The sequence below is a fragment of the Patagioenas fasciata genome, chromosome 9 (genome assembly GCF_037038585.1).
Source record: "Patagioenas fasciata isolate bPatFas1 chromosome 9, bPatFas1.hap1, whole genome shotgun sequence".
In the NCBI taxonomy this organism is placed as follows: domain Eukaryota; kingdom Metazoa; phylum Chordata; class Aves; order Columbiformes; family Columbidae; genus Patagioenas; species Patagioenas fasciata.
In genome coordinates this window covers 5,198,581-5,749,801 of record NC_092528.1, presented here as the reverse complement: position 1 = coordinate 5,749,801, position 551,221 = coordinate 5,198,581, and the positions used below count along the sequence as shown (strand labels likewise).

Below are 551,221 nucleotides of genomic sequence, written 5' to 3'. Positions count from 1 at the left end.
CTCAGCTTGTGCCAAGGTCAGGGGGTGCATGGGCTCCTTTTGGGGAGCCCTCTCTCAGCTATTTGCACTCAGAGCCTTCAAGGTTTGCACCATCATTATTTTATTTAGAGCTGAGTCTGCTGAATGCAGGGAAAGTCTGAGACCAGGTTCATCTCTCACCTTCGGACAGTCAAAGTGCATCTGGAAAAGCTGAGCTCCAGCTGTACAAGTCCTGGAGCAAAGGCTGTTCTGCTTTGCTCAGGTTGTCACCAATGCTCAAACCCACCTCAGCTCACCTCCTGCCAGCTCTGCCCCATCCTCCCTGTCCTCTCCGACCACAGCTTGTCCCTCTAATCTCCTGCCCTCCATCTTTTCATGAAGCACAGTCAGTGCTGGTTCCCCATGGTCCATCCATGCCTTGACCTTCTCCCCATCCCCTGCCAACCCCAGCATTCTGGGGACTCCATCTGCCTGTCCTCCTCTTCTTCCCCGCCAGCATCCTCTCTCTCCCCAGCACGTCTCATCTCCCCGTCTGCCTTGGGATTAGGCTGACATTTGCTGCGCTAAATTCAGCCTCCACGATCCACCCTCTTCCCTCCCCGTTGGTAAACAGCTTGGCTCCTCCGGCTCCCGCGTCGCGCCGGGAGGGCTCCCCCTCCAGCTGCTCCGTGTCTCGGGCGGTCCCGGCCCACCGATGTTTAGCCAGTGCTTCCTTATTGCAATGACTTCAGTAGGGTTTGGCCAAAGCTGCAGGAACAAAAATTGATGTTCTCTGGCAGCAAAATCCCCTCTTCACTTCTCATCTTCGCTGGAGTCACCTCTCTGCTCCAGACCAGCCTGGTGGGTCTAGTTACACGGTGATCCCAGCTCAGGACTGGGGAAGAAGAAGGCGGTGGATCCAGCTGTCGCCTGCAAGACCATGTGCTGAGATGGGTGTTTGAATGTAGGAGCTGATAGCTGGAGGGTGCAGAGGTCATTCTGCTTCAGGAGTTTACGTTCACATGTTTCACTTCCACTTTGTCTGTCTGGGAGGGTTTCCCACGTTACACCCCACGTTGTCGTTTGGTGGCTTTTTGTCGGGGCAAAGTCCCAGCCTGGGACTTCGTCCTCTCCTGCTCCATGACTGCAGTGGCAGATGCTTGGCTGATGTCAGCCCATCCGCTGACACCCCTCCAAGATGTGTCTGGAGACCCCATGATAGCATCTTCCCTCTTTTATAGTCTTTGTCTTTCTACTGCTGCTTTTCCGTGCTTTCCAGGTTGTTCCCAGCCTGTCCCCATGCTGCCAGGGCTCCACTTTCTCCTTCCCCTTCATCTTAGTCCACCTCTCTCCCACATCTGTCACCATCTCTTGCATCTCTTACACTTTTGGATACCCAGCTCTGGTTGGTGCTGTCCTCCCTTGCAGGAGAAGCTTCCCAAGAAGCCATCTTCTCGCCCATCTTCTCGCCCATCTTGTCATCCATCTTCTTGCCCGTCTTCTTGCCCGTCTTCTCACTCATCTTCTTGCCATCTTCTTGCACCCAAATTCTCTTGCAATCGCTTAACCTGCCTCTGCATCCTCTCCTTGTGCCCAAAAAGCCACTCCACCCACCTCTGGCATTTGAATCCTCCATGTTGGGTGGACAATTTCGTTCTTTTTCTGGTTTGGGTGTTGTTTTTTAATTCCACACAATGGGTCAGGGCTTCTGGACACTACTACCATTTCAAAGAAATACTAATAATGAGTACTGCTGCTCTCCTAGCCAAGGACATAAGGAATTTGTCAGCCCTGAAGTACCTTTGATCCCTCATTCATCATCTTGGGCTTCCCGCCATTATCTTTGTGGGACACGCTTCCGGTATTCAGCAAATATTTGATTTCCTCTGAATTTAAATAAAAATACCTTTTCCTTTTTTTTTTTTTAATGATTTTAAAATACTTTTGGCACCGTGTGGATGCATTCCATTCCAATAAAAATAAAGGAAAACTGTTCTCACTAAATATAGATCAAAAGACACTTGTGAGCTGGTTCTTGCATCCCCGGCTGAGAGCGCTTTCCTCTCCCAGGCCACCCGGGCGCTTTTGACCACATTTCTGCCCTGCCCCATAATATTCCCTCCTCTGCTCCAGGCAAGCTCTGCCTCCATTAGGCTTGGTTTCTGGCTCAGCTCATAACCTGGCTCAAGAGAAAGACGCTGTTTTTAGAATACTACAGAGGTCCTCCGATCGTGAGACTACATAGTGCATATTTCATCTTTTCCCTCTGGGACTTACAAACCCTTTTTTCCCACTTTTTCTTGCAACACCCCTTGGAGTAGGTTCTGTTAATTGGCTTTACAGCTGAGTGCATCCAAGGGGACAACTGGAAATACTGGATCTCAGGTAGTCTAAACTGGTATGGGTTCCTTTCAGCTGCAGGGTTGGCCCTAACGTGGTCTGTGCATGGACCGGCTGGATCCCGTTTATCACCGTACAACTCCCAGTGCAACAGGTCCTGCTTGGGTTGGAGAGTTGCTCTTGAGGGTTGCACAAGGGTTGCCACAGTGCAAATACTAATTAATATTAGAACCATGGAGTCATTTTGGTTGGAAGATCATTGAATCCAACCATAACCCACCCCTGGCACTGCCCTATGTCCCCGAGAACCTCATGTCCGTCTGTCCAACCCTCCAGGGATGGTGACTCCAGCACTGCCCTGGGCAGCCTGTTCCAATGCCCCACAGCCCTTTGGGGAAGAAATTGTTCCCCACATCCAACCTCAACCTCCCCTGGCGCAACTTGAGGCCGTTTCCTCTGCTCCTGGCGCTTGTTCCTGGGGAGCAGAGCCCGACCCCCCCCGGCTCCAAGCTCCTTTCAGGCAGTTCAGAGATCAGAAGGTCTCCCCTCAGCTCCTGTTCTCCAGACTAGAATTAATAATAGTAAAGCAGAAGAAAGAGAAAAACAGAGCTCCTCGCCCTCTCTTCTGAATACTGCATCGCTCATTTTGCAAAGCCAAATTAATTAGCGATCCAGGACTGAGCCCTTCAGTAGATCTGTTGCATGTCAGAGGTGCAACTGAGTTGGCCAACTTGAGTCCTCATGTGTACAACTCTCAAATCTCTCTCACTGGGCACGATCTCCATCAGTGACACATCAGCAGGGCACTAACTGGGTACTAATTGGGATGGCATGGCTTTTTTGCCCGCAGGTGTTTGTGCTGTGCCACGGGCTTCTCCAGCTCTCCCAGCTCCTCTACAGCGCCAACTTCAAGAGCAGCCTCACCACCATTGAGAAGCGCTTTGGGCTCTCCAGTCTCTCTTCGGGCTTCATCTCCAGCTTGCATGAGGTAACTGGGTGAGACGCTTGTGTTGGGGCCCTAAGGGGTGGCCACAATGCAGGGGACCTTTCCAGAAAAGGATTAGAATAGCCCAGTGCTTCCTCAGCCATGTCTATATGTGGACACCTCATCACACTTCACTTCTGCTGGAAGGTTTAACGTAGGGTGATGTGGTGAGGACCTGGGCTCAGAGAGGACAGCAGCAGAAAGCAGGTCACTTCAGAGTTGACCTCTCCACCCTGGGATGTCATACGTCTCCAGCAGAGACTTGACTGGGAGACAGAAAACACACAGTGTGATTCTTCTCCATTCATCACAGCTCTTACAGCTTTTGTGAAGAAGAACATTTTATTACGAGTAGTACCCACGCAACTGCAGCAATTTCTAATAAAAGCATCTATTTTCGTAGATTTCTCATTGGCTTTAGGAAAGACCCTGGCCTGTGTCATTCCAAGCTGCTCTAAAAGGAGACCCTGGCCAGCAGTCCCACCAAGATCTAGCCATTTTCTCCAGTGCTTACAGCTCCTGATGGCCCTGTAGCAAGGGACCGTCTTTCACTGGCAGCATATTGCTGAGCTGGCCAGGGATTTCTCATGAACACTTTCTAATCACTTACTCCCCCAGAATAAGTTTTCCAACTCATGTTGTCATGAACTGTATCCTTCAGTTCATGAACTGGTAGCTCTTTAGGGCTAATTAGGAAAAGACCTGCTGGCAGAGGCTTCTTTTGATGGCACAGCCAAAGAAGTGCTTGGTGACAGCCCACCTTGCATAGAGCTGGTCTGCTCGTGTGGGATCCTCCACCAAGAAGCTGGACACTGGGATTCCTCCCAGGTCCTTTGGGAAGGAGATGTCCAGGTCTTACCTCAACCAGCACCTACATCCGAGGTTAAGATCACAATTACAGAAGGGTTTGGGTTGGAAGGCACCTTCAAAGGTCATCTAGTCCAGCCCCAAAATGACTGCTTCAAAGCCTATCAAGACCAGAGAAGGACTTCCACTGATCTGGACTAGGTCCAAACCATGCAAAGAGACCCAGTATGGACAGTTGTTATACTGATAATCCCAAACTGGTGTAATTAAGCCCTGCAGAGTATCTCAAAGCTGTAACCTATGTGCTCTTATGCACTAGAGGACTTACACTCATGAGACTTAGTGCTTATGCTCATGAGACTTAGAGTCTCAAGAAGTAATACCAAAGCAAACTTCATGTAAAAGTCTGTTACTGCAAGAATATCAAGGGAAAAGGATGAAATAGGATATATCCATGCTCTTAAAGAATAACAGAGTGCAGACAACAGAATCATCTTTATTTCTGTGCTTTATGGGAGAGATTTCTGTGTTTTACTCGTGCTCTGTGTGAGCTTCCCTGCCTGCCCAGGATCACGATCTTTTCTCATTGACGGCTGCAGCGATTCTAAGAACACAAACCACAGAGAGATAAACAAGGGAGCCCATGTAAACATATGTAAAAAGTGTTCTTAGACATACATGCCGAGGGTAAAATAATATTTAGCTTGTCCCAGGCTGACAAAACCCATGTAATGGTAATTTTACAGTGTTCATCTACTTGCCTGAGCAAGCTGCATGTTTTCATATCTTTTTTGGCTAATCATATATGCACTTGCAAATGTCCAGAGTCACAAACATTTGCACTGAGCTGGATTTTGTAGCTGGGCTCATGCCTGCTTAGAGTCATAGGAATGGAGGCCATATGCTTCATTTCTTGCTGTGTTTGGGGGAATGATTAGTTTATGCCACATCCTATGGGGCGAGGGGCATGTGTGGGTGCTGAAAAAGAGCCCCAGCCAGATGACAGGGAGGTTCAGAAGCCATCCGTGACAACAAAGGGGACAGAAGCCAAGGAGTTGGCTCGCTGGTTTGGATGAGGAGGGAGCACTGACTTGCAGGGTGAAGGACTTGCTGTCCCGATCCTGCTCTTGTGGGGGTCAAACGCCGCCTGATAAGAGACCCCTCCACCCACACAGGCACAGTCATGGGGGACCAGTTATCGTGTTGTAACTTCCTCCGTGATGTCTTCTAACATTCTCCCTGTTTCGCTGTGCCCTTTCCAGATCGGCAACGTGGTCCTCATCATCTTCGTCAGCTACTTCGGCAGCCGAGTTCACCGCCCGCGGGTGATCGGCGTGGGGGGGCTGCTGCTGGCGCTGGGCGCGTTCCTGGTGACCCTGCCCCACTTCCTATCAGACCCCTATGAATACACCACGCTCAGCGCCGGTGAGTCCCACCACCCTTATCACCATCAGCTGGCCCAGCACAAGGACACTCTGGACTGGGTTGCCTGTCCCTGCCCAAAAAAAGGGGTTTTATCCAGCACACACACAATTTAAACTCAGTGTTTGGAGGTAAAGGCTTAAGGTAGAGATTTACTATTTTAAGCCTGACTTCAGTACAGTTTTGCAACCCCTTCTGAATGCAATAATTACCTTCTTCTGCCTTTCAGGCAACAAGACCCAGGCCCAGGCTGAACTTTGCTACGCAGATAATAAATTCATGTGCCCAAATTCCACCCAGGACCCCCAGAAGGAGGCCAATAGCATATGGGCAATGATGGTCATCGCCCAGCTGCTGGCTGGGATTGGGACGGTTCCCATCCAGCCCTTCGGCATATCCTACGTAGATGACTTTGCAGAACCAAACAATTCCCCGCTATATGTTGGTAAGTGGAACCGTTACTTTATATTGCGTTGCGTTGTTTCTTCCAGACCTTAGAGGTGAAATGTAGGGGTGCTTCATCTGGAGAGGAACTGGTGGACATGGCTGGAGCAGCCAGTGGGACTCAGATGAGATCCTCCCCTATTTAAAGGCTGGTCCTTCTCTTCCCTTGATCATCAGCTATTCTCCGTAGGGTTATATTTATAGTGTGTATGTTAGGAAGCCAAAGAATCAGGGCAAGGAAATGAGATGGATGAGCTGGGGCTTCTCCCTTGCGTCTGTGAGAAGTTGCGCCATCCATAGCAGGCAAGAGCAATAAGGAAACCTTCTCAGAGGTCATCTCCTGCTCTTATTGAGCATCAGTTGAGCATGATTTAACCAGAGGTACGACAGCCTGCAGAAGCCAATTAACCCAGATTTTGCATCAAGGGTTCAAAATTGACATATTTTGCCACGGAATTGGTCCCTGCCTGGTGGGGCCTCCCACGCTCAGGTGGACTTGCTGATTGCAAAGGGAGAGGTGCTGGCTTCCATGTTAAACTGCGTTTTTTAATCTGTGAACGGCAAAGCTGATCTGGTGCCGGCATGCCTATGTGAGCTTTGAGCTCAGCCCATAAGTTATTTAAAAACCTGATTTCTTCTGGTGCCGAACAATGTCTTTCAAGCAGCCAAAGCTGTCAGAGTGATTTGGAAGTCAAGGCGGATGTTCCAAAATAAGGTAGGCACTGGAGGAGAAGCGAAAGCCTTGGGGATTCAGCTCCTGAGGACAGGTTTTGGACAAGCCCTGGAGTGCTTGGCAGGGTCTCCAGACCCACCCAGGCGTGCTCTGCTCCAGGCTCCTGCTGGAAAGGGCTGCTGCACCTCCTCAGAGCTCTGCAGAACATCTCCTGTGAGGAGAGATTTGCTTAAATATATTGATCTGGGCTGGCAAAAGGAGGGACAGAGAATCCTCATCCTCATCTTCCCCCCATGATGCAGGATCACTCTTCTCTGAGTGCTCTTTGGATTCCCAAACCTGCATACCATGGCAATGAAGGAAAATGGGGCTGGCTTGTTCTTCCTAATGTTGGTGGTCACTTTAGGACCGTGGGAGTGTCTGTGGCAGGGGATATGGCTACGGCGGGTCTGGATAACCACAATACAATGTAAACACCATTGCTCTTTGGGTCCTGTTTTGGTTTAGGTCTTGGCATCCTCCTATGAAAGGGAACGCCACCATCTATGGTATAGGCTTAAATACATCCCTTAGAGAAGGATCTAAAGACCCTGCCCATCAATACTTCGGTTTATGTTGTAAAAACAAAAGTGCTGCCTTGCCTAACTGGAAAAAAAAAAAAGGCAAAAAAAGCTTTTAAAATAATTGCACAGCAGAGGGATCAGGCGGTTTTGTACTCAGCATGTTCGCAAGCGTCAGATCAGCAAAATGCACAGAACTGGTCAATGCCATGCAAGCAAACTGTCTCCTTTTGCACGTCCTAAAAAGGTTGTGCAAGGAGGTTCTTTCAGGGAGGAAACTTGAATCCTTTTTCATTCCAAAGGAGTCGAAAGGAAACATTTTGACCTTATGGGTTAGGTCCAAGTTATCTGTTTTTTTGGGTGGGATAGTTCAGCTGAACCGAGGGTGACCTGCTGGCCTCTTTGCCCTCAGCATCTTTCACCTCCCCTGAAGTTTGCACCAAATTCTTTTGCTTGGATCTAAGGACCTTCTCATCATCTGCTGCTTGGTAAAAGATGGTTTATCTCCTCTGCATGTTATAACACCATTCCCAGCCCACGTGGGAAGACAAAAGCCATATCTGCAGTGAAACTCCTGCTCACATGGGCTCCCTCTGCTCCTTTTTTTTCAGCCATTCTCTTTGCCATCGCTGTGTTCGGCCCTGCTTTTGGGTACTTGCTGGGATCCGTGGTGCTGCGCCTCTTTGTGGATATTGGAAGAGTTGACATTGGTGAGTATTTCTCATGTAGCAATGGTCTTCCTAAAAGCCTCCTGTGAGTCAGAAGGTCACTGGGTTACCAGTCCTGTGACCCACAAAACTTGCTACCCTGAAAAGACCTGACCTGGAACGGCACCCCCAGTGCACTTCTCCACTCCACCTCCCCATGAAGAAGGCTACAGGTGCTCCTGAGGCCACCACTGAAGCAGAGACCTGTGGCAGGGACATTTCAATGTCCTGCTCGTGGTGCTGCACTGAAGCACTGGTGGTCATCGCTGGGGTCTGCCCACCACACTAAGTATCACACCAGCACAGTGGGGAAGAGGAGCAGGGACACCTGAAGCATCCAGGGATGGAGAAGACAACCACAGGGCAACCATTGCATGGGAAGGCTTGAGTCTACCCCTCCTCCTCCCCACCACCCTTCACCAGCATCTGCACAGCGAGGGACTAAGCCAACACCACCGCGGGGCTTATTTTCTTTATCTGCGGTGTGTGCTTATTATTTCTGGTAACTTAATCACTAAGGAATTCTGCCCAGCTCCATCATTAATGTGGTTTTTCCTGTGTTTCCTTAGGGAGATCAGAGCTCGCCTGACATTTTTGTCCGGTGCCTGATAAGAATAATAAATGAACTTGGGGCAGGAAATGGCAAAAAGCCTTGGCTCGCTCCCCATGGCGGCAGACGGATTTAGCAACCTCTGCCCGGTCGCTCCGTGATGACGTCCAAGTGGAGCGGTCCTGTTTGGGGAAGTGGGGCAATTGTTTCAGTGGGGCGTGGGCTCTTCTCCTGCCGCATCCTGGCACAGGGATCCCACCCAGAGGCTACTGCTGGTTTCTCTCTCAGCCGCAACATCCCAGCCATGGGGAGATGTGGTCCCCATGCCAAGCCAAGCAATCTGTCACCCTCCCGTGAGCATCGCTTGGCCCAGCCAAAGGATGTCTGTGCTGGAGACGGAGCGGCTCTCACCTTCTCCTCCTTTTTCCGGAGAAGGCGCCCAGAGTTTCATCCACTCGGAAACCAGGCTCATTAACAACGTTCTTCTGCCGGCACGGGTCCTTCCCTGGGTTTCTGCAAGCCTGGAACAATGGGAGAACACTTTTTCCAGGAAAGTGGCTGTGCCCTTTCCCGGTCCCTGTCTCAGCATCCCTGGCAGGCAGTGTGGTCCAAACCCACCATACGTGCCAGGCGGAGGAGGATGGAGCTGTGGCCCTGTCATTGCCGCCTTGCTGGCTGGCTCGGCCGGGAAGCGTTGAACCCATGCCACCAGCATACTTCATGCTGACTAAATCCATCCCGCGGTCATTCGGGAGGCTCGGGGCACTTTGGATGGGGAGTGTCGGTGCAGGATCCTGGCTTAGGGGAAAGGACGTCAAACACAAACAGGGCTGGTCTTGCTACCAGCACCAGTGGGTGCTCCCACCTCCATCCATTTGCTCAAGACGCTTGGACTGTACCTACATAGACCCTTCATGCCCCAGCAGTCCATGTTTGCAGGGACATTTGCCACTTTCACCCTCAGGTGTGCAGGAGCAGAGCTCTTACCATGGGTCCTTGTGTCTTGCAGCAACAGTGACCCTGACACCGAGGGACCAGCGGTGGATTGGAGCCTGGTGGCTGGGACTGCTGATCTCCTCGGGCTGCTTGGTGCTCACGTCCATTCCGTATTTCTTTTTCCCTCGGTACATGGTGAAAGGAGAGGTGAGACCTGATCTCTGGAGGGCCAGAACATCTTGGTTCCAGGGCTGCGCTCAGGGAGGGAGAGGAGTGGGAGCACAGCAACCCTTCTCAGGTGTGGTTACAACTTCTCACAAAGGAAAAGTCCTCCAACACATGAAGGACCAGGCCCTTCGCTTCCTCACCACCAGCCAGAGAGCTGGACCACCACAGCTCAGCAGACCAAAACCAGACCTCATGCCCTTCCCACTGGCTGCACTGACAGCATCTGTTGGGATGGTTTTGGGTAGACCTGTGTCTTCCCTGGGGCCAAACAATGACTTAGAAGGGGCTGATCAGAAAGATGCGGACAGACTGGTCAGCAGGGCCTGTTGTGACAGGACAAAGGATGATGGTTTTAAACTAAAGGAGTGGGGTTCGGGCTGGACATGAGGAGGAAATTGTTGCCCTGAGGGTGGTGAGAGCCTGGCCCAGGTTACCCAGAGTGGTGGTGGCTGAACCATCCCTGGAGACATCCCAGACCAGGCTGGACGGGGCTCTGCGCAACCTGAGCTGGTGAAGATGTCCCTGCTCATGGCAGGGGGGGCACTGGGAACATCCCTTCAACACAAACTGTTTTGTAATTCTATTACTGTGTGTCTTGCGGTTTCTGCACGCAGTCCTCCTTGGTAGGGGTCTGTCTGTGGGGACTCGACCCTTCCGGGGTGTTCTGCTGGTGACAGTTGTATCTTAACCCCTGCACCGCAACATCCTCTGCAAGGTGACGCTCCCCTGACACCTGCAGTGTCATCAGCAGTGACAACCCCTGCTCAGAGCACAGCATCCTCAAGTGTCACATACAAGGGAGGAGCACCAGGATAAAGTTGGGCAGGGAGGGTGAAAAATAGACTTTTCCTTTGGTAAAAAAAAAAAATTGAGCTGACCTGTCTTCACCTTTCGTTTTCAGACTTTTTGCAGAATTAAAAAAATCAGGTATCTTGTCAGGGTTCAAGACAGGAAAGCTTTCCAGGCTCTTAAAACCCCTCTGAGCAGGACAAGCTTTTGTCTTCCAGTTCTGCTCAGGAAATTTTTGAGATTATTCACCCCTTTTCTGCAACAGGCAGGAAACCATCATGCTTGGCTGGGGGTCAGGGGCATGTGGGACAGACTCTGCTCCCCCCAAGCCTCCATGAGTGCCAGGAGGGTCCCAGTCCCATTGCTGCCCCTCACCACCGGCTGCTCTGCTCTCCCTCCCCAGGACCCAAAGGCAGAGGCTGGGATGCTGAGGAAGATGGAGAAGGGGACGGCTGAAGAAACCTCGCTGCTGGAGTTCATAAAAAGTAAAGGGTTGGCAATGGACGATGGGGGTTATTGGGGGCACCGGGCTGTGCTGAGTGGGTGGAGAGTGCCTGGAAAGTGCCCGGTGGAAAAGGACCCGGGGGTGTTGGTGACAGCGGCTGAACACGAGCCAGCGTGTGCCCAGGTGGCCAAGAGGCCACCAGCGTCCTGGCTGGTACCAGCACTGGTGTGGCCAGCAGGCCCAGGGCAGTGACCGAACCTGTGCTGGGACCTGGGGAGGCCAAACCGCCAATCCTGGAGGCAGTTTTGGGCCCCTCAGCTCAGGGCCCAAAATGGCGGCACCAAAATCACCTCAGGGTTCAAAATGGCAGCCAGAGGGGTGGCGGGAATCACCTCATGAAAGGCTTTGAGGTGCTGGAGCAAGTTGAGAGAAGGGAACGGAGCTGGTGAGGGGCTGGAGCACAAGTGTGATGGGAGCGGCTGAGGGACCTGGGGGTTCAACTGGAGAACAGGAGCTGAGGGGAGACCTTCTGATCTCTGAACTGCCTGAAAGGAGCTTGGAGCCAGGGGGGTCGGGCTCTGCTCCCCAGGAACAAGCACCAGGAGCAGAGGAAATGGCCTCAAGTTGCGCCAGGGGAGGTTGAGGTTGGATCTGGGGCACAATTTCTTCCCCAAAGGGCTGTGGGGCATTGGAACAGGCTGCCCAGGGCAGTGCTGGAGTCACCATCCCTGGAGGGTTGGACAGACGGACATGAGGTTCTCAGGACATGGGGCAGTGCCAGGGGTGGGGAACGGTTGGACTCGATGATCTTGAGGGTCTCTTCCAACCAAAACGATTCTTTCATTTTCCCATGGCCTCAGACATCCCCTGCATTAACTCACTGGGAACAGCCTAAATGTGCCTTTTTTTCACAGTGCAAATTGCTGACCCGAGGCTCATATGGCTAAAACACATTTTTCCTGCTGTTTCCCTGTAGAATTCCCAAAGATCTTCCTCCGACTACTCCTCAACCCCCTCTTCATCCTCCTGGTGCTGGCTCAGTGCAGCTTCTCCTCAGTCATCGCGGGTCTGTCCACATTCCTCAACAAGTTCCTGGAGAAGCAGTATGGTGCCTCCTCCTCCTACGCCAACTTTCTCATTGGTGAGCACAACCGGGTTGAAAAGATCCATCAGCCGGGAGCCACCTGCCCATGTGCCCCAAGGTTTTTAATTCTGTGGGAGAAAATCCTTGGAAACCCATTTTCAGCTGAGACCTCAGGGTCACCTAAGTGGTTGGTGACTTTCCTGATCTGAGATGCCTGCTGAAGGCCAGGCTGTCTTGTCTCAGATACTGTCTAGAATTGTTTGCTCACTTTTTAGGCCAGCAACTGGTCTTGTTGCAAATCTGCAGTCCCACCACATGGGTGAACTGGGTCTGGACCACTCAGATGATCAATGAAGGGTCAAGAGCAGGCGATTATGCACCAAACTTGATCTTGCATCTCTAAGCCAGACTACTGAGGCTGAGGTTTCTTGTAGGTACCAGGTGCCTCGGGTTTTGTTCTGTCTTGGGTAATGGTAGATTGAGAGAGGTTCTCCTGCCCCTCTGCTCTGCTCTGGAGAGACCACACCTGGAATATTGTGTCCAGTTGTGGCCCCTCAGTTCCAGAAGGACAGGGAACTGCTGGAGAGAGTCCAGCGCAGCCACCAAGATGCTGGAGGGAGTGGAGCATCTCCCGTGTGAGGAAAGGCTGAGGGAGCTGGGGCTCTGGAGCTGGAGAAGAGGAGACTGAGGGGGGACTCATTCCTGGGGATCAATATGGAAAGGGGCAGTGTCAGGAGGATGGAGCCAGGCTCTTCTCGGTGACAACCAGTGACAGGACAAGGGGCAATGGGTGCAAACTGGAACACAGGAGGTTCCACTGAAATTTGAGAAGAAACTTGTTTGGGGTGAGGGTGTCAGAGCCTGGCCCAGGCTGCCCAGGGAGGTTGTGGAGTCTCCTTCTCTGCAGACATTCAAACCCGCCTGGACACCTTCCTGTGGAACCTCAGCTGGGTGTTCCTGCTCCATGGGGGGATTGCACTGGATGAGCTTTCCAGGTCCCTTCCAGTCCCTGACATTCTGGGATTCTGTGATCTGTGGTTTCTCTCAACCACCACAAGGTCAACAAAGTCACCACCTCCACCTCCTGCCAGCAGTTCAGTGCTTGGCATGCAGGACACCCAGCTGACACCTTTGTTCCTCCACAGGAGCTGTGAACCTGCCAGCAGCCGCGCTCGGGATGCTCTTAGGAGGAATCATCATGAAACGCTTTGCCTTCTCCCTGCGGGCCATCCCCCGCTTTGCCGTGGTGGTGCTTGTCTTCTCCATCCTCATCTGCCTGCCCATTTTCTTCATGGGCTGCTCCACAGGGCGCATCGATGGGATCTACCCCCCCAGGTAACGCCAGCACTTGGGTTGTTTCCAGCTCTGTGTTCCTCCAGCTCTTAACCTGGTTGTCCATGGGGTGGGATACATGCAGGTGGAGGGGAAGAGGCAGCAGACATCGCCACGCTTGCTCCTTGATCCCACCTGCCTGTAGGAGATCTAAGTGCTAGATAGGGCAGAATTCTTAGAAAGGCATTTATTGCTGATTTTCTGTACCAAACAAGCAGGGTGTACTTTTCATTCTGGATTTCTAGGGGGAAATAAGTAATATTAGTGCCTGTGTCCACATCAACCTCACACGTGTGCACCTCATGCACTCCAGTTGTTCCAGCTGGACACCACCCTTCTCCTCACCCGGGTGGAAACTTTCAGCTCTTACCATGTATTTTTAAGACTAAAACAACATTTAGACTCCACCCCAGTCTCATTGTCGGGTGCATCGTGCCCATTTCCCAGCAAGGGGCTCCTGGACAGATGTTTACCTTCACCAGCAACAAGCCTCCTGTCCCAGGGGTGCGATGGGCAGGTGAGGGACAGGACAGCCCATGAGCTTCTCCAACTTCAATAACCGTGAGGGAAAGCGAACTCATGTGTGAGCGACACATTTATATTTTGCTCTGAGATCTGCACTGCAAATTCAGGAGCGTATGGGAGTCCACCAAGGCAGGGGCACCTCAAGCTTTCTGCATGAGCCCAAGGATCCAAATGTGAGGAGATCCCTCAGCTCAACATCAGGTGCTGCAAGTGCTAAATTTTGGGTGGCACCTTGGCCTCACTGCATTCACCCCTTACTGTCACTGTCGGGTCTTGGCTCCTCTGGGACACACCAGTCTTGATGGGCTTTGCTGGTGTAACTCGGGGCTGCTGGAGGGACTTGCATGGGAAAGGAGACTGGTTATTTGGGATATCTCCCCACCCAGGCAATGTCAGCAGTGCAGAAATGCCTTTTGCCTCCATCCCTGCGTAGCTGTGGGCTACGTGGATGGCTGGACACCATGGCCAAGGGCAGGTCCCTGGTGTTGGCTCCCACAGGAGACAGAGAAGCCCCATCCCGCCATGGCCAACAGCAGGTCCCTATTATTGGCTTCCATGGGAGATGGAGCAACCCTGTCCCACCATGGCCAAGGGCATGTCCCTGGTGTTGGCTTCCATGGGAGATGGAACAACCCTGTCCCACCACTGCCAAGGACAGGTCCCTGGTGTTGGCTTCCATGGGAGATGGAGCAACCTCATCCCACCATGGCCAAGAGCAGGTCTCTGGTGTTGGCTTCCATAGGAGATGGAATAGCCCCATTCCACCATGGCTGAAGGCAGGTCCCTGGTGTTGGCTTCCTGCAGGATATGGAGCAACCTCATCCCACCATGACCAAATGCAGGTCCCTGGTGTTGACTTACATCAGGAGATGGCCTGTGCCACTCCAGCAGACGAACTCCCTTAGGTAGTAAGGCAAGACAGGACAGATCATTGCGTTTGTCCTCTTGACTTTCGCGCTGTCGTCAGGCTTGTTTGGAAATGATCCCGCTTCCAGTTTCTGTCTGAACGGTGCTTCCAGCTGGGGCTGTTAGCACATCTGTTTGTACAGCTCTGGATGGAGCCCAGATGTATTTCTCCAGGCATTTGGCTGATTCGTTCTCAGCTGGGGGGGGGTTGGAGGGGAGTAAGTGTGTGAGTACTTGTTTGCAGACATAACATAATTACTGTTGAGTTCCTCACACGCTTGCAGAGGTACCTGCAGGCACCAGGGTCTGGCACGAGGCCAGCCTGCTGCTGGCAGTGTCCCAGGGAAATAGGAATGGGGAAACTGGCTAACAACTAAGAGGGATTTTTCTTCCTCCTGTCCTATTTCTTAATTTTTAAATTTTGTTTTCTCCTCTTTTTTGGCAGTACATTGAGTTCCCAGCAGCAGGTTAAGGCTCCGAGCGGGTGCCACTGCTCGGAGCAGATCTTTCACCCCGTGTGCGGAGAAAACAACGTGGAGTACCTCTCCCCCTGCTTCGCTGGCTGTACCAACAGCACCACCACCACTTCCACTCCCAAGCAAGAGGTGAGTAAAACGGGTGGTTTGCAAAGCACAGGGCACCTCGCTTGCTGGTGACGGTGCTGTAAGAACCTGACAACTGCAATAGCGTGGAAGAGCCTTTTTGAGGTGGGGAGGTCAGCCAGGGGCGCTGGAGTCCTGAGAAGGTGCGATGGAGAATTGCTGCAACGCCCTGGGAGGTGCCCAACAACAGAACCCAGGGAATGGCAGAAGATGTGCCAGGGAGGGTCAGTGGGACATGAGGAAAAGGTTCTTCCCCCAGAGGTGCTGGACACTGAACAGGCTCCCAGGGAGGTGTCACGGCCCAGCCTGACAGTGTTCAAGAAGAGACTGGACAGCGTCCTCAGACACACGGGGTGACCTGTGGGGTTGTCACTGCAGGGACAGGAGTTGAACTCCATGATCCTTGTGGGTCCCAACTCAGGACATTCTGTGACTCCATGAGGCTGCTTGGGGAAAAGGGGACCCTGACACATCCCATTGCAGGATCCAATGTCCATGCCTTAAAATTGGAGCTGACACTCTTGTCAGTCTTCTGCAAAGTGATGTGGTTTGGTGCATCGCTAAAAACCCTCCTCTTGGATTTGGGTGTTTTTTGGTTTTGTTGCTGCTGTCGCTTTGTTTTATAATTTTCCCAAATGTTTCCAACAGATCTACACGAACTGTTCCCTGATCCCTGCTGGGAAAGGGCTGTCCTCCGCCAAGACAGGCTCCTGCCCGCTCAGCTGCTCCCACATGCTCCTCCCTACCATGTTCCTCATCTCCTTGGCCGCACTGGTCGCCTGCCTCTCCCACAACCCCCTCTACATGATGGTTTTACGGTGAGCAACGGGGCGGGAATCACAAGGCACAGTGGGAAGCGCGATGTGATGGGGTCAACGGGGCCTCTTAAACGTGCGACCGGGCCAAGACGCTTGGCCAAACACAGCTCTCACCCCCCCGTGGCCTCTCCCTCACAGGGTGGTGAACCAGGATGAAAAGTCATTTGCCATTGGAGTCCAGTTTTTACTAATGAGGCTGCTGGGTGAGTGTCCATCTCCTAACAAGGCTGGGGCGAGGCAGTGGGTGCTCAGAGCTTTGCTGGAGCCCCAGGAGGTGTTGAACCCCCTGGGGATGGCAGGCAGGGCGGGCAGCCTGACCCCATCCTCTCTCCTGCACAGCCTGGCTGCCAGCCCCGGCCATGTTCGGTGCCCTCATCGACTCCTCCTGCATCTACTGGCAGAAGCAGTGCAGCCAGCGCCGGTTCTGCGCCTACTACAACAACGATTTCCTCCGCAACAGGTACCCCTGCCCTGCGTGCCCCCGTCCCCCAGGCGGGGATGACCACTAAGTGGTGGCCGTCCCTGGAGGGGTTTAACAAACATGATGAGACCACACCTGGAATATTGTGTCCAGTTGTGGCCCCTCAGTTCCAGAAGGACAGGGAACTGCTGGAGAGAGTCCAGCGCAGCCACCAAGATGCTGAAGGGAGTGGAGCATCTCCCGTGTGAGGAAAGGCTGAGGGAGCTGGGGCTCTGGAGCTGGAGAAGAGGAGACTGAGGGGGGACTCATTCCTGGGGATCAATATGGAAAGGGGCAGTGTCAGGAGGATGGAGCCAGGCTCTTCTCGGTGACAACCAGTGACAGGACAAGGGGCAATGGGTGCAAACAAACAAACACAGGAGGTTCCACTTAAAGATGAGAAGAAACTTGTTTGGGGTGAGGGTGTCAGAGCCTGGCCCAGGCTGCCCAGGGAGGTTGTGGAGTCTCCTTCTGTGCAGACATTCAAACCCACCCGGACACCTTCCTGTGGAACCTCAGCTGGGTGTTCCTGCTCCATGGGGGGATTGCACTGGATGAGCTTTCCAGGGCCCTTCCCATCCCTGACATTCTGGGATTCTGTGAAAAATGAAGATGAGGTTCTTAGAGGCATGTTTTAGTGACAGTGTTGGGTTGATGGTTGGGCTCGATAATCTTGAGGGTCTCTTCCAACCAAAATGATTCTACGTTCCCCATCTCAGCCCAGTGCTGGCCAGAGGTGCCACCTCCAGATGCAGCATCTCCCTGCTCTTCTCCCCACAGATACCTGGGGCTGCAGGTGGGCTACAAGGTTGTGGGCACCGTCCTCCTCGCCCTCATCAGCTGGAAGGTGAAGAGGAGCAAGGAGTACAACGTGCAGGAGAAGGCAGCGGGGCTGGTGTAACCCCCTGAGGACTGACTCCGCACCCCATATTAAAAGTACTTCCTCTCTTTTGGGTTTGTTTTGCCTCCCACGGGAGTGACTTTACCTCGGCAGCTCCAAGCTCCTCTCCTGCAGCCCGTGGCACCGTTGTGCTCCTGGCAGGGGACATTCTGTGCCAGCCCCATCCTGGGACTGGTTTCTCTGTCACTTTGTGGAGGGCGCAGCGCCCAGCACCTGGAGCAGGAGGGAGATGGGGGCTGGACCACAACCGCATCCCATATCCCAGAGAAGCACCTGCTGTGGGTGACGGTCCCAGCTCTGGTGTGACGTTCCCAGCAGGGTGATGCCCTCCTGGCTGGGACAGGAGCAGGGGGACAGCAGCCACCCCTGTGGGGCTGCCCTGTGTCCCCCCGTCTGCTCCCCTCGCAGAGGACAGCGTGGACATCACACACGTGTTGTAACAAGTTATCACCAAGGGTTTGTTGTTTATTGTTGCAGAACACTTGGGGGGTTGTTGTGTTTTTTTTTTTTTTTTAATAAAGGTCACTTTTCCAACTGTGGAGCTTTGCTGGTCTCCCCCCACGCTGAGAACTGTCCCCACAGGTAAAGCAAGGTGTGGGGGCTGCCTGCAGGTCACATCCTGACAGATTGTGTGCGTCCCTCACCGGCAAAGGTGAAGAAATAGTGGCAGAGGGGACGCATCCTCTTCCTCCAGCCCCACCACCCATGAGGGCTGCATAGAGTGGGCAGGTGGGGCTGGCTTGGGGGTCCCTGCCTGCAGCCCCTCAATCCTGTTGGCAGCCCTGAGACTACGGTCCCTGCACCTGCCGGCACTGCCAGCTCCCTGCATCACCCTGTGCCCTGCCTGCATCACCCTCCCTGCACCACCCTGCGCCCTGCCTGCATCATCCTGCCTGAAGCCCCATGCCAAATGGTGCCTGCACAATTCAGCACCCAGCAGGCTGTGGGCAGAGGGGTAGAGTGGGCATCAGCATGGGGATGCAGGCAGTGCATTGCAGGCAGCATGCAGGGGGCTGCAGCATGGGGGTGTGGGCAGGGGGCTAGAGCCAGGGTGCAGTGGGCTGCAGGAAGGGGCTGCGAGCAGAGGCTGCAGGCAGAGGTTGCAAGTAGGGGGCTGCAGGTGGGCAGCTGCGAGCAGGGGTCTTTGGGCTGCAGAGTGGGCAGGGGGTTGCAACTGAGGTGCAGTGGGCTGCAGGCAGGGGGTACAGGCAGGGAGCCCAAGCCAGGGTTCGGGGGCTGCGGGAAGGGTCTGTGAGCAGGGGCTGCAGGCAGGGGACAAGAGAATGGTGTGGAATTCATGGACAGGATTGCAGGCAGGGAAATGGGCAGGGGGCTGCAGGTAGGACGCGGTGGGCATCAGGGATGGGGGAACCTCTTGCACATCTAAAGGGAGCGCAGAGCTTCTCCCACCCCACCACACCCCCCTGGGCCTCTCCTGCCCTGGCAGGGTGAAGGCAGCTGCTAGAACAGGACCAGAAATGTCACCTGCCCAGCACCTCGCAAAGGACACACTGCTCATCTCACCCAGCTGGAGCGAAGGGCAAAAGGCTGGACGTGATCTGAGAAGGTCCCATCTCCTCCATGGTTCCTGGAGGACAGGAGGCTGCTGAAGCACATTTGTGGCACGTAGAGGACCACGGCAGACGAGATATCCTGAGTTAGCACGGAGGGAATAAAGGGAGAGGAGGGGATGCCCTGGATTTGCTCCAGATCAGCAAGTCTCCACAAAAATCAGATCTCTGCATCCTGTTGCTGTTCCCTTAACACCCATATGGTCTTCCCTAAGTCCGCTTTCCCCACCAAGCTGGATGAGCCCCAGAAGGTGCCATGGCCCAAACGGGGCCAACGCAGAAGCTCCTGGCCCCAAAGGTGTCAAGGTGGCCAACAGCACAGGAAAGGTCACACTTGCAACACCTGGTTTTGGGAGCCTCAAAAGCCACCACCCCTGGGAGGCCAGGGTTCAGACATCATGTTATTTTTGCTTTTTGGCAATCTTTCCTCCACTTTCATGTGCTTTCTGCTATCCTGGATCTCATTGCGCTTGCCCATCTCCCCCAAAAACACTCTCCCTTCCCAGGGGGACAATTTGCACAACCCATAGCAAAAAAACATTGACAAAAAGAGCTTTAAAGTTCAGCAAAAGCCTCGATCCCTGTGGGGTGACCAAGTGCAGGTCAGGCAGCTGGAGCAGAAGGGACTGAGTTTATCGCATCTTGCAGGCTTGCCAAAGTCATCTGAACACGCTGCCTGAGGAGCAACATGCCCAGCAAGGTCTATACACAACAAAAAAAATAAAGCTCAAGGCTGACTGGGGAGAAAAAAAACCCGAAAACAACACTTAGACCTTCCAGTTCTGCCCTTTTCCCTCAGCCACTGGCAAAAAACGGCTCCAAATATTTAACAGGCAAGTGACGGAGCACAACCCAAAAACCCCGTGCAGGCTCCGCTGGGGAAGCAGTCAATGTACAGCCCCCAAAAAAAGAGCAAAACCAAAAGCCCCGTGTGTGGGGGAGGTTTCTGACAACACAGACCTGGCCGCTGAGCAGGAAGGTTCATCTCCAGAGCCGTGTTGAGCAGAAGCGAAGCCCCAGTCCGTGCAGGTTTGACACCGCTGAGAAGAGGCCAATACAGACAACATCACGACTTGAGAACAAGCATTTAAGCAAAAAAAAAATTATTTAAGGAATACTTTCGAGAAGAATAACTTAAAACCAGCCACGGCCTCATGCTACCTTACCGCAGCAGAAGCTGGTGCTTGGCCTCTGCTTGTCAAGGCGACAGGTCTTTGCAAGCAGAAAAACCACCCAAAGAAATAGCAATATTCTCACTTCAGCATTCCGGAGTCAAAGCAGGCGGCCTAGGAAGGAGCTCCAGCTAAGCGGGGTTCAAAGCATGACAAACATGTTCCAACAATGCTCTGGCTGCAGGAAATGTAAGAATATAACTTATTTTGTAAATATAACCCTCCCCACCTCCTGCATGGATGGTAGGAGAGCCACAGGGTTCCAAAGGCAAGAAATGCGAGGCCGAACATGAGCACAGGTCTTTGTGAAAACTGTTCTCGCTCTTCCCAATGCTACTAACACTTGGCAACACTACGGGGAGGCAGAGGATGGCCCGGATAGAAAGGAAAAAACCACAAAAGATCAGCTGAGTGAGGAAGGAAGCATCAAACCAGAGAGGAAACGAGCCTGCAAAGGCCAGAAAAGGTCTCCCACCTCGAAATACAAGGAGAAGAAAACAAAATTAAAATTTGAGGAAGCTGAACCCCCAGCACAGCATTAGACAGACAAGAACAAACTGAGAAAATCTCTTTTCTTTCCTCTCTTGAGTATCTTCCTCAAGGAGGAGGAATCACACTAGTGCCAGCAGCTCCTGGACTCGCCCTCACACTTGGCCACAAGTGCTGACTAATTACACACACAAAAAGAGCTTCTTCTTGTCACCAGAGCAGGGGACGGCACAGCAAGTACCTGTCATGTACGTACTGTAGGTATGAACCTAAAAACAGGCTTTCCTCGCAGTTTCCAGCTCAGACGCTACTACAACTTTACCACTTGGAGAGTGTGTATACATCTGTGGGAGAAAAACCTACAAGCAGAGTTAAAGAACCTCCCCCCCCAAGAACTGTCCAACAGTGGATGTCACCTCAATTCACACCAAAGGACACAGGTACATCAGCCAGCCTGGGTTTGGCATTTAACAGACCACTCCAGTCCCACAGAAGTGGGAACGGGAATGGAGGAGAATCGGGGCTAAACAGCTTTTGATGTTCTCCTCAACGACTGCCCAACAGAGAGAGCCTGTGCGCTTTGCTGGAGCAGCGCTGACGATGTGCACAGCGCTACCAAGCAGCAAGAGGCTGCGGAAACAAGTGGGAACTGGGAGATGACCCGCAGCTCCGAGGGGTAACACGGTTGTAAAGCTAAACCAAGGTGGAATACAACATGCAGACTCTGATCTCTACAACCCTGCAGCTCACTCCTTCCTAATTTGCCTGGTAGCTACTGAATGAAAAGCCTAAATATTAAGGAAAATGCAGAATTCCAAAGGGTCAGCATCCCAGAGGAAGACAAAAGAGGGGAGACGGAAAAAAAGAGAGTGTGACAGAGACAGGCAGAGGGAATCACACCAGTAGCTGTGTGTCACGTTGCTCCCAAGCCTGTGAGCAGCAGAGGAATAAACCACAATGCTGGTTTCCAGCTTAAGTTTCTTCTTTCTACAGCACAATGAGATTTGAGTGCTTCAGGCCATATTTTTCCTTTCCGTCTCCGAGTCTCTCCCTCCAGCGCTGCCCTTCTCCGCTCAGGCCACCTTGGCCAGCCATTTCTCCAGGCCCTCGAAGTCAGCGTCTCCCTCCTCTCCCTTGCTGCCCCGAGCGCTACACTCCACAAATTCCACCTTCATGGGCAGCTGGGAGAAGTCGAAGTCCTTCCCCTTCTTCCCCAGCTGGGCTGGGCCCCCCGTGGTATCCAGGCTGGTGGGGGCTGCAGAGCGGGTCACGCGTAGGGTGTTGCTGCAGAGAAAGGAAAGAGTCAAGAGCTGTGAACCAGGGGAGCGGTACCTGGAGAAGAGAAGCTCCGGCGAGATCTTAGTGCGGCCTTTCCGTAGTTAAAAGGGGCCAATAAGAAAGATGGGGACAGACTTGTCAGCAGGGCCTGTTATGATAAGACAAAGAATGATGGTTTTAAACTAAAGGAGGGAGATTCAGGCTGGACATGGGGAAGGAATTGTTGTCCCTGAGGGTGGTGACAGCCTGGCCCAGGTTGGGCAGAGAGGTGGTGGATGAACCGTCCCTGGAGACATCCCAGGGCAGGCTGGACGGGGCTCTGAGCAACCTGAGCTGGTGAAGATGTCCCTGCTCATGGCAGGGGTGGCACCAGGGGAGCTTTCACAGTCCCTTTGGTGATTCTACCTACACCAGGACTGCAGGGGTGTGCTGGAGCCAGCTCTGTCAGCAAGGACAGAAGGTCCCAGAGGCACACACAGGGCTCTGCCCTGGGGGACACAAGCACTTTGGCCACTTCTAAATATCTGCTGGAAGGCACAACTGCAGAGACTCAAGACAGCAAGACAGACAGGAGACCACCCAAGGAAACGTGCTCAACCAGGTTTTGTTCTGTAATGAACAGCACAGTGATGTCCTCCATCTGAAGTCCCCCAATATCCCCACAGGAGACACCAGGAATTACACACGGTTTAGCCTCCAGAGCTCAAGATCTGCACTACTTTAATGGGCTAACTGGGAAGAGAGAGGCACTGTGATATCAGGGACCGCGCAGTGGCTCACCCCACTGCCACCTGAGTGCATCGGACACCTCTGGGGACTGAGAGGTGGATCAAGTATGATCTGCCCAAGGACCACACTGCAATGTCACTGCTGTGCCCGCCCTTCAGCTTTCCCCAGCATCCCAACTCCCTGCCACGTGCCGGGTGCAAGGACAGAATCATAAAACCATTTTAGTTGGAAGAGACCACCAAGATCATCGAGTCCAACCATTCCCCCACCCCTGGCACTGCCCCATGTCCCTCAGAACCTCATCTCCATCTGTCCAACCCTCCAGGGATGGTGACTGCAGCACTGCCCTGGGTAGCCTGTTCCAATGCCCCACAGCCCTTTGGGGAAGAAATTGTGCCCCAGATCCAACCTCAACCTCCCCTGGCGCAACTTGAGGCCGTTTCCTCTGCTCCTGGCGCTTGTTCCTGGGGAGCAGAGCCCGACCCCCCCCGGCTCCAAGCTCCTTTCAGGCAGTTCAGAGATCAGAAGGTCTCCCCTCAGCTCCTGTTCTCCAGCTGAACCCCCAGGTCCCTCAGACGCTCCCATCACACTTGTGCTCCAGCCCCTCACCAGCTCCGTTCCCTTCTCTCAACTCACTCCAGCACCTCAAGGCCTTTCTTGGCGTGAGTGGCCCAAAACTGCCACCAGGATTGGCGGTTTGGCCTCCCCAGGTCCCAGCACAGGTTCGGTCACTGCCCTGGGCCTGCTGGCCACACCAGTGCTGGTACCTGCCAGGATGCTGGTGGCCTCTTGGCCACCTGAGCACACACTGGCTCATGTTCAGACACTGTCACCAACACCCCCAGATCCTTTTCCTCCAGGCACTTTCCAGCCGCTCTTCCTCGAGCCTGGAGCGTTCACAGGGGTTGTTGTGACACAAGTGCAGGGCCCAGCAATGATCATCAGACATCCAAGGCAGAGACAGCACAGGGAGTTGCAACAGCCCAAGAGATGCAGCAGTGCTACGGTGTGACTGCTTCTGAGGTCCCAAAATGCCAGGCTGGGGAAGCCAAGGGGCTGCAGCAGGCACATACACAAACAACCTTTGTTCCCCAGGTCACTTACAGAGCCTCATGGATGGGCCACTCCATCTCTCCAGGAGACAGAGTGCTCTGCCAGTACCTGCTCTCTGCCAGCCCCAGCTGCTCCTTATTCACACAAAGGAGCAAATTCACAGAGTCCAGGGGAAGAACAACACTCCCCAGAGGTGTGAGTTGAGGAATGAGATCACACATCTCCTTGGGTTCTCCACACAAAGACATGCAAGCACAGCGGCGCAGGGAGAGGATTCTGCAATCCAGGGAATAACATCGCTTGGAAACGCAACTTCTACATACGGGTAACCACTAAATCCTCAACATCAGAACCAAGGAATGCTTTAATTTCCTGGAGAACTTCAATATGCAGCAACTAATTCCTCCCGTAAAACCGGGAACGTCAGGTATTCAGCCTAGAAGAACACAAGTAACCATGCTGCCGTCTGCTGGCCAAGGTGATCGGCAACAAGGCGGACGTGTCCCGTGAACGCGCATTTGTTTGGAGAGCAAAGAGCTCCACTCCTGCCCCCGAGAGCGCCAGCAAACAGGCTCCACGGGCGAAATATCCAGTTCTGAGCATGTGTGGGGAAGTAAAATCTCTGCTAAATTCACCACAGCACAAAAGCTGCACAGGTCTCTCCCACAGCTGATCTGATCCAACTACAATTATGGGACTCGCAGGCAGAATCTTCAAGCAAAGAGATTAAATACAGCTAAAATAAACCAAAAAAATAATCTTCTACTTGCCCCCTCCCCAGATGGACTTGCCAGCAGCTCATTCTGCTGGCAGCTTCCAAAGTAGCACAACCTACAAACCACTTTCTCCTCTTCCGCTTAGAACTTAAAATTACCAACAGATCACACATCATTTGTCATCCCAGGGGAATGTCCTTCCTGGGGGGGACAGGGAGCCAAGAGAGGGGTCCCACCCAAAGACAGGATTGGAATGTTGTTTCTCCAGCCCACAGCTCCTAGGAGGAAAGACATCATCTGTGCCTCCGCTTTTTTGTCTACTTTAGCAAGGAGTGATCTTCTCTCATCCTTTCTACACCTGCACGGACAAAACAGGCTGTTCTCTTTCTACAGGGAACTTGGATGTGGCTCAAGGGAGTTCAAACAGACAGAAAGGAGAAGGGAGACAAAGCTCAGAGGGTTTCAGATCCAGTTTCATACTTACAGCTCCTTCTCCAGCTGCTGTTGAATGAGTTTTGCCGATTTTGCCATTGTGATATCTAGAGAGAGAAGAGAAAAGGAAATGAGCTCTCTGGTGTCATGTCAGAACCTGGTTCCCTCTGCTAAAGGCAGTCAGAAGAGTTACTGGGACAAACAGATCTGTGTCTGGAGCTTTGGGTGAATGGGAGCAACCCAAAAATGTCTGATATAACATGGGGAATTTTCTTCTCGCAGACAGAGCAGGGAGCTTGACATCTCAGCCCCTTGGGCCTCCCCCCCTCCAAAAACCTGCCTGCTCCATATTAAAAAGACACAAATACATCAGCACTCTCCTGGCATCACCCAGCGCAGCACCGCACTTTGTAACCCAGGGCACGTGGGGCCAGGAACACCTCGGGCAGCTCTTAACGCATCGCAGGAAAGAATTAAGAAAACCAAACCTCATACTGCCCAAAAGCTTCACATTGTTACACAGGGATCCACTCTTCCACTGTAAAAGCTGTAGGGATCTGAAAATCTACCCTTTTCTGGAACTGGATGTTCTTTCTAGTCCAATCAAGAGAAAACACAGAATCTCAGGAGCTAAACAGCTGTCTGATTTTAACACTGAAGCTACCAAGTGTGTACAGAGTTCATTATGCTCAAGTTGATCCTGTTTTCTGCTGCCTGCAGATTCATAAGACAGTTCTGCACAAGCAGAAAGCTGCCTGCCTCACTTCAGCTCCCCTCAAAAGCTGCAGATCTCCCAAGCAGTGCAAAGGTAGTTGACACACCTGACCTAAGAACTCTTCCAACGGCTCCTGCTGAGTAGTCCAAGTTTACAGCCAATCTCCAGCCTTTGTTTTGCTGAAATCCCAGATCCTAAGAAATTCAGCATCCCCTACGGCTCAAGGACCAAACCCCCCAGTACACAATACCTTGCTTATTGCAAGCGATCAGCAGCGCGGGCGCGTTTTTGAGCACGGTGCTGTCGACCAGCACCTGGTACAGGAACTCGGCCACATCCTTCACCTCGCGCTGGAAGGCCACACTGTCCACCACAAAAACGATGGCTCTGGAGGAAAGAGGGAAGAACACAGGCTGGGTCTCGAGCTCTGCAATCATCTTCCCCAGCACCATCAGTTGGTTTATCCCTCTCTGAAACACCACCTGTACCCTCCTCCCCTGCCAAACCCCTCCAGGTTACCTGGCTGCAGCCTTGAACCTCTCCAAAAATTGAAGCCGCAAACTCTCATGGCCTGGAAGGTCGATTAAGGTCACATTAGTACTCTGGGAACAGAAGCGAGAAGGAATTAGCAACACCTCATCTAGGGGTAGCCACGATCACGGAAAACCAGTCTGGCTTACATGGAAAACCAGTGGATTCCAGTTAACCTGGCGCTGGGGCAGAAGTGGGGGTGAATCCCCACCCTGGGAGGAGCACGTAACTCTCCCTGTGGTGCAGCCCCTCCAGCAGCCCAAATAATTCTGCCCAGCAAAAGAAACACCAAGGAATGACACTGCTGGCCAGGAGTCAGGAAGGAGGCGACCAACACCAGCAAACCACTCGAGCTGAGAGGACAGGGCACGACCGCAGAGAAAAGAGAACCATAGAACAGAATCAGCAGATCACTTTGGTTGGAAGAGATCCTCAAAATCATCGAGTACAACCATTCCCCCACCCCTGGCACTGCCCCATGTCCCTCAGAACCTCATGTCCGTCTGTCCAACCCTCCAGGGATGGTGACTCCAGCACTGCCCTGGGCAGCCTGTTCCAATGCCCCACAGCCCTTTGGGGAAGAAATTGTGCCCCAGATCCAACCTCAACCTCCCCTGGCGCAACTTGAGGCCCTTTCCTCTGCTCCTGGCGCTTGTTCCTGGGGAGCAGAGCCCGACCCCCCTGGCTCCAAGCTCCTTTCAGGCAGTTCAGAGATCAGAAGGTCTCCCCTCAGCTCCTGTTCTCCAGCTGAACCCCCCAGGTCCCTCAGCTGCTCCCATCACACTTGTGCTCCAGCCTCTCACCAGCTCCATTCCCTTCTCTCCACTCGCTCCAGCACCTCAAGAACCTTCTTGGCATGAGAATATTCAGCCCATTTCTCACCCGCAGTCCCCTCTGCAGCCACTGCACAGCAGCACATTTAAACTGTCCCTGACAGCAAACCCACAAACTCCTGTCCTGCAAGTCCCTGTCGCTAATCCCACTGTCTCTGAACCAAGTTATCCAGTCAGGCACACAATCCACCCAACTGCAAGTTCACCTGAACACACAAAATTTTGCTGGGAATAACACAAAAATGCCTTCGCAAAATACTTTAAGGGAAAACTGCCAACATTTCCCTTTCCACAGCAGTGACATTAAAGAGAATAAACGCCTCTCACGCTCCTGATCAAGTGGGGCCAAAGAGTGACACGTTACAGCTCTCACAATAAGGGGATCTCTTGAGAGGAGAGAACACTACACAAGGTCCCATCCTCTCACTGCTCCTGGATTTTAATGGAAACCTCACCTACAATTTAAATAAAGAAAAGCAGTAATCCACACTGCAGCATGCTAGTGCCTCTCCCCTTCATACGCTCCACCTTAAAAAGACACAAATACATTAAAAAAAAGAAAAAGTCTCCACTTCCCTTCAAGTTTATAGCATTTTTAAATAATTTTATTGCTGAAGATTGACATAAAGAAGCCACATCCTCTACTTCCACAGCTCCCCAGCACATACGGTGCTGTTCTCACTGCCACATGTGCACCCACCACCAGAAAACACTCTCCTGAATCTAAAGAGATTGCCACAAACTGAAAACAACCACGTCCGTGGCAGCCCAGGAGCTGAATGTAGCCAAATCCTTTCTGGGATCACATGAAGTTCAGCTGGAGGCTCTTTTCAAGCCTGCTAAAACTCTTAAATTCACATTTTCTTGGGAGAGACAGAAATTACCGCCAAGCAAATAAACCAAACACGACAGAACAACGTTCCCTCGCAGACCTCCCTCCTGCTCCTAGCCGTACCGCTCTCCTCTCAGGGCTGTGCCATTTTACTTGACTTGTAAAAGCAGCTCCTTTTTTTTTTGCTACAGAAAAAATACCACACGCTACCCAGCTTTCAAAACCCATCACACAGATGTGGTTTTCAGTCAAAAAAGGTTTCACAATTTGACAAGCAAAATAAAAAGAAACCGCACAGGTGATAAGTCCATAATACCTCTCAGTATTTTCCTACTTTCCCAGCGTGAACTGTCTGGAAAAATCCCATCTCAGCCCAAATGGGGGGCTGATTTCAGGCTGGGAGGACTCAGCAGCACAAAAAGCATCAAGGTATCACACAGTATCACAGTATCACAGTATGTTTGGGATTGGAAGGGACCTCAAAAGATCATCTAGTCCAATCCCCCCTCCTGGAGCAGGAACGCCCAGGTGAGGTCGCACAGGAATGTGTCCAGGCGGGCTTTGAATGTCTGCAGGGAAGGAGACTCCACAACCTCCCTGGGTAGCCTGTTCCAGTGCTCTGTTACCCTCACTGAGAAGAAGTTCTTTCTCAAATTTAAGGTAAGTTTAGCACAGGAAGCAGAAAAGCAAAGGTACAGCTAAAACCCCCTGCTCACCTTGTCCCTGCTGACTCTGTAAACTGCGGAGCTGTCGGTTATAGAAGTCTGGGTATCGCGGTATTTACCTGTCAACAGCTGTGGGAAAAAAATAAAAGAAATTCATTTTCAGAAAAAGGAGGCCGGAGGAATCCTGGCATCATGTTTCCTCCATCTAGAAACTGAAATGCTGGTAGCAGACTTCAAATATCTGATTTCAACTCTGACACGCACAAAACAATTACATTTTTTCCATCCGCAGAATTTGAAAAAGCACTTATTAGAGAAAAAAAGCACAGAATGGTTTGGGTTGAAGGGACCTTCCCAGCTTCCCCAGTGCCCGCCCTGCCATGAGCAGGGACATCTTCACCAGCTCAGGTTGCTCAGAGCCCCGTCCAGCCTGGCCTGGGATGTCTCCAGGGATGGTTCATCCACCACCTCTCTGCCCAACCTGGGCCAGGCTCTCACCACCCTCAGGGACAACAATTTCTTCCTCATGTCCAGCCTGAATCTCCCTCCTTTAGTTTAAAACCATCACCCCTTGTCCTGTCACAACAGGTCCTGCTGACAAGTTTGTCCCCATTTTTCTTATGGGCTCCTTTTAAGCACTGTAAGGCTGCAATAAGGTCTCCCCGGAGCTTCTCTTCTGCAGCTGAACACCCCAACTCTCTCATCCTGTCCTCCCAGCAGAGCTGTTCCAGCCTCGGATCATTCTTGTGGCTCCTCTGGTCCCTCTCCAGCAGGTCCATGTCTGTCCTGTGCTGAGGACCCCAGAGCTGGACGAGCCATCTATAAATATACTAACACAATACAAAACCACATACCATCTATGGGTATATGGAATATCCACGTCGCTAAAAATAAGAAGGAAGAGAATACACATGTAGGAAGCAATTATTTTGCAAATATAATAGGCTCAGGCAGGATATCCCAGCAAAGCAATTTTTTTTAATAACGATACTGCAACACCAGGTGTTCTACCTAACGGTCAGCACACACAATAGGGCAAAAAGCCCCTGCTTATAGCCCCCCAAAATCCCTGCTGCAATTTCCCTCCCCTGTTCCCTATTGGTTGGTACTGCAGGGTTTACAGACCACCAGCCCCTGCCTCAGACAATACCCTTCCTCTTGTCAAACTACTTAAAGTGTGGATTCCTGGTACTTTGGCTACCCTTCCAACTAAATTGACTTGTAAATACAGGTATCAGTATGCATACAGGTATTAGCATACATGAAGGTATCAGTATATATTCTGGGAAGAGACTGTGTTTTACATTAAGGATCATAGCCTTATGTCTCTCGGTCCTTCCCCCTACATTAACTTGTGAATACGGGTATCAGTATACATGCAGGTATCAGTATATATTCCGGGAAGAGACTGTGTTTTACATTAAAGATTCACAGTCAGATGTGTCTCGGTCCTTCCCCGCTGCTGGGCTCAGGCGTCAGTTCTTCGTTAAACGTTCCTCACACACCTGCAAACCGCCCACCCCGCAGCACAGACCGCCCGGGGCTCCCCCCACCCCCGACTCCCCGCTCACCCGGGCGAACAGCAGCGTCTTCCCCGCGTCGCAGAGCCCCAGCAGCAGCACCGCCCTCCGGCCGCTCCTCCTGCCCTGCACGAACCTCCAGAGCACTGCGGAGAGAGCGGGGAGCGCCTCAGTCCGCCGCCCCCCCCGCGGCACAACACCGGGGGACTGAGGGAGGCGGTTCCCCCGCGGGCCGCGACTCACGGATGGTGATGGCGACGGCGATCAGCGCCAGCAGCACGGAAAGCACGGTGGGGTCGGGCGCCAGCAGCTCCCGCCGCAGCGTCTCCATGTGCGGCTCCAGCGCGCCCGCCATGCCCGCCATGCCTGCCCACGTCGCCGCTACGGCCACTTCCGCTTCCGGCCCTGCGGTGTGGCGGGAAGGGGCGGTGGGAGCGCGGGGGCTCATGGGAGTTGTAGTTCCTTGGCGGGGAGAAACGTGTTGTCCCCACCCCAAAAATAAGCCCCAACATGATTTTGTAATTATTTTTAAGCGTGCTTAAAACACAAGCCCTACTGCAAAAATAAGCCCTAGCCACAGCTCATTTAAAAAGTCAATTTAAACAGTGCCCAAGCAGCTATACTGAAACGGAGAACTAAACTTCACAGCAGAGTCAATTGCACTCTTAAGCGTCATTCTTTATTTTATCAGCGCTGGGGATCATCCTCCATAAGTGCTCCAAACACTGGACGTTCTTGCGTTGCTTATATTCATATAATTATTACATATGCGTTACAATTTTTGAAAATGTTTACATACATCTATACTAACAAACAATTGATGTAGTTAGTTATAATTGTTTAGTTTCTTACTTACAATACACCTATTAATTATTAGTTAAATGTAAGCTAAGCACTCTGCTTCTAAACAATGTTATTGCTTAATCTTCTGTCTCCCTCTTGTCATGGAGAAGGAGCTAAAACTTGAAAAATATCCTCTTGTTTTTTAGGTGGTCAGAAAGCGTTTGTCTCATGTCAATTGGTTAATGATGGGTACATCTTTTATAACTTAATCACAGTGTACATTAATTTGGCAGCTTCGATATGTGTAAAAAATAATATTAATTGGCAATGGAATGCAGCAGGACAGATGGGGTTTGGAGAGTTATGATGATGTTCCAGAAGATGTCGACATGACTGTATTTGAATAAATGTAGATTGTTGTTCATGGAAAAATAAGACACCCCCTAAGACCTAATGCACCTTTTGGAACAAAACTTAATATAAGGCCTTGTCTTATTTTCAGGGAAACAGGGTAAATGTGGGATCAGCAGCCAGCGTTCAACCAGCCAAGCTGCACCCAGAGCTGATAGTTGGGTTTATTTCAATCCTGCAGAATCGGGGACAAATAATTTATTGCAGCCAGCACCCCCTGGGCCCGATTCCGCTGATATTTGTGGTTACAAGACACAGCTGATCCGTGAATAACAATTTCCTTTGCCGCCCACAATCACACTCTGTGCCCATGCATCTAGTGTCACATTTTTAAAATGTAGGGAGGTTTCCTAATTAGCGTGCTCATTACTCGCAAGGCAAGGGTGTATTTTAATATTATAATTACCTACGATTAGTTAAGGATTCGGGTCACGTCCAGTGGTTTCTATTCACACTTTCCACCTTACAACCACTGTATATTTTTTGTTTGGTTTGATATTTTTCCTTTTCCATCTGTTAGGGCACAGACCGCCTGAGCTTATGGAATTATTTGCTGTGCTGCTTCTGATGGAATTTGGTCAGAAACTGCTTGTGTAGAACCCGCTTATCCTAAGTAAGTTTGCTCAGCAGAATTTCTTCAAGCTGTGAACCTTTGGAATTTCTTTTCCATTGTGTAAAAAAGGCCTCAGAGTCTTCAAGCTGGAAGACCAGGGGAGCTGCGGCCAGTGAAGGGACAGGACGGGCCTGTTTGCAGCTGTGGGATTGGGGGTGGAATTGTCCAAGTCTTTTCCTGCTGAGGGTTCCTGTCCAGGAGGCACCGGCTCGAGCTGCTCTACGCTGCGCCTTGGGAATAAATTACTTATTTTAGAGGAATTTCTGGATTCCATGCCTGAATGTCTGCTGTGGGAAACCTGGGGAAAGGAACTTGCCCCACATCACCCTCCAGCTCTCCCTCCTCCTGTGTCCCAACCATACGGGGCAACCTTACCTGCTGGGGAGAAAACGGGATGAGCTGGGTGAAACAAAAGCACAGAGAGTACAAAACATCTGTTCATTAGGCTCCAGGGCGTATTTAATCCATTTCGCTTCAGCAAACATTGAAACCAACTTCTCTAATGGGCAGGAAAACCTTAAATGCAACCACCAAACCTGGCACCGTGCTCCAGTGAGAGACACCCAGGAATAAGGATCATTTGGAAAAACCTCAGGACACCCCTTTGGATTTAAGATTTTATTTCTTGCTGTGGTGGCAGCAGAGAAGGGTGAAGCCTCCAGCGGCCGCTTTGAGAGCGATGAGGAAGGGCAGAGAAAGCAGGGGAGGCAGAGGCCCCTCGGCGGGTGGGTGGTGGGTGCTGAGGGCACGAGAGGAGTCGTGGCTTGAAGTTTCCTTCCCTTCCAGCAAAGGGTCCTTCCCATCTCGCTACTTGTCCTCCAGGAAAGTGCACACCTGGAGGAGATCTGGAAAGGGAAAGGGAAGCGGAGAAGGTCAGATCCTGCTTTTCATCCCACCAGCACACAACCTGACGTGCCAACAACATCGGTGCATGTGAAATATATTCAGGGTGCCAGGGAAAAATGTGTATTGAGCACTGATTGCACTGCGCCCTGACAGTTATCCTCATTTTGGTTTAAAAAATTAAGCGGGCAGCTACAGAAGAAGCTGTCTGCGCCTGCAAGGCTGAGAACTGCAATTCATGGAGTTGGTCGCGGGGCTGTTGCCGTTACCTGATGGATTGCAGGTGTTGAGGCTGGCGACTGAAGCGTAGTATTGATCTCCCAGGAACTCCTTGTACGTGATTCCCTCGCGGAGTTTGACCAGACACTTGGTCAAGTCTTTAAACAGAAGGTCCTTGGTTTCAGACTCAAACATCTTGAACCTGTCTGTGTCGACTCCTTTCGTCCCAAACAATTTCTGAAACAAAGGCAAAGAGCGTGTAAAAAGTAGAAAGCTGGCAAGATTCAGCTTGCACAAGCCTAGATCTTGGTCCTAGCACTTCACCATCAGCCTGGAGAGCCCACAGCTGAGCTCCAGAAATTTAGGACTGAATCTTCTGACAGTGTGGTTAGAGGAGGAGGCTCTCAGTGGCGACATGGCCATTTAACGTCACTGCACGGAGAGCCCATCGGCAGATGCTGCCCACAGATCCTGTGCCTTAACCATGAGCTGGAAGCGAAAGAACGTGACTGCCCAAGGCAGCAAACCCTGACAGTGGAGCAAATATTAAAGTTTTCAGGCTGGTTTAACCTGGCCACATGTACAGCAGTAGCTGTGGGACTGTGTGTACGCTGGAGGGCATAGTAAAATATAGCTTTATCTTATTTTGTGATAAATTCTTGAAGTAAGTGCAAACAATTGATGTGGGGGTCACATAAATCTGCTTGTGACTGAGTGAGGGGAGTTCTGAGTATGGGGACCTGATCATTTATATTTATAAGACCCAGTGGACTCTTGCCTCTGACGTCAGAAGAAACAGCAGTAGTGCCAAGGTCTACTACACTAGAGTTCTCCAGAAAGTAAAGTTACTGTGCATTGGGCCCAATATTCAAACCATTTAAACAATTTTTCATTTTAGAGACCAAGTGCAAGGGCACGGCCAGAGGATCTCGTGTGACACCAGTACAGCGTGAACAACAGCAGCCAGTGCGATCCAGCTCGGTGAAACTCCGAGCATCATTACTCTCAACATAAAAGCAACCCCAAAACGTTCCTTCCGCTGCCAGCACTACCGACCTCCTGTCTCTCCAGCAGCTCGCGGACTTTCTTTGCTTTCTCGGGACGCGTGACCACAGCGTGGGTAGGAACCTTGGCCAGGTGACACTCCCTGTAAGCCATGACATTCGCCCGTTGCCCATTAGTGCACAGCAACTCAAACTGGTCCATCTTCAGACCTTTGGCCCAGTCTTCTTTATTTTTGCCTTCAAAGAGAATTGGTTTGGATGTTCTGAGTCCTCGTGGAGCAGAAGAACGTTGGCCTCCCCACACCCACGCGAGACATTTGTCCTGCCTGAGTGTGCCCTGGCGCTGGGACACTCGGCAGGTACGAACGAGACTGTGAGAAAACTCAGGAACAATCAATGGGACGAGTCAAACTGGGAGATTTAGTTACATCTCCTTCCCTGCATTTTTTTTTACAAATGAGTGGAAACCTCAGCTGCTGTTTTCAGAAATGTCAACTGCACTTCTGGTTTTTGGGCAAGAAGGGAGCCAGGGTGCTGCACACAGGTGTGGAGGCAGGTGGCTGGGGTTAAGAGACCACCTAAATAACTGTGCAGCTGGAATTAAACAGTAATTAGTGGGGAAGTGTCCCTGTAGAAATGCCTGGGAAGAGCCATCCTGGGCAGACAGCACCTGCTGATGTTTGAATTTTGCTTCTCCTGTAAAAGGGTTGAGATTGAGAGGACAAGGAGGTAAAGTCTGATATTGCCTTCTGCACTGGGAACAAAAATGATGCAGATAGGGAAAGGCAGCCCTGCCAAGTCCCGAGCAACAGAACAAACACGTACCGTCAACATTCTCCTCGACAATTGAATGTTTAATAAAGGCCACATCTCCCCGCTCGACCAGACACCTGGGAAATGCAAAAAAAGGCAAGTGATGTGGGTGCTTGAACCCTGGCCCTTTCCCACAGGTTGGATTCTGATCTATATCTTATTTTGTAAGAGTAATCTCCAAGGCCAGCCAGGTCTAGGAGCCCTGACATGAGTATTTTAAGGGTGTCTGAAACACAATCTTTTAACACATGCTGGAAAAAAAACACGTATCCTTCCCACATGATAAGTAGCCAATTCATTTCATTGTTTGGCCAGGCTCAGAATTTGTGTTACTTTCTGCAATACCTGCACATGTTCACAGCTTTGTAAAAACACCAACTTGCACCAAAATGACTGCAAACCCTGACGTGGGGTCTCTTTGCTGTTAGAGGTAAATGAAACAAGATTCATTCTCTTTTTAAATTCATGCAAATCAAATCAAATCTGAACTACTCGGACTTGAGCTGACTCTGAGTGGGTGAAGATGGCGCTGGGGCTGATCTCTGGTCTCTCCACTTTTTAAAGGACCGCTCATTTCAACTAAGGCAAGTGGCATTTTTAACAGGGGGTGTCTGGTGCCATCATGTAACACTCCTATTCGCATTAAAAGCCTCGCACTGCTGCCATTGTGGGATGTCTGGCCAAACCCTTGTGTCTCTACAATTTCGCCTGGAGACACCAGGATATTAATTTTACAGAACAAGAACATGTTTTGCAGGAAGTCACATAAAGAAAAAATGTGTTTAAGTTACAGGTGTATACAAATATATATATATATATATATATATATATACCTTCAGCAGTGGAGAAAAAGCAAATTAGCGTCAAGATGAGGTTGCACCCCCTACAGGATCTACCTGCTCTGTGATTAGCCCCAGAGTACTTGAGAGTGTTGCCACTACCTACCGGAGAGCTCCGGTATATCCGTAGTATTTCTCGTGGCTGCTGGCGACGCATTTCTCTGGCGGGAGCCCCCCGGAGCCCTGGCACAGCTGGCACAGGCGGGAGTTGGGAGGAGACCCGGGAGCGCAGCCCTCGCTGAAGAACTCATCTGAAGGCAGAAATAGGGGAAAAACAAACAAACAAACAAGCAAATCACTTCCCCGCACTGAAAAAATTGGGTTTCTTTAAGCAACGCGTTCTCACGCTGAATTCGTATTAGCGGTCGCGGGAAACGGGCCATGAGGAGGAGTGCGCTTCGGCAGACGGCAAATTGTGCGCACCCAGTTTTCATCAGGAAAATTGGTTCTTGCCGAGTTGCGCTAGGTACTATCTTGGCATGAAAAGAAGGATGTTTTTGTGCTGCAAACCATTCCCAGCTCACACAGCGCCAACCCAAGCATTTGGCAGCAATGCCGGAGCTCTGTGGGATGGGGGAAAATACAGGCAGGAGGATGGAGAGGCTGACTGTAAAATTTGCTAATGTGTATCTTCTCTTGCAGCTAGAGATTTCCTTTTAATAATTATATGCTTAATTTGCCACGCTTGATAATATTTCCAGATTATTTCTGTTGGACCCTAATACCGATAGAAAACCAACTTTCTGAACAATCTCTGAGTTGCAGAATCAATGTAGACTTTTACCTCCTTATTCTCAGGCAGTCAGATCAGTCTCGTTAAGTTTATTGAGCAAAGATCAGCCTCTGTCTTCCCTTCCCTTCCCTTCCCTTCCCTTCCCTTCCCTTCCCTTCCCTTCCCTTCCCTTCCCTTCCCTTCCCTTCCCTTCCCTTCCCTTCCCTTCCCTTCCCTTCCCTTCCCTTCCCTTCCCTTCCCTTCCCTTCCCTTCCCTTCCCTTCCCTTCCCTTCCCTTCCCTTCCCTTTGTGATTCACAAATCCACCTTTTACCCACACTCCACACCCTGCACAAGCACCAGGGCCCCTATGCCTGCAGCAGCCTGCATTCCCCTTTTTGGCAACACCTTTTGAGCTGCTGCAAATCACAGAATCAGAATCCCAGAGTGTCAGGGACTGGAAGGGACCTGGAAAGCTCATCCAGTGCAATCCCCCCATGGAGCAGGAACACCCAGCTGAGGTTCCACAGGAAGGTGTCCAGGCGGGTTTGAATGTCTGCAGAGAAGAAGACTCCACAACCTCCCTGGGCATCCTGGGCCGGGCTCTGCCACCCTCACCCCAAACAAGTTTCTTCTCAAATTTAAGTGGAACCTCCTGTGTTCCAGTTTGCACCCATTGCCCCTTGTCCTGTCACTGGTTGTCACCCAGAAGAGCCTGGCTCCATCCTCCTGACACTGCCCCTTTCCATATTGATCCCCACGAATGAGTCCCCCCTCAGTCTCCTCTTCTCCAGCTCCAGAGCCCCAGCTCCCTCAGCCTTTCCTCACACGGGAGATGCTCCACTCCCTCCAGCATCTTGGTGGCTGCGCTGGACTCTCTCCAGCAGTTCCCTGTCCTTCTGGAACTGAGGGGCCACAACTGGACACAATATTCCAGGTGTGGTCTCCCCAGGGCAGAGCAGAGGGGCAGGAGAACCTCTCTGACCTACTGACCACCCCCTTCTAACCCACCCCAGGTACCATTGGCCTTCCTGGCCACAAGGGCCCAGTGCTGGCTCATGCTCACCCTGCTCTCCCCAGGACCCCCAGCTCCCTTTCCCCTACACTGCCCTCCAACAGCTCGTTCCCCAACTTATACTGGAACCTGGGGTTAAAGGGAGAGATGTGAAAAGAAACCAAAGTCCCCCAAAGCAGCTGATGCACCCTGCCTTACTCCGAAACGCTCACCAACAACCCAAAACTTTGTTCAGTGAAACCTTAAACAACAGAGTCTTCTCCATTTCCCACCTCCTGCTGGGAGGCAGATGAAACTTTGAATAACAGAGGAAGAGTGAGAAGATATTTTTGCAAGCTCGGGGAAATGGGTGCACGACTGGACTCACCGAAATTGCAGTTCCCCGTCTTGTTGTGAATCAAGCCCATGGGGATGTTCCAGCCGGCCGTCCTCCCGACAGCCGTGTGGCACGACTTCTTGCCTTGCAGATTGTTCCACGTGATGCCGCCGTCAGATTTCTTCACAACAGCCACGGCAAAGTAGGAAGCTTTCAGAAGGTAAAATAATATGGGAGAATTAAGGACTGACCCAAGGATCTCACTGGGAGAGGGCACCTATGAACAGCGCAGCAGAAATACTTCACACTTATAAATTCTTTGCCACGCAGCGACAACAGAAGAACTTGCAGATGTGATGCATCTATTCCCACCGCACTCCTGGGAAATTATTATACCTGATATTTCTCCCCAAAACTCTGACACTTGGGTATGCAAGAAGCATCACACGTGATGATTTATCTAGCCAAGGGCAAAAACCTTTCCTCCTCTCCTGCTTCACATCTCTATAAAGAACAATTTCCTAGTGCTACAGCCCAGACCTCTTTCCCTGTTCGCAGCCCCAGCACCGTTATGGTGTGACCGCAACAACTAAACACAAATCTCTGCCACTACCGTATGCTTTGCCTTGATATCTGCTTGCAGACCCAAACTTCCCATCTAACTACTAAATTTCTCTCCCAAATTTTTAATATCTACATCGGGCACGGAGGCTTTTTGTGTGGAGATGAGCCATTTATTCTCCATTCATGAATGCATGTATATTTTATATCTATAATTTCTATTTCTATTTTTATTTCTATTTATTTCTATTTCTATTTTATTTCTATTATATATATTTATATCTATTTATATCCACCATGACTGTTTTCTGTCCCCCTGTTGGTAGTAATTACCTGGTTCTCCTGCTGCTTTGCTGCATTCGCGCTCATCTGAGGGAGGGAAAAAGAAGAAGATATTAGGTAAAAGATACGGCAAAACCAAAAAAGGATCCAGCTGACTAATTTCTGGAGAAAATTCTATAAGTGAGTATTTCAGGTAACACCTTGTGCATCAGAGGAACAAAGCTCAGCCTCCATCTGCTCCTCTGAGCTTAAACAACCAGTTTTACTGAGGCTGGTGCTAAAGGACATGGACATCAGGATTAAAATGAAGAAGAAAAGCTGGAGGTCACTGTTTTCCTGACTGTCAATGCCCCCTGTCCCAGGGCTGTCCCACTGCCGTGGCAAGGTGAGGCGTGTGAGCAGAGGTGTCTCCGAGCGCCACGTGTTTTCTGTGGGATGCAGCACTGAGGCTGCTTTCTGTATTTCAGAATAATTCACAGAATCCCAGAATGTCAGGGGTTGGAAGGGACCTGGAAAGCTCATCCAGTGCAATCCCCCCATGGAGCAGGAACACCCAGCTGAGGTTCCACAGGAAGGTGTCCAGGCGGGTTTGAATGTCTGCAGAGAAGGAGACTCCACAACCTCCCTGGGCAGCCTGGGCCAGGCTCTGACACCCTCACCCCAAACAAGTTTCTTCTCAAATTTAAGTGGAACCTCCTGTGTTCCAGTTTGCACCCATTGCCCCTTGTCCTGTCACTGGTTGTCACCCAGAAGAGCCTGGCTCCATCCTCCTGACACTGCCCCTTTCCATATTGATCCCCAGGAATGAGTCCCCCCTCAGTCTCCTCTTCTCCAGCTCCAGAGCCCCAGCTCCCTCAGCCTTTCCTCACACGGGAGATGCTCCACTCCCTTCAGCATCTTGGTGGCTGCGCTGGACTCTCTCCAGCAGTTCCCTGTCCTTCTGGAACTGAGGGGCCACAACTGGACACAATATTCCAGGTGTGGTCTCCCCAGGGCAGAGCAGAGGGGCAGGAGAACCTCTCTGACCTACTGACCACCCCCTTCTAACCCACCCCAGGTACCATTGGCCTTCCTGGCCACAAGGGCCCAGTGCTGGCTCATGCTCACCCTGCTGTCCCCAGGACCCCCAGGTCCCTTTCCCCTACACTGCTCTCTAATAGGTCATTCCCCAGCTTACACTGGAACCTGGGGCTGTTCCTGCCCACATTCAAGACTCTACACTTGCCCTTGTTCTATTTCATTAAATTGTTCCCCGCCCAGCTCTCCATCCTGTCCAGGTCTCTGGATGGCAGCACAGCTTCCAGTGTCAGCCATTCATCCCGTGTTTTGAATCTGGAGGTACATCCCAGGCGGTGCTTACCATCATAGCTTTCTCCAATCACTGGCACCAAGCCACACACTCCGGCCGTGTAGACAAAACCTCCATCCAAGCTGATCGCATCTGCTTCACCTTTCTGCAATGAAAAGGGTGCCGCAATGATGCTGTATGTCCCAGAGCAGAGATGAAACAATGTTGTATGTCCCCAGAGCAGCATTTTTCAGAAATCAGGTTGTAAATGAAGCAGTTGATTAAGGGAGAAGGGCTTGGGGCCAAGGGGACATTGGAAGCCACCCCTTAGCGTATGGACAGGCAATGTCTCACTGATGCAAAGGGAGTTTTCAAATTGTCCCTCCCCAGACACTCGCGGGCTCTGGCATGTGTCTCTCCTCGCCTGTTTCCCTGTCAAACGAATTTCCTTATCTCACCTGTCCTTCCAAGTTTGCATTTTGTGTTGTCTTTGTGGTACCGACCCAGCCCTCCAAGCTGCCACCAGCATCCTCGCCTGCGCTGTGGAACCACTCACTCCTCTTCTAAACAGGCAATCATTTTACTCTGCCCTTTGCAAAACCTGTATCTCACCTTCCTTTTACAATTAAAAAGTTACTTCGCTCCAGAAAAGTGCTTTTTATTTAAGAAACCTCAATAAATGTTTCTTTGAAAAATGTTAATTGATGAAAAACTAGTTGAGCCTTTTCCCTGTGATGATGTTGGTTTCTGCCCACTGGTCTTTCTCACAAAACTCCCAATATTTTATTTCAAAATCTTCCCCATCTATTCCCAGGCTGAGAGAAGATATGCCGAAAGGTTCACAGGGAGAAGAAAAGGAGGAAAACACCAGCCATACCATGATCTTCACGATGCAGCTCTTGGTGTCGTCCGCCACGGTGCACTCCACCTCCCCGTTGCTCACCACGCTCCAGAGGTCACACTTGCTCTTCTCGTTCTTGCCCACCGCGCACCACCGCATCTTTTTTTCCCGGTTGTTGGAGCTCAGCTGGTCTGGAAAACCAGAGGAAAAATAAGCCCAGAGAACAATAACGCCACCAAAAAACTGAGTCATGAAACCATCTGTACACACAAACCCACTGCTGCCCCAAGTAAGATGCTCATGTTTAATAAGCTGGCGTGAATAGAATAGATGATTCTTAAGCTGAAGGGTGCTCAAAAAACCCAACTTGCAGGTCAGAAAGGAGACTTTCTGCATGAGACAAGCTGTTCACTCAGATTTGTGTTGGCTAAAATATCGCAACCACTAAAACCACCATGTGTTAGTAGTACTTGGTATTGCTGCCTATAATATATTTGGTGTTTCTCCAGACCTCACAGCCCAGACAAACCATGAGACTAAGACCAGACTGAGCTGGAAAAATACAACCTAGTTACGTTTCTGTGAAGTGATGTTTAAATAATCTGGTTTTGTGCTACATGAGTCCACGTGCTCCTTTCTATAAATGCCATAGCAGCCGAGACTACCACAGAGATCTCTGAGCAATTATACATTTGAAGTGGATTTTGGAGGTTATTTGTGGAACGTTTGACTCTCAGAAAGCCAGCTGGGCATCGGTAAATGCTTGATGGTTCCAGATGGAAATAAAGGACACTGTTTCCCTCAGGTGGCCAATCCTGGACCTGGTGTCCTGGTGTGTTCCTTCCTCTTAAGTCCCACAAATGGCTTTTCTAATCATCAGTTTTGACCATGCCCAGTCCCTACCACCAGCTGAATAACCGTGGCCAATTTTTGTGGTTGTAATCGTGGTGAAGGGACGAGGGGTGGAATGCGTGTAAATTTTCCACCTTTGTTGGTGACGATGTTATTTTGACTTCGGAATCAACTAATTCATTTTGTTGATGTAAGTGAAGGCTGTGAAGACTGTGTGATTCTTAAAGATAATGCCTTTTACAGGAAATATTTTGCAGAGAATAATGTGTGTGTTTGAAAACTTGCTGTTCTTTCCCTAGATGTATTTGCTGATCCATCTCTTCGGTGCAGCTCACACTGACGCAACACCACTATTTTGTGTCCTGCCTACCTTTCTGAAGGCTCTGGATGGCACTGTGGTACTCAAAGCCCAGGTAGAGCTGGGAATCCATCAGTGACGGGATACGCTTCAGCCCGATGGCAGAGTCTTTGAAAAGCATGTCTTTGAGGGCTGGTTCCTTCTTGCCAGGTGGCCCAAAGAGATGGAAGCTGCTGCTTGTGCCCACGCCAAATCTTTCCTGTCATGGGGGAGAAATAATCAGGAAATGGTTATATTGAAGCTCTTGGAAAGCTGGAGAGAAGAGGGAAAGACAGAGGACAGAAGAGAGGATGCTAGGGGAAGGAGAGATGACGATACCTGTGCCTTTGAGAGGAAGGCCCAGATGTCATCAACCTTGCTATCGTCCCGAGCCACCACAGCGTGAGCAGGCACCCTGGCCCAGTGACAGGATTTGTAGTTGTCCACGGGCTGACGGGTGCCATCCAGACACAGCAGCTCGTACTCATCCTTCTCCTCTGGGGCATTTTCTGCAGGAAGGGAGGAACTGTGAGTTACATCAATATTAAAACGGACAAAAAAAGAGAGAGTCTGGGTTAGTTTTGTAATTAATTTGTTTATGCAGAAGTTCAGGGGATAATTCTTTGCAGGAGACAGGTTGCACACACCCGCTTTGCACTGGCAATGGGGTTGTTGTGGTCATATGAAGGCAATGCAGAAAAGATGTGCTGGTGAAAGAGAAATTACCGCTGCCTCTGTCATAACGAACCCGACAGTAAGAAGATTTATGTGGCAGTAGTGCCGAGACATCCAGGCATGTACAAATAGATTTACAATCACCATGAAAATGGGTTGAACAGGTCAGGAGCTGCACATGGTCCATGAAGGCCAGTAGGCAGCCAGTGTCACGGCTAAAAACAGAGCCCAGGCCAGAGATCACAGGACAATTCAGGTGGGAAGGGACCTTTGAAGATCTCTGGTCCAAGTCCCTGAGGTCAGGTTGTTCCTGGTGAATCTTGAAAACCTCCAAGGATGGAGGGTGCACAGCTACCCTGGATGACCTGTTCCACTCTCTGACTGTCCTCAGAGGGAAAAAATATTTGGTCCAGACCTCTCTTGCTTCAGCTTATGTTTACTGTTTCTCATCTTTCCACTGTCCACCTCCATAAAGATCTTGGCTGCATGTTCTTGCTAAGCTCCTTGTAAGCACAGGCAGGCTGCCCTGAGGTGCCCCCAAAACCACCTCTTCCCCAGGCTGACCAAGGCTACCCTGCTGAGCATCTCCTCACAGGACAAGTGTCCCTGCTCCATGGCCATCTTGGTGGCCCTTCACTGAGCTCCCTGCATGTCCTGGGTGTGCCAGGGCATCTTCCATCCCTGAGAGATGCAAAGCTGGGGAACTCCTGGGCTGAATTCCCTCCAGAAACCCTCCCAGAGGGACGGGTGAGCATAATTACCCACACAATTTCTCTCTCTGCCTTTGCTGCGGTAATGTTACAACTGGTTCTGAGATATAGCATCAACAGTAACTTAAATCAAGCAGGTTTTCCTTCTTCAAAGAAGAACGCACAAATAAAAACTTTAAAAAAGTGGGCCCCACCACAATCCTATTTTTCAGTAACAGGGATGAGTCAGTCCACAGTGTGCAAAACATGTTTATGGAGATGAAAGGAGAAGAGGTTTGGGGCAAACCTGGAGGAGATGGAAAGTCTGCATGGTGTAGACTAATTGCAGGATGGAGTGGCAGTGAGAGGTCGGACTGGAAAGGAGAGAACCAAAGGAGATCTCACGGGCCTACCTTGAACAGTTGTGTGCTTCACAAAAGCGATGTCTCCTTTTCCGTCTTTCAGACAGCTGCAGGTGGGAGGAACAGAGGAGATGTTAAAAAACAAAACCAAAAACCAGACATATCTCCTGCTTCAGCACAAACTGCAAGCATGGAGCAATAGTCTTCCCAAATAAAAGCTACGCTGGCAGGGAAGGAAATGTCATGGCAGAGAAGTGATGCTCAAGAATCCCAGCTGGACTTAGCGCAACGCTGATGCTGTGTAGTCTTCACTCTATGCAAAACTGTACAGCCCAGCTGCCTCTCTCATCTCCCATTAGCTGCCTGCCTATTGTTACTAAATGGATCTTTAATTACCAGCACACCCAGTTGTTCTATCAATCCAGTCTCCTCAGGACCCCTTGGTTATAACACAGCCCTCTCTGGTGTGACGACCACTCGTGTATGTTCCTTTCCCAAAGGAAATATTTTCACTCACTGAAAAGCTCCAGAATATCCAGAATAAGGTCCTGTGCGGGAGCATTTGGTTTTGGCGTCCCCCTTGCACTGGCGGCACAGTTTTTGTTCACTGGTGGCACCAGGCACACAGCTGGCAGAGAAAAAATTGGCCACGGCTATGGATGAGAAAGAAGCAATAGTTGGTCTAAAATTCACTTTTACAAGGACTTGGAAGGGAGGGGATGCCCAAAAAACGTCAGCGACACAACTGCTCTGCGAGGCACCTCTGGACCTCTACAGAAGGTCGGCCAACGTGGTTTTCACCGTACCACCAACCCCGTCTGAACATCAGCCCATCGATCTCCCCACTTCCCACCCCACCTTGCTCGATGGAGCCCGAGTCTTTGCCGTCCCACTGGATGTCTCCCCGGCGGATGAGGGTCCCGATCGGGACGTTCCAGCCCGCAGACCTGCCCAGGCCCGTGTGGCAGGAGGTCTTGCCCTGCAGGTTATCAATTGTGAAGTCTGTTCCTTTCTTCACAACGGCCACGGCGTAGTAGCTGGTTGTGGAGCCTACAAAGCGGGAAAAAGCAGGGAAGCAACAGAAAAGCAGGAACATTTCAAATCCAGGCAAACCCCTCCTTTCAGAGAATAAAGCACCGCACCTCCAAATAATTAGTAACTTTGCTCAAACACCCATGTTTTTCCCGTTTTCTTAGGGAAGAGCTACACTGCCAATATCAAACCAACGCTGTGCATTACAGCTTGTAATGGTAAGTGAACTGAAAATACTGTCACACACAAAGCGTTTTGCCACTGGACAGATGTCAGACATGCCCATAGTTTTGTAAGGATGCTTCAAAGAGTTTTTTGGCAAATCTTCCTTGGCAAGGCTTTTCTCAAATGCCGTTGCCTACTGAAGCACACATGTAAGCCTTGCAAGAAAAATTCCACACTAAGTCTTTAAAACTATACTTAGTTGCTACAAATGAATAAGGTGACTTAGTTTCATGGGTGGTAGAGGCCACAGCCCTCCGTTTAATATCTGTGTTTTCTTAGCTACTGTGTTGGGAATGGCTCTGCCGTGTTGCTTTGATCCTGAATGTTGTGTACAAAGAGGATGAACTCCAGGGCAGAGGCAAGAAGAGATCTGAAGCTTTGAACGTGATGGGATTACATGAGGCAAGAAAGACAAAAATGGAGAAATATCATCCGTTCAGCTCCCAAGAGGAAGATGGAAGAGAGGAAGGACCATACAGAAAGTGACCAGGGATGGAGCAACAGAGCAAACCCTTCTCAGCAGGGATTGCTGAGGAGCACTTTTTATGCTTTTCTTCTTTTTTCAGTGCATTGCCTGCATCTAATGCCTCAGTAATCTCAACCAGGTGTTCCTCCACAACCACTAATGGCAACGCTGTTTTGCTGTTACCTGCATAACAAAAAAATATTTTTGTTCTGTTTTGTTTTGATGATTGCACAGGAAGATACACAGGTTATCTGTGCCATCTAGTTCAGTGTTTTACCGACATAGTCCAAGGTCACTGAAAGCAGCAGATCTCTGGGACCAGCACTATTTTTATGCCACACTTTGGGATGACCATGATTTCTGCTCCCAGCGCTCTCCTCCCTTGGCCACCACATCATCATGGGATCAATGACTTTCATTGCAGCTAATGTCAGAGTTGGGACACTGGCTCTTCCCCCTTCCATTGCAGCGACTCTATGGCCATGGGTGATGATTCACATTCTGGTGTAACTTCCCCCCACCCCTTTCCCTCTGGGGTCTGGAAACCAGGAGCAACATCTCGGACACCCAACAGAAACCATGTGGTAGCCCTGCTTGAAAAGGCTGGCCTGTGCACTACCAGTTTGTTACCACCCCTTGGATTAAAAATATTGCATGAAGATGTACCTCCGCTTTGTTCGTAGACCTCAGCAGCAATGGGCTTCAGCTTGTAGGGGGCAAGGCCGGCCTCAAAAACTTGACCACCGTCCAAGCTAATACCATCAGCTTCATTATTCTAAACAACAAAAAGATTTCGGTCAATAAACAAAGAGCAAGGACGCATGAGGGAAAACGTTTCTCTGGAATCTCTCTTGGATCCTTGTGGATGAGTCCTTCTCCACAGGGGGATCACAGGTACCAACCAGTGACTCAAAGGAAACCCCAACCTTCCCCAAGCTGCTGAAACATCCCCAGTGCCCAGCACAGATATTAATATCTGCTGCCCGCTCACCGAAATGGCTTTTATGCAGTCGAGGTACGTTGATTTCTGCACGCAACTCAACGCAACGCTCTCTTGTTGCATGAGCTCCCGTAGATTATTGCATTTGTTCTCTTCTGCTGAGGATATTGTGCACCATCTGACGCTGGCCTTCTGGGGAGCAGCGAGACACAGAGCTGTAGAAAGAACCAGAAATAGATAGTGTCAGAGAGAGAAAGGCACCATGTGGAGAGAAAAAGCATCTCTGTGAATACAGGGTCTCTGGTTCCCTGCAGTCCTGGCTCCGAGGGATGGGTCTCCCTGACACATGTAAGTCATGCAGAAAGGCTGTTTCTTTCTTGTCTGACATGTGGGCTTTCAGAAATCATAGAATCATAGAATAGTTTGGGTTGGAAAGGGCTTTCAAAGGTCATCTAGTCCAACATTTGGGAGGATCATTCCTGTCCCTGGGTAATGGATGTCACGGCACCGCGATTCAAGCAGCCTGAGCTCACAGCAACATCCGCAGGAGCAGGAGAACAAACCCAGACATTTCAGTAGAAATTGAACTCAAGACTTTGCAGAAATGGAGAGAAAAGGCAGTCTGCTGAAGCGGTGTCTTTGCAAATAACCACCAAGGGAGAGCAGCTCTGACCTGGCCAGAGTATATCCAGTACATTGCCACACATGACCTTGGCAGCTGGATGATCTGATACATTTAACTGTCTCTTTATATCTCATCTCCTCCACTACCCCCAGTAACAGAGATGCCATAGCACCTCCACAGCCCTCTCTCCTAAGAGTCCCCCAGCCAGAAAATGCAGCTGACTGGCTGCTCTGGAGGACTGGAACAAAGCACAGACCTCAGGTGGACACAGACTAACATCTTCTTCTGCAATCTAAGCACCAGAAACTTTGGAAACTTGCAGTTAAAGTTCCGCCTGTGCTGCACAATTCACCTTAACCCTTCCCCTTCCAGACAGGACTGTACGCACAGCTCGCTCCCTCCAGACCCTCGGTGGCACATCTCATCCAGACATCTCCAGATTAACTTGTGCTGTTTCCACTTTCTCTTTCACCTCTGAAATATTCTCTCATACTTGATTTTTGAGCCGCAACCCTGCCAACCTCTTGACTCCTTCCGTGCAGAGGAGGAGAAGGGACTCTTCGCCGTTAACAAGACATCCTTGTGTGCTAGCGCCCAGCAAAGGTGCTCGAGGACTTCCAGATGCCGGTGGCACGGGAAGGACTTCCCACCCAGGACATTAATCACCACCACGCTTTGTGGGGGATCAGAAGAGACCCGCTGCCTCCTCCAAGAACGGGAACCCCCTTTCCTCTCTTGGGTGGGTACAGACAGCAGCAATCTCTCTACCTGCACATTACCTGCCAAAACCATCAGCAGAGAGAGAGGAGAGAAATAACCCCTTCAAGCAGACACAGCTCTGGAACAGCACTATTCAGGCATAAAATACACAGGAGACCGAGCAAAGTGCAGCCGCAGCAGCAGGACGGAGCAATGGAGGAGGGGAGAGGGGAGCATGCAGAGTCTTTCATTATTTAAGCTCTATTTTATTGTCATTGCCTTCAGGTCCAACCCAACACATGCAGGCTTGGCAGCAAGGTCTTGTTCTAGTTTCTCCCCCCTGGCTGAGCCCCAGCTCCTGTCCAGGAATTTGCGGGAGGGTGATTTTTGCCTTCGCCCAATGGCAGCAGGAGCAGGGACCCTCTCCTGTAGTCGGTACTGAGCATCCCGCCTCCTCTTCACCAGCCGGGTGCTCAGCAGCTCGGGAACTGAAAACCTCCCTCCAGCCTCCACGGGCTGGCCCGAGTGAAAAAATGCTGTTATTCATGCTCCAAACACCATCCTCGGTGACAGAAATCCACAGTAAGCATCTGGCAGGAGCTCCTTGGCTTTTGCATCCTTAACAGCTGCCTGGGTCTGGCACAGGGTGCAGCTCTAAACCAGCCTGGTCTAGGGGGAAAGCCTGGGGTCCTGGGTGGTTTGGACTCTCCTTTTCCCCCCAAACTGCTTTCAGCAGACACTTACCCACTATCCCGAAGGACAGCACGGTGGAGAGTATGAGTTTCATGCTTGAGCGGGGAGGTGGGTGCCGAGGAGGGGGTGCAGCAGCCTTGGTCACAGACTGTCCCCTCCAGGTCTGTGATGCCTCTGGAACCGCTTTCTCTCCCTTTTATAGAGGAACAAGCCCTGGCTGTGTTTGCAGAAGCAATGACCTAACACTGTTTGTCCTTCCTCGTTTCTCAATAGTTCCTAAATCACCCCCCCTGCCTGGATCAGCCCATTTTTAGGAGCCTTTCACTTTGGCACTGAACTCCTCCGTGGGCAGGAGTCAGAGCAGGGCAAGGTGCTTTTCATTTTACAGGGTACTTCAGACGGAAAATTCCCAAGTTGTGACATCTGAATTCCCCTGCGGGCTGAAACACCACAGGAGAGGCTATTTTCTTTGTGCTATCCACCTCCTGCCTTGTCTCAGCCTAATCTCAGAAAGTCCCCGCTGGGTCCAGCCCTGAATTTCGCATGTTTGCCAGCAAATACCACTGTTGTGCCCGTCACCCTGTGGTTTGCAGCACCCTGCGTGCCTGCCCGCTCCCTCGTGCTCTCTTGGCAACGGCAATGGGGTTGAAAGGCAGAAAATGTTCCTTGCACTTGATCTGGCAAGCTCCTTGCATGGGCAAAGAAAGTTGATGGCAGCCAGCAGGCAGCTCAATAAGTGCCCTGCAGCCCAAAGGAAACACCACGCTGCACCTTTGCTGAGTTCTTGGGATGAACCTGGGAAGGGAAGCTTAGATCAGCTGTCACCTTCCTCCCCCTTCCTCTGCAAAACTTCTCCATCCCATTGCATCGCTCCTGGTTTATCTCCCTGCAGCCAGGACCGGTGCTGCAGCCAGCTCTGGGTCCTCAGCACAGGACACACACGGACCTGCTGGAGAGGGGCCAGAGGAGCCACGGAAATGATCTGAGGCTGGAACAGCTCTGATGGGAGGACAGGCTGAGAGAGCTGGGGTGTTCAGCTGGAGAAGAGAAGCTCTGGGGACACCTTATTGTGGCTTTTCTCTACTTAAAATGGGACTCGTAAAAAGCTGGGGAGGGACATTTTACCAGGGTCTGTAGTGACAGGACAAGGGTTGATGGCTTGAAACTAAAGGAGGGAGATTTGGGCTGGACATGAGGAAGGAATTGTTGGCCCTGAGGGTGGTGAGAGCCTGGCCCAGGTTGGGCAGAGAGGTGGTGGATGAACCATCCCTGGAGACATCCCAGGCCAGGCTGGACGGGGCTCTGAGCAACCTGAGCTGGTGAAGATGTCCCTGCTCATGGCAGGGGTGGCACTGGGGGAACTGGGAAGGTCCGTTTAACCCAGACCATTCTATGATTTGTCATCTTCTGGATCCCCTGCACAGGTCCTTCCTCCCTCGTATCCTCCAGCCTCCACACAGCAGGGCCACGGCCTTGCTCACAGGGGGCTCCTGGCTGAGGTTGGCTCTTCTCCCTCCCCCAGGTCGCAGTGAGCTGCAGGTGGGTAGTGGTGGCCATAGTGGCTTCAGTGCAGGTGGGAGCCCAGTGCCAGGTCAAGGATATGGCTCTGGGCCCCAGGGAAGGGGCTGCTGGAGACCTGCAGGCAATGACCACCTCCATGGTGGCACCGTGAGCTTGTCCTGGCTGCTGAAGGTCCCAACAGGCATTCATGGCCATGCTGCTGATTCCAGCATTACTTTAGCCATTCTTTCAGCATGGCTGGTTCCTATTTCTCGTCCTTTCATTCCCTGCTTTCCCAGAGGAGCAGCACTTCTTGTGTCCAGAGCACCTCTGACTTGCTCCCACCTTCCTTGCCTTTTATAATAATGACCCTAATAAAAGATCTCCTGTCTGTATTTACTCCAGGAAGCTGTGGCACTCCAAGGTCTTCCTCCGTTGGGACACATAGATGCCACTGAAATCCATCCCCAGCTCCCCATGGGTCACACCAGGCCTTACCTCACTCAGGGTAGTCTCAGCAATGTCCCCATCCATGGGAAGAAGAAGCACAAGGGCTTGCAGGAAACTGTCCCACATGGTTCTTCCATAGTTTTTTGTTGATTTGTTCCAAAATGCCTCTTCTAGTGGATATCTTGAGAAAGCACCTAGAAATCGCAGTACCACTGAAAAATCAGAGACATTTGAGAACATAAGTAATGGTGAAAATATTTGGACATCTTGACTCCACAAACTAAGTAGCTATAACACTATCCAGAGCAGATAAAGGTATTGTTGCTACATGACAGATGAAGGGGAAAGATGCAGAATAAAGTTTGGAAAACATGCAGGATCGGTTGAAGCCACAGAGGAGCAGTTGCTGGAAGAGCCCATATGATAGTATATAGATAGTATATAGAGAGGTGCCTTCTGCACATGGTTCCCAGCCTTTTTGTTTGGGTTTTTTTTGCACAGACCACCCACTGCTTGTCTCTCCCCTCTCAAATTGCACCTGCATCCCCAGTGCACTCTTTATCTGCCAAGGGGATGGCTGTGATGCGACGCGTGGTTTTCACCCCACAACTCTTTCCCTTGCCCTCCCAGGTGGCACCAGGGCAAGTCCAGGGGTGAAGGAAAAGGCTTAGATTGCAGTAACTTTTACTGGTTACCTCTTGTCCTCCAGCCTTTATGAGTAACCTCCTGGATTTCCAGATGTCCATCCACTAGTCATCTGGAAAGTCATACCCACATACAGAGCAGCTCCTGTAACTCTTTTTGATGCTATCACATTCTACCGTTCTCCATGCTGGATTTCCATTCACGTCCTGGTGTGCACCCATCTTGTGGTTGCTCCTTCAGCAGCTTTGCCTCCTGTGGCCAAGATCTGCTGCTCCGGCCTGATGCAGAGCAGCTCTGTGGAGGAGAAACTCTTCCAACACATGACTTGCCTTGGAGGTACTCAATGGCAGAAGCAGGTGATGTGTCCTCTAGGCCACCTGGGTTTCAAGGCTCAGACCTTCATCTCCAAAGGACCCAACAGACCTCCAAGATGCTCCTTTCTGAGGAGTACATCCCACCAAGGGAAGCTTTGGATGGAAAAGACAAAGTATTCTGGGTGGCCTCCAGCTGCAAAGTGCCTTCCTTTTGGAGTCCAGGAGGGACAAACTTGGTGCAACAAACTTCTTCCCTTGAACATCCGCCAGACAACTACTCTTCCGAACTTTGTGTTAGAAAATGCATACCTATTCACACTGTGGGTCCTCCCTCTCACTACATACACACACATGCTTCTTCAAGCTCCAGTTAGATCCATAGCTCAGTGCCTTGGTGCACAGTTTTGTGCGAAAAGAGAGCTCCTCCCATGCCCAAATGCATGTATCTGGCTGACTAAGCTGAGACTGAACAGCGAGAGCCAATTCTTACTAACGATGGCAATTCCAGAGGTCAATGCTCTTGCTCATGTGAGCAGGAGCAACTTTACCAGAAAGGACAGAGTTAAGCCAGTGCCTCTTGGACTTTATCCTTGTTATCCAGAAAGCATAAAGCCTTCTACAGTGCGCATCATCAGGACATGAGCTGAATTATCATTACACATCACAAGTTCGTTGTATTGCAACACTACGGATCCCGGCTGTTCTGTTTTCAGAAAGAGGATGCTGCTAAAAATTACACCAACGATGAGGAAATAAAAATTAACACACCCTCTGACCAACCACGGGTCGCTGGTGATGCATAAACATATCTGAACCCCAAGAAAAGGACAGGGCTGGGCCCCACGCCAAGTAAAATTGGAGGTAAAATAATACCACTTATTTCTACGTCTCCCTCATTACTGCAAACCACGCTGCGGTTTGTGGTTGAGACGAGGCTGGACCGGAGCTTTGGTGGTGTCCCGAGGGAAGGACATTTGTTGTAGTTGGGCTGGGATGAAGTTAGAGCTGGCACGGCTGCCTGGGAGAGCGCTCGGCTGCGTCCTGGCGCTGGCTGCTCCCCACGGCAGAGCTTCACCCCAGAGCCAACGCGGCCGATCGGAGGCTGGAGCCCAGCTCTGGTGGTGTGTGCATGTGGGAAAAACATTAACCGGGGACAGGGAGAGCTGAGATCAAGGCATGACACCAACACAGGCATCTCGCCCAATGCTGTGAGCACTTATTTCCGTAGAGGTGCTGCTATCCAGGGGTGGAGGCGTTTGGAGCTAATGCTGCTGTTCCCAGGGGTCACCCAGCTGGAAGTTTTGTGATGAAGAGCCAGCTCACCTTGAGATAGTAAGGAGAAAAAACACTGAAAACAGAAGAAAAAAAAAGGAATCAATTGGACCTCAAGGTGGCATAGGCTGAGGGCAGAGGGCAATATACACACATCAGGACTTTGGGTTTGTCTATGGAGTTGACTTGGGAATTTCTGGTCCGTGGCTTGGAGAAGGCTGGAGCCTGCCCATGACAAAGACATCAGCATGGGGGGATTGCACTGGATGAGCTTTCCAGGTCCCTTCCAGCCCCTGACATTCTGGGATTCTGTGATTCTGTGACATGGGGATGCAGGAGCTGTAAGTCACCCCATGGGAGTGCCAGCCCTGCAAGCGTGGCCGTGGTCAATGGCAGACTAGGACCAGCTCAGCATTCCCTGTGGCTACCAGGGCCTGTCAAATACCTGGAGAGCTGTGGCAGCCTTTCCAGAAACAAGCTTTCCACCCCTGTTTGGACCTACGGGTCAATTTTGAGGCTGTGCTCCAACTCCAGAATCATTGCAGTTAGTTTATTTTTCAGGAAATGCCACAAATCAGCTTCCCTGCTGCTTAGGAAAAAATCTTGGTGTCAGGTTTTGCCCGTGTTGCAATATGCTGTTTTCTACTTGGGATGAGCTGAACTGGCCATTGATGTTGTTTGAACCAATATTTGCTTCTAAGCACTGCTTCTAAGTATTACTCAATTTCTAAACCGCACAGAGCAAACAAAGAGCTCTCTGTTAATTTTAAGCAGTTCTTCCCAGCTCAGAGCACTAAGCCCAGCTCAGACTGTAACCTCTTGTCCAGAGCTCCTTCCCGTTACAGGTTTGCATTTTTGGGATGGAAACTAATGTCACCTCAACAGTCAGGTACCAGCAGATCGACCCTTTCTGCCTTACCCAGCAATGCTGCTGCCATGCATCCTCTTTCCATGTTCCCCTCTCCAGCCAACACCAACTGGTCTGGTATTGGTGGGGAAACAGGTTTTCTTGACCTCCCCTCTCCAGCAAGTCGTCAGTAGCCCCCAGCCCCCTTGCTGAAGTCAGCAGTGGTTTCTGCTCTGCCAACCAGCACTCCATGCAAAACTCACCCTCTTGGCTTTGCAATTAGCGCCATTCACACACAGAATCCCAGAATGTGAGAGGCTGGAAGGGACCTGGAAAGCTCATCCAGTGCAATCCCCCATGGAGCAGGAACACCCAGCTGAGGTTCCACAGGAAGGTGTCCAGGCGGGTTTGAATGGCTGCACAGAAGGAGACTCCACAACCTCCCTGGGCAGCCTGGGCCAGGCTCTGACACCCTCACCGGGAAAAAGTGTCTTCTCAAATTCAAGTGGAACCTCCTGTGTTCCAGTTTGCACCCATTGCCCCTTGTCCTGTCACTGGTTGTCACCCAGAAGAGCCTGGCTCCATCCTCCTGACACTGCCCCTTTCCATATTGATCCCCAGGAATGAGTCCACCCTCAGTCTCCTCTTCTCCAGCTCCAGAGCCCCAGCTCCCTCAGCCTTTCCTCACACGGGAGATGCTCCACTCCCTTCAGCATCTTGGTGGCTGCGCTGGACTCTCTGCAGCAGTTCCCTGTCCTTCTGGAACTGAGGGGCCACAACTGGACACAATATTCCAGGTGTGGTCTCCCCAGGGCAGAGCAGAGGGGCAGGAGAACCTCTCTGACCTACTGACCACCCCCTTCTAACCCACCCCAGGTACCATTGGCCTTCCTGGCCACAAGGGCCCAGTTCTGGCTCATGCTCACCCTGCTGTCCCCAGGACCCCCAGGTCCCTTTCCCCTACACTGCTCTCCAACAGCTCATTCCCCATCTTACACTGGAACCTGGGGTTGTTCCTGCCCAGATTCAAGACTCTGCACTTGCCCTTGTTCTATTTCATTAAGTTTTTCCCACCCAGCTCTCCATCCTGTCCAGGTCTCTGGATGGCAGCACAGCTTCCAGTGTCAGCCGCTCCTCCCAGCTTGGTGTCATCAGCAAACCTGCTGACAGTCACTCTATTCCCTCATCCAAGTCATTGATGAATATATTGAATAATCCCAGCCCCAGCACTGACCCCTGAGGCCCTGCACTGGATCCAGGCCTCAACTGGACTCTGCCCCATTGACCACGACTCTCTGGCTTCTTCCCTTCAGCCAATTCCCAGTCCACCTCACTACCCACTCATCCAGTCCGCACTCCCTCAGTTCAGCTGTAAGGATGCTGTGGGAGACTGTGTCAAATGCTTTACTGAAGTCAAGGTAGATCACGTCCACCGCTCTGCCATCATCTATCCGCCTGGTTATGCCCTCATAAAAGTCAATGAGGTTGGTCAAGCACGACTTCCCCTTATCCCTCATCTGCCTTGAGATGGCACCAAGGAGAAGTCATTTCACCAGTTTCCCAGGGATGGAGATGAAGCTGACGGGTCTATAGTTACCCAGGTCCTCCTTCTTGCCCTTTTTGAAGACTGGAGTGACATCTGATTTCCTCCAGTCCTCAGGTACCTCTCCCGTTTCCCAAGACTTGGCAAAGATGATGGAGAGCGGTCCAGCAATGACCTCAGCCAGCTCCCTCAGCACCCGCGGGTGCATCTCATCCAGACCCATGGATTTATGGAGGTCCAGATTGCCTAAGTGCTCCCTAACCCAGTCCTCATCAACCCAGGCAAACTCCTCCATCGTCCTGCCTTCCTCTGGGGCCTCAGCGGCACGGGGCTCCTCAGGACAGCCTGCGGCAGAGTAGACACAGACAAAGAAGGTATTCAGTACCTCTGCTTTCTCTGTGTCTTCTGTCACCAGGGCACCCACCTCATTCATCAGTGGGCCTACATTGCCTCTGGTGTTAGTTTTATTTGCCACGTATTTGAAAAAGCTCTTTCTGTTGTCCTTGACCCCCCTCACCAGGTTTAATTCTAAGGAGGCCTTAGCTTTCCTAGCTGCCTCCCTACACCCTCTGACAACAGCCTTATGCTCTCCCCAAGTGGCCAGCCCCTTCTTCCATGATCTATAAACTCTTCTCTTCCACTTGAGCTTACCCAGCAGTTCCTGTTTAACCACGCAGGTCTCCTGGCTCCCTTCCTTGACTTCCTACATGTCAGGATGCTCTGATCTCGTGCCCGGTAGAAACAGTCCCTGAACACCAACCAACTATCTGGGGCCCCTTTACCTTCAAGCAGCCTTGCCCATGGGATTTCCCTTAGCAATTGCCTGAAAAGGCCAAAGTTTGCCCTGCCGAAATCCAGGGTTGCAATTTTGCTTGCTATCCTGCTCCTACCACATGAGATCCTGACTCCTAATGAAGGATTCCAGTTTGCTTAATTAACCCAAAGGTTAACGGGATTACCAGCAACTCCATGCAACCTTGGGAACTGTGATATTCTTGAGGGGCTTTTGGAAAGGAAGGCAGAAGAACGCAGTGGGTTAATCATTCTTGCTGAAGACACGTTTGCAACCAGAACTGCTGGAGCCTGATAACATTCACCCCCACTTCCCATGTATTTTCCTGTGGGAATAAACCTACTGGTTAAATACTGGTGGTATTTATTAATACTGATAGCCGTGAAAAAAAGGGCAGGAGTGCCAGCTGCCCTGCGTGGCTCCTCTCCTGCTGGACTGCCAGGTCCCATGCTGGAGCACAGAGCAGGGAGTTGCACACCAATTCTGCCCACGAAATGGTTGTGTCCAGTGCCTTGGACATGCCAGATGGTTTTTGTAGGGGCATGTGCCCAGAAGAAGATGCTTGGACATCCCAGAGGATGGGGCTGGGTGAGAACAGGAGAAAAGGTGGCTCATTTCCAGGGGAGGAGGGAGCTGTGGCTCACATGAGCCCCTATGCCCGCATCCAGGGATGATGGAGTAGGGGTGCGAGCAGGGACATTCCCCCGCGGTCATAGAATCACAGAATCATTTTGGTTGGAAGAGACCCTCAATATAATCGAGTTCAACTGTTCTCCCAGCCCTGGCATTGCCCCATGTCCTGAGAACCTCACGTCCGTCTGTCCAACCCTCCAGGGATGGTGACTCCAGCACTGCCCTGGGCAGCCTGTTCCAATGCTCCACAGCCCTTTGGGGAAGAAATTGTTCCCCACATGCAACCTCAACCTCCCCTGGCACAACTTAAGTCCGTTTCCTCTCATCCTGTCACTTGTTCCTTGGGAGAAGAGACCAACACCCTACACAGAGCCCAGGTCACCAGGATGAGGTCAGAGGCATGATGGTGGTGGAGAGGAGCGGGGAGCAGGGAGCAGAGACCAACAGCATGAAGGCCACAAAAAGGGAAAGCAAGGGGAGACACCAAGGAAGGTGAACCGGCTTCACAGAGCAGCACCAGCAGCACGAGTCATGGGGCTGGTAGTGCTGTTGGCCACTGGCACAGCTCTCGGTGCTGGATCCATCCCAGGGAGCAGGAACAGAACCTCTTATCGTCCTCTGCATCCCACAGGCAGCCTGGCACGGCCACCTGCCGCTTCGCCAGCATTGTGTTCAGCTGTTGGATAGCTGCTCTGGCCAGAAATGAGATTTGGGCATTAACTGTACGGGAAAAGGGTCAGCTCACCGGTGGGTCAAGCTGAACTCTACCACTTGCTGTTCTACCCCTTTCCAGTTAGTTCATTTGTGGTAATCATTAATACCAAGCTCCCATCCGTATGCGGAGTCTCACAATAGCTAATTTTTAATCTGTCACCGCAACTGCACACTGCTACACGTGTCCTGGTTGAAGCCACCTTCCCATTTAAACACTCTTACAGCCAACACATTTCCTTGCTGATTCATAGTGGATGTTTTGAAACCACCACAAAATGCATTGGCCAGCATTCCCTTCCACTCCGTAATTTTAAAGCAGCTTTAAAGGGAATTAATGGAAAGAAGGCTTCGGAATAACAGCAAGGCTTAATCTTTATTTGAGGCCCTTTGAACTCTAGTTAATTTAATTTTCCTTCTGCTCTTGAGATTTTCAAACACGGATCTGGCAGTTCAACAGTCATAAGCCATGCAAACATCTCACCCTTTTGGGGTCCATAGGTGAGAACAACACCACTGACTGAACACTGGACCCAGGACCTGGGAGGGTATCTCTTCCCTGCCAGCGCTGGTGACCACCATAGGGTCAGAGAAAGCCTCCCCTGCCCAGGGCTCTCTGAGGAGCTCATGGGCAGGTTTGACCTTTCAGTTCCCTTTCTTCCTCCCAAACGGCAGAGGAATTTGTTTCCTGGTTGTTGGTCAAGATGTTCTCATCGAGATACGATGCAAGAGGAGCGGCTCCTCCTGTCCCCACCACTCCTCTCCGTGGTTGCCCGGGACTGGCACAGCCCCAAAGGCACCGCTGGACCCTGGCTCTCAAACCACCTCGTCCCTTCCAGTAATTACTGTTTTGCAGTGTGGAAAATAATAAAGGTCTTGGGACTATTCAGAGCTCTGAGGAGGAACAGAGAGGGGGGAGCAAAAGGCCAAGCTGAACAGACTTTAAAGCCCCCTCCTGAGGGCCTTTAGGCTCCCGTTGGCATTTTAATCCTCTCAGCATTTCCAGCTATGGGGATAAAGGAGCAGAAATCCCAGGGAGAGGTGTGGGGAATTCAGGGCACGTGTCTGGCTGGGGTTGATCCTGGTGTGGGGTGACCAGCCAGACTCATCATCCCACTCCCAGAGCCATCCAGCATCTTCCATTGTCCCCTTGCCCACACGTGGGGCTGCTGCAGGTGCCTCTGTGCTGGGGAAAGCCACAGCAAAGCCCAGCTCAAGTGTGACATGACCCTGACAGCTCCTGGAAAGTGTCACCAGAATAAGGAGGAAACCAGAAAAATTTCTTGCTTCAGATGCTTTCCTGAGAGCTGCATAAGGTGGGGGAACGTGGCTGTGCTCTATAGGTGTCATGGTCATGTTATAGACAGAGGGCACTGTATGGGGGAAATGGCTTCATGTCACTGACCTTCTAATCACAGTGGAAAAGGAAAACTAACTCTTCGGTGAATCCAGTCCGTGGTGGTGAATGAGGATCTCAAAGCAATTGGACAACACCCTCAGACACAAGGTGTGAATTTGGGGTTGTCCTATGCAGGGACAGGAGTTGGATTCGGTGATCCTTGTGGGTCCCTTCCAACTCAGGGCATCCTATGATTCTATGATTGTCCATAGCCTTGTGAGACCTGAGTTGAGCTCTGTTGTTCTCCCCTCCACCAGAGGTTTTGCCTTTCAACACACACTCTTCTGATCACCAGCACCTTTCTCCCATCACCTGCATCTGTCGGTGGTGCCCGTGGCAGGCAGAAAGCCCCACCACTGTTCTGCCACACCAAACCTGGATGTCCACCACATCCAGAGGGCATGAGGACCATGCTGAGGGCAGAAAGTGAGAACCAGCCTTGGAGAAACACTGGTCAGCTGTGCAGTGTTGCAGGGGACAACCCTCACCAAAAGGCATCACTGGCTCTTCCAACCCCATCCTCCCTCATTTTCAGCCTCACTGGGGGCCGTTCATGCTTAGCCCATCAGTCCTTGCCCAAGAAATGCTGGAGGAGCACTCGTCCCCAGCTTCACCACAGCTCCACCCCTGCCTGGCCATGTCCCTGTTGATCCAGAGCCCTGGATGGACTTCCCAGCCAGACTTCGGACCTGCCTGGTGGTCACTGGGCTGTGTCCAACCCTGCTACTGTCCTCCCCAGACCCCAACCCAACCTCAGACCTGCCTCATCACCACCACCTTCCCAGGGGACCTGGATGCTGGGCCGACTCCAGCTGCTGTCCCAGGGCCCATCCTGCTCACCTTGCATGGAGACAGCGATGGAGGAGCCTCCTGCCTGCCCAGCCGTGCCATCACGCTGGGCTCCCCATCCGTCCACAAGCAGTCAGCCCTTGTGGTACCCTGGGACATAGGAGAAAACAACACAGAAGCATCTCCTGGTTGGACTAGGGAATGGAAAACAAGGTCCTGACTCTCTTGCAGGGTAGTGAGCCTGTATTTCAGCCCACTTACAGCCCACTTTATCCTGGGCAATTATTTTTTGTATGCGGCAGTAAAGATTTTCCCCTTGAGCCAAATGTTTTTGCTGAGTTCTGGCTCTCAAAGGAGTCCCACAGCCCCAGGGTGACATCAACACTGTCTTCTATAAATATGCCATGGAGAAATAACATGAACAAACAGCAGGAAAGGCTTTATGGAGATCCTATTACAAACAAGACATTTGTTCCTCTCGCACATTCCTCTTGAGGTGGGAAATCCCCATGAAAAGACCAGCCTGGCCTTCGGTCAAGGACATCAGACTTGTGTAACAACAGCGTGCCCCAGGGAAGCTGGAGCTACCAACCCACATCTCCTTTCTTGTCTGCCACGAGGGATGCTAGCACAAATTTTAAGACCACAGCAGCAAACAGCTGTGCAGGGGAGCATTTTACAGCAGACGAGCAATCAGCTTTTTCACTCATCAGCGTAATACTTCTATTATTAATAGTAACACTTGCAGGCTCTGCCTGTGGCAATAATAAATTGAAGAAGCCAAAAGAAGGGATCATCTTGCTCTGTTTTAGCACTCTAAAAGTTAAATGTGGGCTGCCTCTGTCATCCCAGGGTAGACCAATGCACCCCACTTCAGCAGAGGCAGCACGATGTCTCCCCTGGATGCAGCAGAGGACACGGGTGGTTGCTCAGAGAGGCCACCCACTTGCCAGGTGCCCAGGGGAGGCACCTTCAGCAATCAAAGCTGAATTAAAGGACTAACAGATTGCAAGTCAAGCCGTCCCGGTTTTAAGGAGAGACGTAGGCACCGAGAGCAGCTCAGGGTTAAATCAACTGTGCTCACAAATGCCAAAGTACAGGGTGCTCATTTATCCAGCAGCCACGGTGCAATTTCTTCTGGTCACAGGTGACCGCTTAAAAATAAAGGAGGTGGGGGCGGAAAGGCTGGGGGGGAAACACAGAGGATGTGCTGTGGCCGGACTCTTGTAACAGGGACGTTCACCATGATGGTGACCTGGGGCTGCAGCCAGCTCCTGTCCCAGCTCATGCACGCACGGTCCTGGCTTGAAGGGATCAGCAGGGGAGCAGTGACCCAACCCAAACCTTGGACATAATTGTCTCCTGAAGGTTTTCAGCAGGGTGCTGAGTCTGCTAAACTCGCTTTCCTGCACCTGCAATCTTCAGCGGCAGGGTGCTGAGCCAAGAGGCAAATTCCAGCATTTTGGGCACAAGGCACAGCCCTTCTCTCCAGGAACAGCAACTCTTTCTGCTTGTACAGCTTGACCTGGCGCTGCTCTAACGTATGACAAGATGGGTTCCTGATTTGAGGAAAGATCTCTCTGTTGTTTGGTTGTTTGATTGGTTTTTAACTCAACACTTACCCCGTTCACAACTGCCAAACCCTCACATTCAGGCATCTCTTGCTCAGGGACTTGGATGGTGAAAGGGAAAGCAGGGGAGATCTGCAAGATCAAGATCAGTGAGATTAACTAAGGTTAAGGAGCAATGCAAAGATGGAGAAAGGCCCCATGCATTACCTCCTGGCGTTCGGCTGTTCAAAGGAAAATAATGATCTCAGACTGGGTGAGAAAATCTGGAAGGAGGCATCCCATGCACCAACAGAAGGACAATGCCCAAAGGTCTCTGGACACTCATATCCACTCCCTGGGGCACAGGGGCTGTTTGGGGGGCATCATGCCAACCCCTCCCTGGAGATACCATGCGTGGGAGCACACAGACCACCCTCCAGAGGCAGTCTTCAGACTCCAAGACTGGTGGAAACCACTGCAGATACACAGAGCCCAGCAGAGCTTCCCCATTCCTTGTGCACTGACCTCATGTCTGTAATTTGTACCGGACCACTTTAAGCCATATGTACACCTACAGGTTTCCCCTTCCCTCCTTTCAATGCCAAACAGCCTGAAGCGCTTTAGTCTCTCTGTCCTGGGGCTCAATCCCTCATGTCTTAGCTTCTTCCCAACCTGTACCTGCATTGCCCTTATTCAGAAATTGCCTTTTCAAGGATAGAATCTACAGATGTGCACAGGGGTAGGCTCCTCCTGGGATGCAGTGTCCCGCTCTGCTGTTTGTAGCAGTTTCTGTTCCATTCCTCCCTGTTTCCCAGCTGGGCCTCACTGGGTAATGTCTGCATTTCCTTCAGCCTTGTTTCACAGAGAATTAGTTGTTTTCCTAAATATCAGCTCTCACCTCCATGCAGCATCCCAGGGAGAGGCATCAACCCTATTTCATGTCTGGTGGGACAGGAGCCCCTCCAAGGTGTCCCACCAGCTGCCCTGGGGCAGCGTATTGCAGAAGACACAGAGGATAAGCATGAAGAAGAATCATAAAAGCAGCAAAGATAGAAATAAATGGCCCAGAGGAAGGTCATTCCCTTGGCCCAGGACACAGGAAGGGATCCGAAGCCAAGGCAGTGGAGGTGAGGGGGGCACAAGTTATAACACTTGATCCCAGGAACAAAGTTCAACCAAACCGTAGCCCGATGCATCCCCCCTCTGTGCAAACAGCGTCTGCTTGCTCAGCAAACACACCTGCCTCAGCCCCGCTGCTGCCGTTTTGGAGGAGGGGATGTTTTAATATCTGCAAAGAATTGGTATTTGGACCACTTGGTCAACTGTCAGGGGGTGTATCTTCACATGCAGCCACAGCGCGCCCCATTCCCCTCATTGAACCACCATCACCAGCCTTCAGAGGTGCAACCAGGAGGGCCCTTGCTCTGCTGGAGGCAGGAAAGTCCACCCATGGGACTTGGTAAAACACCCATGTCCAAACCCACGGCACAGGAGGGACTCCATCCACACCTTCTTCAGCTCCTTGGCTTACTGTAGGACTGTGTTTGTGCAGTAGTTGTGCACTTGGTCCCTCCAGGACAAATGTGTCCTCAGACCCTGCAGGAAAGGCCCCTTATTGCGGCCTTTCCATACTTAAAAGGGGCTGATAAGAAAGATGGGGATAGAATTTTTAGCAGGGCCTGTTGTGATAGGACAAGGGGTGATGGTTTAAACTAAAGGAGGGAGATTCAGGCTGGACATGAGGAAGGAATTGTTGCCCTGAGGGTGGTGAGAGCCTGGCCCAGGTTGGGCAGAGAGGTGGTGGATGAACCATCCCTGGAGACATCCCAGGGCAGGCTGGACGGGGCTCTGAGCAACCTGAGCTGGTGAAGATGTCCCTGCTCATGGTCCCTTCAACCCAAACCCTTCTGTGATTCTATGATTCTAAGAAAGAGAGAGCTCTCCAGGCCCAGGAGTGAGATGTGAAAGGACACCAGAGATGTCAGGGCAGAAGAAAGGAATGAAGGCAGCCAAGGAGATGGTGCAGGGGCAGAGCGTTCATCCTCAAAGATATGAGCTGATTATGCTCCTCTTCCTCTCCACATCCCCAAAGCCACTGCATCCACCTCTACCTCCTCTTCTCCTCCTGCCCCATTGGTCTCCCCCCTGGCTCTCAACTCCAGACCACGGCCTGATGCTTTCGGTCCCCAGAGCCCATCACCAGTCACAGCTCTCCTCACACATAGACTCTGGACCCAAATCTATCCCTCTGAACCTCTGATCTGCCGCTGCCAACAAGAAAAGGCAGCAGCGGCCTTGTCCTGACACACAGCGCTGTTTGCACAGCCCTTGCTCAAACACAATGGCCGGGGCTGGCTCTGCATGGGGCTCAGGTCCCCCCCGACAGCTCCATGACCTCCTCCCACCCTGGCTTTGCAGGGTTACAGTGCCACGTCGTGTGTCTCCACCTCTGCTCCAGCGCCTGCGGGAGCTTGCAGCAGGTGTCCCTGTTCAGCTGCAGACGAGGAAGGTTCACACTCCTTCCGCGGCTCCACGACCGACCTCATCACTCCTCAGCTAACCCACGGCGTCACGGAGGGCACTGACATTCAACTTAAGTTAACTATTCTGGTCGTATGCCGTAATCAAGCGCAAACCTCAGACAGTATCGTACAGCGGGGTTTTGTTGGTCTTGGAGAAGAGAATGGTGACTTGGCCAATGTTCAAACCCTGGATACCTTCAGTTTCAACACTGTCCTGAAGGCGAGAAGTGATGGGAATGTGGTTTATCTACAGGCTCAGTGCCAGCTGAGCTGCGGCAGAACCAAGCAGAGAGCAGAAGCCTGACCTACAGCTCGAAGCAAACGCTCCCCATATACACATTAGGCCATGAACCCCCCCCAAAGCAGCGCTATCACACGCAAAAGCAGCAAAAATAAATACATGAATAAATAAACAGAATCATCAGCAGTCACAGAGTCTCCAAAAGGAGCAGCTCCACTTGCAGGAAAGCTTCAAGCCCAGGGTCCCCCCGGCCAAAGGGAGAAGCGGGACCCTTTGTGCCCATGATGTGTGCGATAGAGCAGGTTGTAGGAACAGAGCATCAGCTTTTCATTCAGAGCTGAGGTGTCACACACTCGCTCATGGAAGCTCCAGGGACCAGGCCAAGAAGCTGGTGGGACCAGCACAACTCAGACCTGGCTGGTTTTCTATGGGGATTTGACTTCAAAAGTCCTTCTTTCTTGGGGTGAAGAGGTTGATCAGAACAGACCAGCATGTGCTGGTGGAAAAGCAAAGGGTCAAAGTGAGGCTTCCCGTGAACTTCTTCAGTTCCTTTCAGCGCTTCCAAGGCCTGCAAATAATTTTTCTTGCCCCAAAAACATTTTAGACATATCAACAGATTCCTCCATCGCAACCGGGGATAGAAAATGCACATATTAGGGTTTTTTTCCTATAAAAAGTAGCTCTGATCAGGAAATACTCTATTGTGGCTGTTCTCTGGGCAGCTATCTGTGATTTCAACGTGGCTTTGATGACCCCTGCAGGGACAGGCAGTAAAGTCCTGAGGTTTTCATCCCCTCCTCCCCTAGAAGGGCTGTGGGGTGGACACGGGCACTGCAGGTTTTGTAGGGGACAGCTATCAAGGCTGACTGGTCTCTCCTCCCTGGGGAAACGAAGATTTAACCCTCGCAGGAAGCTCCCGGAGTCTGAGGTGCTTGTGCAGGGAGGGCTCACTGCTCTCAGCAGCATCCAGCTGGGGCTGGGTATGGATGGAGGAACCAGACGCAGCATCTGCCGCATGGAAACTGCTGCAGAAGAGCCAAAATGTGTGTGCACGCACGTTGCTGACGGCACAGAGTGGTGCTGGCCATGTCCAAGGACATTGCCTGATGTTTTCCATCTTTCCCCTGTCTTTGACATACAGAGGTCCTTCATTCCACCTGAAACCCCCAGATGTCTGGATAGTTGTTTTTAAGGTCCCCCTTCTACATAGCCACTGCTTTTTCCCTTTCTCTCTTCCTTCTCCAGTCCTTCGAGGATACTAGCACTAGTCCTCTTCTCCTCCTTGCCGATGGGATTCCGTGATCAAATTCCCAGCAGACCTGACACAGCCTCACACAAGAATGAACACTCTTGTTAAATGAGGAGGAGGCAGCTCTGCTGTCACGATCTACAGGAAAATACAACAGCAAACCCATGACTTCAGCTCCTTCCTCTTACTGAACTGAGGCTCACTTGTGTGCAGCTGGGACTTGGAGAGAGCAAGCTATCACATCCACCTCCTAGACATGAAGATGGCAAGATCTGATTTAACTGTGGACACCTCCTTCAACACTAGCTGACCATGACCCACACAGTGATTACATTTCATCACAGCTGCAAGCACCCCTAATATGAAAGGAACCAACATTTTAAGAGGCTGTTAAATGAATATTCAGACGACACACACCCTGCTGTGATGTCCTCCTTGCAAGGTGCTCATGGGAACGCTCCGCAGTATCTCTCCAAGCACCCTCCACCACTGCCAACCTTTTCCTTCTGATCTCGTCATCAGAGGCAGAAGACAGGACACTGGTTGACCCTGCAAAGACACCTCAGTCAGCAGGGTGGGTATGCAAGGGACACTCACCATGGAGACCCAGCAGAGCGTCCTGTCTTGGCCATCATCTCCAGATGATGACCCCCAGCTTCCCTCCATCACCTGGGGAATACACCTCAGTGAGAGGTGAGGTCAGGGTAGCTTAAACATCTCCACCTCGGAGCAACTGTTCAGTACTCTCACATCAATACCATAGCTTTCCTAGAAACCATAAAATCTCTCCTAGATTTCACTCCGCTTTGTTTCTTTTTCACCAGGAGAGGCATTGACATTTATCTGGGTGCCCTGTCATGCTTACCTTAAATAGGAGGTGGCATCAGACCCTGAGGTCCCCACCCTATTTGCCTGCTGATTTGTTTCAAAAGGCGTTTGCTCTGTAAATGGCTCCACCACCTTGTTCCCCTTGGTCAACACGACTTTTCTAGACACACTTCACATGAAAACTATTTCCACTATTTTGTTATGGACACCAGGTGCTAGCCAAGGGCTGGACCCAGCACGTACCCACTCCTCTAGGTCAGATGCAGCTACACGGGACTCTGGCTGGCCATGGAGAGTCCTGAAGATGTCTTTGGCCATCCCCAGATCAAACACATTTTCCCAGCTCCAGCAGCCTCCTCTCCCGCTCTGCTCAGTACTGGTGAGGCCACACCTGCAGTGCTGGGTCCAGCTCTGGGGTCTCCAGTACAAGAGAGATGCACCCACTGGAATCAGTCCAGTGCAAGGCGATGAAGGGTCTGAAGCATCCTTCATACCAGGAGAGGCTGAGAGAGCTGGGGTTGTTCAGCCCAGGAAGAGTAGCCCTGGGGGACCTCACAGATTTGTATAAACATCTGATGCGATGGAACAAAAATGAGGGAGCGAAGCTCTTCCCAGTGGTGCCCAGTGGCAGGACAAGAGGCAATAGGAGCAAACTAAAACATGTGCAATTCACCCACGGGACCTGCCTCTCTCCACCATAGCACCTCACAGCTGGGATGCCCACATTCATTTCTGCTTCCTACAGACAGATCAGCAAGTCCTCCCAGTAACATGTAACCTGGTGTCTTTGTTTGGAGAAGACAACATGGACACCCATCAGGAACTGTTTGGAAGATCCTGGATCCTACACGGCCTCAAGGGATCTGGTCTGATGTCAAAGCCACTCTAAAATACAAGGTGTTTCAAAAAGATGGACCCGATGCATTACAATTACACAAAAATTTACAGACGGTTTAATGAGTTATCGAAGTTTTAGTAACCTTTTTATAAATGCTCTGTGTTCCTTCCACCTGCTGTACAGACAACACCAAGATGATAGTTGACAGTTCATGGCTGCAGGGATATTCCAAATTGAATCCATCTTTTTGGAACACCCTGTATATGGGTCTTTCAGCGCCCGAGTGCTGCCGGCACTGCCGGCTATGGAGGCTTCAAGACAAAGCTGAGGGTGAGGGATCGCACTAATCTCTCGGAGGTCTCTGTCAAGAGACCGAAACCAACCGAAAAGAAAGAGCAAAGCCCGTTCCCGAAGTGAGTAGAGACCTGTTTGGTTGTTCAAAGGCTTCTGATAAGGTGACCGAGATTAAAGAACAAATAAGTGTAAGCTTAGGGCCAAAGTCCCAACCCAAGCCAAAAACCGTACAGCAAGAAGCAACATCGTGCTTCTCACTTGAACCCAACCGCATCCAGCTGTTCTCCAGCCTTCATGTCCATGAGGAACTCTGCCTGGTGCTGGCACAGGGGACATGGTCCCCACGTCAGCAAGGATCCCATACAGCCCAGAACGTCATCACCGGCCCTGCGCTGGGCTCTCTCCACACTTTGCTCCTGATTTCTCTTGCTCCCGTCAGCCCTGAGCATCTTTTTGGAGGCACCTGGTGACAACAGGCACATCACCATGAAGCAGGTGGACTCCAGTGTCCCAGGAAAGCTGCTGAAGTTAATAGGACCTAATTAAATCGGCATGCCTCACTCGCTCTGCCAGGTGTCAGATTAACTGGATATCAATCCAGGCAGGTGCTAATGGAGCGGGGGCTGCCCAGCGACGGAAGGAGAGGCCCAGTCTGTGATAGATTGCAGAACGACTCAGAAAGCAAACTTGCACATTGCTGATAACACCGCGGCGCTCGATTCCACGGGAAAAGTCATCTGGAAATTACTGTGGGTTGTTTCCTGAATAGGTCTGTCTGCAAACTGGTCCGAAAAGCAAACAGAAAAGCTGCAGAAGGAGTTTTCTGGGGCATGGGGGAAAGCCCATCCCTCTCTGAAGTTTCTCTCCAGGAACGTCTGCAGACCCAGGAATTTGGGATGTCCCAGACCCTGATTTCCCCACTGCATCTGGGGCTTATAAACACAAATCTCTGTTTTTTTCACCTCCCTCGAGGTCCAGGAAGACCCAGGCTGCCAGGATACAAATGGCATGGCCAAACTGGCCGTGTGCAGGCAGAAAAACTATGAAGATAAGTCCTTGCTTAAACAAGAAGAAATAAAGACTGGGGGGAAAAATACCGAAGCAACATGAGGAATGGGACCCAGTCCAACATACCTGACTCATCCCAGTGGCAACAACCTCCTTCCAGGTCCCAGAGCTCCTTCTCTGGAGCTCTGCCCCACCATCACGGCCATGCCAAGAGGTCCTCCAGGCTCTCCTAACGTGAGGTCAGCAGTATTTTTACCCCTGGCCATTCCCAGGATAATTTTAACCCTGGATATGACCTTTCTGCTTTCCCCCCTCCAGCTGCTGGCTTCACTGGCAATTTAAGGAGCGTTGACTGCTTCTTTTAGACACAAATAAGTTTTCATTTCTTTTCCAGATGTTCTGCTTTGACTTTAGAAGTAAGGAGCCATTTCCAGCAGGAGCTCCATCGCTCTCTATTCCCTGCCAAGGAAACCTCTGTGGGTCACTCCTACCCCAGGAGATCCTCAGAACTTGCCCCAACCTCTGTTGGCAAAGCCCAGAAGCACTTTCTCCATCTACCCCAGGACCACAGTCACTGTTCTCTACAAATACACATCCCTGGTCACTCATACCCTCCAGCCTACAGCTGCCTCCCTCTTATCAACACATGCAAGGACATCAGTCCCCTCGTCGTCAGTCAAGGAAAACATTGTCCTGGAGAGCAGCGGTGGCTTTTCTCCTGCTCCTCACTTCCACAGAGCTCTCTTGGCATCCCAGCTCTTGCAGGAGAACAAGGCTTCGCTGCTCCTGCCTGGAATGCCCCCACTGGCTCATCACCTTTGCAAGGAGACCTTTCACCTTTGCAAGGAGATCTGTCACCTTTGCAAGGAGATCTGTCACCTTTGCAAGGAGATCTGTTGTGCCACTCACTGTTAACACCCTGGGACTCAGCAAGGACTGCTGTTGATGGCAAACACGTCTGCCCTTAGCAATACCAAACAAAAACTCACACACAGCCGTCTGCTAGGTTATTTTTATGCAGGAGCAGTCCCCACCCAGCAGGAAAATGAATAAGGTGCAGAGGAAGGGCGGCAGACAGCTGGTTGATGTTTCAGTGAGGCTCAAGCCCTTGCAAATCCCAGTGATGTCCCTCACCCCACTCATTGCTCAAACAGTTGGTCTGTCCCCCAAGGTTGAACATCTGGGCCATAGGACTCCTCTCCTTCTCACCAGAGAGACTGTTACCTTCCCATGTATTCACCTCAACCCATGTGCAGGCTTGCAAATGGACCAGAAATGTCTTGCTTATCATCTTAAGCAAAGGTACAGTGACAGGGAAGGGGAAAAGACCAGAAGCTTCTGCTGTTACCTGTCTTTGGGGCTCCTCATCTGCCTTCTGCTGAGATCAGCCCATCTCATAGAATCACAGAATCATTTTGGTTGGAAAAGCCCCGCAAGATCTCTGAGTCCAACCATAACCCCCCCCGGCACTGCCCCATGTCCCTGAGAACCTCATGTCCGTCTGTCCAACCCTCCAGGGATGGTGACTCCAGCACTGCCCTGGGCAGCCTGTTCCAATGCCCCACAGCCCTTTGGGGAAGAAATTGTTCCCCAGATCCAACCTCAACCTCCCCTGGTGCAACTTCAAGCCATTTCTCCATGTAGTGAATGAGCACCCACCTACGAGGGTGCACATACCCTCGTAATATGACCCCATGTGAGTGACACTCAGCAATGGGCACTTGGGGCAGTTCTGCACCACTGGGACAGTCCTCACACGTACACAAAAGTTATGAGCCTATTAGGTAACCCCAGCAGGACCCAGCTGCCCCATGAGCAGAGACAGAGCCCAACCCCTCCTACAAGGCCACCTTTGGCTTCTCAAGAGATGCAGCTGCAAAAGACACATCTGCCTGCCCGTATCCTGACCCCTGCTCCAGCATCTGTGGGAGAGAAGAGACCAACAGCTACAGTCCCAGAGAACTGCCATCTCCACCAAGGTCCTCAGACACTGGTCCACAAGCGGAGCCCCATCCCATCCAAGTCACGCTCCAAAACAGCCTCTCTGGGCTGCAGTTGCAAGGTTTGAGAAGCAGCCCAAGAGAGCTGCTGGGGTCCTGCAGATGTGGCCTCCAACACAAGCAGTATGCAGGCAGGTGAGAGCACACGATGTGCTCCACACCATCTGCAGGAGCAGATGACTTTGCCTTTTGAGTTTCTCTTCCACAGGCCCGTCCGGTCGTGTCCAAGTAAGAGGCTTCCAGGCAGCAAACGTGAATACAGGAGATCCTGACCGGGATTACAGACCAAAACTGGACTCCCCACAAAGGCCCCATGGAGAAATAGACTTGTCTTTAGGGAAACAAGTGAGCTGAGCAGCGGCAAACCCCACAAGTGACAAATGAACAAGAAGAAACAACCGAAGATGAGCAGGATCAAGCCAGTCTGGGCACCTTCACGTCAATGAGCTTCTGGATGCTTCTGGACAAGGGTGCCCTATGTCCTGCAGCAATAGGATGTCCCCAAGGTCACAGAGCCCTCAGCCACCTGCACCATGTCACCATGGCCCCCAAAGCAGGTTTGTCCATCCCAGATTGCATGGGGTGGGATTGTGCTGGCGGGGGGAACATGGAGAAGCACCAAACTTCAATTCCAACAGCAGGAAAGGGTTTGGTTCCCGCAAAGGGCGAGCTCAGCCGTGGCGCTCAGCCAGCCCCACGCTCCCAGATAAGCTGCCAGCCTGGGCAGATAGCAGGGGTGCAGGATGGGTGGAGAACGCGACAGCCCCACAGTAAACTTGTGGTTTCGATGAGGTGGATGGGGAGAGGCAGCGCCTGCCCGTGCTGGGGTGAGGGGAACAGCTGCTTCCTTGCTGCAATAGGGAAGCGAGGAAGATGGGCCATTTTGTCCCTCAAAAAAGCCAAGGTCTGGGCTGGAAGTGCCTGGTGTGCATCTCCTGAGGCCCATGGGCACGGGTGAAGGGACAGTACACAAGGCCAGGGTCCTCTCCACCAGTGCCAGGAGACACATGGTGAGCCTGGTCCTGAAGAACTGGAGCTGCACAGCCTGAGCCACCAGTCCTCATGGCACATGTCACAGTCACTAACCCTCCATCTCCACCACCTCCCCAGGTGCCTGGTGCCCAAGGACGAGGAACACATGGTCCTGCTACATGGGTTTAGGGTCCCTCGTCATGCAAAGCCACCGTTGTGTGTTGCTGATGCTGTGCAGGACACTGGGATGAGCCTCCAAGGGGAAGGATGCTGAAGCAGGAGGAGACCCTGAGCAAAGGACCAGCTGTGGACCTCCATCACGGGAGTTATCTTCCTAGTCCTCCTTTGAGTTGTCCACTGTGAACCAACCAGCAAGAAGAAGACCCAGTAACCATTTTTCTACTGGTACTGGGAGACAGTTGGCTTCCCAGCAGGGCTGTGCTGTTTCTGGTCATCCTGGCGCAGCACAGTCCCATCATGGAGGGCATGAGGACACTGCTGTCTTGGGGGAACACGGGAGGTCAGTCTGAAGATGGCAGATGCAAGATATCAATGCATTAATCAGTTCAACAGGTGGTTAAAGCAAAGGAGGGAGCTGGGGAGCCCAGGGTAGATGGAGCCAGGCGGTGTTGGATTAGCTCCATGCCACGTAGGTGTGACCCAGCCTACACAGGTTCTCAGCGGCACAGACCCAAAGACTGTATCAACATAGGGACCGTCAAGAGCTGAACACTTGTGATCCAACCATCTCTGTCCTCAGCTTCATCAAGAAGTAAAAACAGGACACAAGGAGGGAAAAAGAACCAAAACGAGCAGAGAGGAGGACACAAGGGGTCAAAGCAGAACAGCAACAGCCATGGGTGAGACCACGGAGTAAGGCGGGGATGCAAACACGGGTGGCACGGCCACCCCTGTGTGACGTGGCCACTGGTTGCAGAGAGTAGCTGGCTGCCAGCTGCCCTCAAGCCCGTGGACATCTAAACAAGCCACTCACTGGAGCGGAGGCTGGTCCCTCCCTGGAGATCAGGGCACCGGTGGGAAGGTCCCTGTGGGCTCGCCGTCCCTGTGCACCCCTGGGGAGGGGCCACCAGCCGCAGGCACACACACCAGCATCCAGGTGTTTGCTTTCCATTCTGCCAGCCGGACAATAACCACCCGCTCCCCAGCCAGGGCTCTGGCTCACCATGCTGAAATTCAGGAGGTATTTGATCATGTAAGTGGATTACTTATTTTTTATTTAAGTAAAATACTGTTTTCTTAAGGAAATTAACTATGATTTATTTAATTTACTAATTAAAATACTATTTCCATCCTTCCTGGAGGTCATGTCCTTGCAGGTCCCTCTGTGTTGAGAAATGTTTGGAGATTGAAGTGGTGATGGGAATAGGCAGAGGAGCACTTCTGCTCAGCATAAATAGAGGTCTGGGTTGATGGGGGTCACTCTTCTACTGAAGCTCCGAGGACAGGACTTTTCCCCAGCATGCTGGGCAGGAAAACAGCATCGTTTGCAAGCCCTGATGCCACAAAGAAGAAGAGCAGCAAAGACCTTGGTGGGACAAGCCAGGTGCTGAACCTCCTGCCCCATCCCAGGCGTGGGCTCAGTGCTCCCAGCTCTGCACCTGCGGGGTGGACGTGGAACAGAAACTTGGCTCTGGGCAAGTCTTTTACATGGCAAACCCAGTGATCACATCTAGGGTGAGGTGCACTTCCCCAGCCGCTGTTTTGGAGAGGACGGATGATCTGGGTGAAGATGCAGTTGCTCACGGCAGGGGCTTGGACTAGATGAACTTTGGAGGTCCCTTCAACCCAAACTACTCTGTATTTCTACAGTTCTAGGAGCAGAGAAGGGCAAGGCTTAGACTTCACAGCCGATCCCTCTTGCTGAGGGGAGTGTTTTGGGGCAGAAGAGCCTTTCCCTGCAGCATCTGGGGGGTTGTACATCCCACGCTGTGGGGCAGGGAGTTGAGGGTCTTCCTAACCCAGCCATGTAACGTAAGGTTCAGCACCCCCTTGCTGCACCACACCATCTTCTCCTGAGCATCCTGCAGACCCTTGTCCCCGTTTCCTCATTTATCACAGCATAAGCGAAGCAAACAGCTCCAATCACTGCTCGGCGGAACCAGGCTATCGCTGGCGTACGTATTGTGTACATTAATTTCCCTGTGCAACACCGCTTGCTGCCTGGAGCATATCTAGCCATGGCAAATCAATAAAGTCATTTTCTGCTACCTGCCTGGTGAGCTCAGGCACAGCCGCAGCACCCGCACAGCTGAGCAAGCACCAGCCGACCACGGATCCATCCCAACCGGTGCATTTTGTTGTTGTTGTTGGGCAGGAAAGGGGCATAGGTCAGAGAAGCAAGTCAACCTCTCTGCTTCAAGCAGAGGAGGGGGAAAACAGAAGGGAAAATCTGCAGCACCCCAGGAGCTGGCAGTGAGACACGGCTGGGGGCACCATCCTTTACAAATAAATAACCAACAGATGGATTTTTTTATTAAATCCATTGAGCCAGCATAGGGGGATGCTGCTGCTGAGCCCTCGCAGCCAAGGACACCTTTGGGGTGTTGCATCCATCTTTGCACCCTGCTGTGTCCCTTTTGGAGGTGACAGCACAGGGGCTCTGGGGGCTCCACAGCCAGAGGCATTTCCAAAGCTCTCACAGCCTGACCCACCCTCCAGGGCAGCACTGACTCCCACCAGCTCCAAGTGCACCTTGGACACCTTGCTGGTGCTTTGGCCTCAAGTATTTAACCCTGCCCCAAGACCCCTGTGCCCCTTATCTCATCCAGGCACATTAAACTGAGCGAAGGCTGTGAAGGAGTGACCCATGGAAAGCTGTTGAGCCTCTTGAAGGCTCGTTGTCCAACTTCAAACCATCCAGCTGCTTCAGTCTCCAAGACAAGGGCTTCTCATGTCCCCATTTTATCCTTCAGTGCAACTTCTTGGCATCTTCAGCACAGATTTTGCTGCTGCCACAGCTCTCCCTTTCTCAGCACGCTTTCCTTGATGTGTCCCACCAGAGCCAGCCTAGAGGAAAGGCTTTGGCTTTATTGTAGCCTGATCAGACCCAAGCAGCCAGGAACATCTTGCATGTTTGTAGCTGGTCACTCAACCAACACAACGGTCATCTCAAAACAGTCAGCAGGGTGGCAGCAAGAGGACTTGGATCTTTCACGAATTCTCTACAGGTTGAAAGTTGAGTACTGACCAGAAAGCTCTGTGGAAGCAAGTCCAGAATTGTGCCTGCCCAAAATACAGGTATCGGAGTGGCAGAAGGTGCTACCTAACTCAGCACCACTTGCCAGCCAAGTCTTGCATCGTTCTGCCTTCACTACAAGGCATTCATACAGATCTCCCCAAAGAGAGAGTTTGGGTATCTTGGTATATACCACAGTTAGTTGGCTCTTCATTCCCTTCTTGCTGCCTTTCTTGGGCTGGCCAGGGAGATGAACTCATCATCAGCTGCATCCTGAGTGATGGGAGAGTGGGATTCAGCAGCATCACTTCGTCCTGCAGCAACTCCTCCTTCTCCCTCTCTGGTGTCTCTTGGGCTATCAATGATCTTCCACACCGGGGTATTTCAATGAATCTGACCTTGCAGCAGCTCTGTGGCAGCCCCAAGCCTCTGATCCACAAAGATGAGCCACAAAGGTGATAGAGTGGAGCACCTCCTGTGTGAGGAAAGGCTGAGGGAGCTGGGGCTCTGGAGCTGGAGAAGAGGAGACTGAGGGGGGACTCATTCCTGGGGATCAATATGGAAAGGGGCAGTGTCAGGAGGATGGAGCCAGGCTCTTCTCGGTGACAACCAGTGACAGGGCAAGGGGTGCAAACTGGAACACAGGAGGTTCCACTGAAATTTGAGAAGAAACTTGTTCCTGGTGAGGGTGTCAGAGCCTGGCCCAGGCTGCCCAGGGGGGTTGTGGAGTCTCCTTCTCTGCAGACATTCAAACCCGCCTGGACACCTTCCTGTGGAACCTCAGCTGGGTGTTCCTGCTCCATGGGGGGATTGCACTGGATGAGCTTTCCAGGGCCCTTCCAACCCCTCACATTCTGGGATTCTGTGATCCAGCCCTTCCTCTTTAACGCATCTTGGCATTTCAAGCACTGTTTAAGCATTTTTCATTTTTTTAATCCATTGCTTGTCATACCTATTCATCTGTGGCAGCACGAGGCTGTTGGCATGGCTGGGCACCGAGCCATGAGCATGGTCCCATCTGAGTTGGCAGTTTGCTCCTCAAGTGTAGAATGAACATGGATATCTCCGGGTTGTCATCAGGTCCAAAGCACTTTAGACTTTAAACGTCTCCCAGGAGGAGCTTAGTATTTCCACTCAGTGAGTGACATTGCTGAGAGCAGGGAAGAACCGTACCCACGAGCAGCCAAACCGAAGTGCAGCCGCTGGAAGCTGTTGCAATAAGCAAAATACAGTTAGACATAATGCTTGGTCCATGATTTTTCTGGAACAAATCCAGTTTTTCAGTAGCGAACCCAAATTCCTCACCAGTACCGATGGGATGGATGTGACCACTTCAGACAGCCCAAGTTTGTGTCGTTGCTGGTTCATGGATCTAGAACATCTCCCACATGTCACAAGGCTGCCCAGAGCAGGAGATAGAGCACTGTGGAGATGAAGAAGCTCTGGGACAAGCAGGTCTGTGCAGTCCCAGGTCAAAACTGTCCAACATCAACAAACCTCAGCTGTCGGAGCATGGCTTCCAATGGCTGCCCAAACTTCTGCTTTCCATAATTCCTGCAAGGTAGATCCCTCAGCTTCACGCGTAGAAAAGCAACCTGTGCCTGCACCATCTCTTTGGGAGGGAACAGCAGACATCGGGGGCATGAGGGATGGACTCCCACCCAAGAAGGAGCCCAAACAGAGGATTTAACCAGCTCCTCGGCACAAATCATCTCCTGTTACGCGATGATATGCTCCATGAGTAGAAAGCAGCAGCAATGAAATGCAAACTAATCCTTTTTTCCAGGAAGTTTAGTCCCCTGACTGCTGTACTTAATCTTAAGACTATGATCAAGCTCCGCCATGGTTTGCAGCAAGCCCTACAAACTGTAAAGGGCTTGGCTAAGACGAGACTAAAAGCTGGGTTGTGCTCCAGAGAGGTGGCAGCACCACATCTGCAGCCACAGCTGGGCCCTGTGCAGGTGTCAGTCACCTCCACCAGCAGGTGTCGAAAGAAGGAGAGAGCAGGGAAAGCAAAGTTGTATTGTCTTTGTTTATAAAGATAGGTTGCGGTATTCCCAGGCCAGGCAGGGCACATGCAAGACGTGGCTGTTCCTGCTGCTGAAGCGGGAGCTCGGGCTGTGCTGGGTGACGCATCCCTGAGCAGCCAAGGGACGCTGCGGTTATCGCTGTTTACCTTTCGGTGCGATATTTGTGTCCCAGCTGGAAATTTCCACCAAGGTACATGGCTTGAGCACGGCCTCGTTGGTTATCGCTGCCTCTGCTCCTCTTTCACCTGTGAAAACGTGACCTTACTTTTAAAAATAATAATAATAATAATAGTCTCAAGGCCTCTTTCTCCTCTGCCTCACACACACATTTCTTCCAACTACTAATCACCTGTTGAGCTAGGACAAGGGGTGATGGTTTTAAACTAAAGGAGGAAGATTCAGGCCAGACATGAGGAAGAAATTGTTGCCCCATAGGGTGGTGAGAGCCTGGCCCAGGTTGGGCAGAGAGGTGGTGGATGAACCATCCCTGGAGACATCCCAGGCCAGGCTGGACGGGCCTCTGAGCAACCTGAGCTGGTGAAGATGTCCCTGCTCATGGCAGGGGGGAACTGGGGGAGCTTTCACAGTCCCTTCAAACCAAACTGTTCTATGAATCTATAACAGTCTGAACTGTCTGCTTCCTTGCAGGAAGTTGAAAGCAATATACAGGTGCCAGCCAGGTCGTCTCTGGATCTTCTTCAGCCTCCTCGTCCTGCTCTTGGTCACACTTCAAGCCGTGGAGAAGCTGCAGCCTCCCCGGTAGGTCCCAAGCAGGATTGCAAACCTGCACCTCGTCCTCAAGCCTTTCGCTGACCTTCCTCTGGGCATCAAACCCTCCTCCTGAAAACCACCCAACAGTGGCTTCTTCAGACAGGGAGGAACATCCAGGTAGGAGAGGAGCCCTCGGTCCTCTCTATGGAGATTGGGGCAGAACTTCTTTAACTCCATAGTACTTTAATGGTTAGTTTTGTTTCTACCCATTCTCTTCCTTCAAGGTTATTTTTAATTACCAGTGTGGTAATACATGGGAGTCTTTTGCAATGCTAAAGCACTTAAAGATAAGTATGTATATTTTTATTTGTTTGAACAAGGTGATGTCTATGACAGATACTAAAAAGAAAGGATTTCTGTTCTGACATCAGAGGTGTTCAAGACAACAAAACTTGGATTTAGAAATGCACAAACCATTTCCGTTCATCAGGCTAAGCAGAGTAGGTCTGTGAGGAAGCTAATTCATGTCATGTATATGAAGCAAGTCAAATTCCAGCTACTGCAAAGCTTTTATTTAAGACTTCGCTGACCCAATGGTGGTGGAATATAAATAGATCAACACTACACCCTTCCTTCTGCTGTTCTACCTAATCCTTCCTTGCATTTAGGGTCAAAGAACATTTGATCTATTGGTTCTTAAATCAGACGTTGTTTCCTAAACAGGGGCTCTCACATCCAGCCCCTACACCCTGGCCAGAGCCGAGATCACTATGTGTCCAGACCAGGCTGCTCTGGGCTCTGTCCTGGCTGGCCTCAAAACTCTACAGCCCTTGAGCATCCTCCCAGTCTGGGGTCATCTCCAAACTTTCCTCCAGCTTCTCCAGGCCACCTGCTCTTCTCTCTCTTTGCCTTCTCTTGCTCGGCCCCTTTTCACCAGCCCAGGGTGCACTGGGGGCTTTAGCACATTTAGCACATTTAGCACCCACCCTCTTCTCACACCCACTCCACCCTCCCAGGGCAGTGGGGTCCAGTCCTACACCCAACCAGCAATGCCACCCACCCCAAGAAAGAGGGGGAACACGCTTTGGGGGTTTCATTGAGCTGCTTCCATCCCCTGCCTGTTGGCAGCTGAGCCTCATGTCCTCTTGTTACAGAAACTGTCGGTGCCAGCTGGAGCGGGCCCTGCAGCAAACCACGGACCACGGCCAGGAGAGGCACGGTGATGTCCTCCAGACCCCCAACCCGCTTTGGGAGGAGGATCCCGCACACTGGAAGAGGAAAGCCATGCCGGATCCTACCTCAACTGAGAGCACGCAGGACGTTTTCCAGACACATCTGTATTTCAGCTGGGAGACCCCGCTGGAAAGCAGCGCGGGCAGCCAGGAGGAGCAGTGGACCTGGCAGCCTGCGGAGAGCAGCATGAAGGTGAAAGCCCCCCCTTCATCCACGAGGCTGAAATCCCAGCTTCCTGACCTGAAAACAGCCACCAGAGAGGGTCCTCCTCCGAGTCTTCCCGACAGGATCTCCGCAGTTTTGGGGGGAGATGCTGATGCTTTCCACAGTAATTACATCATCTTTGCAAACAGGATGCCGGCAGAGGAGCACGGGAGAGCGTCACCACCAGGAAATAGGCAGGTCGTGGTAGAGAGGCTGTCTCAGGCTCCAGCCATGGGTTCCCCCCACCATCAGTGGGGCAGCTTGTTTGCACACTCCTTGCCAAATTCAGCTCAGCCTCCACTAGCAGAGGACTTTTACAAGACAGACCTGGAGAGAGGGTTTTCCCCAAGCTGGACAGAAGTCTCTAAAGGCGACAAGGTGACTCTTGGTGAAGGCCAGCAGGCCCAAGGGGTCTCCTCTCAAGGGGAAAGGTGTGAACCCAAGACCGACATTGTTTTCCTCAAAGTCCACAAGAGCGCCAGCAGCACTGTCATGAACATCCTCTTCCGCTTCGGTGAGAGGCACAACCTCACCTTCGCCTTCCCCGTGGGGGGTGGCAACCAGCTCTTCTACCCCCACCACTTCTTGGCCAAGTTTGTGCAGGGCTTCTCCGCCAGGAGCCCTCGGCGGTTCAACATCCTCTGCCACCACATGCGGTTCCTGCAGCCGGAGGTACGGGCAAAGCCGTGGCGCCTTGGGACTGGGTGAGCAGGGCGGGGAGAGAGGGGCTTGTGTGGAGCAAGGTGGGATGCCCATAGAGCGCATAAACTCTTTGGGGATGAAGCTAAAGAGAGACATGGTTGCCCCCCCAGTAGCTTGCATGTTGTGGGCATCTCCCAAGAGCTTTTGTAAACAGGTTTGATGAATTGTGGTGCTGTGACCTGAGCCAAGCCAAGGGACAATGTCTGTAGCAGTCAGCAACTATCACCTCGTTCTTATCCGGTGGGCCCCTGGAGATGTCTGGGTCCCTGGGCAGGCCCAGAGGGTACCAGCTGCAAGAGGAGAACGTCTTGAGCACATCAACTCAGGTCAGCCATGCCCAGCATCCAACCTGCTGGATGCCACTTGAGGACATGCAGATCTGGGGAACAGCGAGGAGGTAGGACGTATCTCAAGCCTGGACAGGTCACCCAGCTGTGGCAGCATGTAGCAGGGAGCTTTGGTCACGGCCTTCCCCACGTACCTCCTGTGGGGCTAACACAGCTAACGCAAACACTCCTTTGACGAGCTGCACCCTGAAATGCTCCCCAGCACACACCATCTCCAACTCCAGCGAGCGTTTCTGCCTTCCAGCAGAGCACAGCTGCGAGCAAGCAGGTCCTTTCTCCCAGCCCCACCTTTAAAACCTCCTTTTTCTCCTCCACAGGTGCAGAAAGTGGTGTCCAGCTCAGCCGTCTACTTCTCCATCCTGAGGAACCCTGTGCAGCTCATGGAGTCCTCCTTCTCGTACTACAGGGGCATGGCGGCTTTCTCCCGTGCTCGCAGCCTGGAGGAGTTCCTCAACCAGCCCTACCTCTACTACGACCCCACGGACAACAACAGACACTACGCCAGGAACCTCATGACGTTCGACTTTGGCTTCAACCCCGATGGAGAGGTCTCAGCCAAGCGGGTGCAACTCATGCTGAAGGCCATTGAGGCGTCCTTCGACTTGCTCCTCATCTCCGAGTACTTTGATGAGTCCATGGTGCTGCTGAAGGAGATGCTGTGCTGGGACCTGGACAGCGTCGTCTCCTTCCCGCTCAACATCAGGGACAGCAGCACCAAGTCCCGCCTTTCGGACACCATTGTGGAGAAGATAAAAGAGTGGAACAGGCTGGACTGGGAAATCTACACCCACTTCAACAGGACCTTCTGGGAAAGGATCGACCGAGACATCGGCAGGGAGCGCATGCGGCGGGAAGTCCAGGCGCTTCGGGAGAGGCAGGAGGAGTTGGCGAGGACCTGCCTGCAAGGGATGGGCAGCGTGGCCCCCAAGGACATCAAGGACTCTTCCCTGCGGCCGCTGCAGCACGGCAGTGCGAAGATCTTGGGCTACAACATCAAACAGGGCTTGGACAAGGAAACGGAGCACATGTGCCGGCGGCTGGTGACCCCGGAGCTGCAGTACAGCAGCGCGCTCTACAAGAAGCAGTTTGCCCAGAAGCCCCCGCAGACCCACCAGCCCACTCCCTCTCGGCTGGGCAATGCCCGGTGGCACAGGCTGGAGGACACCCAAAACTGAGCCTCTGTGCCCCCTCCAGGCATCGTTCTCTGCTGAGGACAGCAAGGGGCTTGTCTCCTGGGCTGGGGGCTGCTCCTGCCCTGGGGTGGGCGGGCTGGGACACTGCTGCCCACCAGAGACCCTGGTCACCTCTGCTGTGCAGGGCCCTGCACCAGCTCTTGGGTGCCACACGCTGCTGTTGCCAGGACGGGCTGTAATGAGAGGTCCCAGGGGCTCGACACAACACACAACGCCAGGCTGGTTGGGTTGCAGGACCTCTGTAGATCCCCAGTCCAACCCCTGCTCATGCAGGGTCACAGAGCAGATCACACAGGTGGGTCCAGGCGGGTTTGAATGTCTCAGAGAAGGAGACTCCACACCCGCTCTGGGCAGCCTGGGCCAGGCTCTGGCACCTCCCAGCAAAGAAGTTTCTGCTCATGTTCAGATGGAGCCTCCTGTGTTTCAGTCTGTGCCCGTTGCCCCTCACCCTGGTGTTGGGCACTGCTGAACAGAGTCTGGTCCATCCTCTGACACCCACCCTGAGCTACTGATCCATTGATCAGATCCCTCTCAGCTTCTCTTCTCCAGCTCAACAGCCCCAGCTCTCTCAGTGTCTCCTCAGCACAAAGATGCTCCAGACCCCTCAGCATCTTTGTGTCCCTGTGGTGGACTCTTTCCAGTAATTCCTTGTCCTTCTTACACTGGGGAGCCGAGAACTGGACACAACTCCAGGTGTGGCCTCACTAGGGTAGAATAGACCAAGAGGAACAACCACCCTTGACCCGCTGGTCACACTCTTCCTCACACACCCCAGGTACCATTGGCCTCCTTGGCCCCCGGGCACATCGCTGGCTCATGGACACCAACATGACTCTTCAGGGCAGGTCCTGAGCGGCAGCTGAGGCCTTGGAGGGGACACCCCGGGCTCTGCTCTGCCCCAGCTCCAGCACCTGGAGCACAACCAGGAGGGCAACAACAACAGAGAGACTGTGACCGCGCAGGGCCAAGCTGTGAACCAGAGCTGCTGAGCTTGACTTACGGCTTGGGAGCAAGTTTGTCTGTCCAGCTGTGGCTCTTCTCCATTGCACCTTCACACTTCGGTGCTGGAAAAGCAGCCTCTTAATTAAAAATAATAATATTCACTGTCACTCCTGTTAAGTTCCCCTTAATTACATCAGTCTGCACAGTGGATGATCTCCCTAGCAGCCCAAGGAACAGCCCCCAAACATCTGAGAATGTCCTGAAAACAAAACAAAGCAAGCAAACAAACAATATCAGCATTTTTTCCCCTTGACTCTGTAGTTACAGGCTGTTTTTGGCTGTTGTGCTCGTTTGTAGGCCGAGCGTCCTCCCCCAGACCTGATGCCAACACCATGTCCAAGAGCAGCCTCATGAGCATCTCTGCAGCCAGACATCCCAACCCGCCCCTTGGAGCGGCTGCAGGAGTATTCTGTAGGAATATTCTGCGCTCTGCCTGGTGAAAAAATACCACGGGAATGGGTTGTGGTGGGGTTGTCAACCTTACTTTTCACTTACCATCACCAGAAGCAGAGCCAGCGAATCCTTTTTGATAAACAGAGGCCCTGGCTGAGGGTTTTGAGCATGATTTCCAAACCAGAAGAGGCTCAGAAAGATTGCCAGGGAGGAATCTGAGCACCCCAGTCTCTCCTTTGGCCAGTTACCTGGAGACTCAAAGGTTTCTGCTACTACCACTCAAAAGTGCCCCATCTCCTGCTCACAGTTTAACACCAAACAGTCCCCAGCGCCCTTACCCACGAGGGACCGGGCAGCACCGAGCATCCCACTGGGTACGATGTAGGGGCATCGTTTTGGGGTATTTGCTACGTGGGTTTTGGGGTGGTGTTTGTTCCATAGCTTTACCTCTCAGACGTGTCCACATACAGCTGCATTGGTGCCTTCCCTCGTCTCTCCCGTTGGGTCGTGGGGTGGTCTCAAGGTTTGCAGAGCTCCAGCTCCCGTCCCGTTCCTGGGCATCTGGCACCTTCCCGGGCTCCCACTTCACTCCAGATTTCAAACAGGTGCCACCTCCTTATTCAACATTCAGAACTCGATAAACAGGAGCAGATCTTCCCTGCTCGAGCTCCTGCCACGGTGACCCGGGGCAGGGACACTTGTACAACCAGAGCATCACACAAATCCCATCCCAGAGCACGAGCCCCGCGATTGCTCTGAAAAGCTGTAGAGCATCAAGAATATATCCAGCTCAGGAATTTTCTGCTCAGAGAGGTCCTGCAAAATTGGTGATTTGCTGCAAAATGCAGAAATTTGCTGTTTTCGATAGGGGAGCAGCTCAGTATCCAGTCGTGCCCAGCGGCCCCGCTCCAGGGATGCTGCACCGGGGGTTGTCCCAACCACTTCCCCACCAGGAACAGAGCCCGGGTGCAGCACCCATGGGGTGCCCCGATCCTGGAAGCACCCAGGGGGGCCCCGCTTACCCTCACAAGAGTTTCCACCCAGATCCGCCCCCTCCAGAGCGAGGGGCAGGCAGGGCGGTGCCGGTTTGGACATCACGGCTTCTCCCATATTTGGGGATCAGAAGGGCTGATGCCCCCACAGAGTTCACAGGAATGACACCACTCACCTAAATGCCAATCACAACATTTATTATTATCTCCGTAACAGTACGTTTTTCCTTCAGGAATGTTTCGTGCAGACACAGAGAGGAGCCCGGGGACGCACGTGCTCACCCGCACCCGCTGCCTGGCTCTCGGTTTGCAAACACAGACACTTTGTGCACCATTTCTTGACGCCTCACAGCACACAAAACCCAGGCTGAGCACCGCGTCCACACAGGAGCAGGGTCTCCTGTACCCAGTGAACTCCCTTGCCCTGGAGCATTGTTAATTCCTCTCCAAGAACTGCCAGGTTCAGCCTGAGTAATTCAATGACCTCCGTTTAACTCAAAGAACACCAATTTTTGACCAATATCCATTTAGTAACTCGAAAGATTAAAGCCTGTTTTCTCCTCATCCCAGTTTTCCAAGGCGGTTACTGGTTTATGTTTTGTTTTTATGGCTGCAAGAGAACCAGTCAGGTTATTTCAAGCATTGCATGATGCAATAAACTGGGAGCTGCTCAAGCCAACTCACATCACAGTCCTCACCTTCCGTAAGCTCCCTGGTAACACAAGACAACCAGAAATTTATGCATAAGTGTTAGTTTTTACCCCCTCACCGAGCTAGCGATGCAGGCTTGAACCACTTTGTAGAGTCTTGTATCTGGGCAGGAACAGCCCCAGGTTCCAGTGTAAGTTGGGGAACGACCTATTAGAGAGCAGTGTAGGGGAAAGGGACCTGGGGGTCCTGGGGACAGCAGGGTGAGCATGAGCCAGCACTGGGCCCTTGTGGCCAGGAAGGCCAATGGTACCTGGGGTGGGTTAGAAGGGGGTGGTCAGTAGGTCAGAGAGGTTCTCCTGCCCCTCTGCTCTGCCCTGGGGAGACCACACCTGGAATATTGTGTCCAGTTGTGGCCCCTCAGTTCCAGAAGGACAGGGAACTGCTGGAGAGAGTCCAGCGCAGCCACCAAGATGCTGGAGGGAGTGGAGCATCTCCCGTGTGAGGAAAGGCTGAGGGAGCTGGGGCTCTGGAGCTGGAGAAGAGGAGACTGAGGGGGGACTCATTCCTGGGGATCAATATGGAAAGGGGCAGTGTCAGGAGGATGGAGCCAGGCTCTTCTGGGTGACAACCAGTGACAGGACAAGGGGCAATGGGTGCAAACTGGAACACAGGAGGTTCCACTTAAATTTGAGAAGAAACTTGTTCGTGGTGAGGGTGGCAGAGCCTGGCCCAGGCTGCCCAGGGAGGTTGTGGAGTCTCCTTCTGTGCAGACATTCAAACCCGCCTGGACACCTTCCTGTGGAACCTCAGCTGGGTGTTCCTGCTCCATGGGGGGATTGCCCTGGATGAGCTTTCGAGGTCCCTTCCAGTTCCTGACACTCTGGGATTCTGGGATTCTCTCCAGGGAGATTTTAAACCGTTCCCAAAGGAGCTCAGGGGTTCAGACATCCAGCTTGGACGATTTCTTCACAACCCTCTGAAGAGATCTCACCCTGCAGTAGGGACTGGCCAGGCAGGACGAGTGCCGGATGGGATGAGCAGCAAAACCTGTGGAACCTGGTCCCAGGAGAGGGGCCGCAGGGACCGACCAGCCCCATCCGCGGCTCAGGCGCGATGCTGGGAGCTGCTCTTCTCCCCTTTCCCCTTCCGACGCGGGTCGCCACCCTCCACGTGCGCCACCGCCCTTGCCTTGGGTACCTTGTATTTGCTCTTCTGGCTGTAGAGGAGGTTTTTCTGGAAGAGTCGCGGGATGTTGCCTTGGTACAGCAGGAGGGCGGCGAGCATCCCTGAAACCAGAGCGTGGATCCCGTCTGTGGGCTGCACCGAGCATCCCCACGGCTGAGCGGGGATTTTCAGGCGCTTGCCACAAGCTTCAGCATGACCAAAACATAGCTCAGCACCACTCAAGTCCTCACCAACAGCGTCTAAAAAATCCTTGCTATATTACTTTAAGGAGAATTTAACCATTGTATCATTAATATAAAAGCAAGACTTGTTTTGATCCAAAAGGGCCGTAAAATGGCAGCAGTGTCCTTCTCCCCACTCTGCATTGTAGGCAGCACATACTCAACTCCCCCTGGTCATCATACAGCTGTCACCTAAATAGCAAAGCTCAGCCTATTGTTGCCCTAAAACATCTTTGCTTCATCTCCCCCAGACTGTGTCCTTGGGGAGAGTTTTGCCCATGCCCCATGTAGAAATTGGATTTAAAAAACGGGAGAGCAAAAGGATGACTGGAGTGACAGGGAGGGTGGGACAGAAAAGGACACTTGCCCTTTGCCAGGAATGGTTTGTGTCACACCCAGCATTGCCCATTGCCCCCATCCTAACCTCTGATCCTGGTACCTCCTGATCTCACCTGCCAGGGGCCCCAGCCAGTAAACCTGGACGTAATCCCAGAAGTTGCTCCCCGAGCAGTGGAAGGTGGTGACGGCCAGGGCAGGGTTGAAGAACGCCCCCGTGAACGGTGCGGCTGCGGGGGAAGAGAAGCGCGGCTGTCAGCCTTGAATGGGTCCTTTGAGAGACCCACAAAGAGCTGGACCAGCAGACCCACAACCCCCACTGCCCGCCAGGAGCATCTCTGCTACGGCTCCGGCAGCTGCACCTCTTGGACATGGGGAAACCCCTCCCTGATCGCAGCAGAGCTCAGTGCGGGGCCAAGGGGTCACGTTAGGGGACATTCAGGGAAAATACTCGCAGCCTTGGGGGAAGCTCCTCACGTGCCATTTCACCTGCTGTCATCTTCATCCCCAAATGGGACACAGTTTACTACCAGTGTTAGGTTAACAGTTGGACTTGGTGATCTTGAGGGTCTCTTCCGACCAGAATGATTTTATGATTCCAAAATTCATATTCCCCAAAATAAGTAGAAAACAAATGTACTAGTAATCATCTCTCACGTCCTGGAAGATGAAAAAGGGACCACTCCTACCTTCCCCCCCCCAAACAAATAAGGTATTTTTCTAAATGACTTAGAAAGGCAGGTGCTGCTCACCTGCGTACGTCAGGAAGGTGACAGTCGCTGCCAGCGCAGGGACACGGTACATCGGGTGACTCTGGTGCAGCTTGAGGAGGACCAGGTGGAGGAGGAAGGAGCAGGTGCCTTCCGCGAAGGCCGCGTGCTGCAGGGACGTGTAGATGGAGGAGCTGCACTCGGACGCGATCAGGTTCTGGATGAGGTGGAACTGCGTCAGCTCCCAAGACCAGTAGAGCTTGGTGACAGCCCAGCCCGTCCCCATGCCCGCGCCCTGGGCCACCAGCTTGGCGGCGGTTGTGGCGAGGCTGGACTCGAGGAGCAGGAACTCCTGGAGCGAGACGGTCGGGTTGGCGGATGCTCCATCGAAAGAGGCTCCGTGAACAGCGAAGAGGATGAAGAGCAGGGTCAGGACCACGTCTGGGCCAAAGCCACCACCCCACGGGCCTATTTCCACCAGCATCCTCAGCTCGAGGCAGCTGGCGCACAACTGGAAGGAGGCAGCCAGTTCTGTGGCGAGGCAACCGTACGCTCTGGGAGACAGGAGCCTCTTGGAAAGGCACCTGAACGCCTGGCACGCCCCGACAACCAGGAAGAGAAACGTGATGGAGACGTTCAGGCCGGCCATGGCAAAGGCTGCGCTGCGGGGAGGTCGGACCCAACCGCGGGAAGGAGCAGGGAAAACTGCACCTCCTCTTTATAAAGCCGCGCGTAAGCAAACGTGGCGCAGCCCGACAGGCTTGGGAACTGACACACGTGCTGTCCCCTCCTTTGGGGACAATGCCAGCTGTCCCGGGAGCCGATGGACTCACCACAGCTGGATCAGCCACAAGGTGTTTGTCCCAGCAAGCAGGTCCCGGTGTTATCTCCACCGCACGGTCTCTGAGCCTCCAGCCCCTGGCCTTCACGCCCGAGAGCCTGCAGCAGCTCCTGCAGGGCTTCCAGGAGCAAAAACCTTCATTTTCTTTCTACGTGGCGCCATAAAATGTCACTTATTGCCCCAATCCCAAAGCCTGGAATGCGAGGAGGCTCTTAGAAAGCCAGGAACCCACACAAGGAGATTGCACCACTCCAGGGCAGAGCCACTCTAAGCCACAGCAAAGTCCATCTTGGGCCAGTTTGAAAGCCTGGCTTTGCCCGCTGCTTCCTAAGACTTCACCTCATTTGTTGGCAGCACTAACGGCAGGTGGGATTTTGGTGACAGCGACATTTACACTCCTGCTGGTAACACGTGTCTTGGGGACAGGATCTTTCCCAGCTCCACCAAAACCACCCCATGGCGTTGTTGTTACTTGAAACCATAAAAACGTCTGAACACATCTGGGTCAGACCTTCAAACACATGATGGGGTCAACAGCAATCATAGGTGACAAAATACACCCGGTGACAAAATACAGACTGCTCGCTCCAGTGTCGTGTTCCCTACACCAGCTCCCACCAGGTCACTGGGGACCCCCCAACTCGCACCACTGGGGTCTGCAGGAACAAAAGGGGACAGAGAAAAGCAGCTCAGGCTGTGGCAGGAAGGGTGGGATGGGGTGGTTAATGCCATATTATCAGGGACTGGCAGTCAACAAAGCGCAAATAATTCATTATGTGCCTTCTGGGTCACTTCCCTGCTCTGCAGGACAAGTTTCACCACCTTGAGCTCACGTTTCCCGTCCCTACACAGTCATCGCTGTCACAAAGTGCGACCCCAGGATGGCTTTGGGAAGGTCCCCGGTGACCACAGCTCATGGCACTTGGCTTGGGAAGCCTTGGGAAGCCCAAGAAGGGAGCGAGTCTGCACCACAACGGTCCATCATCCAAGCCCTCCCCACCACTGCTGCCCTGGTTTCCTTGGCCTGCCTCAAAACATACCCAATTTAACCATTTTGAACCGATTTCTCTCTCCAGAAGGCAAGATGAGCGTGCATATTTGCCTCAAATGAGCAAACGACCTTGCCTGAATAAAGGCAGATGAAACACGCTTTGAACAACTCACAAAATTCATACTTGTGGCTTAATGAAAATTCACCTCTGGCAAAGCCTTGGTCAGACAAATCTCCTCTCTGCAGAACACCACAGAAACTGAACACTTCAATCCAATTATTTTCTGCTGTTGTGTGTCTCAAACTCCCGTCTTTAAGAATCAAAAATCTTACAAGGACTTGGCGACACCAACCCAACCCAAGTCCCTGGAGAGAACCGCTGAACAACGGGCACTTCGCACCCAACATCCCCCAATCATTCTGTGACTCTAACCAAAAAAAAGGGGGTTAAAATATGCCCCTTGCACTGATTGTTCTTGCTGTTCTTCCAAGAGAAAGCTGCCACGTGCTAAGGCCTAAAAATCGCGCCCATTCTCATCCCATTCCTCCAAACACAAGCTGTGGTGTGCAAAACATTGTGACACCCGTGGTATAACTGGAGGAAAACACATCCCAACGTTTCCCATCCCACAGGGATGGATTTTCCCCTGTTCCTTTTAAAGTGAAATGTTTGGAGGTCTTTAAAACCTTATTTCCCATCTGCTGGCTGTAATTATGCCCATGGCACATCCTGCAGTTGTGGGACACTTCACCCAGGAGCTGTTATGAGGTTAATTAACAGGATTAATAACAGGTATGAACTGGCTCATTTTCCATCTCACTTTAGCGCCGACGGCAGAAGGGGACGGGCTAATTAAAATTGCCAAAAAACTGCCCAAAAATTCACATATTCCCACCCAAAACCTCTTTTCTGCGGCTGGAACCGTGTCTTTTCTAAATCAAATTTGCTTTCCGGGGTGTTCAAACGCTGATAATTTAAACAGGGGTGTTTTTTAGCCGTGGGATAGGAACAAGCTGGCATTTCCACAGTTAAGTAAAACAAACACTCTCCGAAAATACTGAAAGGTAACAAAAGCTGAGCAGAACCACACCGGCTCCTATTTGCACCCACAAAGCGGTAACAGCTACGGGCAAGAGCAGCTGCGGGGCTATTTAAGGTGAGTTTTGGGGTGGATAAGAGCTCTCCAGGAGCAGGCAGCGGTTATCGGCTGCTGTGACGAGGCAGAAGGGACCTGCCCGCAGCGTTCCAAACACACACAGCGGGCAAAAAAGCCTCGGAGAGCCACGGGTTAATCGGGCTGTGTGAAATGACAGGAATCCTTAAAATAAGCGTTTGCTGAGAGGAAAGATAACAAAGGTGGATTGTCTGTAGGTTTAAAAGGCTTGAATTCAAGGGAGATGTCGGTCCCTAGGAAGGGCACCCCTGTATCCAGGATGGGAAAAGAGCCTCTGTTCCCCGTCCAGAATATCCCATGGAGATGCCCCAAGTCACAGCAGAGTCACAGGGAGTCACAGCAGGGGCCTCTCCGGTCTTTTGCAGTTGTAACAAGCCAGATTCGTTATCCACAGGCCCTTCAGAAAACACCAGGAACTGGAGTCTGTGCATCGAGACACATCGCCTGTGCATAGAGATGCATCATCTGAGCACACAGACATATCTGTGCATCGAGAGGCATCAAGTGTGCATCCACACATATCATCTGTGCATTGAGACACATCACCTGTGCATCCAGACATATCATCTGTGCATCAAAAGGCACAGACAGTGCATCGAGACACATCACCTGTGCATTGAGAGGCATTGAGACGCATCACCTGTGCACTGAGGCATTGAGATGTATCATGTGTATCCAGATGCATCATCTGTGCATTGAGAGGCATTGAGACGCATCACCTGTGCACTGAGGCATTGAGATGTATCATGTGTATCCAGATGCATCATCTGTGCATTGAGAGGCATCGAGACACATCACCTGTGCATCCAGACATATCACCTGTGCATTAAGAGGCATCAGCTGTGCATCCAGACATATTATCTGTGCATCGAAAGGCACAGACAGTGCATCGAGACACATCACCTGTGTATTGAGAGGCATTGAGATGCATCACCTGTGCATCGAGAAGCATCATCTGTGTATCCAGATGCATCATCTGTGCATTGAGAGGCTTCAAGACACATCACCTGTGCATCCAAACGTATCATCTGTGCATCAAGAAGCATTGAGACGCATCACCTGTGCATCGAGATGCATCATCTGTGCATTGAGAGGCATCAAGACGCATCACCTGTGCATCCAGACATATCACCTGTGCATTGAGAGGCATCAACTGTGCATCCAGACATATTATCTGTGCATCAAAAGGCAGACAGTGCATCGAGATGCATTGACTGTGCATCGAGACACATCACCTGTGCATCGAGAGACATTGAGACACATCATCTGTGCATCCAGATGCATCATCTGTGCATTGAGAGGCACTGAGATGCATCAGCTGTGCATCGAGAGGCATCAGCTGTGCATCGAGACACCATCTGCTATTCTAGTTCCATCCTTCTCTCTACTGCCTCAAGACACCTTCTCCAAAGCAAAAGCCTGTTGGCCTTTTAGTGCCCTAATGAATGAGCAATCGTTAACTTCCCAGCGGGCAAACCCCATTAAAAAAAAGAAAATATATATATACATATAATAATAATAATGAAGTCCTCAGTCCCTCTAGGCTGTTCCAATAACTGGCTCAAGAGGTAAATGGGTTTTGCAATGACATTGCACTGGATGAAATTCCTCCCGCAGACACCAGCGGGAGGACAAGAACAGGAAAAAGCAGCATCACCGTTGCAATAAGGGAACGACAGCACGGGGAGCAGCATCGGCACTGCCCTCCTCCCTCGCAACCGGCTGCAAATACAGGAATTACCGTCAGAAAGTCACCGCTCTCACTTGTTCATGTTTTTCCCCACCTCCAGAAAAGGTTCTTGGGGAAAAACCTGTTTCCTCCACACATCTGGAGAGCAACATGAACCCAGCTAAGCTCAGCAGTTGCGCGTTCCTTTCTCACATGACTGAGCACAGCTATTTCTATTAAAAACAATCTTTGGAGCAAAAGGCAAGTTATAAAAATTAGGGTGGGGGGAAAATGCAGCTGTACAATCCCCCGACAGCAGGCATTGCAGACAACTGCTGTGCTGGCCTATGGGCCAGGCAAACCGTGTCAAAACCCGACGCTTGTCTTCAGGCACCATTGCGAAAAAGCTGATCAGAAATGCAGATCCTTTCCAGTTTTTCATCCTGGTTTTAACCAGCGTCTTGCTGGTGCGGTCCGAATTATTGTCCTTTGCCGTAAATTCACTGTAGCTCCAAAAGGGAGAAATCATCCTCAAACTTAGCATCTTGAAGAGTGATGTTTCAAACACCCAATCTTGGATAAAGGGATCCAAGGTTTAGTCTAGATGATGAGTTTAGTCTCTTGGGTTTAGTGTAGATGATGAAGAAGCTCACGCAAAACTTAACAGGATTAATGAAGTCACGACTAGTGAGTTCCACCTTGCGCAACCCACGTTCAGGCAAAGCTCTGATCTCCTTCAAGCAGCACAAGCACCGATACCCAGAAAATCAGCGAGCTCCACTAAGCACCTTCTCCCCACTCCTGCCAACTTTTTCCCCCAGAAATTAAATGCCAAATCACTTAGATGCACAGTTAGAGAACATCAGTTTAAATGCATGAAGGGTCAATTATATATAAAGACAAAGACACTACAACAAATTAATTAACCTGAAGAGACAGTGCTTTGTTCGAATCAACATTCTCATTTCTGGATGAAAAGGCTCCTGAAGTCGAGTGGTTTCTTCATTTCCCTTTGTCAGTGGTTTGAGCGAAGCTTGTACAACACACAAGAAAGGGGAAGAGACGATCTCCCAATAACACGTGGGAAACGCACGACACGATGAGTCCTCGACGTTCACAACCAAGACGGAAATTTCATCTGGATTTCAACCGAAATGGTCTCAACTCCAAAGAAAACGCGTTTAGACGTCCCTTTTCCTTAGCTGAACTGCCACGCCAACGCGAGCGGGGCTCCGCAGCAAAGCGAGAGGCGCCATCCATCTCACCCCACGTCCCAGGTGAGCTGTTGGGTGAGGATGATGCCAGCTGTCAAACGGTGATCACCAGGAGCTCCTTCCACGCAGGTACCGGGACAGCTCGTTCCCCACATCTGTGCCACACAGGCAGGATATTGGGTGATACTGACACAGAATAGTTCCTGGATCATCATCACGTTGCCACGACGGCGCTTTACTGGCCCATTGCTCCCACCCCAGCCGCGACCAGCGGGTGGGTGGATGGTGAAGAACTGGGCTGGTCTTGGCTTTGCGCGGCAGCACAGAAAACCTGCGGTTATCGCCAGGTTGGTACAGATGCGAACGAGTAATCAAATTTCAAAAGAAACAGGGCAGGCTATGATAGCATCAAATGATATCCATCATCATGAAAACATTCATAAGAACCTTAATTACAAATACATTCTATCAGTCTCATTAAGACACCTGAACACGGACTCTGTTCAAGCTACTCTTGTCTTCCAAGGTATAAAACTCATGACGGGGGAAGGGGGGAAAAAACCCAAGTGTTTTTTAAAAGTTTATTTCTAGCCCTGAAAGAACAGTTATTAAACAAAGTCAACAAATACAGTAGTTAATATTGCAGTAACAATTAAATAACATAATGGGATTAAATTACACAAAAGGCAACATTAAAATCTGAAGACAGTTAAAAAAATAAAAAGGAAAGCTTGCACCTACTTCCATTTCCATTGACAGAGGGAAAAAATGGACCAGAGACATTTATTTATTAATGGAGAGACCCTTAACAACCTCCTCGTCCCCTCCCCAGCCACCCAGTGTCCCCTCCTCCGCGGGGACCCGCCTGTCCCGTCTGCTCTGCCCACAATTAGTCTCTTAACGCCTAAGGCAGCTCAAAGTGCACATTCCCAGCGCCGTGGCTGCTTTGAACGAAGTCAGGGTCTTATTCTACGATAACAAGATCCCAGGTGTCACACATTCCCTGCGTCTCGGCCATAAGCTGCCCTGCTCCGTATATCCACCTAACCGCACCGCTATACGTTACACTCCACACGTATCACACGCGGTTTTGGTCCTGACTCGGGATCTGGCGCTGGCACCCGAGACAGAGCGAGACGTGCGGGGACCCTGGCGTTACCCAACGCGGTCCTTCCCTCGGCATCGTCTGCGCAAACTGCCCTAGGGACACCGCAGCCCCTCAGCGAGCCCTATGGACACCAACCCGCTCCCTTCGGGGTCAAAACCAAAACACAACGCAGCTTACGCGTTCTAATTTTGCAGACATGACCAACTGACATGGTTAGAAAAGCGATGCCCGAGCCACCACGACACGAAAGCACAGCCTGGCAACCTGCTCCCGGCTCTGCTCGTCCATCAGCTGCCACTCTGGCTGCAACAGGCACAAACCCCTCATTTTTTAACAATAAAACTGCTGCATGGGGAAGGGGAGGTGTGGACGCTTCTCACCGTGAGAGCTGAACACCATTCCAGGTCACGCAGTGAGCGCTGAGATCCTTTTGGTAACTTCTGGATGGGGCCAAATTTTGCGTGCTAAGACAGCTGGAAGTTTGGAAATCATCTCCTAAGTAGACTAAATTGGACACATTTTGTAAGATACGTTTTAAATCATCCTCATTCATCAGGAAAAGTGAGCTAATAAGTTAAAGTTACTTATGATTTCTTGGTTTCCTATCTAAAAAAAAAAAAATTTAAAAAGAAAATCTCCCAGTTTAACTCTGGCACAAGGAGTTTCACAAAGTCCATTGCCAGCAATGAACCAAGAGGGAATCATGGGTATGACAGCTTTTTTATCCTCGGCCAAGCCTCCTCTCTACTTGATCAGGGAGTCAGACGCGCTCAAACCACAGACACGGTGTTCACAGCGTCCGCAGCTCGTAATAATTCACCTGACTGGAACAAGACACCTCCTCAAACATTAAACCACAGCTATTCTTCCCCTGACAGCTGGCGGGATTTATTCCTTTGATGGAGTAGTTAATATAATTTATCCGACATAACGCTTTGCCACCACCCAAGAGCAGAACGCAAGCTGGACCGCGATCCCACAGCGCAAAAATGCATCTTGTTGGTACCACGTCATCTCCTAGAAGCCTCGAGACCCTCGTCCCGCTTCCCCTCCATCGTCACCACAACCAACCTGTGCTGTCCTGGCCGCTCTCGCCTGGCAATTGGTTTTGTCACAGCCTTGGCTACCAGCTCCCAACACGTCGTTATCTCCCTCGCTAGGCAAACGTCAAAACTATCTGAAAATGACTTCTATCTTCTGCCAGCAACGGTTGTAAAAGTGTGCAAAAAGTTTTTATTCAGGGTCCTCCGTCCATACTCAGCCATAACCCTATGCCCGTCCCAGGTCCTGCACCGCCGGGACCACAGTAAAATCCCACTAAAGCACTGGTTTTCTGTCACAGAATCGTTTGGCACATGGAAACTACAGTTGGCTCTTCCTTAAACACTCGGGGAAGTTGAAATGCATAGAGCGTAGCACAAGAAGAAGCCAGGACACGGGCTCGTGTACACTTGGCCCCGGTAACACCTCAAGAACTCAAGCGCTCGAGTCGCTCGCTGTCCTTCAGAGGGAGGCACGTTGAACGTTCGGCGTCAGCCATCCCAGCTGGTACGACGTCGTTAGCGAGATGGTGGACACGGCACGTCTGCTCAGCCTCTGATGAGCCCCGCGGACGTCTGACGGCACCGTGCTCGTCTTCTCAGACCAGCGTTTTGGCACGTCCAGGTGTTCATCATCTTCTGCTTGAATCACGTTTTTAAAAGAAACCTGCATCTTCAGTGTCCTCGGATCTGACAATTCGTTCTTCTGGTTTCATTAGTACAAATGGAGCACATACAAAATTGGAAAAAATAGCTCTAATACTTAAACTCTGACAACTCCATAGGTTGATGCATTATTTGCTTGGGGGAAGGGGGGAATTACAACATATACAAAAATGTATTTGATACAAAGAAGGGAAATGTAACATAAAAAAGTCAAAGGCACCAGCATAACTTCCAAAGCCCAAGTCAGAGCACAGATACATGTTTTTGAACCACCCACCGCACCAAGCACATTATCCCCTAAGCTTCTGGCCAGCAAGTCTAAAGGGAAAATAAAGAGCAGACAGGAAGACAGCTGGAATTCTTTTTCTTGCCCTGACTATAGCTGATCATTTGATCATAAATAAAGTATCTGACCCCTACCTACAGATCCATAAACTGACATCCAAAGACTCAACCAATCGTTAAGTTTCTACAAAGAGGCCACATCTTCGATTAAAAAGTCCACAGAGCGCTGGTGTATGAGAAACAACTGAACGCTTCTCTTCCCCCTCTCTCCAGACTCCTCTTAAAAAGCAAAACGCATCTCAATACGTGACAATTAAGTAGCCAAGTTGTCAATTCTACAGTACAGTAACAGCTAATCCATACAAGAAACGAGGAGCAAGATGTACCTTCACATTTGTCACACTTGCCATGAATCTCGTCATACGGGAGCTTACCAGCGTGCTATAAAGCTGAACAGGTAGAGGGGAGGAAGAGGAGAATGAAAAGAGATCAGCAGGTAAAATTAGTACTGCTCTCTGAAAGCTTGAATCTGTCATTCAAGTATTGAAAGTACCCAGAAGGGTACAATGAATGGGAGCTGCTACAGCGAAATGGTTAAAAATAACCCCTTAAAACCCCGGGCACAGTAAGTGGCATTTCTGGGCTGTCTGCAAAACAAAAGTAAAAGGCCAGTAATTCAGTCCTTGATTCCTTCCCGACCCCAGACAGGGATCGCTAGAGGCACCACAATTTACTCTGGGTGTCTTCTGGATGAGAGTTTCTTCCCTTTCGCAGACATTTCCCACCCCCCCCAAAAAATCCCTTCCCTCCCCCCAGATGTGTAACAATTCCATATATTATAAAGATTTGTAAAATACAAACGAACAAACAAAAAAAAAAATAAAAAGGGATGAAGGCTGTGGCGGTAATGTTAGCGGTTACTCTTCATTGCTTCTTTGGCTGCCAAGATCAGTGGCGTCAAGCTAGACAGAGGTTTGGCCAGTTTCAAGAAGGGATGCTGTCGGGAAGAGAGAAACACAGTCAATTAGAGAAAGACGTCGTTTGAAAAGCCACTACAAGCCAGATACTTACACAGCTCTTTTCATCCTGAGGTCTGAAAAGCAACGCCCTGCTCCCAAAGGGACAGACCCGGAGCACTTAATAATCACTCCTCCTCAGCCCAAAAAGAGCATTAGGCCGTTTCTTTTTCATGCATTCACTACAAAGAGATTTCCTGCTCAAATACCTTCTCTCGGTCCCATTCTGCTCACTTCAATGGCTATACTAAACTAAGTTTGTAAATTGTTGGATGCTTTAGCAGCGCCAGAATGAAGGCACAGATTACTGAAAGAGCATACATTGCAATTTTTGATGACTGCAGCTCCTACCAACTGCTCTCCAGTAGAGTCCTCAGAGGAAAACACAAAAAGCCAGCAACTCTACAGCATGGTTTATCACGACCTGACCTTCCTCGTGGCGTCTGTATCTCAGGCTGTGCGAGGAAGGCGATTCTCACCTGTAGCAATTCTTTGGCTGACCCTCTTTTCTCTACATCCATCTCCAAACATCGGTTCAAGAAATCCCGGAATATCGGGGACAGTTTCTCGGGGTTCTGCAGCTCTGGTGTGCCGTTAGTTGCTATCAAATATAAAGCCTGTAAAATGAGGAATATCGTATAACCATAAAGATGCCAAACTGAGATGCCCCGTGGCAATCCCTTCGTCTAGATCAGAAAGGGTTCTGCAGCTTGCTTCTCTCCTTGACAAGATAAAAACCAAGAATGCCGTAATTCTACACAGTCATGATCTATTCTTACCAATAGCAAAATAACATTTAAAATCTTTTGGCAACAGACACTTACCTTGGCAAAGAAAATATCAGATTCTGACACAAGCAGTGCTTTTCACAACCTAAAGAGTTTACTAAACTAGGACACAAAACTGAGTTTTAGTTACAAGCAGGTACTAATCTTCTAAATGGAAAAACTCAGGGTAGGGCTGACTGCAAATTCAAGATGTGTGCGCTCCATTTGGAGGAATTTTCTTGCACTGCTGAAGCTTGTTGTGGTTTTTTGCTTCATTTTCTTTTTAATGTTAACTAAACACGTTCGTATGGTAAACACCAGCAAACCTCCGGGCTCCTTACCCTCAGAGGGTTTTCGTTGAGGTACGGGGGTTCTCCTTCCACCATCTCAATGGCCATGATGCCCAGAGACCAGATGTCCACTTTGGGGCCGTACGCTTTCCGCGTCACCACTTCGGGAGCCATCCAGTACGGGGTTCCCACCATGGTGCTGCGCTTGCTCTGCTCGGGGGTGATCTGAGCACAGAAACCAAAGTCGGCTGTAGGATAACAGAACATTAAAAAGTTAAATCGGTGCACCCACGTAAGCCTGTTTCCTAGAAGACTTCTCTATTACTACACATATATTTTACTCCTTCACACTTGAGGGGCTCGGGGGTGTCTCCTTTTTTTTCTCCCCCCTGCCATATTGGCCGTACTACAAAATCCAACGTGCAAGACGGGTACAAAACCTGAAGGTGTTTGAGCAGGGCAGACTTCCGTGGCATGAAGATAGGGCTTTTTGTCCTTTGGAAAAGCAACACGAATATTATTACCCTGCAGAACGGTATTTTGCCCAGTCTTCAAGATTCCTAGACTGGCAACAGCCCCAAAAAAAGGAATCACACAGAACACAAGTGTTCTGTGCATGGCAGGTTATACAGCCTAGTGTAGAACACACCAATCCACAAACCACAGATTCTGCCCTGCTAAACAGATTTAATTTGTGCAGCTATCGAGTTGGACATTTCACAGCATTCTGGCCATCAAATACGGGTACTACAGCTGACAGACACACGGAAACAAGGCTTCGGTCGGATACGTGAAACGCTGCTCCACTCAGCAGAAGGAACCTGGACAAACAAACCTTTCCACAAGGAAACTACTGGAGGGAACAACCACACTCAAGAAAACGAGAAAAGTCACCTATTCCTATAGCCTTCGGGTGCAGCAGCAAGGCATGTCCCATCATGTTACTCTATCCAGCTGCAGCACTCCCATTTCCCAGGCATGTAAAGCATCAATAAGAACAGAGTTAAGGCAGGAGACAGATTTTACCTTATCATTGACACTAAGTTCGAGAGAGAAAGAGAGAGAGAGAGAGAAAGAGAGAGAATTTAAAATTTGGAGTCACGTTTGAAAGCGTCACACCACGCGGTGCTGACAACAGAGCCACAGTTGTCAGTGTGAAGTTGTACCAAGAGAGCGATTGAACAAAGAACTGCCCACATCCCAATGGTCAAGATGCTGCCTTAAAAAAAAGGGGGAAAAATAGACCTACAGCAGTCACTGAGCTCCTCACCAGCACTTCTTGGCCTTCATTAGTGTCCCCACTCAACTAAAAGCACAGTGTATTTCAACAAAGACACCAGAGAACCAGCAATGTGTTTCTCCTGACCTACCAACAAGGCCTTCAGCATCATGCCCCTGTGAGAAGAGACAAGCAAGACGGAGAACGCAGTTTCACCAACCAGCAGACTGTGTGTAGGTCCATGGTGGTGCCAGGCAGGCTGGGATCTGCCCCTTCTCCTGCCATCAGGAAGTCAAACTCCCCCAGAGAAGAGGAAGAGCTTGACAAGAAGGTGGAGCTTCTTCCACCCTAAACAACTGCGAGAAGCTCTGTGAGCACCCAGACAAAGAAAGCGTTGATGAGACAGCTTGTCTCATCGCTGATTACAGAATCTCCCATTCACACAGGACATTTTTACACCTAACTCCTGTTTTCTCCCGTCTCTCCTTCCTCCTGGGGCCAACGCTTCTTCACACAGGCTGCTAGCCCTGTCCTTTCACCACTCTGCTTTGCTTTGACAGCTCTTTTATTTCTGAGCCTTCTCCAGCTAACTTTTCTCAGCCACATCCTCTACTCGCTTATCTTCAGCCTCTGAATCCACAGTTTAGCTCAAACACATCACACCCTTTAAAAAACAACAATAAAAACTCCTGTGCAAGCAAGCAGTGCATCCACTGCTAACAAATCAGATTGCTCATACTCTTTCTACATAACCCATACCAGACCGCAAACTATCACGAGTCTGGGATATTGCTGAGATACATTTCAAATTCCTACCCAAGTGTGAAAACACCATCCCTTAACTCTCCAGTTGCTTTATGCTTTGCACATTCCTGCATACCAAGAAGTCAGACAACGCGCCTCTCTCCCAACAATCCTGACAGTTTCTTCATGTGGTTTCACATTTCTTTATTGCCACAAACGTTTACACACACCAGAAACTAACTTACTGTACACAAGCCCATGCTTGCGTGACAATTACCTGAAAAGCAAATAGTTTCTTTCGTCATTTCATGATTATATTAATGAAAGTGTGTTACACTTTCAGTCCAAGAAAAGGCGACGTGATGCAGGCGCAGCATAAGACTAGACCGCAATATAAATGGTTAATAATGTTCTCGTTAGCGGCAAAGCTTTAAGAGCAACCTGAGGAGACCAACGGAGCAACTGCAGTTGGCTGCAACTTTTCTCTTGCAATCATTCCCTGCCTGGTGCCAGTTACTTCATATTTGCCAACAGATTCATGTGGCAACAGGCTTGCTTCAACATCCTTCCGGTCTAACGCGCTCGCAGCCTCCGTCCTCGGGCCCTCAGAATTTCAGCGTCTGCTACCTGCGAGTTACGCATTTTATAATACAGAATGAATTTGTACTACTCAGAGCCAATAAAAATTCACCTCAAGTTTTCCTGTCAACTCTCCTACCCATTTACACTCTCCAAGTCGAAGTTTACTGTGCAAGGGAAAACTGAACATTGAACCAATTGCCTGCTACTCACTTAGTTTAACCGATCCATCCATTCCTAACAGCACGTTGTCGCTCTTAATGTCTCTGTGGATGACCTGGTTGGCGTGTAGGAACTCAAGCGCTTGCAAACACTGGATTGGAGGAGAAAGAAAAACATTTAGCATATGAAAACACAATTTGTGTATGTGAATATGAATTCAGAAGCAACGCTTACACCCTCACTCAGTTCTGAGCGGTAAAAATATAAGAGGCGTTATTTAAAATAACCAGCAGAGGAAGCTCTTGTGCTACAAGTACTCTCCAGATCTCATGAGGTCAATGTTTTTTTAACTAGTTTCTCTGCTATCTTAAGCCTAAAAATTAAACTCCTCATCACTCGAGACACTCTTGAAAATCCCAGATGTTAACTTTGGTATATGCCACAAATTCTACAGAGGAACAATAAAGGATGAAGTGAGAGCTTTTCCAAGAGCAATCAGTGAGAGCTCGTTCTCAACAAGCATCAAACATCTCCTACAGTGAAGGCTGTAAAACCCCTTCATTATGAAAGCCATACATATATATTTTGCAGTTTTCAATTAAAACCTTTCACACTGACTTTCTGCCTAAAAACAATTGAATTTATTTTTGCTGTTTGAGAATAAAATGAAAAAAAAAATCGTAAGCTTTTTCTCTTTTAATATAAGCAGAACATTTACCATTTGCAACTTGGCACGGATGGAATTTTTTGGTGTTTTTTTTGTGATTTCATTTGCTTTAGCGAAGTGGCCCTGCCTTGCAGAACGAAGCACATCTAACACACCGGGCAGCAGAGTTGTGATGAAGTACGATGGTTCAATATGAGACCTTTTCCTCGGAAAAGCTAATTACTGTTACAGTCAATAGTTACCTTCAGTTCTCCGCTTCCAGCTCTAGTTTCTCAGGAAACCATCACCTGTCCGTACATGTTAAGGTACAAGTTTGCTTGCCATCCCCTCCTTTTTGTTGACTCATCAAAAGCAGATGTTACCCTGATGTATTCAGATGGAGTTCTTAAAGTCTAAGTTTCTTGTGCCTAGCAGATAATACAATTACTCTCCTCCTGCCCTAATAAATCAAGCCTGAGCTGGATGCTGGGGCTCTGACTCCGGGCAGAAACCACCGACAAGTTGTGACTTCAGCTATTTTTAACTCTTCCATTTGGTATCTTACTGCAATCTTAAGATTATTCCAATTACAAGCTTCTGGAGAATTGTTTTTCTGAGAAATGCAGAAAGCAAGCTCAGATGTCACAAACCTATAGATTTCACGCACCGTGAGAATGAGAAAGGGATAGTCTGCACCAAGTTCAGCTGTATTTTAGTACATGATTTTTAAGCTATTCTTGTTTCATCAGATCTACTTTCACACTCCAAACAAACACAGTTCCCCTTCTTCCTATTGGAAAACACCCTGAAGCTTTCAGGCGTTTTTCCTTTTCTTTTTTATGCTCCTATCTCTACAGTCTACATTACCTATATATCATTACTCAAGGCTTCTTGTTGCCTTGGAACATTCTTTGTTAGTCAAAGTTAAAAAATACATTCTTTCCCACCTGCTAAACTCCTTCGTTGCTCTTCCCTGAACTTCAACGCACATTATGAACAATCTTACTGTTAAAACTGTCAGCAGGACTGGGCAACCCAGGTACCAAACCCCAAATGTGTTTGCTCCACCATCCACCCTTCCCACACACCCAGCTCCAAACTGCCAGAGCTCCCGTGTTACAACTTGCAAACCCCCAATGACACACTGAAGCACTAACAAATGTACGGAGACTATCTAAGAACTTCAAGTAAAAGTGAGCGTCAGATTTGTATTACAGTGTTTTGTAAACTCTCACAAGAGGGTATCTCTCAGACAATAACTTTCTAAAAATGGAAAACAGAGACTCTCCCACCACACCAGAAGTATTTATATGCCTAATAGACATTTAACAGGCAGATTCACCTTACGTCCCACAATGCAGTTTCATTTGGGAGCGAAGTGAACACCACAAATGTTGTCTATTTTTTTAAGCCTCCCCCCCTAGAAACACTGAGGTTAACACTCCTTTGAGCAAGGATGACGGGACTAGACTCCCTCTGGAGCTCAGCAGTTCTCCTCAACTGACCTAGGCAACTGCTGTTTAACAATACATGAGGCACCCCCTCCTCATCCAAAGCTTTGCATCTTGTTTTTAATGTTTTTCATCAGCTTTGTCATCAGAAACTCTGAATAAAGCCTCAAACATTGGCCTCCTGCACCGAGGTACAGAGGGAAACTTAAGCCTTACAGGCCATCTCATCAACATAGCTTCTTGACTTGGAGTCCAAATATAAGCACACTCCTGTTTAATAAGACACCAGCTCTCAGGCATGTCAAGCTTGTAGGTTTGATTGAAGTGGCGATAAAATGCTTTTGTGGATGAAGATCTCTTTCTTTCCCACCTGTTTGGGACCTCTTGCAATCTTGCCAGTTAATTGCAAACCCCCAATTTTCCGAGTTAAACTCGTTTTGTTATTTTCTGTTACTTTGATATAAATTTCTGCTCTCAGTAGTGTTCATCCTGCCTAACTCAATGGTTATTGTTATAATTAGTCCTAACGTAAGTGTACCACAAATTCGAAGAGGGCGTCTTCGTTCCTCTACCGATGAAATTCAACTACGACGCTCACCTCTCTGCAAACAGCAGCGATCTGCGCTTCATCCATACACGTTTCTGTGACCACGTCTGTTAGTGAGCCCCCAGCCAGATACTCCATCACCACGAACAGTTCATCTCCTACGAGGTAACTGCAAACAGAAAACGAAGAGCACGCCCGTTTGCCATCATGAGGTTGAGAACTGGAAAACGACTGAGAAGAGCCAGGCAATGAAATCATTCACAAGCACTTCTAGACAAACCGTAAAGAAAGTTCATCTCTGGAAGGCAACATGAAATGTAAATGCTGCCAATAAAAGCTGCGTGCTTCTTATAAGCTAAATGGGCACAGTTTCATGTGTTTGTAAGACCCTGAGGTACGGATCTGTGTTAGTAAATCAAGTTAAAACCTCTGGAAACCCCTGGGGATGAAGGAATCGACCAGTCAGCTGCATTTACCTGTCCAGGAAGTTGACGATGCTGGGGTTCTTTAGCTCCTTCATTACCAAGATCTCATTAATAATCAGCTCCTTCTTGGGCTGTTTCTGCAGGTTTATCTGTTTAATAGCAACCTGAACAGGACAAAATAAAACAGCAATCGCTCGAACCCAGGTATCAAAACCATTCGGTCGTTCTTAATATGGTGGAAAGTCAGAAGAAATTCCATAACAGGATTAAAGGAGTTTAGCACAGCTTGCAGCTGGCACGTTATTTATTTATTAGCATACAACTTAAAAGAATTACAGCTTGATGAGCACACAACTCACACCCACAGCCAACATCACCCTCTCGCAGTTGAAAAGATCCACAAACAATAACAAAGGCCAGAAGGCAACATTCAGAAGATAAAAAGATACTTGCCCAATTTCATCCCAATAGGCCTAAAGCAGAAGAGAATCTTGTAGCAACTAAGGGTGATAGCATAAACCTTCCAATGCAAGGCAAGACAATATGTGTTGCTAGATTCTGACCAAATTAGCCTTTGAGTATAAGGAGTGCTGGGAGGCAGAAGGAATTGCTCTCAAAGCAATTAAGCCACTGAGCTATCCCAGAGAAGGAAGGGAAGATCAAGAGCTGTCTTGTCCAGGAAATAAGCTAATCAGGGTAACTATTCCCGATTTTAAAATGTTGAAGAATCGTTGCAGTTATGTTACCTGCAACACTTTGAGGAGGCACTTTTGAGTTTACAAGATGACCTGCCCGCCAGTCCAAAACCAAATGCAAGAACCAATATAACCCTGTAGAAACCATCGCTATCATATTGCCAAGAGCACTAAAAGGAGAAAGCCTGTGGCACAGAATCATAATTAAGGTTTCAGGGGATTCCGGAGGTCGCCTGGTCCAATCCCTTGCCTACAGCACAGCCAAAGTGGAGCAGGTTGCTGAAGGTTTTGTGCAACCGAGGTTTGAATGGAGATATCCATGGGCAGATACTCAACAACCACTCTGGGCTCCTGTCCCATGTTCAACCATCCTGATTGCGAGGGGAGAAACATTTCCATCATCTAACCAGACCCTCCTTTATGGCAACTTTTGTCTGTTACCTCTTGTCCTGTGCTGCTCTAGGAGGAGCCTGCGCTCCATATTCTCCACACTTTCCAGGTGTTGAAAATAGCAACAAAATCCTCATTTGGCCTGTTCTCACTGCTGAATAGACCAAATTCTACCCAGACAGTTGGAGTACCGCATCCCTTTAATGCGCAGAGACTGCAAACAGCCTGACGGGACGCACGGGAGGTCTAAGAAAGGAACTGAATTACAAAATGTAGCCTGCAGTCAGTACGAGGACGTGAAGTACTGCAGTGCGCAGAGAGGAATTTGAGAGACGAGGCATTGGGACGACTGAAAGGCTTGTGTTTTATTGAGATGTGCTCCGCTACAGTACTGGTAAACGCGGCTGATGTTGAAAGGGCAATTACTGATCAGTGACCTAAGGCTACTGGCAGATGTTCAAAAGAAAATTAAGGGATTTTGAAATTAAAGAGAAGCTAAGAATTCCTAAGTTTAAATCCTGGGAACCAGGGATGACCGCTAGGTGACAACCAGGGAGATTATTGTTGATGATACCAACTTCACCAGGGGGGTTGGAGGCACCAAGGAGAGAAAGCAAAGAGCAGGACGTGGAGAAGGCTCTGTGACTACAGCGGAGAATCACACCGGGGGAGCTGTCACATACAGACAGGCACATCCACCACCTCTGCTGAGACAGGGTTAGAGAGCAAGTGTGCAAACACTGACTAAAATGTGAGTTTTGAAAATGTGGTAACACCACTGCCGGCAATTCTCAAAGGCAAAACTTTATTCAAAACCCATTTCTGGAACACCTCACTTCCTCTGCTTTTCACCCGAAAGACAAAACTCTATTTATAGCTTGGATCATCTGATTATCACAGAACAAGGCACACACTGTTACAGATGACTACGACAACACTCTTCTGGGAGGTGATAGCAGAGATGGGAGCCACAGAAAGAAATAGAGCCAAGTAATTTCACAGAATCACAGGATGTCAGGGATTCGAAGGGACCTGGAAAGCTCATCCAGTGCAATCCCCCCATGGAGCAGGAACACCCGGCTGAGGTTCCACAGGAAGGTGTCCAGGCGGGTTTGAATGTCTGCAGAGAAGGAGACTCCACAACCTCCCTGGGCAGCCTGGGCCAGGCTCTGACACCCTCACCCCCAACAAGTTTCTTCTCAAATTTAAATGGAACCTCCTGTGTTCCAGTTTGCACCCATTGCCCCTTGTCCTGTCACTGGTTGTCACCCAGAAGAGCCTGGCTCCATCCTCCTGACACTGCCCCTTTCCATATTGATCCCCGCGAATGAGTCCCCCCTCAGTCTCCTCTTCTCCAGCTCCAGAGCCCCAGCTCCCTCAGCCTTTCCTCACATGGGAGATGCTCCACTCCCTTCAGCATCTTGGTGGCTGCGCTGGACTCTCTGCAGCAGTTCCCTGTCCTTCTGGAACTGAGGGGCCACAACTGGACACAATATTCCAGGTGTGGTCTCCCCAGGGCGGAGCAGAGGGGCAGGAGAACCTCTCTGACCTACTGACCACCCCCTTCTAACCCACCCCAGGTACCATTGGCCTTCCTGGCCACAAGGGCCCAGTGCTGGCTCATGGTCACCCTGCTGTCCCCAGGACCCCCAGGTCCCTTTCCCCTACACTGCTCTCCAACAGCTCGTTCCCCAACTTACACTGAAGCCCACATAAAAACATTCGGCCACCTACATAAAAACATTTACACAGACAAAGCAATCGCAGTGCAGCGAACACAGAAATCTCACCTCCTGCCCCGTTGCCACATCGATAGCTGTGAACACTGTACCTGAAGCCCTGTGAAGAAAAAAAACAACATTGCAGGCAGTTGTGTAACAAACACACACACGAACAGATAGATCACAAACACTAAACTGTGTCAGCTTGCCATGTTGCAAGAGCTTTATCAACAAGAAGGTTATTAAAAGCAAGTGGTATCATGGAAACACCAGGCAGTTCACACACAACAAACTCATCTCGGGTTCACTCTGACACCAGCTATCCTCCTGTATCCAGAGTGTCTGAGCCCCCAGAAGATCAGAGAAGCTGGGCAGCCCTTTCTGCAATAGGTGTTAACTTTTATTTTCCCCCAGGGAAGCCCACGCACAAACGCACACAGACTTATTTGGAAAGTACACAGTAGGAGTTAGGTATATATATATATGTATAAAATCAAAGCTGGAAAAGCTACAACTTGTATTAATATATACTTTCTTCTCAAATAATGACTTAGTCCAGGCAGTACTGTTACCGAATATAACTCTGACATGCTCTCATGCTATTCAGCCATTGTGAACACATCTTACCAGAGAGGAGAGGACCAGCTACACCCCTGGAGAAGTTACAGAGCTACATTCTCCCATGAAAAGAATATTTCCAGCCTTCACCATCTGTTTATCACCACTTAACACAGCCCACATTTCTGCCTGCTTCAGTAAGTGGGGGCTACGCCATCATATTGGACAGAGAACTGCTTTTAATGCTGCCTCACTGGGAATAAAAGTTCGGGTGAGCACTTACCCCTGCCCGATTTTTTCATATCTGGTGTATTTTTTCTTGGGATCTCCTATGCTCACGATAGTCCCTAAAAAAGAAATGAGACACATCATGCTATTTCCCACTATAGTATCTCAATTTAATTGTGTAGCAAAACCCAGCGTGGGGTTATGACAAATCCGGTAGCCGGGCCTAGTCTGGAAACCAGTCAGTTCTTGACTTAAGCACAGGAAAATCAATGTGAAAAATTGTCTTCAAGACGACTATGGAACAAGCAACAGCAGAAGCTATTTTGTGTTATTACGGTTGTATTACAGAGGCAGATCACACTGTCACAACTCAACTTCAACCCACAAAACCTGCTCTACGATCTTTTTTACCCAATAAGGCTCTGAAGCACAAAAATAAGCAAAACTTCTGAATGCTCCTCTCAGCTGCTCTTGGACACAAAACCCATCAAGCATGGTAGCCACACAAGACATAGAAGATGAGGGCAAAAGCTTAACATTCCTCCCCAGCCTTAAAGCCGTCGTTTCTCTGAAACAAAAACCACCTACGTAGTTTCTCCATGATCTCTTCATCCGACATTTTGGTCTTCTTCTTCTGCTTATCCCCCGATTTCGTCGCGCTGTCAACAGCGGCGTCACCGGCCGGCGCGGGGATGGGGTCAATCACAGACCGAGTGTAAATCTGTTGAAACAGAGACCGTTTACCTCGGCATCTCCATTGACTTTCCGCTGAAAACAAGCACAGTTCTTTAAAGATTCCCCAAACACCAGTTGACATAACAGGCTGGAGGAAGAAATTAGATCTGAGAAGCATTAAATTCCAGAAAGTCAAGATGCTGGTAACTTTATTGAGCTCTGAAAGAAGGACCCAGGCACCCCCTGAGTGGATGTCAGGAGAGTAATTTCCACACACAAACCTTTGGTGGGTTTTCTACTTGCTTATTCTTCATAACCCACGCTAGTTATCAGTGCAGAAATCACTATTTAATAGCAAGATCAACCACTACTGAGATTGAAAGGAAAAAGATTCATGCTTCAACATGAAAAGAAGTACGAGGTTCTCGGAAACTTCCCAGTTGCCCTCAGTTTAGGGGATTTTCTTGGAGCTTTATTTAATTTCCTCCTGAGCTGTTCACAGACACACCTTAGAAATATCAAGCTGTAAGATCTGTCACATTTGATACATTTATACACCCAGAGCAGGCGATTATAAAGGAGACACACGTACACAATTCGCATTTGCGCTCCCGAAGCAAAAACGAATGGGCAGAGCAGCAAGGTATCCACATATCACAGTCCAAAGTACGAGCTGGGATTTGTTAACAAGGCGTGAAGTTCAAGAGAACTACACTGAAACTTAACGAACAACTTCTTAAGCATTTAACTTTCCAGGTAATGCTGATGAGTAACATCAGCTTTCAAATCTTACATGTGAATTTGTTTGGGTTTAGGTAGGACATGCAGTGTGAGGTTATCACATTGCAATCAAATAAAATAAAGGAAATGAAAGACACTGCCACTTTTAGGACTAAGAAGCCTCCTCGTCGCATCTTGGGTTGAAGCAGAGGCTTCACTGGGCATCTTCAACACAAGCCCACAAACAAATCAGCATTAACTTCAGGATTTCTGATCCAATATCCAGAAATTAGGCATTTTCTTAGCAAACTCAAAGAAAAAGCAGAACTTAAAATGGTTTATTTCACAAATACAACGCTTTGCTAGATAACGAAGTAGAAAAAGTCCTGCGGTACCGAGGAGTTTGGGAATTTGACAGCCGCTCACCGATTTTGTGTGGTCTGGCCGTGGGGCAATAACAGGAGGAGGAGCTTCCTCATCATCCTCATCATCATCTGCCACAGCTGTTGACGGCTCCGAACCTTTGGCATTGCCCTATATTTTTAACCAAATTACAAAAAGTTAATAAACAAACAGAATTGTTTCCCCTACAGAGTTAAAGACTTGCTTCTCTCTGCCCCCCATGAAGATTAAAGAATTCTTACTGTTGTCAAATGAAAATAATAGGTTGAGTGGTTTAAGTGCCCTATTACATTTTATTCCAAGACTAAAATACTATCGCTCCAGTGAAAAACGCTCTGTTGATGCCCCAAATCTATGTTTTTATTCCACAAAAATCTCATTTTGTTTTACACTACGAGATTCAGTACACGGCAAACACAGAAGACCTGAACTTTTACACGAGTACGGATAGACAAAGAATAGCAAACACACTCACCGTTGGTGTTCCTGAAGGGAAACCATCTTTTTCTAAATAGGACAAACAGCAAAATACATAAAATCATCAGAAAAATAATAAAGAGTGAAGAGAGTAAAGAACTGTGGCCAGAATGCAAACCCCCCTCTCCCCCCCCTTCCGTCGATATGGAGGGCATAGACACATCTCCCTCTCTCTCTGCTGCTTGAGGCTGACAGATTCTTTTGTTTGACCCCAGAGCCCGCTGGCCAGGGTCATTAAGAGAGAGAAGGGAGCACAGAGGCACCAGGGAGCCACTGGGCGCCCACGGCCAGTGTGGGGGATGTTTGGAGGCTTCAGGGGCACCCACAGCCACTGTGGGGGTGCAGAGAAGCTTCTGGAATGCCCACAGTCAGATCTGATCAGGCTATAAAAATGGGACTCTCGTCGAGGCTCCACCACTTGCGCGGATCTCTTGGAGTTACGAACTGAGCTGCTGCTGCCAGGAGCCACTGCCCCCCTGGGATGGAGACTTCGCTTGCCTCACCGCCACGGGTGTGAGTAAAATTAACCCTTGTAGGATTGCGAGTGTATCTATTTTCCGTGCACATTTGCACGCGTACTTTCCATGCTCAATACGAGCACGTGTATAAATTAATCCTTGCAGAATCGCGAGTGTACACTTTCCGTACTCAATACGAGTACGTGTATCCCTTTAAAATAATCCCAGACCGTGTTCAGGCAAGCATGGACTCTTCCCGGACTCAGGGGCGGCTCCGGCATTGTTTTTGGTGAAGCCACGTGCATGCACACGGTGGCCCTCCTGTTGTATTAGTTGCTGCCCCTTAATAATTTACTCAACTGATATCCAAACCTGTATTCAACTCACTTTGGAGTGCTAAAAGCCCACCTTCCACTGGTCACTCCGCTGCACTTTCTTTTACCGAATAAAGGCTTGTTTTGGACCCTGTTGTTCCTTAAACTAACCTCGGGGTGCCTCCGTGACAAGAACACAGAGAGCTCTGGAGATTTTTTTTTCAGCTCTCAGAAAGCCAAATTTCGTGGTCACAACCGCAGAAGGAAGTTGCAAGTTTCTAAAGTCCTCCCCTAAGGGCAGACAAACCCACTCGGTGTTCCAAACCGAGCACTGATCATCACATTTATGTGTTCTGCCTTATCGAGATGTGAAACCAGGATCAAACACGTATTTCTGCTCCCTTAGCGGTATCTTGAATCAAGGAAGAGAGTATCACTAAACTGTTTTCAGAAACAATTTGAAGAAAACCAGGTAAAACCGCATGTGTTTGCAGGGCAGACATTCTCTCAACCCCCCCACATGGCTCCTGACCTGAAAACAACTTATTTTGCATCTTCGATGTCACCACATCCAGTTCACAGGCAGCTGTTTTAGCCACAGACAGGAGGAGCAAGGTCTCCAGCACAAAACCAATTAATCAGAGTCTCAGAGCCTCAGCTTCATAAACACAGCCTGTTACAAGTTAATTTTGGCTGTTCGTTTGAATTATACAGTTCCACTTCTTTCCCTTCTCCACTTAGAACAGGAAATTAACTGGACAACACCAGTTTCCAGTAAGTTTTAAATCCATCTTCGAGTTTGCTCCTCATTGAGAAGCAGCTCGCCCTCTCAGCATTTTAATCTGATTTATGATTCTGAAAGAGCGGAGACTGCGTTCCAAACACCCAACTCCCCTTTAATATGCCTCGGATCTCACCTGGAGCAGAAAAACTCAGATACTTCTGTTTTGCCGTGTCTTTGGAGTCGTAGAACTTCAGCACATCTAGTACCGCCTGGGGATTTTTCTTCTGTTCTAGCTTTGTGATATTTGAGGTCTGCAGTAACCGAGCCCATTGCTCCGGCATTCCCTGAAATAACAGGTGATTTTAAGCATCCTTCTGGTATTTGCAAGTTTTAAAAGGCAGAATAAATTTATTTCCTCTATAAAAAGCATAACGCGTTAAGCCTTAGCCACATGAACGGGTGGGAGGGGTTTTAACGGGGAGCTGTTCGTCCACAGGTGACACAATCCACAGCCAATATCTTGAGGTGACACAACATCGGATGTGCCATTTACACTAACAGGTCGCAGTCTCCTTGCTCTGCGTGCTGTACACAGTAAAACTATTTCTTTGATAAAAATCAACAACGGCTTCAGTAGAGCGCTGACCTGCGGCTGTTTGCTGAGCAGCTCCAAGGCCGGGTTACTTACAGTGAACTCTCCAGTAACGGCATCAAAGCCAACGTGGATGGTGTGCTCAAAATCCGACGGGGGGGAGATCTCCGGCCTTTCCTTCTCCTTCTTCTTGCTTCCTGACAAAGAGATTCAAAGATGCGCTGAGCAAAGATTTGAAGTCCTATTGTCTCTGTTTGATATGATCGATACAAGTAGCACAACACTTTGGGTGAACATTATTCTGTTTTCAGGATGGAGGTGTTTAAATACACAGCACGCTGATTTAATATTTTCAAGCTTCACCTAAGAATGAACAACTTGTTCCATTCAAATCATTTATATTACAGTAGCAGGCAAATAAGAGATTAAAAGTGCCACAGTGTTCTGAGCATAACAAATCCAAACACATGAAATGTTCACGGTGCAAAAATAGACATGTTAATAGGGATTAAGAAGAACAGCAAAGACAACTTCATTTCAACCTCAATTTCACCCTAAAGACAGTAAAGATTCAGTTGCCTCACTGCTCCAGTTCAAGGTAATTAATGCAAACTAGGACTTCCTGTGATGAAGATAAGAGTTTATAGCCTCGGAGCAATTACCTAATTTAAATTAAAGGGTTTGGGGTTGCATAAGTACCAGAAGCAAAAACAGATAATGAGGAAGACCATGTGCACAATCCAACCCAGCTCCAATTAAATTTATAAGATGTTTTATAACGCCTGGGGCTTGGGTTTTTTGTCTTTTTGTTTCCCTGACAAAGTTAAAATAAACTGGAAGACAATTTGTAGCTCAACCTAAATATAAAATACACCGTTCCGTTCATTTGACTCGGAAAAGGTTCAGAGGTGAAAGCCGGAAGGTTTCAGGAACCTGTTTTCTTGTTCTTGCAAAAATAAAGGTTCGCTCTTCATTAATGCACGGTACAAAGTTACCGAACGTGGGGCAAGTGTAGATGAGGCTGCTCAGAGCCAGAGTCCGTCTGAAATCCCCTCGCGCCGGGCGGGAGGAAGGACGGGGAGCCGAGGACAATACTTACAAACGAAAAGCCATGTGGGCTGCCCCAGCCGAACAATGCGCTGGAAAGACAGGGCGATTATAAACAGGATATCTTTAATATGGCTACACAGGTCAGAGCCAAAAAAGCCAAGGGACTGTCGAATGTTCTCATTAACGTCATGCGGTCACAGGACAGGAGAAACTTGCTTATGAGAAAACACTTTAAGTGCTGTTTTTTCCCCGATCTCTTGCAGATGTTTATGTGAAAGCAAGAGGAAAAGAAAGAAAAGAGTTAAATTACTCAGGAAGGTTGTTCTTCGGGAGCACTTGATATGTAGGGAACAGTACCGGGGGCTCAAACCAGCATGTGTTGTGCAAATAAACCCGCTCCATCGAAAAATACACACATTTTGTTAGCAGGCGAATCAAGGAGAGTGAAAATCCCTCTTCTGCCCACAGGGGCAGCACTTCAAACACACGCAAGTCGAGAGGTCCTGGCAAGAGGCAAATCCCGTGAGTCAGGGGTTGGCAGAACATAGCCGAGGCCACGCTGCTCTGCAACCTGCGTGTGCTGCGGCTCTGTACCAACCGGGAATCCGGTAATAAAGGGCACTGCATGTTCCAAACGGCAAGTGAACCCGAGGGGAGGTCCTGGCCCTGCAAAGGCAGCAGCAGCATAGGGGACAACGCGGGGATCATGAGCCAGCAGTGTGCCCGGTACATGGGGGGTGTGAGGAAGAGCGTGAGCGGCAGGTCAGGGAGGTTGGAGGTTGTTCCTCCCCCTTTATTCCACCTTGGTGAGGTCACATCTGGAGTTGGGTCCAGTTCTGGGCTCCCCAGTTTAAGAAGGACAAGGAATTACTGGAGAGAGTCCAGCAGAGGGACACAAAGATGCTGAGGGGTCTGGAGCATCTTTGTGCTGCGGAAAGGGCAAGTGTAGAGTCTTGAATCTGGGCAGGAACAACCCCAGTTTCCAGTATAAGTTGGGGAATGACCTATTAGAGAGCAGTGTAGGGGAAAGGGACCTGGGGGTCCTGGGGACAGCAGGGTGAGCATGAGCCAGCACTGGGCCCTTGTGGCCAGGAAGGCCAATGGTACCTGGGGTGGGTTAGAAGGGGGTGGTCAGTAGGTCAGAGAGGTTCTCCTGCCCCTCTGCTCTGCCCTGGGGAGACCACACCTGGAATATTGTGTCCAGTTGTGGCCCCTCAGTTCCAGAAGGACAGGGAACTGCTGCAGAGAGTCCAGCGCAGCCACCAAGATGCTGAAGGGAGTGGAGCATCTCCCGTGTGAGGAAAGGCTGAGGGAGCTGGGGCTCTGGAGCTGGAGAAGAGGAGACTGAGGGGGGACTCATTCCTGGGGATCAATATGGAAAGGGGGAGTCTCAGGAGGATGGAGCCACGCTCTTCTGGGTGACAACCAGTGACAGGACAAGGGGCAATGGGTGCAAACTGGAACACAGGAGGTTCCACTTAAATTTGAGAAGAAGCTTGTTCCTGGTGAGGGTGTCAGAGCCTGGCCCAGGCTGCCCAGGGAGGTTGTGGAGTCTCCTTCTGTGCAGACATTCAAACCCGCCTGGACACCTTCCTGTGGAACCTCAGCTGGGTGTTCCTGCTCCATGGGGGGATTGCACTGGATGAGCTTTCAGGTCCCTTCAACCCCTGACATTCTGGGATTCTGTGAGCTGGGGCTGTTGAGCTGGAGAAGAGAAGCTGAGAGGGATCTGATCAACGGATCAATATCTCAGGGTGGGTGTCAGAGGATGGACCAGACCCTGTTCAGTGGTGCCCAACGCCAGGGTGAGGGGCAACGGGCACAGACTGAAACACAGGAGGCTCCATCTGAACATGAGCAGAAACTTCTTTGCTGGGATGTGCCAGAGCCTGGCCCAGGCTGCCCAGAGCGGGTGTGGAGTCTCCTCCACAAGAAACGCAGCCATTTCTCCACAGCCTGCTTGCTGGTCATAGGTAGATAACTCCAAGTGGTAAACTGTGAGTTACGGAGCCGCAGGTGAAACCACAGTGAAATCCACCCGGAGCTCCCGGGCTCAAGTGCGTCACACACACGATTCCCGGTCCGGGCGATGCCCCACGGCACCTCCTGTAATAAGCTCTGCTCAAAACCCACCATTTCTTGGTTTGTGGGCCTATTTTAAAGCCTTTCAAAAACACACGCAGGTTCATTTAACTTCAGAAGTCCAGCCAAGGAAATTCATGGCAATTAAGCACTCTAGTAAAAAGATGACTATCACCTCATTTATCCTAAACAATGGAACTAAAGGGGGGAAAAAACCTCCATGCCTAGGTCATTAAATAATCCCTTCAATCTCTGATGATTATTCCAGTGCAGAACTAGCTCAGACTCGGGGCAGAAATTCTGGTTTTGCCAACCCCCCCCGTCTGCAGCGAGTCCCCCAAAGGCCACCCCGTCCCCAAACAACTTTATCCCGTCACAGGCCTGTTTGCTGCAGCTTTGTATGTGTACAAACGAACAATATCTTCATTTGCCAAAAAGGAAAACTTACCATTTTTATAGCACTTTGTTAAGTTTTGCACTGGCTGGAGAAGTTTTTCCCATGAAAACAATCCCTAGCACACATCAACAGAAAATTTTTGCGTGTAGTCCCATCATATTATCAAAATCCAAGCAGGAAGTTAATATTTCTGTAAAGCTTCCCAGCAGCAGAATTTAAAAACCAAATTTTATTTAAACGGGCATTTCTGGTGAGGGTGCGTCTCGGCCACGCTAATGAGCAAAACAACATCTGACTGATGGTTTGGTGCCAGAAAGTCACGATGTCCATTTATATTCCGCTTACATTCGGCAGCCAGTTTTGCGGTCTCCAGGGCCAAAACCACCTCTTGGGATGGTTACACCAGCCTTGCTGCAGGTCAACCAAGCAACAAGAAAACCCACAACTTGCAGATAGTTTCTTCAAGCTGCATAATTCAATTACCATTTCTCCTAACCACATTATCTTGCCGTGGAGTAAAACCGGCTTTGTTCCAGTAGAATGTTACTTTAAGTACTTTTTAACATCTAGGAAAGATAAACTGGCACCATTTTATCCAAAACATATTTTTCTCAGCAGAAATTATTTCTTCTATTTTTAGTTTGCATCACAAAATACTGGCAGGGATGCAGACACATGCTAAACAACTATCCAGATTAATTTCCATAAATTTGGCAGTATTTATAGAGTAGTCTGAATAAACTTAAGGAAAGGGACTCTCAAACACATCCAAAGGAGCCAATACAAGTCTTCAACCACCTCCCCAGCCATTTCAGCAATGAACAAACCGCAAGATGGAAAGAGGAAACTTCTGAGGAGAAGGTGCTAGAAAACGTCACAAAGCTCTTCAGCACCCACTCGCATTCAGCATTGGTTTCCCAACACAAGCAGGTATTAAACTCACTAATATGGAGCAAGGAAAACCTCCTTTCACGTGGGGTTTATGTTCAATTTTATGATATCCCCATCTCCAAAAAGGGCCACGAATGCCCTGAGGAATGATCATCCCACCACCATCTCGACAAGCGCCATCCCAGCTCCTGAACCATCCTCCCAGGCTGAGGACGGACAGATCGGATCCTTCCACCAGATGTATTAACACTTGGCAGCACTCACTGCAATCTCTAGGCACTTCCTCTCAATACCAGTGATATAACGGTAAAACACCGGTTCATGCACGCAGATCAGATCCACCACCTCCACAGCTCTGGAGTCACTTCTCCTCCTCCTCCTCCTCCTCCTCTCCTCCTCCTCCTCCTCCTCTCCTCCTCCTCCTCCTCTCCTCCTCCTCCTCCTCCTCCTCTCCTCCTCCTCCTCCTCCTCTCCTCCTCCTCCTCCTCTCCTCCTCCTCCTCCTCTCCTCCTCCTCCTCCTCTCCTCCTCCTCCTCCTCTCCTCCTCCTCCTCCTCTCCTCCTCCTCCTCCTCTCCTCTCCTCCTCCTCCTCCTCTCCTCCTCCTCCTCCTCTCCTCCTCCTCTCCTCTCCTCCCCTCCTCCTCCTCCTCTCCTCCTCTCCTCTCCTCCCCTCCTCCTCCTCCTCTCCTCCTCTCCTCTCCTCCCCTCCTCCTCTTCCTCCCCTCCTACTCCTCCCCTCCTCTTCTCCTCCTCCTCTCCTCCTCCCCTCCTTCTCCTCTCCTCCTCCTCTTCTCCTCCTCTCCTCTTCTTCTCCTCCTCCTTTCCTCCTCTTCTCCTCCTCCTTTCCTCCTCTTCTCCTCCTTCTCTTCTCTTCTTCTCCTCCTCTTCTTCTTCTCCTTCTCCTCCTCTTCTCCTTCTCCTCCTCCTTTTCCTCTCCTCCTCCCCTTCTTCTTCTTCTTCCACACTTACCTCTTTAAGGTAAGAAAAGCCCACCGCTTCTATTGCTGCAACCCAGCCACGGACAGTTATTTCACAATAAGTGACCTTGTGAAATAACTTTTCTGCTTCCAAAAGCTACACTGGCCAAATCTTTCCATCCTCCGAAAAGGAAAAACACACCCACTGTTGAGAGCAGAAATTCCGCCAGACCTTGCAAACACGGGGAAGCTCGTGTTTGTGTGCAGAGGGATTGTTCACCCAGCTGAGCGAGGGTAAAAACCAGCCCTGGGGAAAATCCTTAGCTAAGGGAATAAATAACCAGAGGAGCAAAGTCTCTGGAAACAGTCAAACCTGTGTCAGCGTGACCGAACCGGTCCTGCCCGGCACATCAGCAGAATTAACAGATAATACAAGCAGCAGGGTCCTTCCCCATGTGCATCTTAATATTCATCACAAAAACGCTAACTGGTAGAGATCAAGAAAATGCGTAGGAGTTTGAGGTCAGGCTTCTAAGTCGCTGCGCAGTCTTACCGTCCCAGATGTAAGAAGATATTCACATCTGTGCAGTATTTTAATTGTATGTGGATACAGACACCCTGGAGAACCAGGGGCAGGGCTGCAGTGCTGCATATACACTCAGCGTACAGAAAAGAGGACGGAAACTAAGCACTAAGTCTAGTTTCATTACAGCAATTTTTTTCTCAGAAATAATCTTGTTTACAGCAATCCAGATTTTCCCCCCACTAGTAATTAACCCTAACAGCGCAGTTACACAGACAGAACAACTTAATTTTTCTCAATTCCCCTTCATGCACGCTGCACCTTCCCCAGCATTTCTTTCCCATCTCTTTTCTCCTCAAGGTACCACATAAATGGTCAACAACATGAAGTACCTTCCAAAACAACTGGATGCTCAGTTCAAAGTAAAAATCCGCATTCAGTGTAGCAAAACAGCAAGTAATATGATGCTTAGGAATCACAAACATTTCTTAGGGTTGTTTGGAAACGCATTCCTTCAAACTGGGCAGCAAACATGAGAGGCAATAGGTGGTGGTTTGCCTCAGTGAGCTATTTAATTTTTCCTACTTAGCATTTCATGTTCAAACATCCCAATGCAAACAGAAAGAACATCTCAGCTCATTAAACACATACATCCAACTTTCAACACTCCTTCCACACTTGGACGGGCTCAACTCAAATGTCTAAAGAGCTACGAAGGGATAAAAGTAGTAACCTTGGAAAACAGAGGCATCTTACCTTTTTCAGCGCCAATGAATATGGAGATGATTTTATTCCTAGGTTTTCTCTCCTCTGGTACAGAGGGCAGGGGTTTCAAGCTGTGGTTGGCAGACAACGGGTCTTTGACCCCCGAACTGGTCATCCGGACGGGAGGAGCTGGTGGCTTGTCTTCCAGTTCTCCATTGTGAAACATGGTTCTCAACAGCTAGTGACGGCCCTGCAACACAAATCATTGCTTTAACATAGGAGAATATAAAACAGAATATAAAAATACAGCTTTTCTTGCGTTGGCTGACAGGGAAGGAACCAGGTGAGCAGACGCCGATGTCTCTGCCAAATGAATCAGATCCTGTCCTTGTTCGCACTTCTGGGCCACCTGCTTGTTTGTGCCAGCAGCAGCGTTTGCAGGATGGAAAGACAAACTTCTCTAGCGATAAAACCAACCCAGTCAAAAAGAACAGCCCGTCATCATGGGGAGCAGTTCCCAGATCTGGCTCACTATCGGTTCACACAAAGGACAGCACAACTTCTTTTAGGGGGAGCTCCATCCCAAACAGCTTCATGTGCATTCATTTTTGTCATTTATCAGATGAGATCCCGGGGAGAAAAGAATAGCTTATAAATCATAATTCACACGGTCTACATTAAGTCACATTAAGGATATCTCTACCCAAATTACGCAGCCTACATTGAAGAGGATGGGACTAAGATCCACTGAATGAGGACTTTGTGCCACACTTTCTCCATTTGGAAAAAGAACATACACTATCACCACAATCCTCTTTGAGTCCTTAACAAAAACATGAGCGTGAGCATGAGCAAATAGCTTCTAAAGCTAAAGACACCACACAATAAAGCATCTACATGACACATTGCACATTCAAGAAAATCTGCGCTGGCCTTTCCTCCCTCCTCATAACATCCTGGAGATTTTTCTCTAAGAAGCAGGTAGCCTCTCTGCTGTGGGGTAAATAGCACAAAGATACAGAGAAATTACGTTGTGATGATAGCTGAATAATAAATATGCTTCTCATTCCTTCATATGCTTAACCGATGTTTGGAACACTTGATTTAGGATCTTCTCTGCATAGATCTCCTCATGTCCCGACAGTTTGGGAAACGACCAGTTTGCTGGTGTCTACCAGCCCATCATAGTCCCAAAGCTCAGCCTCAGCCACACCACAGTGCCACCCCTAAAAATCAGGATAAAATGGCGCAGTTCACACTCAATTGTCACACTTTATTTTCAAAGGGTCAACACTGTGCTATCCGACATCTCGGCACAACACACGCGTCTTGCATAACACGGTCTTAGCGGGAGAACTAAAACCAGGATTTCCTCACATATAACACTGTCAGATCCCAATGAAGAAAAAGAAAACAGGTGAGCAGCCTGAATTAATCCAGTGCAAGAGCATATTGGTTTATGTTGGGAAGCTCAAAAGAGACTGATAGAGAACAATAAATAAATAGACCTGCAACACTCGAACGTGTCCGCAGGGATGCAGTTGTGAATCAGACTGCGATTCCCATCCTCCAGTAGCTTTCCCAATTCGCTGACTGATTGCTGTTTCAGATGTCGCAAGTTATCTGCAGGATCTATGTTCTCCAGTACCTACGCTGCAATATGGGGAAAAAATTAGGAGCGCTCCAATCTAACTGCAGGTCTGAGTAGCTTACCCAAAGGGATTTTCATTCCAAAGGTTCTTCTAAAAATACATATTGTTTGCCTGCAGTTTGAGGCATAGAAATCTCTGGTCTGAACTACCAAATCAGATAGAGGGTATTTAAGAGTCCTATTGAAGATGGGCTTGGAGTGATATGATAACTACAGCATAATCCATTTCCCTTATGCTCATCAAATCTCAGAAAATAGTAGGACACAGGGTTCTTAGCTATCCAAATGCAAGTGGACACTTAAAAGAAATCATCCCTCCTTTTGAACAAAGACAATCAGATTAATCACAGGAGGTAAAGAAGCATATGACAGAACTTTAACACCAAAATCATACACTATGTGAAGAAAGCAACATCACGAGTAGCCTTCTGCGTTTTTCTAAAGCAAACCCCATTATTTTCTCCGTCTGTGCATTTCTTGGAGCTGCCTGATGTTGGCAAGACGTCAGGATATCCAACCAACCTGCATCTGAAACTGGGCAAGAACAGATTCTAAGCTCAGACTAATTCCCTCAGAGAGCTCAGTCACTGAGCTAACAACACCGTAACACCATGTTCAGGTTGCAAATTAAATAAAAAATACCACACTTTTGCTTACGTATTTGTAAATTACTTTCTCCCTATAGTAAAATCTGATCACACACTCAGTGTTCCAGCTTCTCGATCTGAAACAAATTATTCCTTAGCACCTTGCGTGCTCAAGACAAGAAAACGTCAAGCAACAAGCTGGAAGCACATCTATGGGAATCCAAAACTCGCCTGTTCCACAAGAAAATAAGGTGCTTGGAGAAACAGCATCTGTGCAGAACCCTCGGAGCTGCAGCTCTGATGGGTGTTTCGCGTTCCAAGTGTTCAGAAACGTCCTTGACCTTGCTCTGAGGAGCAGAGGAGGAGAAGCAGACTGAAGGGGCTCAGGCATCAGCTCTGTCAGGCGCAGTTAAACTAAATGCTTCAAGCCCGTTAAATCTGCAGTTTAGCTTTGTGGAGAAACTTAAGAGACGCGATTTATTTAATAATGCAAAGTGGTATGATTTTGGGGCAGCTGTTTCAAAGACCAGTGTTTGAATAAACTGCTGGATCCAAAACTGTTCTGCACAAAGGACCATTTCGACGCGCAGTAGCTTTGTTTAAAGAAAGAGTTTAAAGCAATACAGAATTTAAAGAAATTACAACAGCTCTACTCAGAACAGATCGCTTCAGGAAACAGAAGGCTGATCCTTCAGTCATTATGAGAAGTTCGAAATCAATCATTTTGTTCAGGTTGAAATGCAAACTGAGTGCAGAAGAGCAGTTCCCATCTCTTTTATATCCTTACCTGGCTTCGTTATGCAGGGAAAGTTTCCACAGCATCCAGGAGTACTTTTGAAAGTGCTGCAGAAGTTTGGCATTACAGGCAATGACTGGAGGAGGGATTAAAAGAAGAAGGAAAAAAAGGAGTGCAAATACAACCTGAAGCTCCTTTTCTGCTCTCTCACTCCTCAGAAGAGGAAAAGGAGCCCGTTGATTCACCAGCAGCGAGATGTAATCGCTCTTGCACCATCATCTGCCGTGCTGCATCACAGCTTGCGGAGGGAATTACAAAGACCGGGGGAATTCTCATTCTTTCCAGTGCCTGCCAGGAGTCTGGCAAAGGGAACGTCAGCTTCATATTTATCATCAGACAACACAATTAATGGTGGGTTTGGTGGTCTTTTTTAGCTTGGTTGAAAGACGTTTACTAACATGGTTAAATGAAGTTTGAGCAAGCTCATAAAAGTGTGCTCAATCTGGAAGAAAGATGACAGAAGCAGCAAAGGTAATATACGGAAGAGGATGTAATCAAGGGAAAAGGATTCACTTTCATCTTTACCAGTAATAATGATGTATTCAAGCACATTGGTAACTCCCCCACAACCACTAGTCGCGCCACATTTAATGACAAGAATTAGAAAGCAGTGGAATGAACCACAGAGACAAGCTGAAGATGAAAACAACGCTCAGCTACAGACTGCAGACACTCATTCCCAGCACAGGCCGGTGCCGCAACCCACTGCACACACAAAAAATAGCAGATAAAAGCTTTTCTGCCAACCGTTCTGCTGCTTACTCGAAAAAACATGCTCACAGGGATGAGGATAAGGATGCTTCTCAGTCCTTATCTCCAGTATATGACACTAGTCCCAATAGTTGTCCCCTCCTTGTGACAAAGGCGTCTTGTCCTGCTCTAGGGCAGTACAGTCGGAAGTGTTTTCTTCATCCTGAGACACCACGGTCTCCAGCAACAGCGGGAGACCTGAAATAAGGTTCCTCGGAGCTGCAATTCTCTTTGCACCTTTTGGCGGTGAGGCGGAGGCCAGGCAAGCACAGGGAAGCTCCTCGTGTAGTTTAACCTGCCCTCTCCCTCCTGGCCCCTGCAGCAACCGATGTGCACACGTGTTCAGAGTTTCATTTTTACGGCGACGTTGCAGGAGTCAGTTCTGCTGCTCACTCTCTTTCTTCCTTTTGGGGAAGAAAAGAGCCCATTAAGCTACAGCGTACGCAGGTCACAAAGAGAGACGGCGGTTCCTGTCACTGCCGCTGGTGGGAAAACACCCGGAAACATAACCCTGAGTGAGGAAAAGCTGGAAAGTAAAGTGAGAATCAGGCAGTTTTCGGAAAGCTGATGAACTCACACTGCTGCAGCACATCAGTCTGTGTGCTCTGGCTTTGACTTTTTGTTGTTTTGTTTTGTTTTTCCCCTCAATTCCTCCTTGTGTGACCATAAAACGTGGTTGCTTCCTGTAGAACTTCCTACGTGCAGTTCTTCACAGAATCACAGAATCCGGTCTGGTTGGGTTTCAGGATCTCTGGAGATCCCCCAGTCCAATCTCTGCTCACGCAGGGTCACAGAGCAGATCACACAGGTGGGTCCAGGCGGGTTTGAATGTCTCAGAGAAGGAGACTCCACACCCGCTCTGGGCAGCCTGGGCCAGGCTCTGGCACCTCCCAGCAAAGAAGTTTCTGCTCATGTTCAGATGGAGCCTCCTGTGTTTCAGTCTGTGCCCGTTGCCCCTCACCCTGGCGTTGGGCACTGCTGAACAGTCTGGTCCATCCTCTGACACCCACCCTGAGCTATTGATCCCATTGATCAGATCCCTCTCAGCTTCTCTTCTCCAGCTCAACAGCCCCAGCTCTCTCAGTGTCTCCTCAGCACAAAGATGCTCCAGACCCCTCAGCATCTTTGTGTCCCTGCACTGGACTCTCTCCAGTAATTCCTTGTCCTTCTTAAACTGGGGAGCCCAGAACTGGACACAACTCCAGATGTGGCCTCACCAGGGTGGAATAAAGGGGGAGGAACAACCTCTAACCTCCCTCGACCTGCTGCTCACACTCTTCCTCAAACACACCAGGCTGCCATGCATTAAGAAAGTGTGACCAGCAGTTTGTCCTCTTGTGCGGGTGCTGGTGGCCTCGGCTGCCCTGGGGACAGGTACCACAGCTGGGACGTCCCTGCCGAAGGGACGTGTTCCTGTGGCGGTGGGATGCACCACCGAGGCCCCTCTCCAACACCCGGCTGCTACCAAACTCCTCTGATTTCTAAAAAAGTACGTTTTTCCTCCCCTACTTGCTTGCAGAATGATTGAAGGAAAAGAAAATGAAATTGAAGACACCTATTTTTCCTGTCTGCTACAGTGCACAGTCACATTTTCCCTGGAGCACTCATACTTGAGCAGATTAAGTTTTAAATATGCATTATATATGCATATGGATCAGTGTAGAACTGCAAGGCCACGAGCAGGAGTAGGGAAATGGTAGCATGTATCACATCAAGCAGCTGGTGTAGGAAGTTCTCATGTCATAATGAGCTGAATTTGTCTTCTTAAGATGTTAAAATTAATGCAGTTGAGGAGTCTAGGCTGCACCTGTATTTCACTGCCTGCTCTGTGATGTCAAAGTTACACTGGACTACTGCTTGCGTTAAAAAAAAATAAAAGAATAAAAAATAAATAAATGAAGCTCCGAGCTGTTTGATAACATGCACATAAACCCCCACTCCTGGCGGACAATATTCCAGTTTTGCACTGCCGCTTAAGCCACAGATCGCTGAGGAGCCAGACCTAAATCAGTGAAATCAATCTAATCTTCCATATGTTCATATCCTGACAGAGCTGCAACCTCAATTCAGGTCTGTTTATTGCAGGTAAAAATGACTCGAGTCATTTACTATTGACAACATAACACAGAAGGAACAACAAGAACAAGAATGTGAAATTCAAGTCTATTTTGCAGGGTTGATGAAAAAGCAGAAGTAATGGATTTCAGGCTAAGAATGCATTAGGAAACAAAACCACTTTGCTTTTGAAATCATAATCTTTGATGTGCCACTCCAGCTGCAGGACACTTTCAGGGCACCACCTGAAATGGCTGCAAGAACTGCAAGACATCTGGGCCCCGGACACAGAGAATGTGCAAAACTCTGTGTTGTCAGACAGGGGGATGGGAGGAGAGGAGGGAGAAGCGAGGGAGAGGAGGGAGAAGCGAGGGAGAGGAGGGAGAAGCGAGGGAGAGGAGGGAGAAGCGAGGGAGAGGAGGGAGAAGCGAGGGAGAGGAGGGAGAAGCGAGGGAGAGGAGGGAGAAGCGAGGGAGAGGAGGGAGAAGCGAGGGAGAGGAGGGAGAAGCGAGGGAGAGGAGGGAGAAGCGAGGGAGAGGAGGGAGAAGCGAGGGAGAGGAGGGAGAAGCGAGGGAGAGGAGGGAGAAGCGAGGGAGAGGAGGGAGAAGCGAGGGAGAGGAGGGAGAAGCGAGGGAGAGGAGGGAGAAGCGAGGGAGAGGAGGGAGAAGCGAGGGAGAGGAGGGAGAAGCGAGGGAGAGGAGGGAGAAGCGAGGGAGAGGAGGGAGAAGCGAGGGAGAGGAGGGAGAAGCGAGGGAGAGGAGGGAGAAGCGAGGGAGAGGAGGGAGAAGCGAGGGAGAGGAGGGAGAAGCGAGGGAGAGGAGGGAGAAGCGAGGGAGAGGAGGGAGAAGCGAGGGAGAGGAGGGAGAAGCGAGGGAGAGGAGGGAGAAGCGAGGGAGAGGAGGGAGAAGCGAGGGAGAGGAGGGAGAAGCGAGGGAGAGGAGGGAGAAGCGAGGGAGAGGAGGGAGAAGCGAGGGAGAGGAGGGAGAAGCGAGGGAGAGGAGGGAGAAGCGAAGAGCTCCAGAGTGACACAAGCCCTGCTGGTAAGTGCACTTCCCCGTCCTTACAGCGGATCTGCACAGCCAGTTGTCAGTCGGTGTCTTCCTGTAGAGCCTTATAGGGCGCTGCTGGCAGCGCTTGTCACGCACAGAGCGGCATCCGGGACAGGCAGAGCGGAGGAAAACGGCAAAAATCAACGTCTCTCACAAACAAACCTCCAAGGCAGATGTCAAGCGAAGGAAAAAAATAAAGCGCAGAGAAATTAAAAGCAATCAGTAAAAGAGCTAGTGTGAGATGCTCCAAAAGACCGGCGTAACGAGATGGATTGAAGACAGCCATGTCCCACTCTTGGTTTATATTATAAGTATAAAAGCCGAAAATATCTGGAGACTCATTCCCACTCCACTGACCCCAAGGCTTAGCTTGTCCTCAGCCTCCCCACACCACCACCTTTTAATCCCCAAAAAACCACCTTACTGGAGGAGATGAGACTCGATGCTTCATCATTCCAGAGAAGAAGGCAAACAGATATTCACACTGCGCAATGTTTATGCGGAGGTGAGCGGGCTGCTCATTTCATCAGCTAGTCCGCTTTCTTGTACCAAAGAGATTTTGGAATCCAAAAGCAGAATGAAATGTCTGCACGGGTATTTTTCTTTCTCCCTTTCTCCCCGCCCTTTATTTTTTTAAAGGCTCCTGTTGAGCAATAGATTTCCTGTGATTAGCTCACTTAGTACTGATTATAGTTCACTTCCTCCCAGGGATTAGCTGAAAGCAGCTTTCTGACAAGTTTTTATTGAGCCAGTGCTACCTTGCCGCAGCTCACTTCCTGCCCGGCTCTAACAGCAGCGCAGTTGAGTGGCTCATCCACCTGAAATTATGGGAAAAATTCACAGAACCAGCAAATCTCGAGTCAAACAACTTGCTTTGGATATTTTGCCTTCCAACTGGAAGCGTTCGGATCCATGAGATTTACTGAATCAGATCCTAAAAAGAGATTACTAGGATAGTATGAGACTACTGGGAGGAGCGGCTGACACTGGAAGCTGTGCTGCCATCCAGAGACCTGGACAGGCTGGAGAGCTGGGCGGGGAGAAATTGAATGAAATAGAACAAGGGCAAGTGTAGAGTCTTGAATCTGAGCAGGAACAGCCCCAGGTTCCAGTGTAAGTTGGGGAATGACCTATTAGAGAGCAGCGTAGGGGAAAGGGACCTGGGGGTCCTGGGGACAGCAGGGTGAGCATGAGCCAGCACTGGGCCCTTGTGGCCAGGAAGGCCAATGGTACCTGGGGTGGGTTAGAAGGGGGTGGTCAGTAGGTCAGAGAGGTTCTCCTGCCCCTCTGCTCTGCCCTGGGGAGACCACACCTGGAATATTGTGTCCAGTTGTGGCCCCTCAGCTCCAGAAGGACAGGGAACTGCTGGAGAGAGTCCAGCGCAGCCACCAAGATGCTGGAGGGAGTGGAGCATCTCCCGTGTGAGGAAAGGCTGAGGGAGCTGGGGCTCTGGAGCTGGAGAAGAGGAGACTGAGGGGGGACTCATTCCTGGGGATCAATATGGAAAGGGGCAGTGTCAGGAGGATGGAGCCAGGCTCTTCTGGGTGACAACCAGTGACAGGACAAGGGGCAATGGGTGCAAACTGGAACACAGGAGGTTCCACTTAAAGATGAGAAGAAACTTGTTTGGGGTTCGGGTGTCAGAGCCTGGCCCAGGCTGCCCAGGGAGGCTGTGGAGTCTCCTTCTCTGCAGACATCAAACCCGCCTGGACACCTTCCTGTGGAACCTCAGCTGGGTGTTCCTGCTCCATGGGGGGATTGCACTGGATGAGCTTTCCAGGTCCCTTCCAATCCCTGACATTCTGGGATTCTGTGATACCTTCTGAGGCTGAAAATACTTATCTCTGCAACTCAGAAACGTTGTGCAAAAAAACCAGCGGTGGCAGACAAAGAATTAGTTTCTTGCAGGTTTGGCAAATGCAGCCACCGATGTTCTGCCGCCAAAAGAGAACTTGTGCAAAAGAAAGAGCAACCTTGATAATGGGCAGTAGGAGCCAGGAGGATAATCTGTTCCACCGAGGGTTATTAAAAACACGTGCGGATGCTCCGATGCAACACGCAGCTCTCAAAGCCTCTCAAAAGACAAAAAACAGCCTCCACAGGAATTGCTGGAATATCTTCCAGCTTTAGGGGCTCTGGGATTGAGGTAGTTGGTCAATGCCGAACAATCTACCTGAGAAAATGAAGTTCTTTTTAGTTAACTTTCATTCATGGGGAGGGGAAAGCAGACTAACCTAAGATACCCCCAACAAGCACAGATCTCCCTAATTTACAAGCACAAAGAAGCAGGATAACCCTTTCAAATGATGTAGTTGAGAAAACAGGCTAGAAAAAAAAGAAATAAAAAATATCTGAGCCCACCAAACATAATTTTTTAAGCTTTAAGTTAAGCAAACTGAGTGCTCAGCAAGGCCAACAATAAATCACCAGTGTCTTTTTATCCGAACTAACAGCTGCAAGCACCAATTCGCCTCCTTCAACCAGCAAGGCTACAACCTTTTCTAAAGGTTTGTAACAGGTCCTTTCTTGCCATCTTCTCTTTACTGCTATGTGTCCCAGAGGCAACACATAACCCTCTCACTTTAACTATATTATAGGAGAACCCCAGTCTGAATGACACATACACCCAGTTAAATTCTTTCCATCTTGTCTTTTTCCGACCCCTCAATTTCCTTATTATTTTTGCCGAGTCACACAAACAGAAGGGGAAACACAGCACAGAGAAAACTAACTGCTGTTTAATTGCCAAGTGAAAAAGAGAGTTGGGGAAAGAAAATAAAGAATAAAAAAGCATGGTCGAACAGAAGAAATCTTTAAAAAGGCAGAAAGGAAATGATCTTTTGTTCAGAAGAAGGAATAGTCTCTCCAAAACCGTAATGAGATGTGCTTACCATGTTACAGAAGACAAATCTCCTATTCATGGGGTATCCGAAAGGGTTACTAAGGCTTCCTAAAGAAAACTATTCCTCAAACCCACTGCCAAAGTGCATTACAACCTAAAGCAATTCAACTATTTACTTCTTAAGGCACTTAGCAGATGTGCAAAGTCTTGTGCTAAAAACAAGCAACCCGTCTGCGAAAATGTCATTTTAGGAATAAAAACAGATCCCAGGCTTCTTTGGTAGCCGTCGCCTTCTCAGCCCCGACAGCCGACACCAAATCAATGCATTTCAGCTTCGTTGTGTCGTGCTTACGGCTCAGTCGTACTCACCAGAGTGTGGGGATAATAAAGTGCAACTTTCATGCAACCATTGATAAAGATGAGCAAAGCAGCTTGCGCTTCTAGGATTCTGGCAGCCTTCCAAATGGGTAGATCAGGTTCACAAAATCCATACATATATAGCAAAAAAATATAATGACGCTATAGCAGAAAAGACACATTTTTCTCCCTAATCATTTTTACTCTGAGTTTGGATGCAAGGGGGGGGATAACGTCCTAATTATCAGCTATGTTTTGTGATTGAAAAAGATGTCAACAGGGAAAACTGCGAAGGGGCACAGAGACAAGATCATAGAAGGAAGAGCCCTCAGGGATCCTCCGCTTCAGCCTTTGCAAGAGTCCTGGGAAAAGCCTATTAGCACACAGAAAATTTAAGCAAATTAATGATACGAGTCTGGGGATACATCTCCGCTTTCTCCCTTTAACCCACGCGTAGCAATCCAGGCTCGCTTGAATCGTCATTTCTGCTTCATAAAACAAAACCGGCACTATTGAGCTGTATATTTTACCACCAGTGAACTAGAAACCTCTTCTCTGCTTCATTAACTCTGAAACAGCTCAAAAGCTGCAGGCAACAGTACCAGACGGGCCTCAGAAGCGACTTCCCAGCTGCTTTTATTTCCCATTTCCCCTGTGTTTGGCAGGAAAACTCACTCGGCCAGGCCATGACGCGCAGGCCACGAGCGGGAATTCAATCCTGGAGGAAGAATTAAATCCTGGAGGAGGAATTAAATCCCGAGGGACTGATTTCCACCCTCTGCCCCAGGGCTGGGTAGTTACCACCTACCAGCTGAATTCAGGCCACGCTTTATTTTACACAGCCCACAGCCACAGTTTTCCTTCAAGGAACCATTGTGCAACTCACAGCGCCCTCAAAGGTGTTTGAAAATCTATTCAACCCTTAGCATGGAAATTATTTGCCCCTGTTCTACCTACTTAAAAACCTGAGTCAACTAAAGACAGACAAGTTGCCCTACAGCGTAAGCAGCCCGTGCAAATCCGTGCTTCAAGGTGTTTGTGCTTACTCATATTTCACTAACCAGGAGACACTTTCCAGGCTTAATTTCCATGAGCTGAGGTTTTCTAAAAGATCAAAGGAGAATGGGGAAAAGGGCGAGTAGGGTAAGTTTACAAGGGAAAAAAGAAATGAAGCCTGCATCTCGTGGTTGAGATTCTTCGTTAACCTTGGCGTTTACAGGCAGGGAGGGATCACGCATTCCAGAGCAAAAGTTATTTGAATAAAGGCTGCGCGAGCTACCTATAGAGCTTGGTGTATTTTTCTATTTCTAATGGCATTCCCAGCTGTTTAACCCAATCGCCACTCAACAGAGCAATGAGATTGCTTGAAAAATGTCAGGCTGCTGGTGTCATGCAGAGAGATCACCAGTAACTGACAGAAAAGAGAAAACAAAAGGTTTTTAAACTACTGGAAATATTATTGGGTAAGACAAGGTTATCCATCCCAGTTAGAGTTCCAGGGCTGGCTGGGAAGAGGAGGAAATGCGGTGTGTACCGGGATGGCAAAAACGACAAGAATCCAAGATGAAGGGGTCTGTCAGTCCCTCATCACACCGGTATTGCTGTCAAATGCCAGCTGTGGAGAAAAGGGATAATAAAGGAAAAGACGGGGGAAAGAGAGAAATAGCTCAGTCCGGAAAAGTTACATTCTTCACGCACATTCTTTAATTCTGGTGGCTGGACAAGGCTTGTGCAAGTGCCTTACACCGAACATAAATCACTCATTTTTTAAGCATCCTCTAGCAGCACCATACAGAAAACTAGTGGGAGAGTTCTATTCCATTTGTGCCAGGGCACACAAGTGCAATGACTTCTTCAAACGCTCCAGTTCCTACACGAGCAGAGTTCCCTGCAGCACCCCACTCCTGCACCAGGAAAATTCACTTACCATGAGCTGGGAAAGCTATTCCTGCTGAAATTCTGTGATCTGTGAATACACACCTATTCTTGACAGAGAAATGCGGCTCCCAATTTATTAAAAAAATAGAAATTAAAAAAAAAAAAATCAATGAGAAAGCAACACGGTCAGGGAGGGAGATACCAATATTTCCCTAGCAGAAATGTAGGACGGCATCAGTTCTTTTTAAAATACGCAATGAAAGCTCACACAGCACAAGGTTGTCACATTCTGAGACAACTTCATACACTGAGGAACGTTAGTTTTACAGCTTTTACACAAAAAAAAGTCATGAGGCTATTTTTTTCCTGGCGTATTTAACTCTTTTAGGAGAGGTAAAGATATCCAGATGGGGCGCACACAACCAAATCCTGCGGTCATTGCACAACGTCGCGGGCGATCCCTTCCCCGCTATTTCAAACGGCAAAAAAATAGTATGAAAAGGACAAACGGCAGATGCCACAACTCAAATCAACATGAAAAAAAGAATTTAAACGTGAGGACGTGTGTCCATCAACAGAAAAAGAGTAAATTAATACCTAGAGCAGCCCAAGAGAGGGAAAGGGGCTCTGTCCATCACCCCTGTGAGAAATGCAGTTGTGATTCACGCTAAGATGTTTAATGTTTACAGATATAACCAAATGAGGCACGGGTTCTGAACCTGGAAAAAGGAAAAGGTGGTTAAGTTCTATGTAAAAAGTCATGAAACTTGTTTATTAAGTTATATTGATACAGGGAACTAACATTTTAAGGGTTAACCAACCACATAATAAGGGCCTACTAACGAACTAACACTTTAAGCCACATAATGAATATCTAGTTTAGAGCTGTATGTAACCAATTGTGTTAAGAAAAAGCAGAACCTCATCGAATACCGAGATAAGAAGTTTTACAGCACCAGCTGTAACCTTGAGGAGACAAGATAGCCAAGATTTACAGCAAAAAGGGGGCGCCAGTCTGATTTTGGTCGACTTGGTAGCTTGGGTTCCAACCAATTCATTGTAATGAGCAACAGGGGAGGGTCAAGGAGGAGACTATGGAAATGGTTATCTGAGACTCATTTTAACAAGAAGCGGGGAAAGGTTATGAATATGTATAGGCGTTCCTGGGGTCATTACGAATATGTAATACACACTTCTTATTGTTAAAAGGTGTGCGTGTTGAGCGGAGCGAATTCCCCGCGCACTCAGCGCTGTTTTGCTTATGCTCTAATGAACACGTGTTTACGGAATACAGTTAAGGAATTGGATTAACATAGAAAAAGCGTAAGTTACTTATTTCACGCCCCACGTTCACACCTTCATAATCACCTTTTTGTGACACCATCCTGCTTTACCTTCCATGCTTTTCCATGTTTCCCACTTAAAAATTACCCGCACGCATACAACCAACATACAAATGTATAGTTTAATGCCGCGAAGCCCTGAAATTCGGGCAAACATTATTCAACGTCTTTCACAAAGCCAAAGTGCTCACTGGGAAGCTGGGAAGAACAACTTGCCTGCAAAAAACTGGACACCAGAATGAGGTTTTGAACTAATTTTCTGATTTGTTTCTTTTTTTTCAGTCATTCCTAGTAAAACTGCTTCTCTCACTCTTCTTACAAACAGGTTTTTATCTGAAACGCTTAAGAAATTAATCCAAACCAACTAGAACCGGGTGTCTTCATTCTCATATGTTGATGTGGAAAGTAATTGTTGCCAAGCCTACAAGATAACTATAGGAGCCAATAAGCAGAAAATATTACAAACTCCAGAAGAGGCAGATCAAGTGCATGATAAAAATCTCATCAATGTGTAGGTATGGAAATACATGCATCTATTCCCATACATACACAATAGTTTAAACACCACTTGTGCATGGGCAAATTAATCAAATGTTCAGAGCGATGTAATGCATCCTACTGTTTTATGTTATTATTTTATCCCTGATTTACTGATGGGGAACTAGACACCAATTCTCTCCAGCCATCTAAGGCTGTTTATAGAGGTTGCTGCAGCACCAGCACCACAAAAATAGATTTTACAGCTTGAGAACAAAATACTTTTTAACAAATAAAAATACAAAATGAAGAACAGAGTTACCGACTGAACAGACAAAAGGACTGTGAAAATTACAACACCACAGGATAACCAGTGCTCAGTGAAGCAGAAGAGCTTCCAAAAGAAGCTGTCGAGCTAAAATAATATTTAAACAGTTGACAAAACATAATATTGAACTTGGAAAGCTGCAAAAGACTTTAAAAACCTGCTTGTATCCTTGTATAAATTATGGCGCAGAAGCACATATGAGCGCAAACACCATGTGAAAGGGCTCTGCTGCTGGTTTTGCCTTCAGGCATCTATCAGGTTGCTGAATGGTTTATACAGGATGTTCAGCAACTGGAAACGTGGTCCTGCTGAACTTATTATTCCAAGCGTTTCCTTGGGGTGGTTTATACCCTGGGTATTCCACCTGTGAGGCCTGGGTTGGCCAGGCCAGGATGCTGCAGCACTTGGAGAAGTTTAAAATTAAGTAGCATTCGGAGAAGTTTAAGATTAAGTAGCCCTTCCAGCTCCACATAGTAGAACTACGTGCCTGTTCAATAAAGAATGAGTGAAATTCTTATGGGTAGAATGGTAATATTTCAGTGAAATATTACTGAGCAAGAATGAAGCTCTGAAAAATGCACTTCTGGGAGGTTCAGGCATTTACCTACCTAGTTTTACCTTATTCTCTTGCCTTCAATTAGAGTTTTGTGCAATGAAGAAGTTGAAGATGTCTATGAATGAGGCTGAACTCACAAAAAACAGGTCTCCAAGGCAAAAACTCACCCATGAAATGCAGGTTTCCATCCACGAGGCCCTCACATCCACACATACCACTCCAATGAAAATTATGCCAAGTCTTTGTATTTTTAATTTACAATACTATTATCTGCTACCGGTGAGTCTGAACATACAAAAGAGGGCATAAAACTTTTTTGTTGCATGGAAAACTTACAAATGCTGTGATAATGAAAATTCAAACATACTTTTTAATAATAATAATAATAATAATTTAAAAAAATCTCTTTTCATGAAATTCATTGTAACTATGGAAAAAGTTAACCCTATTAGAATACCTTTAAAACTGGGCAACTTTTCAAGAGCTTGTCATCTAAGGGGAAACTTTCTCAGGTCCTTTCAATTCTGGTCAGGAAACAGGAAGCGAATTTCAGCGAAGGGTAAAATACAGAGCTCTGTGAAACTCGGTAACAAAGAGAGAGCCCCTTAAATGTCACTTGGAGCAGTGACTTGCCACCAGTCTGTCACCACAGCGCTCACTGGGAAACGGCCCCAAATCCACCAGTGACCAGGTGTGTGCGGGCACAAAAAGCAAGAACTGATGATATTCATAATTCATTTAGGAAATTAAAAACACAAACAAAATAAAAGGACAGCGAAGACCCCAAACGTTGAGGATTGCTGACAAGTTATTTGATGAAATGATAAAACCGTTAAGGAGAAAACGCTGTTTCAGCAGCGTAGGAATCACACTCTGGTTAATGAGAGCGACATGGCACAAGAGTTACGTCTATTTTCAATCGTGAGCAAGATCCTTGAAAGAGGTTTTTGTGGTCAAGATGCAGGTTTAAATTTAGAAAGCTTGGCCCTTGGAAGGGCTAATGGAGTCAAGACCAACCATCACCCACCGCTTACCCAAATAAGACCTGGTAGAAAAGAAATGCCAAAGATTCATGTCCAAAAACATTCAATATCAGGGCAAGGAGGATCCCTGAGCCATGCTGAAAATGTTACAAGATATAAGTCCATGTCAACAATGTGTCTGACAAGTACCTCTTAGCAGCAATGCCGGAATGAGAAAAAAACAATTATTTAAATCTTGGTAATCCAAATATTGTTCTGCTGCAGTAACAAAATCATCACTACCAAATTAAAAATCATTTCATCGTGGTATTTTCACTATCCTTCATTCTTTTAGATCACTCCCCAACCTTTTTTGAAGACACTAGAACTTTATTACATTAGATGCTCCAAGCTCTGGTGTTAATAACATTGCTGTGTTATCATATGGGTTTACCAGGTGTCTTCTTCCACAAGAAATACTCCGTCCAGTTTTACCAAGCATGTTCTTGTGCTGCAAAAAGACTGTAAAACTCTCCAGCATAAGCAAAACAGGGCAAGGAGAATGAGAATTATGCCTTTTAAAATGGAATAATTATTAATAAGAAAATAAAAGACATCAAAACTACACAGCCACGCTTGTGAAGAAAACCCCCAGAGGGGGTGTACTGAATTATTTGGAATTTTTAGTTTCCAACAGCCGCCTGGAAGAATAATCTACATCTAAAAATCTCAACACTGATCCCATCTATTTAAAACAAATAAATAAAATTCCATGCAAATAAGGCCAAAAGAGTTGGAAAAGCAGCATTCACAAGAGTCATCAGCACTGCCAACACATATAATACCTCAGTTACTGCAAAACGCTCCCCATCCCGTTCTGCCATATACTTTGTAAAGTGCCAGAAACGAAAATCGGGAGGTTATTTGCGCGAATTTCCTGCCTTGGGCAGTCACGAGCCTCTTGATTATCAAAGAGCTTTAGCATGCTGGCATCAGTTTCAAATTAACCGCTCTTGTTGCCAAATATCTTTGAAAATCCTGAACTATGCTGGTGGTGATAACATCCCAACACTGAAAAATCAAACCATTTAACATTAGAAACTTATTTTCTATGCCACAGATAAAAAGATGCTGATATGTGGTCATAAGATCTACAAAGAAACACCCATTTGTTCGTTTGGGATCAGTTCAGCGTAACGTTCCCAAAACCTCAGGAACACACATGCAAAAGGCAGAAGGAGCAGCAAACCAGACACAAACCCTCCAGCAGCGTCACATCACAGAGTAAAACCAAATTTAACATCGGTGATTCCTTTCCTGTCAATTTAATGCCCTGATGCACAGACGGGGACGCAACAGCTCATCGGGGAGGGTGGAAAGAAAGGTTTTGGGGCCAGGGGAGAGCAAGACTCTCTCCTTTCCACCTCCAACTAAACGGCTGATTCTCACATTTACCCCGGTGTAAAATCACGCAGTCGCGTATTTCTGGTCTAAAACACTCGCAGCGGGTGGATTTAGTGTCCTGGTAAAAATCTCAAGCACTCAGGTAATTGAACACTACTAGAAAACATGAAATACTTCATGAAATACAATCAGCTCAAAGCAAGGATCACCGGTAACAGCCATCCGAGATGACGCAGGTTCAAAAGAACACTGAATTATGACCCAAACATTCTGGACCTGCCCAAGCTGCTCAATAAGCCCACTGCTAAACTCTCTATTCCCACGCTATACAAGCTGTAAAACTCAAATCACGTTATTTCACGTCGCCCAGCAGCCACTGCTGAACTGGGAAGCGTTTCCCAGCACCAACGCAGCGATGGGAAAACTACCTCAGAGCAATGTTTTGGTGTAAATCGGCCAAAAAAGGGCTTATGGATGCAGAGTCGTGACTCTGTATTCTCAAGTTTTTGGTCCATTCTCCTCTAGCACCTTCAGGGAACGGTCGCTGCTGGCGTTTTGGGACCAATGGGACCAGATCCTTCCTGCGAACTCTGGAGTTCAAAGGGGCCCCTTTCAGCAGCACCTGGAACTGGGCCACAAATTGTTCTTCCTGGATTCCGATATCCTGAATCGTGGCAAAAAGGTCAAAAATGTTTAATGCCTTGCCTTATAAACTCCTGATTGGTCAAACACTTTAAAACAGAAGCTGAAAGACTCTTAGGTTTATTCTCTTTTTACTTTTCATTAATTTTTTTAAAATTTTAAAAGTTGCTCACTTTAAAATACTATTGTAACTTATTAAACAGTAATTTTTTTACATCCTAAAGCAGATGCTGTACAAGCTGAAGTGTACTTTCAATTTCCACAAGAAACTGCCCAGCCAGCTCCTGCTCGAATCCCCAAAAGACCCTTTTAAAACAGGAGACAAACGTAGGGGAAAGATATTTTAATATTCATTCCTCCAGGTTCTTACTTTATTGGAGACCTTTTCAAGAGGAAACGGCTTCAAGATTCAAAGGCAATTTTAAAAAGGCTCTTCTACAAACAGCCCTTCTTTGCTCTTGTACAAGAGATACCTCTGTTAGTTCAATGAGTTCTAGACCGAGGGTAAATGAAAAACAATTTTAACTTGGCGTTTCTAAAAGAAACCCCACACTATTGAATAAAACTCATTAAAGAGTTGACTCATTAAGGGAGCTATGGGAAAGCCAATATATGCTGTGGGTACCCACTGAGCCAAAAATCCAGCACCTAAACAGGAAGCAGAAAACTTAAAAGTATATATATATATATATATATATATATGCTGAATTTGAAAGATTTTTAGCGTACTTCCATTCCTTAATACACCTGCCAGCTGCCGTCATTCCGATTCCAATTATGTTAAATCCCTTTCTTTACATGGTACACCCGTTTTAAACCAGTCCTAACATGTTGGTTCCTTCCTACAGCTGCTTTTCTGTGAAGTGAAACTACAGAGTTAGAAAGAATTAAACCCGTCTTATCAAAATAACTCTTTTAAAGGTAGGAAACGATATCTGCTCATTGGCAGAGAGAACAGCCCTGACCAAAGATTCAAATATCGTACAGTTGTTGGCAACAGGCAACAACACATATGCCAGAACATCTTCCAGTTACAAAGTGGTGCTGTTTAAGCATTGAGCTTAGGCTGGGCTTAGATCTTCTGGGAAACCACGACCTATATACAAAGCACCCAACACTCCCAAAGAGTCTTGAAAATACTCTGATTCCCTAGTAAAGCATTTCCATCAAAACAATTCCATGCACCTGCACATCGGTAGCAGCGGAATCAAAGGTTTTTAAAAGCAATTTGAAATTAAAGGAGTTAGATACATCGATTCACGAATTTCAAAATCCACTTGTCTTGCCTGGAGAAAAAAAAGCCGCCTGCCCAATTTCTAAAGTGTTTCAATATACTGTAACCTCGGCTTTTCAAAAGCATAAGGAATTCCTCTCGTCAATTCACAGGCAGCGTGTCTAATCACCCCAAATACACGTAAACAGCAAAAAAGAAACTGTGAATTTTAAGGCATGTTCCTAACATTTACACCTCCACCTGCCTGTCAGGGGAGACATTTTCAAAGCCTGACTAACCCCCGTTCCCACGTGAGAAAACAGAAAGAATGATCGACTTAAACTGACAAGTCAGATACACGATTGGGACCAAAAATGGTGTTTCCAGCTCTTGATGACAGACACTGTCCACTACATCGGTCAAAATACAGTACTGAAGTGTGTGTTTTCCAACTAAAATAAGGCACAATTTACGTAAAATCACACTCCGAGATCTCACAAACCTTGAGCAGTAAAGTACAGCTTGAATATAAACTGAGCTCAGTCTACGCCTTGTGACTTAGGCCCCGGTCAGGTCAGTCACTAGGAGACCTGAAAACATCTTAACACCCACATTTGAACACAAACAAGAGTTTTACAAAATCTCACAACATAGCAGCCTCAAGACACCCTCATTCCAAACAGCAAAGCACAACAAGAACCCTTAGACACCCGAGCACTGGGAGCAATTTGTTATCTCTAGCAGCACAACACTTCACAGACCAAGCGGTAACTTCAGCATTTGACAAGTTAAACTTCACCGAAGAGGTCCGTTCAGTCACTGTCACGAGCACAGCAGGTTCAGAACCCTCTCCAAGGCGACACTGTGCAACTACAAAGCGGTCTCAAAGTTTGGGGCCAGGCAAACTTGATTTAGGAAGGAGGTGCCTCCTTGGAAAACTAAAAATCGAGCTCCCTGCGGCCTTTCTGAATCTCTTGCCAGGTCCAAGAGAGCGCAGAGCAGAGCAGAACTGATCGTAGCGACTACATTTCTAGAAAATTAAAAACAAAAAGGGAAAGCTCCACAACCACCTCCTTTTGGCAACTCGGTTGCACCCTTTCCCAACTTCAGCAGAAACAATTCATTAGGATGTGTTCAAATACTCGATGCCTGGCTGCTAAAAACCTCTCCACCACCCCTCTGCTGCCTTCTCCTCCTGGATGCGTTGACGAGTCAAATAATTTTCAATGTTTGCTGCCTGCATCCCAGTTTCTGACCCCAGGACTTGCATCTCTGCTGGTGTTATCACTGGGTTGGGTCGTCTAGAAGAGCACCTGGGTAACCAGGGGTTGCTTTCAGAACAAGCAGCTCTTTCTTTGTTGTGGCTGCCGCGCAGACACATCAATAAATGCGTGTGTTGTAAGGAACATGAATATGCCGGCACAAAACTGGCAGGGAAGTTCTCAGTGCCCCAGAAACCTCCTAATGCAGAAAACAGACAAAAGGTAGAAGAAAAAAAAAAACCAGCCCCAAACCAAGACTGATGCAAGAACTCCAAAGCAGAAGTGTGTTTTATTAGTAAAACACAAAGAGCTAGATTCAGATCCCTATGGCTTTTCATACCATCACAAGAACAAAATCTGCAGCCCCAATACCCTGAACCTTTATCCTAAAGTTATTTGAATAATTTTTGGACTTTAATAATTTTTAAATATAACAAAAAGGCTGACTTAGTGCAAACACACATGAGTTCTTAAAAGGCTACACTTTAAAATAAGTACAAGATCTGACCTGCCATACATGGTCGAGGATTCACCATTCTGCTCAGCATCCAGACCAAGCAGGTGCCTCCAAAGGAAACTCCCCCAGCTGGCCCAACGTCCCAGTAGTAACTGGGGACAAATTTCATCCCAGTAAATCAGCCTCTGACAAGCAACTCCAAAAGCACACGCCTGGGATACACCGCAACACACCGCACCGTGTTAAAAACTGCAAGATCAATAGACAAAGGCTTAATTCCCCATTGAATAGCCCGATAGATTTCTTTTAACAACTACATCTGCACAAAGCTGAGTCAAAATCCACATACAACTTCAACAACACAGAAGATCTGAGTTACTCTTCCTCGAGCAGTTTTGTTCTGGCCTCAAGAACTGAAATACCCAACCAGTGAACTTTTAAGTAAGGTTTTTCCTTCCTCTAAAACATCGCTCAGTGCATTTTTTTTAAAGTGGTCCTATTATCTTAAAGATTCTACTCCAAAACTTGTAACACAGAGGTTTTGCATTTCTACATTTCCATGTTGCCTCTATTTCAGTCTATTAGTCTGTAACATCAAACTGGACCAGGTCATTTGGTTACACACAGGTATTTCTTAACCTGCCCCCAGAATATTTCTGTGAGTTAAATTCCCTCCGTCTCCAAAACGAACAGATCGAATCACGAAGAAGCTGGTCCTTGTGTTTTTAGGGATGTACCGCTCCAGGGCTCACATTGTGAGGATGCTCCATACTGCAAAGTAGACTTGCACAAGTATAAACAACACCAAAAAAAAAGACAAACCCAGAAATAAGAAGATAAAAAAAAAAACACAATACACGACGTTTGAATCGCAGCTGACATCACCATCATTGCAAGATCTCCAAAATAATGAGTATTAAAAATATACACATCGGTAGTGTCTCCGCTTTCCGTGAGTCAGAAGGCGAAGCGGTTCACCTTGGGTACAGCACATCGCTCCCTGAAAGCGGGTGATTCCCAACCCAGCCCTGGGCAGCTGCTCGCTCGTCCCAGCCTAAAATCGACTTTAACTTCCCCAACACCTTCGCACCAAAGTGCAACCGTCACGTTTTGACAGAACAAAAAAGCGGTAACAAAAATAAAGCAGAAAAGACAGGGAAGAGAAAAACCAAGCAGGTGAGGCGCTTGAAGAGGCAGAGCGCTCAAGGCGCTGGGCGGGTCGGGGCTCTGCGCTCCGCTTCTCTATTTAAACCTTTTTTCTTGTTAAGGATTTATCTCCGCGACACCCACACCCGTGTTTTCCCGCGAGGTTTTCCCCCGTTTCCCAGGGATTCCGAGCCCCCCGTGTCCCCGGGGGGCGGGGGCCGAGGCGGGGCCCACCGCGGCCCGCAGGAAGCGGGACCGAGCGCCGCTCCCGCCACCGCCCTCCCAGAGCCGAACCGGGCGCAGCGCCCCCGGCCCGCCCTCCCTCTCGCCCTCCCTCTCTCCCTCCCTCTCGCGGGGCCCGTGAGGGGAGCGGCCGCCCCGGATCTCGCCGCCCGCCGCAGGCCCCGGCGCGGCGGGCTCCACAAAGAACGGCAGGTGGGAGCGGACTCACCGGGCTGGCGCGGCGGCGCCGGCCGCCTCAGGGACACGAAGGGCGGGGGTAGAGCGGGGCGCGGCCGCCACACGGCGCCTCAGCAATGGCGGCAGCGGGACCCACCGAGGCGGCGGCGGCGGCCGGAGGGGAAGCGGAACCGCCGCGCGTGGCCACAGCCCGCGGGGGCGGGAGGGGGCGGGGCCACACACGCACGACTACAACTCCCGGCGGACGCCGCGCCCCGCGCAGGAAATGACGTCACGACGTCGTCGATGCGCCGGGGAGGGGCGGGAAGCGCAGTTCGTTCGGCTCACCAAGGGGACGGCGGGAGCGGCCGGTTGTACCCGATTGTACCGTGGCGGTGGCCACGGCGGGGAACCGCGTCCCCTTTAGCACCCCCGGGGAGGGTCCCGGCTGGCGGCTGGGACGGGAGCGGCCCGGGACAGCGCTGCTCCGGGCCTTCCCCACCACAGAGAATCCCAGAGTGTCAGGGGCTGGAAGGGCCCTGTAAAGCTCATCCAGTGCAATCCCCCCATGGAGCAAGAACACCCAGCTGAGGTTCCACAGGAAGGGGTCCAGGCGGGTTTGAATGTCTGCACAGAAGGAGACTCCACAACCTCCCTGGGCAGCCTGGGCCAGGCTCTGCTACCCTCACCCCAAACAAGTTTCTTCTCAAATTTAAGTGGAACCTCCTGTGTTCCAGTCTGCACCCATTGCCCCTTGTCCTGTCACTGGTTGTCACCCAGAAGAGCCTGGCTCCATCCTCCTGACACTCACCCTTTATATATTTATAAACAGCACACAGTACTTACAACCCATCACAGCTCAGTTGTTCTCAGATCATCTGACATTTTCATAGATTGATAGATTATTTTTTTTTTCTAGGGTGGTGGGATTTTGCCCCTGCAGTTGGCTATTGCTATAGAAACATAGCTGGCTGTAGTTACAGAAAAAAACCCAAACAAACAAAAAAACCCCACAGAGTTAGGCCACTTTTCAACTGACTCTTCTTCACTCCTTGCTTCAGTCCTCTGGAGTTTAAATTTGACATTATTTCCTCAACACTTAATTCCTTGAGGAAAAGCAGTTCAGTGGTTTCATTCCTACACAGGCCCTTCCCCGGCTCGCGGAGGTACGAAGAGGGACAGCAGCCACAACCCCTCTGCAAGCAGGAGGGTGGGAAGGGTGTCAGGGTGGTCGTGCTTCATGTACCACCTCTGTGCTCAGTTCTTCCTCTTGTTCTGAAGGTGCTGGAGCAAGTTGAGAGCAGGGAACGGAGCTGGTGAGGGGCTGGAGCACAAGTGTGATGGGAGCGGCTGAGGGACCTGGGGGGTTCAGCTGGAGAACAGGAGCTGAGGGGAGACCTTCTGATCTCTGAACTGCCTGAAAGGAGCTTGGAGCCAGGGGGGTCGGGCTCTGCTCCCCAGGAACAAGCGCCAGGAGTAGAGGAAACGGCCTCAAGTTGCGCCAGGGGAGGTTGAGGTTGGATGTGGGAACAATTTCTTCCCCAAAGGGCTGTGGGGCATTGGAACAGGCTGCCCAGGGCAGTGCTGGAGTCACCATCCCTGGAGGGTTGGACAGACGGACATGAGGTTCTCAGGACATGGGGCAGTGCCAGGGCTGGGGGAATGGTTGGACTCAATGATCTTGAGGGGCTTTTCCAACCAAGGGGCTCATTTTGGTATCCATGCAGCTGATAACAAATTAACTCTTCCCCCACCAGCTGCTCAGGTCCAGAAGCCCAAGCGGCTCAGGGTGATAGCAGCGTGCGGTCGCTCCACCAGCTTCCCATGTTGCCACTTCTACCATCAGCGACTCGGGCCACTGCTCAGCCACCCAGATTCCAAGACATGCAGCAGTAACACAGCTGAGAAAGCAGCATATGTGTCCTCAAACTTCTCCCTCAACATTCCTGTGACATATTTAATCTTCCAGATGACCTCCCCAAATATCCACCTGCCCTGCAGCTTGAACTTCACATCCTCTGTCAGTCCAGGCTTGAAGCAACATCTGTTTTTTCTGTGCATATCACATTGTTACTTTCCCATTCTGATACAACTCTGTACTTGATCCTCCCAGGATCCAGCTTTTGATGATCAATCTCTGCACGCATCTCTCCAGAAACCACAGCAGATTTCTGAACTTCACACTTCCCTCAGCTCTACTTTCCTTTCCCATAAGGTATGTTTACTTCTCCTTGCTCCTTCACCCCCAAACCCACTCACTCTCGCTCCAAACCATCTATTTCATTAATATATGCAAGGACTGAATAAGAGCAATAACGAATATGTTTGTGTCTGGCCCTTGTATCTGTTCCTAAGGACTCACAGGTATCTCATTTCTGCCTGCAAAATGCTGTGCTTGCCTAGTGACAGTTGTTTCTGGTATGGGAGAGAAAATTTAACTGGCGAATTCCTTCATACTTTACACTATAACAGTTATGACATTTATTTGCAGCTTTTAAAGAAAATCTTGTCTACTATATTTGTAACACAAATGCTATGGATTTAATAAATGGTAAATATTTGCAGTTTCCCATAACAAAAAAGAAATTCATTGAGAAATTCTGTGATCTCTCTCATATTTCACAATAACAAGAATCAGCATTCATCGAGTTCAGCTGAAAAGCTTATTGGTGGGGTCATGACAAATTTTAGATACACTTGGTGAGCTACATGCCAGCCAAACTGATCAGTGCCCATCAAACCTGTTCTGATGCCAACTGTTTGGTACTGACAGCGCTAAGCCCGAGTAATTCAAGCCCCTCCTGCCTCAGTTTCCCCTAGGGTATCTTACCACTAACACAGGTTTCCATTCTCACATCCTCTCTTGTACAGATTGCCAGATCTTCCACTTCTTTTTGTCACTTGCAATATTTTGTCACATTTGTCCAAAGGACATTTACCATTTTTTCTTTCACTAGGCTGTGATATCGGGCAGCTTGCTTCAGCTAAAGAATTCAAGCCAGAATTTTTCAATTGGTATTATCTGATGTTTAAAAGAGAGATTTCAGGTGATAAAGACCTGACTTGAGCTGCAGTCTGGGTTGTTGCCATTCCAAGGGTCAGACTGTGACACAGAATTATTTACCTGTGTAAAAGAGCGAGCGCAAGAACTCGCCTCTGGGAATTAAAACTCCTGCTCAGAGACAAGCATCACAATACTGGTGGCCAGCCCCGCTGCGCTGATGTGGTTCATCATGTCGCCAAATCTCTCTGCAATTGTTCTCTTTGATTTCTCCCTTCCCCCAAGCAGATGCGGCGACTCCTGGGAGGGAGCGGGTGCAGCGCTGGCACAGAAATCATCAAGAAAACAAGAGCCCAGTGTCCCAGCACTCGCCGACCTGTCGTGGGCGAAGTCACAAGACGAGCTCGCTATTGAATTCCGGCAGAAGCAGAAAGATGCCCAAGGGATCCCGGAGCTACAGCTGGACGGCGATGAAAGGCCGATTCTGCTGCTGAGAAGGCTCGGCTGCGCGCTGAGCACTCAAAAGGAGGGCAGAAGCTGAAAACTAGAAATTTTCATTCGTTTCTCACACATGCGCTCCCCAAAATCACCTGCTTTTATTAACTTAGTCTCAGCTTACAGGGAATAAAATGTATTTTCTCCACCACCAGTCCCCAGGAGTTCGCGCAAGCTCACAATGCCACCTACTGACAGCAAGAAACAGCAACCGAGCTCTTCTGACAATCCAGAGCAACTCAGGTTTTCCATGAAGTAATTTCCTCGCCATTTCCTTGTATTTATCAACTGCTCTGATGGCTGAATGCAAATCTTCTAAATATTTTCTTCTAGTCAGTATCTTTTCAGCAGCTTTTGTCTCTCTCTTTCCGCTTCTGGAATCAGGTGAAATTTCTTTCACATTTTCTAAACTCTTTTCAACTATATTTTGACCAAAAGCACCTAATCCCTCCCAGTTATTAGAAGGGGAGAGATTAATTAAGCTTTCTCCCGTCCCCAGGAAAAACAGAATGTCTCTTCCCAAATTCAGACATAACCAAATTCAGAAACTTTAATGTCAGATAATGCTTTTTGTACCCGTAATAACCAGTCCCTGAGTTTGCTGGTTTAAATTCAATAAATACAAACACCTCTGCAAGAGGAGGAAACAAGTTCTGGGGCAAGGGGAGGGAATCGGAACTGAGCCTGTGGCAGCTCTTCCAGCTTTTTGCAGCGCTTTTCTTACCCTCCATCTGCCTTGGCCGCTTAAAACGCACCCAAACAGCCCTCCGTGTGTGAAAAGTGTTTGTGAAAAATGAGACCAAGGGAATTCTAACCCATTATGGGACCCTCGTGCGTTAACAAGATATAAATCATGGTAAAATAGGAATAATTTAGGAAGCTGATGTAATATCCAGTGAGTTTTGCTGTCAGTCATGCTGTATTTGTCTAGAAGTGTCCGTACTTGCAGACGGCTGCGAGAATCAGCGTGGCACAGAGCGCCGTGCTGAGAAGCGTCACCACACACACCAAGGAACTGTGCTGTCTGAGCCCCACGGGAACCTGCAGAATCAATTCCTCGTGTACCTACAAAGAAAAATAGAGGGATCAGACGCATTTAACAAGCTATTGCTTTTTTGAGCGCAACGCAGAGGATTAGTCGCCAGACAGCTATTTAACCAGCCCTTTGCTAAGGCTTCTTCTAGGATTCGAAATGGAAACCAAGGTGGGACGTAGCCTTTCAATTTACAGCAAACAGTACACAAAGCTCAATACATTTATCTGCTGGCATTTTAACTGGCAGCCATTTATATTCTCTGTATCTTTGTTCTTACAACAGGTTTGCCATTGAGGATAGGTACGGAACGCAGCACGGAAGAGAAAAGCTCTCAGAATATTTCACAGATCACCAAGAAGCCACTTTTCTCCAAGACAAACAACTATTTGGTTTCTCTATGATGCAAGAAGCTCTAAAACATTTTTGCAGAAGAGCTGCAGATACCCCAGGCGTCTGCAGGTATCCTAAATACAGGTGGGCACGTGTTACAAAACCAACAGATTTGTTATGAGACAAATTAGTCTTATTTCTGAATTTCTAGACACTACTGCAACCCTTTTGAGTATCCAAAGTTGTTGACCACACCAGTTTTCTTGGTTTTGAACACAGAATAAAGTAACTTTGTCTTTTCCTAGACACTCCATAATCAGAAAACCAAGCAAACAGAAGTGGCCTCTTTTTAAAGATGTTATTTCTTCAATCTTTGGGATTTTACCCTTCATAAACGTAGTTTTCCACTTTGCTACTCCTCTAAAGTAGCTACGTTGTAAAGACTTTTCTCAATTTGACCGGTGCCAATTATATCCAAGAATTCCAAGTAAATTATCGAGGCGAAAAACAGTGAGGAGAGCAGCCCCACAAAGGGCAAGAGGAGCACAGAGCGAGTACAAACATGTCAGAAGGGCACGATGACACCTATGAAAAGCTGGTCAGAAGGGAAAGACGGAGGAACACCACAACTAGTCTTTTACTCATCACTTCCTGTGCTATGGAGGTTGCAAATCACTAAAAAAAACAGGCAGGAATTATTAAAAGAGCGTCAAGAATTCCCAGCAGAACTAAGAACTCACAGGTTTGTGCGTTAGGCTGTGCCACTGACAGGGCCCGACGTTTTTGTTCAAACAAGGAGCTTCCACTTCAGTCGGCTTCCCGCACTCTGCAAAGTGATCTGCGGAACACATTAATGTATCAGCAGGATCCGGATCAGATGAAGACCTTTCCAAATGGAGGATCTTTCCTCCGCAACAGTTAGCAAAATTAAAACAGAACAGAAACGTGCCAGCAAACCCGCAGAGTCAAGTCCTTTTTGTGAACTTTGCGACTTTCCCTTCCCAATAACGAGATAGACCCAAGGAAGACTCTCACCCATGTGGTATCTTGGCCCTTCTGTCCTTAGCAAGGCAAATAATCCATCATTTGCGTTCATAATAACTTATCGTAATTATTCATAATAATTCATCATCTAGATCCCTTCAATTTACCCACACAGTTACAATCTCTCTTCTGTCAAGTCTTCTTCCATTTCTCCTTGTTGGCCTCCTGTTGGCACATGCAAGAACTCCCTGTACAATGCTTTAAGTGCTTTCATGTTAATAATAAATATGTTTTCTTGCTCACAAGTAGTAAATGTGGTGGAAAAATGGGAAGATTTCACACCCCTTTTTAAGTGACCAGTCTACCCTGCCCCAAAATTTATCCCAGAAAATCATTGCCCAAATAACGCTCAAGGGAAGATAAAAGAGCTGAGACTCATTAGCACAGTTTGACTTGGCAGCTACCGAGAATGATTTTGTGAAAGGAAATATGTTTTGCAGCAAAAATGGAGGATTTGATCGTTCGTATAACTTAAAATATTCATTGTCAGTGGATATGAGGTGCTTGTCTCACAAGAGTCTGATACTTCAACCATGGTAACCTTCAGGTGCGCAGGAAGTTCCCTTATATATAGGGAATGTGGGGAAAAGGTATTAGAAACCACCAGAAAACTTTGATTAATATAAATACCTGATAGAGAATATTAAACAGGCCCTGATAAGGAATATTAAATATGCCATGTGCGGCATCAGCTGCCAAGAGAACGACCCTCAACAAGCCGGGGCCTGCAGGGACGGTGACAAACAGACCAGCTGCCAACACTTGAAGTACAAGGGCGCAACGGCAGCAGCAGTCTGGTGATGATTAATCTGCCTTTGGTCAGGCAGCAGCAGCTTTCAAAGAGGAAGACAACGTGATCTTTATCAGGGCCGCTATCTTCCCCTCGTGTTCTATCTACTGAGAGCTCCGTCTCCAGAAGACAAATACAGATCCAGATCCCAAGCTCTGGATTTCTCCCCCCAAAAAAACATGTAAGGAGAATCTCACTGTGGCAGCAGCAGAGCAGGACTTGGGGGCTCTTCAGAACAACCAATGCTTCCTCGCTCCCGTCTGCCGGCCGGTGGTACCGCCCGTGCACGGGCAAGGCAGCTCGGAAACAGCGAGAGCACCGCGGGTCAGGTTCCATGTACAGCAGAACAAGAAGATCCGCGGCCAAGTACTCAGGAGCCTCCACATCAACGGCATCAGGAATTAACACTGCCTGCGAGTGGAAAAAGATAGAGACGTGGCCGCGAGGAGAATCAGTGCAAGGGAGGGATGCAGGGGAAAAAAAATGTATGAACATTTTACATGTGATTTGGGGATTTATGAGACCACTGTCTGCCGCGGTGACCTGCTGCAGCATCAGAAGGGAAAACTATTTTCTTCATTCTGTTTTCTAACACTGAGCCTGGTTTTGTGGTCAGGAAGATCAAGCTGGAAATTCTGCCCTTAAGCTGTTCCAAGATAACTTTTCAAGTCCCTCTCCAATGAGTGATTCTTACGTTTACAGCACAACCATGCCTATAGCCAAACCCAAGGGCCGTTAACGAAACAATCAGTATAAATAAGGCTACACCAGCACCTGCAAATATCCCAACAGCAGACGGTGCCCAGAGCCTTCACATCTGTACGTTTTAACTGAATTAAGCACCTAATATTACCTTAAAGCAACGGCCTTACCACATCTCCCTACCGAAATACCAGCAGTGTACGACACAAAACATCCTGCATGGGCGATGGCGGTCAAGCCAAGAGATACGAGATATCATGAAGATGATACTTGTGCAGCAGCTCCTTCCACAAAAAGGAATTAACCACCTTGGTTCAACGAGCCAGATGAAGCTCAGAGATTACAACTTCCTGAGTGTGCTCATCCTTCTCTGAGTAACTACCAGACGTCTTGGCGCTGGAGTCGTTACCTTTGTTACGTTGTGCTGCTGCAGCGATGCCAGCTCGTAGGGATCCACGTAGATTCCTGGTGGAAGCCGAATTCTTGCCACCACCACGCATCCTCCTGCGTCCTCCCCTGCTGCACCGAGTTCTACCGTCACCAGCAGGTCCCTTCAAATGAGCCACAAAAGCAAAACATTTCTACTCTCAAATGTGCACAGATAAAACGCAAACACGCTGCAAATTCAGCAAACAGTTCCCTGCCGACCCACACTGTCCCTCGCCAGGGAGGAAGGGTGGAGTTCACCCTAATTCCACATCCACAACCAAAATGAAGTTTCACTTCTCAGTTGACTTCTCAGAACCACCAACGGCCTCTGTGCAGATCTTAGAAAGGGGCCTCCTGTTCTTCCTCCGCTGTAGTTCGTAATTGTTAATTACTTGATCATGCCCAGCTGTGCCTGTGGATCACAGCTCAGTGAGATGATAAAACTGGGCATGAAGTAGAAAAGAAGCTTTTCCACACATAAAACTACCCAGCACGTTATTCTGATGCAGCACCGGGGTGGCACCGTACCTGTGAAACCCGTCTTTCAGCAGCTCCTGCGTGACAGTGGCATCTGGACAAGCGGCCTGCACATCTAAAATAACATGGAATGAGTGAGTAACGGTGTTTACAGAACAGCATGTGTAATTATCACACAACATTAACAAGCAATGTCGTATCATCTGTGAAGGCATCATCTGCAAAACCTCCCACAGCAGAAGGGAAACAGTATTTCAATTCAGTACAACCAACAGCTGTTTTGTCAGTAGAACACCAAGCTCCAGCTACCACAAAGGCTGAAATATCTTTTATTTTTCCAACAGAACAACTTTCAAAAGTGTGGGTTTGTTTTTACTGAGGAGTCTGTAATAACTCCCACTTTTTCTCACTGTAGCCCCCATTCCAGGTGCGATTCCTCGTCTCCCCTATAAGATCATCTCCCTATAAGATCCAGATTTTAACAGTGAAATTTGTGCTACAGCTATTGTTTTATTTGTTTATTCCCTACGTTTCCACAGGATTACACTGTAGATCTAAAACTCCAGACATGTCCTGTACAAGTATCCACTTGAGTGGAGGCCTAAAGCAAGGCAACGTTGGCCTAATATGAAATTCTGCAGGTCTCGTAGCTGTTTCTCAGTTACCTAATGTGGAAAATCGCTTGCTTCTGTTATTAATTTCTATAATAGAATAGAATATTTTAGTAGGAAGGGACCTACAATGATCATCTAGCTTCAGTGCTGACCAAATGTTAAAGTGTGTTACTAAGGATGTTGTCCAAACGCCTCTTCACAGAATCTCAGAGTCACAGGATGGTTGGGTTGAAAGGACCCCTGAAGATGTTATTCCTTCAATGTAACGTGGGGTCACCAGAGCAGATCACAGGTCCAGGCGGGTTTGAATGTCTCAGAGAAGGAGACTCCACACCCGCTCTGGGCAGCCTGGGCCAGGCTCTGGCACCTCCCAGCAAAGAAGTTTCTGCTCATGTTCAGATGGAGCCTCCTGTGTTTCAGTCTGTGCCTGTTGCCCCTCACCCTGGTGCTGGGCACCACTGAACAGAGTCTGCTCCATCCTGACAGCCACCCTGAGCTATTGACTCATTGATCAGATCCCTCTCAGCTTCTCTTCTCCAGCTCAACAGCCCCAGCTCACAGAATCCCAGAATGTCAGGAACTGGAAGGGACCTGGAAAGCTCATCCAGGCAATCCCCCCATGGAGCAGGAACACCCAGCTGAGGTTCCACAGGAAGGTGTCCAGGCGGGTTTGAATGTCTGCAGAGAAGGAGACTCCACAACCTCCCTGGGCAGCCTGGGCCAGGCTCTGACACCCTCACCCCCAACAAGTTTCTTCTCAGATTTAAGTGGAACCTCCTGTGTTCCAGTTTGCACCCATTGCCCCTTGTCCTGTCACTGGTTGTCACCGAGAAGAGCCTGGCTCCATCCTCCTGACACTGCCCCTTTATATATTGGTAAACATTAATGAGTCCCCCCTCAGTCTCCTCTCCTCCAGCTCCAGAGCCCCAGCTCCCTCAGCCTTTCCTCACACGGGAGATGCTCCACTCCCTTCAGCATCTTGGTGGCTGCGCTGGACTCTCTCCAGCAGTTCCCTGTCCTTCTGGAACTGAGGGGCCACAACTGGACACAATATTCCAGGTGTGGTCTCCCCAGGGCAGAGCAGAGGGGCAGGAGAACCTCTCTGACCTACTGACCACCCCCTTCTAACCCACCCCAGGTACCATTGGCCTTCCTGGCCACAAGGGCCCAGTGCTGGCTCACACTCATCCTGCTGTCCCCCAGGTCCCTCTCTATGTCTCCTCAGCACGAAGATGCTCTAGACCCCTCGGCACCTCGAACACGGACCGCTTTGGGCACCGACCCCCTCTCTAGAAGCCTGTCCGTGTCTGACACCCTCTCGGCACAGAAACGCCTCCTCTCGTCCAGCCCGATCCCCCCGGCTCAGCTCTGACCCGTTCCCGTGTGCCCTGTCCCTGGTCCCAGAGCTCAGCACCTCTCTCTCCAGTCTCTCAGGAAGCTGTGACCGATGCTGAGGCGGTTTCTCGGGTCGCTCCCCGCACCCCGGGCAGGGTCCAGTACTTACGGAGGGCGCAGAGCAGCGCGGCCAGCCCGGCACCGACCACCGCCCCTCCCCGCCGCCCGCCCGCCATGGCGGGCCCGCTCCGCACGGCCTCGCTACCGGCCGGGGTGTCCGCGGCGCCCGCCTGACCCCCGCGCCGCCAATCCGCCCTTCCATCCGCAGCGCTGGCGGGACCGCTGCTAAAACCGGCCTCGGCGCTTCACCCTCGCTGTTTTCCCCACCCGGTGCGCGGGTCCGCGGCGGCGGGAACCGGGGCAGCCAGCGTCGCGTTCCGCATGCGCCGGCGTGGGCAGCCCTCAGGGGACCTGCAGCGCCGCCGTAGCCATGGCAACCATACCGGGAGGCCATGGCGGAGCGGGCTCGGTTCGGGCCTCCCCGTCCGTCCTGAGGCCGCCGCCGACCGAAGCGTTTTCCTGCCCGGTCCCGCCGCCTGAGGTGAGGTGAGGGGAAGGGGCGGGAAGGACGGCCCGATCCTGCCCCGCATCCCCCCTCTCTCAGCATTTGGACCTCGACCACGCACGTCCCCGAGGGTCCGCTCGTCCGGCGGAAGCAAGCGACAGAAAAGCGGCTTTTTAACGACAAAAGTTGATCCGCGGCAGCGCAGAAGTTGGCAGGGTAAAAAAAAACAACCAACCAGCCGAACACCTCTCCTTGTTTCAGAGCTACTGAAACCAGCGTTTCACGCCTGGTACTGAAGGCTCCGCCTGCGTTACCTGGAGATACAAAACCTCTTTTATTAGTACGTGGAATCAAATGGTTCTTTGCCTGTTTGTACATCACCTTAGGATTTATTTGCCGTTCCAGAGATGGGATCCCGCTCTGGTGAAGGCCAGTGACCCCTCCAAAAACCTTTTCCATTCCGTTTGAAGCATCACTTCTCATTTTAAGACAGCGAAAGTGGCTCTTAAGGCTCTTCTGCTTTTCTCCCCAGCTTGCAGAAGTATTTAAAAGCAACAGGTATAGCAGCTGGAGTTCATTTTCAGCATTCAGAGTGTTACTGCAAACCTGAACTCTTTCCTATGTGTTTTTCAACAAAGGAGGAAGACTTTTCAACTTCGACTTTGAAGTAGCTTTTGAAGATCAATGCGATTTTTCTCGATTTGGAGACATTATTTTGGGGGGTGTAATTTCTGACTTTGCCTTCCTGCAGCCTGTAGGGTGGTCAGAGGAGGAGACAACCTTCACACTTGACATATTTCCACCTATTTAAAACCAAAAGAAAACTAACACGTGCATTTGGTGTTGTGCACGAAGGCGAGAAAAAGATCCAAATCTGCTGCAGATCTTCTAAATCTCCTTGAATATTTAATCTGAGTCGAAAAGGGGACAGAGCCAAGGGCAGGACTGACGCTGAGGAGCCCCCAGGAGCGTTTTGGGTGCGGACGAACACGATAAGGCAGAAAAAGAGAAGTTGGTGGCTGCTGCTTCTGTTGTGTGACAAAATGCTTTAGATAATAATAAAAAGGATATTTATGAATTTCTAACCTCATGCACTGACTGACACGCTGATACTTGAGAGTTTAGTAGTCCTTACTTTAAAATTAAATGTTTGTACGGTGTGTTCTTGCCATGTGTATAAATACAGCCACACGTTTAGCGGGTCAGTCAGCGCTTTTCTCCACTTTTTAAGCACGACAAAAGCTCCCAGTTCCTCCACGCACACACACGCAGCAGTTCAGTGTTTCTAAATCTTAAAACATTCTTGATTTTCGTGAATGTTTTATCTCATAAATTCCACCAATGCTAATGTGCTGTGCAGAAAGCATTTCCCTTTGTCACTTGCAAATTCTCAGCTTTTCAGTTTCATTGCTGGTGGGGTTTAGTTTGAGAAGCGGTAAAGGATTGAACATCATCTCCTCTCCTTAAACTGGATTTGTATTTTGATTGTCATGTAATAAGGAGTTTAATTATTTTTGTCCTTAATTTCTGAATCTCTTCCCTCTCCTTGTCCAATCTGCCATCAGTTACGGATGTGCTGCTTTATTAAGATAACTCTGGAACCATAAGAAAGCTTTACAAAAAGAAGGGGAATTTTGGTGTTACTTACGTCAGCATTATGAATACAAGGTTCTCCCTTACCATGTGAAATAAGGAGTGTGATACCACCAGGTTTGTGACAGAAACAGAGACAAACAAAGGATATTTGAACCATGTCAATCAATTTGTATCTTTTTAAAGCAAATATGCATAACAGACAAGTGGGCGTAGTAGAATTCTGTCTTTGTTGCATTACTTGCAACATTGATTTAATTTTGTGGAAACTCTTTCGCTGTTATTCCAAGACACGTCACAATTTCGGTTTAGTTGCATTTTTCTAACGATTTTTTTCAAATAAGCTTACTGCCAAAATTCCATGTTATATCTTTCCTGAAAAATGGGATTCTCCCTGAAGTGCCACCTGGAGCTCCATAGGAACCGTCAGGTACAAAGTGAAATCCTGATGGTGAGAACAGGAGAGGGTGAGCAACTCATGGCTTTCCGGAGCGATGGAGACAATCCTCAGTAAATGTTGTTTGTGTAATACATTGATTTACTGTTTTAGGGCATTTTTCACTTAAAAAATGAATAAATATTTTTAAATACCCATCTTTTAGGTATAATTTGACTGTGCAGCGCTTTACTTAGCTGGTAGGCCAACATATATAGCTTGTGCGTGATGTGTCATCCTGATTCGAAGCCTGAGTAGCAACAAAGGTGTAAACCAGGAGTAGGGAGTGACTCTGCTCCCGCTCACAAGGCACGTGGGGACGTGTTCGGGTTCCACTGAAATCAGGGAGACTCAGGCTCTGGCTGGGTGGTTTTGCTCAACTTGGGTCACTCTAACCCTGATGAAAGGAACAATATTGAGAGATGCTCATGCTTGCTTTCCCTTTTTTCCTTCTCCTGTTTTTCAGTGAGCTCTGACGTTGCTGAGAACCGACAAACCCGACCGCGCTGCTGCTGTAATGAGTTACGTCGCGCAGAAATGCGGCGTCTGCTTTCGGCCCCCGTCCATTGTCCTGATTTACAAGGCAGACGAGGGGGACAAGACTCGGCGGCGCGTGATGCCTGTCAGAAATTTCTCTGAGTTCTCAGGTGGGGTTACCTGTGGTGTTCCCCAAGTCCTTTCCACACACAGCGACAGGAACAAATAGTTGGTAACAACATTTTTTAGCAACCGCTGAGTTGGTTTGGGGTCACACTTCCCACCGGAGGAGCCCAGGGCTCCATCATCACCTGAGCAGTGAGTCCGGCGGTTGTGAGGGTTTGGGAGGAGAGGAGCTGTTTATGGGAAGAGATTTGCTCGCAGCTGTAATTCCTCAGGGTGGCTTTTCTCTTTAGACTGCGGCTTGGCTGCTGAGCAGTTGAAGAACAACCCTCGGCACAAGGCTTATCTCGAAGGAGTCTCGCTGCGCCAGCTGAAGAAGCTCTTTGGTTTGCTGAGAGGTCATCTCAGGGGAGAGAGCCTGGCCCAGAGCTTGGAGAAGCTTCAGCAGGAAGACACCATTGACCCAGAAGAGGACCTGAACAAACTAGACGACAAGGAACTGGCCAAAAGGAAGAGCATCATGGACGAGCTCTTCGAAAAGAACAGGAAGAAGAAGGATGACCCAGATTTTGTCTACGACCTCGAGGTGGAGTTTCCACAGGATGAGCAGCTGGAGTCCTGCAGCTGGGATGTGGAGTCGGGAGAAGAAATCTGATTCCGGACAAAGATGGGAGGGGTTCAGAGACAAATGGCACCGTCCTGACGGACAGAATAACGTCAGTGTACATGTTCGACCGCATCGCTTTCAGCCCACCCCGCTGATGCGCAGTACATTGGCCACGGAGAACACAAGGCCTGAGGTGCCGCAGCAATTCCAGGTGTAAGTGAACTTTGTTTTAGAAACCAGACGTGGTGAAATGGGAACTGACAGCCTGAACTTCTCAGGTGTTTTTAGTCTTTCCCTACGGATGAGCACCTAAAATAATTTTGAATTATTTACTCTTTCGTTCGTTTCCTTTTCCATCAGCTTTGGCTGAAAAACTCACCAGCTTGCCTGGCCATGATTCCTACTCAGCTTCATCAGAATATTTAAGTGTTAAATATTTAAGCCTTGAAAACCATGGTAAAGTTTTATTGTATACCTACGGTATTTATTATTACTGGTCAGAATGTTAAATATGTATTAATCTTTCTGGATGAATCAACATTGCATTGAGAATATTACTCTCACATTTCCTGAGTGATGTTTAAATCTCCAGCTTCAGTTTACACAACTGTAAATCCTTGTAAGAAGTGAAATACTTAGAAAGTAAGTTGCTCTTGAAAATACTTCTGAAAATACAGTGACTTAAAGCTGCTGAAATGAGGCATTTTGATGTGAACAAAGCTACGGCAAAATGCCCTCGACGTCGTGTTTTGATGGTCACTGAGAAATTCACCTCTGCAGACGAATATTTTCCTTATCCCACTGAAGTTTCTAATCCCATTGTCTCCCTCAGTTGGTCTGTACTAGCTAAATCCTGGTCTCCTGTTAGAGCTGGAGGATTAAGTTTAGGATGGTTTAGAAAATTATGTGACTCCAAAAGCTTCCCAGGTTTTGGCTCTCTGAACCTGGGGGGCTTGTGAGCAGGATGGGCCGTCAGCCTAAGTCACGCGGCCTCAGAAAACTGATGTTAACAAATAGGAGTTATAAATTACCTCCAGGAGTAGTTTAGTTCCTGCCTTTCTTCTTGCAAAGACAAATTAATGAAAACGTGTCAACTTGATCAACTGATTTGATCCTACACACTGAAGTGAAAAATCTGAAACACGTGTCAAACAAGTGTCCTTTGTCATCACTGGAGAGGAGCGAGCGTGTGTTTGTCCAAGGGAGTCTCCAGCTCAGAAAAGAACTGGAATCAGCACAGAATCATTCTGGTTGGAAAAGCCCCACAAGATCATTGAGTCCAACCATTCCCCCAGCCCTGGCACTGCCCCATGTCCTGAGAACCTCATGTCCGTCTGTCCAACCCTCCAGGGATGGTGACTCCAGCACTGCCCTGGGCAGCCTGTTCCAATGCCCCACAGCCCTTTGGGGAAGAAATTGTGCCCCAGATCCAACCTCAACCTCCCCTGGCACAACTTGAGGCTGTTTCCTCTGCTCCTGGCACTTGTTCCTGGGGAGCAGAGCCCGACCCCCCTGGCTCCAAGCTCCTTTCAGGCAGTTCAGAGATCAGAAGGTCTCCCCTCAGCTCCTGTTCTCCAGCTGAACCCCCAGGTCCCTCAGCCGCTCCCATCACACTTGTGCTCCAGCCCCTCACCAGCTTTGTTGCCTCCTCTGCACTCTCTCTAGTACTTCAGCATATAAAGATGTCCCAGTTGGGTGGGAGGTGACCCATGGGGATCTCCGCTCCCCACCCAGCCCACTGGGGCTCAGTTGAGGAAAATGGTACCTGCTGTGCTCCCCTTGCCTAGAAATCCACCATCTTGTCGTCAGAGGCAAAAAGGTTGATCAGGCATGACTTACTTTGGTCAGTCCACACTGGCTGCTCCCACTCTGTGGTTTCCCCACCATGAGGGTGACCATCCTGTTGCTCCCCAGGATGTCCTTGTGGCCGTTACTGAAGATGGGTGTGACGTTTGTCCTTCTCCGGTCACTGAGGACCTCCCCTGATGGCCATCACCGTGTGAAGATGACGAACAGCAGCTTTGTGAGGACTTCAACCACTCCAAAATTGGAAGCTCGTCTTGTTCCCTTGACATCTCAAGGAGGTGCCAGCTCCACGTGAGCCTCAACACTCCCACCACTGTGTCCCTTGTGCCCGGGCAAAGCTGCTGATCCCTCCTGTGATGAAGGAGGGTTGAGTGTCCCCCACATTGGTTCAACGTGAGCAAGAACACCCCGGGCACCGCCTGGGTTCCTACCTACACGCGCTCCCACGGCTGTGCCCCCTGGAAGGAGAAGCAGCAGCGGCCACGGTGGAGGAAGCTCAGACATCCACCCGGCACCGCAGCGGGGGTCCCTGCCCACCCAGCCGGTGGGGAGACACCGAAACACGCTGCAGTACCTGTTGCCAGCACAGACCCGCTGGAGGACATCGCAGGGATGTATTTATAGGTCACTGTTGTCCCCTGGGCGTGCGGCTTACGGGCAAAAGAACGGCTGAAACAGGCTGAGGGATTCCCCCGCTGCGGCCTGGTTTGGTTTTGGCTGTTTTGGTCTAAAATAAGGCCAGAGAGCAGCCGTTTTCTGAGCCAGATTTGACAGCTGGTTTTCCAGCGCTCAGCCCCATGGTGCTGCTGGCTGGTCCAGCACTGTCCAACCTACACCGCTGTTTCCAGCCTGGCACGGTGATGAGCTGCTCCATCCTCATCCTCACGCCGGTGCCGGGCACGGTGCTGCTGTGCTGGCCCCACTGCCAGCTTTGGCTGCCTGCGCTGGCCCTGCCATCACCTCCAGCCCCGCACACCTCCCAGGACAAACCAGTGCAAGGCGGAGTGACAGCGGAGCTGGCTGCGGGGACTCAAGCCCAGCTCCGTCACCCCAACACGCCCACATCACCCCGCCGAGCTCATCCACGTCCCCACGCTGGCACTGCCGCTCGCTTCCCCGCGCCCAGCCTCTCTCTAAACTCAGACGCGTTTCACCGGAGACGCCCTGCAGGACTAAAGCCGCTCTGGTCCTCAGCAGAGCTTTTGAGTTGAGCACAAACCACCATCACTTCTCATTTCACAGGAACCCCCCCCATGAACGCGGCGGCACAGCCCCGGGAGTGCGATGCTGGTACGAGCTGCGCTGGGTGGAGGAAACCCACCACGCCGCCCGCAAGAGGATGAGGGCATCCTCTTTACCTCCTTTGCATCTGTTTAATCCAGCAGCTGCTGGAGGAAAAGAAATTTCAGATAAAATATCACCACTGATATAATTTATTCTCCTGTCTTTTAGTTGATGTTTTACATCGTTGCAGCTTGGGTGATTTCTAATGGGCTCTTCTAGCCAAGATCGAGACTTAACCAAGCAAGTGTGTTTTTCAGCCCTGCTGAAAAGTCACGCCTGTCTTATCAGCACTCGCACACGGGTGCCCGCCCAGGGCTGCTGCTGTTCGCCTCCTTCCTGCAGCGCCGGGGGATGTTTGCTCCAGCCCGGGTGATTCCTGGAGGCTGCTGCACGGCTGCAGGGTGTTTGACAGCAGACTTGGCTACGGGGGTGAATAAATAAAAGGAACTGCCTGAGTGGGGGGAACAGAGTCAAAGGGCAACTGTCTGTGCCCCTTTGGCTAAGAGAGGTTTGGTGTCACATCCACTTGGCTCTCGCCAACATCAGCTAATGGTTTCTGCTGAAGATGTGTCCCTTGAGGACACCAGGCACAGCTCCAGCATCCATCACCGGCCACGGCGACACACCCGTTAGGGAACCTGTGGAGAAACAGCAGCTCCCCAGCATCCCCTGGTCCTCCACCCATCGCGTCTCCATCCCACCCACCTCAAAGTCACCCTGACAACCCACTCAGAGTCACCATCCTGAGCCCGTCCCCCTCCTTCCAGCCATCAGTAAGGGCTGGACACCCCACACCGGCTTTTCACCATTTTTAGCAGCTTTTGCTTGAACGTGAGGAAAACGACGGCGAAGGCCACCAGGGCGGTGAGGCAGGTGGGCAGCGCCAGCACCAGGTAGAGGAGCGCCAGGTCAGCCGTCTGCCAGCGGCAGCTGCGCAGGACGGGCTCGGGCAGCGCCCGCGGGCTCAGCGTGCGGGACGCGAAGCTGCACGTCACCTCCCACCCGTCGGGGACCCGCAGCCCCTCCGCCCGCTGCAGCGCGTCCCACCAGCCCAGCGTGCAGCAGTTGTAGGGGTTCCTGCTGAGGTAGAGCTCCCGCAGGCTCGTCCCCAGTGGCGTCCGCGCCACGGCCGGCGGCAGAGCCGGGAGGCTGTTGTCCCGCAGGTCCAGGCTGCGCAGCCGCAGGACGCCCAGCGACGGGGGGAAGACGCTCAGGGAGTTCCCCGACAGGTCTAAGCGCACCAGGCTGTTAAAGGCAGAGAAGTCCACGTCGGCGGAGGAGAGGCTGGTGTTCCTCAGAGACAACACGCGCAGCGTCACAGCGAGGTCCTGCAGCCAGCCCAGGTCCCCGGACAGCACCTGGTGGTTGTCAGAAAGGTCCAAATGCCTCAGCAACGTCCCCTGGAAGGGGCGGCCGCCCAGTCCCCGCAGACCACAGCCAGCCAAGGAGAGATGGGCCAAGGTCTCCACACCCCTGATGTCCACGCAGGGCGGACTCGCCGCCTCGCCTGCAATGGCGGGCTGGGGACAGAGGTCAACCTGGTTGTGGCTGAGGTCCACAGTAGCGATCTTCCTGGTGTAGGTGAAAAGCCCAGGAGGAAGCGCCCGCAGGCTGTTGGTGCTGAGGTTGAAGAGCTGCAGGTTGGGCAGAATGTCCCCAGCACCCACGTCTGCCCCCAGCTCCTCCAGCCGGTTCTGGCTGAGGTCCAGCTCCGTCAGCATGGCCAAGGGATCACCCTCCGACAGGTCAAACATCTCCAGGCAGTTCTGATTGAGCTTCAGGTGGGTCAGGGAGGGCATCTGGGCCAGGAAGCCCTCGGGCAGGTACCAGACCTGGTTCTGGCTCATGTCCAGGAGGCGCAGGGAGGAGAGGTTGCTGTGGCAGATCTCATCCCACAGATTGACCGTCATGATGCTGGTGGAGTTGCCGTCAATGAGCTGGAACTGCACCGTGACGTTTGCCAGGGACGTGCCGTTGGGGAGGCGCTGGTAGAAGCTCATCTCGTTGTCCTTCAGCATCAAGGAGCGCAGCTTGCTCTGCCGGGGCAGCACGGGGAAGAAGAGGAGGCGGTTGTGCGACAGGTCCAACACCTCCAGCTCAAAGAGGTCGTCGCTTTCCAGGGACAGAAACCACTCGATGATGTTGTTGCTGACGTTGAGCACCCTGAGCTGCGTCAGGCCAAACTCCACAACGCACGGGAGGCAGTTGTAAGCTATGTTGAGCCTCTGCAGCCTCTGCAGCCCTTCGAAAGCTTGGTCAATCTCAAAGATGTAGTTCTTCTCCAGGTTCAGCTCCAACAGCTGCGTCAGGTTCGTGAAGACGGACGAGTCCAGCCTCATGATGATGTTCCTGGCCACGGATAAGGACTCCAAAGAAGACAAGTTCCAGACCAAAACTGAAACCATGTCCTCAGTGAGGCGGTTTCCAGCTAGATCCAGCGTCCTCAAGGCTGGCAGAGCAGAAAGAGCAGCTGCTGTCAGCATATAGTTGGTGGAGAGGAGGTTGTCTGCCAAGGAGAGCACACGGAGGCCTTGGCTGCGGAGGAAGGCGCCAGGCTCAATGAGCTCCAGCCGGTTCTTGGTCAGGCTGAGACGCTGCAGCTGGCAGTAGGAGAGCAGAGAGGCATTGCCCAGGACACGGATAGTGTTGTCATCAAGTAACAGCTCCTCGGTGTCACCTCCAAGGTTTCCTGGGACGGAGCTCAGCCATCTCCCAGTGCAGTCCATGGTGCTCTGCACCTGAAGAGCAAGACGTGGATAAGTAACGCTGCTCTGAGAGGTGGAGATCATAGAATCACAGATGGTTTGGGGTGAAGGGACGTTCCCAGCTCCCCCAGTGCCCCCCCTGCCATGAGCAGGGACATCTTCACCAGCTCAGGTTGCTCAGAGCCCCATCCAGCCAGGCCTGGGATGTCTCCAGGGATGGTTCATCCACCACCTCTCTGCCCAACCTGGGCCAGGCTCTCACCACCCTCAGGACCAACAATTTCCCTTTATCCAGCCTGAATCTCCCTCCTTTAGTTTAAAACCATCACCCCTTGTCCTGTCACAACAGACCGTGCTCAAAATCTGTCCCCATCTTTCCTATTGGCCCCTTTTAAGTCCGGAAAGGCCGCACTAAGGTCTCCAAGATGCGGGGAGATGAGAAGGGAGAAGCCTGGGGAGCAGAGTGAGGATGGTGAGAGCGACTCTGTGCTCAGAGCCTTGGCACCCCAGTCCATTCCTTCATTAAGCCAGTAGCCGGGAGGCGAAGGTCTGGAGACACTGAGGCTTTGCCAGGCAGGACCACACAGCGGGAAGGGCGAGAGTTTGCGAGACAGGAGTTACTTACGAGCCGGCAGCCGCCAGGAGTTGTTGCCCAGGCTGCGACCACCCCGCTTCTCCATCCTGCTGCCAGGAGGAGCAGAAGCAGGGGGAGAGCGGAGAATGGGGCCTCCATCTCAGCGGCGGCACTCCTGTCAGAGACGGACACAGAGGGGAGAGGGTCAGGGCTGCAGAGCGCTCATCCTGAAAGGCGCAGGGTTCCCAGGGAGCGCAGCACAGCCCACGAGACCTGGGACACCATGAGCTGCCATTGGAGAATCACACGGAATCACGGAATGTCAGGGGTTGAAGGGCCCTGGAAAGCTCATGCAGTGCAATCCCCCCATGGAGCAGGAACACCCAGCTGAGGTTCCACAGGAAGGTGTCCAGGCGGGTTTGAATGTCTGCACAGAAGGAGACTCCACAGCCTCCCTGGGCAGCCTGGGCCAGGCTCTGCCACCCTCACCCCAAACAAGTTTCTTCTCATATTTAAGTGGAACCTCCTGTGTTCCAGTTTGCACCCATTGCCCCTTGTCCTGTCACTGGTTGTCACCCAGAAGAGCCTGGCTCCATCCTCCTGACACTGCCCCTTTCCATACTGATCCCCAGGAATGAGTCCCCCCTCAGTCTCCTCTCCTCCAGCTCCAGAGCCCCAGCTCCCTCAGCCTTTCCTCCCACGGGAGATGCTCCACTCCCTTCAGCATCTTGGTGGCTGCGCTGGACTCTCTCCAGCAGTTCCCTGTCCTTCTGGAACTGAGGGGCCACAACTGGACACAATATTCCAGGTGTGGTCTCCCCAGGGCAGAGCAGAGGGGCAGGAGAACCTCTCTGACCTACTGACCACCCCCTTCTAACCCACCCCAGGTACCATTGGCCTTCCTGGCCACAAGGGCCCAGTGCTGGCTCATGGTCACCCTGCTGTGCCCAGAGCTCCCAGGTCCCTTTCCCCTGCACTGCTCTCTAACAGGTCCTTCCCCAGCTTCTACTGGACCCTGGGGCAAAGGTCTTCATCACCGAGCCCACCCATCCCAGCAGGAGCCCTTGGTGGGGTTCACCAAGAACAGGCAAAGGGATGCGGAGGTGGCAGCCTGGTCCCCACCACACGTGGGAAAGTCACCCTTGTTGCTGCACAGCTGCTCAAACGCCACTGAACTGCAACCCCCCAGTGGAGGATTCCCCCACCAGGGCTTGCATCCCCCTCACCTGCACCAAACACCCCCCGGGGACACCGACCCGGCCACCAGCGCGTCCCCTCCAGCACCCATCCCTGCCCAGGTCCCCGGGGAGGAGGAGACTCTCCAGCACCAGCTGCCCCCTTACTCACTTGGTGGAAGCGGAGCTGACGGCATTTGCATCTGGGGAAAAGCTGAACCTCAGGCAAATGAGCAGAGAGGGCTCGGTGAGGGCTCGGCACGCAGCGTTTTCATAACTGTCGGTGCTTGAAGAAGAAACAGGGGGTTATTTTGGGCAACCCTGCGTAGCTGGAGCCGCCCAACAGAGAGGGAGCAGGGGACGCATCCTGGGTTGTCTCCTTCATTGGGACAGCCAAAAGTGTTAAGCTTTCAAAATGGTATTTATTGATATGGATGGAGAAGCAGCCCTGATTCCCCAGGCTGGAGCTGGTACACAGCAACTTGTGCCCTCCCAAATCCTCTGTCTCCAGCAGCACCCAGGCAGTCACAGAGTCACAGCATCCCATGCTGGTTGGGTTTCAGGATCTCTGTAGATCCCCCAGTGCAACCCCTGCTCACGCAGGGTCACAGAGCAGATCACACAGGTGGGTCCAGGCGGGTTTGAATGGCTCAGAGAAGGAGACTCCACACCCGCTCTGGGCAGCCTGGGCCAGGCTCTGGCACCTCCCAGCAAAGAAGTTTCTGCTCATGTTCAGATGGAGCCTCCTGTGTTTCAGTCTGTGCCCGTTGCCCCTCACCCTGGCGTTGGGCACCACTGAACAGAGTCTGGTCCATCCTCTGACACCCACCCTGAGATATTGATCCATTGATCAGATCCCTCTCAGCTTCTCTTCTCCAGCTCAACAGCCCCAGCTCTCTCAGTGTCTCCTCAGCACAAAGATGCTCCAGACCCCTCAGCATCTTTGTGTCCCTGCGCTGGACTCTCTCCAGTAATTCCTTGTCCTTCTTAAACTGGGGAGCCCAGAACTGGACACAACTCCAGATGTGGCCTCACCAGGGTGGAATAAAGGGGGAGGAACAACCTCTAACCTCCCTCGACCTGCTGCTCACACTCTTCCTGCACAGTGGCAGGAGAGGGACCTTGTTGTGTCCAAAAACCAGTGGCTTTGGCTCATCTTGAGCCCTGGAGCCCCCCTGCAGATTCCCCTTCACCCAGCCCAGCCTTCCTTTGGTCCCCCCCAGCACCAGCAGCAGCTCCATCCTCCCATGGCCAGAGGTGCCCACGGCCCCACTGAGAAGCCCACACACCGGCGGTCCCCACCGCGCACACCAGTGCCGCGCTCACCCGCGTGGGCATCAGCCACGCGTGGGCACCGAGGATCTTCAAGCTGGCCCCACAAAAACCCCTGGTGGGATTTTTCCCCCCGGCAAAGCTATCGGGGGGCAGCTACTCACCGGGTGCGGTGGCACACGGGGTTCGCTGCCACTCATCCTGCAGCGGGGGGACTCGGTGGCTGCGCCCGGCGGCTGGTGGGGCGCGGGCAGGTGCGACCCGCAGGGTTTGTGTCCCACCCGCGGGGTTTGTGTCCCACCCGTGGGGTTTGTGTCCCACCCGTGGGGTTCGTGTCCCACCCGTGGGGTTCGTGTCCCACCCGCGCTGGCGCCCAGCACCGATTTAGCCTTTGCGGAAGGAGGCAACGGAAACTGCAGTCACATGGAGGCAGCGGCACGGCCGGGCGCTTCGCTCCCCGAGCTCGGCGCTCGCTAGAGGGTCATGCACTGCAAACAAGGAGGAACTGGGGGGGAAACCTGTTCCCCCCAAGGGTCACACAGCTCCTGGGGATGAGCCAGCAGCGGGGACAGTGCTGGCACCGCCACTCCTCCGCGCTGCTCCAGCAGCAAAACCCCTGTGAGGGTTTTGGGCAGCCGGGGTGTCCTCACCTGCCCCCCACTCTGCTGGTGCTGGAGAAAAGCCACCGTTGGGCAGTGTCCCCTGCATGGCACCTGCTGCTGTCGTGTCCCTCTAGATCCCCACTTGCCTCCAGTGCCCAGCACAGGGGCTTGAAGATGTCCCTGCTCATGGCAGGGGTCGGACTGGATGAGCTTTGAAGGTCCCTTCAACCCAAATCATTCCATGATTCTGTGATTCGGCAGGAGCTGAGGGCTGTGTTTCCCACAGGGGAAGAAGAAGGAGCTGTCATTTCCCTTTGCATCCCAAGCTGAGGTTGAACACGTCCCCAAATGTTGAGTCCCCACCGTGGGACACGCAGGCCCAGCCCCTCGCATTGTCCGGGTGATGTTCGGGATGCTCGTATCCCACCACCCGCAGACCTTTGGGTCTCCCGGGGCTGCTTGGGATTTCGCCAGGACCAGCAGGACCCATCCGGACACAGGGAGCTCCCAAGCGCCGATCCTGATGTGAAAACCGGCATAAATGGCTTTTCCCACAACTGCCAAGGCACAGGGAGACAAAACCCCACATTTCCAAGGCGATATGAACAGGGAGGCCCCATCTCCCCACTCCATGAACCCCCAAATGCCCAGCAAACCCAGCTGCTGAGGGGGAAAAGAGTTTGCCTGGGTTTATCCGGATGGGAAAGGGTTCAAAACGCTGGAGAAAGGTTTCAGCCCTACAACAGGACCCTGGGCAGCGGGACCAGCTCCTGCAACCTCCACGTCCCAGCATGGGATATGAACTGTCTGATTGTGGCACCCCAAGAGGTGTCACAGCCCAGGTCGCTCCCACCTGCCAGAGCAAGTGCCCCCCAAACTCCCACAGCCAACACAAATCATTCTTTTTCTGCATTCACCCTAAATTTAATCCCTTCTCCGGAAGGAGCCTGAGCTCTCCCACGTCACTCACGAAAGAAAAAAAGCCCTGTGGTTTCATTTCCTCCATTTTCAAGGAAGTTTGAAGTATAAAAATCAAGAAGGAAAAGAGAGAAGCGCTCCTCATCCCGGCAAAGCAGAGCAGATGGCGGGAACCCCGCAGCGGGCTGAAATTCCCATGGCGTTACTCGAGGTCACGCGAAGGGCTGAGGCCGGTCGATGGTCACAAACCCGCCCCTCGCCCTCAAAACCTGAGCCCAGCCCACGCCAAACCCACTCATCCGCTGCTTGGAGAGGCAGGAGCCAGCAGAGGTCCACCCAGGGCTGGGTGTACAACTCAAGCATCCTCAGCTGTGATGATACCCAGTGATCCAGAGGCTCCTGGGAGACCTGCTGATGAGATTCCTTCATGCGGTGCCACCAAAGGAGGTGCCTCAAGGGTCAAACCAGCTTCTGCACAGTCCAGGAGGAGCTGGGAGAGAAAACAACGTGCTCCATCCTCTGCTTCATCCCCCAAGCCAAACCAGCGCAAACCCGGCGCTGGGGCAGCCGGCAGCAGCCTGGTGTTTCACACTTTCCCCACATCCTGCAGCCGAAACCATCCCAAAGCTGCTGCACGCTCCCCTCCTCTTCCTCTCAAGCAGCATAACATCCCCACCCAGCCCTCCCGGTAAGGACTGGATGTGCGATTTGAGGTCTGTTTTATTGGGTTTTTAATATAAGCACAGAAAAGGTGTAGGGACTGTGCTGCCAGGAGCTGCTGGGGTGATCAGCTGAAAAGATCCAATCTGGCTCAGTGCACAAGTGGATTAAATTGGAGGAGATTCAGCGGCGTGGAGTCGTGTCCATACCTGTAGGAGAGGACTGGGAATCCCCATTTGGTTTTACACCCAGGAGCTTCTTCCGTTCACAGAATCATTTGGTTGGAAGAGAACCCAAAGATCATCAAGTCCAACCATTCCCCTAACCCTGGCACTGCCCCATGTCCTGAGAACCTCATGTCCGTCTGTCCAACCCTCCAGGGATAGTGACTCCAGCACGGCCCTGGGCAGCCTGTTCCAATGCCCCACAGCCCTTTGGGGAAGAAATTGTGCCCCAGATCCAACCTCAACCTCCCCTGGCGCAACTTGAGGCCGTTTCCTCTGCTCCTGGCGCTTGTTCCTGGGGAGCAGAGCCCGACCCCCCTGGCTCCAAGCTCCTTTCAGGCAGTTCAGAGATCAGAAGGTCTCCCCTCAGCTCCTGTTCTCCAGCTGAACCCCCAGGTCCCTCAGCCGCTCCCATCACACTTGTGCTCCAGCCCCTCACCAGCTCCATTCCCTTCTCTCCACTCGCTCCAGCAACTCAAGGCCTTTCTTGGTGTGAGGGGCCCAAAACTCAAATTCCTCCCACCTACTCTTCCTTCCAAACCATCTTTTTTCCCTTAACAACCCTCAAACTGTGAAGCACAAAGCAAGAGAAAAGCTGCAAGGAGAGGGCAGCCTCCCAGTCACCTGGGACACCTGGGAAAGGAGAAACTGCAACAGAAATCGGCAGCCCCATCGCTGCATCTCGGCCTGCCCTTGGTTTTCCTGCAGGAAACATGATTTTTTCCGGAGTGGAAGCACCAAGAGAAAGGTCACTCATGGTTCACACACCAGCAGGACAACAGCCTCGGCCGAGTCAGGGCAAAGCAAAACAGAAACGTTTCTCCATGGGCTTCCTCTGCTCCCACTGCGACGGAGAACTGGAGAGAATCAAACAATTGTACTGCAGGGGATGATCACAGAATCCCAGAGTGTCAGGGGCTGGAAGGGCCCTGAAAAGCTCATCCAGTGCAATCCCCCCATGGAGCAGGAACACCCAGCTGAGGTTCCACAGGAAGGTGTCCAGGCGGGTTTGAATGTCTGCAGAGAAGGAGACTCCACAACCTCCCTGGGCAGCCTGGGCCAGGCTCTGACACCCTCACCCCGAACAAGTTTCTTCTCAAATTTAAGTGGAATCTCCTGTGTTCCAGTTTGCACCCATTGCCCCTTGTCCTGTCACTGGCTGTCACCCAGAAGAGCCTGGCTCCATCCTCCTGACACTGCCCCTTTCCATATTGATCCCCAGGAATGAGTCCCCCCTCAGTCTCCTCTTCTCCAGCTCCAGAGCCCCAGCTCCCTCAGCCTTTCCTCACACGGGAGATGCTCCACTCCCTTCAGCATCTTGGTGGCTGCGCTGGACTCTCTCCAGCAGTTCCCTGTCCTTCTGGAGCTGAGGGGCCACAACTGGACACAATATTCCAGGTGTGGTCTCCCCAGGGCAGAGCAGAGGGGCAGGAGAACCTCTCTGACCTACTGACCACCCCCTTCTAACCCACCCCAGGTACCATTGGCCTTCCTGGCCACAAGGGCCCAGTGCTGGCTCATGGTCACCCTGCTGTCCCCAGGACCCCCAGGTCCCTTTCCCCTACACTGCTCTCCAACAGCTCGTTCCCAACTTATACTGGAACCTGAGGTTGTTCCTGCCCAGATGGTGCAAAGCGTCCCCGGAAATACTCCGGCTCCTGCAGAGGGAAAAGGGACGGGGAGAAGAAGCAGCTGCCCTGGGAAGCGAGCCTGGGATGTCTCAGATAAACTTCAACAGAAAATCCAGGCTTGTGGGAAACCACAGACAGCATTACAGAAAATACTGTGTAGGGTTGAGCGACAGGCTCTGTCGCAGCTGCATCTCACCCGTTGGACCCATCAGAAAGGGTTCAGAGCAGCGGCTCCCTCCGGCCATTCATTCCCAGACTCTGTGGTCAGCGATGACTCTGAACATTAAAGAAAATCCAAGTTTTCTCTTGCAAAGCCACATCATATTTGCATTTGCTGCTTGGCTGAAGTGAGGGCAGCACAAAGGTATAGAGAAGACACAAGTGAAGAAGTTATTTAATCACCTGCTCTGGGTAAAACAGGGGAAGCTGAATGTTTAATGTATCTCAGAAGCTGCCACTTGTGGTAGTTGCCTCTAATTTAAGATGAACTATGAACCTAAAAGAGAAAACAGATCATTCATTTGATGGCCATATAAATGATAGTTACGAACAATGGATGTAACTGAAAACACGCCATTTCCATAACATTTCTTTCTCTCACCCTTTGTAAGCCATTATTTCAATCTTTGCCTAGGTTTGTGTATTTCCTTTGTTCCCATAATAAAGTGAGGGCAATATATTCTCTTCTCGTTTTAAGTGAAATTTTGGTAATAAAGAATTAACAATGAAACAGATCTCCACCATTCCCTCATATTTATTTTATTCTCCTGAAATAGATTGCTTTAAAAAATTTAGTATTCCTACAGTCCTGCTTCAGTCACAACTATTAAGAAAGAGAATGTAGATGTCGGGAGCCCTTAGCACTGTTCCAGGAATAAACAGAATGTTGTATACTAGTTTACCATCCCCAGTGGTCCAGCTGTACTAGTGGCTGGGTAGCAGTCAACAATATGATGGTCAGTGTCACCCACCTTCTTTCCTTCAGGATTTTTGAGGATGCTCGAAATATAAGCCCTACCCCAAAAATAAGCCCTAGTTAGAGTTCATTTAAAAAGTCAATTTAAATAACATCCAGGCAGCTATACCTATAAAAAAAGTAATCAGTTTTGGAGTAACAAACTGGGAAAATGACACCTTTGGGCTTGGAAGATGTTTGACTGAGGGCCTAAATACCAAGCAAAAGCCTGAGGTGGTCGAGATACTCTACAGAACTTCTCGCAATGCATCTGCAGGAGAAACAAGTGCCCAGAGCCAGAGATGATGACGACCTCTCCTCCCAGATCTCCTCAAGAGCAGGGAACCCTCAGGACCAGGTTGCTTATGCCTACACTTTGGTCTCTGGTTGCACGTAGACCTCAAAGTCTTGCCCTATTTTTCCCCGCTGTGTTGCCAGATGTGGATAAATTGGTCTCAGTTTTGGACTGTACGACAAAATAAACCAACAGAAGTGATAAAAACACCCAACCCACCTAATCCAGCGTGTTTACCAAGGTTTTTAGCGTGAAACTGTCAGGCTCTAAGTCATCAGAAGGAGAAGGCACAGACAAGTCACCGCCTTGACATCATTCAGCGATGCAAATTGTGCAAGAAAAACGACCCCCATCTGCAGTCACACGTCCGCCCTTCCTGCTGCCGTTCCGCTTAAGAGAAGCGAGTAATTGTGTCATTAACATGGAGGGAAGTGAAACTATCTCAGCTCCTGAGGGAGCGAAGCACAGCCCACCCGGCTTTCCCCTCTGGCCGAAACCCCCGCTGTGCTCACCCGCAGCTCTGCTCCAGGTGCACTGCGGAGGGCTGGGACCAAGCTGGAGCGTTCGGCTTCCAAAATCTTCCTTTCCGTGGTCTTCAGCCTCAGGGCTCAGCTCCTTCCCAGCGTGACGCTTTTGGGACAAGTGACAGAGAGAAGCCAGCCTGCCAGGTTTCAGGATTGGCATGTCCTCTTGTATGTACACCATATTCCTTGCTGGTGTGTAAGAAAGTGGAAAAGACGGCCAGGATTTATGTTTCTGTGGGTTTTTTAAAAAAAAAAAAACAAATTAACACAAAGGTGACATCATTGTTTTATTTGAAACCTGAAGGTTTTACCTGGGAGAGACTCAAAGCAGGCTCTCAGCTTTCAGATGGAGCGCTGAGTTAACACAGGAATGCCGGAGGGGAGAAAGTTCAAACAAAGGCATCGATTAATAAAGTAGATGTTTCCCTCCTGGACTCTATCGTCATTCTAAAAACAGCAGCTGCTGATCTGCAACATCCCAGAGACGCTCAGTGCAGAATCACAGAATCCCAGAATGTCAGGGGCTGGAGGGGACCTGTAAAGCTCATCCAGTGCAATCCCCCCATGGAGCAGGAACACCCAGCTGAGGTTCCACAGGAAGGTGTCCAGGCGGGTTTGAATGTCTGCAGAGAAGGAGACTCCACAGCCTCCCTGGGCAGCCTGGGCCAGGCTCTGACACCCTCACCCCAAACAAGTTTCTTCTCAAATTTAAGTGGAACCTCCTGTGTTCCAGTTTGCACCCATTGCCCCTTGTCCTGTCACTGGTTGTCACTGAGAAGAGCCTGGCTCCATCCTCCTGACACTGCCCCTTTCCATATTGATCCCCAGGAATGAGTCCCCCCTCAGTCTCCTCTTCTCCAGCTCCAGAGCCCCAGCTCCCTCAGCCTTTCCTCACACGGGAGATGCTCCACTCCCTTCAGCATCTTGGTGGCTGCGCTGGACTCTCTGCAGCAGTTCCCTGTCCTTCTGGAACTGAGGGGCCACAACTGCACACAAGATTCCAGGTGTGGTCTCCCCAGGGCAGAGCAGAGGGGCAGGAGAACCTCTCTGACCTACTGACCACCCCCTTCTAACCCACCCCAGGTACCATTGGCCTTCCTGGCCACAAGGGCCCAGTGCTGGCTCATGGTCACCCTGCTGTCCCCAGGACCCCCAGGTCCCTTTCCCCTACACTGCTCTCTAATAGCTCATTCCCCAACTTACACTGGAACCTGGGGTTGTTCCTGCCCAGATTCAAGACTCTACACTTGCCCTTGTTCTATTTCATTCAATTTCTCCCCGCCCAGCTCTCCAGCCTGTCCAGGTCTCTGATGGCAGCACAGCTTCCAGTGTCAGCCGCTCCTCCCAGTTTGGAGGGTGAGGCCACCAGGCCACAGGTTGACACATAAAAACCAACTTATTTCCATATTTTCATATGATGTTCAGGAGAGTGTGAAATGTTTGTTCCAACTTCACTCTAGGTCTGCAGACATCAATTATTTTTTTGGGAATAAGACAAAATCGTGTGCCTAACCTGAGATAAGATCCCTCGGTAGTTTACGAAGTGTGAGATCCTACCATCGAGCTCCACTCTTGTGAAGACCTCGCAGAAGGGCTCAGGTGTGTGATGTCAGCTGTGATCTGGTGTGACAAAAGCACCCTGAGTCATCTGAGCACCAAAAAAACCCCAACAAACCATGAAAAAAAAGCCCAGGAAGGTGATTTGGAAGTGGCAGAGGCTGAAGAGCTTTAACCACTGCAATACTCACGGTGCCGCACAAACAGCGCTTTGGTCAACGTCCATTTCCTTACTGGCGGGTTTGTCCAGTACTTTATAATTATTCAGTCACACTCTGAAGCTGGCAGAGTGTGCTCTGTTAAATTACTATTTAAAAGTGACTGGATACGGCTTAATTCTCCTAAGAAGAGCGTGCTAAGGATAAAAAAGAACTTCATAACTTTGATTTATTATAATAACTCACTTACAGGCTTCCAGACCAAAGTCTTTCAGGCAGCTGAAGCTGCAACCGGTTGTTTGTTACCTGTCATCGGGTACCAGGAGGTTTTGCAGACAGAGAACAGCCCATAACCTGCTCGCTCACACATTATTATCTACAGAGAGCACAGGGAGAGGTCAGACACGCAGCACACGCTCACTTATTTAGGTTGGAAATAGGTCTGTGCTTCCCATTATCCATCAGGTTTTGTCCGGCCCTGATTTTTGGCTGCGTTAAACAAAGACATCAGGGCCGAATGGGGCCGGTGTGTTTTACCACAGGGACAGAACCCAGCCCCAGTCTTTGCAAACAATGGTATTTTGCAGCTGGAGCGCACACAGGGGGGTGAACCAGCTGCTTTCACATCTGGCTTTGAAGCATCTGAAGATGCTGAGGCCGCGCTGTGCAAACGGGAGCAACCTCACGACCTGAAATCCGAAGTTTGATAAAGGATTTAAGCCAAAATCAGTTTGCAAAATATACAGTAAAACATCCTGAGCGGCAGAACGCTGGAGGTAAATAAAGGTGATGTGTGCCGGGGTGGTCGCTCGTTTACGAGGCTCCTGCTGCGGCTGGAGAAAATCCCCAAAGGTTTTGGTTGTAGAACCCAGGAGCTCACAAGAAGATCCAACACTACGCAGAAGAGAAGAACAGGCAGGTTATACCTCCCTACATTTACTGTGCAAACATCGCCTGCGGGTAAATCAACAGCTCTTGACGTAGGTAGAAAAATACGGATTAAAAAGACAAAGTAAATCAAACACGAAGCAACTCCAGGTAGCTCACAACACGTCTGCAAGCGCAGGGAAAACCAACACCCTGCCAAAATTGCCGAAGAATAAACAACACTTGCAACATACAACGGGTTTTATTTCCTGATCACCAAATGCCCAAGAAGATGAAAAGCAAGTCTGGGAAAAAGCGGATTGATGAGCGACCAACTATGGGGACAACGGTGACGTTTGGTTCGAGCCTCTCATATCCCTTCCCGCCTTTTAAGGCCATTTCAGCATCTCAGCTCAGTTCACTGTCACCGCAAATAATTTCCTGCAAAGATTTGCTCAGCCTAATTTCCAGATCGAGGATTCAAAGCAAGAAGTGTATTTTTAAGAACTCCATGTCCGTTATCTACGTCCCCACGATGTTTTGGTTTGATTCTTTTGAGAGGCTAACGGAGTACGTTCCACACTATACATTTATTGGGAAATTCCAAGTCCGGGCTCTCATGTCTCTATTAAGTTTGCCCTCTTGTGGGGAGGTGTGAGAATTCATTCAGCTGCATGAAAAATCCGCTTAACATACAAATTAGCAGGTTGAGCATCACAGCAAGAAGAGCTTTCTGTGTTCATTTACCACTTAATCAATTTTCCTTTCGACCAAATTCTATCTCGGTGCATGGCAGACTCTTATCACACATAGAAATCCAACACGTTGCGCTCCCAACCATTCAAAAACCTGTGTTTTAAATGGAGAACTTATCCTAGAGCAGGTGTCAATAATACAAATTCCTGGCTAAAGATCTCACCAAATCATCTGTATTATGCAATAGTAAGAGCAGCACGTATAGCACTTATAGCTGTGTCCAGAGCTCTTTATAACGTGTAAAGATGCAGCTAGAACTGAAAAATCAGTATTGAAACGTACAGGTTTGGGAATCACTCGGGGCTGGTTACATCTCAAATACTCGGAGAAACTCAGTTTCATGTCATCAAATTAACATCAGGCCGAGCGTTATTTTAATTCATCGTCATCCCAGTGAAAATGGAAGAGGGAAAAAATAGAGGCGGCCATCTGGAAAATACATCCTGCGTGTTCAAGAAATTTAGAATAAACGTAGATTGTCAGGAAAAGCCAAGGTAGGGAAGGATCCAGTCGCAAGATCAGGGCCATCTGCTCCCGGCTGGTTTTGGCACCTGAAACGCGGCCAAAAGTCACAAAACCAAATGGCGTTTGCGAGTGGGAGGCACAGGCACGACTCCCAAAAACGCACGCTCGCCACTGCGTTTTAAATGGGGAAAAATACCCCAATTTCAAGCAAATATCCCTCTACCCAGGTAAGCTTCTCGTGCTGTTTCGATGTGCGGTCAGATCAGCTCCCAACGGTTCGCACAGCGCTTCAAACCACGCAGAATTCTGAGTTTTATTCAAGCAATAGGCAAAATGCTCATTCAGTGAAAAATAATGGATATCCTGCAGGGTTCTGAAGGCAAGATGGGGAGATCGGACTGATTTCTGTTACGGGAGCTGCAAACAGCTGATGTTCCAACTGGCCAAAAGAATTAAATCACTAGTCGAGGCAGGGAAAATAATTCAAATAGCTGTTTGGGCAACTCGGGCTAGAAAAAGCGACTGGACATTTGTGGCATGGAGACATCGAACCTCTTTGCTCCTGCAGGGCACCTGAGATGTCAGTTGGCACGAAGTTCATCGCTTCAAGGTGAATTTTTGATGTGGAGAGTTTGGAAAGCGCATCCAAGTTCACAACCCCAACAGAATCTCCTACGTCTTCCTAAAATCACCTATTTCTTCCTAAAATATTGAGAGAGAAATATTGAACTTTCATATGGACAGATCTCTTTTTAAGCAATCACGCAGCAAATCACAGTCCCGAAACTTCTCGGTGCACCAAACGGCGACTCCGTTTTTCCCATCTCCGCACCGTGGATATCGTGATAATCCACACCGATACCTCCTCCTGAATTACAGCAGAGTTTATTTTAATACTTTGTACAGCCAGCATTGGTCTCCAGGAATAAGTTACAATCTTACAGAAGTGAGCCCCCCCAAACCCACCCTTAAGGAATGTTCGACTTCCAGCATTTCTCATGTTCGAGGGAAGTTATTTATAGGGTAAGACGCAGTCTGAAGGATGGAAATCAGCCTTAATTTGTGAATAAAACTCCTCAGAAGTTCTCAGGGTTTACTCGCATCTAATTGGATTCACGAACAAGCGCGGAGGTCGTGTCTTTCAGGACCGCGCTGAGGATACATTCATCTCGGGGACAATTTTCGGAAATTGGATGGGGTTTTGTTTCATTTTTTCCCCCATTTCACACCGCAGGGCTGTGCTATGCACATACATACTTTACAGCCCAGTACAATCAAAGCTCTAACAGATTTTTCCCAAAAGGTACGTGTATGCCCACCCCACTTCATTTATTCCGTTGTTCTCAGCACCACTTGAAACATCTTCATTTCTCACCACGTGTTTTGTTCCTTTACCGCAGCTGAGAGGAACGCACCTTGATATTGCGATTGACAACACGCAGAACAAATAAATACTTCAAAATCCTTTTAAATGTAACGACGCACGCGTTCCGTTCCGGTGCAGAACGTGGTTATCTAGGAGGTACAAGGACTGGGAGCCCCCTTGAGTAATGGGAGGAGAAAGGAGCAAGAGCCGAGGAGGAATTCCTCCTTCCCGGCTCAGTGCCTGATATGAAGCGATTCACATTCTCTAGCGCAAATAAAGCGAAGAAGAGGTTGTATAAACGTTTCTTTATCCCTCTCTGAAGAGGAAACCCAACCCTGAAACAGCCAGGACAGCTCTGGGAAACACCAACCGGCAAGAAAGAGCCGCAGGGCTCCCAGAGTTTAATGCGCTGTTTTTAATAAAAGGAACAGACTTTCCAACCCCTGATGCAAGCGGTTTCACCAAAAAGTTCCTCCTCATCCTCACAGCTGCCTCGGAGGGGTTTGTATGGGGTTTATAGAACATCGGTGCAAGTTAAAAACCCCAGAATCCCCATCAAAGGGTTGGGGAGAGTCTTACTCGCCCTGACTGAACAGGTGCAGGTGAATACTGGGGTACTGGGGGATTTTGTTTAATTACAGAAAGGTTCAGCCAAGTCTTAGAGCCTTACAAAGCCATGTAAGCCCAAATCAAGGTCCGGATTCAGAAACTGAACGCTCCTTCCTTATTATTATGAAACATTTCGCAAGAGCGATTAGAAAGCGTAAGAATGCTTTTAAGACTTTCTATTTTTTATGACAAAAGGAAGACAAGCTCGCTGTGCTGCGCCTTCCTTTCCTAAAGGGGTCAGCAAACTGTGGCAAAAGGGAAAACATTTTGCTACAGAGAACAAAACTGTTGCTAAAGCCATGGAAACTTTCACAGAAAAGGACCCAATGTAGCACCGTACTCCACAAGAGCCTCCCAAAATGCTTTACAACACAACAGAATTACACTTACAGGAACGTTATATACCTCTCCGAGGTATATTTTCGGATGCCGTGTAGTGGGGTTTTTTTGCCTTTAATTATGACCCAGTTAGAATAAAGCAAACCCTTTCTCTTAAGTGTTCTGCTCAACGTGTTCTATATATACAACCCTTGAAATATACTGAAAAATAGCTGCACGCGTTTCGTATCGTTAGACTAGAGAAGGGCAGTCCAGACAGACCATGCTTCTCGGGATGTTAAAAAGATAATTATTATAATAAAACCCAACCGGACTCGCTCTCCTCCAGCACTCACGCAGGCCCGAAGAAGGGAAGGGAAGGAACAAGCAGTTTTAAAACGGGAGTCTTTCACAAAACACGCCACTTACAAATCGCAGGTTAATTTTCCTCAAGCAGTTTTGTATCAAATCCTTTCTTAAATATTTGAGGTCAGCGATGACATCTGGTGCCACGTGCAGGCGTCAGCGTCCCACTCAACCAACGGCGACCCTGAGGATACTCCTGGCCTGGTGTGAAGAGGAAACGTAACGCAATTCCTGAAGTACGGCTGGTCCTCCGCTTCCGAACTCCCCTCCATGGTTCTTGGAGACGCACCCACATTTTGTTGTTTTCCCTCTACCCGGCATGCAGATTTCTCCTCCCGATCATCCCCATCTCAATGTCCCAAGGGAACAATCCACGTCATCCATCCAGAGGTTTCCCCAGGTAGACCAAAGTCACTTCTGTGTTGCCGTACACTGCAGACACTGCCGGGTACAGGCAAACTTTCGGCAGTCCTCTGAAGGCAACTCCCAAGAACTCATAGCCCCGCTCAAACGCTAACGTTTTGTCTTCCATGTCCAGGATCACTCGAATCCTTTCGCCTATCTGGAAACAGAGACAGCAGGAGGGAAACAACAATAAAAATAAACACAGAAAGCGTCAGTGTGTTCAAACGGAGACGCAAAAATAAAGCATAGCCCGTGTATAACACCGCAGGTGATTTTAAAGCAAGGCTTTCCCATTTCTCGTTACTTTTATGCCAGGAATTTCTCAATTTCACCCAACTGCACCAGGATCTCGAGTACCTCTGCTGCCTGTTTCCAGTGTATCTGACCATTGACACGATAACGAACGGAGCCCGTCTCATACGAACCTCGCGCTGCGAGAACACTGAGAGCAAGCAGATTACATCCAACACTGCAGAGTTTTAACTTTGTAATGGCCTGCAAGCTACCCAAACTCTGTATTTAGATGTTGCTGTCGCTGAGCAGTAATTGCTCTCAGAAGAGCAATTTCAAAGACAATAATTGACTTGTTTTAGAAAGGTAAGTGCCACATATAAAATAAACCGGAATAGGCCACTGATTGTGCAGGTGCTGCTGCTGACGGAGGGATTCCCCCACTGAGGCAGAAGGAAATTCCAATGCAAAATAAGCCTGAAAAATCATCATACATATGCATACATACACAAGTGAAACCAACGCTAAACACAGCAAGCGACTCGGATCCGAGCACGCGCGGTGCTCCCTGCGCTTATCTAGTACGTGATATTTTAGACATAAATACAAGCCCCAGGTGCCAGCAGCAAGCACAGCAGGACACAAACTCCACAGCCAGCCCCACACTGGGGATTTCTTCCAGCCAACTCGTTTTTCTTCTCACTAACACAAGTCTCCTTTAAATTCTGTTTTCTATGAGCAGGTTGCTGTACACATCTTAATAAATACAAAATATATCACTCATTTGAGCTCTCACCAGTTTTTTACAGAGAAAGCAGTGATTGCATTCGCACACACGACCTGGCGACTCTGGGCTTCAAAACCTTTCCTCACCCTGTTGCTGCAGAAAGGCCTGGCCAGGGACAGCAGAAAATGACCACGAAGGGTTGAGTCTAGAAAGTGCCAGCCCAATTTGCACGTTAGGGAACATGCAAATTGAAAGAGACCTAGATCTCTTTTAATTATGGTAATTTTAGGTATTATTTGCAAAAATGATAGGTATAGTCTTCAGATAGAATTAAACGCTTGGCGGTGAACTTTTACGTGAAATTTAGAAATATCAGATACAAGTTACTACACAGATAGATCTTCACCCACCACTAATGCTTCTACAAAGCCACGGCATTATGAGATGGATATTATAATGCTTAAGTTGTAACGCAAGGAAATCCAGCAGTCAAAACGTAGTTGTGCGAGCAACCAGAAGAACAAAGATAAAACATTTCTATAGGGAAAATAAAAGGGTGGGATGGCACTTGCTCTTTAATAAGCTGAAATTATCTGAACATCACATCCTGGCATCCCAGCCAAGGGACGTCAGCGATGGGAACGCAGCCAGCGAGCCAACAAGCAGCGCTCAGCACCGCCGCAGGTTTTTGCAAGAAGACCCTTAGCTAAGCACTAACCTCAGCTTGTGCTGCCGTACAGCAAAGGGGTCAAACCCCACAGACGCTCACCTTGCTGTGGGGCAAGTCCTTACTTCAGATGGCTACAACAGCTTTTCCAGCTTCTATTTCAAAAGGCAACACGGTGTCTAAACAGACACCGGTGTTACACGCTCTGCACTCAGTATTTGAAGTAAAAGCGGGGAAACAACTGAGGGTCAGACACGACGGCAAACGGCACACACAGGTGTAGCCTGGGGTGAATGAGGGGGAAAGGCCTCTGTAGAAACTAAAAAGTGAAGAAAGTAAAGCATGAAAGGGATAAATCTCTTGCATTATTTTTTCTAAGGCAGATAATTCAATGTTACTTGTGTTACTTTTGGTTTTTTTTTCCTAGGTTCCTCATCTTCAGGACCTGATATTGTGCTCTGGAGCTGTAGTTGCAGCAGGCAGAGAGACTTTTAAACCAAGTAATTATGATTCTCTTGGGTGTTGACGGCCTGCTAAATTGTTTGGAATTGCAAATCGCGTCTACTCAAAAGCAAATATCAAGTCAGAAAGTGAAAATAGTTAAGTTCTTTGAACTAATTTGTTATTTTATCAACTGGTTTATCTCTCTCAGCACAAGACATAAACCATGGCAATCTTACTAGGATCAAGGATATTCAAAAAGACCGGTTGAAACTGCTCTGATTCCTTTATAGGCATAAGAAAGATCAAAGTGTCAATGTACTTTTTTGCTAAGTACTCAGCTAGTATGCGTATTTTCTTTCAGACTTATTTAGAACATGGATGCAAATCTATACAAGGTGGAATCACTCGCCTTCTGCAGGGAAGGCAAAGAGACCCTCACAGGGGCATTTACAGAACCCCAGAATGTCAGGGACTGGGAGGGATCTGGAAAGCTCATCCAGTGCAATCCCCCCATGGAGCAGGAACACCCAGCTGAGGTTCCACAGGAAGGTGTCCAGGCGGGTTTGAATGTCTGCAGAGAAGGAGACTCCACAACCTCCCTGGGCAGCCTGGGCCAGGCTCTGACACCCTCACCCCAAACAAGTTTCTTCTCCTCTTTCAGTGGAACCTCCTGTGTTCCAGTTTGCACCCATTGTCCCTTGTCCTGGCACTGGCTGTCACCAAGAAGAGCCTGGCTCCAACCTCCTGACACTGCCCCTTTCCATATTGATCCCCAGGAATGAGTCCCCCCTCAGTCTCCTCTTCTCCAGCTCCAGAGCCCCAGCTCCCTCAGCCTTTCCTCACACGGGAGATGCTCCACTCCCTTCAGCATCTTGGTGGCTGCGCTGGACTCTCTCCAGCAGTTCCCTGTCCTTCCTGAACTGAGGGGCCAATTCAGCAGACACCAGGATACACGAGAAAGTCAGACTCAGCAGAGCTCCCAGCCCACACCAGGCCCCACTCACCTGGTATTTGGGCGCATTATTGCACTGCGGGAAACTGCCATTCACCTCCCCGTTATGCAGCAAGTTATTGTCCACCAGGTTCCAGCCCCAACTCTGGTCGTCGCTCCCCAGCAGGGCCACATAGCCCTGGCACTGCATGGCCGCGCGCTTCGTGGCGATGCCGATGACGGCCACGGTGCCCAGCGGGCCCTCCCACCACACCTCCCAGGCATGGCGGCCCTCGCTGAACCCGATCTTGGTCCGGGCCCCGTCCGTGCTCTGGGCGATGGGGTTGCGGTGCAGCGTGAAGCCGTTCTTCTTGATGTAGACGTTCCGCGAGCAGTCGTTGGTGCTGAAGGCGTGGTGGAAGGCACGGACCTGGGGGAGGAGGAGAAGGAGGTGTAGGAAACCATTGCCTCACCAATAGAATAGGCCCAGGCAGGATCTCTCAGCAAAGCATATTTTATCATTGATTTTGCAAGACCGGGTGTTCTACCTAAAGGCAGGCACACATAATAGGACAAAAAGCCCTTGTTTATATTCCCCCCAAAATTCCCTCTCCTGTTTCCCATTGGTTGGTACTTCAGGGTTTATAAACTACCCGACACCTGCCTCAGTTTACCTGTCTCATTCATCTAACTCTAACAACTTCTTTCCTCTTATCGATCTGTTTAGAATATGGATTTCTGGCTCTTTGGCTCATCTTCCCCCTAGATGGACTTTTTAAACACAGGTATCAGTACGTATTCCGGGATTAGTTGGAATAGACTTCGTTTTTCATTAAAGATTCATAGTCTGATGTCTCTCAGTCTTTCCCCCCAGGCTGGGGTCAGGCACTAGGTTTGTAAAAAACAACATTCCTTCCTTAAACGTTCCTTACAAAGGGTGGGGGGACGCAAAATCCTGTCATGGTTTCCATGGCCCCCACTTGGTTTGTAATGGCAGGTGGGCTGAGCGGCTGGGGGCTGTTCCTGAGCGGCTGGGGGGTTGCTGAGAGATTGAGGAGGGGTGTCCCCCAGGGGCTGGGGGGTGTTGAGAAATTGGTGGGGTGTCCCTGATGGGCTGGGGGGGAAATCGTGCTGAGAGATTGGGGAGGGGAGTCCCCAGGATGCGGGGGGGGACGTCCCTGAGGGGCTGAGGAGGTACTGAGAGATTAGGGGGTGTCCCTGATGGGCTGGGGGGAGGGTCCCTGAAGGGCTAGGGGGTTGTCCCCAAGGGGCTGGGGGACTGGTGTCCCTGAGGGGCTGGGATGTATACTGAGAGATTGGGGGGAGTCCTGAAGGGCTAGGGAGGGTGTCCCCGTGGGGCTGGGGGGTGCTAAGAGATTGGGGAGGGGAGTCCCTGAGAGGCTATTGGAGTGTCCGATAGGGTCTGAGGGGTGTCCCCGAAGGGGCTGGGGGGGTCGCTGAGAGATTGGGGGGGCTGTCCACGACGGGCTGGAGGGGTGCTGAGGGATTGGGGGGGTGTCCCCGACGGGCTGGGGGGTGTCCCCGGGGGGGTGTGCGGGGGTCCGGGCTCACCTTGCCCTTGTATGTGGGCACGTTGCAGAGGATGTCTGTGCGCAGGGCCTCCTCCGCCAGGCAGCGGGCGGCCAGGCTGCGCCACACCTCGCTGTTCTCGTCGCCGTGCAGGACGTGGTGCCACAGCTTACACACCAGCGCGCAGCTCCGCAGCTCCCGCAGCTCCAGGTACGAGAACACCAGCTCCAGCACCCGCCCCGGCAACCGCCAGCCCGGCCCTCCCGCCGCCGCCGCCCCCCCGCTGCCGGGGCCCGCAGCCATCGCCTCCCTCCCGCTCACCGAGCCGCTCTGCGGGCGGCGGGGCCGGGACCGCACAGCCCGTCCCTGGCTTGGCCGGTGCGGCGGGCCCCGGGCCGAGCGCGCTCCCCTGCCCGCCCGCCCAAGGGCCCTCACGGCGCCGCCATCACCGCCGCGGGGACCCGGCCCGCCCGGCGCGCATGCGCGGGAGCGCCCGGCGGAGCGGAGCCGAGCGGAGCTGAGGTGAGGCGAGGCGAGGCGAGGCGGCGCGGAGGGGCGGGAGCGGCCTCCCCCACCCCGTGTCCCCCTTCCGTCCCCTCCCGCCGGTGCCCGGTGCCGGGGGACAGCGCGGGGCTCCCCTGAGGAGCCGGCGGGGGCGGCTGGTTGCCCCGCGGCCGGGCCTGGCGGGTCGGGAGCGGCCGGGAGAAGTTCCCTCAGAGCTGCGGGTGAGGCGGCTGGAGCCTTCTGTCGGTATTTAATCCGCCAGGCTAACATTTTCCTGGTTTGGATGAGTTCTAGCTGCTCTTGAGGCTCGGCTCAACGGAAATCACGTGCAGAACATAAACCTTTAATAGCCCAATAATGCCATAAAACCCGGGACAGCCGTGGCTCCATCCCGCAAACCCGCGTTGTTGCCTGCGCCCCTGCCCTGCATGAGCTCTCGTCCCCTCACAGCCCGCTCGTCTCTACAAAACTTAGGTTTTTCTGTTGCTCTGTTTTCCCCCTCACTGAATTTTTTGGGGATTTGGGCCCCTAAACAGTCTGGGCTGCTGTGGGCAGTCACATAGTAAAGCTCGATGGATGTGCTTTGAGGCCAAATTAAATGTTTTGCAAGCCTGGTTTAAGCTGGTAATGCTTCTTTTAAAAAGTTAAACTGTTCATCTGTTTATGCTTTAGTGCTTACCAGCCACAAGAAAATTACCTTCACTTTGGGAACACAAAGTCCACCTGCACAACAGTTTAAAATTTATTGACACAAATGTATGCTTTTAAACTGTGATTAGGGGAATTGCTTTCAGTGTTCATCAGTTTATCCACTCCCACCAGCACAAGTTTCTTGCTCCAGGTTTTGCGAGGCTGCTTTACAAGCTGATTTAGATACAGACAGTGAAGAGAAGCTGCTAAATTAACGTATACTGTGATTAAGTTACAAAAGACATACCCATCATTAACCAATCAACATGGTCAATGCTTTCTGACCGCCTGCAAAACGGGATATTTTTCAAGTTTTAGATCCTTCTGCATGACAAGAGGGAGACAGAAGATTAAGTGACACATTGTTTAGAAGCAGAGTGGTTAATTTATATTTAACTAATAATAGATGTATTGTAAGTAAGAAACTAAACAATTAGAACTAAGGTCATCAATTATTTCTTAGTATAGAGGTATAGCATTTCAAAAATTGTAACGCATATGTAATAATTATGTGAATATAAGCAACGCAAGAGCATCCAGTGTTCGGAGCACTTATGGAGGATGATCCCCAGTGTTCCCCAGTGCTGATAAAATAAAGAATGCCACTTAACAGTAGAACTGACTCTACTGTTAAGTTTATTTCTCCGTTTCAACAACCCAGCGCCTGGGCAGCTGGCTGACAGACAGATGGACGCGTGTGCTCTCACCCAGACTGCAACAATGCATCTGACTTCTCTGCAGACAGGCTTTACCAGTTTGACTTCTTCCCCTTGCTCCTTTCCAGTACGTCTCATTTTGTGCCGTGTCCTCGTGCACTGAGGAAGCAGCTCGTACCTCGGCAGCCCGTCAGAGCAGCAGATCCGCTCCAAATACTGCACAGGTACATGTGGCAGCACCGCTGCCCTTCCACGCTGTTCTGGCTGATGCTGAGGCTCTTTGCGCCAAAGCTCCATTTGGGTCCTGACTTGTAGAAATGGCTGGTTTAATTGGACACTAGAGTTTCAAGAAGTTTGTATTACAGTCAGCAGGGTGATATTGTTGTTTCTACTGCTTCTGGAATATTGTGTCCAGTTGTGGCCCCTCAGTTCCAGAAGGACAGGGAACTGCTGGAGAGAGTCCAGCGCAGCCACCAAGATGCTGAAGGGAGTGGAGCATCTCCCGTGTGAGGAAAGGCTGAGGGAGCTGGGGCTCTGGAGCTGGAGAAGAGGAGACTGAGGGGGGACTCATTCCTGGGGATCAATATGGAAAGGGGCAGTGTCAGGAGGATGGAGCCAGGCTCTTCTCGGTGACAACCAGTGATAGGACAAGGGGCAATGGGTGCAAACTGGAACACAGGAGGTTCCACTTAAGTTTGAGAAGAAACTTGTTCCTGGTGAGGGTGGCAGAGCCTGGCTCAGGCTGCCCAGGGAGGTTGTGGAGTCTCCTTCTGTGCAGACATTCAAACCCGCCTGGACACCTTCCTGTGGAACCTCAGCTGGGTGTTCCTGCTCCATGGGGGGATTGCACTGGATGAGCTTTCCAGGTCCCTTCCAGCCCCTGACATTCTGGGATTCTGTGATAAGCTTTTTGCCATAATGAGACCAACACCAGCTCCATTCAGTTTTTCTTTTTTTGTTTCAGAGGTGTCCCTGAGCCATGGCAGCCAAATGGACTGGTGGACATTCCTCCTCTATATTGTGCTTGAACGTAAACATGGAAGGGCTGGTGGCTTCTGGTGCAGAGAGAGGCGAGCTCACGCTGTGGGACGGCACAGGCTCTCCAGCAGGACAGCTCCAGCTCCCGGAGGCAGACGATGTGACGTCCGTGGTGTTCTCTCCCCGCTGTCCCACCAAGCTGTACACCTCCCATGGAGAAACTATCAGTTTGCTGGATGTCCGGTCCCTCAAGGAGCCCACTGAACGCTTCCACGTGAACGAGGAGGAGATCAACTGCCTCTCCGTGAATGAGACCGACAGCTTCTTGGCTGCAGCTGATGACTCGGGGGCCATAAAGGTTATAGACTTGGAAAAAAAGAAAGTCAGCCGGTCCTTGAGACACTCAAACATCTGCTCCTCTGTTGTCTTTCGGCCTCAGAGGCCTCAAAGCCTTGTTTCCTGTGGCCTGGACATGCAGGTGATTTGCATACGAGTAGATGGTTGTTAGAGAAGCGAAACGGTAACTCCCCATCTGTCTCAGCTGCCGGAAAGCTTCTTAACTCTTCTAAAGTAGCTTTGGGAAGCTAACGGTGTCAAGGCTGTTTGTGCCATTTTCTGCTCAGCGGTTTTTATCTTCTTTAATACTCACGGTCTAAAATTGGGTGGGGTGGAGGGAAATCAGAATGTGGTGCAAACACACTCATGCCAGATGAGCTCCTTGTTGGTCACAAAACCAGGATGTGTCCCTAGTGTTCAGTTATGGCTGCAGACAAAACGCAGGAGATAGTTAGGAAGACAGGGTTCTAGCAAGAATACTACAGGTAGATAAACATCTTTCCAAGTGGTATGTTTCACTGTAAGGACAAGTTATTTTTATTATTTTCCCTTTGTTCTGATTAACCTCTTGGAAGCATAAGTGTTCCTTGCCTTTTATGCTTCTCTGTCCTCATCAAGAGGAAATTTTGTCCTTTGCATGCCAGTTGTGGAAGCGCTCTGAGAAAAATCGTGTGAGGAGCTAATGGGAGTCTTGAGTTACGTTGCCAGGTTGGCCACCCAGAACAGATGGGTTTCAGTAATTTATTTCCCGTGGTTGAGATCTGACCACGCTCCTGGTCTAGCTGGAGGTTAAAACTATCACTTCTACAAGGGTTTCCGTGGTTCTAGCGGTGTCAGGGTGAAGTTTGCTTTGACAGCGTTGGACAGTTTCACTCTATGTTCTTAAAACCAAGTGCGTCTAACACCTACTAGAACAAATACATGTTGATATTTAGTGTAAGTGGTGGTTTTCCATATCAAAGTTGATATTTAGGTGAAAGTCATTATCCCCAAACAGTAGGAATCTGTTAGTATGTTTTTGTACGGTAAAAAGAGCCTTTTTCCACGTCGAGGCTGGCTTTAAGATACATCATTTCACAAAGAGAAGCTGTGCTGCAATCCTCTGAAACGCTGTGCTGCAACATGTCTTTGCACAAGTAACACGCTCTACAAGCATCAAAACGTGTTCTGGGCTCACATGTCAAACCCTCGGTGAAGCTGTAGCTGAGAAGAGCTGAGATTTAGGCTGCTGGAGTTTCTTCAGAAGTTCCATGGAAGCGGGGGAAAGGCCACGAGGACAGAAAATACTTAGTGTGCAGAAAACTTGTCAGCACTTGATGAATTCATAAAGCTGTTGCAGTGCTGTGATGAAAATCCAAGAATTTGCCTTAAGCATTAGGACACAGCCTCTCTGATTTACTCTGCACAGTCCTCGTGGAAAGTTTTCCCCTTTGTCGGCAGCAAAGTAGTTTTAATGAAACAGCAACAGCAGTCGCTAAAACAGAGACGTGAGAGGGAGCAACATATTTTAGACATCTTAGTGTGATTTGGGTTCCAGAAACACAGAGCCAGTGTGATAACTCTTTTGTGGCCTGAATTTAAAGACTCCTGTAATTTCTACTGGGGATGACTAGTTGAAGAATATTTTTATTATATTTTTATTATTATTATTTTTATTAATAACGGTACTGCATTAGACTGACTTGTGCTTTCGTATCTGTTGGCCTTGAAAATGTTCCTCATCAGTTCAGACCCTACAAAAGTACGGATAGAATTATCTTTAACTGGCGCGGTATAAATCTGTGGTACTGGAATTGCTCTATGAGGTTTCATTCGAAGGCACAGTTCTTGCTGCGTGAGGGGCTTGGAGGAGGGCTGGTGTTTGAAAAGCAAGTTTAAAAGCACAATCTCCCCCATCTCGTCAGAAAAAGCACACCCTGCCTTGACATAGTGATAGCACCAACTCATTTGTTTAAAAAAAAAAATAAATACATCTATTTCTGTTTAAAAATGAGGGCCTGAACCACTGTTTGCCATTTGCTCTTCCATTTTTCAAACATGTTCATGGAAGTGATTATTTTAAGACAAGTACGTAGCAGAGACAGAAGTAAAATTCAGAATGATAATGATCTCCATTTAGTGCTAGTGTTTCTGTGTCTCTCTTAAATAATTGATGATTACTACTGCTGAGATGAATGCAAAAGCATTTAGAATGGCTTTTTCATCCATTTTGCGGTCTGAAGGTCTGAGTCACTGACTCCGCTGAGCGGGGCGGTGTGAGAGTTGGGAGAGCTGAGAGATTTGCCGTGTTACCGGGTGAAGTTCCCCCACTCCTCACAACACATCTCGATTCTCTCACACTCATGCATCGCCTTTGTTCTCCTAGAGCAAGAAGCGCGGTTGCGTTTTGGCTTGTTTTTTACTCTTAGTAAAGGATGCGATTTACGTAAAATGGACAAATTATCGATTCATGCTCTTTTTCTCAAGGTTACGCTGTGGAACCTGCAGAAAGCTCGCCCCTTGTGGACCACAAACCTGCAGGAGTGCAAAACGGAGGAAGACGGTCCGCAGCCAGCCGGCCAGTTCTTTAACCCACCGCTGGCACATTCCCTCTCTGTCGCATCGTGCGGCAACATCTTCAGCTGCGGAGCTCAAGATGGTAAAGTCAGAATATTCAGAGTCACCGGGGTGAGGTTTGACCGCGAGCTGGAGTTCCAAGGTCACAGCTTGGGCGTATCGCAGGTCCTCTTTCTGCCAGGAGCCTACTGGTTGTTGACTGGAGGAAATGACGGGAAGGTCTTGCTCTGGGATGTCAGCGGTGATGTTGGGAAGCAGCAGAAGAGTCCAGCAAAATCTCTGCAGAGAAGGAAAGCCCAAGCACCTGCTGCCGCCAGAAAAGATGGGAAGCTCAACAAAGTGGCTTCAAATGACCAAGCTGGAGTTTTACCCAAGCTAAGCATCGACCACGGGGAGAAGGTGAATTGGATCTCCTGCACAGAGATCAAAGGCTCCAAGAGAGTCTTAGTCGCTGATCAGAGTAGTTCTATATCTGTGTATCCATTGCCAGAACCTTAGACACTGAGATGTTTATAGGAATTTTTAGGGGAAAACCACTTCTTGGAGCGTTCGAAATGAGGCCAGTCCCACGAAACCTGCTGTGTCCTTGGGAAGGGATCTGCTGTGAACTCACACGGGTCCTCACCACGTAACTGGCCTCACACTCTGTTTTCCAGCGGCTGTTGGTGTTCGCTGCAGCTGTTCCTCGCAGGGTTGGCAGTTTGCTTCTTGAATTTAAGTGAAATGGGTTTCGATATATTTAGGGGTAATATTAGTTCATGACTAAGCTGATGTAATTAAGGTTGGGGAAAGAAATTCACGCTAACGGGGACACCCACGATGCTAAATGAGAATGCTGAGCTCCTTGCATTTTGAGCTATTGCAGTGCTTTCCCTTACTCTCCCTGTTAAATTGTGGCACAGTTTGTGTAAACTGGCCATAGCATAATTATATTTTCATTCTTTTGTCAGCAGCTGCATATAAGACTAGAGAAGTATCAACTAATGAGTAATCAAATTAGTTTAACTGTCATTTTCACACTGCAGTAAACGAAGGAGCAGGAGAAAATGTTAACATCTGTTTAACGGCTCAGCTTTTATGCATAGCTGTTTAATCCGGGGGAAAATAACTACTACACTTGTCAATAAATGCTTTTTCTCTCACTGCTCCCTTGTGCTTATACTTTAATATTGCCCGACTTACACAAAATTGTGTCAAAAGGAGTGTTGTGTACCCCACCGCGGGGGAGTACAAAGGCCCAAAGGCTCCTCTTTACCCAAATATTTCCGCTGTCTTCCCAAAGCTTTAGAAGCACAACGAGCAGAACTTGCTTTGCGCTGGAAACACTTCTTCATTTGCAAGTTGAAGGGTGGGGAGAGCATAAGTAAGTGGGAACGCCGCAGCTCTTGACGTGTTTGGCTCATGCTGGATTTCCCATGGAACGGGCAAATAATTCAAAGAAAAAAAGCTGTATTTTTTTTCCTCAGGCTGTCCTTAACCTTTCACAAAACCAAATGCCTGGTACTGGCTGAAGATCCACTTCACTCCTGTGCTGTCTTGTTTCACCAGCATGCTGTTAACAAATACACATTATCTTTTTGATAGAAAAATGTCCAGCTCTTTGTTTTGCGTACCCAGCTCCCAAAAACCATTAGCCGGTTGTGCTGGCTGTCCATCCGTTATGGAAGAAATTCCAATCGTCTGAGCTTAAATATCCTCCATCCTCAAACCAAATACAACTCTCGTCCAAATCTGATGGCAGAAAAAAATATAAAAGCAACAAAGCAACCTGCTTGTACGGCCTTTAACAGCAGGAGGCTTTGGCCCAAGACACAGACTGGTGAGCACGACAGCAAAACAAAGCCAAAACGCAGCCAAAAAAGCAGAATAGTGTAGACACCCCCTTTTTGTGTCACCTCTAAATTAATTTTGCGTGTGAAGACAGGATCACTGGGTCGGTGGAAGCGCTCTGGGTGTGTAGTTCAGCGTGTAACGTGTTCGTGAGCGTGTGGCTGTGCATCTCTGACCTATATTTGGATATACGGTCTATAAAAAGCCTTGATACAACCAGCCTGTGGCAGGAGTCAGATCCCCGGTCCCTGTTGCTGCCGCCTGCTTCGGGAGGGAGGATCAAACCCACTCCGGCTTTTATTTCTTCTCTTCACGTCCTGCGCTGGGATGGCTAAAGCCAGCATCTCTCTGCACTCCCTGAAGGAGACGCTGAACAGGTCACTGAAGGGTGTGATCATTTCCTTGGGAAATAGGATGTAAATGTACATTGTGTGTTTACGGGAGGGGAGTAATTAATGAACCTGCTGTTTCTCCTTGTTGGGACGGGAGGGGGACAGAGCTGCAAGCCCATAGTGGGCAATGGGAAACTGAGGTTCGTGCTCTGCTGTAAATGGGAGATTTGGGGTGAAATTCTGAATTTGTGAAAATGACCCAGAGTCTGGAGGGTTCAAAGATAAGAAGTGCTTATCATTAACAACAAAAAAACCCCTGAGAATGGACCTTTCTTATAAGTTTAAATAAAGAAAATCACTGTCGCTGAGGAACTGGGACAGAGGTGACGCTGATTCACGCTCCATTTTCAAAGCCCTTGACCAGCAGGTTCGTTGGCTTCATGTCAAACAATCGGGCCCACGTGTCCGGCTGCAGCGCGACGGTCTCCAAGCAGCTGGGCAGACAACAACCGCGGGATCAAATGCGAGGCGTGAGCGTGGCTTTTGAGGAAAAAAGACTTGAAAAAGGGTCTGGAATTCTCCACAGTTAGGGACAGGTGAGACAGTGTTCCCTCTTGGAGGATTTTCACGTCTGGATTTTCATATATTATCTTTAAAAGTACTGTGCAGATGGTATTAAGCAAGAAATGTGTAAGTCAGCTTAGGTGTTGTACATAGAACTCTGGTTTATCTGTAGCAAAAATTATTGTTATCGAGAGTATCACAGAGGATGGAATGAAGTACTTCTGATCGTGAAATTAATTATTATAAATGAACACCAGCTGAGAGACTTAAAGAAACTGCTCCTCTGGTCAAGACACTGACATTGTTCACCAGCGGCTTTTACGACTCCTGATTGACACAACAGTAACTGAAAAAAGAGATTAATTAGAGACCTGAGCAGAGAAACAGAAACATGGGAACCGCTCCTGAAAGAAAAAGTGAAAATTAAGTCTGTGTGAAACTGCTTGGAGTGCAGGAAGAGCTGTGGGCTCTGCATTGGCCTGGAAAATAAAACCAATGTGACAGCTCTAAAGTGATTAAAAGTGTCATTTTCTGCAAATGCTTGAACAGCAGAAATAAGGTTACACATACAGTCCCGCTTTCAGAACAGCGGGAGCGCTAGATCACTGCCAATCTTATAAGTCTGTTCTGTATCCTGATGAGAAGAAAACTTGAAAAGCTTTTTGGTGAAGAGTGGGGATGTGGTTGGTGCTACGCTACACAGACATCGGAGGTCACCAGCTCGGTGGTAGCTTCACTTCCATGAAAGGAGGAAGCGTTTAGAGGTCACGATTGAAACGGAAGAGGGAGGTTTCATCCATTTTTCCTCGTTTCATTCAGAACGTGGATCATGAAACGGCAGCGCCGATTCTGTCGGAATTTACAAAGAGCTGTGGAAGATGAGTTATGGAGATCAGTCGTACTGCGGTGTAACTGAACAGAAGCAAACTTAGCAAGCACTGAATTGTTTGCCACAGATGCTTAAAAATACACAAGAGTCATTTACAGACAGGCAATATACCCCAGATCAAAAAAGTGCTGGAAAATGAAACCGATCAAATAGTAAAGCTGGGGAAAAACAACTACAGCACTGACAGTGGCCTTAACAATGAGATCTTTGATAACTTCACCATTAAAGTTTATTTACCTTGATTAAAAGCTGCTATCAGTATCAAAAACTATCTTCCCCAGGACAGCAAACCTTGAAGAATATATTTTCTGATAATTCCCCGCTCTCTCTCAAGAGCACTTGCACGGTGTTATTTGTAAAACTTTTAAATTGGGATTTCTGGGCTACCACATCGTATTATCCCCTTGGATTGTTGTTCTCTGCGTGCACAGCTGCAGGTGTGAAGTGGATCTGGAACTTCTCCATGGCATAACATAACAGCAAACTGGGGATGAGGAGATGCTGAAGAAATACAGTGCAATTTAGCAAAGGTATAGTTTTTGTTTAAGTGATACAGCCTGACGTTCTGCCAGTAAAATGCAAAGAAAAATCACAAAAATCTATCAGGAGGAGCTGATGTTCTAGTAAATCGCTTGTCAAGTACATAGTAGCGAGGTATTTGTTCAATATTTAGGAAGGAACTTTGAGTGATGCGTGTTTTGGTAGCTTTGAGTTCCTCAGGATTCTCAAGGACTCACCTCGACATAAATCAGCAAGCTGAGGAAATTAAAGAAAACTGTCTTTACAAAAACCACCCGTGCAAAACAGAAGCCCAGTAAAGAGTAAAGAGCAGCAAATGGGTACAAAGTATAAATACCTGCATTCCCTCACACTTCATCCCTAAACTCAGTAAATTCTTTTAAACTGGGTAGTTTTCTCAAGCAAAAGTGCAGTGGAAGCTCAAACTCAAACCCCAATCTTTAGGATTATAATTTAAGAGAGTACAAATATGTACCTTTTTTTTTTCTTTTTTTTTTTTAAATAAGGAAAAACTCAATATACTAATTAAGGAAAAAGCAGCTAATAAATACCAGCCATGAAGCAGTTTTCTTACTGTTTTTTCACTATGGTCTTCTTAGCCCAGAAATGTTCTGCGGGAGTCTCACAAAAGGCAAAACCAGAGCAGGACAAGCTGATGGGAGAAGAGAAACACTGTGGGTGGCTTGTTTATTATTTGCATTGTTTTAAATCTGGGGAGGAATGAGAAGTTTTTCTCAATGTCAATGAGGTTTAGATTGGATATTAAGGAAAAACTATTCCCAGAAAGAGTTATTGGAACAGGCTGCCCAGGGCAGTGGTGGAGTCACCATCCCTGGAGGGGTTGAAAGGGCGTTTAGATGAGGTTCTCGGTGACATGGTTTAGTGCTAGAGTTGGGTTATGGTTGGACTCAATGATCCTGAGGGTCTCTTCCAACCGAAATGATTCTATGATTCTAAATTAAGATGCTTCAAAAGATCATGGCACTACAAGGAGAAATGCAAATCACCTCAAAATGTATTAAACAGCTGTGCCCCTAATGCAAATGGTTGACACCTGCAGTCACGTCTAAATATAAATCTTGAATCTGTATTTACAAGTTGTAACACTTCTGCACCAGGAGAGGGCAAAGAAGACACGGGCCATGTCAAAAAACTTCATTTCTAGTGGTGTATGTTGTCATACAGCTTGGGAGGAGCTCAGAACGGGTTCTGGAGCTGTTCCCAGTGCAACGTGATTGTCCCCACCATCACAGCAGAAAGCAACACCGCTTGGTGCCCAAGTCCTGACGAAATGTCCTTCTGTTCCGTCCCTCAGGGTAGAAACCAAGCTGCAGACCGTGGAGGCTCAGTTCGGTGACCTGGACTCCAGCTTGCAGGAGCTGGCACAGAAGTTTGAACTGCTGGAGAAGGAGCTGGGCCAGGATACATCGTGGACACGGGTGCTGGGGGAGAGGTGAGCACCAGGGAGGGACAGGACGGTCCTCATCGTGCAGGTGACACTGGTGTGACCGTGGACACGCTCCAACGCGGGGCTGCGCAACCTGTGCCGGTGTATTTACCTTTCCCTGTTGGGATTGCTATTTACTGCAGAAATGGGCAATATGAGGAAAACATATGGTTCCTTGGATAGTTTTCTTTACAAATCAAAACCAACCGCACAGTCTATGAGATATTTAAGTTGTTTAAAACCAGCCACGTTGCTTCCAAGGCAGAAGGGACACCAAGCCTGTTTGTGTAACTGTCCCACAATAAGTGCAAGAAAAAAAACCCCAACTGATTAACACCATGATTACTTCCTCCAAGATTCCCATTTTTAGCACCCAGGCTAGGCTTTGTTAAGGCACATATTTAGTGTTTCCATCTTCTGACCGAGAGTTGCTGGAGCAGCTCTTGCTTCCCGCACACCCGGGGAAACCGGCTCTAGTCAGGCTGCCATTCTGCAGGATCCACTGGTGACTCTTCATGGCTGAAATACTTGTTTAGACAATAGAATCATAGAATCTTTTTGGTTGGAAGAGACCCTCAAGGTCATCAAGTCCAACCATAACCCAACTCCAGCACTGCCCCATGGCTTGAGAACTTCATGTCCGTCTGTCCAACCCTCCAGGGATGGTGACTCCAGCACTGCCCTGGGCAGCCTGTTCCAATGCCCCACAGCCCTTTGGGGAAGAATTTGTTCCCAGATCCAACCTCAACCTCCCCTGGCGCAACTTGAGGCCGTTTCCTCTGCTCCTGGCGCTTGTTCCTGGGGAGCAGAGCCCGACCCCCCCAGCTCCCAGCTCCTTTCAGGCAGTTCAGAGATCAGAAGGTCTCCCCTCAGCTCCTGTTCTCCAGCTGAACCCCCCAGGTCCCTCAGCCGCTCCCATCACACTTGTGCTCCAGCCCCTCACCAGCTCCGTTCCCTTCTCTCAACTCACTCCAGCACCTCAAGGCCTTTCTTGGCATGAGGGGCCCAAAACTGCCCCCAGGATTCGCAGTTTGGCCTCCCCAGGTCCCAGCACAGGTTCGGTCACTGCCCTGGGCCTGCTGGCCACACCAGTGCTGGTACCAGCCAGGACGCTGGTGGCCTCTCGGCCACCTGGGCACACGCTGGCTCGTGTTCAGCTGCTGTCACCAACACCCCCAGGTCCTTTCGCGGGATCGCCGTGTGAGGCCGCGGGATCCCGTTACCCCCCGCGCTGTCTCCCGGCAGGCTCGGCTCGGAGGAGGAGCGCCAGCCGGGGCGGCGGGAGCGGCTCGTCAGCGAGGGGCGGGCGGGAGCGGCTCGGCGGCCGCCATTGCGGGAGCCCGCGGCCCTGCCCGCCGCCGGGGCCGTCCCTGTCCCTGCCGCCGGGCCCGGGAGCTGCAGCTCGGTGGGTGCCGACGCTTCTCTGTGAGCGCTGGGGAACCGGGGGGAGCGGGGCCGGGGGCGGCCGGGGCGGGGGAGCCGCGTCCCTGCCAGCCGGGCCCGGCGGGGTGCGGGGTGTCCCCGCTGGATGGCACCCGGCGGCCTTGTTTTGAAGAATAAAAGCTTTGTTAGATCAACATGGGGAGAGCAGAAACAATAAAACACGACTTAAAGTGTATTTGTCTCCATGTCGATTTCCTGTGTGACTGAAGTCGCTGGCTCAGAAGGGCCTCCCGTCCCTCTGAAGGTGGCTGCTTTTGAGAAGCTTGTGAGAGTTTTCTTAAGTTTCTGTAACTTAAAAAATTTGTAATTTTAGCCTTTTTTCTGTATTTTGTTTGTTTGTTTTCTGTTCCACAGTATTTCTAGGCCCAGTGGAACAATCCTGTGAGGAGGGCTGGTGATAGAAAGGCTGGATAATCCCACCGTTTTAAGTTGTACTGGAGTTAAAGTTGTCAGATATGTGTTGAATGCATCACTTGGTTCATTGCTTATATTAACAAAAAGTATTTTTGGCTTTTTAGTCCCAAACAAAAGAACAAGGAAGAACCTCCTCTGCTGCGCAGGAAAGTTTTATTTCACCTTCAGAACGTGGAGCCGAGTCTGTAACAGAAGCAGCTTTTGAAGGACATGCACATACTGAGAAACTGGCTGAATGGAAGGTTAAATCTGAATTGAGTGATACTGAACTGGCTGAATGGAAGGTTAAGGTAACTGTGGTAACATACCCAGCAAATGTGAGCGTAGCTTATCGCTAACAGTACGTGCTGGAAGAGCTCTCGCCTTCTTTCCCCCCTCTCCTTACCGCCTCCTTACTATCCCCAGAGCACCTGTTACGATTCAGAGGAAACTGCTGTAGGAAAACCTGCTACAGTTTCTCCGTGACTTCTGGAAAGCCCTACATTTTCCTCCGAAAGCTGAGAATCTCTTGGAACGGGAGCGAAAGTAACCACTTCAGCAGACTTCTTAAATCCACTGAAGTAGCAGGAAAACGCAACATTTTCTATTTTGTTTTATATTCATTAAAGGAAGTAAAACACATGTTTCTGTGTGCTCTCAGGTGCTGATGCTCTGCTAGTCTTGTTCCTCTGCTTCGAGTCGCTATGTCGAAGAAATCGGAGGCTCCGCTTTCCTTGTCCGACTGCCTCTGCCAGATTTGCATGGAGATCTTCGTGGAGCCCGTGACGCTGCCGTGCAGCCATACCCTCTGCAACTCCTGTTTCCAGCTGACCGTTGAGAAGGCCAGTCTTTGCTGCCCTTTTTGTCGGCGCCGCGTCTCCTCCTGGGCGCGATATAACGCCCGCAGAAACACCCTGGTCAACTGGGAGCTCTGGGAGAAGATTCAGAAGGATTACCCGAAGGAGTGTGAGCAGAGAATTAACGGACAGGATCTGGAGGAGGAAAGTAAGTAAAATGTCCCTTGTCCTGGGATGTCGCTGCTTTACCAAAGTGGTTACTGTTTGTGGACTTTGAATGCTGTGAAATAAGAAACTGCATGTAGATGGGCTGTGTTACCGCTAGAAAGGGCAGTGTCTGAACTCACAGGAGACAGGGGATTGCGAAGCCTTTTTTGCAGAAGCCGGGTTATATTCTCTGATGTAAGTGGGTATTTGTTCACTTGTTTTGCACGAAGCAACAGGGGCTGGCTGCCCGGCAAAGACCGTAGTTCCTTACTGGTACAACTCCTGCTGTAAAATCCGTAATTGGAGTATTTGTGTGTGTGTGTATGTGTTCGTTTATCACTATCAAGCGAAATGGTTAAAAGTTTGTCAACTCATGGATGCTGTTAAATAGAAATTCCAGGGCTTCAGTCTTTGCAGGAGTCTCCAAGCCTAAAATTGTCGTGTCAGAAAAAATCAAGTGAAATCTTTGAAAAAGGATTTGGGGGTTTGTTAGTAGGTTGGCTGTATGACATGTTGTTCCACTTGTGGTATTATGAAGTATTTTTACTCACAAAAAGCAAAAGATGTAAGCTACGGTCTGCGTACGTATTTGTTTTCTAAACAGTGCTTGGAAAACACTGGGTGTTCGTGCCCCTCTGTGACACGGTGCTTTTTTATTTTGTTTCGTTGTAACAAAAAGTGCTTTTTTTTTTTTCACAGCGCTTGATTTAAGTCAAATCGCTCCCCTAACAGGGTGTGGGGGTGAACTTTTGTTAAAACCTTTCATTATTGACTGTCATGGTCTTGCTTTGTTCCTCAGTTCTTTTTTTCCCTTCCTCTCACATAGTCTGTGTCCCCCGTCCGCAACACCAGCTGAGCAAGCCTGGGGAGCTGAGGCAGGAATATGAAGCAGAGATTAGCAAGGTAAGTCTAAAAATATATATTTAAAAGCCTAAATACTTTGTATCTAGTTATCTTGTTTGTTCCCACAAAAAGGAGTAAGGTTACTTAACTAAAAAAAAGATACTTAAAAGCCATCGCTGAGGCAAGAACGCACTGGTCCTTCCCAAAGCATGAGTGAAGTTTTATCCCACGCGGCCGAGCGCTCAGGCCGGTCTCCATTAACCGGTACCTCGCACTTCCCAAAACGCTGCAGAACAGTCGTTCAGGGTTAGAGAGTCCCCTGAAATGCCTTTTATAGGTCCTCGGGTACATATAAAGGATTTTGGACTAGCAAATGTAAAAATTTGGAATTGTTTGACTTTGGTCTTCTAGATTTCCCTCCCTGAGCAACATACCACAATGAGATGAACTTGGATAATGAAAACACAGCATTTTCTTTCCTATTTTCTCACTGCTTGTGTTATCTGTGTTCATGCGGGAGACCTTCCCGCTATCTACAACTCTCTGAAAGGAGGTTGTAGCGTGGAGGGTGTTGGGCTCTGCTCCAAGTAATGAGTAACAGGATGAGAGGAAACGGCCTCAAGTTGCGCCAGGGGAGGTTGAGGTTGGATGTGGGGAACAATTTCTTCCCCAAAGGGCTGTGGGGCATTGGAACAGGCTGCCCAGGGCAGTGCTGGAGTCACCATCCCTGGAGGGTTGGACAGACGGACATGAGGTTCTCAGGGACATGGGGCAGTGCCAGGGGTTGGGGGAACGATTGGAGTTGATGATCTTAAAGGTTTCTTCCAACCAATATGAGTCCATGATTTGAAAATCAGAAAATATTTTTAAGAAATCTTAGTTTGTCTAAAGATCTAAAGTACTCCTCTTCCTCCAATTCAGACACAGCAGTAGTAAGAACTATGGTAAAGCAGTACCATTCGCTCCTTTCCTCAGAGCCCTGTTGCTGCTTTTTAGAAGAGCACGAAGTCCATGAAATACAGGACTGAGATTTTCTGTTATGGTAGTTACGGGATTAGATTGATTAGAGCTTGACATTCTTCTCTGAAGCAAATGTCATTACCCAGTTCAGAAAGCTGTATTTTCTCTTTGCTGTCCTGGTGGAGTTGCTGAGAACTGGTTTCCCGAGAGCGGGTATCTGCTGTAAGAAAGCAGATTGGAAATTCCTGGTCTGCTGCTTTGGGTGTTGTGCATTTCAAGAGAGCAGGAGGACTCAGGAGAGCGATGCACTGGCTTTTAGGCACCGTGGAACAAAGCATGATGATACAAGCAGGTTGAGCAAATGCTGTGGTGTAGCTGACCTCCAGCCTTACAAAGAGTCTGAATTTATCTGTGATCCATGTGTTTGGCCATCTTAGTTTTTGTTACTAGCATTTTCAAAGGCAAATAAATGAATTTCAGCCTTGCGTGCTGGCGCAGTTAACGGTGCCGACTTACAGAAACCAAAAGGTAGGTGACTTATCAAGCTGAAGAGACCACACACAGTATCTGTTTGATCCTTACATCTTTGGGGAGCTGTGTAGTTAATGCTTCGAAGTGCACAGACTGTCTGTGCAAATAGCGGATTGTTCGTATTTCAGAAGCATCAGCTGAGGGTTTCTAGTGTAAAGTGCGGTCCTACAGTAGTAACCTTATAAAATCCGTCTTTTTAGGTGGAGGCAGAAAGGAGAGCGCACGAACAAGAGGAGAACAAGGCGAGCGAGGAATATATTCAGCAGCTCCTGGCAGAAGAGGAGGAGGAGCACAGGCTGGCGGAAGAGAGACGGAGGGAGATGGAGAAACAGCTGAAGCAAGATGAAGAGTTGGCCTGGCAGCTGAGTAACAGTCTGGTGAGTTAGAAAACACAGTGCAAGCAACCGAGGCTTTTCAGAGCAAAAGTTAGTATTTTGAATAATTTACATTTATTTTAATCACAGTTGGAAGCTGTTGTCAGCCCCCAGTACTTTAAGTCCAATTAACTCTTGAAGAACCAATGGGAGGGTAAAATACCCAAAATGTTTCTGCCTGTGTAATATGCGCTTGAAATGTGCGCTTGGTGTTTTCACTGTGAAACGTTTTAAAACATTGGTTTTCTTCTGAATTTTTCCTTTTACCCATGATTTACTTCTTTGGAAGAAAGCAATGGCTGCAACGTGTACTGGAAAAAGGAACGTACAATGAAAGTTTATGTTGTGTTTTGGGGGTTTGTTTTCTTGTTGATTTGTTTTGGGATTTTTGTTGGTTGGTTTTGCTGCCGAATAATAGTCCTAGCGGTGAAACCTGTGAAGTTATTTGAGCAAAACCTCTTGTCCCTTCACGCCAGATGCAAGAAAATGTACTGAACATGTAACATTTCTTATTCCATAACTACCTATTACTTACAGTTCTAGAATTCTTTGGACAAAAGTAATTCTGCAGCAGAAACTAAGTGGTTCTCGGAGTTTTCTCTGGTTTGTGTTGCGTTTTGGTTTATATAACGCTGCTTTTATTTGTCATTGAAGAATGAGGATTCCAAAGGGCATGTGCTCAGCAGCCCTTCGCCATCCCAAACATCCCCAGCTAGTTTGTGCAAGATGAAGAGCAGATCGAGCAACTCTGGAGACATTCAGAAGTAAGTAATTCACGTTTTTCTTCTTAATTACTGTATCTTGGTCTCTCTGCTCCACTTGCTTTTTTGGAATCCCGTAGTCCAACTTCCCAGGATAATCTGGGGGACATTTAAACTGTTAAAACATCTCCTCTTAGGATAATACGGAGGAGAAGGGAAACACTTGCGCTTCTCTTTTTGTTCTTGTTTGTCAGGATGAACCTGAAGTTCTTGATTAATGCAAATGACTGACAATTCAAGAAAAAAGAGTTTTAAAAGCTATACTTTTATTTTCTCCTTTTAAGGTATCTGTCTCCAAAGCTTCATCATACATTGGGACCAGCATCATTCTCCGGAAGAACAGAAAGAGGCAGGAGTGACTCTGGCTCTGTGGTAACTAGGATAATTTTGTTATAAATCTCAGTGCTTGTAATGATTGGTTATTTTCCCCTTGTCTATAGCATTGCCAATCCTATATTCCCCTTTTTTTAAAGAGAAGAATCCAGGCGAATATCCCAGAGTAGTTACGAGCAGCGCGGCTATGAGGAGTGTGATTTACCTTTTATTCATACCCATTGACTTTTGATAGATTGACTTTATTAGCGGTCTTTCCCTTTTCTACAGGATATCGGCAGCAGTGAAGGCAACAGTTCCGCGTGGCAAGATGGGCAAGAGGAAATGCCAACGCTGTCTCCGCAGCTGAGCGGTGTGACCAAAGATTCCAGTGCTAAGGATTCATTTTTGGAATTGTGCATGAACTATTTCAGTGCCTCAGCTTCAGAGGAAACCGCCGCCGTCGAGCAGGACAAAACGCCAGGGCTGAATGGTTTAGGAGACGAACTTCCAGATGAGCTTCACGGGATCACAAAAGGGGAAGGGTCTAGAACAGCTCTTGGTAGATCCAAAGGAGAAGAGGATGGAATTGAGTCAGACGGTGGCAATTTAACACGTGTAGAAAGCATAAACCGTCAAAACTCTGCCGAAACTCGTACCTGTATTGAGTCAGCACCAAATTCTGACAGCAAAAGTGTAATATGTGATCTGATGAGTGTGGCTGGACACTCGGGTGAAGAGGAACCGGAGAGACTGCAGGACGCTAAGGAGACACCAAAAAGGAAGTCTCCAGAGCCAGCAGCTGATGTGGGGGTTGACTTGTGTGTGCTTGATAAGAGGAGAAGAACTTTTCCAGAAAGCTTAGAGGACCAAGGGTGGCAGATCAATGATTTCAACTTGCAAATGCAGAAAGCGTTTGAGCAGGAGTTCTATGAAAGGCGGATGCAGGAGGAGCAGGACAGGCTTCTGGCTGTGGAGCTCCAAAAACAGATCAATAAGGAGGAAAGGACACTTAATCGCCAAAAGGGCTCTCCGGATCAGTACCTCCTGCGCACCAAATCTCCCCAGTCTGTGAAAGACTCTCCTGCTAGGAAGGGAAGCTCTAAGATGGCAAAAGATTCAAAGGTACCAAAAAAACAGGCTGAAACAAATCACCGCAAGACTCGGAAAGGGTCTTGCAATGAAAACTGGCAGTCCCCTACCCGAGTCCCCGTGAAATCGCCCAGCATCAAGGGAGGAAAGGTGTTGAATTGTGTGGTTAATACCAGTGATGCGAATGATATTTGTTCGCTGCCCAAGAATAAGCAAAAGACGATCGTGCAGATGTTTAAAAGCTCAGTTTCAGAGTAGGTCAACAGAACCACAGGCAGGTAGGGGCATGAGAATGAAAACCGTGGTAGCGCTTTCTCCTGTGTTAGGCAAAGCTCCCTGGAAACAGGTTTTAAGTTGTTGGTTTTGAGGGAAATTCCTTTGAGTCACAAAGTTGTGTATTCTGAGAAGTTTTAATAATGTATGCGCCCAGACTGAAAAACTGAAATTGCTCTTCTCTTGACTCCGGTTTATTTTGTAGCACTTGCATTTATGTAGTTTTGCATGTGAATACTGTAAGGGTTTAAAACCAAAAATAACCGATGGGCTTAGAATGAGAATTCGGAGCCTGTGACAGGAAGGATGCGCATTCCACGGAGGAAACAAGCAGAAAATTGCGTCTGTATTTCCAGCTGTCTGGCAACTGCAAGGTTGAAGCTTCACTCAGTGCAGCCGCTGCTGGGTTCAATGGCCGCGTGTTCCTGGAATTCAGGGGATTTGTTGAATTGCCTTGTTCGCATGACAGTTAACAAGAGTATAACTGGACAAGCGGTCTTGCAGACACGCTTTCCATCTCATGTACTCACCGCTTCTTTAGACAGAGAGTGGGAAAAAGAGGTGGTTCTGCTGCCAAAGCCAAGGATGTTTCACAGATGCCAACAGAAGAGGCTGTGGGCTGTGTCTCTGTTCGCAGAGCTTGCTTCCGCACGTCTGACTCTCCCTATCGTTAGAAAAAAGATACTTTTGTTTTCTCAGTGTTCTGCAACTTTACCTCCGTGCAGTGCTATTTAATTTTCGTACTCAAACTGCTTCGAGTCTGATTGAAACCACATAGAATTTAGAAAATAGTTCCCCAGACGACAGTTCTGATGGAGGAAGTGAAACCAAAAGGGGGAAAAGCGACTGAAAACTGGAGTTGTCAGTAATGACATAGTTGTAATTAAAGATTCACATACCTGCCCTGCCTGGCTGTGACTGTCTGCCCCTGTTTTTAGAGGGACTACCAAATACTGTCTTCCTGTTGGGTTTGAAGTTAACATTATTCAAAAGAATTCTAATTTAGATGTGGGGAAGCTGATGCTGGTGAAGAGTTTCCCAGCTGCTGCTCACCAGAGGGAATGTTCTCGCTGGATTGTTTTATCTGTTGCTATTATGAAACCGTTTTTTGGCCTTTCTTTGCTTGTAACGCAATACTTTCCCGCTGTTGGTGTTTGAAAGAGAGCGAAGCGCCCATCGAGGTTGCAGAAGAGCGTGTGCAACTCCCCAAAGTTTGCAAATGTTATAAGTGTGTCCTTTGCTTTGAACTTCATTGATGATCTGATGACTTTAACTGGGTTCTGGGAAATTTGGAACATCTTCTGATGTTTTAGGTTTAAGAAACCAAACCAACCTGAAGTTTTATTGCAAATGTGAACAGCACACCAAGCCAAAAACGCTGGGTTTTGTTTTCCTTTGCCTGCTTGTCTCTATTCATGCCAGGTTTCTCATAAATAAATGAACTGTTTGAGAAAATTCCAACAGGTGACAAGGTGCAAATTGTCCACTTTTCCTCTTGCGCCTCAACCATTGTGCTGGATGCCTTCACAGTATCACAGTATGCTTGGGATTGGAAGGGACCTGGAAAGCTCATCCAGTGCAATCCCCCCATGGAGCAGGAACACCCAGCTGAGGTTCCACAGGAAGGTGTCCACGCGGGTTTGAATGTCTCTAGGGAAGGAGACTCCACAACCCCCCGGGCAGCCTGGTTCAGTGCTCCGTCACCCTCACTGAAAAGAAGTTTTTTCTCAAATTTAAGTGGAACCTCTTGTGTTCCAGATTGATCCCATTACCCCTTGTCCTATCATTGTTTGCCACTGAGAAGAGCCTGGCTCCATCCTCGTGGCATTCACCCTTTATATATTTATAAACATTAATAAGGTCACCCCTCAGTCTCCTCCAAACTAAAGAGACCCAGCTCCTTCAGCCTTTCTTCATAAGGGAGCTGCTCCACTCCCTTCATCATCTTTGTTGCCCTATGCTGGACCCTCTCCAGCAGTTCCCTGTCCTTCTTGAACTGAGGGGCCCAGAACTGGACACAATATTCCAGATGGGGTCTCACCAGGGCGGAGTAGAGGGGAAGGAGGACCTCTCTCGATCTACTGACCACCCCCCTTGTAATACACCCCAGGATGCCATTGGCCTTCCTGGCCACAAGGGCCCAGTGCTGGCTCATGGTCACCCTGCTGTCCCCAGGACCCCCAGCTCCCTTTCCCCTACACTGCTCTCTAATAGGTCATTCCCCAACTTACACTGGAACCTGGGGTTGTTCCTGCCCAGATGCAGGACTCTACACTTTCCCTTGTTAAATTTGATCAGGTTATTCCCCACCCAACTCTCCAGCCTGTCCAGGTCCCGCTGGATGGCAGCACAGCCTTCTGGCGTGTCAGCCGCTCCTCCCAGCTTGATGTCATCAGCAAACTTGCTGGTAGTACACTCAATTCCCTCGTCCAAATCGTTAATGAATATATTGAACGATATTGGCCCCAGTACTGACCCCTGAGGTACTGCACTAGATACTGGCCTCCAGCTAGACTCCACACCATTGACCACCACTCTCTGGCTTCTCTCTTTAAGCCAGTTTGCAACCCACCTCACTACTCTATTGTCTAGACCACACCTCCTCAACTTAGCTGTAAGGATGCTTGGATATCGATCTGTTTAATCCGTACCTTTGTTTGGGCTGTCTTCTGCTTTGCTCAGGCAGTTCAGTGTAATCCTTCATTAATTAAAGTGTTCCTTAAGGCAGAGATATTAGTTGTTTCCGTGCTAGTGTCAGCTCTCTGTTTTCCAAACAGATGAGGAGAAAGTGTCTCAGTGTTCTCTGCAGCTCAACCATCATTCCAGTGCTGCCTATGGAGCTGCTTTTACAACCAGGTCTGGACATTTGATGGCTACGTGGTGAAAAAGAAAGAAAGATAAGCCTGTGTGGTCACACAGGTAAATATCCAGATAAGCTCTAAAGAGCTGAACAGAATAAAGTTAGAAATGAACTATATATCCCCTAATAGCTTAGGTCTTCATTAGGGTTAAACCGAACCCACAGACTCAATTCCTTGCCGTCTATAGAAATCTTGCAGCTGTGATTCCATCGAAAATCAATTTAAAATTACAGAAATTAGCCATTTAATGGGTCTGAATAGCACAGAAGTGTATTTTGGGGTGTGCATATATTAGAGGGTGTGTTAAAGTTATTTGGGGGTTTTGTTTTTCCATCTTCCTGGGGTTTGTCTTTGGTGTAAGAATGACCTCTTACACAAGAATTGTTCCTTTTCTTGCCCATTCTGCTTTAAAAAATAAGACTAAAAAGCCAATCATTAGTTAAACCCCAACTTTAAGCGCAAAATCTCCAAAATGTATAATCCGTAGCGGGAGGCCAGCCCAGCAGCCTCACCCCAGGTCTCGGAGCTGATCGTACTGCGTGTGTGGCACAATAATCCTCACCAAGCCCCTCTTGGGCCTGTATTTTTAGATTTTGCTTGTTACAAGTGGAATTTGGCCGCTGCTGAGTGGATTTTAGTTGCGCCAACACGCAGTTTCCATTGCCGCGGGCACTTTGAAGCGGATGAAATCAGCTTTGGCTGGTTGAATGGTGTTAAGCTGGAGTCTGTGCTCAGGCTGAGCTGGTGTGACAGCTCCCTGCTCAAAGGCTGAGCTTTGCTTGGCTCCAGTGGTTTATTTGTCGCCTTGGTGAACAAGTTCAGCTCCTTTTTTACAGGTGCAATTTACAGGTAGCACAGGGATCAAAACCACACAGCGTTCTTGTTGCTGAGGCTGTTTCTCTCCTGACCTTGAAGAATTTGGACTGATTCAAAGTACATTTTTAGTGCGGTGCCCACGGAGCTGTTTGAAAAGAGCAAAGTTTATTAACAGCACAAGGAAAACAGGTTAAACGTGACACTCCAATTTTCAGAAGCTGTGTGGTTACTAGAAAAGTTATCATTGTGCATTTCAAGGAGCATCGAAAGGGAAACAGTGATCAGGAAATTGGAACTAAATTGGCAGATTACAGATTATACTGCTAGATAAGCTTGTAAAGAGACAGATATGAACATAACACCTCTGATCCCAGATGGCTGTCTCCTCGAACCAGCATCTCTAAACTATTCCTTGCAGTATGTTATGGGAAATTGTATTAAAATATAACAAAACTAATGATGCTCTATACCAAGAATGGATTAAAGGGTAAGAGTAAATTTATATACTATCTAGAAACAAGAGATCCAGCAATGTGAAATTTGTCTGGAAAACAATCTCAATGCTGTAAATAGGCTACGAATAGGAACAATTATTAAAAGAAATCGATACTAAGAAATAATTGATGATGTTAGTTATAATTGTTGTGTTTCTCGCTTACATCTATTAATTATTAGTTATATATAAACTAAAAACTCTGCTTCTAAACAACGTATCACTTAATCTTCTGTCTCCCTCTTTGTCGTGCAGACGGATCTAAAACTTGAGAAATATCCCGTTTTGCAGGTGGTCAGGAAGCACTGATCATGTGGATTGGTTAATGATGGGTACGTGTTTTGTAACTTAATCACAATATACATTAATTTAGCAGCTTCTCTTCAAGGGTCTGGAATGTGGAGAAACCCTCTGCAGCCGCCATAATGTTTGAAAAGCGGCGGGGGCCGCTGAGGCGGCGGGACGGGCCGCGTTGCCACGGCAACTCCCGCCTCCGCGGGTCGCTCAGGCGATGGGGCGGGGCTGCCTGCGTTGCCACGGCAACGCTCGCCCCGCCCCGCCGGCGGGCAGGGGAAGGGCGCGGGCGGGCGCCGCGCCTGCGCAGAGCGCGCGGGCCGGCGGCGTGCGTGTTGTTGTGCGGCGGCGGCAAGATGGCGGCGCACGGGGGCTCGGCGGCCGCCGCGGCGCTGAAGGGGTTAATCCAGCAGTTCACCGCCATCACGGGTGAGGCGCACGGAAGCTGGGACCCGCCGGGGTTTTGCCGCCGCTTTGCTTAACGGGCGGCTCCGCTCCGGCGCCCCGTCGCCGCGTCAGGGGGCGCGGGGAGGCCGGGCGGGAGGAGCGGCGGGAGGCGCTGCGCGGGGCGAGGCGGAGCGGAGCGGGCGGGCGGGCGGCTCCGGGCGCGCTTCCCCCGCGACTCCTGGGGGCTCTCCCGTTGCCGCCGCGGCCTCTCCCGGGGCGAGCGGCGCTCGGCGGCGCCCGGGCCTGTCAGCGGGCGCTCGGGGCCCGGCCGCCGCAGCGGGTGGTGCCTGAGGCCTGGCCCGGGTGACTGCAGTGCCTCCGCCCGGGAGACGTGCGGTCCCCCCGGCCTGGAGCGGCGGCTCAGAGGCGCCTCTCGGTTGTTCCCGCTCGGGGGTGCCGGTGCGTGTCCTCCCGCCCGGGGGCCGCGGCTGCTCCTCCGAATAGGCGTGAGTCCGCCTTTAAAAGAAAAAAAAAAAATCTTTAAGCACTGTTTACTTACTGAGAAAGGGGGAGTGTCAGGAGGATGGAGCCAGGCTCTTCTGGGTGACAACCAGTGACAGGACAAGGGGCAATGGGTACAAACTGGAACACAGGAGGTTCCACTTAAATTTGAGAAGAAACTTGTTCGTGGTGAGGGTGGCAGAGCCTGGCCCAGGCTGCCCAGGGAGGCTGTGGAGTCTCCTTCTGTGCAGACATTCAAACCCGCCTGGACACCTTCCTGTGGAACCTCAGCTGGGTGTTCCTGCTCCATGGGGGGATTGCACTGGATGAGCTTTCCAGGGCCCTTCCAGTCCCCGACGTTCTGGGATTCTGTGAACTCTTGACTTACTGAGAATTGTTGATGACTTCACGAGTTACCTAATGAAAATAGTAGTTTTTAAACTGAAGTTTGCGACAGGTGATGATTGCTGCTTTACCTTGTGTGCTTCGAGTGCTTGACCCACTTAATGTTGAAACTGCTTTGCTGTAGTTCCCTCCTTGCTTTGCATATTGAATAGAATCACAGAATCATTTTGGTTGGAAGAGACCCTCAAGATCATCGAGACCAACCATAACCTAAATCCAGCACTGCCCCATGTCCCTGAGAACCTCATGTCCGTCTGTCCAACCCTCCAGGGATGGTGACTCTAGCACTGCCCTGGGCAGCTTGTTCCAGTGCCCCACAGCCCTTTCTGAGTACTGAAGGAATTTCTGAATACAGAAGGAGCATTTGATAAAACATCTTGGGCTTTTTAGTTTATGTAGGTGAAACTGGGTTTACTTTGGTGGCTCTGAGCAGCTCAGTTTTGGGTTGTGTCCCTGCGCTCAGGTCCCAAATATGTTCAGTTCGCTGTGAACATGCTGGTAGGATACACTGGGAAGTTACTGATCACTCAGGTATCCTTTTGGAATAAATCCTCGTGAATAAAAAGAACCAACAGCAAGTTCATTTTCCATATAGTATGTGCCCGTGTATGCCTTGTGGTTTTTTTTTCATTCGTGCCTAGATTTGCTAAAAAACGAACCAGAACAGACAGACTCGTGCTACTTGCTCTTCCTGACCACTTTTTGTGCTGTTACAGATGGTTAATGTTAAATATAAAAGCACTCCTCTCATGATTTCACAATGGGAAAAAAACAACCTGCTGGGCTTCACCCATCCACTTGCGAAGTAGAGTTTTGAAGTTTTGTTTTTCCGTTTTAAGAGAATTTAACGTTGTGTGTAAAAACGTGTTGTTATGGAGCTTGTCCTGCTGATGCTGGCTGTGATTTGATGGGTGCTCAGGCGCTGACACCCTCGCTGGATTGTGTCAGCGGCTTTCAACGTGAAGCTGTAGGTGTATGAAATGAGTCCTGCCCGTGGGGAAAGGGCTGAGTGAATATTGCACAGCAGTTTGATTCCAGCGTAGGTGACGGTGAAGAACGGGGAGAAATAGTCCTTGATTGTATTTCTCTTATCCAGAGGGCAGAATTGTGTTTCTTTGGCACTCTCATCCTGAAAAATATTGCAAAGAGATTGTAGCTCCCGTGTGTCTTTGCCAATGATGCGATGGGGTCACTTTGAATTTTGCTTTGAGACTTAACAAATGTTTAGTTTTTTTCTGTTTGCCAGCACGAGCACCGAAAACATTTGCAGGGCAGCAGTTTCCTTAGGAGTGAAGAATCAGTACAAGCACTTTGCGTGGTGGTAACATTTTAAATAGCAGAGATTTTAATATAGTTTTTCTTCTAGTTCTTCTAAATGAATGACTGGACGGTGAGGTTGTAGGGTGGTGCGTGTATTCCAACCATACAGGTATTGTTTGGTTGCTACAGCTGGCATTGAAATGAGCTCCTGAAAAACACCAAAGAGCAGTTAATTTGCAGAGCATAAACTTGATGCTCTCACATCATTTTTTGAGATGTCACTAGTTTTTATTTTACATTTTCTTCATCTCAGTTCAGGTCATAGAATACAGCTGATGGTCACCTCAATACGCTTGTCGTGGCAGGTTGATTATTGTTTTGTTTTGGAACACCGGATCCCTCAGTCAGGTTGGCTCTCCCCGTGATTTAACGTAATGGCGCAGGTCGTTTAGAACTGATTTGTCTTGACGGTTTCAAAGTGTATTCTCTGTTCAAACCAGAGCTTCTCGAGTCTTCCCTGGAAAATCCGAGAAGTGTCCAAATGCGTTTTGCCCAAACTGATGTTATCTGTGATTCTGTCACTGGGAAAAGTGTTTTCTTCATTTTAGTGACTTGCAGTGAACCTGGGAAGAATGAGTGCAGTTCCAAAAGCTACTCCCAAACTGGTTCAGCTGCATTTTGCCACTCTTCCCCTCTACCAGCCTTCTCGTAGGAAAATAACCTCTTTGGCAGCCCAGCACATAGAGAGACGGCTGCTGTAAGGAGATATTTAAAGGGCTGGGTGCTGGAGACCTTCACCGCTGAGGTGCTTCTGCTGCTGGTTTGCTTTTTGAGGAGAAGTTGGAAGGGATGCTAAGAACTACTATTTCATCCCAAGCAGCAAGGATAAGACTGGATTTAGCTACACTTAGGAGAGATTTTAATAGATGTTAGTCATTATACAGATAGCTGTGTAGACAAGTATTACTTTCTCCCTCTTGCCTTTTTTGCCCCTCTTATGTGAACTGAGCTTCTGCTGATTTGTTTATGCCTTTTAGTGCAATTCGTACAACAGGTTGTCTTTTCTTCCATCTCTAAATTAAATGAAGAAATAAACTTAACAGCAGAGTCAATTCTACTGCTAAGCGTCATTCTTTATTTTATCAGTGCTGGGGATCATCCTCCATAAGTGCTCCAAACACCGGACGCTCTTGTGTTGCTTATATTCACATAATTATTACATATGCGTTACAATTTTTGAAAATTTTGACGTATAATGCATCAATACTAAGAAATAATTGATGTTAGTTATAATTGTTGCATTTCTTGCTTACATCTATTAATTATTAGTTAAATACAAACTAAAAACTCTGCTTCTAAACAACGTATCGCTTAATCTTCTGTCTCCCTCTTGTCGTGCAGAAGGATCTAAAACTCAAAAAATATCCCCTCGTTTTGCAGGTGAAAGCCTCTATCTCATGTGAATTGGTTACACAAATTTGGCAGCTTCTCTTCAAAATACCTGTTAGAAGCGGGTACAAAATTCTAGTGGCTCATTTCGTATTCTCCCTGTTAAAATGTTAAGTGAGGTTTTCATTTTTTTGTGTGTGTATGCCTAGTAGTGCTTGGAAAATCACACCAGGAAAAGGTCTGACCCCTAGAAAAAGAGAAAAACCAAGATAAAACCCCTTAGATGCCTTTCACTAAGTTTTTTCCTGGTGGAAGGAAGACTGTTCTGTATGTGAGCATTCCTTTCCCATGCGAGATACGTTTGTCTCATTTAATAGTTGCACTTCAAAGCTAAATCACAACGGATGAACGATTTCTAACAACAAACGCTTGCTCCTGGTGCTCCCAATCCAAACGCTTCCCTAAGAATGCTTTAACTTTCCTCGGGCGCTGCAGGTGCCAGCGAGAGCGTGGGGAAGCACATGCTGGAGGCGTGCAACAACAACCTGGAGATGGCCGTCACCATGTTCCTGGACGGCGGAGGGATAGCGGAGGAGCCCAGCACCAGCTCTGCAGGGGTGTCTGCGGTTCGCCCCCACACCGAGTACGTACTCCACGAGTAGTCCGTCTTAAGAATTTAGTAGCGTAAAGCAGAATGAATAAGACAATTGTTGTTTCTAAGCTGCTGTCAACTCACTGTAATACGTGCTGCTTTGTTCTTGTTAAACTGATTGCTCTGGTATTGTTCTGGTTAAATAAATTCTTACCATGTAAGTTGGTATGTAGAGCAACGTAAGCTGGTCTCTCTTGCAAATTCAGAAGTTTTCTGTAGCTTATACGCACCGTTTTTTGCAAACAGAGCTCAAGACCTTGAAGTGGGGATCCAGTAATAAGAGATTCTTACTTCTAAATTGCTACAAGAACCTCGCTTATACAATAATTTGGAAGTTAGAGAGTTCCGTTGGTTTCTTATAAATGTAGTGACCTCAGTCCCATTTGGTTTTGCACTGTTTTAAGTATAACCTGGTATAGATCATGCACACTAGCGTGCAGAGGAATAAGCAACTCTAAAATCTACATGAGTGTCTTACACATCAGATGCCAATAGCACCTTTCGGTGCTACCTGTTAATGTGGAATAATTTGAGTGGTAGCTGATTGGTACAAGTCACACTCCTTAAATGTTCTAAATTAAACCTAACCATGCTTTTGTCTTTATGAAAGTCTTCCACTTCAGGAAAAAAGCCAACTAGCTTTAAAAGATAATTCTTGCCGCTCAGAATTCTGAGGCACACGTATAAATTTAAACAGCTGTTTTAGTACTAAACTTTCTAGCTCATGTCAAGTGCCTTCCTGCGTGAACCTTTGACAGGTAATGAACTTAAAACTCTGTATCTATAGGTGTTAGAGTTCTTATTTCTGGACAACTTCTGGCACATCAGTGACTTGAGGTTCAAGTTTTTATTGGAATACCTTTTTCTTTATACTTGACACCCTCCAGGTGCCGGTCAGCTTAGTGTTACTTCTAGGAAGAGAGAACAATAAATATGCAAATGCAAAATGGAGAATAACTAGCTTCACAACAGCAATCAAAGATGTGGAGCTTAATAGCAAGGTTAGTGCATCTTGCTGAAATTATGAGTTGTTTTTTGCAAACCTCACGGCCAAGAGCCGCAAACTGCACAGTTTCTGGCTTTGAGGAGTCGGAGGGAAGCGGGCAGGACGTAGCGATGAATTTCCTTGGGTCACGTAGATCCGTGGGCCAGGTGACCGCGCTGAATCAGTGACACTGATTCAGAGCCCTTGGGATTTCCTTTCTTCTCCTAGTCATGGTTTCAGATTATCCAGCAATCTCCGCAAGCGTGACTAAGGTGTTGAATTACCTCCGAAATTGGGGGAAATGGCCATTTTTTGACCATATCATCCTCTGGAAAAGAGAGGGCTGTGAGTTTGAAGTGGAAGCAAAAAGTCTTCTAACAGAAGAAAAGTCCTGATAAGGAAGATATTTGTTTTTCTTTTCCTCCCCTCCGTGTAGATTATTGGGGGGGAGGGTGGCAAGCAGATTAATTAACAGCCTATGCTAAGTTCTAAGAATTTTTCACGAGTTTTAAGACACTTCTTAAAGAAGAGTGTCTGAATAGTAGATTGCCAAAGCCTTGGATCTAGTCACCCAGGGATCTGTGTAATCTTCGGTCAGGGCTCAGGAGGATCACCCATGTCAGATCTGAATGCGGAGGGTACTAAATCCTGCTCCAGTGCCATTGGTGGGAATGGACGGTCCCTTGAGACCCATTGACTCCAAATCTCTTGATTCTGTGCAACAGTCCAGCAGCATCCTTAGCTGCTTCAAGTTGCAGGAGCACAATGGGATGTGGTTTATGTAGTACTTGGAATATTATCATCTCTCTAATTTTGATATTTTTCCTCCCTCTTTGACAGGGATGAAGTACGAGCTCCAATTCCTCAAAAACAGGAAATTCTAGTAGAGCCTGAACCCTTGTTTGGAGGTAGGCTTGCGTTCTTATTTTGGATCATTTTGTTTTCTTTACCTTGAGATGGGCTAAGTGACAAAATGAAAACCAACTTGCTGAATATGAAGGAAGCATTGTATGTATTTTTATTGTGTTGGGTTTTTTTTCCCCTGCCATGTAACATGATTGCCTACCTGGAAACACAGCAGTGTTGTTGAAAACCTTGCACGTTAGAGATGCTGCATTCCTGATGGTACCGATTTACTAACTCCAGTTTCGGGTGACTCGTTGAGATAATTAGCTGTGATCAGCACACACCTGCGTTCTGGGGGTTCAGAACCGCGTGGTGCTGTTGGGAAGGTGTTCAGTGTGGTGGGGTAAAAGCTTGAGCAAAAATGAAGAGGACAAATGCATGTGAAGAGGATGAATGCATGCTTCTCTGGGAGATAACCTATCAGAAAGAAGGGCTGAGCTATGTGATTACTCATCATTTTTCTCCATTTTTCATTTAGGAATTTAATTTGCTCTTTAAACGGCACCATGCAGCTATTTTTCTTGTTTATTTTCTGAAGCTGTTTATCACTTTTGCTTTTGAAACTTCTTTTTGCTCCAAGGAGGCAGGTGATGGAAATGCTGTTTTCTTTCGGATGCTTGTCTAAAACACTCTTTTGTGCTTATGTAGAGTTCATAGAATGTCCCGAGCTGGAAGGGACCCACAAGGATCGAGTCCAACTCCTGTCCCTGCAATGACAACCCCACAGGTCACCCCGTGTGTCTGAGGACGTTGTCCAGTCTCTTCTTGAACACTGTCAGGTTGGGACCGTGACCCCTCCCTGGGAGCCTGTTCAGTGTCCAGCACCTCTGGGTGAAGAACCTTTTCCTAATGTCCCACTGACCCTCCCTGGCACATCTTGTGCCGTTCCTTTGGGTTCTGTACTGCACAAATGCGCTGGATCTCAAAACCTCCATCTCAAACCATCTTCTTTAGTGGTTCTTTTACAGCAGCACAGGGTGGAACTTCTGTAGCAAGACTGGATGACCTGGTGTGTTGTCCCCTCCTTTTATATGGTGTCCATGTTGGTACAGACACCTAAGACTCTTTTTTTATGCTTATTTCCTTTAGCCTTGTGAGAATCTGTCCTCTCCAGGCAGTTTCTGCCTGTCCGTTTGGCTTTTGCCGTGTCAAGTGAATTGAGTGTCTTGCCTTTCTCATCCAGGAAGGGCATTCAAGTGCTCATCTTTAAAGTGGCCTCATACCCATAGGAAATGCTTTTTCTATTGTTTAGTTTCTGTGCTAGAAAGGAGGAGGAGGCCAAGCTTCAGGTTTACCCTGGAACTGTGTTTCTCCTGATCCTTTTTTTCAACATCCGAGAAGTCTTAACCAGGACGCACAAGCTGAGCGGTGGTTCCCGAGGTGGTTCCACTGCTGGGAGCTCTCTGAACACGCCGCACCAACTTGTTCCTCTGCCTTTCTTTGTGGCACAACAGACCTTTTGACGAAGATTTGTAGACTCCTACGGATTCAGGAATCTAAGAAGTGCGGGAGTAGGACCTGCTGGGCCTGGTTCTTGGTCCCGTCCTACTCACCTGTCACACCCTGATCTCAGACACACTGATCTGGATCAGCGATGTCCTCCTGTGCTGATACGCTCACTAATGCCACGTCTCTTTGTAATGTGATGCAGCCTGACAAAACAGCTGAAACTGCAGAGTTATTGTACTTCACTTGGTCTTTTCAGCTCTAACCCCGAAACAGGGAACGTGCTGTTTGCTGCTTTTAACAGTGTTGCGTTGAGCTTGGATTTTCCTCCAGTTGAAGAGATGATCCCAACATTTGTTCTCTGCCAGATGTGTGTATCCCATGTTGCACTACAAAGGATATCAAAAAAACCTCTACCTGGGCTGCTGTGAACATCTTCAGCTGCCTGGCAAGGGAAATGCTGCGTTTGCTGAGCTGGTCCTGTGGTTGTTACTTGTAGTTTAAGTTGCTCTGAAGTTGTCTTTAATGGCTTGTGCTTGCGCCTAAGCATTTAGAGATGAAAGAGATGTTAATTACTGGAGTTGGAGAGGCGTTATTCACGTTATTCCTCATTCAGGTTTTGTTCTGTACGGGATTCACTGATTCTTTCCTTGGCGCTCTGTGTGAGAAGAACACAAGGAACAAGAGCTGCATTTGTTCTTTGCCCTTGGCGTGGCACAGGGTGAAAAACGCTGCATGTGCTAAAGCAGAAAGGTCTCTGGAATACCATTCTGGAGGTGTGAGCTGTGCACAGGCCGCGCTTTCTCACAATAAGTGTTGTTTTCTTACTACAGGTTTCCGGTGGGTATACATTGGATTTATTTTACTTTATTATTTATTATGTCTTGTAACAATGAGGCTTTGAAAGTTCTACGTTAAAACATTCTGCTTTCATTTAACAGTAATGCAGAGCAATAGTTGGAGCAAGTCTTGGCGGGCAGTTTGAGCATCTGCAGTACAGTGGTCACTCTGTACCACAGGAGTTAACTGGAATAGTACCGAAAATACTGTTTATCTGCCTGTGCTGCCATCTCTGCTGAAGGTTTCAGTGTGGATAGTGATGCTGAATCCAGTGGGAGAGCTTGACTGTCACCAGACCAGCCAAGAAGTTGGGATAGGACCTGGCTAAGATATTAGAAAAGAATAGAAATATATTGCGGAAAAAAACAAATGTGTTTCTTGATAAAGAAAATATTATTCTGTGGGCTTTAATCTTTTGAAGTTTTTCATCTGCTTGAAGGCCTTTGGCAAAAACCTTGGCTGGAATTGGGATATGTTGTTGCTGTGGTGGCACTTGCACTACACAGTGATCGACTCCCCCATCATTCACGCTTGGGGTTCCTGTTCTGTTGTCCACGCATGATGGAGAGTACTAACATGTAAATATACTGATAACATACTGTTAAAATAATCATTGAAATGCTTTTTTTTCCCCATAGCTCCTAAAAGACGCAGACCCGCGCGCTCAATATTTGATGGTTTTCGGGATTTCCAAACAGAAACCAGTAAGTGTCTACTGATCAGTAAGCTGGAGGTTCTGGTTTTTAATGCAAGATGGAAAAATGGTTTCCATTGTAGGCTATGCCAGCTTTCCATTCTTGAATGGTTTTTAAATTGCCTACTGTATAGCACAAGCACTTCCTTAATAACGTTATTAGGCTGTTTGGTTTTGTAGTGTCAGTACTGTTTGCTCATAGATAAGGTTGTTAGTTCATCGTTCTGATGTGGCTGAAGGGAAAGTAGAGTAATGGACACACAAAGCAGGTAGTGAAGGTGCTGGTAAATTAGATTGGAGTAGCCCTGACGCTTCTTCCTTGGATGTGCACAAGGTTCTCGTTAATTTAATTGCTCTTAACCACCGTCTATCTGCTCATACACAAAATCTCCAAATGGCAAAGCACTGGGTGTTATTTAAGCCATTCAGCTTTATAGAACGGGATTCCTGGAGAGCAAAACACCAGATGTTTCACAGTGGAGTTAGAGCTGTTGTGCTGTTATCACCGATGTTGCTGGAGTGATTAAGGGCTCTAACCATGGACCAGTTTCCATGTTGTTACGTGCTGTTTGATGCCAAATTGAAAATAAGCATCCACATCTACTTTCTTTCCCCTGACAGGTTTGGTCAGGGTTTTCCAGTAATGAATTTGTCAAGTACTAAAGTCACTGGCAACTGAAAATACACCATTTACAGAATCATCGTAGCTTGAAATATTCTTATCTCCACTTTGTTATAAGACATTTAGAGATGCACGATGTGTAAAACCATTGCGAGGGTTTATGATGGAGCTTTATTATGCTTTTGGTAAAGATTTATAGATGAATATCACTGGCTGTGAAAAAGCAAGTGGCCCTGGCCATTGAAAATCAGGATTATTTTCTGGCTCCCAGGCCTGCTCCACTGGGATTTGTTTTTTCCCTGTGGAGATCCAGTGTCTGCTCAAAAATGGTTTATACACTATGGCCCATTGACAGCTTCTGGAATTTTTTGGTTGTGGGATGGTTATTCCCACTTTCACCCGACTCCATTCCATAAAATACATTGTACCACTGCATTTTTAGGTAAGAGGATGCTGTGATTTACCTTTATTGTATATGACTGTGTGTATGTAGGAAATATATTCTGTATTATTTTGAATGGAATTCATACCACTAAAATAAACCTGCTCCAAGTGTGGTACTGGGGGATAAACAAATCTGAAAACCCTGAAAGAGACAGTGACAGCCTGAGTCTATTCTGCAGAGAGCAGAAATTTAATATAAACATCCGAAGATATTTTTGCATGTCAACCAAGTCTGTGGTGGGTTTTTTTGCTTGTTTCTTTGTTTTTCTTTGGAATTGCAAGAAGTAGAAATATTGGAATAGAAATACTCTGAGTAAAAGTGATGATCACAGAATCCCAGAGTGTCAGGGACTGGAAGGGACCTGGAAAGCTCATCCAGGGCAATCCCCCCATGGAGCAGGAACACCCAGCTGAGGTTCCACAGGAAGGTGTCCAGGCGGGTTTGAATGTCTGCACAGAAGGAGACTCCACAACCTCCCTGGGCAGCCTGGGCCAGGCTCTGACACCCTCACCGGGAACAAGTTGCTTCTCATCTTTAAGTGGAACCTCCTGTGTTCCAGTTTGCACCCATTGCCCCTTGTCCTGTCACTGGTTGTCACCCAGAAGAGCCTGGCTCCATCCTCCTGACACTCCCCCTTTCCATATTGATCCCCAGGAATGAGTCCCCCTCAGTCTCCTCTTCTCCAGCTCCAGAGCCCCAGCTCCCTCAGCCTTTCCTCACATGGGAGATGCTCCACTCCCTTCAGCATCTTGGTGGCTGCGCTGGACTCTCTGCAGCAGTTCCCTGTCCTTCTGGAACTGAGGGGCCACAACTGGACACAATATTCCAGGTGTGGTCTCCCCAGGGCAGAGCAGAGGGGCAGGAGAACCTCTCTGACCTACTGACCACCCCCTTCTAACCCACCCCAGGTACCATTGGCCTTCCTGGCCACAAGGGCCCAGTGCTGGCTCATGGTCACCCTGCTGTCCCCAGAGCTCCCAGGTCCCTTTCCCCTACACTGCTCTCCAACAGCTCATTCCCCAACTTACACTGGAACCTGGGGTTGTTCCTGCCCAGATTCAAGACTCTGCACTTGCCCTTGTTCTATTTCATTAAATTTCTCCCCGCCCAGCTCTCCAGCCTGTCCAGGTCTCTGGATGGCAGCACAGCTTCCAGTGTCAGCCACTCCTCCCAGCTTGGTGTCACCAGCAACCTTGCTGACAGTCACTCTATTCCCTCATCCAAGTCATTAATGAATATATTGAATAGTACTGGTCCCAGTACTGACCCCTGAGGCCCTGCACTGGATACAGGCCTCAACTGGACTCCACCCCATGATGCTACAGTCTAGCTCAGTTTCCCTTTTTAAAAGCATTGCTTGGGCAAGTCAGGTTTTGGGTTGTTTTTTATTTCTCATGTGTTTTCAGATACTGGTCTATGACCCCCTCTGCTGCTGCTCATATTTATTAAGATATTTTTTAGAATTGCTTGAGAAAGCTGTGGCAAGTGGGATTCTTACCTAACGTAGCAGCTTATCTTGTTGAGCGTGGTCTGACCTGCGACTTCAGTGACAAAGTTTTGTGCGTGACATACAATAAATCCATATTGTGAGTATTTTGTCTGACTGAGTTTACTTTCCTCTTGGGGCTGTGCAGTTCGGCAGGAGCAGGAGCTACGGAACGGAGGGGCGGTGGACAAGAAACTCACCACTCTGGCCGACCTCTTCAGGCCTCCCATTGACCTGATGCACAAAGGCAGCTTTGAAACGGTGAGTTGGGGAATTTCGACGCAATTCCTTGCGTGACGACTGCGTGGAGTGTGGAAACCTTGTGCCAGGCTGTTGCTGTGTATGGATCCATATGTTGGATGATCAGAAAGTTACGAAGGACCGTATAGCAGTAAATATTTGATGGGCCACATATGGAAATGTTGGTGACTTACTGAGGGATTTAACTGCTTGTGTTTCAGTGTGGCAAATCACACTTGGTGAAAGGCTTCACTGCACAAAGGAAGCTTGTCAGAATGCAAAAATTGCATCCCTTGAAGTATTTCTGTATGGCACAGTACAGAAAAGGCTGAAATAAGATTAATTTTGAGAGGTGAGCCAGAACTTCGCAAAGGGCTGGAGAGTTTGCAGCGCAGCCCTGCAAAGAATCTCAGGCGGGGTTAGGGCAAAGTGGTTTCTGGTTTTTGACTTTATTCAAGATCTTGCTCTTCTGTGAAACACAGCGGTTGCCTTTTGCATCTGGTAGCGATGGAAATCCAAGAGATTATCTGCCAGAGGAGGGGACTGTTAGGTGTCACCTTTTCTGCCCGTGTGGATCTACTCATACATTATGATATGGATCAGCGACTTAACTAATGATTAGAGAATATAGAAGTTGGTATATATTTTTATTTTTGAGTCCATAATTTCCAGTTATTCTTCAGAAGTCGCAGTTACTACTGAACTTCCATCTGCTCATCTTTAAGTAGCTGAGATTGATGATGGTTATTATATGGTGATTTCATGAGAATGCTAATTAATGATCAAATGGTGCAATACAGATTTTGCAAACAGTGCTGGAGATCTGGCTCGGTGAGCTGAACAAAAAGATTATTTCCATTCTTTGCACATTTGCCAAACACCAGAGCACTGCTGGGGAATTTTAAGAGACGCGCCGTGTGCCTTTATTGAGTCTCCAGCTTTCATCCTCTTGGCCTCAGCTCTCATTTTATGCTTCAAAAATCACTGCGGGTTGCTTGGCTTGTCACTAATTCCTGTGCGCTGACAGTGCCCTCCGTATGTTAAACCTTCTAACAGAATTTCAGGTTTGGCAGGGTGTTAACGGGGAGCTTCTGCATCCTCGGCGAGTGATTTGGTGTGATGAGAGCAGGTTGAAGTAGTTGGTGCTGAGGCATCTCTGCCGTGTGTTGTGTGGTTTGGGATTTACCCCAAATGACGTTGTGTCGCCTCCTCCAGGCCCTTTGTTCAGAGCAAATGCATTGTTAATGGTGATAATAAAGGGAATTGCCATGAAAACGGCCAGTGCTGCTCCAAACTGGAACATGTACAGTCCGCAAGTGCCCTGTGACCCTCACTGTGACACTGAGATGTGTGTCCATCATTCCTCCTACCTTGCTGTAAACTTTAGTGGTGGTGATGGTGGCATCCGCCACAGTCCAAAGTCCTTTCAGGGAGTGAAATAACTCATTGATAGATTTGATTGTCCTACCCCATTTCCCCAAAAATAAACCCTACCCCAAAAATAAGCCCTAGCATGATTTTTCAGGATTTTTGAGGATAGTCAAAATATAAGCTGTCCTGTCCCAACAGATGGGATGAGGGGTGAGTTAACTCTGAACGCGACACGCGCCCTGACTCAACAGATGAGACCAGGTGTGAGTTAACTCTGGGTAATTCTGTGCGGCAATGTGAAGGGAATGACAGACAACCACTCGGGGGGGTCCAATTATTAATTTACTAAAAGCACACGGTGGTATACAAATTACAACAATTAGTGACTTGGCGAAAGTATGTTATAGTACCACAGAATTTATCAATACATTGACAGCAAAAGCCCTTTTAAAAACGGTGGATTGGCAACAATTAGTAACTGTAACACAAAACTTAACAAGACTTTAGCAGCAGAACTTACAATGATATTACTTTATATGTTTAAGAAGAAGGAACAGAGAGAGAGAAGAGGACAACTAAGATATCAGAAAGAGAAATGGAGAGAGAGAGAGACAGAGAGGGAGAGTCAGATATCACCACTCCACATGTCCATCTCTCCTGCAACAACCTCTGGAGGCGGGGACAAGCTGAAGATTTACACACCAACAACCTGTATCATCCATGGGGTTGTTTTATAACCCAGTTCACTTACATGCGAGATAGGAGGGGGCGGTTCGTCTTCTCCCTCTGCTCACTCTTCATGCTAATTAGGAAGACCCTTCTGGAAATGGGTCTGGGGTCTTCAAACTAGGGGAAAGTTCATGGTATTGACCAGAAGTGAGTTGTCTTGCCCATCAGGGGTAGCTGTTGGTTTGTGGCTTCTTCTGGTAGTTGGTTGTCCTGCGGATGGTTCATCTCTATCATCCCAATTAGGCCATGAGACTTTTTACAGCAACGCTGTTAATTGTCCTTATCTTCCAAGGTGTCTACATCCATGGCCATAAAACTTCGGGAAAGATAAGATGAGGTGTCATCTATCTCTTCCTCCCAAAGTAACAAAAACCAGACGTTTAAGGCACGACAAGGTCTTTGTTCTGCTAAGCATGGGGGGAGTGCTTCAAGGTTGTCACATAAGCCCTGCTCCAAAAATAAGCCCTAGTTACAATTCATTAAAAAAGTCCATTTAAATAGTGTCCAGGCAGGTATACATGTAAATAGGTAAGATTAATTAGCACTAGAATGCAGCAGGACAGATGGACCCTTCAGCAAGAAAAACAGACAATGGAGAGTTGCGTTGCTGATGCGCTAGGAGCAGGCGACGTGGACAAGAGGCGCTTGCTTGAGGAAATGAGAAATTGAGGCCAATGGTTCTAAAGCCACAAGAAATTCCCGATGGAATTCAGGGTTTGGAGAGTTATGATGAAGTTCCAGAATGTGATGATATAACTGTATTTGAATAAATGTTGATTTCTTGTTCAAGAATAAATGCAGATTGTTGTTTGTGGAAAAATAAGACATCCCCTGAAAACAGGCTCTAAAGCATCTTTTGGAGCAAAAAGTAATATAAGACCCTGGCTTATTTTTGGGGGAGCAGCATAAAATCTTAAACAGGGTGTGGGGAAGCAGTTTGTATATATACCTTGTCCTGTTCTTTGCCCTAACTCAAATGTAAAGACATGTACCCTTATTGATATTCACCTCTTCGTGTTCTGGTGCAGTTCCGTGTCCCATGGGACCCCTTCATTTCAACCTGCTGCTCCTCACCTTCATTGCCATAAAAATCTTGGCTTTTCAATTTGTTGACCGTTTTCCCTTTCCATGGATCCAATGACCAGAGGCTCTCAAAATTCATCCCTAGCAAGCTGCTATTAGCTTCTTCCTTTTCTGTGTGCTTAGATAAACATATATAAGCTATATAATAAATCGGAGATGTTTGTCATGTTCAAAGTACCAAAGACTAAATACTGTGATTCTGATGCTCTTGTAGTTTAGTGTTAATCTAAGTGGGGTTTTCTTATTGTATAATGTCTGGAGAGCTCTGCAAGAACATTCTGCCACTGTTGAGCCACCTACATTTATCATAGAATCATTTAGGATTTATGACTTTATTCAAACCAGCAAGAGTGGGGGCAACTGGTCTTAATAACCTCACTCATGTTCTCCTGTATTTTTGTTGTTCCCCTTTGGGTACTCCAAGGTTGATTTTCTTAGTAAGTAGATTTCGTTATCTTTGTCTTTCACCAAGAAACCTCATTTTTGTTCAGTTACAAAGAATTTTTGTTATCAGTAAGGCGCAAAAAGTTGCCTTTTCAGTTTAACTCAGTAATACCAGCTTTTAAGCGCAGGTGAGAATTAACGTTTCATCAGAGAGAAGTTTCCAAGTGTTGAGCACCATTCATTTTATTTTGTACTTGCAATTGGTGACAGAGCAGCGTGCTTCACATACAGAACAACTCCCGATTGCCGTGCTCCTAAAGTTAAACGTGTGATTAACTTAATTACACCAGAGCAATGTGCTCAAAAATATTTGATACAGAAAATGTGCCAATCTGATCCTGCAGGCGTTCTGAACACGCTGGCTGAGCCGCGAGGTGTCAGTGACCGGGTGGAACGGTGCTACGTAAACCAGTGAGATGTTAACCCGAACCTTTTTCCTTATTAGAAAATTTCAGAGAAACTTCCAGGGCTTAAATACACAGTGTCACTAAAAAGTCTGTGTTTGAGGAGCGTTATGTGATTGGGCTGTTAAGAGTCAGTTAAGATTGCACAAGACGTTTTGAACTGTCATTTCCTGCGGGAAATACCGAGCTTCAATTTGTATTAAGCTTCAGAGTGGAATCTACTAGGGATAAATCAGTGGAGTCTAAGAAATAGAAGGCATGTTTGGTGTATAATTTATTTAAAGAACACCGTGGTTTTGTTCTAATGTCAAAGATTGCTTTGGAGAGTTGCAGATGTTCATATCCCCATGCATGTGATGTGAGATAGGATTTGCTTTCTTGGGGGGTACTCACCAAGTTGACTGAATTTTCAGTTCTTGTTAAGGGAGGAGATAGTTCTGGTGTGTGCAGTTCCGTGCTTGGCACTCATTAAATGGATTTCAGTACTTCTGTGTACGTCATGTGCAGAGTTTCAAGTGCATCTATATGAAGCTTCCTGATTTTACGAGCTAAACCTTTGCCACCTGCTCCCAGCTTTACAACTGATGCGATTGTTTTCTCTTTGTACAAAGGGAGCGGCAATAGTTTGGAAGTTAATCGAGTCATTCACAGTATCACAGGATGTCAGGGACTGGAAGGGACCTGGAAAGCTCATCCAGTGCAATCCCCCCATGGAGCAGGAACACCCAGCTGAGGTTCCACAGGAAGGTGTCCAGGCGGGTTTGAATGTCTGCACAGAAGGAGACTCCACAGCCTCCCTGGGCAGCCTGGGCCAGGCTCTGACACCCTCACCCCAAACAAGTTTCTTCTCATCTCTAAGTGGAACCTCCTGCGTTCCAGTTTGCACCCATTGCCCCTTGTCCTGTCACTGGTTGTCACCCAGAAGAGCCTGGCTCCATCCTCCTGACACTGCCCCTTTCCATATTGATCCCCAGGAATGAGTCCCCCCTCAGTCTCCTCTTATCCAGCTCCAGAGCCCCAGCTCCCTCAGCCTTTCCTCACACGGGAGATGCTCCACTCCCTTCAGCATCTTGGTGGCTGCGCTGGACTCTCTCCAGCAGTTCCCTGTCCTTCTGGAGCTGAGGGGCCACAACTGGACACAATATTCCAGGTGTGGTCTCCCCAGGGCAGAGCAGAGGGGCAGGAGAACCTCTCTGACCTACTGACCACCCCCTTCTAACCCACCCCAGGTACCATTGGCCTTCCTGGCCACAAGGGCCCAGTGCTGGCTCATGCTCACCCTGCTGTCCCCAGGACCCCCAGGTCCCTTTCCCCTACACATTCCTCCCGGCTTGGTGTCATCAGCAAACTTACCGACAGTGCACTCAAGTAGTACAATTATCTTTCCACGAGGTGCTTCTGGCCTGGCCTACAGATGCACCTTGGGCACAAGAGTGGATGGTTGATGGAAGTTTGTACGCCCTGGCCTGGGCAAGAAGCATGAGTGTAGCTGAAACGGGATATTTCTTGTTAGATATCCCATGCTCTGACTTACTGTCACCCGTTATCTTCCCAACTGAATCATGTTGATCATGTTGAGGGTCACAAGGTGCCAGCTCCGCTTTCTCTGTTCTCTCTGCTGACTATGGGAGCAACAAAGCTCCACAAAGCTGAGCAAGGAAGAACCACCACCACATCGATAAACCGTACACGGTTCAGAGAAGTCAAACGAGAGGCAAACGTGTTATTTTAGTGGTGCAAGAGCTAGAGGTTATCCCATGAAATCCAGTACTGAGTGTAAAACAAGACTTATTTCACATACTGTCTAACCAGAAAAGGCTGAGGTAGCTGGGGCTCTGGAGCTGGAGAAGAGGAGACTGAGGGGGGACTCATTCCTGGGGATCAATATGGAAAGGGGCAGTGTCAGGAGGATGGAGCCAGGCTCTTCTGGGTGACAACCAGTGACAGGACAAGGGGCAATGGGTGCCAACTGGAACACAGGAGGTTCCACTATAAGATGAGAAGAAACGTGTTCCCGGTGAGGGTGTCAGAGCCTGGCTCAGGCTGCCCAGGGAGGCTGTGGAGTCTCCTTCTGTGCAGACATTCAAACCCGCCTGGACACCTTCCTGTGGAACCTCAGCTGGGTGTTCCTGCTCCATGGGGGGATTGCACTGGATGAGCTTTACAGGGCCCTTCCGACCCCTGACATTCTGGGATTCTCTTAACCAGGTTGCTGGTTTGGTGCTGTAAGTTGTCACAGTGCTGAAAAACGTGAAGGGGTAGAAAGGGTAAAGGTAAGCTTTGGGCAGATTGATTTTGGTTTGTATCTGAGATCCACTACCTCTTGTCTTTGAAAGTTCCTACTCTGCCGTAGGGTTTATACCTTGGAGGAGGAGAATTGGGAAGAGCTGCTGTTGGAAACGGTGGATCTAAAGCCATCAGGCACAGCTTTCGGGATACACGAGCCAGCTCTTTTTGTCACTTTCCTTGTTCTTTTGTCACTTTACCAAAATGACTCACCAATGTGCTCCAAATCCGCAGCATTTCCTCCCGCCACGCTCTTCTCCTTCCTCCCACCTCCAAAAACCCCAGCAGCTGTGTGAGAGCCGAGCTGCCTGTGTGTGAGACGGCAGCAATTTCACTGTGTCCTTTTTCAGTGTTCAATGTGAAACCCGTTGTTTCTAGAAGGAAGTTTAAAGTGGTTTCGAAAGCTGTACCTGCCCTACAGGTGAAAACTCCTCTTTGCAAATGTTCTGTGTGGATTTCCCTGCTTTGCATCCTTTGATGTCCTTAGGATGGGGGAGAGGTAAAGTCAGCTTTTCACTAATGTTGTGTAGGAGAGTGCGATACACTTTCCAGCTTTCTGGTTATGTATTTTGGGGTTTGTTCTTTTAATCCAGTGTGGATTACATTAGAACACAGGACTAAGGCAATCCAATTGACTCGGATAACAAGGATTTTTGTTCCCTCTAAGCTTGGGCGGTACCTCTAGGCCTCGTTTTAAACTGATTTCCTAGAATTAGTTCTCCAAATCCACAGTTAGCTCAAAACAAGTGTTTTAACTAAAAGCATAATGCCTATATTTAAGACCCTTACCAGGTATTTAGGTGTCATCTGCCCCCACTTTTCTCTCCTGGTGAGCAAATACTGAATTCTGACACTATAACATTAGTGGTGAGTGGTTAGCGCAGGGTCCCTTGAGAGAACAGGAGGACTATTCCATGCTTCTACATCCATATTTTTTCCCTTTGAGTAAAATAAAATGAGCTCTGCAGGTCGCTTGGCCACGCAGTTTAATTTTGTAGGCTGAGATTTTTTTACCTTGCAAAGTTAATAAGTGTGTGAGGTTCCCGTGTCTGTCCATCACCCGTCGGACAGACTGACGGTTCGAAAGCACACTGGCTAAAACTCATTTTAAAAGGAAAACAAAATTGGTTTGGGGAACAAAATATCGCCCAAAACAGCAACGTCATCCTAATTCCTTTGCTAAGTGCATTACCAACACACTTACCAATAAATACCTTCTTTTTTAAAAGGAAAGGGAGTTCATGTGCTAGTTCCAGTCTGTGCAGGCGGTGAGCGCATTCCTGCTGTTGATATAGCCCTCTTTTTTCCAACAGGTATGGCAGTTCAGCGATCAGAATTACATTCTTGATCAAACTCCTACCATTAATTGCAAGCGAGCAATCAGACAGTGCCAGCTTTGTGACTCAAAACCAGTAAGATTTCTTCCTGCCTTCCTCCCCACTCGCAGTCCGGATAACGAGCATCACGATAAGAAGGGGTGGCTCATTCGGCAGTTGCGCAGGGATAGAGTAACTCGAAACGCGGAGAGAAAAACACGCAGAGAGGGGGTCCTGTTGAATAATTATGCAACCTACCTCATGAGATGATGCACTGGTTTAGCTTTAGAACGAGCAGGTCTTTGTTGTCAGATCAGTTCGATTGACTACACTCTTTCCCGAACAAATAACTTCATCCAGCGTCCCCGTGTCCCCATCCCCAAGTTGCTTTTCCCCACTCTGCGCTTGGCTCAGTTCGTCGGTGTGATTCTGTAATTCAAACAGTCTTGTTTAAAGCAGGTCTTTCAGCCCTGCCCTCTGGTTTTTGGATGCCTTTTCACTACCGCTGTCCATCTCTCTCCCTGCAAAGGGGTTTTGGTGAAAAACCCGACAGCGTTAGAAACCATCACTGATCGTTGGTTGTGTCTGGCACCTCGGTTTTATCTAACGCAGCTTTTCTCTCTGCTTCCAGGCCAAGGAGTGTGGTCAGATGCAGAACAAATGGCTCATGATAAACATTCAGAACGTGCAAGATTTTGCCTGTCAGTGTCTCAACCGTGACGTCTGGAGCAACGAAGCTGTGAAGAACATCATCCGCGAGCACTTCATTTTTTGGCAGGTGAGAATTTTCCAGGGGCCGCGCAGGTAACTTGGTGTAAATGGGACAGCAAAATAACCAGACTTTTAAAAATAAAATGGCACTGTTGTGAACTTGCAGAAAAGATACAGTAGCTCATGGAGATGTAGTTTATGGATGTAAATGTGGTTCGTGGATATGCATTTGGATGCACAAACTGCCTTTCATTTGTACGTTGTAGATGTTACCTCATACCCGTAATATGTGGAACGTTAGGGCCATATTTTCAGCTTGTCAGGATTACGACAGCTGCAGGTATTGTTTGTAGTGTCTACTGTGAAATAGAGGAGAAACTTTGTACCTTTTCAAGGTGCAGTTTGTTTGTGTTCCCTGTCTGCGCAGTAATTTGCTTCCCCCGTGGTGTTTTGTAGGTGTACCACGACAGCGAGGAAGGACAGAGGTACATACAGTTCTATAAATTAGCCGATTTCCCTTACGTCTCCATCCTGGATCCCAGGACGGGTAAGATAAATGACACTTAAACCTGCAGTTTAAATGTTCCAGGAGAAAGACTGACAGCTTTAGGCTAGAGAACCATCTTCCGCAGTGTGTGTTACATTCAGCCCAATGATCCCAGTTACGTTGTTTTACTCTCTGAGAAACCTTGTTGTCCCTGAAAAAGCGCAGTGGAATGTTTTGGAGGAAATAAGGGAATAAAACTCCCAGGGCTTGCTGAAATGTTGTGTATTTGGTGATTGTACTCGTGTAATTTAGAAAGTGAAAGTAGTACCACCTGGTGGTGAAACTCTGAAGTTAATTTTTAAGTATCCTTTTAAAAGCTACTTGAAATCATATGAATAAACTACAATGTTCATGTAAGTGTTACATGAATCTGCTTCCTACTCCTTGCACAGTGGCTATGAGACACTCAGCGATGACTTATTACATTGTATCTTCATTTTGAAATAGTGTTTTGGCTTTAGTTTTCTTTGTTGTTTCAGTTACCTTAACCCGAACAGCCAAACTTCTACCTCCCCTTTCCAACTCTTTTGAAATCGTTACCTTTTCTTTTGGAGCCCAGCACCCTTTCTTCTTTTATCATCATAAAACGCAACTATATGAATAGTCTGGTCTCCCGCTTCACAGGACTGAAGTAATCGTGTCTGGAGTCAGAGCTGAGATTTCTTGCTATTTGACTTAATGAAACTGAAGTTAGGATTCTCCTCTTAGCACTTCACTTATGGAAGCAAATGCTGTTTGCCAAAATGTAAATGAAAGCAGTTAAGAATGGATGAATGTTTGCCTGCTAAGCTGTGATCTCATACTGAAATGACGTTTTGTGACACCTTTTGTTCCCTAGGCCAGAAACTAGTGGAGTGGCACCAGCTGGACGTGACGTCGTTCTTGGATCAAGTGACCGGGTTCCTGAGTGAGCACGGACAGCTGGACGGCCATTCTACCAGCCCTCCCCAAAAATGCTCTCGTTCCGTAAGTACGAGGCCTTCTAGGAGGGCTGGAGTAACCTGAAATAAAAACACCAACTTGTCTTTATCCAGCTGCCCTGCATCCCATGCGGCAGCATTAACAGAGTTAATGCAAGAGCGTGCAAAAATACGGTGCGCCCAGGAATGCCTTCTCCCACAGTAACTAATTTTTTTTGATGCGGTTTGTGCTTTCGGCATTTGTTTTGGGTTTAGCAGTCACAGAACTGTGCGGGTGTGGGAGGAAAATCCGTGTGAAACTCCACAGAATCCCAGAATGTCAGGGACTGGAAGGGACCTGGAAAGCTCATCCAGTGCAATCCCCCCATGGAGCAGGAACACCCAGCTGAGGTTCCACAGGAAGGTGTCCAGGCGGATTTGAATGTCTGCAGAGAAGGAGACTCCACAGCCTCCCTGGGCAGCCTGGGCCGGGCTCTGACACCCTCACCGGGAAAAAGTTTCTTCTCATCTTTAAGTGGAACCTCCTGTGTTCCAGTTTGCACCCATTGCCCCTTGTCCTGTCACTGGTTGTCACCCAGAAGAGCCTGGCTCCATCCTCCTGACACTGCCCCTTTCCATATTGATCCCCAGGAATGAGTCCCCCCTCAGTCTCCTCTTCTCCAGCTCCAGAGCCCCAGCTCCCTCAGCCTTTCCTCACACGGGAGATGCTCCACTCCCTTCAGCATCTTGGTGGCTGCGCTGGACTCTCTCCAGCAGTTCCCTGTCCTTCTGGAACTGAGGGGCCACAACTGGACACAATATTCCAGGTGTGGTCTCAAGGTCTCCTCCTTCCAAGGAGAAGACATTAAGTAGTCTTAGCATGAGTAGCTTCTGCCGTTTATTCCTGACAGGTTTAGTAGCTTCTCTTTGCAAGACTGATGTCCTCTTGATCTTTCATTATATATTTAAAAGCAATTTTGATGCATTTCTGTCTGTAACCGACAGGAGAGCCTCATTGATGCCAGCGAGGACAGCCAGTTGGAAGCTGCGATCAGAGCCTCGTTACAGGAGACGCATTTCGATTCCTCGCAGGCCAAGCAGGAGAGTCGGTCAGATGAGGAGTCAGAGTCGGAGCTTTTTTCCGGAAGCGAGGAATTTATTTCGGTTTGCGGATCTGAGGAGGAGGAGGAATTGGAGGCTCCTGCCAAGCTGAGGAAATCTCCGCACAAGGACTTGGGGTACAAAAAGGAGGAGAACCGACGGCCTCAGCCTGAGCCCCCTGCACGGACTGACCCGGGAACGACTTCAAATCACAGAGCGCTGCCCTGTGGGGACACGGGGATGCTGGAGGAGCCGGCTGACAAGCCTGAAAGTACGTTTCAGGGCCTGGATGTGAATGGTAAGTTGCCGCTTCTTTTTTATTTTTAATAGCAGTCAGCGTTTTGCTTGATTTTCTCCTGAAAATCTTTATCCGCTGACAAGCGTGGTTTCATCTCTTGTTTTGAAAAGCTAAATCTTCTCTCTTACTTGGTGCCAGACGTTAGGCGGATTCACCTTGCCGGCAGCACCATGTTCACAGAATCACAGAATATTGGGGATTGGCAGGGACGTCTTTTCCGTAGTGATGCCACAAACTGCGGAGTTTTGTCAGGCGCTGAGCTCGAGTCGCTTAGTTTGAGACCTTGTCCACAAGTAGAGTATGCGTGGGTGTAACTCGGGTGCCTATGGCAGGTGTTCTACTCCCGTGGTGGAGAGAAGCAGAGTAACACCAGCCCCACCTCGCGCTCCGTTAACTCGGCTGCCTGTCGTGGGGGAGTAATTCAGGGTTCTGCTTGCTGCAGAACGATGTTTAGATTTCTTAAAGAGAAGCGCGACTTCAAAGAGTTTGGTGGCAGGTTCACTCTGTTATTTACTGCATGGAGCAAATATGCCAAGCCGAATGCTGCTGACCTTCTCTCCAGGAGCCTGATATCCGTTCACAAAGCAAACCTTCAGGTGTCTTCCGTCCCTGATAACCGTTCACTCCAGAGTGTGTGTCTTGGGGCTCCAGAGACAAACTTTTGGGCAAGGCCGCATCCATTGCGGTGCAGACTGTCAGGATTCCTCTTTCCCTGGTAACCATTCGCTCTGGAGTCTGTATTTTAAAACTCCAGTAGCAAACTTTCAAGCGAGGCCCGATAACCGTATGCAGAATAGACTTTCAGGAGACAAAATTCTCAGACAAAAAAAAATTTAATGGAATAGAAGAGCAGGAGGGCTGGCTCAAGCTGGATACCTGTGCAGAGGTCGCCTGAGCATAGAAAACTACAGACTTTTAGATCTTTATAAACCATTCCAGTCCAATAGCAAAATTTCACCACCAGGTCTTTTGCTCCCCATTGGACCCTTTTTCCCTGACTCCACGTGGGCCTTTGTTTTGTGCAGTTGTAGACCTTGGTTTTGGTCCATAACCCTGCAGGTGCCGTTTTGTCTGGATAAATCCTTTCTTAGCAAAGTGCAAAACAGGCCTCGCTCTGCAGACGTCTGCGATGTCTCTGTGTTGGCCTTGGATCGTTGTTTTCCCAGTCAGTTCCATTTTCCCCAGCAAAACGCAAGCTGGGCTTTATCTTGCAGGCGTTTAGTGTAGTCTGCAGTTGCTTTTGGTAAATACAAGCTTAAAATTTTAGCAAATCTAGTCTACTAAGTAACATGAATCAAAGAGCATATTAAAAATCATACAGCCTTATATCTCTAAATAGTCTATTACATTTGGTGTGCATCTACTTAAGCTAAATGATTAATATTGAACTCATGCACTGACCTGTCTCAAAGCAGGGGTAGCATGATGTGCTTTTCTCTGGGAACGCTGACCCGTTTCAGTCTTAATTCGTGAAACAGTCCTTCCTGAGTTTGATGTGTATATTTTAAAAATGTGTGGTAGGAGGATGTTGTCAGAGACTGGAACCCTGTGTCTGTCTCCAGTGCCTCACCCTGCTGCGCTGTGCAGGAAAACGTGCGCCTAAAATCTACGGAAAAGCTCAACTCTTTGTTAAACTGTAGTAACTTCCTTTGTGCGTAGGACCAAAGGCACAGCTGATGCTCCGGTATCCAGATGGAAAGAGGGAACAAATTTCACTGCCCGAACAAGCTAAGCTGCTGGTGAGTGGCGTTCATCGGGATCCTTTGAGTACGGGAGAGCTGAAACCAGAGAATTTCTTTTCCTGTGGTGGCACCATTGAAATGGGATCTAGGACAAGTGGGATGTCCCGAGAGCGCTCACACTGTCGTTCTGTTGTGTGTTTTCTGTGTCGTTCCTCTCCTCCCATCAACAGATTCTGTTCACTCTGCGCGTTTCCATTGCCCCTTGGGTTGCCTGTGCGCTGCGGTGTCCTCCTCAGTCCCAAACCTCCTCGTTTCCTTTCTAATGGCTTTTGCATTGATCATTAAAGTACCATAAAATACTCCCAGCCCACGCATTTGTGTTTTATTTCTTTTCCCAAATGGAAGAGTTCAGTCATTGCCCATGGTCAAACAACAGTAAAATCAAAGGCAAAACTCTTTATTGTTGTTCTCCGTCTTTTTCACTGTACTTCCATGCTACCTTCTGGGTGTGGATGGCAGTGCAGACTTTGAAGGAAGTTCTCTCAAAATGAATTTGTTAAAATGTAATTTAATGACTGTGCTTGAGGTGTTTTTCACAACTGTGCTTTGGCCTTGGAGAGGCCGATGTGGAGGGCGTTTCCATCAAAACACTGGAGGTGCTTATCAGCGTGTAAAGAGGTGGCCGTGTTCCCGTATTCCCGTCGTGAGTTTTCATGACGCAGTGGCCGGTTAAACTCAGTTTAATGTAATCAACCCAATCGCTCCCTATTGGAGCCTTAGGGAAGGCACAAGCACACCTCTTGAGAAGGATCCCCTGCAGATTTAGAATAAAAGTGCCACATCTCTTGCAGAAAACAAGATTATCACCACGTGTGCAGCACTCTGGACATGTGTGGTGTCTCAAGCTTATGTTCTCATCCCTAACTCTTTTGCTTGAAAATAAAAGGGGAGAAAAAAGAAGTTACCTTTGTGCTGTCAGCTCTCAAAACCAAGTGTAAGGTTGTAGGTGGAGTCCTGGGCTGAAATGTAGAAAACAAAGAAACCTGTCTTATCATCTTTACTTGCAGATCTTTGTTCTTGCTTTGTCATAACAGTGATCAGTCTCTATTCTTTTTTCCAAGCACTCTTTTATATCTTAACTGCTTTTTGCAAGCAGTCTGTTAAATCAAGTCGGGTGTATTGTTAAGCATGTAGCACTTGTGAGACTTTATTTGGATGATTCATAGGTGTAATATTGATGTATTTTGATCATCCTGGCTTGTGGTTTGACTGCTTTTATGAGCTGCGGTAGTTCCAGGCAGTTAATCTCAGCATGTGACTCCTGTGCCGTACAGTCAGCAGAGGAGCTTAGGTGAGTCAAGGTTTGTGGATAAAGATACCTTTTTATCGCAGAGCTGAACAGGCAGCGTTTGTGCACACATCATATGATCTTTTAAAGCCATTTCAGTCGGATCAAGATTGAGTCTCGGATGTCTCTTTGTGAGCATCATTTCCGTGCTGATTTTTTTCCAGCCCTTTGTTGCTTCCATTATAAAGCTGCTCAGAATTAGAAAAAGAAATTGTTTAAGGAGAGAGTTGTACTTTAGAAGTTTTAACTGCTGATACAGTGTTGGTCTCCCACCAGCGCTGCCTGTGCTTTAAAACCTTTTATTTCAAACTGTTGCATCGTTATCGATCAAGAGTGGCTTCTTTGTATGCTGTTATCTCCAGGATACGCTTACGCTTCCAATATTGCCACAACCCTTTGTCCCCCCCCAGGCAAAGAAATGAAAAAAAAGGGCAATCCTGCTTTTTTATAGAAGCAATTGCTAATTGTGTGCAATGAAGTTCAGCCACTCAGGCCTTTCTCTGCATCACTGACTGGTTACCTGAATAACTCATTGTCTACCAGGTGTTGTAAGTTGTGCAGGAAAGATTGGCCTTTAAATAGGGCGGAGGGGCGATGTGGGCAATGCAATTTTAAATAGTGGTTTGTAAGGGAATTTTCATCTTCCTTGTTGCCTGGAAAAGAAGTCAAACCCACTTTATAGACATGCGTGTTGTAACCTGCAAAGAATGGGTCGGGTGAAAGAGGAGGTTGAGGCAACAGTCTCCTCATACCAAAGGTTTGTGTGTGGATTTGGATGAGTTCAGAAGAAATCTCCATGCAGGTATTTCACTGGTTGTTCTGCAGGGATCACATCTTGGAAAAGTCCAGGTCGAAAGGGATCCCTGGAGATCATCTGCTCTTAACCCTCTGTTAAAGCGGAGCTGCGGATGAGCTTATCCAGGGCCTGCTCAAGCTGAGCTGCGAGTACTTCCAGCAAGGGACTTTCCACCGCTTCTCTGGGCAACTTTCTCCAAAGTTTAAATTCTCTCACATTAGATAATTCCTTCCTTATATCCAGATGAAATTCCCCTGGAAATTGTTTGCATTAGCTCTCATCACTGTGCATCTTTGTGAAAGAAATGCTGTCATCCGGCCCCAAGTAAGTGGCCAGGGGAAGCTGGTGGAATCACAGAGTCGCTTTAGTTGGAAAAACCCCTCAAGATCATCAAGTCCCACTGTTAACCTAAATCAAACACTGCCCCATGTCCTGAGAACCTCATGTCCGTCTGTCCAGCCCTCCAGGGATGGTGACTCCAGCACTGCCCTGGGCAGCCTGTTCCAATGCCCCACAGCCCTTTGGGGAAGAAATTGTTCCCCACATCCAACCTCAACCTCCCCTGGCGCAACTTGAGGCCATTTAGACACTCGATACTGCAAACTTACCACTTTACACTTAATTTCCTGGCATAAGTTGGCCACCAAAACTATGTGAACAGTATTATTGGGACCCCCTTATTTTTTCATACTCGCTGTTTTATTACATAATAATTGTCTTTTTCCCCCCCTCTTTAAAAAGCCACTTTTCATTCTGCCCGAGTGTTGCTCTGTTGCTGTGTCCCCCACTCTTCTGCTGATCTGTTTCCCTGTTTCTATTTTCTCTGTTTCTATGTTTCTCTGTTTCTATTTTCACCTGCTGTGTTTCCTAATGAACTGGGGAAAACTCTCTCATTGCAGCGTGGATACATCTCATCCTGCTACATCTGCTTGTTGGGTTGTGAGGGTGACCTCCCTTCATCCCAACGCCCTCTGTATCCTGCTCCAATCACTGTTGTAGACAGAGAAGTCAATTAATCAATAAGACCTTAAAAAAACCCAAATAAACCACAAAAACCAAAGCCCAAAACAACCCCAAAACCTTATGCTGCGTTAATTTTTGTCAATGCCACCTCACAAAAATGCTTCTTTGGTGGCTTTTAGGTTTAATGTCAAGATAATGTCTGATAAGCTTCTGTCTTGGGGCACTTGAGGATGTTTTCTATTTACAAATCTTATTTTGCTGTGACTTGAATGTGTGCTATGGAATCCAGCTTGCATGAATTAATGTGGTTTTGTGCATGACTTTCTTCTGTATAAAGAATCAGTTAGATAAGGGATCACTTAGTAATTGTTTTTTATGATTATTCATACCATGCATGGGCCAAATTAGATATTCAAGAGGAAGAGGGTCTATGCTGTATGCAAAATTTCAATGACAAACATCATCTTTTAAAGGAAAATGGGGTATTTTTTTGCATTCTTTTGCATTGTTTTGACTTCAGTGACACTTGTTTGCCTTCCTCTCTCCCCAGGCTCTGGTGAAACACGTGCAGTCGAAAGGTTACCCCAACGAACGCTTTGAACTCCTCACCAACTTCCCCCGAAGGAAACTCTCCCACCTGGACTATGAGATCACATTACAGGAGGCCGGCCTGTGTCCTCAGGAGACTGTCTTTGTGCAGGAGAGGAATTAGCACAGTCCTGCCAGCCTTCCTCCCCATCCCTCTTCACCCGGGACACCGACTCTTGAAATATGCAGTTGAGGGGCTGGGATCGCAGTGCTGGAATCGGGCCCTTCTCTCACTTCTTCCTTCTCCTCCTCTGCTGACCTAACGGGAGCGTTGCGAGTTTTATTTTCTTCTCAGCTTGGGCCCTGCGGAGAGCACGGGGAAGAACATCTTCCCTTTGTTTCCGTGGGACAGAGCGAAGCGATAACCTCTGTACCCAGTATGCTGGGGCTTGGAGTGGCCATGACACACGTACCCTTCTCGCTGCTATTCCTAAATCTGTTTGGTTTAATTTATTTTTGAAAATAGTGTGTGGTAAGGCACTGAATCATCTCTCTGTAAAGGAGAGTGTGTAATCTTCAGTATTTCCTTTGATTCTCTACACGATCTCCATTAACCTTGCGGCCTTCTCAAGGGTTCACTTATCTGGGGTTTGGGAGGAGCTGCGGTCAAATACTCTGCTCCCATCTAATTTAAAGGCTTCTAGATTGCGTGTATGTTTTCCTTCTGCTTTAACTGCTGCCGGTGGACATAGTAAAAGGAAAAACAACCAACCAGAAAAGAACCACCACCCAGCTATAGTGTGTAAGGGATAGAGTGCTTGGCCCAGGGGAAAAGCTGCAGTTCTGCTGGTGGGGTTTCCATTTGGTCTCTCCCCACCATCCCCTACACGTCTCCTTTTTACTTTTCCTCAGGATTATGCGAACGATGACGAAAGATGGCAGGATACCACCAAGATTTTGGGCTCTCCGGAAAACACCTGTTGTAAAAAGCTCGGTAGTTGGCTTTTAGCACGGCGTTTTGTTTCGCTTTCCCCAGGAGTGACCGAGCTGTGCAGGGGTTTCAGAGCGCTGACCGCGACTGAGCAGGACAGCGAGCACGAGGCAGGTTGTCTTTCATTAATTTAAATACATGCATAGCCTTGTCACCCTGTGGAATGAAAGACCTAACAGCTTTTTATTCTGTTTCCATGTCAATCTATATCTGGGAGGTGATATGGAAAGCGACCAGGTTATTTAGGCTTTTTTTCAGCTCTAGGAGCTGGCACCAAAGTCCTGGGCCGTGCAGTGTCCTGTTTGCCCAGTGGCTTCTCTAGAGCTCGAGTTGTCGATCCGTTGGTATTCCAGTGGGCTCAAAGTTAACTAACACAGCCATCCTCAAGGTGAGCCTCAAATTTGGGCATTTACAACTAAGAACTCGGTTTAGCGTGCTCTTCATCAGTGAGGAAAAAGGCATTTGAGACCGTGGCTGCTCATGTTTTCTGCAGCTGTTGGACAATTATACTTGTTAAAGAAAAAAGACTTAAGTGGCCAGAAGTTTACCATAGACTAAAACTTATCAAGCTGGTTTGCCTTTAATTCCGTACTAACCTGCATACCTTGGAGTCTTTAAATGTAGGAAATCACAGAAAACACCTCACATTCCCCATGCTAGTGTTAGCTCACCGCCGTCTTCTGCTCATCATTGAGGTTTTACATGTAACCATACAATTGTATAAATTGATTTCCCTTCTGCACAAAACCATTTTGTGTTGTATGGCAAGATGCGCTATCAGGAAAGAAAATTCTGGTCACGGTTTCCCGATCAGTGGTTGATGTGGCACCAGATTTGTGATGGAGGCTGGGAAGGGAATCGCGAGGCCAGCGGAGGAGTCAGGATGTTGGTGTTTGGGCTGTGAAGCAGCTGAAGGATCCTTTGTGTTGCTATGATATCCAAATTCATCACTCGGACAGAAGGAAACCCTTTCTGTGTAGGTCTAATGCTTCCCTATGTAACTTTGGCTGTCTCGTTGAAATAACTCTGACCTTTTTTTGCCTTGAAGCGCGTTCCTTCTGCTGTGGTTAAGCCACAGGAAAGTTCCGGTGGGCTGCCAGCAGGACGTGGCACCGGGGTGTGTACAGATGGGCCTTCGGTGTCCTTTGGGCAGGCCGGCACGGGAGCGCCTTGACCTTTCTGCTGTCTCTGCAGTTCCACCGCTCCTGTGAGATGTTGCTGGGTGGCTGTGTTTTCTGGTGGAGGGCCAGCTCCGTTTTGGACAGGCCTGGGTTTGTACCCGCTCTGGGAACGTGGTTCCACATGGGCTTTTGTAGCAGTTAAGTTAAGCATAGGTCTGTCTTACTGGTGGTTTCTCTCCTCTTCTCTCTTCTTCGCTGTGTCTTCTTCCCTCTGCCCTCCCCTACCGTACATGCTGCTAGGTTGTTACTAACGTCTTGAAGCAATCTGATATTAAGTCATCACTAATCTGATATAAAATCCTCCCTGTATCAGCAGCAGGGAAGCGGTGAAACTTCACTACAGGGAAGAGCCTGAACTTTTTCCATCAGTTCTTCCCCTGGAGAGACTACGGGCTGCGTGGTCCCGTACCAGGAACCTTCCTTCGCCCGTCGCTCGGAGCCAGGGCAGCCGACAGCTTCTTCCTTTCCTCTCTGCTCAGAAGTAACCTCACACTCATCACCTCGCTCTCCAAACCAAACTGGGAGCCCTAGGTCAGTCAGCTCTTCATTCCTTTTGTTACACGAGGAAGCAAACGCTGCCTGTGGCAGGTTTATTTTTAAACCATCGAGGAACGCGTCTCTTGAGCATGGTAAATGGTTTTGCCGGCTGGTGTGGCGGCACCAGAAGTGCTTATGCTCTCTCTTCATTTTTTCTTTCTTGGAGTTTTATTTAGAAAAATATTACTCTTTTGATAACCTACTCTTTTAATAACCTAGCGCATGTCCATCAGCTGTGCTGCTGCTGTTTGCACCAGCCGGGATAGAACCTTTTCATGGCTTCACTCGTGTTTGAAGCCCTTTGGAGCTTGGAGGAACGTGGCTGAAAACGTCACCCAGGTTACAGCTGTGGCGGCTTGTAGCAGTGAAGGTACAAGCTCGTTGGGCTCCGTTTATAAACCATTTGTCACAATCATTTCTAGATGTTCAATCCGACCTTCAAATCCCTTTTTGACAAGGTTGGAAAAAAAAGCCTTGAATCTCAGATCACAAAAGGAGATGTTGAAATATGCAGGAGAAGGGAAAGAAATCCTTCAAAGGCTGTGGCTTGTGGCTTCCAACAGGTGTTGCTTGGCCATAATTTGGGTGTTGTGTCCACCCCTGCGTTTGGAGGAGCAGAAGCACACACGGACAGCGGGAATAGAGAACTGAACAGAACTAACGTGTTTCAGGCTGTATCCTGTTGGTGTTTTTGCTGTTGGCTTCTCCCTCATGATCCTTCAGAGGCCCAGGGAAGGATTTTGGGTGTTCCCGATCATACCTGCACTAAATCAAGCTGATTGAGCAGCATCAACCTCGCACCGTTCCCTCCCAGCAGCAAAAGGGCAGGTAGAGGCTGCACCAGACGTTTCTGGGCGTACACGAGAGGCCTCAAGTTGCCGTCTGTGATTCTTACATTTCTGACGTGTTGCCCTTCCTGACAAATCAGATAAGTTATCAGCAATATTGAAAGAATGTGCATATGTGCGCATAGTAGCCTTGTAAAATAGTTGTCTCTAAAAAGGCACCCAAAGGTACTGTTGTTCCAAGTGGATTTAAACAGCAGTTTTGCATCAGCATAGTTTCCAGAGCTGCTCCACTATTACAGAACAACACCTCTCGTCTGCAAAGCACATCCCTTGTTTGCTACTGCAGACAGCATTTCACATCGTCCGCAACTTTCTTAGATGCATTTTTTAAACATTTTATATAGGCAGCTGCAGCAGCTTCCACCAACTTCCATGTACTGCTGGTTTGTGCCCCTGCAGAAACAAGCAGCCAGTTTTAGAATGTGTTTTAATAACTAAACCTCACTGCTGAAGGGCTGGGTTTCTGGAATTGCTGTTCTTGCCTGGGCACTGAGCTTGTTCGCAGGGACTCGGGAGCCACAAGGGCTGAAGGAAAAGCAACTTCCTTTTGGGGACAAAGCATCGCTTGTGCTGCGTTCAGCAGGTTCCAAACGCTGGGGAGATGCATCAAATGTGGTGGGTTTGGCTTCTTTCTAAACTGTGTGGAAACAGATAACACCTGTGTGGGGCTGTTTGTGTGAATGGGAAAACGTGTCGTTTCAGGAATTTCTTTAAAGGTTATGCCTTCTTAGTTTGTAGTAAATGTCACTGCTTGCTTCTGGTTTGATTCCTCTTTAGTCAAGTTAGTAAGAATATTCCCAGAGGAGAAGGGGTGGCAGGGATGCGCTTGAGATGGGTGAAGTGCAAAGTCTCGGTCCCGCACCGACTGCGTGTGCCTTGTCGAGCTGGTTTAACAGATTCAGATCCCTCTTCTATTTATCCCTTTCTATTTATTTATTTTAACAGAAAACATTTTCTACAAACGCAACAGCTGCGGGTTTAAAGGCGAAACAAAACGCGTGTATCGAGCCCTATATTGGCCATCCACGGTGTTGGCAAGACACACAGTCGCGTGTTTGGAGTTGATCTGAACACATTTGACGACGGGCTGTTGAGGTTTGTTGGTTGACGTTCTGCAGAGAGTCTTGCCAAGGTTTTCTGTGTCCGAGCCCAAGATCTCACCGCGGTTCGGTGATATTGGTATCTGCTCCCGAACCGGCGAGGTTAATGGATTCCCTTTCTGCGTACAGGGCGACTTTTACTCCAGTCTCCTCTTGTCTGTGAGATGCTTAATGTCTGTCCACCCCCAATGAATATAGCCATATGTATATACTTATATATATACACACACACGTGTTTTTAATCAGAGAACGCGGCACTTGACATCGGTGCCTCAACCTGCCTCAGTTTTAAATGGGTAAATTACGAGTGGTTGCAGAAGTTCGGGATTTGGTCGCTGTCTTTAATTACTGTGAGTATCTGCAGTATGGAGAAAAGTCATTTTGTAATTGCTCGTTAAATGCTGCTGAGACTTTGAGGTATAGCAGGATCGATGGTAGAAGTCTGTGGAGCGGGGGGACAAGGTGCTATTTTAGAGAACAGATGTACATGAACATCTGGGTAAAACCCCACTCAGAGACACGGTGCCTCATCAGAGACACCGGACCATAGGGTAGATGATTTTTACAAAATGAGCCTGTTTCCTCTAATTGGTGAACTTAGGGTTTCAAAATTATGTGTTTGCCTGTTGGTTTTTACAGTAGTCACCTTATGCTTCAATGATGGCGACTCCATGTGGGAGGAGGGAGAGGATTCATTCGGAAGATTTCAGCTCACTGTGCTGGGAGGGACCAAACTCAAGGAAACCTCTGATCTATATACACAACTGCTGCATTTTTTTATAAATATATGTAAATGTCCTATTGTAATATTTGATCCTGGAAATAAAACAAACTGTTTTCAGTAGCTTTCTGCACCTCTTGGCTTTTGGGTTGCGGGTTTTTCGTCGGTTTAGTTCTAACCAAAGTCTGTCCCATGGAGTTTTTTCCTTAAGGTTATTGGGGTAGACGGAAAGAAAATCAAGCTGAGTTCCCTATAGGTGAGTATATGAGCTTTTAGTAAAACTGTCAGCCAAAACTTCAACCCATTACAAAATCTCAAAGTGAGACAAACCTTTGGTAGGAAAAATACCCTCGTGGAACTGAATAGGAAGAGTCAGGGCTGGGATTTTCCATCCTTCCCAAAGGAAGAGCGGAGAACACGTGGCTTTTCTATTCTGAACCATCCACGTCCTCCTCACTTTTCCAGGGCTGTCTCGGGGGTGACTTCAGTTTTTTGGTGTGTGCACCTCTCCTGCTCATGGTATGAACAGGACCATTCCCATTTCTGTGATGAAGACTCGCTTGTGCGCCTTTCAAGGCTGGAGAACAGCCTGATGCCTTTGTGCAGCTTATATTTTCCCTTCCAACCGAATCGGAAATATGTTTCATCACAGTCTGCGGGTCAAGGAATTACAGGGTAGACTCAAGATACTTCGTTTTTAATGTATTTATTTTTCCTTTCTGCAGACTCCTTCGAACTTGTAACTGCGTTGGTTCATCTCATCTGGAGTGATAAATCAGGTGGGGTTTGTCAGGAAGCTGAAGCAAATGCCATGTTGTCCAGCAGCGTCGTCTTGGTGCTTCTTCAATCTGAGTTTGAGCCGCAAACTCCGTGCACGGCTTGTCTAAGGGGATCACTGTTGGCAGCAAGTGTCCCCACACCTGATTTTAGAGGAGTCTTAGCTCGCTTGAGGCAGAAACAGATCTAGAGATGCTGCTGAGAGGAGTGGGAGACACCATGCAATCGTGGACAGGACGAGGTGGGGGCCGGTTTGGCACGGAATGGTTCAATCTCACCGATTCAGACTCGACTCTGCCTCTTTGATTCTCCTGGAACCTGAACCACATCTGAAACCCAACCTGCCACGCAATTCCCAGAGGAGTTCGGGGAAGCAAAGAGCTGGGGAACCTGATTAAGAGAATCACAGAATCCCAGAGTGTCAGGGACTGGGAGGGCCCTGGAAAGCTCATCCAGTGCAATCCCCCCATGGAGCAGGAACACCCAGCTGAGGTTCCACAGGAAGGTGTCCAGGCGGGTTTGAATGTCTGCAGAGAAGGAGACTCCACAACCTCCCTGGGCAGCCTGGGCCAGGCTCTGACACCCTCACCATGAACAAGTTTCTTCTCAAATTTAAGAGTGGATGTAGTGGTTATAAAAACCTCACCGACCTCGGGAAGAGCCATTGCCAACCGTGACCTGCAAACCGTGCAGCAGAGAGGCAGAGTCCTCTAAGTGTGACGGGATAAATGCACAGAAAGCAGCTGGGATGAAAGCGACTGGCGTCTCTTCAGCCGCGATCGGGAGCCAAGGAAGGCGTGAGCAGGAGGACGGGGCCGGGCCGGCATCGCTTTGCATGTGGCCGCGTTGGGCAGCGCCGTGGCCGGGTGACTCGGCAGCGAGTTACTTACCCGTAATTGCTGTGCCGAGGCTTTCATAATTCAGTTCTGGTGTGAGAAAGGCAGGCGTGCGACCACTCACAGTGCCTGGGAAGCCACACGGGGCTAAAATTAGCCTTTTAAAAATGATTATTACTCTCACAGCCTCGGGCTGCGTGGGTGTAAGGGGAAGATCAGCGACGCTGCAGGGAAAAGATTCACCCTGACGCTTCCCGCTGGGCGGCGCGGGGGTTTTCTGTGGGAGATGATGGGTCGGATCATGTGTGTGGCCACGCAGGAAGCTCAGATTGCCGTGACGTACAAAAGGGCACAAGATGAGGTTGCAACACATTTTCTTCCAGTGGAGTGAAAAGTGCTTCCTCTCTAAGTAAAATAAAGGAAGGATAAATTGGATTATTCTCGGCAATCCTGCAGGTCCTACATGTTTCACCTTTGCTCCTGTCTGCTTTCCAGAAGCCGATTCATGTTATTTAAGAATAAAACGGGGATTTACGTGTTGGTGCAAACTCTGATTTTCCTTTCAGAGGAACTATCGTTATTCACATAGCCTGCTCCTCTCAGCTTATTTTTTCCTAGACAAAGGGAACTGGCTGATGTAACACAGCCTCCCCCATCCATCTTTTTCCATGTGGCACTCAAGGGCTTCAACTCCGTTTCCTGCTTCTCCCAACAAACAGCAGCACGTTGTCCTTAGAGCCGGTTTTACATTCTCAACGCTCCCGTACTCCTTGGTTTGAGGGCAGGAAAAGCCGCTTTGAAACATGTTGGCAGATGCTACTCGTGTGCCTTAACCTGGGTAGAGCAAGTTGGGTTATAAACCAAAAGGTGGTTGCCTTTTTTCATTTACTACATCAGAGCAAGACGGTATCGGGGCTATAAGGCACTTACACTTCGTCTCCCGTGGCTGTTGCAGAGGGGGAAACCCACGTCCCGAGCAGCTGATGTGCCACAGGCCCCCATGGTGAACGCATGAGGAATACGAACCTTCTCCAAACTCTTCTTGGAGAAGATTCTTCCTTTCCCCCACACGGCCCACGAGCAATTCCCCTCCTTCCTTGTGCTGCCTGCAACTCCTCGGCCACAAAAACTGCCCCATTTTTGCTGGTTTTTGTTGTACTACAGCTTCCCTGTGTCCTCTTCTCAGACATGGAGGGAATGTTCTGGTCCTGTGCCCATCTTGGAGCTGCTACCGTCAGGCCTTCTCTGTGGGGACAGAAAAGGAGCTTCCACGTCACACACCACGGGCACCCCCAATAGGACTTGGAAATATCCAATGCCTTGCAATAATTAAAATATCCAGGAATAGCCTTTCAACGTTACCATCAAGGTGTGAGATATACATAGTGAGGTTGTGGTCAACACCTGGAGCAATCTGCAAAGAAGCAAAGAACAGGAGATGGGAACCAGCGGAGATACGAGAATATTGATTTAGAAGCTTTAATTAAAAGAGTAGTGTGCTCCCTCCTGAGAGTGAAAAAGAGAAGAGGCAAACTCGAACTGTTTAGCATCTGTGCACGAAGCTTTGCACAACGAGGGGAAATAAGATGAAAAGTGATGGATGAAGCACTTGGTGGAGGACGTGGACTTATGGTGACAGAGAGACGGTGTTTGGTGTGGGCTGAAAGGAAAACGTTCTCTCTTAAATAGTCATTGTAGGTTGTTCCAGGAGAAAAGGCGTTTGCTGTTTGGGTGGTCAAAGCATTTAGGGCAGACATGGTAGAAGCCTTAAAATCTGGAGTTGTGTGTGTGCTGGTGGACTCGTGGCTGCTGCCGGTGACAGGGGACATAACGGAACAGAGGGATCAGCTGCGGTGCTGGCGGAGGCCACCTCATTGAGATGGGACAGTCATCCTTCCTTCTGAGCCGCCGGCTGTGTGGGAGAGGAAGGATCATGAGTGATGCGGTGGGTGGACCTCGGCGTGGAGGAACAAGACGTGGAGCACACGCCATAAATAGTCACCCATGGGCGATGCCTCCAGGACAGGGCTCATCCGAGGGGTGGACGCTGCTGGCTCCACGGGGCATCGCTCCCAGGTAAGCGGGGACGGCAGGAGGACACGTTCCATGGGCTTTGCTTGGATCCCCTTACTTTTGGCCATGGAGATGTGGTGGCAGGATGGGAGTCAAAGGGTCCTAGCAGAGGCTGGTTCAGCTGCGCTTTTGCTTTATCTCCGCTTTTGGAGGGGTTTGTCTGTCTGCTGAGGTAGAAGAATGCAACTAATGCCAGCCTGCTCCTTGCCCAAGGGGAGCCATGGAGAGCTTCTGGGGCAAGGAGACCTCCTGGGGAGAGGCCAGCACTGGAGGGAAGGAGAGGCCTCTGGCTGGTGAGAGCAGTCCCCAGAGGAGCAAGAGCAATTCTGGAAGACCCTCCAAAGCGGGGAGGTGGGACTCACACTGGGTGCTCCTGGCTCTGGGGGGGACAAGCACCCACCATCCCTGGACTGCAGGTGGGAGCTCAGTGAGGGCGAGAGGCCCTAAATTCCTTCAGACCAAGGCAGGGGGGACAGAAAGCAGAAGGGCGGTGAAGCTCCAGGATGGCTGGAGCTGCTGGTCCACCTCAGGCTCATTGGCTCATGTCCTCTCCGTGTTTTTCAGCCCTGTTCCCCCACGTTCAGCTCTGCCCAGCCCCGGCAGCCCCTGGGGCTGGTGTCCAGCAGGTCCCAGCGCTGCAAAGTCCCCTTGGGCTGTGTCCCCCGGGCTGTGCCGGGGCCGGATGCGCAGCCTGGGCCACACGAGGGGGCTGGGGTGGCTCTTCCCACAGAAACAACCGCACGGCGCCTGTTTGCTTCTGCTTTTGTGAAGCCAGAGCGAGCCTGAAATGAATCAGCCAGTGCAAAAAGCAGCTCGATTGGCGAAGGTTTGGAGTGAAGCCGTGTGAGGAGCGGCTGGAGTCCCTGGGTTTGTTCAGCTGGAGCAGAGCAGACTGAGGGCAGAGCTCATGGGCTGCAGGTTCCTCAGCAGGAGCAGGAGGGGCAGGGTGAGCTCTGCTCTGTGACAGTGACAGAGCCCAGGGAATGGCAGGAGATGTGCCAGGGGGGGTCAGTGGGACATGAGGAAAAGGTTCTTCCCCCAGAGGTGCTGGACACTGAACAGGCTCCCAGGGAGGTGTCACGGCCCCAATCTGACAGTGTTCAAGAAGAGACTGGACACCGTCCTCAGACACACGGGGTGACCTGTGGGGTTGTCACTGCAGGGACAGGGGTTGGACTCCATGATCCTTCCAACTCAGGACATTCTGTGACTCAGGGAGGTTGTGCAAAATGGGTTGCAAGCCACCGGGAAAGGGGAAAATGTGCAAAACTGACCCAAAGAAAAAACGAATGCAGGGTAGAGGAAATCTGGGAAGACGGGGCAACAGGTTGTGTTGAACGGTCCCAGCACGACTGATGGACATCCCGTGTCCATGGGGGAAGGAGACAAAGCTGACTTTTGCTAAGGTATCACCTGGAGATGGGCAAGCACCATCTAGGTGAACCGATAACTCCATAAAACACCAGCAGAGCTGGGTGCCTTGCCTGAGGGTAGCTGATAACCTTTTCTTAATTAACTAATTGGTTTCAGCATATCCAGACCAAGGGTAGGGCCAGTGTGCAGTGGGGATGGAGTTGCTGTTGGATTTAATTGGAGTTTGATGTGCTTTCACAAGTCCTTGTCCAAGGATTTCAGCCCTTTCCTGGCTCATTGTAAGGGCTCAGAGTCCAGTGGTGTTGCAGTGGTTGGGCTCCTGCCCGCAGGAACGTTTTGGAGGATTCAACCATGAGGGTCGCATGGTTTCAAGGCTTCGTGCAGGACTTGCCTTAAAGTCCCTTGCAAAGGAATATTAGGGTTAGTCTAAATTTGGACTTCTCCTTCTGGGATAAAATAGCTAAACCTCAATGAAACAGTTTGGCAGTGATAGAATGGTATTAATATTGATTTTTTTTTTTAATATGTGGTTAATTACACGGTGTGGGGGAAATCAGATAGATTTCCTTCTTTGGAAATTGCACTCAGTGCTGGTGGAGACAAAAAAAGCACAAACCAGGAAACTCCTCTGTACTCGCAGCTCAGGGTGGGGGAGCTGTGGGGCACCACGGGGCTGAATCACAGAATCCCAGAATGTCAGGGACTGGAAGGGCCCTGTAAAGCTCATCCAGTGCAATCCCCCCATGGAGCAGGAACACCCAGCTGAGGTTCCACAGGAAGGTGTCCAGGCGGGTTTGAATGTCTGCAGAGAAGGAGACTCCACAACCTCCCTGGGCAGCCTGGGCCAGGCTCTGACACCCTCACCAGGAACAAGTTTCTTCTCAGATTTCATTGGAACCTCCTGCGTTCCAGTTTGCACCCATTGCCCCTTGTCCTGTCACTGGTTGTCACCGAGAAGAGCCTGGCTCCATCCTCCTGACACTGCCCCTTTCCATATTGATCCCCAGGAATGAGTCCCCCCTCAGTCTCCTCTTCTCCAGCTCCAGAGCCCCAGCTCCCTCAGCCTTTCCTCACATGGGAGATGCTCCACTCCCTTCAGCATCTTGGTGGCTGCGCTGGACTCTCTGCAGCAGTTCCCTGTCCTTCTGGAGCTGAGGGGCCACAACTGGACACAATATTCCAGGTGTGGTCTCCCCAGGGCAGAGCAGAGGGGCAGGAGAACCTCTCTGACCTACTGACCACCCCCTTCTAACCCACCCCAGGTACCATTGGCCTTCCTGGCCACAAGGGCCCAGTGCTGGCTCATGGTCACCCTGCTGTCCCCAGGACCCCCGGGTCCCTTTCACCTACACTACTCTCTAAAAGGCAGCCCCTTCCTCTCCTCCTCTTCCTCCTGTCCCCATGCAGGGTGGCCATGTGCGTAGGGAAGTGCAGCCGGATCGTGGGTCCCTGCCTGCTGGTGCTGGGCACACTGTCCGTGGCTGCCAGCGTCCTCCTGCTCTTCCCCGGCGGGACGTGGCGGTACCTGGCCGAGGGGCACATCAGCCGACACGCCAAGGCCGTGCCGGGCATCTGGGGTGGCGGCATCGCTGTGAGTACCGCGGTTCACGCTGTGTCCTGCCTCGCGTCCTGCCTCGTGTGTCCACGGAGCAGGGATGAAGGGATGGGGCTGGCATCTCCTCTTTGTCCCCAGCTGCTTTTTCTCTCCGCAGGTGCTGCTGGCAGCGACCCACATCACGGCGGTGGGGTGGCGATGCGGCTGTGCCGGCTGCTCCGACTGCGGCACCCGGCGCAACGTAAGGAGAGGCCCCCGTGCCAAAGCAGCCCCAGCCGGCGCGTAGTGGGTGGCCCCGGTGGGGACATTCCATGGTGCCACCTCTCCTGTGGTGGGACATGGCGTGGATCCTCCTGTCCCATGGTGGGATGTCATAGGGTGCCCCTGCTCCCACAGTGGGACATGGCAGGGTGCCACCTCTCCCATGGTGGGACATGGCAGGGTGCCACCTCTCCCATGGTGGGACATGGTGGGGACCCTCCTCTCCTGTGGCCCCATAATGGGATGTGATGGGTGGCCCCTCTCCTGTGGCAGGTTGTGGCAGGGTGCCACCTCTCCCATGGCCCCACGGTGGGATATGGCACAGATTCCCCTCTGCCCTGGTGCTGTGGTGGGTGCCCCCTCTCCTGTGTTGTGTCACAGCAGGCTGCCAACTCTTTTGTGGCCCTGTGGGTGGGACATGGCATGGACCCTCCTCTCCAATAATCCCGTGGTGGGATGTGGTAGGGTGCTTCCTCTCCCATGCTGGGTCATGTTGGGGTGTCCCCTCTCTTGTGGCCCTGTGGTGGGACGCTCCATGGTGCCACCTCCCCAGAGGACAAGACTCTGCCCCACCAGGCTCCATGCAGCAGCTTCCTGCCCGTCCCCACTCCCTGCCCGCTTCTGTCCAGCTCAAAACAGCCCACTGACCTCTCCATCCTCAACCTCCGCTCATGAGGCTGAAGCCCTTTGGGGTGAAAGGGAGTTTTGCCCCCTTACCAAACTCCACCAGCAACACACAACAATGTTTTCGGAGCCCATCTGACTTTCGGTCCCCCTGGTGTTCTCCACAGGCTTTTGTCTCCGCCGTGCTCTCCAAGCTGGCGCTCCTGGGTGCCGCCGCCTGCTTCGTCCTCTCCGGGGTGGGTTTGACCAATGGACCCCTCTGCTTCTACAATGCCACCGAGCATGGCCCCCTCTGGGGTTACCCCTTCCTGGATGCTGGTGGCCAGGAGCCTGACGTCAGGTGAGGCAGCGGGGCTGAGTGGCTAGTGCCATCTCGTCAGCTTATTGCTAATTAAGTTGATGTTATTTATGGTGGGTGGAGTTGGTGGGTTTGCTGGTGGTGATGCAGTAACTCAAGAGGTCTTCACCTTCTACGGCTTTCTGCATGGGTCACAACAACCCCATGAGTGCTCTGGGCTTGGGGAAGTGCCCGGTGGAAAAGGACCTGGGGGTGTTGGTGACAGCAGCTGAACATGAGCCAGTGTGTGCCCAGGTGGCCGAAAGGCCGCCAGCGTCCTGGCTGGTACCAGCACTGGTGTGGCCAGCAGGCCCAGGGCAGTGACCGAACCTGTGCTGGGACCTGGGGAGGACAAACCACGAATCCTGGAAGTGGTTCTGTGCCCCTCACAACAAGAAAGGCCTTGAGGTGCTGGAGCGAGTGGAGAGAAGGGAATGGAGCTGGTGAGGGGCTGGAGCACAAGTGTGATGGGAGCGGCTGAGGGACCTGGGGGGTTCAGCTGGAGAACAGGAGCTGAGGGGAGACCTTCTGATCTCTGAACTGCCTGAAAGGAGCTGGGAGCCAGGGGGGTCGGGCTCTGCTCCCCAGGAACAAGCGCCAGGAGCAGAGGAAACGGCCTCAAGTTGTGCCAGGGGAGGCTGAGGTTGGATGTGGGAACAATTTCTTCCCCAAAGGGCTGTGGGGCATTGGAACAGGCTGCCCAGGGCAGTGCTGGAGTCACCATCCCTGGAGGGTTGGACAGACGGACATGAGGTTCTCACGACATGGGGCAGTGCCAGGGGTGGGGGAATGGTTGGATTTGATGGTCTTGAGGGCCTTTTCCAACCAAAGCAATTCTGTGATTCTGCAGTTCCTCCCATCCCCATCACCCTGCACACCCCGCTCATCCTCGGATGAAGGACGGGGTGGCTGGGGCACACCTCTGTGGCAGAAAGAGACGCGATTCCTGACCCTCCGTGGGGCAGCACTTTGCATCTCCTCTTCTCCCCGTGGTGCAGGGTAGAGAACTACCTCTACGATCATCACACCTGGAGCACCTGCCTGGAGCCGGCGGGCGTCGTGGCCTGGAACGTCGTCCTCTTCTCCCTGCTGCTGCTCGTCAGTGCTGCTGAGATGGTGCTGGCCTCCCTCCAGATCCTCAACGGCTGCCTCGGCTGCCTCTGTGGCTTCTGCGAGGGCAAGTAGGGACCCGCGACAGTGCTGGGAGGCTGCTGCTCGGAGGAGGTGGTGTCCCCCGCTGTCCCTTGGCGGTGGCAAATGCCCCGGCAGGAGTATGGCACAGACCGTGAGCTCCACTCTGCGCAAGACAGACGGACTCCCCCATGGGGGACAGACACCCGGGATGCTGACATGAGGTGCGTGGGGTCGGTGTGCACAGGGCTGCCCCTGCCCGGGCGATGCCTCTCCCTCCACCCAGGGGCCTGACAGACTTTTGAGGCTGGGAATCAGCCCTGTGAGCGATGGAGGTGAGGACCTGGCTCCTGGCATGAGCCCGGCAGCTTCCCCGGCCGCTCCTCATCAGTGTCCACCTGCCAAAGTGCAAAATGTGACACGATAGTATTTATAGAGATAAGAGCTGGAACACTAATCTATTTTTGTTAATCAATCTGTGTTGGTGTTTGTCTCCATGTGGGTGGGAGAGGCAGAGGAGACCAAAGGAACCGAGCCGGGCTCTGACTGGGGCCGGGAAACATGGACCGAGTCACGCTGGGGGAGGCAGTGCTGCAACTGAGGTGTAGCCCCCCCCAAAACTCACCCATACACACAGAATCACGTCCGGCAAATGTGAGGAGCAGCCGCACATCCCCACCCAGCGCCGAGCCCATTGCACCACCCACTGCTGCGCTCCCAGGGCTGTCACCGGTGTCAGTGTGTCCTCCACCCCTGTGCCCTTGTCCCCTAAACCTTTACAGGGACCGAGCATGGGGACAGACCTGAACCGGCCTGTACTGCGAGGACGTTTACCCCAAAAATGGTACGGGTCAGTGGAAAGTAGCAATGTTCACGGTAGTTTAAAAACAAAAGCCATTAGCCAGATTAAACAGTAACTGGGTGATTTCAGAGAGACCATTGAGAAGAGGAGGATTTGGCTCTAACAGGATCCTTAAAAAGGAGCAAGTAAAAAAGGAACATAAACATTTATGACCATGGGAGGAAAACCCCCGGAGCAGGGCGGTAGTACCAGGTATAGCACAGCCAGAGCATCATGTCCCCCACATGCAGGTGGCACAGGGTGTCCCCAGCTCCCTGCTCCCCCCCAGTGCTGCTGGTGCCCCCATTATGTATTTCATGGGGTGGCTCGTGCTCAGGAGGGAGCCTGGTGGCACAAGCCTCCCTGCCCAACCAACTATATAATTAAAAAAGTAGCAATAGAAATAAGATAACCCCCAGTTTTGGGATGTTAGCGCATGGCTCCTGCGTAATGTGGTGTCAGGACCCCAGGCTGAGAGCATCCTTGTGTGCTGGGCTGGTGGCCTGGGGACCCAGGGGGAGCCGACCTGGGGGCACTAGGAGACAAGGCAGCTCTTGCGGCCCCGCTTGCCATGGCGTGGGGAGGGACCATCCCGCCGGGGAGCAGCGGCTGCCAGGGGGATGTTCTGGAGCACGTCGTGCAGCGTGAACATGCTGAAGGAGATCTGCTCATAGGGCGACCGCGTTCCGTTCTCGTAGAGACAGGCGAAAGCGATGGCCGGGCCACCAGTGATGGAGGCCTCGTTGTAGGGCAGCTCCATGTAAGCCAGGTCTGAGTAAGCGCTCGGGCCCTCATAGATGACCCAGGGCTCAGTCCAGCTCTCCACGTCCCTGGGGAAGGTGCTCAAGTGAACCCCCATGTTGACCCGTGACATGGAGCTGGTAGGATGGGAGTAGAGGACCCACGTTGGTGCTCGGAAGAAGGCAGGAGGGCTGGGGTTCACAGTGGGGTCCCCTTGGACTGAAGTGATGCTGTGGGCATGACGGTGATGCTCTGGGGAAGGGCAACCCTTCTCAGGCTCAGCTGGCTCGCGGTGGCTGCCGGTGGCCACAGTGGGTGGCTTATCACCTGCTGCCTGCCCCGGGGACAGGTACTGAAACTGCTGTAGCATCCCAGGGAGCAGACGGTGAGCCGAACACCGGAGGGACATCACAGGGTCCCGTGGAGCAGTAGGGACATAGACAAAAGGTGCAGGGAAGCCGATGATGCTACCATGACAGCCATGAGGGGGCTCGACCAGCCGCTGGACCAGCTGCCCCCCGTGGAAGACGGCCCCATCGTCCGTGCTGAGCGCCTGGACCCTGAAGCCCAAGGGGCTGCGGGCATTGCAGTAGAGGACATTGGAACCATCCTCCTCGTCCACTGAGACCAGCTGGCACTCGCCTGTCTGCAGGTTGGGGATGAACTCGCCGAAGTGCCAGCGCCGGCCGTGGTCGTCGCTGTAGAAGGCGAAGGAGTGAGGGGTGGTCTTGCAGAGCTGCCCGAAGCACTCCTTGCAGTCGATGTGGTAGCTGTAGGCGGGCACCAGCAACCGCCCCGACCGCAGCTGGATCCCATGCCCGGGGCCCAGGGCGAATGTTGCCCAGTCTGAGGAGCAGAGATGGGATGGAGCTGAAGAGTGGCCTCCATGGTGCCCCTGCCATGCCTGAGGTTGAAGGGTCTCTAGAGCACCCCCCAGCCTGGCCAAGCAAGGTGGGGGAGTGGGAGGGCAGCAGAGCCCCACACCGCCCCGTTGTCCTCACACACAGAGTCATGGAATCATCTTGGTTGGAAGATGCTCGTCAAGTCCAACCACTCCCCCACCCCTGGCACTGCCCCATGTCCTGAGAACCTCATGTCCGTCTGTCCAGCCCTCCAGGGATGGTGACTCCAGCACTGCCCTGGGCAGCCTGTTCCAATGCCCCACAGCCCTTTGGGGAAGAAATTGTTCCCCACATCCAACCTCAACCTCCCCTGGCGCAACTTGAGGCTGTTTGATCCTATTGCTTGGTACTTGGGAGCAGAGCCCTCTCAATCTCCCCTCCACCATGCAAGCAATATGGATACTCTCTCCATCCCTTCTGTCCTCTGCTTGGATTCCTCTTCCACTCCATCTAATTGATGCTCATGGCCTTCCTACCCTGAGGCCACCTCTGCCCACACCACAGGTGGCTCCAGGAGGCCAAAACTCAGGTGCACCCTCCTGCTGCCTGTCCTCCCACTCCTTGCCCCTCTCTGGTGGGCTACCTTTGATGGCCCCACCGATGACCTGCTGCGTCAGGTCCATGGCCGCGCTCCAGCTCAGGCCCTGGTCGGTGCTGGTGACGCAGCAGAGGCGGGTGACGTTTTGGCCAGTGACGATCTGGTAGGCTTCGGGCGTCCTGCCCAGCACCGTGATGAAGAAAAGGAAGAGGGTGCCGGTGAACTCGTCGTACAGCGGGCAGGGGTTCATGGACCGGTGGTGCTGCAGCGTCGCCGTCTCCAGCACACGCATGTCATCCCACTGCCCAGCGGGGAGGAGAGGATAGAGACGGGTGAGACCCACCCCATGTCACCCAACCCAGCGTCCCCTTTTCTCCAGGAGCTCAGCTGTGCCCCGCACAAGCAGTGGAGGACAGCCACCTCACTGTTCCTGTGTCCCAGCCCAGCGCATCCCCTCGGCCCCGGCGCGTCCCCCGTCCCACCTCCACGTAGCTCCCGTAGACGGAGCCGCGGCGCAGCACCAGCAGGTTGGCGTGGGCATCATCGGCGCTCAGCCGCTCCTCGGCGAACGCCAGCAGCTTGGCCACGCAGGGCAGGTAGAGCAGGGCGGGCACGCGGTACGTGACGCCGTTGGGTTCCTTCTCGAAGAGCACGGTGCGGGCGGGGAAGTGCCGGGAGCCCATGGCGCCTGCGCAGAAACGTGCATCCACACCCCGGTGCGGTGATGGGGGGAGAGATCGGCTGGGGGTGTGGGCTGGGAGCTGGGTGGTCCTTGGAGAGGTTTGGAGCTTAACTTGGTGGGCTTTGGTTTGGGGAACCCCCCCCCAGGAGCACAGGTCACTATGGGCAAGGATGGGGTCACCACAGCTCAGCGGTGGGACAGGAGTTGAGGTAACACCAAAGATGCTGACCTGGGCTACCCTGAAATAAAATCATATTGATCTTCAAGAGGCTCTTCCAAAGAGGGTTCTGGTAAATTGACGCCAGTCAGCACAGGGCAGGTGTGACCAGCATTTCCCCGCTCCCATCGCCTGGCGGGTGCTGGGGACCAGAGCCCGTCCCCACACGGCCGAGACCCTGGGACCAGTCCAGCGTCAGGGAAAGTTTTGCTCCTTGTGTCCCCTGTACAGAAAACGTGGGGTGCACAACACGAACTGTGGGGTCCCTGGCCGGGCTGTCCCTGCAGCAGCGGGGTGCACGCTGTCCCCAAGCGCCTTTCCTTCGGGGACAGCAGCAGTGACACCAGGGTGATGTGTCCCTGGTTATCACCACGGGATGAGATGAGCATCCCATTGGAGTGGCCAAAAGCGGCTGTCACTCGCATTTTAGTTAGGAGATTTGGTGATCAGCCGCCCCACAGAGAAAGCGAAGTCACTCACCGGGTCTCACTCAGCTGGGGTGTCCCCTCCGTCCCTGTTCCCCGCCACCGGGTAACACCAGCTCCTGCAGCCGCCGGCTTTCTGCAGAGCCCGCTGCCCCCCACAGGGTCCCCCCACCGATGGTCACGGGGCTCCCGCAGCGGCGTGGCCGCGAAAAAGCCCTGAGTCAGCAGAGGCTGCAGCACAAAGGCCCCGTTATTGAGCCGGGGGCCCTGCGGCTGCTGAGCCGTCTTGCTCGGATCCCCTGAGAGGGGAGGCAAAGGGAGCCATAGGGGGTGTTTGCATTGCCTGCCTGAGTTTCCCTCCTCCCACAGACTGGGAGAGGCCAGAGCTCCTTGCCCAGGTGCTGCAACCCTTTTCCACCCCAGCCCTGAGCTCCCTGACCCATGGACTGTGGTCCAGAGGGTCCCAGCCTCCCTGGGACACCCACCCACCCACAGATGAGCTGTTAAGAAATCATTTTTATGCTTTTATTCCATCCTCACCAGCAGCTGAGCTAAAGCAGCCTGACAGAATTCATACGGCAAGCCACTGATCATAGAACCGCAGAACAGTTTGGGTTGAAGAGAAAGCGAAAGCTCCCCCAGCGCCCCCCCCTGCCATGAGCAGGGACATCTTCACCAGCTCAGGGTGCTCAGAGCCCCATCCAGCCTGGCCTGGGATGTCTCCAGGGATGGTTCATCCACCACCTCTCTGCCCAACCTCGGCCAGGCTCTCACCACCCTCAGGGACAACAATTCCTTCCTCATGTCCAGCCTGAATCTCCCTCCATCATCCCTTGTACCATGAAAACAGGCCCTGCTCAAAAGTCTGTCCCCATCTTCTGGGCCCCTTTTGAGTCCGGAAAGGCCGCACTAAGGTCTCCCAGAGCTTCTCTTCTCCAGCTGAACACCCCAGCTCTCCCAGCTCAGCTGGAGCAGCGGCTGGGAAAGGCCCCGGGATCCCCCAGGCTGAACTGCAGCTGCCATCCCCCCTGCCTGGCCAGTCACAAATGTCTCCTAAAGCTGGTTAATTTTAGCCAGGGTTGCTGGAGCAGAAAACCCTGGTGGTGCTGTTAATGTCCCCATTGCTCCTGTTGTACATCACATGGGCTGCGGAGGAGCCGGGGTTCCATCACAGGTTAACCCTCACCTCAGCCGCCTTCCCCAGCTCCCTGCTGGGTTTAAACACCCCCGAGGAAAATCCCAGCTCTGCTTCTCACCCTTGATAGCATCTCTCCTGCCTCCCGGCTGCCCCGCTGGCTTCATCCCCGAGGTGATCCATCATCCCAGCAGATCCCCACCGCCACCCTGAGCAGCGCAAGCAGGAGGAGACGCTGGCCAAGCTCCAAAATGCTGCACCACGTGTGATGGAAACGAGTGATGCACAATCATTAACAGAAATGACGCCAGAGCCCTTGGACTTGGAGCTTCCATCCTGCTGACAAACCTTCACAGTGGCAAATGAGGAGGTTTAATTAGCTCCTTCAATAATGAGGTCATGCCCTAAATGAGGAGCAGCTGTGCCTCCTCCTTCCAGCCCTCTCCTCATCCGTGTTAGGGAGTTTGAACAACACACCAGCGAGGGGAGCCCAAAGAAACCTTTGCTGATAACACAGGCTTCAGGGGTCCCGAGCCCACGGGATTGTCCCTGCCCAGGGACTGGGGACCCTCACCCAAGAGAGAGGGGGAAACAACAAAAATGGGCCCTCCCAGAGGAGCACCCAGTGCACCTGGCTTTGGGCACGGTGCTCGGGATTCCCACTCACAAAGCAGCCCCAGCATCGCGTGGTGGTCAGATGTCCTCTGGGACAGGAGACCCAACATCGCTCCCGCACCTTCGAGCGCTGCATCCCTCATTATGTCCTCCTTGTTTTCCTTTCCTTCCCCTTTTTTCCCCTAAACTCCAAAAAGCAGGACTCCAGTGAGCTGTGACCAGCCCAGACATAATGATAACCATTAAATAAAGCCAAATGCAAACAAAATGATTAATCCCGTGATTAATGATCGAGGCAGGAATGCCTAAGCCAGCTGAAAGCCCACCCAGCGCTCAGCACTGCTGGTTGTCCCTGGTGAGCGAGGAGGAGGATCCAGCCAACATCCAGCTCAAGGTCCCCCAAAAAGGGACCCACCACCAGTGTGGCGGCCCCAGACAAAGCCCAACTCCTCCCCGCCATGTCCCCTTCACGTGCAAGAGTCCTGTGGGCCAGCCACGTGCCAGACGTGGGGTGATGTGACGCCGCAGCAGGTTGTCGCATGCCCTAGTTGGGACGTGGGAGCTGCGTCTTCTTCTCCTGGAAAGCGGGCAAGGACAAGCCGAACGGCTTCCTCTTCTTGTGCGGGTGTTGAAGCGCATAGAGGTAGGACGTGTACTGGAGCTCTGGCATCACCATTCTCTGGCAGGTTCTCAAAGCCCTGTTGTCTAAGTCTTGTCTGAGATTGTACCCAAGGATATTTGCAGCCCCTGACTGGAAAGGCAGGAGGGCTTTGTTCTGGATGTGATCCTTCTTCACTGCCTTCTGGTCCGAGAGACAGGTCTCCATCAGCTCCTTCTGCCTCATTCGCAGGCGATCCACCTCCTTCTCCATCTTCTGGAGTCCTATGGTCTCCTCAATTGTCCTCCAGAAGCTCTGGTTGAAGTGCAGGTAGAGCTGCCAGTCCAGCGAGCACCACACTTTTATCCTCTCCTTGCTTTCCAGAGTCAAGGTCTGGACAGTGTCCTGGCTTCTGGAGTTCAGCTTAAAGTAAATCACGTCATCCAGATCCCAGCACAAAACGTGCTTCAAGAGGATCATGGACTCATCAAAGTACTCTGCTATCAAGATCAGGTGGAAATTCTCCTCAATCTCCTTCAGGACTGCCTGGACGTACTTTTTGTTGTCCCGTGCATTGTTATCGTAGCCAAAGTCAAACCACATGTTATTCCTGGCGTAGATGTTTTCCTTGGTATCCTTCGGGTGATAATACTTCACGGGTGATGCCAGGTACTCGTTCACGTCCTTGGACAGCCTAAAGGCAGGGACAATGTTCTTGTAGTACATGTAGGAAGACTCCAGCAGAGAAAGGGGGTTCCTCAGGATGGAGAAGTAGAAGGTGTTCGCTGCCATCACCTTTTGCACCTGTGTGCCGGGAGGAAGAAGAGGCTGTTAGTCCCGAGGTACTGCTTGTTCAACCAGGTTTCTCTGCAGGCATCATGGCTCTTTCTTACCTCTGAGGGGTTAAAGCGCAGGTGGTTGCACATGATGTTGTAGTTCTGTCCTATGGATTGAAATGCCTCCACAAAGTGGGCCAGGAAGCTCTTCGGGTAGCCCAGGTGGACGTGGTAGTCAGCTGGGAGGGCAACAGTGAGGTTGTACCTCTCCGCAAACCTGAACATGATGTTGAGGACGGTGCTGCTGGCCGTCTTGTGGGTCTTGAGGAACATGACGTTAGTCTTGGCACGGCAAGGCATGGAAGGTATCAGCGGCTCCCTGTGGCTCTTCAGGATCCTGCAGGAAGACAACAGATGGGGAGAACAGCCTCTCCAATGCCGTATCCCACCTCTGAGACCCAGCAAAGCCAAACCCCAGCAGTTCTCCTGATACCACATCTGCAGCTGGGGCAAGACACCAACCCAAACAAGCGCCATCCCTCGGGCGCAGAAATCAGACAGCTTTCTGCTTCTCCAGGTCTTAACTTACTCAAAGGCTTCAGCTTGATCCCCAAAGAGCTGCATTTTGGCTAAGTTGATCCCTTGCCTGCCCAAACGTGGATCTAGGACCCAATATTGGGCTGCTGCCCTTCCAGAATGACCCTAAACCTCATGAGAGTTAAACCGAGCGTCACAGGTCAGGTCCTTGCTGCCCTGGGCAGATAAAGTCGTGCGACTTCTCTTCTGCTTCACTTACAGGAAATTTCTATTCTTCACATGGTAGAATCCCGATAGGAACATGAGTCCCAGGAAGAGGTTGACGATGAGACATTTGATGTACCTGGAAAGAAAGTAAAGTTTCAGTGGATTTTTATCCAAGAGTCCTTTCCCGAATGTGAACCACCGAACTTTGCATATTGCCCTTGGCAATTTTTGTCACCTGGAGCACAATTTTTTGGCTCCCCCACCTGTGTCAGTGGCTCCGGCACTACAGGTAGGACAGTGAGAAATTGCGCTTTTAATGTCACTCTCCTAATGTTGGCCTTTGGCAAGACATGGGTCACATCAGGCAGGGCCTGAGCTCTGCTCTGCTGCGATTTATTTTGGTTTTCTTTCGGTTTTCTGGGGCATTAGAGCTTATTCACATCAAGCTTTGCTCAGCAACCACTGAGAGCTGGAAAACAAGCCCATTGTGGGGTATAAGGATTTCCTCGGTAAGAAAGCTGGGCACAATCGCACCGCTCCAGAAGACAGCAAACTCAAAGAAACACGAAACAGGTTTTTTACAATATAAGGTAGATTTTTCAAAAGAGAAAAACAATTAATAACCCAACAGCACCTGTAATGGACTAATTACATCCTGCCTTTGGACAAGAGGACACTGCAATAACTCCTCCCAGCCCAGCTCTTCTCCCCTTGGCCAGACTTTAACCTGCCTGAGCTCAGTGGTGGCTCTTTGGCCCATCTACCTGCCCTTTGCCTGGAAAATGATGAGCAGGGAGTCTTTTCCAGCACTAATTAGGCAACCACCATGTACCACCGGCAGTGTGTTCTACCTGGGACACATACAGGATCTTTTGAAGGTTTGATGCCCACCAGAAAGGGCTTGATCTGACTTCTCTGATCTTAAAAGCTTTTTTAACCTGGCATGAACTCCATGTTTTCAGCTGCCATTTCCAAAATGCAGCGGATCTGGCTTGGTCTTCAAATTATTTTGAAAAGATGCAGTCCCATTTACAGCCTGGGATGGTCACTCTTGTGGTCACTCTCCCAAGCAAGCAAGGGATGCTCCAAGCCTGCCCAACCTGAGGGTCAAGGGGGACACAGGGATTGGCGTGGTCTGGACCTGGTGGTCCTTTCTACTGTCCTTCTGGCGAAGGGGTCCTCACACATGGTCCTGCTGCACAGGGTGGTGGTTTTCATAGCCTCCAGCTTGCACAATGTGAAAGATATCGAACCGCTCCTTCTAGTCGGCCTTAGGAGAGCGCAAGCCTCAGCTTTATCTGGCGTGGTCCACAGCCTCCCACTGACAGGCCACAGAACGACAAAGCCGGGCTGTGACAGCCTGGATCGCACCACGGAAAACAGGAGAGAGGACAAGAGCAAAATCCAACAGAGCAGGAAGAGCTGCACAATAAACCACGGCTGTGATCCAGGAGCCACGGACTGAACATCAACACGGTGCGAAGCACGGGGACAGGTTACAGTGTCGCAGCATCGCGATGGCACTGCACAAGAGCATCCGACTTTGCTCGCTACGCAGAGCTGCCCCAAACCACTTTTACTTCAAGCTTTGCTTTGCAAGAGAGCACTTTCCTTGTCCAGTGCACCCCAGCCAAACAGGTCATCCCCAGAGCCCCAGCCACAGCCGGTACCAACCTCCGACATGAATTTGCAGCACGGCTCCTGCATGCAGAGTTTCAAGACATAATTACAAACCACCTTTCGTCAGTATTTCTTATCTGTTGGTCCCAGACCTGTTAGGGGAACAGGGGTGAGACAATCCCCTTTCTTTCGGTTGCTCTGCATAGGTAAATAGAGGCAGGTGAAGGAACGCAGAGGAGCACACAGGCACATCTGTCAAATGCAGCCCCTGCCCATTATTTTGGTCTTTCATTTACACCAAAGCCAATGCTGATGTGACGGTTTTCCAAAACACATCACTCTGCCTGGAGGTCTTTCCTAAGCCATTCTGGTTGATGTCCTTCTCCTGCACCTTTGCTGTAGGGTTTAATATGTGCAACAACGGCCCACGCATTGGTCTGGGTGGTGTCCTCAAAACAGTAACTCCGATGGATGTCTTACGGGGCAAACAAATCAATATGTGCCTAAAACAATCCTGAAGACAGATCAGGATGACAATATGCTCCAGGATTACCAATCCCTTCTATTGCAAGCAGACAGGATCTGTAGAGCTCTAGAACTTGGCTACTTGAGGAATCCCATATTTTAATAGTTATTTACTTTAATAAGCGCCACCCCGTCTCCAAATCCCAAACGTGCAGCACACTGAGCCCATCTCCAGCGTCACAGGATGCTCTAAGCAAATCTGTTTCATCTGGATGTGCTTCAAAAGCCCCAAACAACAGTCGGATTTTGCACCTGGAGAAACAGCAAGGGATAATGGTCTGGATTATCGAGAATCACAGAATCATTTTGGTTGGGAGAGACGCTCAAGATCATTGAGTCCAACCATTCCCCCACCCCATGTCCCGAGAACCTCATGTCCGTCTGTCCAACCCTCCAGGGATGGTGACTCCAGCACTGCCCTGGGCAGCCTGTTCCAATGCCCCACAGCCCTTTGGGGAAGAAATTGTTCCCCACATCCAACCTCAACCTCCCCTGGCGCAACTTGAGGCTGTTTCCTCTGGTCCCATCATTTATTATTTGGGACCCACACCCTTTGTGCTACAACCTCCAGCAGACCCATTTCATCTGGGTGTGCTTCAAAAGCCCCCCAGAACACCCAGATTTTGCACCTGGAGAAACAGGGAGGGAGAACGATCTGGATTATCTAGCCACATAAAGCCTCCAAGTGCAGTGCCAAATGTCCTGTGGGTAAGTTTTGGGCAGGAACGTTCCCCAGTGAGCCCTGGGGATCCGTGCAGAGCTCATCCCTTCCCCTCAGCACCCTCCTGAAGACAACAGTGACCCATAGCCCAGCCATGTCCATGCTGTCACCAGCAGCAGCGGCCATCCAGCCTACAGTGGGATGGCCAAACCATGGCAGCTTCCCAGAACGGCCAGCTCAGGGGAGCAGGAGTGACCGATTTCTTCGGCATGTGGGACAGGGAGCTGCCAGGAATACAGGATTGATGGGCTTTTCTTCCTGGGGGTGCCAAACGATGCTGCCTCATGGCTTGGGGCTTGTTCCCCTGCCTGGGATGGATGGATGGATGGGTGGATGGGTGGATGGGTGGATGGGTGGATGGGTGGATGGACGGAAGGATTGATGGATGGATGGATGGGTGGATGGATGGATGGGTGGATGGATGGGTGGATGGATGGGTGGGTGGATGGATGGGTGGATGGATGGGTGGATGGATGGCTCTCCAGTTCAGGGATTGGGGCAGGGAGGGGACAGCAGCCACTGTCACCCTGCTGGAGCTCAGTCCAGCACAGGGACGGGGTCCTTAGGGGAAGGTCAGGGATCAGGTTGGTCCCCAGGGAGGAGCGCAAGCAAACAGAGACCAGGGTCAGATGAGAGAAGAAGGCTGCAGGGCAGCCCTGGGTAGGAACGGTGCAGAGGGTCCTGTCACAGAATCCCAGGATGTCAGGAACTGGAAGGGCCCTGGAAAGCTCATCCAGTGCAATCCCCCCATGGAGCAGGAACACCCAGCTGAGGTTCCACAGGAAGGTGTCCAGGCGGGTTTGAATGTCTGCAGAGAAGGAGACTCCACAGCCTCCCTGGGCAGCCTGGGCCAGGCTCTGCCACCCTCACCAGGAACAAGTTTCTTCTCATCTTTAAGTGGAACCTCCTGTGTTCCAGTTTGCACCCATTGCCCCTTGTCCTGTCACTGGTTGTCACCGAGAAGAGCCTGGCTCCATCCTCCTGACACTGCCCCTTTCCATATTGATCCCCAGGAATGAGTCCCCCCTCAGTCTCCTCTTCTCCAGCTCCAGAGCCCCAGCTCCCTCAGCCTTTCCTCACACGGCAGATGCTCCACTCCCTCCAGCATCTTGGTGGCTACGCTGGACTCTCTCCAGCAGTTCCCTGTCCTTCTGGAGCTGAGGGGCCACAACTGGACACAATATTCCAGGTGTGGTCTCCCCAGGGCAGAGCAGAGGGGCAGGAGAACCTCTCTCGTCCCCACCACCCCAGCTGCACCACAGGGGCTGTCGCTGCCTCCAGTGTGTCCTGTGGACCCACGTGTGGGGCTTCACCGCTCATTCTGCTCCCACCGCCCCGGCACACCCCAGGGAGAACGGTCCTTAGTGCCACACACATCTGTCACCAGACTGCAAGGCTCTGACCGAGTCCCTTCTAAATCTGTCTGTGCCGGGTCACCAGACGCCGTATTCAACGATGGTTAAAATATTCCCTCACCCTCTAATCCCTTCAAGACAGACAAGTCCCACTCGTCCCAGAGCTATTTTGCTGTTGACTGTCTCACACGATGAAAATAAAGCGAGTACCAGGCGTTACAGCAGACAGAGCTGATCTTTCATACAAACAGTTACCACCGCAGGCAGAGGGGTTTGTAACCACCCAGCCCATCCTCGGGAGCCTGGAGAATGTGACACACGGGATCGCGGCTGCAGTGGTTTCTTCCCTGCTCGCACGACAGGGAGGGAGCATTTAACTGGGGCTGCGGGAAGCCTGAGCCAGCCGAGAGTCGCAGGGCACGATCATCTGCCTTTTTGCCCCATTAACACGGTCTTTTGCAAAGCAAAGCTCAAGAGAGAAAGCCACAATTCGAATGAACGTCACACGAGAGGCACCTTAGCACACAAGACATGCAACCAGCCTGGGAGCCCTTTGAGGAACCACTTGGGAGCTGATTGCTAAGACACAAAATTCTTCCAAGAAGCCAAAAACCTTGGGGAGCTGCGGGCAGGGCTGGAACAGGTGGTTCGTCTCGCCTTTCCAACCTGTGCCTCCCCACAGTGGGAAGAAAACATGGAAAACTGCCTCTCAGGTCACACTCGGTGGTGCCATTATGGATGCTTTAAGGCTTGGAACAACCTTTTTATTCATTTGGTTTAAGCTGTAAGTAACTGAGCTCTAACCAGGCTCTTTCAAGTTAAAAGACCTGCAATACAGGAGAGAAACAACCATGGCGAAATCCATCTCCACCTTGGAGCCAGCGGTAATTAACTTTACAGGTTATTACAAATTTACAGGGACTACCTGAACCTTCTATAACCTGTGTTTCAATTCCGCGCCCGCAGCGTTCGCCCCCTCCCGCTCACCTTGAAGAGCACCCAGGGCTTTTCATGCTGCGAGCTGGAAAATATCCCCTTTGCAAATCGCCTCCAAATACCCCTTTTGTCCGCGGGCTCCTCCGGCTCCTACCGCACGCGTCTCTATTTCTAGCATCCCATCAGTGCGATGGGGCGGGCGAGGGCAAAGGGAGTGGTCAGGTGTTCCCAGGGTGGGTGGAGGGTGATTAATAAGCCATAAAAGGCTCTGGTTCGGCACGACATTGACAAAGAGCCGCCTCGGGAGACGGGGTTTGCAGCGACGGGAGGATTTAGCAGGGACCCTTCGCTGGGGACCAGGTGGCTGAGGGCAGGTCCGTTTGTCACCCCGCACAGCGTCACACCACTCAGTGGCCCTCCCTACCCACCCCGCACCCCTTGCTTGGGGGTTTAGGACTGTAACTCTCTGCCAGACTCGTATTTCAACAGGAAACAGTGGACAACAGCAAAACACCGTTCACCTGTCAGGAATTCCCTGTAAAACATGTAGAGTTGAAACACTTTCCCAGTGAAAATGCAAATATTGCAGCCAGAAGTGAAGAGCTTGGAACCGTTGCTCAATCTAGACCTTGGGAGAGAGAGGGAACAGGCGTTACCTGATCATTCATCTCCAGCGTGACTTCCTGGAGGTATCTTCTGATCTCTGAACTGCCTGAAAGGAGCTTGGAGCCAGGGGGGTCGGGCTCTGCTCCCCAGGAACAAGCGCCAGGAGCAGAGGAAACGGCCTCAAGTTGCGCCAGGGGAGGTTGAGGTTGGATGTGGGGAACAATTTCTTCCCCAAAGGGCTGTGGGGCATTGGAACAGGCTGCCCAGGGCAGTGCTGGAGTCACCATCCCTGGAGGGTTGGACAGACGGACATGAGGTTCTCAGGACATGGGGCAGTGCCATGGGTGTGTTACGGTTGGACTCGATCTCGAGGGTCTTTTCCAACCACAATGATTCTATGATTAACATTCCAACTTGCATTACACAGGGACTGAGATTCCACCAGCACTGCCCAAACTGGGCCTGATGGTTGCAAACTGCCCCAGGAGAGCAGGATCTGTCCTGCGGGTCTGGATTGGGGCAACCCCCCTGCTCCCCATGCTGGGGGAAGTCAATGCTCTCCTCATTTGGGCAACAAAAAGTTCACCCACCTCTCCAAGTCTGGAAAAGTGGATTTAAGCTGTTGCTTTTGGTCTTTTACTGCCGTGCCACTTCCCATGCACCGCCTGCCATGGTCCCTTTTCCCTCCCTGCCCACAGTGCCACCTTTCTAAACCTCGTGTGCTGGTGGCCCAACCTGCCACACCAAGAGCCAAGTCCTCAGCATTCTGGTATCCTTCACCCACGTTGCGCTAAGCCTTCAGAGTACCCAAATACACAGTATTTCCTTTTAAATCACAGCTTTCTCAGGCCAGCCCCAGCTCCAGCGCGCACCGAGATTCAGAGATTAGCAAGGTGTAGGGTTGCTTTCCTCGAGTTTCTTGGTGGAACAAGAACCAATGTGCTGCTTTATGAAGAATTTCTAGGGTTACTCCTGGCACAGCATCAGCTGCTGCTGGCGGGGGGTCACATTTAATAGACTTCTTTCTCCTGTTACACGATACACGTCAGCTGCTCAATCTCTCGCTCAGAAGCCGGTAGGACCCACGAATCACAAAAGACCATCTTCTTTACACTTTTACAGTTGAATCATTGCTCTCTCCTGGGGTGTCGCACACGAATCGTCAGGTTTGGTTACGCAGAAAATACGGTGACCTGCAGAAATGCCTCACGTGGGGCTGTGCTGTGGTGAGCCTGGCAGCACTGACGCAGGATTCATTAGCTGGGCAGGATGATGAATTAATAGCTCCACGGTTGCCTCCGCTTCACGCTGGGTTAGGGGTGAGTGTGGTGGGTCAGGACCCCACGCAGCCACTCACTCACTGCCCCTCAGCAGGATGGGGAGAGAATCCAAAAGGTGAAAGCGCAAACACTCACAGGTCGGGATAAAGGCAGCTTAACAGGTAAAGCAAAAGCCGTACACGCAAGCAGAGCCAAAGGAATTGATTCACTGCTTCCCACGGCAGGCATTCAGCCGTCCCCGGTAAAGCTACCGACCCCGGTCACAGATCCTGAACCCGGCACCGTAGCAGCTGCGAGGATGACAATTAACTCTGTCACACCAAAACCAGTACAGAGAGTCAACTGCTCCCACGCTGTGACAGGAGACCAAGTGTTGAGCATCCACATCGTGCTTGTATTTAAGTCTATCCCAGAAAAAAAAATAGAATTTTGGACAAAAAATTCCCACCACAATGATTCTTTATAAAAACATCCCCCCCTACGCATATATGTACCCACCCCGCCTCTCCCTCCTGTACACAACAGGGAACTGATATTTGAAAGCATCATTGAGAATGAAGAAAAGGACAATACTGGTGTTTAAGGTCTGGGAAGGATACCACAAAACAACCCTACGGTAACTCCTCCCTTCTGTTCCCTCAGGGTATTTGCTTTGTTGTTCAGCTGAAACCGTAAACTTACATTGAGCTTTAGGATCTTCACGTGTAAGGAAGGCGGCTGCGCCAGAACGGCCCCGGCCGCAGCACCGGGTTATTGCTCAGCCCCGACTCCATCCCTCGTGTTCTCTCCGTACGTGGCTGAAAAAAAAGCAGTATGGAAAGTTCCGCTTCCCAAAAAGAACCATTCACGTGTAAAGCCTGTATTTTAAACAATTATGGTCAGTGGTTTGGGGGGGGGTAGGCGCGGAAAAGAGAGAGAAAGAATGGCGTAGGAAAAAGGCAGAGAATAGAAACAGGCTGATCCGGAATGAGCGAGCTGCATCAGCTCGGCCTGGCAGAACGCGAGGGCAGCTCAAACAACAGAGGTATTTCTGGTGAAAGCATCTGTGTGGCTGAGTTGAGAGAGCTATGACCTTTGAGACGGGTGTTGCAGCACAGGTCTGAGCATAAGCCATCATCCTGAAGGCAATTCGACAGCTTGCAGCCTTGTGGAGACGGTGTTCGGGTTAAAAACAAGAAAAAAAAGACCCTGTAGGATGATTTTCTTCCAAGAAAAAAGGGCTGCGGCTGGAAGAGCTGTTTGACTGCACTGTGGAAGAGCAGAAATCACAGAGCAGCAGCTAATGGAGAAGACAGCTGCTCGGTAAGACCAGCTTTCCTGGTCGGATGGAGTCCGGTGAGGCCTCCTGAACCAGTGGACAGAAGTGAAAACCAGTGATCAGCAGCCTCCAAGGCAGATCCCTGCCGGCCCCACAGACCAGCCCCCCCCTTAGCGCCTTCCCAGCATCTCCAGGGTGCGGGAAACAGCGCCCAACACTTTGCTGACAGCAGGCAAACAGCATCCAGCGCTCTCCCCGTGCCTACAGCAAACACGATTTTACGGGTATTTTGTCAGGTCAGTGTCAGGATCTACCTTTGGCAACTCCCTGGGGTTTTCCCAGTCACCTGCTTCACTTGGACCTGACAGAGCCAGGGTGACGAGAGCGAGGCGTCAGTGAACACGGATGTGATAAGCAAACACTGAGCAGACCAGGTGAGTCACCACCAGATGGCCTGGCCTGCCCTGTGCTAACAGAAGGGTGACAATGTGGTTTTGTAGACCAGTCTGTAAACCACAACCCCTCCTCAAATCAGACTGTAGAAATAAAAACCCAAAATAACTGAAGAACAAAAAAAACCCCCATCTTACAAAGGAATATTTCAGTTGGAAGGGACCTATGATGATCTCTAGTCCAACTGATGGCCTGACCAATTCACACTGACCAAAAGTTAAAATAATTTGTTGTCTGACAGGTTTAGGGCACCAACCCCCTCTCTAGAAGCCTGTTCAGTGCCTGACACCCTCTTGGCACAGACGCCCCTGGCTCAGCTCTGACCTGCTCCCGTGTGTCCCTGTCCCTGGTTCCAGAGCTCAGCACCTCCCTCTCCAGTCCCTCAAGGAAGCTGCAGAGCCAGGTTGCCCCTCAGCCTCCTCTTCTCCAAACCAGACAACCCCAGAGTCCTCAGCTGCTCCTTACAGGACATTCCTTCCAACCTTTCATCAGCTTGGTTGCTCTCCTCTGGAGGCATTCAAGGACCTTCACATCCATCTGGAATGCTGGGGCTCAGCACTGTATGCAGGGCTTAGCTAAAGGGGCTTGACAGAATTCATACAGCAAGTCATAGATCACAGAATCACAGAACAGTTTGGGTTGAAGGGACTGTGAAACGTCACCCAGTGCCACCCCTGCCATGAGCAGGGACATCTTCACCAGCTCAGGTTGCTCAGAGCCCCGTCCAGCCTGGCCTGGGATGTCTCCAGGGATGGTTCATCCACCACCTCTCTGGCCAACCTGGGCCAGGCTCTCACCACCCTCAGGGCAACAGCTTCTTACTCATGTCCAACCCGAATCTCTCTCCTTTAGTTTTAAACCATCACCCCTTGTCCTATCACAACAGGCCCTGCTGAAAAGTCTGTCCCCATCTTTCTTATGGGCCCCTCTTAAGTCCAGAAAGGCTGCACTAAGGTCTCCCGGAACTTCTCTTCTGCAGCTGAACACCCCAGCTCTCTCCGCCTGTCCTCCCAGCAGAGCTGTTCCAGCCTCGGATCATTTCTGGGGCTCCTCTGGCCCCCCCTCTCCAGCAAGTCCATGTGTGCCCTGTGCTGAGGACCCAGAGCTGGACCAGCACTGCAGGGGGCTCTCACCAGAGCAGAACAGAGGGGCAGAATCCCCTCCCTTGACCTGCTGCCCAAGCTGCTGGTGATGCAGCCCAAAATACGATTGCCGTCTGGGTTGCAAGCACACATGGCCGGGTCATGGCCAATCTTTCACCCCCAGCACCCCCAAGTCCTTGTCCTGGGGGCTGTTCTCCATTCCTTCATCCCCAGCCCGGATTGATACTGGGGGGTGCCCTGACCCAGGTGCAGGACCTTGCACTTGGCCTTGTTGAACCTCATGAGGTTTGCATGAGCCCACTTCTCCAGTTTGTCCAGGTCCTTCTGGATGGCATCCTGTCCCTCAGGCGTGTCACCAGCACCACTCCGCTTGCTGTCACCTGCAGACTTGCTGAGGGTGCATTTGATCCCACTGTCTGTCATTGATGAAGATATTAAATAGCACTGGTCCCAATACGGACCCCTGAGGGACACCACTTGTCACCAGTGTCCACCTCTTAGTATTGTCAGAAAACTTGCTAATGGTGTGTTCAACCCCTGCCTCCAGATCCCCAAGCCCTGAGGAACCTCCCTGGTGACCGGTCACCGGCCAAATGTAGCCCCAGTCACTACAACCTCTTGAGCTCTGTCCTCCAGCCAGTTCTTCACCCAGCGTACCATGAATCCACTCATCTCCCAGTTGGACAACTGGTCCAGAAGGATGCTGTGAGGGACAGTATCAAAAGCCTGCCTAAAATCTTTACTAAAAAAATACTCAAACTGAAGAAACAAAGACAGTGTCTGGGATTTGTGGAGGATCATAGAATCATTTTGGTTGGAAGAGATCCTCAAGATTAGGACCAACCATTATCCCAACCCTGGCAGGACAAGCAAGATCCCAAGTCAAAAGGATCGTTCCATAATAACCAGTGACTCCTAAAAGGTATAAAAGACCCACCCAAACATCCCTTATCCCCCACAAGTGTCCCTGGCCAGACTGTACAGACTCGCAGCACAGGTGACACATGCTACCGAGAGAATGTGCAAAAGTAACAAGAGTATGAACATGAGTCAAATCAGCCTACTTTAAAAACAAAATCACGCTCTATTAGGTCTTGACCTGACCTCTGATACTTGTCCACACCACCATCTTCTTTCTCTCACCCTCCTGCTTGAGTAAACCCTTTATTTTTGGCCTCACCAACACAAGCAGGGCGTTGGACACGGACACCAGTCTGACCACTGACCGGGGAGCCTCGGAACCACCTCTGCCACGCTGAAACATCATGGTAACGGGGCACTTTGGGAAAATAAATGAGAATCGGTATGTACAGAAGTCTCTTTTGCCTTAATGCACCACGTGCACAGTGCAGAGAAAACTCTGGGCAACTTCAGCATCCCTGTCCTTGTCTCTGCCCAGCCTCATCTAGTTTATTGGTTGGGAGGGACAACCTCTTTCAATAAATCATTCGGATGATGGCTCTTGCCATTCTTGCTGTCAAGGACAGATGGGAAGATGAGGAAGCAGGAAATCTGGGCATGCCCAAAGCCTGACCCTGCCAGAGACGTCCTGGCTGCTCCTCCTCAGCCTGGCTCTGGTGTTTCCTCTCCAGCTCATCCCACCCAAAAGTTACAGCTCTGGGCACCCTCTCTCCTCCATCTCCAGATGGCAAACACACCAGCGGGACCACGCTGATGTCCGCTGGGGACAGGACGCAGGTGGCATCACTGAAGAGGCCACCACTTCATGCTGTTGTGGGCTTTTGGACAAGCATATTAGATCAAAACAACTGAGGAAGAGCAACATTTCTACTGGGAGATGGGGATGTAGCACCCACAGGTGGTTCTCCTGTGCCCCTGATGCTTTACTTGCACACCCCACGTGAGAAAATGCCTCCCCTGGCCGGTGCCACTTCACTAATAAATCAGAGCAAACTAAGGTGAATATCCACACAAAATATCTGCGTGCTTGGTTGCAGCAACCCAGTCAAAATGAGTAATGTGTTCTTCAGAAAGAGCGGGCACCCAGGAGAGGAGAAACCATGTTCCTTTACTTGTTCCATCAAACTAAAGAAATAAAACAAGGAGCGCTCCACGTGCTCAATCCACCAGTTTGTTCACAGCTAAAGTGCAGTTACGGAGCCGGAGACGCGGTCCCTGTGTGACGGTGTCTGCTCACGTCGCTCTCAGGAACCGGAGGGCAGCATCTTGTAGGGATTGAGGATCCCCTTGGGGTCCAGCATGGCTTTGAAACGCTGCATTAGTAAAACCGCCTCCTTGGCTTTGCTGTAGGCAATGAACTGCTTCTTCTTGAAGCCCAGCCCGTGCTCCGCGCTGATGCTGCCATTGCACCTCGCGGTCCACTCGTAGACAAAGGGCTCGATGGCCTCCAGCAGGGAATGGCTGTAGGACTCCGCCGTGATGTTCAAGTGCAAGTTTCCATCTCCTGGAAGAAAACATTGCAGAGGTGGGTCTGGAAGAACATCTCAGTGGCCCTGCAATGGGGCCTCATTGCTGCCTCCTCCACATAAACAACGATGCCTTTGTTGGTCGCCAAACTGTCGAAAAAGGACAAGTTCACTGTCCTTCTACAAACATCAGCCTCTGTGATTTTAAAATTCAAACAACTGTGCTGCATTAATTACTGACCCACTGTGGAGATGACAACCCAAAGACTTGCCCGACGGTACTTCATAATGACCATTAGATTGTAATAGGGCCCTTCATTGCTTTCTTCCTATTATGTCGGTGCAATGTTCCGAATGCACTTTGGCACTGTGTCAACCGAAACAAAGCAAACAGAACATTTTCTCCTCCTGTCCCTTGCACGTGACGGTATTTGATTAAGCACATAGTTGCTGGGTATTCAGAAGCCAAATACACAAAGATAAACACAACTCATCCATTCTCCCTGCAGAACCTCTTCCTGAATCCCAGCAGGCCATGACAGTACTCAGCTTAATCCCCAAGAGCTACCAGAGGCGGTCTTTGTTACACAGACTTACCATCTCCAATAGAGCATGCTGAAGAACGCTCTGTGTGCTTTGGTTTTGGTTTGGTTTATTGGTTTTTTGTTATTTATTTAACACAACAGCTCTGCCAAGCTCCCAATTTACCTGCTTGTAAAACTGAGTTAGTTTCAGAGCATTCTGACAAATGTACCGCCCTTCCTGCGCATTGCCTTTTAATGGATCAGACAAAATCGATTTCCAATACAACTAATCTACCAAATGTATCTAAGTACATTAATCAAATTGATATTCCAATTAAACAACCTACAAACTTAAACAGAAAGTATAGAGCAAGAAGATACAAATGACCAGTTCAGCAGCTGGCAAACCTGCCACTAACATATGAAATACAGTCGGAAAGGATGAAATTCAAACACGAAGACCCTTATGCATCCTCCTCTTTTGACAGCTCTCGCCTATATATGTCTCTGACTAACCTAAAAACAACCTTTAAAACTACCAGGAAGTTGCACAGCAAAACCTGGAGCACAGAACACCAACCACCTCCTTTCCCAGCACCCGCGCTTACCCAAGTGGCCGTAGCCCACCACGTTTTTGGCCCTCGGGCCCAGCCGAGCCCTCGTGTCCGTCACGAGATCATACAGCTTTCCCACAGGGAGGGAGATGTCGTATTTGTAGACGTAGCCGTCATGAGTGAGAGCCTCTGTGATCCTCTCCCGCAGGCTCCACAGCGCCTGGTGAACCAAAGAAATCCAAATAAATCAAGTACCTCTTAGGTCCCCCATTTCGTGACACGGAAGGAAAAAGAGCCTCGATTCTTTTGCGTAAAACATCAACTTTTGATTTCCTTCGCTACCCTCTGCCTCTTGGAACGCAGTAATAATGCTTCGTTGGCAGCACTGTACGGTTAAATGATGCAGCAGCCTCTCCAAAGCTGTGCTGAGTTTCCCAAGAAAGAGGGATGTGGCTCCTCTACTCAAGTGCAAGGGTTGGTTTGGGAACCGAGGCTGGAAGAAACACGGGTCAGAGTAAAATGCTCATGTTCACTGGGCAGACACAAACCTCTCGCTCTCACTGAGACACCACCTGTCCCTCCTGTTCCCTGGGGCCACAGTCTCCGGCTCTAACACACTGAACTTTGCTCACTCCTGCCCTCGCTGACAACTCAGCTTCTGGTTTCCGTGGGTTTCAGGCAGTCTGGGTCCTACCCCAGCAACTACTGAAAGATGTAATTCATTATTGTGGTCTTTTCCACTGAAACCCCAAATACTCAAGCCTTCTGGGAAGAGTCAGCACTGGTAAATATTCTCTCTTCATGTCTGCATACACCAAATAAGCTACCACATCACTCAGGGACATTTATAGCAAACATCAGTGTGAACATTTCCCTATTAAAAATACAAATCCAAGTAGAGAATCCTGTCAAAGACATTTACGTAAGAGAAAAAAACGACTTGCCTTTATTTTCTTATCATCTGTTGCCACAGTCCCATCAGTGGCCAAGCCAGAGGTCATGGCCTGTTCTAGGAAACTGTTCAATTTTTCTTCATCATGGGTCGAGTTGGAGCCTGAAGTTTCAATTAAAACATAAAAAGGGCTGCCTAAAAGTGAGGGAGAGCAGAATAAGCAGATGCTCTGGGGTAAAAGCACAGGAACTTAGTCACGGTTCTGGAGCTTTTCCCCAGCTTGGCACATTTCACAAGGTTGTTCTACTGCCCAGATCTCCCTGGTGCCAAGCGGAAAGGCAGCTCAGTGACAGTTCTTTATCTGTAGGGCACTTTATGTACACATTCTATCCTTTGCTTCACCACCACTTTTCAGAAAACTAGCAGTTTTCTGAGAACAAGGAGAAGCACAATGTCTTATGTTTAGAGGCTTTCACCAAACGTGTTTGGAATTGAATACTGGGTACAAAAATTATAGAACCATACAATCATTTTGGTTGGAAAAGTCCCTCAAGATTGAGTCCAACCATAACACACCCATGGCACTGCCCCATGTCCTGAGAACCTCATCTCTGTCTGTCCAGCCCTCCAGGGATAGTGACTCCAGCACTGCCCTGGGCAGCCTGTTCCAATGCCCCACAGCCCTTTGGGGAAGAAATTGTTCCCAGATCCAACCTCAACCTCCCCTGGTGCAACTTGAGGCCGTTTCCTCTGCTCCTGGCGCTTGTTCCTGGGGAGCAGAGCCCGACCCCCCTGGCTCCAAGCTCCTTTCAGGCAGTTCAGAGATCAGAAGGTCTCCCCTCAGCTCCTGTTCTCCAGCTGAACCCCCCAGGTCCCTCAGCCGCTCCCATCACACTTGTGCTCCAGCCCCTCACCAGCTCCGTTCCCTTCTCTCAACTTGCTCCAGTTATGAGGGATGCCCACACGCTCACTGTCATATATATATGTATCTATAAAACTAGGCTAAAAATCCCCAAGTGGCACAAATCCTCTTCCCTCCAGCACAAATGACACTGGTACCTGTCACTGGGCTGGACAGCTTGAGGTGTCTCTCAACCAGTTCCATGCACTTCTCATCCATGAACTCGTAGGCAGACAGGATCTCGCCCAGCATGGCTCTGCAGGTCGTAAATGTTTCCAGGACCTTCGTAAAACTCTGACACCCTTCAGACAGAACACAGAGAGGAGTCAGGGAAAAAAAGTCTCCCCCATAACCTTGTAGAAAGTTTTAAAAAGTCTGTCAGGATTCAAGTCATCTTTCCCATCTCCAGAAAATGTAAATCGCTGTCCCGAGTTTAGATCAGCAGTTCCTGTCATGGTTTGAGCTGGGAAAGGTTTCAGACCAGAAGAGCAGGAGGATATAGCAATTATTCTTTGCTGTGGCAAGGGTCTCTTGAACACTCATACCAAAACGTCCACCCCACCCTCCGTTCTCAGCAACCCACGAGAAATTTAAAGGTCACTTTGTGGGTCCAGGCAAATTCTGGGCTCCCCTGCACAAATTCCACAGGTCTGTCAGCACCTGGAGTCTACTTGTCCCCTCCTCAGAGTTTGGCCCCTGCTCTCAAGGTCGCATCTGATATGAGCAAACTGAGAAGTCCTTGCTGGCCTTGGAGGCTTTTGAGAAAGAAATAAAACAGTTTCAGGAAAGCTCCCCACAAACAACTCTGTTAAAAAGCTCGCTGTCCCCAGACGTGTCCCCTTGCTTCACCGGGCACCGTCAGACCAGGCCCTCATGTCCCCACCTGCCCCTTCATCCCACCAAGTCCCTGGCTTCCCTTCTCTTGCACGGCAACCTGCCCTGGCAGGTGTTCTGCACATTTACACCACAGATTTAAAATATCTGCACATGTACTTTAACATATTAACACTGTATTATGGTTATAAACTGGAACACAGGAGGTTCCACTTAAAGATGAGAAGAAACTTGTTCGGGGTGAGGGTGTCAGAGCCTGGCCCAGGCTGCCCAGGGAGGTTGTGGAGTCTCCTTCTGTGCAGCCATTCAAACCCGCCTGGACACCTTCCTGTGGAACCTCAGCTGGGTGTTCCTGCTCCATGGGGGGATTGCACTGGATGAGCTTTCCAGGTCCCTTCCAGCCCCTGACATTCTGGGATTCTGCGATTATTATCAGCTGATGCTGGTAGTGACGCTGAAGCAGATCAGCGCTCTCTTCTCTTCATCCCTATTCCCTTCCCAGCCCTTGAATTGAGGTGTGAGATTATTAATATCAGCTCCTACCTAGGAATGCCAGATTGACAGCCTTCGGTTTCTGGGGACAGAGTATGGAGACAGCAGTGATAACCCCCAAAGTCCCCTCAGAGCCGATGAAAAGCTGCTTCAGGTCGTAGCCGGTGTTGTCTTTGCGCAGGGACGCCAGGCAGTCCAGAGCTGAGCCATCAGCCAGCACCTGTGGGGACACGGACACGCGGTCAGAGCACCAACAGAGATCTGCCGGCTGCCACCACGCTGAGGAAAAGCCGCAGCCCATTCCCATGGTCTCATCACCATCCCTCCATTCCCAGCTCTTCCTCCCCTCACCATCCTTCCTGAGTCTTGCTCAAAACTTTTCTGCTTTGCTATTTTTTTTTTTTACGGTGCTGTTTGCACATGTCCCAGCAGGACAAGTGACAAGAGAAGTTTGCTCTGTATTTCTCACCAGTGGGGAAGTTCAGCCGCTCTTTGCAGCCCCAGTTCCTGTTATTCAACAGGAACGGGGAACACTATTTGAAACAGCGAAGAGTTATGCAGAATGAAGTAAGCCCTCACCACTTGTGCCTTAAATCAAGGCTGAATGTCTCTACGACATGTTATCAAAGGCTGTTTTGACACCAGAGTGATTAAGCTGGATGTGGGAAACTACAGCAGGTCCGTGGATCCCATGACAGAGGGCATGGGAACAGAAATTAGCCTTGAAGATATCAAGGCCTACCTGTGAGAAAGATGAGAGTGAAGGAGTATCCGGAGATATTAAGGTGTACCCATGAGAGAGACGGGAGTAAAAGAGTAACACTGACATTAGCAGAATTAGCCAATGATACGTTACTATTGCAGCCTGTAACCAGCAGCAAAAAGATACATGAACTGGTAAAGACAATACAAAAAGGCGTTTGTGGCAATAAATGGAGACTGCTCTTTGTACTTAAGAACTCGGTCTATGTCGTTTGTCCGTCTCAACCGCGACACCTGGGAGATATAAGCTCTACATAACAAAACCAAACCAGGCTTTTGTTACCTGCCCAATTTATTTCCTATCAGCTCTCTGCTCCCAAACCCCAAAATCTTTCAGAACCTCTGATCCCAGCCCTTGCACACAGAGGCATGGGCCTGCAGAACTGAGGAACGAGAAAACCAGCAGCCGAACCCAAAGCGGACGGCTCTGTTAGAAGTCGAGCGAGCAGCCACTAGAAGAGACCCTGCAGGATGGATTTAGCAGAGACTCGCAGCTCCACGGAGGAACCAGCCTCATGCAGGCGACTCGGAATCACCACATCTCTCGCCACCTGCTTCTCACTGCTCTGGATTAGCAAACCACCTTGTGGCACCTCTGTCACTAAGCTGACAGAAGCTGCGGCAGCAGTAACAGATGCCTCATGCACGAAGACACATGTTGACCCTTCTCAAAAGAGCCATACAAGACACAAAGAGTGGGAGCCTTGAAACACAGAAATAAACATAACAGCAAAGTCAATTATACTGTTAAGTGTCATTTTCTATTTTATCAGAACTGGGGAGGTCCGGGGATCATCCTCCATAAGCGCTCCAAAGACTGGATGCTCTTGCGTTGCTTATCTTCACATAATTACTTCATATTCATTATAATTTTTGAAAATTTTGATATAGATCTACACTAAGAAATAATTGATGTTAGCTAGAACTGTTTAGTTTCTTCCTTAGAATACATCTATTAATTATTAAATACAAGCTAAGCACTCTGCTTCTAAACAACATGTAACTTAACCTTCTGTCTCTCTCTTGTTGTGCAGAAGGATCTAAAAGTTGAGAAAACACTGACCACGTCAATTGGTTAATGATGGGTATGTCTTTTGTAACTTAACCACAGTGTACATTAATTTGGCAGCTTCTCTTCAGCCTGGAGAGGAACTTGTCAGCATAATGGATAGCTAAGGGCTGGAACAGCAGAAAACAGTAAGAAGCAGAGGTTTAAATGCAGAAGCGAACTGCCAGGTACTCGCCTTACCACTTCCAGGCCCAGCACCGTCCCCCGCAGAGAGCCGTATCTCAAGAGCCGCAAGCCGCCAGCATTTGTGGCCACGTTACCACCGACATGACAGCTGCCTTTGGCTCCCAAGTCGAGCGGCATGACAAACCCCTGCTCCTCCACGTACTCGTTGAGTTTCTCCAAAATGCAACCAGCTTGGCACACCAGGATTCCTGAAACAGAAACCTCTCACTACAACCCAGTGCCCAAGGAGAAGGTGCCTCCTCAAGAGGAGGGGTAAGTACAGGCAAAGGCAACCGCCTCTTCCTCCAAAACTTTTCAGGATTGAATTAAACACACGAGCAGACTGTGTGTGCTACAGGGCATTGTCCTGCCCCTCCTCAGGTCTAGGGGAGCTTTGCCATCTGGTCATTCGCAACTCCGGGCTGGTAAAACACAGTGACATTAAGTACATCTCTGCCTGGTTTTCTCTCCCTGTTTGAAGAACTGAAATACCTGGTTCCTAACTCTCGAAATCCAAATGATCTCTAAGTTTTCCCCATCCCTCCCTTCCCTCTGCTAGTGCAGCTACCACGTGTCCTCTTCAGCACTGTCATCCTGCTCCACCTGCTGGGTGTCTCACGGAGATTTATGAAGAGCCCATAGCATGTCCATGTTTCTCTTCTCTCCTTCCTCCTCCTGCCACTTATTTTTATACCTGCTACTGTTATAACCTAAGGATTACACCAGCAGCAGGAGCCTGGATGAAACAAACCTCTGACCCTTGTGACGCCGCTGTACTGAACCTTGCTGATCCTGCAGTTATCGTCTTCCAGGAAAAGAGCTGAGTTATGGCCTGGGGCTCATTTCCGTGCCTCATGTCTCTACAATATTTACCAGACACCTTGTCAAAGCTGATGATCTGGTTCATGAGAGCAGTGGAGAGAATGATCTCATCGAAGACAGGAACGCTGCCCCCAACAAGGCCGGTGTTCCCCCCCTGGGGGTTCACTGCCAGGTTCCTCTCATAGCAGTACCTGGAAGAAAAAAGGTTTCTGAAGCCTTATGTATAACCCAGTCTATCTGAAGAGTTCCACCTCCCTGTGAAGGTGAAAGTGCCCAACGCTCCTTAAAATGAAGCAGCGTTCAGCCTAAAGATTGATACAAGGGGGCAGTTTCACTGCGAAAGTGAGAAAGCACAACTCCTCACTCAACTCACGCCGCACTGAGCAGAGGAATGAACGCGTGGGGTTATGCCCATGCATATCGACAGATCTGCCACACAACTTCTGCCTGGAAATCCCAGCTCCCTGTCACATGTACGCTGTGTGCACACCAGTCTGTCAACAACCTGATGTCCTCTGTAGGTTCTGAGACGTCACCACCAGCAGCAGTCCATCAGGTTTAAGACATTACTGCCCTCCTCCTCCCCTCAAGAAATTAATGCTCTGTAGGCAAGAAGCACGTGCACCCACAGCTCAGCTGCTTCACCTCCCCCCTGCCATGCCCCTGCAGAGCCCCAACCAGCACATCCATCCAAAACTCACACAGAATCACAGAATCCCAGAGTGTCAGGGACTGGAAGGGACCTGTAAAGCTCATCCAGTGCAATCCCCCCATGGAGCAGGAACACCCAGCTGAGATTCCACAGGAAGGTGTCCAGGCGGGTTTGAATGTCTGCACAGAAGGAGACTCCACAACCTCCCTGGGCAGCCTGGGCCAGGCTCTGACACCCTCACCCCAAACAAGTTTCTTCTCAAATTGAAGTGGAACCTCCTGTGTTCCAGTTTGCACCCATTGCCCCTTGTCCTATCACTGGTTGTCACCCAGAAGAGCCTGGCTCCATCCTCCTGACACTGCCCCTTTCCATATTGATCCCCAGGAATGAGTCCCCCCTCAGTCTCCTCTTCTCCAGCTCCAGAGCCCCAGCTCCCTCAGCCTTTCCTCACACGGGAGATGCTCCACTCCCTTCAGCATCTTGGTGGCTGCGCTGGACTCTCTCCAGCAGTTCCCTGTCCTTCTGGAACTGGGGTGATAGTTTTGTGTGTCAGTACAGAAAAGCAACACTGCCTACCCACCAGCACACGCATACCCCCGGACTAGCAACAGCCTGCAGCATCTACTTGTCCTGAGAGCAGCTGGAACAATTGGTACTTGAGGAAACACTGGGAGTACGATGGATATAAAGCGCACAAGGGAGAGCTGAAGCCACCAGAGCTCAACCACAAGACACGCAGCCAAGACAACAACTTCAGCGACTCCAATGCTTGAGCAATCGGTGCCTGAACCTCCAGATGTGGATCCTCCCGGAATAAACCTGAGTTTCCTCAGCACAAAGCCCAGCAGGAAAGTTTCACGTTACCTGAGGATTTGCGACACCTCTGCTGTTGTCTGCGGCTTCAACATCAGCTGGCTACAGCCTGCAAGGAAAACAAAGGACAATCAGGGCGAGTTGTGGGCTCTAAAGAGGTTGGAAAGAAAAAGGTGGCAAGGCGTAACATCTGAAATAACAACGCTCTCTCCAGAATCATCAAAGTTAAGCCAATTAATAGACTCTAAGTTAAAAAGAAACAAGCTGTTGTAAGATACCAATGTCAATTCTCACTAGAACTTCGAGTTATCCAATAATAACGGTCTTTGCTGCTTCCACTGAAGTCACTGGCAGGACTCTCAATGATACAAGGATCAGAACCCAGTTAATAATTCGCAAGCTGCTGGTTCAGTAAGAGTCTTAGTAATTACACAGATGGTCATATTAAGAAGCTCAGCTAAAAGTAATTTTGTGGTTTTTTGTTTATTTGTTTTTTAAAGATAAATATAGAAGAGAAGTTCTGTTGTAATAGAAAATTACTGAAGGCTTAGATTTCAGAGACAGAAGGCGAAGAATCATTTGACATTATAAAATATGGCGGACAAATTGTAACAGAATTGCATAACAGATATCAAGATGTGCATAAAGAAGAAGTCTGTATGAAATTCTACCTTTAGGTGTAATTACGTGCTGAGTTTTGCATTGCTGGAAGCAACTGATTCCAGTAGGACTGTGAAAAGTATAAATTAGTGTATGGCATATTCCCCCCATTGTGAGGTAGAGTCATTTTGACCACTTTCAAAACATCTTCAGCAGCAAGTTCTCCCTTTAAGGGCCGGAAAAGCCTCATCTGCATATGTAGACTTGGCTGCCAGTGGGAGCAATTGGAAATGTGTTATATTTTCATGGAATCTTCGAGAAAAGTAACAGAAAATTCACAACGCTTATGATAAATTAACAAGGCTCAAAATTACTTATTTATTTAAAACCAGAAGTCTAAAAGATTACCAGAAAGGAATTCTCAAGGGAATATTTTCAATGGGGAAACCTCATTTTGCCTGGTCTGTAGGGGCATGGTCTGTGAGGACATGGTCTGCTAGAAACAGCAAAGAGAAGCTGCCCAATCAATGTATATTGTGATTAAGTTACAAAACACATATTCATCATTAACCAATTGACACAAATGCTTTCTGACCACTAAAACAAGGGGATATTTCTCAAGTTTTAGATCCTTCTGCAGAAGAGGGAGACAGAAGATTAAGTAATAACATTGTTTAGAAGCAGAGTGCTTAGTTTATATCAGCCAATAATTAATAGTTGTATTGTCAGTAAGAAACTAAACAATTGTAACTAACATAATAAATTATTTCCTAGTATCGATGTATTATGTCAAAATTTTCAAAAACTGGAAAGAATATGAAATAATTATGTGAAGATAAGCAACGCAAGAGATTCCAGTGTTTGAAGCACTTATGGAGGACGGTCCCCAGCGCTGATAAAATAAAGAATGACGTTTAACGGTGTACTTGACTCTGGTGTTAAGTTTATTTCTCTGTTCCAAGAGAGATTTTTCTCCGGCAGACTTTTCATTCCGGCACCTTAATGGAAGCCGAGCGGAGGTTTTACCCAAGCTGTTGCTCACCCACTCACCCCGCACCGACTGCAGCCAGTCCACATTGAAGGGCTTCAGCTCCTCCGGGTCCGTGACGACCCTGCCCGGCAGGACCCGCTCGAAAAAGGCCACGTCTCGGTCCCCGACCCTGGCGAACGGCAGCCGCCGCACCCCGAACCGCTCGCTGGTCAGCGCGACCTCCCGGCGCCTGCGGGGCGCTGCGTGGAAGCCCCTCAGGGCGCGGAAGCCCGCGGCCCACGGGCTGCAAACCCCCAGCGCGGGCACGCGGTTCCCCCGCTGAAGCGGCACCGGAGCACAAGGCGGGACCCGCCCGGGACTGCTCTTCAGGCAGCTCAGCGAGGCCCAGCGGTGCCAGGAGGAGCGGGGGGCGGCGGAGGAAACCCCCATGGGCGCCTGGGTGCGGGCTCCGGACCCGTTCCGCCTCAGGACGCGCTGGCCCTGCCAGGCCTAGGGCAGCGGCACCACCCTCAGCGCGCACACGGCGCATGCGCTCAGCCCAGCAACGCTGGCCCTGCCAGGTCCAGGGCGGTGCCACTCCCCTCAGCACGCACAAGGCGCATGCGCACAGCCCGGCAACGCTGGCCCTGCCAGGTCCAGGGCGGTGCCACCGCCCTCACCGCGCACAAGACGCATCCGCGCGGCCCCACAGCGCAGCAGCGCCCCCCAAGACCCTGGAGGCCCGCCCGCAACACGCACTCGCACATCTCAAGTTCCCAAAAATACTTTATTTATAACAATATATCCATTATCACATGATTCAAAAATACAGATATACTTTTTTTTTAACTTTACATTCCTTTTAATAAAAAGATTTATTTTCCATTTACAAAGGGAACACGGATCTAATTCCTTTAAAAAAATAGAACGATTGAGTTAAAGGCATTTCACCTCCAGTTTGGATGAGCTGGGATAAAGCTGAACCCCACGGGGATTTGGGGGTTTTAACAATCTTTAGCAGAACATTCCTTTATGTATCACAGTCTCATTCACCCTTCTCCAGAAAAGTGTAGCTAACACTGTACATTCAAAATTCAGGAGAAAGATTTAAACCCTTTCATAGGCAAAAATGAAGGCCTAATGGTATTTCTGTCAATAACGGTTTTAAAAAAACAAAAGGAAATATCTCTAAAGCCCGGTGTGAGCGGCCAAGGAGCCTGTCAGAGCCCCGTGCTGGTGCGTTCCCAGTGGGACAGTTTATTGCTGGTACGAGATGTCAGGTACTGACACCATAAAGTCGTAAAGAAGAGGATGTTGTACCTTACGCTACTTCCTAGTGAAGCACCTTTCTGAAAATAAAACCCAAATGGCATCAGCTCTAGTCTCCAGGACGCGTTATTTGGCTGTGTGCTCTCCCAGTGCCGTCGCAATGGCAACGGCGACAAATGTGCATCGTCCCGCAAAAAGACCTACAGAAAATCGTATACAACGTGCAGCATCGCGCTTTAAATGCAAGGACCCTAGAACCTTGGGTTTTTTTCCACAGCAGATGCAATAAATCACCATGTCCACAGGGAAGCTGTCTCAGGATCGAGAGGTTTCTTCTGTGAGTCCTGACTTGCAGCATCTGCAAAGCCCAACAGAGCGGAGCAGGGAAGGAACATTGGCAAGAACCGCCTTCTGCTTTCTTTAATCACAAACCACAAGTGAGAGGGTCAGTGTAAAAGGGGAAAAATGTTTTCTTTTCTTTCGGAAACAGGTGCCAGAATCTGACTAGAAACGTTTTTTGTTTTCCTTCTTTACTGTTTACTCAGATCGTTTCTATAGCAGAACAAAAGGCCAAATTCACAGACCCTGGGCTGTGCTGTTGTGTGGGCAGGTGCATTGGGGCTCTTTTATTTTCCCTCTCCACCAGCAAAACCACCTATCCCTGCAACATCTTTTATAGTAGGGCGATAAGCCCCATAATACAGGGGATATATATGAAGACAAGAGTGATCTCTGCTCTTCCCTCAATTTCTGCCTCCTCTATAACTCACAGGAAGGGAAAAACAGAAAAACTTGTGTTTTCCTACTCCTGATTCCTTCTCTTCCTTCCCCTGCGGTGACCGCAATGATTCACATGGTGACAGCAATGATTCACATTCAGAACCTGAAAGGCAGCTTAAAGAGATCAACAAGATGCAAATGGACCCCCATTCTAAAAAACAGAAGAGACAAGGGGTTGTTTGCAAACATCCCTGCTCAATGGCTTTCTTCAACAGCAAATGCTTCACAGCAAATGCTGTTCAACCCCCCACACGTCCTCAAGTCCTCCTCTGAAAAACTCTTCTCCCAGGTGCCACACAAGCAAATAAGAGTCAGAAAAAAATCAGGCCTTCATCTTATTTTATGAATAAATCCGACCTTCTAAGAATACTGTAGGTTTCATCTTCACAGTAAGGGACTTAAAGGATCTTCAGAGAAATGGAAATGGCCAGGAAAGGTAACGTGCTCTCAACTGTTACAAATAAATGCTGCAGGACAATCCTTTTGCTATTTAAATGTTTTCTCCCCAAAGAAACCAACCTTTTCTAGAAGCGGGTGTAAAGTCAAACAGTTCGCTTCTGTTCAGGTTCGTGTGTAGGGGGGCAAGATCAAGTAAAATAAAGGCAGTGCGGAGGTAGACAGAAGGAATTCCCCAAAAAGAAAAGATGCGATCACAGCTCTGTCCCATCCCTGCCCTGTCAGTGCTTGGCTTCGAGGAAACGGACACTGGGAACGCATCACCAGCTTTTCCGTTCCTTTCTGTGCTAAAAAACGGCACAACAAATCAACTTCACACCTAAATATCGTGCCAACGTCTTCTGTGCAGGCTGCTCTGGAGACAATCCCTTCTTCTCTACAATACCAAGCTCCACGTTAAGCAATTCCCACGAAGACATGGGTATTTCCTTCTCCTGCAACGTGGTTTCACAGACTCCGGTGAACTAGCGGAGACCACAGGTACTTCATAGTAACAGCGATTTCAGTGCTGGGCAAGCGTGACACAATAAAACCCCCGTGGCAAAGGGATTTGGGACTCTCTCCCCAAGTCATTTTCTTACGACAGGACGGGAATAACAACTGGCCAGTGGATAATTAAATATCATACCAGAAAAAGAAGGGTAGGTTAGAAAGAAAGAAACACAAATAATCAAAGATAATATTGCAACATGAGTGGAGGAATATATTAAATTCTTCTTGCCTCGGAGGACGCATTCCCCTCTACTCCCTACTTCTTTTTCTTTCTTTCCTGAACACAACGAGGACAAAACCTACATGGAAAGAGAGGTAGTGATTAGTTCCTGAAGGTAACAACACATAACCCAAGAACTTTTTATTATCTGGGAACAAGAGGGTGGTCTAAAAGCAGCCCATTCAAGTAAATGCAACAACTTCCAGGACATGCAGGGAGCTGGATAAAAGGAACCGCAGCAGCTCGGGTGGGTAGAAGTGACAGCACTGGGAGGGTCCCAGGGCTCGTCACCCCCTCAGGGCTGTGATTCACTTGATTTCCTTCTCCTACAAGTTACTCCAAGTAACCCCCTCAAGTTTGCCACACAAGGTTCATCAACGGCCAAACGAAAATAAACAGGCTCCTCTGACTCATTCCTTCCTCTCCCTCCTACTTAAGCCTGTTTCTGATGGGCACCTTGTTAATTAGACACGAGGAGCCCATCAAATAGAAACTAAATACAGAAGAAGCCTATGGTTCTTTCCAAGATGAGCACATACACAGAACCTAGAGCAGGCTTCAAACTCCGCTTCCAGAAGCGGAAAAATGTGATAACACAGCAAACCTGAGCTGGATCACATACACATGCACACAAGTCTCACATCGAAACCTGCTGTTTATCGCACAGTTTTGCATATGCCCAGGTCCTTGTTTTGCTCCCATGGAAGGAGATATTAGGAAAAAGGTTCCCCTTGTACCTTCGACCTTCGCACAAACGCAATACCAAACTGTAGAGGATGCAAACCCCGTGAGGACAAGAGCAAAGCTCCTCTGTCAGGAAGGCTCACAACGGGGTTTTGCAATTCTTGACGGATAATTTAGCTGGATAAAAATCAAAAGGCCGTATGTTGTCATACTCACCACTTCCCTTTTGGCTTGGTGGTGAGGTCCACACAGGCAAAGTGGAACCACTCGATGGGGCACTGCAAAACAGAAAGGAAAAACCCTCAGAAGAGATGCTCAGCGTTTCACAAACGTTCACGTAGTACGATCTAACCGAGCGAGTCCCCCCGCTAGGATTTCACAGTGCTGTGATGCAGAAAACACCTGAAAATAAATCATCCCCAGTGCTTACGTCCGGGTTGTCACAGCCGATCATCTCTCCGTAGGACACCTGGTGACACAAGCAGTAGGTGGGTTCGTTGGGGTCCACCGGCATGTCCAGGACATCCGAGGGATGCACCGACAGGATGGTGTCAGCAAACTCAGACCTGCGGACGAGGAAAAGGTTGAGGACAAAACACTCGGCACCCGCAGGCAACACCGTGTCCCCAAGATCTAAATCCCACCTGGGAAAAGCGGTTTTTAACAAGATCTTCCCTAAAACACTCTGACTCTACATTAGAGTTTAGACCACATTATCACATATCAGCCAACAATTAAAACAATAAGGTAGGTTTGATCAAACACAAACCATGAGCTTGACTATAGAGGATTAAGAGAATCATTTGCAGACACCAGGGCTACAATAACAAAATTAACCTCCAGATCACTTCTCCTTGTGGACATGTCTCCCACCTCCCAATCTGTTATAATACACATTATTATCTCCTTATCTGGTACAAGTGAACCTGCCTGCTCTGACAGGAATGTACTGAGTTGACATGTCGGTAACAGTCAACAAAAAACTACCTTATAGTTTTCTGCACCTCCTGCAAATATCAGAATTAACAGAGTCCCTTTAGTACACATCGTATCACAGAGGGGACACACTTTGTTCCTTGCTTCACAAAACCAAATTAGATTATTCAAGGCTATCTAAAGACACCGATTCTCTGAAAACAACCCCCAGAATTCTCCAAGAGTCCTAGATAATAGTACGACATCTGTTTTTCTCTTGATGGGCAAGTGTTACTTTTTACAATCAAGACCACAAGCAACTGTTAAAAATAGCCCCATGACAAAAATCAAAGCTATTTTCCCCCAGCTTGCCAAGAGCAGCAACGCTGATCTTGTTCTTCCAGCCCGAGGACATTCCAGGCACGTGCTGAGCAAGGAGTTAATTAACAAAGCAGGAGCTAATGAAATGGAGTGAGACCACAACACTCCCAGCACTGCTCACCGGCCAGACCTGAGTCATAAATAGGGTAACACGAGCTTGTGGAAAATTCATGAAGTGTCAAGCCCGAGTCCCCGCAGCTGCGGCTGGGTCTGTCTTACCCTCCTTTGAGTTTCTTTTTCTTGGGTGTATCTTCCTCAGACGCTCGTCTGCCTCGGCTGCGGGAGCTTCTTTTGTCCTTCTGACTCCGTCCCTCTGTAAAGGGAAAAAAAATCCATCATTTCAACCAATTTGAAAACCAGAAACATCCCCAAACGTTTTGCCTTTGATGCATTTATCATTTTGAAAACCTTATTTCACATGTAAGTGAATACAAACGTTGATTCTGAAGTACGTTTCTGTGCCACAAACTGGCAAGTAGTAGAGCAAGAAACTCTTGCGTTCACAATTTTGGCAATTAAATCACTGCAGCACAACACGAGCCCGTATCATTGCACACGATATAAATAGCATCGTATTTGATTAGACGCGCTGTAATATTTGCTTTTAAAACCTCAGTACGCTTTTAAACGCTCAGCCAGTCAATTGGTTACTCACTAACTAACGTAACTTATTTTAATCCATGACCTTACCCCTTATTTCACAGTTTAAAGGCACAAAGCTGCGCTGGTGGTTGCCGTGCTCAGGTTTCACTGTCGTCACACCAGATTTCCAGTACACATTACAATAAATGGTACCGTGCCTTTAACTCCTAACTTTTCCCGCTGTTCTTAGCTCAATCAGCACTCAAATTGTGACAAAAGGAGGAAAAAAGACAAACTTGTCCTCAAAAAGAGCTTAGAACTGACTCAGTAACAGTTCAAGCCTGTTACACTCCAGAGCTGTAAGAACACCAGCTAGAATTTCCCTCATCTACTGCCCACTGTAAATATTTGAAGAGTATTAAAAATAAGTAGAGAAGACACTATGGTGTAACTTTTCTCCCTCCAGAATATTTTCTATTTTAGCCTTTCTGGTTCGATAGGCACAGAAGGGTTGTCAAGCGCCTCAAAGTTACGCACTTTTCAGGCTTCGAGATCCAGAGTTTTCAAAGTCGCTGCCTTCCAGTTTATCTTTCAGATCCGCTTCGAAGCGCGCCAGGTCAGCATCCAGCCGGCGGATGTGCTTGTCCACCTGCGCAAAGAGCAAACCGCAAACCGAATCAGGAAACAATACATTCAAATCCTCAAATGAAAACAGGAAGGTCTGGTGACTTGGCCCTTATGGGCACGAACGGGAATATGCGACTTCAGAGCAAGGTGTGAAAGGGAGAGCAAACTATGCACCAAAGGGAAATGAGAGATGCAAAGGGAATTAACACAGAGAAGAAAAAGCCAGAGGAAAACAGGCAAAACAAAAGGATCCAGTTCCTCTACAGACAAAGGAAAAGGGGAGGAGGTAGCACAAAGGAGAGTCAAAGCAACTCGGACTCATGGGCTGCAGAATGAAACAAGACGATGAGAAGTATTAAAAATAACTTTTTTCTCCTTGTAATTTTCAAAATGCCCATGGAAAGTGTTGAGATCAGCCTGTTTTTCCTGGCTTTTCACTGGGATCCTCTTAAATGAAATAAATAGTAATAAATATAGGCTTCTGTTGACTCCAATATTGAGAAAAATCCACGCTCAGCAAGTTCCTTGTACCACCCTGGCTACAATAACGTAGTTTTCAGAACAGAGAAGTAACAAAGGTATTTCAAGCCACCCCCAGATTGTGTTTCCACAGCACCTGGCCCTCAAATTAGCTGTTATCTAGAACGCTTCTCCATCCCTGTGAAGTAATTTCCTTTCCTGCAGTATTTGATGGCAATAAGCATCTCTAGAAGCTGGAGGAAACACACCAAGTACACTTAAATGGATAAAATAGAAAGAAAAGTTATTCAAGGGACAACTAAATGGACATAAGGAGTAGGGGCAGAAGAAAAGTGGAAAGCTGCATCTTAAAGTAATGAGATTTCCCCACCAGGTCCACTGAGGGAAGCTTGGTGTCCAACACACAACCAGAATGGTGGAGCTGACAGGGCCGCTCTGACACTTGGAAACCAAGGAAATTGAAGAGATTTCCTTTAACTCTTCCACAATGTAGAATTCTACTTTAAAAACGTTGCTTACAAATAAGAGCAGCCCTAAATAAATCAATGGGGGACTGGGGAGCCACTGGGGAGGAGGGAGTGGGGTACATTTGCTGACATTATTACATATCAGAGGAATAGTATTGATCAAGAAATCTCCAAGCAGGATCACAAAATCATAGAATCACTTCATCCCGGGTTGGAAGGGTCCACAAGGATCATCTGGTCCAAGCCCGTTTTAGACGAGCTGGCCCAGCACCCTATCCATCTGAACCTTAAATGTGACCAATGTTGGCGAATCCACCACTTCCCTGGGGAGATTATTAAAATGCCCGATTGTTCTCATTGTGAAAACTTCCCCTCTTTTGTCATTTAAGCCTACTTGACACAGAACCCATAACACAAGAGGAGGCTTCCTGGAGAGGGCAACAGTAAGAACAATAAGCTTGAGAACTCCTACTTTGTTTCAGTCAGATATTCCAGCGCAAAGCCCTTTTTAACAGAAGCCCCGCGGGCCACGATCCTCACCATCTCGTAGGTCTGCATGGCCAGCTGCACTTTATCATCGCTGTACTCCTTGCATTTGCTGTAGGCGCTTTGGATTTTCTTCAGGTGTTCCACTCGCTCCTCGGGCAACATGTTCTTCACCGATTCAATGTATTCTGCGGCGAGACTGTCGATTTCTGCTTTCTTATCTGAAAAGCACACACGAGAAAGTCATCATCCAAAGGCACCGTTTTCTCCTTCTACCTCTCTACAGTATTTACAAGACCCCTCCTGACAGTTTCTCTGACTTCCCCATATCCCTTCATGTATCTACGTTTCTTTAAAATAACTGAAACGTATTCACTCTTCATCACTTGTATGATTCTGATTTCTCAAGCGTTTCAGTTAAGTTCAGAGGAGGAGCTCAAAGTTCAGACCAGAAACAAACCCACGCATTCACAAACTTCAGCCTCTGCCCACAGGCAGAACATTACATTTGCTGTGCAGATGTTTACCATTCTAATGCTTCACATTGAAAGTCTTTAATGGGGAACCGGATACCAAGATAAGCCTCAAAAAAGAAAAAGATTTGGTCTTGCAAGTCACAGCAATTACAGCTCAGTAGTTGTGCAAATATGCGCAAGCGAGGCCATCCAAGAGGCCATTCATTGGGTGCAGTGATCACACAGCAACAAACTAACACAAAACTGCTGGGAAAAAGTCTAATTCTATGAGCTGGAGCCCTCTTGGAAAATTAAGAAATGCTGCGGAGTGCTCAGGTTGAGAAAGGGAAGAGCGGTAGAGGGGAGATGTGTCCTCATCCTTCAGGTGGAGGATCTGGTCGGACTCACAGCCATCCCTGAACATGTCGTCATTGTCATCTAAATGAATGAATCCTGTTGGCAATTGCCAACCTATGGATATGTAAATCCTGTCAGCCTTGGGTCAGTCTGCTCACACAACAGAGGGACTTGCAAACACCTCATCGGGAGCTACAGGCACCACTGACCTTACAGCTTTAGACATTCTGAAGCTGCACAATTCGCTGTCTTGCTTTAACACATCTTGAGACTGTTGGATAAAGTGTCCCTGAGCTGAACGTCACTCATTAGACGCTAAAATGATTATGTAACCAATATGCAACCAACTGGTTCTTCAGGGCTCTCCTGAGGGAGATACGGTTTTGTAAATAACATCTGGTACTTTTCTATCTGGCATGTTTGAGTTAATTCCAGCATCCAGGCTTGGGCAGCTCTATAATAAACAGTATCTCGTATCCTGAAATGGAGAAATAAGCTTAACAGCAGAGCCAATTATACTGTTACGCAGCATTCTTTATTTTGTCAGCACTGAGGATCATCCTCCATAAGTGCTCCAAACACCGGATGCTCTTGCATTGCTTATATTCACATAATTATTACATATGCATCGCAATTTTTGAAAATTTTGGCATACATCGATACTAAGAAATAACTGATGATATTAGCTATAATTGCTTAGTTTCTTACTTACGATACATCTATTAATTATTAGTTAAACATAAACTAAGCACTCTGTTTCTAAACAATGTGTCACTTAACCTTCTGTCTCCCTCTTGTTGTGCAGAAGGATCTAAAACCTGAGAAACATCCCCTTGTTTTGCAGGTGGTCAGGAAGCATTTCTCTCTTGTCAAATGGTGAATGATGGGTACGTGTTTTGTAACTTAACCACAGCGCACATTAATTTAGCGGCTTCTCTCCACTCTGCCTGCTCAACTGGGCTCACTCTCACGGTCACCCCTGGGCCAACAAACGCACCTTCTGTCCGCTGATCCAGCTCCCGCATCAGCTGGAAGTTCCTCTGCAGCTCACACGGCAGGTTCTCGATACCTGGAACGGAAAGAGCCATCAGCTCCACCGCTCGTTCTCCCCCCGGGACTCCCGCAGCCCCGGCTCCCGCCGGAGAACGAAGCCTCGCACGGGGAGACCGCAGTAACTGCGCGTTTGGCTCAACGTACCGTAAAGCGCCCGCTGGTACCGGGAGAACGGACGGACACGCTCGGGCCCCGCGGTGACCGCGCACAGCGGGGCAGGAACCGCGGAGCCCCGCGCATGGTGCTCCCGGACGGCGGAGGCCGGCGCGAGCCGGCCGGTGTCACCGCGGGGACCGCCCGGAGGGGCCGCTGTGGCCGGGCCGGTGTCACCGCGCCGCCCGCCATGGCTTCCGCGCCCGGCGCGCAGCGATGACGCACCGCGGCGGCTGATGACGCAACACGGCACCGCCCACCCGGCCAGCCCGTGGCGCAGCTCTAATTCCCGCCGCCACCGCCCCCGCCGCGGCCGCCGCCGTGTCCGCCGCTTACCCCCTCGCCCCCAGCCACCCGCCGTCCCCCCCGGCCCCGTGCTCACTGTCCAGGTAGTGCTCCAGGTACATGGCGGTCGCCATCTTGCGGCCCGCTTCCCGCCGCCGCTTCCCGCCGCCGGCCGGGCCCGCATTACAAGCGCCGCGGCCCCGGCCTCATCCCATATTCACAGCGCGCCCAGCGCCTATTGGTCGCCCGGGACGCTTCTGCTGAATATTCATGAGGGGCCGTGCCCGTCGGGGGGCGGAGCCTCGCTTCCCGCCTCACGGCGTAACCTCAGCGCCTCCATGTCCGTCGGCTGGCTAGAGCGGCCCTGGGAGCTGGCTGGGATTGGCCGGGCGGCGGCGGAAGGGGCAGGGTGGGCGCAGCGCGCGCGATGGCGGGCCGGCGCGGAGCGCTGATCGTGCTGGAGGGGGTGGACCGGGCCGGGAAGAGCACCCAGAGCCGGCGGCTGGTGGAGGCACTGCGGGCACAGGGGCACCGCGCCGACCTCCTCCGCTTCCCGGGTACGGGGTGCCGGTGCCCGCGGGGGCTGACGGGGGGGACAGGGAGGAACGGCCGGGGCGGGGCCGCGTCTGAGGGCCTTGTGGTACCGCTGAGGAGAAGCTGCCGTCCCGCAAACCCGCTTTGTCTGCGCCCCTGCCCTGTGTGAGCGCCCTTTCCCTCACAACCCACCCGCTCGTCTCTACAAAACTTATGTTTTCGTGTTGCTCTTTTTTCCCCCCTCACTGAATTTTCTGGGGATTTGGGCCCCTAAACAGTCTGGGCTGCTGTGGGCAGTCGCATAGTAAAGCTCGATGGGCGCGCTTTGAGGCCAAATTAAATGTGTTGCAAGCCTTATAACAACCTGGTTTAAGCTGGTAATGCTTATTTTTTAAGTTAAACTGTTTATGCTTTAGTGTTTACCAGCCACAAGAAAATTACCTTCACTTTGGGAACACAGAGTCCACCTGCACAACAGTTTAAAATTTATTGACACAAATGTATGCTTTTAAACTGTGATTAAGGCAGTTGCATTCAGCGTTCATCAGTTTATCCACTCCCACCAGCACAAGTTTCTTGCTCCAGGTTTTGCGAGGCTGCTTTACAAGCTGATTTAGATACAGACAGTGAAGAGAAGCTGCCAAATTAACGTATACTGTGATTAAGTTACAAAAGACATACCCATCATTAACCAATCGACATGATCAATGCTTTCTGACCACCTGCAAAACGAGGGGATATTTTTCAAGTTTTAGATCCTTCTGTATGACAAGAGGGAGACAGAAGATTAAGTGACACGTTGTTTAGAAGCAGAGTGCTTAGTTTAATAATTAATAGATGTATTGTAAGTAAGACACTAAACAGCTACAGCTAACATCTGATAAACGCTGATAAAATAAAGAATGACACTTAACAGTGTAATCGACTCTGCTGTTAAGTTTATTTCTCTGTTTCACCAGCAAAAAGACTCCATGACGCTGCTTTGAAAGTGCTAAAAAGCCGGAGCTTTTATCCAGCATGTTGGACCCAGGGAGGATCTTTCCTCTAATCAAGTGCACACGTGATTCACGTTTCTCGGTATTTATTACAGATACCAATTGCACTTCCGTTCATGCATTAAAGACAGATTATTTCCATAATCACGCCCTTTGTTGAAAGTCCTGTTCTGGTATGTGAATCTCTTCACATGGGGTCTCTTCAGGCTCTGGTGCCTCTTGGATGACACGTGCCGGCTCCTTGACCTGGTTTCTTGAGCGTGTGTGTTGTTCTGTGTTACTGCACAGCAAAAGTCACATAGCTCTTTCTTCACCTAGTGGAACATCCCTGTTTCCGAGCTTGCAAACCAGGAACATTCTGCTTTGCCTCTTGTCCAATCTCTGCAGCTCTTGTTTCTCTATGAATATTCTGTAGATTAGGTCTAGTCTTGTTACATTAGGCCTGGTCTTGTTACAGTACTTCTGTTCTTATCAGTACATCCAGCCCTGGAGCCTTCCAACCTGTGACAGATGGACCCCCGTCCTCAGACAGACATGTGACAGACAGACCAACTCCCTCCCACCTGTGACAGACAGACCTTCCCACCATCAGACAGACTCACTTCCCACAGGCTCCCTCCCCACTCTGGACAGACTAACTTCTACATGTGACAGACAAACAAACCCCCATTGCAGACTGACCTCCCACCTGTGACAGACAGACAGTTGGTGAGAGTGGCTCAGAGCAGCGTCTGCTCCTTGTCCCCCTGTGTCTTCCAGAACGAACCACGGAGATCGGGCGGCTGATCAGCTCCTACCTGCTGAAGGAGAAGAACCTGGAGGATCACACCGTTCACCTGCTCTTCTCCGCCAACCGCTGGGAACACGTGTAAACACCTTTGCTCAGTTGTAAAAACAAAACGCGCGGCGCTGATCCTCCCCGTGGTTTTAGCTTGCAGTGGGTACAGGAAGTACGAGAGTATGACCCTGTTTAGTAAGGGAAACAGCTGGAAGTGGCTTTGGATTTAACCTTAGATCAAATCACAGTGTTTGGTGTTTTGAAATCGTTAGGTGGGATATTTCCAAGCCCCTGCTGGGTTCAAGAACTGGGGTGCTGAGACTACCAGCCCAGTCTGTGAATTTGCTTTCTTTGCTGAATGAAGAGACCTGCTCGGCATGGACGCCTGTGCGAGGACAGGTTAGGGAATCGTGTCCAAACGATGCTGGAAGTGGCTGCCTTGGCTTTTGGCTCCCGCATCTTTGCGTGTGGAGCCAGGGAAATCGGTGCTGGCCATTACTTTTACCTGGAAACCTCTATTGCAAAATGTTTTCATTTTTAAAAAGAAGCATTGCTGACTCTGCCGTAGTGGCGGTGCCGAGGAGACTGGAAAAGCTGTGAGAACAAGTGTCATTGTTGTGAGTGAAGGACACTCTTCTCTGACAGGGTGTATCACAAATCTGCTGCACTGCTTGAAGTAGGAAGAGGAAGGGAAGGTTATTTGTCTGTTAGAAGACAGAATACAAATAGCTATTTATGCACCATCAGCAGCATAGATAACCCTGATACTGCTAATGATCACTGTTAATGATGACTTAGATTAACACTGCCCTGTGAGTCCTTTAGATGAACTCCTTTCATTTGTATTGCTGTAAAGGAGTGTAACTTTATGTATTTTTTTCTCCCCCATGGGTTTCAGACCGTTGATGAAAGAGAAACTACATCAAGGGATCACGCTTGTGGTAGACAGATACGCCTTTTCTGGAGTGGCCTTCACGAGCGCCAAGGAGGTGAGTGAGCCCCTCGCTGTGTTTGGGGAGGCGGCTCCAGTTGGAGGGCTGGCCAGTGTTCTGGGGAAATAAAATGGAGAGATGGAAGTTCCAGCTCAGGTATTGACATGATTTGTTTGCCAGAGTCCAGCCCTTCCCCAGAAAGGGCAGAGAAACTAATTCAGTGATGTTTTGTGAATCTGGACAGACTCGTGATTGTCGGGAAGCCTGTTTGACTCTAGAGAATGATGATGCGAGTTGATTTGAGATTCTCCACGCTTGCTCTGGCTGCTGGCACATATATTTGCAAAGAATAACAGAACCACATACGTTGGAAGGGAGCTGTGGAAGTCACGAAGCCCCAGCTCCTGCTCCAGAGTAGCTCTAATGCAGGCTGGCTGCTCGGCACCGCATCCAGCCAAGGTCTGAGCAGCTCCAGGGCTGCAAATCCACCACCTTTCTGGGCTCTTCTTTCAGTGTTTGTTCACCTTCATAGTAAAAATTATTTTCTTCATTTAGCCTGAATTTCTCACATTCCTGCTTGTGCCTCTTGTGTCTGCTCTTGGGAGCAGTCAGCTCTGTGTACCGCAGCTCTGACATCGTCCAGAGTCCCGTGTTTGCTCCCGTGCTCCGAGGAGCTGCCCTGGAACAACACCCAGCTCTCCAGGTCCTCTTTGTTTTCTACGTGGGTTTCCCAGGACATCCAGCTCTGAGGTCACTAATAAACAGAAATCTGCTCTCCTGAAGTCCACACGGGCAATACTCTTTGTCTTGTTGACTCTTCTCCAGATTTTAAGCCACTGTCTCATGTTTGCTGCAGCCAAGGCTGCCCTTGACCTTCACATCTTGGACCAGTTTTTTCTTGCTTGTGAGTAACAAATCCAGGAGGGCACCTCCCCTCACTGGCTCTTAGAGAAGTTCCTTTTCCACAGGTTTTCCGCAGCAGAGACTCAGGTTCCACAAATTCCTCTAAAAAAAGTAATTTATTCCCAAGGCGCAGCGTAGAGCAGCTCGAGCTGGTGCCTCCTGGAGAGGGACACTCAGCAGAAAAACACTTGGACAATTCTATCCCCATAATCCCAGCCCAAATCTCCATTGCAAAATTAGAGTTTGGGGTCTCCCCGTTCTCCGTTGATCTCTGCATTTTCATGAGGTGGTTGTCAATCCAAGTCCTGACCTTCAGATGCTGTTTGGCACCTGCAGCTGAGGAAAATCCGTTCTTGGTACCAGCCAGAACATTCTTCTGTCAGGCCCGTCCTGTCCCTTCACTGATCTCCAGGCCGCAGCTCCCCTGGTCTTCCGGCTTGAAGACTCTGAGGATTTTTTTACATGATGAAAAAGAAAGTTCAGAGGTTCACAGCTTGAAGAAATTCTGCTGAGCAAACTTACTTAGCATAAGTGAGTTCTACACAAGCAGTTTCTGACCAAGTTCTACCAAAAGCAGCACAGCCAATAATTTCCTAAGCTCAGGCGGTCTGTGCCCTAACACTGGCTTATTGATTGCCATGCCAAGAATTTCTTCATCGTGCTCCAGAAACCTGGATTGCTTCTGTGTTTGCAAAGAGCAGATTTATTTTAGTTACCTCGCTACTGGGGGATCTCTGATACAGCACCTGAGCTCCCGGGCAGAGGGGATGCAAGCGGAGACGCAGGCACTGCAGAATTCAGCCCCAGTGGAAGATCAGCAAGTCTGCTTGTTTCAGCCTGTGTGTGGGGATTCACGCAGGCACAGTTTACCACACTGCTTTGACCCGTGCCTGCGGTGATATCTAAAATTACCAATCATGTGTGATAAGGTGCCTTTATGACTCCTATCACAGGCCCGCTATCTGAACACAGAGGTTCTACTTGTGATTTATGTTTTTCCATCCCCCAGTTGCAGTCTCCTGGGCGTATTTACAGTTCTTGCCGTTCTTCTGCTATTCCCGCACAGCCTCCATTATCGTATCATCCCCCAGATGTTTCTTCCTGGCCTCCCACCTTCAGTTCTTTGCAGGTCAAACCTTCCCCTGATGTACCCAGTTCAGAGCACTCTTCCCTGGCCTTGTACCTGTTGGCACAGACACTCTGGTCCCACTTTGTCAGGTGAATCCCATTCACAAAATCCCAGGCTGGCTGGGGTTGAAGGGACCTCTGTAGATCCCCCAGTGCAACCCCTGCTCACGCAGGGTCACAGAGCAGATCACACAGGTGGGTCCAGGCGGGTTTGAATGTCTCAGAGGAGACTCCACACCCGCTCTGGGCAGCCTGGGCCAGGCTCTGGCACCTCCCAGCAAAGAAGTTTCTGCTCATGTTCAGATGGAGCCTCCTGTGTTTCAGTCTGTGCCCATTGCCCCTCACCCTGGCACTGGGCTCCACTGAACAGAGTCTGGTCCATCCTCTGACACCCACCCTGAGCTATGGATCCCATTGATCAGATCCCTCTCAGCTTCTCTTCTCCAGCTCAACAGCCCCAGCTCTCTCAGCCTTTCCTCATCAGAAAGATGCTGCTCTGGAGCTGTTGACCCATAAAGAGCATCCTGTGGTTGCAGAAGCTGAACCCTGCCTGCTGTATCAGCCGGGAGCTGACTCACAGTTATCCCTGCCCAAGTCTTTCCCCGATTCCTGGAAGGATCAAGTAGATCCTTCCCCCCATGCCCTGCACCCACCCCCAGCACCCCGCAGTCACTCTGGACATATTTAAAATTGCCCTCATGGCGTTGTGAGTGCCTGTGTGGATGAGCAGTAAGCAGAGAAGCCTCAGTGGTCTCCCCACAACGTTGTGGATTCACGTGACCTGGTGGAAGTCTTGAAATCTGTCAACAAGATCCGGAAGTTCACAGAATCACACAGAATCACAGAATGTTAGGGATTGCAAGGGACCTGGAAAGTTGGAAAGCTTTGTCTGTCTTGTGTCCGGGCTGAAGTTCCTGGGAAGGGTGGGTGTTTGAAAAGATGTCTCCATGGGCCCAGAAAGATCCACACGCAAGCTGCGCCATGTTTGTATTTGTGAGCAGCTTTCTTTTGGACTGGTGACAGTCTTGGACTGATCACAGCTGTATGGAGACTCAGAAGATGACTTGGTATTTAGCGCCGATGAGCTCTGCAGAATAGATGTTAAAATCTCCAGCTCTCTCTGACTTCAGTAAGCTGAGAGGTGCAGAGCACTGAGCAAAACCTGGTCCCTGCAATTACCAGGACTGAATTCCCACATGGTAAGCTGGGATATCCCCGTTTCAGTTTGTGCACCTGTGCTTAGTGTTTTGGGCTGTACCTCTGCTCCGTCTGTTCCTTCCCCACCCCACTCTCCAGCTAAATTCCTTCTTTCGCGTTCCTTTCACCCCAAACTCGCTCGTCTGTCTTTGGGACAGAACTTCTGCCTGGACTGGTGCAAACAGCCCGACGTTGGACTCCCAAAGCCGGATCTGATCCTGTTTCTTCAGCTGAGCCCAGAAGAAGCAGCGGAACGAGGGAACTTTGGAAATGAACGTTACGAGAACAGCTCCTTCCAAGAGAAAGTCCTGCAGTCCTTCTACCATCTGATGAAAGACAAGACGTTGAACTGGAAGGTGAGGGAAGAATGCTAACAGGCCTGTCATGGAGCAGGGTGGGGGTGTCTTGTGGCAGCTCCCATATTGTGCCCTATGCTCCTGGTCAGGGGGACACACTGGGCGTCAGCCAAGGGCACGGGAACCTGTGGCAGAGAGGACACTTCGCTGTCCCAGGACACCCTACAGGGCCATGTTGGGGTGGGGAGAAGATTTTTGAAAAGAACTTCCAGGAAATCATTCTCTTAAACTGACAAGCCTGGGTGGGCAGCAGCGGGACGCATCCATACTCTTCCCTGCCTCCATTTGCTTCGGGTCTCGCAGCATCTGCTGAGGATGCAGGTTTTTGGGCCCTCCCTTAGCCATTATCCCCTTACTTCTCCCGGGGCCGCTCTACCTCAGCGTTTGCTGCCTTACTGTTTCCACAAGTCTCTCCAGATACGTCATCTTTGTTTTGTTCCACGCTTTTCCTTCTCGCTCATCCCCTGGAGCTGTTTGCAGAGCGCTGCTTTATCCCAGAAGATGAAGCATTCTCTATTTATCCTCTGTATATTAATAATCACCCAGGCTGAGGTTTTCTAGTGTGGGCATCCTTTTTACCATCTCCATCACCCTCCATCGTGAAAAATGTGCAGAATCTTCTGTTCATCCTGAAGCTGTCATGCAGACATAGGAGGACACGGGTTATGGATAAATTCCTACTTAACATAAGCTGGAGGTGCACACAGATTTACCATATGATCAGACTGCGTAGGGTAAAACAGGAATCTGTAACATGAAGGAGAACATGAAGGGCCTAAATGTACAACAATCACCAAACTAGGACTTCTATTCCAGTAAAAGCTATGGTAGGAAATTGCCTTTCCTACCTCACAAGTAATGGAAAGAATAGATTGATAGGAAACACACACCCTAACACAAGAAAAATAAAAAGAATTAATTTACCAAAAATAAATGTGCGGTCATATGAGGAAGTGTAGAACTCCTGTAGTCTGTAAATTCTGATTTTTCCAGAGATTCCAGCAGCAAAACACATCTCTCTTATTACCTGTCATCTGCTATCTCTTCTGTTTTCTATCCATTCCTTGAAAGGAGTTTTCACATAAAGCAACACATCTGTTTAAAATACCTCAAAGTGCAGATACATGTCAGAACAGATGATGAAGAGATGTCCCTGAAATGAGCACAGAAAGGCCTTGAGGTGCTGGAGCGAGTCGAGAGAAGGGAACGGAGCTGGTGAGGGGCTGGAGCACAAGTGTGATGGGAGCGGCTGAGGGACCTGGGGGGTTCAGCTGGAGAACAGGAGCTGAGGGGAGACCTTCTGATCTCTGAACTGCCTGAAAGGAGCTTGGAGCCAGGGGGGTCAGGCTCTGCTCCCCAGGAACAAGCGCCAGGAGCAGAGGAAACGGCCTCAAGTTGCGCCAGGGGAGGTTGAGGTTGGATGTGGGGAACAATTTCTTCCCCAAAGGGCTGTGGGGCATTGGAACAGGCTGCCCAGGGCAGTGCTGGAGTCACCATCCCTGGAGGGTTGGACAGACGGACATGAGGTTCTCGGGGACATGGGGCAGTGTCAGGGGTGGGGGAACCATTTGACTTGATGATCTTGAGGGTCTCTGCCTACCAAATGTTTCTATGGTTCTGTGATATCAAATCCTTCTTCACACTCAGCCACCCAGGAGTGATGCTGCTGTTCTGTAACTGTCACGCTGAGGAAAAGCAGCGTTGTACAGCACAACCACCTTCACCGACCTCTGGCAGTGTTTAAAAACCCCCTGACAAATCTGAAATTGGACCATCACACGATGAATTTTTAGTGGTTCCTACAAGCATAGGTGGAGTTCATTCTGAAGAACCACTGAAGGATCAATACCAGATGTTTCTGGGGACTGCAGTACAGGATGGAGAACAGTCCCCAAAGACTGTCAGCAAACAACATGCAGCAGCAGCTTCTTCCATGTCCTTTCATCCAGCCCCACATCTACTGCATTAATGTCTATTCTTAAATAAACCAGATTTTTCCAATTCCACTGCAGAAACAGCACACAGGAGGTGTCATTAGCTCCTTTCACTGCTCATGAATTGTCACAGTACTGAGTAACCGGGGGAGGAGATAAAACAGCCAGGCAAGGTTTTCTCATTTGATGGTGTTAATTGAGGAACACGTTTCTGTGGTTTTTCTCATTTGATGGTGTTAATTGAGGAACGTCTTTCTGTGTTTTTCTCTTGCAAACAGACCATGGATGCTTCAAAGGGCATCGAAGACTTGCACAGAGAAATCAAGTCCATCGCGGAGGAAACCATGCGTGAGGTTCAGAATAAACCTTTGGGAGAGCTCTGGAAATAAAACTTTATACAAGTTATTCTTTTCGACTGAAGGCAAAACTCACCCTTTGGATCTTCCCAGCTTGGATAATGACATCACCCGCCAGCAACTGCAGCGTAGACCCCACGTATTCTGGACCACCATAGTGCGGATATCCTCATGGTTTTATCTGCTCCTCCCCTCTGGCCTATGTAGTTCTTGCTGTATTTTATAAGTGAAAATGCTACAAGCACGTAACAAATTCCTCATTCAAACCCTCCCTGCACCAAGGAGGAGCTGTTGTTCCAGCCCCAGTCCTGTCGGTGCAGGTGTGCGGGAGCCCACGGTGCAGCAGCAACAGAATTCCCCATTTTGGGGAACTGCCTCTCTAGTCAAACGCATCCCCTGTGCTGAAACCAGTTTGTAGAGGGCTTGCTAATAAATTACTATTTTTAACATTTTGCACAGGGCATTTCCCCCCCCACTTTTGTTTTTCTTCAGTACGATCACTTATCTCCTAGAAGGATACGTGGGAGGTGAAACTGCTGTGGTTCAGGCACTAAATCCAGGGCAAGCGGTTTGCTAGAGCTGTGGGATGAAGGGAACGATGAGTCTGCTCCCCAGCTGATCAGTGAGAACGAGACAAACTGAGGTGCTGTGAGCAGGTGAGCGGCTGAAATGGTTGTAGTAGCTGATGGCAAGGCCAGTTTGAAGGGTGAGCAGCACATACATTTAGACTGGTTGAGTCACGCTTGTAACTCCCGTACACAGAACCAAGTGGAATTTAAACAGCGCTGCCCAACCAGATCAGCTACAAGTTCCTAGCAGTAAAACTACAGTAAACTAGGATGTTAAATTGAATCATTTGCACTAATACAGGGATGAGCAGCAGAATTCACATCTCTACCTGCTGGGCTATTAACCCTCCAGCAGCACGGACCGGGTTGATGGCCAATACAGAGACTAAATCCTGCTCTAACGCTTAGGCTGATTGAACTGATCCACTACCAGGGAGAGGACGGAAATGTTTAAATCAAAATTGTTAATGCATCATCTGCTGCCTTCACTCTACAGGCACACAGCAGCTGGGAGCAGAAACTCCTGTGAAGGTGACACCAAACTTCCAGCAACACCAGAAGATGATGGCCTGCAGAAGTAATTTAAGTCACAGTAGCTTTAGGCTCTTTAACAAGCCAGAAATACCTGGTAAATATTTAAGAAAGCTGAGCTTAGCTCTGTTATTGGGGTTGTGTTAACGCTCAGGTAAAATCTTGTCTGGATGAGCTGTCCTTAACCACAAAAGCATGAAGATGTAATACGAGGTAACTCTTCTTGTGTACAAATCATGAAGGAGAAGTGTCCCGAGTGATTATCCCTCAACAAAAAGGATTGACCAACAGCAGCACAGGGTGCAGCCTCCTGATTCAAGAGGTGCAATCTACCATTCCATGGCAAAACATAAAAAGTGGTTATTGAATTGACTACGCTGAGTTCTGTACCGTTTGCTGCTGCCGAGCTGGGGTTTGGAAGGCTGGCTGGAGGGAGGCACAATGAAAAGCTGTTGGGTAAATAGCTAAACAGGCCTACAGTTTTAAAGGAAATAAGTTTCATTTTCTACCTACCAACGCAAAAACTTTTCAGCCTCTGCCAGGCTCTTTCCCCTCCACCTCAAAAGCAGATGTGGCAGAGTTGCCAGAAAAGCATGTCCTGTCCTGGAAGGGTTTGGGCTGTTTTAGAAGCAGAGAAGTGCTGTGTAGCTTAAAATTCAAGGAGCAGAATTGCTGTGGAAGTGTTTTTTTCCCTTTTCTGCCAGCCTGTCTGCAGGTGCTCACCTCTGGGGCAGGACCTTCAACTCAGCCGTCTCAAGCGGCCTCTTGTCCTATGGGATACACCAAAAGGGAGATAAAGTCACTATTGCACATCACTTAACTTTTGCTCCCACCTGCTTCGCATTGCGCTAAAAGGGTAAAAACTGCCATTGCTGATGGCTTTCCTGGGTACCACCCGCCACCACCCTCCGTTTGTCTGCGGGAACACGAGGACAGGCAAAGATTTTAGATCTGTTTATTCAGATACAAATTGAAAGCAGATGAATGGAGCACAGCCCCACTTCCTCTGCTGCCTCTTCCCCAAACTACCAGAGAGAAGAGGAGGAGCAGGCAGAAAGCAGCAAATAATAATTTAGTGACAGAAGCATCGTGGTTCCCGGTTCAAACCTCTGCTTTTTGGATAGCACAGGGACAGTTAGAGCATCAGTAGGTCAGTCACGGGGGAAATGGGTCATTTCTAGCCAGCTGTCACCACCATTGGGCACAAATACGTTGACTGACAAGTTCCAATCCTAAAGGTACAGAACAAAGCCTTGTCCACAGGTTTGCAACCTGCAGCACGCTCTAAGGAAACTGCTCCCATTGCAGTTTGCGTTCAGGCACAGGTCCCCAGTTCACCTTTCTCTGGGTCCTGTGCAGAGAAGCCCCAGGCAGAGCTATCAGCTTAAAGTAGCTAAAATTTCCAGTATAATCAGACCTTCTCAAGACATTCTGTCTGGCAGAAGGCAAAAGGTGCTGGGAAGCCACTGCTGCACCTCCTGCTTTGGAAAGGGAGTATCTAATAGCTGGAGGAACCACCGAACAACCCACCCAGGACACCTCGAATTTTCTAGCTCATGCTTTTGGTACTGAGAGGATGAATTCCGCAGACGCCGTGCCAGCACACGGGTGCACGCACGAGGCTGGCGGATCTCAGTTGTCCGCTTTCACCTCTCCCAGCTGTGGACTTTTTTCCCCCAGGGTTACGGAATCCAGTTGTCCGCTCGGAGCAGCTTTCCTGAAGATACTCGCTGTAGAGACTAATCCATTCTAGAAGCACAACGTTTTATCGACTCGGTGAGAAAGAGCACACACGTTTTCTATTCTCCTTCCATTCTTTCCACTGTTATTTAAGCAGAGACTGAGATGTTCCTCCCTGGCAGCACGGGCCTGCTCCGCACTCCCAGGCAGCCTTTCGCTTATCAAATTACCAGCCACTTGAAGTCAGGATGCGAGCAAAAGGATTCTGCACCTGCGAGGAAGCGCCAGGTACTGCAAAGCATCACCAGGAGCTGTACTGTAGACTCCAGGGGCTTCCCAGCTGTCCTGTCGAGACATGTCTGTTCATTTGCGCCGTGAGCTGCAGTCGAAGCTGGCCGGTGAGGAGAAAAGCTGCTCAAGGAATTAACTGCACGTTTCACCTGCTAAATGACGGGTGGCTCTAGTGAAGCTTCAGAGGGGATGTCCCTGTGTAAGGAATTCGCGCTCTAACAATTTCTGTGCCTCCCCCGGAAGGCCGACTGACCTGCTGATGTAACGATAGGCTTGGAACTCCTGAGCACCACTGCATCCACTCCCAGCAACTGTTTTCTGCTGAGAAATTCCGACTCCAGCCAGTAAGGCTGTAAAACCCGCTTGGTTCTTCATCCCAACGCAGACAATGCGCGCTCCGCTCAGAGGCTGCACAGAATGCCAGGATGGACGAGAGGTGGGGATGGCAGCAAGCGCCTATGAAAACTGGCAGCCCCAGGCTCTCGCAGGAGCTTCCCTCCCCCCCTTCTCCCCACACGTAACACAAATTTGCAGAGTCAGTTGTTTCCTAGTTGTTTTCAAAGGGACAGGATTTCGAAGTCCTCATCTTCCGAGTCAAAGAACCTTTCCAATCTGTCGGCATCAGAGGAGTCTGCAAGAGAAAAAGAAAGCGTTACCTCCATGGGACACACTGACTGCTCAGCATCAGTTGGGCAGCAGAACTGGGTGTCAGGGGCCCACAGGCTCTAAGACACTCTGTGACACACCCGAGTGAAGGCTCTGAGGAAGGATGAGAAACAGCACATGTGAGGAGCGTGGAAAATAGGCTGGGGAGAATTACAGGATGCGCAGAAGGTGAGACACGTTGCACAGATCACACAGAATCTCACAGAATGTCAGGGACTGGGAGAGACCTGGAAAGCTCATCCAGTGCAATCCCCCCATGGAGCAGGAACACCCAGCTGAGGTTCCACAGGAAGGTGTCCAGGCGGGTTTGAATGTCTGCAGAGAAGGAGACTCCACAACCTCCCTGGGCAGCCTGGGCCAGGCTCTGACACCCTCACCAGGAACAAGTTTCTTCTCAAATTTAAGCAGAACCTCCTGTGTTCCAGTTCGCACCCATTGCCCCTTGTCCTGTCACTGGTTGTCACCAAGGAGAGCCTGGCTCCATCCTCCTGACGCTCCCCCTTTCCATATTGATCCCCAGGAATGAGTCCCCCCTCAGTCTCCTCTTCTCCAGCTCCAGAGCCCCAGCTCCCTCAGCCTTTCCTCACACGGGAGATGCTCCACTCCCTCCAGCATCTTGGTGGCTGCGCTGGACTCTCTCCAGCAGTTCCCTGTCCTTCCGGAGCTGAGGGGCCACAACTGCACACAATATTCCAGGTGTGGTCTCCCCAGGGCAGAGCAGAGGGGCAGGAGAACCTCTCTGACCTACTGACCACCCCCTTCTAACCCACCCCAGCTACCATTGGCCTTCCTGGCCACAAGGGCCCAGTGCTGGCTGGAAGTAAAGCAGAAACCTCCGTTAACTCAGGCTTCACGAAAACACACACTGGCCTTGGCAAAACAGCAACAACTCATGGCTGGGGACACAGAAATGCAAGGCTGCAGCCCCCCCAAACATTTTGTGACAAGCTTTAATCCCCCAGCACCACATGCAAATGCCTAATGTCACTTTTCTTGATGAAAATGCAGCGCCCGTGGGTGCTGGCAGTGCAGTGTCCTCACTGGAGCGGCCCCTTCACTTCAGGTGGCTTTTGTCTGGAAAGCTTTTAATAACATTCCACACAAATTTAGGTTCAATGCTAGCACATCCACTAGAATGAAATTTTAGAGCCCCTATTACACAGAATGTTTAAATTGCTTTGAACTTCATGGTGCTGAGAACATTTAGAAGCAAGTATATTCATTAACATGAACTTCAGCGAAACTACTGCATTTATCCACATTCAAGTTGGAACTGAAGAAATGAGTAAAAGAAAGGAGACTAATAGGGACGTGATGCTAACAGTACAATACAGATCCAGGGATTAAGCTGTGTTGAATTTGGGTTTTTTTGTAATGCTTTTCTGCTATTGTGAGGTAATCAAGTGTTCTTACAGAAAAGGATGGTGAGGTAAGGAAGGCTTTCAAAGTTCACGCTAAGGAGAGCGCAAGGAAGCGGAGGGTGTGGGATGCAGGACACAGCCCAACGCGCGGTGACAGGAGCTGTCAGTGGCTCGTTATCTCCTGCAATGCTTGTGAAGGTGATAAGCAGAGCCTGACAGCCAAGATACTGCCCAGCTCTTGTTCCTTTTTGCACAGGCACAGGGAAGCGATGCCTTACGCTGGAGCTAAGTTTGACCAGCCCTGTCTTTGACCATTTTAATCACCTAGAAAAGCAGTTTTTAGCCTTTTTAATAGGCCTTTTTCATTCCTCCAAGCATCCCTTTACAAATCATAGATTCACATTGCTGTGATAGCTCATTAACTTGTTTTTTTTAGTTCCCCTCAGTCACCATCACCATTTACAGACTCATTCTAAAACTCATCCTGTGGCATTTGCGAACCATTAGCTGAAAGCCAAAGAACTAAATCAGTTGACCCAAGAGCTCCAGATCAAACTGCAGACAGAACAGGGAAATACTAGAAGTCTCTGCAATTCCACACCATTTGCAGAAAGCCAAAGGGACCGGCTCACCCTCTGCGCGGCCTCACCTGGGGTGAGATTCAGGACGTCGGGGTTGGAGAAGTGAGACGGTTGGCGTTCGACCAGTTCGAACATGGGCAGCGCTGCTCTCACCAGGGACAGCTGTGGAGCAAGAGCAGAGCCGTGAGAACCGAAAACTCTGTACTCACCGTGCTCTTCGTCTGTAAGGAGTACAAACGAGCTGTTGGGACCTTACTGCAGCTGAAAATAAATGTTTCTCGAATCTCTGACTTATATCATCAGCGGAATTTCAGAGCTATGTTCTTTTTGGTAGTTTCATAAACTATTTTTGTATGCTTTAAAACGGATAGCGCTGCAGAGAACATGGTCTCTGTGCAGCGGCTTGGAAGCAAGACAATTCCCTTTATTCCTTTCCTGGTGATAGAAACACAAACCTTTTTGATTTGCTGGCACCAGTCGTTAAAGTCCTCCTCTGTGTTGCAGAAAAAGCCCTGAAAAAACAACAAAAAAGAATTTATATACTGTAGATGGAACATTTTAGCCTTAAGGCCTTGTATTAACCCCAAGCAACATGACCAGGGCTGTGAGAAGTTACAACACCCAACTGCCTCACTTTGAAACTCTGGCTTACGCTGCCTTGTTAAACTGAACGCTGCCCGTACGCTTGATGTGACCAGACTATCCACCTGCTGGAATCACCAACGAAACCGTCTGCTCTGCTGCGGGAGGGAAACCAGGCAGAAACAACCCAAATGGAAACAGCAGGCAAATCAAGCCAATTAAATTAAACAGTATTCCCTGAAAATAAAACAGTTTCAGAACAAATATGAGGCCCTGGTTCTTATTTTAAAAATGTTCTTTAAGCTTCAATGATTGTTTGCTGCTACAGTTTTGGTGAATAAAGCTACAGCTAAATGGAAAGCTAAATTATTCAGGAGGTGTTAATGTCTACATCTTATTATTTGCAGTCTGCCAGAGAAAGCAAAAGTAACTACAAATAGCGCTGAGCCAGAAATTGGATTCTTGACCAACAATGTTGCTTCAGCATGCAACGAACTGGTTCATTCTAAAGTGGTCACAGCTGTTGATGACAAGAGGCTTCATATTTGAATACGGCACATCTTTTGGTCCATGTGGAAACACGTTTGAACATTAAATATTTTCTGACACTTCGGAGTTACTATTGCTCTTCCCGTTTTCTTTAGGTCAACATATGGTTCATGGCAATACTGTGCAGGTCTAAAGTCTCTTTACAGGAAGTAGCCTGGGGTGCGACGAGTAACACGCGGTTCACGCTGTTATCAGAATACGGATCCAGGAATGGATTCAGCCCTGCCCAGCAAAAGGCAGGACAATGCCCAAACTAAACCCGAGAGAAGGACACCGCCCCACACAGAATGGCATTTATTTGCCACGCAAGGGGGACTTCCCTGCATCAAACCGCTCTGTGCACAAGGAGCTTCTGTACCGACGTCACCGAAACCCCAGCAGCACTTGCCCAGAGCACAGTGTCCCTGCAGAGCACCCAAAAGGCACCCAAAGGGACAGCTGTGGCACAGAGGAACCCCAAGAGCGCTCCTCTGGGTGATGGAGCAGCAGGAACGCACCACCGCGATGGAGGGGTCGAGCTCGGCGATGCTCATTCTGCAGGGAGGGTGCTGGCAGTGGAAGCTTTCGTCGGGGAGACAGCCGCTGTCGTTGGGCTCCACCGCAGGCTGCGTGGTGTGGGGATCCAGGTAAATGAGCTCCTCACCTGCACAGATGGACAAGGAGACGTGAAGAGGAGAACTGTTCTAAAAAACTCATCCTCTGAGAAGCAAACAGCGAGATACAAGAAGGGTGATGACAGGGCCAGCTCTCTTAACCCCACAGAGGAACCCACGTTCTAGGGACAACTTGCTTTCAGCTGCTTCCCAAATGCTTCTCACCCAGGCAAAGCAGCAGCTGCCCGCTCCATGACAACACCCTGGGCTCAAGGCACAGGCGCCGTGCGGATCCTGGTCCTGCACCTGCGTTCCAGGGTCCTGCAGAGGCCCAAGTCAGCCCCAGAAATCCAAAGCACAACCAGCCTGAGGTCTCAGGCAGAGAGAAAATTAGAGGGAAGGAGGAGAGCAAAAGCACAACTATCTGTAGGGCTCCAGGGAGGGGACAATTAAAGGACAGTTAAATCCAGCCAAGCCCCCGAAGAAAGGTCAGCTCTGAACCTATGAAGCAGCCTCTGCACACGCTTCTTTACAGACAGGATTTAGCATTATGCAGTGGAATTTTACAGCCCGTCCAACAGCCACTGTTCAAAGCTACATCACTCGCAAAGATATTCAGTCCCCAGCAGCCTTCCATGCTTTCAGCAGGAACTCCGCAGCATGCAGCACAGAGCGAGCAGGAGAGCGCCACCGCTCCACTAGCGGTTTTTGAGCTGGGCGGAGATGCTCGGGAAGTCTGTGCGGTACTCTGGGCACTCACCTACATAGCCAATGAAGTAGTGAGCACTGTTTGGTTTCCCTCCGATCACTCCCAGGGACTGGGGCATCATGAAGCAGTGCTGGAAAAGCAATACAGAAAACACACAGCTGACAGACAGTGAGACAGCAAGTGGCCACAAAGGCAAATGTCCAAAAATGCAGCGGGAAAGAAAGACAGGGACACTGAAAATCAGCAACTCCAGCAGCAGAAACAGCCGTTTCTGGTGAGAACTCTGCCAGGAAGGCTGGAGGCCGCAACACAGGGCCCTCGAGAAACACGGAAACAGCTCAAAAACACCTTGAAGTGCTGACAGGAACAGATGGGTGGACCAAATGGAAGGAGCAGCACCACTGCAGGACCCAGACTGGGCAAGTCGGCGTCAAGACACCCTGGCGTTGTCACCAGGCTGCAACAGTGCGCTCGGGGGGGAACCATCATTCAGGAAACAGTTTTAAGTTCCTTTTTGAGCTGCAGTACCCAGGCACCAGCTGCTGGGTTAAGGGAAAGTAACCTCGCGTGAATTTGGGGCTCTCTTAGCAGCTTGGAACTTGCCAGTGTTAGGAGAGTAGGAAAACATGCACCCTGTCTCCTGCATATACTCCGCACACACTGAATTTTGCAGCATCCTGATGCTCCTCTCTGCAACCATCAGCCCCGTTCTGGTCTCAGCCTGCAGTGCAAGCTCCAGCATCAGAGGCATGGGGGGTCTGCGACACTGGAGTCATTAATGGTCAGGTTGCCACCTAGCACAGCACAGTTGTGCCGGACAAATGCTGCAGCAGGTTGGTACCTCTGAACACAAAGAGGGACTGAGGTGAAGCTGTGAAGCGAGATCCTCAAAAAAAGCCAAACATCAAAAACCACAACCCCCCTGAAAAGCCTGACTAAAGCCTGCAGAACCCCATACCCAGACCTCTGACCAGGACTGTCTCTGAACACATTTTTCTTTTGAAAATAGGACAATTCTGAGTATTTTTTGCCCCAAAACCAAATTCCAGAAATGACTTAATTCACAACAGGCTCCTTAAGCATCAGAACACCCAACAATTCAGCTCGGGGTCCCCTACCTTGAGTGTTTCAATATAGGCTTCATTGATCTCTGTGAGCCCGAGGCGGAGAGGAATCAGCAGCACCAACGGTTTCCAGAGTGAGCGCCTATCTCTAACCCCCGCTTCCTCTGGGCACCCGTTGTAGAGTCCGTCCGACTCCACAGCCGGGCACGCTGCGGCTCCGGCACACGGCGCGTTGGACTGGCACAACCGCCCTACAGAAAGGGAACAGGAGCAGAAAGCGTCAGAAATAACCTCTGTTTCTAGACCTCGAGTCTTTCCGTTCGAGCTCTGGTCGACAACTGCTATTTGCTACAAGCCTAAAGCACTTAAAAAGAAAAGCTTAATGAGGTTTAGCGCTGGGATCATGTGCTGTGCGTCCTCCCTGCAGGGTTTCTGGTAGGGCTCAGCATTTCGTGGAGCTTATGCCAAGCTTAGGCCGAAGCGTGTTGTACTCAACAGCCACCATCTGGTGGGCAGTTAAAATGCAAATTCTTCCAGCAGGTGAGTGTTGCTGTGCCAACAAGGCTGAAGGGTTGATTAGGAGGTCAGGCAAGAGTCCTGAATTCAGAGGGAAAAGTCTGGAGTGTTCAACTGCAGGAGTTCCCAGAAGATGTGAAGGCAGTTGAATGGCATGAGGAAAGCGCTACGGCTTAACAGAGGAAATATTAATCTGTAATTAGCACTGTAACAAGATACAAACACGGTGCCTGTCTAGAGTAGTTATAATTTGCCTGAAGTTTACTGCAGCCGTCATAAATTCTATCAGGGATCATGCAGAAGCTACTTCAGAGACCTGACGCTGGATGATCATTAACTCTGCAAGATATGGGGCAGTAAAACTCCTCAGGGCATATTCATGACGCAAGCGTTGTTCTCATTCTACATCCTCATCATACAGGCTTGACAAACACTCAGCCAGGCCATAATGCAACCAGATTATGTAAATTCTGCTACAGAAACTACTCCAAGCCTACCCGTCTCGCTGGCCAATTTCATTATTTGCTGGGTGTGTGAACCAAAAACCCAAACACCAAAGAAACCCACAGCACTTTAATTGCAAAGCCAAGACAATTAGATAAAATGCCAGAGGCTCGTTTAATTAATTCCTGGCCTAAGCTGAATTGCAGGACACTCTAGCAGGTAAGACACCATGTAAACAACCGACCTTCATCACCAGCTCAATACTAAGAGCTTCAAACCCAGCTGAACAAGAACATTACAGCCGAGGTTCATGGAAGATTTTGCAGCTGCTCCCTGCACTGTCCCTCAAGGAGGGACAAGGTGTGCGTGTGTGCATCTCTCATGCACAGATGTATCATAGTTACTCAAAGTCCTGAGAAAAGCGACAGTCATTATTCATAATGATTTATCCTGTTAAAATAATGAAGATCGTGGGGTTTCTTGTTGGCCTGTTCTGATCTGGAATCACCTGCCAAGCCACGGCTGTGGCTGCACGGGGCATCACTGTGGGTTCCCTCGTCAGGCAAAGCCACTGGCTGTGATATCAATGTATTCAACCCCAGTTTAAGCAGCAGGGAGCTCAGCAGAGACTAAACTCACCCTGCTGCTTTGGCAGGCTTTGCAGCACGTTAAGCAAGTTTCCTACATCAGTCTATTCCCTGACAAGCAGCGTGGTGGCACAGCACGGCGGAACCTGCCGAATGCTTCCCAGCTGGATCCAAACCATTTACTGCAAACACGCCGCAACAGATGGGCACAGTGTCGCTCCCACTGCTGCTGTCGGGTACTGGCTTTACTGTTGTACTTTCTCACCACCTTTCTGATGCACAGAATCCAACATCCATCTAAGAGCCCCTTTCTCTTCTAACAGACTGACTCAGAAGGGATAAAGAGGGACATTTTCTTCACTGCTGTAGCAAAAGGTGTTTCCTATGCACCTTAGGCTGAATGATATCAATGACAGAATTTAACAGATGTATGAAACAGCGTTAACTTCTGAATGTTTCACTAGCGACAGATGTTTGGGGCACAAGATGGATAAGGTACCTACAGACACGTAACACACGTGACCTGCTCGTACAGCGACTTTCAGGCTCCGAACGTGACTCACATTTGGGGAAAACAAACAAACACCCTTCACACACACCACGAGCAGTACGGACACGTTACTTGAAGCAGTGTCAGTGCTGATCACAAGCTGCACAGACAAGAGCCTGCAGCGCATCCAAGCCATGCTTCAGTTCTACAAGTGACGTTTTCAGGCTAAAGATGAAAGATAAACCCAATTTCCATCTTCACGCTGGCCTTTGTTTAAGCCAAGGGCATCAGCACATACATTCACAGAACTACGTGTACCTAAGGTTGGACAAGCACTTCTCAATCAGATTTTACGCTTTTTGGCCTCTCAATTGAGACTACCTGTTTAGAGATGTGACTTTGTAAAGAGACTGTCCTGCACTCTAGGGACAAACCGCCTGATTTGGGCTCCATGGCAGCTGCAACGACCCTTACAACAACCTCCCCAGCTCCAGCACTCAGCAGAGTGCTCTACGTGCAGTTTCAGAACATTAACCGGGTGGCAAACACCGTGTGGATTTGTGCTGCGTAAGCGTGCTGCCTCACCGCGCAGCTGAGAGCAAGCGAGGGGACGGCTTGCATGGTCGGGACACACGGAGCTACACTGAGCAGCTCTGGTTACTGCAGCGAGCAGCTTTTGAGCAGCTCTGGTTACTGCAGCGAGCAGCTCTGGTTACCGCAGCACTGCAGCCCGAGTGAGCAGGCTGGGGGTGAACACATAGCTGCTCAGCCTCCAGAGCCATCCTGTTGTCAGGATGCACCAAAAAAGAGGAAGGAAAAGGAGAGGACAAAAAAAAAGAAACAGCCAGCGAGCTGTTTCATTCATCCTTAAAAGAAGATGACAGATCCACTCCAGAGATGGATTCTCTTCTTCTCCCTGCCCCGCCAATTTTGTTCATTTTCCTCTTCAGTGATCCGCTCTGGTTTTCTTACTCTGCCTAATAGCAGAGACGTTCTCACCCTGTTATCACAGAATGTCAGGGGCTGGAAGGGACCTGGAAAGCTCATCCAGTGCAATCCCCCCATGGAGCAGGAACACCCAGCTGAGGTTCCACAGGAAGGTGTCCAGGCGGGTTTGAATGTCTGCAGAGAAGGAGACTCCACAACCTCCCTGGGCAGCCTGGGCCAGGCTCTGACACCCTCACCCCAAACAAGTTTCTTCTCCTATTTAAGTGGAACCTCCTATGTTCCAGTTCGCACCCATTGCCCCTTGTCCTATCACTGGTTGTCACCCAGAAGAGCCTGGCTCCATCCTCCTGACATTCACCCTTTATATATCTGTAAATATTAATGAGTCCCCCCTCAGTCTCCTCTTCTCCAGCTCCAGAGCCCCAGCTCCCTCAGCCTTTCCTCACACAGGAGATGCTCCACTCCCTTCAGCGTCTTGGTGGCTGCACTGGACTCTTACGGACTATCTCTTTATATGAGAGAGGAAGCAGCCATTTACTTCTCACTACCTGCAGCCATCAATAAGTGTGACAATACCTCCCGAACAGCTCCCACCTATCATCTGGAGGCCAGCAGAGCTTCTCTTCAGATCCAGAGGCCATGGTGCCAAGCCACAGGCTTTATTAGATGAAGCAAAAGTCAAACAAAGGGACTTCCTTGCCTTAGAACAGCAATCCTCATCTGGTTTTAGCATGCTTGGCCGCAATTTAAAGACAAAAAATTGATTTGGTGCCCGTTGTGTTGTACTGGTATACACTGCAGCTTTTTTCTTGCTGCCAGAGGATATGCCACATTCTACCTCCACGTGATACTTACGGATTTCTTCCATCACTACCGTGTTGTCCATGGCTATATGGACTGCCAGGGAACTCCATGTATCAAAAGTTGCAAGTTTTCTATAGGAAAATTAAAGATTAAAAAAAAAGGTAAGCAAGGAATAGTTACAACTACAAGACAAAGACAGTGTTCTACCAAAAAGAAACTGGATTATTAGAGACCGGTTTTCATCAGTTATGCTGTAAAGTATGTTTTTAGACACGTATTGGAGTTATAACCCCGCTGTCGCTAGTTATTATGGCCAGAAAAATAAAAAACGTTGCAAATGGGGTCACACCTGGGAATTTGTTACCTACATCTCTCCTGGTCACCTATACCAGAACCTGGGCTAATCCAGCATATGGTCTGACCTGGAAAAGCTGTGTTTAGGCAATCCAAGCCTATCCCAGGTTGCTCCTCGCTCATCTAATCGAAGTGAGGAAAGAATGGTGACAGGAGAGAGAATGTTTCCCAAAATATGGTGTGTCCCAGTTATTAAAGGCAGCCTGTGCTCCAGCACCGCTCTGATCCTCTGCCTGTCACCACGGAACCCAGGCAGCAAATACTAACGCTCTTCTTTGCTAACGGATTAGGAACTTGATGGCTCACTGGCAGCTTTTTGGCAACGACGACACTGCTGCAGAGCATTATGCTCAGTTCTAGAGGCAAGCATAATACTTGTGGGATGTGGAGAGAGATTTCTGGGGGTCGTCCTCAACTTGCAATCTGTTTTCTCTCACATCTGCCAGCATCTGAGTAACAGAAAGCTGCAAGTTTGGGCCCAAGCAGGTTGCCTGCTAAGAGCATTAAAACATACAGTTGCACTTCAATCAGCAGCAGAAACCAGTAAACAAGGAGGTACCACAAACCAAACGGCCCCAGCACGTGGATTGAAAGATATAAAGGGAAAACGCAGCACTTACTTGAGCACTTGTGCAACTGTGTTTGGTCCGTACCACTGACCTATAGATTTCCCCTCTCCAACTCCCATCTGGGCTGCATCGCAAGAGAGAAAATAAATACAAAATAATTTAGCAAATAATTTCACCTACACTGCATCCCTTCCTAATCAGAGTTTGAATTTCTCAGAGAAGAAATATCACTTGGAAGCACTTTGAGTCAGCAGAATCTACCCTTTCATGGGGTATCTTAGTGCAGATGGAAGAGAGAAGCGTGCCAATGGAAGAGAAAACTGGAACAGGCTGCTTCTCTTTTATATGCCAGAGAAGTTCATAGCAAAGCGAGATCCTTCCTTAGTCCACTTTCTTTGCCCAGCAATCTTGTATTAATAATCTTATATTAGTATTAATATTAATAATAATATTAATATTAATAGTAATATTAATATTACAGGGCCCTGGTGAGCACAGCCACCACATGCGCTCCTCTCAGCTAGCGAGGATCCGGAAAGCAATGCCAAATATAACCGAAAGCTTTAGACAAACCTGGAGGTCTTCATGGAGCCAACAAGACAAATCCATCATAATCCATAAAAAACAGTGGTAGTTTTACATCACGGCAAAAAACAAGCAGCATGATACTATGTACCAGCCAACCTGCCGGTTGTTTTTTTAGTTAAGTTAGTGAAATAAGCACGAAGCGATGTTCTACATGCATGGGAAACCCAGACTGAGTATCTTCAGCACCCAGGCTCTTACCTATCTGGTGAATGGAATAGTAGCTGTCTTTTCTGTCAACGAAGGCATTAAGAACGCTGAAGTAATTATCCACCTGCCTCTTCCCTTTTATCCACCTCCAGTCTAAGACAGACAAGGGGATATAACGAAACAAAACATGATTATTTATTAGCAACTAGAGACTGCAAGCTACAAACTCTTCCCTGTGCGTCAATCAGCTGACTTGATTTTCATGTCGCTATCTTATAACGAGGCATCTGAGGCCTTCCCAACACCAGAGGATGAATTTTAAAAGAAAAGCAAGCATTTTCACAGCTGGCACAAAGGAATATCACCCACGGAACAACAAATCAACAAACGACCAGAAAACACAAATTGTACCTCTGTCCCACAGATGGGAAATAGGATTACACTTCCTCATTGACAGGCCTGAGCTACTTATTACAGGAAAAAACAGATGACCTCACTATAAAAATCATCCTACACGAATTCAAAGGACATCAACAATGGTCAAAAACCCCCTCTGGTACAGCTGCTCACAGACAGAGAGCTCAAGGATTCAGGGAGAGGAGACTACACTCAGTGAGGGCTTTGTGACAAAACTGCACTCTAAACAAGAACCAGTCTAAGTCGCTTTAAACTTCAGCCACATAAAAAACCCTTCAAGAAATATCTAGTCTGTGCTTGGCTTCAGTGGCTTTAGCGAGCACATTACAGGGCTCGGCTTTGTCTTAAGGCTTGGATAACTGTATCTGTCCACGCGGAGTTGTAGACAGCAGTGAAACACGGGATTTCCACTGGACTTTGCTCTCAACAGTCCTGAATTTGAGAATACTAAAGAAAAAAGTGACAGACACACAGGGTGAACTGTGGGGGTATCCTGTGCAGGGACAGGAGTTGGACTTGATCCTTGTGGGTCCCTTCCAACGCAGACCATTCTATGATCACCATTCTGTGGAAGCCAGTTTGGGCTGTGCGCTGGTTTACCTCTTCCCAAATGTCTGCAGACCAAGGCCTGAGCAAAGATCATCTGGCCGCACCGCAACATACAGCCCCAGCCGGTGTCAGACGTGGGACCGATTCCTCCTGTAAACCAGGAGAGACAATAAACATGTAATGAACAGTAAAACTGTGCCAAGTGGGAGAAGAAATGAAAGTGCTGTGAGCCTGCACGGGGAGCAGGTTCAGCCAAGAAATCCAGCAGGGAATAAGGATTGCCTTAGCTCCATACCCAAGGCTGAGAAACAAAAATGTAGTTATCGCTGAGTAACCTAATGGCATCCCTTAAAAACCAATCAAATAAAACTTTCCAACACTAACTGAAAGGGGGAAAAAATAAGTCCAAGGGGAATCCAAACAACTCAGCTGGAACTAGAGTTGAATTTCTCAGGAGCACAACAGCCCCTGAGCCCGGGGGCAGCCTCCCGGCCCCTTTCACAGACACGTTTCTACATGGAGGTGCTTGTTACAAGCGACTTCTTGTGATCCTCGTCTGGAGAAGACGACTCATCATGCAAAACAAACCAGTCCCAAGGAGTTCCCACATCGCAGCTGTGACTGGATGAGATTCCAAAGTGAACAACACAGGCCAAAAAAACCCCACAACACAACCAAACAAACCAAAAACCACAAAACACCAGCCAAACAAACCCACCCCAGCAATGAAAACAACACATCCTACATAATATTGGAGAATAAGAATTCTGAAGAGCTTACAGTATTGAGATGTGCAAGCAGAGGGAAGTGGCCAGCAATAAAATGCATGACTGGGAGAAGACTAGAAAAGGTTTAGTGTGCAACATGCAAACTGGATCTATACTGTAAATGGGACACCACTCAGAAAATGGGGTTTGTTTTTGTCCCTCTCCCTTTAATAACTTACACAGAAACCCCAATTGTGTTTGTGAGCCAGAGTTAAATATGTGCTAAGCCTTCAATTTCAAACGCATGTTTAAGTGCAGCTCACAAGCATGAATTTAAAGGAATTAAGCTGCATTAAAGATGTCTCATACCTCGTCAGGCAAAGGGTTTCCCAGTATGGAAAGAACAGAGCAAGCCAGAAGGACCAGCTACCAAGCCAGAAGGACCAGCTGGGGATGATGCTGATGGTGGGGACACAGATGGGGCCTGGAATCCCATTTGCCTACTCTCAGATCTCTCTAATACCAGTAAACCAAACCAAAGCACAGAAGAGATCATGCAGAATATCTTAAGGAACACAAGACACCTGCCTTTGGGTTCACCAGGAAACATTCCCCGTATGACCACAGCTCCTGTGTATAACAGCTGCTTCGGGCACTTAAAAAAACCCCACGCGAACAAAGAAAAACCCCATAGTCTAGAGCAGATGCACAAAGGCAGTGATTTCTGTATCATCTCTCTAGCTTCCACCTCTTTAATCCACTTCAAGCCTAAAACCATCTTATAATAATATTCCACTTGAGAGTTATGTAGGACCTAATGAACTTCAGTACAAAAATCTTCCCCTGTTGCTCAAGGAAAGGAGGTTTCTAGGTAGGCTTCCCAAACTCATTCTTGCGTCCCTTTTAAAATCACTGTTATCCCTCATACCCATAGGGGTTAGAAATCCTCATATTAGACAAACAAGAAGCCTGTGCTACCCATTAAATCTCGGATTCCTACGAACAGAAGTTCATTAATGTTACGCTTATGGGGTAGAGATTGATTTGGTAGAGATAACTGGATTATCATCACTTCCAGGATACAGTTTGACTTGTCTGCAGTACATACCGATAGCAGGGAAGTTCTTCCTGTAGGTGAACCAGAGCCGAGAGGTCACGTCCAACAGGATCTCTTCTTTCTCTGGAAAAATGTCAGTGTTGAAAGGCACACATCAAAACACGGCTAAATCCACCTCCTTCCTACCTTCCCTAACAGCAACAGCCCCAGCCATCACGACACAAGTCCCAGTAACTACTAGAGCAGTCACTTTCTGCACAGAAATGTTCCAGAGTCTGACAGTCCGAATGCTCTGCCAGCAAACAGACACTCGGCAGTGTGCTCGCAAGGCTTGCGGTCACCTTGCTGCTCAGAAAGCAAAGTGCAATGCTAAAAAAGTCCTTTGGAGCGTTACAGCAGGTTGCATCATGCAGGCAAAATACCTGTAAAAACACTGTATTTCCGGCCAAGGATCCAAACGGGTTCTTTGGTCTCAGGGAAGTCTTCATATTCGAACCTGAGAGTGTCATAGGTAAGAGTAGCTAGAAAGAGAAAGAAGAAATCACACACCTTTCATGGCCTTTCCTCATGTTTTAAAAATCATACAAAATTACAGAATCATTGCTGCTGGCACCCAGTAACTTACACACACGGAGCAGTTGGTAAGAAACGGTGCGACCCCCACCACCAGCAGCTCTGGAAGGTGCAGGGGGCTGACACAGCCCCGCTCACTCCTGCTGCTCCACAAGCAGAAAAGCAGAGGGATTTCCAGGTTAGGGTTCTGCCCGGTGCAAAAAATGGTCAAGAAAATGTCGAGGACTTTGGCTGGCAGCTGCATGATGTCCCCAGAACAGGCACCATTGTGCACATCATCACCAATAATATCACCGTCTTTTCTAGCGAGCAGAGTGATTAAAATCCAGAGAACAGAATGTTTGGTGGTGGAACGCTAAAAGCACAAGTCGCATTAAGATGGGAACTAAACCTCACTCTGCAAGTCAGTCCCTCCTCAAGAGGCAGAAGTCGTCACCCATGCTGCAAACAGCCTTCCAGGCCTTACACTAAAATCCAAGAAGATGTGCTCGCTCACACATGACAGACAAACCTTACGTCTATTTTACAGGCTCCCTTCACAGCACGGGATCCATCAGTGCCTCGATATCCATCCTCTTCCAGCACCATGACAGAACAACCCAGCAGCACAGCCTGCCCCGGGATTAAGGCAGCTTAAACTTCCATGCAAAAGGCACAGGTGATGGGGTGGAAAGAAAAGGAGAGTTGTGCTCCACCAGGTGTGTATTTGGAAATCAGGCACTTTAAAGTGTTCTAGGAACCATGGAAATTAACCATCTCAACTTGTAGGTGTTAATTCTTTAACAAACCACCTATAAGATTTAAAGCAGAACTAAGCCAGACTGTTCTGTGTCTGTTACAGTGGTTTACTGAAAACACCCCTCACAGCAAATGCAATAAAACCTGCGGTAACACAGCAAACCTCTTGCATCTCACAAGTAGAAGACGTTCACAGATGAGCTTTCCTCCCAATTAGTCCTCACTTAGCTTTCCAAAGCGTCACCTGGTGCACCAATAAATAGCAACTCGGTCCATTTGATAGCTCCAGAAAGGTTCTATTAGATTTCGGCTCCTAAATCTAATTTTGGATAGACTCTGGACCTAACCCTAGCCCAAAAGATTTAAAGCACATTCCTTGTGTGAATCAGTCTATCGACTGTCTCAGGCACATTTAGGAGAGCACAGGCCACACATTGTCATCCCGTGATGTGACTTCTCAACAGCAAGCAAGGCAAAGCAATTCTGCTTGGACAGAAAAGTTCCAGTAAATTAATTCACCCTTTTCCTCCAACAAACTTTACCAGGGAAATGATGAAATTCTTTACCATACACCAGACAAACTTCACAAACCCTCAGCAGTCCATGCTTTCTGTGACTGCCTTCACTTAATAGCTTGGCTTGCTTCACCCCTTTTCTTGCTCAACATTGGAGATTTCTTTCCAGGGAAGGAAGCAACGTGGCTTCTGCAGATGTTTTCAAGCGTGCATCACTTTCTACTTTCTCCCTTAAGTCTCCCTTTAGGATGAGACATCACAAGTTTATTCTGACAGCTCAAAGGGACGCTAATCGTTAGGGTGTTTTAAAATTCAGTGCATTACCAGATACAATCTTTAAATAAAGACTGAAGTTCTCAGATAGGTCTTAGTGCTCAAAGGAATATTTTGTGGTTTATTTTCTCAGTTCTGAAGCTTGCCACGAATCCAGCTCTCTGTCAAAGGAGCCTCGAATAGCTTAAATAAAATCACTGAAAGAAAGATGATAGAGCAAAACTATTCAGGGAGCTACAAGTGATGTGACGCTGCACGCTGGGGAGGAGACAGACACTCACAGCCCTTCGGCTGAACACCCAACATCTGGGCTCACTGCAAAGGTCCTGCAGGTCCAGCTGCGCATCCGAAAGATGTCGTCAGACATTAGCACACGTGTTGGCTTTTCAAAAGAAAATACCTGCCACCACCTGAAAAGACACAACCGCTAAACGCAGGAGTTCAGGTTTCACCTTCACAGGGAGGAAAATTCAAGTGATTGCTCTGAGTTGGCACCGACAATTTTATATCGGGTCCAATAAACTCTCCACAAAGCTTGAAACGACTCAGTGATTCCTTTACAAATATCTACTTTCATACGCTCTGGCGCTTTTTCAAAACTACATCCATTGTGCTGTTGCCCAGATGAGCTAAATATGAGCCAGTTGGACCCCAAAAATTCAGGCGGGGGTACAAAGAGCACCATGCCTTGCACAGGAGCCTTTCTTTCCCACTTAGAGTGAGAAGCAAAGGGTCTGAAAATAAATAAAACTGGAAATTCCCTAAGCAGAAATCCTACTCGAAGATGCTCCTTTCAGTGCTCCAAAAGTCAAGTGAGATCAGCAAATTTCTCAGGCAGCACTCCAAACCTTCACCTTCAAGAAGCCCTCAATCTATTTTAAATACTGACCTCTGAGCATCTGGGACAGCAGAGCAGCAGCCTCTGCAGAAAATCCAAGTGCACGTCAAATACGATAGTTCCAATTCTTTCAGCACGGTGAATTTACAGTTTAAAAATCAAGAGGTTCAGCCCTGCAAAGCACACCCTTGGAAAGGTGGCCTCGCTTTCCAGGTTTTGAGTGTCTGCAGAGAAGGAGACTCCACAACCTCCCTGGGCAGCCTGGGCCGGGCTCTGACACCCTCACCCCAAAGAAGTTTCTTCTCAAATTTAAGCGGAACCTCCTGTGTTCCAGTTTGCACCCATTGCCCCTTGTCCTGTCACTGGTTGTCACTGAGAAGAGCCTGGCTCCATCCTCCTGACACTCCCCCTTTCCATATTGATCCCCAGGAATGAGTCCCCACTCAGTCTCCTCTTCTCCAGCTCCAGAGCCCCAGCTCCCTCAGCCTTTCCTCACACGGGAGATGCTCCACTCCCTTCAGCATCTTGGTGGCTGCGCTGGACTCTCTGCAGCAGTTCCCTGTCCTTCTGGAACTGAGGGGCCACAACTGGACACAATATTCCAGGTGTGGTCTCCCCAGGGCAGAGCAGAGGGGCAGGAGAACCTCTCTGACCTACTGACCACCCCCTTCTAACCCACCCCAGGTACCATTGGCCTTCCTGGCCACAAGGGCCCAGTGCTGGCTCATGGTCACCCACTGTCCCCAGGACCCCCATGTCCCTTTCCCCTATGCTGCTCTCTAACAGGTCCTTCCCCAACTTATACTGGAACCTGGGGTTGTTCCTGCCCAGCTGCAAGACTCTAAACTTGCCCTTGTTATATTTCATCCTCCCTAGAAAGCCCCAACAGAAAAGGCAAAGCTTTGTAAACACTGCTACAAAAAAAACCACCTACGTTAAACAACCTAGGTAAAGCCGTTTGAACTAATACCACATGAAATATCAGCATTAAGGCTGAACGTTTGAGTTCTCTTCCACTTTTGTGCATGTGGGCAGATCTAATCGGTTATAAGAGACCACATCACAAAAACCTGCTGCGTGTGAAGCACCAGGAACCGACCCTCAACAGCCTCACGTGCCCGCAGAATCAGCGACACTCAACACCGATTCACTGAACTTGAGTAAGTGCAAGGTTATTGAAAAGTGCTAGAGCATCACCTTGACACAGACCAGAAAAACCATCTCAATACATAGAATTAGGGTAGAGAGTGAAATCTTGCCTCTCCTCTTATATTCTTAGTCTCTATAATAAAGAAGCTGAGCTAAAAACATTGTCTGAACTTGTAAGAAGCTTCCACATAAACATGCGCAGAAGCACAGCCCAGCAGCCCTTGACTGGTGATGCCAGTTTGCAAATGTGCTTATGGCAAGATATGAGCTTACGGCACATTCCAAACCTGCCAGCCACTCGCTTTATCCACTTCACCACAGCTCTTTGGTTTTCTATCAACTTTGGGAAACAAACAACAAGTGAAAACGTTGGTGACTCAAAGAGAAACGCAGAAAGTGATCTTCCCTGGGGTTTGCACAGCAAAACAGCCGATGTTCACTCATCAATCATCTTGGTTCCAGTTTGCCCGCACAGCTTTGATGTTTTGTCAAAAAGCTATTTATATAAAATACTGAAGTAGAGATTTGGTGCATCACACAGAAGGAAAAGTGCCACCTCACTTCCCAATTCGCTCCTTGGGCTTCCCCCAGTCTCTTGCAAGGCCTCACTCTCCAACACAGTAGCACTCCACAAGGGCTGAGCCACAGTGTCCCCTTGGGCCTCCAATTAACGCTGCCACGGAACAATGAGAAATGGGGCAGACAATCATCTCCCTCACCTGAGGCAGAGCAGAAAGCAGGAAAGCTACTGGATAGAGAGTATTTCAAAAGAGGCTCAAGAAGAGAAGGTAAATTTGTTGTGTTAGTAAAGCTAATTGCTGAAAAACCCTAGAAAACAGATAACTGGAGAACAGCCTGAACCCTTATTTCTGGCCTTTCCAGAAGAAAGATTAAATCTTTTAGATCCCCTAAGCTTTTTCAAATGAGACAAATCCCAATTATCTAAGCAATAACGAGGAGTTAAGGGACAGCCAAGGAGGAAAGTCAGTCAAGAGGAGAGCAGTGCCTCCTTGGAGGCCCTAAGCAAACAGCTCCAAGTCTGCCAACCAAGTCTTCCCAACTACCTGAACAGTGTGGCTGGAGGTCTCTGCTCCGAAGGCCAGAGACTCCCTTCCTCTTCACGCAGAGGAGAACCAGCCCCACTGTCCCTCACAGCGAGGTTCTCCTTCCCTCCACAAGCCTTGCAACACTCGCACAAAGTGCGAGCAAACACATCTCCCGCTCACGTTGTGTAAATCCACTTGGCTGGAACACGCTTTGTTCACAGGTGCTGGGGACGGGACGCAGCGACAAGCAAGGACACGGCAGGTGGTCGGGACACTATCAGCACTGACAATGGTGGCACTTGCATCAAGGGCAGAAACAAGTCACAACAACAGTCCAGAGGAACAAGAGCTACGGAATCCCTACACAAACACTCCCCCGACGCGGAGGAGGAGCCCCCGCGGCCCAGGAAAGTGTTTGTTACTACAGAGCAACACTTCAGAGAATCACAGAAAGTCAGGGATTGCACGGGACCTCAAAAGAGCACCCAGGCCAATCCCCATCAATCTCTGCGGAGGGTGAATGAAAAGCTGTCACTACACAAGGGCTACAAAGAAGAGAGTCCCACAAACTTTTTCTCCCCCTGAACAAGCCCAAAACCTCTATGCCAAATAGCTTTGCCCTCTTACCCATCGATGCCACAGAAGCAGCCTCAGGACACCGGCCCTGTCACCGCCCGGGCAGCCCCGTCCAGGCCCAACGCTCCTCAGGAACGAGGGCGACAGACGGGTCAGGAAGGGCGGGAGGGCTCTGAGCCGCACCAGCGGTAACGGAGCCACCACCTTCGCCTCAGCGCGCAGGGGAGGCGGCTGCGCCGGGCCCCTCAGGGCCGCACCTCGCAGCGCCGGGGGAGGCCGCGCCGCTCCGGGCCGCCTGGGCCTGCGCCGACCCGGGAAGCCGCAGGCCTCAAACCGGCCGTGGGGCCGGGCCGCGGGTTCCTGAGGGGGAAACCAGCCGCCCGCCCCCCGCGGGAAGGGGCCGCAGCCGCCACCCACCTGCGTCCATGGCGGCGGCCCCGCCGAGGGCTGCGGCCGTCCCAGCGACACACACACCCCGGCGCGTCCCTGCGCGGCTGTCGGCACGAGCGCCGCGCCCGCCCAATGGGAGCAACGCTTGCCGCCGGGCTCCGCGGTGGTTGGCTGTCGGCGGCGCGCGTCACGGCTCGGCGCGCCGCGAGGCTTCTTCCGCACACTGGGAGCCGCCATATTGCTGTACGGAAAGGCGGTGTGGAATGGGGAGAGGCGCAGGGCTGGTGGCGGAGTCGGTGCTGGGAGACGGGGTGTGGCGGCGCCTTAGGGTTTCGCTCGTTCCACACGACGTTGGCGAGAGCGGCCTGTGACACATACGCCCGAGGAAGTTCCTCTGTATGGGCGCGACCATCGTGTTGTACGGAGCTGGCAGAGCCGAGCCCCGCCCCTCCGTCCCCGGGAGGGTAAAGCCGCACGCCCGCCCCTCTCAGAAGCGCCGTTGACGGCTCAGTCGCCGCGGACCGAGCGGCTTGTCGGGAGGCGGAGACCCAGCAGCGCCCAGGAGGCAAGCGAGCGCCGCCGGGAGCGAGTCCCCTCTTCTCCACCCGCCCCACAACAGCGGTGCTGTACGGCGGAGCCTCGGTCAAAATGGCGGCGGCCGTGTGGCGGCCGCCATCTTGGTTGACGGCAGTGCCGTACAGAAACCCCTTCCCCAGCAGCTGAGGGGCGGCCGGGGTGACCTGGCTCCGCCATCTTGCTGTACGGCTGGCGGCGGCCGGGCCGGCGGGCGGGGGCCGGGGCGGGCCCGGCCGGCGGCGGCCGGAGATGGTGATCTGCTGCGCCGCCGCCAACTGCTCCAACCGGCAGGGGAAGGCGCACCGGGGCGCCGTCTCCTTCCACAGGTAAGGGCGGCCTGCCGCCGCCCGCAGGTGCCGCGGCCGGGCCTCCCCCATCCCCGGCCCCGCTCCGGGCTGCCCGCGGCGCTGCGGCGGCCCCGGCTCCCCGGGAGCTCCCGCCGGGCCCCGGGCGGCTCCGGCCGCCCTTTGTTTCCCTCAGCGCCGGGACCGGCTGCGGGCAGCGGGGGATCCCGGGGGTCCGCGCTCACTCCGGGCCCGACCCCGACCCCTCGGCCTGTGCCCGCCCAGGTGCTGCCCGTGAGTCCCCGGGGACGGTCGGTGCGTCTGGTGACCGGCTGGAAAAAGCCGCTTTTTCTAGCTTACTCGCGGCCTTTTCCCAGTGCAGGATTTTTTACACCAAATTAAACGTCCCCAGGATGAGCGTCGGGGACGCGTGTCGGCTCGGCCGGGCTGTCGGGCGCATCCCAGACCCGCCGCCCTCGGCCGCTTCGCGGGTCGGTTCCCATTGAAAGGGCAGCGATGCTTTTTAGGTCTGGGCTGTTATTGAGCATCGGGCATTTTGGACCAAAATGAAACAATCCTCAAATGAGCGAATCCTGTTAAAATTCACGAGAATTTCCTAAACCTGAAAGTGCCGACCTTTCTGATTTCCCAAATGCAACTTATTTTTTCATTGTTGTTATCTGTTTGTTGTTTTCAGATTCCCTCTGAAGGATTCGAAGCGGCTGATCCAGTGGCTAAAAGCTGTTCAGAGAGACAACTGGACTCCCACCAAGTATTCATTTCTTTGCAGCGAGCATTTCACCAAAGACAGCTTTTCCAAGCGGCTGGAAGACCAGCACCGGTTGCTGAAGCCCACCGCCGTCCCCACCATCTTCCAGCTTTCAGAGAAAAAACGCGACAACCTGGATTATGTCAGAAGCAGAAGAAAAACAGCGAGCCAGGTGTTGCTGCAGGATGGAGAAGACCCAAGGGAAGGAGGCTGTGAGGTAGTTCAAAGGACCTCGTCTTCTGGCCAGGACTTCATGGTGATGCAAGACACGAAAGAGATGGAGGACGCGACTTTGCAAGCGGAAATGGGATCGATGTCCGAGGAGGAAGAGAACGTCCGCAGCCAGCTGGATGGCCCTCGGAGAAGGACGTTAGGCGATAATTTGGTTGCAAAGCCTGGACTTCAGAATAAGCTGGAGAGATCTGCTGTGGAGGACTGTCCTAAGGCCACCTGGCCGGGGAGCTGGGTGGCAGACAGGAGCGGCGTGTCCGTCGACGACTTCACGCCTCCCGCCTCTGGTGCTTGCAAGTTCATCGGCTCCCTTCATTCTTACAGCTTTTCCTCGAAGCACGCCCGGGAGAGGCCATCCTTCCCAAAAGAGCAGCTAGAAAGGAAAAGGCCAAAGAGAGACGCGGAGCCAAGCTGCAGCAGCCACCTCGTGGGACGCGATAAGGCCGTAGCAGAAGGTTCCTCCGCTTCATCCCTTCCCGCCACCCCGCAGAAACCTTCGCAGGGTTTGTCGGCGTCCCCGGCAGACCTGACCCCTCGGCCTGCCGCCGAGGCCGTGGCGGGGAGGAAGGGGGACACGGACGCCAACCCCATGTCCATCAACGAGGTGATCATGTCGGCCTCGGGAGCGTGCAAGCTCATTGACTCCCTCCACTCGTACTGTTTCTCCTCCCGGCAGAGCAAAAGTCAGGTGTGCTGCCTGCGTGAGCAGGTGGAGAAGAAGAACGGGGAGTTGAAACTGTTGAGGCAGAGGATCAGCCGCTCTGACAGTCAAGTCAGGAAGCTGAAGGAGAAGCTCGATGAGCTGAAGAGGATCAGTTTCCCTTACTTGAACAGCCTGCTGTCCCAGGACTGTGGTCAGTATTCCCAGCGGCTCTGCCTTGAGGCAGAATTCACCCTTTTCTTAGGCTGTTGAAGTTAGGGGCTGTAAAGATGCGATGGGTAAAAGATACGCGAAAGGTACCTCTTGGGAAGGAGAAGTAGTAGCATGTGTTAGACTAACAGATACAGGTGAAAGAATTAAGTTTTTGGGTACATGAGCTATTTCGTATATCCCAAAAGTTTTCAAGGTGATTCCTGGCGTGGAATGGGAAGTTAGAACATGGTGTTGCAGACAACTCTTGATGACTTTTCTTTTTCCTTCTCCCTTCTTCCTGGATTATTTTAACTTGTTTGTGACTCAGTAGCACCTGTTAGGATTTGCCTTCCTTTGCAGCGTGCCTGTGATTTTTTATTTTTGGTGTGTTAATGAGCTGTTGTGGGCAAGTAGGTATCTGGGAAAGCAGTTGTAGTCTTCTCCGGTGAAGTAAGTACTTGTGATATTAGATTTCATTAGATTTCGGGTTGGATGAAGTGGAAGTGGGAGGTATCAAATATGACAATGTCATGATACACAGTGAGGTCACTTCTTGTGTCTGAATGTCTGTCCGGCAGGGGGATTGAACTGGATGATCTTTCAAGGTACCTTCCAATCCCTAACATTCTGGGATTCTGTGTTTGATTTGATCGTTTCCTTCCTGGGAAGGAAGGAGTTAGGAAATGGATAATGAAGTGGGAAGAGATGGAGAAATTACTTCACTGTCAATTAAAAAATGAGAAACGTGAAAACGTAACGGAACTTGGTGAGGGACAAGGTTGTGTAAAAAGGTTGTTGTGGAGAAGTGGAATTAGGCCATAACCCTCTCTCTTGCTTTAGGGTGCTTCAATATGCAGCTGATAAAACTCTTGCACAATGACTGGTTGCAAGATACAATTTGGGGGAAGAGTTTTAGGAGCATCTAATGATGTTTGTGGGGCTGCTGAGAAGATGTTGGGTTGTCTCGTGAAGGATGCGTGACTTGGGGCTTCCTCAAAGAAGTTGTCACCCGTGGATTGTTGGTGTCCCCTGATGGCAATTCTTGCCTCTCTTCTTTAGGAGAAGCCGCCTCACAGCTTCTCCTAAAGCCACGTGGTATTAGACACGGTCAGAAGAGTGATTCTGCCATAGGCGGGGACCTTCTCCAGGCTGTTCTAGCCCAGCCTGCTTCCTTGCTCGAGCCCAAGAAAACAAACGCTGACAAAATTCTCAAAGGTTGTACCCAGTGTGACTTTTCCCATGTGTTTTTAACTTTTCAGAGTATGGGGAAACTCGCACTTTGATTTGAGGAGTGAGGGGAAAGAATCCCCCCTCCCCAAAGGGAAATCAATGTAGTCGAATTTGTACCTTCTGGTCTGTATTTTTGTATTATTTTGGTGCCAAACTAAAGAAAATAACTAAGTACAATTTTAGGGTTCCGTAATTGTCATTCATATATATGAAAAGGGGTGTCCAGCTTTGCTGAAATACCTTCCTTGAGATACTAATTGCAAAAACAAGGTCCTGAAGGATGTTTTCCATTATTCTAGTAAGCACTATGATTTTTCTTTCCTGAGATGGTTGTTCTTATACAAATGTCTTTGAGAACATGAGAACTGTATATTAATATTATCTTCTGAAGGAACATAAGGATTACATATTCTGTTTTTTAGGGGATTTTTTTTAATGAATTGACCAACTCGTTACCTGTTCTGCTGTCTCTTCCAACAAAACTGGAGAGCAGTGTGTAAAAATGAACCATTTTGGGAACTGCGATGGGAAGTTCCTGTGGAACTCTGTGGCTGGTGACCTTTTTTAAAGGATGAAGTGCTGTGGTGCAGTCTGGCTTGTGCTTAGACATGGAGTTTTACTGTAATACAAAGCTGAACTGAAGAAGGGCTCTTTGCTATTCATAAAAATACCATCGGGTAACATATTAGGTTAATAATTATAATCTTTGTTAGTAGCTACATTTCAGTCGTCCTGAATTGCCTGGTGTGTAGCGGAGGTGACGTTACTCGCTGTGAGGTTCCAAAGGCCTCGGGGACAGGGAGTGTCAGCGGAGGAGCCGCCCGGACTGACCGTGCCGGTTGTTCATCTCCATGTCCCGGCTCCCCGCACTGCTCTTTGCTCTTCGAATGCTTCCACAACACCGCCAGCAGAAAAACAAGCTTTAGGCTGGCACCCATTGAGCAGATCTTCATCGTGGTATCAGTTCTCAAGTGATATTTTCCTCCAGTGTGTTTCTGGCTGTATCCAAAGTACAGGCGGCTGGGAAGAGCAGGTTTCTGCAGAGCTGCTGTCCCCACCAGCCGCACAGAAGGGTCGGTGACTCATCTGGGCGAGTTGGGCTCACCGTGTGCTCCAGCTGTCACCATGTGCTCAAGCAGCATTTCCCAACCTGTCTTAACCGGGGGATCGACGAGCTGCTTTTAGGAGAAGCCCTGGGCCGTTTCCCACGCAGTGACCTTTTCCATCTAAACTTGGAATTAGCTTGTCCGTTTCTGAGGTTCGTGGACCAAAGGTTGAGGAAAATCCCAACGGAGCAAGCACCGTGAGGCACTGAGCACCAGGCAGAATGAGGGCAGGAGCGTCTTCTGGATAACAACTGGATGCACTGGGAGAAACTGGGGAGAGCCAGTGAGCAAGTATGGATCTGATGTCCTGGGGAAGGGGAGACAATTCTGACAGCAGCATCCTCCAGTACACAAGTACCACCTGGCCGTCTTGTTCTGCTTGGAGGTTTCACAGCTCTGCTGCATCATGCTCCCCCAGTGCTGGCACAGACAGGACATCAGAGGTGATCCTTGCACAAGATCACCTCCTCCTAATGTGCTCGAGTTTGCTCCTTTTGTAAAACTACATCTCCCAGCAGGCACTGGGATAACTCTCTTACTTCATCATGAGATCACTTCCCTAATGGCCATCTTACCAACCCTGCGCAAAACACTTTCTGGGGAGCAAAGGTGGTTTGAGAGCTCGGACGAGCAATAGAGAAATAACCCTGCGGACCATGGCTGGCGATGGAGCAAATGCAGGTATGGTTCACTGGGATTGGCTTGTTGGCCTGTGTCAGAGAGGTAAAGCTGTTGGAGTGCAGCCCTTTGAGCATATGCTGCATGTTTGGCTTTCGTGAAGGTCATGTTAAAGGCAAGAGAGTTTGCAAAATGAGTCCCTGTGAAAAATGGTCAGAATTTTGCTAGGAATGTGCAGGAAATCGTATTTCCTGCCAGCTTAGATTTGTCTTCAAATATTTGTACAAAGCCTGCATAGAAATGGGGTCATTTGTGACACTTTTGACCTGCGAATGAAGCATAGTTCGAGAACTTTTGGGACAAACCAAAGGACTCAAACATTAAATGTCTGCTTTTTTTTTTTCCGAGGTCCTGATTCCTGGTCTGTGGGGCCTGAGCCAGTGTTTCTCATCAAGGTGGCAGCAGGTTTCTGTTTGTGTTGCAGGAAACAAATAGCAAAATCCTGTTCCCGGCAGCAGCGAGAAGTGGGGTTACGTGAGGAAGGGAGATGCTGTGCTCCCATCGGTCTGAGCAGGTCCTGCCCAGCTTAGCTTGAAAATGAAACCCTTATAATGGATTGCAGAGATGTGCTGCCAGGGAAGAAGTCTGGTCAGAGTAAGTGGGTGTTACCAAGAGCAAGGAAGCTATAAAATAAGGCAAGGGCAAGATAAGGAGTAGGAGTATGTGTGCAGGTTAAGAGCAGGGCTCAATCTGGCAGAAGGTGTCTCAAGAGAGGCGAGATGAGATGTCAGAGCACCCATAGCCCGAGCAGGAGCTGCCTCATGGGACACACAAGTCTGGGACTTGTGCCGATCATGGAGGCAACTCCTTCACCACTGCAGACGTTTAATCCCACAGAGAGCGGGCAATGACTCACCACAAAAATCCAGCTTGCAGCTAGGAAGCAATGAAAAGGCGACTAAGGAGAACTTGAGAGAAAGTAAAACTTACCGAGCTAAGCACAGGTAGGTTGTCTGGGTTTCTCATAATAGTGTGTAATTTAAAGAAATCTTTTATCTGTACATAACAGAACTCCAACAGTGATTACAGGCACTGGAGCATTTTACTGCAAAGGTTAGAAACAAAGACAATAACATGTTAGTATTTGGTCATGAAATTAAGTACTAAGGCTGTAAGATGAAAATTGGTGAACGTAACCACGTTGGCAGCTTTTTGAGCAGAGCTGGAGCACGTCAGCACTGGGAATGCTTTACTGGTTAACTGGGGGAGCATCAGCAAAGGGCGTAAAGCTGTGCAGCGCTCAGGGACGGGCAGCAGAGTCCAAAGCCACCTTCTGTACTTAAATATGGAAAAATTATGTTGGACAAGACTGCTGCTTAATTACCAGAACCTTGATGATGATGATCTAAATCCAGTAAGTGACTCAGCTGAAGACAGCGCTGCAGGCGGCTGCCTGGCTGTTGTTGTAGAGCCTGCACTTTGAAGACTGAGAAGATACTTTGTGAGTTGCTTTGGTTTTTGTTTGGACTCTGTGACAGTGCAGGGAGGGATTTGTCTTCTAAACCTTCTGTGAATGTGAAACATGTGGAAATGGTCCATCTGATGGTGAAACGAAGCCAACACGTGTGCCCAGGACCTGGTTGTGGTGGTTTTGGCCTGAGCGGCCTCCTGAAGAAAAGGGTGCTCAGGTTGCTGCTGTGCCTGTGGTTTTTGTCTCCCAAGCTGCTGCGATTTGTGAGCATTTGTGGCTGATTTCAGTCAGATATTGTGGAGGAGCAGAGGTCTCGAAGATGCTGGGTCCCTAATGGCTTCAAGTGGATCATCTGGTGGGAGAAAGTGGCTCCTGGAATGTTCTTGTTCAGAAAGAGGCTGTAGCGTGAGCTCCCCGTGAAGAAAGAGAAACTCTGTGGATGTGAGAGAACCAGTGTTGAGAGGACCCGTCTGGGTCTGTGTCTCTTGCACTGGAAATTCCCAGCTGTGGTTTGTATTCTTGACATGGACACACACACTTTTGAAGCTGTAGCAGCAGGTCGTTTGCATAAGTGATGCACCAAGACTTTCTTTAGAAGTGCAGGCTCCTTCCTCAGTGAAACTTCTCTTGACAAACTGCGTCTTTAAACCTGTTTGAAACAAAGCAGCTCAAACAAAGACATTTTCCTCCTTAAACTCTACTTTTTGTTGCTACAATAGTCTTGCTTTTACCAAAACACTACATAAGAAACAAATTTCTTTTCAAACCACTTTTTCTGGTGGACTCAATCTGCCTCTGTCCTGTCTGCCTCCCCACTCGTGCTTTTCCATTCTCATCTCGGCCCTTTGGCACAGAAGGAGGGAGAAAAGGTGATTTGGTCCACTCCTCAGAGACCAGTTCCGAAGGGAAGAAGCAGCGCTGCGCAGGATGTGAGCAGGATGTGTTTACTCCTCACTGAGTCCTTGGCCCTTATTCCCTGTTGTTCTTGGCTTTTCCAAGTGATCTAAGAACTAAAAACCTCATGTTGGCTTCCTTGCCATCCAGGTAGTTTGGAAAATGATGGTTGCTTGGCCATGTTTGCCCAGGTGCTGTAGTGTTCAGGATATACAGTTATTTTCAGCTGGCTGGAGGTCCCAGCTCTTTGGAAGTGAGACTTGGGGTCAAGTTGTGGGTGCTGGAAACCATCATTTGGCTTTTCTTGGTTTAGAATGGAGTCTAAAGGAAAGGCTAAAGTTGTTTCTGTCATTTTGATGCTTTTTCCCGAAATGCGCCAGGGTTGGTAAGCAGAAGAAAATGAAGCGCTCATCCCGCTCCTGACCCAGGAGAGGGCAGCAGCAGCCCGGCCTGGAGGCTCCTCCAGCCTCTCCAAAGCTTTCATCTTTGCTTCCAGGGGAGTCTGAGCCTGCAAAAAGCTTGGAAAGAAATGCAGTGTATGCAGCACCAATGAGAGGCAAATAGAAGTTGGATGAGGAAGCAATACTCTCCTTAATCACAAAACTGTGTGCTCTCAACATGAAAGTAGGAAGAAAAACTGGTTCCTAAGAAGCAATGGAGAAGTATGGGGTTTCTTGTAGCAATAATTTTGGAGTTTTGTTGCTTTAGTTGCTTGCAGGTGGAAGGTAGTGAGACCACATCTGGAATATTGTGTCCAGTTGTGGCCCCTCAGTTCCAGAAGGACAGGGAACTGCTGGAGAGAGTCCAGCGCAGCCACCAAGATGCTGAAGGGAGTGGAGCATCTCCCGTGTGAGGAAAGGCTGAGGGAGCTGGGGCTCTGGAGCTGGGGAAGAGGAGACTGAGGGGGGACTCATTCATGGGGATCAATATGGAAAGGGGCAGTGTCAGGAGGATGGAGCCAGGCTCTTCTGGGTGACAACCAGTGACAGGACAAGGGGCAATGGGTGCAAACTGGAACACAGGAGGTTCCACTTAAATAGGAGAAGAAACTTGTTCCTGGTGAGGGTGTCAGAGCCTGGCCCAGGCTGCCCAGGGAGGTTGTGGAGTCTCCTTCTGTGCAGACATTCAAACCCGCCTGGACACCTTCCTGTGGAACCTCAGCTGGGTGTTCCTGCTCCATGGGGGGATTGCACTGGATGAGCTTTACAGGTCCCTTCCAGTCCCTGACACTCTGGGATTCTCTGTGATGCTGTGAGGGTGGGTATCAAGACAACAAAATCCTAAGTATCTTATGTATCAATACAATGAAATCCTGTCCGGTGCAGTAACACTGCGGTGTGGGTTGCAGGAACCCTATGGTAGCGCCTCAGTGAGGCTGCAGGACGGGCTCTGCAAGGCTGGCTCTGCTGCCATAGCTTTTTATCACCTATTTGTAGTGAGTTCTCCTGTTTTCTCACATTGCTTCACTTGCAAAATACTTCAGGATAAAGAAGAGTAATTGGCAGCATCTTGCTGCCGTGCCAGCTGGCTTTCTAAACCTGCTGTCTGTGGGAGAATGAAGAACAAAGTGGTAATTCTCTTTTATCCAGGAGAGTTTCTGTTCCTTCTCCTTTGCCGTTCTGTGTGTGGCCTCTCCGTTTTTGATCCTTTCTCAGAGATTTTAGCCTGACACTTGGGACTGAGCACAGTGAAACTCAGACTGACACCTCGTTGGTGTTGGTCTTTTCCAGAGACCACATACGTGCCGTGTTGCTTTCCCTGCATACACCTTCGCAATGGATCTGCTTTGCTGTTCCCATGGCTTTCAATTGTCTCTCAGTTTCTCTGATTTATTTGTGTTTTTTCAGGTCCTGCTCTCTGAAATCGCAGCAAAATACAAAACTGTGGTTTATCGAAGCTCTTCTAAAATGATACCTTAAACTTTTACCTTTGCGAAACAGACTTTGGTTGATTCTTAATGCAATGACGAAGGGAAGCAGCTTTCTCTTCCATTTGTGCTTTAACTTGCAGGCACCCTGTGTTTTCTAAAACATTTCACGTAGTGCAGAGTCTAAGCAGGACAACTTGGGAACGATCCCCGTGTCTTTGAAAAAGTGTAGGTCACTGTTAACCTCTTCAAAAACTTCACAGCCAAACTTTGGCCCTGAATATGTATGCAGCATGATTTTCTTTTTCCTCTGAAGTGAAGACTCGTTTCCTTGCTCGCTGAAACAAGCAGCAATGGTACGTACTCGGTGCTTGAGAAAAGTCAGGCTGGAGCATTAGATTTAGTTACCGTTTAGTGATAGTTCTTTCAGTCTCCATCCTTGTTTGTAGATGGGAGGGGAGTCAGAAATGGAGCACTGGAAGGGGCTCCATGCAAGCCCAAGAAGTTTGGAAACAGACCTGCTTTCCGTGGCTCGTCACCGTTCCTCATCTCCCCTCGCACCTCAGAGCTGATGCTGCTCTAGAGAAAAATGTTGCAGATCCCTGAATTTTTGTTGTTTTCTTCTTCCACAGAGACTCCCCAGCTGAACCCTGTGATGGAGCCGCTGTCCTGGATGCTGGGCACGTGGCTCTCGGACCCGCCGGGAGACGGCACCTTCCCCACCATGAAACCCTTCCAGTACCTGGAGGAAGTGCACATCTCTCATGTGGGGCAGCCCATGCTTAACTTCTCGTAAGTCTGGGGCTCTGGCTGCAGTGGCAGCAGCTTTTGGGCGAGATTTGTTGGTTGTGTTTCATTTCCAGTGGCAAAGCAAACAAGATTTCACCTACCAAGTGAGACAATGTACTGATATGTGACTGCATGGTCTGAGGTTTGTTTTCCTTTAAACCTTGTGATTAATTGGCATGGTGTTGCAAAATACCCAGGGCTGCACACCTGCAGTTGCTGAAGAGTTATTTTCAGGAGCCCAAGAGTACTGTGTGCTTCTACAGAGCTTTTCTGAAGTGAGTTCACAGCTGTGGGCTCGTGCAGGAACACACGTGTACAGGATCAGGACTGTGGTGCTGTGTACAGCCCTTGTGTCCTGCCAGTCTGGAGGGTTACACAGTCAGAAGTAACTCAGGTGCTATGAATGTGACTGTCTTAGAATAGCGAGAGTAACTTGGGGTACCAAGAATGGCCCTGGTGTGGACATCACTGTTTTTTGTGCAAATTCCATACCTGCCTTTGAAAGACCAGCGATCATTCTGCTTTATCATGATGTCCACAGGATGTGTGTTAACCGAAAGACTTACTGACCTCGTGACCAGAAAAAAAACTCCCCATCCCCTTGCTGGTGGTGCCTGTCTAATCAGAAATTAATCTTCAGGCAGTAGTGTTACAGCTGCTGTCATTCTGCTTTGTGAACCTCCTGCTTGCAGATGCAATAAATGAAGGAGCTATGGCATGGCTGCCAAGTTTGTCCATTTTAAACCATGAAAATCTGAGAAAAATTAAGGTGTTTACCAAACTAGATGGGATAGGAGACAGATGGCTCAACTGCTTTGGCTGCAAGTAACTGTTCTAAGATAAACTGAAATCTGGAGGAAGAAGAGTGACATGTTAGCTACCTGTTCAGTACCGCTCTGTTTGGGAGGGGTGAGTTGGAAAGCTTGTTGCTTTGAAAAACGGAGAAAATAATAATGGCAAGGTGCCAACGCTGTGTGAAAGATGCCCCGTGTTCCTGGTGTGCAGAGCTGCTGGCTCAGCATGCAAAATGTTCAGTCCAGTTTCCAAAAGAAACCAAACTCTGACAGTTGTGCTCTGTCTACACCTCCTTCTCTAACTATTGAACAGTTGTCAATTTGAGTTGCCTTGGATTTGTTTTGGTGCCAAAGAGATACACAACTCAGAGCAGCTGCCACGCACCCAAGCACGTGGTCCCTTCTCCCAAGTAACGAGTGTCAGGAGCAGAGGAAACGGCCTCAAGTTGCACCAGGGGAGGTTGAGGTTGGATGTGGGGAACAATTTCTTCCCCAAAGGGCTGTGGGGCATTGGAACAGGCTGCCCAGGGCAGTGCTGGAGTCACCATCCCTGGAGGGTTGGACAGACGGACATGAGGTTCTCAGGACATGGGGCAGTGCCAAGGGTGGGGGAATGGTTGGACTTGATGATCCTGAGGGTCTTTTCCAACCAAAATGATTCTGTGATTCTATGAAACTTGTCCCTAACTGCTTGCCTGAGTTGTGCTCCCCTTCCTTGTCTCCAGCTCTTTGAAGCCCCCAGGTTTCTCGTGCCATGTCTAGGGGTGCCATGTGCTGCAGCTTGTGCTGCTGATCTCCTAGGAGATGGTGACTCTGTGATTTATTATATTTTACTTCACACAGGAAAGACTTACTTTGGATTTCTGAGCTCTCTTAATAAATACCTGCTCCAGTTTGCCACGTGCCAGCCCCTGGACAAGCCCTTTGGTCAAGCTCTTCTTGAGTCTGTTGCTCATTTATCCCGCTACTGTTGGGGTGGCCAGCTGATGATACCGCACATCCTCAGTGCCAGGACACGTCACGGTGGCCAAGGGGCCGGTGTTGGCCCTTTCCAGCAGGAACATCCCCATTGCACGGCAGAGGCACATGTGGGAACCACTGTGGTGCCAAGGAGTTCTGGGTGCAGATCCAGCAGCAGCAGCTCCCAGGTTGCCTCTGTCTCTTTTCCTGTAGGATGCAGAGTAGGAAATTATATGAAAAACAGTATAAAAAGAAAGAGATCAGTCTAGAATATAGAAATGCTTATAGGATAGTCTGCTACACTGTATAGATACCCAGTTTGTTGTGGTGCTGAAGTTTAATGCAGTTACTGATGTAGACTCAGGAATGCTGTGCCACTACTGTGATAAATGAACATGTGTGATATATGAAATCACCCACCTTATAGATGACCAGACATAGAACCCTGAAGCTTCATGAAGAGTAAATAAGAATCTGAGCTGAATTTTCTTTTCCTTTTTGAAGGAGGTGGTGGGAGAAATGAGTCTGCTCTGGAATAAACAAACTCACTCCCAACTTGCTATGTTTAAAAGCTAAATAAAGACGATATTGTAATTCCAGATATTTATTTGAGGCAGAGTGTGGCTTCAACATCTGTGAAGTGTCTGACTTGTGAGGCTGTTTCTGAGCTGGCTGTTAGGAAGACTCAGGAGCTGTGAAGAATCTGAAGCTTGGACTTAAATAACTAACTCCAGCTCTAAGAAATAATTGTGTCTGTAAAGGTTTACACTTCCCAATTATGAAGCATTGTCAGTCTTCAAGTAATACTGCGGGCAGTCATGTCGCTAAATAAAATACCATTTCCTCTGAGGCAAAACCAGGCCAAACGCTATGTTTTCAGTGCAACAAAACCGTCTTGTTTTCTGATTCCCCCTCAGGTTCAACGCCTTCCATCCGGACACCAGGAAACCCATGCACCGAGAATGTGGATTCATCCGCCTCAAACCTGACACTAATAAGGTGGCTTTCATCAGCGCTCAGAACACAGGTACACGCACCGGGGAAAACAAGAGGTTGTTACCCTGCTGTGCCATTTCATTACTTCTCCAGAAAATCATTTCGCCTCCCACAGTTTCATTTAATTCATTTTCGCCGTGGGTTCGGGGCCGAAGAGCAGCTGTGCTGCTCTTCGGCCCCGAACCCACGGCGAAAATAATAAATGAGCTTGTGTCAAAAGCACTGAGTTTCTAGGACCGGTGATGTGGCTTTTAAGAGCGTTACAACGCAGTTAATATTTAAATTTGCGTCTAAAACTCCAGAGCAGGTGCTGAAGGGAAGGCTGCCGGTCGCAATACGATACTTATCCCACACAGTATGAGTAAGTCTGGCTGGCTAGATTTTTCTAAGCAGTATTACGTGTCTGAAGTGTGCGGATTGCAGTTGTCGATACGTGCTAGGTCAAGAAAACCGTGCTTCAGGGAGAGTGGTGGTCTATTGCTTACCCTAATAACTGTGACATCATTAAGTAACCTTTCTAGTCTAATATATATATATATGACCTTGCTTCTCACTAGGTCTGGTGGAGGTGGAGGAAGGGGAGGTGAATGGACAAGAGCTGTCGATAGCTTCTCACTCCATAGCCAGAATCTCCTTTGCCAAGAAGCCCCATGTAGAGCAGGTGAGTGAGCAATTCGCATAGTGTTGCTGGCCCCAGGAGGTGTCTAGCTGAGAGGATAGGTTAATTAGCACGCTTTAATTACAGATTGCCAGGAGGAGTTCTGGGAAATATTGCATGGCATCCTTTCTGTAACAATATTCGGAAAATACTTGGTACATTACAAGACCCAGAGGGCCCATTAAGATAAGAACTGATGTGTGAATCAGAGCAGCCAGCCCAGAATCCTGTCTCCAGTAGCAGCTCTTTAGAGAAGAGAATTGCAAAGCCTTGCCTAAATACCCTTGTACAGCAATGATGTTGCCTCTTAATGCTGAATTAATTATGGTCTGAGGGTGCACACATAAGGTATGTCCAGTATTGGGCCTCATCAGGATGTTTTAGGAACACCTACCATTTGTGGAGCTCCACCTTGTCTTTGCATATCTTGCATTTCGGGGCGTTCACAGGTTGCTCTGAGCTCCCATCCCATCCGTGGCTGCTCAGCAGGGCTGGCACTTGCTGTCAGCTCCAGTCTTGCTTGACTGCCGCTTGGTTTTGACTCACAGCTGTGAGTACGATGGCACTGCTGTGGCACAGGTCACCGCTGGAATCCCGGCTGTCATGTACGACCTTGTCGTGTCTGACTAGCAACTGAGAAAGAGCAAGGTTGAACAAGCTCTCGCAAAGAGTAGGTACTGGCATGTTCTTGCATCTGTTTTGTTTTCTCCGATAGTGCTTGAAGCAAGTGACTGTGGTTTTTCAAGGGTGACAAGTGCAATGTGGCTCTCGGGAGAGAAGACACTACTTTGATTGCAGCAAATACAGTATTGTCTTATTAAGGACTTTAAGGCTTTATTTTGCAGCCTAATTTTTATGTGCTGTGAAATAAACCCAAAGATAAATGAGAGCACAAGTTTGTGCATGTGTAGCCAGTGACATAAGTGTGCTCCCAAAATTCACTAAATTGCCAAAAATTGCATGTGCCTACACAAATATTGTTCTAACTGGAAAGGCAGTCCTGACTCCCCTGCCTTCAAATGCGTGGTTTAAGTTGTTGGGTTTCTCCTTTCCCAGGAGCAGCCTCCTTTCTATAGCAGGAGAAATAAAGCCATTAAATACTATGGTTATCACCAGGGTACCACCCTCTTAGAGTCACTGCCTGAAACGTGAGCAGACAGACTGGCAGGAGGAGAGGGGGAAAGCAACAGAAAGCCAGTGAATATCCTGCTGCTCCAGGGCTCCAAGGCTGGCGTTGGCTGAACCTCCCAAGCTGCAGGTCTGTGCCCACCTGGCACCTGAGGGCAGGGAGGCTCAGGTACTGGTCCCAGTGAGCGTCTGGGAGGCCCTTGCTGGTGAAGGAGGATGTGGAACAAGAGGGAATGGCAGGTAACCAGCTCCTAATGTTGTTTTCTTCACCAAGAACAGCGTAAACTGCCTGTGGAAATCAAGAGACCAGAAGTGTGAGAAGGCCAACGTGTGCTGCTGCTTTCGTTGCTCGTTCTCAGAAAACTTTACCATAATGTTGTGTTCTCGCTGAAACTTGGAAAGGCTGTGGCTTGGCCGAGCCATAATTCGGGCAGGAAGATGTGTTCTCTGGGCCAGGGCTGTGCTGCAGGCACTTGCTGGTGTGGCCATGCTGAGGTGCAAGAGCTCCCCGCAGGGACAGAGAGATGATGCTGATGGGACGTAAGGCTCAATTGCAGTGTGTGTGACTCTTCCTCTGTCTCTGAGGAGCGAGTGGCTCTGAGCTCCCACCCTGTGCATACAGACGAGGTGTTCTGCAGGAAGCGGAGGAGTACTCCTATAGACCAGTTTGTTTCCAAACACCCTGCTCATGTTCCCTTGTGAGCATCTGGAGAACAGGCACTTTTTCAAATATTTTCAAACTTTAGGGCTGCCCTCTCAGTATGTGGATGCGGAGGGAACTGACTAACGTGCCTGCAAGGCTGCCGTGTTATCTCTGAAAAGTGATGGAGACCTGTGGAGTGTCCTGGTGACTGGAACCTCATGGTACGTGGGTCACCCGTCTTCAGGAAGCACCTGAAGGTCAACCCAGAGAGCTGTGAGCTGGTGAGACTCACTTCAGCCCCTGGAGATTTCTGCACGGATGAAGGAGAAGGTGGTTGGGCACAGTCAGTGTGGTTTAACCCTGGGGAAATGGTGCCTGACTGACCTGGTTGTCTTCGGTGATAAAGTGACTGGATTTGTGGATGAGGAGAGAGCAGTGGATGTTTCTTGCCTTGGATTCAGCAATTTCCCCAGGTCCTTTCTCTGTGTTTCACGTTTCCTCTCCCATGTGGGAAGCAGAAGTCTCTCTGTACATCTCAGAATCACACAGAATCACAGGATGTCAGGGGTTGGAAGGGACCTGGAAAGCTCATCCAGTGCAATCCCCCCATGGAGCAGGAACACCCAGCTGAGGTTCCACAGGAAGGGGTCCAGGCGGGTTTGAATGTCTGCAGAGAAGGAGACTCCACAACCTCCCTGGGCAGCCTGGGCCAGGCTCTGACACCCTCACCCCAAACAAGTTTCTTCTCATCTTTAAGTGGAACCTCCTGTGTTCCAGTTTGCACCCATTGCCCCTTGTCCTGTCACTGGTTGTCACCCAGAAGAGCCTGGCTCCATCCTCCTGACACTCCCCCTTTCCATATTGATCCCCAGGAATGAGTCCCCCTTCAGTCTCCTCTTCTCCAGCTCCAGAGCACCAGCTCCCTCAGCCTTTCCTCACACGGGAGATGCTCCACTCCCTTCAGCATCTTGGTGGCTGCGCTGGACTCTCTCCAGCAGTTCCCTGTCCTTCTGGAACTGAGGGGCCACAACTGGACACAATATTCCAGGTGTGGTCTCCCCAGGGCAGAGCAGAGGGGCAGGAGAACCTCTCTGACCTACTGACCACCCCCTTCTAACCCACCCCAGGTACCATTGGCCTTCCTGGCCACAAGGGCCCAGTGCTGGCTCATGGTCACCCTGCTGTCCCCAGGACCCCCAGGTCCCTTTCCCCTACACTGCTCTCCAACAGCTCGTTCCCCAGATGTTCCTCAGGTGTACACAGAGCTCATCCTCTCACGGTTCCATCAGCCCGCCTTTACCTGAAGCTCGCTTTTGAGAATAAGTCCCCCTCTTTTTTGCCAAGTTCCTCTCATGTTCTCCTTTTGGCATTCAGCCTCCCTTGTCTGACCTGCAGTGATCTATTCAGAAAATAAAGAGCTGTTCAGGAATCCTGAGTTTAGGTAGCGCATTGTGAGATAATTTCTTGTTGAAGTGTCTTTTATATTCTTTCTAATTGCCTTTTCCTGCTTAGGGTATTTGAGGAGCTCTGTCATGCATTACAAAGAGCCCCATCTGGTCAGGAAATATTACTTAAAGCATAATTTGCATATGAGCCTGTTCCTGCTGTTGCCCCTATGAATGTCAGAACAGCCATGTGTCCTCGGCAGCCCTGGGAAGCTTCGCTCCAACTGGCAACGACCTCCTGGAAGGAGGATGTGTTGGATATCAGCATTAAGGGTGCTCTGCGGGTGTGGGAACAGCTGTGTTAATGGAGGGGACGCTGTCTCGGAGCACACAGACTGGCGATAGCTCATGGACATGTCCCCGAGTGGCCTTCACTGGAAACACATGCATTTGTGAAAGCCTCTGTGTTTTAGGAATTTCTAAATGGGACTGGTTTAAATGACAGCAGATTAATTGTGCTTGCAGGTTGTCCTGCTGTCCCCAGGACTCTGTTTCTGTTCACCCCAGGATTGTGCTTGGCACAAGAAGCAGAAAGTGGCCACCGGGCAGAATAAGCAGCTATTTGGGGTGATGCAGAGCAAATCTGTGCTGAAATCGCACAAAGGGCCGAAGCGCTGGGTGCAGGGTCCGTGCTGAGCTGCCTCCTCGCAGCAGCGCTCACCCGGTGTCACCCACAGTTACATGGCCCTTCTCCTGCTGAGCAGCTGGAGTGACACCTTCCACAGCTTTATTCTGGGACAGGAGGTTCAAAAAGGGATGATCCCAGTTCTCTCCTTTATTTTGGTGACAGCTCGGAGAAGACCCACAGCCTGTACCAAGCGCTGTGGAGGCTTAGCTGCTCCCTCCAGTTTGGCAGCCACAGAAACCTGGGTTTGGGCGTCTGCTTGCGCGGATCCTAAGTAGTCCAGCTCCGCAGGGCAACCCCAAATTGCCTCTCTGGAAGTCTGGTGCAGCACAGACAGACTTGCAGCCTGCCCGGGTGGAGGGATGGGGACAATGTCACCTGTCGAGCCCTCTCGATGCACAGCAGCGCTCTGCCATCCCACCCTGGGGCTGAACCTCACCTGTTTGCAAGCCAAGGCTCAACAGGCTCCCACCTCCCCAGGCAGTGTGAGCAACACTTTGGCCTGGCACGGTGCGGTGACCTGCAGGGAGCCTGAGGGGTTTTGAAGGCTGTGTTGGGGACATTGTTCAGCACAGAGAAGCTCCCTGAGCCACCAGCTGCTCTTCTGGTGGAAGGGTATTGGCCTCACTGTGCTGAGATGGTGTCAGTAGTAGCACTGGGACGCTGTGTTGGTCTATGGATAATTGTCTTGGAGCTGGTATTCTGGAAGGAGCCACCTTCCTTAGGAGATAGAACTTCTCTTGGTTTACTCACATGACTGTAGTGAGCCCATCCTTCCATCTGTGGAGCGTTGACAGCAAAGGGGTGGTAGAAGGCGCAGGTAAGGAATTTAGCCTGTGGATGCTGTTTTCTTTGATTGTGTTATTTCTTTTGTTCCCCTCTTTTTAGATTACCAGAAAATTCAGGCTCAATTCTGATGGGAAACTTGAACAAACTGTCTCGATGGCAACCACTACGCAGCCCATGACTCAGCACCTCCACATTACCTACAAGAAGGTGATGCCCTGACACTGGGAGGGCCGGGTCTCCCTGGGGACATCGTGTAGAAAGAGCAGCAGCAGCTCGGGGACACGACGTGGCACATCCGGGAGCTGGCAGCTCGGGGACATGGCATGACAGATCCCGGAGCTGGCAGCCTGGGGACATGGCATGACAGATCCCGGAGCTGGCAGCCTGGGGACATGGCATGACAGATCCCGGAGCTGGCAGCCTGGGGACATGGCATGACAGATCCCGGAGCTGGCAGCCTGGGGACACGGCAGATCCAGCTGCCTGTGCTTGCCCCCAGGGCTGCGGAGCTGCTCGTCCTGTTGAGAATGTTACTCAGATGTTTCTGTAATGGTATATTAAAAAATAAAATAAAAAGCTTTTATTTTTATGGCTGCCTTGGGGTGTGATTGCGGAGTAGTCTGCATGTCCCTCTGCTCTGGCAGTGGTTGCAGAGGCTTTTTGATGCCTGTTTATTAGAAGGTGTTGGGTTACAGGTCCAACCTCCTGGACCCTTCTCTGCAACCTGAATAATGGTGCGGAAGCCTCAGCGTCAGGAATGGATTTGCCCTGCAGGGACAGACCCTGAGAACTGCCTCTTACTGTGGGAGGGAGGGGACAGTGGCACCTGGGGGTGCTGTCTGGGTGACCTGAAAGGCAGTGCTGCTTCCACTCCACAGCAGAGGCTGGAGAGGTCGTTCTGGCTGTGTTTCTCCTTCCGTTGTCTTGTTCAAAGGCTCTGTGAAGTGGGTGTGTGGCTCTAGGGAAGGCCTCGGCGGTGATATTTCTTTCCCAGATGATTTCTGATGCCAGCAGTTGTGCAGAAGCTCTCTGTGAGGGTGCGATGGGTCTGGTTTGCGCCTGTAGCTTTCCTCGGGACCCAAGACCCCCTTGGCCGAAGTGATTTAAAACCTTGGCAGCTTTGGAAGTGGCTGCTCTGGTGGCTTCCCAAGCTTCTCTGAGCTTTGCGGTGGTGTCCTCAGTGTATTGGCAGGTAGCGCAAAAGTGATTCAGAGATGCGGTTTCAGCATGTAGTGCCACAAGGGTATTTTAAGGAAAAGTGGAGAGGGAGGCAAACAGTTCAGATCCTGCATTATGTTCCTGAGCCCCTGTATTTGAAGCTGAAAATTCAAACTGGGGCTAAGAAGTGATAGCACAGAAACTTCTCATGGTTTTGGAGACAGCAGAGGGCATGGTGGAGGCAGAACTTTGTGAGAAGTGATTTTGAATGCTGGTGCTGTAGGTCTTTAAGTGTTGCTCAGTGGCATGAAGATGGAGGCTGATCATGGGCAGTGCGCCCCAGGGGTCAAGACTGGGTCGGATCCTCTTCGCTAGCTTTTAGTAGTTTAGCCTAGCCCCCCCCCCCCGGCTGGAAACTAAAACCACATGCTGCTCACTCACCCATCCCCAGTACCCTGGGATGGGGAGGAGAACTGAGAAGCCCGAGGAGATGTCAGCACGGTCCAGCTCTGGCTCGCTCCAGCAGACACCCCACAGCTGCAGAAGGAGCAGCGCAGCTCCAGGACACCCCCCAGGCTCTTGGCAGAGAGCAGGGACAGCTCAGAGCTCCCTTTGCCCCTCTCAGGACGCAGCCCTGGGAGATGTGGGCTGAGACGTGTGAGTGTCTGGAAAGTTGATCCACTCATCTCTCTGCCAGTTCTCCATCCGTGGGCCTGACGGTTTCCAAACCACGTCCCCTCTCGCTCTGCTCCGCGCTCCATGGGCGCCTCGGCTTCTGCAGAGGCCTCTGCGCCTCTGCCTTTTTCCTCTTTTCTCTCCCTGGGCTGTTTGGGACCAGGTGCTGCTGCCTGGGACCGGGTGCTCGGTGCGGATGGAGTTCATGAGGAACTGCACTGAGTATCTTTTATTTCATATTCCGTTTTGATTTTATATATATACATATTTGCTAGTAGTGCGTTAGTATTTTGTAATTTTATTCAAGTGTGTTTATCTCATTCCAAGTTTCTCCCTTTCCTTTCAATTCTCTCCCCTGTCTGGGGGCTGGGGGGGACTGAGTGAGTGGTTATCGTGGTTATATTGCAAGTTTGGGTTAAACCACGACACTCCTGAGTTCACCAAGGGACGCGCACCATCCTGCCCTGGGGAGGAACAGCCCCAGGCCCCAGGACACGCTGGGGTGTCCGGCTGGAGAGCAGCCCTGCAGAGGAGCCCTGGGGTCCTGCTGGACACCACGGTGAATCTGAGCCAGCCAGGACGGGCAGGGGTGTTCTGGGCTGCACAAGGAGGAGCATCGGCAGCAGATCAGGGAGGGACCAGCAGTGCTGAGGCCACCCCTGGAGCCCCTGCCAGGTGGGCTTTGCATCACAGGGTCTGTCTGAGGCTGGGGAGCTCCTGGGTGCGTCCCCAGGTGTGTCCCCGAGAGCCCTGTGATGTCACCAGAGTCACAGTCACTCTGTGATGTCACTTGCGGTGGGTGCCAATAAAAGCCAGTGTCGAGTCCTGTGGGCGGCACACGAGCCATCGAGTCCTGCCAGCGGCACCAGACGCTGTGACCGGCCAGCAGCTGAGTGGCCACCGAGTCCTGCCAGTGGAACCCGAGCCCTCGCGTTGCACCAGTGACAGACATCAGGTCCTGTCGGCAGCAGACGAGACATCAGGTCCCGCCGGCAGCTGAGAGGACATCGAGTCTGGGCAGCATTGGGGAGGACACAAAGTCCCGGCAGCAGCAGAGAAGACACCAAGACCTGCCAGTGGCAGAGACACCGAGTGCGTCCAGCTCTGAGAGGGCACCACGTACCGGCAGCAGCTGAGGTCACCAAGTCCTGTGAGCAGCAGAGGACACACCAAGTCGCAGGAAACCAAGTCCCAGCAGCAGCAATGGAGTCACCCGGGCCTGACCCAGCGGTGCCACCAGCTGCCAGGCGGTGCCGGCGGGGGGACTCGTGCCCCATGTGCCGGGGTCCCTTGGCAGCCCCCGCTGGCGTGGCCCCGTGCTGGCACACGTTCTGCCGGGCCTGCATCCAGCACTGGGCTGCCAGCGCCGCGGCTGCCGCCTGCCCGCTCTGCCGGGGGCCCATCCTGGCCATCCGCCTCCTGCCGCTGGAGGATGACGGTGACGGGGTGGCCGCCCGTCGCCACGGCCGCTTCCATCCCTACGCGGGACAGGGGCCGTGGCGGCAGCAGCAGCAGCAGCGGGGCCCCGGCGGTCCCCAGCGCCGGACACTCTCTGCTGACAGTGGGGAGCGCAGCCGCCCCGGTCCCCGCCAGCGCGTCCAGAGCCCGTCCGGGCAGAGGGACAGGGACGGGCACAGCCGGCTCCCCCACCTGCCAGAGCCCGGCGCAGACCCGTGGTGGCTGCGCAGGCTCCAGGAGGAAGAGCCGGGCTCAGGGGACCATGCGCAGCGTCTCCCCTGGCGGCGCCTCTGAGCGGGGCGGCCGGGCCCCCGGGCCCCTCTGCAATAAAAACACCGGGACACTGAGAGGAGCCGGGCCTGGTTTCTGCGGGATGGTTGCTCATCCCTGTGGGGATGTGCCCAGAAGGCATTGGGAGAGGGGTTGGGAGGGTCTCCTTGCTTCCCAGTGAGCAGACCCAAACCTTCACGTCAAGAGTTTTAAGGGCTGCATCTACCCCAGCAAGGGCAGCTGAGTGTGGGGTGAGGCTGCTCTGGGTGACCATGGCCTCTCAGGTTCTTCTGGGCCCCAGAGATGGGTGCAAAGATGTAAATCTCATGGAGATTTAAGTTGGAAAATACTGGCAAGCAAAAGTTGTCTCTTTGGTATTTCCCAAAGTTTCTCTCTGAGCAGCATCTTCTCAACAGAGGTCCCAGGCCACACTGGGCATCGAGGTGACCCTTTCTGTCCTTTCCCATCACCCCAGAGGGGCGGAGACAGGACGTTTGCAAATAGTTTCTGATATCTAGATGAAGATCGGACCCCCACAGGGCTTTTGGTACAATCCCCCTTAGAGCGCTGCTGCTGTGTCGCAGGAGCCATCGGCTCATCCTCCCTCAAGAACTCCTCTGTGGTGGGCATGAGCCCTCCCCAGGGCCGGCATTAAGAGGCTGAATCTGTAACGGATCCTCACCAGGCAATCAGTGTTTAAAAGCTTTAATCTGCTGTATTCCAGCCCCTCGATGGAATTTCTCACGTGTAAGTGAGCCACACTAATCCATCCTGCCCATATGTAATAGACACGGTTCCTCCACCACGCATACTCACTTTCTCCCAGCCCGTGCTGTCCTCTGTCCCCGCGGGGCTCTTCAGCAAAGGCCTTGGAAGGAGACATCCTTCAGCTTCCCAGGGTTTGCTTTTAGCCTGGCTGGGTTTCATTATAGCTGGGCGTTTGCGAGGAGCGGTGGAGCCACTCCAGTGCACTAGGTCCACGCAACTCCCACCGCGCCACGGTGGTTTTGGCAAGTGCAAAAATGGAATAAAAGCCATGGTCTCCAGAGAGCTTGCCAGCCGAGAGCGGATGAACGTTCACATTAACGTGTAATTAATGTGCAGTTCTGCCTTCAGTTCTTTTGGCAGTGCAGAGTTAATTACAACTGAACTATGAAGTGCTGCACATGGATTTTATTTACTGCCTTATTAGTGGCATCTGTTTTCCCAGCGACGTGTCTCGGCTGTTTGCTCTTGTTCAGGGAAAGCAGAAGAACTCGTTGCGGAGTTGGCCCATGCTAACTCACATTCTTTGGCTGGAAAGTGAGCCAGAGGCCGTCGTCCTGCTGCCACAGCCTCCTTTCTTCAACGCGTTGTCCCAGCACCTGAGCCCATTGCCACACCAAGGGGTCTGCAGGGACCTGAGAACCAGCACCATCTCTTCCCAGCTGTCTCCTGGCACTGCCCCATGAGCTTTTACAGTCTTCTCCAGCAAAAACCATCCGGGATGGCCAGAACTCCCATGCTGGAGGCCAAATCGCTTGCTGCTGCAGCATCCTTGGCTGCTGGCCTGGCCTGGCCTGCTGCTTAACACACGCATTTCCTGAGGAAGATGTTGATTTTTGTTAAGTGAATTTTGTGGGAAATGCAAGTTAAGTGGCTACAAATCCAGAGGAGATGCCACTTCATTTAGAGCAGACTTCATTGAGGAGTAGTTACTACTCCTACATTTATACAGTCCCAAAATTACATTCGGTACTTTGAAGGCAACTGTGAGGCTGATGTGACCCCCGGCAAAGATGAGTTTGACACCCCTGAATTAGGGCATGGTGCATAACGGGAGGAGGAAAGCATCTGAAACAGGGAGGTGGGACACAACAGCCAAAAGGCGTTTAGTGTGTGTGGTGTGACAGGGACATTCCCTCACCTGGGGCTTGTGAAATGGAAACTCACACCTGACCCACACTGGCCAAGGCAAGGGGCTGGGGTGCAAAGCATGGAGTCACCAGGGTGAATATGTACTCATGGGCATGAGGTGATCCAGACAAACTGGGGCATCCGAGGGTGGTTTTGTATGGGATTCTTACACCCTTCAAATGGTCAGGCACAACACGACCAGACTAATCACTAACACCCACGCTGCCAACTGCTAATCACAGCAAAACGTTGCAAAGAGGCTCTATTTTTGCAGTTCTTGCTGCTGGTCTATGGATCCCAGCGTCCCTGCAGTCAGTCTTGCTCGAGTTACTGCTCTGTGACAGCAGACGATGCCGGGAGGGTTTCAAAGACGTGTCAGGGGCACTGGGATGCTGCGTTGTCGTGGTGGTCCTGGGGTATCCTTTATCCTTCATGGGTTGCTCTGAGCCTCCACAAAGCCAAGTCCTCCTTTCCAGGGTTGCGCTCTCCTTTAGCTTGTTTTCCTCCAGCATGAACAGTATCAAAATCTCCAGTAAAATTCCACTGCTTCGTTATATCGCAGAATCACACAGAATCCCAGAATGTCAGGGCTTGGAAGGGACCTGGAAAGCTCATCCAGTGCAATCCCCCCATGGAGCAGGAACACCCAGCTGAGGTTCCACAGGAAGGTGTCCAGGCGGGTTTGAATGTCTGCAGAGAAGGAGACTCCACAACCTCCCTGGGCAGCCTGGGCCAGGCTCTGACACCCTCACCCCAAACAAGTTTCTTCTTGTATCTAAATGGAACCTCCTGTGTTCCAGTTTGCACCCATTGCCCCTTGTCCTGTCACTGGTTGTCACCCAGAAGAGCCTGGCTCCATCCTCCTGACACTGCCCCTTTCCATATTGATCCCCATGAATGAGTCCCCCCTCAGTCTCCTCTTCTCCAAACTAAAGAGATGCAACTCGCTCAGCCTTGGAATCTATAACTAATATAGAGCACATATATATATATATATAAATAAAGTTAATACACTTTCATACTATAAAGACTGATTGAAGCTGATACTTAGGGAAGGGATTTTTCATCACACTTGCCAAGCCTGTGCTGCACCCAGGCCTCCAAGAGAGCTGCTGTCCCTCCCCAGCATCACCCCTGTGCCGTCCCCTGCCCGTGACACCTGCCCGATGGGAGGCTGGGGCGGGGAGGCCGCGGGTGGCGGTCGCTGCGGCGGGCGGCGTGACTCAGCCGCTCCAGCAGACGCGGGCTCGCCTGGGCGCTGCAGCGGCTCGGCGGGGACGGCTTCCGCAGCCTGATTTGCTGGGCGGCTGCCAGCCCTGCCATCTCCTCCTCTCTGCAGGCAGCTCGCAGGCTGCTCTGCCCTATTCTCCATCATCCTCCACGTCTCCAGGGACAATATGACCTGCCGGAGGAGGAGAGGGACACGGGGCTGAATCTGACTCAGAGCGGAGGAGCTGGTGATGCGGGCAGAGGATGCTGTGGGGAAGGTATGGAGGGCCAGGGGGTGGGCACGGTTCACAGGCAGAACTCGGTGCTTTCAGTCAGGGCTCTGCACCCCTTTCCTGATGGGTGCTGTGACCACCAGAGCTGACCTGACCCCCGGGTGAGGGGCTCTGTGCTGCCAGGGGGTGCAGTCCACCCTCCCTGGTGCTCACCAAGCCAGGCATGCTGCGGGAGAGGGTCTGCCCTTGACCTCGGAGCCCTTAAGGACAGGGATCTGGGGTGTTTGCTCAGCATGATCGGTCACTCTCAGGGTGCCCGTGGAGCCCTTACTATTATACATGGACTTCTGAGCTGCTTGTGGCCGTGTCCCAACCCCCCAGCAGCCTGCCTGCCCTGGGGGGGAGCGGGGCAGGAACAAGAATTAAGGATACGTTTGACCTTATTTAGGCAGCTCTTTCTCAAGCAATTAGACCTGCCGTGGTGTGTTGTGCTGGTGCAGAAGGCCAGTCTGCCAGAACCTGGCTCCTAAGGGCGCTGGGGCTGCGGAGGGAGCCCGGGGGAGGCTGACAAACAGCTTTTCCTCGCTGCAGCTGAGCTGAGCCCGGGGGAAGGAGATGTGAAGGAAATAACAGCAGGAGCCACCGTTTTGTTCCCGCACTCCTTGTCCCCCTGAGGGCTCCTGTCTTGTGGGTATGCTGCAGAGTACGGCTTGCAGAAAGGCATCCAAAATGCTCCTTAAACATGGGCCTGCTGACCCCACTACTTTGCCAGCATCTTCCCCGAGTGCTGTGCTTCCACCATGACAGCTCCCCTGATGGGACACCATCCCGCTTTGGGCTTCAGAGACACCCAAGAGCTTTTCCACCCTTGCTACAGCAGTTGTCCGGTCTCAGAAGCTCAGAGATGGGGGCTGAGCATTTGGGAGGGCTCAGGAGTTTCGCAGCCCCCATTATGCAGCATCACCCCTGTGTGCACTGTGGTGTTTGCTCTGGTCTCTCAGGACCTTTGCAGGAGACACGAGACGCCTCTACAGAGAAGCAGCCCAACTCTGCAGCCGGTGTCTCAGCACGGGTTCTCCATGCAGGGCCACGCTTGGGCCACACAAGAGACCTGGATTCCTCTCTCCCTGCTGCCAGAAATATCCCGGCTGCCAGCAGCTGAGAGCGAGCGAGGAGGGCGGGTGGAGGGCAGGCAGGGAGCAGGCAGGGAACCGGCAGGGAGCAGGCAGGGAGCAGGCAGGGAGCCGGCAGGGAGCAGGCAGGGAGCCGGCAGGGAGCAGGCAGCACAGGCAACAATCCTTGCAGGCAGGGAGAGTGTGGGGGTGTCAGTTTTGGAGGCTGACAGGCTTGCCCAGGGCAGTGCGGTGCACACTGAGGCTGGTTCACCACCCATGTGGCCCCTGTGTTAGGACTGCGGTGAGGGTCCAGCGTGTTTCCCATGGACAGAGAGAGCTGGGGTGTTCAACTGCAGAAGAGCAGCTCTGGGGAGACCTTATTGGGGCCTTTCTCTACTTAAAAGGGGCCGATAAGAAAGATGGGGACAGACTTTTGAGCAGGGCCTGTTGAGATAAGACAAAGGGTGATGGTTTTAGATTAAACAAGGGAGATTCAGGCTGGACATGAGGAAGGAATTGTTGTCCCTGAGGGTGGTGAGAGCCTGGCCCAGGTTGCCCAGAGAGGTGGTGGATGAACCATCCCTGGAGACATCCCAGGCCAGGCTGGACGGGGCTCTGAGCACCCTGAGCTGGTGAAGATGTCCCTGTCATGGCAGGGGGGGCACTGGGGGAGCTTTCACAGTCCCTTCAACCCAAACTGTTCTGTGATTCTGTGAATCTATAATGTCTCTACAGCCAGGGAATGATGGGACAGGATGTCCCAGGGCTTTACGTCCATGAGTATCCTTCTTCTTTTCTGCTGCACTCAGGATGGAGATGTTCAGGACCTCACATCCTAGGAACAGAAGAGAAGAGGCCAAGCAGAGCAAGACACAGCAGCCATGGCCATGCGTGGCCGGAGCAGCAAGGTTCTCCCCTCTGAACTGAACAAGGTGTGCTCTGAGAAAGGAGACAACCCCGCCACTTACCCCAGGAAGATGAGCGACTTTGAGGTGGTCCCCAACCTCCAGCAGAGCAGCAGCAGTGTCTCCAAGAGCAGGCGAAAGGCACATTTCCCCGCCGGGAGCAATGAAAAGGCAAGTTCAGGAGATGCTAGAGGAAAGGGCAGCTGGCCACACACAAAGGAAGAGCATTGATGAGTTATCTGGTGCCTCATTAACAGGAGCATTAATAACAGATTACTTTAGTTTTAAGGACAGACAGAGAAACCCCAAACATCTGAGGTACGTCAAACATTCGTATCTCCTTTCCTTGAAGGACATTCAGCTTTGTCCTTGCAGATGGCAATGGAGCTTTCTCCCTTCACATCAAAAGAAGCACCCAGATACGTTCCAAGCACCGGGGTGTGTGGCCCCTGGCATAACTTCTGATCCTTTGCAGGAACCCTGACCCTTTGCTGCTTTTCTTGCTCCCTCAGGAAAATCTCATCTCGTGGATTCCTGAAAACATCCAGAAGAAAGAGTGCACCTACTTCGTTGAAAGCTCCCAGACATCAGATTCTGGGTAAGTCAGATGGTCGCCCACTCCCCTCCTCTACTGGGAAAGCAGAAGGGGTGTTTAGTGACAAAGCTACAGCACCAGAAAAATCCCACTTTTCTGTCAAGGGAGCTGGTGTCAAGGGGATTCACAAATTCCTTTTTGGCTGGTTCTTCACCCTGCTGTGTGTCACCACATGGCTGATATCCCGTGTCCCAGTGAGGAACCTTTCCGGTGCTTTTGCATGCAGACATTTCCATCCGTACTACATCCAGAGCAACCTTAATATTTCTGTCCTAAAACTCTATGGGCAGACATACCAACTTTTTGCTTAATTTCTCCCCAAACAATGCCTTTGTTTCTGCACAAGTTTGGAGCTGGAGGACGAGCTGGGTGGAAGACGTTGATGTCCATGGTGTTCTTAAGGAGAACACCAACGCCTCCTGCCTGGGCTGAGGCAGGTGGGCCAGCCAGACTTAGCCTTCTGGGTTTAGATAGTTTTTGCCGAAGTTGGTGCTGTGTGTTTCAGGAGGATCGTGTGCGAGTGTGGCTACCTCAGGGAACAGCACCTGGAAGATGCTGCCAAGCCTCCCATCTTCCTGGGGAAGGAATGGGACCCCAGCAGACACGTCCAGGAAATGCCAACAGATGCCTTTGGTGACATCCACTTCACAGGCCTGGGACAGAAGATGGGAAAGGTGACCCGTTTTTCCTGACTGTGGTGCATGGGGAGCCAGTGTTCGGGTCTTGCTGTGGCAGATGAAATGTGAGGATTTCCTTCCTGAATGAGAGGAGGTTAGGAAACCACGGAAATGCCTCAAAGGCAACACTGACCCAAGCAGAGAATGAGGGGGTGGGACAAGACCCCTCCCCTCTCCCAGCCCTATACCCAGTCCCTTTCTGAAACCATGAGACTGATCTTCGTACTGCGAGGCCCATGCTTCAAGGAGTGGCTGTTCCCTGTCCTTGTCCTTAGGTTCATTTTGGGAACTCTTGTTCCCAGAGAAGTGAATGGGAACAGGGTCACGCACAAAGACCTGGGGCAACAACAACAGGACTCCGCTGGGAAATGTCATGGGAAGACCCTGGTTCTTTGCTGGGACAACAGAAGTTGTGGTGGAGGTGCTCTGTTACCCTGGTTGTTGTTTTTACTCAAAACGTGTGTATGGTCCTTTCTTTGCAGTATGTGCGCGTCTCCTCGGATACCCCTCCACGGGTCATCTACCACCTCATGACACAGCACTGGGGCCTCGATGCACCCAACCTGCTCATCTCAGTCACCGGGGGAGCCAAAAACTTTGTCATGAAGCCAAGACTGAAGAACATCTTCCGGCAAGGGCTGGTCAAAGTGGCCCAGACCACTGGTAAGAGGTGCAGAGAGTCTCCCTGCGGTTGCAGTGTGAGAGGGGCTTGTCATCTTGACCATGGGCTACTGTAGAGATGCTGAGCTGGCCCAGGAGGCTCGTAGGACCCTGTCTGGACTAACACCACCAGGGATGGACTGTTCTTGCGCAATCGCTGCAAACAGGGTCATAGGGAGCTGGACCGAGAGATGTAACACTGAGCTGAAGAAGGCGTTTCCTGTGCTGCCAGGGCTTGATGTAGTGAGCAGGGAAGACATGTTTTGGGGGATGTAGCACCTCTGAGGACCAGGTGTTCCTGCAGCCATACGGGGGGATGCTGGGAGACTGCTGCGAGCAGATCCCCTCGCTTCCCAAGCCCCTCTCTGACCCCCAGGGGCCTGGATCATCACAGGGGGGTCCCACGCTGGCGTGATGAAACAGGTGGGAGAGGCGGTGCGTGACTTCATCCTGAGCTGCAGCCACAAGGAGGGCGACATTGTCACCATTGGCATAGCCACCTGGGGGACCGTGTACAACCGGGAGAGCCTCATCTGCCCCATGGTGAGCCAGGCAGGGTTGGAGATGTGTTTGCTTTGCTTGTGCTGCCAGGGAAGTCTGGCCAGGGACCGTGGTGGAAGTGGGTGCTTCAAGATGTGCCTGTGGCTGGCAGCTCTGGTAAAACCCTGCCACACCAGGAGGAGTGATGGTTCCAGGCTGATGTTTGCTGAGAAGCCCCTCCACCCTACCTAGTGTCTTGTGTAGGCGCTGCACTTCTCCTGGGAGGACCCTTTGTGGGTGTGAGGAGCAGAGACAGAGGAGCACGGGGCAAGGCTGACTTGAGCAGTGCAGGGGGGACAAGGACAGCTGTTTGGCCAGACTGTCCCCACGTGCTGGCCTGTTCCTGTCCCAAATGCTGGTTGCTTTGGGCATCTGGTGCTCTTCTGCAGTGCTGCCAGGTTTTCCCCAGAGTCTCTCCTCCTGTTCCTTGCAGGGTGGCTTTCCAGCTGAGTACGTGCTGGATGAGGAGAACCAGGGCAGCCTGTCATGCCTGGATAGCAACCACTCCCACTTCATCCTGGTGGATGATGGGACCCACGGGAGGTATGGGGTGGAAATCCCCCTGAGGACCAGACTGGAGAAGTTCATTTCAGAGCAGACCAAGGTGAAAGGAGGTAATGGTGACACAGCCAGGCCGGGGGCAGGGGAGGACACAAGGTGGGATGGGCCACCCATTGGTAAGAGATGCCCATCCTGGCCTCTGATGACACCAATCAAAGAGCCTTTCTCTGCCAGCTGCTTGACTTATGGGGTAACCAAAGGGGTCCCCAAACCTTGTGATGCTGAGCTGATCAGTGAATGGGGTTTCTCCCAAAGGGCCAGGCCTCCATGGGGGCTTCCAGGTGGTATCTTCTCACTGTGCAAATGTCCTTCTATTCTAACACATGCACACACATGCCCCAGCAGCAGGACTACCAGGAGGTCGTCTCCCCTCTCTCCTGGAGCCTGGCATGTCAGGGGCAGTGCTCCCACCTTGCCGTTGACACCCCATCGCTCAGAGGGACCACATTCAGCTGCATGGGGCTGCTGCCCGCAGGGAGGTCATCTTGGGCTCTGTTTCCCCGCAGGCGTCGCCATCAAGATCCCCATCGTGTGCGTGGTGCTGGAAGGTGGTCCTGGGACACTTGACGTAAGGAACTGCTTCTACAGAGCTGAGGGGGTGGTGGGAGGGGACAGTTCCTTGCCCAGGGTGCTGGTCTCCATTGTCGGTGCAAGTGTGGTGCCACACTGACCAAAATGCAGCTGCGGAGCAGAGGTGTGGGTCTCAGGCTCAGAGAGGGTCTGTTGGCCTCTGGGCAGGATTAAGACCAGCCTCCCTGCTCTGTTGCAGACCATCTACAATGCCATCACTAATGGGACCCCCTGTGTGATCGTGGAAGGGTCTGGGCGTGTGGCCGATGTCATCTCAGAGGTGGCCAACCTACCTGTGCCCAAGATCACCATTGCCTTGATCCGGAAGAAGCTGAGTGTGCTCTTCCACGATACCTATGAGCTCTTCACTGAGGGCAAGCTGGTGGAGTGGACCAAGAAGGTGAGGCTCTTGCAGGCAGACAACTCCTCTTGTTGAGCTGGTGGAGATCAGAGGCATCATGTTGCAAGGCTCCCGGCATGAAGCCCAAGGCTCATCTTCCATCAGCCATCCATCTCACCACTGCCATGCTCAGCATTGTCCTGCTGGGCACCCCAAGGGCTCGAGCTCTTCCCCTCTCCTGCCTGTTCCCATTTGGGACCAGCCGCAGCCAGGGTGGGACACACAGCACAGGGGGTCTGCAGGGATCCCGAGGGGCACAGGGAATTGCCCCACACAGGACAGGGGGCTGCGGGAAGCAGCTGGGAGGAGATACTGCTGTTGATTGCTTGCCCACGGCTCTCCTTGTAGATCCAAGACATAGTGCGGAGCCGGCAGCTCCTGACCATTTTCAGAGAGGGCAAATATGGCCAGCAGGACGTGGATGTGGCCATCCTCCAGGCCCTGTTGAAAGGTGAGGGGTGGGAAGCTTCTTGGGAGGATGGGGCAAGATGAATGGGATCGTGCTCACAAGTCACCTCCTGCAGCTGCTTGACTTATGGGGCCACCAAAGGGATCCCCAAACCTTCTGATGCTGATCAGGGAGAGAGGTTTCTCCAAAAGGGCCAGACCTCCAAGGGGGCTTCCAGGTCGTACCTTCTCACCATGTAAATGATCCTCTGTTCTAACACAAGCACTTTGCACGCAGCATCCCGAAACCAGGACCACTTTGGCCATGAGAACTGGGACCATCAGCTGAAGTTAGCCGTGGCCTGGAACAGGGTGGACATTGCTCGGAGTGAGATCTTCACAGACGACCACGAGTGGAAGGTAAGGGAGTACCTGTGTTGCTTGTCTGGTGAGGCTCACAGCTTGTCAGGTCCCACATGAAGACTGTGGGTATTGAGGGCGCTCTTCACCTCAGCTGTGTCTAGGGAGAGTTTTTGAGAGCATCTCTCTTGGACCCTAAACTCCCATCACATTGCTAGATGCTCTGAATCTGCCTTGTCTTTCAAAAGCGCACTCAAACACCTGAAGTAGAGGTAAGCACACCCTGCAATTTATTGCTTGTAAACATCTTCTTTAGCTTATAATTGTTTAAAATGGCGATTCATTGATATTTTGTTCAAAACTGCTGTCTTTAAAAGACAATCCACCAACCTAGAGCCAAAAATACCTCTTGACAGCTCTGCCCTGTGGTTGCTGCTCATGACACGTTGTCAAATGGCAACTTGTCTCTAAACACATCTCACCCAGCCTGGTGTTTTGCCACAGGGTGGGACAGGGAGCAGCAGAAGCCAGCTGTGCTGTCCCATGCCTGATTCAGATGTTGAGGAGTGGAAGCTGAGCAGGGTTCTCTGGGGCTGTGGCGCTTGGAAAGGATTTTCCTATTTTGTTTGGCAGTTTGGATCCCCCCAGTTCACATACCTTTCATGGGAACGGGAAGGGCTGGTGGGAACCTGAAGAGGAAATATCTGATGGTATGAAAATGAGCAAGATCTATCCCTTTGTTGGGAAGGAAGGACGAGGCAGGCTTTCAGATTATTCAAGGGCTGTTTCAAGGTGCTGCAACCCTGGACCAGTGTGGCTGGTATGACAAGCTGAGCCTGAAACAAAGCTGTGGCAGCAGGTCAGCAGGTACCTTCCTGCCAGGAGAGATGCAGCCACTTACCCACAGGCTTTGTTTTCACTTCTGAGCACATGCAAAGGTTGCCTTGGAAAGGAAAACCCCGCAAAGGCTGAACTGGGTGCCCACGCGGAGCAGCCAGTCTCCCTATGGCTGAGATCCAGCTGACAGCACCACGATCCTTCAGCCAAAGAGTTGTGCACAGAATACAAGCCTGTGAGGTCCCGTCTATTTGTATGGTGCATTCCCACGACCTGGAGAAAGAGGGTCTACCTTTTACTCTATCGCATACCCAGCAGCCAAGGGTGCAGAGAGCTCCACTGCCCGAGGAGAGGACATACTAATGCAGAAGTGTGTCCCTGGGGCTTGTTCCAAAAGTCCCAGTACCTCCCAGCTGCTCTCTCACACCCAGAAACTCCTTGTGTGCTCAGGGATAAAAACTTCCCCCAGTTTGAGTGAGGAACATGGTGGGATGCTGCTCTGGGGCCATGGAGCCCCTCACCTCTGCCTCTGTCTTGCCAGCCCACAGATCTCCACCCAGTGATGGCAGCTGCCCTGATCTCCAACAAACCAGAGTTTGTGAAGCTGTTCCTGGAGCAGGGAGTGCGTCTCAAGGAGTTTGTCACCTGGGACACCCTGGTTTACCTCTACGACAACATGGCACCATCCTGCCTGTTCCACAGCAAGCTGCAGAAGGTGCTGCTGGAGGAGAAAGAGTGCACAGCTGGCTCCAAAATGCCAAGAATCCAACTGCACCACGTCTCCCAGGTGCTGCGGGAGCTCCTGGGCTGCTCCACGCAGCCTCTCTACCCCAAGCCTAAGCACACGGAGCGGCCCCGACTCTCCATCCCCGTCCCGCACATCAAGCTGAATGTACGCATTCAGGTTACGTGGTGGCAGGGTTGCATGAGGGAGGGTGACACTGGCTCAGGAAACCAATGTGGAGAATGCAGCTGGGTCACTGTCCTCTTAGCTGCTTAGGAATCTCACTTAAAGTCCCTTAAAGCCCTGCCCAAGTCATCTGCACCGCTTTTGAGGTGCAACTCCCACCCTCCTGCACCCACAGCATCCCGTGGTGGTCAGGACCCCATGGGTGGGTGTGCTGGGCCGGACAGGCACGTCCCCACATAATCCTGGCCCTAGAAAAAGTGGTATTTCCAGGATGAATCCGGTCTTGGCCACCTTGCTATCTTCAGCAAAGGTTCCCCCGTGGTTAGTGGAGGTAGCCAGGGTTCGGGGCGGCTTTGTGCCGGGGGCTGTCTTCCCCCAGCCTCATGGCACGGGAGCAGGTGTGACCACCACACACCTTGCAGGTGCAGAGCTCAAGTCTCCGGTCCCTCTACAAACGCTCTGCTGGCCGAGCCACCTTCACCATGGACCCAGTGCGCGACCTGCTGATCTGGGCTGTGGTCCAGAACCGCAAGGAGCTGGCAGAGATCATCTGGGCCCAGGTATCACAGCCCAGAGCTGTTGGTCACAGAATCATAGAATCATTTTGGTTGGAAAAGACCTTTAAGATCACTGAGTCCAACTGTTCCCCCAGCCCTGGCACTGCCCCATGTCCCTGGAAACCTCATCTCCGTTTGTCCAAGCCTCCAGGGATGGTGACTCCACCACTGCCCTGGGCAGCCTGTTCCAATGCCCGACAGCCCTTTGGCAAAGAAATTGTTCCTAATAATGAATATAATATATAATATTATAATCCTATATTATAATAACAACATATAATATTGTATATTATATAATTTATATATTATAATTATATATTTATAATAATTAATATAGTAATTGTATTACTATAGAGATATTATTAAATATTTTTTTCTTATTTATTATTTAACTTCCCCTCTTTAAAGACCATATTAACTGGTCTTACTATTCCTATAAAGGTCCCAGCTGAGAGGCTCAGATAGAACCAAACCTCCCATCCCCAGGAGAAAAGAACACACCTGCTGATGTTTGTTTCAGCACACGAGCTGGCCCACGGCAGTGCCTGAGCCTGATCCCCCAAACGGGAGCCAGCTAGTGAGCCTGTAGACCCTTGATGTTCATCCTCAGGCACACACCATGGTGCCAGATCTCTCTCCTCCCAGCCAAAATGTGTGCTGTGAGCAGAGGTGATGTGCTGGGACAGAAGTGTCACAGCTAGGGTGGAGAAGGTTTCCACTATAGAATCATGAATAGAATAGAATAGAATAGAATAGAATAGAATAGAATAGAATAGAATAGAATAGAATAGAATAGAATAGAATAGAATAGAATAGAATAGAATCATCATGGTTTGGGTTGGAAGGGACCTTCAAAGCTCATCTAGTCCAACCCCCTGCCATGAGCAGGGACATCTTCACCCAGATCACGTTGTTAGTTGAAGATGTCCCTGCTCACGGCACGGAAGTTGGACTAACATGACCTTGGAAGGTCCACAACCAGCATCCCCAGGGCAAGGAGCAGCGTGGCAGGCAGTGTGGTGAATGTGGAATCACAGCATCCTGTCACCCAAGGCTTCCTCCTAGGAGAGCAGGAGTGTCCTGAGACTCCCCGTGGCAGTGGGTTATCTGCTGCTCCTGCACTTGGAGGGCTCAAGAGGGCGACCAGGACCAGCAGGATGGGGCACAGAGCCCCACAATCTCTCTGGCTTTTTCTGCTCCAGAGCCAGGACTGCATGGCATCTGCGCTGGCCTGCAGCAAAATCCTGAAGGAGCTCGCCAAGGAGGAGGAGGACACCGACACCACCGATGACATGCTGGCCCTGGCCGAGCAGTACGAGCACAAGGCCATTGGTGAGCGGGAGGTGACCAGCAGCCCAAAACTGCTCTCTCGCCCTGCAGATCTGGCTTGCTTTGCCCAGGTGGGGTCTGGGCGCGGTGCATGGTTCCAAATGGGGGTCCCCTCGTCACGGCTGGGGTCGTGGTGCTGTGAGGGCTGTGCCTGGGTGGTGGTGGGAGCACAGAAGGTGCCACCACGTGGTGTAATGTCCAGATCCTGCTGCAAAGGGCGATGCTGGAGGCACCTTGCTGAGCACCAAGCTGTCCCCAGAGTTCAGCCTTGTCCCCCTGGTCCCTGGCTGGCCAGGCGTGTTCACAGACTGCTACCGCAAGGATGAAGAGAGAGCCCAGAAGCTCCTCACCCGTGTCTCTGAGGCCTGGGGGAAGACAACCTGTCTACAGTTGGCATTGGAGGCCAAGAACATGAATTTTGTGTCCCATGGGGGTGTCCAGGTGGGTCCCCAGCAGTGGTGCTCGGAGGGGAAGTGCCCAAGTGTCCCCTGTCCCAGATCCAGGGTTCCCCGTTGGCAACGGTGGTGCTCTGCCCTGCAGCCCCACTCCAATGGGGGGAGCTCCCATAGCCAGTGCTCCTCTTCCTCCCTCCTCACAGGCCTTTCTAACCAAAGTCTGGTGGGGGAAGATGTGTGTAGACAACGGGCTTTGGCGGGTGATCGCCTGCATGCTGTTCTTCCCACTGCTCTACACCAGCTTCATCACCTTCAGGTAGTTCATGCAGCCGGGATGTGCTGGGAGAGGCTGCTGTGGCATCTCCCCGGGCAGCTGAGCGCTGCTTCCACCCCTGCTCCCCACAGGGAGAAGAGGCTGCAGCCCATGGGCTGCCTGACGCGCCTCCGAGCCTTCTTCACAGCACCTGTCGTCATCTTCCTCATGAACATCCTCTCTTACTTCACCTTCCTCCTGCTCTTTGCCTACGTCCTGATGGTTGACTTCCAGCCCTTGCCGTCCTGGCGGGAGTATCTCATCTACTTCTGGCTCTTCTCCCTGGTGTGCGAGGAGACCCGGCAGGTACGGGGCAGCGGAGCAGAGGCGAGAGGAGGGACAGAAACCCTGCCGAGGGCTCCTGGAAGGTCCTGTGTAGCTTGTGTTCCCATGCTGCTTCTCATGTCACCTCCATTCAAAGAGGTCCCAGCACAAGGGTCTGCCAGATCCCCCCATCTCTGAGGCTGGAGAATCTCCTCGGCTGTGTCTGGCCTGGCCCCAGCTGCTTGCAGAAGGTCGTGCTCTTTTGAGCTGAAAACATCAGGACCTGGAGGGACCAAATCCTTCCCTGGGCATTTATCCCCAGAAACCTTTCCATGCTTTGCTTTACATTTGATTTTTTTCAGCTTTTGCTTCAACATCTCAGTGCCTTTCTTCATCAGACCAGAGAACCCCAAGTCTCAGGTATCTCTCCCATACTCTGTCCATGCCCCTCTGTCCATACCCTGTAGGCTCAGGATAACTTTAGGTAAGCAAGAGGGTCCTGTGATGACCAGCAGGTCTGTGTGGTCCTTCCCCTCTACATGAGCACATGAGCATCTTACAAGGCTTTCACTGAAATCACAACCTCTCCTCTCTTCCCAACAGCTGTTGTATGATCCAGATGGGCTTGGGGTTGTGAAAATGGCTTCCCTGTACTTCAAGGACTTCTGGAATAAGCTGGATATCTGCGCCATCCTGGCCTTCCTCACAGGGCTGACTTGCAGGTGAGCTGCGGAGCTGCTTGCCTGGCAATGGCCTAAGGATACGAAACCAGTGTGAGAATTGAGCACATTTTGCCATTGCAGTTTCTTCTTCCCAAGGCCATTGATGATTTCTGTGGTCATGTGATTCGACCAATTTGAATTGACCAATTTGTCTCAGTTTTGAGCTGCTTTTAGGAGAGATGTTTTTCATGCCACAGCTCTCACCTAGAGGGAAGCTCACTGATATTGCAGAAATAGTGCTGCAAGATCAGAAAAAACCTCACACTGGTGGCACTGAGACGTTTCCTTTCCTCTCTTCTGTGCCTAGGCTCATCCCATCAACGTTTTATCCCGGGCGTATCATACTGTCACTGGCTTTTATAATTTTCTGCCTGCGTCTGATGCACATTTTCACAGTCAGTAGAACGCTGGGGCCCAAGATCATCATTGTGAAGCGCATGGTGAGAGCTCCCCTCCATCCTGCCAGGGTGACCAGCCAGAGCAGATGGACGCCTGCACGGGGTGGCTGTGCCACCTGTGTTACCCTGTCCTGGAGCGGGGTTTGCTCCAGGACACAATTTTGCTTCCTCTCTGTCTTTGCAGATGAAGGATGTCTTCTTCTTCCTCTTCCTGCTGGCAGTGTGGGTGGTGTCCTTTGGGGTTGCAAAGCAGGCCATCCTGATCCACAACGAGGAACGTGTGGAGTGGCTTTTCCGTGGTGTGGTCTACCACTCCTACCTGACCATCTTCGGGCAGATTCCTTCCTACATTGACGGTAAGGGACAGTGGCGTGTGACAGCGCCTGGCACAAGCAGGATGGCTGCGCAAGGCTGAGGGTGCCCAGTTCACGCCACAGCCTGCCGAACTCCACCGTGTTGGCCCATGGAAGACGTGTGCAGGGCCAGTGTCAGGCCAGGAGGGAGTGATGACAGCGTGCGGGGATGTAGCCCTGCTCCAGCACGTCGGGAGCGTTGTCACCAATGCAAACCCAGGGACTGCACCGACCCGAGCAGCCAAGAGGGCACACTAGCCAAAGCACGGGAGCGTGGGTCAGTCCAGCCCCGGACCACAGCTGCAAAGCTGGTGGCAGAGAGCAGAGCACCTGGGATGATGCAGATGGAGGTCAAACCCCTGCCCGGTGCTCAGGTCCCTGGGTGCTGGCTGTTTTCAGAGAGCACAGCGTGCTTCCCGAGGCACCGCGGTTTGGCTGCAGTGGAGTCAGGCTGTGTTCTCTTGCAGGGGTCAACTTCAACATCGACCAGTGCAGCCCCAACGGCACCGACCCCTACAAGCCCAAGTGCCCAGAGACAAATGAGGACAACAAGAAACCCATCTTCCCAGAGTGGCTAACAGTCATCTTACTGTGCCTGTACCTCCTCTTCACCAACATACTCCTTCTCAACCTCCTCATCGCCATGTTCAAGTGAGTTTGACTTGGCCCCATGGCCCAAACGGCGAATTGAGCTGGCTTTGCCTGTGGCCTTGGCCATGTCCAGGGCACTGCACACAGAGAAAGCGTAAGGAGGGTTCTGAGTTACACATTGAGCCAAGCACAGGGACAATTTTGGGGGTTATAGATACGGTGGAAGTAGTGGGTGCAGGCTAAGGCTGATCAGGGAACCGGATAGGAGCCAGGGCACCATACAGACACAACGTGCCACCTCATCCCCACGGCACGGCTGACACCTGGGCTGTGCCCCAGCTACACCTTCCAGCAGGTCCAGGAGCACACAGACCAGATCTGGAAGTTCCAGCGGCATGACCTGATCGAGGAGTACCACGGCCGCCCTCCCGCACCTCCGCCCTTCATCCTCCTCAACCACCTGCAGATCCTGGTCCGCCGAGGTTTGCTCCGCAGGCCGGCCACGCGCCACAAACAGCTCAGTGAGGACCAGCATCTCCCCTTCTGCCCTCTACCCCCTCCCCAGGGCAGGGTATTGTGCACCAAGGCACGACACTTGGTGTCTGGGTTTGGGTACCGGTGTTTGGGACACCCAGGGATCTGACAGCACTGCCGTCCCCTTCCTCTGGCAGAAGAGAAGCTGGAGAAGAATGAAGAGGCTGCCCTCCTCTCTTGGGAGATGTACCTGAAGGAGAACTACCTGCAGCACCAGCAGTGCCAGGAGAAGCAGAACACAGAGCAGAAGATCCGAGATATTGCACAGAGGTACCGGCACTCCTAAGACAGGGACATCCTTCTGTCCTCCAGTGTTCTGGGCAGGGAAGAGTTGGGATTAGTGCAGGGGTGGCTGCTGAGGGGGTTCCTCTCTGCACTGGCCCTCCAGGGTTGACGTACTGGCAGAGCTGCTGGACTTGGACCGGGTGAAGAGGACAGGGCTGGTGGAGCAGAGACTGGTCTCTCTAGAAGAGCAGGTGAGGAAAAAGCTGAGCAACAACCTAAGAAACACTGACTTTTCCAGGGGCTGAGTCAACTGAACCAGAAGACAAGAGAAAGCCGCTCTGGATCAATCCCCCTCCAAACAGTTTGAGTTTTGTCACCAAAACAACAGCATCAAAGAGTAGAAGGTTTATGGGGAATGTTCTGTTTAATTCCAAAGTGAACAGGATTAAAGTGGGAAGTTGTGGGATGAGCCCCTGCCTCCACAGGTCAATCAAGCAGTTAGATCTGACCAGCTTTTCTCCTGGGCCTGTGAGGACCCTCCAGACGTTACAGAGATGGGGCACTCTCCACCCCATCCCCATGAAGCTGTTCCACAGCCTGCACCAGCAGCGGGGTCCCCAGGGAGCTGGCCCTGGCCCTAGCAGCTCCTCCCTGGTACAGCTGCAGCACAGCTGCTCTTCCTACTTCCACTTCCACCTGCTTTAAAAACATGCTTCCCTGGAAGTGGTTTTCCAAGCTGAGCATCAGAACATGGCAAGGACAGCTTGCCGGGAGCAAGGGAGCCGGGTTAGGGTTAGGGTTAGGGTTAGGGTTAGGGCTAGGGTTAGGGCTAGGGTTAGGGTTAGGGTTAGGGTTAGGGTTAGGGTTAGGGTTAGGGTTAGGGCTAGGGTTAGGGTTAGGGTTAGGGCTAGGGTTAGGGTTAGGGCTAGGGTTAGGGTTAGGGTTAGGGTTAGGGTCAGGGTTAGGGTTAGGGTTAGGGTTAGGGAGTGAGGTCTGGAGGTCTGACCCTCTCCTATCTCCACAGGTGCACCAGAGTGCCCAGGCCCTGAGGTGGATAACGCAGGCGCTGCAGGACAATGGCTTTGGCTCCGGCAAGGACGTGCCACCCATGGGTAAGTGGAGCCCATCTCCACCCCAGCAGTGCTGAGGAAATGTAGATCCCTGCACTGGTACCCATGGAGCTGCAGACCAGGGCTGAGCAGCCCCTTGTACCCCTCTACTGAGCAGTGTGGCAGAGGCTCCTTTGGCTCGGGGAGGTTTGGGGGCTCTCCGAGTCCATCCAGCCCCTCCTGCATCCATCCCCACCCTGCTGGAGCCCATGGCTGAGACTTTCTACTGCAGCAACCCCTGGGGAGCTCCTCCAGGGTCTGCTGGAAGGAATGATGGGGGCCAGGCCCGCAAAGGACATTGGTGTCTCCATGGAGATACACTGTCCGCCCCCTCAGCAGAGCCACGGTCCGCAGCAGCAAACTCAGCACCCTGCTTTGCAGGACCTTGCTCTCTGTGTCTGCCCCACAGGCTCCAGCAAAACCTCGGAGATGAAGGAGGTTCAGCTGGAAGGGAAAGCCGAGGAGAGCCAGCCCCCGCACCACGTGCTTGCTCGAAACCTCCTGTACCCAGGGTCTCACACCCTCCGCTTCCCTGTGCCGGATGAGAAGGTGCCCTGGGAGGTAGGAGCTGTGACCCCAGGCAGTGGGGCTGGGAGTGAGGCCGTGGGGCAGATCCTGATAGTGGGAAGAGTAACAGACCCATCATTGCACCCATGTCACACTTGGGAGCTGCTGTTTTTCCCAGCCCTGGGACAACAGGCTTCCTGGAGCAGCTGCTCCAAGACCCTCCCAGGGACAAAGAGAGGTGACCAGGCACCATTCCTGCTGGGATCTGCAGTGCTGGGGATACCAGGGGATGCTCAGCTGGGAGACAGAGGGGACAAATATGTGTCTCTGCTTTTCCTGAACCAGGGCTGTTTCAGGGTCAGGGATGGGATCTGGCACTGGCTTCCACAGGGACACGAGTGAGAGGCACAAACCCTCCAGCTGAGACCCTGAGCTCAGCCCTTGAGCAGGGCCCGGAGCTGCCATGAACTGGGCAGAGGAAAGGACTGGGGCAGAAAGTGTCCCTGGGGGTCCCAGCCCCTGCCTGACACCAGAGCAGGGATGCAAGGGGGAAGTGACATGGCCACATGCCCTGCAGGTGGACTTTCCACTCTACGACCCTCCGGTCTACTCGGCTGAGCACAAGGACATGGCTGTGCAAGACCCCTTCAGCCCGTGAGTGTCCCCCTGTGGTTCCCCGCTCCTCTGCCCCTTCCCCAGGTGGCACAGCCAGCCCTCCCTGTTGGGTTGCCTCCCTTCCCAGCTCTTTGGAGTCTCTTCTGAAGATCAACTACAACACCATGGACGGGCTGATCGACCGGCAAAGCTTCCATGGCCTCTACACCGTACAGGATGGGCTGCCGCTGTGAGTGCAGCCACCATGGCAGCAAACGGGCTGGGTGGGAGATGGGCAGCCCGCCTGTAGGCAAAGCATGAGGAAGATGGAGAATGTGGGAGGGCTTGGGGCATCTGTCACCTTCCTGCTTCCCTATGGCTAATGGTGGGGCAGAATCACAGAATCCCAGAATGTCAGGGACTGGGAGGCACCTGGAAAGCTCATCCAGTGCAATCCTCCCATGGAGCAGGAACACCCAGCTGAGGTTCCACAGGAAGGTGTCCAGGCGGGTTTGAATGTCTGCAGAGAAGGAGACTCCACAGCCTCCCTGGGCAGCCTGGGCCAGGCTCTGACACCCTCACCGGGAACAAGTTTCTTCTCATCTCTAAGTGGAACCTCCTGTGTTCCAGTTTGCACCCATTGCCCCTTGTCCTGTCACTGGTTGTCACCCAGAAGAGCCTGGCTTCATCCTCCTGACACTGCCCCTTTCCATATTGATCCCCAGGAATGAGTCCCCCCTCAGTCTCCTCTTCTCCAGCTCCAGAGCCCCAGCTCCCTCAGCCTTTCCTCCCACGGGAGATGCTCCACTCCCTTCAGCATCTTGGTGGCTGCGCTGGGCTCTCTCCAGCAGTTCCCTGTCCTTCTGGAGCTGAGAGGCCACAACTGGACACAATATTCCAGGTGTGGTCTCCCTAGGGCAGAGCAGAGGGGCAGGAGAACCTCTCTGACCTACTGACCACCCCCTTCTAACCCACCCCAGGTACCATTGGCCTTCCTGGCCACAAGGGCCCCTTGCTGTCCCCAGGATCCCCAGTGTCAGCCACTCCTCCCAGCTTGGTGTCATCAGCAAACTCGCTGACAGTCACTCTATTCTCTCGTCCAAGTAATTGATGAATATATTGAATAGTACTGGTTCCAGTACTGACCCTTGAGGCACTGCACTAGATACAGGCCTCCAACTGGACTCTGCCCTGTTGACCCACCAGAAAAAAAAGAAACAGCACCCCAGAAGAGGTGCAGCGCAGAGGTGGGAATTTTGGGGAAGCGGTATAGCGTGACAGGGTGCGCAGGGCAATGCTGGTACCATCCCAGCCTACTCGCTCTCTCCCCACCAGGAACCCCATGGGCAGGACGGGGCTGCGAGGCCGTGGGAGGCTGCACTGCTTTGGGCCCAACCATGCCCTGCACCCCATTGTGACTCGGTGAGCACCGGGGGACAGAGAGGTGTCCTTGCTCCAGAGCGGGGCTGGGGAGGTGGAATGGAAAAGGGGGCACGAAGCCACCTCAGAGACACTGGGACCTGGCAAAACCCACTACTGCCCATCCGACCACAGCTGGGCAGATGGGGAACCAAGTCCTGCTGCAGCGTAACAGGGGCCTCTCTCACAGCTGGAGGAGGAATTCAGATGGGTCCATTATAAGGAAGAGCCTGAAGAAGATGCTGGAAGTCCTGGTAGCCCAGTACCCGCTGTCAGACGTCTGGGCTCTGCCTGGGGTAAGAGCTGGTGGGAACCAGCTGGTGCAGAAGGGTCTGGGCAGACGGGGCCGGCGCAGGCTGGCGGCTGGGTGCCCTGCGGAAAGGGGCAAACACAGACCGGTGTCACAGCAACGAGTGGGGGCTGTGCTGCCAAGAGTGCTGGGAAACAGTGGTGAGGTCACACACCCCCACTCACCCGGCCCCCTGCTTCTCCCTCCTCCTCCTCCTCGTCTTTCTCCTCTTCCTCATCTTCCTCATTCACATCTTCACTTCTTGCACGTATTTTGTGAAACAAGCCATTGGCACAGCCTTCTGCGACAGAGAGGTCCAGACGTTGAATCAGGCAAACTCAGACAAGTGTGGACACAGCTGAGGACTTCTGGCAGGAGAGGGAGGGAGGGAGGGAGGGATGGAGGAGGCACTACTGCTGCTTACTTCCCCTACCAGAGTTTCGCCATCCTTCTGCAGTGGTGGCAACTGTGTGATGGCCAAGCTGGTGGCATGAGGGAGGCCGGGCTGATGGCAGGCCCCGCAGCTGACATCTCCTTTGGCACAGGGGTCACTGGAGCCGGGCGAGACGCTGCCACTGAAGCTCAAGTGGATCCTGCGCCGGGAGTTCTGGCCCCAGTTCCAGAACTTGCTGAAACAAGGCACCGAGGTGGGGACATGGAGGTGTTCCGGTGGTACAGGGGCACACAGGTGTCACAGTAGCATGGGGACACGCAGGTGTCACTGTGGTACGGGGACACCCAGGTGTCATGGCAATACAGGCGCATGGGGGCATCACCACAGTACAGGGACATAGAATCACAGAATGGTTTGGGTTTGAAGAGACCTTCAGAGCTCCCCCAGTGCCCCCCCTGCCATGAGCAGGGACATCTTCACCAGCTCACGTTGCTCAGAGCCCCGTCCAGCCTGGCCTGGGATGTCTGCAGGGATGGTTCATGCACCACCTCTCTGGCCAGCCTGGGCCAGTGTTTTACCACCACGCGGGCACATGGGTGCCCCCAGGGTACAGGGACAGGGTGCATCACCCCTTGGCCACTGGTCCCACTGGGGAGGAATGGTGAGAGGAGGTGGAGACGCCCTGTAATGCCTCGTGGCACTCGGGATTCTGAGCTGCACACCCCAGTGTCCGCACCTACTGCCGTTGCTCTCCACCGCTCCTGCTGTGGTGGAAGCAGGGCACTGGTCTCCAGAGGAGCTGTGAGGTGATGTCCCACCACCTCTGGGTCCTCTGGGTGCCCTCAGAGAGGTGGAGAGGGCTCTGTTCATGCAACACTCCTTCACAGATACACAAGGGGTATCTCGACGACCCCCGCAACACGGATAACGCCTGGGTGGAGACAGTCGCCGTCAGCGTGCACTTCGACAACCAGAACGATGTGGAGATGAAGCGGCTGAATTCGGTATGGGTCCCTCGCCCCCACAGCTCCCTGAGTCACACATGGGGCTGGGGAGCTGTAGTCCAGACCCAGATCTCACCCTCGTCACGAGTGGTCTTCTCCAGCCGCATGCAGTGGAGTGGCACTGCCCCGGGGGCAGGACGCTGGGGACTGGAGGTGCTGTTGACTATGGCTGGCATGGCCCTCCGCCAGCAGCGTGTCTGTGACGTTCCTGGTCCCCTTCCAGTTCCTCCAAGGCTGCGATCCGGAGCTGTGCATCCGCTGGCAGGTGCTGGACAAGAGGATCCCCCTGCACGCCAACCACAAGGAGCTCCTGCACAAGGTCTCAGCCCTCCTTGGCGCCTACTACTGAGTCCTCAAGCACAGGCCAGGGCTCCTGCTGCCCCAGACCAGGTTCTGGTTGGGACTTGGAGCTCTATTTGTGAGACCATGGGCAGCTACAGGATATTAGGTCCTTTGGTTGCCTCTGTGAATGTACGTTGCAGGTGTCTGGGAGTAAAACCATCCCCTCCCCAGCAGCCGGGGCAGGGGCTGCCTGGGTAGTGCCTACACAGCATCCTGGTCACCTGAGCCACCAAGCTCAGCCCCAGCTTGTCTCTCGGTGCTTCCACACCAACCAGAGCACCAGCCTGGGGCTGGGGCCAAGCAGAGCCTCAAGGCTGTTCCCACAAGGTGTTCCTTCTCTCAACTCCCACCTGCTCTTTGCTTGGCTGTGGGACTTGCCAGCCCCAGCTCCTCCACCCGGGACATCCCCTGGGCACCTCTGCCCCACAGCTCGGTGCCCTGGCAGCTCCCCTGCCCCAGCTCCCAGGGGGCTGCCCTGGAGAAGGCCTGGGCTCTCATGCACCTAAAGCTCCGGCCTGCCCTGTGAGTTGCTCCTGTGGCAGCTGTCCCCATATCTCTGGTGGACTCAGACCCAACAACATGGTCTTGAGCTGTGAGCCAGCACTTCTGAAGCTGCGAGCAGCTCTCGGCTTCTACACCTATGGTTTCATAGCTCCGTACAGGTCCAGCCCCCATGTCCCATACTGTTACATGATCCTGCATGTATATGCTGAGCACCATCATGTAGCTGAGGCACCAGCTAAAAGTCACCTGCCTGTCCCCATCCCCTTGAGCACAAGGGGCAGCTTACTGGGACCCAGGTGATCCATGCTCTGTGGCCCCTTGGGCAGGTGGGGAAGGGAGAGAGGGAATTAGTGTGTCCATCTCAGACATCTCCGCTCTCAAGGGGTCCTGCACTCACCCTTGCTGTCGCCTGCCGTGGGGAGAACAAGACACAGCGGAGACATTTCTCGATAGCTCAGAACAGCCCCACAGTGGCCTGTTGTGCCTGGGACTGCTCAGGGAGGGATTAGAGTCCCCCCCACGGCTGGTGTTCCTGCACTGGTGACCACCACAGCACAGCTGCAGTTTCACCAGTGATGCACTGGGGCTTGGCGGGGGGTGTCAAACTGGCAATTTAGTTCACCCAACTCAATAAACCATGTATTAAATAACTAAAGGCTGGCGATCTGTTATGGCTGTTTAACCAGGGGCCATTTCTGGAGACCATGCTTGGAGCACACCTCCAGGATGGGCCCAGTTAGAGCATTCCCACCCCCAGTCTTGGTGCACAAACTCATTTTGCTTGCAGACTCACCCCCCAGTGCTGGCTGCAGAGATGACTTGACACATTTGCAGTCAATACGTTAAAGAAATGTTCTTCACTCTGGGTTTCCCATAGCATAGTCTCAGATGTCTATGCTTAAAAATATGACTTAATCAAAAGACAAAATAAACGGAGAGGTACAGCAAAGAAATGGTCTGGACTGCGTGCCTCTCAAGGGGAGGGACCCCAAAACGGAAGAGGTTTGGGTTTTTAAACCCTCACAGTCTCTGCACCCACTCTTAACACGTCCTTCACATGCTGCCCACATGCTTTTTGGTCCAGTGGTAATTCTGAGTCTGGGGGCTTCTTTGTTTCTTATTGGATTCTCTTTCTCCATCCTCCAGAGAGCTTTTTTACTGTTCTTATCTAGACAGTTTGCAGCCTCTGCTGACAGCGTTTCCTCTCTGTCTCCTGGTACTGCTCTTCAAGGTCCCCCCATCCCCAAGCAACCAGGTCAAGATGGGTTTGCAAGATGTGGCCTGGGATTTCAGTGAGCCTGGCCACTCACACTAAGCTTGGTCGCTTGTGCTAGAATAGGTTATTCCAACGAAAGAATACACCTGAAAGAATATATAATGCAATTAAAACGTTAGTTGGATTAAACTTATTCTGCAACAAATGCGAGGGGCTGCTGGGAAGCAAGCTGTGTGCCAAGGCGGTGACACGGTCCCTTCAAGGCTGGACGGGGCTTTGAGCAACCTGGTCTGGTTGAAGATGTGGCTGCTCATGGCAGGGTGGTGGAACTAGATGAACTTTGAGGTCTCCTCCAACCCAGACCATTCTGTGACTCTGTGATACTTTCGCCCATCGCTCGATGTCTGTTCGTGGTGACCCATCACCGAGAGCCAGCAGGGGAGAGGGGGTCAGGGAAGAGACGATCGTTCCCTCCAGCAGCTGATAACGCTTCGAGACCCGCAGCCGCGACCCTGCCAGCGGCAGAACCGCTGAAACCCCATCAGCACCGGTCAGTTACAGCACAGGAGCGCTCCGGCGGCAGCAGCCGGGGCCGCGCTGCCCCCGCCCCGCTCCAGCGCTGCCCGTGTCACCGGGCACCTCCGACCCCCGCCCCGCCCCGGCCCCGCCCGGTGCCGCCCCGGCCCGGGCCCCGCCGGCAGCAGCCGCAGCAACAGGTGGGGCCGCGGCGGAGCCCGAGCGCGGCCGAGCCGCCGCGCACCACAGCCGGAGCCGCAGCCGGTAAGGGACCCCGGGGCTTGGCGGGCGGCGGGGGGCGGTTGTGCTGCGCGGAGCCCGACGGGGTCCCGGCTCCCCGGGATTCGGGGCTGGGCATCCGCCCCCGCGCACGCCGGGGTCCGGCTGGGCGGCCGTTGCCCCTCGGAGCCCTTCCAGGGCCGGGGGGGAGGCTGGGGCAGGCGGTGGGAAGCGCCGTGGCAAAGTGCATCCTTGCTCCCCGCCGAGAGACCGGGCTGGCAGAACCCGGGAGGATCCGTGGGGCCGGAGGGACGTCCAGGCAGCGCGGCTCCATCTCCCCTGGAAGAGTCACTGCAGAGTCCGATAGCCCTGGGCAGGTCCACGGCAGCACCCCCCAGGTATGAACATCCCTTGAGTGGTACCCTAAGGATGCTTGTGCCTGAGGGATGCTGGTGCTTAAAAGATGCTGTTACCAGGGGAATGCCATTATCAGAAAGATGTTTGTACCAGAGGGATAACGACTTCAGTGCCCAGCTGGTCTCCTAACAGACAATTTAATTCCTAGGTGAAAGGCTCCCTGGGCCTACCAGGGTCCCACCCCTCAGCTGTCCCTTCCATGGGGACCTCTTCCCCCCCAACCTGACCAATACAGCAGCAGGGGTGTGAGTAGCACCAAAGGGCAGAGGAAAGAAGGTCCCAGCTGCTTCATTCACCTCCTGCCTCATCCCCAGCAGGGCAGGGGTGCCTTTTGGGGTCCCCAGATCACCTCCCTTACTGTGATGCTCAGTGGCTCATCTCTTAAGCTCCAGATCCCAGAGTCAGGCCATTAAGCCATACTCTTTGTTTACTTCAAAAAAAAGTCACGTCCAACCCCCTTGGAAACATAACATGTATCAGCTCACGGACCAGATGGGGAAAGTAAAAGAACTCCACATCTTGTTATTTAAAAACCCGGCGGTGATTAAGCCAGTCTGATGATCCAGGGAGTCTGACTCATCATTTTTTTTTAACACTTGGGGTTGGTGAGATAAGAATTTACTGCTGCTGTTCTCCCGCAGCAAATCCCCGCATCTCACGTGGAAATCAGCAGCAACCCAGGGCAGAGGCTCCTGGGCTGTGCCCATCTCCTTCTCTTGCATCTCCTCCTCTGCAGACATTCAAACCCGCCTGGACACCTTCCTGTGGAACCTCAGCTGGGTGTTCCTGCTCCATGGGGGGATTGCACTGGATGAGCTTTACAGGTCCCTTCCAGTCCCTGGCATTCTGGGATTCTGTGATTCTACCTGAACACCCCCACCCTGCAGCACCCTTTGCCCACCTGGGTGATCTGTGCTGAGATGGAGGCGAGGGGGAAGGGGTTTTAATCTCTGCAGCTCTATATCCAGGTGTAATTAACCCTAACCCAAATTGAGCTGTCTTGGAAAATTTGGTAGCCAGTGTCATTTCACCCCTGTTTTCTGTGCTTGGCCTCTCCCGGCTTTGCCGGGGCACTTTACACAGAAGTTGTGGTCCAGGAAATAATGCCATGTCACATCCCCTCCACCCGCCGCTTTCCTCCAGCGATGCGAGAGCCTTGGCAGGGTCACAGCGGAGCCGCCCTGCCGCCCAGGGGCTGCGGCAGCCGTCGTGGAGCGGCCGGCAGCCACGCCGAGCTGGCCGGCTGCAAGATGAGCCTCAGCACCACGCCGGCAGCCGGTGTCGCCCAGGCTTTCTTCTGCCTCCTGCTCTGCGTCCCCTGGGGCAGCTCCTGCCCCCCCAGCTGCCAGTGCACAGAGCGGGCAGGGGCGAAGGCCGTGCTCTGCAGCTCCCGGCACTTGGAGGAGATCCCCAAGGACATCCCCAGAGACGCGGTGTTCCTCAAGCTGGACGCGAACAGCATCACCAGAATCCCCAGCAACGCCTTCCGGCACCTCTCCCACCTGGAGGAACTCGATCTCTCCAGGAACGCCATTGAGAAGATCGACAGGGCAGCTTTCAAGGGGGTGGCTGCTGGGCTGCGGACCCTCGACCTCTCCAGCAACCGTATCCGCAGCATCCCCAAGGAGGCCTTGCTGGCGCTCAACGCCAAGCTCCGGCTGGCCAACAACCCCTGGCACTGCGAGTGCGCCTTGCAGGAGGTGTTGTGGGAGGCGCGCCTGGACCCCGACTCCGTCCAGGACATCACCTGCCACACGGCCCCGCGCCAGGAGTACGTGGGCAAACCGCTGCTCCAGGTCCTGGATGCCGGAGTCAACTTCTGCAGTGTGCGTCAGAGGACCACGGACGTGGCCATGTTCATCACCATGTTTGGCTGGTTCGCCATGGTCATTGTCTACGTGATCTGCTATGTCCGGCACAACCGAGATGACACCTGCAAGCATGTGGACTACCTGAAGTCCCTGCCGAGCCCCCAGGGCCACGCAGAGACCACCAGCACTGCCCTGTAGCCCAAGATGGGGCTGTCCCCTTCTCAGCTCCTTTGCAGGGAGCCAGTGACAACATGGTGGCCTTCAAACCTTCTCTGGGGGACTTTCCAGTGCTTGCTCCAGCCCCACAAAGGAGTGCTGCTGACTTAGAATCACCGAGTAGTTTGGCTTGGAAGGGACCTTTAAGGGTCCTCTAGTCCAGCCCCCTGACATGAGCAGGGACATCTTCAACATGGGGAGGACTTCACCCCTTCCCAGTGATGCTGGACCAAGTGTGAGCAAATGACAAGGGGACGCTGGGGACACATTACCCAGACCTGCCTATGGCTCCGGGGACGAATCCCCCTCCCCAGACCCCTTCTCCCCTGCCAGAGCTGGGGCTCGCAGGGAAAGCAGCCCCAGGCACCTGCTCGCGGTCCATGTGGTTTGGAGAGAACAAGCCCTTGGGGGGACATGGATGGGGGGTGGCTCCTGTGGGGCTGGGAGGTCCCTGGAGCAGGGGGTGCAGAGGGATGGTGGTTCTGTGCAGTGGGGTCACCCCGTCCTGGCTCCAGGGAGGAACTGGCCTTGCTGGGAGCAAGACATCAGCCCCAGCCCCCTGCAGCATCGCGGCAGCCTCTGCCTGCCACCAGCACCCCTGGGCTGAGCTCCTGAACCTTTGGTTTCTCAATAAAGCTCCGGATGAAGGAAAAGCCCTCGGGGTTTGTGCTGCATTGAGAGTCGGGCGTCCAGGGTGGGCGGTGGTGCTTGATGGGTTTGTGCTTGTCCTAATTCAATCTCTCCCACAGCAGACAAGCCTAAATTCAATGTTCCAGTTTGATTCCTGTTAGGTTACATCCCCTCCAGCCGCCCCGCAGCCTCCCTCACGCAGGGGCCAGCTGGCCAAACGATGCCTCTGCATCTCGTCTGGTACAACTCGCCTTATCTTGCCCTTTCTTGGGGCTGAATTAGAAATACAGCTCATGGCTCAGCACGGTGGAAGCAAATCAAGTTGTGCAAGCAAGAAATGGTCCTTCCCAGCAGAACCAGCTGCAGCTGTGGCTGGGCTGGGGGAGGAGTGGGGCCTGGACCTCAGGGAGGCTCTGGCCATGACCTCCCCAGCCCATTTTTGGGCGGCTGGCACCTCCTGTGGGCTCAGCAACCCCAGCAGAGCACTCAGGGCTGGGGAAGGCTGAGCAACGCCCTGGACCAGTTGGGACAGACAGAGAGTCCCTGGCAGGGGGAGGCAGATGGGCACCCTCCCCCCGGCACCCCATTGTGCTCAGGGCCACCTTGTCGTCACGGACCACCTGTGGCCAGTGACATGTGCCCGTCTTGCTCGGGGCTGGCTTGTTGAGCGGAAGCCTCTGCTCCGAGCAGAGCAGCTCAGGTACCTGCAGCTTGGGATGAAGGCTGGGTGCACACAGTTTATTACAGCTCTGGTTAAGCAAAAGCGTCTCCCAGACCAAGGCAAGGAAAAGAGGCCACGGTTTCACCTAGAGCAGTTTGAGTATTTCCCATGCCTATGGTAGCTGGATTGGTCCCAGTGCACAGCAGGCTTGCTGGGGAGTCGCTGACCTCATGCAAAGATGTGCAAGAACCAACATCAGTGCCTGTGCACACTCACAGTTTGTACAATATGCACACGTCACTCGGAGAGGATGACCAAAACCAGCCATGGCGGAGCGGGAGGGTGGGCAGGAACCGATGGCTCTGGGGTGGGGTGGCAAGGCCACCGAAGATGCACACAAAGCGTGGTGTGCAATGTCAAACCAGGTGGGTCCTCAGTAGCATCATGGCCCCAGGTGCTGGGCAGCCAGAGCTGAGCCCAAAGCCACCTTTTTCCCCAATTTCTCACGTGCCATTTCCTCCCCCCCACCATGCACCCACCCCGGCAGCACACGCTCTGCTCACTCTCGTTGCTCCCCTGGCTGTGTGCAAGTTTTGGCCACAACAATGGCTGCTCTGGGTCCCTCCTGGCTGCAGACTACCAGGGGTCCTGGTGAGCATGGGGAAGTACCTGGGCTCCAGGTAGCCTGGGTAGGACATGACTCAGAGCACAGCAGGAGAAAAGAGCACAAAAGCAGGCTCACAGTCCCTCTGCCAGCCCTGGACAGGGCTGCAGGGACCCACGGAGCTCCCCTCCTCCTCCTCCTCCCTGTCCCACGGCGCACACAACCAGCCAGCCGCAGGGCTGATGCCACAGCCATCCCTGGGCTCTGTGGTCCATCTTCACCCTGACGTGCAGCACACCCCGTTCCCGGTGATGAGCCGAGCGTGTCTCAGTCACCTCAGGTGGTTTTCAGCTTGAGCACCTTGGAAAGCGGCTCCTTGGCACTGGAGTAGAGGAGGTAGGAGCCCTCGGCGGTGTGAAATGCCTCCCAGTCTCTGCAGCCGACGGTGGGGAGGTGGTGAGCTGCTACGAAGCCTTCATAGCCTTGCCACCTGCATGGGAGGGCAGTGAGTTCTGGGGCATAAGGAGAGCCGAGCCGTGGGGCTGGCATCTCCCACCTCCCCACCATGGGCCAGGATGGGGTGTCCCTCACTGGGGCTTCTCATCCAGGATACTGGTGAGGGGCTGGAGCACAAGTGTGATGGAAGCAGCTGAGGGACCTGGGGGGTTCAGCTGGAGAACAGGAGCTGAGGGGAGACCTTCTGATCTCTGAACTGCCTGAAAGGAGCTTGGAGCCAGGGGGGTCGGGCTCTGCTCCCCAGGAACAAGCGCCAGGAGCAGAGGAAACGGCCTCAAGTTGCGCCAGGGGAGGTTGAGGTTGGATCTGGGGAACAATTTCTTCCCCAAAGGGCTGTGGGGCATTGGAACAGGCTGCCCAGGGCAGTGCTGGAGTCACCATCCCTGGAGGGTTGGACAGACGGACATGAGGTTCTCGGGACATGGGGCAGTGCCAGGGGTGGGGGAATGGTTGGACTTGATGATCTCGAGGGGCTTTTCCAACCAAAACAATTCTATGACTCCTGCCCAGAAACCCCTCCAGAAACAGGGAGCAGCCCGATCTGTCCTCCCTGGGGAGATACATCAGCACCCACAGAGGTTGCCCCCGCACCGGGTTCCTGTCAAGGTTGTTCATGCTGGAAACAACCACCCAACCACACCCTCCTCCCGCAGCAGTACCTGTAGATAATACTGTTAACGGCAAAGGTGAGGCCATCGAAGGAGTTTGCTACCACCAGAAAAGAGTCATCTCCCACCGAGAAGAACTCCCAGTCCAGGGCACTGGGGGATGAAGCAAGCAGAGGGGGAGGTGAAGGTGGCCCCTCCACGGCCAGCAGAGGAAGGGGTTGAGTGTCCACAGGGCTGAGCCCACCCCACACCAATCCCTGCCACCCTGGTGATACACACAAAACCCTGCTCTTCCCAGATTGTCCACCCTTGTTCATAAATTCAGGGTGTCCTCGTAGCTCCTGCTGGGATTCAGTGCCAAGGACCTGTCACCCATCATCCTCCCCACCAGTCTGGGTCCCCAGCTGTGTGCAAGCCTGCAGGAACCCTCCTGGAGACCCACAGGGTGCTCAGGGGAAGGACGTGGGCTGAGGAGCACCCAACTCTTTGCACAGGTACCTGTAGGTGAGAACGTCCTGGAATTTGACAAACATCTGGGCAGTGATGTTCAGCTCATAGATGGAGGAGTTGATGGCGTAAAAGTTGGAGGGTGCCGGCATCCCACTGTCATAGCTGTGGCTGTTTGCAACCGCCAGGAAGACTCTGTCCCCGATACGAAAGACCTCCCAGTCAGCAGCACCAAAAGTCTATGGGGAAGGAAGCCACATGAGAAGCTGGATGTGGACAAGCCTTCACAAGCCAAGGGTGCTGCAAGGTGTGGGGGAGACCTGCTAGAGGTGCAGCAGGGAAGCTACCCTCTCCTAAAGCTCTCCAAATTAAAAACAAACCTTGTTTGATCAATCCCTAGAGAACAATCAGTGGGAAATTATCACCAGCTTTCCAGAGGACCGAAGAGAATCTGTTTCTGTAATTATTTCCTGGCTTGTCTAAACCCAGAGGTGGGACTGAGGAGAAGATTTGACCAGTGGCCCAACCTTACCAGGATAGACTGGAAGAGCTGGAATGAGCCACTAAGCCAGATGTAGATGTGCGAGTAGATCTTAGTGGACGTGCCATTGAATGTGTTAGCCACAGCCAGGAAGGAATACGGCCCGATGGTGAAAAACTCCCAGTCATAGGCTCCAGAGGTAGGGATGGTCTGGTTGGTTTCAAACAAGCCTGTCCTGGGGTTCCACCTGTATATCACACTGTCTATGTTGTGGTTGTTCCCTGGGGGAGACAGACAGACAGACAGGTGTGTACTGTGTGGAAAAGGAATGCATGGCTCCTGTAAGAAACAAGACCCAGAAACAGCTTCAGCTACGCAACCATTTGCCAGTAGGTTGCAAGGCTGTTTGCTAGTGACCAACTGCTCCCCAAGAAGTAGCCAAAACGGTGCTAGAGCCTCCATCCCTACCCAGAACCTCCATCTCCCTTGAGCACGCTGGCAGCTTGTCCCCAAGCACGCGGTGGTGTCACAGCAGCCCCTGGCACAGTGTCACACCACAGGCACTGTGCCGCAGTCTCAGGGTGGCCAAGCTCTGCTCAGTCAAGTCCCTAAGGTACCAACATCATGTGGCTGCCGTCACCCTTCACACATTTGGGAGGGTGGCACAGTTGGAACAGCATCTTACTGATGTTCTTCAGTGCTCCTTTGCTAAGTCCCTGTGGTCAGCTCCTGAGTGCCGGAGCTGGCCAGGGACCTCCCTGCCACAGCACCAACTCCAGAGCGAGGAAGGGGACACCACAGCCCAGAGCCTGTCCCACGCTGAGCCCACCAGCACCAGAGCACCTGCTCCAGCCAGCTCCTGGACTCTAGATAAACATCTCTGAGACCACACCTGGAGAACTGTGTCTAGTTCCGAGTTCCCCAGTTTGGGAGAATAAATTACTGGAGAGAGTCCAGTGGAGAGCTCCAAAGATGACGAGGGGTCTGGAGCATCTTTCAGCATCTTTCTGGTGAGGAAAGGCTGAGAGAGCTGGGGCTGTTGAGCTGGAGAAGAAAAGCTGAGAGGGATCTGATCAATGGATCAATAGCTCAGGGTGGGTGTCAGAGGATGGACCAGACCCTGTTCAGTGGCGCCCAACGCCAGGGTGAGGGGCAACGGGCACAGACTGAAACACAGGAGGCTCCATCCGAACATGAGCAGAAACTTCTTTGGTGGGAGGTGCCAGAGCCTGGCCCAGGCTGCCCAGAGCGGGTGTGGAGTCTCCTTCTCTGAGACATTCAAACCCACCTGGACCCACCTGTGTGATCTGCTCTGTGACCCTGCGTGAGCAGGGGTTGCACTGGGGATCTACAGAGGTCCCTTCATCTGTGCTGCTGCGCTCAGCTCGGCCCCACTGTTGTTTCTGGTGGCTGAGGAGGACCACGTGTCAACAGGTTTACGGGCAATCTTTATTGCAACGAAAGAGACTTTGGTAAGAAGAGCTGCAGGGAGCACTGGGTGTGTGGGACAGGGCCACACAAATAAGCGGCATCTCCTCAGGGACTGACCCTCCACCACCTGCTAAGGGGAACATCCGCGGTTTGGCTTGGCCATGATGGTCTCAAACCCTGAACGATGTGCATGGCCCCTGAATCACTCTTCTGCTGCCACTGCCATGGGAACAGTCTTGTCCAAACTGGCCCTGGAGGGGTCTAACAGGTGATGCCGGGAGTTTCTAGCCCAGCTCACAGGCAGCTGGTGCCCAAGTGACCTGTCACCAGCTTTTAGCCTGGTGCCAGAGGAGCCGACGCTGCAGGAGCCACCCCGAGGGCTGGGAACAGTCCCAACAGCCCAGTATCTGAACACCCCGAGCATCCTGGAGAACCGGGGCTGTGGTATGGATCCCATGCAGAGGGCTGCACACCCCAATCCAGAACAACCCATGGTCTGGGAGGGCACAAGGCTGGATCATGGTGCAGGAAGAAACCCAGAGGGGGACTGTGTCAGCCACTTCCCAGAGTGCTTTTCTCTCCCCAAATGAGGGGGTCTGCAAGGATTCAGGCTTGCTGAGGGACATGGTGCTCCGAGCTGTGTGCGCTGACTCCCTGGCTTTGCCCCGCACTCTGGTAGAAGATGCACAAGGAGCTGCAGGGTTTCCATGGCAACAAGAGGATGCTCTCGAGCAGAGTGCCTGCGGTAGGGTACTGTGGTCCCCGGCGTCACCCAGGGCCACCTGCCCTGGGCTGGTAGGGAATATAAGAGCTGGGTACCTTGTCGGTGGTTGACCACGGCGAGGAAAGCCTCTCCCTCGATGACAAATGCCTCCCAGTCCCTAGCGCTGTGCGTGGTGATCCTCTGGTACGTGACGAATTTCTCTTTCCTGCGGCTCCACTTGTATATTACAGAGAACTCCTGACCTCTGTCATTCTGCTCAAAATTAGCCACTGCTAGGAAGATCTGAAAAACAACAAGCCAGGACATCTCGGTTTGCTGCTCTCGAAGGGGCGCGGACAAGCACGAGCAGGGTGGAGATGGGATGGATGGGGGATGTGGGACCAGGGAGCAAGGTGGCTGGTGTGGGGCACGATGGCCCTAGCTGGCCGGGGTCCCTGAGCAGCCTTCAAGCAACACAGTGCACCCAAAACGGAGACAGGGACTCGGCGGCCCATGGGGGTCTTTGTGCCTGGTAGCAGAGCTGGGACAAGGACAAAACTCACAGCCGCAGCCTTGTAACGGCAGGAAGGGAGAGCCAGGCTGAGCCGTGGGGACAGCGGGACCAACACAGTAGGGAGGGAGGGACGTCCAAGCTACCAAACCTTCCTCATTAAGGAAAGGTTGTTCAGAAGAAAGAAACTGCAGATATAATAATGATAACAACAATGATAACAACTCTCTGAGACAAAACATTTTCCAGAGCAACAAAACCCCCCTGTGAGCATCAGGGACACGCGTGCAGCGGCAGAGGTCGGCTTGCACGAGGCGGGAGCATCCGATCTCCTTCCCCATTAAGGAAAGGTTGTTCAGAAGAAAAAACTGCAGATATGACGATAATGATAACTATAATGGTAGCAACACCCTGAGACAAAACATTTTCCAGAGCAACAAAACCCCGCTGCAAGCATCAGGGACACGCGTGCAGCGGCAGAGGTCGGCTTGCACAAGGTGGGAGCATCCAAGCTCACGGGAGCACACGGGGTGATGTGCTGGCTCTGTCACTCCGGAGTGTTTCGTGTGGAGTGGCAGAGGTTGTGCCCCAGTTTGGGGCACAGGGATGCAGCCCAAAGGCAGAAAACAGTCAGTGGGGGTGGTCTCCGGTCTCCTGCCTCCTGCCCAGCGCAGGACCCTGCCAGCACAGCCTGGGGCTCAGCCACCCCAAGAAGAGACCTTCCAGCCTCTGCGGGGCTGTGCTGGATCCACACGTCCCCCCAGTGAAGGGGCATCCCCAGGGAGCAAGCCCTAGTCCAGGGGGTCCCTTCAGGGCATCTCCAGAAATGCAGCTTCAGAGGGAAGAGAAAGCCTGAATCCAACCCTGCAGCTCAGCAGGCTGCAGTCCCCTGTGGTCCCCTGCCCTCCATTGACAGGACCCCAGCATTGCCCATCAGCCCATCCCAGCAGAGCAGCAGCAGGTCCTGGTGCAGCAATGAGGTGCTGACACCTCCAGAGGTGCATCCCCCCTGCAATGTGTGCCAGGAATCCAGGCGAACTGGAGAGGTCTGTGCCGCTGCGGGTGCAGCGGAGCTCATCAGCTCCATGCAGAAATGTGCTGAGCACGGGCAGCTGAACCTGCCTCTGTCCCCAGCCATGCTGGAGCACCAAGGCCAGCCCAAATTAGAAAACCCGTCCCAAGCTGGGCAGGAGAGAGGCCATCCTGCCTAGAAAGTCTGAGTTAGTTTTCCTTAGTGAAGACCTGAAGCCAAACACAGAGCACGTGAACCTTCATGAGCACCAACAAGGGTGCTTCGCCATGCAGGAACCATGGGGACCCCCACCTGGTGCACTTCTCTGCCCCCATAGCCATGATGGGGGTGTTGTGGGTCCAGCCTAACACTGGGGAGTCTCAAATTGGTTCCCATCAGCAGATAAACAAGATGGAGAACAAGTCTGATGAGAAGCAGCTGAGTGACCGGGGGGGTGGTTAGCCTGGAGAAAAGGAGGCTGAGGGGAGACCTTCTCATGGCGTCTGCTGGGAACCGCAGTAAAATCTGCTTCCCTGGGGGGGTCAGCCTGTGTCAGGGAGGGGGCTGCATGTCCAGAGCAGGTTGGACCGCAGCCCTGCACGATGCACGTCCACACATGAAAGACATTTTGACACCGGCACTCACTACATCTAAGGCAGAAACAGGTAGAGCCTGCTAGAAATGAACCCAAACATGGGAGGATGTGGCTCCAGCTTTGGAGGCTGAGCTCACAGCCACCCTGGAGATCCCCAGAGAAGAGATCTGAGCACTCCGGACACAGGATTACCTCCGCTGTGAGCATCTTTGCCGGAAATGGCCTGGGGGGATGTACCTGTGTCATGGCACATACAGTAAAACAGTGAGGGTTGCCCACAGATCAGCCCCAGGACAGACCCTCACTGGCTGAACACGTGTATCAGCGTGACCACATCAAAGACAGGAGAAAGATTCACCCCCTAAACCCTGCCCAGGACTCAGGGCTTCAGAGGAGAAGCCAGTGTTGGGCAATTGCAGTTTAATATACTGAAATATGAAGGCATTGAAATAACCCTCCGGGCAGACTCACCTTCTTTCCTATGGTGAAATACTTCCAGGACTGAGCTTGGTAGGTGGGGATGTTCTGGTAGGGCACAAACTTCCCATCAGTCCACTTATAGACAGCCGATCCTGGGGGGGTGTACCGGTTGGCAGTGGCTGCGAACAGTCCCACCTTTGGGATGGTGAAGACCTCAACCCCCATCGTCTCAGAGTTGGTCACCAGGTTCTGGTACTCCTCCACGTAGTCCAGCCTTGGTTTGACTGGAGGACCACAAAGACAGAGGGGCGAGGTTAAAACCAGATGACTCTCCCTGGAGAGGCTGCACAGCACAGCTGGTTCCACAGCTGTGTGGAGCTTGATGGGGGGAATGAAGGTTCTGGTGCTGCTGGTGGTGAAGGGTCAGAACCCAAGGAGGTGGTAGAAGGCTTGACTTGGTCTCGTTGGGCGGCACATCCAGCCCCATCCACCCCAACTGCTCTTCAGCAGAGCACAGGGCTGCAAAACATCCTGCCGGGCTGTCTGCTCTGGGAGCGGGGAAGAACAGCACGACATGGAGTTTTTGGGTTGATATATTTATCCTAAAAAGAACAAGGAGGAGGAGACCTACAGCAAAAGGGCCTGTGCCACCCAGACCAGCTGGATTGACCTGTCCCCAGGGGCAGCAGGTGTTTCCTCAGTCTGGAGTCAGCATGAGCTCTGGGAGAAGCTGGAGAAGACTCGGACACAATTAATACTAGAAATTAGAAAAGCTAAAGCTGGTGCCAATGGCAGATGAGTGGGCACTGAAAGGGACAAATGGCAGGAGAAGAGCTACAAAAAGGGCCAGTGTTGGTGGCACCAAGGGGTAAGATCCTAGGACAAGGTCTTCTTGGGGAAACAAGGACTCGGTGCCAATCCTCATGACTTCCAGAGGTGGGGAAAGATGGGGAGGGACTCCAGACACTGCCAGCTCCTGCGAGGAGCAAAATGGCTCATCCAAACCCACCATGTGGGTGCCAGGAAAAGAAAAACCCCGGGAGAGAAGGGAGGGACAGCTCGGTTACGGCCATGCCCCATCCTCCACATCTTAACCAGGGGTCCTGGGCAGACCGCTTAGAAAAAGTGGGAGAGCAACAGTGAGTGAAATCATTTAATCATCCAATAATGTCCATCCCTACAGGCTCCAGCTGCTTTGCCACCTCGTTGCTCCAATGTTGCCTCGCTACTTTCTGCACAAAGGCCACCAGAGCTGGGATGACATGGGGACCTGCCTCCCATCACTCCCTTGCTTATCTTTGGCAGCTGATGTGTCTTTCTGCTCCTTCTTGTCCATCCTACAAATGTGTCAGCACCAGGAGCCCCTGTACTGTAGGGACCCTGAGGCAGGGACCCCCCCAGCACCCAGACAGGGCTCTGTGGGCTGAGCCGTCCTGCTTGGACAGACCGGGAGCTCGTTCCTGACCAGAGAAGTCCCATGAGGGATGGACAGCACGGATGAGGTGGGTGGACAAGATGAGTGATCGAGGAGCTGGATCACAGAGCTGCACAGGAAGCGCCAATGCGGGCACTGAGAGCAAAGCAAAGCCCGGCCAGGCAAGCGGGAGGCAGGGGGACACCCCAGCGCCCTCATTCTCCTGTTGCCTGACTCAGTTCCCACCCCGAAGGTGCTGTCAAGGGCAAATCTCTGCTCCTCCTCTGCCGTAAGATCCTCTCAGGATCCCCGAGAGCGCATCACACCCCAATACCTTCCAGCATGGACACCCAGGCGCTGCCGTTGCAGAGGTAGAGCCCTCGCCGGGAGGCGTTGAACCACAACTGCGCCTTCTCCCGCTTGGTGCAGGGGGGACGGGAGCCCAGGGTCACCGTCGTGTCGCTCTCTGGGCATGGAGAGGAGCAAGGACACATGGTGGAGGAGCAGCAAGGCCCATCCCTGTGCACACAGAGAGGGCTGGACATCCTGCTCCCATCCTGATGACAGGGAACAGGGGACACAGCAAACCAGCACCGAGCCAGGGAGGCGCCATCGGGGCAAACCCTGCGGCTGACACCTGGGCGCAGGGGCACCCCGGCTCTCCATGGGGGTTTTGGACAGGGTTCCCCCCAACATGGGGACACCCCTCTGTTCCTGCCCCATGCAAAGAGCTCTCCCCATTGAAAGCAGGAGGCAGCAGCTGAGCCCGTGCTGCCAGGACTTACTGACCGTAGGGGTATTTCAGCACCTCGTTGCTCGCTGGCTTCACAGGGACATCCTGGAGGACAGCGGGGACAGAGAGCGTCGCTACTTTCAAGTTCAAGGCGGTGCATATCCGAGGGGTGGCATCGGCTCCTGGCAGCAGGACAAGCTGTCTCAGCAAGCCCTGGGAAAGCGGGAGCAGCAGCATGTAAGTCCAGTAAGAACAAGAAATGGAAAATGCAGGTGATTTACGCTCTGGATTTCCCTCCTGACTCCTGCTCACTGCCCTCCGCCCTGGGCTGTGGAAGCCTCCGTAGGATTCACACGTGCTTATCAGATCCTCATTACATGCTCAGCCTGCCAAAATCTCCATCCCCGGCAATTTAACAGCTGGTGCGAGGCGAATATGGGCAAGGGGCTTGTTAGCTGCAGACGGCTTTCACCGCCTCCACTTTCCACTGCTGGCCAGAGCAGGCACTGCCCCAAGTTTTATATCTGTGAGACCGTGCCATCAACTGGCTTTCTGCCACCACATTGCTGACAGCGTCCTCTTCAAAACACATTTGTCCTGCAAAGCACCAGTCACCAGCGCTGCCCCTTGCACGCCCAGAGCCGGATGGGAACTGAGCCTGGCAGCGGCACCCACGGCCACCTCTGCTCCCCACAGAATCCCAGAATGTCAGGGGTTGGAAGGGACCTGTAAAGCTCATCCAGTGCAATCCCCCCATGGAGCAGGAACACCCAGCTGAGGTTCCACAGGAAGGTGTCCAGGCGGGTTTGAATGTCTGCAGAGAAGGAGACTCCACAACCTCCCTGGGCAGCCTGGCCCAGGCTCTGACACCCTCACCCGAACAAGTTTCTTCTTGTACCTAAATAGAACCTCCTGTGTTCCAGTCTGCACCCATTGCCCCTTGTCCTGTCACTGGTTGTCACCCAGAAGAGCCTGGCTCCATCCTCCTGACACTGCCCCTTTCCATATTGATCCCCAGGAATGAGTCCCCCCTCAGTCTCCTCTTCTCCAGCTCCAGAGCCCCAGCTCCCTCAGCCTTTCCTCACACGGGAGATGCTCCACTCCCTTCAGCACCACGCTGCGGCCCAAGCCCCATGGCGGGCCTCGAGTGCCTCCACACAGCCCCACGCCATGGGGCACCTACCGTGAATGCGCCTTTCCTTCTCCTCCGGTTTCCCAGGTAGAAGCTGGCTCTCTTCACCGACAGAGAAGCTGGAAATGGCGTCTCTGTCACCCTGTGTGCGGGCAGAGAAGAGGCAGAGGACAATTTCATGGCGCCTGCTGGTGGCTGGAGGAGATGCTGGTGGAGGAGCATCATCCTGCCAGGGAGCTGGCACTTCCCGAGCCCCCCGCTGTCCCCAACCTACACATCCTTGGGGACGCTGCAGTCCACCGTCAGCGAGAAGGATTGGCCGGAGACAGCCAGGACCAGCGTGTGCCACTGGTTGTCGGAGAGGGAGACGTTGGGGAAGGTGACGCGAGTCTGCCAGCTGCCAGTGCGCTCGTGGCTCCAGAAGATGAAGTGGAGCTTGTTGGTGGTGTAGCGCAGCCCCACCAGCACCCTGGGGCTCTCCTCTGCCATGAGCGTGAAGATGTACTCGTTTCTCTGCGGGAGGACACGGACTCGGCATGCCGCACGCCGCGGGGCCGGGCTGCGCCCGCTCCGTGCCCGGCCGGCGGCGCTTACCTTGGCGGGGACGCTGAGGACCCGCAGGGTGACGATGATGGAGAACTCCTCGGGGAAGCGGTGGCAGTGGATGAAGAGGCGGGAGGCGGGGAAGGCCAGGGCGCGGGGCTGCGAGGCCGCCAGCTGGAACCCGCGCACGCCCTGCGCCTCGAACACGCGGAGGGCCGGGGCCAGCCCGCCGGCGGGGACCACCTCTGCCAGGATGTCCAGCGGGCGCAGGTCTGTGCCGAGACACAGCGGAGCACGTCACGGCGGGGGCCATCCCAGCCTGTCCCCCCTGGCTGTGGGGTGCTCTGCCACGCCGGGCCGCCACCGGCTTCCTCGGGATCCACCAGCAACCACAACCAGGGCCAGGGGAGCGGGCAGGGAGCTGGTGCCTGCTCGCTGGGAGGCCACCTGTCCCTGTCCCCACGGTGGTGGGACACGGCACTTCCCCCTTCCAGCCTCAGTCCAAGCTTTCCCAACCCAGCACACGCTCCCCTGGCAGGCACCAAAACCGCTAATTAAATAATTATCCTCTCCCCAGAGAAGAAAACAACGTGCCCAGCTCGAGGGCATCGCCTGGGTGAAGAACAGGCACGGCAAAGCGGTCCCCACATCACCGTGCCAGGGCTGCCATCGCTCCAGCGTCTGGGCAGCCGCGGGGAGGGCGGCACCGCGGGGGGGCTTCCCCGATGTCTCGCCTTGGCATCCTCGCAGCTTTTATATTTGAATGCTTCCCTGGTGGGATTGCAGTGTCGGTAGTGAAGGGCAAAGGGGTTCAGTGGTGATGCCCAGACGATGAACCAGCACTGGGCTAGACTGAAAACCCCTGACTCTGTCCCATTCCCAGTGAGATGTGGCTTTTAGTTATTATTTGTACTAATAAACCTCGGCTGCCGGCGCACAGCGGGAGAGCTGGGAGCTGGACCAGCGTGTGCCAGAATCCAAACCAGCTGGAAAGGGGAGCCCTTCCCCTGGGCACCCCCAGTCAGCCCAAACCCAGATGGGCAGCGCAAAGAGGAATCTGCTCACGTGGCTCCAGCCAGCCCGGAGCAGCGAGAACGGCGACGTCCTTCCCACCATGCCACCTCTGCATCCCCCCTGCCCGCCCTGCCACTGGTTTAAGCTGCTCCTAAAGCAAAGCCTTGGTGGGGAAGGTTTAACTGAAATGACGTATTTCAGAAATGCATGACTCAGGGAATCATAGAATCACAGAAGGGCTTGGGTCAAAGGGACCTTCAAATCTCCCCCAGTGCCGCCCCTGCCATGAGCAGGGACATCTTCACCAGCTCAGGTTGCTCAGAGCCCCGTCCAGCCTGGCCTGGGATGTCTCCAGGGATGCTTCATCCACCACCTCTCTGCCCAACCTGGGCCAGGCTCTCACCACCCTCAGGGACAACAATTCCTTCCTCATGTCCAGCTTGAATCTCCCTTCTTTAGTTTAAAACCATCACCTGTTGTCTTATCGCTACAGACCCTTGTAAAAAGTCCCTCTCCAACAAAATTCTACAGTTAAATGACTGGTTCCTGTTTTTCTCAGCAAAAAGCACAAGTTGTATCCAGGCTTGGAATTGCAGAGGGGTTCAGGAGCCCCAGCGGCCCCGGAGGCAGCCGGGGTGAGCTCAGCTGGGGCTGGAGGCTGCAAGCCGGGAAGGGACCAAATCCTAAAACCAGCCCCAAATCCCTAATCCCAAAGCTGTGCGTCCCAATCTGCCCAGGAGGGACACGGGGACAGTTAAATGTGCTGACACTGGAGCCTCGACACCCAAAGGACCCCTCAGCTGAGGCTGCTTGGGGACAGTGGGGACGTTCCCAGAGACCAGAGCACCTTGGGGAGGAGGTGGTGGGGATAAACTCTCCGATCTCTCCCAGCTTTCCTTCTCACCACCGTCCGGACTGTAACAAAATGTAAATACAGGTGCCACCAAACCCAGACAAGCCCCAAGCATAAGGAGCCTGGGCCCAAGCACCCCAAAATCGGGGTTGAAGTGTCACTGTCCACGCAGGGACCTCATGGCACAGCCACGGGATGGGAAGAGCCCAGGGATGGGGATTCTTTCTGGCTTGGGCTGCTCTCGGCGCTTCCCCGTGGGAGCTGCAGCTCCTCGGCGGGGGATGCTGGGGGGTGGAATTTTCCGGGAGGTTTTGCTGCCTGGAGGGTGGAGGTTGTGCCCGGCGGAGCACAGGGACCCGCGAGGAGTTCACCGCTCTGCTCCACTTCTCCTTCCAGCCCTTCCGCTCCCCACATGCCGGTCCCCGGCGCCAGCAGAGCTCGGGACGGCGCTTGTGCCGCAGAGCCGGGCGCGCAGCTGCCCCCGCGCCACCGCTCCTGTGCCCTGCCGGGGGCTGCGGGTGCACGGACACCGCCCCACCCGCCACGCATCGCAGGGCGTCGCGCTGTGCTCTCATCCTGAGTGAGGCCCAGGCCACCAGAACCTTGGGGCTCCCCGCGGTGGCCACGTGCCCCCCGAAACGGAGCGTGCCTTCCGGGGACATCCCGTCACACACGGGGCTCGGCATCTTTCCCAACGCCGTCGCTGGTGCCACGCTCCGGCACAGCCCCCCCGCCGGCCCGCGCTCCTACCTGTGCAGTGCCGCCAGGTCCTGCCCCCCCGGACCAGGCCCCCGGCGGTGGCCCCGTGGAGGAGGACAAGCCAGAGCAGCAGCGGAGCCGACATCGGGGGGCCGGCCTCAGGGGGTCCATCCACCGGGATGCCCCCGCTGTCCACTCCTCCGTGCCCGGGCAGGCGCCGCTCGGCTCAGCCCCCCTGGGGGCTCTGGCATAGTCTGTCGGTGGGATACCCCCCAGGGACGGGCCACGCTGGGTGCTGCTTCAACGCTTCGGGGTGCTAAGCCCCGGCTCTGCTGTCTCCACGCGTGGGCATTGTCCCTGGGGGCACGGCGGGGGCGGCGGGCGGGCGGGGGTCCCGTGGGGCGGCCGCGGAGGCAGTGCCGGCTGCAGCCGGGGAGCAGGCATTTAAATGAGAAGTTGGTGGTGGGAGAGGAGGAGTCCCGGCTCTTTGGAGAGCTTTTATCTTTTGCCCAGCCCTCTGCAAGGCGGCTTTGGGGAGGGATTTTTTTACATTTTTTTCTATCCTTTAATTTTTGGTGATTCATTTTTCCAGCGTCATGTGGGAGTAGGTGGGACATTCACCCTTGCCTGGAGAGACCAAGGTGGGAACCTTCCTGCTCCTAAAAGCCTTGGGCTTTCGGGAGCACCATCCCAGCCTGTACTGGGGGATCCTCTGTTCCCTCTGGTCTGCTCCACCCTGCCCAAAAAACAAACCCCAAGACTCAACAAGGTGCATTTTTCTCCCCCGAAATGGCCTCGGTCAGGGGATGCACAGCGGCTGCCACGAGTGAGGCTCCAGCGTGCTGAGCGTCGGTTCGGAAACCCCCGAGGAGAGACAGCAGTGGAAAATCTCCCTGCGCACAGCAAGCTCTGCGGGGCTTCTCCAGCTGCAAAACAAGTCACTTCCATGTCCCGAACAATTGAAATGGGTTCCCACCCCCCCAAAACCTTCCCACAAGGCGAACGCCAGAACAGAAAGCGGATGGCTGAGACAAAATGCCAGAAAATCGTGTCACAAACCGGGAGTTTCATCAGCAGGGAACAGCCAGAGCCGCTGCCGGGCTGTCCGCACCCCTTGCTGGACCGAAACCCACCGTGCGGGGACCCCTGGGGCGCGGGCATATGGCGGAGCCCAGCCCTGCACCTCGCTCCCAAATCCTGCGAGGAGCTGCCACCGGAGCCCAGAGACACCCAAAAGGCACCAGTGCCCCTGTCTCAGAGTCAAACACCCCTGATGGCCGGAGGGCGGCTGCGTGTCTCTGGGGATGCTCTGCATCGTGTAGGGCTGCACGGAGCTCCCTCTCCCCACAAAGCCTCTTGTTGGGGCTCTACCAGGATGATGCTTAAGCAGAGCTTAAGTGGAGCTTAGTCCCAGAGAGAGCTGCAGATGCGAGGCACCTCTGGCTCCCCATCCCCACCGGTACAGCCACCCCTCAAATCTCAGTGGCAGTTGGTGGTGACAGTGAGGGGTGAGCGATGTGCAAACCATCCCATCTCGGCCCCTTGTGCTGCTCCCCACGGCCACCAGCTGGGAGCAGCCATCGCGCTGGGACCCCACGCCATGTCTGCCGCCCCCCGGGACCCCGCGGTGGAGCGGCCGGTGGATGGGAGGGCGGCTGGCGTGGAGCGGAGCGCGGCCGCCAGCAGGGCCCGGCCTCCCGGCAGGTTGGCGCTGGGGACAGCGGCACAAATGAGAATCAGAGCGTTTCCCAGGGCCGCACACATGTGTCAAGTTAAGCGTGGCTTTGGGAGCTGGCAGCACTGTCCCGAGCAGGGGGCTCGCGGAAATGATGGATTTGGGGAAATCTCCTGCTGCGAGGGCCCACGTGGGTCCTCCCAGGGAGGGAGAAAACGTCCTACTGGGGCTGCTGGGGAGAACGGGTTTACCAAAGAGGACACAGCCACCTTTGGGTGGTTCCTTGGCCAAAAGGCTGGATGGTAGGGACATTTCTAGACCCCAGGACACAGAATGTGTGTCCCCTCCAGAAGCAAGGGGATCTGGGAACTTACCAAAGCTCCCATCGATGAGCATGATGTCCATGCCAGGCGGACTCAGCCCGGCACAGTGGGCTCAGGCTGCTTTTCAGCCACGTGCTGTCAATGAACAGTCTCCTGGTGAGAACAGGGACATGGACGGTCTTCAAGGACTTTATCCATCCTTGGGCTGGGGACCCTGGCACGGCAGAAGGTGGTGGAACAGCTCTGGGCAGTGCCTGGTGCTTTTCTCCTCCCCAGGAGGACCTTATTGGGGAACCGACCTGTGATGGGATCTGACAGGGGCCCACGGCTGCGGCGTTGGGTCCGGGACCTGCTCCGTGTGCCAACGACACGAGGAAGCAGTTTGCAAAACTGTTCCTTAGCACACACGCGCACATTCCTGTGTGCACAAGCGAGCGCAAGAGGATGAAATAAAAGGGACAAACAGTGAGACGTTCGCCTAATTCGCATGGGTCGTAAATAAAACCATGTGGCGGTTCTGAACAAAACGATCCTTGGATTTCCACCAAATAGGTTGGGCCATCCCTGAGTTAGAAAAGGTTGAGAAACCCATCTGTAGACAATACGTTTCAAGCAGAGCTTCCATGTAGAGGACAGTGTGAGGAAGGCACCTAATCAACACCAGGGCCAGGCTGGACCCTGCACACAGGGTAACGTCTCCGCTTGCCCAAGACTGTAACTCGTTCCTTATTATTTGCAGACACAAAGTCGTGTTTCAAGACTCGTTATGCCCTATTCATTTCAGTCTTTATTCCTGACGTCTGCAAGAGCTTTCTCCCACCAAAGGCAGCACGCATCCCGGCACCGGCCGTGGTGAAGCTCCGAGGGCACCGGGAACGACGCCTTCCCCTGGATGGCCGGACGGAGAGGGACGCGGACTCCGTCCCCAGCAGCTTCCGAGGTTCCTCCCTCGTCACCTCCGTCCTTTCTCCGAGGTTGAAAATCTTCCCCATATTTCCTGGACCCACTTCAGCTCCCCGAGCCAAACACACTGACACAAACTGAGGTCACAGCAAGAAATCTCCACACCAGGAAACCTGTCAGCATCCTACAAGGAGTGTAAATGTCCGTAACCCCATCGCCTTTCAAAAACTTAATTCCCAGAAGCTTTGGAGAGGTTCTGCCAGGAAAGTTTTGTCGAAGGACTGGGAGGATTGCAAAAGACACTGTTTTTTAGGAAAGCCACCAAAAACAAAAGCACAAAGCTGCCCCGGCGCTGCGAGTCCCGCTGCCAGTTTCCCTTCGGAGCGGTCCCCGCTGAGCGGCGATGAGCCACCAGCATCGCTCGCGCCCCAGCGCCCGGCGTGCCCGCACACCCGCGGCCTCGGGGGACGGAAGGAGCCGGGAGCGGCCGTCCCGGCAGAGCTGTGGCCGCGGCAGCCGGCAGGGCTGGTGACCTGCAGCAGCGGTCCCTGCCCGGGCAGCCGGAGCCAGCCGAGCATCCTGCCCCGCATTTGGAGGACAGATGGCAGCTGAGCTGGCAGGCTCTGAAAGGGCCCCCCAAAAAGTGGTCACTTAACTTCTCCCAGTACAGAATCACAGAATCATTTAGGTTGGAAAAGACCTTTAAGATCATCAAGTCCAACCATTAACCCAACACTGCCAAGTCCACCATTCACCCATGTCCTGAGAACCTCATGTCCGTCTGTCCAACCCTCCAGGGGTGGTGACTCCAGCACTGCCCTGGGCAGCCTGTTCCAATGCCCCGCAGCCCTTTGGGGAAGAAATTGTTCCCACATCCAACCTCAACCTCCCCTGGCGCAACTTGAGGCCATTTCTTCTAGTCCTATCGCTTGTTCCTTGAGCAAGAGACCAACTGCCCTCACTACAACCTCCTTTGAGGCAGCTGTTGAGAGCAATCAGGTCTGCAACAGCGATAATGCTGAAGCCTTTGCAGAAAGGCAGGGAAGGGCGCAAAAATAGGAGCAAAATGATGGGCTTTAAGACAGCTGAATATGCAAACCTGAGGACTCCGTGTGGGGACCCGTGAGCAGGAGGGTTTGACTGAGCAAAGCCTGTGCCCAGTGCCGCAGGTCTCCCAGCAACCCCCGGCTCTGGGACAGGGACAAATCTCCCCCCGCCTTCACCTCACAGCCCTTTGATCCCGGCAGTGACCGTGGGCCCCAGCTCACAGCAGGTGGGAAACGGCAGAAAAAGCCAGGGCAGGGAAGCCGGGGACTTGTCCCCACATGCCTGGGCCCATCAAGGACAGAAAAGGGGCTGCACGATGCTGCTGGGACCAGAAAGGATCCCGTGGCTGCCCAGTTAGGGCCCAGCCAGTATGTTCTCTCCCAGCTGAAACCCACCCGGGAGCACTCAGGGCAGCAGGAAAAGCTGTGGGCAGCACCAGCTCCTCACCAGCAGAGCCCCCAGCGATTCTGCCCAGGGCCGGGCCAGGTCCTGGCTCCTGCGGCAGCGGCCGAGCGTCCCGTGGCCAGAACGGCAGCTCCAGCACCGCTCTGCTCTGCAGCCGTAACAAAAGCCTCTTGCCCTACAACAAAGAGAATCACAGGCCAATATTATGACTCGCCTGTGCGACACTGTAGAGCTTTCATGATTCAATTAGCGATGATCCAGGCTCTGAGGAGCCGGGGAGGGTGGCAGAGCGGGCAGCACACAGGGGGCTCCCCGGGCGCAGGCAACCACGCTCACTCTGCCCACCCGCCGGCAGCTCCGTCCCCTCCGCCATCCGGGGCGGGAAGGGAACAAAGGCAGAGAACAATTGCTATTGTTTCTCAAGACTTTCTTCGGGCCGGTGCTGCTGCCCAGCTACTCTGGCTGTGGCGCGGTGGCCCCGCTGCGCTCGGAGCTGCGCAGACGCCGGCAGGGACACAATCCCCATCCACAGGCTCCTGTCACCCAGCCCTCGGAGCCTGGTCCCCACTAGCACAGACAGAAGGAGCTCAGCATCCTCAGCAGGGTTACCCCAGGCACTGCAGCTCCTGCCCCACTGCCCAGTACCATCAGGTGTCCCCAAGATGCTCGGGACATCCAGCCTCCCGCAACCCGCTGAGGCTCGACGCCTGTGGTGGGGAAGGGGTGAGCTCAGCCCACGGAGCCAAGCAGGAGGGAAGGAGAAAATCGAAGCAGACCATCCCGGGGAACCTGGCTTGCCCTCCCCTTCACTGGTGCTGCGCAGCCCTGGAGAGCAGACCTTGCTGGCACCGAGTAGGACAAGCATCCCCTTGATTGCCTCCTAATTACAGCCCAATCTGTAGATCAGAGAGGTTCTCCTGCCCCTCTGCTCTGCCCTGGGGAGACCACAGCTGGAATATTGTGTCCAGTTGTGGCCCCTCAGCTCCAGAAGGACAGGGAACTGCTGCAGAGAGTCCAGCGCAGCCACCAAGATGCTGAAGGGAGTGGAGCATCTCCCGTGTGAGGAAAGGCTGAGGGAGCTGGGGCTCTGGAGCTGGACAAGAGGAGACTGAGGGGGGACTCATTCCTGGGGATCAATATGGAAAGGGGCAGTGTCAGGAGGATGGAGCCAGGCTCTTCTCAGTGACAACCAGTGACAGGACAAGGGGCAATGGGTGCAAACTGGAACACAGGAGGTTCCACTTGAATTTGAGAAGACACTTTTTCCCGGTGAGGGTGTCAGAGCCTGGCCCAGGCTGCCCAGGGAGGCTGTGGAGTCTCCTTCTGTGCAGACATTCAAACCCGCCTGGACACCTTCCTGTGGAACCTCAGCTGGGTGTTCCTGCTCCATGGGGGGATTGCACTGGATGAGCTTTCCAGGTCCCTTCCAATCCCTGACATTCTGGGATTCTGTGATCCTCCCCCAGCCCAGCACCGCAGCAAACAGTGATTGCTGCCTTTGAAGTCTGGACTTGCAGAATCCACCGCAAGGCTGCTCTGTATGGCATTTTGCAAGAGCAAGGAGGGATTAGAGGCAGGAGGGGACAGGCAAGGGTGGTACAGGGGCTGCTGGGGGACAGGGAGCCCGGGTCCCACCACCAGGGTGCTCAGCATGTGGCATCACCCCTGACTGATCCATCTCCATGGGTGCTGCAGGGGGAGAGAAGGGTGTCTGCAGAAAAAGGGCACCTGCAGAAGAAGGTATCTAACGCATGAGAAGGAATTCAACCTGAGTCTTATTTGACAGGGATTGTAATTAATTGGTAAAATAAATCAGATGCTCCCTGGCTACTGACTGGGTTTAAAAGGACAGATGCATCAAAGGGTAAAAGTGAGGCTTGTGTAGGGACAGTTCAGGCAGGTGGCTTCAGCAACAATATCGATCAATACCAAGTCTAATAGACAGCCCTAAGACCTTAGCGAGGCTCTCAAATACCAGCACCAAGGCCAAGCCCAGACTGCAGAGCAGATCTTGAGTCAAAGCAGGATCTGGCTAAGGACAAAACTCAGCTCCTAATGACCCTCCAGCCAAAGTGGATCTGAACACCCATGTCCTTCCGTCACCCCTCCTTCCACTCAGGAACTGGTGAGCAAAGCCCAGCTCTGGCTGAGCGAGGTCCCTCCTGAGCCACCCTTGCAGCAAGCGTGCGGACACCAAGCGGGAGGATGTCCAGCCCCAGAGACACGGCACCACCGCAAACTCCTCCTGCCTTGGCCGCTGCCCTGCGTTCCACCAGCTCCCAGGACGGACGACATGGGGAAGCCATACAGAACATAAAGCCCCGGGGATCATCTCTGCAGTTCAGTGTCAGCTTGGAGATGTGGGAACCTCTTATCCTTCAAACACACCTGCCCAAAGAGCACCATTGCCTAGAGAAGAGAAGCTCTGGGGAGACCTTATTGCAGCCTTTCCGTACTTAAAAGCAGCCCGTAAGAAAGATGGGGACAGACTTTTTAGCAGGGCCTGTTGTGATAGGACAAGGGGTGATGGTTTTAAACTAAAGGAGGGAGATTCAGGCTGGACATGAGGAAGGAATTGTTGCCCTGAGGGTGGTGAGAGCCTGGCCCAGGTTGGGCAGAGAGGTGGTGGATGAACCATCCCAGGAGACATCCCAGGCCAGGCTGGACGGGGCTCTGAGCACCCTGAGCTGGTGAAGATGTCCCTGTTCATGGCAGGGGGGGGTCACTGGGGGAGCTGGGAAGGGCCCTTCAAGGTCCCTTCAACTCAAACTGTTCTACGACCCTGTGATCTCCCCAGAACCTACTGGCTGCTGTTGACCAAGCTCGGAGGGATCAATGCGCTGATCGATGGCAGAGGATGACAGGGACCCCGGTGAAGCAGCACACCAGGAGGAGCCCACGCAAACCCATCGTGGGCAGACTCAGCAAAGAAAACCCAATTCACCTAACGTCATCATGCCAGCCCAAATTTGGGTTCGATTTGCCAAACCATTTTGGCACGGGAAAAGCTGTTTTGGGACAAAACTCCCAACCCGGCTGTGGGTGGAGAGCCTCCCCGTGCTGGGCCCAGCATCCAAGTGTGTGGGTGTCCCCCGGCGTGTTGCATCCTGCACCTCTGCCGCTTTGAACCCACCTCCCGCATCACTTTGCAGCCCCCAGATGGGTCCCACAGCCCCGTGAGCCCTGTCCCGGAGCACCCACCCTTCCAGCCACCCCCAGCCCCTCCGGCTGGGGTGACCCAGCTCCTCTTGGAGCCGTGACAGCAGCACGGAGCCACAACCTCTCCCTGCGCCGCGCACACCTGACTCCCGCCCCCATCCCCCGGTTAAAGGCACTCATCCAGCGCCCCACGCACAAAGGGGACTCAGCCCAGGACTGGGCTCATCTCCGCACGCCCTTCAGGATCAACGTGATGAGACAGACCCCCTCACAAATGGCTCCGCGAGAGCTCACGCACAGGCTGCTGACACCCGCGGCTACCCTGTAATAACCCACCCTCCGTATCATTACCATTAATTATATATTAACACACCCCATAATCTGCTAAGTTCCATCTGGGGGGGTTGAGCCGCTTTCCAGAGCCACCTGGGCTGGTTTTCCTCTGGCTCTTACAGCGCCTGCCCCAGGACAGGGGCAGGATGAGGATCCAGCTGCAAGGAAGAGGGCTGGGTCGGGCACGATGGTCACAGGAGCTGGAGTGACGGGGACAGCAAGGGTCCCCCAGCGCCCCGAGCACGTTGCACATGACGACTGAGCATTCAGCACGGAGCAATCCCGTCCCCAGCACTGGGTCTCACCCCTGCAGCACCTGCGTGACCCCAACGGGGCTTTCGGTGACATCACGTGGGACCTGACTGCACGAGAGGTGGCACCGGGAGCCCTCGCTGGGCTGCTCTTCCAGCAGCCTGTCCCAACCACACCCTCAGATGCCAGAGGGATTTTCCAGATTCCTGCCCTGTCCCCGTGCCACCCGCAGCTGGCAGCAAGACCCCCAGCGCCCCTCACCTCGCGCTGCTCCCAACTTGCTGCAGGCAGAGGGATTTGCTTCTTGTGTCGAGGGAAATTTCAGAGAAGTGACGCGGGGCAGCATCGCTTCCCACATCTCATCCCTCCACCCCAGCCCTCGCCCCACACCACGGCGGCTCCTGCATCCAGCTTCTCATTGACCTGCACCCCAAAGCTGCGCCGATCCCACAGCCGAGACCACCCCAGTATAATCCCATCCCTGGAGACATCCCAGGCCAGGCTGGACAGGGCTCTGAGCAACCTGAGCTGGTGAAGGTGTCCCTGCTCATGGCAGGGGTGGCACTGGGGAAGCTTTCACTGTTCCTTCCAACCCAAACTCTTCTATGATTCTGTGATGTCCCCAGCACCTATTGGCTGCCATTGACCAAGCCTGGAGGGATCGATGCGCTGATCAACGGCAGAAGACGCCAGGGACCCGGGTGAAGCAGCACACCAGACCATCCCAGCACGGCTGGCACCAGGGATGGACATTCATGGGCCTTTCTCTTGAGTCTCATGGGGTGAAACACACTCAGCACCCTCAGCGACACAGAAAAGAGAGCAGAGCTCTCGCTATTTCATCTCGCGGGCCGCACACACCTCCCAGCCATGATACAACTCCAGTCAAATAAACCCAACACAAACCAGCTGGAAAGAAGCCTGGGGCTGGCTGTGCCAAGCTGCAGCCCTTTCATGTGGCTCCAGCGCCGCTCGCGCTTTCAAAGAACCGCCGGCGTGCACACAAAACACAATTAGCGAACGTCTCGCATCCCGCTGTGTGTGTTCTGACACTGCCCCATTTGCCGGGGAAAAAAAACCCCATGCGTGTGGATGTATGTATACACAAAGGCCTTAAATAGGACCTTGCTTGCATTTTTGCAGCTTTGTTTAAGGGTGTTTTGTTTAATATAAAAGCCTAAAGCAAATATAATCCAGAGAAAGGGTGTTTTTGGTCTTTAATACTTCAGCTGCGTGCGTAACACCTGCAGAGCTCCGCCACTCCCGAGGAACGGGTTCCACAGTGTTTCAGGCTGGAAAATGGCAACTGCTCGGGAAAACGTTGCCACCGGGCAGTGTCCCGCACGCTGGTCCGTTCGGGACGGCGGTGCCAGGTTTAAGCCTTTCAACGCACGCAAACGCTTGCGGCCCGGCGCAGCTGAGCACACACAGCTCAGGACAGTCCTCCTCACCTCCACGTGGCAAGGTTTGGTCCTCGGAGGCAGATTTCTGCTTGCCTTCTGGCACCTGCAATGTATGTTCACCAAACCACTTAAAACACCCACCTTAGCAAGCCCTGAACTTAAAACGCAATGATTCTCCTTCTAAGCACAGAGATTTGGGGGCTATGGAAATCCTCAGTATGAACTGGGCACCTGTGCGGCTCAAATCCAAGAGCTCGCATCAGCAGATGGGGAGTGATGTATTAAAGCTCATGATTCACCTGTTGCCACAATAAGACCAGATGCAAAGGTCTTGTTATGATCCACGTAAAATGCAAACTGCATCACAACTGCACGATTCTCAGTTTTCCTTGGATTCTCAAGGTGTTGCCATCATTAGAGACAAGACACTTACCTGGAAAGCCCGAGCATCCTGTGTTTTCACCATGTTAGAATAAAGCCTTCGACTCCTTTAGATCAAGTCAGAACTGGCCACTCTTGACCAGTCGGTTACCCATATAAAACACTCACTGCGACATATTTTCATACATCTATGAAAGGAGAAAATAGAATCACTTTATTTTCAGTATAGAGACCAAATCCCACCATAAAATAACGAGTGAGCACACACGAATAAAATCCCCCGCGCTGAAAAAGAGCCCATTTTTGCCCTGTGTGCCAGCGCCGTTTCCAGCTCCCGGGAGCAACCCCCTGCGACTCCACAGTGCTCCCAGTTCACACCAAGTGCTACATCTTCCTGGATGCCTCGAAATACTAGTTAGGTACAACACTACTTCATCACCTCTGCTCCCAAGCTATGTCGGCGTCCCGCTCCTGCCCTTGTGCCAAAGCAAGAAGAATCGCTTCTGCAGGGAGGTGAAAAAACCAGCGAGTTGCAGCAGTCGAGAGGCAGAACGATGGCTGCGATCTGCAGCACGGACGGCGAGACGCAAACACTGATGAGTTAGTTGTGCACATGCACGTCGTCACCTCCGCAAAGCTTTCTGCACGTTGCAGCTCCTTCTATGCCACGTGCTTTTCACACGATTTAATAAAAAAAGCCCTTCTCGGATTTAGCCCATTTAAAGCTGCCAATAACATCGGATTCCGCGCGCTGTCAATGGGCATGTTATTGCTTGTAGTAAATGGGAGAAGATTTGGAGCTACACGAGCGATTCGCTCGCGAAGCACAAAGGTCACCGGTGGCCCCCGCGTGGTTTTACACACGGGCGGTTGCGGCTGGCACGTCCCGCACCCCCCACGCCGCACGGTTCTACGTGTGCGTCGTACCATCCTCTACAAAGCACAGCCGGCGTCTTCTCCGACTCGCATTTACACGCACAAGAGCGGTCAGCGTAAAGAAGAGTTGCGGTTAATCTTACAACGTTCATCGCGTTAGCCTTCGCTGGTTCACCTGAAAAGCAGGTGACCTGTGCGGTCCCGGCAAAGGCCAGCGGTGCCAAATCCTCGCCACGCGCACGTGCAGAGAAGAGGAGCCGATGCTGGTGCAGAGATGTTGCACACGCTCAGCGCAGCACACACGCTCCCACGGGGTTTTCAGGCTGCCGATGACCTGCCTCACCCACCGCAAACCCCAGCAAAGTGGTTAAGAATCCAGTCTTAACATCTCGCACCTCTAATTGAACGTGAATTTTACAATTAAGTGTCTTCAAGGAGTAATAAAGCAGCTCTTGGGATTTCTTCCAAGCAAACACTGACTCAAAGGCTCAATACAAACGGCGTTCTGTGGGAGCTCCAGCCCATTCCAGACCCTCAGCCCGTCGCTGGTAACAACTCTCTAGATCTTCTCTTGAAGTTACATCCTTCACAATCACTTTCTTCGCTAACACATCCCACCTATCACCTAACTATTCTCTTCAAATCAGTTCTGACTGCAAGCGCTGTCCTTAATACTTGGAGTATCATAAAATCGATCTAATATTTCCTGTCTACTGGTGCTCCAGATGCAATGCTACCTATAAAAACACACAACTAATCCTTGCAGGAGGTGATCCAAAGCAGCTCTGTTCTCAAACAGCAGATTGGCGAAGGCGGGCTGCAGATTGCAAAGTCTCCGAGCTTTCCATGCCATGAAGTGAGGTAGCAACAAGCAGCCTTTGAAACAGCATTGTCTCCATATTTTTCGCTAATATTAAATCCCTTTTCCACACAATTTAGTGAGTGAACTAAAAGCTTCTCTGGAGCAGCGGAAAAAGAAAGGAGATGGCAAATAAATAACAAATGATAAGAAGAACTAGGCCGATAGTTTTGCAAAGTTTTCCTTTTTGGTACCAGCACTGAGCACTGCTCGTTTTCAGGTGGAGAGAAATACAAAACACTTCAGTCTCTCTGTGAGCTTAAAGTCCGAGTGACTTCTGCACAATCTGCTTGGCAATCTTGTTAAATTGTTCTCTGTCCTCCCGCCACATCTTGGAGGCGTCTACATTGGCTCCGCTTTCATCATTCGGCTCTGAAACGAGAAAGACTGAAAGGTAGGTGGGCAGGCAACCGAGCCAGACCCGCGTGTTCTTTCGGAAACACCCCCATGGTGCCGCTTCCCCCGCTTGGGACTGCACAAACGCCACCAAAAAAACCCCTAACAGCCGCTGGATTCCCAAACGGTCCCATTTAACTGGTGGGAAGAGAATATCACAAGGTGAGAAACAAGAGCGCGATTTCTTTTGCTCACGGCCCCAGCAGCCGAGCGCTGGCGCGCACATGGGGTAACACAATGTGGCACCAGAAGCGCCATCAACGCGTTTTAAAGCTGCACACTGCTTCCTGCAAAATGCTTTCTTCTGGTTCTGCGGCTTCGCAGACACAAAGCCCTCCCGTCCAGGCCACCCAAACAGGCTCTGTCACTCTTTGGGATGGCTTGTTCTATTAAAAAACAACAAAACAAACCAAGGAAACCCATAGAATGCTTTCATTTCTGCAACGTCTTTCATCCGAGGATTTTCGAGCGCCTCACAAAGCGCATTAAGCCCCTGCAGCTCCAGCGCTTGGTTTTGCACAGAGGTAAACTGAACCACGGGGTTTCTCAGGTTTGTGGTCGGCATCCAGCGGGACAACCGTCACGGGATCACTCGAGTCGCTGGGGCAGAACACATTCCACCCAGTTTGCCTCTCATTCTGGTCCAAATCCACCCCAGACTTCTCAAGCTCACGTCTGTCTCGACACCATTAAAAACCAGCAGATATGCAGGTCACCCAGCTTGCTGAGCTTGGGCTCAGGCGATCTGCAGAGCCAGAGCCTGAGACGCACCGACCACTGATGTTTTGGACTAATTCCCCCAAAAGCTGTGGGAAACCAGGACGCACAGGCAGACAACAGGAGAGAGCAGGTGGGTTTGGGTAAGGCTGCCCCACAAACACAGCTCTCGGCGGCCAGGGAAGCCCAGCGAGGTGCTGTTTGTAACCTCCCAAGAGCAGGTTACTATACTGAAGCTCAAATGGTCCCATGGAAGAACCTGTTGCTCACTCTTTGATTGACTTTGCTGCTTCTAAACCCTCTAAAATCTTTTCTCACTCAAAACCGATTCTTATGGAGCTGGCTCTGGTCTTTTCAGGCAGTTCAGTGGCTCTGTCCATGATGTGGAAAAGGATCCATCTTTCAGAGAGCTGATGCACAGCCCTTGCTGGATTTAGGGAAAGCCATTTAAAAAGCTGCGCAACAAGATTTTGACACCACCCTTCTTCTCAAGAAGCCTTCCGTGGATGCAGAGACAGCAGAACGGGGTCCGCTCCCAGGCAATAACAGAAATGGGGGGTGCTGGCTTGTGAAACACAGAGGCCGTGGCCTCCCGTTTACCGTGCTGGTCAGGTCTGGCTGGCAACCCTTCAGCTGCCAAAGCCAAACCAGCACAGGCTGTAATCAATAGCACCACGACCCGCGAGAGCTGAACAGACATCAGAGCAAATGCAAAGCGGGAGGACGGGTTGTGTGTGGGAGCGGGGAACCAGCTGAGCATCCCGACCATCACCGTCCGCTCAGCTGCTGCTGACCTGCAAGGACTTACTAATTCACTCTTGGTTTTTGTTTTTCAATTATTTTCAAAGAACTGGTTTATTAAATAAATACTAGGGCTTCAAGCACTGTGGTTGCGGCTGAGCAGCTTTAAATATCCTTCACTCGCTTCAGAAATCAAACAGCAAGAAGCAGCTCTAGCTAACTCAGCACCCGCTAACCAAAGCGCGGTCCTTACCTGCCAGCATGCTCACAACCGACAGCAGGATCTTCTCCACGCTCTGCACGGGGCTCCACCGCTCAGCGCTGCTCTCGTACCCCATGGGATCATCCCCGGGAGCATGAAGAATAGAGATGCAAACTCTCCCATCTGGGTAAACTGCAGAAGTACAGGGGATCGGCTGTTACTCAGTGGAAACATTTGGCCTCTCCAGATCTTTAGCACAGATGAATGTTTGGACTTGGGCTGAAGCTAAACCCGGTTTTAAATTTCCTCTTCCAAAGGCAAGAGGACGCAAAATCTGGAAGACAAAAATCCTTCCCCAACAGACGCCTGCTGGGAGCATCGTGTCATTCAGTAACCAGCGACAGGCTCCACGGAAAAATAACGAGATGCAGCCTGGTGGAAAGAGGCAAGTATTTATGCACAGACACAGCCCCAAGGAGGTAACCAGTCCTGCCTAAATCGAAGGGTAGCAGTCGCACAGCGCTGAATGCACGCTGGAGTCCTCCACTGCACCGTGACCATGAAAAGAGCGAAGCAAACTCGCTGTGCTGCAGCGAGGAGGGAAAAGGGTACGTTCCAAACAACATCACTGATCTCATTTTGAACATTACTGAGGTGCAGCCAGAAGAGTTCACACTAGTTGTTTTTAATATTGCTTAAAGCTCAGCTGCATTAAAGTGCATGGAGACAAGGTAACCGATCAAATAAGGATGCAGACACCTTCCCTTCCCATCTTTAGCGTCAGCAAAGCATCTGCAGCAGTACCAGTCATCCTCACAGACACGGCATCCACTGACGGCATCATGAGGCCACAGAAATAACGACTGACTGGATAACGAGGCCAAGACAGCTGGGTCACCGCGGCACAGCCAAGATGGCGAAGGCCGATCCAGGAAGATGTGCGCATCTTCCCACTTTGTCACGAAGGGCGAATGCAAGGCTTGCCGTTAGTCGCTACTTTGAAGTTATTTTTGCCAAGAACATCCATGAACATCATTTTGTTTCTAAGAGAAGGCAGTTCTGTGGTGTCTCAGTTCCCTCAGCACCTAATTCCAACTGCAAAGGGAACACATTTTCCTTTCAACTCCTCTCAAGTGGAGGAGTAAGTACTTAAGGAACAGGAAAAGCACGGCACAGCTGCCCTTTCTCCAGCCTCTCTGGGGACCAAACCACCGCAATCCCATCCAAGTGTCTGCTTCAGGTGATCTTGACTCAAGATTAACATGACCCAGAGTCATGGGATGTAAAATTTAGAGCTGAGCTGGCCGTTCAGGATGCTCCAGTTAGAGAGCAGTGTAGGGGAAAGGGACCTGGTGGTCCTGGGGACAGCAGGGTGAGCATGAGCCAGCACTGGGCCCTTGTGGCCAGGAAGCCAATGGTACCTGGGGTGGGTTAGAAGGGGGTGGTCAGTAGGTCAGAGAGGTTCTCCTGCCCCTCTGCTCTGCCCTGGGGAGACCACACCTGGAATATTGTGTCCAGTTGTGGCCCCTCAGTTCCAGAAGGACAGGGAACTGCTGCAGAGAGTCCAGCGCAGCCACCAAGATGCTGAAGGGAGTGGAGCATCTCCCGGGTGAGGAAAGGCTGAGGGAGCTGGGGCTCTGGAGCTGGAGAAGAGGAGACTGAGGGGGGACTCATTCCTGGGGATCAATATGGAAAGGGGCAGTGTCAGGAGGATGGAGCCAGGCTCTTCTTGGTGACAACCAGTGACAGGACAAGGGGCAATGGGTGCAAACTGGAATACAAAAGGTTCCACTTAAATTTGAGAAGAAACTTGTTCGGGTGAGGGTGTCAGAGCCTGGCCCAGGCTGCCCAGGGAGGTTGTGGAGTCTCCTTCTCTGCAGACATTCAAACCCGCCTGGACACCTTCCTGTGGAACCTCAGCTGGGTGTTCCTGCTCCATGGGGGGATTGCACTGGATGAGCTTTCCAGGTCCCTTCCGACCCCTGACATTCTGGGATTCAGAGTTGTGGGACATTAAATTCAGAGCTGAGCTGGCCATCCAGCACGTTCCAGTGAACCCCACCGAGGCAGCGCCCAGCCAGCCTCAAGCCAAGGCCACAGCCAGAGCTGTAGAGCATTGCAGGGACACGGATTTGCTCATGGGGACAGGTCTTGCCAAGATGTTCCGGTGAATTAGCACAGGCGGAGCAAGGTGCCAACGCGGCCACGCTGCTGCCAGGTGTTCCACGCTGCAGAGGTGACAAGGTGGCGCCCCGGGCACGGCCACACAGTTCTGTGCTGTGACACGCAGGCGCCTCTTCCGCAGGAGAGCAGAAAGACAGGGATTAAACGGGCAAGAATCCGTATGAGTGGTGCTTCGAGGCGGGAATAACAGAAAGACTTCAAGAAACTGCAAAATTCCTCGGAATAGGATGAAATATGTCGATTCCCAGCTGAGATTAAGATTTGTGTTCTGCAGGTGGAAGAACATCAGCTGGGAAGGAAGGACTAGGCAAGAAGGCAGCATCTTCCTTTGATTGCTCTCAAGTGGCAGAGAGATAAGAGCCTCGAATACAGATCCAGCCCATCAAATCTGGGTGATGATAAACAACCTTTACACAATCCCTGTTGATTTAGCAGCAATTTTACAAAGAACACCAACCCTGACCCCAGAAAGCAGCGCTCCAGGCTGCGAAAGGCGGCTTTAAGGCTTTCACCTGAGCCAGGCTCAAACTTACTAGCTATGCCTGTCGTTCCTTCATTAACTTTCACTGACACGGTTTAAGATCATATTGTCGCCATTAGAAGTGCAGAGAAAAGGCCAGTAAAGCCTTTAATATTAAACGACTGCAAATGTGTCATCTGCTCAGACACAGCGCTCTGTGTTTCAGAAAGATCCCATGAGAAATGTCACTGGGCTTAATGAAGCGAAAGCCATGCTGCCTAATGGAGCTGCATCCACGCTTTGGTGAATAGGAGCAACTCTTCACTCGTTAAAATAACATCAAAGTACTTCAATACAACTTGCAGAGCGAGGCTGGAGTCTGTATTAATTCGTCAAGTCTCACATCATGTCCAGAAGATTTCTCTTTAGACGATTTCCACAACAGTTACAAGTATTCCTGAAATGATCTTAAAGGCAGGGAAATTGTTGGAATCTTTAGTGGACTACGACCAAAAGTTTTATGAGGAATAATGTGATAAAGAGACTGTAACAGAGTAAAATTGCTGGGCAGCTGAACACTCCTATGACAAACAAAAGGTTGGAAAGGGAGAGAACCACCCTTGGTATGGGTGCAAACCTCTGTTTTTAAGGTGCACGAGCAACCCGCTCCCCCATGTGTCCCGCTGCATCGGACTCACTGTTTGGATGGAACATCTCGCACGTGAACCTCATCTTTGGAGGACTTAACGGGTAGTCCAGCGGAAAGCTCAGAATAGCAGGGAAAACCCCGTACTCGAAACAGGTGTCTTCAGGACCCCTAGAAACAGATAAAAAGTTATTCACTGGAGATAGTTCTTGCCTAATGAGACATTTCGGGTTTGGACTATATCATCTTCTCCAGAAGACAAAGAGTTAACACATTCTTACCCCACACCCTGTAAACTTAAATCCAAATATGGGGTTTGGGAGGGAAGGGGGAAATCAAAGCTTGCACGCTAAATTACTAGGAAGGTCACAACACTGCTTAATTAGCAGGGTGTGTCTGGATATAATTGGAGTATCTGGCTCCAAGGCATGTTCCAGGATTTGAGCATCGGCACGCTGAGAGAAAGCAGAGGCAGGTGTGGGACCCCGGTGCCTTTGAAGATGCTGTTAATGCCGCACAAGACAGAGACGTCAAACGCCGTAGCTCCAAAATAACTTACAAAACCTACAGAGATTCAACCTGTCAGTATCGAGCGTAACCACACGTAAACACTTCTCGCAATCTGATGCAAAGAACACAGCGATGCTTTGTAAAGATAAGAAACACAGCTCGGGGACCATAACAGAGAGATGCGGGACGAGATGCTTCTTTGCAGAGTGAGGGTTCTGCAGCCTGCGCTCCCGCGAGTGCCCGCGGAGAACAAACGGCTTCATCGGGGCTCTTGTAGGAACATTTCCTTCTTGTGTTCATCACGTAGTTCAAAGTGCAATCGAGCTGAGAATCTAAAGGCAAGTATTTTATCCTCCCTACATAAAATATTTTTGGAAGGTGAGCAAAAAAGATTATTAGGCATGATTTATTCGCACTTTAAAGTTCTTTCTGGCACGGAGAATGCGGGTTGGAAGGAGGAGGCATTTGGAAGTTGTACCCTAAACATGATCTCCCTTGATGGGAAGGATCACGAAGCAAGTTTCATCACCAAAATCTTAGCCAAGGAAACCTCATGTATTTAGTAAAAAGCTCTTCAGGCAAGAGTTGTGCTGCCTGGGAAATACGGTTCAGGAATAGATCTCATGTCTCCTCCTCCTCCCAATCCACATTCTCTGCGCCAGAGAGAACATAAAAGTTCAAGGACTCCTAACAGTTAAAACTGCAATGGGCAACCTACAGAAAATCAGGTTCAGCAAAACCTACAGCCCTGGGAGGCTCAACTCTCTTAAACGCTGGGATTCAAAAGGCTTGGCTGGTAGATAAACACAAGAACTACGTGGTTTAAACCTGAATATTGACACTGGCAGGTAAGATGAGAGAAATGCATCAAAATCCTGCAAAAATGAAAGCTAAACCGTCTCAACCATTTTGTTCCCTTTCTGGCCTTTTCCCTTAATTTAATTGGGATTCGGTTCACATCTGAGAGAAAACTGAATGCATTTTTTTTTTTTTTTGGTAAATATTTTAATTGCAGCTGCATTTGAAAGGCTTATTGTTGAACTTCTAAGAGTATGTACATACGCGCATTGAAAAGCTGGTGGGTGTCTTATGTTCTGTTTTGAGAGCAAACACGCAGCCCTTAAGGGCTCTTCTGTCAAATACGTTAACCCAACACGCTCCATTTTACGCCCTGTATTATGCGAGAAAAATGCTTTTGTTTTAGCCATTCAGGATCAGCTTCAAAGAGATTATTCAACTAATCCAAGACAGCATTTGCGAGTACAGAGCGCTCAGGAGGCTGCAACATTTAAACTTGACAGCATCACTTTCGGTTCATAAAGGACATTTAATGCCATGTAACGGCCCTGCTGAGGACACGTGAGACATCCAAACGCTTCAGTCGTGCAGGAGATGTAAGACAGGGCAGGAAAATAAGCTGGCTATTACTTAGGCGGGTATGTGCCCAAATTAGGAGGGAAAAGTGCACTGACAAGGACAATTAATTCTATAATTGCAGCTTCACATACATTTGTAAAGGGCTTCTTATTTGCTAATGGATTCTGATTTGTAAAAAGACCAAAACCCCCAGTCATTAGATCCCAAAAAGGGGAATTCCATGCTAAACAAAAATCATAAGCCTAATTATAGATCTAATTCCCTTTCTAGACAGGTTTTGGATAAGCGGACTTCAATTTATGCCATTTAGCTTTCAAACAATCTTAAGGCTAATAAAGTTTTTAACAATTACGCGGTTTTGCGTCTTTTGGGGAGAAACTTCAATAGCAACACACACTTGTATATGCCAAGCAAAGGAGGCAAAACTTGCTCTTGAAACATTAAATTCGCTAATTTGCACAACACGATGCAGCCTGGGGGACCTCACGCAGCCCCGAGGAACCGAGGGCACGGCGCTGAACGCTCCTGACGTGCTGGGGATGTTTATCGTCACAAAAAGGCCACCCGGGTGCAAAGATTTGGCTTTCATAACTACTCTAATCCAGGTACTGTTTGAGGTCTTACCAAAAGGGTGTATTCTACAGCAGGCTCCAAGGCGACGCGGTTCAGGAAGATTTTCACACTGAATTTTCAGTTCTGGATCTGTTACACTCACCTTGGGAGCGCAGGAACTGTTCTATCATTCAGACATGTCAATAGAGCCTTAACATTTATATATTGAACATTTATCCAGCACTTCTGCTGCAGGCAAGACCACCAGAAATACAAATTATTACTATAATTATTTTAAAAGGCATTATTTTTATCTCCGAGCCAAGCTCTTGCATCACTCTGAGTAACATTAACCAGCCCACTCCTGAACTGATAAACAGACAATGTCTTGTCTCTCTTAGGTCTCCTTTTTGTTTTATTCTCTTTCCATTTATTCGCCATTCTGTGTGCTCTCATTTTACCTAAATCGAGTGTAGGGGGAAAAAATAAGTATTCCATTCTCTTCATTATTACACTACTTACCTACCTTTTGTGCTTCATCTGTCTGCAGATTGGAAGCCACCTTTAATTCCCCCATCTGCACCCCTTCCATTCCCAGAATCTCACACAGCACATTTGAGATTACAAAACATTTGAGATTATCACAAATACAAACAAGTCATTTAACTCTGATTTCCAAACGTCCATAAACACTTCTGCTCATGGAGTTTTGTAAAGAGATGAAAGTGGCCCAACGTGTTTAGGGTAAACATGTTGCTATTGTACCACAGCTTCAGAATACAGCAGATCTTCAAATATAATTTCATTATGACACACACACAATACAGAAACCAAAATTAAAGCACCTCCGCCTCTCATTTTGTGCTGACAAAGACCTGAAGCTCAATACTCAGCACTTTAAAGGGCTTTCAAGTCTGCAAGCAGCTCCTCTGGTGTTTAAGAATCTGCTATGGGAAACATCAGAAAAAGTCTTTTCAACAAATCCAATCCAAAAGTATTCTGTGTCCCCCTCACAAAAGCTCTACTCAATCTCTGCTAAAAGAAAGTACCAATAAGCAGGAATTTCCTTCCACATTCCAATAAGTGCATTAAATCCTCCAGGAATTCTACGCTCCAAGCTGGCAGAACTGAAATCTGGCACATCACTGCGTGTTTCAGAGAAACGACGACTATCCCATTTACAGGGAGAGAAAGCACAAGACACTGGAGCCAAAAATCTTTGGTGTCGGGCAGTAAATTACCTCTGCTAAGTGTTTATTTTCAGAGGACTGCGCTACCGGGAAGCACCAGCTGCTCATCGCAGAGAAATCCCTGCGCACAAGCGAGGCGTTTGCCAACTCTTCATATCAGTCAGCAGACGAGCAGCGCTAATCCCAACTTACCAAGGCCTAAAATAACTCAGCTTGCCCTGCAGTAGGATCACCCACGTGGGTAGCTTGTGTGGAATAAATGATGCGCTGCGGCTCGGGACGCTTTTGTGTTGGTTGCGTGCTTGATGCCAAGAGACAGAAATCTAGGGTTTCAGCCCCGGATAACACACTCGGAGCAAAGCGGTGTAGGAGGATCCCACCAGCACCCACGCGAGCTGAGAATGTCCCCAGTCAGCAGGGAAAAGCTGCCAGAGGGTCACGCTGTCCCCCGCTCCCTGGACCCTGCACAGAGGAAATCCCCAGCTCCTCGTAAAGGATTCACAGAATCCCAGAATGTCAGGGGCTGGAAGGGCCCTGGAAAGCTCATGCAGTGCAATCCCCCCATGGAGCAGGAACACCCAGCTGAGGTTCCACAGGAAGGTGTCCAGGCGGGTTTGAATGTCTGCACAGAAGGAGACTCCACAGCCTCCCTGGGCAGCCTGGGCCAGGCTCTGACACCCTCACCAGGAACAAGTTTCTTCTCATCTCTAAGTGGAACCTCCTGTGTTCCAGTCTGGACCCATTGCCCCTTGTCCTGTCACTGGTTGTCACCAAGGAGAGCCTGGCTCCATCCTCCCGACAACTGCCCCTTTCCATATTGATCCCCATGAATGAGTCCCCCCTCAGTCTCCTCTTCTCCAGCTCCAGAGCCCCAGCTCCCTCAGCCTTTCCTCACACGGGAGATGCTCCACTCCCTTCAGCATCTTGGTGGCTGCGCTGGACTCTCTGCAGCAGTTCCCTGTCCTTCTGGAACTGAGGGGCCACAACTGGACACAATATTCCAGGTGTGGTCTCCCCAGGGCAGAGCAGAGGGGCAGGAGAACCTCTCTGACCTACTGACCACCCCCTTCTAACCCACCCCAGGTACCATTGGCCTTCCTGGCCACAAGGGCCCAGTGCTGGCTCATGGTCACCCTGCTGTCCCCAGGACCCCCAGGTCCCTTTCCCCTACACTGCTCTCCAACAGCTCATTCCCCAGCTTACACTGGAACATGGGGTTGTTCCTGCCCAGATTCAAGACTCTGCACTTGCCCTTGTTCTATTTCATTAAATTTTTCCCCACCCAACTTGAATCTTCAAATCCAGAGCCTGGATTTAACCTGACAACCGACCAGCAGCTTCAAGAGACTCTTAGCAGTTTGGAGCTTCTTCATCTTTTAATTCTGCAGCATTTGTGGAAATTGTCAGAACTGAGTTGACAAAGGTCTCTTTTCCTCTCCTGTTTTAGAGCTTTATTTTGTAAAAATCACCAGTTATTGCATGTTCTCAAAGTTCCCAAAGAAAGGCACAGCATGAGTAAGGGAGTACAAGCAAGAGAGAAGATAACTCCTAAGATGTTGGGCAAGATTTTGTCTTTTCATGGCAAGTTCTATAATCAGATGTGCTGCAGTTGAGTCGTGATGGGGATTCGAGGCACATATCGCTCTCTGCAACTGCCTGAAAGGAGCTTGGAGCCAGGGGGGTCGGGCTCTGCTCCCCAGGAACAAGCGCCAGGAGCAGAGGAAACGGCCTCAAGTTGCACCAGGGGAGGTTGAGGTTGGATCTGGGGAACAATTTCTTCCCCAAAGGGCTGTGGGGCATTGGAACAGGCTGCCCAGGGCAGTGCTGGAGTCACCATCCCTGGAGGGTTGGACAGACGGACATGAGGTTCTCAGGACATGGGGCAGTGCTGGAGTCAGGTTATGGTTGGACTCGATGATCTTGAGGGGCTTTTCCAATGATTCTATAGTTCTCTGGTTTTGCTATGAACAGATGTGCCCATCAGTTGGGGAGCAGAAGGGTGAGGATGCAGATTTGTAAAGAAGTCTTTGTCCCCCCAAAAAACACAACAGCTCTTCACCAACATAAGAGCTTTCTATATGGAACCACTGCACCCAACATCTTTACACCACCAGCTGATGCATGGAGTGTAAAGCATTTCAAAATATTTTTTTGTTTTAAATCTGAATATTTCCTAAGATCAATTCCCTTCCATTTTTCTGGAAAAAAATTGAATAGCAAGTAACCTAATTTTAGACACTGATTTTTTTTCTCCTATCACTGGTAATCTGTGTATTTTGCTGCACTTAATACATGAGAAAAACCTGTCCTGTATTTGCAGTTGAGTAATGTTCCCAACAGCTTTCTGTGATCTACAGGCAATTCATTGTTTCCTGCCGTGCTAGTATATGTGATGTATATCCAAGGGAGCTCAAATGAGGTTTCCTGTCGCATTTTTAAGTTACTTATGCCCAGTGCTGGGCAGACACCTGTACAACAAATGGTTACGTAAGTCCCGATGCTGCTTCTGGCACACTGTTTAAATTACAAATCTAATTCCCAACCACAGGTAGGTCAAGGTTGATGCTATGCAGAACTGATATGATTATTTTTTTTACATTCTAGTTCTCCTGGAAGCCAACCATAGCGTGCAAGTGCTGATTTCAGATAGAAACCAGTATCAACTCACATTATCAGAGCTTCCCATTCGAAGAAGTTCTCTTCATTCATGGGACCTACGGAGAACAAACCAAAAGCAACGCTTAGAGCTGCCTGAACACGGGGCTGCGACGCCACGGAGCACAGACCCGCTCAGCCCCTCACCTGCGACGATCCCTTCCGGCGGGTTCAGCGTCAGCTCTGTGAAAACAAAAGCACAAGGAAGGTTAACAAAGCTTGCAAACCTGAGCGTTTCAGCTGCAGAAAACACCCCTGGAGAAAAGCCCGGGGACACCACGGGAGGACATTTCTGGCTGTGCTTTACTGGGCAGGCTCCACATCCCAGTATCTCACTGCTGACAGTTCAACTTCTTCACGCAAGATATTTTTCTGGGTAAAATTACTTGGCGTTTTGTGGGAACACTTTAAAACTGGGAAGGAAGAAAAAATCCTCACAGCACACAGTACGGGAGGATCTGCAGGTGATGGGATGTGTTCCTGAAACCTCTCTGCAGCACCTCAGACTTGACAGCATCTCAACACAAAACCCAAAGCGACACAGAAAGTTGGAGAAGCAGAAGCAGGAGGTATTAGCGGCTCTGCTCCTTGAATTCTATCCGACTCCCCCAGTGTGGCCTGGAAAGTGTGAGTAAAAAAAGCAGCAGCAACAAAGCAGGCGCAGCAAGTTCGGGTCCATCAACCCTGACTTTCTGTAGGAAGCTGGTAAAATTCCCAATTCCTACAATCGCCCCCAGCATCAGCACCTCATTTCAAGCCTGCTGAAGCTCAGTGCTCTGATAAAATAATAACCAGTTTTTCCTACTGTCTAGTGCAATGATCATCAACTTTCAGTTCATAAAGTCCTGTGGGCTGGTAGCAGTCAGCGAGGAAACAGCCTCGAGTTGCACCAGGGGAGGTTTAGATGGGATACTGGGAAAAAACCCTTTACTGAAAGGGTTGTGAAACACTGGAACAGGCTGCCCAGGGCAGCTGAGTCACCATCTCTGGAGGGTTGAACAGATGTGGAGATGAGGTTCTCAGGGACATGGGTCAGTGCCTGAGTCAGGTTATGGTTGGACTCGATGATCCTGAGGGTCTCTTTAATCAAAACGATTCTGTGATTCTAAAGTCCAGGCATGCACAGGCAACCCCTGGAGCTGCGGTCCAGGGGGCTGGACACCAGCCCCACAGCCCCAAGCCAGACACAGCGCAGCTGGTGGGACCAGTGGCAGGAGGTGACACTCCCAGAGTGTCAGACCAGAGGAGGTGGCAGTAATTAGGTCAACTTAATTAAGGGCTGTGAGCTGCTTAACTAGAACAGTATTTCCTAACCAGTGGCCTGTGGAGTGCTAGTGACCCGTACCACACAACACAGAATCCCAGAGTGTCAGGGACTGGAAGGGACCTGGAAAGCTCATCCAGTGCAATCCCCCCATGGAGCAGGAACACCCAGCTGAGGTTCCACAGGAAGGTGTCCAGGCGGGTTTGAATGTCTGCAGAGAAGGAGACTCCACAACCTCCCTGGGCAGCCTGGGCCAGGCTCTGACACCCTCACCAGGAACAAGTTGCTTCTCAAATTTAAGTGGAACCTCCTGTGTTCCAGTTTGCACCCATTGCCCCTTGTCCTGTCACTGGTTGTCACCCAGAAGAGCCTGGCTCCATCCTCCTGACACTCCCCCTTTCCATATTGATCCCCATGAATGAGTCCCCCCTCAGTCTCCTCTTGCAGCCGCAAGAAACACCACATATGTTCCCACTCATGAAAACGAGCATGAACTCAGACCCAGGGAACAGGAGAAATCACAAAGTGATAAAGAGACACCTGGCCTCACTTCTGTTCAGCTATACATGAAAATTGTTGGTAGCACTGCAGAAAAAGCAGCTAAACTACTGTTGGACTCAGCAACACGCTGGGAAAGGCTGGAAGGGAAGAGAGCAAAGCTCTTTGGTTCGCTCAGATCGCCAGGAGCTGCGCCGCAGAGCTCTGTTCGAAAGCCCGGCAGCAGATGGGAACGGGGTGTTACGGTTTCTCCCGACGTTAAGGAGCAGGTTTTTCCAGCTTGGTAGCAGGTCTCCACCAGCTTTTCGTGTTGATGTTTTGAGAGACAGAAAGAGTGAGATGTCAAATCCAGGAGCTCCTAGAATCACTTTGCTCCATCTTGTGGCTCTCTCTAGAAGGAAGAGCCAAACCTGGCTGAGCTCGGGGTCTGTACGAGGATGGAGGTTCAATTCTCCGCCTTGCTCACCTCTCCCCTCAAGAGACAGGAGAGAGAGGTTTCCATCCTTACAAATCAAGAGGAGCAGTAACTGGGCAGCGCAGGAGCACATAAGCTTTGATTTTTCAGTGAATGCTGCGATACCTGGCCAGTGAGGAAGGAAAACCTCCCTTCTCCACGTGGGTGGTCACATCCTACCCCGTGATTTCTCTAGAGTTGCTCCAAGGGAAATTGGGAGCACAGCTTTCGGGAACTACACAGCAGGAATCACCAGTTCCTGATACAGCACCAGCCTCTTCACTCTTACCGGAGCCTCCAAAATGGGGTAATTTAAATGGAACGGCATGGTGGACCTTTTCCAAAAAGCGTGTGATTACTGCGTTTATTTTAACCTTTCGGTGCTGAAGTCAGTAGGCCAAACAGTGCCCTGCCCCATCTCCTCTGCCACCCCAGCCCTCCGTGGTGTCCTCCTGAGCAGGACGCATGGCACAAAAGGACCGCGTCAGGGGAACCCATCCACACTCCTGCCTGCACTGAGCTTGGCCTCCCGGTCCGTAAGACACAACCCCCGTGGTTGGAAGCGTTCCCCAGGAAAGCTGTCCCTCCTGCAAGTGCCATCCCATGCTGTTCCCTCAGGACACATCGTGCCAGCGCATGGCCACACTCCAGCCAACACCACCCCACGGCCTCAAACACCGACCTGCCGCTGCTGTTCCTGCGCAAGCTGGTTCCCCGGGAGAGCAGGAGCTGAGGCGTCTGCCTGTGCAGAGTGGGGACAACATCCAACACAAGGCACTGATGGGGAAATGTCAACCCTGAAGCGACACCAGCTACTCGAGAGAGGCAGCTCGCACAAACTCAGAGCCACCCCCCTCAGTCCCCTTTCTCCAAGTGGCAAGAACGACCTTGCCGGAGCACTTGGTGTGGCAGCTCCTTCACAGAATCCCAGAATGTCAGGGGTTGAAGGGACCTGGAAAGCTCATCCAGTGCAATCCCCCCATGGAGCAGGAACACCCAGCTGAGGTTCCACAGGAAGGTGTCCAGGCGGGTTTGAATGTCTGCACAGAAGGAGACTCCACAACCTCCCTGGGCAGCCTGGGCCAGGCTCTGACACCCTCACCCCAAACAAGTTTCTTCTCAAGTTTAAGTGGAACCTCCTGTGTTCCGGTTTGCACCCATTGCCCCTTGTCCTGTCACTGGTTGTCACCCAGAAGAGCCTGGCTCCATCCTCCTGACACTGCCCCTTTCCACTCCCTTCAGCATCTTGGTGGCTGCGCTGGACTCTCTCCAGCAGTTCCCTGTCCTTCTGGAACTGAGGGGCCACAACTGGACACAATATTCCATATGTGACTGTGGGTCCAGGGACAAAACCTTCAAGGAATGGAACTTTGTGTTCCGTGTGACAGCCAAGGTGGGAGTGGAACCGCTACCAATGGGCCGGCAGAGCCAGGCCAGCACTGTCCTGGGCTGGTTCCACACGTGGTGCTAACAGGATAGAGCAACCCCTGGAGAACCCGGCCGGTGGGTGGGAAATCCCTCGGCGTTCCTATGGAGCAACCGCATGAGCGGCAACATCTTATTAAGGGATTCCAAGCTGTGGAAGGATGAGCAGTCAACATGGAAAAAAAGGTTAAAACAGAAGGTCAGATAAGGAATCAGGTTTGAAAGAGGTAAAGGGGGATGGTGATAGGAATAGAGGAAATGGCCTCAAGTTGCGCCAGGGGAGGTTGAGGTTGGATCTGGGGAACAATTTCTTCCCCAAAGGGCTGTGGGGCATTGGAACAGGCTGCCCAGGGCAGTGCTGGAGTCACCATCTCTGGAGGGTTGGACAGACAGACATGAGGTTCTCGGGGACATGGGGCAGTGCCAGGGGTTGGACTTCATGATCTTGAGGGTCTCTTCCAACCAAAATGATTCTGCGATTCTAAGGCCATGAAAAGTCTCTGTGGAAAAGAAAGGAGCAGCAGAGCCAGGAGAAGCTGCTGCTGGGAGGAAGAAAAGGCACTTGAACTTCACCTCAAGCCCGGGCTCTGGGGAGAGCTCTCTACCCACTCACATGTGACGGGTGCCAGTGACTCAGAGCAACACCTCTCTCAAGCATTTGGAGCGGGTTCCGTCTCCACGCCCTGCACCAGGCAGCCGGCTGGGCTCGCTGGGTGCTTTTGCTGCACACAGTCAGGGGATTTGCTTCCAAATCCTAACACAACGAAGTCCCAGCTTGTAGCACCACAGCTATGCTTCAATTTAAAGCTTTGCTTATAAGCCGAGACTGAATGAACTGGGGCTGTCACTAGTGAAGTGTGACACTCCTATAAAAAATGTGGGGCAGGTTTGAGGGCGCACACAATCAACGCCTCCCTCGTCACTCCACTGCTCATTATGGAGTTATTATAAGGCCAATTATGCCATGGCCAAAAGGAAGAGAACTGAAAACTGCACCTCCTGGTTAAAGAGGTTAATAAAAAGACTGATCACATTCTTAAAAGAGAAGTTCAACAGTATGCTTCCTAAAAACTGCATCAATTCAGTGTATCTCCAAGGCAATTACACACACAAGACTCGGGAAACATTCAGGGCACGTACACACTTTGGTGTCTGACAGCACCTGGTCTGAGACGCTTGAAACCAGGATCTGGTTCTTTCTACTCTGTCAGAAATTCTATTTTCTCCTCTCTTCTCTGACGAAGCACCCAAAGGGCACGAGGCGGTTTGAGCTCAGGCGGGCGCAGGGGTGCTGGGACGATTCCTCGGCGTTCTGCTCCGGAAAGGGCATTTTGGAAGCGGTTAATGTTCCTCCGCATCACAACCCACACCAGCTCTCTCCGAGCAATAAGGACCCACCAAAGTGCTGCCAGGCTCTGTACGCCAATGTTTCTTTTCTCTGCAAATTCTGAAGTCTCAGAATTAATGTAAATTTAATCTTTTTAGAGCCAACAGCACTCCCAGTGATACCTCTTGACATTACAGTCCGCTGCTCTACTGCCTGTTTGTACCAGAGGTGAAATAAAGTGCAACTAGCTGCTAAAATTCTTGCATCTCTCCCGATTTAATACTTTCAAAGTAACCCATTTTAGATTTAAAAGCTCAGCCAGTGATAAGAAAACAAGATCACACAGCCAGGAAACAATAAATGTAGATAAAGGAGGTTTCCATCTCTTAACTTTCACAAACATAAGCTGCTATTGAGGGACTAATTTCAGGCTTTAATACTACTCTAAATCCAGAATTAAGAACAAATATATGCTCTAACGCAAATTATGTCCTTTTTTTATACCTGATATTTTGGAAATCTTTATCTAAATTAAATCTGACAGAGTAAAAAAAATATACTTGAATAAAAATGAGACAGCAAAAAGTCTCCGTACTCTAAACATGCAGGGATCTAAATGAGAACAACAACAAAACAATCCATCCAAGGAAGGGACAATGGTGTAATTTCACAGTCTTTCCCAAAATGGATTCATGTATTTGGGCTCCAACAGGCAGCAACTCCTCACAATGTTGAGCATTTTTCATATAAGGTAACAATAAAGCTTTATTTAAAGATTTAAGCATCTGTGTGTGCATACACAGTAAATCAGACTAAAAAAAAGAAATACATCAGGAACTGGCTGAAGGGAAGAAGCCAGAGAGTCGTGGTCAATGGGCAGAGTCCAGTTGAGGCCTGGATCCAGTGCAGTGCCTCAGGGATCAGTGCTGGGGCCGGTATTATTCAGTATATTCATCAGTGATTTGGATGAGGGAATAGAGTGACTGTCAGCAGGTTTGCTGATGACACCAAGCTGGGAGGAGCAGCTGACACTGGAAGCTGTGCTGCCATCAGAGACCTGGACAGGCTGGAGAGCTGGGCGGGGAGAAATTTAATGAAATAGAACAAGGGCAAGTGTAGAGTCTTGAATGTGGGCAGGAACAACCCCAGGTTCCAGTGTAAGGTGGGGAATGACCTATTAGAGAGCAGTGTAGGGGAAAGGGACCTGGGGGTCCTGGGGACAGCAGGGTGACCATGAGCCAGCACTGGGCCCTTGTGGCCAGGAAGGCCAATGGTACCTGGGGTGGGTTAGAAGGGGGTGGTCAGTAGGTCAGAGAGGTTCTCCTGCCCCTCTGCTCTGCCCTGGGGAGACCCCATCTGGAATATTGTGTCCAGTTGTGGCCCCTCAGCTCCAGAAGGACAGGGAACTGCTGCAGAGAGTCCAGCGCAGCCACCAAGATGCTGAAGGGAGTGAAGCATCTCCCGTGTGAGGAAAGGCTGAGGGAGCTGGGGCTCTGGAGCTGGAGGAGACTGTGGTGACCTCATTAATGTTTACAGCTATATAAAGGGGGAGTGTCAGGAGGATGGAACCAGGCTCTTCTGGGTGACAACCAGTGACAGGACAAGGGGCAATGGGTGCAAACTGGAACACAGGAGGTTCCACTTAAAGATGAGAAGAAACTTTTTCACGGTGAGGGTGGTAGAGCCTGGCCCAGGCTGCCCAGGGAGGTTGTGGAGTCTCCTTCTCTGCAGACATTCAAACCCGCCTGGACACCTTCCTGTGGAACCTCAGCTGGGTGTTCCTGCTCCATGGGGGATTGCACTGGATGAGCTTTCCAGGGCCCTTCCAGCCCCTGCCATTCTGGGATTCTGTGATTCTGTAATATACACAGTGAGGAGTTCACACCAAGCTGAGCCCCAGCCCTGGAGAGGACTTGCTGTTTTTCTGCAAAAAGAGGCAGCATACCTCCCTACAGCTAGAAACTAGATTCTCTTTTCCAAAATAACTTTTGCTGAACAAGGACAAAAAAGCTTCTGAAGAGCTATAATGAACCACCCAGCCTAAGGAAGGGTTATAATTCAGGCTCAGTTCTGGGTTTAGTAGCAAAGCTGGACAAGAGCACCCACTAAAGGGCAGTGACAGCCCTGGAGCCGCACACAGTGAAATCCATGGAAAAGTCTGGCTTGTTGTGCTTCCGCAACGTGGCGCTTCAGAAGTCAAAGCATCGTACTTTTAGTCACTGTAGGTCGCATTCATTTCTAACGTTATGTTTAATTAGAGTCAGGGAAGTATTGATAAAGGAAGATCAAAAGCGAGATGTTACCTCAGCTATTGTGTTACCCTGGGAAACCATGCGGAGAAGATTCACGTAACATCTGCCTGTAGCATTAAGCCAAATACTTTTTGATGCTCTTTAAAAATCACTTTTTGCTCCAGAATTCAGCCACACAAGACATTGTAGTAAGATCTCAGCACTTCCTAACAACGCTTTTTGGGACTACAGAGAATTAGATAAAAGCCGAGTCTATTTGCAGCCGCCTTTCTGGTCAGCGCCCTGGATTACAACAGCAAACCGCAGGTTTCTGGGACACGTTCTCACACCAGCTTTACCAGTCTGATGGCCCCGGCGAGGCCAGCTCAGCACCCTGAGAGCTGAGTCCCAGCAAACAACCACCCACCGGATGGTGCCGCTCAGAGACCCACACTCTGCACAGCGAGAATCAACGTGGGAAACACACCAATAAATCCTCCATTTTGCACAGGCTGGAGTCTTCCACTCAGTGATGGGGAAGTGCGAGAGAACTCCTCGTTCCTGGAGAACCTCGGAGGCTCTGGACAACTCGGGGGCTCTGTGGATCCTGGGCATTTCAGGGGCTCTGTGGATCCTGGGCATTTCGGAGGCTTTGGGAATCCCGGGCATTTCAGGGGCTCTGGGAACACCCTTCATGGGAGCAAGAGGCCAGTTCTTACAGCCTAACTCCATCCTTCTCTTACCAAATATTTCTTATGCTCTCCATTCTACTTCCCTGCCTCAAATAAAAGCCAGAATATCAGAGACCAAAAGCAATTAAGTAAACAAACAAACAACAATATTCTTGCCAAAAAAAGGCACCTTTGGACACCTCGTGAGCTCACGGGGGGACACGGGGTGTCCGGGGGTTCCCGGGCCGGCCAGGGCCACCACTGCCTGGTCACATCTCAGCAAACAAGCCGCTAAATCCCAGTTTACACACAGTCACTACCCCCGCGCTCGCGTCAACGTCTTGACGAACACCTCTAATTGTCTTTGAGGTGTAACAGAGGCTGCCGTGCCTGCATTTGGTTCCACATGGAAGATTTAACCAGGAATAAAAAAGAATCGGCCGCTCCGCCCGGTCCCACCACCCCCCATGCCCGCGCTGCAATGACCCGCGCCGCGACACCGCAGGTCGGTTCCCCCGGGCCCGGTGCCGCCGCTGCCCCGTAACCCCCGCCCCGGTGTCGCTGCGGGGCACAGGGAGCGGCCCGCGGCCTGTCCCGACGCCGGCCCTCCCGCAGGATCCCGTGAGGAGCGGGGGGAGCCCGCGGTGATCCCGGCCCCGCCGCTCCCCGACTCACGCTTGTACTCGGCCATCAGCCGCTTCAGCGCCGTCCCCGCCATGGCGCGGGCCCGCCGCCACTTCCGGGCGGGCGGCTACACGGACCGGGGCGCCTTCACCGTCGCGCCGCTCCGCCCCTTCCTCCTCTATGGTGCGCGGCCGGTCCTCCAGCACCCGTCCGGGCCGCGCATGCGCAGCGCCGAGCAGCCCGTGGGCAGGGAAAATCGATTAGAGCAGCAGCGCTGAACTGGGGCGGCGGGCGCGTCAGGGATGCGGGAGCTTCGGGAAACACCCGGCTGCAGAAACTAGAGCTGCTCTGCTGGGAAGGGAGGCGAAAAGAGCGCCAGAAAGTTGTGGTTTGCAGCAAAAAGTTCTGTTTCGCAGGAAAAAAAATTAAAAAGTTCTATTTTTGCAGGTGCTTCTGCCACCTCGGGAGTCTCGGGGGGGACGGGAGGGTCGGGGCGCAGGGAGCGTGAGGCAGGAGCCAGAGTACCAAACTAGATTTACTGTGTACAAGAGGAAAGGACGACAAATAAATGTACAAATCGGTGAACAGACGTACAAGAAAATGAAAACAAGGGCTTTTCCAGCAAGATTTCCAGCAAGCGGGAGATGATCCAACGGTCACAGGGGCAGGGAACGATCCCGCGGAGCAGTGAACAAGCTACGGAGTGACAACAGGACGGAAAAATTCATCTGCAACAGACTCCAGCGCGGCACAGGGCTCAAACCCGGCACAGAAACGCACTTAAAACTCATTTTTGGGAGGCAGCAGCACAGAGAATCACGTTTTTTTGAACACACGCACACATTTATCCCTTTCCCTGCTCCCCAGGTTCATGACAGCTCTTCTGCGCAGCTTGGGGACATTAAAAGGTGCTTTTCTTATTTCCCCCCCTCATTTATCACATTTCTCTACCAAAAACGAGTATTAAAATAAAGCGGAGGCCGCACACTTCTAATTGCCGCTGAGGAATAAAGAGCCACACGAAAGGCAGCGGGAGGACAGCGACAGGTTCGGCTACAGGTTTCACTTTTTATAAACTCTTTTTATAAACGCGCGTAACAAAAAAACGCCACCGCTCCATCACGAGCGGTGGTTTTTGGACCAGCTGCTCTGCTAACTCCAGTTCCAACAATAATTCAGCACAAATCTCACCCCTGCATTTAAAAAAAAAAAAAAAAAGGTATATTTCAGATGACTTTATCATAATATGACAAAGCACGTGTAAATGCTTCAAACTCCAGCCCTATCTCAGCGTTGGATCTTGTGTTGGAAAGAACTGTGCCTGCAAAATGTGCTAAAAACTTAAAATCAGCATCTTTTCTCCTTCTCCCAGGCATTTCTTGAAACTTTTACGCTCACAAGTGGCATGAAAATATACTGAATTATTTACACGATAAGAATTAAACAGAGGGGTAAGACAAGAGCCAGGAATGAACACTCCATGTCCCAACACATGGATGAATATTTAGGCCACCGGTTTAAAGAAAAAAAACAACACAGCAGAGAGACAACGCATATTACTTAATCTAAACTTAAATCAAATTGGCCCAATTTAAGATATAGATTAATCCCTGCAGAGACTGTTTTGACTCGCACACGCAGTACGTCAAAGACAACAAGCGATTCTGGGAAACGTCCTCTAAAGTTTCGAAGAGCCCCGTGTGATTGGCGTGTTAATTTGTTCACTATTTCATAGCAAACCCGAGGACAGATGAGAGGGAGGTGTGACGAGGATCCCGGAGCTCCTGGTGTCTTAACACACCCCACCCGTCTGCTGCTGGAACACGTCGATAGTGTCTTCATCTTCCATCTCCAGCTGTCGGAGCAACGCGGAAAACACAAGATGTGAAACGCATGTGGTTATATAAGCGCTTCGCTCTCTGCTCCTAATTCGTACCAATGATCGAGGTGTGATTTTAACTAATTAATGTGTGAAATGCTTGATTTATATCGGGAAAAACTTATTTCCCAGAGAGTAGTTCGAAATAGGGATCCAAATATTGTTGCTGGCCCCTCAGCCCTGAGCTGAAATTACAGAATAAAAGCATTGCTCTCCTCATGCAGCACTATGAAAAAGAAATTGCTGTGAATTAAAGGAGCATTTAATGCAAAGCATTGAAATGGATTTTACTTGCAATGACTGCTTAATTCCGAACGAATTCACTGTGAAACTCCACGGACAGACACGGCACTGAGTAAGCAGCTCTGAAGGTGCACAGGTAACTTCTCTACCCTTATGAGCACTTCTCACATGGATTAATTAATAAAAGTCTCAACTGTGCTCACAACTTACAGAAATGGTATAATACCAGCTCAGCGCCTTCCGCCACAAATCCCCAGCCAAGCGGCCCCTTCATTCCCCACCAGCCCCAGGATCAGTTTGGCTTCAAACCCCTTCGATCCGCACACAGACATTAAAATATTTTGCAGTAAATGTGTTTTTCCTACCTGTGCAGGTGTATCTGATTCACTAATTGGTTGTCCATCAAATCTGAATCTAATCTGCCTCATCGACAAGCCCTGCAAGCCAAAGGTAATTAACATGAGAATCACGCTTTTGTTTCTGAATTCAAACAAAACGGTTAATGATTTACCCTCAGAATAAATATTAACAAAATTAAGACTCAAAAGCTTTAATCAGACAGGAAATTTAGCGTGTGTGTCTTGTTAAATTGAGGAAGCGGAGCCGTTAGAGCAATGTCCCGCTGGGCTGCAGTCACAGCATGGACTCTATGGAACCACAGGTGTGGGTTTGGCACCCAGTTCCGATCCTGCTCTGCAAGGCACAAATATCACAAGTTAATTTACAAAGGGATCAATCAATGCACCATTCCATACAGACTTGGAGGACACGTCAGGAAGGAGCAGCAATTGAATCTCACAGTCAGAGAAGTAACAGTAAAGTTGACTCAAAGGAAAACATGTAAAAAAACCCTCAAAAAACTACATTTTTGTGTGACTAGCTACCAGCCCTGACCATCCACAGTCAAGCCAAGTTTTCACTCCTGCCAGGCAACTGCTCCCAGTTCTAGTTCTTTATCTTCTGATGAAAAAAGGCATCATGAGTACAACTGGTTGAGGAAACAAGAACTTGCAGGACTTGAGACAGATTTTACTAGCAAGGTTTATTAGAAAAAATGCTGGGATCTAACTTTAGTAAGTTGGCATTACCTTTAAAATCCAAGTTGAAATCCCGACTGTTTTCACAGCGTTTAACCACACAAAGTAGCCTTTACTCCCTGTCTCAGGGATTGAGATCTTTACTCTGCCCTCCAAAAGCCTTCGCGATGGCCGTGCGATTCACGCTCGGAGCCCCACGAACACAAAAAGCCCACACGTCTCCCAAAGGAGCCTATGGATTCAGTTCCCATTCCTATCCCAAGAAATCTTACACTACATCAGGCACAGGACAGAGCATAAGGTTCATGGAAGTGAAGAAAGAATCCAGCAAGCACTGAACAAGGGGAAACACCAGCAAATACAATCTGGCTCCACTTCTGAAAGGCATTTGCATCCCCACACTCTGCACCACCTGGTACGGGGTGCAAACCAGCACTGAGGGCTACGGGCTCCAAACACAATGGGAGACACGAAGGGAGGAGAAAAACCATCCTCAAATGCAAGTCAGGGCATAGGAGAATTTGGTTTGGGCCATTTTCCAAAGAGAAAACACCCTCTGTATGCAGTTGACAAAGTTTTAAAAGATGACAGTACAGAGGGATACGAGGCTAAAACTTCACAGTGAGTTGGTCTCAGAGCCAGGATCAGAACTCGTGAAATTTTGGTAACACGATCATGGGGCATTTTTAGAGCACCTGGTGAGGAAGAGGTGGCTTTCATGAACTGAAGAGAAATCTCTTAACACTTCAGAGGCAACAGCACCCTGAGCCCTTGCTCTCCTCACCCCTGGCCATTTTCACCCTAACACCCTGGTATTTTTAGTGTTTATATTTTTAATGTTCCAGACTGCAAAGCAGCAGTTTCCCCAGCCCCACCTGCCGCTCGCAGTACGCCTTCATCAGCTTGCTGAGCGGCGTGTGCCGCTTGATCTTGAACTGCACCACGGAGCCGTCCTGCCCCGCCACTTTCAGGTTGATGTGATCATTCTCTGTTTTCACGCTTTCCTGGGTGAAGAAACGGGAGGAAGAATCAGAGAAGCATTTTCATCAAGTCCAGATGTTAAACTAACCCTGGCACTACCCCATGTCCTGAGAACCTCATGTCCGTCTGTCCAACCCTCCAGGGATGGTGACTCCAGCACTGCCCTGGGCAGCCTGTTCCAATGCCCCACAGCCCTTTGGGGAAGAAATTGTTCCTAAATCCAACCTCAACCTCCCCTGGCACAACTTGAGGCCGTTTCCTCTGCTCCTGGCGCTTGTTCCTGGGGAGCAGAGCCCGACCCCCACTGGCTCCAAGCTCCTTTCAGGCAGTTCAGAGATCAGAAGGTCTCCCCTCAGCTCCTGTTCTCCAGCTGAACCCCCCAGGTCCCTCAGCCGCTCCCATCACACTTGTGCTCCAGCCCCTCACCAGCTCCGTTCCCTTCTCTCAACTCGCTCCAGCACCTCAAGATCTTTCTTGTCCTGAAGGGCCCTGAGCTGGGTTCAGAGCCGCCCGGGGGAGCTCCCGGGGCCTGTTCCTCCGCCTCCTCCCTGCCCGGTCCGGCCCCCCCGCCATGTTGCGCGCCGCACGCTGCCGGGCGGGGAGGGGCGGGGCGGGGCCGCACGGGCAGCCCTGCCCCAGGGTCCGGCGGAGAGGCCTGTTCCCCACGCCGTGCTGCCCCCGCCTCGGTCCCGCCGCCCCGCTGTTCCCCGGCCCCGCCGGCCTCACCTTGGGCTTCTCCTCAGACATGGCGGCAGGGCCGGCAAGGGGGGAGGGGAGCGGACGGCGCGCGCGCGCTGAAGGAGCAGCCCGCGCGCTCGGGCTCCCGCCGCCGTCCGCGAGACAGCGCGCACCTCAGCCCCGCCCCTCGGCCGGCCGCCCCGCGCGCCCATTGGCCGGCCCGGCCCGGTCACGTGACGGGGTGGGGGAGAAGCGACCGCGCGCAGCTCCCCGAGCGGTTCTGGAAAGTGCGTCACGGGGAACCGGAAGAGCCGCGGGCGGAGGGGCGGGGCCATGGGTGTGGGCGCGGGATGGGGCCCCCGGGGAAGGAGGCGTGGGCGGGGCCGGCGGGGCGGGGCCGGCGGGGCGGGGCCGGCGGGGCGGGGCCGGCGGGGCGGGGCCGGCGGGGCGGGGCCGGCGGGGCGGGGCCGGCGGGGCGGGGCCGGCGGGGCGGGGCCAAGCGTAGTCGCGTCCTCGCCGAGCCGCACGGGGTCGCTGTGCACCCGGGCGCGGCCGCCCCGGCACCGGGCGGCACCGGCAGCCGCGCCTGCCGGGGGAAGCCCCCGAGGCCATCCAGCCCCAAAGCGCAGCCCGGAGGGGTCTCCGGTCCGGGCCTGTCCTGGGCAGGCGGAGGGCAGGAGCCAAGCGGAGCTGGAGGGGGCGGCAGGCGCACAGGGTGTCTCTGGGAAAAAGGCTCCCGAAATAAGAGGCACATGGCGGCTGGGGCTGTGCCAGGGCCGCCTTCCCCGTACCGAGAGCCTCCCCGTGGGGCGGCCGCACAGAGGTGGGGGGTGGGGTTTCCCCAAACCTCCTCCTCAGGCTCTCGTCCAAGCGCAGAGCAACCAGTGCCCCTCGGGGAGCTGCTGGGCAAAGGCCCAGGGGGCTCTGCTTTCCCAGGCGCTTCTGTGCGGCAGCGGGCGGACACCAGGGCAGAAACCGGGCCCGGGCCCTCTCAGTGCCACGGTGGTTTTATTACAGAATAAAATTGCTGCACTTTTCCGCCTAGAATGTAGGAAACAATTATTTTGCAAATATTATAGGCCCAGGCAGGATCTCTCAGCAAAGTATGTTTTAATAACGATTTTGCAACATTTGGTGCTCTACTTAAAGGTAGGCACGCATAATAGGGCAAAAATCCCCTGCTTATATCCCCCCAAAATCCTGGCCGCTATTTCTCTCCCCTGTTCCCCACTGGTTGGTACTGCAGGATTTACAGACCGCCCAACACCTGCCTCAGTTTACATACAACACCCTTCCCCTTATCAATCTATTTAAAGTGTGAATTTCTGGTACTTTGGCTACCCTTCCAACTAAATTAACCTGTAAATACAGGTATCAGTATGCATACAGGTATCAAGTATATATTTTGGGAAGAGACTGTGTTTTACGTTAAAGACTCATAGTCCGATGTCTCTCGGTCCTTCCCCTGCGCTGGGGTCGGGTGCCAGGTCCTCAGTTACGTAAAAACAACAGCTCTTCGTTAAACGTTCCTTACAAGAATAAAGTCTGTTTTGGAACTTGTTTTCCACCTAAAACTGACTTTGGGGTGCCTCCGTGACACCACCTAAAATCAACCCCCCCACACACTGTGTGAAATCAAACTCCGCCCTGCACTCTGCTGCAAAGGAACAGACGAAAATGCATTAAGGATGTGAGCTGTGGCTCAGCACTTCGCTGCCTTCGACTCCAGTTCAAGTGGCAGCTCTGGCACGTCTGGCACAGCAGCACTCAGGGGTGGTGTAGCCTCATTCGGGACACGACAGCCTGTTGTTAGTCTCTGCTCTGCTCTAGGCTTACACACTGGCCAAATGGGGCTGTTAAAAGGGGAGTGAGTCTTGCTGATCACACCCTGACTCTCCAGTTGACAAATCAACATCTGGGCAGGAATCGGGGAGTCTCGATCGGTGCGATATTGCCGGCGATGCACCGCCGTGGGAGCAACTGGCACCTGCTGGTCGTCAGCCCTCAGCAACCCTACAGCAGAAGGGTCCTCTGAGAGACCACGCACAGTAGACAGTTGTTTAATGTTCTCAGTGTCCACATCTGCTGCACCAAATGCCCAGCCATACCCCTTTGGGTCCTTAAAATACCCTCTCCTGGCTCAGTCTGTGCCAAGGATGCACGGAGCATCTGAGCCAGTCACAACGGGATGCTTTTGCCCGTCTTTGCCAGTTGGGCTCATTTCAGTCTCCATTGCAGTCAGTTCCTGGGATCCCCCAGTCACTCCAGAAATATTGGTGGATTTTGCTTCATTCTGGTTTGATGGGGTTATTGCGCACTGAGCACCTGTCTCTGCCCAAGCTCCTGGGGGTCTGTTGTTCCAGGCCATTGGATATAGAGTCTTGCATTTGGGCAGGAACAGCTCCAGGTTCCAGTAGAAGTTGGGGAACGAGCTGTTGGAGAGCAGTGTAGGGGAAAGGGACCTGGGGGTCCTGGGGACAGCAGGGTGAGCATGAGCCAGCACTGGACCCTTGTGGCCAGGAAGGCCAATGGTACCTGGGGTGGGTTAGAAGGGGGTGGTCAGTAGGTCAGAGAGGTTCTCCTGCCCCTCTGCTCTGCCCTGGGGAGACCACACCTGGAATATTGTGTCCAGTTGTGGCCCCTCAGTCCCAGAAGGACAGGGAACTGCTGGAGAGAGTCCAGCGCAGCCACCAAGATGCTGAAGGGAGTGGAGCATCTCCCGTGTGAGGAAAGGCTGAGGGAGCTGGGGCTCTGGAGCTGGAGAAGAGGAGACTGAGGGGGGACTCATTCCTGGGGATCAATATGGAAAGGGGCAGTGTCAGGAGGATGGAGCCAGGCTCTTCTGGGTGACAACCAGTGACAGGACAAGGGGCAATGGGTACAAACTGGAACACAGGAGGTTCCACTTAAATTTGAGAAGAAACTTGTTTGGGGTGAGGGTGTCAGAGCCTGGCCCAGGCTGCCCAGGGAGGTTGTGGAGTCTCCTTCTGTGCAGACATTCAAACCCGCCTGGACACCTTCCTGTGGAACCTCAGCTGGGTGTTCCTGCTCCATGGGGGGATTGCACTGGATGAGCTTTCCAGGGCCCTTCCAGCCCCTCACATTCTGGGATTCTGTGATTCTGTGATCTGCACAGTCCAGTAACTTCTGTTGTCCTTTTCCTCCGGCTGGCTGGAGGCAGGGCCCCTCTAATTTGTGTTACGCACATTCTGTGGGTACGAATTAGAGGTTCCTTCAGGAGGATCAGAATCGCTTTTACCTCTTCTGGAGACTGGAGCAGCCATTTTCCTGGAGTTTTTCCTTTTAACTCAAGTACTCGTTCCTGAAGTGCTGAGGGGGGTTTTCCATCCCACCTTCTCATGTCTTCTCCATGATCGCATAGGACCGTGCCTCTCTTCGTGTATTTCTGCTGCCCTCTCTTGTGACCGGAATCGCCTTCTGCTAACAGCAGAAACATTGCTTGGTACAGGTGGTGAATGGAACCTGTCCTCTCTGAGAGCTTTGATTTCCTGCGACAGCTTTAACAGGTCGTCAGATTACCAGGTCCACAGTTGACACCCAAGCCCTCAGAGCGGTAGCAAGGCTGTCCTCAGAGTCACCAAGTTGGTTCCTCACTTCTGTCGCATGTTGTTGAATGTGGCTGCCCAGGACGTTGATGCCAATGACCCAGCATATACCGGTGGTGTCCTTTAGAGGAACCTGTGCCACATGTGTTGCATACAAAGGATTCTACCCAGATCTGTCCCCTCCTGACTGTTTGGCCCACAATCGATTATCTCTCACACAGCTAACTCTCTCAGGAACTGGATACCTCTCTCCACAGTATTCCATTTCCCTGGATGACATACAACAGCTTCCTTGAAGGGCAGCCTTGCCTTCACAGCAGCCAGGAGTCTTTCTCTCTTGCAGTTGCCCTATCCTGTGACAGAGATCCCAGCTCTTGGATTCACTACCGTCCACTTCCAGATAATTGGCTCCATTGTCCCCGAACTGGAGCAGCCAGGTTACCACATTCTCATCCTCATGACGCCCACCGCGGTGTCCCCTGGGCAGTGTCTCTGAGCGAGGCTGGAGCCCGTGTCCCCATGGCCAGGAGAGCTGGGAATGGACCAGGCAAGTGGCGCCTCCGAGGATCTCGTGTCAGGGCAGGCAGCTGGCAGCAGGGACAGGGACAACCCTGCTTGCTCCCAAGGGGCTCTGTCCCGGCTCTGGGCAACGTTACTGCTGCCTTGCTGCAGGGGTGCAGGGGCCAAGGGCCCGATTCGTTGGCGTGTTCCTGGTCCGTGCCGTCCTTGGGGCCTGCGGGAGTGTGGGTCTGGCTCTGTGGGGCTGGGGAAGCTGAGAGCAGGGAGTGTTTGAGGAGAGGCTGCTGTCTTGCAGGCTGAAGCAGCCCTGGAACCCCCTGGCCTGCAGAGCCGGGGGCAGTGCCAGCACCAGGGCTGGGGAGGGTTCAAGGGCCACGTCCCTCTTCCCAGGCCACATCTGGGAAGGTCTGGAGATCTTCTTCATCCTTCTCTCCTGGTTCCACAGCCATATCCCCCTCTCTTCCCCAGTTCCATGGGTGCCATATCCCTCCCTCTTACTCACATCTCACAGCTGTATCCCTGTGTTGAACCATTTCCCACACCCATATCCCTCCCTCTCCCCCAATTTCTGGGCAATATCCAGCCCTCTCTCCCTCTCCTTCCCATAAGCCGTTTCCCTCCCTCTCCCCAAGTCCACAGGCACTCAGCTGCCTCTCCCCCAGTTCACAGGGCCACATCCCTCCCTCTCCCCCAGTTCCAACATCCACATTCCTCCCGCTCTGCCGGTTCTTGAGCCATAACCTTTGCCGCAGCCACATCCCTCCCACTGCCCAGTTCTGCGGCAAAAAGCAAACATCCCGCAGAAACCAGGCCCGGCTCCTCTCAGTGTCCCGGTGTTTTTATTGTAGAGGGGCCCGGGGGCCCGGCCGCCCCGCTCAGAGGCGCCGCCAGGGGAGACGCTGCGCATGGTCCCCTGAGCCCGGCTCTTCCTCCTGGAGCCTGCGCAGCCACCACGGGTCTGCGCCGGGCTCTGGCAGGTGGGGGAGCCGGCTGTGCCCGTCCCTGTCCCTCTGCCCGGACGGGCTCTGGACGCGCTGGCGGGGACCGGGGCGGCTGCGCTCCCCACTGTCAGCAGAGAGTGTCCGGCGCTGGGGACCGCCGGGGCCCCGCTGCTGCTGCTGCTGCCGCCTCTGCCGCCACGGCCCCTGTCCCGCGTAGGGATGGAAGCGGCCGTGGCGACGGGCGGCCACCCCGTCACCGTCATCCTCCAGCGGCAGGAGGCGGATGGCCAGGATGGGCCCCCGGCAGAGCGGGCAGGCGGCAGCCGCGGCGCTGGCAGCCCAGTGCTGGATGCAGGCCCGGCAGAACGTGTGCCAGCACGGGGCCACGCCAGCGGGGACTGCCAAGGGACCCCGGCAGATGGGGCACGAGTCCCCCCGCCGGCACCGCCTGGCAGCTGGTGGCACCGCTGGGTCAGGCCCGGGTGACTCCATTGCTGCTGCTGGGACTTGGTTTCCTGCGACTTGGTGTGTTCTGTGCTGCTCACAGGACTTGGTGACCTCAGCTGCTGCCGGTACGTGGTGTCTTCTCAACCTCTGCCGGTACGTGGTGCCCTCTCAGAGCTGGACGCACTCGGTGTCTCTGCCACTGGCAGGACTTGGTGTCTACTCTGCTGCTGCCGGGACTTTGTGTCCTCCCCAATGCTGCCCAGACTCGATGTCCTCTCAGCTGCCGGCGGGACCTGATGTCTCGTCTGCTGCCAACAGGACCTGATGTCTGTCACTGGTGCAACGCGAGGGCTCGGGTTCCACTGGCAGGACTCGGTGGCCACTCAGCTGCTGGCCGGTCACAGCGTGTGGTGCCGCTGGCAGGACTCGCCGGCTCGTGTGCCGCGCACAGGACTCGACACTGGCTTTTATTGGCACCCACCGCAAGTGACATCACAGAGTGACTGTGACTCTGGTGACATCACAGGGCTCTCGGGGACACACCTGGGGACGCACCCAGGAGCTCCCCAGCCTCAGACAGACCCTGTGATGCAAAGCCCACCTGGCAGGGGCTCCAGGGGTGGCCTCAGCACTGCTGGTCCCTCCCTGATCTGCTGCCGATGCTCCTCCTTGTGCAGCCCAGAACACCCCTGCCCGTCCTGGCTGGCTCAGGTTCACCGTGGTGTCCAGCAGGACCCCAGGGCTCCTCTGCAGGGCTGCTCTCCAGCCGGACACCCCAGCGTGTCCTGGGGCCTGGGGCTGTTCCTCCCCAGGGCAGGATGGTGCGCGTCCCTTGGTGAACTCAGGAGTGTCGTGGTTTAACCCAAACTTGCAATATAACCACGATAACCACTCACTCAGTCCCCTCCACCCCCCAGACAGGGGAGAGAATTGAAAGGAAAGGGAGAAACTTGGAATGAGATAAACACACTTGAATAAAATTACAAAATACTAACGCACTACTAGCAAATATATATGTATATAAAATCAAAACGGAATATGAAATAAAAGATTCTCGGTGCAGTTCCTCATGAACTCCATCCGCACCGAGCAGCCGGTCCCAGGCAGCAGCACCTGGTCCCAAACAGCCCAGGGAGAGAAAAGAGGAAAAAGGCAGAGGCTCAGAGGCCTCTGCAGAAGCCGAGGCGCCCATGGAGCGCGGAGCAGAGCGAGAGGGGACGTGGTTTGGAAACCGTCAGGCCCACGGATGAAGAACTGGCAGAGAGATGAGTGGATCAACTTTCCAGACACTCGCACGTCTCAGCCCACATCTCCCAGGGCTGTGTCCTGAGAGGGGCAAAGGGAGCTCTGAGCTGTCCCTGCTCTCTGCCAAGAGCCCGGGGGGTGTCCTGGAGCTGCGCTGCTCCTTCTGCAGCTGTGGGGTGTCTGCTGGAGCGAGCCAGAGCTGGACCGTGCTCACATCTCCTTGGGCTCCCCAGGAGAGGTTCCATGGGGCTGTCCTGTGTCCATGGAGCAAGTCACTGCGGTGCAGTGGAGGAAGCTGATGGAGAATGCTCATGGTAGGGGTTGGACTAGATATTCCTGGGGAGCAGAGCCCAACCCCCCTGGCTCCAAGCTCCTTTCAGGCAGTTCAGAGATCAGAAGGTCTCCCCTCAGCTCCTGTTCTCCAGCTGAACCCCCAGGTCCCTCAGCCGCTCCCATCACACTTGTGCTCCAGCCCCTCACCAGCTCCGTTCCCTTCTCTCAACTCGCTCCAGCACCTCAAGGCCTTTCTTGGCATGAGGGGCCCAAAACTGCCCCCAGGACTGGCGGTTTGGCCTCCCCAGGTCCCAGCACAGGTTCGGTCACTGCCCTGGGCCTGCTGGCCACACCAGTGCTGGTCCCAGCCAGGACGCTGGTGGCCTCTTGGCCACCTGGGCACACGCTGGCTGATGTTCAGCCACTGTCACCAACACCCCCAGAGCCTTTTCCTCCAGGCACTTTCCAGCTGCTCCTCCCCAGCCTGCAGCGTCCACGGGGTTGTTGTGATCCAAGTGCAGGACCCGGCACTTGTCCTTGTTGAACCTCAGACAATTGGCCTCAGCCCATCGATCCAGCTGGTCCAGATCCCTCTGCAGAGCCTTCCCATCCTCCAGCAGATCAGCACTCCCATCCAATTTGATGTTGTTTACAAACTTACTGAAGGTGCACTTGATCCCCTCGTCCAGATCATTGATAAAGAGATTAAACAGAACCGGCCCCAGTACTGAGCCCCGGGGACAGCACTTGTGACCGGCCAACAACTGGATTTGGCTCCTTTCACCACAACTCTTTGGGCCCGGCCCTCCAGCTGGTTCTTTACCCAGTGAAGATTATGACCTGCAGGTCCTGTGTCTCTGAGCACCCTTGCAAATGCTGGGCAGACCCCAGCAGCAGCTGTGTTTCACAGCTGGGTTACCTTCAGCTCGGGCACTCTGTGTGCGAGCGCTGTACGCCTGGCAATGCAAACAGCATTTCACACGAGCCCACCCGCAGAAACGCTGCAGCCCAGAGGCACTCATACCCCCAGCAGAAGGCAACAGTCAACTTTTCTCAGACAAAACTATAAAGGTAGATGCATTCCCTCACACTGCAAAACCTTTTTGGTCCAGCAGAGGACCACACAAGCGCAGCCAGCTCCCATCCTTCTTTCCCCATCCCCAGGTCCCTCACAGAGGCTGCACGGTGCAGAGTTTGGGCTGTGTCCCCAAGAGCCCCCAGCCCACTTAGAGAAGGGCTCTGGGGTGCCAGGGGACACAGGTCAAGCAGTTACTCCCAAGACCGAGTTTTCCCAGCACCTGAACATCTCCACAGACAGACTCCTCCTTCCAAGCCCAGCAAGAGCTCAGTGCAGCCTTGCTTCTGCCTCCCCCAATGACCCCGTGGAGGCCAAGTCACAGTGACGACTCCATCAGCCATCGCTGCCAACTCGTACCTGGTGCAGACACAGAATTAAACTCTTCCAGGTTAGGATAGTAATCAAATCATTTTAATATATAGTCAATAAGTTGTAAATGCATCTGAATCCTACAGCATTGCTACCAGCCGTGGCCATGGCGCCCGGGAGACCACCCTTCTCGAAAGGCACAGAGAGGTAGGAGAGTTGGGGCATTTCCCCAGATTAGTTGCAAGCGAGAACGTGCACATGGAACCTTCCTCTTGGAGGCCTGAGACAATCAGAAACTTGTGCTTTGTGCAAGGAATGCAAATGTGCTGTACGGGCACCTGGAGTGACAGCCAAGGCCTCCTGCTGACCAATGAGTCAAGAAACTCTTGCTGGTTTTTGCCTATACTAAAAGAAAAAAGGAAAGAAAGAAAGAGGGGGGACAGAAGAGGCTGGTGCTGTGTGCATGAAGGGCATCTGGAGAGGCAGGAGCAAGAGAGATGCACAAGGCTGCTTTAGCCCTTGGCTGGGGACAAGGACTGTTATGTGCATTGCTTAGGACTCCGTTACCACCCCAGAGGTCAGTGAGAAGAAATGTGTCATGCTCCAACATTGCCACCACGTTTTCCTGCACCAGCAGAGCAAGAGCAAAGCTCCGGAGCAAACCAAGCATTTGGAGTGGGGACAATGGTGTCACCAAGCATTTGGCTCATCTTCTGTGGCACCACAGTGGTCTCCTCGTGGCGGGGGAAGCATGGAGTCCTGTGGCACTGTTCAACGGGGTGGGCAGGTCCAGAGACGCTAGTTCTCAAATTTCGCGTAAGGGTTCTCTTCCTTGAACAGGCCTAGAAGAGAAAAGAGCATCGTTCAGACAGCAGCTGCCCTGCCAGCCACAGCCAGCAAGAAACCTCATTCTCGGTAACAACTCTGTCATTCGTGCTTCATCCAGTGCTGCAGCCCTCCCGATAGAACCGCTTTCGCTCAAGCTGTGCATGCGGTCGGCCCTCTTGTGCTCTCTTCCTCTGCACAAGAGGACAGAGCCATTAAGAAGCTCAAGCTCACGGCAAACTCCTTTCCCATACAGTCCAAAGTCCAGGTAAAGCAGCAGGACTGATCGCCCAGAGCACCCCTTCTGCACGCTCCACCTGTTGGGCTGAATCGGCAGCAAAGAGCACAGACCCAAATGAATTTAACACTCTTTTTAGACTTGCTCCCCTGCTCCTACATCCAGAACTAGGAGACAGCAAGGCAGGGGACGGGGCTGACCTGTGGTGTGGTGACAAGCCCCTGTGTCACTCCACCAGCTGCTTTCCCAGCCCCAGCCCTACACTTTTAGAATCACAGAATCATTTTGGTTGCAAAAGACCCTCCAGACCACCTAAGCTTACAGAATTATTGGTTGTGCTGCTTCTGGTAGAACTTGATCAGAAACTGCTTGTATAGAATTCACTTTTCCTAAGTAAGTTTGCTCAGCGTAACTTCTGCAAGCTGTGAAACTTTGAACTTTCTGCTTCCTTAAGTTAAAAAGGCCTCAGAGTCTTCAACCTGGAAGATCAGGGGAGCTGCAGCCCTGGAGAGAAGACTCTAATTTTGCAACTGGCCTCAAGTGACACACGTGGGGCGCAGGGGCTGGGATTGGGGGGTAGAATTGTCCAAGCCTTTTCCTGCTGAGGGTCCCTCTCCAGGAGGCACCAGCTCGAGCTGCTCTACGCTGCTCCTTGGGAATAAATTATTGACTTTAGAAGAATTTCTGGAATCCATGCTCGAGCCTGCAGGAAGCCCAGGGAAATGAACTCCTCCAACAAGCAGGCAGCAGCTGCAGGCAGAGGAAGGGTCTCCAGCTTCCCCTGCGGCCCCTCAAAGCCAGAGATCACCCTGCTCAGCGTGTGTGAGCCTGGCTGCTCCCTGCTCCACCATAGGACCCCTCCCCAGCTCCCCCCTTCCTTCCAAACTGCTGTCCCCCCCAGGCACACACAGCCGAATCTCCAGGTCTCCTCTGCAGCTGTAACCATAGCTAGGAACACAGCTACCGAGGCTGCTCCATCTAAAGCTCAGCTTGAATCGCTCATGTCAGCACTGTACCGTATTTTCTTCGGATTTCATCATGCCGTGATTTCATCTCTGCTCTCCTGCAAGAAGCAAGCAGAAAAACCACCAGTTAGTGACTGGTGATACAAAACCAGGCGAGAGAAGCTACAGCTCCTTGCTTCTTTCCAACCTGGGGAGCTCCAGGTTGCCAGGTTTGCTCAGCCCCCCTACCTCCCCGAGACACTGGGGACCACCAGCACCCACACTTGCCAGCAACCCTCAGGATGTCGGATACACAACACTGTTGTGATGCTGCAACCACGAGTCACCCCAGAAAGACATTGCCGGTGAGGTTTACGTTTGAGTGAGGGCTGAAACAGCCACTGACCACGTGTCGAGCCCCACGTGCCTCCTGGCGTCACGTCTGATGGCACAGACAGGAGCCAAATCCTTCTGTAGCCAGAGGCGGCGTGGCTGCGGGACAAGCTCACCTCTCCTCCTGCCGCACCCGCCTCTTCTCCCGCTCCCTGGCTGCTCTCTCTTCATCCTTGTCTGGCCTGACAGACAGAAGAGCCTGTTAGCGCTTGGCACTCAGTTCTGCAACAGCACGTGGCTGCAGCTGAGCCCCTCTGAGAAAACAGGGAACCCCTCCGATACTTGCTTTTTGCTCTTTTTCTTACAACAGCAGCAGCAGCAGCAGACCCCCAGCATGATGAGGATTGTTCCTCCCACCACAGACATCGCAATGATCAGGGCTTCGAAGTTCACTAAAATATTTGACAACACACATTTAGCACACAAATGCACGGCTGTCTGGAGTTACAATATTTACAGGCACACAACTCCTGTAACCAGCAGCTTCGGTCACTGGGCTGGAGACACATAACAGGCTGGGAGGGCAGGATGGACACTTGTTACCTACATGGAGACCACGTGTTGGCAGCAGCACGTACCACATACACACCAACTGAGTATATGTAGCTGCAGAGCACAGTGCTCAGTTACTGGCGATGAAGAAGGGCAAGAAGGGACGCATTCGGGTCAACCTCCTCCAGCAGGAACAAGAGCAAAGCCCTCTTAATCACTAACCCAGGTGAACAGTGACCCATGAAGGGATCCTGCAGTGCCGGGATCCTTTCCTGCTGGAACGCAGGCTTGCAGAGAGGGACCTGGGAGTCCTGGTGGACAACAGGGTGACCATGAGCCACCAATGTGTCCTGTGGCCAACAGTACCTGGGGTGCATGAGGAAGAGTGCGTCCAGCAGGTCGAGGGAGGTTGGAGGGTCATCCTCCCCCTCTGCTCTGCCCTGGTGAGGCCACATCTGGAGTTTTGTGTCCAGTTTTGGGTCCCCAGTTTAAGAAGGACATGGAATTACTGGAGGGATTCCAGCAAGATGCTGAGGGGTCTGGAGCACCTTGTGAGGAAAGGCTGAGAGAGCCCAAACTATTCAATGATTCAAAGATGGGACTGGGGACCTGCCTGTCCCCAGCACTGTCTCACCCTGCAGCAAGGTGAAGCTTTCCCTGGCTGTACTGCCACAGACCCAAACGGGCTCTTCAGCTCAAAAGGGAGTATTGGTGCTTCTGAAACCTTGGCTTTCAGGGCAAGCCTGGGGTTCAGATCACCAGGAGCTCCTCCGCCTCATGATAAAGGCTGAAGTCACACACGCCAAAAACGCAGACTCATTTAAGAGCTAATCTCTCACAGGATTAATCTCTAAAGCGAGTTTCGCAAGTTAAGGAATGCATTCTTCTATAATGAAACCTTTTGTGAAGCTACTCACATACAAACTAGTATTTCAAGGTCCTACCCAAGGCTCAGAGAAGCATGCTGTAGTGCTCACAAAGAGGAGATTCTTCCTCCAGAGGGTATGGGAGTGGTTTCAGCTCTCTTGTGGGTAGAGAAGAGAGCGCAGCCTCAAGCACAACACATGTCAGATGACCACAGTTCAACTCCAAGCTCCCCATCAAGGGGACAGGCAAGAAAAATCAAGCCCCAGCCCCCAAAAGCTGAGTCCTGGCTGAACTCACCAAGGCTGGTCTAAACAAGACACTGATTTCTGCAGAAACCCGCCAGGAAATGGAGCACCAAGGAGGAAAAGCAGCCGACAGCCAGCTGTTGGTCGGAAAAAGGTCCTGCAGGTGACCTGGCTGCAGGCAGCTCATGCAGGGCTGGTTTTGGAAGGGGGTGTTTTCTCAGGTGGTAAGAGCTGAGCAGGACCACAGCACACTCAGCACAAGAAGCCTAAGCAAGGCCTCCAGAGAATCAGAGAATCATTTCGGTTGGAAGAGGTGCTCAAGATTGAGTCCAACCATAACCTGACTCCAGCACTGCCCCATGTCCTGAGAACCTCATCTCCGTCTGTCCAACCCTCCAGGGATGGTGACTCCAGCACTGCCCTGGGCAGCCTGTTCCAATGCCCCACAGCCCTTTGGGGAAGAAATTGTTCCCACATCCAACCTCAACCTCCCCTGGCACAACTTGAGGCCGTTTCCTCTGCTCCTGGCGCTTGTTCCTGGGGAGCAGAGCCCGACTTCCCTGGCTCCAAGCTCCTTTCAGGCAGTTCAGAGATCAGAAGGTCTCCCCTCAGCTCCTGTTCTCCAGCTGAACCCCCCAGCTCCCTCAGCCGCTCCCATCACACTTGTGCTCCAGCCCCTCACCAGCTCCGTTCCCTTCTCTCCACTCGCTCCAGCACCTCAAGGCCTTTCTTGGCATGAGGGGCCCAAAACTGCCCCCAGGATTGGCAGTTTGGCCTCCCCAGGTCCCAGCACAGGTTCGGTCACTGCCCTGGGCCTGCTGGCCACACCAGTGCTGGTACCAGCCAGGACGCTGGTGGCCTCTTGGCCACCTGAGCACACGCTGGCTCATGTTCAGCCGCTGTCACCAACACCCCCAGATCCTTGTTCCCAGGCGCCAGCCTTGTGCAGAAGCCTCCATCACACCAAAGCAGGAAGAACCTATTTAGAGCAGCATTAAGCCCGGCAGGTCCTTCTTGCCAGAAGGCAGGAAACTGCTCACACTGCGCTTCTCGCCCACGCTTCAGGAAGTTTGCAGAAGCTGACTGACTCCAGCCTGTCACTGCTACACCGCAGCGAGAAAGGGAGGCTGGGGAAAACTCCCTTTCCCACCGGTGTGAGCGGCAGGCGGTGCCGTTTAGCAGCCGTTGCTTGAGCACAATCTACTCACCCCAGCAGACTCCCCAGCGTGCGGAGCGGAGCTCGCAGAGGTCGGACGGTGGGAGGACTCTTCGGACGGGGTACTCCACACACCTCCCACTGCTGGCGCACCACAGGCACTGGGACACAGGAACCAGGCAGCACAGCGTTACCGGTGCACAGCAGCACTGCCAGCTCGCCACGGCACCAGGGTCTCAGCCACCTGTTCCCAGGGACCAGGTACCACCCAGCAGTACCAGGATGCTCAGGAGTAACAGTTGTGTTCAGTCAGCATAGGCTTGCCCGCAGCAGGAGAGGCATTCCTTATGAGGAAAGGCTGAGGGAGCTGGGGCTCTGGAGCTGGAGAAGAGGAGACTGAGGGGGGACTCATTTATGGGGATCAATATGGAAAGGGGCAGTGTCAGGAGGATGGAGCCAGGCTCTTCTGGGTGACAACCAGTGACAGGACAAGGGGCAATGGGTGCAAACTGGAACACAGGAGGTTCCACTTAAATTTGAGAATAAACTTGTTTGGGGTGAGGGCGGCAGAGCCTGGCCCAGGCTGCCCAGGGAGGTTGTGGAGTCTCCTTCTCTGCAGACATTCAAACCCGCCTGGACACCTTCCTGTGGAACCTCAGCTGGGTGTTCCTGCTCCATGGGGGATTGCACTGGATGAGCTTTCCAGGTCCCTTCTAGTCCCTGACACTCTGGGATTCTGTGAGTGTGGGTTTCCAGAGCCAGCAAGGATCCTGAGAACCCTTCTCCTGGCTTGCATGATGGTGGTAATCACCAAGTCACCATTTCCTTAACAATATTGAGGCTGCATTGAATTTGTTTTGCATAACATCTCTGTTTTCAACATGGAATGAGCTTTCGCAGTGGTTTCAAGTCATTGCTGAACCAGCTGACTGGGAAGGCAATGAAAGAAGTGATGGTAACTTGTGGTTTGGTAAATCAGCCACTGTCGGTACTGGGGCTACGGAACGCCAGGTTCATTTAGCTGTTTTCTCCATTAAGTTGAACATAATACAGCTAAAATTTTTGTTTTAATTGGGATTAGAAGCTAGTAAGGAAAAGGGAGGGTTTTATGCATTTCTTAAAAGTGCTGAAGTGCCACAGAGCTGGCTCAGGCATAAAACCTCCCTGGAAGAGTAGAGCAGAGGATGCTTCTTGTGTTGGCCATGGATTCAGAAGGACAGTGTGTCATTAGACTACATGTGTTTGGTATTGTACGGTTTCACTACAACCTTAAAGTAGAGTATTACTCCCTGAAGAATGAAGTTCTGCAGTTTAAGAAGAAATACTCTGCCATAAAACGTATTCCATCAGAAATTCTGCTGCTGCAGAAAACATGGGGCCTTGCCAGAAACTCTCCCACCCAGGAGAGAAACTGTTTACCTGTTTATTGCACGCAGCACTTTTGGGAAAAGAAGTAGGGTTAGGGTTAGGGTTAGGGTTAGGGTTAGGGTGAGGCAGGTGCTCAGCACAGAGCTGATGGGCAGAAGAGTTTGTGGGTGCCTTCACCAGCCTTTCCCAGCCAGACTACCTGCAGCAGCTCCGCACCCTCCACTCCTGGTGGCTCCAACACCCAATGCCGGCATTCAGTTGGGTTTGGTCAAACTGGTTCTGGTGAGATCTCCGAGATCTGACTCAAGTTCAAGTTTGCTGATATCGGAGATAGGGCAGCGGAGGTTGGCAGGACATGGGGACGCATCCTGCACCCACAGACAAGCGGAGGGGCAGCGTGACCAGCCACTCCAGCCTTCTTGGCTCTGTCACTGTGTGTCCCCCTGTCCCATCTTTGAGGAGGAGCTTTCCAATTCCAGTGCTCAACTCAAAAAGCACACAACAAAACCCAAACGGTTTCTGGCAATCTCTTCCCAGAGCACCAAGTGGGGCTGCCCTCTCCCTGTCTTGGGTGGGTAGCAACCACAGTGTGCTCAGGACAATGGCAGGGGAGGGAGGAAACTGCTCCATAAGAGCCCCACAAAGCCCACGCTGTGTTTTCAGGCAGCATGAGAGGTTGGGAGTTTTACTGCTGCTACTTACGGTGACATTTTTCAGACACTCCTCGCAGCTCTTGTTCGTATACTGGTGACACTCTACAGGAAGGAAAAAAAGAAAAAGACACCTCAGTACTTCTCAGTGGTTTAAACCTCCAGGATCCTCAGAGCCGGGTCCTGCTGGCTGCGGGAGGCGATCGCTCCTCTCGGAGCAGCAGCAATGCTGGGGAACGCCGCTGTGGGAGCTGTCAGCGCCTCCGCACACTCAGTGCCACACTGGGGGACACAAAGGCAAATGGAAGTCATCTGCCTTGTCTGTGCTGACCCAAAGCCCCGAGCTGTGAGCTTGTATCTCCCTAAAAGCCTGAGCATCTGCTGTGGCCGGCAGGCAGGGGGACAGTGGGGGCAGAGCTGGGGTGGGTCCACAGGGACCCTGCGAGGACAAAGACAAGCACCAGGCAGGCAGTGCAGTCATGTATCTCCGGGTGACGGAGCAGCTCAAGCAAACAAGCCTCAGACAAGGAAGTTACTGTCAGGGAATGCAGAAGCAGAGGAGCACAAGGGGGGATACGCAGCTACAGTCCCCACAGGAGCCCACACCCTGTGCTCGTGAGGGCTGTGCCCTGCCCCAGCCAACTCCCCAAACCCTCCTTCTGCAGGAAACGCTCCAGGTGGAGTCTCCTTCTGTGCAGAAATTCAAACCCGCCTGGACACCTTCCTGTGGAACCTCAGCTGCGTGTTCCTGCTCCATGGGGGGATTGCACTGGATGAGCTTTCCAGGTCCCTTCCAGTCCCTGACATTCTGGGATTCTGTGAGGTGACAGGAGCAGCACCGCAGCTGAAATCTGTGCCTATGTCCAGGACTTGTTTCTCCCCATCTGGCTGAGGAAGCTGCTGCTTTACAGACACGGTGGCACCAGAGCCACCACAGATGATGGCATCCCAGGGATGTGGGCCAGTGGAACAGCTCAGCTCTGAGCACAGGACATGGTGGCCCAGCGGGCAGCTCCTGGCCCCGCTGGCTCTCTGGGCACGTCCTCCTACAGAATACTCACCTGCCATTTCTCTGGTGTGCTCTCCCAATCCTCAGGAAGGGTGCTTTGCCAGCCCTTGAGGATCAGCCTTTTAAACCTCACCCTCGCCTAAAGAGTCTAAGAGACTGTGGTTCGAATAAAAAATCAAACCAAACCAACACAAACCAATTTGCTGGACTACTCAGTAACTGATAGAAGAAGGATCACTGCTTCACAGCACCCTTAATCAGGGAAAAAATAAAAAATCAGTCCCAGAGGTGCTTGTTTTCCACACTCACAAGCAGCAAAGCTGCATTTTCTCTCTCCAGCTGGCAGGAACCCTCAGCTGTGACCCACTGTCACATGCTCTGCGCAGCCCTCCAAACAACTGGGCAATTTATTAACATAGCTCAGATAAGGGTGTTTACACACCACCCGGAGAGACCGAGATTGCAGATTTTAAGCACTTCAGGAAGCTGTGTCTTCCCTGTTTCTCCAATCGAGGGCAGAGAAGCGTCGCTGCCCCGAGACTGTTGCTTACAGTGAGTCACGGAACAGCCGCTCACAGCGCCAAAGCCACCAGCAGGCAAAAGGAGAGCCTGTGGTTTTAACCGGGCTTCCTACTGACACTGCACTTTCCCCTGGGGTGTCCCCTCTCCTGGCACCCCAGCCAGGATTCATCCTCTGAGCCATTACACCGAAGTCACTCCCCTACAGCTGCATGGGAATGGGCCATTTCCAGGAATTTGCATCCCTCCAGGATCGGGATTTTGCTCCAGGACTGGGGTTCTGTGTGAACACCTGATCTCAGGGGAACAGCCCACTCGCACAGGATGATGTAAGAAGCACGACAATCCCCAGGGACAGAGGTGGAACAGCAGCTTTTGCTGTGCTGAAGCCTCTCGCCATTTGGCTGCAAGAGAAGTGAATGGCTTGGGGCAAACACAGGGCAGCAAAACACACACAGATCCTTGCTCTCTGCCCAAGCGGAGCCACCACGCAGCCGTCAGAGTGCTGGTCATCACGTGGAGAGCAGCTCCTTGCTCAGAAGAGCGGGCAGACTTCTTGGGACACCCCTGAAGGGGACTGTCCCCACCTTTTGCCAGAGCTTCTCCTCTCCCTGGCATGGCACCCACAGGACTACGCTACATCCTGCCCCCACCAAGGAGAAGCTGTCGGGCACCCACTGCTCCTCACCCAGCCCTGAAGGCACCCATTGTCTCCCTGCTCCCCCAGCCACAGTCCCCTGTGCTGAAGGAAGGTCTTCTCCCTAGGGCCACTGCTGGTGATGTCCCCCCTGCCCAGCACAGCCACCCAGCTCCCACCTGAGCCGTTGGCACCACTGAACACACAGCATCATCATGATGGCAGCTGGAAAAGTCACAGGTAAAGCCTCTCCAGTAGCACCCAACTTGCAGAGCATAGCGGGACACGCCGGTGCCCCAAGCAGGATCATACCCTGCTGAGTTGCCACAAGGATGTGACCTGACCTCCCGCTCCCACTGCCCAGCTGCATCCCCAAGGCCACACTGGCCACCATGTGCGTGCCTGGAGCTGCTTCGTCCAAACCCTCCTCCCGCGGGAAACGCTGCAGGCGACAGGAACAGCACCGCAGCTGAAATCTGCGCCCATGGTCAGGACCCGGTTCCCCCCATCTGGCAGAGGGAGCCCCTGCTGCTATGGACACAGTGGCACCAGGGCCACCACAGACAATGGCATCCTGAGGATGTGGGTCAATGCAGCAGGAGAATCACAGCATCCCAGAATGTCAGGGGTTGGAAGGGACCTGGAAAGCTCATCCAGTGCAATCCCCCCATGGAGCAGGAACATCCAGCTGAGGTTCCACAGGAAGGTGTCCAGGCGGGTTTGAATGTCTGCACAGAAGGAGACTCCACAACCTCCCTGGGCAGCCTGGGCCAGGCTCTACCACCCTCACCCCAAACAAGTTTCTTCTCATCTTTCAGTGGAACCTCCTGTGTTCCAGTTTGCACCCATTGCCCCTTGTCCTGTCACTGGTTGTCACCCAGAAGAGCCTGGCTCCATCCTCCTGACACTCCCCCTTTCCATATTGATCCCCAGGAATGAGTCCCCCCTCAGTCTCCTCTTCTCCAGCTCCAGAGCCCCAGCTCCCTCAGCCTTTCCTCACACGGGAGGGCACAGCCCAGGTCTGAGCACAGGACACCGTGGCCCAGTCCAGCCACCCTCCCGGGCTTGTGGGAAGCTCACAGTGGCCACAGGGCCCCGAGTCCCGCAAAAGTGGGGTCCAAAGTCACGGCGAGGTTTCGGCGGCTCTGTCCCCCTCCCCGTGGGGAAGCCGCGGGCAGGGCCGGGACCGCAGAGAGTTCGGAGCCACCGGTCCCCGCGGGGAGGAGCGGCGGGGGTGTCACGGGCCGGGCCCGCGGTCTCGCTTACCTGCCGTCCCGTCCTGCGCGGCGGCAGCGGCGGGGAGCAGCGCCAGGGCCAGGGCGGCGCAGAGTGGCAGCAGCGGGACCATGGCGGGGCCGGAACGGGGCCTGGGCCGCCGGGCGCCGCCGCCTATGAAGGGCCGAGCGCGGGGGCGGGCTGGGGGCGGCCCCGGCGGTCACCGAGCTGGACGGGAAGGCAGAGCCGCGGGGCAGCGCCGGGCTGGGCTGGGGCTGGCTCAGCCCTCCCCGGGGCTGCCGAGCCCAGCGGGGCGGGAGGACACATCGCAGCCCCGGGCCCGGCCGCAGGAGGGGGCCAGAGCCCCGCGGGAGCCCCTGTGCCAACCCCGGGCCCCTTCCGCGCCCGGACAGAACGGAGGTGCCGGTAGTTCAGTTGATACTTCAGTTCACACGGTCACTGCGACGGGACGAGGCAGTGTAACTTCACTGGAGACTTCGGGTTTGTTCATGCTGAAGTAAAACGAACTGAGACCACACCTGGAATATTGTGTGCAGCTGTGGCCCCTCAGCTCCAGAAGGACAGGGAACTGCTGCAGAGAGTCCAGCGCAGCCACCAAGATGCTGAAGGGAGTGGAGCATCTCCCGTGTGAGGAAAGGCTGAGGGAGCTGGGGCTCTGGAGCTGGAGAAGAGGAGACTGAGGGGGGACTCGTTCCTGGGGATCAATATGGAAAGGGGCAGTGTCAGGAGGATGGAGCCAGGCTCTTCTGGGTGACAACCAGTGACAGGACAAGGGGCAATGGGTGCAAACTGGAACACAGGAGGTTCCACTTAAATTTGAGAAGAAACTTGTTTGGGGTGAGGGTGTCAGAGCCTGGCCCAGGCTGCCCAGGGAGGCTGTGGAGTCTCCTTCTGTGCAGACATTCAAACCCGCCTGGACACCTTCCTGTGGAACCTCAGCTGGGTGTTCCTGCTCCATGGGGGGATTGCACTGGATGAGCTTTCCAGGTCCCTTCCAACCCCTCACATTCTGTGATTCTTTAAAGGAGAGTCCAGCCCTGGAAAGGAGGACTTGGCTTTGTGGAGGCTCAGAGCAAGCCATGAAGGATAAAGGACACCCCAGGACAACCACGATAACGCAGCATCCCAGTGCCCCTGACACGTCTTTGAAACCCTCCTGGCATCGTCTGCTGTCACAGAGCAGTAACTCGAGCAAGACTGACTGCAGGGACGCTGGGGTCAATAGACCAGCAGCAAGAACTGCAAAAATAGAGCCTCTTTGCAATGTTTTGCTGTGATTAGTCTGGTTGTGTTGTACCTGTTTGCACGGTGTAAGAACCCCATGTAAAACCACATTTGGATGCCCCGGTTTGTCTGGGACACCTCATGCCCATGAATAAATATTTACCCTGTGGTTCCATGCTTTGCATCCCATCCTCTCTGCTTGGTCGGTACGGGCCAGTGTGAATTTTCATGACACACGGAGTGATGGGCTCTCCCTCCCAGGCAAAGCAAGAAGCCCGCTGTCCTCAAGGCCATGTGTTCACTGTTCGAGATGTGAGAAGCCGCATCAATATAAACAAGGATTTTCGTGTGCTGTAGGTCAAGAATACAGCTGAGTGCTTTCCTGTGCTGCAGCCAGAGAGCTTCACACTCCTTGATTCATGCCCAAGTGATGCAGGCAGCCCAAAAGAAATGAGTTTCCGACTGTCACTGTAAGGAGAGTTGAAATGCTGCCAGCGTGGGGCTGCTCTAGGATCTGGTGCTACCCTAGACCTGTCGGGAACAGGGCAAGAGTATCACTACATGCGTATGGCAGGGCAAACCCGCTGTTCCTCCCAGTGCACCTGCCCCAGTTTGCAATCCTGTGCCTGTGCCCCCATGGGTGCCATGGGGTGCTGTACCCCGCCCCGCTGCTACTCCCCTGCCCCGTGGTGACAAATGAAACCACTGTCCCTTGAAGCTGGGTGAACGTTGGGCTCCAGCAAAAAGGCACACTCAGTCCAGGCCAATTCAGAACAAGACCAAGATTTTCCAGGCAAATCCCCAGAGGGAATTATGCCCTGACACCATCAGCCTGTACCTATCACACTGAGAAGCACTTGCTCGTCTCGAGGTGCAGGCAGGAGCGGGCAGCCTGGCGCAGACAGCGGGATGGGGAGACGAGCAGCCCCTGCACCAGCGCCAGGGCTGGCACATCCCTGGGATCCCGTGGAGGGGCTCAGCACCGCGCAGCTGTTCCTCTGTGGGAAAGCTGGCCGAGTGGTTCATGGCTGGCTGGGTTTGGCTGCGGGGCAGCAGGAGGAGCCTGTGGGTGGGGGGCAGGAGGTGCTCTGCAGAGCTGAGCCTGGGGACCAAGGGCAGAACCCTGGCTTGGTGAATAACTGACTGGTGGGTGTGGAGGCACCTTGGGGAGGAGGAATCGCAGAATCACAGAACAGTTTGGGTTGAATGGACCTTCAAAGTTCATCCAGTGCAACCCCTGCCATGAGCAGGGACATCTTCACCAGCTCAGGTTGCTCAGAGCCCCGTCCAGCCTGGCCTGGGATGTCTCCAGGGATGGTTCATCCACCACCTCTCTGCCCAACCTGGGCCAGGCTCTCACCACCCTCAGGGGCAACAATTTCTTTCTTGTGTCCAGCCTGAATCTCCCTCCTTTAGCTTAAAACCATCACCCCTTGTCCTAGCTCAACAGGCCCTGCTGAAAAGTCTGTCCCCATCTTTCTTATGGGTCCCTTTTAAGTAGGAAAAGGATGCAATAAGGTGTCCCCAGAGCTTCTCTTCTGCGGCTGAACACCCCAGCTCTCAGCCTGTCCTCACAGCAGAGCTGTTCCAGCCTCGGATCATTGCTGTGGCTCCTCTGGTACCCCCTCTCCAGCAGGTCCGTGTGTGTCCTGTGCTGAGGACCCCAGAGCTGGATGCAGTATTTTGAATTGTCCTACACTAAATTAAGAAGCCAACTAATATTTTCCAGCAAAACGGAGAATGACACCTGAAGAAGGTGATCCCGCAGCTTGCGCCGGCAGCATTGCTGGCTGCCCCTGCCTCCGCCAGCTTCATCTGCTCTGAAAGCCTCGCTCTCCCTTTTGTGTTCCTGGTGTCCTTGAGAGTCAGATGGGCTGGCGGCCGGTGACGGAGCTCCTGCGGGCTGGGACAGCGACCGGCTGCTGGCATCGGGCTGGCTGAACCGCGGGCTGTGGGGGCCGAGCCGCGGGAGATGTGTCACGCAGCGCGGGGAACGGGCCTCTCGTGATGTTGCCGCGCAGACGAGCGCTCTGACGCCAGCAGCTGCCTCTTGCAGGTGGTGCAGATTTTGGCAGCTTCTCCGGAGAAACATGAGGCTCTTTGTGCGTCGCAGGGACCTGGGGGCTGCCAAAAAGACATGGGACCTGAGTGTTTGTTCCTCCAAAAGGAGCTGATGCTCGAGGCCGGGCAGCGGCGGGCCCTGGGGAGCCTCCCTGAGCTGCAGGCAGCTCTTTCACCCGTGCTGAGCCATGTCCTGACACCAGAGCCGCTGCAAACAGCTTGGGAGGCCCAAGGAAGCCTTTACCGAACCATTTTTCTCTGCAAAACACCTCGTTTGTTTGTCCTGGGTTCATTCATGAAGCAACGTTTGCGGTACGGAGCATCCCCAGAGCGAGCACCCGTGCAGGCGAGGTGCTGGGGAGACCGAAACGCCGCGCTAATCCCGCCGGCCTTTCCACTCCCTCTCCTTATTTGTCTCTGAAGGGTATTTTCAAACCCTTCAAGATGGCCTCAAGTGGTTTCCAAGGCGACGCTGCTGTAGTCATCACTGCCATGGAAACCCTCTCTTTGGCATAATATAAATATTTCCCTTGAAGAAGGCTGGATGAGTGGGCGATGTGCTATTTTCTAGCACTCCCTGGCTGCAACAGGACAATCTCCAGGAGATGAGGGGGGTGGGGGGACCGGGAGGATAAAATTAGCTCACCACGCGGCCCGGGGATGGAAAGCGGTGATTGCCAGTGTTTCAGTGCAAAACCTGGGTTTGTTTGTGGCGGTGGGGTCTAAATGAAAAAGATTTACTCTACAGGGAGAAAAAGAAAAACAAAGAGAGGATGGAAAGAAAAAAAAGGTTGAAAACAGTCACTTTTTCTTGTCCTTCCTCAAAGTTTCCCTGTAGTCCCAACCCCACATCCCGTCTGGGCAGAGGGGGAGCCTGGAGCACCCCGGTGCTGGGCTGAGCCCCCGCAGCCTCTCCTGGCAGCGGGTGCATGGCTGGGGGGTTCGTTTGGCTGTTAATTGCCTCCTTTTCATCTCCTCAACTCACCAACAGCTTCACTTGAGCCTGGGGTGCCTGCAGCCCCAAGCATCGGTGCTGGAGCAGGAATCCCCAAAACACCCTCTGTGCTGCAGCAGCCCCCAAACTGGGGCTGTGCCACAGAGCCCTGTCCCCCAGCACACGGTTGTCCCCTGTCCCTTGTCCCCCAACACACGACTGTGCCCTGTCCTCCGGCACACAACTGTCCCCTGTCCCCTGACACGTGACTGTCCCGTGTACCCCAAAACACGGTTGTCTCCTGTCCCCCAACACATGACTGTCACCTGGTATATGACTGTCCCTTGTCCCTCAACACACTACTGTCCCCTGTCCCCCGTCACACAACTGTCCCCTATCCCTTGGCACATGGCTGTCCCCTGTCCCCCAACACACAACTGTCCCCTGTCCCTTGGCATATGGCTGTCCCATGTACCCCGCCACACAGTTGTCTCCTGTCCCCCAGCACATGACTGTTCCCCATCCCCCGGGACACAACTGTCCCCTGTCCCTTGGCATGTGACTGTCCTGTGTAGCCCAACACACGACTTCCCCTGGCACAGAACTGTCCCCTGTCCCCCAACACACATCTGTGTCCCGTCCCCTGGCACAGAACTGTCCCCTGTCCCCCAACACACATCTGTGTCCCGTCCCCTGGCACAGAGCTGTCCCCACTGCCACCCCCCACTCCAGCCACCAGCCACCGACCAGAGTGGGATTTCTGAGCCTCTGTGGGAGCCCCCGGCATTGCTGCGCAGGTGTTTCCTAAACAGAGTCACCATGTCCATCACCGGAGGCACCGGGACGAGGCGTCGGCAGAGCCCGTCTGCACCCGGGCTGGCACGGAGGCACAACCGCCTGTCCCCGAGCAGATGGCTCCTCTCACATCCCGCTCCAGGCAGACACCGCAGGGCTTTCCCGGCAAACACCCCCCCTCCCGAACACAGGCGCGTTCCGAGGCCTGGAGCAGCACTTCTCTCTTTCCTGGAGGACGGGGATGCTCTCGCCTCGCTGGACCGCGCAGGCTATTTTTTGAGCAACTCAAGGATGAGCAGATACCAACCCCATGCTGTTGCCTGCTGATTGCTGCCCTCTGAGCAGGGACTGGGGACGAACATGGGGTCCTGGCGGAGGTTTGTCCTGTGAGCCCACGAGCATCACCCCGAAAACTCTCCCCTCACCCCGGGTCATGCCATTGAGGGTCAGACCCCAGCACCTGCTTTCCTTTTTCTCCATTTGGGAAAAAAACAAAACAAAACACAAAAGAAAACAAAACAAAACCTACAAACCCAGAGCAAACAATTAAAATGTTCCAGCTGCTGGCTCGGAGCAGTGATCCCAGATAAAACCCCAAGGATCTGCTGGCTAAATATAGCTTGAGCCCCATAAATTAAACAAAAGCTTTTCACAGGGCTCTCAGAAAGCTGCTTCCAGCAGTGGTTTTATCTATGTAAGGTATAACTCCGGTGGTATTTGTTATTATTAGCCCTACCTCCCCCATGTCACCGGCCTCCCCAACGCCGTTGTTTAGGAACATGGGTTTTGCGGAGCCAGACCTCTCCTCTCAACAGCTCCATGCTGCGGTGCATCACACCTCAGGCCACTTCCCTGCCTCTTTATATGAATTTGCAAACCCGGGTTTGTTTTTCTTTTGAACAAATTCAGCTTGTTTGATACTTGCTCATCTCAGACATCCTGTGTTTTCTGGGGCTGCCCTCATTTAAGGCCTGTCTCAGGCATCTGCTTAATTTTTACCCCTATCAGCTGTCCTAGGAGTGTGAACCCATAAATAAAATACTGCCTGCAATGCAAGTCTGTTGGGAAGCTCTTACAGGCATTGTGCAAGCCAACCTACATGTAGGTGCTTGTCTTGCCTCCCTTTTCTCGTCAAGGTTATTAACAATATTTTATATATATATATATGACATTATATATCCAATGACTTATAGCTTTCTGGGAGTTTTCCCTCCCAGCCCTTTGAAGATGTTCCAGCATCCTGCTGCCTCGAGCGCACGTGGCCGGCTCGTGAGCGGGAGCGATGCCGTCGGTGTTGCCGAGGATGAGTTCACACCGCTTTCTCTCCAGCGCTCCCTCCTTGCACACCGTGCTCAGTGTGAAAAGCACATCCGGCTCCTGCTTTCCCAGCCCGGATATTTAGGCTTTGTTGTTTTTTTCTGCGCAAGAGCATTTCCCCTGTTGCACCCAGAGCTGCTTCATCCCAAAGCCGAGCGCAGTGCCAATGAACTCCCTGCCCCTCGCTCCGTCATGGTGCTGGGCTTTGGTTGTGTTTCTGCATTTGCCGATGGGGCTATGGCTGAGTAATCCAGCCCACGGCTCAGAAAGGTGTGAGCAGAGCTGGCAGCTCAGAAAAACCAAATCCCCTTTTCCAACTGAAAACACCATCTCCTCGCTGAGTTTTTCTCAGCCTCCCATCGCTCCTGGCTCCCGGCAGCACGAAACCACCCAGCAGAGCTTCTTCTTGCTGAGCTCCATGTGAGCAAACCCCCACAGACATCAGCCTTCGTCTGCGGCCACCCGCTTGTCTTGTTCCCATGTCATTGTGCCCACCCCCCCCACACTTTTTTGGTTCCCTGCAATGGTTTTTAGGCAGATAGCCCTTTTCTGGCAGGGTGCGAGGAAGAGGAGGCCAGAGCTGCCTCCCCTGGTTCTTGTCATCCTCCTCCTCAACAGCTGCGGTCAGTCCGGGGGCACTTCACCCGCATCCCCTCCATCCCTGGGGAGCGGAAGGAAAGAAGAGGTTCCCCCTCTCACCATCTCCTTGGGTTTGTAAAACACGCCTCTACGTGCCCCCTCGGCAGGGCACAAAATCACACAAACGAACAAACAAACATAAAAACCGGGCGGTTTTAAGTGGACTCAACCCCCCAGAAAAAGAAGTTCAACTCTGAGGCTGCCATGGCTATATTTAGTTGGAACTTTTCTGTCCAGGTTTCAGACTCTATTTGGAAACCCTGCACCTTGGCGTGCGGCCAAGCATCTCCGTTTTAGACAGTGATCCCTCAGCATATGGCAAATGTTTCTCATCTCCCGGTGGCTGCGGCGCTGGCCCCGGCAGCCCAGCAGCAGAGGGGTTCGAGCTGAAACCGAGACAAGCTGGCTGTGGATCCACCTCTCAAACCCAGGAGGTCTTTTTATGGAAACATCTTCTTGACGTAGCTTTACAAAATAAACCCCAGGAGCATCAGAACTGTCCCCTGCCCCCGGTGCCTGGCAGGTGGTTTTTGGGGGTGCAGACCCCAGGGCATCACCCCTGGGAGCAGGGCAATGGGGAGGAAGATGTGAAGCACCCTAAGGCCTCCCCAGCTGCTTCAGCTGTCGAGGTGGGAAACAACTTCTAGCTTTTTTTGCCCCTCTCCCCACTGAAAATGTCATGAAAATTCCCATTCGGCATGCTGGCAGTTCTGGGGTTGACACAACAGTCGCCCGGTGCACGGTGCAGTTCCCAGCAATGTGATGGTGTTTTGGTGCCAGCAGTTTTGTCCTGACAGTCCGCGGGTGTCTGAGTGATGCTCAGGGAAGCAACATCCCGGTCCTTTCCTCCCCACTCCTCTCTCCTCTCTTTTTCTCCATCGTGGATGAAACAAGGCTTGTGACAGCATCTCTCATGGAAATAATAATAACCAAAAGTCAGGCAGCAGGTTCCCGAGCGCCACGTGCACGTCCCTGCTCCGTGGCAGCTGTGAGATAGAGGGAAGCAGGAGCCAGCTGAGAAAAGGTGCTCGAACGGCTATTTATACAGTCCTTCCAAATATTTTAGGCTCTTGACATACATGATGATGTATAACAAAAATATCTGCTTCAAAACCTTCCAAGTTAAGTCCCACATCCTTATTTTGATTCAGGAGTTCAAGGGATTTAGGGAAGTATATACTTTAAGCGATTCTTTTCACTCACAGCAAGAAGTGCTCAGGGACAGTGGGACAGGCTTTGGGGACAGACCTACAACCCAGCACCACGGTGCTGGGGAAGAGGAGCCGCAGTGGGAGCATGGTCCTGACCAGCTGTGGGAATAACTCCAAGGACATCTGCAGGGATGTGTGGGATCAGCACCTTCCAGGCTGTTTGACTGGGGCACTGCAGCGTTGGTTCCATCTCTGCCCTGCGCTGTTTCCTCAGCTCTGGCAGGAGAAGCCAGGAACAGGTGGCAGAGCCCATTCCCACAACACCCAAACGCCTGCCAGAACCAAGCCAAGCTTTGCAGAGTAGTTTAAACACCCGCTAGCGTGTTCCCTAAAGCTCTGTGATTCATCGACAGCCACTCGGTTCAGCTCTACCCTTTCATCGTCCCTGAATGTGGCATTTCCCTAAATTGTGTGGGCTTTTTCTGCCGCTATTACACACCTACGGGTCCAGCTGTTCCCTCCCAGGCGCTTTCCATACAGCGCCGTCCTGCTTTGCAAGTCCTCGCTGCCCGTAGGACGTGTGCTGCCTTTAGGCGAGACACAGGTTTGTCCCAGCGGGTTTGGTCCTCAGAGTGTCCCCCCAGTCCCGGAAGGTTGTGGTTGTCACCCCACGCAGCCACTCATGTCCCTCGTGCTGCAGCAATGCAGGACAAGAAGGATGGAGGTTTGGGTAAAAGTCTTTGTGGATGAAAAGCTGAGAAGCCCAGGTTAAGGATGTGGGATTCATGGATGCTCTCCCAGTGAGATGGGGCATCCGTGGGACCAGCTTCCCCCTGAGAGGAGACCCCATCCGGGTGGGTGTTGGCAGCCTGCGTGGGATCCGCACATCCCAGAGCGTGGAATGAGTTGCCCAGGAGCTCTGCTGTGCAACAAGGATTTTTGCAGTAATTCTGTTTCTTCCTCTCTCTCTGAGCCTGGGAAGTCTGAGCTCACGACGCCAAACGCCACCCCGGTGTGTTTATTAATGCTGATCGTAAAACCTTGGCAAAAGCATTCACCAGCAGGTCTGCAGAAATCCTGCCGGATCCGCTGCCTTCCCACCAGATGGGCCTTATTAAGAGATGTCACAGAGCTAACAACACCTGACAGCTCTGACTCCCTTCCCCGCTCGGCTCCGCGCGCTCCAGCCAGGCAGCAGCCCAAGCCTGGAGCCCAGGGGAGGCAGCAGCTGCTCCCAACCCTGGCCCCAGGGCACAGGGCTGGGGTTCTGCATGGACACCAGCTCCTGCACCCCAAATTTGCTCTGTGCTCCTCCCTGCCCTCCTCCCCCCACCCCCCTGGTCCTGCTGGAGGCACCCAGGTGTGTGCGATGAACCGTCATCCACAGCGCTGGTCGCTGGAGGTTGCAGATGATATATTGGTATCTCTGCACATGAATGGTTTTCCATATATTTGGTTGAATGTGGGATTTTTCCACTCTCCTATTTACTCTAGTTAAAGCAACCCCTGGGAGCAGAGGCATGGCATCCTGCTACACACTTTTCTACAGCTTTCAATAACACCAGAACGCGCCAGCCCCGGCAGACACAGGCAGAGCATCTCCCGCACGGCTCTGCTGAAGCATCCATCGTGTCTTCACTCTACATTTACACTGGCAAAATGTGATTTTGGGGAGCACCGTGGTTGGGACATGGATGGGAAGGTGTAAGTTGCACTCTGCATTTTGGATGTGCGGCCATCCCTGGTGCTCTCTGCTCCCATGATGCTGTGATGCCGTCCCTTTCTGAGCCATTGCGTTGTCACTGTGGTCGTCATTTTCTACAGACCGGGGTCACTCAAAGGGAAACAGGGAAGGGCTGAGGGTTAGCAGAGCACCCATGGGTGCTCTAGCTTGGTCTTTAGAATCATAGAATCATTTCAGTTGGAAAAGACTCTCGAGACCACCAAGTCCAACCGTTCCCCCACCCCTGGCACTGCCCCATGTCCTGAGAACCTCATGTCCGTCTGTCCAACCCTCCAGGGATGGTGACTCCAGCACTGCCCTGGGCAGCCTGTTCCAATACCCCACAGTCCTTTGGGGAAGAAATTGTTCCCACATCCAACCTCAACCTCCCCTGGCGCAACTTGAGGCCGTTTCCTCTGCTCCTGGCGCTTGTTCCTGGGGAGCAGAGCCCGACCCCCACTGGCTCCAAGCTCCTTTCAGGCAGTTCAGAGATCAGAAGGTCTCCCCTCAGCTCCTGTTCTCCAGCTGAACCTCCAGGTCCCTCAGCCGCTCCCATCACACTTGTGCTCCAGCCCCTCACCAGCTCCGTTCCCTTCTCTCCACTCGCTCCAGCACCTCAAGGCCTTTCTTGGCATGAGGGGCCCAGAACTGCCCCAGGATTCGAGGTTTGGCCTCCCTAGCTACTCTCCATCCCCAGGTCCCTCCCACCCAGGTTTCCCCAGTCCCTGCTGAGCTCAAAGGGAGCTGGTGACTTGCAGACTCAGTGTCACTGGTCACTGTCTCGACGTGGGATCCTCCTCCAGCCTCGGGGAGATTGCTGCTTCGCCCAAACCCCTGACTCACAGCATCGTTCCCCAACAGCAGGCTGTCAGGAGTATTTCAGGAATATTTCACTCTCCGGAATGTCACCCTGCCTACAAACCACGCTCTGGAGGAGAGCCGGGCAGTCATGCCTCCTGGCACAGGAGGCAGGGATGGAGTCAACCAGCGGGGGAGATGATGTTGTTTCCCCCCAAGACACTCAGCACCCCCAGGTAAAAGGCCGGAAAAGCCACACCGAGTTCTTTGGGAAAACATAGGGTAGGAAAGTGGCCAAGTGACTGTCCTGCCCAGCACGGTGCCCTGGGACACCCCCCAGCACCGTGACCGGCAGTGGGACGGGTCCAGTCCGGCCACAGCGGCATCTCCCGACTGTGCCGATGAGTCCCTCGTGGGGACATCCCATCCCTTCTGGGTTTTCTCATTCCAGCCACATCTGCCCCTCTCCAGGTTCACCTCAACTCAATATCACGCTGCCGACCACTCGCAGGCAGGAGCAGGAGAGCTTTGTCCTTCATCCCCCCCATCCGCACATCACTGACACCAAGCAGAACAAAAACTGTAAAAAAAAGATTAGCCTGGAATTTCTCAAGAGGTTTGCATGGTTTTTGTTTGTTTGTTTTTAGTTTGTTTTGTGGTTTTGTTGCTATTGCTTGGTTTTGGTTTTGTTCGAATTTTTTTCCCTCTCTGAAATTTGTCACCTTTACTCTGATCACTGAGAAATAACAAGGGTGGGCGAATGGCTTTTCCTTATCTTCCGAGCAAGAGTTGGGGCCAGGGGAGCCCGGGCTCATTTTTATTGTATCGTGACTGCAGTGCTCATTATTCACAGCCCTAACGGGCTCTGCGGTTCCCGCTTGTAATCACACGTTCAGTAAAACAATCAAGTTATGGTTGCTGGGGATTCCTTCTCCCATACGTAACAGAGCAGGGGAGGAGGCACCACAACTGAGTTAGCAGCAAACCTCACCGTTGCCTTGGGTCAATATTTTGAGAGCAAATTAACCAGAGTTAAAGCAAGAAAAGAAGCTGATTAAAATGCCCCAAATCTGCCGACATGATGAAAAGACACTTTAAACCTCTCTCTTGCTTGTCGCACTGATAGAAGCATCCTCTTCCCTTTGGGTGGCCCCACAATGAGGTTCATCCTCCTGTGCCTCTGCCCGCACCCTGGGGGGGGTTCAGCCCCCAAAGCTGCAGGTCACTGTGTTTGCTGCCTCACCCGCCCACCCTGCGGGTCCTGCCAGGGGGAACCAGAGAAAAAGAAGAAATTACCAAGCGTCAGAACAAGGAATCAGAAGTGACTCAGATTTAGGAAAGACAATTTTTGCCAGGCAAAATATGATAGCTTTTTTGGACGGGGTGAGTAAACTGGACTGCAGCTCTAATCGATCCAGCTTTCAGCACATCGCTTGCATTAATCTGGAGAGCAAAGCCCAGAGCCGCAGAGCTTGGCAGGAGCGATGCGCCCGGGTGGCGTGGGTGTCTGCGGGTAGGGTGCTGGTGAACGGATGGGGACCAGGGAGAAGCTACAAATTCCCAATGGGGAGAGATTATTAAATAGGGCAGCGTTCCCATGCTGGCATGTTTTTCTTCCCATTTATCCGGATCTGGATTTTTCATCTCCAACATAGGTGGATGCAGCACTTGGGGGCTTCGCAGCCACGGCCCATGGCTGCTGGTGCCCCAGCAAAGGGACCCTCCTTCTCTCGTGGGTGCAGAGCACCGGTCAAGGCTTTTGGGCCTGGAGAGGGGTGTTGAAGGCACCCATAGGTAGCTGTCATTCACCCACAGCACAACCCCAGCATCTTTCCCACTAAGGGAATCAATCTGAGGGGTGAATCCGCTGCCTGTAGCCCTTCGAGGGATGTGGGGGTGTGCTGGGACACAGCACACAGATCTGCAAGAGAGAGACGTCATCACAAGGGCTTGTGCCTAATCATCACAATTTTATCTTTCTACCATTTTAATTCACTAATTAATCCCTGGAAGGAGTATCTACTTGGATGTAAGGAAAGAATGAAACTGTCTCAACCTGGGCATGGTGGGAGTGTTTCATCAGTAGCCTGGGCAGGGCTTTAGCAAAGCCAGCGCAGAGGGAGGGAGTGCAGCATCCCGGCTGGACCATCGGCTTCTCGTGGACAAACTGGACCCTCGACCAGAAAAACATACTCCTGCACCACTCACAAAGGGCCATTTCCAGCAACTGGCAAAAGCTGTGACAACTGCCAGCCATCTGGAAAGCCCTGGGGGGCTGCTACTGACCAGCAAGCAGTGCTGGAAGCGATGGAACATCCCAAGCACGTCGCTCCCGCAAGGGCCGGGGTCAGCCCAGAGCTGGGCAGGGGTTCATCTGGTGCAAGGCTTCTTTCTGGGAAAATGACTCTGTGTCTGCCAGCTCTTTGCAGGAAGGAATTCACCAGCTCTGGTCAGGTGTCAGCCAATGTGCCCTGGTACCATGGGTGAAAGCAATGGTGAGTGTCCAGCCAGGAGCCTTCCCCATTCTCCTCCTCCTCCTCTTCCTCTCACCCACATGTTTGGCAAAACGCCACCTCCCTGCAGAAAGAACTCTTTGAGATGGTGGAGAAGTGATCTGGAGCCATGGGACAGGATGAGGACAGGGCTGGGACACTTGTCTGAGGGGACAGCAGAGGTGACCCGCTCTGACTGGTTGTGGGCCCAGGTCACAGCTCCTGTCAGCACAGGCAGGAGTGGGGGAGCTTGGGACCCTCTTTCCACCACTCCGCAAGGTGAAACGACTCTGTGCTTCGCTACAGCTCATCACCAAGGTGGGTCTGAAGGGATGCGGGCACAGATGGCACAAATGCCACCATCTCCACTAAAACCAGTGTGACTCTGGGAACCGCGGCATCCTCAGCATCCCAGCCCAGAGCCCCCATCCATCTCTCTGGGGTCCCAGTGGGGCTGGGACTGGAGAGATCCCAGGCACGGAGCAGGAACGTCGTACAGGACCAGCACGCAGAGCACATCTATAGCTGTGGATTCTGCTCCTCTCTGCCTGTTTCTCTAAAGAAAGTTCAGTCTCAGCTGTCAGTCCCCTTCTGCTTTTTTTGAAGTTGGAGAACTACATACGTGGATGGCGTCTCTAATTAATATAAATATAGCAAAACATAAATAACAGACATGCCTGAAATAGTGTCACCCCCGAGAAAGCAGGCACACGCGTCATGGAAAGAAAATAAAAATGCTTTTTATCTGGTTTGGCATTTTTTTATTTGTTTGTTTTCGGTGGTTTGTTCCGTTCCTTAGGAAAGAGCAACCTTTGCCATGGGTGAAACTGCTCAAAAGCAGGAGAGACCGGAGCGCGGGAGGGTAAAGAAAACTAGGGAAGAGAGAGGGATGGGGACGGGGGTAGGGATGGGGACGGGGATGGGGACGGGGACGGGGACGGGGATGGGGACGGGGACGGGGACGGGGACGGGGATGGGGACTGGGAGCGGCGGGGCTGCGGGACACGCTGCGGAGACGGTGGGAGATGCGGAAACTCCTGACGCTATGGGTGGTGGTGGGAATTAGTAATAATTCATAATAAATGACTTTTATGATGAAAACGCGGCTCCCGGTCCTCCCCCAGCTCGGCTGCTCCCCGCCACGGCGCTTCCCGGCGTTGCCCCGGGTCCGGGGAGGGACGGGGGCGCGGTCGGGACCGCCGGGCTCTTCCCTCCAACTCCTCCTTCTCCTCTTCCTCCTCCTCCTCCTCATCCTCCTCCCTCCCGGCCGCCGGTGCCGGCGGAGGCGGGCGGAGCGGAGCGGTGGGGCTGGGCCTGTTCGCATCCCCCCGCGTCCCCCCGGCTCCGCCTCGCCAGGGAGCGGGGACCTGCCCAGCGACACCGGTAACTGGCAGCACCGGAGCCACCGGAGCCGCCACCGGAGCCGCCACCGGAGCCGCCACCGGAGCCGCCCGGCCGGTCCCGCCGCCGATGGCCCCGTGCCACCGCCTCCAAGTAAGGGGACAGCGGCGGGGGTGGACACGGGGCTGTGACAAGGGGTTGGGGACCGGGGACCCGCCGGGGGAGAATCCCCCGCGTCACCGGGACGGCCCCGGCCAGCACCGGCTGGGCGACTCCCGCCACCCCATCCCCGTGCCCCACGCGGTGCCCTCCGGGCCGGTCCCAACCCCGGGGACCTTCGGGCAGGGTTCGGGGAGCAGGGATGTGCAAACAAGGAGCGGGACGGTGCGGAGTGGGGGTCCCCGGGTGGGGGGCTGGGCCCTTGGGAAAAGCTGCCCTCAGGGTGGGGAGGGACAGGGCAGCATCCCCTTGGCCCCCAGGGTGAGAAGATGGCTGCCAGCGAGCCTTGGACCCAGCCCGGGGAGGCTCCGTGATCCTCACTGGTGTCTCAGCGTGTGTCAGTTCTCAGCTGTGCTATAAAACCACACGCCCTTTCGATGGGCAGGGAACCAGCCCCAGTCAACCGTTCCCCAGCGTTGTCAGGCTGGAAAAGCTCGTTAGTGTCTTTCTTGTTAAGTAAAAATCGCTGGGGCAGTTTTCTTGGAGGGCAGGAGGACCGAGGAGGTGTTCAGCATGCCTGGCCTGCAGAAAGAGGCTGTCTGCAACTTGTTCTTCAGGTTGTTTCAGGGGATGAAAGCGGAGAAGAACATATTTCGGAGCACCTGGAAAGTAGCATTATCCACACAAGGTGCAGTTAACCTGGGGGATTCTCTGCCAAGAGAGAGAGAGCTGGGGCTTCCCTGTGCCGGCAGCGGGAAGCTCTGGGTTCGTAGGCGCGAGGTGATGGAGCTGGCAGCCCGGGGAGGATCCCCGGGAGGATGCCGCTCCAGGGCCAGCTGCTGCCTCCCGTACAGTGTGGGAAGGGGCTTTTCTCTGAGACAACCTCTGGTCTGGCTGGGACCTGCAGGGGAGACGGCAAGGGGATGGGTGTCCCTCAAACCCCAGCTCAGATCCAGTCTGCTCCGTACTCAGCCTGAAAAATTATTCTCTTAAAAGGCAAAAGTAGTAAATTGGGAAGTTGTCAGTGTCCCCAGGGTGTGAGCTGAGCTGTCCTGGCCCTGGCAGGCTGACGGGGGTGCTGAGCTCGGGCGGCTGTGCTGGGTCCCTGCTGTCCTCGAGCTCTCCCAGCTGGGAGTTGGTACATCCGCAGCCCAACCTGGGGGTCAAGGGCCATCCGTGGCCACCATCCATGGCCACCATCCTCCCTGCCCAGCTGCACAGGAGGGAGCACCCATCAGGTGGGAGCTGGTCACGGTGGTGGCAGATGGCTCTTGTCCCCAGCTTTGCTGGTCGGGGAGGAGAGGGAAGCAGCTCTTAGCGAAATGCTGCTCGCTTGCTTACAAGCCACACCAGCAAGGTGCTCCCAGCAGATGTGTGCGTGCAGGGTTTGTTTGGGGTTGTGCCCCTCTGTGTTTGCCGGAGCGCTGCCGAAGGCAGGGGAGCGGGCAGGCGGCACAGTGCGCCACAAAGCAGCTGCTCCAGGTGGGGAGGAACAGCTTGTCCTCCCACGAGAGGTGGCCAGTGGGCACAGGGTCACGGGCAGCTGCCTGCCCGGCTGCTCTGGGCACCCCTGCCAGCATGTTTCATTGCTTTGGTGCCTCAGGGTGCTCAGCACCCAAAGCAGAGTTGACACAAGGTGCACAGACAGCCTGCCTGGCTCTGGGTCGGTGGGTGGGCGAAGGGCTGGGAGACTGTGTAGAGAGCAACAGGCAAGGAGAATGGAAAAAGCAGATCCCGAGTGTCCTCTCAGGCTGGCAAAATGCAGAAAAGCGCGTTCTCCTGTCATTGCAGAAAATAGTTTGAGCGTGACTTGGTTGGGGTTTGTTTGCTGCAGTGGGACAGGAGGGATTTACACTCCACCCACCGCCTCAGGGGCCTCTCCCCAGCCCAACACAAAAATAGGCTGATCTTTCCAAAAGATGGGGCAGGCGGGCTGGAAAATGCTATTCCTGTAGGGACCCACCGTGTTTCTGGCCTGGGAGATGTCGCGAGTGCCTGTGGCTTTTAGCAAGCCCAGCCAGGGCTGCGGGGAACAGGCCGGTGCCGTATCCATTGCCATGGGAGAGCTACAGCCCCCGCGTGTCCAAGCGAGCAAATCCATAGCAGGAGCTTTCCCTCCTCACACCATCCCCTGGAGCCCGAGGAACCCACGTTTTTCCTTCCCATCTGAAGCAGAAATCTCCTGTGGGTAGCGCACGCGCTTGCAGCCCCTGCGGAGCCGGGCGAAGGCTGGGAGGATGCGCTCCCACCACCCGCAGTTGCTCTGCCCCAGCGTGGGCAGAACGAGGTCTCCATCACCAGCTCTGGTCCCGGGGAGGGCAGGTGGGTGCTGGAGGAGCCACCCCCCAAAGCCATGGCGAGCCCCATGGGGCCTCGGCTGTGCCGGGTGGCTGAGGGATGGCTGGAGGCTGGTGGGCAGGGGTGGCTGCTTGGAAAAACAACTCCTCTGCAAAAAGCCAAATCTCCTCTGCGCTGCTCCCAGGAGCCTCCAGCCCCGGACACTGGGGGTGTCTATGGGCAGCCCTTTCTCCTGGGTCCCAGGCATGCCCGCTGCCCACAGCTTGGCTCCCTGCACCCTGCTCGCCCGCGGGGACTGGCCCATGGCCAGCTTCAGCCTGGCATCTCCCTTGTTGACATGTTTCAGGCCCTACATGGCTCCCCACACTGTGCCTTTGCCCGGCGATGCTCCCCACGGTGCCTCCTGCATCACCCCTTGCCACCCCAGGGGCTGGCGGGATGCTCCCTGCAGGGGGTTCCCCAGGGCTCTGGCACCAGCTCATCCTCCAGGAGGGTTCAGGAGGCGCTCGAAGCCCTCCTGGCACCCCTCTCCACCCTTTCCCAGCCGCTCCAGCGCCCTGAGTCACAGGCAGAATGGCGAAGCCCACGCACGCGGCCGGCGGGCACGGGGCGAGGAGGGGAGAGGGGCCACATCCCAGTAAGTGCTTTCAGGCAGGGTAATCCGGTGTTATTTGTAACACTAGTAGGGGAGCTATTTATAGAGAGAGGCAAATTTGATTTAATAGAACATAATTTGCCGCTGACAATTCAGATGGCGGCCAAACGAGCAGCAGCTGGATTCCTGAGGAGGCTTTTTCCTGCCCTTCCTGAAATCCAAGGCTAACGTGCCAGAAGTGGCATTTGTTATTGCAACTGCTGGGGGAAAGCCCCTTGGGATGGCCGAATTAGCTCTGCTTTGCTTTCCTGCCATTGCTTCGTGCAGTCCCATAAGCTGCTGGGGGATATTTTTGCTGCCGCCCATCGCAGGAGGGCTCAGTGAGCCCAGCAGCCGGAGCCAGCCAGGTCCCCCTTCACCTTTTCTCCTGCAGGCCAAACTAGCTCTGCTCTCCCAGCCTTGCCTTCTATAACTGTATAAAAGTAGGATAAAAAAGAGGTTCTGGTCAAAGGTCAAACGAAGCAGTTCATTTGCCAGGAAAGAGAAACCCTGTGTGCAGTTCTGGAGGGTTTCTTGTGGACCGAGTTCTGGAGCAGCCTGGAGATACCTCGGGACAAACCCTGGAAAGGTGCAAACACTCTATTCCCGCTTGTCCTTTCCCTGAGGTGAAGGAGGGAAGTGATCCCAGTGTAGGAAGACATGGGGTAGGTTTTTTCCTAGCCTTAAAACTGCTGTGTCCAGCCTGTCCCCAGTTGATGACATGGGGACAAAGAGCTCCTGGGATCACTAAAGGGATGAAGACTGGTTGCCCAGGGGGCTGGCAAGGCCTTGGCGAGGGTGTGGGGGTGATATTTCCCTCAGGGTTGTCTGTTGTCCCCACACGAGTGTCCCAAGGACAGCGCAGTGCGGGCAGGTGGCATTGCCACCCCCAGCCCTGGAGCAGCTGTCCTCCGCGACCCGGGCACAGTCATCCCGGGGGGTCCCCAAGGCACCGCCAGCTCAGCCCCTGGCTTGTTCTGCAGCTGAGCAGCCCCAGACCATCGCATGGGCTGTGTCACCAGGGCTGTCCCTGCTGGCAAAGGGACAGAAGAACCAATGGGGAGAGGAGCAGGAGCTTCTCTGGGCAGCTCTCGGGCAGCATCCTCCAGCAGCAGCATCCCCAGCAGGGCACGGCTTTATAGAATCACAGAATGGTTTGGGACCATGAAGGGACCTTCCCAGCTCCCCCAGTGCCCTGCTCAGGTTGCTCAGAGCCCCGTCCAGCCTGGCCTGGGATGTCTCCAGGGATGGTTCATCCACCACCTCCCTGGCCAACCTGGGCCAGGCTCTCACCACCCTCAGGGCCAACAATTCCTTCCTCATGTCCAGCCTGAATCTCCCTCTTTTAGTTTAAAACCATCAGCCCTTGTCCTATCACAACAGGCCCTGCTGAAAAGTCTGTCCCCATCTTTCTTATGGGCCAGAAAGGCTGCACTAAGATCTACTCGGAGCTTCTCTTCTGCAGCTGAACACCCCAACTCTCTCACCTGTCCTCCCAGCAGAGCTGTTCCAGCCTTGGATCATTCCTGTGGCTCCCCTGGCCCCTCTCCAGCAGGTCCGTGTGTGTCCTGTGCTGAGGACCCAGAGCTGGACCAGCACTGCAGGTGGACTGCCCTGTGCAGCTGGGCTGGATGAGAAGGTCTCTCCAGAGATGGGCTGGGGGGGGAATCCTGAGGATGGGGGTGACGTGCCTGCCCCTGCTGCACCCCGTGTGTGACTGTCCCTAGGGACACTGTCTGGGTCGGTGTGGCACTGGGACTCAGCAGCTCACTGAAATGATGTGCTTGTCTTAATCAAATGTCTTTTCCCAGGAATGACACGGTGCTGTGGGCAGCACAGCCAGCCAGCTGCAGGGGTGCGGGTGCTCCCCAGGCATCTCCCCAAATCCCATGGCCCTTCCCAGCTCGCCCGTGCTCTGCTTCCCCCAGCTCAGGCTGCTGGAAACAGGGAGCCAACATTTAGCGGAGAGACAGCCTTAAAATCAAAATCAAACTGCTCCTTGCAGAGCAACCACCTTCTTGGGATGCTGCCCTTTCCCCTCATGATGGTTAAGTGAAAAAGCTAATGGATTTTGAAGCCAGCAAATGGGTGGGCTGGAGGGAGCCGCTCGCTTGGAGGCCCTCTGACACTTCCCCTGTGGCGCAGGTTTTCCCCTCTCGCCCAATTTGAATGTAGATTTTCATTTATAATGATTCTCGGCGGTGGAGCCAGCTAAAGGTCACCACCAGCTTTGGAGGTGGAGGCGTGAGCTGGGAGTTTCCACTCATTCAGATCCCCTGCCTCCAGGCACGGCTTCTTCTCTAATTAATTGTGTCCTTCCTTCTGCTCCTGTCCCGCTGGGTTCCCCTGGAAAACAATGGGAGTAAATAGGATGACAAGCTCCTTTCCCTCCCTGCGGTGTTTCTCTTGCCTCCATGGAACTGCGGCTGTTGCGGGTGGCACAGGGGCTGCTCCAGGGACACCGAGCCGCCGGGACGGTCACACAGCAAGGGGCTCTCTGTTCCTCCTTGCCCCTCTTTCTGCCAGCCCCCTGGCCCCTCACATCCACCGTGCGGGCTCTCCCTGGCTGCGAAAGCGCTCGTGCACCCCATTTCCCAGCTGATGCACCCCCCGTGCCAGCCCCGGTGACCACCAGTGCACAGCCATGGCTGAGCCGCCTGTGCGGGCAGGAGCCAGCCCCTGCCTGCTGCGGGCAGGGCACTGCTGACCCCCGCCCCTCTTTCTATCCCATCTCTAGGGAGGAAGGTGCTGAGCGGCTGCTGCGGGGTTGGCTGCCCAGGGGCTCAGCAGGAGGATGCCAGCCTGCCCAGAGCCCCGCGTGCCCCTGGCCGTGCCGATGTGACCGACGGCCGAGCAGGATCTGCGGTGCCCAGCCTGGCACAGGGAGCGCAGCGGCTCGTGGCCCCCCCACGCGGGCCCTGGCCACCCGAAGATGAGCGATGGTGGGTGGATCTCGCTCAGCCCCGCCGAGTTCGCCCAGCTCCAGCAGTACACAGACTGTGAGTACCCTGTGCACCCTCCCGGGACAGGGAGGGGATTTAAAAAGTCCTGTTGACCTGTGCCGGCCTGGTATCCCACAGGTCCTTTGTGTCCTCCTAGACAACGAGATGATTTCTTAGGTTTTGGATGGAGAGACTGGGAAGGTCCTCAACCCCCAGCACTGGCTGGTGAGGGACAGCAAAGGGGTCCCTGTGCCCACGTGCCCAGGAGGATTTCGCTGCTTTGGGGGACGTGCATGTGAGCACGGCTCGGTCCCTCTGAAGGCGGCTGGCTCCCACGTTCATTAGCAAAGTGAAATGCCAGCGAGGAAAGCAGGCTGGCTTTTCCCAAACACGCCGAGCTGCTCCACCGCTCGCCTCGGGCTGCCAACAACACTCTGCGGTAATTTTACTTAGTGCTTTTGCAGAGCGAGCCTCTCCTGCAGCTCCTGGCGAGGAGAGGAGGTTGGTGGCGGGTGCTGCAGAGTCCTGGGGCTGCGAGTAGCTGGAGAGGGAGCCCAGGGGCCCAAAAACAGGTCCTGGAGGTCCTGCATGCTGAACAGGAGGCGTGCTGGTTGTGGCAGGTGATGGAGAAGCGGTGCAGCCCAGGTGGGTGCTGAGAGCAGGGCAAGACAGCCCAGCTGGACCTGTGGGACAAAGGGGCAAGGGTGTAAAGTCATTGCTCTGCAGGGTGGCATGGCCCTGGGGCAGGCACGCTCCTGCGGCTGCAACAGGACTGGGGGGCAAAGGGGACCCTGTGAGCCCCCCGGGGCTGCTGCGCTTTGTAGGGGTGAGGGGAAGCGTGTGAGGGCTGTCAGCGTGGGGGGCACGATGTCCCCATGCCCACAGCTCCCCGCCTCCCGCCAGCAGCGCTGCGAGCAGAGGGGTGTGCGAAGCATTGCTGTCTGCACCTCGTCCTGCCTCTCTGGAGAACGCTCTGCTTTCTTGAGTCGCACACCATAAAACACCATCTGTAATGCTGAGCTCAGAACACAGACAGCGTCTCCGTTTCGTTAATCAGATTGGGATGAGTGAGGCTGTAGTGCAGGCAGCTGCCTCCTCCCCGCAGGGTGGGCAGCTCCTGCCTGGGGGGTCATGCCTGCGGGATCCCCCTGTATCTCCTCCCCAGCCCTGGGGCCAGGAGCCCCCTCCTTGAGTGCATACTGGCCCCCCGTTGTGCTCTGTGACCCCCACACCGGTCCCAGCTGTCCCGGACAGCCATGGTCCAGTGCAGATCCCCATCCCAAGCCTCCCGCACAGAGGGCTGGGGGGAGCAGAAGCCAGCACAACCCCCAGCTTAGAGAGAAGAATTTGGCCATTTTGTACAGGGCTGGTGTGTTCAAGAGCCTTTTACATGGATATGCCCAGATATACAAGTCTGAAGGTTAGGGCTGAACGTGCCCTCCCCTGATCTTTTCCTCCTTTTCCCCTTATTTCTCAATTTTGGAAGGACCAGTGTCCCTCCAGACACTCCACCCCTGAGGACACACAGCCAAGGAAACTCACAGGCCATGTACTGTTCATGTGGAAGTTTACGCAGAGCAATACCTTCCTCATTCTCCCTCCTGGCACCTCTGGAGATGTGGATGGGCAGCCTGGGCTCTGGGGACAGCTGGGGCTGCTGCGGGGGAGCCAGCAGGGCAGGAACAGCCACCCAGATCCCATGGGGCGGGCCGGGCAGGGACAGCTCTGTGCTCACATCACAGAATCATTCCGGTTGGAAGAGACCCTCAAGATCAAGTCCAACCATAACCTAAGTCTAGCACTAAACTGTGTCCTGAAGAACCTCGTCTACGCATCTTTTAAACCCCTCCAGGGATGGTGACTCCGGCACTGCCCTGGGCAGCCTGTTCCAATGCCCCACAGCCCTTTGGGGAAGAAATTGTTCCCCACATCCAACCTCAACCTCCCCTGGCGCAACTTGAGGCCGTTTCCTCTGCTCCTGGCGCTTGTTCCTGGGGAGCAGAGCCCGACCCCCACTGGCTCCAAGCTCCTTTCAGGCAGTTCAGAGATCAGAAGGTCTCCCCTCAGCTCCTGTTCTCCAGCTGAACCCCCAGGTCCCTCAGCCGCTCCCATCACACTTGTGCTCCAGCCCCTCACCAGCTCCGTTCCCTTCTCGCAACTCGCTCCAGCACCTCAAGGCCTTTCTTGGCATGAGGGGCCCAGAACTCCCCCCAGGATTGGCGGTTTGTCCTCCCCAGGTCCCAGCACAGGTTCGGTCACTGCCCTGGGCCTGCTGGCCACACCAGTGCTGGTACCAGCCAGGACGCTGGTGGCCTCTTGGCCACCTGGGCACACGCTGGCTGATGTTCAGCCACTGTCACCAACACCCCCAGGTCCTTTTCCTCCAGGCACTTTCCAGCTGCTCCTCCCCAGCCTGCAGCGTCCGTGGGGTTGTTGTGACCCAAGTGCAGGACCCGGCACTTGTCCTTGTTGAACCTCAGACAACTGGCCTCAGCCCATCGATCCATCTGGTCCAGATCCCTCTGCAGAGCCTTCCCATCCTCCAGCAGATCAACACTCCCTTCCAATTTGATGTTGTCTACAAACTTACTGAAGGTGCACTTGATCCCCTCGTCCAGATCATTGATAAAGAGATTAAACAGAACCGGCCGCAGTACTGAGCCCTGGGGACGCCACTCGTGATCAGCCAGCAACTGGATTTGGCTCCATTCAGCACAACTCTTTGGGCCCGGCCATCCAGCCGGTTCTTTATCCATCATAGATACACCATGCAGGCCACGAGCTGCAGCTTCTCCTGGAGATGCTGCGGGATACGGTGTCAAAGGTTTCACTGAAGTCTACATTGCCCACAGAGCAGCCGGCACCAGGACTGCTGCAGAGAATCACAGATGGTTTGTGTTGAAGGGACCTTCCCAGCTCCCCCAGTGCCACCCCTGCCATGACAGGGACATCTTCACCAGCTCAGGTTGCTCAGAGCCCCGTCCAGCCTGGCCTGGGATGTCTCCAGGGATGGTTCATCCACCACCTCTCTGGCCAACCTGGGCCAGGCTCTCACCACTCTCAGGGACCACAATTTCTTCCTCGTGTCCAGCCTGAATCTCCCTCCTTTAGTTTAAAACCATCACCCTTTGTCATAGCACAACAGGCCCTATTCAAATGTCTATCCCCATCTTTCTTGTTGGCCCCTTTTAAGTCCAGAAAGGCCACAATAAGGTCTCCCCGGAGCTTCTCTTCTCCAGCTGAACACGCCAACTCTGACTTCATTGCCCAGCACTGCAGCTTCTCTCTGGCTCTGCATTTATTTTTCTATAGGTAGGAGGAGGAGGAACCATCCAGCTTTACATGTGTGCACTGCCCAGCACTCCGTGCCCCTCTGAAGTGGGAGGGGGAAAGCAGGGCACAGGTGGCCTCTTCCCAGAAACGAAGGGCACCAGTCGTTGCATACCCAGCAGATAAGCTCACCTCCACCACCCTGCTGGTGGGATAACCGCGAAGGGGGCTCAGCCGTGCCCTGCTCAGTGCAATGCCTTTGTCTCCCCAGACTCCACCAAGAAGCTGAAGGATGTCCTGGAGGAGTTCCACGGAGACGGCGTCCTCTCGAGGTACAACCCCGAACAGGTATGTCCCCTCCAGCCTCCCCCATACTAATGGCAGCTTCTGGTCCCCCCAGGACTCCCCCAGCCCAGCTCCCACAATTAAAAGCAGGTGGGAGAAGGCAGGTCCGTCTGTCCATCCCATGGCTGTGCTCTCGGGACTGGGAAAGGTGTCCCCACAGCTGGGGAGCTGTGTCCCCCCTGCCGTCCCAAGGACCAGCGTTGCTGTGCAGTGATCCCACCCCATCCCTGCGACGCTGCCGTCCCGTGTTAGCTGCAGGCTGCCTCGCTGGGAGTCTTTTGGGGCATCTCCTTGCCAGGCAGAAGCTGGGAGGGATTTTCTCCCTGTTACCGAAGCAAATGATTTTGCTGTTGCCAGTGCGGGGACAGGGGACGACCCTGTGCCTTCTCGCTCTTGCCAGGGTTGTTTTTTCCAAGCGGTGCTTTCAGAGAGACCTATTAGTGTGCCAGCAGGACAGAGCCTTTCATAGGGGCCGTAATCACTACAAATGAGGTGAAACACGAAAAAATCAGTGGGCTAAATGCAGTAAGGAGGGGCAGCAAATCTACCCCACTATTCAAGGGCACCACAGGACCCTTGGTCCAGCTGGGGCCACAAAAGCCATCGGGAAAGCAATGTCCCAATGTGATGAGGATGCCCAGCAGAGAAGGGGTAGGCGAGGAGACCACAGAGGACAATAGTGCCCGGGGGCTGGGGGTGGGCTGGAGGGTCCCGCTGCTCCGTGCCCTGCCCCAGGGGAGTAGGAGGCTTTCAGAGCACAGCTTGTTCCACCCCTCTGCCTCCAGCACCTCCAGCCTCCTTTGGCTGTGCCAGAAGCTCTGTATTTAGTTCCTCCATCACCTGCCAGGAGCTGAGCACTCGGCTCCCTCAGAGCCTCCTGTCTCTGCCAGCGCCATGCCACCATGTCCCCACTGCTGTCTTGGCTCCTGCCCCCACTGCCGCTGCTCCATCCCTCTCCTGACACCTTGGCACGGGGGTTTCTGGCCTCTGGGTCCATTTAGGTGATATCCCACCACTGGTATTTGGGAAGCTGGTGGTTTTGGGTGGGACACAACTCTGCAGCTGATGAGGGGAGGGCACAGAACCCCCTCCCTGGGTGCCTCCATCACCCTCTGTCCCCTTCACAGCCCATTGACTACGAGGGTTTTCGCCTCTTCATGAAGACCTACCTGGAGGCAGACGTGCCCGAAGAGCTTTGCCAACACCTCTTCACCTCCTTCAAGCGGAAGATATGCCAGGCCTCCCCTGAGACACAGCGCCAGAGCCCCGGCGTCCCACAGCTCCATGCCCGCGGTGAGCCAGCCCTGTCCCTGCCACCCAGCCAGGCACTGCCTGGCACTGCAGCACCTTGGGCTCCCTCCCACACCACCCCACGGGGACCCAGGTTGTGGGTGGCATCCACAGCGGGTGGCATCAGGGTCAGCACACAGCCCAGCTCTGTCCCATCCGACGGACCGGCTGCCAGGGACCCTGTGCAGCTCTGGGGAGGAGAGGGGTTTCCCTGGGGCAGGGGATCCATGAGGTGCCATCGCACTGATTCCTCCCTTTCCTCCACGCGTTCGGAGCCAAAGTCACCCCATACCAGCATCTCCATCCTGACTGAGGTGGCCTGTGCCTCTGTCACAGGTGTGGGTGGCCACTGAGCACGTGGTACAAGCCGGAGCAGGGGATGTGTGTCGCACACCCACCCTCTGCTTCCGCAGCCACCCCGAGGGGACTCCTGGAGACATCCCAGGCCAGGCTGGACAGGGCTCTGAGCAGCCTGAGCTGGTGAAGATGTCCCTGCTCATGGCAGGGGTGGGACTAGAGCAGCTTTGACAGTCCTTTCAACCCAAACCCTTCCGTGATTCTGTGATCCCAGGGCACGCAGCCGGCACCCAGGCAGTGTTCCTGGAAGAAGAGGCTTGCTGGGCACAGGGACCCCGGTGTCACATTGCCCATGGGCATGTGTCTGCTTTGCAGGGATCAATGGGAAAACGCTCCTGAGTGCCCTGGGACGACACACTCCTGAGCCCAAGGGCTGCCCCAGCAAAACAGCTGAGCCACAGCCAGCGTCCCTCACCCCGGCATCCATCCCCAATGCCTCCCCAAGCTGGTCCAGGTCGTCCTCCCAGAAGTCCACCGCTGGCACCCCTTCTGCTCACAACTCCTCAGGCTCTTCCAAGATCTCGTCCGGATCCCTGCTCAGCCCGCAGTCACCAGGTGAGCTTGGCTGGGGCTCCCCGGGGGACACGGAGTGACAAGCCCTCTAGGGTTTCCTGCACTGTGGGGCCATCCCTTACCCGGGCAGTGCAACTGCTCAGGTCCCTGGCACGGTGGTGGTGACCTTCCAAACTCAGCGGGTTCCTTGTGCCTTGACACCTTCGCTTTGCAAACCGAACCCACTGATCCTGTCCTGCAGAGCCCCTGCCAGTCAACATCTTAATTACCTGGCAGCAGCTCCAAGCCGTGGGGGGCTGGAGCGGGGACTCACGGCTGCCTCCAGCCCAGCTCCTGCCAGGAGCAGCCATCTGCTGCCGGCACGGGCAGCCACCAGCGTGGGTGTCCTGGCACACCGGCGAGCCATCCCGCCGCCAGCCGAGCTTCTCGCTCCTTCTGGCTGGGTGCTTGTCCCCAGGAGGTCACATCCCCGGGAGGGCACGTCCCTGTTGTTTCCCACTGCTCCTCCCACTCACATCCGCAGTGCCGCAGGTGCTGCCGTCTGCGTCCTGGGAACCGGCTGGCAGTGCCCAGCCCTGTGTCCCCTTCCTGTGCCCATCCCTGCTCCTGCAGTGTCCCCCAGCCCTGTGTCCCCTTCCTGTGTCCATCCCTGCTCCTGCAGTGTCCCCCAGCCCCATGTCCCCTTCCTGTGCCCAGCCCCGTGTCCCCTTCCTGTGCCCAGCCCCGCTCCAGCAGTGTCCCCCAGCCCCATGTCCCCTTCCTGTGCCCAGCCCCGTGTCCCCTTCCTGTGCCCAGCCCCGCTCCAGCAGTGTTCCCCAGCCCTGTGTCCCCTTCCTGTGTCCATCCCTGCTCCTGCAGTGTCCCCCAGCCCCGCGTCCCCTTCCTGTGCCCAGCCCCGTGTCCCCTTCCTGTGCCCAGCCCAGCTCCTGCAGTGTCCTCCAGCCCAGTGTCCCCTTCCTGTGCCCAGCCCTGTGTCCCCTTCCTGTGTCCATCCCTACTCCTGCAGTGTCCCCCAGCCCTGTGTCCCCCAGCCCTGTGTCCCCTTCCCGTGCCCATTCCTGCTCCTGCAGTGTCCCCCAGCCCTGTGTCCCCCAGCCCTGTGTCCCCCAGCCCTGTGTCCCCTTCCTGTGCCCTGCCCCACGCCAGCAGTGTCCCCCAGCCCTGTGTCCCCTTCCTGTGCCCATCCCTGCTCCTGCAGTGTCCCCCAGCCCCATGTCCCCTTCCTGTGCCCATCCCTGCTCCTGCAGTGTCCCCCAGCCCTGTGTCCCCTTCCTGTGCCCATCCCTGCTCCTGCAGTGTCCCCCAGCCCCGTGTCCCCTTCCTGTGCCCATCCCTGCTCCTCCAGTGTCCCCCAGCCCTGTGTCCCCTTCCTGTGCCCATCCCTGCTCCTCCAGTGTCCCCCAGCCCTGTGTCCCCTTCCTGTGCCCATCCCTGCTCCTGCAGTGTCCCCCAGCCCCGTGTCCCCTTCCTGTGCCCCGCCCCGCTCCTGCAGTGTCCTCCAGCCCCACATGCTCCATACCTTGCCTGCCCCGCACTGAATGGGTCCCTGTCCCCGAGCTCACACACTGCCAGCCCTGTGTCCTGGCTGGGGACAACTCTTCCCCTCCCTGTGCATGACTGCCATCCCTCTCCCCACCTGCAGGCACAAAGATAGTGGAGAAACGGTTGCCCTTCAGCCTACGGAAGAGCCACAGCTCCCTGAAAGCTGCCCCACCACCGCCCCCCACCCCCCTGGCCCAGGTGGTCCATCTGAAGGACATCGTCTGCTACCTGTCCCTGCTGGAGAGGGGACGGGCCGAGGACAAGCTGGAGTGTGAGTGGGACCCTGGGGCCATGGGCTGCTGGTCACATCGTGTGGAGGGGGGACCAGTGGCCTCAGGCATTGCCTAGGGGTTTATCCCAGGAGGGGTGTGGGGCTGGACTCTCCTGCTCACTTTTTAATGTTGAAAGGTTAAAACCATTTGGGAAAGTGCTCAGCATTGCCTCTCTGCTCCTGCCTGCCAGAACCTGTGTCCCAGGGGCTGGGGCTTCGCTCAGGTCACGTCTTGCGGGGCTGAGCTGGCACAACGCTGCTCCTGCCCCCCCGGCAGCCCCAGCAGCCCTGGTGCTGATCTCTGACCCACAGCCGCCTTCTCTTCTCCCTCCAGTTATGTTTCGCCTCTATGATACTGATGGAAATGGCCTCCTGGACAGCTCGGTAAGCCTTCCCTCGGGAGACAAAGACGGGGGGGGCGGCAGAGACATGCAGGGTCCTGTCAGGATGCCCATGCCCTCAGGGAGGTGCTGCGGGCTGAACAGGACGTGGGGAGGGAGGAGGAAGGCAGCAGCATTTGCTGGGACTGTGGAGCTGTGGGATCAGTGAGCCCTGCAGCATCCCACAGCAGCTCCAGAAAGTCCACCCACCGGTTGTTGTAGCTCTACATCAGATCACGCTGTTTCAGAAAAGGAAAAATCGTGCACAGCATCCCCCCGCCCCCCGGGGTGTTTTCTCTTTGTCCTTTGGGTATATCCCCCTTGCAACCTGCTGCAAACCAAAACCTGTTTTATCAGAGTGGTTTGTTCCTAGGGAGAACACAATGCCGATTTTCTGGCAGATTTTCAGAGGATAAAGCAGCACGCAGCACCCACTGACAAGCGGGGTGTCCCGTCCCCCCATGTGGGAGTGGGCCTGGGGCAGCGTTGGGTGTATGGGGACACAGAGCTGAGACATCCCTGGTTGGGGTGTGTGAGGCTGGACGTGCCGCTGGCACCCAAAGCTGTCCCTGAGCACCTGGGGCTGTTGTCTTTCTGTGCTCAGGAGCTGGATCGGATCATCAACCAGATGGTGCATGTGGCCGAGTACCTGGAGTGGGACTCTACCGAGCTGAAACCCGTGAGTGCCGGGGCTGGGGCGGCCGGGGGGCCACGGGCGCTCTTGGACGGAGAGAGGTTCCTGGGCGGCATCGCCATGTCATTGCGGCTCCTCCCTCCTCCAGATCTTGAAGGCGATGATGGAGGAGATCGACTATGACCACGATGGGACCGTGACGCTGGAGGAGTGGATCCGGGGCGGCATGACCACCATCCCCTTGCTGGTGCTACTGGGGATGGAGACGGTGAGTGCCCATGTGGGGACCTGGTTTGGTCTCATCCAGCCGCGCTGCCTGCTCCCGGGAGAACGCCTGGGGCTGGCAGGAGGGGAGGGCAGCAATGGAGGATGGCGATGGAGGGCGTGCAGGGACCATGGGAGGGCACCCTACCCCCAGCAATGGGCCGCGCACCCCCCTGACACCAGCCCCGAGCTCCCTGGCCCCTGCAGACATCCCCCCACCTCTGCTGACCAGCCTTGCCCCCACATCTCCACAAGCCCCATTTGAACTGTGGTCATTGCCAGTGATCATGCCCAGGCAGACTGGGCTCACTCCTTGGGATTGTAGCACACTCTGGTTCAATAAATATTTAATCCAAAAATAAGACGAGCATCTAAAATGCGAGCTCCTCTCCCGGGAAAAGCTTCAAAGAGCAGAAGCGAAGAGGGTTGGGACCCCACCTTGTTTGCCTGTGCTATTTTTTTTTCATCCTTTTGGGCTTTATTTCATTGAGGTGCATCCCTGGCCATCGGCTGATAGTCTGCAGGGAAAAATCTGGGTTTTTGCTCCCTGGTGGCCATCCTGGTGTTTGCTCCTCACAGAGGGGTGCGGGGGGGCTGGTGTTCTGGCAGGAAGAGTGGAGAAAACAGGGAATTTTCAGTGGCCTCAGCAAAGCACTCATGCCCGGACCCAGATGCAAGAGGCTTGCTTTGGTCACTGCGTGGTGACGGTTGGCCCGGCCCCATCTGCGGAGTCACCTCCTTCCTGTCAACCACCAGCAGAGCATCCCCACATCCGAGCCGTGCCGAGAGGCTGTGGGGAGCCAGAGCTGGGTGCCAGGAGCTGGACGTGCCTGGGGAGCGAGGGCCGTGGCGGCAGGGTGCTTGGGGGACACTGGGGAGCAGGGCGAGCCTGTGGTCCTGCTGGGAGCCAACTCCTACAGCCACGCTGGGGGCTTTTACGGGCTGAAAAGGTGAAAAAAGTGGCAAGCTGAGCGGGCTGGGAGCCCTGGTGGAGAAGTGACCCCCCTCTCCTGCCCTGCAGAACGTGAAGGATGATGGGCAACACGCCTGGAGGCTGAAGCACTTCAAGAAACCTGCGTACTGCAACTTCTGCCGCACCATGCTGCTCGGGGTGCGCAAGCAGGGCCTCTGCTGCTCCTGTGAGTCACGGACCCTCGCCAGATCCTCACACCCCAGCTCCCAACCCTTCCCAGCATCCCGGGGAGTGAGGACTGGTCGCCATCGGTGCCTGGGGTGAGTGGGGAGGGGGCAGCACCTGTGCCAAGGGAGTGATGCTCACCACCTGCTTCTCTCCCACCAGTCTGCAAGTACACTGTCCACGAGAGGTGCGTGTCCAAAGAAATCGCCTCCTGCATCAGCACCTATGTGAAATCCAAGAGAAACATGAGTGTGAGTAGGCAGCCATCATGTTTCCTATGGAGCACCCCTGGAGGCAGCACTTCCATCTCACGCACTGCTCCCCCGTGGTTTTTTCCCCTGGGATTTGCCCCTTGGGTCCTGAGCAGCAGCTCGCGGGCGTTCCCAGCATCCAGATCCTGGCAGGACGGTGCCTGTCCCCAGCCCCCAGGGACCCACAGGAGCCCCAGCCCTGAGGTTTGCCGCAGCTCCAGGCAAGGGGGACAAGGGTGTCCCCAATGTGCTGCAGGGAGGGCAGGCAGCTGTGGGAGGGGCTGATTTGGATCAGTCAGCATCCCTGCATGACAGGCCACCCTCCAAAATCACGGCAGCAGCCTTTAGGGGAGAGGAGATGCCCACAGGTCAGTGGGTGTGCCCGCAGTGCCCTGCTCTGTGCCTTGCAGGTGATGCAGCACACCTGGATCGAGGGCAATTCCCCTGTCAAATGTGACAGGTGCCACAAGAGCATCAAGTGCTACCAGGGCATCACTGGCCTGCACTGCGTCTGGTGCCAAGTCACCGTGAGTACCCAGGCATGGGGGGACCGGGGTGCGCTCCGCACGGCCAGCCCTGGGGGACGAGAGCTGACAAATGGCCTGGTGTCCCCTGCTCGACATCCTATCCTCCTTCCTGCTCCAGCTCCACAACAAATGTGCCTCCCACGTGAAGCCGGAGTGCGACGGGGGCCCGCTGCGGGACCACATCTTGCTACCTTCCTACATCTGTCCCATTGTCCTGGTAAGCGTCCCGTTCCTGCTGCCGGGCAGCCAGGGCCAGGCAGGGCATCACCGCGGCCAACCTGCCTCCCCCCGCTGCTGGTGCCACCAGGGCTTGGGGCAGCAGGTGCATCCACACCTCTGTTCCCCAAAGGACAGGCAGTCCCACTGCCGGAGGTCGGAGAGTGACTCCCCTGCCAGCACCAGCCCCGAGGACAACCAGGCCTTCAAGTTCAACTCCACCACGGTGGATGGGCAAGGTCTGCAGGTAGGGTCCCGTGCCGGGCTGCTGTGCCCAGCCCCGCAGCAGCCAGGCATTTGCATCCGTGCTTTCTGCCTCCAGATCAGCCCCCGGCCTGGGACCCATCCCCTCCTGGTGCTTGTGAACCCCAAGAGCGGAGGACGGCAAGGGGAGCGGTAGGTGGGGTCCTGCCCTGGGGGAGCATCATCCCCCCGAGGTCAGGGCTGCCCGGCACCTCTCGCGGGAGGGACTCAGCCCCGCAGCATCATCCCTCACTCTTCTCGCTCCCCAGAGTCCTTCGGAAATTTCACTACCTGCTCAACCCACGCCAAGTGTACAACCTGGACCGCGGCGGGCCCGCGCCGGGGTATGAGATGCTGCGGCTGATCCTCTGCCCCCTCCCGCCGGCCCCTGCTCTCCCCCGCATCACACCTTGTCTCTCCTGGCTTTCTCCAGGCTGAGCTTCTTTCGGGACACTCCGGATTTCCGCATCCTGGCCTGCGGAGGGGATGGCACGGTGGGCTGGATCCTGGACTGCATAGGTGAGGGAGGGGTGGCCACGCTTCCACAGAGCATCGTGCACCCGCGTCCTTGGCAATCAGCGATGGGGTCCCAATATTCCCCAGTGAGAGCAGGGTCAACAACATCACCCTCAGGGTCCTCCTGCCTGGGGTGCCAGCCAAGGGGGGACATGGAGAGAAGCAGGCAATGAGCCCTTGCAGCCCCAAACCTCTCTTTCCCGTTGCATTACAGACAAGGCCAACTTGGCGAAGCACCCTCCGGTGGCTGTCCTGCCCCTGGGAACGGGCAACGACCTGGCCCGGTGCCTGCGCTGGGGAGGAGGTGAGGCCAGGCGAGCACCGCCCGGGTTGTCAGCCCATGGGGACCAGCAGGTGCAGCTGGGTGGGTGCTATCCTGGGGGAGGGAGGGATCCCAGGACGAGGGACGGGGCTTCATCTCAGCTCTGGTGCCTCCTGATGGGGCCTCTAACCCCTTCCAGCTCCGGGTCCTCAGCACAGGACCAGGGGCCCCAGGAGTCACAGAAATAACCCGAGGCTGGAACAGCTCTGCTGGGAGGACAGGCTGAGAGAGTTGGGGTGTTCAGCTGCAGAAGAGAAGCTCCGGGGAGACCTTATTGTGGTCTTTCTGGACTTAAAAGGGGCCCATTAGAACGATGGGGACAGACTTTTCAGCAGGGCCTGTTGTGCTATGACAAGGGGTGATGGTTTTAAACTAAAGGAGGGATTTTCAGGCTGGACATGAGGAGGAATTGTTGGCCCTGAGGGTGGTGAGAGCCTGGCCCAGGTTGGGCAGAGAGGTGGTGGATGAAGCATCCCTGGAGACATCCCAGGCCAGGCTGGACGGGGCTCTGAGCAACCTGAGCTGGTGAAGATGTCCCTGCTCATGGCAGGGGGGGCACTGGGGGAGCTGGGGAGGTCCCTTCAACACAAACCATCTGTGATTCCAAAAAAGCAGCTGCTGCTTTCTAAACCCCCACCAGCCAGGTCCTGCCCAACAACCTGTTACACCCGGGAGAGCTGTGCCATTAGCTGAAACCTCTGCCACCGCTGCAAGGACAAGCCAGGCATCTCACTGGTGACCCTGGGCTGCGCCAGCTGCTCAGCACCCAACTGCCTCCATCGCCACGTGACATGGCTGTGCTCCTCTTCCTCCTCCATCATCCTTCTCAGACGCTTGCCTGCTTTTCCCTACAGGCTATGAAGGAGGCAACTTGATGAAGGTCCTGAAAGACATTGAGCACAGCACGGAGGTGATGCTGGACCGCTGGCAGATAGATGTTGTTCCCAGTGACAGAGAGGCCAACGGAGACCCTGTCCCATCCACCATCATCAACAACTACTTCTCCATTGGGGTGGTGAGTGCCGCGGGGCAGGGACGGTTCCTGGGGACAGCCTGGAGCACAGCACGCACAGCGCAGGGCTAGCAGAGTCCTAGAATCACAGAATCATTTTGGTTGGAAGAGACCCTCAAACTCACGGAGTCCAACTGTTCCCTCACCCCTGGCACTGGCCCGTGTCCCTGAGAACCTCATCCCCGTCTGTCCAGCCCTCCAGGGATGGTGACTCCAGCACTGCCCTGGGCAGCCTGTTCCAATGCCCCACAGCCCTTTGGGCAAGAAATTGTTCCCAATACCCAATTTAAACCTTCCTTGGTGCAACTTGAGGTCATTCAGTAACTGGCACCCAGAGCACGCCGTACCCACCGGAGCCACAGAGGGAAGAGCTGGGGAGCCAGCACAGCACAGGAGCTGTGTCCAGGGCCTGCAGCGCAGCCGCAGCTCCAGCCCACCCACAGCAGGGGATTCCTGGGGACGTATCTGCTCAGCTGCTGGGAAATACCTTGGCTGCTGTGAAGCTGCTGCAGCAATCCAGCCCAGCGGGTGCGCTCCAGGGGTGCCAGCCCCTGTTGCTTCCCCCCATCTCCTCCTAGAGTCAGCTGTAGCCCTCTGCCGAGCCAGCCCCGAGTTAGTTCCCAGGAGCAGGGGCTGGTTCTTTGTGACATTTCTCGGAGATGATAAAAGACTTTCTAAATGTTTAGTGAAAATGGACATTTCAAGTTGAATCTCCCAGTCCAGGGACTCTCCCTCCCCACTCTTACTTGCTCATATTCCCAACCTCCCTGCATCTCCTGGCATTGTTTCTCTGCTTATATTGTCATTTGTAATGGCAGCACTTAAATGCATAAACAGGCATGGAATCTCTCTATTCCCAGCTGAGAATGTTGCAAAAGCAACCATGTGAGGACCTTAAACAGGGACGAGGGAAGTCCCAGGGATCTGCTGGACATGCTTTCTAAAGCCTTTGCTGAGATGGCACCCATTGGCGAAGCTCCTCTTTGGTGCTTGGACCTGCATTTCCCCAGGTTTTCCTAACATAGGGACATTAGGGAGCCTGGGAGGATGGCAGCCCTGTGCCATAGGGGCTTTCCCCAGCACCGAGGGTCAATCCTGGCAGCAGCAGGGCTTTGGGGGAATGGTGAAGTGGAAAGCACTTCTCTACCTGTGGGCTTGCAGCATAGAGTCATAGAACAGAACAATAGAATAGTTTGGGTTGGAAGGGACCTTAAAGATCATCCAGTGCCCCCCCCTGCCATGAGCAGGGACATCTTCACCAGCTCAGGTTGCTCAGAGCCCCGTCCAGCCTGGCCTGGGATGTCTCCAGGGATGGTTCATCCACCACCTCTCTGCCCAACCTGGGCCAGGCTCTCACCACCCTCAGGGCCAACAATTCCTTCCTCATGTCCTGCCCGAATCTCCCTCCTTTAGTTTAAAACCATCACCCCTTGTCCTAGCTCAATGGGCCCTGCTGAAAAGTCTGTCCCCATCTTTCTAATTGGCCCCTTATAAGTCCAGAAAGGCCGCAATAAGGTCTCCCTGGAGCTTCTCTTCTCCAGGCTGAACACCCCAACTCTCTCCACCTGTCCTCATAGCAAAGGCGCATCAGCCCTCAGATCATCTTCATGGCCTCCTCCGGACTTGTTCCAACAGGTCCATGTCCCTCTTACTTTGAGGGCTCCAGAGCTGGGGGCAGCACTGCAGGTGGGGTCTCACCACAACACCCCTGCCCCGGCCCGCTGGCCACGCTGCTGGTGACACAGCCCAGGACCCGGCTGATTTCTGGGCTGCGAGTGCATGTTGCCAGCTCGCATTGAGCTTCTCATCAACCAACACTCCCAAGTCCTTCTCCTCAGGGCTGCTCTCAACCCATCCTCTGCCCAGCCTGGGCTGTGGTTGGGATTGCCCACCCACGGCTGGTGCCTGTGGTCCCACCACGACACGCTTCTAGTTCCACATCAGCTCCTGCTAACACCAGGGGATGTCACCTCGGGCGGCATTTGGTGACAGCTTCCCAGTTGGGCTCAAACAACCCTCCACCCCGCATGGGAGGGCTTGTGATGAGGTTCAGGAGAGCTGAACCCCTGCCAGGGAGCTGTCGGGTGTAGGGTGTCCCCAGAGCCCTGCTGTGGCCCTTCCTCCTTCTCCCAGCATCACCTCCACAGAGCCCCTGTGATGAAGGAAGGCAGCCAAGTGCACTAATTATGTCTCACTTAACGAGCCCATTCAGCGCTTTGTAAGCAGCCTGGCTGAGGGTGGCTCTGTCACCTCGGCGTGGTCCCTGTGCTGTGCCCCTGACCCCCAGGGGCTGGCAGCGAGGGCCAAGAGCTGAGCCCCCATATCCTATCACATGTCCTTGGGGCACAGGGAGGGGGTTTCTATGTCCCTGCTGCGTCCCTGACATCTCCACTCTCCCTCTCCTTGCAGGACGCCTCCATCGCCCACCGCTTCCACGTCATGCGAGAAAAGCACCCCGAGAAATTCAACAGCAGGTGAGGGCTGCTTGTGGTCACCCCAAAAGCTGGGTGCAGGGGGTGGATGTCCTGCTGCCACCATGCACCACGCCAAGGGGACATGCCGGATCCTGTCCCTCTCCCCGCAGGACAGCCCTGAGGAGATGGCCTGGTGTTCAGCCAACCTTAGGGGAAAGGCAGGGGACACGCAGGGCATGGCTGGCGGCAGGAGCCAGGACCAGCAGGGCTCTGGGTGCTCCTTCAGGCCCCAGGCAGCATGGCAGGCTGCTCGTACTTGGCCACGCACCCGATTACATTCATTCATGCTTTATAATCAGCACAGAATTCCAGGACGGGCAGGAGCAGGCAGGGCAGCGATGGCAGGGCAGGCAGCAGGTCGCAGCTCGCTCCTGCTGTGCTCAGGGCATGTGGAAATGGTGTAACAGCAGCAGGAGCCGTGGCTGGCGACCTCTCGTCCCCATGTTCAGCAAAACCCCCTAGAAAAACCCCAAATGGGCCCAAGTGTGCAGCACTGCTCTGGAAACTCATCTACCCTGGAAGAGCAGCACAGCGGCAGGTGCAGGGGATGAGCAGCGGTCACAGGCCTGGCTATCGGGAGGGGGCAAGGCAGGGTGCTGAGGTGACGTCCCCTCCCTGGAGTACCCCATTCCTGGCAGCCCCGTTGAGAGGTGACATCTTTGCACCCGATTCTGTGCTGAGGAACCTCCCATGCCACATCCTTCCCCTCGCGGATGCCTGAGCCACCCGAGCCACCCCTGCCCCAGGGCTGTGACGCCAGCGGGCCCCGCACATGATGGCTCATGTCTCCATCAACGACTCATGTCACCATTGCAATCTGGAATATTGTGTCCAGTTGTGGCCCCTCAGCTCCAGAAGGACAGGGAACTGCTGGAGAGAGTCCAGCGCAGCCACCAAGATGCTGAAGGGAGTGGAGCATCTCCCGTGTGAGGAAAGGCTGAGGGAGCTGGGGCTCTGGAGCTGGAGAAGAGGAGACTGAGGGGGGACTCATTCCTGGGGATCAATATGGAAAGGGGCAGTGTCAGGAGGATGGAGCCAGGCTCTTCTGGGTGACAACCAGTGACAGGACAAGGGGCAATGGGTGCAAACTGGAACACAGGAGGTTCCACTTAAAGATGAGAAGAAACTTGTTTGGGGTGAGGGTGGCAGAGCCTGGCCCAGGCTGCCCAGGGAGGCTGTGGAGTCTCCTTCTGTGCAGACATTCAAACCCGCCTGGACACCTTCCTGTGGAACCTCAGCTGGGTGTTCCTGCTCCATGGGGGGATTGCACTGGATGAGCTTTCCAGGTCCCTTCCAACCCCTGACACTCTGGGATTCTGTGTAATCCCGAGTGGGATGCTAATTGCAGCTCTGTGCCCCAGGATGAAGAACAAACTGTGGTACTTTGAATTCGGGACATCGGAGACCTTTGCGGCCACCTGCAAGAAGCTCCATGACTACGTGGAGGTGGAGGTGGGTTTCCCGGCGTGGTCCCTGGCTCCAGCCTCAGCACAAAGGCTTTTTAGGAGATGTCACCCGTGGGTGACAGACAGGGCTGTTCGGGCAGAGGGTGCCAGGGCAGCGTTGACCCCTCGCGGCGGGCACAGGACCTGCTCTTGCTGCAAAGCCAGCCAGCTGCATGCAGAAGAATAGCCCTGTATTTCCCCCCCTTTCCAGCTGTATTCGAGAGCGTGCCTGGAATATTCTCTGTGTAAACTCTGTGGCTGCTCCCAGTCCTCATTGGATGACATGGAAACAGCCTTTAATTAGAGTGGGGAGAAGGGCCCATGGTTGCTAAGAGCACTGTCATTTCTCCGCTGGTGCTGGGGGGGTTTGGGGCTTTGCTGTAAACTTCCACCTCTCCTTATCGCTTGATAAAGGAGCCTTTGATAACTGAGGCTGGAGGGTGAGGGGAAAAAAACAGCACTTGCTGCAAAGGGCCGGCGTGAGTCGGAGGAGGTGGTGGGCACAGAGTGGTAGGCAGGGAGCGTGGGCAGAGTCCGTGTCTGTGGGGTTGGGTGCTGCCAGAGATGGGTGCGAGTTGCCGCGCCGGCAGGAAAGCGTTAATCCCGCAGTATTTGAAGTTGAAAGCGCCAGCCTGTCCTCCCTCCGGCTCCCAGGCAACTGTCAGCCTTGCAGAGAAATGGCAGGTTTGTTTTGGAAATTGGCACTCGTTCCCCTCCAGCTCCTGGAAATGAATTTGCTTTTTTTCCCCCAGCTGCAAATTTCTAACTTCCAGCAGCGCTGCCAGCGCGCCGTCAGCTGCCCCTGCTCAAAGAGCCCATTGTAGCTCCCTGGCTCGCTCAGCGAGGAGGGGGGGAAATCAGTCCCCGCACCAGTGTGCTGGGCAACCATGGTCCTGCCCGCCCCCTGTGCCCCCAGGCCAGAACCTGCTCCTGCAGCATCCCCTGAAATCCTGCAGCCCACGCAGCCACCGCACTCCCGTCCCACTGCGGCCGGGTTGGTACCCGCTGCCTTGCAGGTGGGCAGGGGAGATGCAAGAGGCAGGGGAGATGCAGCGGGTAGGGGAGATGCAGTGGATAGGGGAGATGCAGTGGGTAGGGCAGATGCAGGAGGCAGGGGAGATGCAGTGGATAGGGGAGATGCAGCGGGCAGGGGAGATGCAGTGGGTAGGGGAGATGCAGGAGGCAGGGGAGATGCAGTGGATAGGGGAGATGCAGTGGACAGGGGAGATGCAGTGGGCAGGGGAGATGCAGTGGGTAGGGGAGATGCAGTGGATAGGGGAGATGCAGGAGGCAGGGGAGATGCAGTGGGTAGGGGAGATGCAGTGGACAGGGGAGATGCAGTGGATAGGGGAGATGCAGTGGATAGGGGAGATGCAGTGGGCAGGGGAGATGCAGGGGGTAGGGGAGATGCAGTGGATAGGGGAGATGCAGTGGATAGGGGAGATGCAGTGGATAGGGGAGATGCAGCGGGCAGGGAAGATGCAGTGGATAGGGGAGATGCAGTGGGTAGGGGAGATGCAGCGGGCAGGGGAGATGCAGTGGATAGGGGAGATGCAGCGGGCAGGGGAGATGCAGTGGGTAGGGGAGATGCAGTGGATAGGGAAGATGCAGTGGATAGGGGAGATGCAGCGGGCAGGGGAGATGCAGGGGGTAGGGGAGATGCAGTGGATAGGGGAGATGCAGTGGATAGGGGAGATGCAGTGGATAGGGGAGATGCAGCGGGCAGGGAAGATGCAGTGGATAGGGGAGATGCAGGGGGCAGGGGAGATGCAGTGGATAGGGGAGATGCAGTGGATAGGGGAGATGCAGCGGGCAGGGGAGATGCAGTGGATAGGGGAGATGCAGTGGGTAGGGGAGATGCAGTGGACAGGGGAGATGCAGTGGGCAGGAGAGATGCAGTGGGCAGGGGAGATGCAGCGGGCAGGGGAGATGCAGTGGATAGGGGAGATGCAGTGGATAGGGGAGATGCAGCGGGCAGGGAAGATGCAGCGGGCAGGGGAGATGCAGTGGATAGGGGAGATGCAGCGGGCAGGGAAGATGCAGCGGGCAGGGGAGATGCAGCGGGCAGGGGAGATGCAGTGGATAGGGGAGATGCAGCGGGCAGGGGAGATGCAGTGGATAGGGGAGATGCAGTGGATAGGGGAGATGCAGTGGGCAGGGGAGATGCAGGAAGCAGGAACGATGCCTGCGGTCGGGGGCGATGCTCAGCTTGGCCGGGCATGGGATGTGTGGTCCATTCCCCAAAACAATCAGAGCCCTCTCACTTGGTACCCACTGCTCAGACTGTCAGGATTTTTTCTCCTCCTACAAATATCTTTAAAATGTATCGAGAAATTAGGGATTTGCATCCTTCACAAGCCTTGGAGAGGCAGCTCTTCACTCACAAACAAGAAGACTCCTGCCTTTCGCTTTCAACACAAGGCTGAAAATACATCTTGGAGCATCAGGGGAGGCAGAGCAGATCTGAACATAAGAGGCATTTTGCTCATTTAATGCTCAGGGCGTTAAAAATAAGCTCAAGACCTTCCCTCTTTGCTAGAGGAAAGCAACTGAAATCAAAGCAGCGCTGAGGGTTCATCGGCACATTTGCGTTCCTCTTGGCAAAGCAAAAGAGGCCAGAAATGCCATCGCAGCCCTGAAACACGAGGAAAATAATGTGCTGGTACTTGCCGAAATGCAGCGTGGCAGACAGAGAGCAGGTGCAGAAAGGAATGTCCAAATGCTCTAGAGAAAACACATTCCAACGGGTTTTGGGTTTGAATGGGTTGAAGAGGTATCTAGAAAGAGGATCCAGCCTTGTCTGGGTAGCAGGAGAGGGAGAAGGCCTCAAGTTAAGAGATGCATTTCCATGGCTGCTGCTTCCAGTCCTGTGGGAAAGCCGCAGACAAGAGATGTTTTACCTTTTACAGGGAATTTTCAGCAGGACCTGTCCTGCTCTACAGCAGCAAAGCCCAGGACACCAGTTCTGTGTGCTGGCTTGTGGTTTTCCCTCCCAAAACTGACATTTTTTCCTCTGACAACTTTCCTGTCATTTCCTTCCAACCTCATTTCCAAATTGTAGTTGAAGACAAACTATTTCGAGTTAGGTTGTGGGCAGACAAACTTTTGGAGATTTTGGAGTCAGTTTGAACAGGGGGAGGTGGGGAAGCACGTGCTGGAGGAACATGGCTGGAGGTGGCTCTGGGGCTGAGGCAGGATTGCATCCTCTTCATGGTCACATCACTGAGCCTGGTGAGGTTTTATGTGCTCTCATAGGAAATTTGTTTTTCGAAACTGCCATCTCAGATATGTAGTAAAACCCATATTGTGACAGTGGGGAAAGCAGCACAAGGAACGGAATCATAGAATCATCTTGGTTGGAAGAGAAAGGGGAGGTGCTGGTTGGCAGCCCCAGAAAAGCAAAGTCAGGAGGGGTGGGTGTTTGTTTGCACCCCCGGTCCCTGAGTGCCTGTGCCACCCTGGGGCAGGTTTGCTCTGGGGACCGACTATGCTGGGGGCTCTTTTGGTGGGCAGAGGAGGCTGGGCACACAGTGCTGGGCACACGGTGCTGGGCACACGGCGCTGGGGACACGGTGCTGGGCACCCTGCACCGGGCACCAGCTGCCCCCGCCCGCTGCCTGACACTGCTCATGTGCCTGGCAGTGCGATGGGACCCTGCTCGACCTGAGCAACGCATCCCTGGAGGGCATCGCCGTCCTCAACATCCCCAGCATGTACGGCGGCTCCAACCTCTGGGGCGAGACCAAGAAGCAGCGCGGTTACAACCGCCTGGGGAAAAAAGCACCGGAGAAGCTGCCTGCCACGGTGGTCACCGACGCCAAGGAGCTCAAGTTCTGTGTGCAGGGTGAGCGGGGTTTGGCGGGGGCAGCGGGGTTTGCACAGGGAGGTGACAGCTCGGGGGTTCCTGTATGGTGCCTGTGGGGCTGGAAGCAAAGCTGCAGAGCTGGCACCGATGGCATTTGGGAGCATTCTCCCCCGCTCCTCACAGCGCTGCCAGCCTGGCGGGGGGGTCGGGAACGGCAGGACACCCATGCTGTGCTCCGGCCACCACCTCACACCCGCTGCTGTGGCCACCAGTGCTGTCCCCACAGAATCACAGAATCCCAGAACGTCAGGGGCTGGAAGGGCCCTGTAAATCTCATCCAGTGCAATCCCCCCATGGAGCAGGAACACCCAGCTGAGGTTCCACAGGAAGGTGTCCAGGCGGGTTTGAATGTCTGCACAGAAGGAGACTCCACAACCTCCCTGGGCAGCCTGGGCCAGGCTCTGCCACCCTCACCCCAAACAAGTTTCTTCTCATCTTTCAGCGGAACCTCCTGTGTTCCAGTTTGCACCCATTGCCCCTTGTCCTGTCACTGGTTGTCACCCAGAAGAGCCTGGCTCCATCCTCCTGACACTCCCCCTTTCCATATTGATCCCCAGGAATGAGTCCCCCCTCAGTCTCCTCTTCTCCAGCTCCAGAGCCCCAGCTCCCTCAGCCTTTCCTCACACGGGAGATGCTCCACTCCCTTCAGCATCTTCGTGGCTCGGGCACAGGCAGGGCACCCGCAGCCCAAAGTGCTGGCGGGGTCCCCAACAGAGAGCAAGGCATTGGAAAACGGGTAGTAAAATAGGCCAAAGTGCCTGGATTTTCCACCTCTCACAAGCTGGGGCTGGGGTGGGAAACAGCCACGGTGCCACCGGCCATGCCAGGCTGTCACCAGCTGCCCCTCCCCAGGTGAAACCAGCAGGGAGCAGGGCAGAGGAAAAGCCAGTTCTAAAGGTGGCAAGAGGCCGTGGGGTCTGTCCTCTGGGCACATCTCCACTTGTGCATGGGTGGGGTGCTTCTCTGGTGGGGGTTTCCACCAGGGTGAAAGAGTATCCCGAAAGGAGTGAGAGATGGAGCAAGTTGTGCTGGCACCGGGAGCCTTTGCAGGTGGCCCAGAAGAGCAGGAGGAGCTGGCAAAAGGGGAGATGTCCTGGGATTTGAGGAGATCCCTCCCAGGGAGGGTTTCCCCTGTTCACCCCAGCTCCAGGTGCCACAGGAATGTGGTTCAGACACGTAGCACCAGGCAGTTTTGGACCCGGAGTATTTTTGCTTTAGGGATTTTGAGCAGTGGCATTGGGCAGTGTCCAGGCGCTGGGTACAACAGGACATGTCCCCGTGGTGCCAGCAGCCTGGCTGCCCTGTGGGGTACCCAGCAGCCCCAGTGTGCTGGCCCTGACGTTTTGGATGCTGGTGGAAGGCACAGCATCCCTGGGGATGGGGGAACCAATTCGGATCCCTTTCTCTTGCCTGGAGTAAAGGAGTCTGAGGGGAGACCTCACTCTCTACAACTACTTGAAAGGAGGTTGTAGCATGGAGGGTGTTGGTCTGTTCTCCCAAGTAATGAGCGCCAGGATGAAAGGAAACGGCCTCAAGTTGCGCCAGGGGAGGTTGAGGTTGGATCTGGGGAACAATTTCTTCCCCAAAGGGCTGTGGGGCATTGGAACAGGCTGCCCAGGGCAGTGCTGGAGTCACCATCCCTGGAGGGTTGGACAGACGGACATGAGGTTCTCAGGACATGGGGCAGTGCCAGAGGTGGGGGAACAGTTGGACTTGATCGGCTTGAGGGGCTTTTCCAACCAAAATTATGATTCTGTGATTCTCTTGCAGACCTCAGTGACCAACTCCTGGAGGTGGTGGGTCTGGAGGGCGCGATGGAGATGGGGCAGATCTACACGGGGCTGAAGAGCGCTGGGAAGAGACTGGCGCAGTGTTCTTCCGTCACCATCAGGTATTTGTCCCTGTCCTGGCTGAGTGCCTGACTGATGGCCACAGCCGGTGTCCATGTCACCCTGTGCTCCCTCTCTTTGTGCCTTGCAGGACATCCAAGCTGCTGCCCATGCAGGTGGACGGGGAGCCCTGGATGCAGCCGGCCTGCACCGTGAGTCCCCAGGGAGGGGGCAGGGGGCGGGCAGGGCCGTGGGGACAGGGACATGCTCATATCTTGTCGGGTGGGTGGGGGCAGTGGGGACCCCACCAGCTGGCAGGCAGGAATCCTCTGCGTGTCCCAGCGCTGCCTGGATGGGCTTGCGCGGCTGTTCCCCCCATGCAGCACAGCGTTTAACAGCCCGGCCTGCGGGGAGGCAGCTCCTCGCCCAGGGCTGAGCTGCCCCCCGCTTGCTCGGGTTGCTTCCAGGCTGGGGAATGCCTGGGAGGGCTCAGAACCCAGCAGCTCCTTGCTGAGCTGGGGTTTTCACTTCTTTTTAGGTCAGAATTACACATAAAAGCCAAGTGCCAATGCTGCTGGGCCCCCCACAGAAGAGCAGCTTCTTTTTCCTGAAGAGGAGAAACCGAACTCGAGATTAAGCAGCATGCAAGGAGCCCAGAGGCACCCAGCGTCCTGTCCCTTTGCAGAGGGTCCCCAAATCCCTCAGTGGGGAGAAAAAACACCCCCCGAGCGCGGCGGGGATGATTTGTCCTGGGAAGGTCTTAGAGGCTCCTTCCCAACCACCGCAAGCATCTTCTCCAGCCGGGATGGGAGCGTTGGGCGAAGGCAGGCTGACACACGGGGAACCATTTGCTGGAGCAGAACTAAGACTATTGAGTTTTTTTCCCCTTTATTTAAATAATTCCCCGCCCCGCCTCGGCAATGCTGCAAACAAACGTGCTCCTGAGAAAATGCCAAGCTTCACTTATTTATTTTTAAACCTCTTGAAGGACACTTGATGTTTTGTTGCACTGGCTTTGTGTCCACCAGCCCCTTGCACCTTGGAGAAGTGATTCATTTTCTCAGCACAGAGGAGGTGCTCTCTGCCGTGCCTTCCCGTGGGTGCGAAACAGATGCAAAGACACTGCCGGTGTGGGGAGCCACGAGGTGTGGGACGGGCTGGGGCCATGTGGTGCTTTGGCCACGGGGACAAGCCTGGGGTGGACAGGAGGAGACTGTGTTTTGATGTGGAAACAGATAAAAAAGAGATTTTAGCAGGGAGCTGCCAACCCTGGGACACCCTTGTGCCCCGGCTCCAGGCTTCTTATTCATATTTATGTATTTATTTAGCAAACTTTTGGGGGACTTTGGGGGTCACCTTCTTTTTTTGAACTCGGGTTGGACACGAACACCACCTCCTTTCTCTGCTGGCTGCACCCACGGCGCCTCCATCCACGTGGACTTTCCTCTCTCCTAAAGCCTGCCAGACTGTGCCAGGGGCTGGGGACCCTGGGGACAGACATCCAGAAGCCTTTTCACTCGGAAGTGTCCCCCTCACCTTTTCACCCGGCTCCTCCTGTGCTTCGCCAGCCCGATGCTCTCCTCGCAACGGCTGACGCCGCCTCTGATGCCCCCGGATGGCTGCGGGGAGTGGGGGGATCTGACAGCCACGTCTCCCCCCAGCCCACCCCAAACCCCAGGAGCTTCGCAGGCGCTGCTGCCGGCGCTGCCGCCTGGCCGCTCCTCTTCTCCTCGCCCAGCCGACTGCCGGAGCCTGGCCGGGATGCAACGGCAGGTTTGGTGGCCTCACCCACGCATCCCCAACCAGGCGTAAGGGGACAGACTGCGGGACGCAGCTTCACCCTGGGACAAGATGGGGACCAGCAAACGGCCGCCTGCCTGGAGGAGGTGGTGGGGCTGGATGTGTTCTCACTCCATGGTGCTCCCAGGGGCCCATGGAAAGGGCCGCTGGCTGCTGGTTGCTTCTGCAGGCGCCTGCTTCCTCCTGCTGTGGTCCTGCCTGGGGGCACGTCCAGCTCCCAAATCAGCCCCTGCTCCCAGGCAGCTCCCCTGTGTCACTGGGAGCGAGCTGGGAGCGGCATGTGCCCTGTGGATGTTGCTGCGGGCCGGAAAACCACTGCTTGTCCCTGCTTTGCCCCTGCTGCAGGAACCCCCGTCTGGGACAAGCCACCCTGTCCTCCCCAGTGACCCAGAACCCGGTCCCTCCTCAGGCTGTAGGTCCCCATTGAATAGCATCACCCCAGCGGTGCAGAGAGTGCTGCTGTCATTACGTTTCAGGGTGAACAGTGAGCGGTTTGTCACCCTCCCCGGGCAGGGACAGTGCTGTTGTGCCCCCAGCCAAGCTGTAGCTCTGGGACGGCTCTGGTAGGCGTTGTACAGCCCTGCAACACGGGAGGAGGCAGCGCGTCCCCAGGGGAGCCCAGCCGGGCTCCAGACCCCCAGGCCCCCTCAAGGACCCAGCCAGAAGGCGCAGAGGTCACCACAGCTCAGCAGAGCCATGACCTGCACACACGGGCACCCACCGTATGTATCTCCACCCTCCTCCTCATCACCCCGGGCTGCTGTTAATGAGTAGCCAGGTGAAAGCGTAGGGGAGCAAAGCCAAATAACCGCTGGGTGCCACAGGTGTGTTCTGTGCCTCACGGCTTGGGCGCTTGGGGAGGGTGAATGAAAAACTTCAGCCATCTCCCGAGCTTTGCTGCAGGCAGGTGCTGGGCTTGGTCTGTGGGATGAAAACGTACAAGGTCAGCAGCAGGTTTGACTCCACTCCCCTGCCCGATCGGCCTCCACATGGAGTTTTATCCTAGGGCTCTGATGAGAAAGTGCCTGTGTGGAGTCAGCAGCAGTTTTCCCCACAGGCCTGGTCACGGTTTGCTGGGCTCCGAGCAAAGAGCAGCACACGGGGCTCTGCTGTGCTTTGCCATCGCTGGTGGTGGAGCCTTGGGAAGCAACTGGGCTCTGTGCCCATACCCACAGCCGTGGGTGCGGCAGCGTGCTGGGGTGAGGAGCGCTCGTTGGAGCTCCAGGCCAGGGGGCAGCACTCAGACGTGTCCTGCAGAGCCACCAGCCTGGGCCAGCGGGACCATGGCAGACCAGCAGCAGGCTGCCAAGAGCCATGGGCTCCAACAGAGACATTCCCTTCTGACGATCAGTGAGACGGTCCCTGCCACCTCCCCCTGGGGACACAGCTTCCACCCGCTCCTGCAGTGCCAAAGCCACAGTTCAACGGGCCTGGCAGCTAATGACCTCCTCAGTCCAATGGTGCAAAGGTCTCCAGCCCAGGAGGGGACCTGCAGGGGTTGGGACACTGGCCCAGCCGTCCCCAGCTCCCAGGAGGAGTACACCATGCAGCCAAGGGGCACTCAAGGCTCTGACACCCCTCGTCCCCCTTGCTGTCTCTTGCTTCAGCCCATTTGTCCCCTGAAGGCTGCGTGATGGAGCGGGAGCCCCCAAACACCCGCCTCCAGCTGCAGGCACCAGTATGGATGCCCAAGCACCCTGCTGAGCCAACACTGTGCTGCGGGACCCCCAGAAGCTGGGGAATCCCATCCCAGGGGGTCCCCAGCCCAGTGCTGGCTCCAGCCCCACTCCCCGCCGTGTGCGTCGCCGTGGTTGCCTGCATGGAAATGGCAATGTCCGTAGCGTAGCGCGTGTTGCCGTGTACACCCGGGCTGCTGTGGGCTTGCCTCAAATAAAGATGGTGATTAAATACTTGGCTGGTCCTGGGGTGCACCAGGGATCCTCAATTCCCAGCCAATCCCCACCTTCGGGGACTCCAACGGCGGGTGCACAATTCCAGGTGCCGGGGCTGAAGGGACGTTGTTGGTGCAGCACAATGGAGCAGCACTCAACAGGACCTGCAAACAGCTAAATTTGGACACTGCCTTTTTTTTTTTAATGTTTTTTTTTTCCTGAGCAGACTCTAAATTTAGCAGGCGCCGGTCACCATCCCCCCTCCTGCCCTGGCTCTGCAGGGTCCCCCTGCAGCTACCACCTGCCCGCCCCACGGCTGTGCTTGCTTGGCCCCCGTCACCTGTCGCCATGCCGGGTGGTAGCACAAGGCCCCAGAGGTGCTGAGCAGCCCCAGCCGGTGCTGGGGCCACGGCCGCCTTGGGTCAGCAGTTATGCCCAGCTCTGTGATGGCCCGGCTCGTCCCCAGCAGCCCGCCTTACTCCCCAGCCCAGGTTTTGCCACCTGCCCGCCCGTGTGTCATCTGCTAATTTTACCAGCGGTGATTTAATCCCGGTTGCCTGCATGCAGAGGGGAAGTGAGATGCCAGTGCCTGCAGAGCCCCCCGGGAGTGTTCCCGGGAGGCAAGGACACCCTGTGCCCTCTGCATGCTCCCCCCGCCAACGTGCAGGCACCCAGTGGGCAGTGTATTGTGGCAGCCTCCCCGCCATTTCACCCTGGACACAATGGGAGATGAGCTACCTGCCATTACCAACATCATCCCTGGCAGATGATGGTGGCCTTGGGGGACAGTCGTGGCCCTGAGGGACTCTGGAAGCCCATCAATACCCCAACATCAGCAGAGAAGTTCCCACCAGAAGCCCAGAGATGTGCCAGGCAGCCCTCCCAGGACACCAGCAAGTTCATGGCCAGAGGCAGAGGATTTCAAAATGCAGTTTTCCTAAGCCCTGGGCATCTCCCCAGTATTCAAGCAGAGGACTCCCCTCCTTCCCAAGCTGAGCAGAGCAGCGTTTAACTGAGCATTACCCCTTTTTTCTCCCCTCTCCAGCAAGATTTTCCCAGCAAGGCCTCTACATAGGCCATTTATCCTGCTCTGTGAGCAGCCACCGGCAGGTCTCCGTGGAGGATCTCACTGTCCATTACAGATGGGGAAACTGAGGCACTTGGCAGAGCACTGCCTCGGTGGCGCCCCTGGCAGGCCCCTGGCAGCAGGGCTCTGTCCTAAACCCGTTCCCAATCCTCTGAGCCATTTGCAGCCCTGCAAGGGCTTGTGTCCACAAACTCGCTCAAGGGGACTCACAGCCATGGCAGCCCCAAAGCCCCTGAAAGTGGGAACTCTTCTCTATGGCCAAAGAGCCTTTCCAAAAGGGAAACCTGCCTGCAGGATCCCTGCAGGGGACAGGCTGCCAAAACCAGCACTCAGGCGGGGATTAGCCCCAGGTTCACAGTGGGACCCGTGTGACACTGTCCTGCTTGTGCGAATCAATCGCTGGAGAAAGCAGAAGGGACCCCATGGTGTGTGCAGAAGAGCTCCCCTGGTGTGTGAGGCTCAAGGTCCATTCCATCTGCTGAGCTTACTGGGTGGCAGGTTTTTGGGCTCCATCCCCCCGGATCCGGCCGCCTGGGATGTCCCACCAAGCCCCCAAAATCGCCCGTTACCCCCGCACAGCCCCCCCTGCCGCGGAGAAGGCCGCGGCCCCTTTAAATCCTGAGCTGCCCCAGCCCCACCCGCCAGCTTCTTCTCCCTTCTATTTTTTTATGAATGAAAAACGTTCTCCGCAGCCCATGCAAATCCCGCTGCGCCCATTGGCTGCCACCGCCCCCTCCCACCCAACGGCCTCAATGGTGCTCGGCGGAGCGGCGCGCGGGCGGGCGCCTAGCGGCCCTGCAGCCAATCAGAAGGCGTGGGCGCCCGAGCGGAGGCTTCCCATTGGCCGGCGCGGAGGGTAAACAAGCGGCGCGGGGCGGGGCGCAGCGGAGGCCGCTGGTTCGGGGCGGCGGGGCCGGCGCAGAGCGGAGCGCGGTCCCCGGGCGAGCAGCGGTGGCGGCGGCGCCTTCCCGGGCCCCGCCGCGGCCGAGCCCCAGTCCCGGTCCGAGTTCGCGGCGCCCCGGCCGGGTATGCGGGGTCTGACGGCGCGGAGCGGTGCGGTCAGGGGCGGGGGCGTTGTTTATGAATGGCGCGGGCCGCGCGGTGTGAATGGCGGGGGGCGCGCGCGAGCGCGCGCGGGGGAGGAGGAGGGGGGGGCGGAGTTTATGAATGGATCTGCGCGGGGCGGCGTGGGAACGGGTTTGGCTGCGGTGCGGCCCTGCAGCGCCGAGCACCGGCCGGGGCGGCGGGACGCGGCCGCAGGGCCAGGGGAGGCGAAGCCAAGCCAAGCCAAGCCAAGCGAAGCGGCGCGGCCGGGCTCCCTCCTCCCGGGCTCCCTCCTCCCGGGTTCACGGCGCGTGATGTCACGGCCGTTTCTATAGAAATTGAGTGACATCACGAGCCGGGGGGCTGCGACCCGCCACGGCAGGAGCGGCGACCGGCTCCCCGGGGAAGCGCACCCCCATCGAGCCAGCCTCGGGGGCCGCACCAGCCAGGGCCTGAGCCCCCCCTGCCCTCTCTTCCACCCCCCCCAGCCGCGCACCTGCCGGAGCCCGGGTGGGACCCCCTTTCCCGGGCCGGCGTCGATGCTGAGCGGGCCGGGGGCACTGCCCGCCTCCCCCGCACCATGGACGGCTTCTACGACCAGCAGGTTCCCTTCATGGGCCCCGGGGTAAGTTTTCCCTGTGCCCCCTCTCTCCTTGGGCATCCCCCGTCCTTGGGGGCTCCCCCCATCCTTGGGGGCTGCCGCCCTCACCAGCCGCTCTCCCTGCTCGCCGCAGAAGTCCTGCACGGAGGAGGGCCGAGGCCGGCCGGGCTCCGATAGGAAAAGGAAATTTTTGGAGACTGACCTGGCCCACGACTCGGAAGGTAGGCAGGGCTGGCCCCAGCGGCTGTGCCCTCGCTGCAGCCCTGGGAGACCACTCTCCTTGTGTTGGCCTGTTCAGAAATAATCCTGCGAATAATGGCAGTTTTATTTATTCTTCTGTGGGGTGCATAAGTCTTTCACTCTGTTCCAGAGCTCTTCCAGGATCTCAGCCAGCTCCAAGAGGCCTGGCTAGCTGAAGGCAAGTCCTCACCTCCGCCTTTTGCTGTGTAAAATCTCTCCCTGAGCATTTTTTTGTGAACTGAAAACAGCATAAACCAACTTTTTTTTTCTTTTTATCTTTTCTTTTTTTTTGTAGCTCAGGTCCCTGATGATGAACAATTTGTCCCGGATTTCCAGTCTGACAACTGTAAGTGATTGTTCTGGGTTTTCATTCTCCAGAGGGGGAAATGTTTGGGTGCCTGTGCAAAACCTCGTGTTGGGTTTGGAGCTGTTTCCTTGGGAAGGCTGGTGTTGCTGGGGCTGAAACCATGAAATCAGAGGCTTTTGGGAGAAAGCACGTGCGGTTTGGGTTCATCGAGGTGAAACTTGCAACGTCTTGTCTTTTGTAAATATGGAAAATTATAGCCAAACGCATGGAAATGTCTCTAACTGATCTCTGGGCTCCTCTGAGACTCACTGCTTGTTCATAGTAGTGTTGATTTGCTTATAAACGCTCCTTTTCCTTTTCAAGTGGATGCGAGAGCCCGTGCTGGGCTGCTTGCTTAGCCACAATCTCTGCAGTTTCTGGAGCTTTTTACAGCCCTGGCCCAGCGCTGTTGGCAAGAGCGGACCTGAGCGGTGAAACTTGAGCCGCTTTAAGCAGCGTTAATCACTGGCAAGCGAGCGCGTTTCAAAGGAGGCCAGTGAAAATGCCGTCCCTCTTGAATTGCATAAGAGCGAGAGTTGGTTGGGAGCCGCGGTTTGTTGCTGGAACGGGTTGGCGGCGAGGGCCGGGGCTGCGGAGCGGCGGGTGGTGCTCGGGCGCTGGCTCTTGGGCGCTGAGGCTCGGTCGGAGGGGAAGGCGGGGGGGATCAGGATGTTTTGGGTCGTTACCTGGCAAACAGAAGTGGTAGCTTGGTGTTAGTGGCTGCGTTTTGCTGCTGAGCCAGCCAGCTCCAGAACTTAAAGGAAATCAAATTTAGCCTGCAGTCGAACAGATTTTTTCATTCCAGCTTTGTCACAGCATGCAGCAGGGTATCTTCTCCTACAGCAAACGCATGTTAATTATTGCTCTTTGATTACTTCTGAGTGGGAAGCTTGCCATTAAACTGTTCCAGACAGCCCAAGTTTCAGATGCTCTTTTTTCCCTTGTCTCCCCTGAGATAAAAGGCGAGCCCAGAGTCAGAAACGCAACTGGCTGTTGACATCCTAGCGCAGCCCGGCAGCTCTTGCTTGGAGCGGTAGAAACTGCAGCGTGCGTGGGAGGGTGGCTCTTAGAGCTGAAGCTGTTTCCAGTGCCTTTTGGCAGTCTCTTGTTTCCTTCTAACCTGGAGAACTCAGAGAGAAGAGACAAACTTTTCTGGGTGATGCAGTGAGAGGAAGGTGGGGTAGGGGAAAAAAAGGTATTTTGTCGAGACTTAAAATGTTCTCCTGACCTGCTTGGCCTCTGTAGACCCGATGTCAAAAGGACTTTGTCACTTGAAAGGAGATATTCCTGCTCTGATCACCTTCCGTAACTTTCCGGCAGGGACAAAGCAAAGGTTTCCATCAGTGCTGCACCAGGGGCCGTGCCAGCTGGGCTGGGACTCAGACCGGGACGGAGGGTGATGGGGAGCCCAGCTCTTCCATACCAGCACTGGGAAGCATTTAAAGAGAGAAAAGCCTCTAGCTTGCAGCTTTGAGGTCCTATCCTCTCATTTCACTCTGGTTTTGAACTGTGTGTGGTGTAGAAAGAAAAAGAGGGATGAATTTGGCGCAGCCTCCCCCTGCGTCCAGCAGGAACGTGCACCTTTCCCAGGCTGTGGTCACAGTGGGGCTCAGCGCCCCATAGCTCCCAGGGGAAAGGAAATCTTTCCCTAGCCCATACAGATGTTTGTGGATACACATTGGACTCTGGTTCTGCAGTTGTGTTGCTCTGTGCCTTTTCCCTGAGGAAGCTGCTGCTCTCTTTTACCCTGAGCAAACCAGCTCCATCTCCTGCTCCGTGGCCCTGGCATCCCCAGGGCCAAGCTTCCTCGGCGGAGCAGCAGAAAGGGACAAACCAGGCTTAGTTTTGACGCTGTTGCTGTGGGGAATGCTGCCACGTGGGCCGTGTTGAGTCTCGGACACGCTCTGAACCGCAGCATCATTCTTGCCTTGCTAAAAACCCTCACCGCACATCAGCTGGAGGAAATCCCACCGTGGGGCTGGGGAAAGCAGGGCTCCTCTGCGAGGGGGATGTGTTGTTCTTGGCTCCCGAGCAGCCACAGGCCGGGTTTGGTGCTTTGTAGCGAACTGGAGAAGTGGCAGATCCTTCCGGGGTGACTCTGCAGAGCTCACCGTGCCGCGGCCTCGGCCAAGGGTCCGTGCGGGTTTTCTGGCTTTCTGGATCCTGGTGAGAAGGGAATACGTACAATGTGTTAATCAGATTTTTAAATAATTGAGGAGCGATGAGGTTGTGCTGGGGAGATCGAGCTTTGCCATTTGCAGGGTTTGCTCCCTGGGGCCCTTGGGCACCCTGCACGGGTGGCGCGTGGCTGAAGCCACGGGCATGGCACGGAGCGGGTTTCTTACGCACCAAAATGAAAGCAGGAGGTTTGTTTTTGAGGAAGGGTTGTTTAAACAAAGGAAAGCAGGAGCCTGGCTTCTATTTCTGGCTCCTCTCCTGGTGTGACCTTGGGTGCGTCCTGTAGTGCTGGGGATGGAGGGGCAGGCGGGGAGCTTGGCTCCCAGGTGACGGCTTGAGCAGGTGCCAAGGTCCCCAGCCGGTGGCCGGGCTGGAAACGGTGGTTTGGCTGCCTTCCCCATGGCTTGGGCAGTGGGTGCGACCAGCAACAAGCCAGCGAGTTTGGTCCTGGCACTTGCTCTCTTAGAGGTCCAGTTGCGCTGATGGTTGGGAACAATGTGCCCTGTCCTCCACTGATGGGTTCAGTGGGAATTTGCAGCCCCAAGCAGCTTTGGGGTGGCACCTTTCTCACAGGAGAGCTCTTGGCCGGAGGTTGATGTTCGGGGCATCTCCAGCGTGGCTGGGGTGGGACGCCTGTGCCATCTTGCCGGCTGGGCACAGCAGTGGCACTTGTGGCTGCTCCCCTTGCCCAGCCTCCTGCCCCCAGCGGGGGGCTGCCCAGCACCCATGGGTGCTCTCTCCGCTCCTGCAGCTCAGGCCCGGTGCGGGTGTGCCGAGGTTTGTTCTCTGGCCCCGTCTATAGTTAAGCTGCTCCCTCTGCCTATTTTTATCATTTTTTTTAGCTTTTAATTACAGCGCTGAGCACAGGACCAGAAAGGTTCAAAGCGCTCGTGCACCCACTGCACTGCTTGGGCAGGACAGCCCCTTCCCTGGGAACCCTCCTGCTGCCTTCCCTGCCCCCGCCTGGCTGCTGGGGACCCAAACCCAGCTCTTTTTCCCCCAGAAAAGCCACGCCACCAGCCTGGGTGCCCCCCGAGCCTCCCACTGCCAGGCGCCCCGGCCTCGCTGCGCCCACCGGCCATGAGCTCGGCGGCAAGAGCGTCTTGCCGAGCAGCCCCGGCCGGCCCCGCCGTGTTTGTGTAAGGAATTCAAATGTTGCACAAAGTCCAGGCTCGGCCAGCTGGTCTCTGTTAGGATCTTAAGGCTTTCTTGAATGGCAGTGCTAAAGCTCTGGGGAAATTTTTCTCTTCTTTTTATTTTTTTCCCCTGGCCGCATGAATGGAGCGCTCCAAATTGTTTGTGAATGGAGGGTGGTGCCTGCTCAGAGACTTTTTTCAATGAATAACCAGACCCCATTGTACGGCTGGCGGAAAAACAACCAGCTCCAACAACACGGAGCTTGTTAGGGAGAAACATGCCTGCGATAGGCAGCTGGAGCCCTTCCAAAACCCGTTCCACTTGGCTTTCCCGGGGCTCGCGGGGAGCCCGGGCTCTGCCGCCGCCGCGCCGGCCCCCCGTTAAGGCTGGAAATGCTGAGAGCGGCAGAAGCTCGCTGGGGGGGGCGGAGGAGGGGGGCAAATCCGGCTGGGGAGCGGGTGGAAGGCGTGCGGGGGGCTGTGCTGGCTCAGCGCTGGGCTTCATGTTTCAAATCCTCCTTGGTTGGGGGGGTTTTATGCCCTTGGTACCAGCTGTGCTGGGCCGTTGAGGGGGGAGTCAGCAGCTCTTTAAAGGGTTTGACAAATTAGGGGAGCAGCTAATTACCTGGCAAGCTGTGACCAGTTGTCCTGGAGCTATTTGCTCCTCTCCACTGTAGCTGGGCTGTGTTTAGACATTGCATGAAGCTAATACTCCACTTCCGATTAGTCTTGGCTCTTCTCTGCAGGCACTATTTAGGTAAAGATCTCTGAGGCGCTTTCCCTTTCCTGGAGTGCCTGCTTTTAGAAATTAATTAGCTTAAGTGTATATTACTCGGTTTAAAATTATATATAGCGAGTGGGCTTGGGGGCCCTGGGAAGGATTTGTGTTAAATGGGACACTTGCCACTTGAACTCATACAGTTGTGGCACCCCGGGACTGGGTCCCCTTGGCTGGGGGAAGGTGAATCCCACTGAGCTGCTTCCCAACTCCTGAGCTGCCCATTCCCCACTGGCAGCCCTTGCTTTGCACCTCTTGCCGTGTGCTGTTCCCCTCTCAGGTCCCATGGGGGACTGTCTACCCCTCTGTGACCAATGTCCTGGGCTGGAGGGACCGTCCCAGCCCTGGGAGCGCTGGTTTTCCCCTGCAGAAGTCAGCCGTGCCACCCTGGCTCGCCCCACTGGTGCGTCAGGGTCTGTCGAGGCACCGCGCTGCCATAGCAAGCGATAGGACAAGGGAAAACAGCCTCAAGTTGTGCCAGGAGAGGCTGAGGTTGGATCTGGGGAACAATTTCTTCCCCAAAGGGCTGCGGGGCATTGGAACAGGCTGCCCAGGGCAGTGCTGGAGTCACCATCCCTGGAGGGTTGGACAGACGGACATGAGGTTCTCAGGACATGGGGCAGTGCCAGTGGTGGGGGAACAGTTGGACTCAATAGTCTCGTGGGTCTCTTCCAACCAAAATGATTCTATGGCTTTGTTGCCTGTTGCTCCTGCGGGGTTGATTTGGCACCCGATTCCCAAACAAAGAACACCTCAGCAGATGCTGCCGGGGGTGACATCCCCGTCACCTTGTCCCGTGCGGGTGAGCCCGTATCCTCCTCTCTCCCGCTGCAGTGGTCCTGCACGCCCCACCTCCGGCCAAGATCAAGCGGGAGCTGCACAGCCCTTCCTCGGAGCTGTCGTCCTGCAGCCACGAGCAGGCGCTCTGTGCTGGCTACGGGGACAAGTGCCTCTACAACTGCTGGTAGGTATCGTGGGGCAGCCGCTGCCCGCAGCCTCCTGGGGTGACAGCGCGGGGACTTGTGTGTCGCTGTGTGCCCTGCGGAGGTGTCCTGGTTAGCGTGGCCATCAGCCCCTGCCCCTGTTCCCTCCGCAGTGCCTATGATAGGAAGCCCCCCGCCGGGTTCAAGCCATTAACGCCGCCCGCCACGCCGGTGTCCCCCGCGCACCAGGGATCGGCCCTGCTACCGCCAGCCCCGGCCGTGCCGGCAGCTGCCCATGGGGCGGCCCCAGCCCCGCTGCAGGAGCAGAGGCCGCAGACCTTCGCTGTGCCGCGGCCGCCGCACCCGCCCATGCACATGCCAAAGATGATGTCTGAGAACCAGTATCCCGCAGAGCACAGGTGAGGCTGCCCCCGCGAAAGTGAGCGCTGGCATCACGCGGGTGCTGCTGGGGACTTTGGTCCCCTCGAGATAGATCAGTGGCCTCCAAGTTTGGGAAGGGAAGGGGGATGCCCGTCGCCTTGCTGTGGTCGTGGACTGTGGGCTGGATGGTGCTGTATAGAGGCCCGTGGAAAGCAACGTGGCAAAACGTGCCGCTTCCCCCTGGGATCTCCGGGTTTGTTCTCCCATGAACGAGGACCTGCTGCTCCTGGCCATGGGGGCACCGAGCAGCCCCTTCACGTCCCCCTCGGGAGCGGTGAGGGAGGCAGAGGCTGCCACCTGCATCCCTCCGTGTGGCAGCGGGTGCTGGTGCTGAGTCAGCGCTCCCGCTCTCCTCCCTGCCCCCGCTGCAGCTCTGCCGGCTGAGCTGAGCCCCACGGGGCTGGGGGCTGGTCCTCAGCTCCCCGATGCATCACGTGGCATCCTTGGGATTTTGGGGCTGTGGAGGGAGAGACTCTGCTCCCCACTTCCTGTTCAAGCGGTGGCTTCATGCCCCATCACCCCTGCGTCCCCGGAGGCTTTGCCAGTCCCCTCCCTTGCCTTTGCTCGTGCCATTGATGACATGGCGCAGGTCACAGTCAACCTCTGGCGTTGCTTGTGACCTCCTGGATGCCCTTCGCTTTGAGGGCTGCCGTGTCGCCTGTAGTAGCACGTCCCCTATGGACATAGGGCTGGACATGGCAGCCCAGCAAAGGCCACACACTGGGGCCATGGAACCCTTGGGACGTGCCCGCAGCGGGCGAGCATCCCTCCCCAGCAAAGTGGGGCTCGGCTCTGGGCGACCTTCAAGCTATGCGGGGGGCTGGCCTGGACCCCGCGGGAACCGCCGTGCCAGCGCGGGGCTTGGGTTTCACTCAGGAAGGGCAGAGGGACACGGCTCGGAAATGGAGTAATCCCAGCCCGGCAGCTGGCGGGGCTCCGGTTACAAAGCCAAATGGCGCTCGGCCGGCAGAGAGGAGCCGGGCGCCCGGATCAGAGATCGCCTTTCAAGGTGCTGGAGGGCGAGGGAACGTGGCAGCACCCCCTTGAGATGGTTCTTTACACACCGCGGACAGGAGAGACCATGCTGGTGGTGGCAGCGCTCCGAAGCCAAAAATAGTGCTCCCTGCCCTGGCGTTCAAGGTTTAATCCCAGCCGTGCAGGCGGATTAGCAGCGGGCTGGAGCTGTGGGGTGGATTTGGTTTTGCGTAAGCGTCGGCCTGAGCGCAGCATCCCCCAGGCCCCACGGCTCTGCCCCCCACTCCAGGGGGGTTACTGCTTTACAGAGGTGTGCCTGTTGTGGGGTGCCTTTTTGCTTCTTTTTCCCACTCTTATCCAGATATCCCATCGCTGCGATGCACGGTGCTTTGCAGCAGCAGCCCACGCTCTGTCTTGCTCCCTCAGCAGGGGGGTCTCCAGTGCAGAGAGGGGTCTGGGGCTCCCCAACACCTCCCTGGATCCCCATGTAGGAAACAATTACCTTGCAAATATAATAGGCCCACGGGATGAGCCCTCGTGGTGGTTGTGCTCCTGAGGAACCATCCCAGCCCACTGTGGGTGGGACACAAGGCCACCCAGACCACCCTGGGAGCACCCCGGGCTGAGGGCACTGAGCTAGCACGGGGTCCCGCTCTGGGGCTGACCCCCACCCCTCAGTAACGCCGCGTCCCTCTGCCTCCAGGTTTCAGAGGCAGCTGTCGGAGCCCTGCCACCCCTTCCCACCGCAGCCCGGGGTCGGGGGGGACAGCCGCCCCGTCTACCAGCGGCAGCTGTCGGAGCCACTGGGCCCCCCCGGCCCGCGCCCCCCTCAGGGATTCAAGCAGGAGTACCATGACCCGCTCTACGAGCACAGCGGCCACAGCCTGCCCGGCCCCCCGAGCCACAGCTTCCAGCCCCCCATGGGCATCAAGCAGGAGCCCCGGGACTACTGCATTGACTCAGGTGGGTGCGGGTCGGGGGGCAGCAAGGTGCTCGGGGGGCACTGGTTACACCAGTGGCACCCAGGGGAGCGGAGCCATCTCTGCCATGGGCAGCAGGGTGGGCGCAGGGCTGAGCCTCGGGCTGTTTCTCCCTGTCCACCTGCAGCAGCAGATCATCTCTTCCTTTTTTTCCCCCCTTTTCTTTCCGGAGCGCGGGGCACAGAGCAGATGCCATGTGGTGTGGTCTGTGCCATCACCACAGGCTGGGGTGCCCCGCAGCACCCGCCGAGTCCCACCGCAGCCCTGGCCTGGGGCCAGCTGTGATTTCTGGCTGCTGGACCCCACCAGCATCACGGAAAAAATCCTCTTAATCGCCTTAGGACCTAAAAATACCCTGACCTCAGGATGGAGGGTGGCACGGCTGAGCAGATGGCAGGGAAGCGCAGCGATGCCTCCCTTCCCGCAGGGCCCCAGTAACGTGGGGAAAACCTGAGCTCGCTTAGACCTTACTCCCAGCGCTCACCCCAGTGCCCAGATCATGCCGGTTTTCCCCCAAACGCTGGGGGTGGGTGCAGTGACCCAGGGTGGGCCTGGGGGGTGGGTTTCCCCAGCTTGGCCACGGAATGTGCTCGGGGAGGGGGAAAGATGCTGCTGAGCACTGGGTGGGACCCCCGGGATGCGTGTCCTTAACGCTGCCTTCATCTCCCTCGCAGAAGTGCCTAACTGCCAGTCCTCCTACCTGCGGGGGCCGTTCCCCAGCAGCCATGACGGTGAGTGAGCCCCCAGCCCCCTCCTGCTCACAGGTGTCCCATCTTGTCCCTCCCTCGGGTAGGCAGAGCCCCCCGTCATGGCTGGCAGAGCCGCTGGGCACCCCAAAAACGCCCCTGTGAGCAGCCCATGTGTGAGCAGCGCTGGCAGTGCCGCGTAACCTGGGATGACGCACAACGCGGAGCTGCTGAGAGAGTTTTGGTTCCCCCAGCCCCCTGGGGGAAGGGAGGGCGGGACAGAGCTGTGCGGTGCTCAGCCTGCAAACCAGTGCGATGCCACCCAAAACACTGGGGATGGGGCTGCTGCCAGCATGGGGGACGGGGGCTTGGTGCTGGATTGGGCCAAGCCGTGAGATTTTTGGGATCTGGCCAGGCTGATGGACGAGCCCTGTGCTCACTGAGGATCTTTTCCCCTAGGATTTTCTTATGAAAAGGACACACGATTGTATTTTGATGACACGTGCGTGGTACCAGAGAGGCTGGAGGGTAAGAATCTGGCCCCAGAAGAGGGCTGGGGGGTGACCAGGGCTGGTGGCAGGGAGTTCCACGGCCAGGGACCACACTTACCAGCTTTACAGGCCACGCTCTGCTGGGACGATGCTCTTGAGAGCTGCTGAGCATCGTCCCACATGGCTGCTTGGCACCACTGCTGTGCCCTGTCCCTGTTACCCTGTGCCTCTCCCCTCTCTGACCCTGTGGCTTCCTGCACAGGGGTGAGCCTGGTGTCACCATGCGTGTCCCCTCCCGGCTGGCACAGCCTGAGAGAGGGGCAGAGCCGGGGTGTTTAACCAGCCGTGTCTCGGTGCGGGCAGGTAAAGTGAAGCAGGAGCCCACCCTGTACCGCGAGGGCCCTCCCTACCAGCGCCGCGGGTCCCTGCAGCTCTGGCAGTTCCTGGTCACCCTCCTGGACGACCCCGCCAATGCTCACTTCATCGCCTGGACCGGCCGGGGCATGGAGTTCAAGCTGATCGAGCCTGAGGAGGTACGGGGGCTGTCCCACCCCCATGTCTGGCGTGGCAGGGCAAGGGCTGGGCCATGGGGAGAGCCTGGGGGCGCGGGGGAGGCCAGATCCTTCCCACTCAACACCGCAGGTGACACTCGCACTTGGAGTAAGACGCGTGTCCTACTCTCTGGGCAGCTTTTGAGGGCGAGAGGGAAACGCCAGCCGCCTGTCTGCGCTAAGAGCGGGGGAAATTTGCCTTTAATCTCCTCTGCTGCCTCGCAGTGTGTGCTCCGCTCCTGGTGGTCACCGTCTGTGGTGGCACCACCGCTGTGCTGTCCCTGGGGTGCTCAGCCGCGGCGCCCTCCCGGACCTTTGCGCCGCTTCTCCCCGCGCCGCGGCGGCGGCTCCATGCTGGCATGGGGCTGTGCCGGAGCCGTGCGGCTCCGCAGGAGGGTGACACAGAGGAAGAAGCTGTTTGGGCAGTAATTGAAAGCAGCTGTAGCGCCGAGCTGCGCATTGTGGGTAATTCCCCATAATATCTCTTACGCTGTGCATGGAAATTGTGGTTTTTTGAAGCCGCTTTTTTGGCAGGTTCCCCTAATCAAACATCTTTTGTTTCGGCCCCCGGTTTGGCAGTGGCAGCGTTGTGGCAGCCGGTGCTCGGAGCAGGCGGGGAACTTCTCTGGGGCCGAGGTGCTGCCCTCAGCCCTGGCTGCTGGAGCCCCAGCAGCAAACCGCTGCCCCGTGTTTTGGTGGTGATTTTTCTTTGAGGACCCGTGTCCAAGCCCTGGCCGGACCTTTCACAGCTGCTGCCTTTCTCCCCACAGGTTGCACGGCGCTGGGGCATCCAGAAGAACCGGCCAGCCATGAACTACGACAAGCTCAGCCGCTCCCTGCGCTACTACTACGAGAAGGGCATCATGCAGAAGGTGAGTGGGCGGCTGGAGGCTGGGACTGTCCCCCACTGTCACCCCGGCATCCCGGGGCACCGCAGGACCAGGCTGGGTCTGATGTCAGTTGTGCTGGGGTGGTTATTCCCCAGGGGGTGGCTCGGGGCACCTCTCATGCTTCCCCCTCCTCGCAGGTGGCTGGCGAGCGGTACGTCTATAAGTTTGTCTGCGACCCCGACGCTCTCTTCTCCATGGCCTACCCCGACAACCAGCGCCCTTTCCTGAAGACGGAGCCCGACTGCCCGGTGCCCGAGGAGGAGACGGTGCCGCTGACGCACTTCGAGGACAGCCCGGCGTTCCTGCTGGAGATGGAGCCCTGCGGCAGCCTGCCCTACGCCGAGGCCTTTGCCTACTGACCGGCCGGCAGAGCCACCGGCACTAGCGCATCCACTTGGGGCAAATACCGTTTTCTAAAGAATATTTTTTGCTGTTCATAAGGAGAAAAAAACCCAACAACTACAGAAACCTGGCATGCACGCACACACAAATCGGAGGAATCTAAACTGCCCTGTGTGTGTCACCGCTGAATTCCCATCCTTTACTGTCCAAGGGCTAGTGCATAGGACTGCCCGTGGCTGGCACCTCCTGCCAAGCACCGGCGCGCTGGGTTGGGTGACGGGAGCTGGAGCCGCAGTCTCTGCCCCGGGCCCCGCTCCTCGCCAGCACCGCAAGGGCTCCGGCAGCGCCCCGGCACTGGGCCACTTGTCACGACAATCTGCTTTGCATCGAGCGTGATCTGCGTAGCTGCCTTGTGTGGTGGAAAGGGCTTTGATTTGCACAGAGGAGGGATGCGGGGGGGCCAGCACCCCGGAGCTGATGTATGCAGCATCCTACCCCAACCCCCTAGAGCCTTCTGCCACCTTCCCCAACCCACCCTCCTCACCCTCATGATATAACCTGATATAACGGTTTTCCAGCCCCACCGGGTCCTCGCCGTGCCCCTCTCACTCCTCCCCAGCTCCAGCTATGTGCCATGGGTTGCATTTCAGGGGAGAAGACCCTGACACCAACACTAACACCCTATTTTTTTTCTTTTTTCTTTTTTTTTTTTCATGTTTTAGGGGAAAAAAAAAAGGTTTCTAAACTGATTTTTGTAGATTTTTTTTTTTTTTGTATTTTAAGGCAAAACTCTTTTTAGCAGTGTGGCTGCTGTTCCTGGAGCCCCTGGGGCCACCCTCCCGGCTCTCCTGATGGCTCGTCTGCAGCAGGGAGCCCTCGGCACCCTGGCTCACCAGGATGGCTGCTGAAGTATCTGGTCCACTCCATTTCAGTGCTGGAGCCCTGGTTCCCCTGCTCGGCACGGCCGTGGGGCTGGGCGGGGAGGCAGCGGCGGGCAGGGACGCTGGGGTCCCTTGCCCCCCTTCCTGGGTACTCCACTTCCTCCAGCTCCCCCGTCCCCACTGCGCCTCCTAACACTCCTCCACCGCTCATATATCCACACCTGCCTGTCCCCCGCCCCAACCCCGGCTACATGATTTTGTTGTAAATGCTGTATAGGAAATTTTTTCTCTTCCTTAGTTAGCTTTGGTTGGAATTTTTTTTTTTTTTTGACTGATTCATTCTTTCTTTTGGGGGAAAGTATGAAGATTAACTCTGGGTAGACTGGGTTATTCTCCCTATGGGGTCTGCAGTGGCCTGTACCCATGGGGAGTGTTTGGTCCCGCCTTGGGGCCAGGGTTTTCAATATTTGCTCAGTGTGGCAGGTCTACAGTGCAGAAGGGGTTAATCTGAGGACTGATTTGAAATAATCTACTCCAGCAGGGCTATGTATCTCCTGCAAAGCTGCATTACATTCTGTACTGTGTACAATAAAGGATCTTGCTTTCTGTTCCTCCCTGCCCAGGGCTGTTTTGCCTGCCCCGTGGATGCTGTGGGGGAGCCTCTGGATGTGCTTGTGGGGGCAGAAGTGGTGCAGGGTGCTGAAAGCCCTTCTGGCAACTCCTGGCAATGGTCCCCCAGCAATTACTGCACCCATTTCTAGGCTGGAAAAATCCCCATGGAGCAAAAGGCTGCAGGAGGGGAGTGGAGAGCAATGGCTGCCCTGTGAGAACGTGACTCAGTTGAAGGGTCTGTGTTTCCCCCAATGCGCTGGAGAAAATCTCCAACACCCTTGAACAGTCCACTCTGGTTGGCCTCTATTTTAATTGGCCAAAGTGGGGCAAGTTGAGGTGTCCCTTGCTGTCCCCATGCCGGGGGTGGGATGACACTGTTGGAGACAGCAATGGACCGATGGCTCTTCTCTTGCAGGCTGTGCTCCCAACCGAACCAAACTCCATCCCTAGATGTGGTTGTGGAGAGATGGATGGTCCTTAGAATTCTTTATACACCGCACCTCACCTCAATCCAGGCCTGGCCACCAGCCGCGCTGCTCACAGGTCCTTGAGCTGCCCTCACTCACCGTGCCTCAAGCACGAGGCTGAGCAGCGTGGCTGTCTCATAGTCCAGGCAGGGCAAAGCAGTCTCCCAAACACCAAACAAAACCAATTCAGCCTGTCCAAAGCCTTCCAGGGCTTAAATCAGCTGCTCAGCCCCTGAAGGCATCTCCTCTTCCTCCTAAGGAGCTCTGTGGCACCAGGCCTCGGTGGTTTGGCGAGCGAGCCTCTCAGTGATGCTCAGGTAGGCTCTCCTGTGTGGGCAAACCCACACGGAGATATTCCGGTGGGAAAGAGCAACAGGGCTGTGCTGGGGTCCACACCCTGCACCCAAAACCAACTTTTGGTATAATGAAACCCCTCCAGCCCGAGCACACACCTCTAGCTCACGCCAGCCTCCCAACCCTACTCCATTTATATTTTCTACAAAGCTTTGTCTTCTGCCTAAAAGCACGAAAATCAAGTTAAACAAGAGGGGATGCACAAATTCCTGCTGGCAATCTGAGCTCCAGATGCCAGTGCCCAGTAATCCCACAGCACTGGGGATCGCAGCAGACTGAGTCCTGGTTTTCGGGACAAAGCGGGGGAACGCGGGGCCACCGGCAGCGCTGCCGGCAGCAGATGGCCTGGCGCGGTGGGACCGCGACCCAGTGGCGTGGCGAGAGTACGGGACCGGTTGTGGACAGCGAGGATGAGCAGATAAGACAAAGCTCCCCAAAGCCTTCACCAAGCAGTTTGTCACACCACGACACAACCTGCCCTGCAAATCCTGCTGCGGGCAGGGCTGGGGGGGCCCAAGAGTATCGCACGCACTGTTCTTGGCGAGGGGTGCGGAGAGGAAAAGAGACATTGTTCTGTTCCACACTATCAGTGTGGGACAAAAGGTATCAGATCCCAGAGGGTTTGATGCCACACCAGCTTTTAAATACTCAGAGCATCAAGAATTTGCTCCTTGTTTGATCTGGCTGCGTATCACACCTCCCTGTGCTGCACACAGGAGGCTTTCGCTCATTCAGAGGGAATGGAGCTGCTGTGGGTGTGTGGTCCCGCTCGTCCCCCATCCCAAGGGTGAGGGACAAGCCGCTGCTGCTCAGTGTCCTGCCTGCAGCTCGTGGGGATGAGGACAAGCACTCCCAGGCAGCCCAGAGGCTGGGCTGGCGTTTGCCAGGAGTTGGGGAGATGGGGGGCAAGCAGGTGGAATCCCCACTCCATGCACGCCTCGTGCCCCATCAACCACTGCTCCAGAGCACGCAGACAAGCCGCCTCAGCCGCACTCCCATGTGCAGCAGGATGGGGACATGGGCTGGGGAGCATCACCACAGCCACCACCACCACTGCTGCCTCCATCACCACGGCCACCACCACCACTGCTGCCTCCATCACCACGGCCACTGCCACCACTGCTGCCTCCATCACCACGGCCACTGCCACCACTGCTGCCTCCATCACCACGGCCACTGCCACCACTGCTGCCTCCATCACCACGGCCACTGCCACCACTGCTGCCTCCATCACCACGGCCACCGCCACCACTGCTGCCTCTGGCACCAGGAAAGGCTGGGGCCACCACTGCTCCCTCCCCAGGACTGGCCACCTTGGTCCCCTCCTCGCACACCCTCTGCCTCCTGCTCTGACTGCTGCAGGGGGTGAAGAGTGAACAGACACAATGGGGAGGACAAAGCAGCTTTTGGGGGAGAATTCAGCCATCCAGGCTCGGCAAAACCCTGGTGCTACAACCCTCCAGATCGCAGATTCCACCTCCTACCCAGGTCATGGGGTAGCAAGACTATTGGTGATTCAGGGCGAACAATCTGAGATGCTGTGTGAGCAGATAATAAAATGGCAGCTAGTATTGAATGGGGATAAATGCGTTTTTCCTATTTTCTTCTCTTCACAGTCTTATAATGTGCACCAAGGTATTACCTCCTTGGAATAAAAGCATGGTTTTAGCTGACAGTCCAAAAGCTGTTCAAAGGAGAGGCTCATGTTAAAAATCATTTGGAAACAGAGGACCCTGTAAAAGGGAGAGCATCATTATGGCTCTCTACACATCCATAATTCACTGAATGCATTTCTGCTCTCCCTGTCTGAGAAGGATATAGCTGGACTGGAAAACGTTCAAAAAGCAATAGCAACAGCCAAAGGTCTGCAGCGGCTCTTATACAGGAGTATATAAATAGTTTAACACTTCCGTCTGGGGCAAGATTTGTGGCTCAGGGGCTTCATATTTAATAGCCCGTGATGGAGTTCTGACTGGAAGAGCATTTGTGGGGAGAATTACTGCCCCCTCAGCTTGTTCTTACGGCAGCCAGCAGGACAAATGTCCCCTTGTCCCTCGCGCCTGGGCTTTGCCGCTTGTGCGTGCAGCCTGGCCGCTCTTCCCCAGCTCTTCAAACACTGGATTTTTCTCAGGTGGGTTGATTTGGCTTTTAAATACCTGAGTATTGTGCAAAGCTAACTTCAATATGGGTGAGCTCCAGAAAAACAAAACAAAAACAAAAAAACCCCAACCAGCCTGGTCTGGTGAGTAAGTTACACTGAGGCCCATCCACCCACCAGGCACTGCGCTGTGCCCCAAGTCCCTTCCCACCGGAGTGGCACCACCTCGTGGGTGTCCTTCTGCTCCTGGCCACCATGGCCTCGTGTGGCCCTGGAGCACCACGTGGTGACACAGCGGGAAGGATCTTTGGTATCCACAGGGTGATCATGTTCATGGAGCACTTGTGTGGCAGGGAGGACGTCAGCTCCAGCCTTGGTCCTGGGGCTTTATTCTGCTTTAGGCTACAGGTGGGCTGACTTTCGTGGGAGATGTTGGTCCAGATCATTGACTCCAAGTCTCCCATTCCAGGGCAGGCTGTAGGTAGAGGGAGACACTGAAGGGAGGGGATTGTCCCCTCTGCCCCGCTCTGGTGAGACCCCCCCTGCAGTGCTGGTCCAGCTCTGGGTCCTCAGCACAGGACACACATGGACCTGCTGGAGAGGGGCCAGAGGAGCCACAGCAATGATCCTAGGCTGGAACAGCTCTGCTGGGAGGACAGGCTGAGAGAGCTGGGGTGTTCAGCTGCAGAAGAGAAGCTCCGGGGAGACCTTAGTGTGGCCCTTCTGTACTTAAAAGGGACCAATAAGAAAGATGGGGACAGACTTTTTATCAGGGCCTGTTGTGACAGTACAAGGGGTGATGGTTTTAAACTAAAGGAGGGAGATTCAGGCTGGACATGAGGAAGGAATTGTTGCCCCTGAGGGTGGTGAGAGCCTGGCCCAGGTTGGGCAGAGAGGTGGTGGCTGAACCATCCCTGGAGACATCCCAGGCCAGGCTGGACGGGGCTCTGAGCAACCTGAGCTGGTGAAGATGTCCCTGCTCATGGCAGGGGGGGCACTGGGGGAGCTGGGAAGGGCCCTTCAACCCAAACCCTTCTGTGATTCTGTGAAACCACCTTCTCCTCTGCTCCTATCGAAAAGAAAGCAGGAGCTACACAGGTACCTCGGAGTGTCTGAGTCTTTTGGCACTGAATTTCCAGCCACTCACAAGGCAATAATACTGTAATAAAGCCACTAAGTACCTTCTGAAACCATCAGCCAACTGCTGCATTAAACACTCTCAATGCCACAGGGGAGGCTCCATCATCCCTCAGCCCCTTCTTCGGAGAAGCACCAACAAGAAGCTTCCCAAAGGTCTGGGGTGGGAGGGGGGTGTCCCCTCCCCATTGCAGCTGGGGTGAGGTTCCTCTTGCAGCGGTGGGTGCCCAGCCCTCCGGCCATGTCCTGAGTGGGGTAGACCCACAGTGGGGCAAGCCAGGGTGTGAGTGCGAGGTTCCATTTCAGCTGGCAATGAAGTCAGGGCAAGTGATCAGAGAAGGGATCCAGGGACTTGTCTGGCATACAAGTAATCAGCTGCAGCACCTGATTTTGAAGGCTTTTTAGTTAAATACAAATAAAACCATCCTGGAGAGAACAGGTAGCCAGAAAGCATGAGCTCCCACAATACTGGGCTAGTGTAGCTGTTACCCACGTCAGCGCTAGCCAAGCCGGGCATCCACCTCCTGCCATGGACTGTGCCAGGAGTCGCGATGGGATCCGGTGAAAGATCCTCAGATGGCACAGCCAGGCAAACCAACCTGGGCAGTGTCCCTGGGCATGGCACCCCCTGAGAACTGGTCCCCAACTGCTGCCCCACTGCCGGGGACCTGCCGAGGGCGACCTGAACCCAGGCTTGCAGTAATCTTTTTAAAAACAAACAGAAGCCAGCTCTTGGCTTCTTGGCTGTGTCGGACCCAGGAGAGGGCAGCAGCAGCCCAGGCTGCAGCCTCAGCTACCCCTTCTGAAGCTCGTCTTCAACTCCTAAGCTGCTCAGAGAAAGCTGAGGAAGAAAAGTCGTGTATGGAGGGAGCAAACAAAAAGCAAAAAGCCAGTGGGTAGGCTGGTGGTACTCTCCTGGGCTTCAAAATCGTTTGCTTTCAAGCTGGAAGTGGAAAGAAAATGGTGTTTCTTTGAAAGCAAATGGGAATGCCACGGCTTTCCATGGCTGTCTTTCCTCCTTTTGATGTCGGTGATAGCTGAAGGGATGCTTTTTACAGCACCAGAAAATAAGGTGGCGATGCTGGGGATGTTCCCAACAGAGCTGGAAGGTAAGCACAGGCAATCACACGCAGTGCGTGCGCTTCACGCTCTTGCAGAAGTGCTAAAAGCCCATGAGGACCTGCTCTGGAGCCTGCTAAATAAGTGAGCTGTATGGCAATGGTTTTGCTACTCAGAGGTCAGTGGATGAGTCCAATTTAAACTGAATATTGATCATTTAGCTTAAGTAGATGCAGACTAAATAGAATGAATTATTTAGGAATATAAGGTTGTATGATTTTTAATATACTCATTGCTTCGTGTTACTTGGTAAGCTAGATTTCCTCAAGTTTTAAGCTGTACGATCTGCTCATATTTACCAAAAGCAACTGCAGACTACACCGAACACTTAGAAGATAAGGGTAACCCTAAGATAAGGGTAACCCTGTCTCTGACCCTAACCCTAGCCCTAACCCTAACCCTAGCCCTAACCCTAACCCTAACCCTAACCCTAGCCCTAACCCTAACCCTAACCCTAGCCCTAGCCCTAACCCTAACCCTAGCCCTAACCCTAACCCTAGCCCTAACCCTAACCCTAACCCTAACCCTAACCCTAGCCCTAGCCCTAACCCTAACCCTAACCCTAACCCTAACCCTAACCCTAGCCCTAACCCTAACCCTAACCCTAGCCCTAGCCCTAACCCTAGCCCTAACCCTAACCCTAACCCTAGCCCTAACCCTAACCCTAACCCTAACCCTAACCCTAACCCTAGCCCTAACCCTAACCCTAGCCCTAACCCTAACCCTAGCCCTAGCCCTAACCCTAACCCTAACCCTAGCCCTAACCCTAACCATAACCCTAACCCTAACCCTAACCCTAGCCCTAACCCTAACCCTAACCCTAGCCCTAACCCTAACCCTAGCCCTAACCCTAGCCCTAACCCTAACCCTAACCCTAATCCTAACCCTAGCCCTAACCCTAACCCTAACCCTAACCCTAGTATAATGATCAGATAATGAAACCTGATTGCCAGCACTTCACAGGCACGCCGACTGCCTTTCCCTTGCCGAGCTTGCTGTCCCTAAACAGAAGACAGTTCTACTTCTCCACCTTGGTACCCCAAACACGGGCTTCCTCCCAGCCTGGTTCACTACTGAACCCCCGTGAAACTCGCACTGCCCATTTTCGCTCACAGCATCACCTTTTTTGGGCCAGGCTCTCCCTGCCTTGCAGCCCAGCCGGACGGGCAGCACCCTCCCGGTTTGAGCGGCTGAGCTCAGCGGGATGAGTCACGGCGCAGGTGGGTGGGAAGGGGACATCCTCACCGCCGCTCCGAAACCTGTGCCACGCTTTGACAGGCACGTTATGGAGCCAGCCTGGCTCCTGCTGCGGGCACTTGCACTTCTGTGTGCATTGGTCTTCCCCGTGTCCCTCCCCTGGCTCACAGCATAAGGCTAAGCCTGCAACCAAGTGACCTCAATTCTCAGTTGGGCTCAATTCATCCCTTTGTTTCTTTTTTTTTTAGTTCACACCCTCTGAAATCACAGCAAAGTGCAAAATTGTTGCTTACTGAAGCTGTTCTTCTGAAATGAGTCATTAAAGAAGGAGCTCTGTCACCCTGCCAGACACAGACTGGTTGCTCCTCTGAATGCACTGACACAAGAGAACAGCTTGCTGCTCCTTTCGGGTGTCACCAGCCCCCGTCCAGAGCAACTCCTGCACTATTCCCACCCCTTTGGATGACCAGCCCTTTCCGCCCCATTTGTGGGTGAAGGCTCCACGTGTCTGTCAACTGGCTCTGACGCCATTCCGTGAACTGTGAGCACAACCAGGGGCTCTTGCGTGTCTTCGTCCTTGAAGTTCATAGTGGGGGTCTTGCGAAGATCATCCACGTGTCCTGCTGTGTGTGCTGGGGAAGCCTCTGTGAGCCACCAGACTTGACGGTCTTGGGCTGATGAACGCAACAGGCCTCAGTGCTGGTAGGTGCGGTGACATTACGGTGATGCCGTACTTTGTACCAGCCTAGCAGCTCGTTTGGGGAGATACCACTGTGCCCACCACTCCTGCAAAACAGAGCTTTTGTTCTCTTATTCAGCAAAACATTCCGCCAAACTCAGCGTTGCCTCTTCCAGCCATCGCTGTGGGGAGGTGAGGCCGGGGAAGGAATGAGCAGCAGTAACATCGCCATGTCTGGCCCTGCAGCCACAGCAGCTTTTGGGAGACATTACAAAAATCACAGCCAAACCTGTGAACCTATGAGGGCCTCCAGATTTATGTCAGCCTGACTTTCTTTTTCCCCCAAGATGACGTCTCATGTCCTAAGCCTGCGAAGTCAATGGGAACACTATATTCTTGCTGCTTGAGAAAAGCCAGCCTGCTATATTAGATCTCTTAACTGTGATTTGGAGTTTAGTTCCTTACCTTGAGGTTTTGGATTTCTCCTCCCCAGCATGCATGAGCTTTTCTTCTTAAATCTATACCAGAGACAAGAGTCGTTTAGAAGCTTGTCTAGTGCGAGACTAAGAGCACATGTGAAACTAGACCTACTTTCCATGACTGCTTTTAGTTCCCCAACATAATAAACAGACTTCATCCACCAGGTGAGAGGATTTGACAAGATCTGGCCTGATGATTTCAGTTCTCTTTAAAACTGCTGACGGTTTGCAGCCCTGTTGAAACGCGTCCTAGGCTGAACACCTGCAGGCAGCAAAGGCAGCATGCTTAAAGCATGCCCACATATCTGAGCATTTCAAAATGAACTCATACCTTTGTCATGAAAGAGACAAAAATGGACAGGATCAGCACGGTGATTGTAATTTGAAGCATGCAGGTGCAGCCTGGGGCATTATGTGGTGAAAAGTAGGATGGGACAAGCAACAGAGGTGTTGGAAGGGAGCTGAGAATTGCAGCTCTGTGGGCATCACACAGATCTTCCAGCAGCTCCAAAGTTGCCAGAATGGCATCACCGCCGAAAACGGCATAGTGCAAAAATCAGGAGCCGCGTATCAGAGCCTTGGCTGCTGCTTGAGCAAGCAGTGGGTGAGGGTCTTTGGAAGATCAGTGATTCTTCAGCTGAAATGCGGTGTGCGCGGCTGCACGGACCAGCCAAGAGCCAGGCTGCGGAGGAGCTGCCCTGCCTTCCCCCGCACGCTGCTGGCTGTGACAGAGCTGTCGGCCAGGAACGGGGTATTTTTAGCCTGGTTTCCAAAGGAAACAAAGCTTTAACCACCATGTCAACTCCCTGCCCTGCAACTTTTGAGTGGCGCCTACTTTTAAAGATGTTTTTTTTGTTGGCTGGGGAGATATAGCTCCAAAACATCAAATACCCATACGTGTCAGGAAAACAGGTAACCGGGTAGAGGCAGAAACCCCTCTGGCCCAAAGTCATGGGGATGCTGCCACCCGGGCACCTGGTGCTGCCTCCCCTGATGGACGTTCGCCCAGTGTCGGATGGGAACAGTCTCACCAGGACACCCAGCACAGCCGCCATCCGGCACTGCCAGCACGGCTCCTACACCCCTCGTGTATGGGCAGAGCCAAACAGGAGCCAGACTTGTGTGTTTGCCCCAGGAGAAACTGTGGCAGCTACAGGCACCCCAGTTCCTCCTCCGGGCACTCTGTGCCAGACCTGAGCTGTTAATCTTCAGGAGACACGGATTTTGTGGGATTATTATACCTTAGTTCACATAAGAAACATATTCTTTCCACTTTTCAGCTCTGAACTTTTCCGTAATGAATAGTTTCACCCAGCTTGCCATATGGCAGCACCTGGACAAGCCCTTTAGTCAAGCTCTTCTTGAGTCTGTTGCTCATTTATCCTGTTACTATTGGGGTGGCAGCTGATAATACAGCGCATCCCAGTCCCGGGACAGGTCCTGGTGGCCAAGGGGACCTGTATCAGCCCTTTCCTGCAGGAACATCCCTGTTGCACGACAGAAGCACGTATAGAAACTGCTATTGCGTGAGGGAGTCCTGGGCACAGATTTAGGAGCAGCAGCTCCGAGGATGGTGGGGAACAGTCACGTATTTGAGCTGAAAGCTTCTGTTTTTGAGGGGAATGAGGAAGTCGGTTCTGTTATTGCCTCCAGCAAGTGACAGATGAAGAAGACCAGCTTTGCCGCTAAAATAACCCCAAGGCACTGAGAAAAGGGAGTGTTTGGGACAGAGTGCAGCTCCTGCGCCAGGGAAAGGCCGGGCTGCCCAAGGGAGCTCCTCAGCAGCTGCTCCAGAGACTCAGGAGTTATGGAGTCTCGAGCCTGAACATAAATAACTAGACCTGGCTCCAAGCACTGGCTATGCAAAAAAAAGAGGACTTCTTTTTTGTACGTTCATGTCTTTCAATCTTGAAATATTATTCTCCTGTTGCCTAAAGCACTGGTGTATCCAGACATGGAGATTTTCCTTTTAATCCTGCATTCATTATCTAAGTACTGTGAATGATCGTGTGTTTAAATAAAACAGCGTTTCCTCTGAGACAAGACCAGGCCAAGCACCGTGGGGTTTTTGCAGCACCACAGCATTTTTTTGTAACCTGATTCCGTGCACCCAGCCAGACAGCGGCAAAGCAATGCACCAAAAGTGTAGATCGGTCCGTGTAAAACCTGACACAAGTAAGGTGGCCACCACCAGTGCCCAGGGACTAGCCCAGCGTCCTCGCGACCCGTGCCGCAGGAGAAGCAGAGTGATTGTTGTCCTCTAGCCCTGTTTTTAACAGGATACGGAAAATGTATTGGGCTGCTCTAAAGGGTTCACCCCTACATCTTGTCAGGGGGTTCAGTGCTCCCTTCTGGCACCAACAACCTCATGGCCAAAGCCCCGTGTTCCCAGGACTGGCTATGTGCCTTTGCCAAGAGCTTTTGGCTCGGTAGCTCTCTGATCACAATTAATGAAAATGCCACTGGCAGGAGACACGGGGGGGTCTCCTCTCCTGAAATGACAGGTTGGTATTTCCAGAAATACTTTTGAAAACAAAAAACTACTGAGTATGTGGCCCCTGTGTCAGAAACAGAGAGATGCATGCGGTGGTTCGTGAGCTCTTGGTCTGGAATCCTGCTCCTGTTGCAGGGTCAGGTTTGGCCAGCTGCTCCATCTGAGCAGGCTCAGATTTAACATCCCGCTGAACAGCACTCGCTGTATTTGATTCTGCGCTGCAGGGTAGAGCTTGTGGCCCTGCCAGGATGGGGCTGTGGTGGTTTTAGCCCCCTTTGCAGGCTGTTCATCCAGGAGTGTTTGGTGTGACCTGTGTAGCAGGTTCCCCCTTGGAGCCCCTTCCCGGGCTGTGGCTCTGCCCAGAGCTTCTACATTGCTTGGATGGGTGGGCTCCTCTGCTGCAGCCTTGGCAACGTTGGACATCACCTAACTTCAGCACAGTCCTTTTTGTGTGTGTCCTGAACTAGGAGAATCTCCCACTGTCTGGAAGCGATGCCTTGGACAAAGGTAAAGATTCCATCTGAGTTGCTGCCAGTGAAAGAACTTTCAGGCCCAGCTGGCGCCCAAGTTTGGATGTAATTACATGTTGCCTTCAAGAGTTCTTGGAAATATTGCATAGCGTTCTTGCTTATCTTATCTATAACAGTCTTCAGAAGCAGTTTTGTGGCTTACAAGACAAGGAGGGATCGTTAAAGCAAGAGCTGCCATGCTGAGCCTGGCCAAAGGGCTGTCCGGCCCATCTCCAGCAGCGGTCAGCCGCAGCTCCTTAGCGAAAAGAAGAGGAAAGTCTTGCCTCAGTAGCAGCTGAGAGCATTCGTCAGTGCTGGTCTGGAAGGACTCCGAGTCTCGGGAGGAGGTGGGCGTCCAGCAGCTCTCCCTGGGACACGCTGCCCGCGGGCAGGACACCCGGTGGTCCCCGTGTCGGGTGGCGTTCGCCTCCACCGCAGCTCCAGCTTCTGCACTGCAAACCAGTCCTTCCACTTCAGAAACAACTTTCGGTGGTTGTCGGATTCTTTTAATAAATAGTGTCTGTGGAAAAATGAAAACAGCAGGATTCCCTGCGGACTGCTTTGCTGTAGGACACGCGGGAGCTGTACACGTCCAGGAACAAGCTCGGACCCTTGGTCTAGTCTCATAGCTACAGGAATGCAGTCACACTTCCACGGGCACGTGTTCTATTTTTCATTGTTGGGTATGGATTTTAAACTTTTGATTAGCTTTTTACTGGACTTTGGATCTGGCCTTCAAAGGCAATCACAGCTGTTACTGAAAAACTCTGGCAGATCTTAAAACAAAATCCTGAATTTCAGAGATTCTCAAACTTTTCTTGCTGTTTCCCTTGGTTGATCAGCAGGATTATCTCGTGCTTCCCGCCTGCTCGTTCCCCTCACACAGAAGCTCCTGAGCCTTTGAAAGCTCTGGCAGCTGTTTGACTTTGAGGGCATTCACATGTTGCTGCTGGCCCCCGTCCCACCGGGAGCGGCTGGTCCGGGCTGGCAGCTCTGATCCTGCTGCCAGTTCTGATCCCCGCTGACCAGCCCTGCTATTTCCTCTTCTGCAATAGCAGCTTGAGGTGACACAGTGAACCCCATTTTGGGGCATTGCGGACACTTCTTTGGCTCAAATCATCTGCACGTCTGAAGAAAGGTCTGGTGAAGAAGGAGTAGCAGAACCAGCCTCATAAGATCCCTGAGGCTGAAAGCTCCGCTAACTTTGGAGTGAGGGTCCTAAATTCCCTTTGTATTATCTGAGTTGGAAATATTCTAACCGGGCCAGGGCCAATGACATTAAAATAAGTAATGTCTTTGAATTATGGGGTTTTGGTTCTTGGCAAATGAAGCAGATTTAAAACACTGTGCTGGTTGTGTCTCGTTATGCTGCTGTGGGAAAAGGTTTCTGTGGGTTCTGTTGGTTTTAGATGAACTGTGCTGCACCGAGGGCGTTCACGGCAGCTGGACTCGGCCTCTGCCACCAGCTGCTCGCCTCCTCAGGGAAGGTTGCCCCCGGTGTTCTCACTGATGGCTCCTCTCCCCTTGAAATGCAGTCACAAGGGAGCTGGTGGAGAGGCAGGAGGTGTAAATCGCCACCATAGGCATCTTCCAGGAAAACTTAAGGGAGGCTGAGGAAGAGTAAGCAGCGAGCAGACAAACAGTTCTGGGCATATTTCTTCAGGACAGCATGGAGTCACAGCTACGGCAGGAACACTGTCTTTGGATACTCACTGCCACTGGGTTTATTCCCTGCTCCTGATGATGGGAGGAGCGGCTGACACTGGAAGCTGTGCTGCCATCCAGAGACCTGGACAGGCTGGAGAGCTGGGCGGGGAACAATTTAATGAAATAGAACAAGGGCAAGTGTAGAGTCTTGAATCTGGGCAGGAATAACCCCAGGTTCCACTGTAAGTTGGGGAAGGACCTATTAGAGAGCAGTGTAGGGGAAAGGGACCTGGGGGTCCTGGGGACAGCAGGGTGAGCATGAGCCAGCACTGGGCCCTTGTGGCCAGGAAGGCCAATGGTACCTGGGGTGGGTTAGAAGGGGGTGGTCAGTAGGTCAGAGAGGTTCTCCTGCCCCTCTGCTCTGCCCTGGGGAGACCACACCTGGAATATTGTGTCCAGTTGTGGCCCCTCAGCTCCAGAAGGACAGGGAACTGCTGGAGAGAGTCCAGCGCAGCCACCAAGATGCTGAAGGGAGTGGAGCATCTCCCGTGTGAGGAAAGGCTGAGGGAGCTGGGGCTCTGGAGCTGGAGAAGAGGAGACTGAGGGGGGACTCATTCCTGGGGATCAATATGGAAAGGGGCAGTGTCAGGAGGATGGAGCCAGGCTCTTCTCGGTGACAACCAGTGACAGGACAAGGGGCAATGGGTGCAAACTGGAACACAGGAGGTTCCACTTAAATTTGAGAAGCAACTTTTTCCCGGTGAGGGTGTCAGAGCCTGGCCCAGGCTGCCCAGGGAGGCTGTGGAGTCTCCTTCTGTGCAGACATTCAAACCCGCCTGGACACCTTCCTGTGGAACCTCAGCTGGGTGTTCCTGCTCCATGGGGGATTGCACTGGATGAGCTTTCCAGGTCCCTTCCAGCCCCTGACATTCTGGGATTCTGTGATAATGGAGCCTCTGCGCAGTCCAGCAGCAGCCCAGCTGCTCACAGTGAGCAGAGCTCTGCTGGAGGCTGGAGACAGGAGAACCGGCTGTCACCGCGGTGCCACTGCCAGCATCTGTGCAGCGGGCACAGCTGGAGGGCACAGCTGGAGCACCAGCAGCCGCCTGTGAGGTTGTGCTGGCCAAGCAGCAGCAGAGAAACCTGGAAGAAAAGCTGGAGGGGCAGCACCAAAGGCAGCCAGGAGTCTGTTCTTGCATCTGCTTTGTTCTCTGGAGCACGGCGTTGTCTGGGGAGGAGGGGTGGTGGCTGTCCCAAAGGCACAAACCCCAGATTTACTTGAGGGTTCAGGTTTGTGCAGATAGCACCAGGGTGGTAACTCAGCTCCACGGATTCAATTGCGCTCACAAACGCGTGCCCATGTATGTTTGTATCAGCAGAAGCAGCACCTGGAAAAACAGCCCAAACTCTGCTTCCTTCTGGTGCACAGGGTTTTTTCACAGTTTGTTTTGTTTTTTAAGAGTGGCGACAGTGCCTCCTTTATTTAATAGCTTTATTTTTAGTGCCTTATAGGACACACATCTGCGGGGAACCAGAGTTCTTAATTACACACATTCTAGAAGAAAACGTCCCATCTCATTGGGGAAGGGTCTGCTCAGCATCCCTGCTGCTGCCCTCCTGCCCACGGCCTTCGGGACTGAAGCTGCACAGATGAGGGCAATATTTAGGTTCCCAGACTGCTTTTTAAGTCGAATAACATACTTTCAGCAGGTCAAATTGTTACTAAAGGAAGGCGACGGGGTTTTTTCCCAAACATGCTGTTTATGTTCTCAGGAGTGTCTAGAGAACAAGCACATTTCCTTATGTTTTTACTCTTTCGAGCTGTTATTTTGTCTTCTGTGCGCTGTTGATGCTCCTGCTTCTGGAAAGGAAGGCCAGGAAGCTGGCGGCTGTAAATCCCATTTATCTGTGCTGTGTATAGACACCTCTGCCAGGGACTGGTGCTGCTGCCTTCCCGAGGACAAGGGTAAAACATGGTCAGTGACCCCTCCTGGCGTGGGAGAGGCTGCTTGGTCTTGTCCAGTTCCAAACCCAGTCCCAAAGTGGTTGGTTTAATAGTGCAGGTGACGATACCCAAAGTACCCAGCGCTCGTCAGAGGGGTCCCTGCTGGGCAAACCTGGTACACAGCGCTGGGCAGGAGGAAGACGGAAGAGCTGTTTTTTCAGCATCACCCAGAGGTTTAACATCCCAGCAGCACGTCCCAGCTCTCGTGAGCCCCACGCCTCCTCTGCACAGCAACATGTGGTGGAGCAAGCAGCTCCCTCAAAGCACCCAGGGGAGACAGTTTTCTGTAGAGGGCAGGGACGGTAAATCGGCACGGAAGAGCCAACGCACTTTTATATTATATGTGGCATCCATCTGAGAGGCTGCTTTGCGCTGTCGCTGTTTTACGGGACTGCTGCACCGGTGCCTGTGGTGCTCCCCTGCGTTTCAAGGCTCCTGTGCTGCATCATTGCTGGACCCTGACTCCTCCACGCAGCTCTGTGCCCGCCACCAACCCACCACAGCTCCACCTGCTCTTCATCACACAGCACGATCGTGGTGTAAGGACAGTTTCTCTGCTAAAAATTGTTCCCTGGTTGCTGTGAAGTTGCTGGGACTCATTCTCCTCTGAACAGCTTTGCCACGTGCCTGGTCCAACCTCCCAGGCTGGAGCTGCCGGCCACCCCAGGGCTGTGCAAAGCCAGATGGACCCACAGAGCCCGGCACTGAGAGCCTGGAACGGATATTCATATCTTTTCCCCAAGCATTTAAAGCATTTCCTGAAGTTAAACTCCAAGTCAGGTAAGGCAGGGGAGACAAAAAGCTCATTCTGAGAGGTTGTCCCCCGTTGGCAGCCTGGGGACGATGCAGCCCGCAAAGGCAGAGGCCGGCTACGCTGTCCTCTTTGGTGCCTTCGAGTGGCCAGGTCTTTCCCAGCTCAGTCGTAGGGTGTGAAATCATCCTGTTTGCTCCTTTAGTGCTCCTTTCTTCTTTTGCTGTTTGTTTTTTTGTTCATGGGATGGGAGCAGTTCAGCACTACCAGGGGTAATGGGTCAGGGTGGGCCGTGTACAAACCACGGCACCATGAAATCATTTCAGCTTGAGAGATTAAGGTAAGTGCCTCTTGTGTTCTTTTTAACAGGCCTTGTCCTGCGTGGCTGTTTCATCACCAGTCACTGAAAAAGCCAGGAAATTCTGCAGAAAACAGCGTTTGCTGGTCCTGCTGCCCCACAGCTCTGGTGCGGGCTGGCCGTCCTGCAGCTCCTGGTGACGTGCACCGGTCCCCACAGCCCTGCTGGGACACCAGCTGATGACCACGGAGACCGGGAGAGGGTGGCAAGCAAGGGAAGGCTCCTGCTCTCCAGCCAACCCCAGCCACCTCTCAAAATGTTTCCTCAACACAAGCCGCCCGGTGTTTCACTCCTCCGAAGCCTGAGCGCATCGCTGTCCTTGGAGAAGCTGCTGAAGTCAATCAGAGGCACTTTGCTAAAGCTTCTAAATGAAAGCAGGATTAAATTTCACTTTTGATATAATCCTCAACGGCATCTTCAAGGGAAGTGTAGTGTTTCCTCCAGCCCTGGCTGGTGCCTCTGTGCTGAATCACTCTGATCCCAAAGTAAATAAAGCTCTTTGAACAAGGGGAAATGTTTTCTCAGCTGCTCTTCTTCCCTTCAAAAGAGGGGCTGATTGCAATTTCTATGTCTGCAGACATAAATACGTGCAGTCAACAAACGCATCTCAGTAAGATACCATCTTTGCAAGGGAATTGGTTTTTGAAAAGCGCGTTGTGAATCTATGGGATGCTCCTGGACCACACTGCTCTCCAAAAAGCTTCCCCTTCTCCTTGCCTCTGGTGCATTGCATTCTATGAACTCCTAAACGGGCTGATTTCAGTCACTGCAAATTAATATTAGCACGTTGTCAGTTCAGGCTCCTGATGTCCCCAAGCCTTGGTTTCTGCTCAGCCCTGGAGCTGTTGTTGCCCCAGAGGTAGAAATATAAACAGCCTCTTGGCATGAGATGCAGCCACGATGCGAAGAGCCAAAGACCCGAGGTGGGTGCCAAGCTGCCAGCTCATGGCAGCGGCTGCTGGGGAGCTGCTGTGCCCTTACCCACCCCTAAAGCTAACCAGGCAGCCTTTCTGCCGCTAAGGGCAGACTCACAGCCTGTGCTAAGTTCGGGACTGAACATTGTAGACCCCAGCCCAGCTCTCCTCCGCTTTGGAAATCACATTAACTCACATAGGTTGCAAAGTGGCAACCTCAGAGGGCAAGTTCAGGCCACCCCAAGTCCTTGTGCAGCACAGACAGTGGCAGTTTGCTCAGGTGGAGGGATGGGGACAATGTCACCTGTTGAGCCCTCTCAATGCACAGCAGCGCTCTGCCCTCCTGCCCCAGGCTGAACGTCACCGGGCTGCAGGTGCAACCTCAGGCTCCAGGTCACTCTTAGAATAGAATCATAGAATCACAGAACAGTTTGGGTTGAAGGGACCTTCCCATTTCCCCCAGTGCCCCCCCTGCCGTGAGCAGGGACATCTTCACCAGCTCAGGTTGCTCAGAGCCCCGTCCAGCCTGGCCTGGGATGTCTCCAGGGATGGTTCATCCACCACCTCTCTGGCCGACCTGGGCCAGGCTCTCACCACCCTCAGGGACAACAATTCCTTCCTCGTGTCCAGCCTGAATCTCCCTGCTTTAGTTTAAAACCATCGCCCCTTGTTCCGTCATAACAGACCCCATTAAAAAGTCTCCCCAGAGCTTCTCTTCTGCAGCTGAACACCCCAGCTCTCTCAGCCTGTCCTCCCAGCAGAGCTGTTCCAGCCTCGGATCATTCCTGCGGCTCCTCTGGCCCCCCCTCTCCAGCAGCTCCATGTGTGTCCTGTGCTGAGGACCCAGAGCTGGACCAGCACTGCAGGGGGGTCTCGCCAGCGGGGGCAGAGGGGACAATCCCCCCCAAACCTGCTGCCCATGGGGCTGGGATTGCAGCCCAGGGCATCATTGGCTTCTGGGCTGTGCGTGCACATGGCTGGGTCATGTCCCATCCTTCACCCCCAGCACCCCCAAAGGCCACTCTTGCCAGACGCTCTTACCCCACAGCATACAGACCCTGCCTGGTTTGGAAACCGCCTTGGAAACATCACCCAGCACAGAGCATCCGCGGCGCTGGTCCCCGCGGGGCCCAGGCTGTCCTGGCCAGCTCAGGCACTGCCCTGCCCGCAGCAGCAGCAATATCACCATGACATTTACCTCCCCTACATGGCCTCCGCAGCACCAGACACGTAACCAGTTCACAGCAGCTCATTATAGCAGAAATCGATGTGCCTAACATAGAGACATCCCACTCAGCTGGCCCACGCAGCTTCCTTGCTCCATCCAGCCATCACCCCAGCAGCAAACCTCAAGGCTGTGAATGCAATGCCAAAATAACACAGGGAATTCTACTGACTACTTTTTTATTATTATTAAACTGCTTAAATTTAAGCAAAGCTGCTGTGCAGTGTTTCCAGTCTTCCCTCTGATGTGCTGTAGGGTTTGAGAAGGATGTCTCATAATTTAAACCTAGCTAGTTACAGGCTCCAGTAGGTTTATTGCTGTAATAATATACAGCCTTGGCTCAACTTCTTGAATCCATTGCTCTCCCTCAGAGACAAAATGTTATATTGATCGTGTAAGTATTTTTAGTAGTGCTGTTCTGCTTCTCCAGTTAAGCCATAAAAACCAAGGGCACAGATACTCAAAGCAACCTTCCCCAGCTTCGAGTAATCTACGATTAGCCGCAAATTACAGGGTACACAGCGTGCACCAGCCTGCTGAGCACCAGCCTGCTGAGCACCAGCCGGAACCCAAGCCCTTGCAGCAGGCAGGAGAGGCTCCGCACACAACACAATAACACGCTTTTGGGGTTGTTTGCTCCCTTTCTAGCACCGGTTGTACTTTCTCCTTTTCCACCCTGTATAAACGCATGCTATCAGCCCTAATAAAAGGGAAAATACGCCAGGCGACGGGGCCGTCCCATCGCTGCAGCTACAATGCTGTTCAGGATAGCACCCAACTGTGCCGCAGCACCCAGTATTTTGGAAAGGGGTGACTTCTCTGGGAGAGAGTACAACGTGCTGGGGAAGACCCCCTCTGTGGGAGTCAGAGAGCCTTCCCCAGGAGCTCTGGCAGCAATCCTGCACTCCAAGCACTGAGAGGGAAAGCCTGGCAGCACGGGAAAGGGGTTTTGCTGGCAGAAGCTCACCAGGCTTAAAAAGGGCAGTCTGGCCATCTCCTGGCTGAGGAACTGAGAGCAAAGTATGTTCTAGCAGCTTACCGGTGATTTAACTTTTCTTTTGAAGTGTCGAGTCAAGGAGATCAAAATAAAAGGCTATTATTTTTTTTTTTTTAATTCCCTTCTTGGATTATCAGAAAATCCAGGCTCGGTTCTGATGGGAAACAGGAACAAACTGTCCCACGGCAGCAGCTGCGCACCCCCTGACTCACAGAAGGTGACGTTGTGATGCTGAGAGGGCTTCAAACTCAATTTCGGGTGGCTTGACATTACCCAGACAATGTCACAGAGCATCAGGAGGATGGGCCTGCGTTGCAGGGACTGGCAGTGGCGACTCCAGCTCCTGCCTCATGCAAGATGGGTGAGATACCTGGTGCTGCGGGACAGAGAGAGCGGCTGCAGCGCCTGCTCCTGACAAAGAGCCCATCAGATTAGTGATGATGATGATGAAGAAGGTCCTTGGTACTGCCCATAGTCCTTCCCAGTCCAAACTAGTTGCCCTTCAGCTGACTGAAAGGGACTCAAGCCCAACGTGAGTCCTGTTCCCACAGGGGCTGGGAGTGTTCTGCGGGTAGAACATGCACCAAACATACCTTATCTTGCTTAAACATGGAGCTTAACAAAAGTGTGAGTGAAGGTCATGAAACAGGGCCTGAAGTGGAAATTCTAAACAACAAGGGGGTGATCTCTTCAGTGCTGCTTTCTGAGCTCGGCTTCACAACTCAGGATTTGGCGTGAGTGGAGTTGTATCACCAAGCCTTCCCGCGGCGACGGAGAAGGCAATCAACTGCTGTCTGCTGGTGTACGGGCAGAGAAGAGAAATGAAGTTTCTTCCCAGCTAAAGCTCTGAAATACTCTTGTAAGGAAGCTGGAAATTCCCTTCCCAACACTTTATATTTTTTTCCCCTCTTTCTGTGAGAGAGGAAGCGTTTTTCCATCTGACCTCGCCTGGACACGGGCCGCATGTCGTGTGATTGACCCGGGAGCCCCTATTTCCCACAGCCCCTGCTTGAACGCGCAATGCACTTCCAGGTCCTGGGTGACGGTGTAAAGTTCAACCGAGGATCGCTCTGTTCAGCTGTGCTAGGAGCATGTAATCCCAGTGGGTCAAAATGCTTACAGTTAAAGAGGTTACAGGCTTTTCCAAGGGAGTATTTGAATTCTTGCACGGAAGAGATTTATAGGCTGTGCCAGGAGTACATTAAATTGCTGTTTTCTTGTCCTTAATTTAGCAGCACGCATTGTTTTCATGTTGCCTTAAGAGAATGATTAATCTGTGGCAAATTTATGCCCATAAAAATGATATATGGAGATTTTAAAACGCAACAAGAGTGAAGAAATCGAAGGAGTCGCCTGTTGATGAGAGGCACATCAAGAAGGCTCTTTCAAAGCCATCGGAGTGACTTAGGGGCCTGATCTTTTCAGAAAGTTGCCTAAGGGACTCAAAACCTGCTTCGTATTCAGTCTAACGTGCACAAAAAAACCCAAACAACCACTTGCAGACTTTACACATTAAAAGGAGGATTAAGAAAAAAAAATAACAGGCAAAGCTTTTTCTCAGGGCCTCAACAACAAGTCTGAAAATGAGGACGTTTGGTATTGCAGCTTTCCAGGAAGCCCCAGTGTCGCTCCCTGACGCTATTGTTCTGTACCTCAGTGTGTTATACAAACGCAAGTCTGATAAATTAGGGCTTCACAGATTGTTTTCTTTCCATTTACAGGAGAAAAAGCAGTGCAGGAACACAAGTGACATCTTCTGCGAGACTGAGCCCGCTTCGGTTTCTCTGGTTGCTCAGAAGAAGGTGACCCCGCTGCCCACGTGTGACACGGGAGAGCCCTCGGCCAGGCGGTGGCTGGGGCAATGTCACATCTAGGACACGATAAGCATTGCTCAAACGCCCGTCATTGAAATACCCAAGCCAAGACAGCATTTCTGCTCCCTACCTTTTTGATAAAGCAAGTATTTCCATTGATGGAATGTAGGGCTATTCCAAATAAAAGGAGAATGAGGACGGTGCCTGAGGAGAGGGGGATAATCCTCACTGAAGCAAGTTCTTCGGCTGGAGCCCAGGTTCCTCCAGGCTCAACTCTCTGACCTCAGCAATCCCCACTGCAATAGTGCTGCTCCCACCTGCAAAATACTCCACATCCACTAAAATACCTCAGATGTTGTTTACCCATTTCCAACCCCTCCTCCCGCTACCCCCTAAGTGACTGCCGTACCCCCCTGGGCACCTGGCGACAGGGAGCAACCCCCTGAGACAGCCTGTGCACGGGCAAGGCTCGCTCAGGACGCTCAATGTGAGCAAAACAGCCTAAAAACAAATGAAGGCAACTTTCTCTACCAGCAGTTTTCTCAAGCAGAGAATTGGAAAGAAAAAAATACGAGATGGCTGGTCTGAGGATTTTCATTTTTTGATGCTGGAGAAGGAACAAAAGCCAGGCTTTTAATATGAACGAGCCTTGGTACTTACACTCTTGGTTTTCTTTAACAGCTAAATAAATCAGACATGCTCCTAGGACCATCACCAATCATCATATAAAGGGAAAATGTTTATTGGGGCAATAAACAACCAACCCCGATGTCTCACATCAAGTACGACTGGCCAAAAGAGAAGACAGAGAAGAAGAATCACAGAGCCACAGAGCTGTTAAGATTGTAAAGGGCCTCTGGAAGTACTCTGAAATGCCTAAATATTACAACTAAAACTGAACACAACATAAATACCTGGCTGGATCAGGCTGGAGACTTGTCTCTCAAATGCACAGCGGTGTGCACAATTCTGCTTGCTGTTTATTTTGGTAGCAAGACCGGTGCCGACGTGGTTATTGCAGGAGTGAGAAGGGTAAAAGCATCATCCTGGTTTAACACTAAGCGCCAGACAAGCAGCACACTGTTAGCTCCGGTATATATGTTGCAGGGACTAACAACTGCAAGAAGAAAGAGGAAAGCCGGAGAAGTCTAAAACCTGTTTGTGGGGAGCTCCACCACCTCTTCACTATCAGCAGTTTCCAGACCAAGTCTTTGTCTGCCTCTGTAACCCCCTTCCCACCCACACACATTCCTTTCCACCAGTGCAGCTTTATTTGGCTTATCATTATCTTCTCGTTAAACTCACTTAATTGGCGCATTTAACTATTTAAGTTACTTAATAGTCCCTCTGATATCACTTGTTTACTGAAAAAGCAGTCATAGCCTTAAGTATTACATTTCAAAACAGCATCTAAATTGAGAAAGGTCTTGGCAGCTCCAGGGTCCAGCTGAGCTCGCGCCATGAACTCACACACGCTCCATAAAACACCAGGCACGATAAGGCAAGCTGGACTTGGCGAGCTGCAAAACCACCCCAAAGTCTGCACACAACCAGGGTATTTCCAGAAAGCCAAGGTCTCCTTTTTCAGGAACTCCTTGGAGATGCCACAGCTGCATCCCCCTGCAGTGACCTCTGCCGCCTGTACTGGATGCACTGCAGACAAGGGGAGAGCCCTCTGAGCACAAAGCGGGGCTGGTTTAGCTCACCACATACATCGCACATGGTCTAAGTTTCCATAGCTGCACCGATCAGGAATCTAAGGAAGGAAATCTCAAGTGGGAGAAGTGTCAGCAAAACCCCTAGTGCTAGTGTAATTATGTCAGGAAGAAAAAAAAATTATACATATATATATATATATATAGCTTTGGCAATTTGGTTTTATTTGGGAAACTGCAAGCTTTACACGCACACAAATGCACCAACCTCAGGGCACCATCAGCTGCATCCACGCAGGGAACTTTGTCAGTACAAACACCCCCAACCTTTAATAGCGTAGCCAGAGCCTGCCTAGACACTGTGCAAGGTAGCACGGGTAGCTTCGATCCGGAACGGGAGGCTTTCCCCTTCATGGTGGGTGTTAGTGCTGGGGGACTGGGGACAGCGGGACGGGTTTTGCTCCACAAGAATTACTTTACTACTGAAAAAATACCAGCAGACTGAAGTGGTAAAGCGGGTGTAGCGCAACGGGTGACGCTGAGCCGGGTACCCACGTGTCGAGGCATCTGCAGAAGCGCACAAGGCTCACCCAGGAAAAGCAGGACGGCTAAGGGGATAACCCCTCCGCACCCTCCGCTGGTCAGCACTGCACTACCAGCTGCGGGCTGACACCTGTCGCACAATATAACCCAAAAGTAAGGGCTTTGCTTTATTGTCAAACCCATCTGTAACCTCTGGATGGGAACGGTAAAGCCCCCCATAAACACAGGGAGGGAAATCGGGAGAAAAAATTGAAACAACAAAAAACCCACAAAACCAACCAAATAAAACATAAAAAACCTCATATAATGCCACATGTTCTTAACCCAGGAGCGTTTCCCTGTGACACCGCGCTCTCGGGGGCAAGGCACGACGCGAGGTGCGTCCCGCAGTGTTGTGGCAGGGATAAAGCGGCACGGCTTTGCCCTGGCGAGCTCTGCCTGTCGGTGAGAACAGCACGTCTCTGACACGGTGACAACGCGGGTTAAACTCCTCGCATGACCCGGGCGAGCTGTGGTTTTAACACATTAACATGTTCTACCAGGGGAAAAGCTGAGGTATTTTTAGCACGGTCCGAGTGTTTGTCTCAGCACTGTTCTGGCCTTTTTTGGAATTTTTAACTCTGGAAACAAATACAATACCCTTTGCAATAGTGAAACACCACCTATTTTCTTTTATTGTTTGCCACAAAGATAACTGCGAGTTGTACTTCTGAACACATTAAAGGAGAAACATAAATCAGCTATTTTTGACACAGCTTTTCCCCTTCACACCACCAGACAGTTCACTTGCTGTTTCCATAATTCCTGCCTGTGCCCCCAGACTTTCCTACTCACATGCTGAGCTCTGACGAAATCTCAGAGGAGAAAACGCTCTTCTTCATTACAAAAACCTGTCCCAGGTTGTTGCTTGAAGGCAATAGCACCTCGCTCTGCTGTTTGGAACAGCGTGTGGGCGCAGCAAGAGGGATCAACGCAATACGCTTGCAAACTGCATCACACGCAGCCGCCCTCGCCTCCTGCACATCAGCCTGATGTCCGAGATGTGTTGGGAGAAGCATCTGACAACAGTATGTTTGTTCTTATCACGTGGAAAACCCACGGCTGCATTATCACCTCCACCGCGCTGTGGGGAGAGCCCACCACGTTGGAGTCGGGTACAAAGGAGGAGATGGGGCTTAAGCACAAATGTAACAAGAACTGATGCAAAGCGAGTCTGAGGACTGAAAGGGGACTCACATGGAGTGAAGGAGGGACTCTCCCCCTCTCCTATTTTCAATCCCATTTCAAATAACATCCCTTCCCTCCTCCCCTCTGCCTGGCATGAGGATGAGCATGCAACACAACCGTAAGGAACAGAGGGGTGTCCAACAGCCCGGGATGTCTGACACGCTGCTGCAGGCAGCGCGCCCAGGGACCAGCAGTGTCCAGACCACACACAAGCAACCCATGGAAACAGGGAATGAATGGTGAGAGACGCTCCTGCGGCTGCAAAAAGGAGCCTGGGGTTGGTCACCTGCTCCCAGCTGAAGGGAGAGGAGAACAAGCCTTGTGTTTGTTCCAGTTCTTCTCTTCCTCCTCTTCGGAGATTGTCGTCACCGCTGCTTCTGGAGCCGGGAGGAGATGGGGCCGGGGGGCTGCAGCTGGAGGCTCAGACTCATCTCTCGGGCAGCAGGACGAAGAAGATGGCCTTGAGGAAGTGCCCAAAGCTGCAAACAGCAGCCACGAGCCAGTGGGAGCGAAGGCTGGGGTCAGTGTTCACCACGCATTTTGTGATGTCTGCCTAATGTAGAGGGAACAGAGATCATGAGAGATGCCCCGAGCCACACCAGCCACCGCTGGGGACTCCCCCGACCCCACAGCCCCTGCCACCACTGCCACAGCACCGGCAGCAGCCACAAACACTTGCTCTGACACGTCCACACCCTGCAAGTTAGTAAATCAGCCTCAAGAGCTCTGTGAAACACACTTGCTTCATTCTGCACTAACAAGGTGAAGTACCCCCCTTTTCAGCCACCTCTGGGGAAAGAAACTCTATGGGAAGATTGTCAAGCATTTTCCATTTTGAATAGCTAAATAAAAACCCCACATTCTTCCCCTTTTCAAAAGAGCTAGGAAGCCTTGGCAATACCAGCATTCTCATCCTTCTCTGTAAAGCAAGATGCTTCCCAGAGGTTGTCCTGTTTAATATCAGCTCAAGTTTCTTGCACTTTTTCTCTTGCCTTAATGTTTTATTTGGAACTCATTCAAGCAAGCCAACCCCCAATTTAAATTTAAAGCAATGCAAGCTTTGTTTGTGGAAATATGTATGTTGGCAGAGATGCCTCCCAGACGCGTGGGCCAGATTTAAAGATTGCTTGGGCAGCTGGTTTCAAGTATTAACAAGAGTAGAAGCTGGTCTGCAATGAATACAAACCAACAACAATCCAGTAGGTTAATGAAGACAGGATCTCAACTGGCATTGGGAGGAGAAGGTGGAAAACACCTGGAGGTAAAGCGAACGGGACAGAAGTAGATGATAGAAAATTGCATCTTCTGGTGGGGAAAACAAACTAAAGTTCTGCCACCAATACAACTGAGTTTGTGGTTAAACTTCAGCCTAACACAAGGAGAAATGGAGGGTAGTTCTGTAACAGAGGGTGCACTGTTAATACATCAACTTAACACAGTTTTTCAGACAGGGCTTTTGGGTGGCAAAAATGAACACGAATTGGGTCACAAGGAGGGCAAACATTCATCAGTCCCAAAAGCTTTTTCTTCACAAGCTCAGCTCAGCAGTCTCCCAAGTTTGCCTTTTGACACAAAGCTCTTGTTGACCGAGCAGAGCGAAGTCAGGCTCTCAACCTGAGACGTTCCTCCCGTAGAACGGGACACAAGAGCTGCTGAATGCTCCAATAACGTTTTCCAGTATTTCCGCCTGTGTTCAAGATATGGGTGAGCCTGACTGACCGACCTTGGGAATAACTGGAAGAAAACAAAAGGGGAACCGAAAGGACAAACCGCTGTGTCTGATTAGCCAGTGCAGCCACGCTAACCAACCCCACCATCATTGCTGGAGCAAAGATCTGTTGTCAGCAGCTCCCATGCAGCAACAGGAGATGCTGCAATGTAGTACCGGTGGTTACAAGTCCTTCGTCTGTACTGTGGGGGAAAGCAAAATGGGTCTGCCTAAATCCTTTCAGTGATGGCTTAGCAAATTCACCCTATTTGCATTTTTGAAAGTCTGAACTGATTAAATCTGTCCAATTTTAGGGACCAGCATGTCCCTAAAACAGGGTTGTGCCAAACTGCCTCTTCAGTCATGATGCACAAGTAGCTGTCTGATAATGTATGCAGATTTTAGCATAGCTGATCAATAGGAAACCTAAGCTCTGAAGGGCCTGAGTGCCCCACGTGAACCAGTATAAGGCCCCAGTATGCACGCTGGATTGATTATAGGTGCAGAGGGTTAACTTCCAGCTGAGAAAACGTGAACTCCTTGAAGCTGCGCCATGCCCTGCCAAAGGCAACGACCTCTCTGCAGCTAATGGAGAGGAGCCGGAGCCAGAACCACTTACAGATGCGTATGGCGCTTGCTTAGACAAACAAAACTGCTCAGCTGTTTAACAATCGCCTTAGCTATTGTTATCCAAATAAAGCATACCTGATAAGGCACTGGAATTGAACATTTCAAAGCTAGTTCATAAAGCGTCTTTGAGTCTTGCGAGGCATTGATAAACTCCTGTAACAGCAGTTTGATCTTTGCCTGTTAATTATTCAAACAAGTTCAAGTCACATGCTCTTCTCGCTAGCAAATGTATGCAACAGCTGCTAGAAAGATAATAATCGTTCTGTTCTACTGTAAAGCCACTTCTGAGGCTGCAAACTCTCCCCAGGGAGAGAAGATGTCTCAAAGGGTTGAAAATTTCTTGTGTTTCTTAGGAGATTTGTTTTGGGTTGGGCTTTGGGGGGTAGAGGCTTTCTCCACCCTGTGGAAGAAGTATGGGAACCTACTGCTGAACGGAGACTTCCAAATGCCTTTCCAAGGTCCCCATAGCGGCTTTTCAGAAAAAGCTCACAGGGTAAGGTGGTTCCTCTTGGCAGCCTCAACCTGAGCTGCTGTGTAAGAGACGGGGGCCATGTGCACGGGGGAAACAAGGGCTCCACGCCACGGAAAAACTGCCAACAGCCCGGCAGGCAGCAGATGAAAGGGTCCCCGTGCAGAGCTGGTTCGTCCGGCCCGTTTGTGAACAAGGCTGGGAAGTGTCACGCTGCAGTGCCTGGAGCAAGAGGAAGAACATTCAGGAAAGCACAGCACAGGATGGCAAGATAATTAAGCAGCCTTTCACCAGACTGAAGGAACCACTCATTTCTCAAGAGAAAATATCTCCTTGTTGCAGCCTACCATTGCAGATAAGGGTACCGGAGACAGGCTGTAATCAGCACAACCCGGCAGCTTTCACAGTCGGTTTGTTTGATGGGTGGCAGTGAGATTGGCTTCCCCTTCCTAGGGCCAGATCCTGAGAGCAAGCAGCGCCGATTCCGCAGCTCCAGTCGAAGTGTGCTGGCTGCCCAAAGGGGACGGTGGGCAGAGGAGTTTGCAGCGGTCGGGGCTTATCCCAGCTGCAAAGAGCCGCTTCTGGTCTGGGATGGGGTTTGCGGTTTGTTTGCTGTGCAACAAACTCTCCAGAAATATCCATTTGGAGCTACCAAAACGCCCTGTTTCCAACTCTGATAATGTAATACAAAAATTAAACCAAGATGCTAACTTAGCGGAACATGCATGTTTTACCAAAACAAAGGAAAAATATTAGTTGGAGACTCGGAAGAGGCACATTCCCGTGCAACATTTCAATTTTAATGAAACTAGATTTTTTCCAAAGGAAAAAATGTTTCATAGAATACATTTCAACCAGCTCTAGAGGTACCCAGTTAAAATAAACCTCAAATGATACTGAGGCAGAGATTTCACAAGCAGGAACAGTGCTACTTAATCAGTTGCTTTCCCAGGATATCTCCTTCACCTGCTTTGATAGGATTATTTGTGTGGATACAAAATTAAACAGGTCAGGGCATTCAAATCGAAGGTGACTTTCCAGCCCAGCCAAACAGCTCCCTGACCCAGTTGGCCTCAAGGTCGCAGAGTTTTAGAGAGGGCAGGGATGATTTAAGGTGGAAATGATGCTTCGTAAAGGCAAGAGATCCAAAATCAGAACAAAGCTACTTTTCCAGTCGCCTTCCATCCGAAAGGTGCCTTCACTCCTGGAGAAACTAGGTGGCTGCATCAGCGACAGGCACAGCCCTCAGCACAGAGGAGCAATACTCAGTTTGGAAGAAGCCACCCTGGTGTGTGTGGGGTGGGGAGCCTGACCGGTTCCCAACAGCTCAGGAATAAACATCTCTTCTTGGAAAGGCAGGAAATTGCTGCCGTGGCTCCGTCTGCAAAGAGCACATGCCTTGGGAACAAGACGTCCCGTGAGATCAGTGGTGTCATACGGCGATATTTAGCTCCAGGCAGCATCTGCCAGGCCACACATCAAAGTGCTTTTGGGTGCATCGCTCCAAGGTGCATCTGGATGCAGGCGGGCACAGAGACCCCGGTACACACACCCACCGCCTGGCTGCAGCCGCCGCCATGGCTACGGGGAGGTCACGAGAAACACGCTCGGCTATTGCGCAGCACCAAAATTCTTGCTCTGAACCATCCTTCACAGGAGCAGTGTATTTGCCGTTGGGTATCGAGAGCACCAAAGAAATTAGATGGTTAAAGCCACGTGATACGGAGCCAGCCTCCAATGCAGAGCAGCACCCTGCCTCACGCATGCTCTCTGAGCAGTGACAGAGCCGCGAGCCCTCCTACTCTCGATGGGTGTGATGAGCGCCCTCCAAACCATAGATAAGCTACAGTTTGAGCTACATCACAAGAAGCTGTTCGTGGATCAGGTCAGGGAATGGCACAAACCACCAGGTTTTAACAACCCTCTAGAATTCCTTAAAGTGGGAAGTCACATTAATATACTAAGCTTAGACTTGAGGAACTGTGGGGCAGTCGATGAAAAAGGAAATAAGTTGGCAGGCCTCATTCAGTTCTAGAAAACAGCTCCCTGAGATAATGACCCCTGTTTGCAGTATCCACTATGGCTGGCTGGCAGCTCCAGAGACATCCAGGTCAGGAGCAGAAGAGGCTCTGGTGGGTCAGGACTGAATTGGTCTGAGGACCAGAGTGGCTGATGTTGCCGAGGCCAGGACCACAATGCAGTAGCGGAGCTATGCGGAGTGTAACACCGGTGTAAGAAGGACAGTGGTGGCCACGGGGCTTCAGAAGAGAATCTTATTCAATGTTTTTCTGCATAAAGCTGCAGAGAGGGCACTCTTTCATCAACTGGCATATTTTCTGGTCTGCATGTGTGGGAGCAAGCTTGATCAGAGAGCATCCCTTACCCAGCCTCCTCTCCTCTTCAGCCAAGTCACCAGGCTCTTGCGGACAAACTCTCCCAGGCAGTCTACGATGGTGTGAACCATGGCCGGCTGTGCGTGCCGCACGCAGTCCACCGCCAGCCCCGCTGCCACCGCGTACAGGGACACCACCTTGCCCCACGTTATGCCTGTGGGAAGAAGAAAAGTAATTCAAATTTACACACGCACGGAGCTCAGTCTTGAATAATCAAGGGAAACGGCTTTCCTTCATCACACATGCCCACGCTACATGCATGCAGTTCCCGGTTCAGGTGCAGCTGCAGTTCTGCACCATGGGGGAAAAGAAATATGATGGAAACAGGACTAGGGAAAACTCTCCATGTGGAAAAACAGGATTAAACAGTCTGACTTGGGCACACTTTGACCCCCTTTCAGCACTGGGTGCACAGCTTTGGAGAAAGCAGCCCAAAGGCACCATCAAAATTGGGAAGCTGTGCAGCACCATGGTTTATATCGCCGTTAACTCTCAGCCATGCACGTGCTGCACAGGAGGCGACTGAATTCAAAGAGCTTGAGCAACCTGGGATTTTTGTCACCAGCACAACTCAAACACCCTTAAGACAAAGCATTTCCTTTTTTTTGTTTTTTTTGGTTTTGTTTTGGTTTTTTGGGTTTTTTTTTTTTCTAGATCAGAGGGGACTGTTCCAATGTGAAACACAGAGCAGATGAGATAAGCATCTTCAGTTGGTTCTACCATGACACAAGAGCAAACAAGGGGGGAAAGCTCCAGGGCCAAGAGGGATGGCTTCCTCCTTGATGTGAGGAGAACATCTCAGCCTCCACCTGAAAACCAGGTGGCTTCAAGGATTCTGCCACTTTGTCTGCAATACTTGATGTTGCATGTCCTATCCCACGGAAGGCAGCACAGTTATCTAATCTCCTGGAAAACAGCCTTGCTGCTAGACCGACCTGTCAACAGCGAACGCCCCATGGAAGCTGTCCCAGCAGCAGTCATCCCCCTGTTAGTGCTGGCGGTAAGCGCTCCAGCTCAGCTCTGGATACCAGCCAGCATCCCTGGGTCTCCCTCACACTTTGCCAACACCACTGGGCATAAATCCTCTGTGCTTGAACACTGCAGCCTGCAGTCCCTCATTGGGCTTTTGTCAGGCCTAGTGACATGGAAATGTCACTTCTGCACCCATATTGAAGAACTATCTCAGAACAACAGCACTAGATTTGCTTTGGATCCACTAGGAAGTTTAATTCCCCCCCCTTACTTCATTATAGAATCACAGAATCACAGAACAGTTTGGGTTGAATGGACCTTCAAAGTTCATCCAGTTCCCCCCTGCCGTGAGCAGGGACATCTTCACCAGCTCAGGTTGCTCAGAGCCCCGTCCAGCCTGGCCTGGGATGTCTCCAGGGACGGTTCATCCACCACCTCTCTGCCAAACCTGGGCCAGGCTCTCACCACCCTCAGGGACAACAATTCCTTCCTCATGTCCGGCCTGAATCTCCCTCCTTTAGTTTAAAACCATCACCTCTCATCCTATCACAACAGGCCCTGCTGAAAAGTCTGTCCCCATCTTTCTAATTGGCCCCTTTTAAGTACGGAAAGGCCGCACTAAGGTCTCCCTGGAGCTTCTCTTCTGCAGCTGAACACCCCAACTCTCTCAGCCTAAAATTGCTGTACCTGACAAGCATATTGTGAAGCATTTTACCGTGTTAGGTCTCTAAGGAGTCTGTCCAAGGTCTTTCCCAAACATAGCCAGAAGCCAGGTGAATTTCAGTATTTAAAAATCACACAAAACCATTTGTGCTGAGTTGCAACAAATAAACAAACAGGTGAAACAAAGGAAAGGTTCGTTCAGTCAGTACATCTAAAGACCAGAAGGGGTTAAACACACAACCAGAACACCATATGTGCTCAGCAGTCTATGAGCTAAGAAAGCAAAACCTTAGCTACAATTTAAATGAAGGGTCTCCTTCTCTCCTTCCTCGCACTCCCACAAACCCCGATCCATCTGTCTGGGATGGAGCTGCAGACTCCTCATGCCTGTTCACACCGCGGTCATTTACAATAACTGCAGGTTTCAGAGCTTTTACAAAATCCTTCCTCTTTCTGCCTCTAAAGGGACACTCACAGTAACGCTTTAAGGAATTTCCTAAACTTTAGAAAAGCTGTTCAAACGTCAGCCGCAGGAATGGCTTGTTATACTGAAAAGAAAACAATTCAGCGTTCAAAAAGAGCCACTTTTCACTCCTGGGTGACGTAAGATCAAAAGCTACAGATGATCCTTCTGTGAGGCTCTGTAGCAACAGGAACAGCAGTAGCTCGGAGTCTCCTGTGATACTCCGTCCTTCACCAGCACTATCTCCAAGATCAGAGGAAGCTATTAATATAGCTAAATTGGCTGCTATTCTTTTTCTGGTTTTATTTTCCAAGTAGGCCCTGCGGTGTCCCTTCCCCAGAGCTGTCACTCGGGAAGTTCACTGCCGGTGTGGCATTCACACCATTTATCTGTCTTTCTCACGTTGCATGTCACCATGAGAGCCAGCAGAACGAGCCAGGAAGAGGCTATGAAACCACATGAGAAAACACTAGACAGAGGCCTTCTCCTGGCAAGAAAGCGGCCGTCCTCCTGCAGCTCAATACCTCTCCACTCAATTAAAGAGGCTTTCAGGGGTTACCTCTTGCTGACCGCAGTCTCCTGGCCCAGAGCCTCAGCTGGCTCACACGCAGCTTTAGTGTGAGCCAGTTTTTACAACCCTCCATCCCTGCAGAAATGTGGCTCCTTGCATCTGGAGTTATGTGAACCAAAGTTACCCAAAAATCCAGGCAAGAGTTCACTGACTTTTTCCCAAGCTTCTACTGACAGCGCTGACTCTTAAGGATCTTATCCCAAGCAGCAAGCGATAGGACAAGAGGAAATGGCCTGAAGTTGCACCAGGGGAGATTTAGATTGGATATTAGGAACAATTTCTTCCCCAAAGGGCTGTGGGGCATTGGAGCAGGTTGGCCAGGGCAGCGGTGCAGTCACCATCCCTGGAGGGGTTTAAAAGATTCATAGATGAGGTCCTTAGGGACATGGCTTAGAGGTGGGCTTGGCAGTATTTGGGTTAATGGTTGGATTCAATGATCTTAAAGATCTCTTCCAACCAAAATGATCCTATGATTCTAAGCAAGTCCATTAGCTTTAAGATATTTACGTGGCAGTAACTTAAACTGATAGTGGGCTGAGGCTACCCCGGTAGAGAAAGACTGCTGCAGTCTTCACTAACTTTATTTTAAACCCAAGTTTCTCCTTCTAACAGAAAAGCGCATCCACAACCTATGAAAAATAAAAGCTCAATAGACCCATGGTTTCCCTAAAACACGGGAAAGCAGTTTGCTCTACAGACCTGTTGGTCCGGGTGTCTCCTCCCACAGAGGATGGAGAGAGAGCCCTTCAGCTCTGGCTTGTGTGCCACGGCTGCTATGTAGTGGCACCTGCTGCAGGACTTGCGTATGGTGAACACTCCCCAGTAAATGGGCAGAGACACTTTCCCTCTTGCACAGACAGCAGAAAGAGGGCAAGTTGTTGGCCAATGCTTATTGTGGTGATGGATGCGAAGGGCTCAGCGGTCACTTCACATTATCCTCCGCTTTACAGAGCATGACTATCAGGGTCAAACCAATCTTTCAGTCTGTTATTCCTGCTGCTGGCCGAGCCACAGGTGTGAACGAGGAGGAGATCCCATCCCGACTTCTCTGTATGGAAACTCCTACAGCCATTGCTGGAGGCAGAAGACAGAGACAGCTGGTTGGGCTCCTCACCTGAGACAGCAGGACAGAGCTCACATGAGATCATACACAGAACCATTTTGGTTGGAAGAGACCCTCAGGATCATTGAGTCCAACCATAACCTGACTCCAGCACTAAACATGTCCCTGAGAACCTCGTCTATATGTCTTTTAAACCCCTCCAGGGTTGGTGACTCCAGCACTGCCCTGGGCAGCCTGTTCCAATGCCCCACAGCCCTTTGGGGAAGAAATTGTTCCCAGATCCAACCTCAGCCTCCCCTGGCGCAACTTGAGGCCGTTTCCTCTGCTCCTGGCGCTTGTTCCTGGGGAGCAGAGCCCGACCCCCCTGGCTCCAAGCTCCTTTCAGGCAGTTCAGAGATCAGAAGGTCTCCCCTCAGCTCCTGTTCTCCAGCTGAACCCCCAGGTCCCTCAGCCGCTCCCATCACACTTGTGCTCCAGCCCCTCACCAGCTCCGTTCCCTTCTCTCAACTCACTCCAGCACCTCAAGGCCTTTCTTGGCGTGAGGAGCCCAGAACTGCCCCAGGATTTGAGGTCTGGCCTCACCTCGAATGCCCCCGTGTGGTCCCTCTGCCCCAGGAGGCTCCAGTGGCCGCCCAGCCCCAGGTCGGGCAGGAACAGGCCAAGCAGCCCCAGCTGCTCTTTTCCAGGACACCAGCACCGTTAACTTTTTTCTCTCGATGACTCCCTTGGCAGGGGTAGAGGAGCAGAACCTACCGAGCAGGCAGTGCCTCTGCCCCCTGTGATTTCCATGCCACGATGAGACTCTGATGCATCCCTCAGCGTAAGGTGGAACTGCATGTGGCCAGTGCAGATGAGAAGACACATTGTCTTGCTGCAAATTCCTCCACAGGTCTAGCTGCCATCCACATTGGGTGAAACAGGCGCTCATCACCAAGAGAAACAACCTATCCACAGCTTCCCATTGTGCACAGAAGCTAACAAGAGGGAATGGAAAACTGGTTCAGAAAGGAGCGATCATAACAGAGAAAGCTCTGCTACTTCTGCTCACAGAGATGGAACAAAAGGAGATGGAAAATATGAAGAGTTGATTAGAAGACATTTGAAAAAATTAGAAATACAAGTTGCAGTCTGAATACCAGCCATGGAGCTGAAGGTATGTAAACACTGGCGAGCCCAGGGGAAAATGAATTAGCAGGAGAAGACGGCTCTTGAAAGCGGTGCTGCTGCAGATCAGCTTGCCTGGCAGCTCCAGAAGCCACGAGACACGAGTGCGCGGAGCCTCCGAGCGCCGCGCTGCCAGGGCTGCTCTCACAGGCTTCCTTCTGCTCCGCTCAGCATCAAAGCAAATCAGACCTAAGACAAACAGGACCAAGTGCTACATTTCAGCTGCTGGCAGCATACAGCCAGACACAATATACTTTCCTCTGGTGGAAAGAAAGAAGCCAAAAAGGACGTGCACAAGGCAGGAAGCTCAGCTCATAAGGCCCGAGCGATGAGGGAGCAACGGGATGCATTTCTGAGAGCACTTGCCCCTGCAGAGGAAAGTATTTTCTCCTGAGGACACATCAACCATGCACACCCACTGTACAAGGTTCACTTTAGCCCAAGAACTCATGATGAAAAACTGAGAAGCACCCAAGCCCACCCAAACACAACATGGAGGCTTTGGGAGAGCTCTCCTGCCTAGCGGCCTTTACCAACTGGAGGAAACTATTTCCTTTAAGAAAGGAAAACGCATCTCCCTTTTCTTCTTCTGTTTTTCCACCAAGTGACCCCTTCCTTCTGGGATTTAATTAAACTGCTAATGTGAACACCAGCTCAGCCAGACTCCAATCCAAAGCCTGTTAAAGTCAGTGGAAAGTCTCCTGCTGGCTGCAGAGCAGCTTTGGGCCCCACAGCAGAACCAGGGCTATCGCCACAGAGGTGATGCTGCTGCAGATCCTTCACCATCCAAAGCAGGTCGGGGCTCTGCGGTGCCAGGTTCCTCACTCCGAATAGCTAACACATAGTAGGGCAACAGGGAAGCAAGATACTGCTTGAGCCTTACCATGCTCTGTGAGCTGCTCGCCTTCTGCCTATATTCTCAGCTGTAATAGGAATTCAAGCTGTCTTTGCTACACCAGAGAAAAGCCAAACCTGAGATAACTGGGATAGACAATGCTGTCAAGTCAAATATGGCACCATGCACTCATGCAGTGGGACCAACAAGGTATCAGATGTCCTCAGTCTCGCCTTCCTGCGAGGTCCAGCAAGGTCTTGTGCTTAGTCACGACTTGAACACAGTGAGGATGGGACACAGGCACAGCCAGAACTACGGTGTGAAGACTCAAAACCAGACCAGAGTATGGAAGAAGGCCACGTAAAAGATTAAGGAGAAAACCTCACCAGCAGCATAGGGTCAAAATGCTCCACTCCCTTGCTGGAAAGGCACTGCGAGCGACTAATGGGGCTCCCCAAACTGTCAAAGCACTGCAATGTCAGACTGTAGCTGTTTTCTTAATAAACTGGACAGTGAAAAACAGTCTGAGATGCTTTAGTTCTTGGTAATTGGCATGAAAACTCCAGCTGCACTTGAGTCTCCTGTTTTCCTTTGCACAAAAAGAGCCTCTTTCCTCTGAACTAGGAAAAAATCTAGGAATGAATGTCTGGCTGCCAGACTCAACTTCAATTTGCTGGATTTAGCATTAAACGCTGAGTCCTGAGACCGCAGTTGGGATCCAGGAATGTTAAAAACCAGCGAACTCCTCTGCCACTCAACAGCCTTCTAGTAAGGGAAATCACAATAAAGACTTGAAAAAAAAACAGTTGAATACACAACTTCAGCTTCATGCTCACGGGTTATCCTGTTAGTTGCTCCAAGGCAGAGATGAGGAAGAAGAAAAAACAGAGCATACGGAGCACCGGGAAGGTTTGAATCCTCCCGTAGCGCAGCCAGCCAGCTGCCAGCTGTTTATGCAGCAGTGTATCCCCAGATGAGGGGCAGCACCAGCAGCAGAGGTTGAGCCTGGGCTTCTAGTATGTTCCCAAAATCTCCAGCATCACCAGCCTCAACAGGCTAAGCCCAGATGCCATTCTTACTACCCTGAAAACCCCAAGTTTAGAACCAAGAGTTACACTTTCTAGCTTTACTTTCAACAAAAGTATTTGAAACCACCCACACTTTTCACTTGACTCCTGAGCTGAGAAGCTGAAGAACACCAAAAAATGCAACTCTCAATATACACAGGGGAGCGCAGGACTTGCAGAGGCCAGCAGAGCTTTCTCCCCAGCACCATGTCTGTGCAGCACAGCAGCACCCACAGGCTGCTGCACCTGCGGCCACCCACCTTTCTGGCTTGATTCCCTGTGTCCCTTCAGCTTCAGAGGTGGGTCAGTTATGATGTAGCCACCTCTAGTCATCTAAGAAGATCACCTACTTACCTGCAACGCAAATACCAGATCCTGCAAACTTGACCTTCGTGTTCCTGTAAGCCCTGAAGCCAGTAAAGCTCAGCACGAAGTGACAAGACAGGGCGCCTGCACTTTGAATGAGCCACACTCGGACATTCCTGCCATGCTCACCCAGCTCTTCCTTTCTGAGCCTCCACAGCTTCCCAAGCCAGCCCAGGAAAAGGCAATCTGCATTCCAGGCATGCCCTGCAGGGATGAGGGCTGCACTACTAGCTACAGAATCCAATTCCATCCATTTCTTATGACACGGCTTCTGTTTCCCTGTTCCAGGGAGTGAATCTGCCCTGCTCAACCCACCAGAGCCCTGCTTGAGCTCCCAGAGGTCGATTCTCTCGTGTTTCTGGAGAGGATCTGTGCTCCCCACCAAAACACACTCCAGAACCGAGCCCAGGATGTCAGCACAGGGCTTCTCCGGGGTGTCAGTGGTTCCCACGCAGTTCAGATGCATACAGATGCATAGCTGATTGAGAAGATACAAGGGATTTGGGTGAGAAAGCCTATTTGAAAATACAACAGAAACCTGGATTTCTATCCCGTACCAGCTACTCCCAACATAACAAGAATCACGACCTCCTGAACATTCCCATGTCAATGTCACTGGATCCCATGTTTTCACACTCTTACGCTGCCAGCAGGTGACTGTCTTTGTTTTCTCCTCCTCACCCCCTTTTTTTGTTGTTTTTTAGGGGGCTTATGGAGGAAGGGGGAGGGATTTTTGGTTTGTTTGTTTCCGGTCTCTAATGCCTGTTGTCCCTTCCATGGACAATACAACAAGACACTGCGGAAACCCCACAACTGTGAGGGCTTGCCTGACATGGATCTCTTCATGCCAAATGTTTCTCTTCCCTTGATTCCCCCAGGCTCCATTCCCCACTGCAGGCAGGCAATGCTTTCAGCGGAGGCCGAGGTTCCCTCACAGCACAGTGCAGAGTGTATCTTTGCTTACCACAATTATCTCTGGGAACAGGCAGCAGAACAACATGAGTCAGTACGTGCCCAGGTGGCCAAGAGGCCACCAGCGTCCTGGCTGGTACCAGCACTGGTGTGGCCAGCAGGCCCAGGGCAGTGACCGAACCTGTGCTGGGACCTGGGGAGGCCAAACCACCAATCCTGGGGGCAGTTTTGGGCCCCTCATGCCAAGAAAGGCCTTGAGGTGCTGGAGCGAGTGGAGAGAAGGGAATGGAGCTGGTGAGGGGCTGGAGCACAAGTGTGATGGGAGCGGCTGAGGGACCTGGGGGTTCAGCTGGAGAACAGGAGCTGAGGGGAGACCTTCAGATCTCTGAACTGCCTGAAAGGAGCTTGGAGCCAGGGGGGTCGGGCTCTGCTCCCCAGGAACAAGCACCAGGAGCAGAGGAAATGGCCTCAAGTTGCGCCAGGGGAGGTTGAGGTTGGATCTGGGAACAATTTCTTCCCCAAAGGGCTGTGGGGCATTGGAACAGGCTGCCCAGGGCAGTGCTGGAGTCACCATCCCTGGAGGGGTTTAAAAGACATATAGACGAGGTTCTTAGGGATATGGTCTAGTGCTAGAGGTAGGTTATGTTTGGACTCGATCATGTTGAGGGTCCCTTCCAACCGAAACAATTCTACGATTCAGGCCTAAGCAGTGAGAAAGCTCAAACGCCTGCTTGACTGGAACAGCGAGCCTTGAAGGCCAAGGCTTGCTCTCTTTGCCTACAAGAAAAGAGAAGCAGCAAGTGGAAGCAGCAGGTCCATCGCAGCCGTGGCTGTTGCTGTGGGACAGCCAGCCAGGAAGAGAGGAACTCCCCTGTGATGAGTTGCTTCTGGCTCCCGGCATCAGTGGCGTGAGCTGGAACAGGGGAGACTCCCATGTAATGAATCTTCTCCAGTTGCCAATGGTGAGCAAAGGAGCTTGGAATGAATGACCTCCTTGTGCAATGAGATAACACCACCTCCTAACAAGGAAGGGCAGGAGATGCCTTCTAGAATGAGCAAGAACCTGCCAGGAAGATATTATAAAACAGGGCATTTTCCTGCCAGAACAACAGAGCACAGAGGAGCTCTCATTAAACCATTAAAGCAGGGCAAACTGCCAAACTGCCCACGGCCCATTCAGAAGCAGGCCCCACCTTGCAGGCCACCCCAGCAACGCGCCTTCTCCGGGAGACGTGGCTCCGTCCCATTCCTTTCCACCCAGCCCTGTCTGCAGATCTGTCAGGGCGCAGTACCTGCGGTGAAAATCTGCGCGGCTACTGCCAGGAAGGCGTCCGTCACCACCGTCTCCGAGTGCAGCGAGATGTTTAACTGGCGGGCGATATTCCGGTAGACATTGGGGCGAATGTATTCCAGCTCATCCCCTGGAAACAAACAGTCAGGAGTCAGCACACAGAACCCCAAGTCCTGCTCTCATCGTATAGGAGTTACAGCTGGGGCCACTCCACACATCCCTCCAGCCCAGGGGACCTGGGCCCAGCTCCACAGGGTTTTAAACAGGCAGCAAAGTGTTTCAGGTTATTTAGACATGACCTCCTGCCACCAGCGCCCTGCCGTCCTAATATCCCCTGTGCCTGGGACTCCTAAGGGGTGTGGGGACAGGCAGTGGCCCCGTACCAGTGGTGTGGCTGCAGTAATCCGGGATATAAATGAAGTTCCCAGGCTGGCTGGCTGCCTTTCCTCCAGCACAGGAGACAGGCCTCAGACAAGCAAAGCCATCTCATTTTTCTTCCGAAGTGAAAAGGAGGCATGTACATCTACGTATGCTTTTGAGAGATACGCCCTTTCTCAACACCCCATCAGACTTGTACAAAAAAGCCTCAAGATGAGAGCGACTCGAGAATGCTGGAGGCTGATGAAAGCCAAGGATCCACCCAGAGCTGCCCAGCATTAATTGAGCAAAGACGCTATCAGCTCAGCTATTTTATGCTCGCACAGGCACTGAATGACGATCTGGAGTTCTTTCTCTCTCCAAATTACTAAAGGGATGTTCATTTGCCTGGCTGACTTCCCAGCAACCAGGTTCCCAACACACACACAGGCATGTGCTTCCAGCTCCACGTTGTTTTCTCCCCAGCTGGGAGATGGCTGGAGGTGCTGGGCTGGCTTGAAGACCCAGACGGAAATACCAAGGACAAGCAGAGAACCTACTCCCACATGTTTGAGCTATGGAGCTTGGGCAACAGTGGTAGAGCTTTTCCTCTGTAGCAAAACAAACCATTTTTAAGCAGAAGAATTAATAAAGCCCGGTTTGCAATGGATTTATCTCTCTGTAGATGTTGACAGATATTTAATGAGGGCTGCACAGCTGCTGTAGGAGCATTACACAGTGCAAACACCGCATGGGACCAAGGCCCTTTGTGCATGGAGAGTGCTATTTGGTTTAGATTTAGGACACTCCGCATCCTTCTCCTGCACAAGGGTGCTCTGGAGCAGCCGGGGGAAGAGGAGACTTGTTACAACAGCTTTCCGTCCCACTGCAAGACTCAGACGGCTTGTCGCCATCAGAGGGCAGCTAATCCTCCTGAAAATTTCATTTCTATGAGAACAGAAAAGATGCCACCCCAGCCAGCAGCTTGTTACAGAGTCATTAGCTACTTACTGATCCTTAATTCATTCAACTGGCATTCAGCACAGCACCAGCAAACCCCAGCTCTACAGGATTCCACGGACGAGCCCTCCGGGCCCTTTGTGTGTGCGGGGTTGTCCCACACAATCTGACGGCAAGAGGAAACGCTGCAAACACATGGTCAGCCCTGATAAGAGGGAAAATGACTTGCACCACTCACCAGCTGTTTTCTCCTCACAGGGAGCACACAGGCTTCCCTGTGAACGCACGGAAACAGGGATAGCCCTGCCCGTGGTTAGCTGGGATCAGCACTTGGTAGCTTGCCATTGACACAGCTTTTAACAAGCAGTGCCTGCAGGCCCAGGCTGAGATCAGGACTTGTTTTGCATTTTGTTTGGAGCTGCACATGCTGTTAAAGCAGGCCCTGCCCTGCAGCAACCCGGCAGACAGCATCAGGGCAAGAAAAGCAGCTCCAGGCTCACAGAGACCCTGCCCCAGGGGCCCCAGGACCTTTCCAGCAGCACTGTTATTTTGGTGGCAGTCTTCTGTGCCCATGTTCAGATGCTCAACCATGCACTTTGCTATATTCAGAGTAATTTCTGTGCTTCTCCTTCCTCCAGTAATTGTGGAGGAACAAGCAGGGCAGCAACGACTGTGCCCACACGCAGAACTCAGTGCAGAGGTGAAAGGACACTGGTCTGGGTCTCAGCCACAGGAGGGACAAGTTCAGATAAACCAGACCTCTGACACATACGGCAGGTTGGTCTGGGGTGGCCATACCATTAGGTTTTACCACCTCTGACTCATTAATTGCACAAATTAGCTGCTAAGCCTCCCTGAGCTGACAAGGTCTCCCTCCCCAGGACTTTGCAATTGCATCGCTTGGGCCCAGCACCTCTGCCAACCCCCCGGCCACCGCATCGGACTCATCAGCCTTGGCACGTGCAAAAGGGCTCGGAAATACTCTGACTTCTCAGCACTGTCATGGAGAAAAAACTGGCCTAAGGATTTCCTGGCAGGTTGGCTGGATACCGCTGGCCTTGTCCAGGTTATAGCAGCAAAGGAGAAAAGAAAGGGACAGGCCATGTGGCAGGCGGTGTTTCTGAACAAACAGTTCAGAAACAACATTTCATCCTAACCAGGAGGACTGCTCACCCGTCTTGTGGCATGGGTGCCACGCGGCACTCTCCAAACAGATTTGCTCAGAGAAAGTGCCAAGTTCCTGAGACTATCAGCCAAATCTTTCCATCTGGACATGAATAAGGAACAGGAGAGTCATCCAGGAGACGCCTTCAGATCCCGGCTGCCACCTGCTTGCCCTTTAACATGCTCCTGGCCACCCACAGGAGATCTGGTTGAAAGCAAACAAATCTCAACCCCCAACCCAGGCAGAGAAGAAATGGAAGACAAAGAGGCAATGAGACTGAGAGAACAACAAAAATACCCCAACCAACCAAAAAAGAGACCAAACAACCATTGGAAACAAAAATAGAAGTCAGCATAGGAGAGAAAAAGTGAAAAAGAATGAATGAAATAAAACGTCAGCTAAAAGAAACACAGTTATGCCTTGAAAAGAAATTTGGGCTAATATTAAACAGAAGTAGAACCAAAGGGGAGAAAGTGGAGAGCTCAGCCTGGTCCTGAGTTGGTTAGGCCTAGCTAAAGGTTACTTCAGACTTATTTGAACTTTCACGTAATTAAATCAGATGCAAATGCTCATGGTAGTTTCCAAGCCAGATGTCAACTAATACAGCAGCCTGCAGGCAAGAGGGATGTTGGAAGCAGCTTCCAAGAATGAGGGAGTCAAGATCCCAAAAGACAAACAGCTTGGCTTGAGCAGGAGGCTCAAACCTACAGCAAAAGGCCTGGCAAGCACCGGCGTCGAGAGGGTGCTCCTGGCACAAGCTCATCTTCACACAGCATCCCACAGGCATAACCTGCAAATCCCTCTCCCCGCAGCCTCGGCGTTAACCTGGCCATGACAGGGGCTGGCACAGAGTCTGCCAGGCAACGTCAGCCAACTCCTCCTTGCTCCAGCAAAAAGCAAGAAAAGGCACGTCTTCCGGAGCAATCAAGGTAGGCAAAAGGAAAATTAAGCACACTGTCATTGAAAGTATTTTTTATAAGATCTCTAATGCACATGGTCTAAGCAACTACCCCCCAGTTAAATGTCCTTGCAGCTGGGTGAGGAACTGATGAGGCCCAAGTCTAGAAGTAGCAGTACTCTTACTAGATTCCAAACTTGGGTTGTGTCACGGCAGCCAAGTCGCCTGCGTCTGGAGAAGACTCTGCAAGACCCGCTAAAATGCCAAGTTGGGAAAGACTGCAGAAACTACTGTGAAAACCTATGCAGATAATGTTAGTTTGCTGTTGGGCTTTCTTAGACTGCATCACACTTTTAAGTTCTTGCAAGTCCTCGGAAAATAGTGGCTCTACGGAAACACTGCGCTGAGTGGTGTCCCGAGGGACTGGGGAAATGCAGGTAAAGGAGATGTTTAGGGAAGATCAGCAAAACCAAACGGCTAAAAGCAGAGAATAAAATCCTCTGTATCATCGCATGAAAAGCCTCTTGGCACCCATCAGTTCCAGAAACCACAGACCAGGTCTGAATTGCTCCCCCAGGTGTGAGGGACTCACCCAGTCGCAGCAGGATGGTGGACACCTCGGCCAGCTTCCCGCCAGGCACCAGCGTGCCAGGCTCGGCTTTGCTCCAGCTCACACCCGCTCGGATCAGCCTGGAGTTGATGTAGTCTCTGCACAGAGCCTTGGCTTGGGACACGAGCTCCTTGTCAGTGGGAGACCTGTCAAAAACCTCCATCACCTCCGCGGCAAAGACCGAGGAACGGCGCAGCACTTCCATCCTCGGCTGCTGAGCCCCCACCTCGGCACGGCTGAGAACCTGCTGAGCGATCCTCCGCTCCCTTCCTTCGTCACAGCTCCCGGCAGCTGTTCTCAAAAGGACAGTTTTTCATTTTACCTGGGTGAACAAAAGCGCCTGTAAGTCCTCTAGCATCGCAAGGGTGTAAATCAGAGGCCGAAGTATTTTACCTTACAGTTACACTAAAGTCAGTAGCATCATAGTTGGAAAGCATCTGTCTCAGTGCATCTTATAGACAAGAGGCAGCATGTCCCGTTTTCCAGCCCCTCTCACTGTCCCTGGCAGCAGAACCCACTCAGGAGGGCTGCACTTTGGAACTATCTAAGTGTTTCCTCTTTTCCAGTTCAAATTCAACAGTCCTAGAATTACCCTTTGGAGAGACTGGATGGTCGAGAGCGTGGAAACAATTCATAGAATGTGTAGACAATCTCAGCTTGTTTCAATTAAACTGGAAAAAAAACCCTGAATCTCAAATACCAGCTACAGTAACTTCAACCAGATGTCAACAGACATTCCAGCTCAGTAGGTCATGGATCCTTCTGCAGAAATGGCACAGTTGCAAGAACAGGGGTGCGGGAGCATTTGAAAAGTCTGACTGCAGACAGTTTGCCACACTCTCAGTTTAGGTTTCAGTTCTGCCACTCGTTTTCTCTTTCTTTTTTCCCCCCAAAGGAACATACATGCTACTTCTCGAAAACCTTACTAACAGCACAGAGCAAAACAGAAGAGCAGATTTACAATTTGTTTTCAGGTGTTAATGCCGAAAGAAAAAATTCAGAGTTTCTTCAGTCACCTGAATTCTGTCGATATGACTTTTTGGCACAGTGCTGCTTTTGAGCTAGACCAGTCTTTACTCAGACGTTAGCATTTTTCAGTCCCCGGTTTTAGACATCTACTTACAATAATGATTTTCAAATGAAATAAAGCCGGTTGTTTCTGTTTTATTTTTCCCAATGGAAAACATATTTACCTCTCATCTTGCACTTTTCCCCCCTCAGTGATTTCTTTTTGCGCTTGGTTTCACGCTGCTTTGGCTGGTCTGCATCAGTGGACACCTGGGCTGGGGTTCAGAGGACACCGCCACACCAGCCGCCCGCACCGCGCTCGCTCCATCACCCAGGCATCCCGGGACCCTCGCTCCGCGGGATCCTCTGCTGCTTTTAAGGGACCCAGGCGGAGAGGAAAGCGTCTGGTTTGGCCTTGTAAGGAAGATGAAATAACTGGGAGGTGGGGTTGCTATAGCCAGGGAGCAATGCTTTCTCCTCCCCTTTCTTCTCTCTTAAGGAGGTTCTTTGTTGTTCTCCTGCCAGCACACAGGGGCTTCATTCAAGGGTCTCCCGAGTGAGGGAAGGAGCAGAATTTCCGGAGCAGGTCACCCCGTGGAACAGAGAGCGATGCAGGTGCTGCTGAAATAGCACCAGGTCCCAGTGAATTCCCCAGGTGGCTTTTGCAGAGTCCAGTCAGGGGGGGATCTGTGGGATGTCACAATTCAGCGCTGGGCTAGTCACACCAGTTCTACCCAAAATTACGCCTAAGTGAGGGTCTTAGGAATATTACATTAACAGCTGGACTCAATCTTAAAGGTCTTTTCCAACCAAAATGGTTCTATGATGGATGAGATTAGCAAACAGCTTGGGGCTAAATCAAGCGGTGCTTGCATTCCCCAAACGTCGAGTACTCTGGTTAAAAAAATGAAGTGGGTTTGCTGGTAGGAAATAGTTTGTCCGGAACGAAGAGCTGTGCATTTAGAAAACTACCATACAAAGTTCAAGGAAAACATTTCAATCAGTTCCAACATACTTAGGAATTAATTTCAAGATCAACTTTTTGTTGCAACACTATCATATTGATACCACAGCACTTAGCTTTTTGTGTGTGTCTGATACTATTTCAAATCAGCAGACCACATACAAACGTTGGCTTCTTCTGTTCTGATTTGAAACAAAAGAAGTTTTAGAAATACAGGTTTCCTGCAGACCAAAAAACTCCACCAGCACAAACTGGGTAGGTGGGATGTTCAAAACACAGCCTTTCCAAAAGCAGGTCAGAAGCAAGAGGTTGCCATTGCCATCACTCGCTTGTCACCTTTGAGGAAAGACAGAGGCAAGAACAGTGCTCCAAGGTGAGGGTCACACAAAAAGCCCAAGCACGACCTGCACTACTGCTGGTCTCAAAACTGAGGGATACAAAGGCACAAATGAACCGCATGAAAAAGCCTTATTATATGATGTATCAAATACCCTGGCCGGCATCCAACACACAACTCACGCACAGGCTTAATGCAGAGCATGTGCTCCAGTCTGCCGTGAACTGGGTGGACTGGGAGAGCTTTGCTGTGTGGGGAGGGCGGCTGCAGCAAAACCGTCCTTGTTCCGGCGATGGATCCTCCTCCGGAGCCAGCTGCTCCGGGAGGGAGCGGGGCTGAGGACACACGGTGAGGGTGTCAGAGCCTGGCCCAGGCTGCCCAGGGAGGCTGTGGAGTCTCCTTCTCTGCAGACATTCAAACCCGCCTGGACACCTTCCTGTGGAACCTCAGCTGGGTGTTCCTGCTCCATGGGGGGATTGCACTGGATGGGCTTTACAGGGCCCTTCCAGCCCCTGACACTCTGGGATTCTGTGACAGGGATGCCCGGCCCAGCTTGACACCATCGTGTTAACACGGCGATAGTGACTGTGCGTCTCCAGCGCCACAAGCATTCGCTCAAAGATTCTCTCAGAAATTTGCTTTGATCCGCTCGCCTTCCTCAAGTGTGAATATAGTCACTGCAGACAGCCCGTCCCACAGAAGCTGAAACCGAGACTCCAGAGATCTGCTGTTACTGCTCATCCCTAACTCACCCCTTCTCCGCAAAGTGTGCCCGATGGGCTCCTGGAAAATCATATTTTTGCCCTTGCAACTCTGATGGCTGAAAAATCATTAAAAACTATGTCTTAGCTTCCTGCAACAGCTGACAGCTTGAAACAGTAGCCCTGTTTAAACTGTGCCTATTCAGTAGAGCTCTGGAACAAAAATGAGTGCTTAAATATCAGTATTGCTTAACTAATGATAATGTTTTCCAGAATTCTGGCAGATACACAAGTGCCACAGCGCCTGCCAGCCCTCCGCGGGTGCCAAGCCCGTCCCACGCGTTCCCTGCCCGGCTGTCACCCCCTCGACTTCCACCCTGCAGGAAGACAGAAAAACTGGAAACGTGAAGGTTGCGTGCAATAAACCAAGCTTTGTCTTTGAAAACAAAAAAAACCCAGTGCATGGTATTCTACCTATATTATTTACACACTAAAAATACAGCTTTGCACTGAAAGATACCCCTATAAGTAAAAAGAGATGAAACCGCAGTACATAGCGCTCAGCTGACTGCACAAGAACAGGGTGTTACAGCCCAAGGAGCCGCTAGTGGAATCTGAGCCCCTTTTTCCATAGTATGTGTAGGCTACAACAATAGACACTAGCTCTATACTGGAAAAACCTCAGGAAACAGTGCAGAAACAGCTTCTATCACCCAAACCCACAGTTCCTGGTATAGCTATTATTGACCCTGCCAGTGTTCTGGCTGGAACAACGGGATCCCCACTGCAGGTCCTGCCTGTCTCCGATGGGGTGACCAAAAGAGCTTGGAGCATTCATTTAGTAAAACCAGGGGACTACAGAGATACAACTACATTTTGAAAGTACCTCAAGTGGAAGCGAACCCTGGGGAAATCACATCAGCGAGAATACAGTAACAGCCCAAATGTGGACACCTTGTAATATTTTAACCATTCAAGAAGCCAGTCTCAGGAAGGGCCTTTTAATAGTTGCAGTGAAAGCAAAATAGCTGGCTCATTGTGAGCCCACGAAGCTTATGAAGGGGTCTGCGTGATGTGGTTTCCTGTCACAGCATGGGAATAACCCTGCATCCCTCAGAGCTCCTTTCCAGCCTGGTTTCCGTCAGAGCTCTTGTTTTGTTTCACCTCATGGTGCCAATTCCAGCAGAAACTCCGCACTGGGCAGTGTCCTAAAACACCTGCAGAGCGAGGGCTTAGGGAAGCCAGGGACACCAGTAACAGCCAGAGACACCAGTAACAGTGAGAGAGCCGGGGAACCAGCCCTGTGAGCCCCTGTCTGTGCAAGAGCTTTTCCTTCCAAGAGAAGATGCTCTGCCAGAACACTGTGACCAGAGCAAAGCCTTCTACGGAACCACCCCTGAACCTTCCTCTGCAGCATCTCACCCAGTTAACACCCCAGCTGCTCCTCACCGCCCCTCCTCTCCCATTTTTGCGGTTCTGTGCTGGTGAAGTTACCACTTACCCCTGTGAAAACCCCTCGGACATCAGGTTTTAGGTTGCAGAGACATACAGTAGGGGCAGGGGGGCTAGAATAAACACTTTTTTAAACAGAAATGTTTTGCCAGCTGCTACAGGAAAACAATACATGGAAGTAGCAGCTGAATGGGACCCAAGCAAAACACCGGGGTTTTTTGAATCCTTCTCTCATTTCTGAAAGGCTCGACTCAAAGCCTCCTGAAAGCCAGGCAGTGTTTCGCGTTCCCTGCCTGCCGGGAACGCCCCGGAGCACCTTTCCTGAAGGAGGGTTTTGCAGTGCCAAGCAGCACATGCCACCCAAAGGGGCTGCATGACAGTGACCAGATCTTCCACGGCCGTCAAGCTGTTCTCCTTCATGAGGGCACAGGGCTAGCGGCTTCCACACATCCAGATTAGCAACCAATCCATTACTTAGGTTTCTAACACAGGTTATCATTGATACCCATAGAATCCCAGAGTGTCAGGGACTGGAAGGGACCTGTAAAGCTCATCCAGTGCAATCCCCCCATGGAGCAGGAACACCCAGCTGAGGTTCCACAGGAAGGTGTCCAGGCGGGTTTGAATGTCTGCACAGAAGGAGACTCCACAACCCCCCTGGGCAGCCTGGTTCAGTGCTCTGCCACCCTCACCAGGAACAAGTTTCTTCTCATCTTTAAGTGGAACCTCCTGTGTTCCAGTTTGCACCCATTGCCCCTTGTCCTGTCACTGGTTGTCACACAGAAGAGCCTGGCTCCATCCTCCTGACACTGCCCCTTTCCATATTGATCCCCAGGAATGAGTCCCCCCTCAGTCTCCTCTTCTCCAGCTCCAGAGCCCCAGCTCCCTCAGCCTTTCCTCACACGGGAGATGCTCCACTCCCTCCAGCATCTTGGTGGCTGCGCTGGACTCTCTCCAGCAGTTCCCTGTCCTTCTGGAGCTGAGGGGTCACAAATGGACACAATATTCCAGGTGTGGTCTCCCCAGGGCAGAGCAGAGGGGCAGGAGAACCTCTCTGACCTACTGACCACCCCCTTCTAACCCACCCCAGGTACCATTGGCCTTCCTGGCCACAAGGGCCCAGTGCTGGCTCATGGTCACCCTGCTGTCCCCAGGACCCCCAGGTCCCTTTCCCCTACACTGCTCTCTAATAGGTCATTCCCCAACTTACACTGGAACCTGGGGTTGTTCCTGCCCACATTCCAGACTCTACACTTGCCCTTGTTCTATTTCATTAAATTTCTCCCCGCCCAGCTCTCCAGCCTGTCCAGGTCTCTGGATGGCAGCACAGCTTCCAGTGTCAGCCGCTCCTCCCAGCTTTGTGTCATCAGCAAACCTGCTGACAGTCACTCTGTTCCCTCATCCAAGTCATTGATGAATATATTGAATAGTACTGGTCCCCATATTTTCTTCTGTTAACCCACTGCCACTGTGAACACAACTTCCTTGTTATACGTATGTTTTCACAAGGGCAGAAAAAGATAAAACGGACTTCAGAATGGACATACAAACATGCTGAAGGGGAAACTGTAGCATGAATTTAATGTTAGCAAGCAGGGCCATGAGCTGAATCATAGAACCTCTCTATCAGTATTCCTGAATCTTATTCTGGCAACATTGCCTGAGAGAAGTTTAACCAAACACTGCTGCTCAGCAGCAAGGCAGAGCTGCCCACCGTAAACCAGCAGCTTCTAGTGAAATCCAGGACTTGGAGGAGACTGCATCATCAGCTTCAGAACCTAATTGAGTAGATATAGCTGGTTTGGTTGTTTCCTGTCTTCTAATATGCTTCCACATTACACATTCTACCAAACAGATCATCTCACAAGTCAAAAAGAAGGCAGACGCACAAAAGAAATGAGAGATTTTAAGTCGTTCAACACCTATAGCTTTGTTTTGAAACACAAGTAAAATATTTATATGTCATACCACCAAAACAGAAAAGGTAGAAGACACCTAATGAGGCCTCTATCCCCAAGAGAGCAAAGAGGACTAGAATCATCGCATTGTAGAATCATCTCTTCCCTTTCAAGCTCCAAGCCACAAAGGCTTTTGTCTCGTTCTAGTGACTGATGACCCACAATGACCGGAATCAGTTCACACTTCCACACGGGACAGGTGGAGAGAGGCAGGTGCCTCTGCCCCAGTGATCCTGAAGTCTCCAGAGCCCGAGGTGGCCGCAGGCACTCACTCCTGCACCG

General features: G+C 51.9%; 31 protein-coding genes and 1 long non-coding RNA gene across 57 annotated transcripts in view; 15 read left to right on the top strand and 17 right to left on the bottom strand.

Annotated features, from left to right (window-relative positions):
* Nucleotides 1–18,007, top strand: part of SLCO2A1 (solute carrier organic anion transporter family member 2A1) — a 27,152-nt gene extending 9,145 nt beyond the window's left edge. Inside the window, exons 2-14 of the mRNA XM_065844621.2 lie at nt 3,149–3,286; nt 5,353–5,515; nt 5,742–5,957; nt 7,801–7,899; nt 9,456–9,589; nt 10,803–10,884; nt 11,821–11,985; nt 13,074–13,263; nt 15,137–15,296; nt 15,942–16,111; nt 16,250–16,314; nt 16,451–16,571; nt 17,352–18,007. Of these exons, the coding sequence (XP_065700693.1) occupies nt 3,149–3,286; nt 5,353–5,515; nt 5,742–5,957; nt 7,801–7,899; nt 9,456–9,589; nt 10,803–10,884; nt 11,821–11,985; nt 13,074–13,263; nt 15,137–15,296; nt 15,942–16,111; nt 16,250–16,314; nt 16,451–16,571; nt 17,352–17,472 (1,824 nt within the window). The 3' untranslated portion in view covers nt 17,473–18,007. The remainder of the gene's footprint in view (nt 1–3,148; nt 3,287–5,352; nt 5,516–5,741; nt 5,958–7,800; nt 7,900–9,455; nt 9,590–10,802; nt 10,885–11,820; nt 11,986–13,073; nt 13,264–15,136; nt 15,297–15,941; nt 16,112–16,249; nt 16,315–16,450; nt 16,572–17,351) is intronic.
* A 2,122-nt stretch (nt 18,008–20,129) lies between these two features.
* Nucleotides 20,130–30,404, bottom strand: SRPRB (SRP receptor subunit beta). Its single transcript, XM_065844418.2, has 7 exons — nt 30,252–30,404; nt 30,060–30,154; nt 28,540–28,617; nt 26,147–26,229; nt 25,878–26,014; nt 24,965–25,019; nt 20,130–21,988 (listed from the first exon to the last, which is right to left on the bottom strand). The coding sequence occupies exons 1-7, from the start codon at nt 30,370–30,372 to the stop codon at nt 21,778–21,780; spliced, it is 780 nt and encodes a 259-aa protein (XP_065700490.1). The 5' UTR covers nt 30,373–30,404; the 3' UTR covers nt 20,130–21,777.
* Nucleotides 30,405–32,418: 2,014 nt separating this feature from the next.
* On the bottom strand, nt 32,419–48,347 carry TF (transferrin). Its single transcript, XM_065844415.2, has 17 exons — nt 48,194–48,347; nt 46,177–46,340; nt 45,852–45,960; nt 44,321–44,512; nt 43,980–44,115; nt 43,514–43,569; nt 42,076–42,245; nt 41,770–41,956; nt 40,584–40,738; nt 39,779–39,872; nt 38,470–38,505; nt 37,627–37,785; nt 35,640–35,784; nt 34,707–34,771; nt 33,934–34,118; nt 32,928–33,114; nt 32,419–32,660 (listed from the first exon to the last, which is right to left on the bottom strand). The coding sequence occupies exons 1-17, from the start codon at nt 48,234–48,236 to the stop codon at nt 32,623–32,625; spliced, it is 2,121 nt and encodes a 706-aa protein (XP_065700487.1). The 5' UTR covers nt 48,237–48,347; the 3' UTR covers nt 32,419–32,622.
* Nucleotides 48,348–78,358: 30,011 nt separating this feature from the next.
* Nucleotides 78,359–80,138, top strand: LOC136104915 (galactose-3-O-sulfotransferase 2-like). Its single transcript, XM_065844259.1, has 2 exons — nt 78,359–78,586; nt 79,281–80,138. The coding sequence occupies exons 1-2, from the start codon at nt 78,407–78,409 to the stop codon at nt 80,136–80,138; spliced, it is 1,038 nt and encodes a 345-aa protein (XP_065700331.1). The 5' UTR covers nt 78,359–78,406.
* Nucleotides 80,139–83,959: 3,821 nt separating this feature from the next.
* Nucleotides 83,960–89,133, bottom strand: LOC139825427 (aquaporin-12-like). Its single transcript, XM_065844417.2, has 3 exons — nt 85,689–89,133; nt 85,053–85,166; nt 83,960–84,480 (listed from the first exon to the last, which is right to left on the bottom strand). Exons 1-3 carry the CDS (start codon nt 86,293–86,295, stop codon nt 84,299–84,301), a joined length of 903 nt encoding a protein of 300 aa, XP_065700489.1. The 5' UTR covers nt 86,296–89,133; the 3' UTR covers nt 83,960–84,298.
* A 2,970-nt stretch (nt 89,134–92,103) lies between these two features.
* PAK2 (p21 (RAC1) activated kinase 2) lies at nt 92,104–139,366 on the bottom strand. Of its 3 annotated transcripts, none has more exons than XM_065845128.2 (15): nt 139,207–139,366; nt 117,052–117,250; nt 110,532–110,632; nt 110,037–110,187; nt 108,346–108,377; nt 107,895–108,002; nt 106,662–106,794; nt 106,129–106,192; nt 105,357–105,405; nt 102,533–102,645; nt 102,108–102,225; nt 99,464–99,563; nt 96,760–96,956; nt 96,131–96,268; nt 92,104–95,632 (listed from the first exon to the last, which is right to left on the bottom strand). In XM_065845128.2, exons 2-15 carry the CDS (start codon nt 117,224–117,226, stop codon nt 95,546–95,548), a joined length of 1,566 nt encoding a protein of 521 aa, XP_065701200.1. In that variant the 5' UTR covers nt 117,227–117,250; nt 139,207–139,366; the 3' UTR covers nt 92,104–95,545. The 3 variants fall into 3 exon arrangements, with proteins under 3 accessions (XP_065701200.1, XP_065701201.1, XP_071668461.1); XM_065845129.2 differs by lacking the exon at nt 139,207–139,366 and adding an exon at nt 124,313–124,438; XM_071812360.1 differs by lacking the exons at nt 117,052–117,250; nt 139,207–139,366 and adding an exon at nt 115,825–115,845.
* Nucleotides 138,978–145,305, top strand: LOC136105384 (uncharacterized). The gene is made up of 4 exons (XR_010651853.2): nt 138,978–139,190; nt 141,268–141,369; nt 142,444–143,854; nt 143,969–145,305. It is a non-coding gene; the product is annotated as an uncharacterized lncRNA (long non-coding RNA).
* PIGX (phosphatidylinositol glycan anchor biosynthesis class X) lies at nt 142,733–149,672 on the bottom strand. Its single transcript, XM_065845130.2, has 6 exons — nt 149,577–149,672; nt 147,510–147,573; nt 146,962–147,103; nt 146,048–146,261; nt 144,757–144,854; nt 142,733–143,715 (listed from the first exon to the last, which is right to left on the bottom strand). The coding sequence occupies exons 1-6, from the start codon at nt 149,641–149,643 to the stop codon at nt 143,578–143,580; spliced, it is 723 nt and encodes a 240-aa protein (XP_065701202.1). The 5' UTR covers nt 149,644–149,672; the 3' UTR covers nt 142,733–143,577.
* Nucleotides 149,673–149,893: 221 nt separating this feature from the next.
* CEP19 (centrosomal protein 19) lies at nt 149,894–153,904 on the top strand. 3 transcript variants are annotated; one of them, XM_071812361.1, is made up of 3 exons: nt 149,894–150,188; nt 152,468–152,648; nt 152,895–153,904. In XM_071812361.1, exons 2-3 carry the CDS (start codon nt 152,519–152,521, stop codon nt 153,254–153,256), a joined length of 492 nt encoding a protein of 163 aa, XP_071668462.1. In that variant the 5' UTR covers nt 149,894–150,188; nt 152,468–152,518; the 3' UTR covers nt 153,257–153,904. The 3 variants fall into 3 exon arrangements, with proteins under 3 accessions (XP_071668462.1, XP_065701236.1, XP_065701234.1); XM_065845164.2 differs by having other exon boundaries at nt 149,894–150,530; XM_065845162.2 differs by having other exon boundaries at nt 149,894–150,983.
* Nucleotides 153,905–156,437: 2,533 nt separating this feature from the next.
* On the bottom strand, nt 156,438–162,413 carry NRROS (negative regulator of reactive oxygen species). The gene is made up of 4 exons (XM_065844780.2): nt 162,189–162,413; nt 160,925–161,038; nt 159,629–159,752; nt 156,438–159,036 (listed from the first exon to the last, which is right to left on the bottom strand). Exons 3-4 carry the CDS (start codon nt 159,734–159,736, stop codon nt 157,069–157,071), a joined length of 2,076 nt encoding a protein of 691 aa, XP_065700852.1. The 5' UTR covers nt 159,737–159,752; nt 160,925–161,038; nt 162,189–162,413; the 3' UTR covers nt 156,438–157,068.
* Nucleotides 162,414–170,658: 8,245 nt separating this feature from the next.
* FBXO45 (F-box protein 45) lies at nt 170,659–179,562 on the bottom strand. Its single transcript, XM_065844437.2, has 3 exons — nt 179,273–179,562; nt 177,774–178,130; nt 170,659–174,857 (listed from the first exon to the last, which is right to left on the bottom strand). The coding sequence occupies exons 1-3, from the start codon at nt 179,531–179,533 to the stop codon at nt 174,672–174,674; spliced, it is 804 nt and encodes a 267-aa protein (XP_065700509.1). The 5' UTR covers nt 179,534–179,562; the 3' UTR covers nt 170,659–174,671.
* Nucleotides 179,563–179,664: 102 nt separating this feature from the next.
* Nucleotides 179,665–186,096, top strand: WDR53 (WD repeat domain 53). 2 transcript variants are annotated; one of them, XM_065844435.2, is made up of 4 exons: nt 179,665–179,752; nt 181,209–181,304; nt 182,045–182,536; nt 184,861–186,096. In XM_065844435.2, the coding sequence occupies exons 3-4, from the start codon at nt 182,060–182,062 to the stop codon at nt 185,446–185,448; spliced, it is 1,065 nt and encodes a 354-aa protein (XP_065700507.1). In that variant the 5' UTR covers nt 179,665–179,752; nt 181,209–181,304; nt 182,045–182,059; the 3' UTR covers nt 185,449–186,096. The 2 variants fall into 2 exon arrangements, with proteins under 2 accessions (XP_065700507.1, XP_071668458.1); XM_071812357.1 differs by lacking the exon at nt 181,209–181,304 and having other exon boundaries at nt 179,677–179,752.
* Nucleotides 186,097–186,220: 124 nt separating this feature from the next.
* Nucleotides 186,221–192,729, top strand: SMCO1 (single-pass membrane protein with coiled-coil domains 1). 2 transcript variants are annotated; one of them, XM_071812359.1, is made up of 4 exons: nt 186,221–187,157; nt 190,400–190,537; nt 191,777–191,956; nt 192,493–192,630. In XM_071812359.1, the coding sequence occupies exons 1-4, from the start codon at nt 187,108–187,110 to the stop codon at nt 192,575–192,577; spliced, it is 453 nt and encodes a 150-aa protein (XP_071668460.1). In that variant the 5' UTR covers nt 186,221–187,107; the 3' UTR covers nt 192,578–192,630. The 2 variants fall into 2 exon arrangements, with proteins under 2 accessions (XP_071668460.1, XP_071668459.1); XM_071812358.1 differs by having other exon boundaries at nt 186,897–187,157; nt 191,777–191,936; nt 192,493–192,729.
* RNF168 (ring finger protein 168) lies at nt 192,541–199,978 on the top strand. Of its 2 annotated transcripts, none has more exons than XM_065844684.2 (7): nt 192,541–192,678; nt 193,029–193,372; nt 194,198–194,274; nt 195,906–196,082; nt 196,734–196,843; nt 197,125–197,212; nt 197,444–199,978. In XM_065844684.2, the coding sequence occupies exons 2-7, from the start codon at nt 193,072–193,074 to the stop codon at nt 198,500–198,502; spliced, it is 1,812 nt and encodes a 603-aa protein (XP_065700756.1). In that variant the 5' UTR covers nt 192,541–192,678; nt 193,029–193,071; the 3' UTR covers nt 198,503–199,978. The 2 variants fall into 2 exon arrangements, with proteins under 2 accessions (XP_065700756.1, XP_065700757.1); XM_065844685.2 differs by lacking the exon at nt 192,541–192,678 and adding an exon at nt 192,802–192,913.
* A 3,311-nt stretch (nt 199,979–203,289) lies between these two features.
* Nucleotides 203,290–237,246, top strand: UBXN7 (UBX domain protein 7). Of its 4 annotated transcripts, XR_011740429.1 has the most exons (13): nt 203,305–203,410; nt 207,419–207,566; nt 209,401–209,468; nt 212,391–212,456; nt 215,148–215,260; nt 222,870–222,968; nt 223,504–223,650; nt 224,040–224,130; nt 224,969–225,096; nt 226,035–226,428; nt 228,088–228,167; nt 231,768–236,397; nt 237,042–237,246. XR_011740429.1 is itself a non-coding variant. In XM_071812352.1 (12 exons), exons 1-12 carry the CDS (start codon nt 203,338–203,340, stop codon nt 231,927–231,929), a joined length of 1,569 nt encoding a protein of 522 aa, XP_071668453.1. In that variant the 5' UTR covers nt 203,305–203,337; the 3' UTR covers nt 231,930–237,246. The 4 variants fall into 4 exon arrangements, 3 of the variants coding, with proteins under 3 accessions (XP_065700689.1, XP_071668453.1, XP_071668454.1); XM_071812352.1 differs by having other exon boundaries at nt 231,768–237,246; XM_065844617.2 differs by lacking the exon at nt 222,870–222,968 and having other exon boundaries at nt 203,290–203,410; nt 231,768–237,246.
* A 609-nt stretch (nt 237,247–237,855) lies between these two features.
* On the top strand, nt 237,856–246,835 carry TM4SF19 (transmembrane 4 L six family member 19). Of its 2 annotated transcripts, XM_071812356.1 has the most exons (5): nt 237,856–240,812; nt 243,591–243,774; nt 243,896–243,979; nt 244,791–244,963; nt 245,959–246,835. In XM_071812356.1, the coding sequence occupies exons 1-5, from the start codon at nt 240,616–240,618 to the stop codon at nt 246,143–246,145; spliced, it is 825 nt and encodes a 274-aa protein (XP_071668457.1). In that variant the 5' UTR covers nt 237,856–240,615; the 3' UTR covers nt 246,146–246,835. The 2 variants fall into 2 exon arrangements, with proteins under 2 accessions (XP_071668457.1, XP_071668456.1); XM_071812355.1 differs by lacking the exon at nt 237,856–240,812 and having other exon boundaries at nt 243,127–243,774.
* A 121-nt stretch (nt 246,836–246,956) lies between these two features.
* Nucleotides 246,957–252,260, bottom strand: NEU4 (neuraminidase 4). Of its 5 annotated transcripts, none has more exons than XM_071812346.1 (4): nt 251,694–252,260; nt 249,596–250,034; nt 249,159–249,414; nt 246,957–248,519 (listed from the first exon to the last, which is right to left on the bottom strand). In XM_071812346.1, the coding sequence occupies exons 1-4, from the start codon at nt 251,756–251,758 to the stop codon at nt 247,468–247,470; spliced, it is 1,812 nt and encodes a 603-aa protein (XP_071668447.1). In that variant the 5' UTR covers nt 251,759–252,260; the 3' UTR covers nt 246,957–247,467. The 5 variants fall into 5 exon arrangements, with proteins under 5 accessions (XP_071668447.1, XP_065700917.1, XP_071668448.1 ...); XM_065844845.2 differs by having other exon boundaries at nt 249,596–249,801; nt 251,694–252,236; XM_071812347.1 differs by lacking the exon at nt 251,694–252,260 and adding an exon at nt 250,493–250,934.
* On the bottom strand, nt 250,949–266,035 carry GAL3ST2 (galactose-3-O-sulfotransferase 2). Of its 2 annotated transcripts, none has more exons than XM_071812354.1 (4): nt 262,030–266,035; nt 254,358–254,441; nt 253,679–253,958; nt 250,949–253,589 (listed from the first exon to the last, which is right to left on the bottom strand). In XM_071812354.1, coding segments are annotated over exons 1-4 (1,224 nt in total). In that variant the 5' UTR covers nt 262,032–266,035; the 3' UTR covers nt 250,949–252,731. The 2 variants fall into 2 exon arrangements, with proteins under 2 accessions (XP_071668455.1, XP_065701132.1); XM_065845060.2 differs by lacking the exon at nt 262,030–266,035 and adding an exon at nt 259,514–259,873.
* Nucleotides 266,036–266,170: 135 nt separating this feature from the next.
* On the bottom strand, nt 266,171–277,139 carry D2HGDH (D-2-hydroxyglutarate dehydrogenase). 2 transcript variants are annotated; one of them, XM_065845088.2, is made up of 9 exons: nt 276,680–277,139; nt 275,081–275,138; nt 273,616–273,755; nt 272,758–272,951; nt 270,798–270,966; nt 269,579–269,722; nt 268,572–268,714; nt 267,682–267,847; nt 266,171–266,587 (listed from the first exon to the last, which is right to left on the bottom strand). In XM_065845088.2, exons 1-9 carry the CDS (start codon nt 277,047–277,049, stop codon nt 266,328–266,330), a joined length of 1,644 nt encoding a protein of 547 aa, XP_065701160.1. In that variant the 5' UTR covers nt 277,050–277,139; the 3' UTR covers nt 266,171–266,327. The 2 variants fall into 2 exon arrangements, with proteins under 2 accessions (XP_065701160.1, XP_071668452.1); XM_071812351.1 differs by lacking the exons at nt 273,616–273,755; nt 275,081–275,138; nt 276,680–277,139 and adding an exon at nt 273,494–273,558.
* A 228-nt stretch (nt 277,140–277,367) lies between these two features.
* Nucleotides 277,368–286,985, bottom strand: ING5 (inhibitor of growth family member 5). 2 transcript variants are annotated; one of them, XM_065844453.2, is made up of 8 exons: nt 286,839–286,985; nt 286,248–286,319; nt 284,493–284,659; nt 282,916–283,027; nt 282,016–282,109; nt 280,931–281,066; nt 280,717–280,778; nt 277,368–279,895 (listed from the first exon to the last, which is right to left on the bottom strand). In XM_065844453.2, the coding sequence occupies exons 1-8, from the start codon at nt 286,873–286,875 to the stop codon at nt 279,853–279,855; spliced, it is 723 nt and encodes a 240-aa protein (XP_065700525.1). In that variant the 5' UTR covers nt 286,876–286,985; the 3' UTR covers nt 277,368–279,852. The 2 variants fall into 2 exon arrangements, with proteins under 2 accessions (XP_065700525.1, XP_065700526.1); XM_065844454.2 differs by lacking the exon at nt 286,839–286,985 and adding an exon at nt 286,448–286,594.
* A 154-nt stretch (nt 286,986–287,139) lies between these two features.
* On the top strand, nt 287,140–296,310 carry DTYMK (deoxythymidylate kinase). Its single transcript, XM_065844455.2, has 5 exons — nt 287,140–287,298; nt 289,030–289,138; nt 289,947–290,037; nt 293,367–293,564; nt 295,777–296,310. The coding sequence occupies exons 1-5, from the start codon at nt 287,169–287,171 to the stop codon at nt 295,885–295,887; spliced, it is 639 nt and encodes a 212-aa protein (XP_065700527.1). The 5' UTR covers nt 287,140–287,168; the 3' UTR covers nt 295,888–296,310.
* Nucleotides 296,311–297,893: 1,583 nt separating this feature from the next.
* ATG4B (autophagy related 4B cysteine peptidase) lies at nt 297,894–319,429 on the bottom strand. Of its 2 annotated transcripts, none has more exons than XM_065844944.2 (13): nt 319,333–319,429; nt 313,630–313,728; nt 313,259–313,330; nt 311,495–311,593; nt 310,529–310,630; nt 309,794–309,866; nt 308,871–308,950; nt 305,085–305,281; nt 304,018–304,096; nt 303,162–303,307; nt 301,989–302,045; nt 301,602–301,695; nt 297,894–299,556 (listed from the first exon to the last, which is right to left on the bottom strand). In XM_065844944.2, exons 1-13 carry the CDS (start codon nt 319,340–319,342, stop codon nt 299,483–299,485), a joined length of 1,182 nt encoding a protein of 393 aa, XP_065701016.1. In that variant the 5' UTR covers nt 319,343–319,429; the 3' UTR covers nt 297,894–299,482. The 2 variants fall into 2 exon arrangements, with proteins under 2 accessions (XP_065701016.1, XP_065701017.1); XM_065844945.2 differs by lacking the exon at nt 319,333–319,429 and adding an exon at nt 318,967–319,195.
* A 620-nt stretch (nt 319,430–320,049) lies between these two features.
* THAP4 (THAP domain containing 4) lies at nt 320,050–338,620 on the top strand. 3 transcript variants are annotated; one of them, XM_071812344.1, is made up of 7 exons: nt 320,050–320,207; nt 320,863–322,019; nt 329,837–329,996; nt 332,665–332,774; nt 333,301–333,404; nt 335,276–335,393; nt 338,131–338,249. In XM_071812344.1, the coding sequence occupies exons 1-6, from the start codon at nt 320,131–320,133 to the stop codon at nt 335,345–335,347; spliced, it is 1,680 nt and encodes a 559-aa protein (XP_071668445.1). In that variant the 5' UTR covers nt 320,050–320,130; the 3' UTR covers nt 335,348–335,393; nt 338,131–338,249. The 3 variants fall into 3 exon arrangements, with proteins under 3 accessions (XP_071668445.1, XP_065701018.1, XP_065701019.1); XM_065844946.1 differs by lacking the exon at nt 335,276–335,393 and having other exon boundaries at nt 338,131–338,620; XM_065844947.2 differs by lacking the exons at nt 320,050–320,207; nt 320,863–322,019; nt 335,276–335,393 and adding an exon at nt 324,278–325,035 and having other exon boundaries at nt 338,131–338,620.
* A 6,124-nt stretch (nt 338,621–344,744) lies between these two features.
* On the top strand, nt 344,745–366,051 carry TRPM2 (transient receptor potential cation channel subfamily M member 2). Of its 3 annotated transcripts, XM_065844452.2 has the most exons (33): nt 344,745–344,975; nt 346,855–347,121; nt 347,463–347,548; nt 348,051–348,219; nt 348,705–348,885; nt 349,259–349,425; nt 349,856–350,036; nt 350,490–350,551; nt 350,753–350,953; nt 351,302–351,404; nt 351,639–351,760; nt 353,079–353,429; nt 353,870–354,007; nt 355,207–355,336; nt 355,629–355,774; nt 355,932–356,044; nt 356,134–356,347; nt 356,909–357,027; nt 357,335–357,467; nt 357,610–357,781; nt 358,246–358,429; nt 358,709–358,890; nt 359,041–359,173; nt 359,292–359,379; nt 360,153–360,240; nt 360,647–360,798; nt 361,322–361,398; nt 361,487–361,588; nt 362,674–362,760; nt 362,948–363,053; nt 363,592–363,693; nt 364,328–364,444; nt 364,668–366,051. In XM_065844452.2, the coding sequence occupies exons 2-33, from the start codon at nt 346,927–346,929 to the stop codon at nt 364,791–364,793; spliced, it is 4,527 nt and encodes a 1,508-aa protein (XP_065700524.1). In that variant the 5' UTR covers nt 344,745–344,975; nt 346,855–346,926; the 3' UTR covers nt 364,794–366,051. The 3 variants fall into 3 exon arrangements, with proteins under 3 accessions (XP_065700524.1, XP_071668443.1, XP_071668444.1); XM_071812342.1 differs by lacking the exons at nt 344,745–344,975; nt 346,855–347,121; nt 347,463–347,548 and having other exon boundaries at nt 348,074–348,219; XM_071812343.1 differs by lacking the exons at nt 344,745–344,975; nt 346,855–347,121; nt 347,463–347,548; nt 353,870–354,007 and having other exon boundaries at nt 348,074–348,219.
* A 1,133-nt stretch (nt 366,052–367,184) lies between these two features.
* On the top strand, nt 367,185–370,338 carry LRRC3 (leucine rich repeat containing 3). The gene is made up of 3 exons (XM_065844773.2): nt 367,185–367,286; nt 367,511–367,639; nt 368,802–370,338. The coding sequence occupies exon 3, from the start codon at nt 368,804–368,806 to the stop codon at nt 369,665–369,667; it is 864 nt and encodes a 287-aa protein (XP_065700845.1). The 5' UTR covers nt 367,185–367,286; nt 367,511–367,639; nt 368,802–368,803; the 3' UTR covers nt 369,668–370,338.
* A 717-nt stretch (nt 370,339–371,055) lies between these two features.
* TSPEAR (thrombospondin type laminin G domain and EAR repeats) lies at nt 371,056–385,112 on the bottom strand. The gene is made up of 12 exons (XM_065844772.2): nt 384,744–385,112; nt 382,178–382,398; nt 381,858–382,096; nt 381,635–381,725; nt 380,508–380,664; nt 380,053–380,184; nt 378,356–378,588; nt 375,883–376,069; nt 373,684–373,913; nt 373,203–373,390; nt 372,756–372,857; nt 371,056–372,070 (listed from the first exon to the last, which is right to left on the bottom strand). The coding sequence occupies exons 1-12, from the start codon at nt 384,835–384,837 to the stop codon at nt 371,917–371,919; spliced, it is 2,028 nt and encodes a 675-aa protein (XP_065700844.1). The 5' UTR covers nt 384,838–385,112; the 3' UTR covers nt 371,056–371,916.
* Nucleotides 385,113–394,750: 9,638 nt separating this feature from the next.
* Nucleotides 394,751–416,629, bottom strand: UBE2G2 (ubiquitin conjugating enzyme E2 G2). The gene is made up of 6 exons (XM_065844346.2): nt 416,484–416,629; nt 408,086–408,121; nt 407,952–407,997; nt 401,707–401,825; nt 398,416–398,556; nt 394,751–396,680 (listed from the first exon to the last, which is right to left on the bottom strand). Exons 1-6 carry the CDS (start codon nt 416,524–416,526, stop codon nt 396,568–396,570), a joined length of 498 nt encoding a protein of 165 aa, XP_065700418.1. The 5' UTR covers nt 416,527–416,629; the 3' UTR covers nt 394,751–396,567.
* Nucleotides 416,630–416,949: 320 nt separating this feature from the next.
* On the bottom strand, nt 416,950–421,456 carry LOC136105265 (small ubiquitin-related modifier 3). Its single transcript, XM_065844949.2, has 4 exons — nt 421,299–421,456; nt 420,467–420,595; nt 418,920–418,991; nt 416,950–418,287 (listed from the first exon to the last, which is right to left on the bottom strand). The coding sequence occupies exons 1-4, from the start codon at nt 421,317–421,319 to the stop codon at nt 418,225–418,227; spliced, it is 285 nt and encodes a 94-aa protein (XP_065701021.1). The 5' UTR covers nt 421,320–421,456; the 3' UTR covers nt 416,950–418,224.
* An 8,252-nt stretch (nt 421,457–429,708) lies between these two features.
* Nucleotides 429,709–440,409, bottom strand: PTTG1IP (PTTG1 interacting protein). The gene is made up of 7 exons (XM_065844345.2): nt 440,238–440,409; nt 436,859–436,911; nt 434,841–434,949; nt 432,315–432,420; nt 432,145–432,210; nt 431,708–431,754; nt 429,709–430,470 (listed from the first exon to the last, which is right to left on the bottom strand). Exons 1-7 carry the CDS (start codon nt 440,317–440,319, stop codon nt 430,427–430,429), a joined length of 507 nt encoding a protein of 168 aa, XP_065700417.1. The 5' UTR covers nt 440,320–440,409; the 3' UTR covers nt 429,709–430,426.
* Nucleotides 440,410–454,591: 14,182 nt separating this feature from the next.
* LOC136105130 (diacylglycerol kinase gamma-like) lies at nt 454,592–487,129 on the top strand. 2 transcript variants are annotated; one of them, XM_065844702.2, is made up of 25 exons: nt 454,592–454,835; nt 460,511–460,772; nt 464,257–464,333; nt 465,458–465,623; nt 466,293–466,532; nt 468,133–468,303; nt 468,638–468,687; nt 469,288–469,362; nt 469,466–469,585; nt 470,603–470,720; nt 470,882–470,970; nt 471,381–471,497; nt 471,616–471,714; nt 471,847–471,960; nt 472,036–472,109; nt 472,226–472,300; nt 472,390–472,475; nt 472,687–472,776; nt 473,649–473,809; nt 476,216–476,280; nt 477,642–477,732; nt 481,368–481,569; nt 483,361–483,481; nt 483,571–483,631; nt 483,958–487,129. In XM_065844702.2, the coding sequence occupies exons 2-25, from the start codon at nt 460,706–460,708 to the stop codon at nt 484,054–484,056; spliced, it is 2,628 nt and encodes an 875-aa protein (XP_065700774.1). In that variant the 5' UTR covers nt 454,592–454,835; nt 460,511–460,705; the 3' UTR covers nt 484,057–487,129. The 2 variants fall into 2 exon arrangements, with proteins under 2 accessions (XP_065700774.1, XP_071668441.1); XM_071812340.1 differs by lacking the exons at nt 454,592–454,835; nt 460,511–460,772; nt 464,257–464,333; ... (7 more) ...; nt 470,882–470,970; nt 471,381–471,497 and having other exon boundaries at nt 471,689–471,714; nt 471,847–471,952.
* A 1,956-nt stretch (nt 487,130–489,085) lies between these two features.
* ETV5 (ETS variant transcription factor 5) lies at nt 489,086–502,292 on the top strand. Its single transcript, XM_065845024.2, has 13 exons — nt 489,086–489,224; nt 489,731–489,867; nt 489,977–490,064; nt 490,214–490,261; nt 490,379–490,429; nt 495,356–495,485; nt 495,618–495,863; nt 497,564–497,823; nt 498,515–498,571; nt 498,986–499,054; nt 499,381–499,550; nt 500,339–500,440; nt 500,596–502,292. The coding sequence occupies exons 2-13, from the start codon at nt 489,823–489,825 to the stop codon at nt 500,815–500,817; spliced, it is 1,488 nt and encodes a 495-aa protein (XP_065701096.1). The 5' UTR covers nt 489,086–489,224; nt 489,731–489,822; the 3' UTR covers nt 500,818–502,292.
* A 23,084-nt stretch (nt 502,293–525,376) lies between these two features.
* Nucleotides 525,377–545,964, bottom strand: BOK (BCL2 family apoptosis regulator BOK). 2 transcript variants are annotated; one of them, XM_065845000.2, is made up of 5 exons: nt 545,713–545,964; nt 544,502–544,841; nt 540,531–540,659; nt 531,153–531,316; nt 525,377–526,511 (listed from the first exon to the last, which is right to left on the bottom strand). In XM_065845000.2, exons 2-5 carry the CDS (start codon nt 544,722–544,724, stop codon nt 526,491–526,493), a joined length of 537 nt encoding a protein of 178 aa, XP_065701072.1. In that variant the 5' UTR covers nt 544,725–544,841; nt 545,713–545,964; the 3' UTR covers nt 525,377–526,490. The 2 variants fall into 2 exon arrangements, with proteins under 2 accessions (XP_065701072.1, XP_065701071.1); XM_065844999.2 differs by having other exon boundaries at nt 525,377–526,515; nt 545,713–545,963.
* Nucleotides 545,965–551,221: the final 5,257 nt, after the last annotated feature.

What these genes read in the sequence shown, in the direction of transcription:
- SRPRB (XM_065844418.2), bottom strand. Translation starts at nt 30,372, where the DNA reads ATGGCGGGCATGGCGGGCGCGCTGGAGCCGCACATGGAGACGCTGCGG. An exon ending in AGACGCTGCTGTTCGCCCGG is followed by an intron (nt 28,618 to 30,059) that starts GTGAGCGGGGAG and finishes TTTTTCCCACAG; the next exon opens with CTGTTGACAGGTAAATACCG. An exon ending in AGGTTCAAGGCTGCAGCCAG is followed by an intron (nt 26,015 to 26,146) that starts GTAACCTGGAGG and finishes TCTTTCCTCCAG; the next exon opens with AGCCATCGTTTTTGTGGTGG.
- TF (XM_065844415.2), bottom strand. Translation starts at nt 48,236, where the DNA reads ATGAAACTCATACTCTCCACCGTGCTGTCCTTCGGGATAGTGG. An exon ending in GGATATTCTGGAGCTTTTCA is followed by an intron (nt 43,570 to 43,979) that starts GTGAGTGAAAAT and finishes TCCCACCTGCAG; the next exon opens with CTGTCTGAAAGACGGAAAAG. An exon ending in CCTTCCTCTCAAAGGCACAG is followed by an intron (nt 41,957 to 42,075) that starts GTATCGTCATCT and finishes CCCCCATGACAG; the next exon opens with GAAAGATTTGGCGTGGGCAC.
- LOC136104915 (XM_065844259.1), top strand. Translation starts at nt 78,407, where the DNA reads ATGAACATCCTCTTCCGCTTCGGTGAGAGGCACAACCTCACCTTCGCC. An exon ending in TGCGGTTCCTGCAGCCGGAG is followed by an intron (nt 78,587 to 79,280) that starts GTACGGGCAAAG and finishes TCTCCTCCACAG; the next exon opens with GTGCAGAAAGTGGTGTCCAG.
- LOC139825427 (XM_065844417.2), bottom strand. Translation starts at nt 86,295, where the DNA reads ATGGCCGGCCTGAACGTCTCCATCACGTTTCTCTTCCTGGTTGTCGGG. An exon ending in CACCTTCCTGACGTACGCAG is followed by an intron (nt 85,167 to 85,688) that starts GTGAGCAGCACC and finishes CTTCCCCCGCAG; the next exon opens with CCGCACCGTTCACGGGGGCG. An exon ending in CTGGCTGGGGCCCCTGGCAG is followed by an intron (nt 84,481 to 85,052) that starts GTGAGATCAGGA and finishes CTCTGGTTTCAG; the next exon opens with GGATGCTCGCCGCCCTCCTG.
- PAK2 (XM_065845128.2), bottom strand. Translation starts at nt 117,226, where the DNA reads ATGTTTCACAATGGAGAACTGGAAGACAAGCCACCAGCTCCTCCCGTC. An exon ending in GGCCAGACCACACAAAATCG is followed by an intron (nt 106,795 to 107,894) that starts GTGAGCGGCTGT and finishes CTGTTTCAACAG; the next exon opens with ATTTACACTCGGTCTGTGAT. An exon ending in GGATGGATCGGTTAAACTAA is followed by an intron (nt 96,957 to 99,463) that starts GTGAGTAGCAGG and finishes GTTATCCTACAG; the next exon opens with CCGACTTTGGTTTCTGTGCT.
- PIGX (XM_065845130.2), bottom strand. Translation starts at nt 149,643, where the DNA reads ATGGCGGGCGGGCGGCGGGGAGGGGCGGTGGTCGGTGCCGGGCTGGCC. An exon ending in AGCAGCACAACGTAACAAAG is followed by an intron (nt 146,262 to 146,961) that starts GTAACGACTCCA and finishes TTCCACTCGCAG; the next exon opens with GCAGTGTTAATTCCTGATGC. An exon ending in CCTGCTCTGCTGCTGCCACA is followed by an intron (nt 144,855 to 146,047) that starts GTGAGATTCTCC and finishes TGTGTTCCGCAG; the next exon opens with ATCACTTTGCAGAGTGCGGG.
- CEP19 (XM_071812361.1), top strand. Translation starts at nt 152,519, where the DNA reads ATGAGTTACGTCGCGCAGAAATGCGGCGTCTGCTTTCGGCCCCCGTCC. An exon ending in AAATTTCTCTGAGTTCTCAG is followed by an intron (nt 152,649 to 152,894) that starts GTGGGGTTACCT and finishes TTTTCTCTTTAG; the next exon opens with ACTGCGGCTTGGCTGCTGAG.
- NRROS (XM_065844780.2), bottom strand. Translation starts at nt 159,736, where the DNA reads ATGGAGGCCCCATTCTCCGCTCTCCCCCTGCTTCTGCTCCTCCTGGCA. An exon ending in CTCCTGGCGGCTGCCGGCTC is followed by an intron (nt 159,037 to 159,628) that starts GTAAGTAACTCC and finishes CTTGCTCTTCAG; the next exon opens with GTGCAGAGCACCATGGACTG.
- FBXO45 (XM_065844437.2), bottom strand. Translation starts at nt 179,533, where the DNA reads ATGGCTGCGGGCCCCGGCAGCGGGGGGGCGGCGGCGGCGGGAGGGCCG. An exon ending in TGCCCACATACAAGGGCAAG is followed by an intron (nt 178,131 to 179,272) that starts GTGAGCCCGGAC and finishes CTCCTCCCCCAG; the next exon opens with GTCCGTGCCTTCCACCACGC. An exon ending in ATAATGCGCCCAAATACCAG is followed by an intron (nt 174,858 to 177,773) that starts GTGAGTGGGGCC and finishes CTCTGTTTCCAG; the next exon opens with ATAGGCGAAAGGATTCGAGT.
- WDR53 (XM_065844435.2), top strand. Translation starts at nt 182,060, where the DNA reads ATGGCAGCCAAATGGACTGGTGGACATTCCTCCTCTATATTGTGCTTG. An exon ending in CCTGTGGCCTGGACATGCAG is followed by an intron (nt 182,537 to 184,860) that starts GTGATTTGCATA and finishes CTTTTTCTCAAG; the next exon opens with GTTACGCTGTGGAACCTGCA.
- SMCO1 (XM_071812358.1), top strand. Translation starts at nt 187,108, where the DNA reads ATGGCTAAAGCCAGCATCTCTCTGCACTCCCTGAAGGAGACGCTGAAC. An exon ending in CTGAAGGAGACGCTGAACAG is followed by an intron (nt 187,158 to 190,399) that starts GTCACTGAAGGG and finishes TCCGTCCCTCAG; the next exon opens with GGTAGAAACCAAGCTGCAGA. An exon ending in ACACGGGTGCTGGGGGAGAG is followed by an intron (nt 190,538 to 191,776) that starts GTGAGCACCAGG and finishes GTCTCCCGGCAG; the next exon opens with GCTCGGCTCGGAGGAGGAGC.
- RNF168 (XM_065844684.2), top strand. Translation starts at nt 193,072, where the DNA reads ATGTCGAAGAAATCGGAGGCTCCGCTTTCCTTGTCCGACTGCCTCTGC. An exon ending in ATGAAGCAGAGATTAGCAAG is followed by an intron (nt 194,275 to 195,905) that starts GTAAGTCTAAAA and finishes CCGTCTTTTTAG; the next exon opens with GTGGAGGCAGAAAGGAGAGC. An exon ending in AACTCTGGAGACATTCAGAA is followed by an intron (nt 196,844 to 197,124) that starts GTAAGTAATTCA and finishes TCTCCTTTTAAG; the next exon opens with GTATCTGTCTCCAAAGCTTC.
- UBXN7 (XM_071812352.1), top strand. Translation starts at nt 203,338, where the DNA reads ATGGCGGCGCACGGGGGCTCGGCGGCCGCCGCGGCGCTGAAGGGGTTA. An exon ending in GGATTTCCAAACAGAAACCA is followed by an intron (nt 212,457 to 215,147) that starts GTAAGTGTCTAC and finishes GGGGCTGTGCAG; the next exon opens with TTCGGCAGGAGCAGGAGCTA. An exon ending in CCGAACAAGCTAAGCTGCTG is followed by an intron (nt 228,168 to 231,767) that starts GTGAGTGGCGTT and finishes CTCTCTCCCCAG; the next exon opens with GCTCTGGTGAAACACGTGCA.
- TM4SF19 (XM_071812356.1), top strand. Translation starts at nt 240,616, where the DNA reads ATGGGACAGTCATCCTTCCTTCTGAGCCGCCGGCTGTGTGGGAGAGGA. An exon ending in CCACGGGGCATCGCTCCCAG is followed by an intron (nt 240,813 to 243,590) that starts GTAAGCGGGGAC and finishes GTCCCCATGCAG; the next exon opens with GGTGGCCATGTGCGTAGGGA. An exon ending in ACTGCGGCACCCGGCGCAAC is followed by an intron (nt 243,980 to 244,790) that starts GTAAGGAGAGGC and finishes TGTTCTCCACAG; the next exon opens with GCTTTTGTCTCCGCCGTGCT.
- NEU4 (XM_071812346.1), bottom strand. Translation starts at nt 251,758, where the DNA reads ATGATGGATCACCTCGGGGATGAAGCCAGCGGGGCAGCCGGGAGGCAG. An exon ending in CAGGAGAGATGCTATCAAGG is followed by an intron (nt 250,035 to 251,693) that starts GTGAGAAGCAGA and finishes ATTTTATTTCAG; the next exon opens with GGTAGCCCAGGTCAGCATCT. An exon ending in TCTACGGGAGCTACGTGGAG is followed by an intron (nt 249,415 to 249,595) that starts GTGGGACGGGGG and finishes CCCGCTGGGCAG; the next exon opens with TGGGATGACATGCGTGTGCT.
- GAL3ST2 (XM_065845060.2), bottom strand. Translation starts at nt 259,539, where the DNA reads ATGAAAAGCCCTGGGTGCTCTTCAAG. An exon ending in GTGAAGAATAGAAATTTCCT is followed by an intron (nt 253,959 to 254,357) that starts GTAAGTGAAGCA and finishes GTCTTCCTGCAG; the next exon opens with GATCCTGAAGAGCCACAGGG. An exon ending in TGCGCTTTAACCCCTCAGAG is followed by an intron (nt 253,590 to 253,678) that starts GTAAGAAAGAGC and finishes CCCGGCACACAG; the next exon opens with GTGCAAAAGGTGATGGCAGC.
- D2HGDH (XM_065845088.2), bottom strand. Translation starts at nt 277,049, where the DNA reads ATGGGGGTTTCCTCCGCCGCCCCCCGCTCCTCCTGGCACCGCTGGGCC. An exon ending in GAGGTGTCGCAAATCCTCAG is followed by an intron (nt 273,756 to 275,080) that starts GTAACGTGAAAC and finishes TTTTTCTTCCAG; the next exon opens with GTACTGCTATGAGAGGAACC. An exon ending in GGTGGGCTACGGCCACTTGG is followed by an intron (nt 266,588 to 267,681) that starts GTAAGCGCGGGT and finishes GTTTTCTTCCAG; the next exon opens with GAGATGGAAACTTGCACTTG.
- ING5 (XM_065844453.2), bottom strand. Translation starts at nt 286,875, where the DNA reads ATGGCGACCGCCATGTACCTGGAGCACTACCTGGACA. An exon ending in CCTGGAGCACTACCTGGACA is followed by an intron (nt 286,320 to 286,838) that starts GTGAGCACGGGG and finishes TTTCCGTTCCAG; the next exon opens with GTATCGAGAACCTGCCGTGT. An exon ending in ACCAAGCCAAAAGGGAAGTG is followed by an intron (nt 279,896 to 280,716) that starts GTGAGTATGACA and finishes CTTTCCATGTAG; the next exon opens with GTTTTGTCCTCGTTGTGTTC.
- DTYMK (XM_065844455.2), top strand. Translation starts at nt 287,169, where the DNA reads ATGGCGGGCCGGCGCGGAGCGCTGATCGTGCTGGAGGGGGTGGACCGG. An exon ending in GCCAACCGCTGGGAACACGT is followed by an intron (nt 289,139 to 289,946) that starts GTAAACACCTTT and finishes CATGGGTTTCAG; the next exon opens with ACCGTTGATGAAAGAGAAAC. An exon ending in CCTTCACGAGCGCCAAGGAG is followed by an intron (nt 290,038 to 293,366) that starts GTGAGTGAGCCC and finishes TCTTTGGGACAG; the next exon opens with AACTTCTGCCTGGACTGGTG.
- ATG4B (XM_065844944.2), bottom strand. An exon ending in GAAGAACTTCCCTGCTATCG is followed by an intron (nt 311,594 to 313,258) that starts GTATGTACTGCA and finishes CCTGGTTTACAG; the next exon opens with GAGGAATCGGTCCCACGTCT. An exon ending in ACAGTTGCACAAGTGCTCAA is followed by an intron (nt 308,951 to 309,793) that starts GTAAGTGCTGCG and finishes ATTTTCCTATAG; the next exon opens with AAAACTTGCAACTTTTGATA.
- THAP4 (XM_065844946.1), top strand. Translation starts at nt 320,131, where the DNA reads ATGGTGATCTGCTGCGCCGCCGCCAACTGCTCCAACCGGCAGGGGAAG. An exon ending in GGCGCCGTCTCCTTCCACAG is followed by an intron (nt 320,208 to 320,862) that starts GTAAGGGCGGCC and finishes TGTTGTTTTCAG; the next exon opens with ATTCCCTCTGAAGGATTCGA. An exon ending in CAGCCCATGCTTAACTTCTC is followed by an intron (nt 329,997 to 332,664) that starts GTAAGTCTGGGG and finishes ATTCCCCCTCAG; the next exon opens with GTTCAACGCCTTCCATCCGG.
- TRPM2 (XM_065844452.2), top strand. Translation starts at nt 346,927, where the DNA reads ATGGCCATGCGTGGCCGGAGCAGCAAGGTTCTCCCCTCTGAACTGAAC. An exon ending in TCCCGCACATCAAGCTGAAT is followed by an intron (nt 353,430 to 353,869) that starts GTACGCATTCAG and finishes CACACCTTGCAG; the next exon opens with GTGCAGAGCTCAAGTCTCCG. An exon ending in TGTGCGAGGAGACCCGGCAG is followed by an intron (nt 356,348 to 356,908) that starts GTACGGGGCAGC and finishes TCTTCCCAACAG; the next exon opens with CTGTTGTATGATCCAGATGG.
- LRRC3 (XM_065844773.2), top strand. Translation starts at nt 368,804, where the DNA reads ATGCGAGAGCCTTGGCAGGGTCACAGCGGAGCCGCCCTGCCGCCCAGG.
- TSPEAR (XM_065844772.2), bottom strand. Translation starts at nt 384,837, where the DNA reads ATGTCGGCTCCGCTGCTGCTCTGGCTTGTCCTCCTCCACGGGGCCACC. An exon ending in TCCTCAGCGTCCCCGCCAAG is followed by an intron (nt 382,097 to 382,177) that starts GTAAGCGCCGCC and finishes GTCCTCCCGCAG; the next exon opens with AGAAACGAGTACATCTTCAC. An exon ending in ATTTCACCATAGGAAAGAAG is followed by an intron (nt 376,070 to 378,355) that starts GTGAGTCTGCCC and finishes GTTGTTTTTCAG; the next exon opens with ATCTTCCTAGCAGTGGCTAA.
- UBE2G2 (XM_065844346.2), bottom strand. Translation starts at nt 416,526, where the DNA reads ATGGCGGGGACGGCGCTGAAGCGGCTGATGGCCGAGTACAAGC. An exon ending in GCCGGAAGGGATCGTCGCAG is followed by an intron (nt 407,998 to 408,085) that starts GTGAGGGGCTGA and finishes TGTTCTCCGTAG; the next exon opens with GTCCCATGAATGAAGAGAAC. An exon ending in GAATGGGAAGCTCTGATAAT is followed by an intron (nt 401,826 to 407,951) that starts GTGAGTTGATAC and finishes ATCTGTTTCTAG; the next exon opens with GGGTCCTGAAGACACCTGTT.
- LOC136105265 (XM_065844949.2), bottom strand. Translation starts at nt 421,319, where the DNA reads ATGTCTGAGGAGAAGCCCAAG. An exon ending in TGTCTGAGGAGAAGCCCAAG is followed by an intron (nt 420,596 to 421,298) that starts GTGAGGCCGGCG and finishes TTCTTCACCCAG; the next exon opens with GAAAGCGTGAAAACAGAGAA. An exon ending in AATCAGATACACCTGCACAG is followed by an intron (nt 418,288 to 418,919) that starts GTAGGAAAAACA and finishes TTGCTCCGACAG; the next exon opens with CTGGAGATGGAAGATGAAGA.
- PTTG1IP (XM_065844345.2), bottom strand. Translation starts at nt 440,319, where the DNA reads ATGGTCCCGCTGCTGCCACTCTGCGCCGCCCTGGCCCTGGCGCTGCTC. An exon ending in ACGCTGGGGAGTCTGCTGGG is followed by an intron (nt 432,421 to 434,840) that starts GTGAGTAGATTG and finishes CAAATATTTTAG; the next exon opens with TGAACTTCGAAGCCCTGATC. An exon ending in CGGGTGCGGCAGGAGGAGAG is followed by an intron (nt 431,755 to 432,144) that starts GTGAGCTTGTCC and finishes TGCTTCTTGCAG; the next exon opens with GAGAGCAGAGATGAAATCAC.
- LOC136105130 (XM_065844702.2), top strand. Translation starts at nt 460,706, where the DNA reads ATGAGCGATGGTGGGTGGATCTCGCTCAGCCCCGCCGAGTTCGCCCAG. An exon ending in AATCCAAGAGAAACATGAGT is followed by an intron (nt 470,971 to 471,380) that starts GTGAGTAGGCAG and finishes TGTGCCTTGCAG; the next exon opens with GTGATGCAGCACACCTGGAT. An exon ending in ATGACTACGTGGAGGTGGAG is followed by an intron (nt 477,733 to 481,367) that starts GTGGGTTTCCCG and finishes TGTGCCTGGCAG; the next exon opens with TGCGATGGGACCCTGCTCGA.
- ETV5 (XM_065845024.2), top strand. Translation starts at nt 489,823, where the DNA reads ATGGACGGCTTCTACGACCAGCAGGTTCCCTTCATGGGCCCCGGG. An exon ending in TTCCCTTCATGGGCCCCGGG is followed by an intron (nt 489,868 to 489,976) that starts GTAAGTTTTCCC and finishes TGCTCGCCGCAG; the next exon opens with AAGTCCTGCACGGAGGAGGG. An exon ending in CAGTATCCCGCAGAGCACAG is followed by an intron (nt 495,864 to 497,563) that starts GTGAGGCTGCCC and finishes CTCTGCCTCCAG; the next exon opens with GTTTCAGAGGCAGCTGTCGG.
- BOK (XM_065844999.2), bottom strand. Translation starts at nt 544,724, where the DNA reads ATGGAAGTGCTGCGCCGTTCCTCGGTCTTTGCCGCGGAGGTGATGGAG. An exon ending in CACCATCCTGCTGCGACTGG is followed by an intron (nt 540,660 to 544,501) that starts GTGAGTCCCTCA and finishes GTTTGTTTCCAG; the next exon opens with GGGATGAGCTGGAATACATT. An exon ending in TGAAGAGGAGAGGAGGCTGG is followed by an intron (nt 526,516 to 531,152) that starts GTAAGGGATGCT and finishes CCTCTACATTAG; the next exon opens with GCAGACATCACAAAATGCGT.